A 576,716-nucleotide genomic window follows, 5' to 3' on the forward strand; every position below is an offset into this window, starting at 1 on the left:
ATGACGAGTGATGCTGCTTCCCAAAGACCCCTTTCTGCTTCTTGGCCAAGCCGCTTTTTGCGGTGGTCCTTTGCTCCTTAACACAGCAACTTCGAGCTCACCGATTGCCTCTTGTGGACGAAGGGCCTAGAGAAAGGAATCACCTGCTTCCTCTTTGAGATAAGACACTGTTGTCGGCTTTTGGACTGTACAATGCCAGATCTTGTGATCTCTCCCCATCTCCTTCATGGCTTACCGAGTTGACATGTCAGGTCTATAGCATTCCAGAGCAAAGGACGCGGGATGTATCTGAACAGAAACTAGTTAAGACCAGCAGCCAGCAGTTGGATCCTAACTCTAAGATTCTGTTCCTTCAGTAACACGGATTTCTGGGAGGGAGGTATAGATGACTAGAGAGTTGAGATGGAGAGTAGTGCCCACTGATGGCCTACAGAAACTTGGAGGAGTGGGGAAAGCATATTTGTTAAAAATTTAAGTCGATGAAGAGCGTTGGGCATTTCAGGTTCTGACCCAGGAAGGCCAGGATGGGCAACCTTCACTGAAAAGTCTGCCTTTCCTGAAGAGCCTCTGTGCCCTTGAATTTGAGAGTCTTAAGCCAGGCTGGGCCTGAAGCACTCAGGTTTTTCCAGTAATAATCTGTCACCGGGAACAGTGACAATTTCAGTGCTCAGGTTTGGTCTTAAACATAGGAAGCTTCCAATTTGTGGAATGAATGAGAAAAAGTGCTAGCTCTAGGAAAGTAGCATGCAGATCTACAGGGCAGGAGTGTGCCAACTCGTAATTAAATGTAAAAGCAGACTTCACAAGACACTGTAAAAGCTTGAAAATGCAAGGTGAGTTTGCATGGCTGGGGGGCGGGGGGAGTGCACTGATGTGCAAATGATCTCAGGAGGAAGCTGTTTTCTTGGGACCCTGAGTGTCTCTTGCCTCTTTGCTCAGTCACTCTTGAATTGTCATCTTTTTTTTAATGCTTAAGAGGATAGTTTAATTCGTTCATATCATTTTCACGAGGAACTATCTTAAACACAGTTTTAATTTATTCACAAAGGAAATCCATTTCTAGTGATTATGTTTAAAGAATGCCAAGCGCGATATGCTTATATGCAAAGTAGACTCAGGATTATTTCAGCCTTAATGTTAAAATCATTCAGTCGATTTTATTTGATTGCCCACAATAGATATGAAGCTATATGAATACAGATACAATAAAGGGACATTTTTAAACTTTAAAGCCCTCCTTTTATGTAACAGTAACATAAAAGAACTTAAAAATAAAATTTCCCATGATACCATCTTCTAGGTTCCCTGAAGAAAACAGCTCCTTGGTATTTGTCAGGGTCTTCTGATCCTGGCTCCCCCGTGCAGTTAGTTTCAGGTTATAGGTGTATTTCATTCCTCAAAGGCAGTACAATCTTGAAGTATGTTTTATTTTTATGGCAGTCAAATGTTGAGTTATATTGAATAATTTTCATCCATTCCTTTATTCTTTTTAGTCGATATTGTTTTGAATGCACAACATGTCTGTCTAAGATTGTCTGGGTCAAAAGTGACTTATAATCTTGTCTCATTTTTATGTATATCAGAAAATTCTTTAATAATTCCAGTGTGCTGGCTTTCTGACTTCTGGAGATGATAACATTTAATATTGGATTACATACTGAGATTTTTGACTATGAAAAGCTGATCATTACATGTACTTTTAGAAAGTTTTATTTATTATGAATGCTTGGTTGACCAGCTCTTCTGTGTCAGCTAAGGAAGTTTGCTACATTTTTTTCACTAGATAGTTGAAGGTAACTGTATTTTGCTATTATTTGTAGAACATTAGTCTTTTGTTATACATTTTAATGTGAGACCATGAAACTTAAAGCCCTGTGATTAAATTGTAGTTCCAGGCCTTGTTTCCTAGGTTTTTGAAAGAGAATAAAGGTTGTGTTTGTCTTTCTCCATTAAAAAAGAGAAATTATTTAAGGAATATACTGGCTGTGTGATTGTATTTTACTTAAATGCTAGTATCCTATTCTAAGGACTGGTATTTTTTTTTTTTTTTGGTTTATGGTATTTACTTTTAGAGAAATGGTATAAGAAATATCTAATGTGCTCTAATACAAGGATGTAGTCTCTGGAGCACATGGCCATAAGGCCTGTGCCAACTATATTTTTGAAATTATAAATGAATCATATTCACATTGTCTTTTCTGCCTCCAAGCCCAATCAATTCCCCATTGTTTTCTGATCTGTGGCCTCTTTTTCTTTAACCCAGTTTCATAGTAACTACAGTTAGTGTGTGAAAATGAGCTGTAAGGACTGTCCTGTCTGAGTCATAGGGTGGCCCTAGCCAATGTGGGTTTTTTTGGGGGGGGTGCATTAGCAGTCAGGAATACTAGTGTTAGGTAAATTTTGGGTTCTTGCCATGTTTTCTTTTGCCTTTGCCAAAATGAGTTGTAGGAAAGACTACAAGCTATACCATGGTGAGAATATGATGTTCAGAGCATGTCTGTTGAGCTATCATTTCATTTATTTATTTAGTTATTGACTGCTTGTTTTTCAAAACAGGGTTTTCCTGTGTAACAATCATAGCTGTACTGGGACTCACCTTGTAGGCCAGTCTAGTATGAACTCACAGAAATGTTTGTGTGTCTGCCACCCAAGTGTTGGTATTAAAGGCATGTGGCACCAGCTTTCAATTCTGTTGAGACAGATTTCAGGTCTGCTGTCACTTTACAGCTTGCTGCCACATGCACAGGCCCTAGTATGGAGTAGGGGTGTGTGGGGTGCTGTGGGGGTGGGGGTGGTGAGTGGGGGGTACTTCACTGTTATTCTTAGATACTGAGATCTTTGTTTTAAGTTTCTCAGTCGATGTAGAGGGTATTATAGGTAAAATGAACAGGATATTACAGGATATATTTATCTCAAAATTTCATGTAAGTAACTGTATGGAGATGCCTCAAAAGGGTGAGAATAGGGACACACTGAGCTTTCTGTCTAGAACTTGTGGCATCATTAATGTGCTATTCTGTCCGCAGTGGCAGTGACCCGGATAGGGAATGTGCCTGTGTTTGTGGCTGGGGATAAGGCCATGAACCCTGTACAGTGGAAGCAAGCATAGGCTCAGTTCTTTCCTCGAACCTCCTTTGCAAGGGGACTTTCTCTAAATGGCACCCATGCAGCCCAGTAAAGCAAGGCATTGTTAGAGCTATCAAGGGTCTAGCAGTGGATTTAAATAAGAGAACCTCAGAACAAGTAATATTTAGCCTTGGAGGCGTTGAATGATGGAGGCTTTGGTTGTGTATGAAGTGTGGGGCAGTTGGCTGCCTTTCTCATGTTCTATTAATGGAAAAATATGCAAAAGTTGAAAGAATAGCCAAGTGAACTTCTATATCCCCAATATCCATTTCAACATTTATGAAGACATTGAAAAGTCTGTTTTATTTATATCTACACTCAGTGTACCTACCACTGGGTTAGTTGGAAGCAATTCTTAGTCTCATAATCTGTATATGAATATTTCAGCATGCTGGCTGATTTTAAGAGAAACCAAACCATAATACCATTATCCAACCTCCAAATCTGTGTGAAATTTCGCCAACTATTTACCCCAGTGCTCAGCCTGGTCTGTCTCCTCTGTGCCTGGCTGCATTTGCCCATTGTAACATTTGATACCATGGTGGGAGCCAGACTTGCATTCTTAACACATCCATTTAAGTTTGGAGTCAGTTACAGGGACGAGGGAGATCATCAGTCTCCCTGATGGTCAAATGATAAACATGGCAGCTCAGGCCAGAGCTGGAGACATGGAGGCAATGAGGAGACCAGGTCACAAGCAGAATATGGGTCCTGAAGGGCTATTGTAGAGCAAAGGGAAGCAATAAGGAAGACATTGCTACATTGGGAGAGCTGAGGGCTATGTCTCTTGACCTGCTGCCTCTAGTGAATTACAAGTGGTGATTGGAGGGTGGTCAGGGGCCCCTGCTCCTCTGATAATCTGGGGCTGTTCACCATTTCCTGCTGTGTGACATCCTGTGAACACTGAGTTACATGGCTGCAACAATGTGGAAAAGAGAAGCAGCTTATTGAGATGTTGTAGGCTTGGTAGCAGCTTTCTGTGCCATGAATTTTCCTGGCTGAGGCAGGAAAATCTGAGACAGAATGACTTACTCAAAAAATCATATCTGTTTTTCTTGCTTTTGATCTGTCATTTCGTCCTTCTCATTTTCCATTGAAACATCACCAAGAAGTACTCCTGAACATCAAGTTACACACTCAGGATGCATGAAGGAATAGAGCAGATAAAGCCAGACCTAGAGAGCTATGCATTCACACAAAGACTAAAACATCAGGTAGAGGAAGGAATCTGGACCAGTTGCCTTAGAGATTAGCCATAGGCAGACAGCATAATCTTTGTCAAGTGAATGCATTTATTTTAGACAAAGCTGATGTTTTTCTCCAATGACATGGTGAAGGCAGAGAATTGGTGCCTAGGCTGCAGAGATGCCCAGCCCTTCTTACAGCACAGTAAATAAGGATTGCTTACCCAGGATGGAGCGAGCAATGATGTGAATTGCTTTAGATTCTTCCTGTTTGCCTGACCTAGAAGGTAAGGAGGAGGCAGGAACCACTGTCAGCTGGGACTGGAACATGAGCAGGGGTATCTGAATCTGGAATGTTCCAGTGGAGGAGGCAGAGCCAGTCAAAGGCCATTCTAGCACTTGCATATTCCAGGCTTCCAGGAAGCTTGCTCTTTCCAAAAGGCCTTTCATCCTTATTGTCTACTCCCAAACACTTGTCCCTCCAGCCATGTTCTGAAGAGGACTTGGTTGATCTTCTTTTTGTTGAGAACCTGTCTTCTTACCACTAGAATGTAAAAGCATAGGAGTGAGAACTTTTTAGTTTTGCATCTGAAGTATTAGTATTTCACAGCCATAAAATATAAATTTGTATACATGTAAAATACTTATACAATATATAGAATCGTGTGTAATGTACAGTAGTATGTAATGACATTGGTAAGTGTATTGGATAATTTGTGTGCCAGAGGAAATGAATCAAACATGGAATCAGTCTTTGGGCACACACATGGCTGTGTGGTGTGGAGAAGGGCAGGACCCAGGAATGGTATCTGGTCAACCAGGTACTAACCTTACACAGGGATGTCTAGTCTAGGTGGAGAGAATTGGTTGTCACCTAGCTCTTTGTTGCTGTGATCTAAATGGTATAGACTAATATTTTTTGTTCCAGTTATCTTGACAAGACAAAAATATATCAAAATTTTAACTAAGTATAAAATGTAGAATATTGAATCATGAGGAAGGTGGTCCTGGACATTCATGGTGAGAACGCAGTACCCTACCCAAGCTCTTACTGATTTCTGTTCTTTGCTATTTGCTCAAGATCACAGCATTCTTTTTGTCCTTTGGGGTGATACTTTTCAACATCTTCTTGTTTCCATTCTTCAGTTAATGAGAACTGAAAAGATGATCCTCTCAGATTTCATTCTCCCCTTCTAAAGACAGGGGTTCTCTCTATTGCTCATGTTTTTTCCCGTGGATCAGTGTCAAGAGGTCACACTCTTCAAATGGAGTGCATCTTTGCAGGCATAGAGCCAATAGGAGGTGGAAACAAATAGTTGGCCAATTACTGCAGGGAAGGTCTGCAACTTTGCAATTTTTTTCTCTGAATGTGTGTATACTAGTTTATGTGAGTGTGAGCAAATATGTGCATGCGTGTGGAGGCCGAAGGTCAACATCAGGCATTGTTTTTCCTCTGTCTATACTACTGTTTGAGACAAGGTCTCATCAGTTTGGTTAGATAGACTGGAAGGCCCATGAATCTGTCTGGTACCCTTAGAGTTAGGGTTATAGATGCTCCAAACTTGGGCCTTCATGCTTACTTGCCAAACATTTTACCCACTGAGCTGCCTCCCCATCCCAGATTTTTAGATTTTGTTTTTCTCTTTGTCATTTAGTTTTCTTTAGGTATACTAGGATATTGTAGCTTAGTCTCAATTGACTAACAATGGATGCAAGACCTGAAGGAATCTGTGAGAGTTCACAGTGTCACCCAGACTCTAAGGGGGGAATCAAAATTGGGAGTTGTTTTCTCAACTATGAGCACCTTGTAGAGATCCAGGACCCTTATTAACTGGCCAGGTACATCCATCCTGAGTTGTCCCCCAGTTATGCATCACTTTAATCTGTTTCTCTTGGCACTGTGGTCTCATGATTGCCGGACACCATTAGATGCAGCAGCTCTGACTTCAGTCAGGTTTCAGAGAGAAACTAAGGCAGACTCTTGTCAGTGGCAGTCTGGGTGGCATTTGTTCCACTCTCTATGGTTAATACTTCTTACTGGACCAGATGGAAGCACAGCATTTGAGCCACAGGCTACTGTTTGATTCATTTCAGGTCTAGAGCTAGGTTTTTGTCGGGACATTCTAAGTAGTCCCTGAACACTATGATTCAGATTCAAATAGTAGAAAATGATCATTCTTGACATTTGGAGGCATGGAGAAGAGGGGCTGAGCAAAAGACCGTATACCATATATTAGCTGACAGGAATAGCCAAGCCTTTGTGTGCTAATGTCCCCACCCCGCTCCTGTGGCTGTCTTAACACATTCAGAACTTATAGGCTTCTCTTCTCCCCATGGGCAGACAGTCCCTGGAAAAGCAGCTTAACTCAATGTAGGGAGACACCCTAGCCCTGCCCAATAGTCCTGGGACAGGTACCAGGTAGACCCAGGACTCGCCCATAAGGGCGTGGTGAAGGAAAGCCGGGGTGACGTAAGGGAGCTTCAAAAGGGGCTGCATGTGGGACCCTGGCCCCTTTTTGTTCTGGCCGCACTTTCTGGGTTCTATAACCTAGCTCTGGCCTGTGTTTTGCCCTGGTGTGTTCTTGAATAAAGAGACTTCAATCTTAATAGGTGGTGCCCAACGAACTTTACGACCCTGAAGAGCCAACGGGCACCCAGGAGAATCCAGTGAGTTCCCGCCGCGTGTGGCGCATTCCCTCCCCTGCCCTCTTCTCCCCTGGGCCCCGGTGCCACGCTCGTGCCTAATCACGCTGCCGGGACTTCTGACTCCCGCAGAGGTATTTCCAAACCGCCGGCGTGTCGCCCGCCCGCCCGCAGGAGACCCGGCCTGGCTTTGTCTGGCCCTCCGGCTGCCTGGAAGAATTCTCCCGGGCACTCACTTTAGCTAGCTACATGTGTACGCTTAGGGCCTGAACGCAGGAGCTACCTGCGCGTACAGCAGAGGGTTTTCAGCTTTCATCCACAGGGAAAGCACCTGCTTCACACTGCTACTACTCCCCCTGTTCCCGCCTGCCTGTCTACACCTGCTGCCGCCATCTACGGGCCAGACCCTGGCAGGGTTAGCCTTTCAACTCTAGCTGTGGGCACAGCCACCTGCCTGACGCAAATACCCGACAGGTACGTTCTAAAGAGTTCCTTAGCGGCAAAAGCAGATTTCTGTGAGTCAGATCCTACTCTAGATAGACACGCTGTGCCACCTGCTGGCTGGCACGTGGTTACTACAACCAGAAATGAAATTACCAATAAATATGGCTACATTTCCTTTGCAGTTAGACATGTATAACACATCTTATGCTTATATGCATTCACTGCTGGAGGAGCAGGCTGACTTGCAAAATATTGGCTTATATTTTTGTTAGCTGTGACTTTCTTGATTCATGTGTCGTTGTTCCTCAAGAACAGAAGGAAGTTTAATCTCTCTACCCACTTGCAGGACATACAAGCCTTATGTAGCCAGGCTCTAAATGAATCAAAACTTACCTATTCATTGCCTCTTGAGCTGTTAGAACAAAAACTGGATGATGGGCTCCGTTCAATGTTCTATACGATACAGGCAAATCTGTCTACTTCTCAAGCTGAAGTGCAGCACATTTATAACAACATAAAAATAGACAGATGCTCCATCTTAGAGTCTTTACAAGCTGATCGGACAAAGGACCATGATGAGATTCAGGAACTTATTCAGACCTTACAGATTAAACAGGCTACAGACCATGAGGAACTGACATCTAGTTTAGGAATACTGCAAACTAAACAGGTTACAGACCATGAGGAACTGACATCTAGTTTAGGAATACTGCAAACTAAACAGGCTACAGAACATGAGGAACTGACATCTAGTTTAGGAATACTGCAAATTAAACAGGCTACAGACCATGAGGAACTGACATCTAGTTTAGGAATACTGCAAGCTAAACAGGCTAAAGACCATGAGGAACTGACATCTAGTTTAGGAATACTGCAAACTAAACAGGCTACAGACCATGAGGAACTGAAATCTAGTTTAGGGATGCTACAAACGAAACAGGCTACAATCCATGATGCCTTAATGGCGTGGCAGGCAGCAGACTGTGAATCGTTGGAGACGGTATGCAGCCACTTAGAAACTCAGCTAGGCTCTCTCTCCTATTCCTTTGTTACTAAGGTACAAGAAACCCAGAATAGGCTTCAACAATCAGATAATGCCACTAAGTCAATAGCTGGGAAATGTGAGAGGGACTATAATGAACTTAGAACTGAGCTTCAAAGCTTACAGGAGGAGTTACAGACCAGGGTTGCCAAACTGGAAATGTCTACCGAGTTCATGGCAGAGATTAATCACAACCTTGATTCTAAATTTCAATCTCTGGATGGCTATTTCCAGGCCACCCAAATGCTAGCTAGGGATGAACGTATTACTCGTCTAGAAAATCTTACAGGAGAATTGTCGAAGCAAATCGTGGATTCCGCATCACGCCTTGAATCTTTTATGGTGGATGAGATTAAAGCCTCTTGTGAGGAAATTCTGACCTGGCTGACATATCTTGAACAAGAAGACACTGACTCACTCCGATCCGATATGCACAATTCGAGAAGGTATTTCAATCACCCTAAAGCGGTTACACACACACCTTTAGTATACCCGGCCATGGTGGTGGACAAGCAACCATCTAAAAAACACTCCCAGGGGCAGACAGCATATATGTGGCAACCAACCCAATTAAAGGAATATTAAGGAATCGGTTGTCTCGTATGGTCTTCATAGCCCATACGTAAAACAGCTGTTGCATTCATGGGCCATCTAAAAAACATCTAAAAAACCATCTAAACCATCTAAAAAACACTCCCAGGGGCAGACAGCATATACGTGGCAACCAACCCAATTAAAGGCATATTAAGGAATTGGTTGTCTTGTATGGTCTTCATAGCCCATACGTAAAACAGCTGTTGCATTCATGGGCCACCTTTAACAGGGTGACACCCGCAGATTGGGTAGGATTGGCATCAGCTGTCCTCGAGAATTCCTGCTTAATTGAATGGAGAGCATTATTCAGGGAAGAAGGAGGGCTCCTAGAACGGCAAGCCGCCAGGGACGGAGTTGATGCACCCCTCCAAAAAATCCTAGGAGAAGGTATTTATTCTGACCCACAGATTCAGGCTGAATATGATGACCATATGCTGTCCCTATGCAGGACAGCAGCACTAAATGCATGGGACAAGGTTCATGAATCAGGAGAACAACTAGAAGCTTTTACAAAAATAGAACAGGGACAAACAGAACCATTTAAAGACTTCTTAGACAGATTGACCAGAGCAGTAGACAAACAGGTAGCAGATCCAACGATACGACATTCAATTGTGTATAGCTTAGCTTATAACAGTGCAAACCCAATGTGCAAAAGAATACTTTTGCCTCTAAAGATCAGCTCAGCTCCACTAGAAGAATGGGTTTTGCATACTACCCATGTTGACTGTAACATACAAGATGCTGGAATCTGGGCAGAAGAAGCTGTCCCAAGAGGTTTCAACAAACAACAGGAGATTAGAAAAGATAGCAACAGAAGGACTTGGGAAGGAAGAGCACCTTACAGGGGCTCATACAGGTACCGTGAGGCCAGTGCTCATTGCCACCTTGTCCCAGTGCCTCGAATAGGAAGAGCACGCTCCAGAAGTCCATGGAGGCATCAGGAGAATAGATGTTTCAGCTGTGGTAAAATAGGACATACAAGGAAAAATTGTAGACAGAGAAATTCTAATGATTCCCCACGCGACAGGTCATTGCCCTCTGGGTTATGTAGGAGATGTGGTAAGGGCAAACACTGGACTAACGAATGCAGATCAACTAGGGATGTTCAGGGGAATTTATTGGCACCGGGAAACTCGGAAGGGGGCCTCAAGCAGTCCCCTGCCCCGAGAACAGTTCGATCATTCCCAGTAACAGTGGAAGACAATCTCTCACAGGATGAATAGATAGTTCCTTGCCTATGGTGGAAAATGATACTGCTCTAGAGGGTAGTTTAAATAGTGATGAAGAATCACATGTGACTGGTGAAAATGACAAACGCATATTTTGGCAAGCTTCTATTAATGATAAAAGGCCTCAGTGGAAAATTAAAATTAACAATAAAGTTATTTCTGGCTTAGTGGACAGAGCTGGAGCTGATGTGACTATCATCACTCAGAAATGTTGGCCTAAAAAATGGCCACTTAAAGAGGCCAATGTTCAATTTTTAGGAATTGGAACTCTATCTAGAGTTCAATGGAGTGTTAACTCGATGGTTTGTATTGGACTGGAAGGACAAAAAGGAATACTGAAACCTTACGTAGCAGATATTGCTATAAATTTATGGGGTCATGATTTATTACAGCAATGGAATACTCAAATTAACATCCCTCCAGTGTCAGATACGAATTCTAGACAATCGCTGGATAGTAGAAAAGATCGGGTAAGATGCCATGGAAAATGGTTACCAACTATCTAGGCTGTACAGACACTAAATACAAATGACAGGCCTTCAGAGGAACCAAAGGCCCTGCCATTAAAATGGCTTACAGATGAACCAGTCTGGATAGGGCAATGGCCTTTGACCTCTGAAAAGCTTGAGGCTCTAGAAAAGTTAGTACAGGAACAGCTAGAGGCTGGTCACATAGAGCAATCTACCAGCCCTTGGAATTCTCCTGTATTTGTCATCAAGAAGTCAGGTAACTGGAGAATGCTGACAGACCTGAGAGCCATAAATAAGGTAATTCAGCCTATGGGCGCTCTGCAGCCTGGAATGCCATTGCCTTCCTTAATACCTAAAGGATGGCCGATCATAGTAATTGACCTTAAAGACTGCTTTTTCAGTATACCATTACAGGAAAGCAATAGAGAAAAGTTTGCATTTACAGTGCCAACTCTTAATAATTCACAGCCAGTTCGGAGATACCAATGGAAGGTTTTACCTCAGGGGATGCTAAATAGCCCTACCTTGTGTCAACAATTTGTACAACAACCTTTGGAAATAATTCGTAAACAATTTCCACAATCTCTTGTTTATCATTATATGGATGATATTCTTTTAGCAGATTCTAGTGAGGAAACTTTGGAACGTATGTTTAAAATGGTGAAGGAGGTTCTGCCTAGATGGGGTTTACAAATTGCCCCAGAAAAGATACAAAGAGGAGATTCTATTAACTATTTAGGATATAAGATAGACTTACAAAGAATCAGACCTCAAAAGGTACAAATTAGAAGGGACCGTTATCAAACTCTTAACAGTCTTCAGAAGCTACTGGGAGAAATCTCTCAATTACAGACGATTATTGGTGTGGAAGGACATGACTTACAGCATTTAAAAATGGCACTAAAAGGTGATAAGGACTTAAACAGTCCACGAATATTATCTGCTGAGGCAGAAAAGAGCTACAATGGGTAGAAAACAGAATATTGGATGCGCATGTAGATCGGATAAACCTTGATCTAGACTGCATTCTGGTCATCTTGCCATCCAGAGAATACCCTTCTGGGATTCTGATGCAGAGGGAAGACACTATATTGGAATGGATATTCCTGCCACATAAGCAGAACAAAAAGTTAAAGACGTATATAGAAAAGATTTCTGATTTGATTTTAAAGGGCAAATTAAGACTTCGTCAGTTGACTGGGAAAGACCCAGCAGTACCCTTAACTAATGATGAAATTTCCTCCTTATGGAAGGATAATGAATATTGGCAAATAGCTCTCACCAACTTTTTGGGAACAATTAGTAACAACTATCCCAAAACCGACAGAATTAAATTCATAAAAAAGACAGTTTGGATTCTTCCACGCATAGTAAGACAAACTCCCATTTCTGGAGTTCTTACCTTCTACACCGATGCTAACAAAACAGGTAAGGCTGGTTATAAAGCAGGTGAGGTAAGTAAAGTAGTTCAAAGTCCATATACATCTGTACAGAAAGCAGAATTATATGCAATTCTTATGGTGCTTATGGATTTTACGGAACCTCTTAATATAGTTACTGATTCCCAATATGCAGAGAGAGTCATCTTGCACATAGAGACTGCAGAATTCGTCCCTGATAATACTGAACTAACCTTGTTGTTCTTGCAGTTACAGGAAACAATCAGAAACAGAAATAACCCACTGTACATTACACATATCAGATCCCATACGGGTCTGCCAGGCCCACTGGCACAAGGCAATGACGAGATCGATTGTTTATTGATTGGCACTGTGCTAGAAGCCTCAGAATTTCATAAAAAGCATCATGTAAATAGCAAGGGTTTAAAGAAGGGCTTCTCCATCACTTGGCAACAAGCCAAGGAGATAGTGAGAAACTATCCTACTTGTTCCTTTTATAACCAAACTCCACTGCCAGCAGGATGTAATCCTAAAGGCCTTCGGAGGAATGAGATCTGGCAAATGGATATCTTTCATTTTACAGAATTTGGAAATTTGAAATATGTGCATCATACCATTGACACATTCTCAGGTTTCCAATGGGCTACTGCTCTCAACTCTGAAAAAGCTGATTCCATTATTACACATCTACTGGAGGTGATGGCAGTTATGGGCATACCGGCGCAGATAAAAACTGACAATGCTCCAGCATATGTCTCCACAAAAATGGAACAGTTCTTCAAATATTATAACATTAAGTATGTCATAGGTATACCACACAACCCTACAGGACAAGCAGTCGTTGAAAGGTCTAACAGGACACTTAAGGAGATGCTCTATAGGCAAGCTGGTAAGTTGAAACCCCCCAAACATAGATTGCATAATGCTTTATTAACGTTAAACTTTCTTAATGCCATTGACAGTGGACAGACAGCTGCGGAAAGACACTGGACTACGGAAAAAACTGCTGAACTGAACCAAACAGTGTATTTCAAAGATGTGCTGACCTCGGTATGGAAACCTGGACATGTGTTACGTTGGGGTAGGGGTTTTGCATTTGTCTCCACAGGAGAAGAAAATCTTTGGATACCATCAAAATTGATCAAGATCCGAGTTGAGGAAGACAACCCTCTCGACAAGGATGACTGACAGGTATTTACTGAGGAACCCCCCTCTAAAAGTCAAAGGACACTACATGTGTGGATACTTAAGGAAAGAATGCAGCTATAACCATCGAACAAAAGGAACGTGCCATACGGTAAAATTTACAGCTGTCTCTCAAATAACTCTATGTCTCTTCATTTCCTAGTCCCTATTCAATTAAATAGATGCTGGATTTAGAGTTGGATTTGGCTTTCCTACTCTAAAATCCAAGCATGTTATTTAACAACATTTAAGAGTTTCTGTGTTATATCAAGAAGCCAATTGCTATAATTCAGAATAAATGAAGAATAAGAGGACTATCTTTGTCTTTTCTTGGCTCTTTCTTTCAAGGCCCACACTCTCTCATAATTGTTGCTCGTCAAGGTTTGCCTTTCCCGGTACACATACATGAACAAGCGAACATTTCTCTGATGACACTTATGTTTGAGTCCCATACAGCCAACAAGAACCAGCCTGACAGCAATCCCTGCATGCTCCAGAAAAGGAATTGGACTACACCTCCTCGACTGCACTGGATTCAACTCACTCCGTTTCGACTGACACTCCAACCAGAACCTCGAGTAATGACTTCAATCAAGTTGAGGATTTCAATGTAGATCTTCAATCAAACAAATCTCATCTAACATGGACTAGACATAACTCATTAGAGACTTTCCCTGTACTGGCATTTTTTTTCCACAGGGCCCCCACATGACTATCATTGTCCCATTTCAGCAGGAAGTAACCTAGAAGATGCTACGCCCCCGTTCCCCATTATTGTGTATTAGGGTAGTGTAAGTATAGTTAAGAATGACCTTCTTATTGTTTAGAGTTGGGATTGGAAGAAGGTGTTCAAGTTTTCCACATGACTTTAAGACTTAGTTAGAATAGACATAGGATGTACCATAGCAGATTATTGTATCTTCTTGTATTTCACCCTTATGATTGTTAGTTTTGGATATTTTACACTATTAAGTTTTAATCCTCTTTTAGACTAAAAGGGGAATTGTAGGGAGACACCCTAGCCCCGCCCAATAGTCCTGGGACAGGTACCAGGTGGACCCGGGACTCGCCCATAAGGGCGTGGTGAAGGAAAGCCCGGGTGGCATAAGGGAGCTTCTTAAGGGGCTGCACGTGGGGACCCGGGACCCTTTTGTTCTGGCCGCGCTTGCTGGGTTCTATAACCTAGCTCTGGCCTGTGTTTTGCCCTGGTGTGTTCTTGAATAAAGAGACTTCAATCTTAATAACTCAACATTTCAGCATCCAAAATCACTTGAAAAATCTGCCCTTGTGATCATTATGAATTTTCATCCAGATATTGTGCAGGGCCTCAGTTTAAAAGAGAAGAAAATTAAAAATTCAGGGGGCAGACCTACTGTTAGCAAAATAACTTTCTATTAGAGAAGAAGCTGTCAGATCCAGGAAGTGCAGAGCAGCTGTTCACAGACTTCAGCTAAAGCTAACACAGCTGCTCAGGGTTGTGTGTCCAGCCCTTGAGATTCATTTGTGGGTGAATACAAGGGGATGATTATCTCAAGAGTGTTTTCCCTGGTTTTGTCTATAATTCTTATTATTGTTGGCCTTCCTGGAAGAGGTGGTGTTGCCTCTGAATATGATTTTGACAAGTTCAAATGGGGAGGAAGTATTACAGAGGCAGAAGTGTGGTCATAATCTCAAAAGTCATAAGTCCTAAAGGGTGATAGAACTGTCACTCAGGTGTGTGGGGTCTTAATGCTCATTGCTGTTGAAAAAGAGGGTAGGGTTTTCTGGGTGTGGGCTCTTCAGGCCAAACAGCTTCAGTGTGTCTTATATACTGTGTGGGGCTTTTGACTGTTTTAGAGGAAAGAGACTCAGGGGTGGTGAAGTCAGGGAGTTGAGTGGACAGGGAGCTAAGGAGGATCTGGAAGGAGTTGGGGGAGGGCAGAATTTTATAAGAATATATCTTAGAAAATATTTTCATTTGCCTGCAAATTTCAAGATTCCATTTTTTTCCCGATGAGTAGTACTCCATTGGGTAAATGTACCACATTTTCTCTATCCATTCTTCGGTTGAGGGGCATCTGGGTTGTTTCCAGGTTCTGGCTATTACAAATAATGCTGAGATGAACATTGTTGAATAGATGTCCTTGTTGTATGAATGTGCTTCTTTTGGGTATATGCCCAAGAGTGGAATGGTAGACTGATTCCCATTTTCCTGAGGAATCGCCATACTGATTTCCAAAGTGGCTGTAATAGTTGGCACTCCCACTAGCAGTGGAGAAGTGTTCCCATTTCTCCACATCCTCACCAGCATAAACTATCATTGGTGTTTTTGATTTTAGCCATTCTGACAGGAGTAAGATGGTATCTCAGAATTGTTTTGATTTACATTTCCCTGATGGCTAAGGATATTGAACTCTTTCTTATATGTCTTTCAGCCATTTAAATTCCTCTATTGAGAATTGTTTATTTAGTTCTGTACTCCACTTTTTAATTGGATTATTTGGTGTTTTGGAGACTAGCTTCTTGAGTTATTTGTAAATTTTGGAGATCAGCCCTCTGTTGGATGTGGGGTTGGTGAATATCTTTTAGGATGGAACTAGAAGAAACCATTCTGAGAGGTAACCCAGTCACAAAAAGACAAACTTGATATGTACTCACTCATATGTAGATTTTAGATATAGAGTAAAGGATTACCAGCCTACAATCCACACTGCCAGAGAAGCTAGGAAACAAGGAGGACCCTATGAGAGACCTACATGGTCCCCCAGAGAAGGGGAAAGGGACAAGATCCCCTGAGCAAATTTGGAGCATGGGGCAGGGGAGAGGAAACTAGGAGAATGAGAAGGGAGAAGAGGAGCGGTGAGGAAGACATGATGGGGCAGGGAGGTTGAGTTGGGGGAAGAACAGAAGAGAGCAAGGTAAGAGATAATAGAATAGAGGGAGACATTATAGGTTTAAAGAGAAATCAGGCACTAGGGAAATGTCTGGAGAGCTACCAAGATGACACCAGCTAACAATCTAAGCAACAGAGGAAAGGCTACCTTAAATGATGACTAATTCATATGCCATCCTAGAGCCTTCATCCAGCAGCTGGTGGAAGTAGAAGCAGACAACCACAGCTAAACCTTGAACTGAACTGAAATCCAGTTGCAGAGAAGGAGGACAGATGAACATAGGGGTCCAAACCAGGATGATGAAACCCACAGAAAAGGCTGACCTGAACAAGGGGGACCTCTTGGTCCCCAGACTGATATCTGGGAAACCTGCATGGGACTGATCCAGACCCCCTGAATGTGGGTGTCAGTGAGGAGACCTTGGAAATCTATGGGGCCCCTTGTAGTGGATTGGTATTTATCCCTAGCATAGAAATGGACTCTGGGATCCCATCCCACATGGAGGGATACTCCCTGAGCCTAGACACAAGGGGGTGGGCCTAGGTCCTATCTCAAAGGATATGACAGACTTTGAAGACCCCCTACGGAAGACCTTGCTCTCCCTGGGGAGCAGATAGAGTATGTGATAGGTAGGGTATTAGTTGATGGGGCAGGGGAGGAGGGGAGGGACCTGGGAATAACATGTAAAATAATCTTCTTTCTAATTAAAATTAAAAAAATAGAAAAAATAAAATATTTTCAAACATATGTTTGTATATATATCAACAACAAACCATACTCACAAAAAAATACCCTTGTTTGTTTTGCCTTAGAAATGTGGGGTTGTGTGCTATCTTTAATGTTACTTATAATGCTATAAACCAGCTGACCTCCTGGACCCCTAAGCATATGCCCCATTTGTTGATCCCAGGCTGAACCTCTGTTGGGTACTCTTGGGGATACAACCCATTAAGCATGGAGCTTGAGTCATTGACACAGGATTTTCTTGAGAGACACTATTCCTTGGGCTTTATGAGATGTTTCACTATTAACTCTGGCTTCTCTTCTGTACTCAGGGGAAGAAAGGTGAAGTGGGTCCACAAGGAACCCCTGGAGCACTGGGGCCACAGGTAAGGACTCCCTTTCAATTTCTCCATAGCAATGCTGTTTTCTCTGACTCAGGGACCTGGTAGTTGCTCTTAGCTTACAGCCAACATCTTGGTAGTCACCATAAGAGAATTTGAAGCAATGATTATCAATTACATCCATTTTCCTGAAAATACAGCAAAAACATGAAAAACTTCAAGCAACACCAACAAAAAGTAAATAAAATGTAAGCTAGATTCTTTTCTTTCTCATATGGAACTCTGATCACATGGGTATGTGTGTGTGTGTGTGTGTGTGTGTGTGTGTGTGTGTGTGTGTGTGTGTGTGCGCGCGCGAGCACACAGGGACACAAACATGACATGAAAGTAGAAATAGAACTACTTGGGAAGAGGAAAGGGACTAGAATGAGCAGGGAAGGAGAAGGCAAGGGAAGTAGGGGTAAATATCCTCAAAGATATGATAGAGTTGAACAAAAATTAAAACATGAAGCCTATTGCTCTATACAGAGAATATACATTAATAAAATAAAATGTTATAAAAGCAAACATATAAATAGAAAGCTAAAAGGGATGGTCACTTGTACCAAGTCTTTCTCTGTTCCCAGCTCTCAAATAATGACATGGAGATTTCTTACTAATTATGAAACCTCAGCCTACAGCTTAAAGTCGTTACTACCTAGCTCTTACAACTTTAATTAACCCATCTATATTAGTCTACATTCTGTTCGTGGTTGTTACCTCTCCTCCTGCACATCCTGCTTGTTCTGTGTCTCCCGGTGTCTCCACATGCCTTGATTCTTCCTCCTCTTTCTGTCTCTACCCACAAGTCCCACCTGTACCTCCTGCCTAGCTACTGACCATTCAGCTTTTTATTATACCAATCACAGCAAAAATCTTCACACAAGTAAAACTATTCCACAATGTTTCCCCTTTTGTCGAAATATAAGGAAAGGTTTTAACTCTAGTACAGTGAAATTATATACAATAAGAACAATTAACAGGTAAGAAGTACATTCACAATGCCAAGTCTATTTGCATTTGGCATATTCAGAGAAATTACTCCATTATTTATACTATGTTGGTGAGTCCAAAGTTTTGACCTGCTTTACTTTCTATCAAAATTATGGAAAACTGTAACTATAACTATCCAATATTCAATGCCATCAGAGAACAGAGAAGGTTATATTACTTGAATAAACAGGAAGTACAGAGAAAACAACTTCCAAAACTATAGAAATGACAAAAACAACTGGATGCCTGGACAATCACCCAAGGTTCCTCTGCAATGTTGGGGTATCCATTTTTTCTACAGGCCTAGACTACCTGACAGACTTTTTTACGAAGTAGGAATTTTGAAGGACTGTCTTACCCTGTCTTGGCCATATACTTTTGATAATTTTGAAGTAAATTTCTGCTTCCAGGATCAGATGTGTCTCACTGTCATGAAAAGCCTTATGTTGTTAAAACATCTTAAATGCCATATTCTGAAGTGTTTGAAGACCACCTGTCTATATAAAATATCTCTGTTTGACCCTGAAAACAAACCTCAAATTTGATTGTTAGATGACTAACTACTAACCTGTATTTCTTAATTATCCTAAATAGTTTGTAATAATAGCTTTCAAGGATAGAAATTTACATTACATTGTTAAATGAGCTGCATAGGTACAATGCTTTACACAAGAGTAGAAACATAAACACAGTATAACAAAAATAACCTTAAATTTGTATCAATATATAAAAATCCTTACCAATGTAAAATATTTAAGACTCATAGTTGCTTTTTTAGTTTAAAAGTAGATTTAATAATCTACCCTTTTACCCTATCATTCCTCTATCACTTCAGAAAGAGATCCTTCAATCTAACTCTTCTGCTTAGTTTCCTCCCTGACCATGACCAATAACAATGTGTAACCAATGCCACTAAATGATGACAAGCATCCATAATTCATTAAATGACCCAAAACCACTCACCCACCTCTTGGGAATGTAGGCATCGTGTTGTTAAAAGTACTTCCTGTTGTCTGGGTGTGACAGCATCTCTAGGAGGTCCCAAGAACCTTGAGATAATGGTCACGTACTGGGAGAGCTATCTTCATTTGTTGTCTAGTCTTTGTGCAATGGGAAAGTGTAGGGTTTAACTGACATCTTGGCTGGAGTAGTACATGAGGTTGAACCATCTCAGCTAGCAGCTTTGAAATTGTTAATGGATGCAGAATTTTGAAGAAACTGAAACAGAGAAATTCTGAGAGTTTGGATCACCTGGCCTACTTGTCTTCATTGGTGTATGGTCCTTGTGTTCTGAAAATACACAGACTTTTAAAGGAAACACACAAACACACACATATGTGTGTGCATTAACACAAGTATGGAATGTGGGGTGTGTACAAGTCAGCTTTATAAGTCCACTTGTACTATATAACAAAACCTCTATCCATGTCATATGAAAGGATGACATGAAATAAGTCATGAGGACTACTCTGTAGCCAACAAGATTTATCATGTCTCACTCAGTCTCAGAACTGTTCCCATGGAGAAGGATCAGCATATATTTCACCTGTCCTGTGGTCTTTTGTCTTTTATCTTCCCCCATCATTTTTGTATCCAAGATCCTCAGGATGTCTTCCTCAGGCGAGGCGCATAGCGGCTCTCCACAATTCCCCCTTCTTTATTAATAAACAGAGCGGGTGAAGATAGAGGCCCGATCCCCGGTGTGCAAACATGGGATAATGTATTGGTGACACCCACAAACTCTACGCCTGCGGTGACCCAAACCCATCCCGTACCTATTTTCCCAGGGGAAGGATCTTGGGTACAACCTTCATGCAATCGGGCTTGTCTTCCGAGGGCAGCCTAGCCGCATACAAGCAAACCCTCGTGCAGTGTGCAGTGCTTAGCCTCGCATCCCGCTTAAGAGAGCATTTTAGTTTTTAATAGTGGCCAACCAGGCCTGGGGGGACTTCCCTGCCTCTATGGCAGTAAAGGCTTGAATAATCATAGCTGCATTGGGCTTTTGCGTAGCCCTAATCCTGCATATACACCACAGGCAGACCAGGGAGACCATAAGCAAGAGGCCTGCTAACGCTCCCATGCCTGCCCACTCTTTCAAATGATCCATGGCGGAGTTCAACCAGGAAGTCAGGCCGCTCGCAAGGGATAGTCTATTCAGGTGGAATTCACATGCACGATAGCCATCCTGAGTTCTCTCATGGTGTCTTCAAACTCGGATGACCAATTCTGTAATAGAAACTGAGATAATCTTTTAAACTTCAATTGGTGGTAAAAAGGCGTGGGAAAACCCCTGCATTATACATTACTGGCATAGGTCTTGGGAACACTGACAGTATCCCCCATTTCCCCTTTCTGGGCATTGTTTCTTCATATGTCCTGTCTTGCCACATCTAAAGCACTCACCAGGACTTCCCCTTTTGTTCCGGGTCAGCTGAACTACAGCAGCTACAAGGCCAGCGTTAGTCAGCGGTCCGCCGAGTTCCCTGCACACCTTCATCCATGTCTCTATCCCTTTGTTTTTATAAGGGGTGATGGCAGTTTTACAGTCTTTGGTACACTGTTCATATACCAGCTGCTTTACCAGCGGCATGACAGCGTCAGAATTCCCAAACACCCTCCCAGCAGCCTCAACCATGCGAGCAACAAAATCAGCATAAGGCTCCATGGGTCCTTGTATTATTTTTGTAAGGTTGCCTGAGACCTCACCCTTATTAGGTATAGATTTCCAGGCTCTAATGGCAATCTGATTAATCTGATCACACAACTGAATTGGGTATCCTGTTTGTTGATTAACAAAACGCCCTTGGCCGAGCAGCATATCTTTGTCCCAGGCTGCCGCTGGACCCCCGGCAACCCAGTTTGCTGCCACTTGCTCGTCTGCAAACTCACTAAGGAATGCCTTCCATTCCAGGTACTGTCCTGGGCTGAGACAGGCGCGGACTAAGATGGTCCAGTCGGTGGGCGGCATACAAAGCCTGGCAAGGGACTCAACCAGAGCCATAGTGAAGGATGCTGTAATGCAATAAGTCCTCACCGACTCTGCTAGGGCCTTGATAGTTCTAAAGTCTATAGGCTCGTGATACCTCTGCCCCTGTGAGTCTAAGAACCCCGGGCAAGCGAGGCGCAACTCTGAGCGAAATTCCCACCAGACCTGAGGGCAGTGTGAGGCTCCTTTGCCACCGCTTCCACCATCTCCTTCCATCATATTGTAAGGAGGCAGCGTGGACAGGGTTTTGTCTGGGGTTTCCCTTTCATTTTCAAGCTCGAGGGACCTTTTGAGCTCGGGCTTCTCCCGTTTCCCTTTTATCCTTTTTACTTGGGTTCTCTCTAGCTGCTTTATCAGTGCTTGGAGTTCTTCTTCATCCTCTGTGTCTCCTCCAATTCCTTAAGACTCGGGTAGATTTTCTCACTGTTAGCTTTCTCGGATCGCTCCTCCTGAAGGGAGTCAAGAGCGGCCTGTCCCTGTTCAACTGACTCACTGCATCTCTTGTCCTCCAGGCAGCCTCTCACTAATCTCCAGATAGAACAGACACCCGGCTTCAGTGTCCCCTGTTCCCAAGCAAAATCTAGGTTCCTTCCCAATTTTTCCCATAAAGGGACTGTAAGCTGTCCAGTGTTTGCAAACCAGGGTGCGATTATGTCCACCTGCTCTAAAAAATTATCTAGGGTGCTTCGTTTTAGTTTTAAGCCCTTCGAGCGAAGCAACTCATTTAGGGCCACAAAAATTGGGTGCGAGATCGACGCGCCCATATTTAGCACAGCACAAAAATTTCCCCCCCTTTTCTCTTTATCTACGGAGAAAGGAAAACTTTATCACCGCTCTAGTCGAGGTCCGTAGATTTTCTGCCCTCTTCACGGGCCCTTAATTTTATCCCTCTTACCTGGGACTTACTAGTGCACTGCCCTGGCTGCAGAAGGTTCTGAGTCTCTTCAGAGGAGGAATTCCCCGTCCGGGCCACCACTTGTCGCGACCGCCTCGACCAGCAAGGAAGACGCAATGCTGAGATTCTTCCTTAAGCAGTTTACTTAGGAACCTTGAACAATCTTCTGACCCTGGGGAAAGCCAGCCCACAGCATAAAAGCACTCTTGCCAGCCAACCCCAGAACGCCACATGGCTAAGGCAGATAGGCTCGCATTTGCTGATGCAAGTTTGAATCTTAGACCAAGCCAAATAAGGAGTTGTTTATTCCAGAGAGCACTCATCCTCGGCATGGTGGAAGGCAGAAACCGGTGCCATCTTTAAGGCGCGGTGCATCGCAGCTCTCCACAGGCATGAACTATAGAGAGCACATTAACGAGTTTATTATAGGGCAGGAGAGCCAGAGGGAGAGAAAGAGAAATGGAAGAATAGAGTAGGGCAGAGAGTAAGAGAGAAGAAAGAGAGAAAGAGAGTAAGAGAGTGTAAGTGGGCAGGGGGCTGTCTTTTAAAGGGGTCCTCTAAAGCTGCAGACTTAGTTCCCATGAAACCCTTGGCTGACCAGGTTACTGCCTGAGTGGATTCTGCCAGGTAACAGGGGCAGGCCAGCCAGGAGGACAGATTGTTCCTTACCCAGGGTACTTCCTAGCTTGCTGTGGAAATGACAATTGCCTCCTCAGTTGCCTTGACTCAGTACAATCTCAGACAGGACAGATGCTGCCCCAAAGCCTCAACAGGTCTAAGTGAGCTCCTGAGAAATGAAGCTCCAGCTGCCAGTCAAAGCCCTGTTTGGGTAAACGCTCTTGTGTAAGATGGTTTCACTCACATGAGCCACCCAGAGGCTGTAAATGGAGCCAATATGCCATTCTTTGGTTTTATCACCCTCCAGTGGCCATATTATACTATCATTCTTTGAATGGAAATGGCCCCTTGGAGTATTCCTTTCAGATGACTTTTGCCATTTTCTGAGTGCCTACTCCCTTTCATGGCCTGGGTTAATTACACTGTCAGCTGCAGAGGAGACAAGAATGTTTGATGCTTGAGGATATGAATGGAAGATTAGAAGTTACCCTGCTCTCGACCACAGTGGGGACTCAGGTGACCAGTAGCCATCTCAGAAGAGAGAGGCATATGAAGAGAAGAGGAAGTGTGAGAGGACAGACACATCCAGAGTGGGGCTTGCCCAGAAGGTGACCTAGGCAAATGCATGACATAGTGACTTACATTGCACCTAGAAGTTGTGTGGGGTGGGGGGAGGCTGTAAATACTTCTGGAAGGATGTAAAATGCCAGGCTGAAAAAGCAAGGATGTGCCACCACCAAAACCAAGAATAGGAGCCTTCATCTGCCATGTGTCTGAATGTTCTCACATGAGTAGGTCACTTGGCAGGACTGTCATGAACCTACAAATATTCAGAGTGATCCCCTCATTCTCCCTGGTCCCCATCACTGCATAGTGATCACTAGCCCCTGACTTGTGACCCAGCACATGGCTCTGCCCTTGGTAGTCTCCATATGTCATTTGAAAATCTAAAAACACATGTGGCTGACATATGTCTTTTTAGACCCCCTAGTTACTCCCAAGGTAAAATCACAGCTCTGCACAAAGGCATCTCAAGGCCTGCTATGTGAACACTCTGTCCTCTTATGGAGCTGTTGGCTATTGTATAAAGCCACCTCTACTGAACTTTATGCAGCTGTTTCCTACCTGCTGCTGTATATCTAGCCTGTTGCTCATTTCTTTTGCCTAGGACTCAGGTGCATCCTCCAAGCTCAGTTTTCCAGTTCTAGAGGTTACGCCTTACTCGGTGCCCACAGGTTCCTCTCTGCGCCCCTACCCCACTTCATGATCATGAACACGTGAGCTCTGGCTTCTTGTCATTTTCCCTGCCTTTACAGGACCCAAAAGTATTAGCTTGGGTTATGGATAATTGGAACTCTACACAGCTCTAGATGTATGCACTCCTCTACAGTACACACTGTGCACATAAAGTGCACATCCGTATTCCTGGCCAGACTGGTTCCCATGGGGTAGGAATGTGTGGGGGAGAGGTCTTGATGAACCTAGGAAATCAGCAGACTATGGCCAGAGACCCACAGCCTGCTCTGTGATGCTGACACTGGCATCATCTCTGGTCCGTGATAGACAACTTAAGAGTACTCTGGGAGAATCTTGTGTGTAGTGGGTGACTGCTGTATGCATGTGTGTATGCATATACATATGTGTATCTCCTTAAATGTTTGAATACCAGCTCATAAATCAGGCTTCTTCTAGTTTGGTTTCTTGTTGCTTTGATAAAACACTGGCCAAAAATAATGGGGTGGAGGAAAGGGTTTATTTGACTTATGTGGAACAGTCTATCACTGAGTGAAGCCAGTGAGGCAGAATCTCAAGGTGGGAATAAAGTTGACACCATGGAGCTGCTTACTGGCTTGCTTTTCTCTGGCTTGCTCACTAATCTTTTACATGTATCCCAGGCCCACCTGCCAAGGGATGACATTACTCACAGTAGGCTGCCCCCTCCCACATCTATCAGCAATAAGGTGATGCCCCCACAGAGCAGTGTGTTGGTGGCTGTTCTTCAGTTGAGATTCCCTCTTCCCAGATGACCCCCATTGGTGCTAAATTGCCAAAAACTAACCAGAATACATGTAATTGGCTTATTTTGTCCTTTTTAAATTTAAATTAGAAACCACCTTCTTTTACATGTCAATCCCAGTTCCCTCTCCCTCTCCTACTCCCTTGCCCCCCACTGGCCCCCTATCCCATCCCCTTTCTGCTCCCCAGGGAAGGTGAGGCCTTCCATGGGGGATCTTCAAAGTTCCTCTTTATGCTTTTGGGGGCCTGCCACCCAGTTCCCAAATAAATACATGGAAACTTCTTCTTCTTTATGAGTGTCTGGTCTTGGGATGGCTAATTTGTAGCCAGTTTTTCTAATTTTAATGAACCTGGTTCTCTTCTTTTATGTTTTGCCTCTGGGCTTTATACCTTTCTGTATTCTTTATGTCCTTCTTCCCTTCTTACTCCATGGCTGGTTGTGTGGCTGAGTGGCTGGCCCCTGGTGTCTTCCTCTCCTTCTCCTTTCCTTGCTCCTCCCTCTTGTTCTCTTTCTCTCCCCTGCCTCACTATTGGCCGTTCAGCTCTGTATTAGACCAATCAGGTGTTTTAGAAAGGCAAAGTAACACAGCTCTACAGAGTTAGACAAATGCAACAAAAAAAGAATGCAACACATCTTTGCACCATCAAACTAATATTTTACAACACATACAAATAGAATATTAATTATTAATATGCAAATTTTGCTTCACAGTCTTCCCTTATCCCATTTTTTTCTTTCTGCTTGAAATTAGGCAAGGTTGATGAAGCCAAAGTCCTCCCTCACTGTCACACCGTCTACCCCTTTCTCTTTCAAACACCAGTTTGTCCCAAGTACTTTCTCTGTGTACATTTTTTTTTATTAGTTCTAGTTAGGGAACAAGCTTGTTTCACATGTAAGTCCCTTCTCCCTCTCCCTCCCCTCACCCCATCCCTCCTCCCCCACCCCCAGCCTACCCCCCACCCATCCACCCACCACTCCCCAGGCAGGGTAGGGCCCTCAACGGGGGCTCTGCAAAGTCCACCAAATCTTCCTGTGCTGGTCCTGGGCCCTTCCCCATGTGTCCAGGGCCAGAGTGTAACCCTTCATGTGGATGGGCTCTCAAAGTCCCTTCTTGCACCAGGGAAAAATACTAATCCACCACCAGAGGCTCCCTGGAGTGCAGAGGCCTCCTTATTGGCATCCATGTTCAGGGGTCTGGATCAGTCTTGTACTGGCCTCCCTGACAGCATCTAGGGTCGATGTGCTCTCCCTTGTTCAGGTCAACTGTTCCTGTGGGTTTCTCCAACCTGGTACAGACCCCTTCGTTCTTCATTCCTCTCTCTCTTCAACTAAATTCCCAATTTCAGCTCAGTGTATATCTGTGGATGTCTGTCCCTGCTTCTATCCATCAGCCACTGGATGAGGGCTCTAGGATAGCATAAAGAGAAGTCATCAATCTCATTTTAGGGGAAGGGCTTCTAGGCCATCCTCTCCACCATTGCCTGGATTGTCAGATTGTGTCATCCTTGTAGGTCTCTGGAAATCTCCCAGGTTCCAGATCTCTTCTCGGACCTATAGTGGCTCCCTCTGATATGGTATATCTCATCCTGTTCTCTCTCCTCTATTCTTCCCCCAACTCAATATTTCTGCCCCTCCATTTCCTCTCCTCTACTCCTCTTCTCTTGCTCTTATTGTAGCAGCTCCCTCCCCCCTACCCTCATGCTCCCAATTAGTTCAGGAGTTCATGCCACTTCCATTCCTGGGGCCATTTATCCCTCAGAGTCCTTCATGTTTCCTAGTTTCTTTGGTGAGGAGGATTATAGGCTGGTCATCCTTTGCTCTATGTCTAAAATTCATATATTAGTGAGTACATACCATGTTTGTCTTTTTGTGACTGGGTTACCTCACTCAGGATGGTTTCTTCTAGTTCCATTCATTTGCCTGCAAATTTCAATATTCCATTGCTTTTTTTCTGCTGAGTAGTACTCCATTGTATAAATGTACCACATTTTCTCAATCCATTCTTCAGTTAAGGGGCATCTAGGTTGCTTCCAGGTTCTGGCTATTACAAACAATGCTGCTATGAACATGGATGAACATATGTCCTTGTTGTATGACCATGCACTATTTGGCTATACACTCAAGAGAGGAATGGCTGGATCTTGAGGTAGACTGATTCCCATTTTTCTGAGCAACCGCCATACTGATTTCCAGAGTGGTCTTACAAGTTTGCACTCCCACCAGCAATGGAGGAGTGTTCCTTTTTCTCCACATCCTCTCCAGCATAGATTGTCATTGGTATTTTTGATTTTAGCCATTCTGACAGGTGTGAGGTGGTATTGTTCTTTCAATGTCTGTGAAAAACTGTTGGGATTTTGACAGGAATTGCATTGAATCTGTAGATTGCTTTTGGCAGGATTGCCATTTTTTACTATGTTAATTCTGCCTTTCGAAGAGCATGGGAGATCTTTCCATTTTCTTGTATCTCCTTTAATTTCTTTCTTTAAAGTCTCAAAGTTCTTATTGTACAGGTTTTTCACTGTTTTGGTTAGTGTTACCCCAAGATATATGTTGCTTGTGGATATTGTGAAAGGTGATGTTTCCCTGATTTCTCTCTCATTGGATTTATCATCTGTATATAGTAGGGCTACTGATTTTTTTGAGTTAATTTTGTATCCTGCTACCTTGCTGAAGGTGTTTATCAGCTGTAGGAGTTCCCTGGTAGAGTTTTTCGGGTCACTAATGTAGACTATCATGTTGTCTGCAAATAGTGAAAGTTTGACTTCATCCTTTCCAATTTGTATCCCTTTGATCCCCTTTTCTTGTCTTATTGCTCTAGCCAGAACTTCAAGTACAATATTGAAGAGGTATGGAGAGAGTGGACAGCCTTGTCTTGTTCCTGATTTTAGAAGAAACGCTTTGAGTTTCTCTCCATTTAGTTTGATGTTGGCTATTGGTTTGGTGTATATTGCGTTTATCATGTTTAGATATGTTCCTGTTATTCCTGTTCTCTCCAAGATCTTTATCATGAAGGGATGTTGGATTTTGTCAAAGGCTTTTTCAGCATCTAGTGAGATGATCATGTAGTTTTTCTTTTTCAGTTTGTTTATATGGTGGATTACATTGATGGATTTTCATATGTTGAACCATTCTTGCATCTCTGGGATGAAGCCTAAGTGATCATGGTGGATGATTTTTCTGATATGTTCTTGGATTCAGTTCACCAATATTTTATTGAGTATTTTAGCATCGATGTTCATAAGGGATATTGTCTGGTGGTCCTGTCTAGTGGTTTAATGGGGGTGTTGAAGTCTCCTACTATAAGTGTGTGTGGTTTTATGTGTGGTTTGAGCTTTAGTAATGTTTCTTTTACAAATGTGGGTGCTTTCTTATTTGGGGCATAGATGTTCAGGATTGAGACTTCATCCTGATGGACTTTTCCTGTGATGAGTTTTGATGGACTTTTCCTTTTGATTGCTTTTAGTTTAAAGTCTAATTTGTTAGATATTAGGATTGCTACACCAGCTTGTTTCTTGAGCCCATTTGATTGGAAAATCCTTTCCCATTCTTTTACTCTGAGGTATCACCTGTCTTTGAAGTTGAGGTGTGTTTCTTGTAAACAGTAGAAGGATGGATTCTGTCTTCGTATCCATTCTTTTAGCCTATATCTTTTTATGGGTAAGCTAAGACCATTGACATTTAGGGATATTAATGTCTATTGTTCATTGGTTCTTCTTTGTTTTGGATTTATTGTTGGTGGTGTCATTGTGTGTGGATTTCACTCTCCTGTTTCTTTTTATGTTTGGTAAAATTAGATTATCTATTGCCATTGTTTTTGTGAGTGTAGTTATGTTCGTTGGGTTGGAGTTTTCCTTCCAGAACCTTCTGTAGTGCTGGGTTTGTGGATATGTATTGCTTAAATCTGTTTTTGTCATGGAATATCTTGTTTTCTCCATCTATAGTGATTGGAAGTTCTGTTGGGTACAGTAGTCTGGGTTGACATCCATGCTTAGTGCTTGTAGGGTATCTATCCAAACCTTCTGGCTTTCAGAGTTTCCATTGAGAAGTTGCGTGTGATTCTGATTGGCTTGCCTTTATAGGGTACTTAGCCTTTTTCCTTTGCTGCTCTTAATATTTTCTCTTTATTCTCTAGATTTGGTGTTTTGATTATTATGTGTCGGGGGGACTTGTTTTTGTGGTCCAGTCTGTTTGGCATCCTGTAAGCTTTTTGTATTTTCCCGTAGGTTGGGGAAGTTTTCTTCTATGATTTTGTTGAATATGTTTTCTGTACCTTTGAGCAGTGTTTCTTCACCTTCTTCTACACCTATTATTCTTAGGTTTGGTCTTTTCACGGTGTCCCATATTTCCTGGATATTTTGTGTTAGGGATTTGTTGAACATGGTTTTCTTTGATTGATGAATGTATATCCTCTAGCGAGTCTTCAAGAGCTGAGATTCTCTCTTCCATCTCTTGAATTCTATTGGTTATACTCACATCTTTAGCTCCTGATCGTTTATTCAGCCTTTCCATTTCCAGCATCACCTCATTCTGTGTTTTCTTTATTGTGTCTATTTCAGCTTTCGTGCTTTGAACTGTTTCAAGAACTTCCTTCACTTGTTTGGATGTTTTTTCTTGGGTTTCTTTAGATTCTTTAAGAGATTTGTTTATTTCTTGAATGTTTTGTTTTGTGTTTTCCTCCATTTCATGTAATTTTTTGTTTGCTTTTTCTTCTATTTTTTTAAGGGATTTTCTTGTTTCCTCTTTAAAGGTCTCTATCATCTTGCCGAGATAATTTTTTAGGTCCATCTCATCTTCATGCTGTGTTGGGCTTTTCAGATCTTGCTGGAGTGGAGTCCCTAGATTCTGGTGGTGTCATATTGGTCTTTCTGTTGTTGAGTGAAATCTTATTCTGTCTTCTTCCCATATATTCTTTTAGTGGGTGCAGGTGGGGTCTCTCTATCTCCTCTTGTGGCCCAGTGGTGTTTGGGGGCCAGGAATTCAATGTCCACAACTCTGGATGGTCTTGCCTCTCCTGGTAGTCTCCTCACTCGTTGTGGATCGTTTGGCAGAAAGAGATGGAAGAGTGGGGTGTTTCCAGATTCAGGGGGCTCCTTCTTGTCTGTGCGTGTCTACCCCAAGCAGGTGGGCACAGGCCCAGGGTGGTCGGGGTGAGTGATGGTTTGGGTATGGGTTGGGTAAGGGCAGAAGCTCACTCACCTTGTTCCTGGGTCGAAAGGATGGAAGAGTGGGGTGCTACCAGATTCAGGGAGCAGGGAGCTCCTTCCTGCCTGGTTGTGTCTACTCCAAGCCAGCAGGTGCAGGCGGGGGGTGGGGTGGGGTGGGGTGGTGGTTGGAGTGAGTGATGTTTTGGGTGGGAGTTGGGTAAGGGCAGAGACTCACTCACCTAGTTCCTGGGTCGGTCGGTGGAAAGGGATGGAAGCGTGGGGTGCTACCAGATTCCTCTCTGTGTACTTTTATAATCATTTTCTCTCTCTATGCAGGGCCCACCTGGACCACCTGGCATTCAAGGGCCACCTGGACCTGGAGGATCCCCGGTGAGCCTTGCTTGACTTTCTCTCAAAGAGGACCCTGGGTAGCATTTTCAACGGCAGGGAAAGGTCGCTCTCTGCCCAAGTCCAGGATAAAGTTACAGATAGGAAGACTCGATGCAGATGCCTCTTAAGCATCTCCACTATCAGGCTCTTGGATCCAGTGGCTATAAGTGGCATACAACTAACGTAACACTTCGCTATCTTCCTGCGAGGTGGCATAGGGGGTGTGTCATACTGGATCATCATTCAAGTGTAAATAGTTGTTTGTGGTCTGGATTCACAAAACAGAATACTAAGGACAGTATTTGTTAACATCCTTCCCTCTCATCCTTTAAGTGTCATCTGGGAAACTGTCCGCATAGCAGATACTGTGCAAGGTAGATCCAGCAGTGGGCAGAAGGAGGTGAGACCTGACAAGTATTTGGCCATGGGTGGACATGACACTGGTCTCAGCTGCAGATCAGACAAGCTGTGAGGTCACTTACCAATTAAGAATATAGGACAGTTCCATGGTTTACAATGGCAGGCAATGAGGGAGTTAAGACACCCATGATAATTTCCTTAGGGCCAGAGGCCTGATCCTGTTCCAAAGATGGCATCAGGACAAGACTCCAATCTCAAATTTTTATATTTTCACTTACAGGGTTTACCTGGAGAGCTGGGCTTCCCAGGAAAACCTGGGCCCTCTGGTCATGTGGTGAGTTGTTTCAGCTTATCTTCTGCTTGTCCCCTTATTGACCTTCATGGTCCCATGTCAGGAATAGCCAGACATTTATTCCTGGCTCCAGGTCTCTCTCTCCTAGAGCTGGTGACATCTTCAGAAGCCCCTCCCTTATAGCAGAGTATGAATCCAGGACAGGCTGGGTCTCCCTTCTCTCCTGCTGTCTTCTGGGATGGCCTCCCACCAGCCCACTGGCCACCCTTTTTCTGGTTTGCCATGATTCCATTGCTCTTCTCCTGTGGCCATGATGCTCAGAAAATCTACTCTGTGCAGGAGAAACCCTCCTTTTGTTTATTGACACTTTCCAAAGCTGGAGACAGGAGTAGGGTGGGGTCAGGGAGAAATCTTAAATCAGATGGCAGAAAATTCTCATTTAAAAGAACAAGCAGGGTATTCTCATCTAGAAGAGCAAGCCATGAAATTTTAAGGTAGACATGTAGTGTCTTATCGACTTATAGTATATAGTAGATTTGTAATTCCAGCATGTAGTAGCCTGAGATAGGAAGGTTGCTGTGAGTTCAAGGCTAAGCTGAACTATATAAAGAATACCAGACCAGCTAGGGCTACACAGTGAGACTTTTTTTTCAAAGATCAAAAACAAATAAGGCACTCAGGAGGCAGAGGCAGTTGGATCTCTGTGAGTTCAAGGCCAGCCTGGTCTATAGAGCAAGTTCCAGGACAGCCTCTGAAGCCACAGAGAAACCCTGTCTCAAAAAAACAAAACTAACAAACAAACAAAAAACCACCCCCAAAACAAACAAATAAGAAGTTGATTTAATAGCACTAATAGATAACCAAGAAATTGCCCCTGAGGTAGTCTGTAAGGGGACCCATTTCCCATCTGTCCTTATAGGGAGTGTGTGTGCTGAAGATACAAGACTTAAGGCCTCAAGAAATGATAGCATATCTTAGGTATGGTGGTGGGAACTTGCAGTTATATCCAGGAGACTGTGTAGGTCCTTGTCACAATGTCTGTGACTCCAAGAAGGCAACTCTACATTGGGATTCCTTGTCTCCTCATCTGCACCCATGGCTGGGATAGCATCTTATGATTGGGGTGGAGAAAAACACCTTGAATCAGAATATACAACATGAAACTCCTCATAAATACAAGGCTAGTGTGCTAGCTGTGATGGAGGCTGCCATAATAGAGACTTGGGATTGGCTTCTTTGAAGGTCAGGAAGAAGGGGAGATCTTGGTATGAAGAAAGAGACATGAAATCAAGACATTCAGGAGGAAAGTGCAGGATAAATGTGGATGGTGTTGTCTTGTTTCCGGGGCTTCCTGGAAGTCAAGAATAGGAATAGAATCCCATCCTTCCCCTGTCTTCATATGTATCTAGAGTAAATAAGCCAGCACATGGACTTGAGGGCAGTAATTATGTAGTCCTGGCAAAAATGTAAGGAAAGCCTAGCAGGCATAGAGGTACACTACTTGAGAAAAGAGACAACTGAAAAGTGGGTGGGGCCATGCACCCCAGTCTAGCTGCAGAGTCACCTCTGTGTTTTAAGCATTTCCCCACAAAACTTTGCTAACCATGCCTTTGTTTCTATTTATTTCTTTTGTCTCTTGGTTCAGGGGCCACCTGGAAAGGATGTGCTGAAGGGACCACCGGGCCTTCCTGGCTCCAAGGTGGGTACTCACAGGGTGCCATTAGATAGAGAATCAAAAGCCAAAGAGCAAAGGAAATTCCTGAATCACTTACCTGGGCTTTGGACCAAGGCTTAGTTGAAATGATTGGGTTTACAAGGTTAGATGTAACAGGGAAACCCAGGAAGGCTCTGAAAGTATTAAAATCAGTTTGGAAGGAAATCAGTCATGGGAACTTCAGTTTTTAAAATCTCTCCAGTGGAGATTATTAAAACAGGCTTTTGAGGGGAAGAGTGAAGATTAGATTCTAGAATGTCGGAAATCAAACATACACTTTAAATACTTCAAGTGAATAAATAAGCAATGGATAATCTTTAATTTTTTAAAGAATTTCAGAATTTAGTGAGTGTTTAGTCTGCTCGTAGGATAGTGACTGAATGTGTTATGTGTGAGTTAGGTCACGTAAATTGAGAGAGTTCAGTGTAAATTCAGCAGGGCAGTCATGTATGACAGTGACTGAGTGTGTGTTATGCTTGAATTAGGTAACTTAAATTTAGTTTAGCGTAATTTCATCAGGGTAGTTATGTACAATTCAATGGACCTAGTTTTGTGTATTTTGTTGTATCCGGACTTTGGAACTACAACAGAGATAGTTTAGTGTAGTTTGTGTTTTTGTTTGTTTGGTAACTTATATTGAGGAAGTTTCATATATTCTCAGCAGGGGATTCATGTAGGATAGTGACTGAATGTGTTATGTGTGAGTTAGGCCACGTAAATTAAGAGAGTTCAGGGTAAATTCAGCAGGGCAGTCATGTATGACAGTGACAGAGTGTGTGTTATGTATGAATTAGGTAACTTAAATTTAGTTAGTGGAATTTCATCAGGGTAGTTATGTACGATACAATGGAGCTAGTTTTGTCTATTTCGTTGTATCCGAACTTTGGAATTACAATACAGTTAGTTTGGTGTAGTTTGAGTTTGCGCATGTTAGGTAACTTCCATTGAGTGTGTTTCATATATTCTTAGCAGGAGATTAACACATGACAGGACTAAGTGTATTATGTGTGAGTCAGGTAACTAAAATTTAATTTAGTGTAATTTCAACATGGCAGTTATGTACGATTCAGTGGACCTAGTGTGGCCTGAATCTTTGTAAGTCTATCTTATAACCTAAATAGTTAATAGAATCTCCTCTTTGTATCTTTTCTGGGGCAATCTGTAACCCCCATCTAGGCAGAACTTCCTTTACCATGTCAAACATGACACTTAACCCTAACCCCAACCCTAACCCTAAACTTAACCTTAACCATAGGCTTATGCTAACCTTAACCCTAACCCTAATCCTAACCCCACTATAATGCTAACTCTAACACTAACCCTCACCCTAAACTTAACCTTAAACTTACACTAAACCTAACCCTAACGTTAAACCTAACCCTATCCCTAACACTATGCTAACCATAACCCTAACCCTAATCCTGAACCCTAAGCCTAACTCTAGGCTAACCCTAATACTAACCCTAACTCTAACCCTAAGCCAACCCAAACTAACACCAACCCTGAACCCTAAACCTAACACTAACCTTAAACCTACGTTGACCCTAACCATAACCCTGAACTCTAAACCTAAACCTAACCCTGATCCTACACTGACCCTAACCCTAACCCAAACCCTAAACTGTAAACATAACCCTAACCCTAACCAAGTTTAACCCTATGCTAAACCTAACCCTAAACCAACACTAAAATTAACCCTAACTGTAACCCTAAACTTACGCTAACCCTACATCTACCCCTAACCTGAATCCTAATACTAATCCTGAACCTAACCCTAAACCTAAACCAAACCCTAACACTTAACCTAACCCTCACCCCTAATCCTAACACTTATACTTACCATACGTTAACCATAACCCTAACACTGTACCCTAACCCTAACAGTAACCTTAACCCTATGCTAACCCTAAACCTTACCCTAATACTAACCCTAACCTAATGCTAATCTTAACCCTAACACTAACCCTAACATTACACTAACCCTAAACCTAAATGTAACCTTAACCCTAACCCTAATCCTGAACCCTAATCCTTACCTTAACACTAACCCTAATCATTACATTAACCCTAACCATAACCCTGAACACTAACACTAACCCTAAACCTAACCCTAATCATATCATTATCCCTAAAGATAGCACTAACTCTGATCCCTAACCCTAACCCTAACACTACCCCAACCCTAGCCCTTACACTACCCCTAACCCTAACCCTGAACCCTAACACTGACTCTAACCCTTCTCTAAACCTAACCCAAACCCTAACACTAACCATAACCCTGAAACCAAACACTAGCCCTACCACTAACCCTTACCTTAACCCTAACCCTAACCATACACTAAAATTAATCCTAACCCTAACCCTAAACCTGAACCCTAACCATAACACTAACCAAAACACTAACCCTACATTAATGTTAACCCTAACTCTAATCCTAACCCTGAGCTAACCCTAACTCTACCCTAACCCTAACCCTAAAACTAACACTAACCCTGACCCTACACTAACCCTAGGCTAACCCTTACCCTAACCCTAACCATAACCTCACTCCTGAACCTTGAACCCTAACCCTAAACCTAACTCTAACTTTATGCTAACCCTAACCCTAACCCTGTGTTAATTTTGTGAAGTTACAGCAATACAGAGATGTAGAACTATGAATGAGTGAATATTTGTTCATTTGAGAACAGTGGAGAAACAACAAAGTTAGTTTTGGGTTGTTTGTATGTGTGTATGCTATGTAAATTATATTGAGTTAGATTTGTGAAAACCATAGCACTACCAAGGAATAGTGAAGTTTCAGCATTTCAGAGATGTAGAACTATGTCTGAGTGAATTTCATGTTGTTTGTCCATTTGAGAACAGTGGGAAAACAACAAAGTTTGTTTGGGGAAGTTTGCATGTGTGCCTGCTTTGTAAATTACGTTGTGTTTTTTTGTTAATTAGAAAACCATAGCCCTACCATGGAGTTAGTTTTTTGAAGTTGTTTGTGTCCGTGCTATGTAACTCACATAGAGTGAGATTCGTGAAATTTCAGGCATCTTCATGAAAATGATAGAGGGCCTCAAAGAGGATATGAGAAAACCCCTTAAACAAATGGAAGAAAAAACAAACCAAAAAATTAGACAATATCAACAAATCTTCCAAGGAAACAGTTCAAGGCCTAAAAGCTGAAATAGAGACAATAAAGAAAGCACAATCTGAGGGAATGCTGGAAATAGAAATGCTGGAAATAGAAGATCAAGAACTTTGGACACAAAAATAACCAACAGAATACAAGAGATGGAAGGGAGAATCTCAGGAGTTGAAGAAACACTAGGAGTACTAGACTCATCAATCAAAGAAAATCTTAAGTCCACAAAATCCCTAACACAAAATATCCAGGAAATCCCTAATACAAAATATCCAGTGAAAAGATTAAACCTAAGAATAATAGGTATAGAAGAAGGTAAAGAAATCCAAGGCAAAGGCACAGAAAACATGTTCAACAAAATCATAGAAGAAAACTTTCACAGCCTAAAGAAAGACATGCCAATGAAAGTACAAAAAGCCTCCGGAACACTAAACAGACTGGACCAAAAAAAAAAAAAAAAAGGTCTCCTTGCCACATAATCAAAACCCCAAACATACATAATAAAGAGAAAATATTAAGAGCAGCAAAGGAAAAATGTCAAGAAACATAAAGGCAAACCTATCAGAATTACACCTGACTTTTACATGGAACTCTGAAAGCCAGAAGGTCCTAGATAGATATTCTACCTACACTTAGAGACCATGGATGGCAACCCAAACTACAATACTCAGCAAAGCTTTCAATCAATATAGATGGAGAAAATAAGATATTCCAAGACAAAACCAGATTCAACAATACATATCCACCAATCCAGCCCTACAGAAAGTTCTGGAAGGAAAACTGCAACCTAAGGAAGTTAACTACAACCAGAAACATATAGGCAATAGATAATCCCGCTGTACCAATACCCAAAAAGCAAAAAGGGATGGAAACCCACACATAATTTCAGCACCACCACCAAATCCAAAACAAACAAGAATGAACAATAAATGGTCATTAATAACCCTCAATATTGATGATCTTAACTTGCTTATAAAAAGACACAGATTAGCAGGATTGATAAGAAGACAGAATCCATCCTGCTGCTGCATACAAGAAACACACCTCAACTTCAAAGACACATGGTACCTAAGAATTAAAGGTTGGGAAAAGATTATCCAATCAAATGGACCCAAGAAACAAGCGGGGGTAGCAATTCTAATTTCCAACAAATCGGACTTTAAACTAAAATCAATCAAAAGATCAATCATATCCTACTTATCACAGGAGAAATCCATCAGGATGAAGTCTCAATTCTGAACATTTATGCCCCAAATAGAAAGGCATCCCCATTTGTAAAAGAAACAATACTAAAAATCAAATCACACATAAAACTGCACACACTTATAGTGGGAGACTTCAACACCCCACTCTCTCCACTGGACAGGAACACCAGACTTAACAGAGAAACAAAGGAACTAATAGAAGTTATGGCCCAATTGGCCTTAACAGACATCTAAAGAACATTCCACCCAAACACAAAACAACATACCTTCTTCTCAGCACCACATGGAATCTTCTCTAAAATCGACCACATACTTGGCAACATAACAAACCTCCACAGGTACAAAAAAATTAAAATAACCCCTGTATCTTATCAGACCACCATGCTTTAAAGTTAGAATTCAACAACAACACAAATTGCAAAAAACTTACAAATTCATGGAAATTAAGTAACGCCCAATTGCACAATTCCTGGGTTGAGGAAGAAATAAAAAAAGAAATTAAAGATTTCCTAGAATTCAATGAGAATGCAGGCACAACATACCCAAACTTATGGGACACTTTGAAAGCAGTGCTAAGAGGAAAGTTCATAGCGCTAAGTGCCCACGTGAAGAAACAGGAGAATAATCACACTAGAGAATTAACAGCACAACTGAGAGCTCTAGAACACAAAGAAGCCAATACACCCTGGAGGTGTAGATGGCCAGGAAATAATCAAATTGAAGGCTGAAATCAATAAAGTGGAAACTAGGAGAACAATACAGAGAATCAATGAAACAAAGAGTTGGTTCTTTGAGTAAATCAACAAGGTAGACAAACTTTATCCAAAGTTACCAAATGGCAGAGAGTGACCATGAAAATTAATAAAATCAGGAATGAAAAGGGGGACATAAAAAGAGACACAAAGGAAATCCAGAGAATCATCAGGTCATACTTTGAAAACCTGTATTCCTCAAAGTTCGAAAATCTAAAGGAAATGAACAATTTTCTGGACAGATTTCACTTACCAAAATTAAATCAAGAACAGATAAGCAACTTAAACAGACTTATAAACCCTAATGAAATAGAAGCAATCATCAGAAGTCTCCCAACCAAAAAAAGCCCAGGACCAGATGGCTTCAGTGCAGAATTATACCAGAAATTGAAGGAAAAGCTAACTCCAATTCTCCTCAAAGTATTCCACACAATAGAATCAGAAGGGTCATTGCCAAACTCTATTTACAAGGCTTCAATAAGCTTGATACCCAAGCCACACAAAGACACAACTAAGAAGGAGAATTAGAGACTAATATCCCTCATGAACATTGATGCAAAAATACTCAATGAAATACTGGCAAATCAAATCCCAGAACACATCAGAGAAATCATCCACCATGATCAACTAGGCTTCATTCTAGTGATGCAGGGATGGTTCAACATACGAAAATCTATCAGTTTAATCTACCATATAAACACACTGAAAAAGAAAAAACCACGTGATCATCTCACTAGATGCTGAAAAAGCCTTTCACAAAATACAACACTCCTTCATGATAAAGGTCTTTGAGGGATCAGGGATAACAGGAACATAACATAATGAGAGCAACGTAGAGCAAGCTGACAGCCAACATCACATGAAATGGAGAGAAACTCAAGATAATTCCTCTAAAATCGTGGACAAGACAAGGTTGTCCACTCTCTCCATAACTTTTCAATATTGTCCTTGAAGTTCTAGCTAGAGCAATAAGGCAACAAAATGAGATTAAGGAGACACAAATTGAAAAGGAAGAAGTCAAACTTTCACTATTTGCAGAAGATATGATAGTCTACATAAGTGACCCAATTTAAAACTCTACCAGGGAACTCCTACAGCAGATAAACACTTCCAGCAAAGTGGCAGGATACAAGATTAACTCAAAAAAATCTGTAGCCCTACAATATACAGATGATACATTCGTAGACAAAGAAATCAGAGAAACATTACCCTTTACAATTGCCACAAACAACATAAAATACATCAAAATCCCAGCACAATTCTTCACAGACCTTGAAAGAACAATTCTCAATTTTATATGGTAAAATAAAAGACCCAGGATAGCCAAAACATACTTGTGCAATAAAGGAACATCTGGAGGCATCACCATCCCTGACTTCAAACTCTATTTCAGAGCTATAGTCCTGAAAACATATTGGTATTGGCACAAAAAGAGACAGGTAGACCAATGGAATAGAGTTGAAAACCCTGATATTAACCAACACACCTAAGAATACCTGATTTTGGACAAAGAAGTGAAATTTATATGATGGAATAAAGAAAGCATCTTCAACAAATGGCTCTAGCATAACTGGATGCTGGCATGTAGAAAACTACAGATAGATCCATGTCTATCGCCACTCACAAAACTTATGTTCAAATGGATCAATGACTTCAACATAAATCCAACCACACTGAACCTATTAGAAGACAAATTGGGAAATTTGTCTTGAATTAATTGGAACAGGAGCCTGCTTCCTGAACACTACACGAATAACACAGACATTGAAATCAACAATTAATAAATGGGACTTCCTGAAACTGAGAAGCTTCTATAAGGCAAAGGACACAGTCAGCAAGACAAAATGGCAGCCCACAGACTAGGAAAAGATATTCACCAATCCCACATCTGACAGAGGTCTGATTTCCAAATATATAAAGAACTCAAGCAGTGAGGCTCCAAAACACCAAACAATCCAATTTATAAGTGGGGTACAGAACTAAATAGATAATTCTCAATACAGGAATCTAAAATGGCTAAAGACATGTAAGAAAGTGTTCAACATCCTTAGCCATTAGGGAAATGCAAATCAAAACGTCTAGGAGATACCGTCTTACTCCTGTCAGAATGGCTAAAATCAAAAACACCAATGACAGTTTATGCTGGAGAGGATGTGGAGAAAGGGGAACACTCCTCTACTGCTGGTGGGAGTGCCAACTTGTAGAGCCACTTTGGAAATCAGTATGGCGACTCCTCAGGAAAATGGAAATCAGCCTACCACAAGTTCCAGCAATCCCACTCTTAGGCATATACCCAAAGAACACATTCATACAACAAGGACATCTATTCAACGATGTTCATAGCAGCACTATTTGTAATAGCCAGAACCTGGGAGCAACTAGATGCCCCTCAACTGAAGAATGGATAGAGAAGATGTGGCACATTTCCACAATGGAGTACTACTCAGCAGAAAAAAGCAAAGGAATCTTGAAATTTGCAGGAAAATGGATGGAACTAGAAGAAACCATTCTGAGTGAGGTAACCCAATTAGAAAAAGACAAACATGGTATGTACTCACTCATATGTGGATTTTAGACATAGTGTAAAGGATTGCTAGCCTACAATCCACACTTCCAGAAAAACTAGTAAACAAGGAGGACCCTAAGAGAGACATACATGGTCTCGTGGAGAAGGGGAAAGGGATAAGATCTCCTGAGCAAATTGGGAGCGTGGCAGAAGGGGGAATGGAGCTAGGAGAATGAGAACGGGAAAAGAGGATGGGTGAGGAGGACATAAGGGAGCAGAAAGGTTGAGTTGTGAGAAGTATAGAAGAAAACAAGAAAAGGGATAACATAATAGAAGGAGACATTTCAGGTTTAACGAAAAATCAGACACTAGGCAAAAGTCTGGAGATCTACAACTAACAATCTAAGCAACAGAGGAGAGGCTACCTTAAATGCCCTCCCCTGATAATAAGATTGATGACTGACTTATATGCCATCCTATAGCCTTCATCAAGCAGCTGGTGGAAATAGTATCAGACACCCCCAACTATTCACTGAACTTAACTGGAATCCAATTGCAGAGAAGAATGAGTGATGAGCATACGGGTCTAGACCAGGCTTGTGAAACCCACAGAAACAGTTGACCTGAACAATGGGGAGTTCTTGTTCCCAAGACTGATATCTGGGAAACCAGCATGGGACTGATCTAGACCCCAGGAACATGTGTTTCAGTGAGGAGACCTCAGAAATCTATGAGACCTCATGTAGTATATCAGTACTTATCCCTAGCATAGGTGTGAACTTTGGGAGCCCATTCCACATAGAGGGATACTCCCTGAGCCAAGACACATGGGGGTGAGCCTAGACCCTATCCCAAAGGATATGATAGACTCTGGTGACCCCCCTATGGAAGGCCTCACCCTCCCTGGGGAGCCGAAAGGATATGTGATAGGTAGGATTGTAATTGTGGTAGTGTTGGTAGGGGAGGGGTGGAGGGAGAGGAAACTGGGATTGACAAGTAAAACAATCTTGTTTCTAATTCAAATAAAAAAAAACCTGCAAAAAAAGTGTAGGGGAAGCTGTAGCCACGCCTTCTTAGGGGCTGGCTACAGGTGTGTCCGACCAGGCTTGTGAGGGCGTGGTCAGAGTGATGTAGTGGGACTGTGTTTTTGGTTTTGGTTTCTCTTTGTTTCTTGTTGTACAGACCTCTACCATGCCGGCTGGCTAGGTTGTTCTGTAAGTAAGGCTTTTTCCTATTAAATACCCTTATATTTTTACCTGACTCCGTATTGGTAATTTCCCATTATATCTGGTGTTAGAAGTGGGATTATCCTTATCCCTATTCTTGAGTCCTCTGGCTAGTAATACTATTTGTACCAGCAAGTTAACTGTCATTATGGCATATAGGCCAGTAATTGGCATAGTAACATCTTCCTCAAATAGTGAATTTATGTAATAAGTAAAAATATTACCAATTTTAGCAAATGATAAATATTTCGCCATAATTTTACCTGATTTTTACTCCAGATGTAGTAAATATATTTGATCAGTAGGTAGCACAGGCGTTTAGGTATTTTGAGGCGTTTGGCAGTAGTCTGTTAGCGGTGGTGAGAGGTCATAAAAGTGGCTGTGCTTATCTTAGAGAGTATATGGTTTTGTGGCCGCAATCATTGCCAACAGATTTGGCTTTTTTTGCAGACCAGGGGAAGCCTCTGCTGAAAGCTGAGGCCTATCTGGACTCTAGGTAGCTACAAACTGTCTCTGAGCTGGGTGGATGGTTTTGAGCAGCTCAGCGGCAGCAGGTCTGCAGCTATCTGGGAGCACCTGTGGAGACAGGGAGCTTTCCGGGCCTAGGCCAAGGGCCTGATGGAACCCATAGCCTGTCCCAAATGGGGTGTAGGTTTCCAATATTCCATTCTGTCCTTTCGGTCCAATGTAGACCATTGAGTTAACATTCTGTTGAACTCTAGATGGAGTTTTAATTTCTAAAAATTTTACATTTGCCTCTCTAAGAGGCCATTTTTGAGGCCAGACTTTTGAGGAATAATAGTTACATCTGCCCCAGTGTCCATTAAGCCAGATATAACTTTATTATTAATTTTTACTTTTAACTGAGGCCTTTTATCATTAATAGAAGCTTTTCAAAATATGTGTTTCTCATTTTGTCCATATTACACTTGATTTTTCATTACTATTTAAACTACCATCTAGAGTAGTATCTTTTTTTACAATAGGCAAAGAACTGTCTATTGTTTCTGTGAGAGATTGTCTTTCATTGTTATTGGGAATGACCTGAACTTTTTCGATGTGGGGGACTTCTTGAGGCCCCCCTTGGGGTTTTTCGACCTTAAGGGTTTTTTTTGTATGTCCCTGGTCGATCTACATTTATTGGTCTAGTGTCTGTCCTTACCATATCTTCTACATAATCTAGAAGCCAGTGGCCTTTCATATGAGGCATTGTTAGAATTCATTTGTCTACAATTTTTCTTAGTATGTCTCATTTTACCACAGTTGAAACATCTAGGTTCCTGGAGCCTTCGTGGTCTCCAGGGGAAGGCTCTTCCTTCCCAAGGTTTTGGTTTATAGTAGTAGTAACCTCTAGCCTCTTGGTATCTATGTTGACCTCTGTAAGGTGTTTTTCCTTGTCAAGCCCTTACATCCTCACCTCTAGACCTTTTAATTTCCTGTTGTCGTTTTAAACCTTTGGAGATGGCTTCTCCTACCCAAGCTCCAGTATCTTGTATATTATAGTCAATGTTGGCTGTATACAAAACCCATTTTTCTAGCGGAGCTGATCTGATCTTTAAAGGCAAAAGTATTCTTTTGCATATAGGGTTTGTATTTTTATAAGCTATTGTATATATAATTGACTGTCTTGTTTCTGGATCTGTTACCTGTAATTCTACTGCCCTAGTTAACCTTTGTAAGAAATCCTGGAACTGTTCTGTAGGTCCCTGTTTTATTCTGGTATAAGCTTCTAGGCGTTCTCCTGGCTTGCGAACCTTATCCCAGGCATTTAATGCTGTTTTCCTGTATAGAGACAGTATATCGTCATCATATTTAGCCTGAACCTGTGGGTCAGCATAAATACCCTGACCAAGAAGCTTATCTAGAGGGGCTTCAAAACCTTTCTTTATGCCCTCAAGGAGCTTTGCCTCTTTCCTTACTAATGCCTTCCATTGGATTTGGCATGAATTTTTAAGTACAGCTGCTACCAATCCTTCCCAATCTGTGGGTGTCACCCTGTTAAAGGTTGCCCATGAATGTAATAGCTGTTTTACGTATGGGCTATGGAGATCATATGAGACAACTGATTTTTTAATATTCTTAAGATCCTTTAGCTGTATAGGTTGTTATTCATAAGCCATCCGTCCATGAGGGTGTTTCTTAGAAGCTGGCTTTTCTTGGTAGCTGGGTACACTAATGGTGTACGAGTAACAACCTTAGAATAGTCATGATACCTGGGTGGAGTAGGTGCCTGGGATTGGAGTGATTTTGTTTCTGAGGCATCCCAATGATCTTTAAGCCTAGCAATGATATCCTTTTGAAAAGTTTCAATCTCCTTAATCATAAAAGATTCCAAGCACGTTAGTGAATCTGTAAATTGCTCTAACTGCTCATCTACATGTTTTTCTAGGTCTTTAATAGATCATCCTTAGGCAGCATCTGGATGGCATGGAAACTGCCTTCTAGGTATTGGAGTCTAGATTCGAGGTCATGATTTGCTGATTTTGAGTCCTCAGCAATCGACCGTATGGACCTATGTAATCTGTCAGCCCTGTACTGTAAATAATCTTTTAAACATTTAAATCTAGACTCAAATTTCTGATCTGTTACCTTGGATGTTTTAATAACTGATTGAATGGTATTGTCCAATTTTTTAACCCTATGTTGGGTATTTTGTATCGTTGTATCTAGTTGCTGGTAACATTGTCTATCTGAGTTTCTAGCTGGCTATAGATATTCTTTAGCTGGTCATGGTCTTCTGACAGCCTAGCCTCTAAGACCTCAGACATGGAGGAACTCTCTGTGTTTATCTTATCATAAACACGGTGCATCTCATTAGACAGCTCTGTCTTTAGTGTATTGGACATAGAGCCAAGCTTATCATCTAATTTCTGTTCTACTTGTTGTACAATTGTGGCCTGACCTAATCTGTTCTCCAAAACCTCTCTGTGTAAAGCTGTTATTTCCTGTAAATAGTGATATAGTGGGATATAGTGGTGATATAGTGGGAAATTACCAAATTACCAAATTACAGAGTCAGGTAGAAATATAAGGGTATTTAATAGGGAAAAGCCTTACTTACAGAGCAACCTAGCCAGCTGGCGTGGTAGAGGTCTGTACAGCAAGAAGCAAAGAGAAACCGAAACCGAAAACACAGTCCCACTACATCACTCTGACCACGCCCTCACAAGCCTGGTCAGGCACACCTGTAGCCAGCCCCTAAGAAGGCGTGGCTACAGCTTCCCCTACAAAAAAGAGCTGCTATTATGGCTTCTGCCCAGTACAGAAAATACTATTAATACAGCCAATCAGAAACTGTTTTAAGAACTTTCAGAGAAAGAAAGGCAACATAGATAAATTTGGATTTGTTCAAATTTTGGATGCTCATAAGTCAAGTATTGGCTATAGCTGCTATGTTACAAGAGATTTCAATTACGGATTTTTCATTTCAACAAAATAGCTATAACCAAGCAAAGGAGAGATGATACATGTATGTATGTATGGTCTCTGTGCGTGGTATGGCCACACTGGTATGCATGAAATATGATTGTGAATGGGTGAATATTGACAAAGGAACTGCTTAAATTGCTTTGGATATGATTAAAAGAGATACTTAAATTGCTTTAGATATAATTAAAAAGCTATTTATATTGCTTTGGACATAGTTAAAAAGGGCATCCAATCAGTCAGTCAATGTCTTAACAAGAAAGGTTGGTGATTTAAACCCTCAGAGCCTACTGATGGAAAAAATAGCAGAAGCCTACAGCTTTGACCTAAGAGCCAAGGAAATCCATATAGATAATTCTATAGAGTTTAACAGAGGAGAGGATACAGAAATCCTCCTGAATTTTTATGGTTAAAAAGAAAATCTTGAAAATAGAAGATAATACATGATTTGAAAAAGGGTTTTGAGAAGAAGCTTCAGGAGATAGCCACCCTGTTAGACCCCCCACCTGGAATGATGTCAGTGTAGATGTAAACTAGGCTGTTTCAGTCAAGATGCAAATGAGGCCTTGTCATCCAGTGAGAGCTTCACAGTTTAGAGTAGAAAAGAATACTCAGAAATTTTAAGTAATTTTCAAAAGTTGTTTGGGATGTATGTTATATTCTAAAAGAAATTAAGCCTTAAAAATTAGAAATTAGAAAGGATACTTTTCAATCTTTGAGTGATTTTTCAGAAGTTGTTGGGAAATAATCAATGGTTCCGTCCTTTTGGGGGGTTTGTCTAGTAGTGATTTAAAACCTTTAAATGAGATTCTAATATGAGATGGTGATCCCAATTCACCAGACAGTTAACTCAAAAGGGTAGACAATTTCTGCTACTGTTAGGGTATGTAATCCAACATCAGCAGGTGTTATAGTAACAGTGCAAAACCATGGAAAGCTTATGCTGGCTTCCCAGACAAAATGTTAAATCCTTACTTTAAAGCAGTAGCATATAGTGTTTAGAAATGCCGTATGGAATCTATGTGATATTTTGACAGAGAACCAAACTGATGGATTGTTTCAAAATAATGATTCATTGGGCAATTGTTTTTGCTGAATTTTCAGGAAAAATTGGTAATCAGTTTGCAGCTCATAGGCTGTTAACATTTGTGCTAGTACATCCTTTTACATTCCCTAAAATAGTAAGGAACAGTCCTGTAAAAAATGCTATGTTAGTTTTTACTGATGATTCTTCTAATGGAAGAACAGCTTATGTTATAGATGATAAGAAATATGTGGAACAAACTACTTAGTTGAGTTAGGAGCTGTTACAATGGTTTTTCAGCTTCTAGTAAATGATTCATTTAATTTGTATACTGATAATCATTATGTTTTTAAAGCTCTTTAAGTAATAGAGACAGTTCAGTGCATAGGAACTTGTAATGATCAGGTTAAAAAGTTATTTAAATAAATTCAAGTTACAATTCACCTAAGGAAATTGCCATGTTTTGTGGGTCACATAAGAGCCCATTCCTGCCTACTGGCTAAAGGGAATGTGTCAACAGATTTATTAACAAAAATTGGTCGATTTATTTCAGGTAGAGAGAGCACTACATTCTCATAACTTTCATCATCAAAATAACAAAAGTCTAAAAAAACAATTTGGCTTAACTAGAGAGATTGCTTGCCAAATCATCAAACAATAAAGTGTGCCCACAAAATTTATCTGTGGCTAATTTAGAAGTAAGCCCTTGAGGTCTATTTCTTAATCATTTATGGTAAATAGATGTTACTTATATTACAGGATTTGGCAAGTTAAAATATGTACACACTACAATTAATAGGTATTCAGGTTCCTAAATATGTGATAAGTCATTGTTTAAAAAATGTTTTGCTTACATGGGAGTTCCAAAAGTAATAAAAAGAGACAAGAGATTGGATATTATAGTAAGACATTTCAACTATTTTATACTCAATGGAAAACTGATCAAAAAACAGGTATTCCTTATAATCCTCCAGGACAAGGAATTGTGGATCATGCTCAAAGCTCCTTTAAAATGAAGCTTCAAAAATTAAGAATGGGGAGTAATGTCCCCAGTCTCCACATGATGCATTAAATCGTGCACTCTTCATTTTAAGTTTATAAATATGGATGCCAGGAAGCAATCTGCTACAGACTGATTCTGGCATGATGGAACTTGAGGGACTTTTTACTCAGGTCAGATAGAAATATCCATGCTCTAGACAGTAGAAAAGACCCAATTTGGGGTGGATGGATGTTTGTGTTTTCTTGAAGGAAATGAATAAAATGAGATGACTGCCAGTCCATTTGAAGAGAAGTGTGGAGAAGAGGAAAACCGGACCTAAAACCATGGGAACCTGCCCAAGCTAGTTCAAGTGAGATACTATGAAGCAGTGCTCCTAACCCTGGATGTCATCAAATCTACAGTCTATGGAAGAAAGGAGGTAATGGGTTTCAGAGTTCCAGTTTCTTCACAGGTCAACTACATGGATTTCTCAGACTTGTGAGTTCTCATTCAGGAGCTGACAAAGAACTGGATGACTAACAGCTTGCCTTTTGCCACAACTTGAGACACAGAACTGGTTTGCCAATTAGACACTAGTATGAACTGTGATAAGTGACAAAGGCCTCTTCTCAGTATTTGAACAGAACATGGACAAAAGTTTTACAGTTAACATTCAAGGACTGTGATATTACAAACCTGATTTCTGAATTTTACAACCAACAGAGCATTGGACTTTAGACAAGAAAAAGAAAGTTCACAGAACATTGGACTCTAGATAGGAAAAAGAGAAAGATCAAAGAGCATTGGACTCTAGACAGGTAAAAAGGGGAAAAGCTTACATTTATGGAGTTGTTCACACTCCACCCATCATGAGAATATTTTATTGTCTTTTGATTGCATTGTAACTCACCCAAATGTACATCCTGAGATTGTTAATGTTTGCAATCTTTGCAATGCTATGCAAGTGTTTGTGGTCCTGCTAACAAGTCTTAGAGTAGAATGTGTTTAGAAAGGCAGAGTTAGGTTTTGACATAATCAGAGGCACTAGAGACATTCCCACACCAGTTTTAATAGGTCATTTTAACTCAGTTCATTTCACTCCCTTTATGCAGAAGATCGTTTGCAGCCATGAGAGCACAGATATTGCTTCCTGGTTAGCTCCCAGGTTTGGAGGCATATGACATGAACCATGCCCCACCCAACTTAACATTCTTTGTTACAGAGACTGGTTTTGGCCAGAGATGGGGAAGGTTTTCTTACCTTCAGGGAACCTAAGGGAGAACAAGCATGAAGGAATGCGTGATTCAATGATGGGTAACTCTGGTAGGTTGAAGAAAGGTGCCTAAATCAGGCATAGTTGTCTGTCCAGCTGCAGAAACATGGGTTTCTTTTTAATAATTTAAGAGGCGAGAATTGTCGGGGCACAAAAAATATCAGTTATGGTATTTCAATACAGGCCTCAAGCTCTATCCCAGGAAGTTGAATCTCATTTTAGATGGCATCTTGATACCACTGGATGGCTTGGCCTCAATGGAGAATGTCTCCTACTTTGCATAACAACAGACCAAGGCCCTGGGTGGGCTCACACCTATTCTGAGGGCTTATATAGGTGCCAAAGGACTGATGAGAGGCTGGTGAGGATGTGCAGTTTTAGGGGTGCCTCTAGGATTAAAGGAGATATTTGATATCAGCTTTGTACATGATAAAATATGACTTCTGATATCACCCCCACTGCTGGAAAGCTATTTAAGAGGATGCTTGAATAAACTGGAGACTCCAGTCTCCAGCATGGACTGAGATCCCTCCTGAGATGACGAGATCTGTCTGTCTCATCTTTAACATCTTTCCTCCACTCAGGGATGGACCCAGGGCTGTTTGGATAGCTCCAATTGCAACCCCAGAGACATCAGTCCAGAATGAATGCCCTCTGTAATGTGGCACTGATACAGGCCAAACCCAGGCAATGTATCCCTCATATATAAATATACATATGCATCTTAAAATTTAAGTACATACACTAATCCATATACCTGTTTTGTGTATAATACACATGAACACAAGATTTTTATGTTTTTTAATAATTATTCACATGTATATCTTATGTGTATATAATTAACATTATATATGCAAATATATAATGTATGATAGAATATATAATTCACATTATAACATCTGAAAGTCTATTTTAAATTATGCAGAAATCTTCATACAAAATGTTACTCCATACAGATGTCTGAGAGTCCTGTCTCTTTCTCCCTCTGGTGCATCCTCTTCTTGCTCTTGTGTCATCTCCAGATGTCCCGGGTACCACCACAGCCTACCTTTTCCTTTTCCTTGAAGAGCCTCCCAAGGGCCCTAGAAAGGTTTATTCTTCAGCTGAAAGGTTCATCTGTAAAAGCCATCTGATGTGTCTCATAGATTGAATGTCGTCTTCCTGGGGCCTTGTTTTCATCTCCCAACTTCCCACATCTCTTTTCTCTGCTCCCTGTGTTCCAGCAATGAAGAAACCAGAGACATTCTCCCTTCTTGTATCTGCACAGCTCACACAAGAAGCTCCAGAGGCAGATGTACTGAAGGAAGCTTAAATGTGGAAGAAGGGGCAAGTAGCCCTGGTACCCAGACAAGCCAAGATCAGAAAAATGATTTTTTTTTCTATCCAGCAGAGGCAGCCCAGGGAATCCCTGATGGGCATGTGATAGTCACTTGAGGTTCAGAGCAATCAGAGCATCAAAGCAATGCCTTTCCCCACTTTCCCATTAAGGGATAAGTTGCTGCGTGTGTGTGTGTGTGTGTGTGTGTGTGTGTGTGTGTGTGTGTGTGTGTGTGTGTGTGTGTGGTGTTAACCTGCTTAGGGAAGGTCAGTGTGTTGGCTCTTTCAGACTTAAACTGCCTGAATGAGTCCACTTGTTTCAGGGAAAGCAGGGTGTGTTACCCCAAATACATGGGCAACTCCTCAGAGAAGTTTCCCGAATAATGTTTCACCACACATGTCTGAGCCATGGACCAGCATAGGGGACATATAGAATTAACCACCTGAAGCCAGAAATGTAAGCAAGCCTTTCCTCTCTGGTGTACCCCACGAAAAATGTTCCTCATATGTTGGCATTTAAGTACTACTCTGTGAGCTTCATAATGCACTGGTTAGATAACCTGAAAGTGGCTACACAGATCATTGAGCTGGCATCATGCTAGATGAACTGAGGTTGGGTGATGAGTACAGGGGTGTTTATGCCTGGGAAGCGACTCCTTCCAAATACAGATACTGAGCAGTAATTGCCTGTAAAGGGGCAAAAAATGTACAGGCATACAGAGTAATTAGTTCCATAAAAAGCAAGTGGGGTAGAACTGTTCAGAAAACCAACATCTAGGAACTCCTAGGGGCAGCCATTCACCAACTGCCTCGTCTTTGGAAATGTGTCCGTTCTGAGAAGCACTCTGCTGAAGGTTTAAACAAAATCGAGAGAGCCTGCTGGCTGTGGATCCTCACCCAAAGCCCACAAGCTACTCCCAGAGAACCAGAACTCCGCAGCAGCAAATGGAGGGGACGAGACAAAAGTAACGTCTAGAAAGGGCCATGGGCGGAGGACACTGCATCTTAAAGTATAGCTGTCTAACCTTCCTTCTGCAGTGCACTAGGGACTTCCCCACCACTTACCATATAGCACTGTTTCAAGGAGACAATGGACCTAGGATCATAGACACAGTCTAGTCTAGTCACAGCACTAGCCAGGACCATTACTCAAATTTTCCACCAGAGGGCGCGCCCCACAAGGAATCATCCTTGCAGACACAGAAGTGCTGCCTAATCTTCTCCTTACTGGTCTGGCCCTCTGTGGAAATCCATGGAATGTACTCCCTGTTACTGTTGGGTTGTTCCGAAATTCATCTATAGCCATAGGAAACCAGAGAAAATTGTCTTAGTCACTGGTCTAGTGCTGTTTAGAGATTCCACAACCCAGGTAACTCTGATAAAAAGAAAGCATTTAATTGAAGGGTTCTTTACAGTTTCAGATGTTAGAGTGACATCGCCATGATGGTGGGCAGCACAGGGGCAGACATGGTTCTGGGAAAGTAGCAGAGAGTTCTACATCCTGATCCACAGTCAGCAGGAAGAAAGACTGGGCCTGACATGGGCATTTGAAACCTTAAAGCCCATCCACAATGAAACACTTCCTTCAACAAAGCCACACCTACTCCAACAAGGCCACACCCCTTAATCCTTCTAACCCTTTCAAACAGTTGGACTCCTTGGTGATTAAACATTCAAATATATGAGCTTATGGGGCCATCTTATTCAAACCACCACTGAAGCCCAGTGGGCCCTTAGGCATGAGCAGCATCCTTTCTGGTGATAGCCTCACCATGTCCCTGTATTGGGTACATCTGGCTTTCTCTTGGCTGCCCCATCGCTTCACTCAGGAACTTTTCTTCCAGAAAAATCACTATTGTAGCACTTTGCTTCAAAAAGAAATACTGTCATGGAAGGAAGTCCATTGAGTGTTGTAGGAATTCCTTCAGCCAATAGTTTGGAGTACTGGCCTCTTCTAGCCATGGTGTGAGTTGCTACATGTGGAGTGCTAAGTGGGGGGAAGAAGCGTTCTCTCTGTGTCTTGTATGGTGGTAGGAGATCTGATTGAAGCTTCCTGCACCTCCAGATGACTCTCTACCTACATTGTTATTTGTGAGTGTACCCCAATGAATATTTGATATGCTTTTATTCAGTCTCTCGTGGACTCCCTTGCTTCTGCCAACAATTAAGCCTTGAAAGTTCTGAAGGGAGGCTCATTAAAACTCAGAAATCAAACAACTAAAGTCTCAGGATGTCCCTAAAACCAGAGTCATAAACTCCCTTCCTTCCCAAGGTTGAATAAGCAGTAAGAATTGCTGAAGAGGGGAGACCTGCCGAGCCACCTGAGAGTCATGCAGATAACTCAGACTTCCAGCTTCCTGAGATGTAGCTCCTGTAACTCCTCACCCACACTCCTGTGAGTAACTACAATAAAATCACTGGTTCACCAAGTTGACTTTGGTAATTCTGTTATTTTGTTCTGTTGTCCGTTCCTTATCTGGGATGAGTAGACATGCACTAGTTGCTCTGCAGCCAAGCAAGCCAATGAAAAATCTGTATGGGACCAATGGATGACAACTATGCAAATGAAGTGATGGCAGCACTCAGCTTGTGCTCACAGCTCTAACACTGAGTCTATGGCCATCTAGCCTATAAAAACGGAAGAACATGGTAGAAGGTCAACAGTGACTTGTTAGAGTTACATCAAATATTACACCTTAGCCCTCAGTGAGTCTTCTTCAGATCCCTCTTGCTTACTGTAATGAGAGTGCATTGTCTTCCCATGAGAAGCCTGTCTCTGCAGTTTCCACGGTAAGGCTGAAAGCTTTCTTTCTAGTAATTAGGTGAAGAACCAGGCTAGCACTTTCCTGCATTTGTTCCACAAGTAAAAAAATGTGCCTGACCCCTTTGCTTCCCTGCATGCATAATCTGAGGCTCAGAAAGAATCAGTGATCTACCCATCACTGCAAAGTTCTGGACTTGTATAGCAATGTGTAGCTTCACATGTTCCAGTGAAAGAGAGAAAATGAGCTGTTTGAAAACTGTAATGGGAAAATATACAGATGCTCACATGACCTTCATAACATGAAGCTCTACGTTTCCTTCTGTTGATAACAGTAGTAAGGAATCTTAGCATGGAACAAGTTCACAGTGCCTCCACATCAAGGAGCACAGGAAATTTCAGATCAATGACAATGGTGTAGGGTATATGGATTTTTTGCTTGAGAAGACTGAAGGACATAGAAGCTGAGGTGTAGGGCTCGGTCTCTGGAAAAATTCTGGAAGATGGAGCCATGAGATTATGCTTGGTCTTGGGCAGTGGAAGGAGCTGTCTCCCATCATGTACAGAGCAAGAAGTCTCTTCCTGGAGTGTCCTCGTGGCTCTCAGGTGCTATGGCCCTGCCTGGCCAGGCTTCTTAGAAGGTTTATATCCATTCATCATACTATATCCCTGAGGGCTAGGGCAGTTATATGCTCAACTCTAATCCTCTCTGTCTTCTCTTTCCTGGTTACTGGGATCTAGCTCCCACAAGGAGCACTGAGAGGAGGTCAAAACCCATATTGTCCACTACCTGGCAGTGACTGATAGAACTCAGCACTGACATTCTCTGACTGCTGGGTATCATCTGGGCATACTGTTCTTAGGAGAACTAACCTTGTTCAGACAGTTCAGGAAATACTGTCTTGTGAGCCACAGGCTTGGGGATATATGAATGGTACTAAGCATCTTCTGTGTAAAGAATCTGTTGCAGCTTGTCTGATTTATCATTCCCAAATATCACTTAGCTATGGCTACTGCTGCTGTGATGAAGCACCATGACCAAAGAAGGTTGGAGAGGAAAGCCTCTATTTGACTTATGCTTCTATATAGATGTTTACAAAGTGGAGTCCGAGATAGGTTGATAAACCATAGATTATTGGGGAAAAGCCTCATGCCAGGGAGCCAGTGACCAGGTTTGCACCAGAGCAGGACGGACTCAGAAAATGCTTCCTAGTCATCTCAGCCAGGTGAAAGAGAGCCATGTGTGCTCCTCCCTCCTTCTTAAATCCTTGTTATGTAACTCTGACCATGCTCAAGCAGGGGTGGTCAGTGGTACCTGTGACAAGGCCTAAACAGGCGTGGTCAGAGGTACCTGTAATCAGGATTTCTCCCTACAATTCCCCTTTAAAGAGGATTTAAACTTAACAGCGTAACTTATCTATAATTAACAATCATAAATGTGAATTAAAAGAAGATATAATAATCTACTTATATCACATCCTAACTATATCTATTCAAACTAAACCGTAAAGTCATCTGAAATAGATATTCAAGCCTGAACACCTACTTCCAAATCCAACCTTAAATGATAGGAAACTAGCCCCACCTAGGTGTATATTATCCTTAGTGCCAACAGTGGGGAATGGGGGCATAGTATTCTCCAAGTTACTTCCTGATGAAATGGGACAATGATAGACTTGTGGGGTCCTGTAGGAAGAAAATGTTAGAGTAGTAAATGTCTTAAGTGGATTATCTGTAACACTTGTATCCAGTCCATGTTTGGTGGGAGATGCTTGATTGAAGGTCTTGGTTGAAGTTCTTATCTTGATTGAAGTCCTCGGGTTGATTGAAGCCAGCACCTGAAGCTCTGGCCAGAGTGTCAGTTCAAACTAATCAAGTTGGATCCAGTGGACTCATGAAGTGGGGCCCATTTTCTTTCCAGAGAGTTCAAGGATTGCTGTTAGGAAGTACTTCATTGGCTATGGGGAACTTAAACATTAATGTTATCAGATAAATTTTAACTTTTATATGTATTTATGCCAGTAAGGGAACAATAAGGAAAATAATAATTATGAGGGAATTTATACTTTCAGAGAAAGAGCCAAGAATAGACAAATGACAGTCCCCAATGGTTTTCTTATTCTGTATTACATCAATTGGCTTCTTGACATAGTACAGAAACTCTGAATTTTATTTTAGCAACATGCTTGTATTTAGAGGAGGAAAGCCAAATCCAACTCTAAAACCAGCATTGGTTTAATTGAATAGGGACTAGGAAGTAAAGAGAAATAGATTTATATAGAGACATTTTTAGAGTTTACCATATAACAAATACCTTTTGCTTGATGGTTCTTTTTGGATAGCTCTCTTCACTTCTTCAGGTATCTATCCATTTAGTGTCCTTTTATTTCCTGGAGATGAGTTTTCCTATGAAGATAAAAACAAAACACTTCCCTTTCCTTTGTGAGGTTTCTATACAGTTTATGGGATATACTTTGGTGGATGACCTGTCATTTCTCCTCATTGAGAGGTTTTTCTTGTTCGACTCCAATCTTGATCAACTTTGATGGTATCCAAAGCTTTCTTCTGTGAAAACAAAGGTGAAACTCCCTTTCCCAACATAATGATGGAGGTCTGTTGGTTGTGCTACCTTTCATTCATATCAAAATCCATGCAGAATGATTACAAGACTGAATGAGGAATCCAAACCACATCTGCTGTGATGTTCCCACTGGGGGAATAGCTCCCCCTGCTGTCTCCATAACTTCCTTCCCAAAGGGCATTGGGAAAGTACAAGCCGTGGCTTGCTGCCAGCTCTTCCACCACCAAATAGGATGACCTTCACCCCACCTTGGCCTTTTATTTGACTATTGGTGTCATGTACTGTCCTTTCTACATCCACCTCCTTGGGCCAAAAGAGTCCCTCACAATTGGTCAGCAGAGCTAAGTCAGAATTCCAGCAACAACAGATGGCCAAGTAAACTTGCAGCATCCTTTCTTACCCTGTTATTTACCTACCCACTCAGTAGATAACACTCTAGAACACCTTTTTAATGTTGTGACCATTTAATGCAGTTCCTCATGTTGTGGTGACCCCCAACCATAAAATTATTTTGCTGCTACTCCATAACTGTAATTTTGCTACTGTTATTAATTGTAATGTAACTATCTGATATGCAGGACGCACACACACACACACACACACACACACACACACACACACACACACATATATATATATATATATATATATATATATATATATATGATCCCCAAGGGGTCATGATCCACAATTGAGAATTACTGGCCTACAGGGCAAAGGGCTGGTGGGTAATACACTACTCCTTCCCACCATTCCTTTCTCCCTGACCAGTAAGTAGAACGGAAAGACTATGGAAGAGAGTGTCCACATCATGTGAGGCAAGCATAGATATCTTCCAAGTCCTAAATCTTTGCTATCCTTCAGCTAGTCAGATAAAAAGACACAGCCACAGGTGCTGGAGAGATAACTCAGTGGTTATGAGCACTGGCTGAGCTTCCAGAGGATGTGGGTGGGTTCAAGTAAGCACCCACCTGGCAGTTCACAGCCATCTGTAACTCCAGTTACAAATGATCCCATGCCCTTTTCTGGCCTCAATAGACACTAGGCATACATTTGGCATAAAGACACTGAAGCAAAACACACATAAAATAATAATTAATAATAAGTAATAAAAATAAAATATATACAAAGATAAGTACTTTAAAGTGCACACCCACAGAGTAACCTGAAAGAGAAATTGTACAATTTGAGTGCTTCAGTTTGTGAGCTAAGGACTCTTCTTTTGCTTTTGAAACTGTCATCATACAGTACAAAGATGGAGAATAGAATTCCTGCCAGATGTGTAAATTTTTAATTTGTCTGTACTTAGACAACATTAAGTAAAAAACAAAACCTTCAATAACATCTTAAGAAAAGTGTGAAAGAAGAGAAAGTTGTATTTATGTACTTTTGATGGCAATTTGCCCTGCTGTTTGCGAAAGGTACCCTAAATCTTTGTTTTGCTGTAGTCATTGTGTAGTTTACAGTCAGTCCTGGATAGACTATTCTAAAGAGGAAAGAGAATTTGCAGTGTTGAAGCCTCTCTTTTACAAGTGGAAACTGATTCTCAACCTGTGTTAGTGTGGAATTGAATATTCTGCTTGAACTACTATCTCACTCAGCCTTCAACCATAACTAAGCCCTCCCAGGACACATATGCCTTTTATGTTTGGAGCTTTGGCAAGAAGAGGCAAGGTCCCAGTATCCCAGCCAGTGCTCTGAGGGCAGACACAGTCTGTGGAACTGTTTTCTGAGAAAGCCCTGAAACCCTTTCCCCTTCCCAACAGCACAACTTTAGCCATGTGAACTCCCATGCTGTGATGACTCTGGTCTGTAGAAAACCACTCATTGTGGCCTACACAATACAATAATATACCATCTAGCTTGGCATCCCAGCCATATTCACAGTATTGTACCCAGAGAAAGAGGGTACCTTCTGGTGCAGAGAAAAGCAGAGGGGCCTGTCTTGGTGGAGCCTGGGCGACCATACCCACTCCTTGGTTGCTGGTTCCTCAGTTTTCGCTTGACTTCATCGTACTGGTGGCTTTGAATTGGAAGGTCATTTTCAAGGTTAACTTGTTCAGTGCATCTTGGATGGGTAAGAGACGATGTTGTGCTACGTCATAGCTACTTGAGAATTCAAGGCTGGGTATTTGGGCAGAGAGGGATTGTCCAAAGTGCTTGGAAGGGCTCTGGAAGACCAGGTGTGTGATCAGTGCTATTCATTTCTTCAATATTGTTCCCTCCGCCAAGTTAGAAGCATGTTGCTGTTCATTCCTCAAAACTGCCCCCTCAACTTTTACCTTACTTTTTCTCATATGACCTGCCTCCAGCATGCAACACAGAAAGATCCTGTTATCACTCCCTGGCTACCTGATTAAGTCAATGCATCTCTTTCTGGCCTTCTGGGTCCCTGGATCCACACAGGCCTGAGTCTGCTCCCAAACACAAGAGTGGACCCATGCACTCCCTGGAGTCTTAAATCTCTCTTGGTGGCCAGTCCAGTTCTGGGCCAGAGGCTCAATCCTCCTGTGTGTAGAGAAAACCCCTCTTTTCAGTGTGAACACCTCTGTGTATGAGTGCTGAAACTCTCCCTCCTACCCTGGGCCCCTGGAGTAGTATAACAGGATATAGACTCATATTCTGGACTTGTCACTTAGGTCCCACCCCCTTTCTCTCTCTTCCCACCACTGTGTGTATATGCATGACTGGGTTTCTCACTGGCCTCAAGTTTGCCAGAGTAGACAAAGCTATCTGGCGAGTGAAGCTTAGGGCTCCTCCTGTCTCTGCACCCACTCCTGGAATTAGAAGCACAGGTCACTAGTCCTAGACATTTTTATTTTAAATAAGTGATCAAACTTAGGTGCTTGGGATTGCAAGAGGTTACAACTTCTATTTCTATGGCAAAACAGCATGACCATAGGAACTTGGGGAGGAAAGAATTTATTTTGCTTATACATCCATATCACAGATCACCATCAAAGACAATTATGGCAGGGACTTAAAAAGAGAAGAAAGCTGAAGGTAGAAACTGAAGCAGAGGGCACTGAGGAATGATTCTTACTGGCTTGCTCTTCATGGTTTGCTCAACCTGCTTTCAGCTCAGTGCTTATCTGTGGATCTCTGCTTCTGCTTCCATCAGCTACTGGATGAAGGCTCTAGGATGGCATTTAGGATAGTCATCAATCTCATTATAGGTGAAGGGCATTCAAGGTAGCCCCTCCACTATTGCTTAGGTTCTTAGTTGGGGCCATTCTTGTGGATTTCTGAACATTTCCCTAGTGCCCAATTTCTCTTTAAACCTATAATGGTTCCCTCTATTAAGGCATCTCTTTTCTTGCTCTCCTCTATTCTTCTCCAGACTCTATCATCATGATCCTTCATGTTCTCCTCTCCTCTTTCTCTCCTCTCCCTCCCCCTCCTCCTCCTTCGTGCTTCCAAATTGCTCAGGAGCTCTTGTTGCTTTCCCCTTCTCCAGGGGAATATGGATGTCTCTCTTAGTGTCCTCCTTGATTCCTAGCTTCTCTGGAGGCATGGATTGCAGGCTGGTAATCTTTTAATCTATGTCCAAAATCCATATATGAGTGAGTTCATACCACCTTTGTCTTTCTGTGACTGGGTTACCTCACTGAGGATGGTTTCTTCTACTTCCATCCATTTGCCTGTGAATTTCAAGATTTCATTGTTTTTCCCCCGTTGAGTATTACTCCATTGTGTAAATGTACCACATTTTCATTTTTCCATTCTTTGCTTGAGGGACATCTAGGTTGTTTCCAGGTTCTGTCACCCTGCTTTCCTATAGCACCAAATAGCACCAGCCCAGAGGTGGCACCACCCACAGTGATCTGGGCCCTCCCACATCAATCATCATTCAAGAAAATGGATCACAGGCTTGCCCACTGGTCAGTCTCTTGCAAGGGCATTTTCTTAAGTTGAGTCCCTCTCAACTTGCATTTCTGGAGCTAGTAGCTGAAAATGCTTCAATATTCTCCAGAACAAATCTGGAGCCAGCAGTGAAAGTGATCTTCAGGTAAAGAACAAAGAAATTCCAAGGAAGACAGAGGAAGGGGGGGGGGGCTCAAGTCTCAGATTTTCCAGAAAACCCTTTTAAAAGCCAGAGAAAGGAAAGCCATTTAACCCTCTCTGAGTCTTGATGGTGTAAGCCGGAGGGAATAACAAAGAGCAAAGGGCAGTGGCGGCATGGACAAGCAGTCTGGGGATACTCAGTGTCACTGAGCCCAGGAAAAGGAGGCAGCCTGTACCATGTCGTGAGTGGCAGGATGGGGTTGCTATGTCAGCTGCTACATTCCACAAGTGAGAACTCAGACGTGCCCTTCCTTCCCCAGTGTCAGCAGTTATATTTCTGAGAAAGATAAATTAGTGCTGTTTCCTCCAAGTGTGGCCCAAGGATGAAAGCAACAGAATGATACAAGCCTTTCTCAAAGAGAGAGGCCTGGATTGTACCCAACACCTCTGACCCCAAGCCAGTGCCATATCTTTGCCAAAGTAGAGACCCCGTAAGGCAGGAAAGGGATATGTCTAAGCTGCTAAAGTCTTGTCCAACTCTGATTCTCTAGGTTGGTGCTTTCCAAAACATGGTCACCATTGTGGAAATGTGTGGTACCTACCCATGTGATGAAGCATATTTTGTGATGGGCCTATGATTATGAGTGCTTTTTGTACAATGTAAGGCATACTTAACAAATAAAAATCATAAAACTGTTGATTATGATCTTAACAGGAATTGTCTCTGGTTCAGACTTTGAATGCTTTATTTCCCTGCTTGTGGCTTGTTTTAAAGGTCATGGAACCTTAGTTCTAGGAGGCAGAGCCTGGTTAATGGATGCTACTAGCCTGGTTAATTAGGTTACTAGCAATGGGCTTTTTGGGCTTTTAAGGTTATGCCTGCTTCTAGTTCCTGATACTTTCTTTGCTGCTTGGTTCACCATAGTATAAAGATCTTCCACCTCACACTTGCCACCACTACAGATAGAGCTGCCCTGTCATGTCATCTTCTTCATGATGGACTGAAATCTTGAGCCAAAATAGACTTCACATCTCCTACCTTACTTCTATCAGGCATTTTGTCAGGATAAAGAGAGAGGAAAGTAACTCAACATATAAAATACAAACACAAAACTAGATACGATCTGAGACAGGAGATAAAAGGGGGGCTTCAAATTGGATCATGTTATAGATGGAATTATGTAGAAGCAACAATAAAGAAAAAGCAGTATTATAATTGGTATGGAATGTCACCCAAAGCAAACAATACAATGACAACTGACATGCTATGATCAAGCACAGCAAAGCCAATTGGTGCTTTCCGATAGCAGGTGGCTGTCCATGCAGTCCAGAACTGACTCCAGTTCCAATATGTGCAGGACTTGTATTGCTTCATCTGATAGTAGGGGCCAGGCAGACACAGATGCCAGTCACTCAGTGAGTCATAGTCTACTTGTGGCCCCTTGGGACTCTCTTATTTTATCTCTTGGACCCATCTATATATCTTCCTTTGCACCCTGTACTCCATGAACTCTTCTGATTACCATTCAAGGACTCTCTGACATCCTAAGAAGGCTATCACAAATGCTTTTGAAAATTTAGCAATTGCCAGGAGTTACAACTAAGGTCCTATTTGCCGTTGGCAAAATGCAGTGTAAAAGAAGAATCTTTTTTTGCAATGCTCATATTACAGGTGCCTTATGAATAGGACCAGAGATGGTGGGATGTTGTCAAAGCCACACAGTCAAGTAAATGGGAAAGCAAAGATTCAGAGGTGTGTGTGGGGTCTCACACTCTCTGTGCCACTTAGAAACAGAAGGCAGCTCATTCCATCCTCTCCCATGTCCTGCTTGCCTGAGGCCTGAGCTCACCCACACTTCATCCACCCACTCTGGTTTATTTTCACCTGTAAATATTTTTCAGAAGCCTTTCTTTATCGCAGTAAAAGGTAGTCGAGTGCAAAGCCAGGCAGGGCATGTGAGCACAGGCAGTTTGTCATAATTGATACTGCTAAACCAGAGCCCCACCCCCACCCCAGCACAATGGATGCTTGAGGAACAGATGGGGAAAGATGTGTAATCCCTATAATACAGACAGAGGTATATAATTTAGGAAGGTAGATTTATTTGTCTTGAACAACAGTGTTGCACAAGGCCACTCTATGCAGCCAGGCTGACATTGGAAAGTTTGGAAATCATTTCTTTGTCCCATTGTCCCAACTCTTTCTCTACAATTGTCTACTATAAAGGTTAGGGTTAGGGTTAGGGTTAGGGTTAGGGTTAGGGGAACCTCCTAGTCTGTAGACTCTCCAACCTCCAAGATGCTGGTTATGGAAACTGTTTGATTTCAGGCTCAGTGTGTCAAGGCATGGAGGCTTCAAGCAGGTCTTTAACATCTCTGGTCTTATCACCCATTCAATGTGGATGGTACTGTAGACTCCATGTATACTAATTCTATTTCCAGCACATTCAAAGAACATCCACAGCATGTCTTCCAAGTAAGGCCAGTTAGTGTGACGGTTGTTTATGACAACTGAAAAATGTGATTATGTGCCTTCCTCAGTTCTCCAGTTCATTGATTAAGCATTACAGCTCCAAAGACTCCCTGTGGCATTGACCTGCCCAAGACAAAGCTCTTCTTTGTTGGAGTCTAATGTGTAAGGTAGTCCAGAAAAAAGTTCCAACAAAAGTTTCAATTATGTGCCTCCTTTTCCAAATTGTGGCAGTTTGTTTCAGCATTCTTACAGACCCTAAATCTGCAATGTTCAGTTTACTTATGTGAGTGGCATAGTGTTTGCATACAGCCTGCTTTAAATCGTCATTGTATTACTTGTAATGTACACAAAGCAGGGCGATGCTTTGTATATTGTTATTATACTGTAATATTTATCCAACAATAACAAGAAAAGTTTATATATATTCATTCAGTCTAGATGCATTTTTTTTACCATAATCAATCCATGGTTTTTTGAATTGAGGGAGGTGGAACCAATGGATTTAGTGGACTAACTCTATATACAAAATTATATACTGCAATATATTTAAACTCCAAAAAATAAATGGAAATAGTCATCTATTGGTTTAGGCTTTGTAAAGAAACAGCTGTTTACGAGGCTGAGTGAAGCTCTTCCCAGCATAATTCCTGGCATACAGGAAGCATTAAACATCTGTGGAATGAAAGTAAAGCAAGGAACACAAGGCAGCCATTGGCAGAATGAGCCAGGTCCAAACAGATTGATGTTGGCAGGTATCCAGGGGACATGGTTGGTGAGGAAATGATGCTGTAGGGATGGGGACTGCAGAATATGCTCCTGCTTCTTAAAACAGGAGTTGTCTGCATCAGCAATGATCTGGATATACTGAATGCATAAAAATGCCAGGAAGGCACAGAAAATCATGTTATCAGTGATTTTTTGAAAGGAGAAAGGGGGATTGCTGCCTTATAAATTTGATATCTCTGGTATTTAACACACTAGTATGGCCATTTTGACATGGGCATGACTATAACCTTATCTCACCACTGAAGTGACTTCTCATCACTTATTTAACAATCTCCTCATGTTAAACCTGCAATTATTGCAAATTCTCTTTTTCTTATGCAGGGCTGAGCTAGTCGTGTTTGGTAATATTATTTCTCACAAAAAATGCATCACTAGAAACATAGCTGCTGTTGTTAATTGATGCTGCTGAAATCACTTCAAGCTATTTCACTGATTTCAAAATTGTGGAGTTCGTTCTTTTCCTGTTTCCAAGATGAGTTAAACAAATCTAAAATATTCTCTTTTTCTATAAAGTAGAAGTCTGTAAGTTGAGGTGCTCCCAACTAAGATGATGATGTGCAGATCTAAGGATGGATGCAGTTTAGTCATCCCAGCATGCCCACGAATACCAAGGAGGTAACATGCTAAAGAAAGTAGATATTGACATTGATGAAACTGATATGAATTCTAAAATAAAGAAACTAGGTTAGGGCGATGACGCAGCAAGTAAAGTGTTTGCCACACAGGTATGAGGACACAAGTTCAGATCCCCAGAGCATACATAAAACCAGATGTAGAAGAACATATCTGTAATCCAGTGTCAAGTAACAAGATAGTAGGTGGATACAGGAAAATCCTTGGAATGTCATGGGACTGTTAGGTCAGTGCATGCAGTGTTGAATAATAAGAAAGCTTGTTTTAAATAAGGTAGAAGGCAAGGACCAATCTTCTGACCTCTATTCTCATGCTATGGAGCATTTACATTTGCACACTTACACACACACACACACACACACACACACACACACACACACACACACACACGGGGGGGGTATTTAAAAACATAACAGGAAAGCCTGGACTTGGAGGTCCTACACAGTGCCTGATTGTATTGTCTCTTGACTGGAGCTACTTAGAAGTGAGAATTTGGTTTCTGAACAGACACTCAAAACTAACTTTTCCTGAACAGCAGACATGAAGTCATGACTCAGATTTGCACCGAGAAATGCAAATCTCTGGAAAAGATAGACTTGAACTTCCCTTCAAGCTAGTTCTTTGCCAACCCTCAACATCCTTCAGCACATTCCTGATTTGAGGATGGTATTATCATCATCTTACCAGATGTGATCCACATCAGAAATAAGATGCCCCCAAGATGTATAGTGTTGTCATCTCTGGTCATAGGCACTTTACCAGTGGCCATGAATGTTGACATCATTACTGTTTTCTGGGGGACGTTAGGGAGACCTAGGAGGATATCAGGACAAAGGCTAAGTCTGTTCATTCTACATTGCTTCCTTCTTCTGAGCAGTAACAGTCCTATGCACACAGCAATGGCAGAATCCCTCAACCTTCTGGATCTTGTTTTTTACTCAGAAGGAAAATAATTTAGAACATATAATCATAAGACCTACTTCCAACAGCTGAGGGGGTGGATTTGAAGAACAACACAACCCAGTGGAGATCAGAGAGAGACAAGGTCACAGAGGGAGAAAATGTAGCATCTAAGGAGGGCACAGCTGGAAGAAAGGCAGTAGAAACTGGGGGGCAAGAAGTGGGCACCCAGGGTTGGGGATAAGGAGACCATTGTGGCCATGGCCCTTTACTGGAGTCCAGCATGGTAAGGATGAACAGGGCTGGTGCAGGTGGGACATGACAGCCCCAGGGTTTGCTATGTCAATCTAGGCATGTGAGGAAGCCTCAGGCAGTTTATACAGGGCCAAGAGATCAGATCCAACTTTCTAATGGTTCTTCCTGGGATGTTATGGAATATTACTTTGTCTAGTTTCTTGGGAGGAATAGCAGAGTGTACATAGGAGTAGAAACTTCACACCTCCTCCCTCAAAAATGTTTGGTCAGCACGTGTTAAATAAAAGAAAATTAATATTTACAAAACAAGGGAGGCAGGAAATGCATGAAGAAGAGTTGGGAGGACTTGAGTCCTATCCACTAACTGATCTCAGGAGCTCTGGCCAGAAACTAAGTGGGATAGGGGAATGTGCTGAGCCACAGGGAAGTTGTGGTGCATGGCTGCATTATGGGGCTAGGTTCTGTCCTTATCAGTGGGCATCAGTTTTATCCCAAAGGACACCAGACAGGAAAGGCCATTCTGGGAACCCCCTTATGGCTGCCTCACTAGTGTGCCAAGTCCATTTTCATGGACTTTTGTTCTGGCTGTTCCATCTGCCCAGCATACTCTTCCAGTTTTTCTATCCTTTTCTCATTTATATGTCTACCATATCTAACGCAGGAAGCACAAGACATCTCCAGCCCAATTTTCATTCTCCCTTTCTACTACCTGAATGTGAGACACTGTGGCTTGTGTAATTATCATGCCCAACAAGTGGCAAGTAAGCCTACAGAGTCATTTTGGTTTGTCTGGTCATTATTATATTCCCAGCACCTGGATGCACATTGTTGCATGACCATTATCAAGCCTTTTCCAAACACTGCCACAGGGACAGCAGAAACATAAAGCAGGAAAAAGGAACAGGGGACAGCTGTTGTGAGTCCCTTGGTCACAGAGGAGCCCGTGTGTGTTTATAAATGTTGCCATCCAGGCAGCCAAATTAAGGCACTCTGTAGCTTAGGAGACTGAGTGTAGGGTTGGGGGTAGAAATGAGGGTGTGGTTAGGGTGGGACAGGCTTTGCCAATTAAGCAATGATCTCATCCTGTCCATTTCAAAATACCTTGCTAGGCCCATTTTTAGGATCAGTGCTCAGAAAGAAAAAGTCAAAGGGCATCCACGCCTTCCTCCCTGTCTTGATGGGGACACTACGCTGGTGGGTGACCAAGGCTCTTTCTGAACCACCACAGTTCTCATCAGATATGGGACAGCAGACTCATAGCCCTTGCTTATCCCTAGGTTGGAGTGAGGCCTTCCTAAATAGGGGTACCCGTAGAAAGAGTCCCTTTCGATTGTTCCTGTTCCAGCAGAACTGTGAGGGCTGGACAAGGGGTGCCCTGCACACACACACACCCTCCCCTGACCTGTCTCCCTGTTCTCTAAATGTTTCAAAAGGGTCCCAAGCAGATTGTAAACTCTGTGGCTTATTTCAGAGCTCTCTGTAAAGGGACCAAAATTATCCAATGAAGTCCTTAACTGGACAGTAATCCAGGCTCCCTGGGCTTCTTGAGGCCGCTGGGACTTTGAAACCTCATGACCCTAACCTGCACAGCCGCCTGCTACTCCCCCTCCCCAGCATGCCTCTTAAGCCTCTGCTCTTGTTTCAGCGATCTCCACCAGCCCAGGCCCCGCCCCCTTGGGCTCCAAGCGAGACTAAGGTTGAGCCCACCCCCTCTAGCCCCGCCCTGGCCCGTGTTCGCGACCCCGCCCACTCCTAGCTCCACCCCGAGCTGAGCCGGGACCTCTTAGCCAGGGAATACCAGATTCGCGGGGTCAGTGAGCCCCTGGGGAGGCCAGTGGAAGCTTTGTTCCTGGGAAGAGCAGGCAGGAGAGTACCGTGGCCTCTCCCCGACGACCTGCTTGGCCCATTTTCTGCTTTGCCCTCTCTCACACACTTGCCATTCTGCTCTGTAAGTTTCAGCCTTGCCCTCCAACTGCTGCTTTGAAAGCTAGATCTGTTTCTGGACTCGTGGTCTAGGAGAACACTCTCCCACGTTTTGCCTGGAGACTGGAGGTGTTAGGTCTTTTTTCCAGGGCAGGCAAAGTGGCTGTATGCTGCAGGGTGGCTGAATGCTGCAGAGTGGCTGTACGTTGCAGGTTAGTCCCAGGACAGGGCCACCTGAGCCTGGCAACTAACTTCCCTGAACACTGCTTACAGTAACTCTGATCACAGGACACAAGCCCAGGCCGGACCCCTTGAACATCTCCCTGGCAGGTAAGGCCCAGTTTTCTCAGATGCCTGTGTTGGGGTCAATTATAGGCTTCAGTGAGGGATGAGGGGCCATGAAAGCTAGGGTACAGTGCTCCTAGCATCCTTGATCAGCTTCTTGTTAAAGCCCTTTGGGGACTGCTACTGTCTCCTTCATGAAGGAAACAAACTTTGGCTCAACCTCAGAGGGAAATGAATGCCCTTGAATGTACCTGATTGGTTCACAGGAACTGCCCAAAAGGGCAGAGAGCACAGTGGCCACAGTGTCTGTCATCAGAGTCCATTGGAGTTGTTCTTAGAACTGTTGGGATATATCAGCCTCTATTCAACCCTCTTGACAGAAATAGTTAACCAACCTGAGGAGATGTGGAGGGTACATTTTGCCCATTTTATAGATGAGAAAATGGAGATCTGGAGAGTGGTGGTGACCTGCTTGCTTGACCTGTAAAAACAGCACTCAGTCTCTAGTACAGGTCTTAGAAGGCACTATGACAGAGAGTCTCTCTCTCTCTCTCTCTCTCTCTCTCTCTCTCTGTGTGTGTGTGTGTGTGTGTGTGTGTGTGTGTGTGAGAGAGAGAGAGAGAGAGAGAGAGAGAGAGAGAGAGAGAGAGAGACAGAGAGACAGAGAGACAGAGAGAGACAGAGACAAAGACACAGAGACAGAGAGAGACAGAGAGACAGAGACAGACAGAGACAGAGAGAGAGACAGAGAGAGGGAACACAGATATGTACATATGCATATGTATGTGTGTTGGAGACAGACCCAACAGGTAAGTCAAGTTGGCCTGGCTGAAATACTTTACTTTGTGTATGTTCAACACAAGGCTTACTGGATTAATGACGTGTGGATGACTGTATAAGGAATAACTGAATGTTTGGATGAGGCCATCCCTTATCTTGATAACTTAGTGAAATCCGTCACTTGTTCTGTGAGCCTAACATTTCACGTTTCCTGTGAAAATCCCTCAAATGAATGAGCCTCCCTGGCTAACTAACCTTTTTCAGTGGCCTTGAGCATCTCTGGTGCATGACTATGGGCAAAAATGTGCCTCAGATGGCTCCCAAGAAGTAGGATTTCTGGGCCAGATGGTATGGGCAGAGTGCTGGTTCTCAGGACACATTGGGACTGAGGATTCAGGATGGCTCAAAAAGGAGTGCCATCAGCCTGCCCAAAGGACAGCTTGGCAGACACCCAGGGAATATGTGAGAGAGTGTGACAGTTCCTGCTTGTTGTGGTCCCAAAGACGAACTGCCAGAAGCCATGCAGAGATCTGTGACCAACTGCAGCTGACCCCTCTAATGCCTTCCTCTCATCCACATACACCTGCCTTCACTCGCACTTGTCCACTCCTGGTGACTGGGATCACTACTTCTGTCTCACCACAACCATGGAGAGAGAGAATATCTTTAAAAACTTTTTTTAATAGTTTGGTTAGTGATGAAATAGTGGCAGTATTCAGAATTTACACCATCTCTTGGTTGGAAACATCTCTAAAGAGAAGCTGTTTCTGGGACAGGATACTAGCAGAAGCTGGGCAATTGTAGCTGACCTGGTCTGTCCAGGAGCCACATTACAAGGGGGTGTAGTCTTCTGTTAGTGTCAGAAAGGCAAGAAAAAAACAAACAAACCACAACACCAAGGCAGATGAGATTTTCTTTGAAAGGTGGATCTGAAGCTTCAGTTAGGTCGGGGAGGCGGGGGTAGATCAGTTACAGTGCTTAAGCCCAGCAGCTGTATTGCCTAGTGCTGTGTCTGGATCTGACAATACCATGCTTATAGTCACTGTTGTGGAAGGACAGTGCTCTTGGGTTACATGCTCCTACCACAGTGAAATACAGCCAAGAGAAATCAAGGGAAAACAGAAACACAAACATCACGGAAAGAGTCCAGGCTGTACAATCCTCACCGCCAGAGAAGCTAGGAAACAAGGAGGACCCTAAGAGAAGTACATGGTCCCCAGGAGAAGGGAAAAGGGACACGATCTCCTGAACAAATTGGGAGCATGAGGGAGGGGGAGAGAGGAGGGAGATAGGAAAATGAGAAGGGGAGAAGAGGGGAGAGGAGGACATGAGGGAGCAGGAAGATTGAGTTGTGTGTGCTTAGAACAAATCAAATCCATTTCACACAACACACTTATGAGTTCTGTATAAACAAAAGCTGAGTCTTTCTGATCCTATTTCAGAGAGTTCTATTTGATCCTGGACAGAGGTTAGGTCTGATCAGCTGTGCTGTTGTCCTCTGCACACTGTCCTCCCTAGGCTCAGGAACATTCCATCCCTCCAGTAGTAAATGTAAGAACTGGGCTTCAAACCCATGACTTAGCACAGTACCCTGGCCCTTATCAACCCATGTAAATTTGTATATTTCATACAAATGAATAGAAGGCAAATCTGTCTAATTATTTAAGTTATATAGAGGGCAGCATATGTAATTCACCTAAGAAGGAAATGTAGCTGTTGGGGATATGGTTTTAAATGGCTACCTAATAGAGGTAAATTCTAAAGGTGATCCCAGCGTGTTGTGACAAAGCCCAGCAAGCCCAGCAGCCCTTCTTGGTCTTCTCTATGCATTTATCTAAACGAGGGAGTCCAGTGAATGTCCCTTCACAACCTTATCCATATCCAAACACACAGGTCAATAAAAGAGTAACATTTGAACAATTTTGGAACAGCAGTTGACAATGTGTAAAGGCATGTTTATATATCATTGTGTCTAGCTTAAGGGAAGTATCCATATATCACTTTTGGTCTGCCTGGTCCAGTGCTTGCATTGAGTCCATTGTGGTACAGTGTTGCAACTCCACAACTTTGTCAACAATGTTGATGGTAGCATGAAAAATAGATGGGAGGCCACCAAGATTCTGGAGAAACATGTAATCAACACCCATCTAGGTGCCCCTCCACCAGCCATGATCCAGCACTGTTAACCACCTGTTATAATTACCTTTGGCATATCTTGGAAACCAGACAATGGGCTCTGAATTATATCTCTTGGAGCCACCAGTGTCTCTACAATGCTGGATGCATGAGAGATTCAGCCAGTCTCTCAGGTTGAAGTCTACTCATGATTCCTGGCTCATAGTGGTCTTAGATTCATGAAATTGCAGTTACATAAGCCAATGAAATATTGAAATTGAGAAAGGTTTATGACTTAGTTTGACATAGAGTTTTAGGGGGGTCCTATCTGCTTGCTAGGCACTCTGGCACCCTGGCCATGTGGCGGCCTCCCATTGAGCCTGGGGCACTGATTTATGGCCTGGGTTGTGCCAGCGGTCATGAGACTGCCTAGTTCTGAGTTATCTCTTCTGTCTGGTAGCTGTGCATTTTTCATTGTCCTGCTGGGTCTCTGGGCATAGGGACATAGGGACAAGGGACATAGGAGCATAGGGACAAGATGTGGAAGGCAGATAAATACTGTCTGCTCAGCAAACAAATATGATATCCTCACGTCTTGGCAGGCTGGCTTTTGCCAAAGTCTCAGACTTCTACAGGAAACTGGCTAGAGATTCCCTCCTGTGATTGATGAAAGATCCCTCTTGGTCCCTGGCATTAGGCATGTTTGTGGCTCCATTCTGTGGAGAAACACAACCTGCAGGCCACTGTTCTTGGTCCTTCGAGGTCAGGCCTGACCTCATTCCCACAGGCCTGCAGAGTTTTGCTGGGAACTGAGGCCATCTCTTTGGAGAAAAGGCATGCCTGGGTAACTAGGCAAAGTGAATGACTGCTAACCTGTGCTTCTTCTGCTCTCTGGGAAGATATGTATGTATGTATGTATGTATGTATGTATGTATGTATGTATGCATGCATACATACATACATATGTAATAATGACTCCATTTTATTAAACTACATATGCACCCCAGACACATAACTCATGGACTCATTGCTGTCTATTGCATAGCCTCTCTGTCTCCATCACTTTTCCAGGCACTGAGGAAGGCAGACCAGAATGTAGAGTCCCTTATTCTAATGAGTTTAGTAGTAAAGACAATCAATAGGCTACCTGAGGCACAGACTTACTATGCAGACTAGACTGCCATTGAACTTTTACTATTTCTTTCTCATCTTTCTGCATGCTGGGATTATAGTCATGTGCCACTAAGTCCTGACGATAGGCTACTTTTAGTACACCTAAGAAGTGTTAAAAGCAGGATGTGTGGGAGCTTGAGGATAGTAACATATTCCTTACTTGAGAAACTGGGGGAAGTTTTGCCTCCATGGAAGCTGGAGTTTGAAGGCTGAGTAGGAGTCTGCCTGGCAAAGGGCATATATTGTCTCTTAGTGTCATGAAATCAGGCAAAGAAAGCACTGGTGTGGTGGCCTTTACGGTAGAGTGGCCTTTAAGCTGGAGATTAGGATCATGAGCTGGGGTGAAGAGCAAACCATGGAGCAGGGAAAGGGACTGGTGTCAGACCAAGAGAAGTTAGGTTAAGGAGAGTACAGAGAAGGTTGAAAGTGGTAAGAATCCAAATAGAGCCAGGTGGTGGTGTATGCCTTCAATCCCAGAGGCTGTGTTCAAGGTCAGCCTGGTCTATAAAGTGAGTTCCAGGACAGCCAGAGCTGTTACACAGAGAAACTCTGTCTCAAAAGAACCAAAATAAAACAAACAAATCCAATGCCCTACATGAAGGCAGTTAAATTTAGGATTGGTGAGTAAGCCATTCACAAATTCAGAGTGAAAGAAGCAGGAGATTTATAATCTGGTAAACTGAAATATAGAACCTCACCCTCATATGGAAGGCAGTGGGTGCTCCAAGATGGGGTGGGGAGCTGGGTTTCAGACCACAGATAAGTGTAAAACAGGGCTGCCAATAACCCTATACCAGAGGCAGCCTGAATGCAGCAAATGCTGTTGGAGCAGGAGTGGTAACAGAACTCCTTGCCTTCCTTCAGCTGCCTTATCTACAGATGGTTCCCTTCTCAGAGCTCCTGCTCTACATTGTAGGAATGACGAGTTGAACTTACTGTTTGGCAAGGTAGTGAGCTCCTGTCCTTAGGGACATTTAAGAGAAGTGAGTGAGTAAGCATGGGGATGGAAGTTGGACCCTGGCTGATGAAGGGTGTTGGGGAAGCCTGTGACTTCGGATGAATTTCTCTGAACACAATTATACCATGCTGCAGAGAGCTCTGAGTGTGGACACAGACTGAACAAGATCATCTGCTCTCAACAGCTTCCCCTTGTTCTCCCATTCTCTCTCTCCCTTAACTGCCCCACCCCTCCATTGCCAAGCAATCAGGAGGTGAGTCACATCAATCTTCCCTTCTTAGAACTGGGGTGACTGAAGCTAGAAGAGACTAACTCCCAATAACACTGTTATAAAGTGATATAGGCAGAACTGAGCCTAAGTCATTGTGGCTCTTTGCAAACCCGTTGCTCGTTTAGCCCGTTGCTATCCTGCATGTGCCTTCGTATCCACTCCCAAATAAAGGGGGGGGGTGCTGAGACAGAATGGAGTCTAGAACACTATTTATATGCATTGCTTCACCAGGTCAGACACTCTTAAAATACATTAAACAGAAATATCTTGTGTCCTCAAGCCCCTGCAATCTGAGCTGATCTATGATGAACTGGGCAGAATTCCATGCCAAAAATGTGAAAGGAAAGAGGCTGGTGCTCTGAGAGCCCGAAGATGCCTGGAGAATCTAATAAGCAGTAAGGACTCACTAGCATTTTCTCCTGCTGGTTGAGGGACTGGTTTTGGGCAGTCACTTTCCTATCTGTGCCACAACAATGTTGGCTCCAGGGGGATGGGCAAAGGGTGTCCAGATGGCTTTTGGAAGTTGGATTTTTGAAGGAGAGGTCAGTCAGACTGAATAATTCTCAGAAACCATATCTAAATTGAGGTTTCAGTCAAATAAGAGGAAGAAACCTGTCAGGGAGAGAGTTGGAGGAAGCAGGGATAGTTGGAAGGGAGAAGGCAGAGCTTCAAAGAGGAGGAGGCACTGTCTGAGACCTTGTGAGATGGCAAGAGTTTGGTTCATGATGTTAAGTGAAAGAACACAGCTTAACTCTGCTTATGTTTGCAACAGAGGGATGGGGAAGTGTTTGTCTCCTGAGACTGAAACACTGGACCTTGGGAAAAGCTGGGTCAGTGTGGCAAAATCAGATACTGTCTTTCTCACCTTAACATATGGTGGCCTTTCAGTGGTGACAGATAGCCATTTGCACCTCCAAACTCAGCCACCTTAATGGGAACACACACCCTTTCCCAGCAGGGATAGTGGAGGTCTGTGCATTTGTTTTTATCATTAGATTCCAGTCTCCAAGGAGACCCAGGTCTTTCCCATGCCCTCTGCTAGCCAGGGAAGTGTGTACATTCATGTGAAGCACTTTGACTGGAGTAGATGGATGTTTCCCCAAAGTCATAGATGGATTCTGATGCCTAAAGTTCATTCTGTAGCCAATGAGCTGGGATGTAGGGACACAGTTTGATCTCAGGGACTCTGTTCATCAAGGGAGTTAACACATGGGCAAATGCCAGACACAGAGCAATCAAACATATAGTGAATATTTCCTTCCCTCTACCCTTCAGCCAGGCCCAGATTCTATTCTCCTTTCTGGTGCACACTGTTGATATAACCCTAAGCAATTATAACAACAAAACAGGGTGATCTAGCATCCAGATGTGACTCCTATTCACACTGTTTTGTTTAAATTTTCTGTATATACTTGAATTTTAACTTGGTATAAATATGAGGATATGTATATATATTATTTAATTGGCTTATCAAACATTTTATATCATTATTAAATATTTGTAAATAAAAGATAAATGAAGTGTGTGTGGGGGTTAATGCTGTGCTACATAGCCAGCGAGGCCACTCCTGAATGAAGTTCCCTGTATAGCTGATCTGGGCAGCTGAGGGCCTCAATGCAGTTTTTGGACTGAGTGGAGTTTTGGACTGCTCACGAGCATTTTTCTTTGTCCTACAGGTGTTTAAAGAACAAGCCTTCCACTGTGCCATTTGTTTTTCTTCCATTTGCCTTCTCATTCTGCAATCTCTCTCTCTCTCTCTCTCTCTCTCTCTCTCTCTCTCATGTTCTTATGGATTATTCGAACAACTTATTCCCTTTTGATTTCTCAGTGGACATTTTGACTACACATTTGTCCAGGCTGCCCTTGAATATAGTCTTCAGCTTAGGAATGACTTGAATTTATGTCCCTTCTGCCTCAGCCTCCCTAGGAGCACATCTGGAATTAGAGATCTGAATCATTAGTCTGGCTCTGCAGTTTTAGTGATTGTCATGAGTACTGCCATGGGCATGTATAACTAACTGACCCTGACCACTGCTTTAGCTGTTTTCTACATGCCACTGGAGTCATGAGTCTTCCTCAAACCTCAGCCTCTTTTTACTTTGCTTTCTGCTCAGGCATCTTGCTTCTTCAGTTCTTTCAGGACTCACCATCTTCAAGCAGCAAAATCTCATATTCCCACTTTGTTGCTGAAGGATAGTTGTCATATGTCAAGCTTCTGTCAATGTCTTTCCTTTTAACACTTGAACCATGTGTCTTGTCCTTGACTTCATGACTTCCCTTGGTTTTACAGGAGAACACCTCTCTCATGTTGCATCTTCTCTACAGATAACATTCTCCATCTCTCTAGGACTCTTCAGGAATTTTATTTGTCTTTAGTTTTTAGGAGTTCGGTTATAATAATATGGAACCTGTAACTTTTAGGGATTCAACAAAGTTGGGAGGTTCTCACTTGTATTCCTTTGCAAAATATATGTTTCAGCCCTATGTATTCCGTGTCTTGACTGAAGCTAGTTATCTGAGAATTAGGTGCCATGCTACCACCTCTTTAATTTCCAAGGCTCTAGTTGTGTTCCCACACAGCCCCTTGCTACTGCTTATGTAGTGAAGAGAGTGTCTGTTCCCATTTATTGCCTGCTCCTCCATTTGCTTATCTGCAGTGTGCTATGAGCCAGAGCTTGCTAAGTGTTTGCTCTTATGGTTTTGTTTTATTTCTGTACTTTCCCTATAGTTCATTTCCTTCATTTATTTCTTTCACCTTTTAAACTTTTTATTGTTTGATAATTTCATCCATGCACATAATATGTTTTGATCAAATGCATATCCCCTTACATCCTCTTTAATTCTTTCCCTGTTCTCCTTATCACTTTCCCCTCCCAACTCCATGTATTGTCGATTTAAAACTTGTGGAGTCCACTTAGTGATGCCTGTATGTGCATAGGTGTAGAACCATCTGCTGGAGCTGGTAGCCTCTCAGGAACACATCTTGTTGGTTTTTGAGATGGTGCCTTGCTGTGTCATTCAGACTGGCTTCAAACTTGACAATCTTTCACCTCTCAATTACTGGGACAATATTTTCTAGTTACTTGTTTTTTTTTTTTCACTTGTTTCAAGGGGTTTATGTTGCTCATTAAAATAGCTGTGCGAATATAACTTTGAAATCAGTTGGAAACATTTTGAACTTTCCTGTCAAGTTGTAATTGTCCTGATTCTTTCTGTCACTAGTCATCTGGAGCTATATGCATAATTGTATCATGGCTATGTTGTGCAAATTCAGTAAAAGTATGGGCCTCATGTAGTTTTGTTGTTTAGCAGATCATCATTTTGTTAGCAAGTTAGCAAGGTAAGGACATATGTTCACCTCCTTGGGTCTTGCTAATATTACTTAAAAACCATATATATATATATATATATGTATATATATATATATATATATTGAGTTTTCCATCGTAAGGATCACTGGAAAACATTGGGTGGGGAAGAAAACCTAACATACAGAGATGCTGTGTCCTGCCTGCTTACATTGATGATGCCCACAAATATGGGGCACTGTGATTGTCTTCATCTTTTAATCTCTGCCTGAACAGATACCCTTTGCACCCTCTTTGCTTTCTCAGGAGTTTCTCCAGCTCCATTTGCTCTTCTGTTCTATATACTCAAATTAGCAACCTGACTCCAACCTCTCCACTGGCTATCTCAATGGGTTAGGTTGAACTCCTCATTCTGTTTCCTTACAAACTGGCTTCCAGAGGCTCAAGCTGAACATGGCTTCCTTTCAGATGCTCTTGTCTCTGTGTGTTCCTACTCGGTTTCATCAGTCAGCTGATACCACAGAATCTGTAGCTTGGGCAGTGGCTGTCTTAGGGAACACTCTTGGCTTCTCCTTTCAGATATAATGGTGGCATCCTCATTGGTCCTTCTAATTTGTCTTTGTGGATACAGTTTCTGAATTCTCATTAGTAGATGATACTGCCATGCAAGTAAACACCTGTAGCCCCCAAGTCTGGACCCTTTCTGTGCTTCATAGCACAAGTCCCTGGGCTTCTTTGCTCATATTCTCTCCTCACGCCTGAATGCCTCCTTGCCACAAATCCCATTTCTGCTCTTGCCTGGTATTTTATTATTTTCTCATCCCCCCTCCAAACTTTGTATTCTGCTTACTACATGAAAAATTGCACACGGGAGGTGAGCTATTCCTTGTGAAGTAGTTGCTGCTAGTCTGTTTACATCTACCATGCCTTCCCAGGCTCAACTCAGAGTCACCTCCTCCAGAAAGCAAGCATTGGTCTCCTGAGACAGAACTGGAAGTTTGTGCTCTCAGTACCTATGACTCAATATCCTCTCTGATTAGAGTATAGATCTTATGGATATATAACATCTCCATGCTTGTTCCTCTGTACCATTGGGCCATCAGAAACAAAGTTTGTGAAGCTCTTGACATTCATTTAGAACATGATTAGATCAGAGATGGAAGAGGTGACATCACTGGTACCCTATGGAATCAACATCAATGGAGTAGGCCAAGAGACCTGGCTATGTGGATAGCCCATTGGGATTCCTAGGGTAACATTCTACTTCATGAAAATTAGCATACCAATTTCTTAAGTGGGGACATTTAGGATTGGAGAATAATAGTGTAATGCCCTAGACACTCTTCATGGCCTGGTGTATTCAAAGCTTCCAACTCATGTAACAAAACACAACAAGCCTCAGAGGTGGGTACAAACCCCAATTGAATGCATGAAAGAGCTGTTCAAAGATGTAAAAGGTCTGGTTTGCATACTCTTGGGGCAGCCTGGAATTTGGACATGGGTCCTTATAAACCAGTTTCATTACTGTGTGAGCTGCTGCAAGACAAATAAACAGTGACAGTGACAGTTTCTGTCCTGACACAGACATCATATTCAGTATGCATATGTTGAGAGGGATGGAGACAGGTACCAAGCATGCAGAGCCCAGTTTTGAACCTAGGTTCTTGCCTGGCTCCTGGCATCACTTTTGGACTGGAAGCTGCCTACCTAGCCTTCATCTGTCTTCTCTAAGATACAAGTAGTGTCTGCATCTTGCAAAGTTCAGCAACTCTGGTCCAGAGGCTGGAGCTGGGTCACGAGAGAAAGAAAGGCCCATCTCAGTAGCCTGTGCTGTCCACGTTATGCCTTTATATGTAGCCAGATTCCTGCCCAGAACACAGCTCATCACCCAGCAACACAGCAGTCATGCTCCATGGCACCCTTCCCCCTACCCTCAGCAGCATGGACTTTGTCCAGGCTGCCCTACTAGTGTACCCAGTCCCATTTTTTCCTCTTAAATTGGTTTCTGCCCAGTATTTGTCTTTTTCCTTCCTTCTCTGGGTCCCTGGATAAGGAATGTTGGTTACTATGGCAATGGGCTGGTTAGTAGAAGGAACTCAGCTCACTAAATTAATTGCTGGACTTTTGAGGGACTAATGGCAGTGTTCTGCCTCCCAGGGACATTGGTGTGGCCTACATCATTCTGCCTTGGCAGCTAGCCCTTAGAGATAGCTCAAAGCCAAGTGAGGGAGATGGCATGATGGCTGTGCCTACCCACTTGGGTGCCACCTAAGGTGGGATGGGAAGATGGGGATCTAGAAAAAGCTTCACATTCCTTACTTCTGCTGCATACTTTGCAGAATTCACTTCCCATAACTCATGCTACCATCCTATAACAGAGATGGTCCTCTTTTGATTCAAAAGGGAACAGAGAACCAGAACTGTTCATTCAGTCACTGGGGAGCACATTCAGGATTCCACCCTAAGCTCCTCCCACTGTGAACATCTAGGGAGCACTCCATTTATCAAGGTGGAAGGCGATTCTTTCCTCTGCCATACTATCTGGAAAAAAGGAGCAGAGTGATCCTAACTCACTTTATCTAGACAGCATCACCTGAAGATCTAAGCCAAGCAAAAACTTTGTAATAAAGCAGGATTATAGACTAACATCATTCATGAATATAGATACAAAACACCTCAGTAAAGCTTTGTCATTCAAATCAAGCAAGGAAAAAATTATGCACGGGCATAATTTGTTTGTCACAGGTCTGTGGGGTTGGTTCAGTACCATCAAATCAATTACTGTCAGTCAAGAATCAAATGAGAAGGCTAACTTTTCCCCTCAAGTGTCTTACCCCAAAACCCTGCTTCTTCACTTCTGAGATCCCAGTCTCCCCCTTTCGATAAATTGGGAACTTCATGGTTTGATTTGTGATTAGATTCTTTACTTGTTTCCCTTCTCTTTCTTTGCAGTAATGTTGCTCCAGACATACTGTAGACCCTCAAAGAGGCAGGATTTGGAGGCAAGCTGGAGTTACCCTGGAGGGGCCAAATCCTGGCTCTTCCATGTGAAATTATGGAAGTTGCTAAAGTCTTTTGTTCTTCTGTATCCTACTCGTAACATGGGTCTCACATGCCTACTGTCCACATAGAAGGATGTTGTAAATGGAATTTTTAATATGGTCCCGGGAGTTTAGTGATCATGAAATATATAATGGTTAGTGCCTGGAAGTATACATCTTTTTTTTTTTTTTTATCACTGAGACTCCACCCTAAGTCCAGCATGGTCATTACCATGTGTGCTGTGTGCTTGGGGCGGTTCTGTGCTCTCTCTTCTATATATGCATCACCAGTACAGTGGGGATGATAATTGACCTTGCAAGTGTGCCATGAGTTTGTACAACAGACCTTGCTTATAGGTACACGTGTGCATAAGTGCGCGCGGTGGTGGCATAGGAGTTTAATCCCAGCACTTGGGAGGCAGAGGCAGGTGGATCTCTGTGAGTTCTAGTTCTAGACCAATCCGGTCTACAAGAGCTAGATCCAGAACAGCCTCCAAAGCCACAGAGAAACCCTGTCTGGAAAAACCAAAAAAAAAAAAAAAAAAAAGACCTCTTGTTTTTTCAGGTGCATACATGGTTGAGTATACCCCTAGACAAAATTTAACACTCATGAGCACAATGGCATGTACACACACACAAACACACACAGAGACACACACACACACACACACACACACACACACACACACACACAGAGAGAGAGAGAGAGAGAGAGAGAGAGAAAGAGAGAGAGAGAGAGAGAGATCAAATAAAAGGAGAAATGGACATTTGGATATGCAGAATGGGCAAAGCATTTGACTAACAACGTCAGAGATCAAAGAGATAATGGAAAACAAGAAACCACATATCCCATTTGAGCTTGAAAAGATTGAAGGGGCAATCCATTCAGTGCTGCTGCCATGTGGTGAGGAGGTGCACATGCTGTGGGGGGCAGAGCAGATGGGTCCTCTGCTGTAGAATAGTTCAGGGTCTTTACAAATGCATAGGGCCCTCCAAGCATTTTCCTACACCCACACCCCAGGAGAAGCATTGTAAGACTTAGGTACTGAAGTTTACTCAGTGGTATCTTAAACAAATATAATGTTACAGAGTAGTACACAGTAAAAAGTGATACGAGCATATGAGGAATGTGGAGTAGATAGGACAGCTCCATACATAATGTTGGCAGACAAACATCCCTGGTGTGGAAGGGAAGATACAGGGTAGCCTGGGGCCTGGCTTTGACTTCAGGGTCCAGTTGTGGGCACAACCACTGACCATCCGTGAGGCTGCCACCCCTTTACGCTGTAGCTTTTTACTTGTATAGTGGAAGCAGATCATGGTACCAGCACAGAGCCTGGTCCTATGGATTAAATAAAATGGAAGAGTGGGAAGCAAATCACTCATGGGAACAGTACCCCTCACTGTCAGTGACAGATACTGAGGATATCTTTGCTATTTTGTTCTGGAACTAAAGATGGGATTTGGGTGCTTCTGTGTCCGGACAGAATAGCCTGGATGATCTTGTCCCCAAGGCAACAGTCCAGTCTCTGAGCTCAGCTTTCCCCAGGAGCAATTGAGTATTAACTCCCTCTCCCTCCCTCCCTCCCTCCCTCCCTCCCCCTCCCTCCTCCCTCCCTCCCTCCCATCTTCCCATCTTCCCTCCTTTCCCCCTCCCTCCCTTCTCTCCCTCTCCTCACTTACCAGGGTAGTTAATACAGGTTAATACCCTGTATTAACTGTTTTTTTTTTTTTTTGCTAGGTTTTATACTTGTCACCAGGGCTATGGAATCTACAAAGGGCCTTTTCCTACCCTTAAAGAGCTCCACTCATATCAATGGTGACGCATTCATGGGTAGATGGTTGCAGCATGGCCTAATATCAGATACCATGGAAACAAACATGCTTAAATCTCAAGTAGTGCTATAACCAGTCGTAGATTGCCAGTATTTTCCCAGGGAGGTGCATGGTTGAAGGAGGAGCCCTCCAAGTATAAACCTTCAGCCTTTGTAGAGGGTTACAAGAGATGTGGGAAGAGGGGATATATGTGGGCAGAATTCAGATGACCCATCTCCCTTGAATGAATTGTGGAGAGATACAGGTCATGAACAGAACACTTTAGTCATTCGTTGTTCATGGATTTTCCTCATCCCTACAAAAGGGCTTAATGTCCACAGACTAGACTAAAGACCTAGATTCAGGCATGCCTGGATTAAAGATTGATGGGTATGACTCTCAGAATGACATACTGTCTGGTTTCAGGCTGTGTGATCCTTGGATCCACCATTGCTAGCAGTATAGATGGCAGTTGCAAGCTCCTTCTCTGGATTACTTATCGTCTATACAACGAGGGAGAGCACAGCTACCAGGAAGATGTGAGAACCTGCTGAAATCCTACAGGCTCTCCAGCCCTCAAGCCAATCTTGAGACAGCATCATAAGATGAGTGATGCACAGAGAGGGAAGAGTGATGAACAAAGAGGTCAAGACTGGGCTGGTGAAACCCACAGCTGACCTGAACAAGGGGGAGCTCAGGGACCCCAGACTGATGGCTGAGAGGCCAGCATGGGTCTGATCCAGACCCCATGAATGTGGGTGTCAGTGAGGAGGCCTTGGCAATCTACAGAGTCTTGGGTGGTATATCATTATTTATTCCTGGCACACAAACAGACTTTGGGAGCTCATTCCCCATGGAGGGATGCTCTACCAGTCTGGACACATGAGGAGGGTCTAGGCCCTGCCTGGATGATATGACAGACTTTGGAGATCCCCCATGGAGGGCCTAACCATCCTTGGGGAGCAGAGTGGGGATGGGGTCGGGGCTTGGGGGGTTGGTGGAGGGCAGAGTAGGAGGGGAGGGAGAGGGAGCTGGAACAGACATGTGGAGCAAGCTTTTTACTAATTTAAATAAAAAGATGGGTGATGCAACCTTTGGAGCATGGGGATGGTGTCCTGGGAACCACAAGTAACTGTGTGGCTGAAGGTGTGGTTGCATGAGGTGAGATGGGCATGAGCTATTCTAATGCTAACCTAATGCTAGTCCATTAGGTTTAGTTTTATATCAAATATATATTCAGCATATATTGTGTCTTTGTATATGTGCAAGACTAAGAAAGAGAGGAGAGAAACAGAGACAGACAGACAGACAGACAGACAGACAGACAGACACACACACACACACACACACACAGAGTGGGAGGGGTGCTGATGGTGGTATTGACTAAATCATGCCAGTTCATAGGTGTAGTTTCATAGACCTCTCCTTTTCTTCAGAATTTTTTTGTTGAAATTAGAAACAAGCTTGTTTTATATGTCAATCCCAGTTCTCTCTCCCCCCATACTCCACTGCCCCCCACTAATCCATACCCTTTCTGCTCCCCAGGGAAGTTGAGGTCTTCCATTGGGGAGTCTTCATATCATTTGGAGAAGGGCCTAGGCCCTCCCCCATGTGTCTAGGCTGAAAGAGAATCCCTGTATGTGGAATGGGCTCCCAAAATCCATTCGTGTACTAAGGATAAATACTGACCCACTGCCAGAAGCCCCATAGATTGCCCAGGCCTCCTAAGTGACACCCATGATCAGGGGGTCTGGATCAGTCTTATGCTGGTTTCCAAGCTATCACTCTGGGGTCCATGAGCTCCCCCCTTTTCAGGTCAGCTGTTTCTGTGGGTTTCCCCAGCCTGGTCTTGAACCCTTTGCTCATCACTCCTCCCTGTCTGCAACTGGATTCCAGGAGTTCAGTTCAGTGTTTAGCTGTGGGTGCTTCTGCTTCCAACAGGTACTGGATGAAAGATGTCATATAAGGTAGTCATCAATCTCATTATCAGGGAAGGGCATTTAAGGTAGCTTCTCCACTATTTCTTAGATTGTTAGTTGATGTCATCCTTGTAGATCTCTGCATATTTCCCTAGTGCCAGATTTCTTTTTAAACCTATAATGGCTCCCTCTATTATTATATCTCTTTTCTTGCTCTCCTCTGTTCTTCCCCCTACTCAACATTCCTGCTCCCTAATGTTCTCCTCTCCCTTCATCTTCTCCACTTATCTTTCTCCTAACTGTCTCTCCCCTCCCACCATGCTCCCAATTTGCTTGTGAGATCTTGTCCCTTTCCCCTTCTCCAGGGGACCATGCATGTCACTCTTAGGGTCCTCCTTGTTTACTAACTTCTCTGGCGGTATGGATTGTAGGCTGGTAATCCTTTGCTCTATGTCTAAAATCCATGTATGAGTGAGTACATTCCATGTTTGTGACTGGGTACCTCACTCAGGATGGTTTCTTCTAGTTCCATCCATTTTCCTATAAATTTCAAGATTCCATTGTTTTTTTCCCCGAGCTTAGTAGTACTCCATTGTGTAAATGTATCATATTTTCTCTATCCATTCTTCAGTTGAGGGGCATCTAGGTCAATACCAGGTTCTGGCTATTACAAATAATGCTGCTATGAACATAGTTGAACAGATGCCTTGACATGTGTATGTGCTTCTGTTGGGTATATGCCTAAGAATGGAATTGCTGGATCTTGTGGTAGACTGATCCCTATTTTCCTGAGGAGTCGCCATACTGATTTCCAAAGTGGCTGTACAAGTTGGCACTCCCACCAGCAGTGGAGAAGTGTTCCCCTTTCTCCACATCCTCTCCAGCATAAACTGTCGTTGATGTTTTTGATTTTAGCCATTCTGACAGGACTAAGATGTTATCTCAGAGTGTTTTGATTTGCATTTCCCTAATGGCTAAGGATGTTGAGCACTTTCTTAAGTGTCTATCAGCCATTTTAGACTTCTCTATTGAGAATTCTCTATTTAGTTCTGTTTAATTGGATTATTTGGTGGTTTGGTGAGTAGCTTCTTGATTCATAGAACTCTCTTTGTGCCACACAAACTGTGGTATAAATACCTGAATCACACCAGTACCTTGAAAATGATGGTAGAACAAATTCATTTGCTCTTAACTCATTCTCCTGCCACCTGCTTGATACTATACTGTTTACCAAACTCTGAAAATGTATTCATCTAATATTTGAAACATTAAGAAAATCTCCCTTCCATTTTAGCTGTTTAAGTTTGGGGGATGGGTGCTTTGGAAAATTCTTATTTTCTCTTCCAATCAGAGGTATTGCTTGTACATGCATAGGGAATGTTATTCACTGGACACTGCTTACGGTGGTCCTCAGCCATATGGAGGCCATGCCAGGGAGAAAAGCAATGTCTGGTTGAGTTCCTCCAAGGCTCTTGATAAGTGGAGTTTTGGCAGAGGGAACCTTCCCCATAGGAAGGTATTTGCAGAAAACTGCTTGAAAGTCCACAGCCACCATCTTGTGCCTGCTGTACTGGTGAGGTCGTGGTCAAACCTCATTACTCCTCTCTTCAGCTCCTTCTATGCCAGAGCATGGCTGTTTCTCGGGAGGGTGAACCAGGAAAGGAACAGACCATATCTCTTGGCTTTAGTCTTTAGAAGGTTTCACTGTTGGCTCTGGGGAGAGGTGAAGCTGCTGGCTGGAGATGGGCTGGTTCCTTCATGTGGGATCTTTCTGTTTCTCCTAGGCCTTCAGCTGTGGAATGCTTCTCAGGGCATATCTTTTTCCATACAGGAAATGCTCCACTAGATCCTGAAGCATCTCTCCCTGACCAAGATATGTCTGTTCCCAAGAACAGGAAAGCCATGGGTGTCCCCAGAGGGAGTCCTTCGGCCTGCATTCTGTGGATGCTACTGCTGTGGGGAGGGGACAGTGGCTGCCAGGCCCAACGTGCAGGTGGGACATTAAATCGGGGTAGAATAGTCAACATTGATGTGTGTGTGTGCAAAACAATCTGGCAGGTGCATCAGGTGTCTTCCAATTGATGTGTGTATAAATGCTTTCTGTTCAAATGGGGCCTGTGAGAGCAAAATAATGTGTGAGAGAATGTGAGAGTGTGCCGTATTGTGGGAGAGACTGTGAAAGGTTAGGCCCGTGTTTAAAAAGTACAAGTGAAAATGATTATGTGAAGAATTTGTAAGAGAATCTATGGAAACAGAAGGTTTTATGAGAGAGGGTGTATAATAAAGGGTTTGTATGTGTATGAGTGTGGTGTAGGTTTATGTGTGAAAGAGTGTTGTGTGAGAGAAGGATATGGAAGCAGGAATGTGAGAGAGGGTATGTGTGTGAGAGAAGGTGTCTGTGAGAGAGATGGTGTGTGCGAATTCACTTGAGAGAGAATGTATGAGAGAAGATGTGTGTGTGTGTGTGTGTGTGTGTGTGTGTAAGAGAGAGAGAGAGAGAGAGAGAGAGAGACAGACAGACAGACAGACAGACAGACAGTCAGAGACAGAGAGGAAATGTGTGTGTGAAGAGAGGTGAGGAGGATTGAGAGAGAGTTTGGCTCAATTCTTTATAAATTGTTGTTTGGATTTTGAAACCTGAAGGGAGATGTGGGTGTAGAGTAAAGCATTAGTTCAGGCAACACTGTGAAGTGTGTGTTTCTGGGATTGCTTTTTACTAATTTACAAATATAAAAGCAAAACATACAACCCATATAATAAAATTAATAGGTTTTTCATAGCTCTGCATGCCTCAGATTTCCTTAGGCATACCTGCAGAATTGTACACACACACACACACACACACACACACACACAGAGGCAAAAGCACAGAGAGACAAAAACAGAGGCACAGAGAGACAGAAATAGGTAGGGGTACAGGACTGGAGAGTCTCTCTCTCCCTCTAAGCACAGAACCCAAAATCCACTGGACTCTGTTGGGGAGCACATCCTCACTGGTGAGCTTATTCCCTTCTGCTCTCACTGTGAGGGCTCCTGTAGTGCACTGTGGGGACCCCCAATAAAGCATAGAAAACACCATTTCTCAACCTAACTCTGAGATGGATGGCTAGACCCTATGTTAAGGGCTTCTTTAAGGATAAAAACAATTATATTAATGCTTTATGTTGTTTACCCAAAAACATCATTTAGTTTATGCCAATTTTGTTTTTATAAAATATATGCAACATGATGCGTTATAGAACTTCTCTATATATGCATAGTTAATATACATAAGTATTATACATTTGATATAGTTTCTAATGGTAAAATACTCCTTGCAGTGGACTCTGCAGCCATGGAAATTCACATGAGCATGCTGGAAACTTGCTTTTTAGCATCCAGTTATGTGTGAGAAAGCAGACTTTAGACTGCCAGGTCTGGCACATTCCCAATACTCATATAAAAGCTGGGTGCATAGTGCAGGCACGGAGGTGGAGGGAGGCAGAAAGATTGAAGGGCTCGGTGGGCAGGCAGTAAGCTGAAACCCAGAAATCTCCAGGTTCATGAGAGGCCCTGCCTTGGAGGACTAAGAGAGCACCATAGAGGAGGACACCCAAAGTCTTCCTTTGGCCCTTGCACAGGTACTCTATGTACACAGACATGTATATACTACACACAGACACACAGACACACAGACACACACACACACAGACACACACACACACACACACACACATACAGAGAGACAGAGAGACAGAGAGAGACAAAGAGGGAGAGGGAGAGAGACAGAGAGACTAATAAAATGATAACACATTTTAACAAAAGATATCTTAACACTTAGTGGTGTCCCATGGACATAAAAGCACTTCAAATGTGGTGTCTGTCATACATCCTCATTTGGTCCTCACTGTAACTCTGTAAAGCCACACCCTGCTGTGGAATGTTAGTAAGAAGCAAAGCAGGCAGGTACCAGAGTCAAGTCTGAGGGGGAGGGGTCTGGAGGAAGGGAACTAAATTTCAAGGTTTCCTACCACCCATTCCTTCCCACCATTACTCTCTCCCATGCAGGCTGCAAAAGTGTGCAGTATGACCTGGTCTTCCTCTTGGACACCTCTTCCAGTGTGGGCAAGGAGGACTTTGAGAAGGTGCGCCAGTGGGTGGCCAACCTGGTAGACACCTTTGAGGTGGGCCCTGATCACACCCGTGTGGGGGTCGTGCGCTACAGTGACCGGCCCACTACAGCCTTTGAACTGGGCCGCTTCAGCTCCCGGGAGGAGGTGAAGGCAGCTGCTCGGCGCATCACCTACCATGGGGGCAACACAAACACAGGCGATGCACTGCGTTACATTATCAGCCGCAGCTTTTCTGTGCAGGCAGGTGGCCGGCCTGGAAACCGTGCCTTCAAGCAGGTGACCATCCTATTGACGGATGGCCGTAGCCAGGACCTGGTGCTGGATGCCGCAGCAGCCGCCCATGCATCAGGCATTCGCATTTTCGCAGTTGGTGTGGGCGCAGCACTGAAGGAGGAGCTGGACGAGATTGCTTCAGAACCCAAGTCCGCGCATGTCTTCCATGTTTCCGACTTCAACGCCATTGACAAGATCCGTGGCAAGCTGAGGCGTCGGCTTTGTGAAAGTGAGTGACCCTGATACCCCGTGGAGCTTTGTCTCCTTCCGAGGCCATTCCCACGGGTCACCTATACTGGCTCAGAAAATTCTGTGGGCAGAAACCGGCAGTGTGCCAAGCTCAGAGGAGGCATAGGAAGGCAAGAAGCAGAAGCAGGGCAGGCGAATCCACCATTCCCTAGGGTTAGCAAAGCAAGGAGCCCAGGAACAGCCAGCACCCAGCAGAGGCTGTCTGTCATCAAGCATATGTCTGGTGCCCCTTTCCTTAAGAAGAGGCAGTAGTGGGCAGACATAGAAAGAATTTGGGATTAAAGTGACCCTACTCCTTTTCATATCTGTTCTTCTGACCACCTAGAGCTCCTGAAGTTAGAGGCAGAACCTGGGTGATCTAACTATACTCAAGTTCACTGAGATGCATAGAGTTTGGGACTCAACAAGTGCTTGTTTAATTGGCTACCTTAATCTTTCTGTGTGATGTTTTTAATTTGTTAGCATCTTATAGTAAAGAGATTTTATATTTTTTATAGTTTAGAAGAATAAAATTTCCAAAGTTAAAAAATAAATAAGTTAGAGGTAGAGGCTGATGCATAGCAAGCTCTCCCAGAAAGTTACAATGAGTAATCAGGAAAGAAAGTGGTGGCAGGTTGACTTCCTGTATTCTGCCTGGTAGCACCAAATCATCTGTTTGCCCCAGGGGATGATGGCTGTATCCAGGATGACCTGTGTCTATTGTTTGCCAGGAATTTGTTGAGTGTGGCAGGTTATGGGGTTGAGTGTGGGAGAGCATGAGCATTGGACAACAGCAGATACAAAGACACTGGTTCCAGGACTGACCTTGAAGACTTACCTCTAGGGACTCCAGAGGGGTCATTTGGGGACAGCCCCCATCAGAATGGGAAGTGCAGAGAGATCCTCTCTTTTCTCAGCCTCTCTGTGGTTACCACCTCTCACCTTTTCATTGTGGTGATATTTGTCCTTCCATAGCAGTAGATTGCTGTGTGACTTGCTCCACCAGGCCCAGCAAGGGCTGTGTTTTGTGGCTGGTTTGGAGGAGGAGATGATAGGACTAGAGTTTCTGACTCTTGCTGATTACTGGAGGGGAATGAGAAGTCCTTGGATGGGAATCCCAGTGGATCCCCTGCCAGGAGTGCAATCAGCCTAGGGACAGTGGATAGGTCTTATAGTGGGATAGCTGGGTACAGTTTAGAGGGAATAGGTTCCCAAGGATGACTCTGGCCTGAAACTCAGTGAGGAAAATCATAGATTAGTACAGAAACTGGTGTGGGTCTAGATTTTCTGACCATAGCATGGGTATCTATCTGTGTTGTTTATTAGCCCACTGTTTAAGTGAAATGGGCACATATGGAGGATCTACATCTGTGGGGCCTTGTGCTGATTTCTGTACCAGTAGCCCCTGCAATAATGGATCTTATCTCCAAGTCAGTTAAGACACATGAGCTGAGCACAGACACATGAAGGCAGGCTGGGGCCTCATGTTGGGGGAGGCATTGCTGAGAGTGCAGGGTGGTGTGGGACTGACCAATGAAATGAGGTAGAATCTAGGGATGCTTTGATGCACCAGGCAACTAATAGCCCTGTGTATTGCAGTCACAGAGAACAGAGGGCTTGCTGACTTAGCCAGATTTTAGGAGTCTGAGTAAAGAGAATTCTGGAGTGAAGGTGAGGATACTGTAGGGCATTATTCAGGGCTTTGGCATGGTCAGATCTGTGCAGAGAGAGAAAGGCTGTGCCTTTACAAGACAGCTGGAGCCATGCAGAGAATGAGTTTGCCAGAAGTCAGCACTGATGTATATTCTGAGCCCTATGCCATTTCTAGAGACCTGTTTGTTTGTTTTCTTCTTCATGTTTGTCTGTGTCTGTGCATGTATGTGTAGGTGCACCCACCTGTGCATGTGGTGTGCAGAGGCTAGAGGAGAGTATCTGCTGGTTTCCTCTGTCACTCTGCCTGTTCCTTAGGCTTAATTTTTCTGGGCTAGGCTGGAAACCAAAAGACCCTGGTGGTGGTCCCCCAATCTGCCTCACGCATATCTGGGTTTACAGGTGTGTAGTAATATATTATTTATGATTTATTAAATCTTCCCTGAGGATTCAGAAAACAAAGTCAGCCACAAGCCATAGAAGAAAGGCACACATCTTTAATCCCAGCAGCTAGAAGCTAGGAGGTGGTGGTATACAATCTTAATCCTAGGACTCAAGATTTAGAGGTAGACAGATCTCTGTGAGCCCACGGCCACCTATGTCTACACAAGTCCTAAAGAAAAACAGCTCACACAAAAATGATATCAGCACCTGAAATCACATGCCTTTAATCCCAGCATTAGGGAAGTATATTAGACAGGAGCAAGAACTCAGTATCAGGCATTCATTCTCCAGACATATTGAGGACAGAAGCATTCATTGTGCAGCCACATTGAGAACAAGAATGCCCCAGCCCTGTTAGAGGTGAGAGCTCTCTGGCAGCTTGGCTGCTTTGCTTCTCTGATCTTCATCTTGAACCCCAATATATGCCCCTGGTCATTTATTTGTTGTGCATCACAGGTATTTGGTTCTTGGGTGCCAGGTGATCACTCTGGTCCTCGAGATTGCACAGCAAGTTCTCTTAACCATCAGGCTATCTCTCCAGCCCTAATATTTCCTTATAATGATGAAATTGTGATATTTCTATGGCACAGTTAATGAAGCTGACCCTATTCAAAGGAATATCCAAACTCTGGCAGTTGTTTCCAAGGTGCCTTACACAAATCTCTGAACAAGACCTACAGTAAACATCTGTTGGTGTGCTTCACCACTAGAAATAGGCCAAGTTGTGTTTTCTACCCACCTATTCTAGATCGCCTCTGTTCTAATGCATGCTTTGGTATTCACTTGGTAAAGTTATGCCTTTCCACTGCCCGTGATGGCACTTCTAGTTTCTGTCCTGCATATTTTGACCCTGTTCTTACAGCTTCTGTTTGGAGGTAGGAGGAGCATCCCTGCATTTCATGCAGGGGTGGCAGGATGAGGACCTAGTCTACCCTGAGGCCCAGGGTCCTCCAATACATCAGCCTGTATAGGGCACTCCACAAAGCATGCTAATTCTTGATCTGTGTTTCTGTAAAAAAAACTTTTAAATAGCTTTTGATGTTATAATTTCTCTTTCCTTTTCCTTGCTAAACCTCTGATAGTGTACCCCCTTACTCTGGTCCAAATTTATAGCCTCTTTTTCTTTTAAGTATTGTTGCATATATATGTATGTGTGTGTCTCTGTGTGTATATGTATGCATATATCCCTAAATATATAAATATAACCTGCTTAATCCATACTATATTACTTGTATGTGTTAGTACTTTAAAAGGTCAAAGGTCATGTGGCTTCATAGGCGTCTGTCTACAGAGTGATAACTGCCTGCTGTGAGGAGCTGAGATTGGGTTTGACTGAAGGCATTCCGGTGTTTGAAGAACAGTGGGATCTAAGGATGTATGTATGTATGTATGGATGGATGGATGAAGGCTAAGCAGAGGTGTGTACCTGCAAACACTCAGCTATTTCCTGGACTGTAGCTAAAAAGAGCAGAAAAGAAGTCCCTTACTCCTTTCTGTCCTAGCTGCTCTCTCCCTTGGCCTGGCCTTGTGGACATCAGTCACGCAAAGACTCCAGGTGATGTCATCACTAGTCACTGCCCTCTTGGCCTGGGAGTGGGGTGCAGGGTTGAGTGAATGCATGTGGGCAGAGAGGATGCCAACACAAGCCTATCATTGCTCTGTAGAGCTTTGTGGCCTGCAGACTTTAAAGAGCAGGATGTTTCCTGGGCCAGGCGTTTGGTCTAGTTCCACCAGGGCAGGCCACATGACTGTTCATGGTCCTGGAAGGCTAAATGGCTGCAGGACCAGGTGGGATAGAAACTCCAGCTACAAAATAGGCTGGATATTTAAGTCTTAAATTAAACGGTCTTGTTTAATATTTGGGAGTAATTACTAGCTCTTCTTCTTCAAGGAAGAAGGTTTTATACCAATGGGAAGCTGTGGTGAGTAGAAGGCATCAGGAGAAGGGGATACAGATGCAACTTAGTCCAGAACAACACATGCTTATTGGGATACCCTCAGGAAAACCATATGACCCTCCATAGCCAGAATTCTCCAAATGCCTAAGAAGAAGTGACATTTAAGTTAACGCTTAACCACCCATGGAGAAATCATTTTTGTAAACACAGCTGTGAGATGAGGAGGTTCTGGTCTTGTCTTTTTTCTTTTTTCTTTTCTTTTCTTTTTTTTTTTTTTTTTGGTTTTTCGAGACAGGGTTTCTCTGTGTAGATTGGAGCCTATCCTGGCACTTGCTCTGGAGACCAGGCTGGCCTTGAACTCACAGAGATCCGCCTGCCTCTGCCTCCCAGGTGCTGGGATTAAAGGCGTGCACCACCAACGCCCTGCCGGTTCTGGTCTCTTCTGGAGACAATTGAAACAAAATCCCCTTACAATCTGCTCAAGTATAAACAAAGCAAAACAAAATTTTAAAAAGCTAACAATAACATTGGAAATATCTGGGAAGATCAAATCAAAGCACATCACAGAATCCAAACATCAGAAATAGCCTCTGCAGCTGGAAGATGTCTGTGAGTGACATTGCAACCTGAAGTGGATGGGAACTGTTCTGATCAGGAACTGCATTTGGCTAATGATGTGAATGGAAGTGATGCTGAATGGAGATGATGCTGAATGGGGTGATGCTGAATGGGGTGATGCTGAATGGTTATGGTACTGATGTACTGATGTTGGTGATTTGAATGGTGATAGTTTTGATGTTTGTGATGCAGAATGGGGTGATACTGAATGGAGATGATGCTGAATGGAGGCAATGTTGATGTTGGGGAAGCTGAATGGGGGTTTGGTTGCTTTCAAAATCCGTGTTCTCCCATTTCAGCCAGTATAGCTACTGAAGGGAATAAGGGTAGCCTAGAGAACCAGAAGGCTTGCAAGGCTGCCTGTAGTGCTGGGTCTTACTGTCCCCTTGACTTTAGGCACATCCAAGGGAGTGCCCCCATCTCAAGAGTACCAACTACCTATTCTCTGTGTTCTGGGTAAGGTTCCCAGGGGACCCAGTCTTGGTGTCAGCTTCCTGAAGTGTGTGGGGTAGAGGCTGTGGACAGGCTTACCCCAGAGCCTTGGCTGTAATTAAGAGTTCTTTCTACTCTGGTGGACTCTGTGGTGGCCACAGAACAATCTTTATATAGCTTATCTCCTGTGTGAATGGGTCTCTGGAATGCAAGTCTGCGTCTGTGGAAGAAGCCTCCACCTATTTCTATTCTGAGCATAGTCTGTGCTGGCCCTCTCTTCTCTGCCCCTGCAGACAAAGGGCAGTTCTGGTCCTTGTTTTTCTTGTTGAGCTGAGATGCTGCTGTGTGTTTGGAGAAGGGAGGCTTTATCTTTGCTTCCATGTTCCTCTAATCCTCATGATTCATGGGCATCCCCACTACTCCTTTTTTGACCTTTTATCTCATTTTCATTCCCAATGCAACTTTGATCACTGGATATCCCTTTTGCCAATATGACTAGTTGTGGGATGGTAGAGGTTTGTGAGGAGCAGAATAAGTCTGTTACTTAAGTGTGTATCTGGGATCCTCATTGGAGGTGCCCTATTCTGCATTTGGATTGGTGTGTGACAGTGCTGTCTACTTCACTCCCTGAGGTCTGTATATGAATGTAACACCCATTTTCCATCCAGTTTACTGACACCGAGAGGTCCTACACCAAGCACACACCACATATATGTCACATAAACATCACACACTTCACACCTCATTTATAATCCTCACGCTCCACACCTGCACACACACACACACACACACACACACACACACACACACACACACACACACACACACACACACCTTATACTCCCCATACACATCTCAAACATATAAACTGCACAACTGGGAACATACATGTGACCACAGAGAGACTCACCCATCTCTTCTCCCTGGGTGGATCCAGAGGCTGAAGAGCAATGGGTGGCAACCCATCTGTGGGTTTATAGTGCCACGTTGGGCCTGAGGCTTGGCACTGAGGACCACATGGCCCACAAGAGGCAGCTGGTCCAGGCCCAACTCTCCCTGAAGGTCACTGTGAGTTCCTTTCAGGGAAGCTTGTCATGGCTTTGCTGCCCATTGGAAATGGTAATCTAGTTAATTAACTCTGATTGTGGGTCATGGAATTTTATTAGGAAATGACTGAAATGGAAGAAAAACAAAAAGCCACCCTGAATTTGGTGTTAATGAATTAGCTTTTAATATACATGCTTAAGAAAGACTTACCCTGGCTCTGCCTAGCCACAACCAAGCCTGCCAACTCTGTCCTTGGCCAACTGTTGTCTCTGACCATACAGTGGGCATGCTCTGCTCTCCAGTTATTGCTAAGTTAGCGTGAGAAGCTCTGTCTCATTTTCCAGAACAAAGGCACCTCCTCTGGTATCCAGAATGTACCCATCCTCTCTCCTTTCATTCTATATGACCATTTATTTTGCTTTTGGCTCTTTCTTTGCTGGTTCGACCATCTCATGATAAACTCAAACATGCTTATGAATTTGTTATTGCAGGCTGTTTTATTTTTTTAAAGTTTTACATTTATTTATTTAGTGTGGGAGATCAAGTAGAGGTCAGCGGGCAACTTGTAAGAGTCCGATTTCTTCTACTATGCCCATCTTAGGTTTTGAACTCGGGTAATTGTGCTTGGCAGAAAGCACCTTTGCTTGGCAAGCCATCCGGCCCTCCTGCAAATTGCTTCTTAGCCAGGGTCAAAATGTATGGTCCAGTGTTAAGCAGACACAAAGGAATGTGCTGGCCAAACCACAGTACCTAGAACTGGTCTCTGTGCTGTTTTCCTAGATCCCTTCCCTTTCTGTGACCTAAGTAACCTCCTTCTGCCTTGTTGCTCAAGATGATGTCACATACTCCACCTTATAGAGGTGAGTTCATGCCAGGAGGTACTTGGCATTCTGGTGGCCATGAACAGGAGCTCTAAGTAATACATTAATACATATATGTGAGTAAATAATAAGTAGTTGGTTATCTGTGACCAAGTCTCAAGTCTAGTGAACTCATGATCAAGCCTAGTACATTTTACTGTTTCAACTTTTATCATCCTTGTCATCACCATCACCATCATCATCATTAACAACATCATTTTTTTTATTTATTTATTAGTTCTAGTTAGGGAACAAGCTTGTTTCACATGTAAGTCCCTTCTCCCTCTCCCTCCCCTCACCCCCATCCCTCCTCCCCACCCCACCCCCCACCCCACCACTCCCCAGGCAGGGTAGGGCCCTCAACGGGGGCTCTGCAAAGTCCACCAAATCTTCCTGTGCTGGTCCTGGGCCCTTCCCCATGTGTCCAGGGCCAGAGTGTAACCCTTCATGTGCGATGGGCTCTCAAAGTCCCTTCTTGCATCACGGAAAAATACTAATCCACCACCAGAGGCTCCCTGGAGTGCAGAGGCCTCCTTATTGACATCCATGTTCAGGGGTCTGGATCAGTCTTGTACTGGCCTCTCAGACAGAATCTGGGGTCGATGTGCTCTCCCTTGTTCAGGCCAACTGTTCCTGTGGGTTTCTCCAACCTGGTACAGACCCCTTCGCTCTTCATTCCTCCCTCTCTTCAGCTAAATTCCCATTTCAGCTCAATGTATATCTGTGGATGTCTGTCCCTGCTTCTATCCATCAGCCACTGGATGAGGGCTCTAGGATGGCATAAAGAGAAGTCATCAATCTCATTTTAGGGGAAGGGTTTCTAGGCCATCCTCTCCACCATTGCCTGGATTGTCAGATTGTGTCATCCTTGTAGGTCTCTGGAGATCTCCCTGGTTCCAGATCTCTTCTCGGACCTATAGTGGCTCCCTCTGATATGGTATCTCTCATCCTGCTCTCTCTCCTCTATTCTTCCCCCAACTCAATATTTCTGCCCCTCCATTTCCTCTCCTCTACTCCTCTTCTCTTGCTCTTATTGTAGCAGCTCCCTCCCCCCTACCCTCATGCTCCCAATTAGTTCAGGAGTTCATGCCACTTCCATTCCTGGGGCCATTTATCCCTCAGAGTCCTTCATGTTTCCTAGTTTCTTTGGTGAGGAGGATTATAGGCTGGTCATCCTTTGCTCTATGTCTAAAATTCATATATTAGTGAGTGCATACCATGTTTGTCTTTTTGTGACTGGGTTACCTCACTCAGGATGGTTTCTTCTAGTTCCATCCATTTGTCGGCAAATTTCAAGATTCCATTGCTTTTTTTCTGCTGAGTAGTACTCCATTGTATAAATGTACCACATTTTCTCAATCCATTCTTCAGTTAAGGGGCATCTAGGTTGCTTCCAGGTTCTGGCTATTACAAACAATACTGCTATGAACATGGATGAACATATGTCCTTGTTGTATGAACATGCACTATTTGGGTATACACTCAAGAGAGGAATGGCTGGATCTTGAGGTAGACTGATTCCCATTTTTCTGAGCAACTGCCATACTGATTTCCAGAGTGGTCTTACAAGTTCACACTCCCACCAGCAATAGAGGAGTGTTCCTTTTTCTCCACATCTTCTCCAGCATAGATTGTCATTGGTATTTTTGATTTTAGCCATTCTGGCCGGTGTAAGATGGTATCTCAGAGTTGTTTTGAGTTGCATTTCTCTGATGGCCAATGATTTTGAGCACTTTCTTAAGTGTCTTTCAGCCATTTCAGATTCCTCTGTTGAGAATTCTCTATTTAGTTCTGCACCCCACTTTTTAATTTCATTGTTTGGTGTTTTGGTGGCTAGCTTCTTGAGCTCCTTATATATTTTGGAAATCAGTCCTCTGTCAGATGTGGGATCGGTGAAGATCTTTTCCCATTCTGTGGGTGGTCGTTTTGTCCTACTGACCGTTTCCTTTGCCTTGCAGAAGCTTCTCAGTTTCAGGAGGTCCCATTTATTAATTGCAGACCTCAATATCTGTGCTACTGGCCTAATTAATGTTCAGGAAGCGGTCTCCTGTGCCAATTTGTTCAAGGGTAATTCAACAACATCATTTTATTATTGCTGTTATCTCCTCCCAGAGGAATCCATAGAAACAATTTGTCCCTTAGCATCCCTTTCTCTGAAATTGAAATACTATGCATATATGATTGCATATGCTATATGTGTCTGCTTATGCCATCAGGCAATGCTGAGCCTTGCATAGCCACAAACCATTATATTTCAGATTGTCTTCCAACGTCAGCATTATACCATTGCCACATAGGCCTGGTATAATGCCAGCCTTCTGCAAATAGCTGATTAGGCAGGGGACTCTAGGAGAATGTGAAGGGGGTTTTGGGGTGGGTATCCCATTTCTCTTTTCTTTGGATCATGTGACTTTTTAGAATCAGGGTCAGCCAGTGGAGTAAGGCCTCAAATCCCATGCTAAATTCAAGCTTTTTTTTTTTAAATTATTTAGATGGATGGCCCTTTTGCAGCTTAGTTTTCTCTCTTCATTGAAGACAAAATAAGCACAGCATCATTACTGTCTCAGTCTCCTTATCTGCCAAATTGAGATAATGGATGCAAATTCAGTGGGTAGGGCTCAAGCTCCCTACTTTGGGAAAGGCACCAGGCAGAATCTGAAGATCTTTGTGAGTTCCAGAAAAGGAACTGGCCCACAAAGGGTGAAAAGGCCTTTCTTGGTCCACTCTGGTGGGCTGCCAGCAATCACCCTCAAGCCAGCCTTGGAAGGCATCCATATATAAATGTTTGATTTTTGGAATCCTGACATATCATCTCCATGTGTCACCTCTTGGCAGTTTGACTACTTTTCCTGAAACAGCAAGCTGGCTGTGGCGGAGACAATGTGGCCTGCAAAGCCCAAGGTGATGACTGCCCTCTCTTTGCAGACAGTGTGACGGAGAGTCTGCAGTCACTGCCTCCAGCTTCCGAGTGATCCTTGAAGGATGATTCTCCAGGCTTCTGTCCCTTTGGGGATTGAATGTGATATGTAGGTCTCATTGAAGGAGATCTTCTCTTTCGTTCTGTGTCTCAGTCAACATCATAATAGGTTAGCCACTCCATGTGCCAAGCACAGCTTCTTCTCTGCCTGTCAGTGCTTTGTGCTACCCATAGTTTCTAAACTATCCTCATACTTTCTTGTCTCACCTGGTCCCACAACCGTTTAGCCCCAAATAAACACACAGAGGCTCATATTAATTATAAACTGGCCAATGACTCAGGCTTCTTATTGGCTAGTTCTCTCTTAACTATTAACCCCTTTCTATTAAACTATGTATTGCCACAAGGCTGTGGCTTATGTCTAATGCTCCAGCATGTTATGCCTTTGAAGGCTACATGCTGTCTCCCTTGGGACTCTCTGTCTTCCTCTTCCCAGCTTTCCTAGCCTGGTAGCCCTGCCTATACTTCCTGCCTGGCTACTGACCAATCGGCATTTATTAACCAACCAACAAGAGAAATATATATTCACAGCATACCAAAGAACATCCCCATCACCTTCTTAGACCTCAGAATGCCTCTATGGTACTAGAATATGATGTGAGCCAAGATATTCACTTTGCTCGGTCTTGCCATACTCAGCTGCTGGGCCTATTTCAGTCCAGTCAATCTAGTGCTGGTGCTATCCTTGTAAAGTAGGCTGCATCCTCTCAGCTATGACAATCCCAGTTATCAGGGTCATGTTCAGGGAGAGCTGACTGATTATCAAACTGTGGTTTTAGTTTTGAGTTGATAAGGGTTAACTTATTATAAACATGGTACATTGACATTGCAATAAGAATTTATGCTTGAAAAGTATTCACACAGATTCTATATATAAATTAGGTTGGGTACATTAATACACAAGTGGGGAATTTTGCATTTCCCATGTCCCCAAACTAAATATGTGTAAGATACTGGAGCTTGGGTAGGAGAAGCCATTTCCAAAGGTTTAAAAAGGCAACAGGAAATTAAAATTTCTAGAGGTGAGGATGTAAGGGCTTGGCAAGGAGAAGCACCTTACAGAGGTCAACATAGGTACCAAGAGGCTAGAGGTTACTACTACTATGAACCAGAACCTTGGGGAGGAAGAGCCTTCCCCTGGAGACCACGAAGGCTCCAGGAACCTAGATGTTCTTTGCCTATTGTGAAAAATGATACTGCTCTAGATGGTAGTTTGAATAGTGATGAAGAATCAAGTGTGAATGGACAAAATGAGAAACGCATATTTTGGCAAGCTTCTATTAATGATAAAAGGCCTCAGTTAAAAGTAAAAATTAATAATAAAGTTATTTCTGGTTTAGTGGACACTGGGGCAGATGTAACTATTATTACTCAAAAGTCTTGGCCTCAAAAATGGCCTCTTAGAGAGGCAAATGTACAATTTTTAGGAATTGGAACTCTATCTAGAGTTCGACAGAGTGTTAACTCAGTGGTCTGCATTGGACCGGAAGGACAGAAAGGGATACTGAAACCATACGTGGCAGATATAGCTATAAATCTCTGGGGTTGTGATCTCTTACAGCAATGGAATACTCAGATTAATATTCCTCCAGTGTCAGATACAAATTATGTACAATCTTTAGATAGTAGAAAAGATCTGGTAAGACGCTATGAAAAACGGTTACCAACCATCCATGCTGTACAGAAACTGAAGGTACAAATGATGGACCTTCAGAGGAGCCAAAAGCCCTGCCATTGAAGTGGCTTACAGATGAACCAGTTTGAATAGGACAATGGCCTATGACCTCTGAGAAGCTAGAGGCTTTAGAAAAGTTAGTACAGGAACAGCTAGATGCTGGACATAAAGAGGAATCTACCAGTCCTTGGAATTCTCCTGTATTTGTCATCAAAAAGAAGTCAGGTAAGTGGAGAATGGTGACAGACCTGAGAGCTATAAATAAGGTAATTCAACCAATGTGTTCTCTGCAACCTGGAATGCCATTACCTTCCTTAATACCTAAAGGATGGCCTATCATAGTCATTGATCTAAAAGACTGTTTTTTCACAATACCGTTACAGGAAAATGATAGAGAAAAATTTGCATTTACTGTACCAACTCTTAATAATTCACAGCCAGTTAGGAGATATCAGTGGAGGGTTTTGCCACAAGGAATGCTAAATAGTCCTACTTTGTGTCAACACTTTGTACAGCAACCTTTGGAAATAATTCGTAAGAAATTTTCACAATCTCTTGTTTATCATTACATGGATGACATTCTTTTATCAGATTCTAATAAGGAAACTTTGGAACGTATGTTTGAAATGGTGAAGGAAGTTCTGCCTCATTGGGGATTACAGATTGCCCCAGAAAAGATACAAAGAAGAGATTCTATTAACTATTTAGGTTACAAGATACACTTATAGAGAATCAGACCTCAAAAGGTACAAATTAGGAGAGATCGGTATCAAACTCTTAATTCTCTTCAGAAATTATTAGGGGAAATTTCTCAATTACAGACGATTATTGGTGTAGAAGGACATGACTTAAAGCATTTAAAATGGCCCTTAAAGGTGATAAGGACGTTAACAGTCCGAGAATATTATCTGCTGAGGCAGAAAAAGAGTTACAATGGGTAGAAAACAGAATATTGGATGCACATGTAGATCGGATAAACCTTGATTTAGACTGTATTCTGGTTATCTTGCCATCCAGAGAATACCCTTCTGGAATTCTGATGCAAAGGGAAGACACTATATTGGAATGAATATTTCTGCCACATAAACAGAATAAAAAATTAAAGACATATATAGAAAAGATTTCTGATTTGATTTTAAAGGGTAAATTAAGATTTCGTCAGCTGACTGGAAAAGATCCAGCAGAAATTATAGTACCTTTAACTAATAAAGAAATTTCTTCCTTATGGAAAGATAATGAATATTGGCAAATAGCTCTTACTGACTTTTTGGGAACAATTAGCAACAACTATCCCAAAACTGACAGAATTAAATTCATAAAAATGACAGTCTGGATTCTTCCACGTATTGTAAGACAAACTCCCATTTCTGGAGTTTGTATTCTCATAAGCTATTGTATATATAATTGATTGTCTTGTTTCTGGATCTGTTACCTGTAATTCTACTTCCCTAGTTAACCTTTGTAAGAAATCCTGGAACTGTTCTGTAGGTCCCTGTTCTATTCTGGTGTAAGCTTCTAGGCGTTCTCCTGGCTCACGGACCTTATCCCAGCATTTAATGATGCTTTCCTGCATAGAGACAGTATATCGTCATCATATTCAGCCTGAACCTGTGGGTCAGCATAAATACCCTGACCAAGAAGCTTATCTAGAGGGGCTTCAAAACCTTCCTTTATGCACTGACGCTCAAGGAGCTTTGCCTCTTCCCTTACTGATGCCTTCCACTGGATTTGGCATGAATTCTCAAGTACAGCTGCTACCAATCGTTCCCAATCTGTGGGTGTCACCCTGTTAAAGGTTGCCCATGAATGTAATAGCTGTTTTACATATGGGCTATGGAGACCATATGAGACAACTGATTCTTTAATATTCTTAAGATCCTTCAGCTGTATAGGTTGCCATTCATAAGCCATCCGTCCATGAGGGTGTTTCTTAGAAGCTGGCTTTTCTACCATGGTAGCTGGGTACACTAATGGTGTACGAGTAACAACCTTAGAAGAATAGTCACGATACCTAGGTGGAGTAGGTGTCTGGGATTGGAGTGATTCTGCTTCTGAGGCATCCCAATGATCTTTAAGCCTAGCAATTATATCCTTTTGAAAAGTTTCAATCTCCTTAATCATAAAAGATTCCAAGCACGTTAGTGAATCTGTAAATTGCTCTAACTGCTCATCTACATGTTTTTCTAGGTCTTTAATACGATCATCCTTAGGCAGCATCTGGATGGCATGGAAACTGCCTTCTAGGTATTGGAGTCTAGATTCGAGGTCATGATTTGCTGATTTTGAGTCCTCAGCAATCGACCGTATGGACCTATGTAATCTGTCGGCCCTGCACTGTAAATTATCTTCCAAACATTCAAATCTTGACTCAAATTTCTGATCTGCTACCTTGGATGCTTCAATAACTGATTGAATGGCATTGTCCAATTCTTCAACCCTATGCTGGGTATTTTGCACCATTGCATCTAGTTGATGAGTAACATTGCCTATCTGAGTTTCTAGCTGGCTACAGATATTCTTTAGCTGGTCATGGTCTTCTGACAGTCTAGCCTCTAAGGCCTCAGACATGGAGGTTCTCTCTGTGTTTATCTTATCATAAATACACTGCATCTCATCAGACAGCTCTGTCTTTAGTGTATTGGACACAGAACCAAGCTTATTATCCAATCTCTGTTCCACTTGCTGCACAATTGTGGTCTGACCTAATCGTAAAGCTGTTATTTCCTGTAAGTAGGTGGTGAGGTTATCCTTATCCCTATTCCTGAGTCCTCTGGCTAGTAATACTATTTGTACCAGCAAGCTAACTGCCATTATGGCATATAGGCCACTAATTGGCACATTAACATCCTCCTCAAACAGTGAATTCACATAATAAGCAAAAATATTACCAATTTTAGCAAATGATAAATATTCCGCCATAATTTTACCTGATTTCTACTCCAGATGCAGTAAATATCTTTGACCAGTGGGTGGCACAGGTGTTCAGTGAGTCCGCGGTGTTTGGCAGCAGTCGGTCAGCGGTGGAGAGAGGTCACAAAAGTGGCTGCGCTTATCTTAGAGAGTATACGGCTTTGCGGCTGCAACCATTGAAACAGATGCGGCTGTCCCGCAGCAACAGCCAGGGGAAGCCTCTGCTGAAAGCCAAGGCTTACTCACCTCTAGTCAGCTAGAAACTGTCTCCGAGCTGGGTGGATGGTTCTGAGCAGCTCAGCTGCAGCAGGTCGGCTGCTAGCCGGGAACGCCTGTGGAGAGAGGGTGCTTTCCGGGCCTAGGCCGTGGGCGGATGGAACCTACAGCCTGTCCCAAATGGGGTGTAGGTTTCCAATATCCCGCTTCTGACACCAGATATAGTGGGAAATTACCAATACGGAGTCAGGTAGAAATATAAGGGTATTTAATAGGGAAAAGCCTTACTTACAGAGCGACCTAGCCAGCTGGCACGGCAGCAGCCTGTACAGCAAGCAGCAATGAGAAACCAAAAGCGCAAACACAGTCACACTACGTCACTCTGACCACGCCCTCACAAGCGTGGTCAGGCACACCTGTAGCCAGCCCCTAAGAAGGCTTGGCTACAGCTTCCCCTACACTGGACCCTCCTACATTGATTTAGTAATCAAAATACTCTCCCATAAATGTGCCCACTGGGCAATATGATCTAGGGAATCCCTCAGTCAGGGCTTGTCCTCTAAGATGACACTAGATAGTGTCTCAAGTTGACAGTTAAGGCTAACTAGTACAGTGGACACCATATGTGTCTTGATTCCTTAAATCTGGGGAACAGGAGGCATGCTCCAATTGAGGGTCAGGTTGGGGTGGATGTGGGCTTTTCAAGGCCTAAAGGCCTAGCGGGTGATTGTTAGTCTTGTTTGAAGAGCTGAGTGCCTGTGTACCACCTCTACTTATTTTCTAGAACCAACCTTACCTGACTTTGCACCACACTGACATGGTGAACTGCCCCAGGACAATATGATTTACTGATAGAGCTTAAAGAATGTCTTGGAAAACACATTTAACCTCTGAACTTAGCTGTGTTGTGGTATGTGCTGTGTGTGTGTGTGTGTGTGTGTGTGTGTGTGTGTGTGTGTGTGTGTGTACACATCCATATTACTGCTAACTAGACAGGGCCTGGGTTTTGTGTGTATATAGATCTAGATGCCTTCTGTATATTAATAACTCATGTCAATTGTGAACTGTCTTTGGAGGTGAGGTCTGGGCAACAGGTTCTATTTCCCAGACAATGATTGGCATTTGATCTGCCACCAAAACTACCAGACTGGTTTCATGTTAGAGCAGATTCTGGCTGCCTCTTATCACCTATACTCCATCTGTCTTAGTTTTATTAATAAACTATCCCAATAAAAAGCAATTTGAGGGAAGAAAGGTCTGATTTTAGCTCACAATTCCAGGTTACAACCAGTAACTGAAGGGAAGACACATCAGGAAGAGTTTCAGACAGTTGTTCACATCTCACCCACAGCCGAGAACAGAGAGAGAATGCCTACATATGTGCTAAGTTGCCTGCTTACTTTCTCCTCTCATACAGTTTAGGGCTCTGTCTAGGGAATAGTTCTTCCCACATCAATTAACCTAATAAAAATAATCCCTCACAGACATGCCCACTGGCCAACCCTATTTAAACATTTTTTTAACTAAGATCCTCTTCTCAGGTTGTGTCAACCTATTGACATTTAAAATTTATCACCCCATACTGTAGGCACAAAGCATTGTTATCACTTGCCTGCCAACAGGGTAGCTTCTTTGGCTGGTCTCTGCTTATACTCTTGTCCTTTCCCATCATGATATTCCTTCTCAAAGGCCTTTTTGGTCCAAACATTTATCCTTACATTTTCCTTTGTGGCCATCTCCAAGCCACAAATTTTTCCATGATATCAGATTTTTCCACTTCCAGACCCTTGCCTGCACCTCCAATGAGTTCCTCTTCTCTTTCCTGTCTTCATCTCCTTCCTTCCATCCTGTATTGGTTGAGACATCCCTCCTGCCACTTGCTACCTCTCCATTTTCTTACCCTTACCTCAGTAACCTACTCATTACAATCCATCTTCTTTGCTGGACATACGTCCCATGGATAGGGGACTTGTTATTTGGCCCATTATTTTTGCTCGTCTCCGAGCCAGATATATACTTGGCATTAAAGATGTGGAATAAAGAAAACAGAGTGTAGTGAGATATCCACCCTGCCCACACCTATAGTGCTGACCACGCCCATTTGGGCTAGTCACAGGTGCAGATCTGAAGGATAGTGGTTTTAGGTCTGGGGTCTTGCTTCCAGTCGGTCCAATCAGAGAGACCAGCCTGGGTGGATCCTTGGAGTGGGAACTTCGGGCGTTCATCTGCTTCTTGTGTAAGCGCCTTCTCCCGAATAAACTTCACTTAACCTGTACTGAGTCTAGTGTAGTCATTATTCCCACGGAGTATCTGGCTCCACTGTAGTGGACAGATTCACTGGACCTGCAGAGGCCACACGCTACAGCGCATGTGTGGGGAGTAGGTTATTCTCCTGATACCGCGTGTTTGCACCCAGCAGGCTTGCTCTGCCCCTGACAATTGCCACAGATGGAGCTTAGCAGCACCCAGTGTGAGCACTAGTGCCCGCTGCTCCCATCCCCCTACCGGTGTGCAGGCTCAGCTAAGTGAGGCGCTGTAGTGCCAGATATATATTTGGCATTAAAGATGTGGAATGAAGAAAACAGAGTTTTATTCCGACCACTGTGTGATCTTCTAAGCACCGAGGGCTGATAGTCACTGCCTTGCTGACTGACTGAAATGTGTTAACTGGCCTGTCCTTAGCGCTTCTGACCCCCCACCCCCCAATGTTCTGCTATGCTTCTATTGTCTGCCCAGATCAGGGAACCTAATCACAGTTTCTGGTGACAGCTACTGGTTCTCGGCCAAAGGACATTGCTGTGGAAGGAAATACGCCTGTGCCCGGGGACACCTGAAGCTTCAGATGATGGGTGTCTCTTTCAGACTTCCTTGAATGGTGACACTCCATAATGAGCTCCACTCTTCATAGTGAGCCCCTTCAGTAGCAGAAAGTCACTTTCTACCTAGCTTCTAAAACATTTGTCTTTGTACTCCTGGACAGGCATCTCTTTACTGCCTTGAATCCCACTTTATTGCCCCGACTTTGCCACTTACTCCAAGGTGGCTCTTGTTTCCCACCTCCACTGCCAAACAGTGCCCTTAAGACATAGCCCTTAAGCCTCTGGGGCTCTGCAGTTGCCTGCTATGCCCTTACCTTTCCTGGTTGTTCCCCATGCCTCTCACTCATATGCCACCCCCTCAGGGTCCAGTACCCATCCTAGAAGTTCATCCATCACCCTGTCACCATACACATGCATTTCCTCAGTAATGAAGGTGATACATCTGGTCACTTTGCTTGTTTGTATTGTTCCCTATATCTTCTCTTAGCATGTAGGCATCAATAGGGAGGGAGCTCCTGACTGCAGTCACATGCTTGTGTTCCTTCCACAAGCTGTAACAGACGTATTGGATTCATGGAAAGCATGTCTTGGCTGAAGGAATGAATACATGAATGAATAGAACTTGTTAGATGCCAAATGTCATTTACTACTAGTACTGCCGATGCTTGTCCCACTTGCCCTTTAAGGCACCTGAGATGAAGGGGAATTCTGATTTTGATCCTTTCTTCTAAGTTTGGAAACAGACACATAAGGACTTGTTTGGTACTTTCTATTCTCAGCCTTGGGGATAAGTTCTCCCAACTCACTGTTTAAGCTTCCCCTTATTCAGCAAAAGGTATATGATTGGTGTAGGAGAGGAGAGATGGCTCTGCAAGACCCTATGTCTCCATCTTATCACTTAGTCTCCGTCTCCAGTCTGCAAACACAACAGTGCCTAGATTGCCTTCATGGAAGGTGTTTTGGTTTGGGTTTCTATTGCTGTGAAGAGACACCATGGCCACAGCAACTCTTACAAAGAAAACATTTAATTGAGGTGTTGGCTTAGAGTTTCAGAGGTTCAGTCCATTATCATATGATGGGGAGCATGGCAACATGCAGGCAGATGAGGTGCTGGCTACATCTTGACCAGAAAGCTGACTAATCATCACACTTAGTGAAGCTTGAGAAAAGAGACCTCAAAGCCTGCCCCCACAATGACAACACTTCCTCTAACAAGGCCACATCTCCTAATAGTGCCACTCTCTTTGGGGGCCATTTTCTTCCAAACCATCACAGAAGGGTCAGCTATATCCTCTCCCTTCACCCTACACCAACTCTTTTCTGAGACAGTGGCAAACAGGAAGGACAGGAGTTGTGTGACTAGTGAGTACAGCTGTCTGCATGTCTAGCAGGATTTTGTTTTCTATTATTACTGTATTTGCCAAGCAGAATGGTCCTGATGTTTACATAAATGCCCTCTGGAATTTTGGCACCTTGACTGTACCTCTCCAATCCAAAGGTCCTGGAAGGTGTGGTCCCAGCCAGAGGAGCCAAGGCCTCTGCAGAGGCAGCAGGTACTTTTTGGCCTTGTCTTAGTTGGGTTATGTTTGCTTTGATGAAAGGGTTTATTCTGCTTACACTCTCATAGCACTGTTCACCATTGAAAGAAGTCAGGACAGGAACTCAAGCAAGGTGGGATCCTGGAGACAGAAGCTGATACAGAAGCCATGGAGGGGAGCTGTTTACTGGCTTGCTTCCATGGATTTTTGCTCAGCCTCCTTTCTTATAGAAGCCAGGACTACCATCCCAGGGATGGCAACTACCTGGGCTGGACCCTCTCCCATCAATCATTAATTAAGAAACATCTTACAGCCAGATCTTATGGAGGGATTTTCTCAATTGAGGTCCCCTCCTTTTTCAGATGATTCTAGCTTTTGTCAAATTGACATAACACTAGTCAGGGCAGGCCTGCAAGAAAGATAGGACCAGGAATCTCCAAACTGTCCCAGGCCCCTGAGTGATCAGCATTGGCCCTTGGATGTGATTTATGCACACCACCCCCACCCATTAACAATGGCTTCAGCTGTAAATTACTGATAATTATGTTCTTCGTACAGCTTTGTTCAGAGGATTACATTAGGGCACATGTGTGACTTTGAGAAAGTACTACTGCTGGACTATGGATTGTTTTCTTTTATAGCCAAAGTACTTTCCAGGGTGGGGATCAAATGGATAATGATTGAAAGTACATATTCTTAAGTTAGACTCCCTGAGCATGTGTCTACCTCTGCTACTTACTGGCTTTGTGATTCTAGATAAAATTTCGTAATCTCTTTGAGCTTTGGCTTCCCCATGCATTTAAGCAAATGAATCTTATTGGTGCAGAGCTGGGGAAGATGCCTCTGTAGGTCAGAACTGTTCAAAAGCCAGAGGGTATTTCAGAGAGTAGCAAGCCATCTGGATGCTATACCAGAAGGCTTTGGAGGCAGACTAGAGTTCCTGGTCAGGTGACTCAGCCTCTAAAGGGGCCACAGCATGCTGAGGACCAGATAAGGGAGGCTGTACTGAATCACCAGCTGCTAGCAGTGTGACCACTAAACACTCTTGCCTTCTGTATACTTTTCTTTGTGCATCTGTAGTAATTAAGGCATCTACTTCATAAAGCTGTGGTGAGAATGTAATTAAATATGTTAATGTATTTTACATGCTTCCCAACAGTATCTGTTACACAGCAAGCCATCTGTGTATGTCTTCTAGTCCTGGAGATAATTCTTTCCCTCAATTGAGTAGTGAAGAAACCCACAAACAGCCCACACAGAACAACTAATATTGAACCTAGACATATGGCCACCCCATTTCTGGGAAGCCATTAGGGATGTAATGCCTATTAATGTTATCTCTAGAGTCATTGTAAACAGTATTGTGTCTGCTGCTTCTGTAAAGCTGGAGAGAGCATAGACAATCCCTAGCTGACACAGTTGGAGCAATGGAGGGACTGGGCTATGTGTCTCTGAGTGTGGTACCCCTTCCCCTTTCCACCTTGCCCACTTGGGACATCATCATCTCCCTGTGGTCAGCTGCAACCAGCAGTGCCTTCCATGAGGTGATGAATGAGTAACAACCACTCTATCTTGTCCTTACTCAGCCACCAGCTGCATGCCTGGCCTCTGTTGTTTCTGCTGATATCCATCCCGAGGACTTGTTATCTCTACATCCAGAATCAAGGTCATATTTAATTTATATACAGATACTCCTCATGCCTGGTGAGCTTATTAGTGTTGCATTTGTTCCTATTTGTGTAACAGGAACAAATTCTATTGAGGATGGCAGTTGTGGGTTCAGTTACAGGTCAGGCAACTGGCACACCGTGGGCTCACAACAATTGCCAATTTCCTCTTTTCCAAATTGGAAAAAAAAACTTGGATGAGAACCAAAGGGTGATATGACTGTGTCTCCCACAGAGAGATCCATGGGTGTGCCAACCTAAAGTGCAGTATGCCAGAAACTTCCCCACTCCATAATATGCAAAATGGGCTCTTTGTTTGTATGGTACACTGAGGGCAAATAAGTTCAAGTGCTTTACAAGAGAGACTGAAGTAGGTGCCTATTGTTACCCCTTGGGGAAGCCGCTCTGACCAAACCCTGGCATGATGGAGTCTGATGGGTATAAATACCCAAGTATACCAGTGTCCTCCTGAGAAGCATAGGGCATTTGTTCTAAACCTAAAATGCAATGGATAAATATTGACGGGTGTGTAGACAGTGAACTGGTGCTGAGAGCACAGGTACCCATTTCTGTTCTCAGGGTTGCAATAAGGAAATTCAACCAGCTAAGAATATGTTAAGTGTATTTTTTATTAATGTTTTCTTTTTTCAGATTGTTTTATTTGAATTAGAAACAAGATTGTTTTACATGCCAATCCCAGTTCCCTTCTGCCTCCGTCCTTCCCTACCACCCTCCCAACTAAAACCCTGCCTATCACATATCCTTTCTTCTATTCTTCCCCTGACTCAACCTTTCTGCTACCTCATGACCTCTGCAGCATTCCTTTTCTTCCCTTCTCATTTTCTGTAGCTCCTTCCCTCCTCTTCCCATGCTCTCAATTTGCTCAGGGGATCAGGTTAAGTGTATTTTTTAATTCCTTAGCTTTGTCCCTGCTCTAGCTCCAGAACTGTTGATCAAGTGGATCCCTAGTGGTTATTGAGTAAATCCATGTATATTGGAACAGTGAAAGGACACTGCTCTGTCAATAGGTCCTCTCCCAGAGGAATAATGCATTGGTTCACATATCCAGAAACTCACACTTTCAAAAGTTCTCTGCCCTAGCACCTTGGTGCAGCCCAGAAGAAGTGGGATTTTGCAAGTTTGGATGCATTTGATTGCAAAGGGGAAAAAAAAAAAACCTCAACTATAACCAATGACAAATTAGTTGGATTTTTTTCCTGTGGGTTGAAAATGCTGTCATATCTGTAGCCACAGAAGTAAATGATGAGGATTGATGTTGATGTCTAAATTGACTGTCACACCCCCATCCCAGGAGCCTTGGTGTCTAGGATAGCATTTCTTTCACTCATCAAAATCATGGTGAACAGGTGCCTTGTTTACCAGCCACATTTCCTCCCAGCTCAGGGGTAAATGGTTGTTGTTTTTTTTCATCTTCGTTTTTATTTGAATTAGAAAATAGATTGTTTTACATGTCACTTCCAGTTCCCACTCCCTTCCCTCCTCCCCTACCACCCCTCCAACTAAAACCCTACTATCACATATCCTTTCTGCTCCCCAGGGAGGATGAGGCCTTCCACAGGGGTCATCAGAGTCTATCATATCCTTTGGGAAAGGACTCACCTCCATGAGTCTTGGCTCAGGGAGTATCCCTCTATGTGGATTGGGCTCCCAAGTCCACACCTATGCTAGGGATAACTACTGAACTACTATAGGAGGTCCTGTAGATTTCCCAGGTCTCCTCACTGAAACCCACTTTCCGGGAGTCTGGATTAGTCCCATGCTAGTACCCCAGCTATCAGCCTGGGAACCAAGAGCTCCCCACTGTTCAGGTCAGTAGTTTCTGTGGGTTTCACCAGCCTAGTCTGGACCCCTTTGCTCATCATTCATTCATTCTCTGTGATTGGATTCTAGTTCAGGTCAGTAATTAGCTATGGGTGTCTGCTTCTGCTTCCACAAGCTGCTGGATGAAGGCTAAAGGATGGCATATAAAACAGTCATCAATTCCATTATCAGGGGAGGGCATTTAAGGTAGCCTCTCCTCTGTTGCTTAGATTAAGTTGGTATCATTTTTGTAGATCTCCAGACATTTCCTTAGTGCCTGATTTCTCTGTAAACCTAAAATGTCTCCCTCTATTATGGTATCTCCTGTGTTGTTTTCTTCTATTCTTCTCCTGACTCAACCTTTCTGCTCCCTCGTGTACTCCTCACCCCTCTTCTTCTCCCCTTCTCATTCCCTTAGCTCCCTTCCCCCTCTTCCCATGCTCCCAATTTGCTCAGGAGATCTTGTCCCTTTCCCCTTCCCCAGGGGACCATGTATGTCTCTCTGTGGTTCCTCTTTGTTTACTAGCTTCTATGGCAGTGTGGATTGTAGGCTGGTAATCCTTTGCTCTGTCTCGAAAATCAACATATGAGTGAATACATACCATGTTTGTCTTTTTTGTGATTGGCTTACCTCACTCAGAATGGTTTCTTTGAGTTCCATCCATTTTCCTGCAAATTTCAAGATTCCTTTGCTTTTTTCTGCTGAGTAGTACTACATTGTGTAGATGTACCACATTTTCTCTATCCATTCTTCATTCCAGGGGCATCTAGGTTGCTCCCAGGTTCTGGCTATTACAAATAGTGCTGCTATGAACATCGTTGAACAGATGTCCTTGTTGTATGAATGTGCTTCTTTTGGGTATATGCCTAGGAGTGGAATTGCTGGATCTTGTGGTAGAATGATTCCCATTTTCCTGAGGAGTCACCATACTGATATCCAAAGTGGCTGTACAACTTGGCACTCCCATCAGCAGTGGAGGAGTGTTTTCCTTTCTCCACATCCTCTCCAGCATAAACTGTCATTGGCGTTTTTGATTTTAGCCATTGTGATAGGGGTAAGATGGTATCTCAGAGTTGTTTTGATTTGCATTTCCCTGATGGCTATGGATGGTGAACACTTTCTTATGTGTGTTTCTGCCATTTTAGATTCCTCTATTGAGAATTGTCTATTTAGTTATGTACCTCATTTTTAATTGGATTATTTGGTGTTTTGGAGACTCGCTTCTTGAGTTCTTTGTGTATTTTGGCGATCAGCCCTCTGTCAGGTGTGGGATTGGGGAAATATCTTTTCCCAGTCTGCAGGCTGCCATTTTGTCTTACTGACTGTGTCCTTAGACTTACAGAAGCTTCTCAGTTTCAGTAGGTCCCATTTATCAATTGTTGATCTTAGTGTCTGTGCTACTGGTGTAGTGTTCAGGAAGCAGTCTCCTGTTCCAATTAATTCAAAGGTAACTCCCACTTTGTCTTTTAATAGGTTCAGTGTGGCTGGGTTTATGTTGAGGTCTTTGATCCATTTGGACTTAAGTTTTGTGCATGGCGATAGACATGGATTTACCTGCAGTCTTCTACATGCCAGCATCCAGTTATGCCAGAACCATTTGTTGAAGATGCTTTCTTTATTCCATCTTATAAATTTAGCTTTTTGTCAAAAATCAAGTATTTGTAGGTGTGTGGATTAATGTCAGGGTTTTCAACGCTATTCCATTAGTTTACCTGTCTTTTTTTTTTTTTTGCCAATAACAAGCTGTTTTCAGGACTATAGCTCTGTAATAGAGCTTAAAGTTAGGGATGGTGATGCCTCCAGGGTTGTTTTGGCTATCCTGGGTCTTTTGTATTTCCGTATAAAGTTGAGAATTGTTCTTTCAAGGTCTGTGAAGAATTGTGCTGGGATTTTGATGGGGATTGCATTGAATCTGTAGATTGCTTTTGCCAAGATTGCCATTTTTACTATGTTGATCCTGTCTCTCCAAGAACATGGGAGATCTTTCCATTTTCTGGTAGCTTCTTTAATTTCTTTCTTTAGAGACTCAAATTTCTTATGGCACAGGTCTTTCAACTTTTTGATTAGCATTACCCCAGGTGTTTTATGTTGTTTGTGGCAATTGTAAAGGGTAATGTTTCTCTGATTCTTTTTCCCATGAACGTATCATCTGTATATAGTAGGGCTACAGATTAAATTTTTTAGTTAATATTGTATCCTGCCACTTTGCTGAAGGTGTTTATCAGCTATAGAAGTTCCCTGGTAAAGTTTGTCGGGTCACTTATATAGACTATCATATCATCTGCAAATAGTGAAAGTTTTACTTCTTCCTTTCCTATTTGTATCCCCTTGATCTCCTTTTGTTGTCTTAGTGCTCTAGCTAGAACTTCAAGGACAATATTGAAGAGGTATGGAGAGAGTGGACAGCCTTGTCTTGTCCAGGATTTTAGAGGAATTATGTTGGGTTTCTCTCCACTTAATTTGATGTTGGCTGTCGGCTTGCTGTATATTGCCTTTATTGTATTAAGGTATGTTCCTGTTGTCCCTGATCTCTCCAAGACCTTTATCATGAAGGGGTGTTAGATTTTGTCAAAGGCTTTTTCAGCATCTAGTGAGATGATTATGTGCTTTTTTCCCCTCAGTCTGTTTATATGGTAGATTACATTGATGGGTTTTCAAATGTTAAGCCATCCTTGTATCCTTGGGATGAAGCCTACTTGATCATTGTGGATGATTTCTCTAGTATGTTCTTGGATTCGATTTGCCAGCATTTTATTTAGTATTTTTGCATTAATATTCATATTGGTCTCTTTCTTAGTTGTGTTTTTGTGTGGCTTGGGTGTCAAGGTTATTGAAGCCTCATAAAAAGAGTTTGACAATGACCCTTCTGCTTCTATTCTGTGGAATACTTTGATGAGAATTGGTGTTAGCTGTTCCTTGAATTTCTGTTAGAATTCTGCACTGAAGCCATCTGGTCCTGGGCTTTTTTTAGTTGGGCGACTTCTGATGACTGCTTCTATTTCATTAGGGTTTATAGGTCTATTTAAGTTGCTTATCTGTTCTTGATTTAATTTTGGTAAGTTTAATCTGTCTAGAAAATTGTCCATTTCCTTTAGATTTTTGAACTTTCAAGAATAGAGGTTTTTGAAGTATGACCTGATGATTCTCTGGATTTCCTCTGTGTCTGTTTTTATGTCCCCCATTTCATTTCTGATTTTATTAATAGGCATGTTCACTCTCTGCCATTTGGTAACTTTGGATAAAGTTTTGTCTATCTTGTTGATCTTCTCAAAGAACCAACTCTTTGTTTCATTGATTCTTTGCATTGTTCTCCTAATTTCCACTTTATTGATTTCGGCCCTCAATTTGATTACACACCTTCGGGGTGTATTGGCTTCTTTGTATTCTAGAGCTTTCAGTTGTGCTGTTAATTCTCTAGTGTGATTATTCTCCTGTTTCTTCACGTGGACACTTAGTGCTATGAACTTTCCTCTTAGCACTGCTTTCAAATTGTCCCATAAGTTTTTGTATGTTGTGTCTGCATTCTCATTGAATTCTAGGAAATCTTCAATTTCTTTTTTATTTTTTCCTCGACCCAGGAATTGTGCAATTGGGCGTTACTTAATTTCCATGAGTTTGTAGGTTTTTTGCAATTTGTGTTGTTGTTGAATTCTAACTTTAAAGCATAGTGGTCTGATAAGATACAGGGGTTATTTTAATTTTTTTGTACCTGTGGAATTTTGCTATGTTGCCAAGTATGTGTTCGATTTTAGAGAAGATTCCATGTGGTGCTGAGAAGAAGGTATGTTGTTTTGTGTTTGGGTGGAATGTTCTATTGATGTCTGTTAAGGCCAATTGGGCCATAGCTTCTATTAGTTACTTTGTTTCTTTGTTAATTTTCTGTCTGGTGTGCCTGTCCAGTGTTGAGAGTGGGGGGGGGGGTTGAAGTCTGCCATTATAAGTGTGTGCAGTTTTATGTGTGATTTCAGATTTAGTAATGTTTCCTTTAGGAGTATGGATGCCTTTGTATTTGTGGCATAAATGAATTGAGACTTCATCCTGATGGATTTCTCCTGTGCTGAGTAGGAAGTGACTTCCTTCATCTCTTTTGATTGATTTTAGTTTAGAGTCCAATTTGTTGGAAATTAGGATTGCTACTCCTGCTTGTTTCTTTGGTCCATTTGATTGGAAAATCTTTTCCCAACATTTATTTCTTAGGTACCAACTGTCTTTGAAGTTTAGGTGTGTTTCTTGTATGCAGCAGCAGGATGGATTCTGTCTTCTTATCCATTCTGATAACCTGTGCCTTTTTATAGGCAAGTTAAGATCATTAATTTTGAGGGATACTAATGACCATTGACTGTTCATTCTTGTTTGTTTTGGATTTGGTGGTAGTGGTGAAATTATGTGTGGGTTTCCATCTGTTTTTTCTTTTGGGTGTTGGTAAAGTGGGGTTATCTATTGCCTATATCTTTCTGGTTGTATCTAACTTCCTTGGGTTGCAGTTTTCCTTCCAGAACTTTCTGTAGGGCTGGATTGGTGGATATGTATTGTTGAATCTGGTTTTGTCTTGGAATATCTTGTTTTCTCCATCTATATTGATTGAAAGCTTTGCTGGGTATAGTAATCTGGGCTGGCATCCATGGTCTCTTAGTGTAGGTAGAATATCTATCTAGGACCTTATGGCTTTCAGAGTTTCCATGGAATAGTAATAGTAATTCTGATAGGTTTGCCTTCATATGTTCCTTGACCTTTTTCCTTTGCTGCTCTTAATATTTTCCCTTTATTCTGTATGTTTGGGGGTTTGATTATTATGTATAGAGGAGACCTTTTTTTTTTTCATCCAATCTATTTGGTGTTCTGTAGGCTTCTTGTACTTTCATTGGCATGCCTTTCTTTAGGTTGGAAAAGTTTTCTTCTATGTTTTTGTTGAATATGTTTTCTGCTCCTTTGAGTTGGATTTCTTCACCTTCTTCTATAATTATTATTCTTAGGTTTGGTCTTTTCACGGTATCCTGTATTTCCTGGATATTTTGTGATAGGGATTTGTTGGACTTAAGATTTTCTTTGGTTGATGAATCTATTCCCGCTGTGTGTCTTCAACTCCTGAGATTCTGTCTTCCATCTCTTGTATTCTGTTGGTTATGCTTGTATATGTAGTTCCTGATTGTTTATCCAGCTTTTCTATTTCCAGAATTCCCTCAGATTGTGCTTTCTTTATTGTCTCTATTTCAGTTTTTAGGTTTTGAAATGTTTCCTTGAAAGATTTGTTAATATTGTATTTTTTGGTTTGTTTTTTTTTTCCATTTCTTTAAGGGATTTTCTCATATCCTCTTTGACGCCCTCTACCATTTTCAGGAAGATGTTTTTAAGGTCATTCTCATCTGCTTCAACTACATTGTGATGTTCTGTTCTTGCTGGTGTATGGTCCCTAGTCTCTGGTGTCATCACATTGGTTTTTCTGTTGTTGAATGTGCTTTTATATTGTCTTCTTCCCATCCTTTCTTCTGGTGGGTGTAACAGGATTCTCTTCCTCTCCTGGTTGGTATGGGTCCAAGGTTCCCTTCTGGTAGATGCAAACAGTTCCAATACTCTGATGTCTGTCCTCTTCTCCCGGATGGAGGCAGGACTGTTACCAGGTCCTTGGCAGTCTCTGGGTGTACTGGAACCATTTGGCTGTGTTTGGTCCCAGTGAGCAGACCTCTGGCATCAGTTGCCCCCGACTAGGGCAGGGAAACCCGAACTAGAAGCCTACGTGGTTTTTTCTGTTGGGATTAAATCAGAGGTCTATACTGCTCTTAGTGGAATCAGTGGCCATATGCACTTGAACTGAGATCCAGCCATATGCCCAACAGTCGCTTGAATATTCTGCCACTAGCTCTGGAACTTGGTCTCTCTCAGGAGAAGTCCTTCTCTGGGTAGGAATAATTAGGGAGATCATAGCCACAAGCAGCTGAAGGCTACACTACAATATGCTCTGCTATACATTTCTGTGTCCTTCAAACAAGGTGGATATTTGGGACATATCTAGAGGTCAGTTTGTATTTCCATTGAACAAAGCGAGTGTGGAAATAAACAGGCCATGCCCTAAGATGTAGAGGTATCTTTGTAAAGGGAAGTAGAAGATGACTGAGCTGGACTTGAGGTACCCTACCCTACCATGTTATCTACTTTTGTGTCATTGTGACATGGGAAACAATTTTCAGAAGGAAATATTTATTTTAGTTCATGGTTTCAGAAGATTATAGTCCATTGTAATGAGGAAGGCATGGTGGAATTTCTGATAATGGGAGCTGGTGATAGAGGCTGTTCATGTCACAGCCATTAAGAAGGAGAGACAGATATGGTGGTTGTATAACCCTCCAAGCCCCCCACCCTTGGAAGCCAACCACTTCTGCTCTCAAAACAGTGCCAGCAGTGAGGGGAAAGGAGCTGAAAATGTGAACCTGTGGGATGCATGTCAGATTTATGTATGACATGGATGAAGCCCAAGACTCCTAGCATTGTTGAAAGTCTGGCTGTGAAGTTATTTGGGGAGCCATCTGTGCTAACTTAACCAGATGGGCTATGAATTGCCTTGATCCTCTTGAATGGAGGGGTCTTAGCAATGACATGCAGTTCTTTTGGGAATGATTCCTTTAAAGTAGTGTGGGCAAGTTTGTCTCCCCCATCAAGACATCTGATCTTCTTGTGTCTGTAATCTTAAGATTGTTCTTGCCATCTGAGTCTTTAAACCAAGTCCTTCCTTCCCATGAAATATAAGTAGTTGTGACTCAGTGATGCAGCCATCATCCTCCAGGGTTTTGCTCACCATCCTGGACAGAGCCATCTTAGACAATTCTATTTACAGCATAGACTCATTTCAATGACCGGCCATCCCCAGCCTGTCTTTCTGGAAGGCTGTCAGAGTTAAAAACAATCGTTTAGCATACCACAGCTGCAGGCTGTGTTGGGTGGAGTTGTCTAAATATTGCCTTGTGCCTACTTCTTCCCTCAAATTTAGTCCTAGACAGACATCTTGGTGCTGCCTCCAAAATAATGTTTTCCATGTGTTTGTCAGACCTGGTGGTGCCTTATAGGGGATCAGCATTAAAATTCATCTTTGAGAGTGGGGACACTCTCAACCATTTCCCTTATTGTTGTGAGATAATGGTGCCCCAACAGTCCTGTACTCAAATGTTGATGTTCAGAAATAGGAAATGTGATCAGTTGCTGCACATAAAATTAATGGGATGCTGAAGGTGTCTGGTGGTTAAAATAATAGTACATAATTGTTACAATAAATCTTTCCACCAAAAGCCAATGCCATCAAGCCCCACAGCCATGTGTGTGCTTTATACCAGCCGCCAGCCCGAGTTAGGGCCCAAATTAATACACAGAAACTTGTATTAGGTTCAAATGCCGCTTGGCCAATGACTAGGATTTCTCATCTGCTCGCTCACCCTCTCTTGCCGGTGGATCGTATTGTGCTGCTGGAGGAAGAGCGGAGGGGAAAAGGGACACTTCCTGTTTCTCCTTGCTTAAATATGAGGCTCCTTGCTATGTCACTTCCTTCCTGGATCACCACTTCTCTACTACATTTCCCCAAATCCTCTTTGACTCCTAGTCCTGTCTAACTTGCTGTCTCATTGGCCAAACAAGCACTTTATTCAATAATTAATAAGATGAACATACACAGTACATTCCCCATCACATAATAGCCAGATTGCTTCCTGGGCAGGGCTGATCACAGTGAGTTAAGCAGGTGTCTTGGGGCTTATCCTCTGGCACACAATTCCTATTTGGTGAATGGCTCACTGACCTAGCATTTTTATATATATGTCCATATAAATATTTCATACCACCACAAATGGATTTTGCTCAGCCAGTATCTCCATTGGTTCTCTTATCTATTTGGATCAATCTTACCATTCCTTAAAACTTATTAGTTCCTTGATAATTTGTATAACACTTTAATTATATTTGCTAACACCATGAACTCCTTCCAGATCAACTAGCCTTCCATACCAACACAAATTTATGTGCTACTTAAAAAACAAAACCAAGCCAGGCATTGGTGGTACATGCCTTTAATCCCTGCACTTGGGAGGCATTGGCAGGAGGATCTCTGTGAGTTCAAGGCCAGCCTGGTCTCCATAGTGAGTGCCAGGATAGGCTCCAAAGCTACACAGAGAAACCCTGTCTTAAAAAACCAAAAAACAGAAAAACAAAAAGAAACAAACAAAAAAGCAAAACAACAACAACAACAAAAAACCCACCTATCAAGTAGTCCAATTTGTGCTACTCATACATTCTTGGGTGTGTAATCTCTCATTGAAACATGGTCTACTTTCCAGGGAATACCTTCTTAAAGAAAACTGACTCTGAAGCTATCAATTTTCAATAGTACATCAGCTTGGAGTGGGACTTTGTGCCCACTTCCCCTCTCCGTTCTGGAGATTTGCTCTGGCTTGAACTCACACAAGTTTTGTGCATACTTCCACAACTGCTCTGGGTTCGTATAGTCAGCTGCCCTGCTGTGTCTAGAAACACTGTTTTCTTGTAATCATCCACCACCTCTGGATCTTAAAATCTTTCTTCTCTTTTGTAATGATCCCAGAGTTTTGGGAGGAAGAGGTGTGATCTAGTTTTCCTATTTAGGGCCAAGGACTTAGCAATGTCTTCATCTCTGTATGTTAGTCAGTTGAGGGCATCTGTGTTAATTGCGCTTTTATACAAATAGAAACTTCTCTAATAAGAGTTGACAGATGCATTAATCTATGGGTATTGCTATAAGTCACATGGAGTCTTGTTTAATCTATGTTCATTGAACAGAATAATAGTAGTAGGTTCTTTCCTAGGTTCTATGACCTGTTGGTTCATAAATTCTTGGACCAATAATAGTGCATAGTATGCATTTCATCTTGTGAAGTGAAATTAAATTCAACCAGAAAGCCATTGGTTACTCCCAGTACATCTTGGCATGTCTTTTCAGAAAAGTCATTATTGTAGCTTACAGGGTTCACACCTTGGCAAGAATGGTGCTGCATTTTCTCCTCTGGCAGCATGCATGGCACTTTCTAGCACTCACCCCCATACAAATTTAGCACCTCCTTGTAAAATAATCTCCTTTTAGCCTTGATACCACCAATCATTTCTGTATTTTGTTATTGTTCTTTTGAAGGATTATTTCTTGGAACCCTCACTGTTCTTGGACAGGGTAGTAGATGCAACTTTCCTAGTGTCCCTGTGAGTTCCTTGGAGGTGACATCAATGCCATGATCATGTCTTCCTTAGTATGATATTTACAGACAATGCTTAATAACTTCACAAGTACATGGAAGAATGAAAGAATATGGGGTAACCAGCACTCTTTGTGTGCCCCTATTTACTGTAGGTAGAGTAGGGCTTATTGCTGTCACACTCGATTGGGATATAGTAGGTATGTTTTCTCATTTGTCTCTTTACTCTTGCTTTGTTTTTTTCAGACGTGCTCTGCCCCAGTGTTCGGGTTGAAGGAGACCACTTTAAACCCACCAATGGAGGAACCAAGGAAATCACAGGTAAGAGAGACTACAATATATAGGATTGCTTTCATGTACAGCTTGCAGACCTAAGGGTGGCCTCCCTGACTCTTCCATCATTCTCATCTGTCACCAGTGTCCTGGTGGAACGGTTTGAACTGTGCAGGTGGCAGTAATCCCTCAATATTGAGGAGCATGTGAATGAATAGTTTTCCTTTTGGCAAGTTGGGGCCATCCTAAAAATTTCATTCAATGAATGTATCAGGAATTGGTGAATAAGCAAGAAAATGATGGCAAGCTGAGCAGATGAATGACTAAATAAAGGCACTTCAGAGAGGAGGGGGATTGGATCAGCATCATAAATAGATGAGGAACTCAGCAGTTTGGAGAGCAGATAAGTGACTAAAGACAGGAGGCAGAGAGAAGCGTTCAGGGGTATTAAAAGACCATCTCCACCAATGCCAGGAAGAAGAGACATGGCAGCTTGTGGAGTATGGGGAGTTAATATTTCAATTTCTCACTGCATTGATTAGTTCTGTGGCTAAAAATCTTGCTTAGTCTTTTAAAGTGTAGACTGTTAGCTTCTCCTCTGCTTTTCTCAACAAGGTCTGTCCCTCGGCTTCAGGTCCTTTCCTCCATCTTTCCCCTTCCATCTTCCTCAGGTCCAATTTCTACCATGATGATTCAGTCCTGAGAAGTCTGTCCTATCAGTATGCCCCTGTGGACTTCAGCAATGCAACATCTGTGTCTTTAAGAGGATTTTTCTAGTAGAAAGCTGCTATACTTGTGTGTACACAACAGGAAGAACATGTGAGGCAGCTGATGCTCCTTGGAGCACCTTCCACCATGATAGTGCAGAGTCAGGCCAGTGCCATGCTCCTAGGCATGGCTTATAGGTTCCCAGCAGACCTTGGCTTCCAGGAGTTGTATGAAGGATCCAGTAGTAGCCTGACGAGTAACTGGCTTCATGCCTTAGTCACCTTTACTCCATCCTAACTGAAAGGTTCAGGCATTATACTGGCCTGCCCCTGTTACCTGGTGGAACAGGCAGTACCCTGGTCAGCCCAAGGTTCCATGGGAACTAAGTCTGCACGCAGATACAGAGGACCCCTTTAAAAGATAGGCCCCTGCCCATTTACGACCTCTGTTTCCTCTCTCTGTTCCCCTCTCTCTGTTTCACTGCTCTGTTTCCTCTCAGCTTCCTTTCTACTCTCTCTCTCTCACCTATGTGCTCTCTCTATGGCGACCGGCCATGGCGGTCAGCCATTTACCCCTGTTCCTCTTCTTAGTCTCCCCATTCTGCCGGCCCTTATAATAAACTTATAGTCTTATGTCTCATGTCTCAGCATTTCTCTTTTCTTCTTTTTAAACAAAAGAATAACATTTTGGTGCCCAACATCAGGCAACTCCAGTTAAACTTGTGGGATTTTTGGAGGAAGCCAGAGTAACAGAGGTATCTATCTACTTTTGCTGATTGGGCCTGTGAAATACAGTGGATAATCATGGGTTGCTGTCATTGTCAGTTTCTTCGTCCAATTCAGAAGATAAAGGTGACTTTCACTGTTTCCCTTTGATAACTGAGGTGCTTTGAAAGTTAGCATGCTTATAGCTGAGCCGCTCTGCTCAGAGTGGAATTAGAATTACACAATTTGAATTAGATGTGTGCACTTTGTGCCTCAGTGATCCCCAGTGATGCTCTCAGACAGTCCGTTATCCACTCCAACAGTGGGAATGTGCCTACTCAGTTCTATGCAGGACATCTTCCTTTGACGTCCTTCTCAAAGTCCGTTCCTACCTGGTTGCTTTGTCTACATTTGGCTTTGTGAGCCACATGCTTCCAGAGAACAACATCTCCCAAGTCATCATTATTTAATGTGTATGTTCATAACAGGAGCATTTGTGACAATGGTGATATTGATCACATCAACAGTGCAGCCGTTGCCACTTACTGAGAGTCCAGCAGGTACCTGCACAGGTGGGAAATGTGAGGTTCAGAGGATAGCTGCTCTTCTGGCATTTTACGCCATCCCGAGAACTCCAATCTAAAGGTGTTATTGCTATCTACTTCCCCTGGATGCACAAAAGCTGCCTCTTAGAGCATCCTGATCCTTGCCAACCAGGGACTGCAGATCAAATTCCTGATTGTTTTGAATCTCAGTTTCTCCATCTGTACAACAGGAGATCTGAAGAATATATCTGAGAACCCTCAGTTCTAATAACTTCTCTGCCAATGCTTGGTCACTAAAAGTGTCATACAACTTTCCTGAACAGTGGCCTAGGTCTCCCTTTATGTGGTCTGCTGAGTTGTGATGGGACACTGCTCAGCCTTGGAAGCTTTGTGTTCAAGGACTGCTGCTTTATCTTAGGATATCTGTCCTCATAGTCAGTTAATCACCCAGAGCTTCCCAGTGTCCTCCCAGCCCTTATTTATTTCATGTAAATTGGTACCTTTTAGGTTTTAAACCTGGGACAAAAGGCTGGGACAAAAGTCATGTGCTTTCATGTTCCTTTACCTTTTACTTTTTCTTTTTCTTTCATTTGTTTCCATTCAGTTGCTGGTTCAATCCCAGGTTTCAGTACCAAATGAATGGGAAAAAAGAAATAAGAAGGAAAGGAAACATGACTACTCCTAGGTATGGTGGAAGAGGTTTTTATAGATATATGGGAATGAATATATATATATATATATATATATATATATATATCAGAAGCAGGGACCTCTGCTAGAGAGTATAGACTACATGAGCTGTGTGTGCCATGTGAGGAGATGGGTAGGAGAAGGGGAGAAGAGAGAGGGGAACCAGGTGCAGCAGCAGCCAGGGGTGCCAAAAGTACAAAGAGAGCCAATGGTAACCAAAATATCTGGACAATATAGGGAAGAGAGACTGGGCTGGAGAATTTAGTAGGGAGGCTGGGTATGCAAACCAGGAGGGCCCTGTAAGAGGTAGGGGTTGTGGGATGGTGGGAGAATCTGGAAGCCAGGTCTGCTTTGATATGTTAAGAGTCACCTCAGCTATTTGTCCGAGGTTTGAAATCTAACAGTACTGTTTACTACCTAGTTAAATGCTTGGTGTTTGAAGTTTTTGAATGAAATGGTTCCTGTAAAGAAACCAAAATAGAGCTGGACATTGGTAGCGCACGCCTTTAATTCCAGCACTCTCTGTGAGTTCAAGGCCAGCCTGGTCTCCAAAGCGAGTGCCAGGATAGGCTCCAAAGCTACACAGAGAAACCCTGTCTCGAAAAAACAAACAAACAAACAAACAAACAAACAAACAAACAAAAAAGAAACCAAAATAGCTGCTTAGTGGATAAAAAGGGAAAAATTATTCTAAACTGCCTAGGCTATCTCTGGGAAAGCAGAAATGATGGAGGGGGTGGGGTCGTGGTGGTGTTTTCCCAGGATTTTAAGGGAATAGGTATCTTGCAGGAGGAGAAGCTGTACAAGAGGTGGAGGACTTTGAAATGTATGACAGGTACTTGGTGTAGGGATTGAAGGTGCCTAGAAGATTGCATACGCTTTCTAATGCTAATAGACACCACAGACTGTAGTGGCCCAGCTTGCCTCAGCTTTAACCCACAATAGCCATGAGGTTCTACCTGAGTGGGGATGTGTGAACTTGGAAGCTTCCAGGAACGCAAAGATGATAAAGACCAAACACAGGCATCTTGTCATCTTCAGAGAGCTCTCAGTTCCATGTTGTGGAACCAGAGCCATTCCTTTATTAATCATCTTTTCTGGTGTTCCTTAACCACCATGCTAACACTACGAGGCAACCATTTCTCCCTTTGTTCTCTCTCCCTCTGGCCCTCGCCCGCTTGGTTCCTCTCATTCTGTCCTCATCCATTACTCATATATCTCTAGCCCTCAGCCCAGGTGAGGGCCTATCCAGATGCTTAGGCCCATACAGATGTAAAATAAGAGGCATATTACCCTCAGGCCAGGTAAAGTTACAGCCTGGTGTTGATTAACAATACAATGGTGACTTTATGTCAGCCAGGGCCTGAACTCAGAATATTCCATAACAGGGATATTCGGTCCCCCACAACAGACATATGCTAATGGAAGGATCTGAGGCCCTTTTTTGTAAGCAGTTATGGGCTGCTGTCTTTTTTCTCAAGTCCCTGAGGGGGATGCTGCCCATAGGTGAATTCAGGTTGCTGGGACAGCCAGTTCCTTCTCCAAATGGTCTGTGCAGTACACCACTCCCTACTCACCCCAAATGCAGAAAAGATTGGCTGCAGCCTGTGACTAAAAGCTCATCTCCTTCAGTTGTATGCCACTAGCTTTCCCACAGCCCCTATATTTCTTAGGGACTCCCCAGCGCTCCTTCTGGCTGGAGAAGGTTACTGCTTTGTGCTCTGCCTTGGGTATTTCTTGGAGCCTGGTCCTGCCTGGTCAGGGTGAAAGTGGTCTTGATGTCTCTGAGGTTCAAGGCTCCTGTTTCAGCAAACTCTAAGAGGATACAATGCCACAGTTTCCCCTCACAGACTCCAGAGAGGGCTGTTGGTGTCCTCTGAGTGATTACTGGGCTCTGGCTACCTTCAGGAATCTTATGGTATTATCAGATTTAAATATCATCTCAGCCCTCTAATAAGAAATTGTTCCCCTAATTTTCTAGTTAAGCAAACAAGCTCAACAGAGTTAGATTGCTTCCTCAGTCTGCGTGGGTAGAATGCTTTGGCTTTATTAAATATAGTGAGTGCCTGTATCACAGGCTTCTCCTCACTTGGTATACAGGTGAGTTCATTCAGCCTTGTCAGCTTGTATCTCTAGCTGTACTCACTGAACTGAGGGCTTCTTTGCTGTATGTACCCTGGCCATTCAAATTCACTGTTGCACAGCAAGTGCCTTGTCCTTAGAAGGCAAACTACACCGTGATAAATATTGTTCTAACCATGATGAATAGTTACAGGCATTAAAAGTATGAGAGGTGACCAGTTTCAACCACCACGCAGCTTATAGGTAGGGAAACTGATGTCTAGGGAGCAAGTGGGTCAGTCGGTTTCCCAGGAGACCAGTGCTGGGGAGACCCACCCTACCCTCTCCATCTGCTAGTTTTCTTCATAGCTTATTATGGGAAAGTAAGTGTTTACTGTTATTATTTTGTTTAAAAAGAAGAAAAGAGGAATGCTGAGACATGAGACATAAGACTATAAGTTTATTATAAGGCCCGGCAGAATGGGGAGACTAAGAAGAGGAACAGAGGTAAATGGCTGACCGCCATGGCCGGTCGCCATAGAGAGAGCACATAGGTGAGAGAGAGAGTAGAAAGGAAGCTGAGAGGAAACAGAGCAGGGAAACAGAGAGAGGGAACAGAGAGAGGGAACAGAGAGCATAAATGGGCAGGGACTTGTCTTTTAAAGGGGTCCTCTGTACCTGTGTGCAGACTTAGTTCCCATGGAACCTTGGGCTGACCAGGGTACTGCCTGTTCCAGCAGGTAACAGGGGCAGGCCAGCATAATGCCTGAACCTTACATTCCCACCTCTACTTATTATTAAAAAAAAAGGTGGGGTGTTTAGACATGGCAGGCTAAGGAATAAGGGTGTCGAATTCTCAAGACTGCTTCCTGCTGACGTGGGGGGCGTTGACCATCTTTGGGGGACCCGAGAAGGTTGGGGTGCTGCCACGTCCTGGGGTAGCTGGTTGTTTCATTGCAGTCCAGGCTGTATGGAACTTCTGGCGCCTCTCAGACCTGGCAAGATGTTGACAGAGCAGAGGACAAGGTGAAGTTTGGAAAAAACATTTTTCTTAGGTCCTGTCACTTGAGGGGAAGATTGTAAGATGAGGGAGGGGTTCCCGAGGAGTCCCAAGATGAGTGAAGGGAATTTGGGACCGGGGAAAGGTTGAATATTACCTGGAGTGAATCTGACCTGTTTGGATCTGATTCGGCTCCCTGGAACTTACAAGAATCCTTAGAGTTTGTGGAAACATAAGTATTAGACATGTTAGAAGCATATTTATGTTAGAAGAAACTTGGCTGAAAGTCTTACCATTTAAAAATAGACAGTTTTTTTTTTTGGGGGGGGGACAATGAAAAGCATCTTAATCTTGACCTTGTAGTTATGATCCTATAGTGGTATTGTTGAACTTTACTATGAACAGTAGCATGAGAAATAGAGAAATCAGGAACATATTTTATTCTTTTTAATGTCTCAACTTATTTTATCATCACTTAAGTCTTTTTATCCTCAGGCCTTCGTAACTACATTCTCAGACTTTTATACATCTTAGACTTTCCTATCTTCACATAGATAAACCCTAAAATACCTGTTACTGGAATCTGTTTTGCTTTAAGCTGGCAAGACTACCAGTCATCAAAAGCATCAGAGTTCTTGAGAAGGATAAGATTTTACCTGAATCAATGATTAAAGAATAACAGAGACTTGCTGTCAGAAGCCAGCCTTGGTGAACCCCCATGCCTAGCTAGCCGCCAGCCAGTCAAGCATCCCATCCCTCAGGTTCCAGGACCTGGCCTGAGAAGCAACTAACACCTATCCCTTCCCCCACTTCCTTAACACAGGAGATTCCAGATACCTGCCTGAGAGCAACTAACATTCATCCCTCCCCCCACCTCCTTTTTCTCTGCTTCCTCCTTTCTCTATAAAAACCCCTTGTAATAATCAATAAAGGGGCCTTGACAATGGAATCTGCTTGGTCCCGCTCTTTCTTTCCCGCCCATTATTTGCAGGCGTGATCCACCTAGGACTCACGAATTACCGGAGCCCTGCGGGACCGGGGCAACTTGCCAGCACCTGCATGGACAGCCATCCCCAAGGTCCTCCATCCATAGTAGTGGGCTGCAGGACACCTGCCTTCTTGCTGATAGCATGTGACCTGTGGATTACAGACTTTGGGAAGACTCAACTACCGTTGGCCCAAGCAGCGGGGAAAGTCGATTCCATTGTCCTCTTGTCCAAGGTCTGGAATACTTTGTAGTAGTTGAGGTGAAGGGCAGGGTTGCTCAGTGACCAGCGTTGTCACTGACTCGAGATGAAGCTTTTTCAGTGCCCATCTGTCTTCTTGGAGGAAATGGGGTGGGGCTAGCAGCTGGCCTCTCTCTGTTATAAAAAGCTTTTTAACAAAATATTTTAAATGCCATATTCTCTAGATCTCTGAGCATTTGAGGGCTGTCTGCTTAGTATCTTAGCAGTTAAGTTTGCCTTTAGTTAGAGAAAAATCCCTTTTTGTAATAAAAGCTGTACCTTTGTAAACGGCTTACAGGATGGACTGAGTGGTATAAATATTTTGTTAGTTTGAAATAGACCTTTATGGTTTTAAACTTTCATCATCATTTAAAGATACATGAGTTAAATTTAAGTTGTATAGACTTAGCTTATATTTTAAGTATAGTTAAATTAGACCTTTATGACCTTAAATGTTTACCATCATTTAAAGATATATAGCAATTTAGAAATATGAGACTTAACAGTTTAATTTAAGTTGCATATAGAGCTAGATAAATATAAAGTTAAATTACAGGTACAGAGACAAGGAGGACTGGATAACAGTAAAGGAGAACTAGAATGTAATCTCTGATCCGTACATTGTAGCAAATGGACAGGAGATTTAAAGGGAGAGAGTAGATTTAAACAGAGGGCCCTGGAAAGGCACAGTATTTAGTAAACAAGCCATGAACAACAGAGCCAGTGAAAGAAGAAAAAGACAAAAAATAAAATAAAAAGCAAAAAGATCTGGCAGAAATCAAAAATCTGGCAGACAGGTTTGCTGGCACAGGCCGCTGGAGCTGGTCATGCCTACAGGTAGGTCATATGACCAAAATGGCGGGGACCGTAAGCCGCTTTTGTCTGTTTACCTGCTTGTTGGATGAAACCAGAAAGGTTCCTCTATGTATTTCTCATGTGTGAGGCAAGTGGAAAACTGGCAAAAAGCTCCTCTCCGGATGCACGTCTGCCGTGGGAGTTGCCAGGGGCCTGGCCCCGAAGGGGACACAGCTGTCCCGAAACTGAAAAAGGACCCAGCGGTCAGAACTGCCCATGCCTGACCCTCAGAAAATGCACCCAACAAGTGAAAGAAGAAATCATTGAACTGAGTGGGCAGGCCTAAGCTAGGTCATCTGGTTATGACCAAGATGGCGGCCCCCAGGTTAGCCCACGTGGCTGATGGCGGCGACCATAAGCACATTTTCAATTGCCAGAAAAGTTTAAAACCTCATTCATGTGGAAAAATGAAAACCAGCAAACAAACAAAAAACTCTCAGAGCGTCTCAAGCAGACATTCTCAACCAAGAAGAAACAGTCAGAAATAGAACAATCAGAACAATGAGGGACATTCCCAGGTGAAATGAAGTTCCCACTGGGAGGCAGAACTCCGCTCATTTACCTACTCGCTGCCAGTAACCGAAAGATCCCGTAAAAATGTATTTCCCGTGGGCAAGGCCAAAAAATGGCACAGATTGCCCTGTCTGAGAGTGTTAGACCCCCAGAAAACTCAGGTATCCGAGGTCCCAGGCCACGTTCGCAGTCACCCCAATCACCAGGCAGATTCGAGAGCTTAATGCAAACTGCATGAGGCTTTATTGTAATTTAACGAGCTAACCCCATGTTAGCTCGGATCTTTCACCCATCCGCCATGGCAGATGGCTCGCAAAAGACGGCCCCTAGGCCCTCCCAAGAGATTTTATAGGACAGCGTAAGGGGAGTGTCTAGGGGTACGCACAGGCTCACTATTGGTGTGCCTCCAGCCTTGGAGGGCTTGCCCTGTGTTGATTGGTCAACTGGTTGTTATGGTCCATAGGCCCTCCCAGGGTGGTTGCTATGCTCTCTACGTCATTGCTGTGCGCTTGTCTGTAAAGCACACACAGAGTCATAAAGCATAGCGCCACCAGCTAACTTCTGATTGGTTCCTTGTCACAAGGCAGGCATCTGACTTTCTAGTGTCTAGGACAAGGTCATAGAAGCACGTGTTCGGCCATTATGGCTGCCAAAAGGGAAGCTGGTCCCTTCAAGAGCACCCGGCCCGAAACCGAAAAATGGACCCAGAGTGAACAGTGCTGGGTCTGCCCCATGGAAAAGGTTCTGGGTATCTTACCGGATTGTAGCAAATAGGCAGATCAGTGAGTTCCAGAAATACTTAGTTGGAAAAGCGGCAAGTTGAGTTCCGGCATCTCAGGCTGCTGCAGGCAGGAGGGAGTACCAGGAAAAGCGAAGATGGAAGTGGGCTACGAGTTCAGATTTTAGGATCTCCGAGATTTCCCGTGCTCCTGGCAGGAAAAGTTACAAAGAAAGACTATCCCACCAGCTAGCTTTGGGAGAGGGTCTACGGAGAGAGCCTAAACCAAGGGCGCCAAAATGTTATTCTTTTGTTTAAAAGGAAGAAAAGAGAAATGCTGAGACATGAGACATAAGACTATAAGTTTATTATAAGGCCCGGCAGAATGGGGAGACTAAGAAGAGGAACAGGGTAATGGCTGACCGCCATGGCCGGTTGCCATAGAGAGAGCACATAGGTGAGAGAGCGAGTAGAAAGGAAGCTGAGAGGAAACAGAGCAGGGAAACAGAGAGAGGGAACAGAGAGCATAAATGGGCAGGGACTTGTCTTTTAAAGGGGTCCTCTGCACCTGCGTGCAGACTTAGTTCCCATGGAACCTTGGGCTGACCAGGGTACTGCCTGTTCCAGCAGGTAACAGGGGCAGGCCAGCATAATGCCTGAACCTTTCATTTACCCTGTCACCCAGGGTTAAGGGTTATGCAGGGCATCTTGAATTTAGTCAGCATTTGGTATGGTCCTCTGTACTTTTTCAGTTAAAGCTCAAAGCAAGGCATACAGTGTCATGGGCTCCCATGTCCAAATTCTGTCACACTGTCAGCCTCTAGAACAGGTACTGCTCTCTGGAGGCTTGTTGGGCCTAGGCTGCAGATATTTCTAATTTTCCATATTGGCTAAGGTGTGCCATGTGCTCCCTCGTGTCCTAGGCATCTTACTATGGAGGGATGCACTGCAGGTGGTGGTGAGGATTGCTGCTGAATGGGTGCACCCAGGGTCTTGAATCATTGTTGGAACAGACTCATCTGCTAACATGTAAGCATCTTCATTGCCCTCTGAGCAATAACAGAAGCCTCTGTGGGTCGTAAAGCCTGCCAGACTCTCATACATGTGTCTGAGAAGAATTAAACTCCATCTCCATATTCACTACTCCCCAAGTAGTGAATGGCCCATGGCCCATGGCCATGACTGTTCTTTTACTTTACACTGACAGAGACATTCAGTCATCTCTTAAGGGAAATCAAAGCATGCTGAAATACTTAACATTTGCTAGTGTAATACTGCAAATACATTTTATCTCTCTCTCATCTTTTTCTCTTTAAAATCATAAGATTCCAAAGCTACAGAATACAAGCAAGACCCAAGGGAAAGGCAGCAACATGGCCACAGGAAGGAGAGCCTTAAGTCGTTGATGTTCTCAACCTGTGGGTCACTACCCCTTTGGAAGATCTCTCTCTCCAAAAATAATTACATTACGATTCACAACTGTAACAAAATTATAGTTATGAAGTAACAGTGAAAAATAATTTTCTGGTTGTGGGGTCACCACAACATGAGCAACTGTATTAAAGGGCCACGGCATTAGGAAGGTTGAAAACAACTGTCCTAAAGGATCTACATGTACATTTGTGCTTCTAGAACACAGAGATCTCCACAGCAGGAGAAACCAGAACACCTTCATTTGTCTTCTACTTAACCATGATCTAGGATGCTCTTGGCTCTCACATTCTGATGTGGAGGGCCAGCCAGTGCCTGCATTCCCCAGTGCACTGGACTTGAGGCTACAGGGCTCATGGCTCATCTGCTTTTGTCTTCCCAATATGTATGTGTTCTTATATCTAAGTCCCCACCCTTTGAGGCATGGTGGGTATGGCCTTAGTGGAGGAAGTGTGTCAGTGTGGAGGTGGGTTTTGCCGTCTCATATATGCTCAAGCCATGCTTAGTGTCTCAGAGACCACTTTCTATTGCCTATGAGTCAAGACAGAAGAACTCTCAGCTCCTTCTCTAGCACCATGTCTACCTGCATGGTGCTTTGATTCCTGCCATGACAATAATGGACCAAACCTCTGTACTGTAAGCGAGCCACCACAATTAAATATTTTCCTTTATAAGAGTTGCCGTGGTCATTGTGTCTCTTCATGGCAATAGAAACAAAGACACTGTTCATGTGTCTCTCATACTCTTCTGCTATACTCACTTCCAACTCTTCTGTTTGCACAGGTTTTGATCTGATGAATTTGTTCCGTGTGAAGGAAATCTTGGGGAAGAGAGAAAATGAAGCACAGAGTTCCTATGTACGGATGGGTTCCTTCCCTGTGGTGCACAGAACTGAGTGAGTGGTCATGTCTCTTTCCAGAACAGCTGCATGCTCTGGGAAGCAGGGTGCAGCCAGTCACAGCTGCTGAGCTGACACACACTTGATAGTGCCTGGTGAAGGTCACACCTAGATGACACAGCTTAGCTTCTGGTCTGGGAAGTAAAGGAAGTTCTTTGCAGCTCCATGATCATTGTACTAATGATTTTCTCTTTATTTGTTGTTCATCTGTTAATCTGACATTAATCATCCATTTAGGGATGCAGTTTTCTTTCAGCTCATTAAACAAAGACCATTTTTTATTTTATTTTATTAGTTCAAATTAGGAACAAGTTTGCTTCAGATGTCAATCCCTTCTTCCTCTCCCTCCTCTCCCCCCAACCTCTCACCTGCCCCTAGCCATCCCCAGGCAGGGTAAGGCCCTCAAAAGGGCCTCCCCAAAGTCTACCACATCATCCTGGGCCAGGCCTAGGCCCTCCCCCATGTGTCCAGGTCAAGAGAGCATCCCTTCACATGGGATGGACTCTCAAAATCCCTTCTTTTTTTTTAAGACCTTACATATTTAATATAGTGCATTACCCCTGTAAAAATGGAAAAAAATTAAATTCAACATTTCTAGACCAATATGGCTGTTAATTTTTGTACAATGCCAACTCAACACGGTAAACTGGGATAGTTTTTTACAAAGTTGACAGCACAGCTAAAGTTTCTAAAAATTCAAATATAGGCCAATAATGGCTGTATGTTATGTATCAATAGCAGCAACAGCTTTTCCAGGTTCTGCAGTCATTTGAACAAAATTTGTAGAGACATCCAGCACTTTCCAAAAAAAAAAAAAAAAAAAAAAAAAAAGTAAAAAACAAAATCCCAGAAAAACAGCACAGTTCTGTTACTCTTGTGGTACCTGTCACCATTTTTTTAAATTAGCTTCTCAATCATCATCTGGAAGGAAATCATGCTGAGCAACATCATTAAAAACAGCTCTGATAAGGTGCGGTCACTACTATGTATCATAAAGCAGGTCCACATATGAGTGAGTACATATCATGTTTGTCTTTTTGTGATTGGATTACCTCGCTCAGAATGGTTTCTTCAAGTTCCATCCATTTTCCTGCAAATTTCAAGATTCCATTGTTTTTTCGGCCGAGTAGTACTCCATTGTGTAAATGTACCACATATTCTGTATCCATTCTTCAGTTGAGGGGCATCTAGGCTGCTTCCAGTTTCTGGCTATTACAAATAATGCTATTATGAACATGGTTGAACAGATGTCCTTGTTATATGAATGTGCTTCTTTTGGGTATATGCCTAGGAGTGGAATTGCTGGATCTTGTGGTAGACTCATTCCCATTTTCTTGAGGAGTCTCCATACTGATTTCCACAGTGGCTGTACAAGTTGGCACTCCCACCAGCAGTGGAGGAGTGTTCCTCTTTCTCTGCATCCTCTCCAGCATAAACTGTCATTGGTATTTTTGATTTTAGCCATTCTAAACAGGAGTAAGATGGTATCTCAGAGTTGTTTTGATTTGCATTTCCCTGATGGCTAAGGATGTTGAACACTTTCTTATGTGTCTTTCAGCCATTTTGCATTCCTCTATTGAGAATTATCTATTTAGTTCTGTACCCCATTTTTTAATTGGATTGTTTGGTGTTTTTGAGACTCGCTTCTTGAGTTCTTTGTTTATTTTGGAGATCAGCCCTCTGTCAGATGTGGGGTTGGTGAATATCTTTTCCCAGTCTGGGGGCGGTAATTTTGTCTTTCTGACTGTGTCCTTTGCCTTACAGAAGCTTCTCAGTTTCAAGAGGTTCCATTTATTAATTGTTGATCTCAGTGTCTGTACTCCTGATGTTATATTCAGGAAGCAGTCTCCTGTACCGATTAATTCAAGGGTATTTCCCACTTTATCTTCTAGTAGGTTCAGTGTGGCTGGGTTTATGTTGAGGTCTTTGATCCGTTTTGACTTAAGTTTTGTGCAGGGTAAAAGGCTTGGGTCTATCTGTAGTCTTCTACATGTTTGCATCCAGTTATGCTAGCACCATTTGTTGAAGATGTTCTCTTGCATTATTTGTCAAAAATCAGATGTTCGTAGGTGTGTGGGTTAATTTCAGGGTTTTCAACTCTATTCCGTTGGTCTACCTGTCTATTTTTGTGCCAATACTAAGCTGTTTTCAGGACTATAGCTCTGTAATAGAGCTTGAAGTCAGGGATGGTGATGCCTCCAGAAGTTCCTCTATTGTACAGGATTGTTTTGGCTATCCTGGGTCTTTTGTTTCTCCATATAAAGTTGAGAATTGTTCTTTCAAGGTCAGTGAAGAAATGTGTTGGGATTTTGATGGGGATTGCATTGAATCTGTAGATTGCTTTTGGCAAGATTGCCATTTTTACTATGTTGATCCTGCCTATCCAAGAGCATGGGAGATCTTTCCATTTTCTGGTATCTTCTTTAATTTCTTTCTTTAGAGACTCAAAATTCTTACGGTACAGGTCTTTCACTTTTTTGGTTAGTGTTACTCCAAGGTATTTTATGTTGTTTGTGGCAATTGTAAAGGGTGATGCTTCTCTGATTTCTTTCTCCACCAATGTGTCATCTGTATATAGTAGGGCTACAGATATTTTTGAGTTAATCTTGTATCCTGCCACTTTTGCTGAAGGTGTTTATCAGCTGTAGGAATTCCCTGGTTGAGTTTTTCGGGTCACTTATGTAGACTATCATATCATCTGCAAATAGTGAGAGTTTGACTTCTTCCTTTCCGATTTGTATTCCCTTGACCTCCATTTGTTGTCTTATTACTCTAACTAGAACTTCAAGGACAATATTGAAGAGGTATAGAGAGAGTGGACAGCCTTTTCTTGTACTTGATTTTAGAGCAATTACATTGAGTTTCTCTCCATTTAATTTGATGTTGGCAAATAAAGACCATTTTATATTTATCACCTTATATCACTTTCTTTGGACCAGCCATGGCCTCACCTATCAAATGTCTATCTACTAGGATCATGTAATGTTTTTCTTCAGGGAAGATCAAGTTTCCATGTTGGCTGGATACCTTGTTTATGTATTACCAAATTACTAGTTTTTCTTCTGTTTCCACCTGAGATGAGTATCCCTGCTTTGTGATGTTGAGCAGCTGTGCTGCATGTAATTGTCCATTGTCTGATCCTGCCGCATCTCCAGTGAAGGGCTAAAAGTGATCCCACAATGAGTGCTCTATGCTTACTGGAAACAGACAGTAAGTCTGAAAGTTAGGATGCACCTGCATCATCTGATCCCTCCTCCATCTTGTAACTCTTTAATTGTTTCTATGTTTTTGGAAACTCAGAGGCCAGAAAGGGCAAATTGGCATTTGGAATCACCTTTGGAGTTTCATGGCTTGACCCACACCTCCATTGTTGATTCCTTGTATGCTCAGCAAATCCAGGTACTTCCTCCTACTGCCATGCCTTTGCTGGTGTCCCTCCTAGCCTGAATACGTGCTCTGTTCATCCTTCAAGTATAGTTCAACTGCCAGGCTTTAGCTGCTGCTCTCGGGACCTTCCCTTCCTCTATGCGCCTCACAACAAATTCCTGCATTGAACTTAATGTCTGTGAATCAGACTATGCAGTTGTCTGCAGACTGTCTTCATTGCTTCATTAGAAGCTGTGAGAGAAACCTAAGTATTGGTCTCTTCCAGAGTCCCATTGTTAATTTAATCATTGCCTACAGCAGGGTATTGGTGGCTCTCTCTTGAGAGCATGAATTATAATACAGTGAGAGAAGTCAGAATTCAGCTACCCACAATGAGCTATGAACACAGGCTGGAGCAAAGCACTGAGTTCACTGAGCATCCTTCCAGTGCCGACTCTGCATTAGACTGTAGCATCACTTCACCCACGGTTCTGAACCTGTATTCTCCGAGAGTAAAGGAGAATGAGGCACATGACTCCTCTCTGAGCTCCAGCTTTTCACCTCCTAGTTCCTGAGCATCCTCTTCTGCAGTGATGCACAGATGTTTGGGGTGATGTGAATCACCTGGTCCCAGGCTCATTTAGGGAAATGCAAGGACGGACAGGCTCCAGACTACACTCTTACTTCACCCCTTCTTATGAATCCACCAGCCACACTTTTCAGAAACAGAAAAGCATCCTATGTAATTTCACCATAAAGGACAATTCAATAGAGAAAGTACATGAGGGAGAGTGTTACACAAATGTGGTATATACCTCACAGAGGACTCTTCTCATTGTTAGAGATGTCTTGATCTCCTGGGACATCTGTCAGTCAGCAGAACATCTTTAAGCTCTTACTCTAGAGGACAGAGGACTGTACACAGCTTCTGGGTGATTAGTTTAGTTTATGTGACACTGGCATTTTCCTGAGTGAGGATTACTGTGTGTTTTGTTTCTTACTGCATAGCTTCACAACTAGGCACCTCAAGAAAGTGTACTTTCCTTCATTTTCTAATGCTTTGAAATGTATTCACCCTTATAAGCATATGATTTAATTTGCAGGTTAATTTTATTTGTAATGGAAAGAGATGTCACTTTCAATGTTACTCATTTCTTTAACACATCTTTCTTCATTTGATTCTCACCATAACAATATGAGATGAACAAGGCAGACATTGCTGTCATTCATCTGTCTAGCATCTGAACCTCTAAGGAAAGCTCTCACTTGTCAAATCTCACAGATAACAGGAAACAGAAGCTGGCCTCCTTATCAGGTACTTGAAGCCCAAAGCCTTGTTCTTTGCAATTATCTGCTACATTATTTATGGAAAGATTTGTTCATTGGATTTCCTACCCTTGATTAAACTGTCTTCTCAGGACTACATGTATGTAGGTATATGTGCATTGCTCTGTCTCTGCCCATGTCTCTTTCTGTATATGTGTGTGCATACTCATACACACATTGTATATGTATATCATCTATACACACATCTTTTGTTTGAATGGACAGACTTGCATATGTCTGTTGAGATAATCCAAAATTATAAGAGAAAAGTGTGCTCAGAAAGAAAACAATAGACAGATCCATGAAGTAAATGAACAAAAAGGAGACATGTCAGATGGGAATGTCCTGTTTCTTTCTATATGCATGGTGATTAAAAGAGTTCCTCACTCCTGAGGGAAGCCTAGGAGCTAACAGTGACAGGTTATTTTCTTCCTGTCTGTATATGATCCTTAGTGATTTCCTAGACCAGAGGATGATATTGAACAAATGTGTCACCTCTCAATTTGGATCTATGAGAGGGGAGTCAGGACCAGTCGTAGTTCATAATTTCGATAGCTACATGAACGATCCTTGAGGATCTGCAAATCTAAGAACCAGGATCCCAGATGCCTCCCCACTTCTCTTCCTGGATGTCTGGCCAGACAGCCTCCATTTCCTCCAGCAGCAAAATCCATGTTATGTGTGTTTTCAGAGGCAGTCTTCCACCTGGAAGGAGACTTTGGCTCCTTCCTGGACAAATTCCGCAGAAGAAAAGAACAGCTGGCTTGTGGTTAGGGAAAAATATGTGGAGAGACTAGACCCTCTGGATGTGAACTCTGTGTGCCACATCTCCTTGATGTGTCTACCAGGGGAAGTTTGCAAACTCTGGTGGTATCTAGAGGCACCTTTGTTTTCACAACTGGGATAGAAGGAATGTCATTGGCATCCAGAGGGAGGAACAGCATGTGGCTTGGTGTCCTCCACTGCAATGGTAGGCTACTCTCTTAGTGTCTTCTGCGAATACTAGGCTGGCCTGGGTAAAGAAAGAGTTTTTTACAAAGACAGCATTCGACAGCCTTTGGGGTTCTTTATTCCTGAGCACCTATAGGAAGCCTTCTATACTGGGGGCTTTGTGGTGGGAGCTAGAGGATAGGGAATTATCAGACTTTCTAATGAGGATCCCCACAAGACTAGGGACTTTGAATGTAGTGATGATGGGAGTGTGTAAGTCACTGATTGCAGAACTCTACCAACTCTCTGTTGGTAGAGAAAGGGAGGGGGCAAGAAAGGAAGAAAAAATATTTTGCAGGGTTGAACTAAGGGTCAGGAGTGCAGGTGGCTCTGGCCATGACATGGGTGAAGGCTGAAGGACATATGGTCCAAGGGGGCTCCAGGAAGGTGTAGAACAATTGGCTTTTAGACCGCCAAGAGGACGGCCTGCTCCTTAGTGACAGTGCTCTCTGGTCTTCATGGTTCATAAGTGGCAGAAGCTTCTTAAAGAGCTAGAGGACAATTGTCCAAGGTATATTATCATGGTAATACTATGTGACAGAAATGCTGAACAACTGAGAGGCTTCTCTTACAAGAACACTGATCTGTCAAGAGGGTTCCACTCTCGTGAGCTAATAATAACCATCTGCTACCTGGGCATTGGGTTTTGTAAAGACATACACTGAGACTATAGCTGCTCGGTATAGGATCCCTGGTACAAGAAACACAGGAACAGGACAAAAAGGTGAAGGCTGACTGTCTTGACTGTAACCATTCCTGGGGGGTGGTGGTCACTTAGCACTTATTGACCTTCTATCATCAAGAGGGTGGGGAGCCAGTAGAAGAGCACTGAGGGTGGGGGCAAAGGAAGTGAAGGGGCCACAGTGCTGGTCAATAGAAGGTCTCACTAAGACACCAGTCTCAGCAAGAGGCAACAGTATAACTTAGAGGGTGTTGAAGGCATCCTTGGGGGTCACACTACCAGGACTTAGTTGATGAGCAGACTTGGAGGCTTCCTATGCCAACTCTCCACTCTTCTCAGTAATCTTGATACCATATGTCTGTCTCTATTCTCAGGGATGTATTTCCCCAAGGTCTGCCTGATGAGTATGCCTTTGTCACGACCTTCCGGTTCAGGAAAACATCACGGAAAGAAGATTGGTACATCTGGCAGGTCATGGACCAGTATGGCATCCCACAGGTATGGGCAGTGCTTGCCAGGCTTTTGGGCAACTGCTGGGTCCTGCTCCCATGAAGTTTTGACCACTGTGTGTTTGGCAAGGTATGCAGTTCTGGGCATAAACAGAAGGGGGTTCCAGTTCATGGAGCCCCAAAGAACCTGTGGAACCAGCCCCTTTTGCCTCCCTTGTCAACCCTTGTCAACTGAAGGTTTGACATTCAGTTATCATCCTCTGAGATTTTCTGACTAAACAGAGAAGTGACCCCATGCTCTGCTGTGTTATGGCACCTTCTCTTTTGGTGATGTCATAAAGTAGTGGAAGAAACGGGTTCCGGGCTAGGTAAACCTGAACCAAATATTGTATCTCCTCTTTTCTTGATGTGGGCCGTGGGGTAGGATTGCCTGTGAGTCTTAGTTTCCTTAGCTTGAAAGTGGAAAATGGGAATCTTTACTCAAGAATCGTGGGTGGAAGAGTCATTTGTTAATAAAATCATGTTTGTAAAGCATCCAGAAGAGTCTTATGTATGATAGCATCTCTCACGATTATATCTTTTGGATAAATGAAGGTCATCTTCAATTCTTCCCACATGTGAAGTTCCAAATGCTTGTCTTTACCCACCTCTAGAGTATTGGCTTTCAGTTTGACAGTTCCTCAACAGCATGCAGCCCAGTGAGGAAGAACAGATCTCAAAACTAAGGTCATCAACACAGGGCATCAGTCTGAGAGGAAAGCAAGACCACCCTCCATTCTTGAGCTAACCTAAATACACTTGTTCTCAGGGCTCAAAGGCCTGAGTCCCCAACCTTGTCCTCTCATTGGAAATACATATGCATATGTAGACATTCTCACTTTCACCTGGGAGAAACTCTCTCAGTTTTCATATGGGGTTAAAATAAAACAAGGTTTTCCAAGTAATTTGACTCCAGCAATCATTGACTGTTGTCTGAGACAACCAGCTGCAACCACCTCTTGTTCCCCTATCTTGGATCACCTCCTTCTTTCTTGTCTTTCATTCTCCCTCTCTTTTCTTTTTTTTATAAGATCTTATTTATTTATTTATTTATTTATTTATTTATTTATTTATTGGTGAGAAACTCTCTTTATTCTGTATGTTTGTTTTTTTATTTGAATTAGGAACAGGATTGTTTTACATGACAATCCCATTTCCCTTCTCCCACCAATCCTCCCCTACCTGCCCCCCCCCACTAAAACCTTATCTGTCACATATCTTCTCTGCTCCCCTTGGATGGTGAGGCCTTCCATAGGGTGTCATCAGAGTCTTACGTTTCCTTTGGGGTAGGGCCTAGGCCTACCCCCGTGTGTCTTGGCTCAGGGAGTATTCCTCTATATGGACTGGGCTCCCAAAGTCCACACCTATGCTAGGGATAAATACTGGGCTTCTACAGGAGGTCCTATAGATTTCTGAGGTTTCCTTGCAGAAACCCATGTTCCTTGGGTCTGGATCAGTCCCATGCTGGTATTCCAGCTATCTGCATCTGGGTTCCAGTTCAGATCGGTGATTAGTTATGGGTGTCTGCTTCTACTTCCACCAGCTGCTGGATGAGGGCATATAAGTCTGTCATCAATCTCATAATCAGGGGAGGGCATTTGAGGTAGCCTCTCCTCCGTTGCTGAGATAGTTAGCTGGTATCATCTTTGTAGATCTCCAGACATTTCCCTAGTGCCTGATTTCTCTGTAAACCAAAAGTGTCTCCCTCTATTATGATATCTCCATTCTTGTTATCATGTATTCTTCCCCTGACTCATATTTTCTGCTCCCTCATGTCCTCGGCATCCCTCTTCCTCTCTCCTTCTCATTCTCCTAGCTCCCTCCCCCCTCTTCCGGTGCTCCCAGTTTGCTCAGCAGATCTTGAGCCTCTCCTCTTCTCCAGGGGACCATGTATGTCTCTCTTAGGGACCTCCATGTTTATTATTAATCCACATATGAGTGAGTACATATCATGATGTCAGTCTCATATAAGATTTTATTTATGTATTATGTATACAATGTTCTGTCTCCATGCATGCCTGCACGCTAGAAGATGGCACCAGATCTCATTACAGATGGTTGTGAAACACCATGTGGTTGCTGGGAATTTAACTCAGGACCTCTGGAAGAACAGTCTGTGCTCTTAACCTGTGAGCCATCTCTGCAGCCCCTCCCTCTCTTTTCTTAAAATAAGTAAATGAGATGATACCATTGAGGTACAAAGAACATTGTGAGGAGAAGTGGACAATGGCTAGGACATTCAGCCACTACTTTTAGCCTATTCTAACAGCATAGAATAGGATTTATTTTAATAGCATAGAATAGGATTTATTCTAACAGAATAGAATATGATAGAATAGAGTTGAAGAGAAGAATAGAATAGGGTAGAATAGAGTAGGACTTATTCCAACAGAATAGACTAGGATAGACTAGAGTAGAAGAGAAGAATATAATAGAATAGATTGGACTCTCCTGTGGTCTGAGAATGGCTTGGCATTGTTCTTCACTGTTCACTGACACAGATCTGTTCAGTGTATAATTTAGATGACTTAATTCTTAATGCTGAATCTTCCTCATTATCCTGCATACAGGTTGATTCTACCATACCCATCTCAGAGTGAGGAATAGAAATAGCCACAGAGATGCTCAGGAGTTGACCTGTTTGACAGGCAGTAAAAGCAGAGGTTGAGATTTGAACCCAAAGTTAAAGCCCCAAGTCTGTGTGCTTTTGTTCTCAGCCTGTCTGGGTCTTCCAGTTCTGTTGAGTAACTCTCCCAGAGCATCTGTGGTCACACTGAAGTGTAAACTCATTTTCAGTGTTAACTATGGAGGGATCCAGTTTCCTGTGTGTGGGAGACTGAAAGCATTGACAGGTTTCTGGCAGCTGTGTGTTCCTGTCCACCATCATTGCCTGTTAACCATAGATTTGCATCTCCAATTTCTCCAGTCTGGCAAGGTGGACTGGCCTTCTGCCATGACATTCTCCTGGGGGTGAGCCCATAACACCCACGCAGTCTGGGTCTTTTCTCTCATGGCATCTGCAGAGCTTTGTGCTCTGTCTGCCATGTCTGCTGTTCCCCTTTTGCTGGAGTAACCAGAGTTTAGATATAGCTTGAAAATAGAGCCACCACAATTTGCTGATGCATCTGAGATATGAAGTGAATCCAGGAGGTCATGTAGTTAGGGTTAGTTGTCACATGACTTGGGGCTGTGAATACCTTGGCTTGTTTTCTTGCTTGCTTGAGACAAATATTAGAGGGAAAGTAAAGTTCTGAAGATGGTCACAGTTAGGATTTAGGTCTGTGAGACTACCCTGAGTAAATGGAGGACTATGTTCAATGATGAAACAATTACACTATATGTGTTGTATAAGGCAATTATGGAGGAGCCCACTGTTTCTGGCCATTCATTACACTTGTAATATGTATGCAGGGTAGCTAATTGAAAGACATATGAGGTACCCTTTGTTTGTGTTGAAGGGAGGTTGATTCAAAAGGGGAACCTTGTGATGATATCTTCCTCATACAAATAAAGCCTGCCTGAAGGTCAGAGAATGGAGCTTGCCACTAGATAACCATAGAGGTCTGGAGATCTGTACAGGCAGACAGAAGGTGAGCTAGCTGGGCAGAAACAGGATATAAACAGGGAGAAACTGGAACTTGCTCTCTTGTCTGCTGAGACACTAAAGAGGTAAGGTGGGGCAGTGGTTTGATCCTTCTCTCTGATCTCTCAGCATTTTCGACTATATCTGACTCTGGGTTTTTACTACTTAGACCAATTAAGAACTCCATTTACAGAACCTAGAAGACTAGGGCTGTGCTGTGAATACTCTGGCCAATTCTCTGCACTGTACAGGCACCATTTTCCTCTTGCTTTTTCATTTATTGATTTATGCATTCATTCAGCAACTTTTTCCTGAATGCCACAATGTACCACATGTTTTTCTAGCCTCTGGTATTACAGGGATTAACAAGTGAACACCAAGGAAAGGAAAACACCAAGTGTCTGTTTAAAAGAATGGGAAAGTGGACTTAAGTAAACAGGTGTGCAGGTGTGCACAATTACTAGCCGGGATAACTTCTTCTGTTATGTAGAACTGTCAAGGAAAGTATATATCAATCAAAAGGTCTGGAAAAATGAGAAGTCTGTTAGACTCTGAAGGTATTCATGTGCTGATGTGATGGTTAAGTTTTATGTCACCTTGATGAAAGCGTCAATCATTTAGAAAGAGGGAAACCCAGCTGAGGAAATATCTCCATAAGACTGACCTTTAGGCAGTTCTTGATTAATGATTCATTGGGGAGGGCCTAGCCCACTGTGGCCAATGCCATCCCAAGGCAGGTGGTCCTGGGTTGTATAAGAAAGCAAGCTGAGAGAGACAAGAAGACAGGAAGACAGTGGCACTCTTCCATGGCCGCTGCTTCAGTTCTTGCCTCTAGCTTCCTGTGCTGACTTCCCTCAGTACTGATCTGGGACCTGCGAGTTATAAGATGAAATAAACCCTTTCTCCAAGTTGCTTTTGGTCATGGTCTTTATCAGAGAAATAGGAAGCAATTAGAAAACACTGTGGTTTCTGTGTGTGATCTCACCTGCTTAAGCTATTGTAATTAAGATTTAGAGCAGAACTTGGGATATTCATACTGTGTAAATTTCTTGCATGCCTACTTATTTATTTTTCCCTTAGCAAGCCTATGATGTAAGTGCTGCTTTCAATACCATTTTACAAATGAAGAAATTGCAGAGGTTAAATAACCCAAGGTCACAAAGCCCCGCAATGACTTTCTGGTTTGGGTTGATCAGGCAACATCTACCCTGCTGAACTAAAAAAAATGATAAAGTGGGTGGAGTTAAGAGTGGGGATATGGGGGAAGAGGAGTGGGAACCAGCAAGGGGATACTGATGCAACCCTGGGTTAACAACCACAGGAAGTGGCAGCATGGGTTCTGATTAGGACAGATGAAGACTGACTTAGTTGATGCCCCTATGTTCACGCACTGCCCAAGTTTCCATGTGTTCAGTGCTGCATTTCTGATACCTAGCTTGCCTGTCACATACAAAATGTTCAGTGAGCATCATGGAGGGGATGAAGAAAGGAGATCATGGGTGTGAACATAACTGTCCATCCCCCAGAAGCAAACAAAAGTGACCTTTCTTGCAGAGGTGTCTTGTGTGCAGCCACAGGCCACTATAAATGTGGCCCAACATAAAATTGTAAATGTTCTTAGAACATGTTACTATTTTGTGTGAAGGTTTTTTTTCCTTAATTGTCCAGTTCTTGAGCATGAACTTTGAAGATGACAATATCGCCCAGAGGAGCCAAAAGGTTAGATAACCAAGGGTTCTTTCTCTGTTCCAGGAGATTTTGCAAAGGGCTGAGTGTGCACGAGTGACTTGGATAGTTAAGAGGTTTCATTCTCATAGACCTTCAATAGAATCTTCTAGATGAGAGATGGGGAGTGTTGGAGTTACCCATCGGATTTCAGACTGACACTTGACATCTACATTAGGGAGGGCAGGGTTTAAGAGACCTGAAATTAGTTAGAATTTCTGGAATGTCATGCCGCAGTCCCTTGTCACTGGTCATTTGAAGTATCACAAATGCCTCAATAGCCTATTCACACAAAATACATGACCTCTGCTTAGTGGATGAGCACAGCCAAGCTAATTACTGCCCAGGTTTAAGCAGCCTACAAATTGGCTACTGACAAGGAAGCAAAACCCAGAAAGGTACCTAAGCAATCTAGTGAGACAGTCACAGTTGAATGTGTCAGCATGTTCAAGACTGACTCCAACCTTCCCCCTTCTGTCCTTGCTTTGTCCCATGATGTTCAGCAGATGCAGTAGGTCTTCAATGATTCTCTTTGCCTGTCTCCTTAGGTCTCAATCCGGCTGGATGGTGAGAACAAGGCAGTTGAGTACAATGCTGTGGGTGCTATGAAAGATGCTGTCAGGGTGGTCTTCCGAGGTTCCCAGGTTGATGACCTCTTTGATCGTGACTGGCACAAGATGGCTGTAAGCATCCAGGCACACAGTGTGTCCCTCTACATTAACTGTGTGCTGGTTCAGACACTGCCCATTGAAGAGAGGGAGAACATCGACATCCAGGGGAAGACTGTGATTGGCAAGCGACTCTATGACAGTGTGCCCATTGATGTGAGTACCTGAGGGGCTCTTGTAGTTAGTTCTGGGGCCATCAGAATGGACTCTGTAATCTAGGTGCCTTAGTGTCCTTCATGTCTGTAGTTCCAGTTTATCATCAACTTGTCAATCATAACTGTTGACTTTCTGAGGAGGGAGGACACTTGACTCAGAACCATGCATATTGGACTCCTAATTTCTCATTCATTCATTCATTGTCTACACATTGTGATCCTTCTGTTTGCTAGGCTGACTGCTGGGCACTGGGGATATGGGTGCCTATAAGTGAACATACTATTAACATGCAAACACTAGTCATCTTTAAAATAATGGGATTGAACATCATTGGATTTTGTTACAGGGAGGGCTTCTAGGGTACCAAGGGACAACAGTACTTTAATGAGTTGGGTCAAATACATATAGAACCACAAATCATATTCAGATAGTGCCACAGCATCCTGAAGAGGGCTCACAGGCCCTAAGTCCTGTATCCTTTACACGGCAACCCGGTCCTTCCAGGCCATCCTAGTAGCAGCAGCAAAGCAGCAGAGCAACATCAACATCAGGACACCCACTTGGTGCCTCCTGTCTGTTTTAGTAGCTTGTCTGGGCAATACAACCTCCACTATGGTGGCTGATGCTTCTCTGTCTTCTGCATGTGATTGCCAGTTATGTTGAACCTGAATAGCAAGAAAGATATGTGAATTGAATGAACTCTGGGTTCTATGGAAGGAAGATTCACTGAGATCATTCAGTCTGGTTAAGTAACTGCCACAGTAACATTGGCATCATGTATCATAGAACTTAAAGGATGCATGTCCAAACTAAACAAGTATGGTAGCTGTGAGGAGGAAACTGAGGGAGGTATGTAGGGTGGTTTCCTAGAAGAAGTTAATTTAGGCATAGAGGATAAAGGCTACAAGGTAGAATGTATCTATTTTAAGTAGCATTGCCAGAAGGTAGGAACTTGGTACACCAGGAGGAAGAGATAAATAGTTATGAAACAAATCCAAGGTTTACTGGATAAATCCTGGAAATCAGCCTGTAGGTGACACTTGTCCAAAAAAGTTAAGAGGGCAAGTGTTATGCCTGTGCATTGTCTGCTTGTTACAGAGAGGGTTCCATAGGAAGATGGAGGAGAGTGCTTGGGAAGGAAGTAGTCTGAGGGTGCAGAGCCAAGAGGCAGGGTTCTTATTTTGGGACACTTAGTTGCTGCAGGAGCAGCAAGTGGGTGTGGAGCTGGAATACAGTGAGGTTCTTGAAGGGTCAACTGCTGAGATAGTGAGCTGGTGCCGGTGAGTTGGTAGTTACTCAGACCCATGGAGGGAATAGAGAGGGTTGTTCCTGCATGTAGGACCTAGGTTCTGAGGCTGTTATCTGCTAGAGAACCCTGACACTCACAAGCTCTTGTCTCTATCCCTTCCCAGAGGCCCTAGGTTTCTCTTTCCCTTTCCTGCCTATTTCTCACAGGTCTCTGCTTCTCTCCAGAGTCTCAGGAGAGGTGTCCATGGGCAAAGGAGCCCAGGGATTCATTCTTCCATGTACCTTAACTTTTGGTCAGTTCTCACTGGCCCCACATCTGGCTTAGTTGCTTTAAAGTGGCTCTGAGAAACACAAACACAGGTGATCTTCCTCCTTGGAAGGGCTCAGCCTCATGAAGATATCAGTCTGTTTGCCTTGCTGCTGTGAGACCAGCCAATCCTATAAAGAGCCATGATCCAGTTTTGAAGTAAAGAACCAGAGAGCCCTCAGTGCTCCAGTGTGGGGCAGTGCTTGTTGCCCTTCCACTTTGGTTTGTACATCCAATAAAGATCTTGGTGGCCTCTGGGCAGCACACACTTGTATGGTCACGGTAAACTCTAAGCGCCTCACTTGGTGCAGCATCGCAGAGCTGTGATGTCACTTAGTCCACTTAAGAGGCAAAGCTAGGCGCAAAGATGGAAGGATCTGCTCCATGTTGTAAATTCACAAGGAGGTCAGTGTCTCCAGTTCAGTCCTTGTCATTTGGTCTGAGGAACTAGGTCTGGGTCCTATCCTGATTCTTGAATTTGTCCATTATACTCAGCCAGAAGGTGACCCTGTTTATCCAACACTCTGGGTGTGGGAACTTGGACTCGTTCCTTAAGTGGGAGGATCCAACATTCCTTCCTTTCCCTCCTTTGTTGGTGTCAAACCCCAAGGAATCTTGGGGCTTCTGACATTCATCTCTAGCTGTATTTCTAGGTTAAATGCTTGGAGGAAGAGTCAATATATTTTATATCCCTCCCACAGCATGGGCTAGCATACTTGTGGTCATATGGTTTGGGGCCTTAGATACAATGGGATGAGGCCTTAGCCTATCTAGGCTTGATGTGGGACAGGCACTGTATCCTATGAGCCCCTCGGTTCCCCCTATAGCTCTGTGATACCATAATGTTAAAGGACAAATGGAAGATCAGATAATTGAGGTGGCTACATGACAGCCCAGTTGAGCTGAACCTTAGACTCAGCCCAGTAGAGCCCAGCTCATGCTTTCAGTTCTTCTTAATCTGTTTCCACACCAAAGCTAGCAAAGGACCATTAGATGAGTGCCTGTGGGGGGGAAATGGTGGGAGACTGGGAACTGTGAGCTGACTCAGGAGATAGTTCAGTCATAGCTTATGGATTGAACCTGTGTGTGGCTCTCAGACAGGAAAGAGGCCCAGAATGATAGAACAAGTGGAGATTCTGGGCCTTGGGGACACAGTGGGTGGGGAGGGTTAAGGTTCCTGGAATAACATGGATCAAAGGTAGTGGTGGGAATATGGGGCCCTTCCCAACCTCAGCTCTGTTGCCTTGTCTGAGAGCCCAGTTGAGGTCAGTGGATCACTGCTAATGTAGAAAGCAGGTTGTCTCCTAAAGACCAGTCTTGCTCAAATTCAAGAACATGCATTTTGTCACTTTCTCCTGGTCTGGAATGGTGTCTCAACAGGAAATGACATAGACACTTGTAGATCTGCTCTTGTCCTTCTGAAGAAAATTAGGTGGCGTGACAGGGTATGCTTTGAGGAGCACATGGTAGAAGCAGAGGGCTCCCCAGCCCCACACAGGCAGAGCCCTCACTGACCAGTTCTGTTCGCTAAATGTTCTTTCTGCCATTGATGACTGGCCTGGGCCACATCTGTTCTGTGTCAGGGCCTGTCTATAGCTGGAGACAAAAGAGAACAGAGCCTTGTCCCATAGATATTTTGTTGTAGCAAGGAAAATAGGTTCTGGAGAATAAAGGAAATATACAGTGGAGCTGCATGGTAGGTGCTGTTGTGAGGACAGATGGTGAGAGAGGTGAACCTGAACCTGACCAACAAGAGGAAGGCAGAAGCTGAGAGTAGCCTGCCTGTGAATGGTGGGAGGGAGCAGTCTTCCTGGGCAGTGGTGCTGTGAGGGCAGAATGCATGGGAAAGAGCTTAGTGTGTGGAGAGGCCCATATCAGTCCAGAAAAAGGAGATGACTGGGAAGCAGAGTGGACTGTGGATGAACTGAGCCCAGGCCACAGCCTGAGTTTGCTCAATTACGTTGACTGTGCAAACTCTCAACCAGAGCTCAAGGCAATTGTTCTGCAGACCAGTCTCTGACTGCAAGAGCCTAGGGCCCAGAAAACAGACAGATTTCAGGTCTGCTGTCACTTTACAGCTTGCTGCCACATGCACAGGCCCTAGTATGGAGTAGGAGTATGTGTGGTGCTGTGGGGGTGGGGGTGGTGAGTGGGGGGTACTTCACTGTTATTTTTAGATACTGAGATCTTTATGTTTTAAGTTTCTCAGTCTATGTAGAGGGTATTATAGGTAAAATGAACAGGATATTACAGGATATATTTATCTCAAAATTTCATGTAACTGTATGGAGATGCCTCGAAAGGGTGAGAATAGGGACACACTGAGCTTTCTGTCTAGAACTTGTGGCATCATTAATGTGCTATTCTGTCTGCAGTGGCAGTGACCTGGATAGGGAGTGTGCCTGTGTTTGTGGCTGGGGATAAGACCATGAACCCTGTACAGTGGAAGCAAGCATAGGCTCAGTTCTTTCCTCGAACCTCCTTTGCAAGGGGACTTTCTCTAAATGGCACCCATGCAGCCCAGTAAAGCAGCACAGGGTGGGAAGGATTGCAAGAGCAAGTGGGCTGTCTCATACCTTGGAGATTCCAGTTCTTTCTTCTCTCTTCATCTTTCCTTTCCAGTTTGACCTGCAGCGGATTGTGATTTACTGTGACTCCAGGCATGCAGAACTGGAGACTTGCTGTGACATCCCATCGGGTCCGGTGAGAAGAAATGCAGAGTGGGCTGGAGATGTGTATGGTAGATGGGGCTTGAGGTGTTCAGGGTTTGGAAAATAGCAGCTGAGGCCAGGGCGCCACTGGCCACCAGTGTGTGTGTGAATTCTGGGTTCATGTTTTACTTCTAACCATTTATACACAGCATGAGCTTGAGGAAACCAAGTTAAACAGAGCTTCAGTGAGGATGACCCCAAAGTTTCTAGCCAAGTGATGTGACCCAGCTTTGGGGAAGTATAGAAGGCAGAGATTGGAGGGTACCCTGGAGATCACAATGAACTGATATGTTCAGTGCTCAGGGGAGGGGAAGCTGCAGTGCTTTTGGACAGGCAGCAAGATGGTGGTCAGGACACTAATGGTCCCAGAACCAAGGGTAGGAATCACTAGACTTCTGAATGCAGGGTCTGCACTCCTCAGGCCTCATCACTCACTCCTCATATCTGGTTTCCTCCCACTTTCTCTCCCAAACCCTGGTTCCAACTTATGCTTGAAAGATGGGATTGGAATGGAACCTGCTTCCCAGGGTTGAAGAGTGAGCCTGGTGGCCCAGTCTTGGGGACACAGTAAGGGCTCCATTATTGTGTTCTTGTTAGCACTCCTATAGTGTGCAGTGTTTGGGGACCTGGAGGCACCTTTATATAATTGTGGAGAGAGGGAAGGAAGGAAAGAAGGGGGCAACAGAAACAAAGATTTTAGGGAGGGCAGGAGGAAGAGGGCTAAGGCTATGAAGTGTGTAGGTATGATACTGTAAGATGGAAGTTCCCTAAGTGTTCTCATTCAGCCCATCTCAAAAGCTGATAAAGGAAACACCCTTGTCTCCATCCTGCATGGTGAACACTAAGGACAAGGCTAAGTGGTTCCTCTAAGTTGCTAAGCTGGCCAGTGTTTATAGATTGGCTGCCTAGCCTACCCACTCTAAGGCTTTAGGAGAGTTGGATACCTGCTATTAGATGTGTCCTGTCCACTCATGTGTCCTCAGGGGATTCTTGGTTCCCTTTGCCTGTCCAGTTCCTTCAGTCACAAATATCATGGTCCTCACCAGGCAGTAGTCATATTCTGTCCCCTTGACCTTTCCTTCCAGTGTCAGGTGACTGTGGTGACAGAGCCTCCACCTGTGTCTCCAGAGCTGCCCACTCCTGCCAGTGAACAGATTGGGTTCTTGAAGACCATCAACTGCTCATGCCCAGCTGGAGAGAAGGTAGTACACCCCCAGTTCCACATTCTTCCCTCAGTCCCCCAACTGTAGCATCAGAGCTGAGAGCAGCAGGCAAGACTGAATGACAGGACTACTCTGACAGTGAGGTCATGTAGGAGTTTCCCATCACACCTTGCCTACCAAGCCAGGATGGCCCCAGGCCCACAGTAGCTTTCAGACCACCATTGTGTTCCTGGAATGTTTGTTTCTTTACTTTTATACATGATGGGAAGGGAAGTTCTCAGGCTTCAATCTAATTAATGTTTTCCTGAAGCTAATGATGTGTTACTGGAGTCTCTGGCTGTTATTTATGTCGTCACCATTCCTGCTGTTTCCTTTGGTTATCCACACTCACTAATCTGAATATGTTGGGGTTGTGGAGGGAGTGTGGCTGTATGTTTATGAATAAAGGTTTGGGCATCGTTTTAAATTTTAGAAAATGCTTCATGCTTTTGAACATCCATAGCTCTATCCACTGGACTCATTAAATTCTTTGTTTATACCCAAGGTTTTCATTTATTTGCTTTTCTTTCTATAGACCAGTAGTGGCCACACACACACACACACACACACACACACACACACACACACACACACACAGAGAGAGAGAGAGAGAGAGAGAGAGAGAGAGAGAGAGAGAGAGAGAGAGAGAGTTTTTTTTTACTCTTTGGGGGTCCACCACCAACCCAAACCAGCTCTATACAGAGACTTATTCTTACTTATAAGAACACTTGTTTCTAGCCAGTTTTTAAAACTTAAATTATTGCATTTCCCTTTAACTATGTTTTGTCTCTGGGCTTTTTACCTTTCTTTATTGCATGTATCTTTCTTTCCTTCTTAACTCCATGGCTGGCTGTGTGGTTGGCCACTGGTGTCTTCCTCTCCTTCCTTCCTTCCTTCCTTCCTTCCTTCCTTCCTTCCTTCCTTCCTTCCTTCCTTCCTTCCTTCCTTCCTTCTTTCCTTCCTTTTTGCTCCTTACTCCCTTCTCTAAATTTCTCCTTCTGTTTACCTCTCTGCATGCCAACACCTACTCTTTCTCTGCCTACCTATTGGCCATCCAGCTCTGTTTTAGACCGACCAATCAGGTGTTTTAGGCAGGCAAAGTAACACAGCTTTACAGAGTCAAACAATGCAACATAAAAGAATGCAGCACATCTTTGCATTATTAAACAAATATTCCACAGCATAAATGAATGTAACATATCTTAAACTAATATTCTGCAATACACACACACACACACACACACACACACACACACACACACACACACCACATTACTATAAATGGTAAGAATAAGGTTGTCAAGGAACAGAACTGTCCGAGGACAGTCTCTGTGAAGAGCCTCTGGACTGGTACTCACAGTGACTTAGTCTACCATGTATGTTTGTCCCCACCCACATGGTGCCAGCACACATGAGGACTGTGAGGCTCTGCCCAGTACTAGGGACATCCAGACCCAAGAGAAATAAGAGTTGAAGATAACTGGATCAGACACTTTGGATATCTAAGGAACAAGAAAACATCTGGCCAATATACTCCTCCCTTTTCTTTTACCCTCACTATTATTATTCACACCTTCCATCATTTCTTGTTCTATGCAGAGAGCCAGGCTCTTGGGGAGACATGGGTCACTAAGTGAAGTTGCCATATACTGGCTCAACTTAGCAGTGGCTAGTTATCCCTTGAGCTTGGGCTTTTGTCAGGCTGTAGCTGACATTAGGATCTCCATGCCCAGTGTCTGTGTTAGGGAAGAATCAGGCAGAAGAAAGAGATGGGATGAGCACATTCAGGACGAGCAGCTGGTGTTCCCACTGCAGGCTTTGTTTGCCTCAGCCTGTGAACCAATTTCTTCCACATTCCACTGAAGCCTCAGAGAGACAGCTGTTGAAACTCACGTCTTCTTGAGTCTCACTTGCAGCTAGAGCTACAGTGGGAAAGGGTGTAGAGAGGTTTGTGTCTCCTACCACTGTGCATAGACAGGAGGCACAACCCAAACCCACCCTCCCCAGGCCACCGCTCCCCCTTGGATCTAGGCCTGTGTCTGAATGGGTCCCATGAAAGCTTGTTATAACTGCTGAGAATCCCAAGAGGCATCCTCTTCCTTTGCATCCACAGTGCTTCTAATCTTATGCCTCAGTTTCTCTCCCTGTCAGTTCCCAGTTCAAATAAAAAAAACTACTGGTTTGTTTCAGGGGCCATCTCTCTTACCTTTGGCCATTTGAAGACACAGAACCTTCTGTATGAAACACCTTTTCCTTTCCTTGAGTAGCTTTCCCTGGCTGATTGCTGCTCTTCTTCTAAAGCATGAGCAGTGACTGTTTGCCAAGCATGATGTTGGCCTTATGATTTCCCTGCATGCTTCCTTTTTTTCCCTTGTCATTCACCCCCATTTGATAACTATCCAGAACCTTCCTTTGTAGCAGGCTTCTTCTTTGGGGCCACCAACTAGTTCCCAAACTAAGATATATAGACATTTTAATAGTTATGAATTTCAGCCTTCTTTCAGCTATTATTTTCATCCATTTCTCTTTATGTTTTGCCTGAGGGCCTTTTATATTTCTTTCTTTCTGTATATCTTGCTTTCCTGCTTCTCACTGCCTGGCTTCTGGCCCCAGGCATGTCCCTCTCTTTCTCCCTCATTCTCTTCTTCTCTCTCTGGAGGCTAGATTTCTCTTCCTACTTATTCTTTCTGCCCACCAGCCCTGCCTAGCCCTCTTCTGCCCAGCTGTTGGCCATTCAGCTTTTTGTTAGACCAATCAGGTGCCTTAGGCAGCAAGGTGAAACAAATGCAATACATCTTTACACAATTAAATGTAGCACAAACAAATGTACACATCTTTCCACCATTAATAAAGGCAGCAGAAACAAATATAACACACCTTCACATAGTTAAGGTAATAGTCTGCATCATAAACAAATGTAACACATCTTTGCCTAGTTAAAATAATGTTCCTTTTTCCTCCCCAGGCTTCAGTATACTACAGCCATGGAAACATTGGACTGATAACATTTCCTTGATTTTTCTTCAGTAAAATCCTAAGTTCCATTTGAGAGAGATTGAATACTGTCTGCGTTTTGGGGGCTACTTCACATTTTGACACAGATACAACTATTATATAATGATTGAATTGATAGTAAAAAGATGAGAGTCTGAAAGGATGGATGGGTAGAAAAGTGGATAGATGGGGGATAGAATGAGATTCTCCTGATGCAGTCTGTGCAGTCTCAGCTTTGTGCTCTTTGTGCCATCAACTGATAACCAATGCTTTTTTCAAGTCACCAGTCCTAGTGTCTGGCCATAGACAGTAAACACCTGCTACTACTATGTCCTTCACACTGGATTGCACACTAAGATTTTAAGACTGGTGGGATATGTCTCTTGCAAGTCTTAGTCTGGTTAGGGAGTGAGAACTCTGAGACCTGGATCATCCTATGGAGCTAACTGTTTTTACAGGAACAGGTGAACAAGAGCATGGAAAATAGGCCACCTAGAGGAGCTACCTGCCCACCTGTGAAGCTGGTGTGGCCCCTGCCTCCTACATGCATATGTCTATAAAAACTCAGTCTGAGGCCCAGAAAATCATAATGTTCTTCATGGGGCAGAGTTAGCTATAGGCACTTTGTTTGCAGCTGTTCAAGTTTTTCATTTTAACAATTAGTGATGTCAACCATCCTTTGGGGTCCCCATTTACATCTCTGTAATCAGTCATGGTGATGGATGTGAACACTACAGGAAGTCCTAAGTGCATTTAAGTATTTATACTCATTGGCATATGCTGAGGACATCTGTGATTGCTCTGAAGTAAATGGGCACCCATGAATAGAGTTATACCAATTAGTCTTTATTGTCACCTTGGAAGAAGGACCTCAATTGAGGGATAGCCTCTGTCAGAATGGCCTTTGATTAGTGACTGATGTTGATTTGTGGATGATGGGGGAGGGCCCAGCCCACTACAAGCTGCATCATCCCTAGTCAGTTGGGTCTGGACTGCATAAGAAAGTACACTAAAGGGCTGGAGAGGTAGTTTAGTGGTTAAGAGCATTGGCTAGTCTTCCAGAGGATCAAGGTTTGATTCTCAGCATTTTTATGGTAATTAACAACCATCCCAGGGTGGCTGAGGTCCTCTTCTGGCTTCTGTCAGGACCAGGTACACACGTGGTATAGGCTCAACAGCAGGCAAAACACTCATGCAAAATAAATACGTAAATATGTATAATAAAAAAGAAAGTAGGCCGAGCAAGCCAGAAGGAGCAAGCTGCATCTCTTCATGGTCTCTTATTTAGTTATTGCCTTCAAATTCTTGGCTTGTGTTCTTGACCTGACTTTCCACATTGATGGACTGTGACCTGGAAGTATAGTGTGAAACATTTTCCTCTCCAAGTTGCTTTTTTTTGTCAAGTGTTTATTATAGCAATGGAAAAGCATATGAGAACAAAAGTGAAAATATTACTGTTAGTGATGGGATCAGGTACAGATGGGCAGTAATATGGTGATATCTTTATTTATAACATAAGAATCATGTGTTTCTTCTCAGCTTGGAAATATTATAGCATACAGATCAGTTATAAACAAACCAACATGATCTTTCACACATTTTAAAATCTGAATGCAGCTGTGTCTAGAAATTGCACTAGAGATGTTAAACTTTGTATTTTAGTAAGTAAACATTACACAAATAACAGGCATCATAATTTTCTTTCTAAATAAGTCATACATTCAGATAAAAATAATATCCCATAAATTACCTTGTTATTATTTATATTGTCTATTGATCAATTACATCATTTATTTATAAGGTAAACAATGATATCCTAATGTGCCTCTTGTGTGTAGAACTGTGAGCCAAGATCAAAAGCACATCAATCACCTCAAATACCAATAATTTATTTCCATCTAAATGAAACTTGACTCTTGACCAGTGCCCTCTCCATTCCCCAACTTCCCAACCTGGAACACTTGTTATAATCTCCGATTTGTGTGTGTGTGTGTGTGTGTGTGTGTGTGTGTGTGTGTGTGTGTGTGTGACATCTTTTGGTCTCATGTATGAATGAGAACATGTACTATTACCCTTTCTGTTCTTGGATGTGTTTATAGCTTTGACCTTCCAGTGGAAGGTCATGTTGAAAATTATCCATGCAGGTTTGCCCTTGGGGAACAGAACTCTACCTGAAGTTAGCAGTTTCCTGCTCAACTATCTGACCAACCTGACTTAGCATAAGAATACTTTTGGAGCCCCTGAAGTGGGCAATTAGCTCACATGAAAGATGGGGAGAATTATCATGTGACCTTTATTGTTTCTTCTTGTCTTTCTGCAGGGTGAAAGGGGCTTTGCTGGCCCTATGGGACTCCCTGGTCAGAAGGTCAGTACCTGCATGGCAGAGTGTTCTTTGCTTTAACCTTCATGGAAGCATGGTAGGCAGAGGTGTGTTAGTTCACTGTTCCACCAGCCTCAGAGTTGCCTTGGAGCCAGATGAAAATGCTACAATAAGAACTAGTGGCATGAGGTTCAAGTTGTCCTGCCAAGAACTACACCTCTCAGCCTAAAAAATTATAGAAAAAAGGGCAGGATTGCCAGGGCTCAGGCCAACAACTCATGTGCTCTACTCTCCAAAGGCAGCTACATTAATCTTGCACTAATCCTTGATTGGCTCAAGAAGCATTTAAATCTTGGGTTTGGGGAGTAATTTAACTTGTGTAAACTGCATAAATTTCTTGTGTACAAAGTTTGCAACAGTAGTTGCACAAAGCCAGGTGTTCCTGTCCAGTATTCCATCTTTGGTCACAAGCAGCCTCCTCATCCTCCCAAGTTCTTAAGCAAACTACCTTCTCCATCACTGTTTGGTCCTCAAACATTGATGGGTAGGAGGTACCAACAATAATGGCCACTGCATAGTGGGGGTCTTTATTTTTGCACAAATAATACCTTGTTTGGAGTTGAGGGTGATGATGGTAGAAAAATAGAAACAGCTGTGCCTTTTCACTCCACCTGTTTCTATCTGCTTCAATATGTAGAGTTCTTTCTTCATTTTAACATTATGCTCCTCTACTCTCCATACCACTTCCTTTGTCCTCCCCAGCTTCAGGCTGTCTGTCTCTCTTGGCTTCCTGTGTGTCTTGGTTTTGAATTTATATGCCATCGTATTAGTACATGCCTTCTCAGCACCAGGTTGACATCATGATAAAGGATTGTTTCAGCATTCACACAAAGGCTGTACCCATAAGCCTGTCTGGTAGAGCCCAGTGATTTGTGAATAAATTCAAGAAATGTGGGATGTCCCTTCCAATGTGGGACAGGTGAACTCACAATGCAGTCACCTAGGATGACTTCAGTCCTAGGGAAATGGGGCAAGGTTGACTGTGGGCAGCCTGTGACTACAGAAGTCTAGGAGAGCTGTTGGGGGAATCTGACCTAATGTTAATTTTGCTTTTAACCCTTCAGGGAGATTCAGGGTCTATTGGACTAATGGGTGCTCCAGGACCCAAGGGAGAAAAAGGAGACCCTGTAAGTAAAATTTTGCTTTTCTGTATTAATGGACATCATGGCTGGCACGGGAGCCATGCATACCAGCCTGGTTACAGTGATGAGCAAGTGTGGACTGAAAGTCTGATGAATGCAAGCACTGAGTGCATCCAAGCCATGGGTCAAAGCACCTCTCTTTTCCATCATTGTACCTAACTCTATCCATCCTCAGAATTCTGTTCTTCCAAACTGGTACCCTTGTGATGCCATTTTGTAATTGGCCATTTTGTAATATCCCCTTCACTCCGGCCATCTCATATGCTTATTCTAATGGATATAAGTCTGCTTTTATCTACAATTGTATCATTAACAAATGTATTAAATAGACAAACTAAAAAGCAGACTTTCAGACAGGGTATAGAAATGTCTGAATAACATCTTGTCTAGAGGAGACACACTTTATATTCAAGAATACAAATAGGAACCTGGGAGTGTGGTTTGATATTAGAGTGCTTCTCTAGCAGACACTAGGCCCTCAGTTCTATTCCCAACAAGTGTATATGCATGCATACTCTCTCTCTCTCTCTCTCTCTCTCTCTCACACACACACACACACACACACACACACACGTGTGCACATGCAAATAACACACATGGAGCACACATGGACAAATACACACACAAAAAATGAGAGAGGAGGATTGAAAGTATACATTTTGAAATTAGAAAACAAATAATGGGAATGATCATACTATTATCAGACAAAATGGACTTTAGAATATAGCAGTTCATAAAAAGACATATTTTAGAAGAGTAAATTCTTGAAGTGTTCTTTAAGATATATAACAATAACCATAAGCAACCAACAACAGAGCTTCAAGATGCATGACATACAATTGATAAAATTTAAAGGAGAAATCAACAACTCCACAGCGATGGCTACAGCCCTATAAACTTCACTCCCAGTGAAAGCCAGAGCAACCAGAAAAGTAGCAAAAGGAATAGTGCAGCCTCTGGGAGAACAATCTTGCAATTCTTGAAAGCTTAAATTAAAATTGGATTTGCCATACAATACAGATATTCAGTCCCTCTCCAAAGAAACACAAGCATATGTTCACATAAAAACATGCACACACATTCAGAGTGTTGTGCCAGGTTTGCGGAGCCCAGAGACTAACCCAAGGAGTCGACACTTTGATGCAAAAGCAAAAAGTTTGTTTTTATTTCAAGCTGGCCAGCTAGAATCTCATTGCATGGCGGGTAAAGGAGATGCCAACCATCCAAAAAGAGAAGCTTTTAAAGGGGCAGACCATAAGGTTGCAGGCCACAAATTACAGAGTTTCCATGGTTACTTAAGGTCAAACAAAGTACAGTTAGTCAGGAACCATACATTTTAAGGGAGCTACATTTGACTGAGACAGAGCATGGGGTTGCAGGGTTACAGGGTCACAGGGTCTGTCAGGGATCCCCTGGGCTGGGGGATCTTTATGACCAGCAATTAGCAAAGGAATGTTAACAGGAGTGGTGGACAGTTACCTTCCCTTCTCTGAGAGCAGGGTATCAGGTGCCAGCCATGGCACTTCTGATTTAAGGAATTAAAATTTCCTTTACCATTAGATATTCCCTTTTCAGGGCCTAAGGTTTTAAACTTTTATTAATTTGAATCTTTGGTTCCTCAAGAGTGCTATACTTTTAATAACAAAGTAGCAGTAACCCACTGGCCATTATATAAAGGATGAGTAAATAAAGTGTGCTGAATCTGTACATTCCCATATTAATCTACAACAAAGGAAGTTATGCTATGGGGTTCAACATGGATGAACTGTTAGAAGACTATGCTGAGTGAGAGGAGGCAGTCATTAAGGGGACCATCATTACACCTTGTGCTTGCAATAGAAAACGAATTAGTGCTTGTCTGGAGCTGGGGATGGGAAATGGGGAGCAGCTGCTAGTGGGCTGGGCTCTTGAAAATAGTGAAAATGTTCTCAAATTGATTGTGATTATGTTGTTTAACTTTAAAGAAATTAAAATTACTAATTAAATGCTGTATATAGGTGAATTATATAGTGTGCAAATTATATCCCAATAAGGCTGTTATGAAAACAACAAATAGTATCTGTAATGTTAAATTATTGGAAAATTAAATGAGAAGACACTCATGAGATTCCGCATTCACTGAGTAACAGCTCCATGTCTTTCAGAGGTGGCTGGGCATAGTTCATAAGATAATATCCAATTGCTTGGATCTTGGGGTGATAAACACACTGCACAGATGTCCCCTCAGTAAACCTGTGCTGTCTGCTTTCCTTCTCTAGGGGAGAGGACCCTTCATTCGAGGAGAAAAGGGTGAGAAGGTAAGCCTTTTCTCTAGGGCTCAGGTGGATTTTGGGATATATATATATATGTAGCTATGTTACCTTCTGTGGATTTCAGTAGGGAAGAAGGCCCCTGGCTGCAGGCCTGGTTTTTTTGTTTCCTGAGCTGGCTGATAGAAGCAAATGCAGACACAGCAGGAAGGGAGAGCAGGCAGAGAAGGGAAATGGTGGTTGAGAGAAGTGGGAAGCAGGAACCAAATGTCTTGGGGGCCCATAGAACCCTCTGCTGGAGAAAAGGCCACTGGACCAGTGCTTCAAGTAGAGGTCTAGGCAGAACACCCAAGTAGAGTGTAGAGCAGGAGGAGGGCTTGCTTGAGATGAGACTGGATTACTGTGCTTAGGGCCGAGAGTAACTCCTAGTATTCAGCAGAATGGAGACAGAGGAAGAGAACTATGTGAGGGCCATGGGTTCCTACCATCAGATATCAAAGCACATTTAGGTTTTATGTACTGTGATAAAGAACCAATGAAAAGTCTTTGTGTGGTCAGAAGGCTGAGGATGCTCAAATAGCAAGAAGGCGATAGATCTGAGAGGGGACTGTCCATACACGTTTGGGAATGAGTCAGAAGATGATTGAATGGGGAGAGGATGAGGGATGGAGCTGATATATTGTGACTGGACAGACAGAGGCCTGAAAGAGAGTACGTGACAGGTATGAGCTGTGAAAGTTCTACCCTGATTCCCTTCTACATAACAGCTACAGCACAGCAGACTTGGGCATGTGCAACTTATTCTCAAGGAAACCCTTAAGATGATAATTGGTAAAGACAGGTGAAAGCAAAGAGCCACTCAGTGCCTGTGGCAAAACAGTCCCATTATTCTGAAAATATCTTTTACATTCTAAGGTCCAGGAACTTCTGCTGGACCTCACAGCCTAACTTAATACACCTTGAGATGACTTAAGACTGGGCACCCTAGTAGAGTGTAGAGCAGGAGGAAGACTTAGATGAATCTGGCTTACTATGCTTATGGCAGAGAGTAACTTCTGCCATTCAGCAGAATAGAGACAGCATGAGAAACTGCAGACCACCAGATAGGAATCCTATTGTGTAATCAGAGTGTTTGTTTAACCCACTTTTAAGATAACATCACTTTACTTGCTTTGGATTTCACATATAATCAGTTTTATAACCTAAATTAATACATGGTTGTAATCTTTAGTTAGACACTCCTTTCCCTGTGTGCTCCTGTCCCAGAGAGTTCATTTGTGTGTGCATGTTATGGTAATAAATGTAGGAAACAGCAAATACATTGAAATAAACCATATAAAATGAATACCCTTAGGTGTTGAAGACAACATACAGACATTTCTGATAGCACTAGTTTGTTTCTCAGTCACTTGGGGTAAGTTGGAGTCAGTAACTTCATGCCTTGAAAACCTCTGTTTAGCTGGGCATTGGTGGCACACGCCTTTAATCCCAGCACTCGGGAGGCAGAGGCAGGAGAATCTCTGTGAGTTCGAGGCCAGCCTGGTCTCTAGAGCAAGTGCCAGGATAGGCTCCAAAGCTACACAAGAAACCCTGTCTCAAAAAACCAAAAAAAAAAAAAAAACCAAAACAAACCTCTGTTTAAGATTTCTGTAAATTATACTATTTGTACCCCCAGTAATGATTTTTTGTACAAAGCAAAGCCCTTTGTTAGGGGCACACACAGACACAGACAGTTTCACTAGACAACATTCAGGAAGGTGTAGATTCAAATTCATGCAACAGGGACTGACATGAGACACAGGGAGAGTGAAGAGAGGAGTCAAATATGGGCTTGCTTTGCTCTAAGTTAAATTACTATAGGGGGAAGTGATTTTTTCTTACTGAAACACCTGACACATTACTAGTGATTCTGAGCTTATTTGTGTTCAAACTGATGCAATTGCCCTTGAGAGGCATCCGCAAAGGTTCGTGGCATACATGTGTTTCACCGACATTATGGGGTGATCTTATGGGGATAGATCCTTGCTGTTGTGCCCTGGGATGGGTCATAGCAGCTCCTTGATAGGGCTGATTATGTCACACAGGATCTGATCTGTGAAAATATGGAAGAGTTTTCAGGGAGAACCCATCTTTATTTAGCACTTTCCTCTCTGTTTACTATGAGAAACATCATGAACAAACTCTAGAAGAGAAATGCGTGAATAGTTTATGTATGAAACTAGAAACAAATGATCATGTGGGGGTTGGCACAGCATGAAAATGTGGCTTTACACATGAATAATGCAATGAAGTCCTATACTGCAAAATCATGATTAGGTTAATAATGAACAGCCAGAGTATTTTGTCACTTTTCAAAATATTATGAAAAATATAAGTAACCCAAGTTATGGAGGATGAGGAGAGAGATTAATGCAGTACCTGCCCCTATGGATAAAGGTGAGTGGGCAGAGGCCAGGATAAGTGTCTAGGGGAAAAGAAGTATCACAATTCAGTCTTAGGCATGATGACAAGTAATCACAGCTACTTGGAAAGCTAAGTCAGGAGAATGGCAGGTTCAAAGCCAGCCTGAATACTTAGCCAGACATTGCTCAAAAAATATATATTGGGGATATAGATCAGTGAAGTTGTCTAAAATGCTCGAGGCTCTGAATTCCATTGTGTGTGTGTGTGTGGTGTGTGTGTGTGTGTGTGTGTGTGTGTGTGTGTGTGTGTGTGTGTGATCCAATTCTCACCCTCCAATCCAGACCATCACTGTGATCGTGCTGTGGCTAATAGGCAGCCAGTACCTAAAAGGACATTCTGTCTTGACCCTGCTGTGATTAGAGGGGACCATACAGATGACATGTAGGTCTGTATTCCTGCAGTCACTTCATCATTGCCCATGTTCATACCTGAGAGGAGGAGTGTGGATTGAGAAAAGGAATAGACAGGAGACAAGAGATAGTGTCAGGAGGGCATCCAGTGAATACTGAACCACCCCTGATTATTGTTAGCAGTTGTTTTATACCCCCATGAAAAGAGAGGGAGAAGGCAAAAGACTTCTTTATCAAGGTACAAAGAATAAGCAAGTGTAATTACCTTTTTAATACCCCAAACATCAAGTAACTATCTCCTGAGTTAAGTATTCTATTGTTCAGGCAGGGCAGGCAGAGATGACATCCTATGCCAAGCATCCTGTTGCATTCACGTCTTAGGCCAGGCATTCTGTTATTTCACGTTGAAGAGGAAGGGCAGACAAAAACTCTCTGACCTTAAGTAAAAATGGAATGGAGTCAGTTCTTTGGGTTCCCACATCACTTCCCTGATCCCAACATGGCACAGCCACCTTGAACCATCCACATTGTAAAAGAATGATGGGCCCCTTTGGCCTGATGCACTCACCCTCAGAGTCTTGTAGAAGCAGGCCCTCACTGAAACTGCAAAATGAGAGGAGTTCCTGGGAGAAGAAAGGCTGCAGAGTAGGGTGGGAAATGAAAACAGAGCCCTGCCATGTGTGGATGGTCTGAGTTCCTCCCTTCTAGAATAGTAGCCAGAGATGAGTTTACAAAATCATATATTACTTAGTCATACCAGAGACATTATGTTTGGATATGTGCTTCCTCAAAGCTTCACATTTCAAAATCCCCATAGTATTTGAAATGTGATGAAGTTGTAAAAATAGAAACTTTGAGTGGAATCAGTGTCCTAATGAGAGGTCTCCAAGGGAGACCCTCTTACCCCTTCTTTCATATACAGGTATAAGCCAGAAAGTGTCCTCAAGGAACCAACGGGTGGCCCTTGCCAGACAGTTAATCTATCCATGTCTTGACTTTGGATTTGCAGCATTCAGGACTGTTTGAAACATCCTACTGTTGTTTCTAAGTTCTCTATCTGGGTGGAGACAAGATCATGGGTGTCTGAGAAAGGAGAATCATGGGATATAGCAAGAAATAATGGCTGCACCTTTTAATTTTCTGTTTAATTTTCTGGAAGCAGAAGGTATTGTTAGCTATGGCAGCTATGCAAATTTACCGACCAATGCTGATGGTTTTTTTTGGAGTACTGCTTGGACTTTGTTTGGAGACATGGTAGAGTGTGAGTGTCAAACTCATGACATTGGGCCTTGATTAGCCTTTTTAATACAACTCAGTGTTTAGTTTTCAAACATTCTGAAGGAAACTAGACTGTGTCCAAGATCACAGAGTGGGTCAGTGACTATATTGAGGCTGGGGATCTCTGATACACTCATGCCCTTTCCGAATGAAATATTGGTATCTAGGAAATCTTGCCTCTCAAAACTGTTCTGTATGTAACTCAGCTTGTTTTATATAATGATTTCATTGTAGAGCTTTTGAATAGGAAAATACAAATGACATTTGTGTTTGCGCATATGCAGTTTTGAACCTTCATTCATAGTGTTGTCTGCTCTGTTCTTAGTTGGTTTGATTGACATGTTAATGGGCATTATATGGATGTTGAATTGGCGGACTGTGGCTAAGTTTCTCTGGCCAACTGTTGCTAAATTTTGTAAAAGTTTTACATAATTTAAAGGACTTATGGGGAAATTAGTTTGGTTGTTTGTATGCTTGCACACAGCCTTGGAGGCTGAGGGCAAATACTGAAAGGCTAACCGCAGCTTCTTTAGAAACTGTCTGTGGTGCTGAAGGGCACCTTGGAAGATACTTGGTTTTTCAAGAATCTCAGAGCCCAGGACTAAAATGGAATGGGGGAAGTCCTTAGTTTTCCTTCTGCTTTCATCTGACACACAGGTGCTTTCTAAGTCGCGAGGTCAAGCACTTCAAACCAGAGTTTGGGAGCCTATATGGGCGAGGTTAGTGTTGGATGTCTAGACTGTATCAGGCAAGCTAAGTGGGAGGACCTTAGGTGCTAGTTTTCTGGGTCCAGACTTTAGCTCAGCCACTTGGCAGCTGCATGGCAAGGGACCATGACTTCACCTCTGTAACCCTGGCTTTCCTCCTCTGTGGCTTGGCAAATATAATAATACTAGAATCATATGGTTTTTTTTCAAGGATTAGATGAACTAATAACTAAAATAAATGACTTATATTTGTGAAAAGAGCTCATGAATTAAGTTTAATTACTCTCACACCAGCGGTGTTCTTTTTTTAATATCAAATGACATCTTTTGCACCTTCATCATTAATAAGTTCTTATCCCCAGGGGTTAGCAGCTGCAGAATGTCAGAGTTCTCTTGTGTCCTCCTCCCAAGGAGGAGTTCTGCAGCATCTAATATGACAGGAATTTGAAGGAGTATTCATTGAATGTATCTTACAGGTGCCAGTGTAGAGGTCCAGTCTTTTCTTTAGATCACCTAGTAAAATTCTCGTGGCATCTAAGAAAAATAGCAGCAACAAGAGTTTATAAGCACTCACTACCTCTGAGGAGTCTTACTCTGCTGTTTAGCTTAACTTTGGAGCTGGACATTATTCTCCTCATTTTACATTGGGTCTGGGAATAGGTGGTTGCAGTTGGGTTTGAGATCATGTTGTCTGGTTCCATAGTCTGCATTTGTCTATGCTTAGAAGTAGTTCTCACATTTGGGCCAGTAAATGAACAATCTGGAAGATTTATTCAATCAACTAGCTAGATCCTGGAGTCTCTCATTCATTGAGAGAGCCGTGGGTGAGGGAACATGTCTGTCTAATAAGGTTCCAGGCAATAGTGCGAATGCTGGCCCACGATCCTCTCACTGTGAGGCCACTGTCTAGAATGTTCCTAATACTTGCCTCAGGGGGGTCTGCTTGGCCTGTCTGCTGCCAAATAGATGAAGAATCACATTGGCATAGTTCCTCCTGCTGAGGACATTTAGAAATGAGCATGGCAGTCAGTTATCCAAGAGAGCAAGATACATCTGCTATCCATTAATCATATCTGGTCAATGAAGTATCCAGTGGCTGATAGTACCCCAAGCTCTGGATACTGACAAGTGGGTGTAGGTGTATGAGTAATGTCCTTCTAGAAGTTGTCTTTTGTGGGTCTCCCAGAGGAATCCTGGAGACAGTCATATAGGGCAGAGGAGTCAAAGTCTGGACTTGGAATCCAAACTACACTTTTGAGTCAGAATTTCAGGCATGGAATTGGGAAGATACTCCTCCCAGCAGCCTTGGCTGTCTTCTTGCAATGGATGCATGTGCACCATCTAGTTGTGATTTTTCTAACAGACAAAGTAATGATTTCACTTCTGCAGTGGATGAAGTCAAGACACAGGATGAAATGTATTTTAGTTCAATACTGATGCTACAACCAAAGACCAGGGATGGGATGAATTTTAACTTATTCTTTGAAAAACTTATATACGTATATAGTGTATGTTGGGCATATCCACTCCTCCTAGAACCTTGTCAATCTCCTTCCCACATTTATTTATTTGTTCATTTATTCATTCACTCATTCCTCATTCTTCATTTCATTTTAACCCACTGAGTCCCACTAGTGCTACCCATATGCAGTTAGTACTTACTACCTATATGCACGTAGATGTGGCATCACTCTTTGGGACATGAGGAACCTACCAACAGCTACCCTTCAAAAAATTATTCTCCCTCTCACAGCATCTTTCAATCATAAATAGCTAATTTTTACACAACAGAAATATATTGGCCACTGCTTTAAGGCTGGGAGGTCTGAGGTGGCAATGCCTGCTGTCAGTGTCAGTTGAAGGATGTGTGCTTTATAAAGCCATAGATTATGGCTATGTCCTGATGTGAACAAAGAGGTCAACAAGCTCCCTTGAGCCTCTTTTGTGAGGTTACTAATCCTATTTCCTAAGGGCCCTGACTCTGGCTACTACAGCATGGGGTTTCAACTTATGAACACCCAACAGGACACAGACATTCAGACTCTGGGAGGAAATGTCTTGCCCTGCTAAGCTAACAACCACAGAGGATACCTGGAAGTCCAGATGTCTCTCTCTTCTTTCCTTTTCCTACCCTGCCTGCTTTGGTTTACCTTTGACACTTCATTGTGGACATTCAGCAGATTCCCTTTGGGTGTCTTCCCATGCTGACCTTATCAATTTTGAGGCAGCATCTGGTCTTTCCTCCACTCTTTACTTGCTTACTTTTTGGTTGTGGTAGGTAGAATTTTTTGCTTTGTTTTTGAGGCAGTGTCTCATTGTATAGCCCAGTCTGACTCTTTGACTCTTAGTCCTCTTGCCTTCACATTCTTAGTGGGTCAGCTTGTTCAACACGGGGAAGGGCATATTGTTAGTTTTTAACAGGGGACAGACTGATAGGTAGATGGATGGATGGATGGATGGATGGATGGATGGATGGATGATAGATACATAGAACATAGGTAGCTGGATAGATAGATCTTGTGATGTGATCTTCCACATGTCAGACAAGTACTCTATCACCGAGCTATATCCCAGCTTCTATATTATTTGTAGTATATAAGATATGTGCACACTCATTTCACATCTGAAATCAGCATGAAACTATCTTGCAAGTGATGAGACTGGGTCTGAGAGATGTTCAGTGGGAGATAAACAGGTTTCCTCAGGTTGTGACTTTCTCTTCTCAAAGACCTCCAGGGTAGCTGGATGTGAATGTGTGGAACCTTTTGGAAGGCATACTGTGGTGGGAAGGCCATATTCTAAGATGTCAGATTAGGGAGACCTAGAACATGAAGGATGTATCTGGGGCAGTTTGACTCTCCTTCTCCTAAGAATGGGGTCCCTATAATGGTGACTGTGGATATCATGTTAATCTCAGGGTGGAAATTACTCAGGTTAGGTCATTTTTCTGGCTTGGTTTCTGAATGTGCAGCTTCTATGTCACATCCAACCTCTCTGGCTAGCCAGAGCATGCACATCTTGCACCAGAGTCTAGCTCGGCAGAGACCATTCCAGTAAACCACGATTGATCAAAATGCAGAGAAGTGATTTAGTGGCACCCAATCCCAGATGATACATCTGTAACACAACTTCTGTACCAAAGGCTCAAGGGATTGTTTAGGAAGAGAGGATGGGAAGATTTTAAGAGCCAGAAGTGTAGGAAGTCTGCTGTGAGATCTCATCTCCTAGAAATGTCAGAGAAGCTGTACCCATGAAATCTGATCAGATTGGCTGCCTAGCAAGGTATAAACAAGGACAATACTACTAGACATGCTAACATGGAAGGGAGGAACCCTACAGGACCCTAACCCCAAACAAAGAACTATAGGCAATTAAGGAATGCTGAGAGTGGGAGAAATTGTCTTCTCCAGAGAAGAGCATCCCAATTGGTCAGCCCCAAAATCATATGTATACAAGTGGCATTGTATAGATTGGGCAGGTTTTTAGGAACACACACCCACACACACCCACACCCACACCCACACAAATACATATATTCCCATTTATGTAATAAAGAAGCAGAGACCATAAATTTGAAAGAGAGCAAGGTAAATGAAGTGGCATACATGGGTCAGGTTGACAGGCTAGAGAGAGGAAAGGGAAAAGGAAAAAATGTTGTATTTTAATTTGGAAAAAATGTATAACACACATGTATATATGAGTGAGATAGTCAAAGAGAGAGAGAGAGAAAGAGAGAGAGAGTTGTTACATGTTCTGACTTAGAAAATGACTTTCAGTATTATACAAGGCACACTTATATCAAATCATTATGGAGTCAGTTCTGTTAGACAGTCATCTAAAACTAAGCTGCCAAGTTGTTCATGGTCTTGGACAGTCCAATTTCCCATGTAAGGTGTAGAGTTTCCAAAGATACACCAGAGCCTATAACTAGCCTGCCTTAGGCCATCAAGACTAAGAAATATAGGAGATCTTAAAGCTGTGGCATGCCAGTTCTTGAGACCATTCTCTTTCCTCTACACTGGGATGTTCACTGTGCTCAAGTGGGCCATAAGGCCAAGTCTTATTTTTGAACAGGGGTTTATGTGACTTTCCCTTAAAAGCCAAAGGTATCTAGAAAGAATTGATGCCCAGGGAACATCTGCAGAGCTCTAGTGTCATGTCAGGAACTTGTGCAGTGTCCTCTTGTTTCTCCATCTCAGAGTTCCCAGGTAATGTATGGGCCAGACTACAAAGACCTCCTCTGGATATCCCTGTGATAGAACCAACAAGCTAGAAAAGATACAGCTGTGAAGAAAGCAAAGGTTCTGGAACTCTCCAGCGTTCTCTTTGGCATTGTTACCAGGCACACCCCTGAATCTCTTTATTAGACACCCCTTGGACCACTTTTATTCCCAAGGCAGGAACACATCTGATATCCTTTCCTGCTTTCAGCTTCAGGATCCAAATCTAAAGGAGCCAGAAGACAGACTGACCTTTCAAAGAACGAGCTATTTGAAGCGGGTAACCTGTGTGTCAGGAGAACTCTGCACTGAGTGCCCAAATAGACCTCATTCTGAGTGAAGCACTCGGGAAAAATTCCTCAGAGGAAGTACTTATTCTTTCATGATGTTTCTCTTTTGGAAAACCTTGGTCTTAACTCTTTAGGATAGAAGGATACAGAGTTAAGGAGGCTGGGGTACTTCCAATGGATGAACAGTAAAGGAAGGAATCTGGAACATGGGCCTTGGAGACAGTAGAGCATATGGGTTTGATCTTTCCCTATACTTGACCACCATTTCAGTCTCTTGTCTGTGCTGATGTTCTGGCTCCCATGATGTGGAGACTGAAATATTTTTAGTGTAGTGGGATTTTTGAGGCTAAAAGAGGAGAGCATGGTCCCTAAAGAAGGGAGCTATGATGGCATACTAAAGCATTAACTCCCCCATCTTTCTAATCTTGTCATGTGGGCTTCTAAGGGATCCTGAGAGATCACTATGTTCCATGACAACAGCATTTGGTCTGTATGTAAGATCATGAAGCACCACTGGACTTGTGTGTCCAGATGCTGTGGCCAAGTGAAAAGGCATTCTCCGGGGCCTTAGAGTCAAGCTTTTCATGGGAAAAAGCTGTGGCTTTGGGCAAAACGCTTCACCTTCCTGTGCTTTCATTTCGTGAGCTAAGTGAAATGCAGATAAATGTTGATTGTGGGGATGAGTTACATTCAGAGATTACTATAGAGCACCTAGGGCTGGGCTTATGGTAAACATACAATAACTATGAACCCAGGGTTGCAGCGTCTTTGTTGTTTCTTTAATAAATATAATTGGTATGGCTTTATAACTAATGTTGACTCTTCCCTAACAGACCTAATTATGACAGTAATTATTTGCATTCAGTCAGTGCTCAGTCTCTTTAGGACTCACCTCTACCTGAAGTGATTAGCCATTGCTATCCCTGGAAAGCCCAACAAGGTGTTTTCTCCCCAGTTTGTTGATGGGTAAATGGAAGCCAAGGACACTTTGCCTTGGGAATTCCCCCAGGGAAGATGATTATGACAATCTGACCCCAAAAAACCCCCTCAAGACCCCCATGTCCTAGAAAATTACTGACCACAGAAACACCCACTGTTCACTCAGAGAAATCTTTCCTCTTGGGAAACTTTCCCAGTTAGACATGTGCCTCATTATACACAGGTAAGGATGGACAGATGGACGTGGAGATCAGTGGGATGTCTCTCCTTTCCTCAAATCCCAGATAGATAGAGATGAGTTGCTGACTAAACCCTGTCTTAGCTTCCTCATTTTGTTGCACATGTGTGATTCACCTTGGAACTCTTCTGAGCCCATGGTGCAAAAAAGGAAGGCCACGGTGGTCTGGCCATAGCCACCATTTGCCAGCAAACTTCTGCATTCTGAATATGACCTGGATTTATTCTCCAGGTTTCCAGGAGCTGGTGCCCACCTTCCTCTGTGCTTTGTGTCACTCTTGTCTCTTCATATGCCTAAGAAAACATTCGATAGGCAAAGATGACATGGAGAACATGAGCATATTTGAGGCTACAGGAATACTCATGGTTTTCTTGAGTATTACTCCAGCCTCCTCCTCCCACCTGATGCTTTCTCCTCTGCCCCATTGCTGCCTTTATCCTGTATTGATTGGCATTCTCTTTTTTTCTCTCATTTTAGGGATCCTTGGGCCCACCTGGGCCACCTGGAAGAGATGGCAGTAAAGGCATAAGAGTAAGTTCTGCTGGAGCTCTTCACCACTGTTACCTCACTTCTAATGAGTTCTGGGCTGTGGGGAATGGACACCCAGAGCATCTTGCAGCCCCTTTGGTATGCCTGGGGCCTATATTGTACTGACTGTGACCATGTGATGATTTTGTACAGGGGGAGCCAGGAGAGCTGGGAGAGCCGGGACTGCCTGGAGAGGTGGGCATGAGGGTAAGTATTGCTGGGAGCTGCTTATGTTCTGAGGGGGTGCAAATCCAGTTGCTTTAGATATTGATGAGCTGCTTGGGTAGGTTTCTGCCTCTTTCTCATGTAACTTCATACATATGGGAATATATGCATGTATATTCCTCCTGCATTCTTACAAAAATCGGTCATACTGTTGAAAAATTTGTTATTCTCTATAGCCATAGAAACTTGAAGGATCTTTCCACACCAATCCAAATAGAGCTTACTCTTCCTCTTCAGTTTGTGCCTGGTAGCCAGTGATTCAGATGCCATAGTAAAGTATATAGCTTTTACATACTTATAGCCCCAGGCATCCTTTCTTATTTTCCTTTGTTTTCAACCAAAATCAGTGAAGCACTAAAGCATGTAGGTGTATGTGTGTGCGCGTGTGTGCACGCACTGTTACTACATTTTTGTTACTATAGGGTATTTTATAAAAGTTGGGATAGCTTTGACAGAAAAAGTGCCCATTTATTTTATTGTAGTGGATTTCTCATAGATATGTACAAATGTGTTGTCCTCAGACTGGTGAGGTTTCTGCTTAATCAGGCTAGGCTTAGAATTCTGGGAGTCCCTTTGACTTTCTCAGGGTGAACAAACCATGAGGCTTCTTGATATCTTTAGCCATAGCAATCAGCTGCAGATTCAGAAGCCACCAACCTGTATGGGTCAGACCATGAAAAGGTCTTGGGGCAAGTGAAAGTGGGCTCCTAATGACTCAGAGGCCATGCCATTAGCCTTTCCTTTAGGTTGAGCCCTCCAGTGATTGTGGCTTCACCAGGTATCAGGTGGAAGGGTCAGCCATAGGTGATGAGGCAGAGGTCAGGGGGTATCTTCTGGGGACCCCTGTGTGTAGCAGTGTGTGCAGCATACATAACATACCAAGTAGTTCACCTTCTTAAATGAACATTGGCTGAGAAGCACTTGTCCTTTTTCCATCCCATCATTTGGTATGGACTCTTTTCTGCAGGGGCTTCAGGGACCTCCTGGACTGCCAGGACCTGCTGGGCATGTTGGCGCTCCAGTAAGTAGACAGTTGTCTGGAAGATGGCTCTGTCCCTCTTTGCAGGTGTCAGGAGCTGGCTCTCCAACCTGTCTTTCACCTCAGTCTATACAGTTGTCACTTGCTGGTTGGATGTTAAGGAAAACTTAGTTTATCTTAGAGTAGACATTCTTAAATGCTATGGGACTCATGAATCACCAGGCGGACAAGTTTAAATGCACATTCCTGGAGTCCTTTTCCCTAATGAAGCAGGGCAGAGCCCAGGAGTGTATGAAACTTGGCAGAAGTCATTTTTACCCACATGCACAGAGCACAGTCACCTAATCCTGGAAGGAAGTCTAGAGAATTCACAGCCCCCACAACAGGGCTAGATGCTAGACAAGTATCAGAGTATCCTTTGATTAAAAGGTGAACCACATTTAGGTGTGGCATACAAAGGGTACAGTGGCTTCTTTGTCATTAAACTGTTATTTTTGTGTCTCAGTGAAAAAAGTTTGAGATTATCTACAAATTAAAGAAGCTGTAAAAATATTGATCAAAACAGCTGCATTGTCTTGTGGAAATACAAGATCATCTAGTGTCAGTATGAATGGCCACAGTGATTAGATGCAACTAAGATGCTATTGTGTTCTCTCACCTTTTAGAACTGTGTGGTCCTGCAGATCCACTTTCCTCAAATGACCATCTCAAGGCTTTGGTCCTTATGCTCTTATGTAGATCAAAGATGTTATGTGTTCTCTCTAGAATCAGTATCAGTCTAGAAAGCTTCACACCTTTTCTGCATACGATCTGAGGCTCTCCTCCAGGAAAGAGGAGGAGAGGGAGGGACTGAAGTGGGGTGAGGGTTCATAGCACAGGATCTGGGTGATGCTCTAGAGGAAGGTAAGTGGATACAGGTCTCTCTGTTTTATCCCTGGAGTAGAGAAGAGGCTGATAAAGGGGAGCTACTGCCTAGAATCAATGATCATGATAGAACTGTAGGCTCCAGGTTGCGAAAGTGATGTAATAGTCTTCCCTTGGTCAGATGAGCTGAGATGGGTTCCTGTTCATAGCTTTGAGGACCTATAGCCCAGGCCAGGGAAACAATCCCAGCAGCACATCTAAAAGTGGTTGGGTTCAACGTCCAGGTTGAGGGAGAAATTCAGACTTCCTTGTGATTATAGTTGGGTGATGCTAGTGAGACGGTGAAGTTTTTCTAGGTACCTTCAGAGAGTGGGCACAGGGAGGCCACATTGTAAAGTGTGTCATTGCTGTTTTTTTTTTTTCTCCCAGGGTCTCCAAGGAGAACAAGGGGAAAGGGGAGCTCCAGGAGAAAAGGTATTTAAAGTCCATACTGGGCAATTAATACCACTTCCACAAAAAGAGAGATAATGCTGGGGGCTTTTCACTCAATTTGTTTGTATATGTGTACATGTATGTGTGTTTATATGTACACATGTGTGTGGCAGGTATGAATGTGCTAGCTCACTTCATGCCATGAAAACAAACTGCACAGTAGGGCAGAAGCCTGGTGCTGTGGCCTTCATCATCTTGCTCAAGGAGACATAAGACTTTCCAGGGCAAAATTTTCTGGATTAGAGCTTGGAAAGCCTAGTTGGTGCCAGGAACTCATATCTTACATGGAACTGTATTTACCTTCTTAGTTCTCATTTGCTTCTTTGATCTATGTAATACCATGTCTGTTCAGCATTCCTCTAGAAGCCAAGGGCTGCAAAATCCTGCTCCCTCCCTCTCATAGCCCTCTTCTGCAGCCCATGCTTCAGCTTCTTAAGGCTTGGGCAAGATCCAAGTCTTCTTAGACCTGCGACTTACTTCCTTAGGCGGGTCCTGACACCCTGGCAGGCTGCATCCCACTCTCTCCTCCTACAGCCTTGTTTCCTCAGTGCTGCATGGGATGTTTTCATTAAGTAATTTAGTTTTCTTTCAGTCCACTTGGAATGTAATGAAAATTACTTTTCAGTCTCCCCATCCTGGTGTATGCACAGCCTAGAAGCTGATATAATCCTATAGACTTCATCATATGTACCAATTTTATTCCACAAAGCCACCTAAGATGTGCTGGTCTATGTCCTATAATTCCTCTTTGTCTTTGCTCTAGGAAGGCTAGGCATATTTAAAAAGATTTATTTTTATTTTAAGTGTGCTTGCTTGTTTGTATGTAACACACCATGTGCATGCCTCAGCACCCATAGAATCCCGAAAAGGTTTCTAATTCTTTCGACCTAGAATTACAAAGGATTGGGAGCTGCCATGTAGGTACTGGGAAGCAAACTTGGATCCTATGAAAGAGTAGCCAGCCTTCTTAACTGCTGAGTTATCTCTTCTGCCTGAACACTACTGTGTGTGTGTGTGTGTGTGTGTGTGTGTGTGTGTGTTATTTTTGTACCTTCCACTTTACCTGACATGTTCATTAGTTGGAGTTTTCTGGAGGAATCTTTAGTATGCTTTATGTCTAGAATTATGCCATCTAAAAATAAGGATACCATAGCTTCTGTCATTCTGGCTACCGAGCTGTATAGCTTGGAACTAGCTGGATTCTTTTCTGAACATCCATTTTCTTAACTGTTCAACATGTTGAATTAGGCCCCTTTCCAATTCTTTTTTTATGTTATAAATTTTATTAATTTAAAAACAATCTTATTTTACATACCAATCCCAGTTCCCTCTTGCTCCTGTCCTCCCATGGCCCCCACCAACACCCCTTCCCACCCCCATCCACTCCCCAGCGAGGGTGAGACCTTCCATGGGGATCATCAGAATCTGTCACATCATTTGGGACAGGGCCTAGGCCCTCCCCTGTGTATCTAGGCTGAGATAGTATCCCTCCATAATAGCTAATATTCTCAGGGACCTCTTTGATTTCTTACATCAGCAGGAAGAACGTTTCCATCATCTCCTGAGAGACAGGTCCTTTAGTTACTGGGCCTCATTCCAGCATGCAATGGCTGAGAATCCACCTCTACTCTGTCACTGTGGTGTGCTTTCCATAATTGGGAAACAGACTTTCCTTAAGAGTTTGTCAGGTGTCTGAGGGATACAGCTGAAATCTCTATAGCACAAGAGATCCCTGTGTTTGAGGGACAGAGAAGCCCAAGTGAATTGTTCAGGCTGCATGGTTAGCAAACTCTAATATATTATCTACCAAAGTGCAGAGAGGAGCAAACCCACTAAAGGCACCAATGACCGCATGTTGTGAAACCTGGTGCTACCTGGAAGGCCATGTCTAGACAGTTGTAGGTGGCTGTGAACACTGAGCTTCTGAAACTCTGAAGATGTTCTGCACTGGCAGAACAGCTCAAGATGAGGTCAACTTAGTGAAATGAGAAGTGTCCCAGCTTTGGAGTCAGATAACCTGGGCTGTGCCTCTGGTGGTTGCTATATGAGTCTCAGACCTTGGGTGAGGTTTTAAGTTCTCAGACCTCAAGCTCCAATTTATCCACCAGGAATAACACTACCTGTCTCAGGAAATGGCTGTGAGGTCAAAAGATTTATGAAAGAAAACATAAGAGTTGGCATATGGGAGAAACTCCTTAGATGCTTAAGGGATATCGTGTTTTTTTATTTTTTTATTTTTTTATTTTTTATATATTTGAATTACAAACAAGATTGAATTACATGACGATCCCAGTTCCCTTCTCCCTCCCTTCCTCCTCTACCACCCCCCAACTAAAATCCTACCTGTTTTATGTCCTTTTTTCTAATGTACACCTGCTTCCTCATGACTTCTGCATCCTTCCTTTTATTCCCTTCTTACTCTCGTAGCTTCCTCCACCTCTACTTCACATGTTCTCAATTTGCTCAGGGGATGGTGACCTTTTTCCCTTCTCCAGGGGACAAAGTTTGTCTCTTTTAGGGTCTTCCTTATTTACTAGTTTCTCTGGCAGTGTGGATTGTAGGATGGTAATCCCTTACTATATGTCTAAAATCCACATATGGGTGAGTACATATCATGTTTGTCTTTTTGTGATTGGGTTACCTCGCTCAGAATGGTTCCTTCGAGTTCTATCTATTGTCCTGCTAATATCAAAATTCCATTGTTTTTTTTCTGCTGCGTAGTACTCCATTGTGTAAATGTACCACATTTCCTCCATCCATTCTTCGGTTGAGGGGCATCTAGGCTGTTTCCAGTTTCTGGCTATTACAGATAGTGCTGCTATGAACATTGTTGAACAGATGTCTTTGATGTATGAATGTGCTTATTTTGGGTCTATGCCTAGGAATGGTATTGCTGGAACTTGTGGTAGACTGATTCCCATTTTTTTGAGGAGTCGACATACTGATTTCCAAAGTGGCTGTACAAGTTGGCACTCCCACCAGCAGTGGAGGAGTGTTCCTCTTTCTCCACATCCTCTCCAGCATAAACTGTCATTGTGTTTTTTATTTTGGCCATTTTGACAGGAGTAAGTATCCCAGAGTTGTTTTGATTTTCATTTCCCCGATGGCTAAGATGTTAAACACTTTCTTATGTGTCTTTCAACCATTTTAGATTCCTCTATTGAGAATTGTCTATTTAGTTCTGTACCCCATTTTTAAATTGGATTGTTTGGTGTTTTGGAGACTAGCTTCTTGAGTTCTTTGTATATTTTGGAGATCAGCCCTCTGTCAGATGTGGGGTTGGTGAATATCTTTTCCCAGTCTGTGGGCTGTCATTTTGTCTTGCTGACTGTGTCCTTTGCCTTACTGAAGCTTCTCTTAGTTTTAGGAGGTCCCATTTATTAATTGTTGATCTCAGTGTCTGTGCTACTGGTGTTATGTTCAGGAAGCGGTCTCCTGTACCGATTAATTCAAGGGTATTTCCCACTTTATCTTCTAATAGGTTTAGTATGGCTACATTTATGTTGAGGTCTTTGATCCATTTTGACTTAAGTTTTGTGCAGGGTAAAAGGCTTGGGTTTATATGTAGTCTTCTACATGTTTGCATCCGGTTATGCCAGCACCATTTGTTGAAGATGTTCTCTTTGTTCCAGCATATATATTTGGATTGTTTGTCAAAAATCAGGTGTTCGTAGGTGTGTGGGTTAATGTCAGGGTTTTCAACTCTATTCCATTGGTATACCTGTCTATTTTTGTGCCAATACCAAGCTGTTTTCATTACTATAGCTCTGTAAAGGAGCTTGAAGTCAGGGACAGTGATGCCTCCAGAAGTTCCTCTATTGTACAGGGTTGTTTTGGCTATCCTGGTCTTTTGTTTCTCCATATAAAGTTGAGAATTGTTCTTTCAAGCTCAGTGAAGAATTGTGTTGGGATTTTGATGGGGATTGCATTGAATCTGTAGATTGCTTTTGGCAAGATTGCCATTTTTACTATGTTGATCCTGCCTATCCAAGACCATGGGAGATGTTTCCATTTTCTGATATCTTCTTTAATTTCTTTCTTTAGAGACTCAAAATCCTTACAGTATAGGTCTTTCAATTTTTGGTTAGTGTTACTCCAAGGTATTTTATGTTGTTTGTGGCAATTGTAAAGAGTGATGCTTCTCTGATTTCTTTCTCCACCAATGTGTCATCTGTATATAGTAGGGCTACAGATTTTTTTGAGTTAATCTTGTATCCTGCCACTTTGCTGAAGGTGTTTATCAGCTGTAGGTGTTCCCTGATAGAGTTTTTTGGGTCACTTATGTAGACTATCATATCATCTGCAAATAGAGAGAGTTTGACTTCTTCCTCTCCGATTTGTATTCCCTTGATCTATTTTGTTGTCTTATTGCTCTAGCTAGAACTTCAAGGACAATATTGAAGAGGAATGGGAGAGCAGACAGCCTTGTCTTGTTCCTGATTTTAGAGGGATTACATTGAGTTTCTCTCCATTTAATTTGATGTTGGCTGTTGGCTTGCTATATATTGCTTTTATTATGTTGAGGTATGTTCCTGTTATCCCTGATTTCTTCAGGATCTTTACCATGAAGGGGTGTTGGATTTTGTCATAGGCTTTTTCAGCATCTAGTGAGATGATCATGTGATAGTTTGTCCCTCAGTCTGTTTATATGGTGGATTACATTGAGGGATTTTCATATTTTGAACCATCCTTGCATCCCTGGGATGAAGCCTACTCGATCCATCTGGGATGGATGATTTCTCTGATGTGTTCTTGGATTCGATTTGCCAATATTTTATTGAGAATTTTTGCATCAATGTTCATGAGGGATATTGGTCTGTAGTTCTCTTCTTAGCTGTGTCTTTGTGTGGCTTGGGTATCAAGGTTATTGTGGCCTCATAAAAAGAGTTTGATAATGACCCTTCTGCTTCTGTTGTGTGGAATACTTTGAGGGGAATTGGTATTAGCTGTACTTTGAATTTCTGGTAGAATTCTGCACTGAAGCCATCTGGTCCTGGGCTTTTTTGGTTGGGAGACTTCTAATGACTGCTTCAATTTCATTAGAGGTTATTGGTCTATTTAAGTTGCTTAACTGTTCTTGATTTAATTTTGGTAAGTGAAATCTGTACAGAAAATTGTCCATTTCCTTTAGATTTTTGAATTTTGAGGAATATAGGTTTTCAAAATATGACCTGATGATTCTCTGGATATCCTCTGTGTCTGTTGTTATGTCCCCCTTTTCATTCCTGATTTTATTAATTTGCATGTTCACTCTGTTGTTTGGTAAGTTTGGATAAAGGTTTGTCTATCTTGTTGATTTTCTCAAAGAACCAACTTTTTGTTATATTGATTCTTTGTATTGTTGTCCTAGTTTCCACTTTATTGATTTCAGCCCTCAGTTTGATTATTTCCTGGTGTCTGCTCCTCCGTGGTGTAATGGCTTCTTTGTTTTCTAAAGCTTTCAGTTGTGCTGTTAATTCTCTAGTGTGATTATTCTCCTGTTTCTTTATTTAGCCATATGAACTTTCCTCTTAGTACTGCTTTCAAAGTATTCCATAGGTTTGGATGTGTTGTGTCCTCATTCTCATTGAATTCTAGGAAATCTTTAATTTCTTTTTTATTTCTTCCTAGACCTATGAATTGTTCAATTGGGTGTTACTTAATTTCCATGAGTTTGTAGGTTTCTGTAGTTCGTGTTGTTGTTCAATTCTAATTTTAAAGCGTTGTGGTCTGATAAGAAAAAGGGGGTTATTTTAATTTTTTTGTACCTGTTGAGGTATGCTATGTTGCCAAGTATGTGGTCGACTTTGGAGAAGTTTCCATGTGGTGCTGAGAAGAAAGTAAATTGTTTTGTATTTGGGTGGAATGTTCCATAGATATCTGGTAAATCCAATTGCATCATAACTTTTATTAGTTCTTTGTTTCTTTGTTAAGTTTCTGTCTGGTGTTCCTGTCCCGTGGTGAGAGTGGGGTGTTGAAATCTCCCACTATAAGTGTGTGTGGTTTTGTGTGATTTGAGTTTTAGTAATGTTTCTTTTACAAACGTGGATGCCTTTGTATTTGGGGCATAAATATTCAGAATTGAGACTTCATCCTGATGGATTTCTCCTGTGATGAGAAGGAAATGACCTTCTTCATCTCTTTTGACTGATTTTAGTTTAAAGTCCAATTTGTTGGATATTAGGATTGCTACCCCTGCTTGTTTCTTGGTTCCATTTGATTGGGAGATCTTTCCCCAACCTTTAATTCTTAGGTACCATCTGTCTTTGAGGTTGAGGTGAGTTTCTTGTGTGCAGCAGAAGGAAGGATTCTGTCTTCTTATCCATTCTGCTAATCTGTGTCTTTTTATAGGGGAGTTAAGACCATTAATGTTGATGGATATTAATGACCATTTATTATTGTTCATTCTTGTTTGTTTTTGATTTGATGATGATGGCAAGATTATGTGTGGGATTCTGTCCTTTTTCCTTTTGGCTGTTGGTAAGTTGGGATTATCTATTGCCTATGTTTTTCTGGTTGTAGTTAATTTCCTTAGGTTGCAGTTCTCCTTCCAAAACTTTCTGTTGGGCTGGATTGGTGGATATGTATTGTTTGAATCTGGTTTTGTCATGGAATATCTTGTTTTCTCCACCTATAATGATTGTAAGCTTTGCTGGGTATAGTAGTCTGGGCTGGCATCCATGGTCTCTTAGTGTAGGTAGAATATCTATCCAGGACCTTCTGGCTTTCAGAGTTTCCATGTAAAAATCAGGTGTGATTCTGATAGGTTTGCCTTTATAGGTTACTGGGCCTATTTCCTTTGCTGCTTTTAATATTTTCTCTTTGTTGTGCATGTTTGGTGTTTTGATTATTATGTGGCAAGGAGACCTTTTTTTGGTTCAGTCTATTTGGTGTTCTATAGGCTTCTTGTATTTTCATTGGCATGTCTTTCTTTAGGCTTGGAAAGTTTTCTTCTATGATTTTGCTGAATATGTTTTCTGTGCCTTTGAGTTGGATTTCTTCACCTTCTTCTATACCTATTATTCTTTGTTTTGGTCTTTTCACAGTATTCCATATTTCCTGGATATTTTGTGATAGGGATTTGTTGGACTTAAGATTTTTCTTTGGTTGATGAATCTATTTCCGTTGTGTGTCTTCAACTCCTGAGATTCTCTCTTCCATCTCTTGTATTCTGTTGGTTATGCTTACATCTGTAGTTCCCGTTCGTTTACCCAGCTTTCTGTTTGCAGAATTCCCTTAGATTGTGCTTTCTTTATTGTCTCTATTTCAGTTTTTAGGTCTTGAACTGTTTCCTTGAGAGACTTATTGATATCTTGTACTTTTTGGTTTGTTTTTTCTTCCATTTCTTTAAGGGATTTTCTAATGTCCTCTTTGAGGTCCTCTATCATTTTCATGAAGATGTTTTAAGGTCATTCTCTTCTGGTTCATCTGCATCGTGATGTTCAAGTCTTGCTGGTGTATGGTTCCTAGTCTCTGGTGGTGTCATATTGGGTTTTCTGTTGTTGGATGTGCTGTTACCTTTTCCTCTTCTCATCCTTTCTTCTGGTGGGTGTAGCAAGAGTTTCTTGCTCTCCTGGTGGGCATGGGACCAAAGTTCTCTTCTGGTAGATGCAAACAGATCCAATAATCTGATGTCCATCCACTTCTCGTGGATGGAGGTGTCAAAGTTACTTGGGCATTGGCATTGTTCGGGCGTGCCGCGTCCCTCCTGGCTGGCAGTTGGAGGCAGAGCTGTCACCAGCCCTCAGTGGGATCAGTCAGATCCCAACCCCGAACTTGGTCCAATATGCAGGTCGCTTGTATCAGATGACTCTGAGCAGAGACGATGAATAGGAACTGGAAACAGTTCCTGGCCTACCTGGGCTGGCGGATGGAGGTAGGGCTGCCTCTGGGTGTTTCGTTCTTCAGATCCCGCCACTGAACTCGGTCAGGCACGCAGGTCACTTGTGTCAGATGACTCTGAGCAGCAACGATGAACAGGAACCAGAAACAGGATATGGTGTTTTATGGGGCTGAACCCAAGTGCTATCAGGTGATGTGAGGTACTCCTACTCCAGTGTTTCATCTTTTCACACTGATACTGCCTCATATGAAGTTATCAGTCAGTCAGTCAGTCACCCTCCAAGGGCTTTATTCTTTAGAGGTGACTTGCGGTCTATTGAACGTACTCTGTGATTAACCCCTATGTGTCAGACATATAGAAGTGCATTCCTTGGTTCATTGGCTCAACATTTAAGGGGAAGCTACTCAGAATCCTGAGATCTCAGGCATCAGGTGCAGAAGGAGTCCCGCAGTTTGCTGTCAAGGATCTCCAGGTTGGATTACTTTTAGAATTTGATTCCTCTTAGAACCTGGAGGGAGCCAGGCCTTTGGTAGAGTTCCCTGGGAGAGGCATCATTGGCTTAGAGGTGCCTAAAGGGTGTGGGCAGACTGTTCAACTCTGAGTTCTCAGGACTCCCATCTTCCCCCTCCATGGAGGCTGAACTTCTCCTCAGACCTCAGGGGAGGACACAGTGTTCCCTGCTGGGTGAGTGTGATCCGTGGTCAAGTGGTAGTGGGCATGGAGACAGTGTGGTAGGAATACAGCTAGTGGGTGGGCTCTATGCTTCGGGAAAGACTGCTAGATACTGCGTTAGAGTCAGTGGGCACCTCACGTGTGTTGATTCATTAAGCCAAATCAGCCAGGATTCAGAATGGCTGAATCTATTTTGCTACAATGGGATGATTGTGCCCTTGCTGTCAGATATTGAGAATGGCAGTCCCTGAATTCCTTGAGGGTCTGTGGACTTTGCAGACTGGACTGTGACTGGGAATCTCACATCTTTGGGGAGCCATCTAACTAGCTTGTTTCATTTGGGTTTTGAGGCTGGGTTTCCTTCCTGCACATGGGAGGGGTTCATTGTATATTTACATCAACATCATTATTCTTCAGTGGGTTGGTTCTCACTTCAGCAGATGAACCTCCATTTGATCAAACATAGTTCCTTACTGAATTAAGTGTGTGACAAGCATAGAACTTACCGGCATGTCCCTATTTGCCTTGCCCCACTGTATTGCTGTCTACAAAGTTCAGGCTCAAGAAGACCCTTGTAACATTTTAAGTAAGTTTGCAATTTTGTGCTGGACTGAACTCAGAATTAACTTTTCTTCATGTGATCCCTGACAGCATGCCAGTTGGTGTTTTCATACTGTAACTGCATTAATTAATTTTCATATCTCATTTTCTGAACATGAGAAGAGCTGAGTTAGAGAAGGAAACAGCTGTCGGGCAGACCTAGGATTAGAACTCAGAGTTCCAGACTCCTCCGTAACCCCCTTGTACTTGGATTTCCTCTCCCATGCTGCTCCCTACTGTGTGGCCCCTGTGACCTGCTGTTATTCCTCATAGTGCATCTCCATTTTCCTTAACTGACATTTAATATATTCATTCCACCAGTCATTGTTCAAATCATTTCAGATATATTAGAACCATTAATCTTCACTGAAGCAGAGAAATGGATTGGTCTCCATTTGTGGATGGGGAAACAGAGTCACAAAGAGACTCCACACTTGATGGGAGTTCACACAGATTTGGATAGTGGGGAGGAGGGCTTGGTTCTGACCTGAGGCAATCTTTTTCTCTATTTGTCATTATCTCAGAGCCTTGATATTCCTGTTTGTCTATTCTGTTACCTCCCTCGCTCCCTCCTGCAGTTCCTCCCTCCCTGCCTTCCTCCTGTAGTTCCCCCCTCCTTCCATTTCCTGTATATAGCCTGGCTTTCTGTCTCAGCATCTCTCTTCCATTTTCGTGGCCCCCATTTTGTTTATCTCTCTCTAGTCCATCTTCCTCTTTGACATTTCTTTCAACATATGTCTTAGCTATCTGTGTATGTTCTGTATGTCTTTGTCTTTTTCTCTGTAACCCCATCCTAAGCTCTCTTACCTGGTCCTCTTCTTTCTGCCTCTGTATCTCCTCCATGTCTTTCTTGTCTTTGACTTGCTCTCTGCCTCATTGCCTGTCTATCTTATGTGTCTCCTCTCTGCTTCCCTCATCTGTGCTCTCATGAATTCCTCCTGCTTCTCTGCATTCCTGCTTGCTGCCTGGTGCACCTGATGTTGAGACATGATGCAGACTACTGAGCTGACAAGGTCCAGGTGTCCAGACAGGACTGCCTCTTTCTGTGTGTTTGCTTGATAGGGAATGTACTGTGTATGTTTATCTTATTGATTGTTAAATAAAATACTGTTTGGCCAATGAAACGGCAAGTTAGGCAGGACTAGGAGTCAAAGAGGATTCTGGGAAATGTAGTAGAGAAGTGCTGATCCAGACAGGAAGTGACATAGCAAGGACACTCATATTTAAGTGAAGGAGAAACAGGAAGGGCCCTCTTTTCCCCTCCGCTCCTGCTCCAGCAGCTTGATGTGATCCACTGGCCAGGAGGGACGCCATCAAGGCGTCCGATAAGTCTTATAAATAATTAAGACTGAGTTAGCAGATGAGAATCCTAGTCATTGGCCAAGCAGCATTGTACAAGTTTCTGTGTATTCATTTGGGTGTAAATCCGGCGGGTAGCTGGCGTAAAGCTCCCACGTGGTGGTAGGGCTCGGTGGCTTTTGTTGGAAAGATTTATCGTAACATTTGTTTTTTTTGTTTTATTTTAATTAGAAGAAGATTATTTTACATGTTAATCCCAGGTCCTTCTCCCTCCCTTCCTCCTCTGCCCCCCAACTAATACCCTACCTATCCCATAGCCTATCTGCTCCCCAGGGAGGGTGAGGCCTTCCATAGGGGCTCTTCAAAGTCTGTCATATATTCGGGGATAGGACCTAGGCCACCCCCCTTGTGTCTAGGGAGTATCCTTCCATGTGGGATGGGATCCCAGAGTCCATTCCTATGCTAGGGATAAGTACTGATCCACTACAAGGGGCCCCATAGATTTCCAGACACCCACATTCAGGGGGTCTGGATCAGTCCCATGCTGGTCTCCCAGATTATCAGTCTGGGGACCAAGAGGTCTCCCTTGTTCAGGTCAGCTGTTTCTGTGGGTTTCATCAGCCTGATATGTACCCCTATGTTCATCCGTCTTCCTTCTCTGCAACTGGGTTTCAGTTCAGTTCAAAGTTTAGCTGTGGTTGTCTGCTTCTACTTCCACCAGCTGCTGGATGAAGGCTCTAGGATGGCATATGAATTAGTCATCAATCTCATTATCAGAAGGGGGCATTTAAGGTAGCCTTTCCTCTGTTGCTTAGATTGTTAGTTGGTGTCATCTTTGTAGCTCTCCAGACATTTCCCTAGTGCCTGATTTCTCTTTAAACCTAAAATGTCTCCCTCTATTCTATTATCTCTATGTTGCTCTCTTCTGTTCTTCCCCCAACTCAACCTCTGTGCCCCGTCATGTCTTCCTCACCCCTCCTCTTCTCCCTTCTCATTCTGCTAGTTCCCCTACTTGCTCCCAAGTTTCTCAGGAGATCTTGTCCCTTTCCCCTTCTCCAGGGGGCCAAGTATGTCTCTCTTAGGGTCCTCCTTGTTTACTAGCTTCTCTGGCAGTGTGGATTGTAGGCTGGTAATCCTTTATGTCTAAAATCTACACATGAGTGATTACCTATCATGTTTGTCTTTTTGTGACTGGGTTACCTCGCTCAGAATGATTGCTTCTAGTTCCATCCATTTGCCTGTGAATTTCAAGATTCCATTTTTCCCCCCGCTGAGTAGTACTACATTGTGTAAATATACCATATTTTCTCTAACCATTCTGCAGTTGAGGGCATCTAGGTTGTTTCCAGGTTTTGGCAATTACAAATACTGCTGCTATGAACATCGTTGAACAGATGTCGTTTTTGTATGATTGTGCTTCTTTTGGGTATATGCCGAAGAGAGGAATTGGTGGATCTTGTGGTAGACTGATTCCCATTTTCCTGAGGAATCGCCATACTGATTTCCAAAGTGGCTGTACAAGTTGGCACTCCCACCAGCAGTGGAGGAGTGTTCCCCTTTGTCCATATTCTCTCCTGCATAAACTGTCATTGGTGTTTTTGATTTTAGCCATTCTGACAGGAGTAAGAAGTTATCTCAGAGTTGTTTTGATTTGCATTTCCCTGATGACTAAGGATGTTGAACACTTCCTTATGTGTCTTTCAGCCATTTTAGATTCCTCTTTTGAGAATTGTCTATTTAGTTCTGTACCCCACTTTTTAATTGGATGATTTGGTGTTTTGGAGACTAGCTTCTTTAGTTCTTTATAAATTTTGGAGAGCAGCCCACTGTCAGATGTGGGGTTGGAATATCTTTTCCCAGTCTGTGGGTTGTCATTTTGTCTTGTTGACTGTGTCCTTTGCCTTACAGAGGCTTCTCAGTTTCAGGAGGTCCCATTTATTAATTGTTGATATCAGTGTCTGTGCTACTGGTGTTGTGTTCAGGAAGCAGTTTCCTGGACCAATTCGTTCAACGGTATTTCCTATTTTGTCTTCTAATAAGATCAGTATGGCTACATTTATGTTGAGGTCTTTGATCCATTTTGACTTAAGTTTTGTGCAGGGCGATAGACATGGATCTATCTGCAATCTTCTACATGCTAGCATCCAGTTATGCCAATACCATTTGTTGAAGATGCTTACTTTATTCCCTTGTATAGCTTTAGTGTCTTTGTCAAAAATCAGGTGTTTGTAGGTGTATGGGTTAATATCAGGGTTTTCAACTCTATTCCATTGGTTTACCTGTTTATTTTTGTGCCAATACCAAGCTGTTTTTAGGACTATAGCTCTGTAATAGAACTTGAAGTCAGGGATTGTGATGCCTCTGGAAGTTCTTTTATTGTACAGGGTTGCTTTGGCTATCATGAGTCTTTTGTTTTTCCTTATAAAGTTGAGAATTGTTTTTTCAAGGTCTGTGAAGAATTGTGCTGGGATTTGGATGGGAATTGCCTTGAATCTGTAGATTCCTTTTGGCAAGATTACCATTTTTACTATGTTGATCCTACCTGTCCAAGAGCATGGGAGATCCTTCCATTTTCTGGTATCTTCTTTGATTTCTTTCTTTAAAGTCTCAAAATTCTTATGAACAGGTCTTTCACTTTTTTGGTTAGCATTACCCCCAAGGTATTTTATGTTGTTTGTGGCAATTGTAAAGGATGATGTTTCTCTGATTTCTTTTTCAGCACATTTATTCTCCATATATAGTAGGGCTACTGATTTTTTTGAGTTAATCTTGTATCCTGATCTTTGCTGAAGATGTTTATCAGCTGTAGGAGTTCCCTGGTAGAGTTTTTCAATTCACATATGTAGACTGTCATGTCATCTACAAACAGTGAAAGTTTGACTTCTTCCTTTCCAATTTGTGTCCCCTTGATCTCCTTTTGATGTCTTATTGCTCTAGATAGAACTTCAAGGACAATATTGAAGAGATATAGAGTGGACAGCCTTGTTTTGTTCCTGATTTTAGAGGAATAGCTTTGAGTTTCTCTCCATTTAGTTTGATGTTGGCTGTTGGCTTAAGTATACTGATTTTATTATGTTCAGGCATGTTCCTGTTATTCCTGATCTCATGAAGGGGTGTTGGATTTCCTCAAAGGCTTTTTCAGCATCTAGTGAGATGATCATGTGGTTTTTCTTCTTCAGTTGGTTTATATGGTGGATTACATTGATAAATTTTCAAATGTTGAACCAACCTTGCAATCCGGGGATGAAGCCTACTTGATCATGGTGGATGATTTCTCTGATATGTTCTTGGATTTGGTTTGCCACTATTTTATTGAGTATTTTTGCATCAATGTTCATGAGGGATATTTGTCTGTAGTTCTCTTCCTTAGTTGTGTCTTTGTGTGGCTTGGGTATCAAGGTAATTTTATCCTTGTAAAAAGAGTTAGGCAATGACCCTTCTGCTTCTATTATGTGGAACCATTTGAGGAGTACTGGTATTAGCTATTCTTTGAATTTCTGGTAGAATTCTGTACTAAAGCCATATGGTGCTGGGATTTTTTTTTGGTTGGGAGATGTTTAATAACTGCTTCTATTTCCTTAGAGGTTATAGGTCTGTTTAAGTTGCTTATCTGTTCTTGATTCAATTTTGGTAAGCAATATCTGTCCAGAAAATTGTCTATTTCCTTTAAATTTTCATATTTTGTGGAGTATAGGTTTTCAAAGTATGATCTGAAGATTCTCTAGATTTCCTCAGTGTCTGTTGTTATGTCCCCCTATTCATTTCAGATTTTGTTAGTTTCCATGTTTTCTCTCTGCCTTTTGGTTAGTTTGGATAAAGGTCTGTCTATCTTGTTGATTTTCTCAAAGAATGAACTCTTTGTTGTCTTTCAATTGTTTACTTCGTTTTGACTTTATTGATTTCTGCCCTCAGTTTGATTATTTCCTGGAGTCTACTCCTCTGTGGTGAATTTGCTTCCATTTCTTGTAGAGCTTTCAGCTGTGTTGCAAACTCTTAGGTGTGACTATTCTCTAGTTTCTTCATGTGAGCACTTGTAGCTATGAACTTTCCTCTCAGTATTGCTTTCAAAGTGTCTCACAAGTTTGGGTATGTTGTGTCTTCATTTTCATTGAATTCTAGAAAGTCTTTAATTTCTTTCTTTACTTCTTCCTTGTTTCAGGAATGGTGCAATTGTGTGTTGTTCAATTTCTATGAATTGGTAGGTTTTCTGTAATTTGTGTTGATTTTGAATTCTAACTTTAATGCATGGTGGTCTGATAAGACACAGAGGGTTATTCCAATTATTTTGTACCTGTTGAGGTTTGCTATGTTGCCCAGTATGTGGTCTATTTTTGACAAGGTTCCATGTGATCCTGAAAAGAAGGTATGTTCTTTTTTGTTTGGATGGAATGTTCTATAGATGTCTATTTATCCCAATTGGGTCATAACCTCTGTTAGTTCCTTTGTTTTTTTGTTAAGTTTTTGTTTGGTGTTACTGTCCAGTGGTGAGAGTGAGGTGTTGAAGTCTCCCACTACAACTGTTGAGGTCTTATTTGTGATTTGAGTTTTAAGAATGTTTCTTTTACAAATGTTGGTGCCTTTGTATTTGGGGCATAGATGTTTAGAATTGAAACTTCTTCCTGATGGATTTTTCCTGTGATGAATAAGAAATGACCTTCTTCATCTCTTTTGGTTGATTTTAGTTTGAAGTCCAATTTGTTACATACTAGGATAGCTACCTCAGCTCATTTCTTGGGCCCATTTGATTGGAATATCTAATCCCAACCCTTTACTCTGTCTTTGAAGTTGAGGTGTGTTTCTTGTATACAGAAGAAGGATGGATTTTTGTCTTTGTATCTACTCTGTTACCCTGTGTCTTTTTACAGGTGATTTAAGACCATTAATATTGAGGGAAATTAAGGATCATTGAGTACTTATTCTTGTTTGTTTTTGATTTGTTTTTGGTAGTGGTATTGTATGTGGATTTACCCTGCTTCACTTTTGGATTTTGGTTAAGTGGGATTATCTCTTGCCTATGTTTGTGTGAGTGTATTTAATTTCCTTAGGTTGGAGTTTAACTTCCAGTACTTTCTGTGGGGCTGGATTAGTGGTTACATATTGTTTAAATCTGGTTTTGTTGTGGAATATCTTGTTTTCTCCATTTACAGTGATTGAAGGCTTTGCTGGGTATAGTAGTCTGGGCTGGCGTCCGTGTCTCTTAGAGTTTGTAGAATATCTATCCAGGTCCTTTTGGCTTTCAGAGTTTCCATGGAGAAGTCTGGTGTGATTCTGATAGGTTTGCCTTTATATGTTACTCCGCCTTTTTCCTTTGCTGCTCTTAATATTCTTTCTTTATTCTGCATATTTGGTATTTTTATTATTATGTGACAAGGGGACTTTCCTTTGTGGTCCACTCTATTTGGTGTTCTGTAGGCTTCTTGGATTTTGACTGACATGTCTTTCTTTAGGTTGGGAAAGTTTTCTTCTATATTTTGTTGAATATGTTTTCTGCACATCTTAGTTGGGTTTCCTCACCTTCTTCTATACCTGTTATCCTTAGGTTTGGTCTTTTCATGGTGTCCCATATTTCCTGGATACTTTGTGTTAAGGATTTGTTGGACTTAAGATTTTCTTTGCTTGATGAATATATTTCCTCTAGTTTATCTTCAGTGTCTGAGATTCTGTCTTCCATCTCTTGTATTCTATTGGTTATGCTTGTATCTGTGGTTCCTGATTGTTTACTCAGCTTTTCCACTTCCAGCATTCCCTCAGTTTGTGTTTTCTTTATTGTCTCTATCTCAGTTTTCAGGTCTTGAACTGTTCCTTCAGCTGTTTAATTGTATTTCCTTGATGTTTGGCATCTTTTGGTTTGTCTTTTCTTCCATTTCTCTGAAGGATTTTCTCATTTCCTCTCTTAGGGTCTCTATCATCTGCATGAAGTTGTTTTCTGCTTCATCTGTATTGGAATGTTCATGTCTTGCTGGTGTAGAATCCCTAGACTCTTGTGGTATCATATTGGTTTTCCTGTTGTTGTATGTGTTCTTAAATTGTTGTCTTCCCATCTGTTTTTCCAGTGGGTGCAGGTGGTGTCTCTTCCTTTCCTGGTGTGTATGGGTCTAAGGTTCTCTTCCAGTGGGCGCAACTGGCTTCAATACTGTGATGGGTCTCAAGGTGGATGCAGGCAGGTTCTAGGTACTTGATCTCCAGGTGGGTGAGAGTGGGACTAGGGCAGTGATCTCAGCAGATTCAGGGTTGCTTGTTCCTCAGGGGCCAAGTCAATCTGCCTGCTGACCCCAGGTTGGGAGTTCCCAGAGTGACCATTCGGAAGTTGGGCCCAAGGCAGGGACCAAAGCAGCTCACCTCTGCCCTACCTTGGGGTGGGATTAGCCCATTGATCTCAGCAGAGTCAAGGTCTCTTGGTCCTCAGGGGCCAAATCAACCTGTCTGCAGATCCCAGGTCTGGAGTTCCCCTCTACCTCTTTTTTGATCTGTCCCTGTTTGAGCTATATCTGGGAGAACTCTGGGCACTGGACTTAATTTGGGCTTTGAATGTGAAGACATAAGAGAGATTATTCTGCACTGGAAATAAGCAGTTTCTGCTAGTTTTCGTGGTTCCACCACATGGTTCCATTCTTGTGGCTTTGGATGCAGGCATAACCTAGCTTAAGAAGAGGAGTGAGGCACCACGGACACTGCAACTCTTACAACTCACCCAGCCTAGACATCCAAAGGATTCCCAGACCATACACAGGTCTTGGGGTAGTGAAAATAGGAGTCAGGATGCTCCAGAATTGTTTCCCCTTCCACATACTCAGCTTGATCAAATAGCTCCTTAACTCTGAGACTTGGTTTTCTCATTTGTCTGTGCTCAAGCTGGCCAATATCAGAAGGAATAGGAAGGAGGTAATGTGTAATAACAGGTGTAGAACCCTTGGGCAGAGAGAAAATATGCAGAAATCACTTCTCCCCATGGCATGAGCCTCCTGTGCCAAGGGGGCTTTCTAAAAGAATTATCACATAGTACTTTAAAGTAGAAATCAATTGTTCAAGACATACTAAATAGTTTCTAGAAGACAGAAAGCATCTGTGGTGGTTACATTTGTATGGGTGCAGGCGAAAGGAAATTTCAAGTTGCATGCTAAGAGACTTAGCTTCTAGGGCAGCCCCCAAGTTCAAGCCAGTAGGTTCCAGGAGGAGGGCTCTGGGATAGCTGTGAGTGATTGACTGGGATGTAGCCCCTGGGAAGCTCTCTTGGGCAGTTCTTCCTCTCTTGGGCATACTTCATATGGGCAGAGAAGCATCAGTGCTTGCACCCCCTCCCAGAGAGCAGCATTCCCCACAAGCCAGCAATCCTGAGAGGGAATAGGAGCAGGGCACCCTTCTCCTAGAGAGAAGGTTGGCACAATTCACTGATTCATTAGTGTCTTGAGGGAGGGATTGCTATTCCCAGGAAGCACAGAGAGGATGCTTGTCCAAGGTACTACATCGAATAGGAGATTCAAACCAACTGCACATGAATGTGAGCAGATAAGAAGGGGGTTAGATAGATGGGTGGATGCTGGCATGCTGTTAGCTAGTGGTCAGTTCTTAGGTTCATTCCAAGGGCAGGTGGATGCTCATATTTGTTACATGAGTAGATAATACAAACAGCGTGCCTACCATTTTACTAACTATGTAACACCATATATCTATTTCTTTAACTCACATAAGGATACAGGTGATGAGGAGATTATACTACCCCTGGGTCTCACAGGGAAACAGAACTATAGTTTCTTAAATGTTTCACCTCTTCTCTTTGACCCCAATAACTTCTATTCTGGAACTGTTCTGTGTGATGTGCTTAACTCTCTTGTATGTGGAAAAGAGCTTGATGGAGATGGGGATTGGGCATGCTTGACCCTCAGGGCCTACATTGCCCTTCCTTTCTGTGACAGTGACCATTGAGTCTACAGTCACACTATGTGACTACTCATTCACTCTTCATTTCTTCATTTTCCTTCTTTACCAGGGTCAGCAAGGCCTGGATGGATTCCCGGGGAAGCCTGGAAAGACAGGAGAGCAGGTAGGTGGGGACTGGGGCTGGTGGGCCATGTTCTTAGGACAGGAATGAGTGCACCTGGGCACCAACCTCAACTTATTTCCTGATTATTGGAGGCAACAGTAGTGCAAGGCACAGACCTCAACTGTATTGATTCTGTAAGACCCAACACTACAGGGATTGCAGAAGACACACTGCTTTGCATCCACTACGCTTTGGGTAGGAAGATATGTTATCATCGTGTGAAACCCATGGGTGATGCACATGCTCAGAGAGGTGAGCATACAGGGGTGGTACCTGCAACACATCTCTAGAAGAAACAATTAGAAGCAGCCCAAATGCTCATCAAGAAGAATGAGTTGAGTGCAGCAGGATGCATCGGTGCAGATGAAGGAGATGGGCCTGTACACAATAAGATGTATTGATACGGATAAAGGAGATAGAACTGTGAAATCCATGAAGAAATCAGCACTCTGCCCCTATAAATGTAATAATTGTTCATGAGAAAGTGCATCTATGGCTTAGGCTCTAGAAGGATACACTGGATGATGGCTTAGTTGGACTTCCACTGGAAGCAGAAGGAAGTGAGAGTGCTGGGCACAGATGGCCTCATTCCCATGGTTTACAATAAATTCCCCCTTGCAGCCCACTCTTGGTGGATGGCCATGACTTGTCCAGCTCAGAGGGCAGATCTTGATCTCTCCTCCCTTCCCCTGTAGCAGGTATGCATGCTCATTCTTTCCTTCTGGCTTCTGTCAGAAGAACAGTAGCCCTATGCCTTTGGCATCTCCTATGTTACTCTCTGGGCCTTAGTTTCCCATGGTAGTTTCCTAATCCTGGTCCTAGTCTAGGCAGACTCTTGTCCTTTCCTAATTTTAAAACCACCCAGACCCAAGATCTCTACGCATTTCCAAAGGGCTCCATCAGACTCTGCCCTCTGCCCTCTGCCCTCTGCCCTCTGCCCTCTGCCCTCTGCCCTCTGCCCTCTGGCTGAAGGCAGATGTGGATGTTTGTGCTTTTGCCTTTTGTGAGGTCCTCTCTCTGGCACTCTCATCTTTAGGCAAAAGGTGGCCTTGTGCTGTTTTCTCAGACTGTGGTGTCCAGTTGCAATACCTGCATGATTTCAAAAATGGCAACACAGCAATGTGGGGTTCAGATCCAGAGGAAGAACTTCCTAGCTGGGAATGCTGGAATCCCGGAACCTGAGCTCCTAAGGATTACCAAGCCTCTGTTCAAGCTGCACTTTCCTGAATCCTCTTCACCACTCATCTCTGTGTATCCCTGGGACCTGCCATAATCTACCTTTGCTTTCTTTCCTCCAGGGAAGACCTGGACCTCCTGGTGTAACAGGATCCCGAGGAGAGAAGGTAAGCAAGCCAGAACCTGGGGTAGGGGCACACTTGAACTCTGGGAAGAGAGTGCAAACAGAGAAGGCTCACTGGGCATCAGGAACTTCCAAGTCAGTTCTTCTGCCTGTTGTACTTGAATTGTTTTTCTTCCTTAAGAATAAATACCCATAAAAACAAACCTCAAATAAACCACTATGTGATATATTAAAGTCTTTTGCTACTTAAAATGCTGCTTGAAGTAAGAGATGCTATGATTAGGTAAAAAAAAATCTTAAAAACTCCTTTTACTTGACATTTTTCCTTCATTTTTCTCTTCCTAAGGATCTTGCAATTGTTTCGGGTCATCTCTGGAAATGGCCTTCTAATAATCATGCTAGCAGCCATGTCCCTTCACACTGGTCCTCTGTGTTAGACTAGTACCTTCAGCAAAGCTTAGCTTAATAAATGTGGTGCTTAGAATTTTGCATCTCAACCCAGAGAACTGCAAACAGGGTTCTTTCCAGGATTAAAATTTGTTAAAAAGATGAGTGCAAAGAGGATAAACTTGCTAAGCATTCCAGTCAGAGAGCAAAGGTGAATGGAGTGGGCGTGGTTTCACAGCAGGAAGGATGGTAGAGGAATTTAAAATAAGTGAAACAGGCCCAGATACAGGTGGGTGGAAAGTCTGGGGGTGGGTGGGATGCAGGGTCTTGACACTGTGGGATCAGAACAACCTTGTATCTCTGCTTTTCAGAGTGACTCTAGCAGGCAAGAGGCAGATAGTAGCCATCTTGGAACAGTCCAGGTCCCTGCAAACAGTTAAAATACAAGAAGGGATTTCTTTGAATGATTGGCAAAAGCAAATGAGGTGTACAGTGTAAATTCCAAATCAAACAATGTATCAATCAACAGAAAGCAGGCACCAAGGGACAAGGCTAGGGAATGCTGATTCTCTCTTGCTCAACCCTTGACATCATTTCTAGCTGAGTTAACTTTTCTCCCCTGCTGGCTAATTTTACAACTGAGATTTGCATTGCTGTGTTATTCCTGTATTAGAATTTTAATGCTCCTTCAGGGACATAAAATTTGAAAGTAAGTTACTTGTTCATGCCAGTAAGACTAATGATGCTTGTTGCACATTTGTGTATGCATGCGTCTCTGTGTGTATGTCTGTTATCTGTATTTTCAGTATGTTTGTTGCATTTGAAGATTTCATTTATCTTCTCTTATTTGGGGAAATGCTAAGTTATTGCTTCTTATGGCAAATGCAAAGGTCAGGTTCACAGGTCATCACATTACTGGGGCATTCATTGAGATAATTATGAATCAGCCAGTCTCAAGTGGTCTGGTGCCTTTCAACTCTTTATGAGAGTGAAGATAGATTATTTTATAGACCTTTACATTTCACAATCATGGAGAAAGCCATTGGAACCAGAGGGACAGTCTTCTGAAGTCCCTCTTTTTACAGATAAGAGACAGAGACCAAAAATATTATCTTGCCCAAGATTCCACAATAGATTTTATTAAATCTATCTATGTATCTATGTATCTATGTATCTATGTATCTATGTATCTATCTATCTATCTATCTATCTATCTATCTATCTATCTATCTATCTATCTATCTATCTATTCTCTCATATATCTGGAGCAAAGTTTCCCTTCCCTCCTTTCCTCCTAATCCTTTTCCCTAACTCCCCTCTCCTTTCCCCCCAGATCCTCTACTCTTGCATTTCTCTTCAGAAAAAGGCAGGTCTCCCTGGGATACCAAATACAGCATAAACAAGTTACAATAAGACTAAACACATATCCTCATGTCAAGGCTGGACCAGGCAACCTAGTAGGAGTAAAAAGGGTCCCCAAACCATGTAAAAATGTCAGAGACAACTCCACTCTTACTGTTAAGAGCACCATGAGAATACACATATATGCAGAAGGCCTATTTCAGACTCATAAAGCTTCCTGATTGTTGATTAAGTCGCTGTAAGCCCTGTGGTCCCTGGATAGTTGATTCTATGGCTGTGTTCTTGTAGTGTCCCTGACCCCTCTGGATCTTACAATCCTTCCTCCTTTATTAAGTCTACTTTTAAATTTATTCACATGATCCAACTATGTATTATTATATATCTCAGAGCATCTATGTTGTGTTGTGTTGAAAATTGTACCAGATTACCTCCAGTGTATCAGTTATCTATTGCTATGTAACAAATTACCCCAAACCCCAGTAGCTTAACAGCAATCATTTGAGGTCCCATGGCATTTAAGAACAGTAATCGAGAGAGATGTGACTGGGCTGTCCCAGCCCAGGGTCTCTCCTGAAGTAGGCTGTGGTTATGTCAATGTTCCCTGGGGCTGTAGAATCTACTCCCATAGTTATTTATATTGCCATTGGTGGGCCCCAGGTCCTTGGTACTTTTGGGTCCATGGCTTCTCCAAAGTACTGTTCATAATGTATGTTGTTTTCTAGAGTACATGGCCTGAATAAGGGGAAATGACAAATCATCTAGTAGAAGCCACAGGCCATCTTAGAATCTTAACGTGGAGGTCACATGGCAACCTTCTACTCTTGCTATTGGGCATTGATAGAGCACCATACTGTTTAAGCCCCTGTTCTGTGCATAAATACTGAAATGTGGGGTCATACTGGAGGTTAGTTATCCCAGTAGCTAAATCAATCAAAAATCGATTATTCCATACAGTTGAAAAAATATGACTCTATAAAAGATTTGAATCTGTTAGGTATTAAATATTTGACTTTGAACAATTTATATTGCATCCGTTTCTTCATCTCTGAGATAGAAAAAAACATTAACCTGGAGAAAACTTCATCTGTATTGGCTCCTTGGAGAAGGTTATGGGTGAATACCAAGATCTTAATCTACTCAATGAAAATCAAATTACTGAGGTTTTATCTCATTTGATCTGCAAATGATTAAAACATGTATTGATTTATTTCATGACTATTATTGGCACTTGCTTTTGTTTAGTGATATAATGAGCCTCAGAAATTCATTATTCAGCCATTTATAAATTTGCCTGTCCATATGTGTGTGGGGCATCCTCACAAAATTACAGTATAGCTGTGTGCTATACTGTAGTTTCAAGTCACCTTGACACAAGCTATGGTAATTTATGAAGAGGGGTGCTCAGTTGAGAAAATGTACCATAAGACTGCCTTATGGGCAAATCTATGGAGCATTTTCTTATTTGATGATTGATATGAAAGGCCCAGCTCACTGTAGATACCAGTCTCTGGGGTGGTGGTCCTGAGTGCTGTAAGAAAGGCTGAGCAAGCCCAGAGGAATGTGCCAGTAAGAAGCACTCCTCCATGGCCCCTGCATGGCTTATGCATCAGTTCCTGACTCCAGGTTCCTGCCTTGAATTTCTGTCTTGGTTTCTTTTTGGTAATGGACTGTGATGTGAAGAATAAGTGGAATAAATCATTTCCTCCTCAACTTGCTTTTGGTCATGGTCTTTCACCTCAGGAATGGAAACACTAAGACAAGCTATGACTAACTTACATGTGAACAAAGTATTAATACAACTTATGGAAGTGTGGAGTGCATAGAAGCAGCTTGGAGAAGTTGATTATCTAGGAAGAAATGTAGAGGAATTCTTTGAGCCAAAGCCTGAGTACATGGAACCTGTATATTCATGGGTACTTTTTATGAAGGTGCCACAAAAAGTTATAGAATGCTTTAAAATGCACAGTGTGGGCATGCATAGGTATATGAGTATGACTGTGATTGCGTGTGTGTGTGTGTGTGTGTGTGTGTGTGTGTGTGTGTGTGTGTGTGTTCATTCAGTGGTAATTCAGAGAAAACAAGGATACCTGTTAGGCAGAACCCAATTATTATAGTGCGATACCAAAATGAATGCACAGTGCGGAAATCCGTCATTCAGGTGATTTTAGGTTTTATAAATTTTATTTCTAAGTTTGCTTATAAAGTTGCAGGTTTCCTGTGGCATTTTATATATACCTTTTGGCATAGAAAAGAGCAGTTGGGGGCTAGAAAGATTGCTTAGTAGATAAAACTTACAGCCCCATTTAAATAAAAAAAATAGGCTAGTGTGGTGCTCTGCTGGTAATTCTAGCACTTGATAGGAAGTCCTAGATAGGGGATCCCTAGGACAAACTAGCTATGTGTGTTAACCAAATTATTGATGAGCTCTGTGGTTCAGCTAGACATCCTTCCTCAATAAATACAATAGTGAGTGATTGAGGAAGATACCTGGACTCACATGCATACACACAAAGGTGCTTGCACACACATTCATGCATACACATGGAAACACCCAAACACATCCACACATGAAGACAGAGTTTCTTTCTTGCCTAGTCCCACAGCTGTTTAGTCACAAATAAACACATGAGGCTTATATTAATTATAAACTGTTTGGCTAATGGCTCAGGCTTCTTACAAGCTAGCTCTCTCTTCATTATTAACCTGTTCCTGTTAAACTAAGTATTTCCAGGAGGCTGTGGCTTACCTGTAATGCACCAGCATGTTACTTTTTTGGTGGCTACATGGCATCTCCTTCTCTTGACTGCTTTCCTGCCTTTTCTCTTCCCAGAATTCTCCTAGTCTAGTAGCTCCACCTGCCTGGCTAGTGGCCAGTCAGCATTTATTCATCAACTAGTAAGAGAAACATACATTCACAACATACAGAAGGACATCCCACATCATCTCCTCTTTGGTGTCTAAATAAAAAGGTTTTAACTTTAACATAGTAAAATTATATATAACAAAACAGTTATCAAGCAAGAACTAAAGTTAACAGTATTTATTCCATTTACATTTGGCAAAATTTAAAGAAAATATTCCATCCATCTATCCTATCTTTGTGAATATAAAGTTTTATGTGTAACTTATCTTTTATCATAACCAAGGAAAACCATAACCATTCAACTCCATCAAAGACCACAGAAGGATAATATGCAACTTTTAGTATTGACAGAAGCATCTTGCTGCCTAGACAGTCACTCAAAGTTCCTCCGTAATGTTGGAGCATCCCTCTTCAACCTATAGGTCCAGAATGTCTGGCAGACTTTTTGAAGGACCACCTTGGAAAGTTCAACAGTCACTTTTCTTTATAACATTCTTGTCCAGTTTGGACAGCATGCATGTTTTCAAGCAGTCCAAGCAAGAGCAATTTCTTGTCCAAATGGCTCTTCCCATCATGTTGAAGGCAAACTCCATATCGAGTTTCTTTCATGCCCACCTTCCTCTCTGATGTAATTGGTATTGCCAGGAGCAGTTGTGCCTCATTGTCATGAAAAACCCTAATAAACTATTTTAAATGCCATATTCTGTAGGTCTTTAATAGTTTGGAAGACTACCTATCCATTTGAAATATATCACTGCATATCTAGAAAAATCTAACATAACTATAAATTTTGACTATTATAGGTGATATATCTACATCTGTATTTAATTATACATTACCTTTTTAAATGAGCTGTATAAACACAATGCATAAATAAGAGTAGAAATATGCATATGACAAGTTGACCTCAAATTTGAATCAATAAACCAAAATCCATACCAATGCAAAGTATTCAATTCTATATCATATTCCTTTTGTTTCTTTTTAAAAAATACTTTATTTAACTTTATTTTATATGCATTGGTGTAAGGATATAAGATCCCCTGGAGTTACAGACAGGTGTGAGCTGCCATGTGGGCGCTGGGAATTGAGCCTGGGTCCTCTGGAAGAGCAGCCACTGCTCTTAACCACTGAGCCATCTCTCCAGACCCCTCCCTTTGTTTCTTTATAAAGAGATTGACTGTGATCATTAACCATTTGTAACCAACCCTATTTAAATGAAAACAAACATTTATAAACAATATTTTGGAATTTGGGCTGCATTCTCTCCACACCTCTTCATGATTTGGGAGGCACTGTCAATACCATGGGGATCCTGAGAAAATCCAGAATCATTGTCCAACTCCTGGCTATAGTGGTCTGCAAGACTGCATCGTCCCAGCTGTCTTGGATGTTGGAACACCTGGGCCACTGTTTCAGGGGATCTTGTTTGATCAAACCATATTAATCTGGAAGGAATCCACAGCTTTTCATTTTTCTGTGGAAACAAAAACAGAACCTCTTTTCCAAAGTAACCTGTCCTTAGACTTAAAGTTTGAATTCAAAGCATTTTCAAAACATATAGGTTGTGTTAATCCAGCAGCATTTATAATCAAATGTCTGTTAGCAGCTGTTATTCTTTCCTCAGCAATCAAACAATTCAAAAACAACACAATAACAAACACTATCTAGACACTCTATGTACTTTCTATCTTTATGTGTTTTTTTTTTAAAATAATTATTGTATTTCTATTTCTTTTACTGTCTTTTTTATTTTTTTGTTTTTTTTTTTGTTTTGTTTTTTAAGACAAGGTTTCTCTTTGTTCTTTTGCCTGTCCTTGAATTCACTCTGTACACCAGGCTGGCCTTGAAATCACAGAGATCTGCTTGCCTCTGCCTCCCAGGTGCTGGGATTAACGGCGTGTGCCACCACACCCAGATACTCTATTTCTTTTTAACCACTTTATCCTTTTTCTTTTCTCTCCCAAGCCTACATATATTTTTAAACACATTGTAAAACCTCTAGATGTTTTCTTTATCTGAATTTGTCCTTAATGTATGTCTCTATCTGTTTCTGGCCATGAGTCTTTTATCTGCCAAACAACATGGGTAAAATTAAAGAGGTGGCTGTTTTAGCTGCTGGCTTTCTACTAGGCGGCGGGTGGGGGGTGGGGGTTTGTTTACTGCCAGCACTGGGAGCTGTGCTCACTGCCTTGACTCTTAAACCTTTTTTGTCTGTATGAGTAAAAGCTAAATCTGCCATGCAACATGCTTGTGTGGCTTGGAGATGTGGTCACTGCTGCTGCCAGCTGCTCATATGCACCATTTAATTGTTTGTTAGCAGGGCCTCTTAAAAGAGACATACAGTTTTTGCTGCTAATGCTGAGTCAGGAAAACTCTCTTAAAGGAGCAGCTTGTCTCTAGCAAGCATAGCCCACCCAAGAAAATGCTGCTGCCAAGAAGCCTCTTGACATTGTGCTTTTGTTTTTCAGAATCCTTTTAAAGCTTTTGTCAGGTTTTATGTGGAAATTCTCACAACCCAAGTTGAAGGTGCTATTTTGTTGCTGGAGTTTCTTGTCCAGCCTAGTTCCATAGCTGTCTTGCCCCAAATAAACAAACAGGTGCTATATTAATTATAAACTGTTGGCCAGTGGCTTAGACTTCTTACTGGCTACTTCTCTCTTAATTATTAACCCATAACTGTTAATCTATGTATTTCCATGTGGTCCTGGCTTACTGGAGAATGGCTGGACCTGTTACTCTTTTGGGGGCTGCATGGCATCTCCATGAGGTCTCTCTGCCTTTCTCCCCAGCATCCACATCATCTCCTAGCCCCGCCTGTCTTCCTGCCTCTACTAACCAATAAGAGAAACATATATACAGAAGGACATCCCTCATCATTTCTCAGTGTAACAGACCCCTAAATGCAAGCATGTCATAAGTTACTCCTACTTAGTCTTGAGATTTAGTAGGCTCTCATCTTTGTTCAGTGTCTCATTCATTCATTTGCTCACTTATTCCGTAATGATTTGGACTGCTTGAGCATGGCTGTAGGTAAGATAAAATTGTTCCTGCTAGGGGTGTTAGCTAAATGCAATGTCCTTGCCTTAGGTATGGAATCAAGAATTTTGTATTGCCACAGTTAACAGACATGTCTCGAGTGGAACTATGGTATCAGTCATGCCCTGGGAAATCTGATAGAACCAGAACCAATATAGCCCAGTCATCCACACATGAAGGAGGGGAAGACATTAAAAATGACTGTGTATAATGGCAATGAAGATGAATGGATCTTGCAGACTACTATGGCCAGGAATTGGACACTTTTTGGTAGATGTTCAATATGTGCTGATCATGTGCTAAATCATGAACTTTGGCCACTACAAACATAGAAATCCCTTTGTTTTCTATATCCAACACACCTGTTACATCTGCTATCCCCAGAATGGTGTTTCTGAAACAGTTTATAGATGTGACAAATCTCACACAATAACCAGTGAGGCACTGGTCTGAATGGATACAAAGAGAAAATAAAAAGATCCATGCCATCTAGGAGTCTCTGAGCTTGAGAGTGAGATGAAAGTTAGATGCAGAGGCTTCTAGACTACTCTGAGGTGTTGGGAAGTCCAAGCATGAAGGTGATGTGTGTGATGGAACATGGAGAAAATCCTCTTGGTGTTTGAGAAAAGCAAGAGCCTGAGAAGGGACAAGGGAAGAATGTAGCAGCAATAACTGTAGATCTACTTTCTGTCCCTCTTCAGGGAGATGTGGGACCTGCAGGACCCCCTGGTGTGCCAGGCTCTGTGGTAAGCTCCACTTGCTCATGGATTGGGTACTGGAAGAGGACTGACCTTTAAGCATAAAGCAGAACTCATCTGATGAGAGAACTTGGATAGGGAATCTGTAGGCAGCTAGTCGTTGCTGAGGGAGGAATGCAATCAGGAAATACTATATTTGTGGATTAAAAGGCCATAATGAAACCACTATTATGTATGCTTAATGTGTGTCATTAAAACCTTTAAGAAAACTAGCATTCAACACAAAACATTGAATCAGATTTGAGAAGAAGAATTGTAAGCCACTACATCACAGCATCCAAAGTAAATAGCTGTGATGGAACTGAGAGTGTCTGATTATTGTTCAGGAAATGATGACACTTTTGCTAACTCCTGTTTGTCTCTTAGGTGCAGAGAGAGGGCCTGAAGGGAGAGCAGGTATGGAAAATGGTTCTTTCCCATGTGGGGATTCAAGCTGTTTCAGAAGAAAGGCCACAGCTATGGGGTTGGGGTCAGGAATTCTTTCAGGGTTAGGTACAGTTGACTTCCAGCTGGGAATTAAATGCCTGCATCTATGTCTTTTATTCCTTCTGGGAGCTTGGGAAAGAAGTTCTTGTCAATGAAAGGCCATGGGTGGTGGTGTCCCTAATCATTTAGAGCCTAGAGTGGAGACTAATGCCTGTTTGCTTGTCTTTTTAGGGAGTCCCTGGACTAAGAGGTCACCAAGGCCTTCCTGGGCCTCCAGGAGCACCAGTAAGTCACTCCTCCCCTATGGCAGGTGTGCGTAAACACCTGTAAGTCTGAAAATATATATCCTTTCCTGTTTCTGAACAGGGAATTATTTCAAAAGCTTTGCTATTATTCAGGGTAGGTGCTGTAGTTACTACCATCCTCCATGGGACAGTGAACTATGGACAGGTGGCATTGCTGCTGACACATGGTCAAGAACAGATATCATACAGTCACATTCAGAGTCTCTTGTCCCCAAACATGCTATGATCATAGACTTCTGGTGTGTCAGTTTCTGTTCAGAAAGGACAATTACAGGCCAGTTGAGCTGCTTCATACATATCTCTTTTTTCCTACCTTTCCGATTAGCCTTGATTTTTCAGAGGCTCTGTGCATTGATTTCTGTCTCTGTTAAGAGCCTAATGATGTGGAAAATAACCATTTGGGGGTAGGACATTGAAGGGCCCCTATGATCGTTTATGGTGAAAGTTCAGATTCTTGGGATAATTAATAAAAATGCAGTGAACTCCATGGAGGCATTTAAAGTAGTGAACTCCGTGTGTGTGTGTGTGTGTGTGTGTGTGTGTGTGTGTGTGTGTGTGTGTGTGTGTTAAACTTTCATTTCCAGGCAACATGAATCTGATTTCTTTACATCATTGCAGTTATTTTTTTGTCTGCGGTTACTGAAGATGTCATTCATACTGTACATGCCTGTCATTGTAGAGCAGGACTTCATACAGCAAAAAGGGTTGATAATGAAATTTCATTAGTCAGAGCTTGGGAAGCACCAGGTGAAGGCTTTCTTAAAAGGGAACGGGATCCTAGGACTAAAGTTCTTTAAAAATTCTTTTTGCTTAAAGTTTTTCATAGAATGTATTTTTAGAATCAAGTTTATGTACTTGTGTATTTTACCATAATCCTTCATTTTTGTTACTTTTGTTTACATAAAATAGATTCTGATCATGTTCTTCCTCTTCCCCCAACTTCTCCCAGATCCTCCCTACTCATTTAACTGCTCTCTCCGTCTCTCTCCCAAATAACAAAACCTGAAAAAAGACAAACCAACTAAAAATAAACAAAATCAACAAGATAAAAATAATACCAAAACAGACCAAAAAGTGCATCGGCATGCATGCACACACATACCTCCCCCAAACCATGAAGTCTCTTATGTTTGCCAACTAATCCCGGGCATAGGACCAACTGATACTACCTTGGAAAAAACTTTTCCAACAAGGTATCTATTGAAAATAGACTCTTGGTTAGAGGTGTAACTTTGTGTCCATTTCCTTTCCCAATGCTGGAATTTCATCTGGTTTGAACGTGTGCAGATCTTCTGGATGCTGTCATAGTTCTGTTAATTCATAAGTGCATCAGTCCTGTTGTGTCTGGAAGACACTGTTTCCTGGCAGTTGTCTCTGGATCTTACAGTCTTTCTGCCCCATCTTCTACATAGATCTCTAAGTCTTGGGGGAAGGAATTTTATGAAGACATCCCATTTAGGACTGAGTGCTCCAAAGTCTCTCACTCTCTGAATTATCCAGTTATGGTTCTCTGTATTAATTCCCATCTATTTCAGTAAGCTTCTCTGACGAAGGCTGAGCAATGCTGTGATCAATGGTTATAGAAGTATGTCACTAGAAGTCAATTTATTGCTATACCAGGACTAACTTCTCAAGACTAGGACCAATATTTTTACTATATTGAAATGCATAAGGTTTATCACATGATGTGATCTTAATGAGTACTTAATGGAGAGATGCTCCTGCCAATGGACACACAATTGAGTATTAGAGTAGGATTTCACTAGAGTGGATAAAAATCAGGGTGACCTTGAAAGACTCACAATTAGAAGCCAAAGGCCTTGACCACACAGCTTATTGTGTCCTTCCAAAGACTTGTATCTTTTCGAACAGTACCTGATGACTCTAACACTCAATTGATTCATCTGTAATTTGAAATATCATTGCTACCAGCCCTTACATAACTATGCTGTGAGAGTTAAATGGACTGGTGTACAAAGTAGTGCTATTGGAGATTTCCTAAGGATGGGCCTTTACCTTCTTTTGAATCTCCAGAAGCACCTACCTCAGAGCCATCCACAGAGCAACTGCTTTTTAAACATTCACCAAATTGAATAAAACTGGGAAGCAAGACTCTGCTTATCTTACTAATACATGGCCAAGCCACCAAAGGGCCTTCTCAGTAACAGACATTTTTCTATGCTTAAAGCAGAGCAACTCCTGTGGGGGTCTCTTCCCTTAGTGTGCCCTGAGCTCAGCATATTTCTCCTTATGAAGAAGAATTCACACATGCCATCCCTACCATGCCATAGACGCATTTGCTTTCCCACTTAGTGTTACAGAAAGAAAAGACAATGGCTCCAAATATAGTCCAGTTACCAAAGAGTTCTGCCACATTTTATCATATGGACTGTGCCTACATGATACTGTTTATTTAAGATAATGAAAGAAGTTTCTTGAGAAATGTCACTAAAACATGGTAATGGAGCCGGACCTTGAGATGAAGGTCTCACCTGTCCATGGAGCTTTTCCACTTGTTCTTTACACTTACAGTGATACATTGAGACTAAGGGTCCACTCTTCACGTGGCCCTCTCAAATGCTCATCAGACGAACACATCATCTCTACTTTAAAGAAGATATGATCAGGATTTGGCAATGTCTGTTGACCCCCACGCCAGAGATCACAAGGCATTTACGACAATCACCATTCTTTCTTTAATTGACATGCACACTTTACAGATAATTTTGTTTGGGACAACTTTATGTTTTTAAATATTTATTTATTTTTGCTTTATGTATATTAGTGTTTAGCCTGAATGTATGTAAAGTGCAACATGTGTGTGCCTGGTTCCTGTGGAGTTCAGAAAAAGAAGTTGGAGCCATTTGAACTTGTGCTGTGAATGGTTGTGAGCCTCCATGTGGGTTATGGGAACTGAACCTAGGGCCTTTTGAAGAGCAACAAATGCTCTTAACAGTGGAGCCATCTCTCCAGGTTTTGTTTTTTACTAACTATCATACTTTGCTTATTGTTTCCCAAGAGTCAGAAACCCTGAGATGATTCCTTCTGAAGCAGTAATATGAAAAGAATGGACACAGACATTTGGGTTTCAGATGATTCTTCTCTGTGTGCTTTATGCAAACTACTGAGTTAACCATGGGTTCCTACTGTGCTCTTCTGCAGAGATTGTGACATTGCCTGTGTCTTCTTGGTTTAAAAAGCCCCAATCCATCTGTATATTTTAGAGTAGATTGAAGATCATAGATTGCCACTTCTCCTCTGACCCCATAATTTCCCATTTTGATGCAGTGACATGTCTCTGTCTAATGAGAGTGACAGACAGAACATCATGGAACCGCACAATTAACATTCTCTCCCTCTTTTCCCTTTTTCTCCTCTTTAAGGGTTTGATTGGTCCGGAAGGCAGAGATGGACCCCCTGGGCCTCAAGGTCTTCGAGTAAGTAAACCATGTCTCCTTTCTTACATCCTAATCACCCACACTTGCTTCACCTGCATGGCCTCCAGTGTCTGACATCCAACAGAGAGTTCAAGACTAGTCTCTGCCCTAGGAGCTTGCAGTGAATATTGAAAACTGAGTGATTGGGCTCAGTTCATTAATCTGGTTTAGATTCTACTTTGTTCTCTGCCTTGACTGGTCTTTGGAGACATGGAGAATAGTCTGTGACTTGCTGTAAATGTGGTACATAGGGGCACACACCCCTGTGAAAGATGTCTCCAAGGCACAATGGGTGGGAGACAAGAGAGACACCCTCACATTCAGCATACTCAGCCATAGCCCATCTCAATATCCCCTATCAGCAGATGAAGCAGTACTGTATTGCATTCTCTCCAGTGTAGTAGAAGGTCTTGGGCCTTGGCACAAGTATATGGGTTTGACCTTAAGGCTCTGTGATTATTGTATGCCACCTGGTCTTTGCAAGCCTGTTGCTTTCTTATTATAGTAGTGAAGCCTCATAATGGCTGAGTTGCCGTGAAAAAGAATGCTCAGAATGGGGAGCAGATTGTTCCAGTGTTGGGCTTTCATTCTGTAAACATGTCCTCACACAATCTTAAGAGAAGACAACATCTTCACATGTTATATAATTAGTGCTTATGAGCACCTTGCTTCACTGGCATTGAACTTCTTCCAGTGCCACTTTTCTTGATATAGTATTAGATGGTACACAGCACTCTTTACATAAAGATGATTATGAACAGTTTTTTTCACATCAGTTTACTCACTGAGAGGTGAAGGGGCATCTTGTAGGGGTAAAGATAAGGGCCACACCTTATTGGCTGGGATTGCCTAATTGCCTAGAACCTATTGTGTATTTTCCAGAATCAGCTGTTATCATGCTCTGAAGCTTTTTAACTTTGTGAACCACATCAATGCCAGATGAAACAGGGGCTTGGCTTAGTTCATACTTAGCACAGCTTGAGGAATTTGAGAACTGAGCACATATATCACTTTTTGAGATTTGGTGAACAGGACATGGAGACTCAAGGGAAGCAAAAAAGATGGAGAGGGTAGGGGTGAGTTGTGGGTGGAGTGGGATAAGATGCTAATGTAGCCAGCTCCAGCTGTGTGCCGGACCTGGCAATAACTTCTGTAAATCAAGGCCATATTTTTGTAGAAGACAGTTGCTCAATGGCCTCCAGCAGGTTTTCCTACACAGAACTATACACCCTTCTGTAAAGCTTGTTTTGCTTTTGCTCAATCTTTTAGTGCACAAACCTATTTTGAGCTCATATGATGCATAGATATTCTGCTGTCTGCCACAGGATTTGCCAAAAAGACTTAGGACTCTACAGGCTGATGCTCAAAATCACTTAAGGCTAAGCTTTCTCAGGTCTCTAAGGAGATGGATAAAGACTGAGATATTCAAGGAGAGGGGAAGCTCAGCCTAGACAAGGCTTCTAAGCCTTCAGGGAATGATGTTGGAGCAGGGCTGTCTGGAGCAGCTTTGTAGCTAAAAGGATGCTGAAGATGGCCATGGGGCATAGAAAATACTATGACTTCTATGCATTGATCACATCCAATAGGGTCATTTGCACTTCTCTAGTTTGGGCATGTATCAGTTATAATCCCAAAGAGCCATGGCCATGGTTTCTTCTTCCAGCCCTCTGAAGCTATACTGGGGACTTTGCACCTTCCATTCCCCTTTCAACATTTTTTCCTTTCTCATGCTTGCTGTTTTTGGTCTTCCTGCTAGCCCTATCCTATGCTAGCCTTATCTCTTTCTCCCTTTTATTCTACTATAACTTCATCCTTTCAACAAATGTTTCTTCATCATTGACTGGCCACACTGGTGTTTCACTGAGGGTTCCTGCTGTTGATGTTGGGGCAGGAAGAGGAAGGCAGACACAGTAGTTCGAATTTAAGCAGGTGATGCAGAAAGGCCCCAAATAGAATGATGGACTTGAGCAGGCTCTCAGGCACTCAGGCTGCATAGGCTGACCGCTGTAAAAGAGTACCCATCAGGGAGAGGGCGAGATTTCAGCTGAGGGCCTGGGGCAGGGGCTGCTTGGCATACATAGGTAAGGCATTGTTAGAGCTATCAAGGGTCTAGCAGTGGATTTAAATAAGAGAACCTCAGAACAAGTAGTATTTAGCCTTGGAGGCCTTGAATGATGGAGGCTTTGGTTGTGTATGAAGTGTGGGGCAGTTGGCTGCCTTTCTCATGTTATATTAATGGAAAAATATGCAAAAGTTGAAAGAATAGCCAAATGAACTTCTATATGCCCAAAATCCATTTCAACATTTATGAAGACATTGAAAAGTCTGTTTTATTTATATCTACACTCAGTGTACCTACCACTGGGTTAGTTGGAAGCAATTCTTAGTCTCATAATCTGTATATGAATATTTCAGCATGCTGGCTGATTTTAAGAGAAACCAAACCATAATACCATTATCCAACCTCCAAATCTGTGTGAAATTTCGCCAACTATTTACCCCAGTGCTCAGCCTGGTCTGTCTCCTCTGTGCCTGGCCCCATTTGCCCATTGTAACATTTGATACCATGGTGGAGAGCCAGACTTGCATTCTTAACACATCCATTTGAGTTTGGAGTCAGTTACAGGGACGAGGGAGATCTCATCAGTCTCCCTGATGGTCAAATGATAAACATGGCAGCTCAGGCCAGAGCTGGAGACATGGAGGCAATGAGGAGACCAGGTCACAAGCAGAATATGGGTCCTGAAGGGCTATTGTAGAGCAAAGGGAAGCAATAAGAAAGACATTGCTACATTGGGAGAGCTGAGGGCTATGTCTCTTGACCTGCTGCCTCTAGTGAATTACAAGTGGTGATTGGAGGATAGTCAGGGGCCCCTGCTCCTCTGATAATCTGGGGCTGTTCACCATTTCCTGCTGTGTGACATCCTGTGAACACTGAGTTACGTGGCTGCAACGACGTGGAAAAGAGAAGCAGCTTATTGAGATGTTGTAGGCTTGGTAGCAGCTTTCTGTGCCATGAAGTTTCCTGGCTGAGGCAGGAAAATCTGAGACAGAAAGACTTACTCAAAAAATCATATCTGTTTTTCTTGCTTGTGATCTGTCATTTCGTCCTTCTCATTTTCCATTGAAACATCACCAAGAAGTACTCCTGAACATCAAGTAGCACACTCAGGATGCATGAAGGAATAGAGCAGATAAAGCCAAATTAGAGAGCTATGCATTCACACAAAGACTAAAACATCAGGTAGAGGAAGGAATCTGGACCAGTTGCCTTAGAGATTAGCCATAGGCAGACAGCATAATCTTTGTCAAGTGAATGCATTTATTTTAGACAAAGCTGGTGTTTTTCTCCAATGACATGGTGAAGGCAGATAATTGGTGCCTAGGCTGCAGAGATGCCCAGCCCTTCTTACAGCACAGTAAATAAGGATTGCTTACCCAGGATGGAGCGAGCAATGATGTGAATTGCTTTAGATTCCTCCTGTTTGCTTGACCTAGAAGGTAAGGAGGAGGCAGGAACCACTGTCAGCTGGGACTGGAACACGAGCAGGGGTATCTGAATCTGGAATGTTCCAGTGGAGGAGGCAGAGCCAGTCAAAGGCCATTCTAGCACTTGCATATTCCAGGCTTCCAGGAAGCTTGCTCTTTCCAAAAGGCCTTTCATCCTTATTGTCTACTCCCAAACACTTGTCCCTCCAGCCTGTGTCCATGTTCTGAAGAGGACTTGGTTGATCTTCTTTTTGTTGAGAACCTGTCTTCTTACCACTAGAATGTAAAAAGTGAGAACTTTTTAGTTTTGCATCTGAAGTATTAGTATTTCACAGCCATAAAACATAAATTTGTATACATGTAAAATACTTATACAATATATAGAATCGTGTGTAATGTACAGTAGTATGTAATGACATTGGTAAGTGTATTGGATAATTTGTGTGCCAGAGGAAATGAATCAAACATGGAATCAGTCTTTGGGCACACACATGGCTATGTGGTGTGGAGAAGGGCAGGACCCAGGAATGGTATCTGGTCAACCAGGTACTAACCTTACACAGGGATGTCTAGTCTAGGTGGAGAGAATTGGTTGTCACCTAGCTCTTTGTTGCTGTGATCTAAATGGTATAGACTAATATTTTTTGTTCCAGTTATCTTGACAAGACAAAAATATATCAAAATTTTAACTAAGTATAAAATGTAGAATATTGAATCATGAGGAAGGTGGTCCTGGACATTCATGGTGAGAACGCAGTACCCTACCCAAGCTCTTCCTGATTTCTGTTCTTTGCTATTTGCTCAAGATCACAGAATTCTTTTTGTCCTTTGGGGTGATACTTTTCAACATCTTCTTGTTTCCATTCTTCAGTTAATGAGAACTGAAAAGATGATCCTCTCAGATTTCATTCTCCCCTTCTAAAGACAGGGGTTCTCTATTGCTCATGTTCTTTCCCGTGGATCAGTGTCAAGAGGTCACACTCTTCAAATGGAGTGCATTTTTGCAGGCATAGAGCCAATAGGAGGTGGAAACAAATAGTTGGCCAATTACTGCCGGGCAGGTCTGCAACTTTGCAATTTTTTTCTCTGAATGTGTGTATACTAGTTTATGTGAGTGTGAGCAAATATGTGCATGCGTGTGGAGGCCGAAGGTCAACATCAGGCATTGTTTTTCCTCTGTCTATAGTACTGTTTGAGACAAGGTCTCATCAGTTGGGATAGATAGACTGGAAGGCCCATGAATCTGTCTGGTACCCTTAGAGTTAGGGTTATAGATGCTCCAAACTTGGGCCTTCATGCTTATTTGCCAAACATTTTACCCACTGAGCTGCCTCCCCATCCCAGATTTTTAGATTTTGTTTTTCTCTTTGTCATTTAGTTTTCTTTAGGTGTATTAGGGTATGGTAGCTTAGACTCAATTGACTAACAATGGATGCAAGACCTGAAGGAATCTGTGAGAGTTCACAGTGTCACCCGGACTCTAAGGGGGGAATCAAAATTGGGAGTTGTTTTCTCAACTGTGAGCACCTTGTAGAGATCCAGGACCCTTATTAACTGGCCAGGTACATCCATCCTGAGTTGTACCCCAGTTATGCATCACTTTAATCTGTTTCTCTTGGCACTGTGGTCTCATGATTGCCAAACACCATTAGATGCAGCAGCTCTGACTTCAGTCAGGTTTCAGAGAGAAACTAAGGCAGACTCTTGTCAGTGGCAGTCTGGGTGGCATTTGTTCCTCTCTCTATGGTTAATACTTCTTACTGGACCAGATGGAAGCACAGCGTTTGAGCCACAGGCTCCTATTTGATTCATTTCAGGGTCTAGAGCTAGGCTTTTGTCAGGACATTCTAAGTAGTCCCTCAAAACTATGTTTCAAATTCAAATAGTAGAAAATGATCATTCTTGACATTTGGAGGCATGGAGAAGAGGGGCTGAGCAAAAGACCGTACACCATATATTAGCTGACAGGAATAGCCAAGCCTTTGTGTGCTAATGCCCCCACCCCCGCTCCTGTGGCTGTCTTAACACATTCAGAACTTATAGGCTTCTCTTCTCCCCATGGGCAGACAGTCCCTGGAAAAGCGGCTTAACTCAACATTTCATCATCCAAAATCACTTGAAAAATCTGCCCTTGTGATCATTATGAATATTCATCCAGATATTGTGCAGGGCCTCAGTTTAAAAGAGAAGAAAATTAAAAATTCAGGGGGCAGACCTACTGTTAGCAAAATAACTTTCTATTAGAGAAGAAGCTGTCAGATCCAGGAAGTGCATAGCAGCTGTTCACAGACTTCAGCTAAAGCTAACACAGCTGCTCAGGGTTGTGTGTCCAGCCCTTGAGATTCATTTGTGGGAGAATATAAGGGGATGATTATCTCAAAGGTGTTTTCCCTGCTTTTGTCTATAATTCTTATTATTGTTGGCCTTCCTGGAAGAGGTGGTGTTGCCTCCGAATATGATTTTGACAAGGTCAAATGGGGAGGAAGTATTACGGAGGCAGAAGTGTGGTCATGATCTCAAAAGTCATAAGTCCTAAAGGGTGATAGAACTGTCACTCAGCTGTGTGGGTCTTAATGCTCATTGCTGTTGAAAAGGAGGGTAGGGTTTTCTGGGTGTGGGCTCTTCAGGCCAAACAGCTTCAGTGTGTCTTATATACTATGTGGGGCTCTTGACTGTTTTAGAGCAAGGAGACTCAGGGGTGGTGAAGTCAGGGAGTTGAGTGGACAGGGAGCCAAGGAGGATCTGGAAGGAGTTGGGAGAGGGCAGAATTTTATAAGAATATATCTTAGAAAATATTTTCATTTGCCTGCAAATTTCAAGATTCGATTTTTTTCCCGATGAGTAGTACTCCATTGGGTAAATGTACCACATTTTCTCTATCCATTCTTCAGTTGAGGGGCATCTGGGTTGTTTCCAGGTTCTGGCTATTACAAATAATGCTGAGATGAACATCGTTGAATAGATGTCCTTGTTGTATGAATGTGCTTCTTTTGGGTATATGCCTAAGAGTGGAATGGTAGACTGATTCCCATTTTCCTGAGGAATCACCATACTGATTTCAAAAGTGGCTGTACAAGTTGGCACTCCCACCAGCAGTGGAGAAGTGTTCCCCTTTCTCCACATCCTCACCAGCATAAACTATCATTGGTGTTTTTGAATTTAGCCTTCTGACAGGAGTAAGATGGTGTCTCAGAGTTGTTTTGATTTGGATTTCCCTAATGGCGAAGGATATTGAACACTTTCTTATATGTCTTTCAGCCATTTTAGATTCCTCTATTGAGAATTGTTTATTTAGTTCTGTACTCCACTTTTTAATTGGATTATTTGGTGTTTTGGAGACTAGCTTCTTGAGTTATTTGTAAATTTTGGAGATCAGCCCTCAGTCAGATGTGGGGTTGGTGAATATCTTTTAGGATGGAACTAGAAGAAACCATTCTGAGCGAGGTAACCCAGTCACAAAAGACAAACTTGATATGTACTCACTCATATGCAGATTTTAGACATAGAGTAAAGGATTACCAGCCTAAAATCCACACTGCCAGAGAAGCTAGGAAACAAGGAGGACCCTATGAGAGACCTACATGGTCCCCCAGAGAAGGGGAAAGGGACAAGATCCCCTGAGCAAATTTGGAGCTTGGGGCAGGGGAGAGGGAACTAGGAGAATGAGAAGGGAGAAGAGGAGCGGTGAGGAAGACATGATGGGGCAGGGAGGTTGAGTTGGGGGAAGAACAGAAGAGAGCAAGGTAAGAGCTAATAGAATAGAGGGAGACATTATAGGTTTAAAGAGAAATCAGGCACTAGGGAAATGTCTGGAGAGCTACAAAGATGACACCAACTAACAATCTAAGCAATAGAGGAAAGGCTACCTTAAATGATGACTAATTCATATGCCATCCTAGAACCTCCATCCAGCAGCTGGTGGAAGTAGAAACAGACACTCACAGCTAAATCTTGAACTGAACTGAAACCCAGTTGCAGAGAAGGAAGATGGATGAACATAAGGGTCCATACCAGGCTGATGAAACCCACAGAAACAGCTGACCTGAACAAGGGGGACCTCTTGGTCCCCAGACTGATATATGGGAAACCTGCATGGGACTGATCCAGACCCCCTGAATGTGGGTGTCAATGAGGAGACCTTGGAAATCTATGGGGCCCCTTGTAGTGGATTGGTACTTATCCATAGCATAGGAATGGACTCTGGGATCCCATCTCACATGGAGGGATACTCCCTGAGCTTAGACACAAGGGGGTGGGCCTAGGTCCTATTTCAGAGGATATGACAGACTTTGAAGATCGCCTACGGAAGGCCTCACTCTCCCTGGGGAGCAGATAGGGTATGTGATAGGTAGGGTATTAGTTGATGGGGCAGGGGAGGAGGGGAGGGACCTGGGAGTACATGTAAAATAATCTTCTTTCTAATTAAAAATAAAAAAAGAAAAAAAGAAAAAAAGAAAATATTTTCAAACATATGTTTGTATATGAATCAACAACAAACCATACTCACAAAAAAATACTCTTGTTTGTTCTGCCTTAGAAATGTGGGGTTGCGTGCTATCTTTAATGTTACTTAAAATGCTATAAACCAGCTGACCTCTGTTGGGTACTTGGGGATACAACCCATTAAGCATGGAGCTTGAGTCATTGACACAGGATTTTCTTGAGAGACACTATTCCTTGGGCTTTATGAGATGTTTCACTATTAACTCTGGCTTCTCTTCTGTACTCAGGGGAAGAAAGGTGAAGTGGGTCCACCAGGAACCCCTGGAGCACTGGGGCCACAGGTAAGGACCCCCTTTCAATTTCTCCATAGCAATGCTGTTTTCTCTGACTCAGGGACCTGGTAGTTGCTCTTAGCTTACAGCCAGTATCTTGGTAGTCACCATAAGAGAATTTGAAGGAATGATTATCAATTACATCCATTTTCCTGAAAATACAGCAAAAACATGAAAAACTTCAAGCAACATCAACAAAAAGTAAATAAAATGTAAGCTAGATTCTTTTCTTTCTCATGTGGAACTCTGATCACATGGGTATGTGTGTGTGTGTGTGTGTGTGTGTGTGTGTGTGTGTGTGTGTGTGCGCGCGCGCGTGCGCAGGGACACACCCATGACATGAAAGTAGAAATAGAACTACTTGGGAAGAGGAAAGGGACTAGAATGAGCAGGGAAGGAGAAGGCAAGGGAAGTAGGGGTAAATATCCTCAAAGATATGATAGAGTTGAACAAAAATTAAAACATGAAGCCTATTGCTCTATACAGAGAATATACATTAATAAAATAAAAATGTTATAAAAGCAAACATATAAATAGAAAGCTAAAAGGGATGGTTACTTGTACCAAGTCTTTCTCTGTCCTCCTAGCTCTCAAATAATGACATGGAGACTTCTTACTAATTATGAAACCTCAGCCTACAGCTTAAAGTTGTTACTACCTAGCTCTTACAACTTTAATTAACCCATCTATATTAGTCTACATTCTGCTCGTGGTTGTTACCTCTCCTCCTGCACATCCTGCTTGTTCTGTGTCTCCCGGTGTCTCCACATGCCTTGATTCTTCCTCCTCTTTCTGTCTGTACCCACAAGTCCCACCTGTACCTCCTGCCTAGCTACTGACCATTCAGCTTTTTATTATATCAATCACAGCAAAAATCTTCACACAATGTAAAACTATTCCACAATGTTTCCCCTTTTGTCAAAATATAAGGAAAGGTTTTAACTCTAGTACAGTGAAATTATATACAATAAGAACAATTAACAGGTAAGAAGTACATTCACAATGCCAAGTCTATTTGCATTTGGCATATTCAGAGAAATTACTCCATTATTTATCCTATGTTGTTGAATCCAAAGTTTTGATCAAATTTCTATCAAAATTATGGAAAACTGTAACTATAACTATCCAATATTCAATGCCATCAGAGAACAGAGAAGGTTATAATATTACTTGAATAAACAGGAAGTACAGAGGAAACAACTTACAAAAGTATAGAAATGACAAAAACAACTGGATGCCTGGACCATCACCCAAGGTTCCTCTGCAATGTTGGAGTATCCATTTTTTCCACAGGCCTAGAATACCTGATAAACTTTTCTATGAAGTAGGAATTTTGAAGGACTGTCTTACCCTGTCTTGGCCATATACTTTTGATAATTTTGAAATAAATTTCTGCTTCCAGGATCAGATGTGTCTCACTGTCATGAAAAGCCTTATGTTGTTAAAACATCTTAAATGCCATATTCTGAAGTGTTTGAAGACCACCTGTCTATATAAAATATCTCTGTTTGACCCTGAAAACAAACCTCAAATTTGATTGTTAGATGACTAACTACTAACCTGTATTTCTTAATTATCCTAAATAGTTTGTAATAATCGCTTTCAAGGATAGAAATTTACATTACATTGTTAAATGAGCTGCATAGGTATGATGCTTTACACAAGAGTAGAAACATAAATACATTATAACACAAATAACCTTAAATTTGTGTCAATATATAAAAATCCTCACCAATGTAAAATATTTAAGACTCATAGTTGCTTTTTTAGTTTAAAAGTAGATTTAATAATCTACCCTTTTACCCTATCATTCCTCTATCACTTCAGAAAGAGATCCTTTAATCTAACCTCTTCTGCTTAGTTTTCTCCCTGACCATGACCAATAACAATGTGTAACCAAACCCACTAAATGATGACAAGCATCCATAGTTCATTAAATGACCCCAAACCACTCACCTACCTCTTGGGAATGTAGGCATCATGTTGTTAAAAGTACTTCCTGTTGTCTGGGTGTGACAGCATCTCTAGGAGGTCCCAAGAACCTTGAGATAATGGTCACATACTGGGAGAGCTATCTTCATTTGTTGTCTAGTCTTTGTGCAATGGGAAAGTGTAGGGCTTAACTGAAGTCTTGGCTGGAGTAGTACATGAGGTTGGACCATCTCAGCTAGCAGCTTTGAAATTGTTAATGGATGCAGAATTTTGAAGAAACTGAAACAGATTCATTCTAAGAGTTTGGATCACGTGGCCTACTTGTCTTCATTGGTGTATGGTCCTTGTGTTCTGAAAATACACAAACTTTTAAAGGAAGCACACAAACACACACACACATATGTGTGTGTGTGTGTGTGTGTGTGTGTGTGCATTAACACAAGTATGGAATGTGGGGTGTGTACAAGTCAGCTTTATAAGTCCACTTGTACTATATAACAAAACCTCTATCCATGTCATATGAAAGGATGACATGAAATAAGTCATGAGGACTACTCTGTAGCCAACAAGATTTATCACGTCTCACTCAGTCTCAGAACTGTTCCCATGGAGAAGGATCAGCATATATTTCACCTGTCCTGTGGTCTTTTGTCTTTTATCTTCCCCCATCATGTTTGTAGCCACGATCCTCAGGATGTCTTCCCTGGTTAAATCTGTGCTCTTATAACATTTAAGAAATCTGTACCTTTTCATTATCTGTGTTTGTGGAGAGAAAGGCATAACCTCTCCCCTAATGCAACACATTTCCAACTTCCATTCTGAATCCAAGATACTTCTAAATTATGTAGGGTGGTTTAATTCAGCAGTCCCTTCCATAATGCAATGTCTCTCAGATGAGCTATATGGTTAGTTCGGCCAGCCTAGGCTACTAAGTGAGTCACTAACTTAAAAATACCAGTAAGGTAAGATGGGATTAAATGAGGTGAAGTAGGCTAAGGTGACAAGGTAGTATTCATCAATACCCCTATAGTGTGTGCACCCACAGGCCTACCCAGTGTGGAAGAAGGAAAGCATGTTATGCCCAGGAGTTCAAGGCTAGCTTGAGCAACATGGTGAGACCTTATCTCACAGATAAAGATAAATGAGTATTAATGCAGCTCTACACAATTATTTTCATCTGTAATTTTGTACCTCTGTCACCTGGAAAAATACTCTTTTATTCTGGTGTTAATGTATAACATCTAAGCCGTTTTCATTCTGTAGTACTTCACTGGATGCCAGCTGAGTGATATAGGTACACATCACCAGCCTTCTCATGGTAGCTTTGCCAAGCACACTGCATCTTTTTGTTTGTTTGTGTGTTTCTTTGAGACAGGGTTTCTCTGTGCAGCTTTGACGCTTATCCTGGCACTCGCTCTGGAGACCAGGCTGGCCTCATAGAGATCCACCTGCCTCTGCCTCCTGAGTGCTGGGATTAAAGGCATGCACCACCAATGCCCGGCCACACTGCATCTTGATTCACATAGGAATTGTGCTCAGAACCAGGCCTGAGGCATTTACAGAAGGTAATGCATGGTGTCTGGATGTGTTACAGAATTTATAGTACTTCCCTTTATCCTTCCTGTGTTGGGTTTAGAAGGGATATGTATAATATGTATTGCCTGGTACACTGGGTGGGTCTCTTATGTCATATACAAAGCCTCCTTGACTACAAGCCAGCCATACCTACACAAAAGCAAGTTTTCTTTATTGCCATTCCCTCTTTGTCTTCCTGACATGTGTCCCCCACCATTCCTGGGACAGTCACCATTTTCTCCTGTGTTCATTTTCCCCTTTGGTTCACTGATTCCTAACTGAGCCTGTATTTCTAAGTACCTGCTTCACTCCAGAGATGTACAACTTGTGTAGCCAGAATATGTCACTTAAGGACCCTCATGCTAGTGGCACAGGAAAAGACTCAGGCAAAGAAAATTTTTTTCTGCCACTCTTGATTATCTTTGTATGCAGTCATCCCAGACCAAAAAATGAGAAATGACAGTCACTGGTAAGGTAGTTCCTCACACTTACATAGCAAGGATTGCTGTATGTATGAAGCTGTATAGAGGAGTCCTAGAATGGTCCAGGGCAGGCATGTGTAAGAGCCTTTACCATGGTTTTCAGTGAAGGCACAGTGAGTGGGGAAGGCTGTGCAGCAGCTGAAGACTGGACTGTTTCAGCACACTCTGGGTGATAGGATGTCCCTCTATTTACTGAAGTCTGGTCCTAGAACAATTTTGCCCAGGGAATATTTTAAAGGTCTAGACTCCAAGGATCTGATGAAAGGATGGAGACCTGAACCAGGTATTGGTTGGCTTACACAGCAAAATCTTGTCCTCGGGAACCTACTTGGTTATGTTAGGGATTGGCTTAGCCTGGGAGGGGTAATCCCTTTGTAGATACACAATGTCTCCTGATGTCAAATTGTTGAAAATAAAGGTAAATAGAGAAGACCAGAGCAGTACTGTGAATTAGATATTGGCTCTTGGGAGCCCCTATGAAAGCTGCTGCATAGTCCTGCAAAGTCAAAGTTGATTCCGCAGTAGACAGCATAGTCCTGTGGTTGTTGAAACACTACTGTAGTATTCACACATCATCACATCTAGTCTTTGTTAACTGCCTTCGATCAGAGTGTATCTACTCCCAAGTAAATTGTGCTCCTGGCCTCAGTGAGTTGAGTGTCTGTGGGCAATAGGCTGAGTCCACCATGTGGTATGAAGACCGAGCAACCCCAGGGAAGTTGCTATCTTCCAAGATCCTCTTTGGGACCTTATTTCATTGCTGGAAATTTTGTTTTTCAGCTTTTTTGAGCACTTTTTTTACACTAAATGTTTATAGCTACATGTTTTCTGTATATTGCAAACTGTGTATAATGGTACAGATTGCTACCTAAGTAGATAAAGATACATAATTATGTTTGCTCAGACAACACCAACAGCAACTACTTCATTCATAAATTCATTTCACTGGTATATTTTTAGAAATTATTTAATGTGTGTGTGTGTGTGTGTGTGTGTGTGTGTGTGTGTGTGTGTGTGTATTTTACACCAGTGTATGCCACATGAAGGTGTTAGACCCTTTGGAGCTGGAGTTATAGGTAACTGTGGATGTTGGGATCTAAATTTGGGACCTCTGGATGATGAGCAACCACTCTTACCCACAGAGCTGTCTCCAGCCCTGTATTACACTTTTAAATGTGCAAATTTTATCATTTTCATGTTAATTTTATTTACAAATATTTGTGTCAGTTTTTGTTAAATCCAAAAGTGGAGTCTGTCTTTTCATTCCTAAATTGTAAACACATGTAAAACTTTTTAAATGTCAATATTAAAATTTCAAGTAGTAGTAAGATTTTGCTTTCTAATAAGATAGTCTTCAAAAAATCTGAGTAAGAGCATAAAACTTACCCTCTGAGTTAGGGCTGCACACCAGTACTGCATGAGCTCAATGTATACCACCCTTAATGACATTGCATTCCATATTATAATTATCCTATCGCTTCACATTAAACATTGTCAGTGTTGAAAAAAAGCACACACAAACCAAGTTCACTGGCACTGCCTAGGAAGTTGCTCTTGAGTTTAGGAATTGCTAGCATGCTGTCTGTGAAAATCACATGCTCAGGTTCTTGTTTTATTCTGATAGCAATTGCAGTATGAACTGCTGACTGAAACAGTTTAGCTTTGCCGTGATTTCCAATTGTGTTCAGGCTTTTCAGAAAACAGTAGGATTTCAGAGTTCAGCATGCCTACCCATGCTGTTGTATGCAGGAGTCTTCTCACATAAGGAAAATAGAAGTCTATGTGGGACCTGTCCACATCCACATGTTTGTGCAAAGGTGATGGTATGTGGTACTGTGTATGGAATGAAAACACTTGGATAGGAGGAGACACAACCAGAGGACAGGGCTCCATCGAGAGCTGGGTGGGCTCATAGGACTCTGCAGAAGTTCCTTGAGATGGGCAGTGTTCACAGTTACACCTCCAGGGAAAACACAAATTATGAATAGTTTTTTTCAAAAGTGACCTAGCTATACACACAATTAACCTGATTGATGTATTAATTTATGTAGGCAAGTTTTCATGCATCTTCAAATTCTATCCAACTTCCTAAGTGTACCACAGTTGGAACTAGTGTAGTAGAAGTAATTATTTGCCATTTCTTTATTAATAATAATTAATTGGCTATTTATACATCATAATTGTAACTACTAATTACATCAGATATCTGTTTAGTCACTCTATAGAGATTCAATGTTGCTTCATTAATAATTAGTGGACTGATTAGTTAATATGGAGAGTAATTGCTTTGTTATTTTCATTAGTGATAACACAAACAGGCATGCATTTTGTCAACATTTATATCTATTGGTTAATGTGTTGCTTGTTTTAATTAATTTTTATTTAAATTAAAAGCTGTCTTATTTTATGTATCAATCCCAGTTCCCTCTCCCTCCCATTCTCCTATTTCCTCCAGTGTGTTGCTTGTTAAATAGTCTGATGTTTGGCTCGATGTCTTCATTAATGTTTAAAAGAAAAAACAAGGAACATCCACACAGGAGTCCACAGATAATGATATATAACCCTTATGAGATATTTGGAGAGATAAAGGTTCTGAAGGTGAAATCTATTGAGGTAGCATTAGGCCTTCTAGAATTTTATCTACGGCAGCCAAAGCCCCAGAAATCTTGTCTTTTCGTTTTGCAATGATGTGGAATTGTGCATATCAAACGGGTGCTAAACAACTAAGCTATATCCTCAGCTTCAAGCCTTAAATTTTCAAATAAATTCCAGCCTTCTCATCTCTTGGCCCAGAAAAGATGGGTTGCTTGACTGCAACATCTGGGGAAACTGCAGACATGGAAGGGTCTTATAATCTTAGTCTCCATTTTCTGTTAGCACATTCCTTTCTCAAGACACTAATAGCTTCATTTGTAACAAAGGGAAAGGATGGTGGGGCATCCTGGTTGTTAAACATATTTCCTTTGAGAGGGAAGTAAGGGGAATAAGAGGGTTCCTTGTCCTCTTGAAAACCCACATGTCAGTCAACTATCTGTGGGAAAAATGAAAGACATCAGGAGGCTGAGTAGAAAGAGGATCTGGAGGCAGGACAACTGTTTGTGCAAACCTGCTGTCACCTGTAAGCATCACTACCCTCATAAGACAGTGAAGGCCAGCAGAGTAGGTCTCTGGGGCAGGCTCAATGCTGCTTTGCATTGCCTAACATCCACAAACTAGACTTGCAAGATGCTCTACGTAAATTGAAATGGATGTTGGAGGCTGTGTGATGCCTCCAAGCTTTCTAACAGCTGTTTCCAGTTGCATTCAGCCTCTTTCTTCCCCTGCATTGCTGTTCCAGTAGGTGGGTTTAGTTCACATGGATGTCCCTAGTTGTCCCATGCTTAGAGCCTTTGCAAAGTTTCTACTGTGTGTACCGCAGAGAACTATGTGCTGAAGGTTTGGACTCAGAGATCCCAAAGAAGCATTTATACTCTAGATCCCCTTTCAGTCACAGAATAGAGCAACAAGAAGGGCATGAGGCTGCTGTCTTTAGCAGGACTTTGGCAGGCCAGGCTGGAGTACAGGGTTGGGTCATACATGGTGCTCTCTTCCAACACCAGTTCTGTGGGCTCCCAGGTAACTGACTTCCCCCTTCTTTCCCTCCTTTGTTTGGAAAAGTCTGTCTTCCTTTATCAGTGTGGGAGCAAAATTGAGGTAGAGTGGGTATATAAAATCTGGACAGTGTAAATGCTAAATAGAGTGCTGTGCTCTAGCAGTTCTAGGTTTTAGCCTTTTCTTTCCTATGTCTCCCATGCATGGTGTGCCTCCTCTCTGTTGGGTTTTGCATATATCAATGGATAGGTAAAAAATGGAGGTGGCTATAGATGGAGTTGGTCACATGGTGGAATGATCCTGTACTAGAAACATGAGGACCACTTGGCATCACAACAGTCCCTGACCTTAGGTACCTAATTTTAACCTGATACCTGGGTGTCTAAGCAGGGAGCTCTTGTCTATGACCTTCAATTCAGGTGCCTCTGAATCAACTGGGCCCTTCAGGAGCCACATACCTCTCTTCCACTTGGAGAAGATAGCTCCATGACCTCTACCAAGGTCCTTAAACTCTCTGGGTCTATTTTATTCATTGTCAAACACTAAAGGTTTCGTTTTTACTAGCTATTCTCCAAAGATGCCCAACTGTAGAATGCCATGAGCCAAAGCATCACTGGTGGCAGCAGGGTAAGGATGCTTATAGAAAAGGGTGTGTGAAGGAGGCCAGCATAGTAATGAGCAGACCAGGAGGCCCAGTTTTTGAGATGTGTTTTAGAAGATGCAAAATATTTCAGAGCCATCAGCATGGACAGGTATGGAAAGAGGGAAAAGGGGAAGTGTTCCCATGGTCAGCTGGGTACCGTCTGTTTAGGAAAGCCCTCTGCTAAGCTCCACTGCTGGGGGCTGTAATGCCAGCAGGACCCCCTGGAGTGATGGTGGGTGGCCTGGAATTTGCTTTCCTGGGCAAGTGGGTCTGGTGATTTTTGCATGCCCCTTAATATGCAGAGATGAACAGATTTAATCAAGATGAACACACGGTGCAGTGCTGTGGACTGGATGATGGGGTAAGGCAGGAAGCCACCCTTGATGCTGTCTGTTAAGTTTTTGCTTAAATTAGAAGTGGAGAGATGGGCATGAACTATAGAGAGCACATGAACGAGTTTATTATAGGGCAGGAGAGCCAGAGGGAGAGAAAGAGAAATGGAAGAATAGAGTAGGGCAGAAAGTAAGAGAGAAGAGAGAAAGAGAGTAAGAGAGAGTGTAAGTGGGCAGGGGCCTGTCTTTTAAAGGGGTCCTCTAAAGCTGCAGACTTAGTTCCCATGGAACTCTTGGCTGACCAGGTTACTGCCTGAATGGATTCTGCCAGGTAACAGGGGCAGGCCAGCCAGGAGGACAGGTTGTTCCTTACCCAGGGCACTTCCTAGCTTGCTGTGGAAATGACAATTGCCTCCTCAGTTGCCTTGACTCAGTACAATCTCAGACAGGACAGATGCTGCCCCAAAGCGTCAACAGGTCTAAGTGAGCTCCTGAGAAATGAAGCTCCAGCTGCCAGTCAAAGCCCTGTTTGGGTAAACGCTCTTGTGTAAAATGGTTTCACTCACATGAGCCACCCAGAGGCAGAAAATGGAACCAATATGCCATTCTTTGGTTTTATCACCCTCCAGTGGCCATATTGTACTATCGTTCTTTGAATGGAAATGGCCCCTTGGAGTATTCCTTTCAGATGACTTTTGGAATTTTCTGAGTGCCTACTCCCTTTCATGGCCTTGGTTAATTTCACTGTCAGCTGCAGAGGAGACAAGAATGTTTGATGCTTGAGGATATGAATGGAAGATTAGAAGTTACCCTGCTCTCGACCACAGTGGGGACTCAGGTGACGAGTAGCCATCTCAGAAGAGAGAGGCATATGAAGAGAAGAGGAAGTGTGAGAGGACAGACACATCCAGAGTGGGGCTTGCCCAGAAGGTGACCTAGGCAAATGCATGACATAGTGACTTACATTGCACCTAGAAGTTGTGTGGGGTGGGGGGAGGCTGTAAATACTTCTGGAAGGATGCAAAATGCCAGTCTGAAAAAGCAAGGATGTGCCACCACCAAAACCAAGAATAGGAGCTCCTGCAGAGCCTTCATCTGCCATGTGACTGAATGTTCTCACATGAGTAGGTCACTTGGCAGGACTGTCATGAACCTACAAATATTCAGAGTGATCCCCTCATTCTCCCTGGTCCCCATCACTGCGTAGTGATCACTAGCCCCTGACTTGTGACCCAGCACATGGCTCTGCCCTTGGTAGTCTCCATATGTCATTTGAAAATCTAAAAACACATGTGGCTGACATATGTCTTTTTAGACCCCCTAGTTACTCCCAAGGTAAAATCACAGCTCTGCACAAAGGCATCTCAAGGCCTGCTATGTGAACACTCTGTCCTCTTATGGAGCTGTTGGCTATTGTATAAAGCCACCTCTACTGAACTTTATGCAGCTGTTTCCTACCTGCTGCTGTGTACTAGCCTGTTGCTCATTTCTTTTGCCTAGGACTCAGGTGCATCCTCCAAGCTCAGTTTTCCAGTTCTAGAGGTTACGCCTTACTCGGTGCCCACAGGTTCCTCTCTGCGCCCCTACCCCACTTCATGATCATGAACACGTGAGCTCTGGCTTCTTGTCATTTTCCCTGCCTTTACAGGACCCAAAAGTATTAGCTTGGGTTATGGATAATTGGAACTCTACACAGCTCTAGATGTATGCACTCCTCTACATAAAGTGCACATCCGTATTCCTGGCCAGACTGGTTCCCATGGGGTAGGAATGTGTGGGGGAGAGGTCTTGATGAACCTAGGAAATCAGCAGACTATGGCCAGAGACCCACAGCCTGCTCTGTGATGCTGACACTGGCATCATCTCTGGTCCGTGATAGACAACTTAAGAGTACTCTGGGAGAATATTGTGTGTAGTGGGTGACTGTTGTATGCATGTGTGTATGCATATACATATGTGTATCTCCTTAAATGTTTGAATACCAGCTCATAAATCAGGCTTCTTCTAGTTTGGTTTCTTGTTGCTTTGATAAAACACTGGCCAAAAATAATGGGTGAAGGAAAGGGTTTATTTGACTTATGTGGAACAGTCTATCACTGAGTGAAGCCAGTGAGGCAGAATCTCAAGGTGGGAATAAAGTTGACACCATGGAGCTGCTTACTGGCTTGCTTTTCTCTGGCTTGCTCACTAATCTTTTTTATGTATCCCAGGCCCACCTGCCAAGGGATGACATTGCTCACAGTAGGCTGCCCCCTCCCACATCTATCAGCAATAAGGTGATGCCCCCACAGAGCAGTGTGTTGGTGGCTGTTCTTCAGTTGAGATTCCCTCTTCCCAGATGACCCCCATTGGTGCTAAATTGCCAAAAACTAACCAGAATACATGTAATTGGCTTGTTTTTTTCATTTTTAAATTTAAGTTAGAAACCACCTTCTTGACATGTAAATTTCAATCCCAGTTCCCTCTCCCTCTCCTATTCCCTTGCCCCCCACTGACCCCCTATCCCATCCCCTTTCTGCTCCCCAGGGAGGGTGAGGCCTTCCATGGGGGATCTTCAAAGTTCCTCTTTATGCTTTTGGGGGCCTGCCACCCAGTTCCCAAATAAATACATGGAAACTTCTTCTTTATGAGTGTCTGGCCTTAGGATGACTAATTTGTAGCCAGTTTTTCTAATTTAAATTAACCTGGTTCTCTTCTTTTATGTTTTGCCTCTGGGCTTTGTACCTTTCTGTATTCTATATGTCCTTCTTCCCTTCTTACTCCATGGCTGGTTGTGTGGCTGAGTGGCTGGCCCCTGGTGTCTTCCTCTCCTTCTCCTTTCCTTGCTCCTCCCTCTTCTTCTCTTTCTCTCCCCTGCCTCACTATTGGCCGTTCAGCTCTGTATTAGACCAATCAGGTGTTTTAGAAAGGCAAAGTAACACAGCTCTACAGAGTTAGACAAACGCAACATAGAAGAATGCAACACATCTTTGCACCATCAAACTAATATTTTACAACACATACAAATAGAATATTAATTATTAATATGCAAATTTTGCTTCACAGTCTTCCCTTATCCCATTTTTTTCTTTCTGCTTGAATTAGGCAAGGTTGATGAAGCCAAAGTCCTCCCTCACTGTCACACTGTCTACCCCTTTCTCTTTCAAACACCAGTTTGTCCCAAGTACTTTCTCTGTGTACTTTTATAACCATTTTCTCTCTCTATGCAGGGCCCCCCTGGACCACCTGGCGTTCAAGGGCCACCTGGACCTGGAGGATCCCCGGTGAGCCTTGCTTGACTTTCTCTCAAAGAGGTCCCTGGGTAGCATTTTTAATAGCAGGGAAAGGTCGCTTTCTGCCCAAGTCCAGGATAAAGTTAACAGACAGGAAGACTCTGGATGCAGACGCCTCTTAAGCATCTCCACTATCAGGCTCTTGGATCCAGTGGCTATAAGTGGCATACAACTAACGTAACACTTCACTATCTTCCTGTGAGGTGGCATAGGGGTGTGTCATACTGGATCATCATTCAAGTGTAAATAGTTGTTTGTGGTTTGGCCTCACAAAACAGAATACTAAGGACAGTATTTGTTAACATCCTTCCCTCTCATCCTTGAAGTGTCATCTGGGAAACTGTCCACATAGCAGATACTGTGCAAGGTAGATCCAGCAGTGGGCAGAAGGAGGTGAGACCTGACAAGTATTTGGCCATGGGTGGACATGACACTGGTCTCAGCTGCAGATCAGACAAGCTGTGAGGTCACTTACCAATTAAGAATATAGGACAGTTCCATGGTTTACAATGGCAGGCAATGGAGGAGTTAAGACACCCATGATAATTTCCTTAGGGCCAGAGGCCTGATCCTGTTCCAAAGATGGCATCAGGACAAGACTCCAATCTCAAATTTTTAAATTTTCACTTACAGGGTTTACCTGGAGAGCTGGGCTTCCCAGGAAAACCTGGGCCCTCTGGTCATGTGGTGAGTTGTTTCAGCTTATCTTCTGCTTGTCCCCTTATTGACCTTCATGGTCCCATGTCAGGAATAGCCAGACATTTATTCCTGGCTCCAGGTCTCTCTCTCCTAGAGCTGGTGACATCTTCAGAAGCCCCTCCTTTATAGCAGAGTATGAAGCCAGGACAGGCTGGGTCTCCCTTAATCTCCTGCTGTCTTCTGGGATGGCCTCCCACCAGCACTGGCCACCCTTTTCTGGTTTGCCATGATTCCATTGCTCTTCTCCTGTGGCCATGATGCTCAGAAAATCTACTCTGTGCAGGAGAAACGCTCCTTTTGTTTATTGACACTTTCCAAATCTGGAGACAGGAGTGGGGTGGGGTCAGGGAGAAGTCTTAAATCAGATGGCAGAAAATTCTCATTTAAAAGAACAAGCAAGGTATTCTCATCTAGAAGAGCAAGCCATGAAATTTTAAGGTAGACATGTAGTGTCTTATCGACTTATAGTATATAGTAGATTTGTAATTCCAGCATGTAGTAGCCTGAGATAGGAAGGTTGCTGTGAGTTCAAGGCTAGGCTGAACTATATAAAGAATACCAGACCAGCTAGGGCTACACAGTGAGACTTTTTTTTCAAAGATCAAAAACAAATAAGGCACTCAGGAGGCAGAGGCAGTTGGATCTCTGTGAGTTCAAGGCCAGCCTGGTCTATAGAGCAAGTTCCAGGACAGCCTCTAAAGCCACAGAGAAACCCTTTCTCGAAAAAACAAAACTAACAAACAAACAAAAATCCACCCCCAAAACAAACAAACAAAAAACAAATAAGAAGTTGACTTAATAGCACTAATAGATAACCAAGAAATAGCCATTGAGGTAGTCTGTAAGGGGACCCATTTCCCATCTGTCCTTATGGGGAGTGTGTGATGAAGATACAAGACTTAAGGCCTCAAGAAATGATAGCATATCTTAGGTATGGTGGAGGGAACTTGCAGTTATATCCAGGAGACTGTAGGCCCTTGTCACAATGTCTGTGACTCCAAGAAGGCAACTCTGCATTGGGATTCCTTGTCTCCTCATCTGTACCCATGGCTGGGATAGCATCTTATGATTGTATGATTGGGGTGGAGAAAAACACCTTGAATCAGAAGATACAACATGAAACTCCTCATAAATACAAGGGTAGTACGCTAGCTGTGATGGAGGCTGCCATGATAGAGACTTGGGATTGGCTTCTTTGAAGGTCAGGAAGAAGGGGAGATCTTGGTATGAAGGAAGAGACATGAAATCAAGACATTCAGGAGGAAAGTGCAGGATAAATGTGGATGGTGTTGTCTTGTCTCCAGGGCTTCCTGGAAGTCAAGAATAGGAATAGAATCCCATCCTTCCCCCGTCTTCATATGTATCTAGAGTAAATAAGCCAGCACATGGACTAGAGGGCAGTAATTATGTAGTCCTGGCAAAAAATGTAAGGAAAGCCTAGCTGCTATAGAGGTACACTACTTGAGAAAAGAGACAACTGAAAAGTGGTTGGGGCCATGCACCCCAGTCTAGCTGCAGAGTCATCTCCGTGTTTTAAGTATTTCCCCACAAAACTTTGCTAACCATGCCTTTGTTTCTATTTATTTCTTTTGTCTCTTGGTTCAGGGGCCACCTGGAAAGGATGGGCTGAGGGGACCACCTGGCCTTCCTGGCTCCAAGGTGGGTACTCACAGGGTGCCATTAGATAGAGAATCAAAAACCAAAGAGCAAAGGAAATTCCTGAATCACTTACCTGGGCTTTGGACCAAGACTTAGTTGAAATGATTGGGTTTACAAGGTAAGATGTAACAGGGTAACCCAGGAAGGCTCTGAAAGTGTATTAAAATCAGTTTGGAAGGAAATCAGTCTTAGGAACTTCAGTTTTTAAAGTCTCCAGTGGAGATTATTAAAACAGGCTTTTGAGGGGGAGAGTGAAGATTAGATTCTAGAATGTCGGAAATCAAACATACACTTTAAATACTTCAAGTGAATAAATAAGCAATGGATAATCTTTAATTTTTTAAAGACTTTCAGAATTTAATGAGTGTTTAGTCTGTATGTATGCCTCGGAGGTCAGAAGAGGGTCCTGGTCCCTGGTCTGGAACTGGTGCTATAGACTGCCACACCAGTTCTGGGAACCTACTGAGGTCCTCTGCAAGAGCAGCAAGTGCTCTTCGCCACTGAGTCACCTCTCCAGCCCTAACAATGGATCGTTTTAACAAATAAACTTTATTCTCAAATTGTAAGTGTAAGTTGTCAGCTGTGACTGTCCACAGCCCTTGAAAGGCAGCTGTAGTAGAAAACTTCTAATATTTTGGTGAAATTCATTGAAATAGAGTCATTTTTCCATAACAAAATATAGACTAAATGTGGCTATAGACACATTTATAGTCATTTTATTTGCTTTTCTTTGCTGGACAGAGTGATAGGTTTCAGAAGTCATTGTTAGTTTAGGTGTACCATGGAGATTTACTAGGATCAATCCTCTTCTCTCCCTTCTCCTTGATACTTCCATCCCAACCTCTAGCCTTTTGTCTGCCTTCATCCCATATACACACCCATGATATTATATGTCTAGAAAATCTAGGAACCACAAATAAGAGAAAATTTTTTTCTTTCTTAATCTCCATATTGCATTTAATATGGCGATCTGGAGTTATATCTATTTTTCAGCAAATGGCATAATTTCATTCTTCTTTCTTGCTAAGTAAAATCAACACATACACATGCATAGGTTCACATTTTCTTGTTTCCATTCATCTGTTGACAGGCACCTGGGCTTGTCATAATTCCATAATTTGACTATTGTGAATGGTACAGTATCTCTGTGGTCCATTGATTTAGAATTCCCAGTACACCACCATTTAAGGTTATTTGTATACATATTATTTACTTCTTTCCCTGGCTAACCAAGTACTTCATATTTTCAAATCAAAAGATAATATTACACTTTCTCTAGTCTAAATCTGTCAGAAGGGAAATAATACTCAATTGAATGTTTTAAGTAACAGAGCTGGGGAGTATGAGGTGTAGGAGGTGTCCTGCACTTGGAAGGCCACAAAGAATGAGAGTTCAAAACCACCTACACACAGGTAATCCTGTTCCAGACCCATCCACAGCCTGCAGTGGGTGTGTTCAACCACATTAGTTCCCTTTTGTGCTCACTCTGCATTGTTTTTCCACAGGGAGAACCAGGGGACCCTGGAGAAAGTGGCGTGCCTGGAATTCCTGGACCTCGGGTATGTCTCTCCCCTTTCAGGTTATATTTGTGCCACCAGTTGGGGTTGTGTGGCTGTATGGGTAACTTACCTCATCTGTGCATGTCATTGGCAGGTCTTAGAAGAAGCACTGGAAAAGAGCAAGTTAGCAGTTTTGGCAGATCCATGGGGCTCCATATGATGCCCAGGGTCTGGTCACAACAGAACCAAGGCCACCTCCTGGGGAAAGGCACTAGGTCTTGTTAGAGAGACTTGCTGCATATAGGAGGCCTCAAGGGATGCTGAAGACCTAGGAAAAAGATAGCACATCCACTGACTTGTTTGTCCTGCTAAGGAGTAACGAGGGGACAGGGACATTTCACTTACTCCTTCTCTTTTTCCCTGCATTACTGTCTGTCTTCTCTTAGTTTCCCCTCCCATGAACTCTGGTGTCTAGGCCCCTTCATAAATGCAGTAGCAGAGAAGTCCAGCCAGGGCAGTCTGCAAGTTCATCACCCACTGGGCTTTCAAAGGATAGAGCAGCATGAAGCTTGGGTGGGGGAGTAGGCTACTCAGCCTGTGATTGACAGGACACTGCCATGAAAGTAGACAGCCCAGGGCCTTGTGGCAATGGCTTTCTTTTCATGCATGGGTTCCTCACTGTGGACTTTTTTGGTGGGCTGCAGGGTCCTGCTTCCCAAAGCCTTCAGCTCAAAATCCCAGCACAGCTAGGGCTCAGAATAGTCAACAGAGAAGAGGGGCTAGATAGACCCTGGTGTACATTACACATAATGCCAACTTTTAGCTGTGATGGACACTGTAGCCAGACAGACTATGCTAGGAGAACTACCCCTCCATCCTCCATCTGTTCCTCAGTGTGTGTGTGCTGTTTAAACAGTGTGTGGCTCTCTCCCAGCTCTATAGTGTCCCCTTCCAGCCCACAATGTGGATCCTATATAAGGACTTGCAGAATGGAGGGGTTTAATAATTCAGCCCAGTTAGAGTACAGAATGGCCTATACTGTACAAATTATCTGGTACTTTCAGGGACTGAGCCAGGGGAAAGCCTATCAGGTCACCTTATTGATGGCCAGTGATCACATTCAGTGTGCACTTCAGTGGGTTTTAGAGTCCCCAGCCACACTCAATTGCTTATTCTTTCTCAGCTCCACCTAGGAAGCAGTTCACACAACATATGAGTCTGTCCCAGATGTGCTGTAAATGTGGGGATATTCATGGGTACTATAGGATCCATAGAGGATTCCAGAGTGTGCAAACTTCGTATGTTGGATCATTTTAATGGAACCAGAGCTCCAAGCTGAGATGGATGTGTGCACTGCACATAAGTTTGTTTTCCTCATGCCCACTACCTTCCTTCTCTTCTTTCCTCTCTCCCATATGTCCCTTTATCACTATCTTATCTTTGCTTTCCTCTCTGATAAGCAGTGCTTCTATGGGCCTTCACTACCAGTTGACTTGGCACAGCTCCAGGAAAAATTCACATCATCAACTGGTTCAATTTTTCATTCATGTGTCTACTCATCAGAAAATCACATTTCCTATGGATATGTATACAAAACTATTTATTAAATAGTGTGACAGATACTAAGCATAGACTTCCTTGAAAGGAATTGGTGATTTTAAGACATACATTAGAAACTAACCTGCCATATACCTGTTCTTGCAAGGGCCTGATAACACAGCACCTGGTAGCCTTGGGATGAAACCCTTCTGATCCCTTCTCTCGTGTCAACCTGCCTGTACAATGCTAGTGGGAGAAATGTCTTAACTCTTTGGTATGCTATGGTGAACTACTTCAGGTTAGGTGATTTAAAAAACAACAGAAATGTATTGCTCACAGTTCTGGAGGCTGGAAAGCTCATGGTCCAGGTGTGGGTAGGGTTGGAGGCTGCCAAACACTGTCTGCTTTATAGATGATCATTCTATTTCTAGATGCTATGGGGCATCAGAGGTACAGGATAAGATAGACAATTACAGAACAGCATCCTCCATGACAGGAGAGACCTGTGGGCTCTCACAAACCATTTTTCTTTTTCTTTGTAAAGGCACTAATCCCGTTCATGAGGAATCTACCCTCATGACTGATCACCTCCCAAGGGCCCCGCCCCATAGTAACTCACTGAAGAAAGAGATGTCTTAACATAAAATTTTTAGGGAGAGCATTAAGCTCACAGCAGAAACGTCACGGATGAGAGCAAAATTGACAAGAATTCTAAGCAGTAGTGAAGAGGCTATCCTAAATGCCCTTCCCCTATAATGAGGTTGATGACTACCTTATATGCCATCCTAGAGCTTTCATCCAGTAGCTGATGGAAGCAGAAGAAGAGACACCCATAGCTAAGCATTGAACCAGATTCCTAGAATCCAGTTGTAGAGAGGGAGGAGTGATGAGCAAAGGGGTCAAGACCAGGCTGGTTAAACCCACAGAAACAGCTGACCTGAACAAGGGGGAGCTCATGGACCCTAGACTGACAGCTCGGAAACCAGCATAGGACAAAACAAGGCCCCTGAATGTGGGTATTAGTTGGGAGACCTGGACAGTCTATGGGGCCTCTGGTAGTAGAACAATATTTATCCCTATGATAATCGACATTGGGAGCCCATTCCCCATAGAGGGATAATCTCTCAGCCTAGACACACAGGGGAGGGCCTAGGTCCTGCCCTAAATGATGTGACAACTTTGATGATCCCCCATGGAAGGCTTCACCCTTTCTATGGAGCAGAAGAGGGATGGAATGGGGCCTGGTGGGGGACATGGGAGGATGGGAGGGAGAGGGAACTGGGATTGATATATAAAGTAAGATTGTTTCTAATTTAAATAAAAAAAGAACTGGTGTGAACCTCTTCATGGAATGCTTTCTCCTAGAAGCCTGGTTACTTAATAGACATCATCTCCTAGGATGCTCCCCCATTGCAACACATTACAGGGAAAGAGAAATTCAACTATTCCTGCTGCTGATCACAGGGGACTGCCTGTTTTTTTGGAAAGACTGAACAAATAACTAGGATTCCTGAGTCAAAGGGACAAGTTTTGCCCCAGATTCTTCTTCATTTCTGAAGAAGCCAAGAGTAGGGTCTTAGGCTCCCTGAAGTGTCCCTGAGACCTGGAGTTGGGGTGAATCCAAGAGTCCAATGTATGGACTCCTTGCTGTTTGGAATTTCAAATACTTGGGTTTATGATGAGCAAACATAGTGCATGATCTCTGGACATGCCAGAGATCTTTTTGATGCCCCATTCCGAGGGGCTCTGGTAATTCATGAGTCCGAGGTGGATCCGCCTGGAAATAATGGGCAGGAAAGAAAAAGCGGGACCAAGCAGATTTCCTTGTCAAGGCCAACTTTATTGAAACCAAGGGACTTTTTAAAGAGAAAGGAGGAAGCAGAGAAAAAGGAGGTAGAGGGAGGAATGAATGTTAGTTGCTCTCAGGCAGGTATCTGGAATCTCCTGTGTTAAGGAAGTGGGGGAAGGAATAGGTGTTAGTTGCTTCTCAGGCCAGGTCTGGGAACCTGAGGGGTGGGATGCTAGACTGGCTGGCGGTTAGCTAGGCATGGGGGGTCGCCAAGGCTGGCTTCTGACATTGTGGGATGCTAGACTGGCTGGCGGCTAGCTAGGCATGGGGAGTCGCCAAGGCTGGCCTCTGACATTTTGGGAAACAGAAGGCAGTATGAGGAAGCATGGAATTCCTGTCTGTAGAAACAATGAACACTGTGGCTTTACACTTCAGCGTCTCTGGGACTTCATGTTCCTTTTTAGAGAGCCAAGAGCTGTGGCTTGCAGGTACTGTGGTTGTGTGGGCTCAACTGGGAAATGGCAGCCATATTTGAAGGTGTGCATAGAAGATAATGGAACTTTTGTCACTATGTCACCAGGGTGAAGTTGGGGAGCAGGGCCTTGCAGGTCTTCCTGGCAAGAAGGTTAGTTTGCTCATGTTTTTATTTATTCAGCTCATTCTTTTAATTAATGAATTATCATTATATCATGTCTTATATAAACATTTTCAAGTTTCAGGAAGAATCTTGTTTTCTGAAAGTTTATTACATTTATTTCATGCCTTCATTTGTTTAATTAATATGTTTCTGTATGTCCCATGTATCAGTAGTTGTGCTGAATAGTTACGAACTGAGAGAAACTGCATAGAAGAACAATTGAACAGTGTAGTGGTGGAGACATGCCATCCTAAAGAGGGGCCTAAGTATTCCAGGAAAACATGGTAAAGGGCTGACATTGTGGCTGAGTCTTAAAAGGATGGAGAAGTCAGATACCTAGAGAGGCAGGATGACAGTTCCTGAGAGAGGAAATGATCCAAACAGGAAGGATCTTAGGGTACTCTAAGAGAGATTGTGTAGAATTTCCCTCTGTAGAAGTCTCTTACTTCCATGTCATTAAGGTTGAAATCTATGAGAGGATGAGGGGATGAGAAGCATGTATCAGGACTCTTTCATAGTGAGAGCCTCCCATGGTAACTACTGCCTTTGTTCTCACAGGGGGAAGTTGGCCTTCCTGGTGCTCCAGGCTTCCCAGGAGTACATGGAGAGAAAGGAGACCAGGTAAGTGGGGCTGCCTCTTCCTACCAGGGCCACTGTGCTTGTGCCCAAGAAAAGAGAGCCTCTTCTGGAGTCTAAGACCTATGGGATGAGGTGATGATTTTGACTGGGAGAATAGCATAACTCCTGGTGTTGAAGTGAGAGAAAAGCAAGAAGATCAGAGACGAGAGTCCTTAGCAGAGATGAAAAGACTGTCTGGGTGAGACTTCTGGCTAGAGCAGGACATCTTCAGAGGAGATGAGGGTGTGGGACTCTGAATCCAACATTCAGCTGCTTCAAGAGCCTGCTTGGAGTTAGACTTCACTGTGGCCATCCTGCAGATGAGGCAAGGACAGTGAAGAGGGATGGGGAACAGGTGTGAACACACATCCCATTGTCCAAGGTCAAAGTGACCTTACCCAGAGAGGCAGTGGTTAACATTGCTTTGGGTTCTAATGCTTTTGATTTTTTTTTTTACTTTAGGGAGAAAAAGGTGAATTGGGACTTCCTGGGCTAAAAGGTGCCCAAGGTGAAAAGGTAGGAGCTGCCTGCTTTCATCTTCATCACCAGTTTTCCTAGCTGTGAGAGACAGAAAGTGGGGGAGAGAGAGAAGAGAGAGAGACAGAGAGAGAGAGAGAGAGAGAGAGAGAGAGAGAGAGAGAGAGAGAGAGGAAAAGGAGGAGAGAGATTTACAGAAGTATTTGTAATGTTCCAATGCATGTTTCTGAGTAACCCTGACACACAGAATCATTGTTACTCCATCTTAAGGATCTGTCAACACTGACATCTTTGTTTTCCCCCAGAAAGCCTCTGGCTAGAGAGTGACATTATGATCACTGGGGCAACTAGAATGTCACTTCTCCACTCAGGAGCAGAGTAGGACCCAGAGCCCAAGCTTCTGACCATTTGTCAAAGTCCTGCAGATTCAGTTCCTGGTGATCATGAGGGAAGGAGGTTCATTCATCCTCGCTGCCCTCCAGTCCTGCTGACATCTCACCAGCTTCCTCACAGTAGACTTACAGAGTGACACACAGGACTGACTTCTTGGGTCTAGGGACCAGTGACACTCAGAGGTCCAGTCTCCTTCCTTCTGAAAAGTGTCTGCCCTGACATTGCTCTTTGCACACTTTTTTTCAACCCGCCTCTGCTTTTCCCTTTCCTTGACTCCATCTATGTTGACAGCATGGCCCTGGGTGAGGCTCCCCAAGTCTGTTGATTTCTTGAAATCTATGTAAGAAATAGCTCCCACTTCAGTGGAATGAGAGATGATTTATTCTGGAGTGAAATATGAGCAACCATGTCCTGGAAACAGATTTAGGTCACTCCAAATACTGTGTTTTCCAGGAGGCAGTGATTTCATAAAGATTTAATAGATACAGAACAAAGACTGTCACAAATGAAGATGCTTTTAAAACACAGCAGTGTAAACATCAGATGAGCAGGTTGCAGCAAAGTGGTGGAAAACCTCTGTTACAGGCTGCACATGTTTTTTTTGGGGGGGGCTATTTTTATTTAAATTATTTAATTACTGCCCATATTTATATATCCATCCCCCCATTCCCTCACCCTCCCATCCTCCCATGGTCCCCACCATCCCCCCCATCCCATCCCTCAACTCCTCCACAGGGATAGTGAGTCCCTCCACCAGGGACCTTCAAAGTCTGTCGTATCATTTAGGGGAGGGCCTAGGCCCTCCTTGCTGTATCTGGACTGCAATAGTATCCCTCCATAGGGAATGGTCTCCCAAAGTCTATTTGTGCTCTAGCATTAAAGACTGGCTCTACTGTTAGATGTCCCATAGACTGTCTTGGCCTCCTAACTGTCACCAACATTCAGAGGGCTTGGTTCAGTCCAATGCTGTTTCCCCAGCTTTATGACTAGGGTCTCCATGCTCTCACTAGGTCAGGTCAACTGTTTCTGCAGGTTTCTGCAGCACCGTATTGGCTCCTTTGCTCATCCCTTCTCCCTCTCCACAATTGGATTCCAGGAGTATGGTTCAGTGCTTAGCTGTGAGTGCCTGTTTCTGCTTCGAACAGCTACTAGATGAAGGCTCTAGGGATGGTAACCAAGGTAGACACCAATCTCATTATAGGTGAAGTGCATCAATGGCATTTTCTCCACCACTGTTTGGATTCTTGATTGGGGTCATAACTGTGGATCCCCTAACATTTCCCCTGGGCCAGATCTCTCTCCATACCCATACTGTCTCTCCTCTATCAAGGCATCTCCTTTCTTGCCCTCCTCTATTCCTCTCCTGTGTCAGTTCTCTTGTTCTCCTCCCCCTTCCCTTCCTCCCTTCCCACTTCCTTCCTCTCCACCCCTGCTCTGTGCTCCCACTTTGTTCAGGGGTTCTTTTCCCTTCCCATTCTTCAAGGGACTATGCAATCTTCTCTTGGGGTCCTCCTTGTTTCCTAGATCCTCTGGTGGTGTGGATTGTAGACTGGTAATCCTTTGCTTTATGTCTAAAAATCATATATGAGTGAGTATATGTCATGTTTGTCTTTTTGTGATTGGGTTACCTCACTCAGGATGGTTTCTTCTAGTTCCATCCATTTGCCTGCAAATTTCAAGATTCCATTGTTTTTTTTTTTTCTGCTGAGTAGTTACTCCATTTTGTAAATGTACCATATTTTCTCTATCCATTCTTCAGTTGAGGGGCATCTAGGTTGCTGCCAGATTCTGGCTATTACAAATAATGCTGCTATGAACATAGTTGAACATATGTCTTTACTGTATGAATGTGCATTCTTTGGGTATATGCCCAAAAGAGGAATTGCTGGATCTTGAGGTAGACTCCCATTTTCCTGAGAAACCGTCATACTGATTTCCAAAGTGGCTGTACAAGTTTGCACTCCCACCAGCAATGGAAGAGTGTTCCTCTTTCTCCACATCCTCTCCAGCATAGAGTGTCATTGGGGTTATTGATTTTAGCCATTCTGATAGGAGTAAGATGGTATCTCAGAGTGGTTTTGATCTAAATTTCCCTGATAGCTAAGGATGTTGAGCACTTTCTCAAGTGTCTTTCAGCCATTTTAGACTCCTCTGTTGAGAATTCTCTATTTAGTTCTGCATTCCACTTTTTAATTTCATTCTTTGGTGTTTTGGTGGCTAGCTGAGTTCATTGTATAGTTTGGTGATCAGCCCTCTGTTAGATGTGGGGTGGGTAAATATCTTTTCCCATTCTGTGGGCTGGCATTTTTGTTTGTGTGACTATGTCCTTTGCCTTACAGAAGCTTCTCAGTTTCAGGAGGTCCCATTTATTAATTGTCAATCTCAATGTTTTATGCTACCGGTGTTATGTTCAGAAAGCAGTCTCCTGTACCAATTAATTTGAGGGTACCACCTACCTTTCTCTTCTAGGAGGTTCAATGTTGCTGAATTTATGTTGAGGTCTTTGATCCATTTGGACTTAAGTTTTGTGCATGGTGATAGATATGGATATATCTGCAATCTTCTCTCCATATCTCTTCAATATTGTATTTGAAGTTCTGTCTAGAGCAATAAGGCAATAAGAGGACAAGAAGATCAAGGGGATACAAATAGGAAAGGAAGAAGTCAGACTTTTACTATTTGCAGATGATATGATAGTTTTCATAAGTGACCCTAAAAACTCCACCAGGGAACTACTACAGCTGATAAACATCTTCAGCAAAGTGGCAGGATACAAGATTAACTCAAAAAAATCAGTAGCCCTATTATATACAGATGATAAATGCACTGAGAAAGAAGTCAGAGAAACATCACTCTTTACAATAGCAACTAACAACATAAAATATCTTTGGGTAACACTAACCAAAAAACGAGAAAGACTTGTATAGTAAGAACTTTGAGTCGTTAAAGAAAGAAATTAAAGAATATACCAGAAAATGGAAAGATCTCCCATGCTCTTGGACGGGTAGGATCAACATACTAAAAATGGCTATCTTGCCAAAAGCAATCTACAGTTTCAATGCAATTCCCATCAAAATCCCAACACAATTCTTCACAGACTTTGAAACAACAATACTCAACTTCATATGGAAAAACAAAAAACACAGGATAGCCAAAACAACCCTGTACAATAAAGGAACTTCCAGAGGCATCACAATGCCTGACTTCAAGCTGTATTATAGAGCCATAGTCCTGTAAACAGCTTGGTATTGGCACAAAAATAGACAGGTTGATCAATGGAATCAAATTGAAAACCCTGATATTAACCCACACACCTATGAACACCTGATTTTTGACAAAGAAGCTAAAATAATACAATGGAAAAAAGAAAGCATCTTCAACAAATGGTGTTGGCGTAACTGGATTCAGGCTGTACATGTTATGTGACGATACTCGTAGCTTTTGGGTTAATGGAAGCGAGTACCATGTTAATACTTTTCAAAAGGTTTCCCCAATAGCCACAAGGTTGTTCTATCAGACACAGGTGGGAAAGTGATGGCTCCTACAACATTCCAACCTTTATAAAGTCCTAGTTTGAAGACCTAATCAGTTAATCAGCTATGGAAGGTTTAGGGAAAGATTTTCCTTCTTTCCAGGAATTTATGTTCAAATTTGGATTCTCAGAAATGCAGTTTGTCTTAGAGACACTCCTTTCTAGAATACAGATACTTAGGGAGACCACAAAGCTGAAATGTTTTGGCAGAATTGGGTGTAGGTTGCTTAAGTTCTGTAGAAATTTTGGTAATAGTAAATCTATAATAAGACACCAAAGCAACACTGTCCCCTTCTTACTGGGCTTTGCAAGTCCGTGCCTCAGCCTTGCCTTCCACTGATACATTCACACTCCTAGTTCTTTTGCCCTATAGCATATTGGAATTGGGGGTAGTAATTCTTGCTTGTCAAAGGCAACTGAGAGGTGAAAACAGAGGAATAGGATTGGAATCCAGACCTATCAATGTCAAACTTATCTGAAACCCATGGCTCTTTTGAAGTCAAGCCTTTAACACACAGTTGAAGAGTCTCTTTCCTACAACCAGCCCTACTGGAAACCATTCTTTCTATACAGTTCTGGCAGTTGGCAAAGAGACCACTGCCAAGGCATCCTGTATCTTCTTCCTGTACCTCTCCATTTGCACCCATTTGTGTGTTTGTTGACACCCTCCACAGGAAGCACTGTGTTTTGATCCTTTGGCTTTGTTAATGGCAGGATGATAGGGGAGGCATGATTGCCTCAAGAGCAATAAAACAAAGACTTGACAGTCATCCTGTGACTCTGATGGTGCTGCTTCTGGAACTTATACAATGTCAGTTCAAGTAAAAAGATGGATTATGAGTGTGAAAACAGCTGCTTGGCTTGCTGCTTTCCTGGCTTGTGTGGCAGGACTAGGGCTTTTGTGTCTTAGTGTCTTCAGTTTTGAAGCAAGGAGGAAACCACATTAAAAATAATAAGTCAGACCTAAAGATGCCACAAACTTCTTCTCATACGTGACATGTAGATTTTTTATTTAATTTTTTTTTAAGTTCAAGTTAGGGAACAAGCTTGTTTCACATGTAAGTTCCTTCTCCTTCCCCTTACCCCCATCCCTCCTCCCTCACCCCCAACCTACACCCCACCCCATCCACCCACCACTCCCCAGGCAGGGTAGGACCCTCAACTGGGCCTCTGCAAAGTCCACCAAATCTTCCTATGCTGGGCCTGGGCCCTACCCATGTATCCAGGGCCAGAGTGTATCCCTTCATGTGGGATGGGCTCTCAAAGTCCCTTCTTACACCAGGGAAAAATACTAATCCACTACCAGAGGCTCCCTGCAGTGCAGAAGCCTCCTTATTGACATCCATGTTCAGGGGACTGGATCAGTCTTGTACTGGCCTCCCAGACAGCATCTGGGGTCAATGTGCTCTCCCTTGTTGAGGCCAACTGTTTCTGTGGGTTTCTCCAACCTGGTACAGATCCCTTCCATCTTCATTCCTCCCTCTCTTCAACTAAATTCCAGATTTCAGCTCAGTATATATCTGTGGATGTCTGTCTCTGCTTCCATCAGCCACTGGATGAGGGCTCTAGGATGGCATAAAGAGTAGTCATCAATCTCATTTTAGGGGAAGGGCTTTTAGGTTATCCTCTCCACCATTGCCTGGATTGTCAGATCATGTCATCCTTGTAGGTCTCTGGAGATCTCCCTAGTTCCAGATCTCTTCTCGGACCTATAGTGGCTCCCTCTAATATGGTATCGTTCATCCTGTTCTCTCTCCTCTATTCTTCCCCCAACTCAATATTTCTGCTCCTCCATTTCCTCTCCCCTACTCCTCTTCTCCTGCTCTTATTGTGGCAGCTCCCTCTTCCCTACCCTCATGCTCCCAATTAGCTCAGGAGTTCATGCCACTTCTCATTCCTGGGGTCCATTTATTCATTAGAGTACTTCATGTTTCCTAGTTTCTTTGGTGAAGAGGATTATAGGCTGGTAATTCCTTGCTCTATGTCTAAAATTCATATATGAGTGAGTACATACCATGTTTGTCTTTTTGTGACTGGGTTACCTCACTCAGGATGGTTTCTTCTAGTTCCATCCATTTGCCTGTGAATTTCAAGATTCCATTGCTTTTTTTCTGCTGAGTAGTACTCCATTGTATAAATGTACCACATTTTCTCAATCCATTCTTCAGTTGAGGGGCATCTAGGTTGCTTCCAGGTTCTGGCTATTACAAACAATGCTGCTATGAACATGGTTGAACATATGTCCTTGTTGTATGAACATGCACTATTTGGGTATATACCCAAGAGAGGAATGGCTGGATCTTGATGTAGACTGATTCCAATTTTTCTGAGCAACCACCATGCTGATTTCCAGAGTGGTCTTACAAGTCCACACTCCCACCAGCAATGGAGGAGTGTTCCTTTTTGTCCACATCCTCTCCAGCATAGATTGTCATTGGTATTTTTGATTTTAGCCATTCTGACAGGTGTGAGGTGGTATCTCAGAGCTGTTTTGAGTTGCATTTCTCTGATGGGCAAAGATTTTGAGCACTTTCTTTAGTGTCTTTCAGCCATTTCAGATTCCTTTGTTGAGAATTCTCTATTTAGTTCTGCACCCCACTTCTTAATTTCATTGTTTGGTGTTTTGGTGGCTAGCTTCTTGAGCTCCTTATATATTTTGGAAATCAGCCCTCTTTCAGATGTGGAATCGGTGAAGATCTTTTCCCATTCTGTGGATGGTCATTTTCTCTTTCTGACTTTTCTTTGCCTTGCAGAAGCTTCTCCGTTTCAGGAGGTCCCATTTATTAATTGCAGACCTCAATGTCTACAATTACTGGTGTAATGTTCAGGAAGCAGTCTCCTGTGCCAATTTGTTCAAGGGTAATTCCCACTTTCTCTTCTAGAAGATTCAGTGTGGCTGGATTTATGCTGAAATCTTTCATCCATTTGCACTTAAGTTTTGTGCATAGTGACAGGTATGGATCTATCTGCAATCTTCTGCATGTTCGAATCCAATTGTGCCAGCACCATTTGTTGAAGATGCTATCTTTTTTCCATTGTATGGATTTAGCACCTTTGTCAAAAATAAGGTATTCGTAGGTGCATGGGTTAATATCAGGGTTTTCAATTTGATTCCATTGGTCTATCTGTCTATTTTTGTGCCAATACCAAGCTGTTTTCAGAACTATGGCTCTATAGTAGAGCTTGAAGTCAGGGATGGTGATGCCTCCAGAAGATCCTTTATTGTCAAGAGTTGTTTTGACTATCCTGGGTTTTTTTTTATTTTTCCTTATAAAGTTGAGTATTGTTCTTTCAATGTCTGTGAAAAACTGTGTTGGGATTTTGATGGGGATTGCATTGAATCTGTAGATTGCTTTTGGCAGGATTGCCATTTTTACTATGTTAATTCTACCTATCAAGAGCATGGGAGATCTTTCCATTTTCTGGTATCTTCTTTAATTTCTTTTTTTAAAGTCTCAAAGTTCTTATTGTACAGGTCTTTCACTTTTTTGGTTAGTGTTTCCCCAAGATATTTTATGTTGCTTGTGGATATTGTGAAAGGTGATTTTTCCCTGATTTCTTTCTCATTGGGTTTATCATCTGTATATCTAGGGCTACCTATTTTTTGAGTTAATTTTGTATCCTGCTACCTTGCAGAAGGTGTTTATCAGCTGTAGGAGTTCTCTGGTAGAGTTTTTTGGGTCACTAATGTAGACTATCATGTCATCTGCAAATAGTGAAAGTTTGGCTTCTTCCTTTCCAATTTGTATCCCTTTGATTTCCTTTTCTTGTCTTATTGCTCTAGCTAGAACTTCAAGTACAATATTGAAGAGATATGGAGAGAGTGGACAGCCTTGTCTTGTTCCTGATTTTAGAGGAAACACTTTGAGTATCTCTCCATTTAGTTTGATATTGTCTATTGGTTTGGTGTATATTGCATTTATCATGTTTAGATATGTTCCTGTTATTCCTGTTCTCTCCAAGGTCTTTATCATGAAGGGATGTTGGATTTTGTCAAAGGCTTTTTCAGAATCTTGTGAGATGATCATGTGTTTTTTTCTTTTTCAGTTTGTTTATATGGTGGATTACATTGATTGATTTTCGTATGTTGAACCACCTTTGCATCCCTGGGATGAAGCCTACTTGATCATGGTGGATGATTTTCCTGATATGTTCTTGGATTTGATTCACCAGTATTTTATTGAGTATTTTAGCATCGATGTTCATGAGGGATATCAGTCTGTAGTTCTCTTTCTTAGTCATATCTTTGTGTGGCTTGGGTATCAAAGTGATTGTAGCCTTGTAGAAAGAGTTTGACAATATCCCATCTGCTTCTATTGTGCAGAACAGTTTGAGGAGTAGTGGAATTAGCTCTTATTTGAATTTCTGGTAGAATTCTGCCCTGAAGCCATCTGGCCCTGGGCTTTTTTTGGTTGGGAGGCTTTTGATGACTGCTCCTATTTCATTAGGGGTTATAGGTCAATTTAAACTGCTTATCTGATCTTGGTTTAATTTTGGTAAGTGATATCTATCCAGAAAACTGTCCACTTCCTTTAGAAATTCTAATTTTGTGGAGTACAGGTTCTCAAAGTATGATCTGAAGATTCTCTGGATTTCCTCAGTGTCTGTTGTTATATCCCCCTTTTCGTTTCTGATTTTGTTAATTAGCATGCTCTCTCTCTGCCTTTTTGTTAGTTTGGCTAGAGGTTTGTCTATCTTGTTGATCTTCTCAAAGAAACAACTCTTTGTTTCATTGATTCTTTGTACTGTTTTCCTAGTTTCTACTTTATTGATTTCGGCCCTCAGGTTGATTATTTCCTGGCATCTACTACTCCTTGGTGAGTTTGCTTCTTTTTGCTCTAAAACTTTCAGTTGTTCTGTCAATTCTCTAAAGTGACTTTTTTCCCAGTTTCTTCATGTGGGCACTTAGTGCTATGAACTTTCCTCTTAGCACTGCTTTCAGAGTGTCCCATAAGTTTGGGTATGTTGTGTCTACATTCTCATTAAATTCTAGGAAGTCTTTAATTTCTTTTTTTATTTCTTCCTCAACCCAGGAATGGTACAATTGGATGTTACTCATTTTCCATGAATATGTAGGTTTTCTGCAATTTGTATTGCTGTTGAATTCTAGCTTTAATGCATGGTGATCTGATAAGATACAGGGGGTTATTTCAATTCTTTTGTAACTGTGGAGGTTTGCTTTGCTGCCAACTATGTGGTCAATTTTAGAGAAGGTTCCATGTGGCGCTGAGAAGAAGGTATGTTGTTTTGTGTTTGGATGGAATGTTCTATAGATATCTGTTAAACCCAATTGGGTCATAACTTTTGTCAGATCTTTTGTTTCTTTGTAAAGTTTCTGTCCGGCGGTCCTGTCTAGTGGCGTAAGGGGGGTGTTGAAGTCTCCTACTATAAGTGTGTGTGGTTTTATGTGTGGTTTGAGCTTTAATAATGTTTCTTTGACAAATGTGGGTGCTTTCGTATTTGGGGCATAGATGTTCAGGATTGAGAACTTCATCTTGATGGGCTTTTCCTGTGATGAGTATGAAATGCCCTTCTTCATCTCTTTTGATTGATTTTAGTTTGAAGTCTAATTTGTTAGATATTAGGATTGCTACAACAGCTTGTTTCTTGGGCCCAGTTGATTGGAAAATCTTTTCCCATCCTTTTACTCTGAGGTAACGCCTGTCTTTGAAGTTGAGGTGTGTTTCTTGTAAACAGCAGAAGGACGGATTCTGTCTTCGTATCCATTCTGTTAGCCTATATCTTTTTATGGGTAAGTTAAGACCATTGACATTTAGGGATATTAATGCCCATTGTTTGTTGGTTCTTGTTTGTTTTGGATTTATTGTTGGTGGTGTCATTGTGTGTGGGTTTTGCCCTCCTGTTCCTTATTGTGTTTGGTAAAATTAGACCATCATTTGCCTGTGTTTTTGTGAGTGTAGTTATGTTCGTTGGTTTGGAGTTTTCCTTCCAGAACCTTCTGTAGTGCTGGATTTGTGGATATGTATTGTTTAAATCTGTTTTTGTCATGGAATATCTTGTTTTCTCCATCTATAGTGATTGAAAGTTTTGCTGGGTACAGTAGTCTGGGTTGACATCCATGCTCCCTTAGTGCTTGTAGGGTATCTATCCAAGACCTTCTGGCTTTCAGAGTTTCCATTGAGAAATCGGGTGTGATTCTGATTGGTTTGCCTTTATATGTTACTTGGCCTTTTTCCTTTGCTGCTCTTAATATTTTCTCTTTATTCTGTAGATTTGGTGTTTTGATTATTGTGTATCTGGGGGACTTCTTTTTGTGGTCCTGTCTGTTTGGTGTTCTGTAAACTTCTTGTACTTACATAGGCATATCCTTCTGTAGGTTGGGGAAGTTTTCTTCTATGATTTTGTGGAATATGTTTTCTGTACCTTTGAACAGTGTTTCTTAACCTTCTTCTATACCTATTATTGTTAGGTTTGGTCTTTTCACAGTGTCCCATATTTCCTGGATATTTTGTGTTAGGGATTTGTTGGACTTGAGGTTTTCTTTGGTTGATGAAAGTATATCCTCTAGCGAGTCTTCAATAGCTGAGATTCTCTCTTCCATCTCTTCTTGAGTTCTATTAGTTATACTCACATCTTTAGTTCCTGATCGTTTATCCAGCCTTTCCATTTCCAGCATCGCCTCATTCTGTGTTTTCTTTATTGTGTCTATTTAAGCTTTCATGCTTTGAACTGTTTCAAGAGCTTCCTTCACTTGTTTGGTTGTTTTTTCTTGGGTTTCTTTAGGTTCTTTAAGAGATTTGTTTATTTCTCAAATTTTTTGGTTTGTCTTTTCTTCCATTTCATGTAATTTTTTGCTTGCTTTTTCTTCTATTTCTTTAAGGGATCTTCTTGTTTCCTCTTTAAAAGTCTCTATCATCTTGCCGAGATAATTTTTGAGGTCCATCTCTTCTTCATTCTCTGTGTTGGGCATTTCAGATCTTGCTGGAGTGGAGTCCCTAGATTCTGGTGGTGTCATATTGGTCTTTCTGTTGTTGAGTGAGATCTTATTCTGTCTTCTCCCCATATCTTCTTCCAGTAGGTGCAGGTGGGGTTTCTCTATCTCCTCTTGTGACCTAGTGGTGTGTGTGGGCCAGGAATTCAATGTCCAAAGCTCTGGATGGTCTTGCCTCTCCTGGTAGTCTCCTCACTCTGAAGGAGTTAGGCCTCTGTAGGGGTCTAGTCTGCGGGATGGGAAGGAAGATTGGGGTGTTTCCTGACTCAGGGAGTTCCTCCCTGCCTGGGCAGGGCTACTCCAAGCAGGCACAGACCCGGGGAGATTGGGGTGAATGGGGCTTTGAAAGGGAGTTGGGTAGGAGCAGAGGGTCACTCACCTCGTTATGGATCAGGTCAGCGGAAAGAGGGCATGTAGATTTTATAAAATGTGTATGTGCCTGACATATATGATGATGATAACATATATGTGACATTAACGTAAAGGCTGTGTATTTGGATGAGGAAGGAGACCATCAGGAGGACGGGATGCAGGAACAGAGCACATCATATGTATGATATAAATAATGAAAATGTCCTTATGAAACCTATCATTTTTTGTTCATCAAAAACTAAACATATAAGTACTTTATGGGCCTACATACAGAGATAAATCAGTTCACAAACATGAGATACATAAGTTAGAATGTGCTTTGTAACACAAGATACAAGCAAAAGGATCTCTACCTTTTAGTGCTTATGGATATGGTAGAATTGGGTTTCAAGTTTGACTGAATCAGCTTCCAAATTTATGCTATGCACAATAGTAATCCTGGAATACATAGAGATATATACATATGAGAGCAGCCCACCTTTTCTGAGGTCGTTGGACGGCTCTGGGGGGTGTCCTTAAGGGGACTTGACTTCAGCGTGGCCGTTGAAATAAAGGACATGTATTGGAGCATACAGTATGACAGGTCAAGCATGGACTTTGATGGCAGCAGTGGGAAGAACTTCAGTTGCCTCATTATTATTACAAAGTGCTGGAACTCTGCATGGTACTTAAATAACCTGTAGATGGTCAGGTCTGTTTAGATACTTTAAAATGCATGTCTGAGATAGTTTATCATTTAGAGTGAATGTATGTGTCTGTCTTCCTATGCCCCAAGCTCTGCCCCACCTGATTATAAACTTTAAAGTCTGTGCAGGGAGAATGATATTGTTTTCTGAGGGATGTGTTATTGTAGACCTCTCCTGGCATAACCATAATGGACAGGATTAAGATCATGATTTTTTTTTTTACTTTTTCTAGGGTGAGGCTGGTCCAGCAGGCCCCCCTGGCTTACCTGGAAGTGTAAGTCACTCTGATTCTAATCTTATCTCCTCTCTGAATTCCCAAGGCAATGGAGTTACCTCTTCACTCATACTCAGTGGGCATGTGCACAAACACTCCCCCACACACCACTTAGTTATTAATATCCTCTCATTAGTTTATCATTAAATAGACCCATATCTTGCTCTTCCTTATTTTATTCACTTTATTCGACAAAAGCACAATTACTATTTATCGGAATATATCATTGACACTGAGAGTACACATCTACCTATTACGTCAGCTAAGCTGAGATCTGGAGATAACAAGCCATTTAAATGCTCAGGGTGGGACGACAGTATCATAACCCAAGCCTAGGACTCCTCTCCCACCTTCCACAGGCATTCTCATTGTCTAGGGATTTTCAAGGCTATCTGATGGCATTCTTAGCTTTTCAGTTGGTGGCTTGTTAATATATATCAATGGATTTTTGCCTAATAGTAGGTAGAGCCAGCCATGTAGCTGAGTGGAACCAGGCAGAAATGCCAATTATGGGAATGCATTCTAATTAATCACAGTTGCAAAAAGTCCTGTCCAAGAATATCCAGTTCAGTTGGTAGATGTATTAAGAGGACCCAATGACCTGATTTATGTGGGTGTACTAAAGGAAGAAGGGGCATCCATGGAAACAGTCAGAGGACTCCTGAAGACTGGGCCCAAGTTAAAGGAGACCCAAGGAATCATATCTGTGAAAGCATTGAGGCTAGACAGAGCAAGGACTCAATACAGCCTGGGTATTGGTGAGGCTAGAGAGCCACTGGAGTTCATGATGGTCTCCACTGGCCTCTCCATGAGCCAGTGGTTGGCCACCCTCACTAGTCTCCTCTTCGCCTCTGTCCCTGGCTAGCACAGGGCAGGTGATAATATTGGAAGAGGAAACAATGACCTGAATTCAGTGTCCCAGGCAGCCTTCCAGTTGTCTGCATGGAGTATTCCATTTTGGCTTCCAGGAGGTTTATATCTCCCTCCTATTGATGAAGGCAGAGAAGCTCAAAGAAGATATCCAGAGTCATAGAAAGTTTGGGACCACAGGGTTTTTAAATCTACCTATTGCACTCATTATGCAGCTCATTTAAAGGAAGCTGATTGTGTTGGACAGATTTAGTGATGATAATAAAAGATACATGCAAAGCTGGACACACATATAATCCTAGTACCTGGAAGGTAAACACAGGAGGCTCAGGAGTTCAATTCATTCTTGGCTATTTAGAAAGTTTGAAGCCAGCTTAGACTACATGAAATTCTATCTCAATAATATAAATCAAAAAAGATATCTTTCTTTGGTGAGGGTGGCCACTAGTAGGATGCTACACCATGTACATATGGGCAGCACTAATAATATGCAGTGGGCCATTAAAAAAGAGGACATAGAGCTGGGAGGGAGGGACATGGGTTGGGAACATCTGGGAATAACTGAAGGGAGGGAGGGAGTGGGGAATGGATATGACCAAGATACATGCATACATATATAAAATTTTCAAAGAATATGTAAAAAATACTAACACCACCCAGGAAATATATATATATATATATATATATATATATATATATATATATATATATATATATATATATCCCTTCAAGGCTATACTCTTTGGCTTGGCAAATCTCTTAGAGGCAACAGGATTTTAAAAATGAATTGGGAGCCTCCTTTGATACCAAGCTTTCTAACTTGTGTGATCTTCTTTTTCAGCCATCAATGTTCACACCACATCCAAGAATGCCAGTAAGTAACAGTGGGCTCCAGGTGTGATCTGTTGCCTCAGCTCATCTGGTGATGTTGCAGGGTAGGGGTGAGGGGTGGCCTTGGTAGTTGGAGTTTTATGGATTCAACTTGACCCTTAATCCTGGTTAAACAGCATCAAGTTTTCCAGAATCTGTCCTGGCAAAAGTAGGGATAAACTGGTTCTAATGGCAGGCACACATTCTAGGGACATAGCCTAGTGGAGTGAAGGCCATACTCTCTTTGTGTAAGTCCATTTTTGCTGTGGCTGGAACTGCTGCTTGCTTTGAGGCTAGGGATATCTGAGCTGTCAGAACCTTCTAGGTCAGTGTTAGCAGTGAAGAGACCAGCTATGGGAACACTTCAAACCCTCAGTCCCCTGAATTTGGTTGCTCTGTAGAGACAATGTCCAGAATAGTCCATTCAGGCTACTTGGGGAGTAAAATTTCAGTGGCTTCCTTCAGACACTGTGACATTTAAGAGAAGGTGGAAATCAGCTTCATATCCTGCAGACTGAAGGCCCTTCTCCTCCTTCTATGAATACTTCTGAAAAAAGTATTTTTAGAATCTCTAAATGTCACTGGCAGCACGGAGCAGCAGCAGCAGCAGCAGCCACCCACCCCTGCTCTTTTTAGGAAAGGGTCTCACCCTGTAACCTTGGTTGATCTGTAACTCATTATGTAGACCAGGATGGCTTCAAATGCAGAGATCCTCCTGCCTCTGACTCCTGGGTGCTTGGATGAAAGGTCACTATGCCTGGTTCCTATCTTTCTGTTGTGGTTCTTCTCTGATGATGTCTTATGTTGTGCTGAGAGAGTGGAATGGAAAGACATACAGTCTCTGTTTCTTGAGTAAGTCGATTCTAGTTCAAAGACACAGATTTTGTATATGATAGAAAGGCATGGGGCAGGGGGACACTGAGTCTGCTGCTGAAGTCTTTGAAGAATAAGGGAAGACATTGAACTTTGAAATCGAGACAGGAAGGAAGTACAGGGAGCCATCTCTAAGCATCCTGGATTTCAGGAATTATTAGGAATTGCCTGTCAGCCATAGTGGCTGCCTTTAGTGATATCTCCATCTATCTCTGTTTCAAAGCTCATCTCCTCCCATATAAAGACAAGCTGCCCTTCTTACTGCCTCCCTCCTGTATACCTCTGCCTTCAATAATTGAATACCTGCTTCTGAACCTTCCCAGTTTCCCCTGTTTGATCCGCCTGCTCCCCAGGGGATCAAAGCTAGTCTATAGTTGCTCCATAGTGACAATTTCTAGAATATTCCACTTGAAAAGCAGCTAAAAAGAGATGGGGTGAGTGAGCTGCCTGTCTCCCACTTTGAGTCTCAGTGGGACATCCTTCTTTCAGAGTGTGTACTTTTGAGAAAGTCAGTAGCCACTATTAGAATCAAAGCAAGGAGATTACATTTAAAGAAAAACATTTCTTCTGTATGTCAAGGCAAAAGCTTCTTACCTTTTTCTGTTTGTCAAGAGCTGAATCTGTTCAGCAAATCTCTTTCCATGTCTCCCTCAAGAAAGATATATTGACTTTCAAAGACCTTGCACTACATTATGCCCATGGATGGTCTCTTCTGTGTCAGTCAGCCCTGAGTGGTAGTGGACAATGTCACACCACTCAAATGCAGAGTTGAAACCTTAGCAGACTCCATGGAGGAGGCACTGGACCCTAAGGATGCCTAGGAGGAGGATGTGGCTAGCCTGGGGTTTGTTCTGTTGCCCTCAAGAACAGTCTCTAACTATTAGATTGGAACAGTAAATCAGGATCACTCTGAGCCACAGGAAAGAGAGAAGAGCCACTGTAAAGAAGGAAGAACCACAAATCCAGCCAATAGGAAAGCTTTGGATGTGGTCAACACGGCAGAGATCCTTATATAAATGCTGAGGGGTGGAGCCAGTGTGTGGGAAGCATTAGATGGAGTCATCCTGTGGTCACCTGTGTAATGTGCCTCTAATCAACAGGGAGAGCAAGGTCCCAAAGGAGAAAAGGGTGACCCTGGTGACCCTGGTGCCCTGGTGAGTACCAACCAACATCCCAGACACAGGTTACCATTCCCCAAGTTACCTGAAGACCAGGAATCAAGGCCTGGCTGGCTTTATGTCTGAACCCTACTGGTCACACTACACACTGGAGGCATTAGGAAACTGAGTATGTCAGTATATCCTATTTTAATCCTCAGGACTTTGGTGTTATGGCTTCTGTAGATTTCAAATGACAATCATTGCATGTCCCCACACATAGCCCCCCATCTTCTGAGAATACAGGTGCTGAGCTAGTTCATAAGCACAGTTTTCTTTCATTGCAGGGACCACAGGGTCATCCTGGAGAATTGGGCCCTCAGGGACCCACTGGACCTCCGGTAAGAGAGCTCTCTCTCCACCTCTTAGTTCTTGGACCATGAAGCCCTTGTTCATGTATTCCTCCCTGTGTTACCCACCAGCCTTCTCCCTGACATTTTGTGAATTCTTACTAGGGTGGGGGGTATTGGAGACAAGGGTTTTGGCTATCCCAAGAAATAAGGGTGTTAGCACCTTGGAAAGTTGCCTCCCAAAGCAAATACCGGGACCAGGTTTCTGCCCTTCAACTAAAGGGCTGTTATGGTTGAGGAAAGCTCCCTTAGATTCAGAGTGTTCTGGAAAGAGGTTGCCCAAGAAGCAGGATTCCTCTCCGTGTTCAGTGCATTTTCAGATGCACAGACCTGGCTTCTTCTCCCCAGCCATTGATGTGCAAGCAGGGTTAGAAAATGCCTGGTACCTATTAGCAACTTTATCTTATTTTCCTGGTATGGTTTGGACTGAGAGGATGTTTCCTGACAACTGTTTAGTTATTTTGGGGACGGGGAAAGGGGCCCTATATGCTTTGGAAGAGCCTATTATTTGCTTAAAAACCCCCGAGGTCACGGCTGTCTAACTTTGTGTACCTCATTTACATAATGAGTCAATGATGATAAATACATTACTTTAAGGGATGTGCTTGGCCAGGGAATGGTGGTTTTCTGCATCTGATAGAACCTGTTTTCTGTCCTCTTTGTTCTGATGAGTCTAGTTTGAGCAGCAGGCTAGCACTATATAAGATGCAAGCCTCTGACCCACCTCCTTTTCTCTCTCCTGCACAGGGTGCCAAGGGACATAATGGTGCACATGGGCCTCCAGGAGCAGCTGGAAACCCTGTGAGTCCTTCTGCCCTACCTTACTTCTGGGGACTTCCTAGAAGCAGGGCCCAAATGGGCATCTTTTCTCTGGTTCACAGTTCTGGACCAACTGGGTTGTGGCTAAGAAAGAAAATACACACTGGTGGGACTCTCCTGACCTAGGGGGTCATTTGAACATGAAGCAAAATGGGAACTCTTCTGGTCTACAGAGTGCTCTTATCAGGTCTGGATTTTGTCCACATGTCCAGACCTGAGACAGATTCCCTCCTCTTCATACATGGATGCTGCAAAGACACAGTTCCAGTGCAAGCCTATGCTGTATCTGCATGTCTACCAGTGATAGAAATCTGTGTACAAAGAGGACACTCAAAGGACCTTTAATACACAAAGGACCGCTCCCAGATGTTTGCTCTTCTGAGAATTTTGTCTGGGTTCAGATCCAAATATACACACTCTGAGGATAAAAATCCATAGTTACACAATTCTCCCTTTATTTCTCTCTCTTTCTGTGTGTCCCTTTACTTCTCTGCATGTCTGTTTTCTCGATGTCTGTCTCTGTGTTTCTGTATCCTTGTCTGTCACACACACAGATCCTCAAACACAAAGCAACCGTAAAGTCATTGTACAGATACACACTTCCCTGAAGATACCTTCTGAGCTCTCAGGCTTCTGCTCCTGGCTCTGTCATCAACAGAGTAAATGTGTTTATTCTCAAAGAGGAAGGCACTCTTCATTAGGATTGCATGGATCTATGCTTTGTGGCCAGAGCTGCAAAGTTCAGTGTCACCATGGTGTTGGGTGGTGGCAGAGCCAGACAGACCTGACTGACCTCTCAGGAGTGGTAGCCAGTTAGTGAAAGGAACATCCAGTGTACAATCTGGTACTGGGACTACAGACTAAATGTACTTATCAAATAGAACATCATTATATAATCAGGTCACCTGTGACTGTGGCTTAGAGGAGACAGGGTCAGCCATGACTAGTTGCTAGTGTGGATGACAGAGAAGATGGGTATTTCCTGTAGCAAATACAGCCTGCCCTGGGTAGAGTGGAAACAGTTTTGGTAAAGATCCTGGGGGTGTACTCTGTGATTTTTTAATCCAAAGGACACACATGGCCTGTGATAGTATACAATAAAGGCAATCTCTAGCATTTTGAATATCCCTTAATTCCCATTCTATGGCACTGACCCTTTGAAATGACTTCAACCACATTCCCTCTCAGAGTCATGACCTAGTCGTTAAGTTCTAATTAAATTCCACTTTAGGAAACAGTCACTGATCATCCAATCAAGCACACACATTTAATGTGCGCACAGCTCACACACATGCTTTCACTCCTCCACTCCCTCCCCAGATGCTCTTGCTTTGTGAATGATGCCAGCATCTTCAGCATGGTGATGTCTTGAAGAGCTTTCTCAGACTCATACAGACCTGTGATCACCTGTGACCCAGTAGCTCATCATAAGCCCTCTCTACCCACCCTCCTAAAGTCTCTTTCTGTCCAACTCGTGGTCAGCCACTGCTTAACCCTATCATCTATCATTGATGTGACCTGCAAGGTTTTTCCAGGGTCCTTTAACACCTCAGTGTGCCATGACCTTTTCCTTTTTTTAAATAATTTTTTATTTAATTAGAAACAATCTTATTTTACATATCAATACCAGTCCCTTCTCCCTCCCACACCCCCCACCACCCCCTTGTTCACCCCACCCTGGTCCACTCCCCAGGGTGGGTGAGGCCTTCCATGGGACATCATCAAAGTCTGTCACATTATTTGGAGCAGGGCCTATGCCCTCCCCCATGTGTCTAGGCTGAGAGAGTATCCCTCCATGGGGAATGGGCTCCCAAAGCCCATTCGTGCACTAGGGATACATACTGGTTCCACCGTCAGAGGCCCCATGGACTGCCCAGGCCTTCTAACTGTCACTCACATTCAGGGGGCTTGTTTCAGTCCAATGCTGATTTCCCAGATATCTGGCTGGGGTCCATGATCTCCTGTTTGCTCAGGTCAGCTGTTTCTGTGGGTTTCCTCTCTATAACTGGATCCCAGGAGTTAAGCTCAGTGCTTAGTTGTGGGTCTCTGCTTCTGCTTCCATCAGCTAGTGGATGAAGGCACTAGGATGGCATATCAGGTAGTCATCAATCTCATTATCAGAGAAGGACATTTAAGGTAGCCTCTCAACTATTACTTAGATTGTTAGTTAGGGTTGATCTTGTAGATCTCTGGACATTTCCCTAGTGCCAGAATTCTCTTTAAAACTATAATGGCTCCCTCTATGATGGTATCCCTTTTCTTGCTCTCCTCTGTTCCTCCCCTGTCTAGATCTTCCTGCTCCCTTCTGTCCTCCTCTCCCCTCCCCTTCTCCCCTTATCTTTCTTCTAACTCTCTCTCCCCTCCCCCATGATCCCAATTAACTTAGGCGATCTTGTTCCTTTCCCCTTCTCCGGGGGACCATGTGTGTCTCTCTTAGGGTCCTCCTTCTTTCCTAGCTTCTCTGGCAGTGTAGATTGTAGGCTGCTACTTCTTTGCTCTCGATCAAAATCCATATATGAGTGAGTACATACCATGTTTGTCTTTTGGGGACTGGGTTACCTCACTCAGGATGGTTTCTTCTAGTTCCATCTAATTGCCTGTGAATTTCAAGATTCCATTGTTGTTGTTGTTTTCCTCTGAGTAGTACTCCATTGTGTAAATGTACCACATTTTCTCCATCCATTCCTCAGTAGAGCAGCATCTAGGTTGCTTCCAAATCAAAACAACTCTAAGATACCATCTTAAACCTGTCAGAATGGCTAAAATCAGGAACAACAATGGCAGTTTATGCTGGAGAGGATGTGGAGAAAGGGGAATACTCCTCCACTGATGGGGGGAGTGCAAACTGGTACAGCCACTTTGGAAATCAGTATGACAGTTCCTCAGGGAAATGGTAATCAATCTACCACAAGATCCAGCAATTCTACTCTTAGGCATATTCATACAACAAGGACATCTGCTTAGATTCTTAGTTAGGGTCAGCCTTTTGGATCTCTGGATATGACTAAGATATTTAGATGCCCATCAGCCTTGATCCTATGCATAGGAAATTGAGTTGAGTTATAAAGAATAGGCCCTGGCCTTTAGGCATGCTGGATAGCTTTTTTCTCTGCCTACTCCTCCCATGTGCACTGCCTGACCCTCTCAGCACCATCACCTGGCCTTGAGGAACTATGAGAGTCTTCCTGTCTCTGGTTCACTCCACCTCCAAGCCCATTCATTTGAGTCTGGTTGGTTGGTTACAATAGTCTCCATGGGGGGTATGTTCTAACATCTATAAAGTGTCAATCTCAGGCTGTTCCAGTGATTCGGGCTGAAGTGTGTCATATGAGAGTGTATGGAGAGTGGCTGGGGTCAGTTATATGTAGCCAATACATTTGGGTTTTCTCAATCGCTCCATCTCTGATTAGGGTGCTCCAGGACCTGCAGGACCCCCGGGTATCAGTGGCCCCCCAGGAAGTTTGGTGAGTATTATGAAAAGAGCATAGATGTCAGTGTGGGTTGTGAACCTGCAGTGTCTGTCACAGTTCACTTCCCCATGCCCTTGCCCATCCACACAGAGGCGTGGGCAGCATTGCCTCAAAGGAGGATATATCAGTGTACTAATGAGAGCTGCCCAGAACATTACCAACCCAAGGTTCTGGGTAACACTTCAGCTCCCTAGCTGATAGATGGACTTGGAGTGATGACAGAGATGCTGTACATTTTACTGATATTGGAATCAACATCATTGTTTGCCCTCAAAGAAATAAGTGAAACCAAAGAAGTCAAAGGTCCCTGATGGCTGTTAGATACCCGAAATCTAACTCAGCTCTCCCAGCAACTGCCCTAAAGAACTTGGTGAGCCATTCCTGAGCTCTTCCATCTGAAGAAACAATACAGGATTAGACCAGCTTATCTTTCAGGTCCCACATCTGCTGCTAAGATTCCTTCTCTCCCTCTCCCAGCTGGAGATCTAGTAGTATTATGATTTGACATAAGCATTGGTTTAGACTTTAATGATTTTCAGTAAAATATGCAGTGTCATCTGGTCACAGGCTACAGAGAATTTATCCTCTGCAATAGATTAGGTCAGGCTCTCTCCCTAAGCCTTTTCAGGAAGCCATGACTCAGAGTCTTAATGCATGATACATTAGTTTATTTCATCCACTCATCAAGCCCGTTAGGTGAATACCATCCCTGACCCCATTTTATATAAGAGGAAGTGGAGGCAGGAGGATACTGAGTCATGGGGAAGTGGTTGGAGTAGCTCTTTCTTATATAGTTTTTCATTTCCTACCATGCATACGTAGTCAACATCAACCAATCCTGTTTTCCTTCGCCTATTTTTTTCTGGCTTTTGCAGAGCATTGTATCCAGTCATCCACAGGAAAGGGGCAGAATTGTTACCCAAAGTAGCTCCAGGGTGATGAGAGAAGAAACAGCCCACTTCTTTAAATATATAAAAAATATTTTGTGTGTATGGGTATTTGCTTTTAACACACTGTGTGCCACTGTGTGCTGGTGCCTGTGGAGTCTAGAAAGGGCTTCAGATCCTGGAAGTGGAATGTGTAGTTGTGAGCTATCGTGCAGGTATTGGGAATTGAACCCAGGTCCTCTGGAAGAGAAGCCAGTGCTCTTAGCCACTGATTTACATCTCCAGCCCCTTTGCCTCAAGGTGAGGTAGCTCTGCAGGGTGTTCTATGTGGGCTCCAGAGTCTTCAGCATGATTGAGCTCTGGTTGCTCAGCAACTGACTAGCTGTTTTCTCATTACCATATGTCTACACTGGTGTGTTCACAGAATGTTTATCCTTGAGGTGCTGGGGAGAAAACACAGATACTGGAAGGGTAGGTCTTTGTCACAAAGTTAGGTTTTTATTTTTGTTTGTTTACTGAAAACATTTTAGCATCTGCCCTCACCTCATCTGCCTATTCAAAGACTAAGGGTGTAAGGGACAAGTACTGGGCAGGACATATCTATTCTCAAGGTTTTGAAGGACAAGCCCCATGGTAAGAATCAAGCAACGAGATGGCATTAGTAAGTTTAAGACAGGTTGTGAAATGTGAGCAGAAGTTAAAGGGGAGCTGGTGACATACTTCTGGGTCTAATGTCCTTCAAAACCTGACCATGTGAACAACTTTCCTTTATTTTCAGGGTCCCCCTGGTGTCAGAGGTGCCCCTGGGAAAGATGGGGAGCGTGGGGAAAAGGTAAGAGCAGTGCAAACTGAAGAAAGGCATCTGTTGTTGAAGGCTTCACTGGGCAGTAGTTGAGGAGCTCACGTTTCTCAGAGCGAGGGCCCGGGCACAAGAAGGGACTATTTGAGTGAGATAGAGAATGTGGCATCTCATACTTCTCAGCATCACAGTCACCCTGGAGTCAGAGTAATTCCCCCTTTACATATGCCAACAGAAGCTCTGAGGTACTTAATTGTCCCATGTCTCATAGCTAGTGAGCAGCAGAACTGGATCTTACTGTACATCCCACTTTGGACTTAGTGTCCCCCTCCTTGGTGGTGAGCACCAAGATTTCCAGGGAACCCTTGCCAAGTCTGAGAAGAAGGAAACAAGATTGTGTTTTCTATCAACTAGAAGATGCCTATAGCCTGGGGAGGAGCAAGGCACTCTCTGCAGTCCTCTGCACATTGCTCTGACATGACTATGTGCTCATGTATTAGCCATGCCAAGTCAAAGCTTGGGAAATCCATACCCATGGGAGATTTAGAGTTTCATAATCATTAAAAGCTGGTTCCATGTTCAAATCTGTACTGGGGTGACAACCGTGATTATCAGTAGGCACAGTCCCACCTCCTCCTGACATTTGGTTATCCTCCCACCAAAGGGAGGGGTGCAATTGGCATAAAATTTACAGAACAGGATTCTGTTCTAACAAAACACAGCAAAGGATGCTGTCCCTAACCCTCATAACATACAAGATTCAGCCATCCTCAGTGTCAGCAGGACCAAGGCTGCTAGCAAAGGCCCTAACAAATGGCACTCTCGTTGCACCTGAATTTGCTCAGCTGTAAAGTGAAGATGGCAATAGCAGACATTGGTCCAAGCTTATGAACATCACTCCAAGGAGCAGGGGCAATGGAGAGAAAGGGTGACAAGGACAAGATGGTGTGTTTTGTTCCCTCTACATGTCAGGTGTCCTTTTTCCAGATGTACCATGTACAGAAGTCTACACAGTTGCTCAAATATGGCTTGTATTTTAGAAAGGGTCTCACTCTGTGGCCCAAGCTAACCTTGAAATCACTCTGTAGGTCAGGCCAGCCTCTAATCCAGGGCGATCCCCTTGCCTCAGACTCCTGAGTGCTAGGATTAGAGGTGAGAGCTACTCCAAATTTATCAAATAGATTCCTTCTAGAAGCTTCTCCTGGAAACTTTTAAAGAAGTGACCATTTTTATTGCCTATGCTTTTTTATTTTGGTAAAAATTTAATAAGAGTGAGTGTATTTTTCATTTTAGCTAAAGACTTGATTTTAAAATACAAATTTCAGAGAAAAAATGATTTATTCTAGAGGACAAAGCAAACTGTAGAAAATATCCCCTGGTTCTAATTACCAAGCTCTGGAATTATAAATGTATATCATCACACCCTAATAGTGCTTAAAAAAAAGATAATGCCACCTTAAATTGCAGAAACAAGAACACCTAACTTAAAAATGAATAAATCCAAATTGCATTTCCTATGTGCTGTTGGCCCATTTGACCTCTAGGGGGAGCCAAATACCTCTTGACTGATCTGAAACAGTATGAAGATTGAGCCAGGCCCATGGAAGGGTCCAAACTTATGTAAAAGGGCAAAATTCCTGAAATTGCATTCTATTCTTTCTTTAGCACATCTGTGACTGGCCTTGGGCTGGGAAAGCTGACCCTGCTCTCTGGGCTTGAAGAGACCTCTTTCATCACCTGCTTGAAGCATTCGCTGGTTTTCTTCTACTTCTCCATCAGAGAAGGGATAGGGACATTTAACTTGGTGGAGGCTCTGGCCAGTTAAAGACTTCAGTACATGAATGGGGGGGACAGAATTCAACTTTTGACATCTACTGAACAGTCTAGGTTCTGATGTCCTAGGGGGACTACTCTTTTAAAGTTGTCCAGGCAGCTTTGGAAGCCTCCACGCAGGCTTAGCAGACTCAACATTACAAGGCTGAGTTCTGCACATGGCTGATGCTCATCAGTATCCTCTTTTCTCCTCAGGGAACAGCAGGGCAGGAAGGCAGCCCGGGGCCAGCTGGTCCACGGGGCGATCCTGGTGCTCCTGGCCTCCCTGGGCCACCTGGAAAAGGGAAGGATGGGGAGCCGGTAAGTGGCAGGCTTTGAGCTTTGGGAAGCTAGTCTAAAGGTGGAAAAGAAAAAAAAAAGAGCAAAAACAAAGACTCATTTTAGAAAGTGAGCCATAGCTGAGAACTGGAGCTAGGTGGGAAAGGGTGCTGTAAGTCTCAGGGTGTCCCGTGCTTACTAATAACAATAAAGTAGAAAATGGACTACATTGTACTTCCATGACAGTTTTTGCTAACTTGTGAATTATTGCTGAAATCTTGACTTAATAGTTTCAGCCTGTGGTTGACCACAGGAAAGTAGGAAGTGAAGCCATAGATAGGCCTGTGTGGCAGCAGCACTGAGCACATGGAGCTCTGGCAGTATGCTCAGGATCTGATCAGGGAGAACCAGTCATGCAAATGAGATTCAAATTACCCAATGCTCATCACACACACACACACACACACACACACACACACACACACACACACACACATTTGCTCTCTCTCTCTCTCTTCTCTCTCTCTCTCTCTCTCTCTCTCTCTCTCTCTCTCTCTCTCTCTCATGGTTCCGCATTGTTTATTTTAACAGGGACTTCATGGACCACCTGGGTTACCTGGTCCCTTAGGAACCAAGGTAAGTGCTGGTCCAAGCAAATTGTGTAACACTTAGAGAGTGAGGACAGTTTTATCATATGCATCTCTTGTCACCTCAACCACTCCCACATTTCTCATTCTAAGACTCCTGATATCATGAAGTAATGCCCACCGCAGTGCTTTATAAATGCTGATTTAATGCTCTTTAGAAAACAGCTGGCTTTCACCTGGCCAAGCCATGGTCTAAGTCTTCTTTTTTCACTGGTAAAATTTTGGTAGTAGATGATCCCCAAACTTTAACATATTTCTAATGGGAGTCTAGGTGTTGGGTGGGTGTGGGGGCTGGAAAAGGGGTGGCCCTGGTCTCAATAGTCCAACACTATCCCAATACTGCTCTGTCTTTCCCTAAGCCTTAACAAACCTGGTGAGTAGGAGGTTGAGGGAGGGAAGAAGCTGCAAGGAGAATTTTATGGGCCAGAGCTGGAAATTGGTTATTATGTCCACCCTCTAAATTCTAGTGATATTCATGACAAGGAAGTCCATTGAATTTCACTTAGTTGAGCACAAAGAGGAAGAAGGAAATGGATGAATACCACCCAAACTCTGCCTCAATTCAAGAGCAACCATGGGCCTGAAAAGACATTATCCCCTGAGCAAGCAGGGGATTGTGCCAAGATCTCTCAACTCTGAATCACTCATTCATTTATCCGAGCTTGCTTAGATGACCAATGCCTTATTATTTCAATCATGGCACATCTATGGAGTGGACTATAGAACTTAATCATTTTAGAGGTACATTCCTGGGCCTCTGCCAGCTCATGGCTCAGGGAATGTATGCATGGGTAAACTGCAAAGACAGGCAGATGTTGGGGGGGGGGTGTGAGCTCCGAGCAAGTTCAGGAAGACTCTTAACCTGGTTTTATTGTTAGTGGCTACATGGAGAGTAAGGTACTTGTTTTCTCTTGACATTGCATGTGGCAGCTGATATAGGAAGAAGAAAGTACTACTGTAGGCCTTGGCAGGGGGTTGAGCATGGGGGAGACACTGAGGCAGGTAGTGCAGAAAATTTAACTATAGCCATACCCACACACTGTGATAATTATGACACCAACTTAGATATGTGGACTTGAGAGGTGGGCTAAAGTCACTCTTTGACGTTAGGATGGGATGCCCAGATATTTGGCTTTAATGGGATATGCATATTTAAGTTGCATGCAGATGTTATTATAAAGTCATTTCTTACCACTGTGCCCATTTATAAAAATTTCTTTAAGAAGTACTTCTTGCTAGAAGTGATGGGACACACCTGTAAATCCAGAACTTCAGAGGTAAAGATAGGTTTAGGAGAATTTGGAGTTTGAGGCTAGACTGGGTTATTAGGTTGGATCTAGGCTAGCCTGGGCTACAGAGTAAGGGACTTGCTCAATGAACAAAAACATCCTTCAATACATGGAGAACATACTCTCATGTATCTTCCGCGCCATAGTTTTGTTGTCCCATGAGTCATTCATCCTGAGCCAACGAGCTCTTTTATGAGCGCACTTCCACCCATCCCAGATGGTAGTTTAATGCTCCTGTGACTAGAAGTTTTATTCTCAGCCCTAGAGTCAACCCATCTGACAGTAGACCATTGCCCTGTTTGTTCCTTTGATTTCAAAGGTGCACATTTGGGATCTCAGAATGAATTGAGTTTAAAATAGTTTGTGAAAAGCTCACCAGATTAGTATCTAGCATATGGAAGTTTGAGATTCCATAGATACTGACAGTAGGTTTCACCTTCATAATTTTCTCCCTACTCAAGAAGGTTATCTCTGTAACTATCCTAAACCTTCAGTAAGTAGTATACTTGTAGTATACTAATTTGCTTACAGTATGGTAATATGATTGCATTACCTATGATCAAACTTTTCCATAAATGGGAGAATTGTCTATATGGTAGGAATAAAATGTCGGTGCATATTTTCTGGGGTGGGGTAGTGTCAGCATTGTATAAGGGAAGTCTCTCTCTCATTGGATAGTCCTGTCCAGATTCTGACCATTCACTCTTTTTTTTCTCTCTCTTTTTATTATTATTAATTCAAGTTAGGGAACAGGCTTGTTTCACATGTAATTCCCCTCTCCCTCTCCCTCCCCTTACCCCCATTCCTTCTCCCCCAACTCCAACCTACCCACCACCCCATCCACCCACCACTCCCCAGGCAGGGTAGGGCCCCCAACCGGGGCTCCACCAAGTCCACCAAATCTTCCTGTGCTCTGACCATTCACTCTTAAGAAAGACCTTCAGAATGCAGAGGACACTGATAACCTTTTAAAGCAAATGCATGGTATCAGAAGTGGCAGAGAAGTAAATGGCTTGAGTTGTCTCATTTTCCACCATAATTACATACAACCTTAATCTTAACCTGTAACTTCATGTTATAAGGAGACAATTTAAATTCCTTTTATTCTGCAGTTGTATCTTAGGATCTTAATAGTAGAACCATAAAATTGATTGCCTTCTTCCAGGAAGAGTGTTACCATATCTATAAGAAATAGTTTCCTAGTATAGGTCTTGCTACCAATACTTGTTCAGAAAATTGGTATCCTGTGGTTTCAGCTTTCCTGTTGCAACAGGAAGTTGTTCACCTATGTAGCCTATATCTGATCAGTATACACACTGAAGGAGAAAATCATGTGGGAACCTATGAAAGCATCAACAAGTGTAGAAAGAAGGCAGGCTCAGACTCCTGACCCAGTGTAGCTGAATAGTTTCAACACCATGGGGGCTTAGGGTAAGTCATGCTGTCCCTGGACTGACCTTTCCCCTTAAATATATACTCATCACACTGTTATTGGTGTATAAATGTGTATATACTGTGTTTGGGGAATAAAGGTTCCTACTGTCAAGGCATTTAGAAAGTAAGTTGACATTCAAGGCCATCTTTATTTGGGGAGCAGATTGCTCAGGGGGATCATGGAGGAAGGGGGTGCAAGGGAGAAGGAAAGGGGAGATGTGGAGAGAGATCTTCAGTCCTATCTTGTGTATTGATAGGACTATTAATACCTCATGGAATTAAGGGAGGAAGTGATCTGGAAGTTTCCTTTGGCACATTCAATGTCTCCTGTTTGGTGGTAATTACAGGCAACTCAGTGAGTGACACTTGCTTCCTGCAAAGTGAACATGTTTGGACTTCATAGGGAATTTATTTTGAATTCCAGCTCAACCATCTGCAAGATAGATGATTGGAAAGCAAATGGCTTTAACTTTCTGAGACCCTGTTAATGTTTCTGTTTGGAGGAATAAAGAATATTTGACACTAAAAGGGCTCCTTGAGAAATGATCTTATGTCACATAACCATTGTTCTATAACTTCTGTCTCTTTTCAGAACCACAAACATTTTCACATATTCGTTCCTGGAATGTGGGGGTCTCAGGTGCTAGCTTTTGGGCTCTGTTCCTTCCTATCCACTTGTCCTATTGCTCTTGATGACAGAATGCTAGGTTTATTTTTGTGTCCTTTGGGGGCCATTTTCTAAAAGGGTCTGTTCATTAAGCTGGGAAATGGTTTCTTGAGGGAATTTTTAGTATCACAATAGGCTATACACACAGATGGGGCCAGCCCTGGCCATTGTGCAAAAAAAATCAATCATAGACTCACTGCTGCTAAGTTGGGTCAGGAGGTCTTGCTGGCATATTCTTTCCTCTGGGATATAGGAGAGAAGCTTATTTTGAGGAAGGCAGAATTCAGTGCCTGACACAATGCAGTTGATGAAGTATTGCTTATTCTGGTATCCAGGCAGAGGATATTAAAGCCAGTATCAGGCCTTAAGCCATTTGGTACAGAGATACATAGATATCTACTCTACATTGCATCAGACTTGTTTGAGATCTTTGGTGGTAAATTTTGTTAAATAGGCAAATGAAAGCGGAGTCTACTTTCATGGTGTTTTCAGGGAAGTCAGAGGTGAGATGATCAGCGGTGTGACAATTATTGAAGATTTGTGCAAATACCTGAAATCTAATGGGCATACATATATACATTCATTCATTCATTCATTCATTCATTCCTTCAGACAGACAGGGAAGGCAGGCTGAGACAGAATGGGAATGACTGGGCCAAGGCAGTGGTTGGGTCAGTGTTTGGGAGCTTGGGGCATAGGAGTTTAATCATGTTCTCAGTGGAAATGCCATGTGCAGGAAGCAGGGGTATATCTGTTGCCTTGCTATCGATGTGGCAGAATACTAAGACAAAAAGCAAGTCACAGATGATAGAATTTATTTTGACTTGCAGTTGCAGAGTGGATTGAGCCCATTATCAGGAAGGCATGACATCCAGAGGGTGAGGTCAGCCTGCCAGGAAGTGAAGTGATCACACTTTATCTAGATACAGGAAGCATCACAGTAGGTTCAAGGAAGCAGAGGTTGGAGAATAAACACAGCTGGAAGCAGAGAAATTAGATTTTATCTATATCCAGGAAGCAGGCAGCAGAGGTAGGGGAAGAGGAATGGGGAGGTAGTGAAAACAGGAACTGGGGACAGGCTATAAAACCTCAACCCAGCTCCACCCTAGTGAAGTACTTCTTCCAGGAACTCTGTACTCCCTAAAGTTTCTGTAACCTTCCCAAATAGTGCCACTAACTGGGGACCAAATGTTAAAAACATGAGCCAGTGGAGATCATTTCTCATCCAAACCACAACAAAGGGAATATAAACAGCAATGTGTAAGAATATACATTCATAGTGTAACTTGTGATTGGAGTATTGCGGTTACTAATGCACCTGGAATGTAACCTTGGGAAGGGAATGGGAAGATAGCTTCAGCACGGAAGTCTGCATCAATCACTTCAAAGCAAAATCAAGGTACAAAAGGAATGGACTTATTTGATTTTATATGCGTGCATCTAACTTTTCTTTCTACTAACTCTCAGTAAAATGGTAATGGTATAACTGCAGTACTTGGTATGTCTCTCATCTTTATAGTTACTTTCATGCTAAATGATTATACATCAGATACAGAGGAACTTGGTAGAATCTCAATATTTTGTTGATGAAGGTCCTAATGTATAGAGACATCTTAAGGCCTTCCCAGGGCACGATATTAAGCTGGGGCCAGACCAAGAGTCACTCATTGATGCCTGAGATATTCCTACCTGGCCTTCACTCTTGTAAAGAGCTGCTGGCAGATGAATCATGGGTCAGGTTCACATGTGTTTCTGTATTTATCTTCTTGACAGCCCCCTCCTCATTCTACTTAACTAGATTTTCTAGATCCAAAGCATGTTACACTTCCCAGGCCTAACCATACTATATCATACTAAAGAAATGGAATGTACTAAATAGGAATTTGAAGAGAAGTTAAGAAAGATCTAGTTGGCTAGTTGGGGGTGGGGCAATGGATGATCTGTTTCACTGGGATCATTAACAGCTGGTGGCATAACCACACTGGGCTTGTAAGGGCAAGAAAGAGAAATGGCAGGTATTAAGGAGGCTTATTGAGGGATATTTTTTAATTTATTTATTTAAATTTTTTATTTTATCTACAAACCACATTTCCCCCTCCCTCCCCTCCTCCTGTTCCCTCCACCAACTTTCCATCACCCACTCCCCATCCACTCCTCAGTAAGTGTAAGGCTTCATGGGGAGTCATCAAAGTCTGGCATATCAAGTTGAGGCAGAACCAAGCTCTGCTCCCTGGCATAACAAGGCTGAGCAAGGTATCCCTTCATAGGGAATGGGCTCCAAAAAGTCAGTTCATGCAGTAGGGACAAATCCTGGTCCATTGCCAGTGGTCCCACAGACTTTCCAAGCCACAGAATTGTTACCCACATTCAGTGGGCCTAGTTCAGCCCTGTGAAGGTTCCCTAGTTGTCAGTCCAGAGTCAGTGAGCTCCCACTAGCTTGGGTCAGCTGTCTCTGTGGGTTTCCCCATTATGATCTTGACCCCATTGCTCATATAATCCTCCTCTCTGTCTTCAACTGGACTCCAAGAACTCATCCCAGTGCTTAGCTATGGATCTCTGCATCGGCTTCCACCAATTCCTGGATGAAGGTTCTATGATGACAATTAGGGTAGTCACCAATTTGATCAGAGGAGAAGGCCAGTTCAGACATGGTTGCCACTATTGCTAAGAGTCTTAGCTGGAGTCATCATTGTGGATTTCTGGGAGGTTCCCTACCACCAGACTTCTCTTTATACCCATAATGGCTCCCTCTATCAAGATTTCTCTTTTCTTGCCCTCCCTCTCTGCCCCTTGTCCAACTCATCCATCCCATTCTCTCATGTTTTCCTCTCCCCTCCCCTTCACTCCCCCACTACCAATTTACTCAGGAGATCTTATCTATTTCCCCTTCCAGGGGCATCCATGCATGAATCTCTTAGGATCCTCCTTGTTACCTAGCTTCTCAGGGGCTATAGATTATAGCCTGGTTGTCCTTTTCTTTGTGTCTAATATCCACTTATGAGTACATACCATGTTTGTCTTTCTGGGTCTGGGTTACCTCATTTAGGATGTTTTTTTTTTTCTAGTTCTGTTCATTTGCCTGAAAATATCAAGATGTCCTTTATTTTTTTTCTGCTGAGTAATACTCCATTTTATAAATGTACCACATTTTCTTTATCTATTCTTCAGTTGAGGGACATCTAGGTTGTTTCCAGGTTCTGGCTATTATGACTAATGCTGCTATGAACATAGCTGAGCAAATGTCTTTGTGGTAGGAGTGTGTATCCGTTGGGCATATGCCCAAGAGTGGTATTGCTGGGTCTTGAGGTAGAGTTGATTCACAGTTTTCTGAGAAACCACCAGACTGTTTTCCAAAGTAGCTGTACAAGTTTGCACTCCCACCAGCAGTGGAGGAGTGTTCCCCTTACTGCACATCTTCTCCTGCATAAGCTGTCATCAGTAATTTTGGTCTTAGCCATTCTGACAGGTGTAAGACAGTATCACAGAGTTGTTTTGATTTGCATTTCCCTGATGGCTAAGGATATTGAGCAATTCCTTTAATGTCTTTTAGCCACTTGTGTTTCTTCTGTTGGGAATTCTCTGTTTAGATCTGTGCCCTATTTTTTAAACTGGATTATTTGGTATTTTGATGCCTCATTTCTTTAGATTTTTATGTATTTTGAAGATTAGCACTCTGTCAGATGTGGGGTTGGTGAGGAGCTTTTTCCATTCTGTAGGCTGCTGCTTTGTCTTATTTACCATGTCTTTTGCCTTACAGAATCTTCTTCTTTTCAGGAGGTCCCATTTTTAATTGTTTCTCTCAGTGTCTGTGCTACTAATGTTATATTTAGGAAGTGGTCTCCTGTGACAATGTGTTCAAGGCTACTTCCTACTTTGTTTTCTGTTAGGGTCAGTGGATTTATGTTGAAGTCTTTGATCCACTTGATCCACTTTGATCCACAAAACTTGAGTTTTGTGCATGGCAATAGAAATGGATCTGTTTGCATTCTTCTACATATCCCATCCAGTTATACCAGTACCATTTGGATAAACATAGTAAAAATGGCAATCTTACCAAAAGCAATTTGCAGATTCAATGCAATCACCATCAAAATCCCATCACAATTCCTCAAAAGAACAATACTCAACTTCATATGGAAAAACAAAACATGCAGGATAGCCAAAATAATCCTGTACCATAAAGGAACCTCCAGAGACATCACCATCCCTGACTTCAAACTATACTGTAGAGGTATAGTAATAAAAAGAGCTTGGTATTGGTATAAAAATAGACATGTGGATCAGTGGAATTGAATCGAAGACTCTGAAATTAATCAACACACCTATAACAAAGAAGCCAAAATTATACAATGGAAAAAAATCGTGAGGGACTTGGATTTTGGTTTTTACATTTTTTTGTAAGGACTTTGTAAACTTCATTCCTCCCATTTTCATGGATGACACTCCACTTCAGGATTTAGCACTAAGTACTGACAGTAAGCAGGCATCATGACTAAATTGCAGGTGGGGATTGGAGCCTAAGATCTAGGATTACATGGGATGCACAGTGAGTGTTAGCTGAATGAATACCTAACTGTAGACATCACAAGAGCAGGAAAAGCAAGTTACCTTAGAAGCATGGCTTTGCTTCTTTGTTTTTGAATAATGCCTTTTATTTGTTCTTTGAAAATTTTACACATGTACACAATTTATCTGGATCATAGCAATCCCTCCACCTACCCCTCTCCAAATCTCCGTGGGCTCTCTAATACCTCTTCCTACCAACTTCCATGTCCTCTTTTTAGAAGAAAAAACCCACTGAGTGCAACTATGGCTTTCTGTGTGTATGCAGAAGTGTGGCTATCCACCAGGGATGGGCGACATGTCAGCTGTGATCAGAGAAGCTCTTTTATGCTGTGGGCAGTTGTTAATGCAGAGACTCAATGTTCTGGCAAGAGAGGAATGTGAATATCATCTTTAGAAGTAGATATCTATATCACCCTTTCACACATGAGGCTCAGGAAACACAGAGGAGCTGGAGGAAAGACTGTAGGACTTGGCACATGGGAAAGAGTGCTGTGAATTTTTTTTGGATAGGACATGGCTATGATACACATGAACTCATGGCAGCAATGATTACAGGGACCAGCAATACTTTCTTCAAGGACTCCAATACAAGGGGTTTCCAGTAGCTATTTTGGGGAAAATATAGCCTATTTATTAACAGTCTTTTTTGCTATTATTTTTGCATTTGAATTAGAAACAAGATTATTTCACATGTCAATACCAGTTCCCACTCCCTGCCCTCCTCCCCTACTAAAACCCTACTGATCACATATACTTTCTGCTCCCCCGGGAGGGTAAGGCCTTCTATAGGGGGTCATAAGAGTCTATCATATCCTTTGGGATAGGGCCTAGGCCCACCCCTGTCTGTCTAGGCTCAGGGAGTATCCCTCTATGTGGATTGGGCTCCCAAAGTCCACACCTATGCTAGGGATAAGTACTGAACTACTACAGGAGGTCCTGTAGATTTCCTAGGTCTCCTCACTGAAACCCAAGTTCCTGGGATCTGGATCAGTCCCATCATGCTGGTATCCCAGCTATCAGTCTGGGGACCAAGAGCTCTCCATTGTTCAGGTCAGCTTATTAACAGGTTTTTAAGTGCTTTTAAAACATAAATATTAATAAATCAATGTTTCCTAGAGTCAGTCTTGGATCACCACATTTTATATAAATATTCAGATTTTGGGTGCCTAGTTGCTAATGAGTTTGTTTGCTGTGTCTCCCCAACCCTACAGGCAACGTTGGGAGATGCAATAATCTGCCTAGGACTGTTTCTCACAACACAAATTCAAAATAATAATTATGCATGTACATTGTTCCTGATCTTGCCAGCACTGACCTGTCTATTGTTTCTTTCTGTCTCCTTAGGGTGATCGAGGAACACCTGGGATACCTGGCTCTCCTGGCAGTCGTGGTGACCCAGGCATAGGGGTTGCTGGTCCACCTGTGAGTCCTTGTTCAGCTAACATCCTTGTTTTCAGGTTATACTCACAATGCAGATCCCTGCTCGATTCCTTGGGAGTCTATAGCCTGGGTTCCTGTAGAGAAAGTCCTGTTTCACCTTATGTGCATCCTTAGGTCTACTGAATGCAGGGTTTGTATACATGGCTGCAGTTGGTACAAAACTTGTTATACTTCTAATGGGAATAAGAAGAATACAACTTTTTGGACCAATGCACAGAGTTTGATTCCAAACAAGGGCAACAAAACTCAACAGTTTTCAACTTGTTCTTTCATAACTCCATTACATAAATTTGAAATATATATATATACATACATATATATATATATATATATATATATATTATAGTTGGATCATATTCCCTACTATTACCTTCCCTTCCTTCCTCCTCCTACTGAAGCCCTTCTTCCTCCTGTTTCCATGTCTCTTTGCTTATATTTTTGCCCATGGCACTCCAACTTTTATTTTCTTAAACTGTACATGAATGTAAAATACTTAGACAGCCAGTCTGTGGGGCAATGTTGTTTGGTTTTAAGTTATTATTATGAAATAGAACCTAAGGAGGGCTTTATTAAATAAACTAAAGATGAGGACTTACAGATACACACCTGCATTCTACCATCATTTTCTTTACCTTCTGAGTGTGTAAGAACAGAAGAGACACATCAACTGAATAAATAAAAAAAAAACAAACATTTATACCCTGAAATGCTGGCAGGCCACTCAAGGGGTTGTTTAGAACATCTACCTCATAGAAGATGGCCTTAGCATCTAATAAAAATTAAAACTGATCCTCTGGCCTCTTTGGTTCCAAAATTATGTATAATACATTTAACTGTATTCATTTTTCTGCTGCTATAAAAATAACTTTTTTTCAAATGGCAGTTTCTGACTAACCATGCAACTAAATCAGTGCAAATATTGAAAGCAATCATTCACTTAGAAAAGAAGCAAAGGATTTCATTTCAAGTATAAAAATATAAAAGAGACAGACAAGTCCAGTTTCACCTAGCGTGGGTCAACCCCTTACATTGCATAGTTCACGTGGCACTTGGACATCCACAGGGACAGTCCCGGCAGCTCTTGCCCCAGGGCCACTTCTGAACACACTTAGACCTGCAAGTGCTCTTGTCATGTTTGTTCATGCAGGACCGCAAGTGCTTTGAGGGACAGGCAGGTGAGCCAGTGAAGAGGGCAGGAGCCATGTCCACGGACAACTCTTGGAGTCAGGGCCCACCCACAGGGACAACTTCTGCAAAGCAACTGAAAGCTTCCGGTCTCTCCAAGACCAATTAAGTAACTCCCCATACCACTCCACTCTACCACTGCCTCCTCTGGGCTCTTCCCCTTGCCTCATCCCTGTCTCTCCCACCACAGACAGCACTAGGAGGATATCCCCAGCAAAGGGCACCGTTTGCAACATTTTTTTCCCTTCTCATTTAGAATCTACTTCAAAGGTCATAGCTTTTGAATTCTGCAACTAGCACAAATGACCTATCAGTTGTTGGAGACAAGTTTAAAGCATAAAATTAAGACCCTTCTTCTCTCCCCCCACCACCAATGAAAACACACACACACACACAAGTCATACCAGGGATCCAAGCAACAGACAGTCAAAGTGTCACTGTCCCTGCCCCATGGTCTCTATGACAGGCGGGTTCCTACTAGGCTATTTGCCCTCTCCAAGAACAGGGTGACACAGCTCTGCTGGCCTCAAAGCATGAAGGATGCCAGGCGGGGAGTGAACAGGCAGGACTGAGCCAGGGGCTTTGGTGAAGAGCCTGGGACAAGCCAGGGGCACATGGCCCTCCACCCATGTGCTCCCAGTCTGCTTTTCCTCTTCGTGGCTCTCTGGCTCAGTCTCTCTGTGTCCTCTGCCTTCGTGCTTTTATATGTGTTCAGAAGGTGAGATTCAGAGTGCCCAGCCAGCTGGTGGGAATGGTAGCTCCTCACCTCATTTTCTCCGACTGACAGGCATTGTAACTGCATCCGTTTGCTGGTATCCTGGACGCTGTTGTGTGGGTGGCAGGATGAGTCTGGCTGTTCGTGTCTGTGTGTGTGGTTAGGAGTCTCTTGTGGCACAGGAGGGTTCTCTCTCTGGTTCTGACTGGTTTTCTATGAAGCGGGAGATTATTTCAAGCCGCACTCTGGCACTCTCCACAACCCAATGGAACAACCACACTCAGCTCTCCTGCCTCTCCTGCTCCCTTACAGCCCCAAGGGCCTGTGCTCTGCACCCATTGCCACCGTCAGGAGCAGCCACACTCCTCCACGATGATGTTGGGCACATCCCAGTTGACGATGTTATACTCATCATCAAAGTAGAGCAAGGCCCTGGGTTCAGGCCACGCATTCGGTACTGGTTCACCACAGCAGTGTGGAACGAGGAGGCTGAGCCAGGGACCCCTACTGTCTCTTGCTTATTGCCAACTGAATTTAGTTGTGCCTGTGTGAATACAGCTGTGGTATTATTTATTTAAGCAAGGACACTATACAAGTGACTATCTTATGACTTCTTTCTCCAGCAAGTGTCTATAGTTTCTGAGGTTTGGGTGGGGCCTTATTAGTCCTGCCCTTTTTCAGATGCTGAGTTGATGTGCACAGCATTGTGTAGGTAGTTATTGATGTTATGATTTCATCCAATGTTTTTAAAGAAAAAGACCCATGGACCAAACTGTGAGTATTAAAATCATAGCCAATAAAACTAACCTGGGGAAGGACTGTGATCTGGGAAAACATTGTGGTTTTATATATTTCAGGCCATGGGCTGGCTCAGAGATGGCTCAGCCATTAAAGGCTAGGCTCACAAACAAAAACATATTCCAGGCCAAACAAAGCTAATTACCCTGATTCTTCTAAATGAGTAAAAGTGAGACATAAATCATGTTTCCAAAGCAGTACCGACAAATGGGTCTTCATGTTGCGAGTTTTAAGGAATAAATTATATCATCTAGTAGGTATAGTCTTGTAAGACCCATGGACCGTGTAGCTTTGTTTCTGAGTGATACAGGCTCATTCAGAACCTCAGCTAAATGGAGGTTCAGTCTCTGTCCTCAACCAGACATTGCATGTGCAAAACACACTTTGTCCATAGAACTCATAGTGTTGACACTTAGTATTGTTTTTTTTTTTTTTTTTTTTGTGAAGAACTAAGTTTCTTTTCTTGAGAATAGAATTGTGTTTTGTGTCTTTTCACTATCACACAAGTAATGTGGGAAATTTCCAATACGGACCCAGATAATAATACAAGGCTATTTAATAGGGAAAAGCTTTACTTACAGAGCGACCTAGCCAGCTGGCGTGGCAGCAGTAAGTACAGCAAGCCGAAGATGAAAGTGAAAGCAGGTCACCATGTAAGCATCCCTCACTCTTAAACTTTCCCTACATCACCCTGACCACACCCTTGCAGGGTGGTCAGGCATACCTGTAGCAAGCCCCTAAGCAGGCGTGGCTACAGCTTCCCCTACACACAAGTGTGTCTTCTCTTCTCCCTGCCACAGAATGATGGCTTTCAGAACTTAAGGATTACTTTCAATCTGAGGCATTCTCTCCCATCTGCTCTTTGCTTTGGTAAAGGCAGAAGACTGATTTATCTTCAACTGCATTTGTTTTCCTGACAGCTAGCCATGTCTTACTATTGAGAAACTCAAATACACAGCTAAGCCTTGGAATAACTCAACTACCACATATAATTATTATTTTAAGCCATGTGCCCAGTGTAACTCCACACCTGCTAAACAAAACCTAGATAGAAACCAAAATAGCACATGACCTGGTCTTTGCTTTTTCCACATTTGAGAAATGCAGACCACAATAAAAAAGATCTCAAGTAATACCATTCTTTTCATTGTTTTATAAAGAATTTCATATAGTTTTGTATTTACATCATCTCCCCACAACTCCATCTGTGTCCATCTCCTATTCCTTATCATATTCACAACCTTTTTTCTTTACTATTTGCGTGTGTGTGTGTGTGTGTGTGTGTGTGTGTGTGTTTAAATACAGCCTACCGAAGTCATGTAGTGTTGCTTATATGTTTATATACTTACGGCATGTTTATATACTTATGGCTGACTACTTGATATTAGATAACTATTAATTGCCTATATTTCTTCATTTTGGGGTGGGATTTGTAGATTTCCCCTGCGGGATCCTCTGGCAGGTAGAGGGTAGGGGAGGGTCAGTCCAGCTGATCTCTTCCAGGGCTTAACAGAATGGTGAGTAAAGATAACTCAGACCTTCCCCCCTACTAGTTACCGGGGAGAAAATACACACTGAATCAGGAGACTTGTCGAAGCAGGATCTCAATTTATTTCAACAGGCAGGAACTTTTATAGGGCTGAGGTAGGGGATGGGGATCTTAGGATGGGGTAAGGTGACCTGAGGAGTAAGGGCCAATAATATTCCACCAAGCTGGCAGGTAGCTAGGCAGGGGGTAGTCTTACATCAGGCCTTGCTGAGTCACCCCCACTTGGAGGTTACAGGCTAGAGACAAGTCACTGAACTCTAGCCAGGCTCAGGAGGTTACACTGGGCTTCACATCTGAGCCTTTTTAGGCCCAACACCACTACCCACATTATTGTTGAGATTTCCTGGGTGCAAATTCCCTGTTATATAAGAAGACAAACTCTTCCAGCAGACTTCTTGGTTCTTAGCCTGTGAGCCCTTGGTGTAAAGATGGTGTTGTTGATGTATCACTTGAGACCTGGAACCCCATTGTCAGTTGCTCTCTGCATTTTGACCAGTTGTGGATTTCAAGATTATTCTTTGTCTGCTGCAAAAAGACATTTCTTTGATAAGGATTGAGAGCTACATGAATCTGTAGGTATAAGAATAAATATTTAAATAAAGTTAGAAATTATATTGGTTTAGCATAGTGGCAGAAATAGGTTTTATAGAGCCCATGGCCTTATCACTATAGAGAGTTGGCTACATTTACAGTACCAGGCATAAATTCTCTCCTAATGAGCAGCCCTTAAGTCAAATTAGACAGCATTTATTTAACCCTAAGATTGAAGTGGCACTGTTGCATCTTTGGAGCTGTCTTGCTGTGTTGGTCATTTTTGTGGTTCATAGGCCAAGTAACATAATTATTCATATATAATTCCCTTGGAAAAGAAGAGAGGTCTAATTTATTGTCTATAATATCACATAAAATAAGAATCCCTGTTGCTTTTGTCTGTGGCCTTCATACGTCTCAAGTCAGTTTAGGCCTCTCTCCTTATACATGGTTCTCTGTTTTTCCACTCTCGAACAAGCTTGGATGCTTCCCCACTGGAAAAAGACTACCTACTTCTCCCTCATACCAGCAGTGGGGACTCCTTAAATGTGGCAGAATTACAGGGGTCTTCCTAGGTGCCCAGACACTGTGGCAGGAGCAAATGAATTCCCTGGGGAAGTCTTGTCTGGTTTGTGTTCTTCCACAGAGAATTTCAGCTAGAATTTCTGACAGTCATGCTCTCCATTACATCATTGTGATTTTTGTCTTGGACTTTTTAATTTTAAAAGGAAGAGTAGCCCAGACATTTTATTTTTTAAGTCATCTCAGAAGGGGCCCTTTCCCTAGAGTCAGGAATTTGATTCCTTATGGAGTCTTGTCCACTCTCCAAGGATATACTGCATTGAGCTCATTTAGACAGCCAGACAACAGAGGTGGCACAATTTGCCCCAAATCTAAATAGCTGAAATCACCATCTTCCTCCCTAGCTGATTCCAAAGGAAAAGTAATTTGCTGGCTGCAGCCAGGAGGCTATAAATCAACTCTTTAGTATATTTCTACCACTTAGGATTATTAAAAGCTTCCTGGCAGATGAAACCTTATTGGATTGCCATAAGTCTCATTGGCCAGCAGCCTCGACTGGTGATGGCCTAAGAAACTGCATGGGAGGTTCAAGGACTTGCAGGTGGAGGTGAGGAAGGATGTGTCAAGTCACTGGGGAACATGGATCTTTGCTCAACAATCCAGTGTCCCTATTCTATGCTGGGGTGCAAAGGACCATGTACCATGCTGGGGTGCAAAGGACCATGTCCCATGCCCTGCTCCTAAGGGAGATGAGATATCTTTCAGAGTTCAGGTAGGTATTCCAAGCAGGAGTTTATTTGAGAGATGATCTCAGAAATTCACTCTTAGAGAGTAACAAAGTGAGTTAGAGATAGGAATAAAACCCAGGTAGAGTTTATTATCGAACAGATGGGCACTGTGGGCAGCAGAGTCTTGCTCTGTTGACTCCTGAGTGACTCCATGTTACATCCTAGGAGACTCCTGCAAAAAGATGAAAGGAGCTTGAGTGTTGGTGTACCAATACCATAGCTAGTGAGCTTCTCCCAGGACCTGTCCCCCAGACCTTGGGCTTGAGTTCCACATGTTCCTCTGACTAAAGAAGCCCAGGGACAGGAAGAATGAGTAGATTGAGTTACCTTCTGCCTCCTGTCTCTTCTAGAGCTTGTTCTTCTGGCTTTTATTGTTCATCATCACTGGTACCTGCTGGAAAGGAGCCCAGGTTGATATGTTGACCCTTGCTCTATTAGCAGATGGAGCCAGTAAGATGGTACAGTTGCTTGAGGTTTTAACTTCCTGCTTCCAGTTCTTCACAAAATCCTCCTTTCATCTTCAAGTTGTCTCTGATCTTCCTTTGGTGAGATTTAAGAGCTAAATAATGAGTTCTTTCAGGATTTGGGGAAAATCAAAGTACTCATGGGCTTGATACCAGGAGCTTTGTAAGGACAAAGCTCTCACTGACAGCCATATAATCTAAGACAGGCTCTTTCCTACCCCAAGCATCAGTTTGCTTGTTGACCAAGTGCCAGAAATTTCAGTAGTACCATCAGAGGGACTAGGAGAATGAGGCCTAATGCTATTGGTGTTGATGCCTAGCACCCTACCTTTGCTTCTGTGATGTCATCAAATTCCTCTTCAGTACATCTCAGCCTTCAAAGCCTGAAACGTCTGGAAGTTACCTGCAGGATGTCTTGCCCAGGCAAGGTGCTTAATGTGTATATTCATGGAGGCATCCTTTCAGCCCTCCAATGGCTTGGTAGCTTGAGAGATTGGCAGGAAACTCAGAGCCAACTGATTTCAGGCAAAGAAGCATTTTCAATGTACCACACAAGTATGTTTTGTGCATTCCTCTAGTTTCTGTGGAATAAGGTAAAAATCATAGAGCTGGCAGCCACTGAAGTGTGAGGATCAGAATAATATCTAATACCACCTGCCTCTTGCAGACAGTTTGAACAGAAACCTCAGGTCAAGTCTCCCTCCTTTGTTCTCATTTAATCCTTTAAAAGCCTACCAGATCACCTCTGCTTGCCCATGAGGAAGCAGACATGAAGATGTAAAGCCATTCCCCTTAAGGCACATCAAGGACATGGGAATCTGGCCTTAAACACTCAGCATTATGAAAGCAAATATCTCTCACTGGCTCTTCCAGCAGGAGGACAGAGATGGTGTGTCCACTTCATGTGTCTAGTCTTCAGTGCTTCTCATGTCTTTGCATGTCCGTTATTGCCCCTGGATTGTACTTATGTGGCCAGCTAAATTCTCTCTCTTCTCATGTATCCTACCTGTCTGATTTGGCCTATGTCCTTTAGTTGCAGAAAGAGAGAATTAGGTTAGCTATTTCCTTTAGATAAGAAAATTACAGTTGACCATTTAGTCTTCTCTGGTGAGATACCAGGTGTGGTCTGTAGTGATCCAGGCCTAACTTTACAGCCTTATACCCTCCACCCCCTCCTACCATAGTGGCATGCAGGAAAAGGACAGGACTGGATTCTTTGAAACTCTCTCACGCTTTCTAGTTCACATAGCTTTGTGAGTCCTCTGGACAGCAAAGGGATTTGCAGGTGGGAATATCTGCCTTGTTCCTGACTCCTGGGCTTCAACACTGCTTTATGTGTAGCCAGATTTCAAAAGTAAGCATTAGGGCAAAGTTCAGGCCTTTCTTCCATGGGGAAGGGATGCTTTTTAAAAAAGCTGTTTCTGCCATAAACTCAGGAGTTCTCCCTTGTAAATGGAACAAACATCTGTTGTCATCAATGCTTCCTAAGACACATTTAAGTAGACCAGGCTCTGGGCACATCTTTTCTGATGTAGCTTTAGTCTGTGAGGTGACCATGGTTGCAGTCTCACACTATGGATGAGAAAATGAGAGGTGCATGAGATCCACTTAAAACAAGTTGATCTTTACTCTGGATGGAGGCACTGCGTTAGCCTCTGCTGTTTGGTAGGTCTGAGGCACCTGCTTGCTTCATGACTTGCTGGGAACCTTAGCTCTCCAGGCTAGTTCTAGTTGTACAGAACCAAAGTCATCACAAGGAAGAGCTCTTGTCCCTAGATAGAGAAAGGCCTTGGCTGCTGCTAATGTTGTCACTGTTTCTTCAATAATCCTTGCCCTTGTCAATCCCCACCTGGCACTCCTGTGCTTCATACATCTGATTATGGCTTCATTTTATCTCCCTCTTCCCCTGAGTGTCCACTGGTCTCTCTTACTTCAGGTCTCTATTCTGTTCCCTGTACTCTTTCTAGAATGCAGGTCTATAGTTGTTTTTCTGAACTCTAGACCCAAACCACTTCTTACCTGTTTGGAGATATCCAGTCCTCTCCAGGCTAGACCTCATTTTCCTTTGATTTCCCCCGGCTCTAGATATCTTCTGTGCAGGAAATCTGGTAAACTTCCTCTGACTGGTGCCCCATCTGCATAAGGATGCACCAGTCCATAAAGAGCAGCATATATAATGAAGTCCCCTAAGACTATTTTGTTTAGTGATAGCCATCTTAGTTTCTATAGGACACTTTATGGTGTATACACAAAGACAAATGGCCTAAGAATGCATTTGTCAAAACATGTCTGTCTTTAAGCAGCATACATACCACAAACATACACAAATGTATCATACAGGCACCCATGCACAAATACCAATACAGTTGGTAATGCATATACACATTGCAATACTGGTGCTTGTTGACAGGGGCAGCTAGTGGAAACTGACAAGAGGTGTTCCAAGGGTCTTGCATGTGATGCCCACCTTCCTTTTGTCTCTACTATTGCATTGCACTTCGTTCCCTCTTCACAAAGTTAGTCAGCTCTTTTCCTCTTGCCATAGACATATGAGGAAGAAAAATGAGTTTTTATTCTCCAGAACTTTTGTTCCTGTATGCCTATGGTGTGTCTAACATGCTGAGGGCAGAGGACTCTCAGAACAAGGATCATCCAAGGTAGGATGCTGCAACTTGAGGTATGAGGCAAGCATTCTCATGCCACCTTATCAGAACTCAGCAGGTCAGGGTTAAGAGATACAAAGAGCCATTGAAATGTAGCCCAGAAAAGCTGGGGACTCTGCTCAGAGGGCTACAGGTGAGGAAAGTTTAAGAGCAAGGAGTTTCATAGAGAGGAGAGACAGGGTGTCCCTGTAAAGGAGGCATCAATCAAGAAAAGTGTCCCGCGCTATCGTCTCGCCAGCAAGAACCACACAGGACATTCGGATCCTTCTGCAGGAAAGCTTTAATGCGTCTTGAGAGGAGAGCATAAGCTTACCAGAGCAGAGACCCCGAGCCAAGAATCCCGTCCCCTAATAAAGGCTGGCAGCCGCCGCCTGGGACGTGTCACCCTATGATTGGCTGCAGGTCGTCAGGCCATATACGCCACGGAATAGGCAGAGATGAAGGAATGGAAAATTACCCAGCGCCTGCGCAATAATTTACATTCAGTGCCTGCAGGCGCCATCATTGTAATGGAGAATGCAGGGACGGCTCCCTACAGAAAAGAATGTCAGGCTCTGCACAGAACAGAACTAATCTCCCCCCTCTCACTCACTCTTTGTCTTTTGTCTCCTCTCTCTTATGTTAGAGAGTGCTAGATAGGACAACAGTAGGCAGAATAGCACAATGACCCCACCCCACCCCATATAGCCAGATGGCTACTATTCTGGTTAGTTTTTATGCCAACTTGACACAAACTAGAGTTATTTTGGAACAATTTGAGAAAATGTCCCTGACCAGATTAGCCTGTGTGCAAGCCCGTGGAACATTTTCTTGATTGATGATTGATATGGGAGGGCCCAGCTCACTGTGGGCTGATGACACCCCAAAGCTGGTAGTTCTGGATGTTTTAACTAAGCAGCTGAGCAAATTGCAAGAAGCAGGCCAGTAAGCAGCACTCCTTCATGGCCTCTGCATCAGCTCCTGCCTTTAGGTTCCTGTCTTCAGCTCTTATCATGACTTCCCTCATTGATAGACTGTTGCCTGGAATAGGAATTGTGAGCGGACTGCCCCCCATATTGTTTTTGGTCATGGTGTTTTTTCACAGCAACATAAACCCTAAGACAGCCACCCACCAGGATCACTCAGTTAGTGGTCCCTATTTTCCTCTTATTTTCAATTGTGCCCAGGAATACCTACTTTTATACCCTATATATTTTTAGACTGTATTTATGACAAATAAGAACTTTTAATGACTTTGTCATCACATATGGAAAGCACAGCACCCAATATGCTGCTGCTGCCACTTAATTCTTGACTGGCACACCGATACCCTGGTCATCTATCTGTTTTCTGTTTCTGAATTAAGAGCTAAGTGAACAAATAACAATTGCTCAGTCTTTAAAAAAGAGTTCTCTGGCTAATTCATAGATCTCCTGCTTTCAGTTTGTTGCTTTTTATAGAGGAAATCAAGCTTATTCTTGTTTTGGTCCATGAGGTTGTTTGGGGTTCACTAACAGGATTTGCTAATACAATAGTTTAGTGGGAGCTGCCACCTCATGATTCTCATTAGTCAGTGTCTAAGTCCAGAGGTTTGATCAGACTCGGGTTTGATGTTTTTGGCAAGACTTCATAGATTGCCTATTGCACATCAGGAGGCACCTAGGATGTCTGGTGGGTTTCTTTCTGTGATGTTCACACCCTTTGATGTCCAAAGTCCTATCAATTAACACATCAATTGGTGCTAGGGTATTTCTGTAAGTTGATTCTTTTGTCTTTATTAGCTAGACTGCTTCTTTGTAGAGGAAAGCTCCCTCCTCTACAGCCCATCTACACAGATTATATACCAAGAGTGAGTGCAAATGCTGGGCCTTCCTCACTAAATGCTTTCACTAATGTGTCTACAGAGAATAGTCATTAGACTTGTTTGAATATTTTTCTAGAATGTTTGAACTTAAGGATTTCAATACATTTGTGTTTTAACATATCTTTTTGGTGCTCGAATTGTTTTAGCTTATTCCCCCAAATGCATAGTTGACTCCGAGTCCTTTGATACAAGCCTAATGGCCTTTGTCAATTCCCTTGCTGTCTGTGGTATAGAGGTCTATGTATGTGTGTTGGTTAGATCTCTGCCTATCCAGTCCCTAAGCAGTAGTTTCTCTGGTATCAAAGGCTGAAATCAGCATGTTAACTAAGATGATTTTTTTAAATGCACATTATTGTTTAAGCTACCTTTCTAATCACTGTGACCAAGAAAGACAAGGCAAAAGGAAAAGTGTTTTTGTTTTGTCTTTTTTCAGGCTCACCATTTGGGAAATATAGTTCATTATGGCTGTGTGGGGTCAGCTCACAGCTCATAGCTGAAGCAGCAGGAGCTGATTATGCTATACCTGAGGCTAGGAAATGTAGTTTAGGTGGGAATCAAGCCCAGGCTAGAACACGTGGACTCTTACAGCAGCTACCCACTTCGTGCAGGTAGACTTCACCTTCCTAATGTTTCATATATTGCCCAGAAAGCATCATCATTCCTGGACCAACTGTTGAGAGATGTGCACTCCTGGGACTGTTTAACACTCAAACCATGACAGAATACCCAGTGTTACAAAGAGATACTTAGATATTAGAACTAGGAAGGAAATGACTATGCAGTCCTCTTCCATAACACTTAAAATATTTTAATTGATTTTTTAAAAAAATAATGAATTTATACAATGTATTTTGGTCATATTCATCTCCCACTCCTTCCCCTTACTCCTCCCAGATATATCTCTAAGACCATCTCAAATCCATGTCCTCTTTCAAAAATAATTTTTTTATAGTCTACTGATTCCAGTTGTGCTACTCACAGGCCTTCTGCTCCTTCAATGTTGGAGTGCTCACTGGCTTAATCTTATGCAGGCTACCATGGCTGCTATGAGGTAGCATGCTATGAGTTCATGAGCATAGTGGTCCTGTCATGTCCAGAAGAAACTGTTTTGCTCTGGACTTCCCAGATCTCTGTCTCTTACTACTTTTCCAGCCCCTCTTCTGTGATGGTCCATGAGTCTTGGATAGAGGGGTATGGTACAAGTGTCCCATTTGTGGCTGAGCATTCCACTTCAGTCTTTGCACTTTCATCAAAGTGCACTGCACGAGCGCGCGCGCACACACACACACACACACACACACACACACACACACACAAACAACCCTTGAGAAGTGTGCAGAGTAGCTGTGGGCATGCTTTTTTATGGTACAGACGTCAGGTGTCTTTTCTACTCTGTATGTTCTTTTATTTTTAATAACTTGAGGAAAAGTGACCATCTAGTTTTGCATTATAATTAAAAAAACCAAGTTTCTAGAGGCAAAATAATTTTCTTCAAGTCTAATATTTGATAACATGAAGATTTGAAATGAACATCTTTGAATGCAAACTCTATCCATCAAGTAGTATAAGTAAATAATTTGGAACCTGGCTTAATGAGCAAGTCAAATATTTTAAAGTTGGAATTTAATTTGAAAATAAAGAGTGACACTAAAAATGCCATGGCAACATTCCTAATGCTAAGGACATGCTGTCCTTATTACAGTTCTTTAAATAATATGCAGCCCCATTGGAAACTACCTGAGATGAACAATATTCAGATTCACAATGCAGTATGATCAGTGGTCTCTAAGGCAGGGGTGACTTCTGAGCCCATAATTTTACCTGTTTGTTTGACTTCAGCTAAGTTACTGCATTTCAGCTTCAGATCCTCTATCTAGTCAAAGGGATGACATAGATAACCCAGTATGCAGGCAGGCAGGCAGGCAGGCATCCTCCTGGCGCTAAATGGAGGCTCTCTCTCTCTCTCTCTCTCTCTCTCTCTCTCTCTCTCTCTCTCTCTCTCTCTCTCTCTCTCTCGGTGTGTGTGTGTGTGTGTGTGCGTGTGTATGTAGCATCTGGTGCTAATTCTGGTGTGGATAACAAACGTGGGAAGTCCCCTTTATTCGCCTCTGAATGTCTTTGGCTGGTCTTCCTTGTATGTGGACAAGGGTTCAGTCATTATTGAGTGCTGTGAAAGTTTGAGAAATGGATAATAAGAATGTATCAATGGCTAATCACATTCCATCAGCTTTTATTAGCTAAAATACTTGTGCATAGAAAATTGCTTGTTTTCCAGTGATTGTAACCAGAGTGTGAAAATGCTTGTGTCTCTAGAGATCATTTGCTGATGCTCTATTCAAGAGCAGAGTGTAGTATTGTGGTGGAGACCCTATTATACAAAGCCCGTAATACTTTCTCCAGGAAAAAGAAAAAAAGAAGAAAAGCACATAAATGTTTGTGGGGTTTCCTTATGATCTCAATTGTTGTTTGTTTTGTTTTTGTTTGGTGTGTGTGTGTTTCAAACATGTTGATCTAAAGAGTTGAATGTCCTCATTACCTGCCCCTACAAAGCTCCTAGAACAACCCTGTCCATCAAGGGACCTGCTGCCCTCAGGGCTCTGCCTCTCTCTTGTCTCTTTAGTTATCTGCTTCCCTTGGTGCTCCACTGTACGCTTGATGATGCTCATCTGCTGTCTAGCCACTCAGGCGCATAAACAATAGGCTATGTGGGTACTTTATCACAATGCATGGACATGGGCACTTGTGTAAAAGCTCTTTTTTCTCTTGGGAATACTTATCATGTTCTCCTTGGAGCTGCTGCATAGCCACATGCAGGGCATATTGAGCTGAGGACAAAAGCATGGCTAACTCTACTGTTCGATGATTTCCTAAATGTGACAGATTGAGTACAGACACAAAGACATGAGAGTTTTCATATGGAAATACCAATCTGGTAGCAGAGGCTCAGGGCACAGGTTGGTCTGTTCCTGGCAAAGTGAGAGCTGCTTATTGATAAATGAAAATCTAGCATAAGCAAGAAGAACCACTGTCTCTCCAAGGATATGCAAAATGGGAAAACCTGGGCATACCAAAGGTGTATGGAAGTGGTGGAACATGACTGAGGAACCTTGTGGGAATAACAGTGGTTGGGGGGTGGCCCTTGTTCAAAGAAGGATAGAGGAAATCTGGCTTAGCAATAAGCTTTACAAAATAGAGCTTGGTGGTACATGTCTCTAGTCCAAGAACTTGGGAAGTGGAGGCAAAAGGATCAATAGTTATAGGTTATACCTTAGCTACATAGTGTTGAGACCATCCTGGGCTACATGAGGCCTTGGTTTTTCTTTTTCTTTCTTTCTTTCTTTTTTTTTTTTTTGTTTTAAGATTGGCCTCGGCATGTGTAAATGTTGAAATGAGCATTCCTGTTTTGCTTACCAATCTGTTTGTTCTTTTCTTAGGGCCCTTCGGGACAACCAGGAGACAAAGGACCCCCGGTATAGTATGCTTTAAATGGAGGGCTATCAACACAATTCTACATTAGAGGCAATCAAAAGTTACTACAAATTCTTTGCACTAGACAGATTCTCCAAAATATGCTCATGGATTTATGGGACATATGAGGAGAATGGGAGAGATGAGTTCATTTAATCCAGCAAAACTGTTTCATAGTTTGGCACATGAGACTGGCTTCACCTCTTAGAATTTCTCCATTACAGGAATAGAGCCCCAATTTAGGGAATTTAATCAAATGACCAGAAGAACTGTTTTTGAATTCTGGCTTTACCCAGCCACAGAGCCAAGAACATATGAGAGGATTTCTCTTGATTTGTAATATGGAGGCAGTAATACCTATGAGCCATTGTGAAAATTTGCTGGGCTCACTTCATGCTAATTGTTAGACCCCCGGAAAACTCAGGCCTCTGGGGTCCCAGGCCAGGACCGCAGTCACCCCAATCACCAGGCAGATTAGAAAACTTTCTACAAACTGCATGAGGCTTTATTGTTGTTTAACGAGCTAACCCCATGTTAGCTCGGTCTTTCACCCACCCTCCATGGCGGATGGCTAGCAAAGACAGCTCGAACCAGCTGCAGAGAGATCTTGTAGGGCAACGTAAGGGGAGTGTCTAGGGGTATGCACAGGCTCAGGATTGGTGTGCCTCCAGGCTTGGAGGGCTTGCCCTGTGTTGATTGGCCAACTGGTTGTTATGGCCCATAGGCCCTCCCAGGGTGGTTGCTATGCTCTGCGTGTCATTGCTGTGCACTTGTCCATAGAGCACACCCAGAGCCATAAAGCATAGTGCTGCCCGCTAACTTCTGATTGGTTCCTTACCACGAGGCAGGCGTCTGACTTCTAGTGACTAGGACAAGGTCATGGCAAGCATGTGTTACTGTCATGGCTGCTGAAATGGGGAGCTGGTCCCTTCACTAATGCAACAGGAGAGCTTCCAGTGTACATTTGTTCCCAGGAACAGCCACCATTGTTTGTAGCCATTTTCAAGCATTCATTGAAAGTTTGCTGCTGTGTCTTCCACTTTGAAGTCACTTCATGAGCAGAAGAGCTGCATGAGAACAGATGGGCTGATACCCAGCCTTTGGCTGTATGCAAATATTGTAATGTTCATTCATAATTTCTCATTAAGGTGGACAGTCTTGTGCCTGTTTTGCTAGATGAAGAAACAGAGGCTCAGAACAATTGAGGTTCATCACCATGAGATTTCAAAGTAAATTATTCTAAGTAAAGCTGAGGGAGGCAGGACACTGGATGAAGGGTAGGTCTAAGAAGAGATCTGCAGATCCCAGAGGAGGCAAGGTCAGCTCCCACAGAACAGGTAGCATGAGTTCAACTGTTGGGGACCAAAAAAGTTCCATTATGGAATGTCTTAAGGTCCAGCCTCCAGTTTCAGTAAACAGGATCACCTGGGAGCTCTGGCCTACAATTGTATTGCTCATGCGAGCAAGTATGCTATTGTATAGCATAGCCTCAGTGTAGAATGCCTCCTAGTTTGCATCTCTACAGGACTAAGCATTTGAATAGGCCTGCACCTGGGCGGGAGGTTATGTGTGAGTAACAAGTGAAAAGAGAGAAGCTATCTAGGAGAGAGGAGTCTACTGGGGGAAATAGAAATGGCTTTATGGCCTTGGAAGCATGTTTAAGAAACAGCCAAGATGATTCCAAATAAACAAGAGACTCTAGTTTTACAATATGGAACTGAGAGCCATTTAAAGATGACAAGATGTCTGTGTTTGGTCTTTATCGCCATTGGGTTGCTAGGAGTTTCCAAGTCCACGCTCCCCCACTCAGGCCAAACATCATGGCTACTGTGGTTTGGAGCTGAGACAGGCTTGGCTACGATATTCAACCAATGCCCTGAGAAGAGCTGATTTCCACTTGTAAATTTAAGGAAATGAGATCTGTTGCCTATGCTATTCTCTGATGTTGCCCAGAAAATGTCAGCATAATGATCTATGAGAATGATCTCATAGAAAGTTAGCAGTGTCATGCATGAACCAAAAATTTTGTTGGGCCTTGTGCAAGGAAACTTCTGTAACCAATTAGGAGTTGAAGGGGCTGGCCGTCATCAAGGTGCACAGGGGGTGTGTTTGGGATGGATGCTCAGGCCTGGTTCTCTACAGGGACTGTGTCTTCCACTCTAGCAAGGGGTCAATGCTTGGGACTCACGTCAGACTCCCAGGGAGGGTTTCCCTGAGGGCTGTATCTGTGCACAGAGCACAGATGTCCACAGAGCAAATCCTGCTCAGTAGGGTGTGAGTGGGGTGCCTTTGAATACATGCATTATTGTTGAATTTCCATCCATGCTGCTATGGTAACAGACCCTGACAGAAATACCTTGAGGAAGAAAGGGCTGACTTTAGCTCTGTTCTGGTGCAGTATGTTGTGGCAGGGAGTTCAAAACAGAAGTGGAAAATATCTGCTCACATCTTATGCATGGTCAGGAGACAGACATGAACACAAGCTAGTGCTATGGTCACCTTCATTTTCTATATCCCCAGACCCCCTGACCACATTTAAGATGGGTCTTTCCTCATCACTTGGTATTATGTGACAATCCTCACAGGCATTTCCAAAGGCCCATCTCTTAGGTGACTTTAGATTCTGTTAAGTTGGCAGTTCACACCAACTATGGCTCCCCAGAGCACATCATTTGTGTAATCGTAGCCAATTGTTGCCACACAAAAGTAAGTCCTATCTTCTCACAGTTGGAGCCTGTCTCTTTTTTCTTCTTTTTCACTAGGGATCTCGAGGTTTACCTGGATTGCCCGGCCCCCAGGGACCAGCTGGCCAGGATGTAAGTAAAAAGAAAAGCCAGGGGCTTAGAGAGTCACCCCTGTGATCTCATCTACCATCTCATGGCCTCCCTTGTTCACATGGCCAGCACCAAATCGTTGGTCAGTCAAGGATTACTGTGAAGCCCCAGGGTGTTTGTTTATGTATTTTGATTTTCTGTCAATTATGGCTTTTTGCATTATTCATATTTTCTTTCTTAAGCATTTTTATCATGTTTTCAGAATATACCCAGTATACTCCTGGGTCTCAGTAACTGTCTCTTATTTTTTGCTCATCTGTCTTGATGAATAAGGTCTAATTCTTCCATGAACTTCTTCCTGGGTCTTCTCTGGCCTCCTGTCCTCAAGGGAATTAACCCAGGCTCAGCTGAAGCCCTTGGGACAAGACCCTTTTGTGATGATGACAGTAGTCATATTTTTGTCTTCATCTCTCCACCTTTTATAAGATAGTTCTGAGCTCACTAAGTCTTTAGCATCTGCAGGTCTCTGATACTCAGTAGCATGCCAGGTACCAGAGGCATTCAGTCCACACACTAGCAAAATGAATAAATGTCAGCTATGAGTTTTTATAGGGCAAAGATGCATGGCTCCCGTAAGCAGCCGTATTCATTGATTATCTGCCTGCCTGGTGCTTCATTAGTTCCCATTAGTCAGGGACAATACAACCCTTCCTTGGTTACTGCTTCAGAAAAGAAAGCGCCTCTAGTTCTTGTTTCCCAACATTCATATTTAACTGCTCCCCTGTCATTCTTACATACTTTTAGCCAGTCATCAATGAAAACATTTTCTTCCCAAAGCTACTCCTATCCCTTATATTTGGAATGAAAGATTAAGACAAGTTCATATGTGAATGTGTGTTTGCATGTACACAATGTGCACAAGGTGGTTTTAGTCTTGGGTTCTGGAAGGGACTTAAAGGAAAGTTTACTTTGGCTGTATATTTACTGTTTTCACTTGGAAGGTCAACCAGGGCCAGTCTTCAGAGTTGTGTCAATTCCTCCCCAGCCAATTCCTCCCCAGTCTGTTGGCTGAGACAGAGCTTGGTGGAGGGGTATGTAGAATAGATAGGGATGGCCTTATCACTATAATGATGGCTTTCTTTCTTTTCTCTCTTAGGGTGCACCAGGAAGTCCAGGAGAAAGAGGGCCTCCTGGAAAACCAGTATGTCAACTGCCAGGATTGAATGAATGCTGACTGTGTCAGTCAGGGTGCCAGCAAGAAATAAAGTGCAATTGAGACAATTCAAGAGGCTTTAACAAGGAGACAAATGGGGCAGAGGGAAGCCATTCGGAGTGCAGTCATTGATAAACTATGGTGGGGAGCTATGTCACCACTGTGCTTGTTTGCAGAGTGAGGTGCTGGCTAGAATGGTGGGATGAGAGTGGTAGATTCATAGCCTCTGCCAGAGAGCCTGGCCTGAGGCAGATGGGCATCTTCTTACTTTCCAAGCCCCTGACAATGCCTCCCTTTGGTCCACTCATCCCTGAGATATAATGAAACAAAACAGAAGACTGTGTGGAACTAGGGCAGAAACTTGCCCATTTCCTGTCCTTTGCCTGGATTGCCTTTGGCAGTTTAGACAGTATGTAGCAGTTATTTTGTTTCACATGAGAATGGGAGACTTTCTAAGAGATTGAGATGTCAACAACTCCTTACATTGAGAACCAGCAAATTGGAGGTCCAACAGGTGTCTCTGAGGCATAGTACCCTCATCTTCTAATACAGTTGGCAATGGCAGAGAAGTCCCAAAGGCTTAGCCAGGTGACCAGGTCATTAGTCGACCCTCTAAGGAAGGACTCATGAGGCAGAGCATGTCTCAGGGGTGAGAGAAACACTCCTGAAGGAGGCAGGCCATTAGAACATGCTAACCTGGGTCCAAGAGAGAATGGCCATCAGACAGGTATCTCAGGTCTCAAGACTCATCCCACAGTCTGTTTTTGGAATCAGGTTGCTTACCTGGATAGCAACTTCATCTCATAATTGATTAATATGAAGGGTTACTTGGCCTCTTTGCAAGCATGAATTAGTTTCAGACAAGTATCCAAGGTACAGAGAACATGGTGAACCCATACAATCCTCCCTATGTGGTTAGAGCTGGTGGCCACAGCAGAGAGTAAGAGTGAGGTCTTTCTGTCTCTGGGGCTGTGACATTCTTCAATAAAGACTTCCAAAGGGATGAATATGAGTCACATTGGCAACTGGAAATACTTTTTTTTCACAGACTCAGCTGTATAGCAGCCAAAGAAGTTGTTTGCTTACTGTGTCATCATCAAATGGCAAGGCCACAGTGAAACAGGTAGAAGAGAGAGACTCAGGCCAGAGGTGTTGAAAGTTTAAATCACATCTACCACATGCTACACTTTGACACTGTCCTACAAAGATAAACTGGCATAGTACAGCAGTGACAGCGATGTAGGAAGTTGTGTCTCACAGATGGTCATTGCAGAACAGATAGCTACATCTTTATCATATCTGACTGGCCACATCTCTCATGGAGCTATATAGTGAATGGCCTATAGATTAGTCTCACCTTTAGGGAAGGCCTGACCACTGCACCTCCATGTCAATCACTATCAGTATGACTTCTCCAAAATTCTAATCAATTTTTTTCCAGCAGCAGAGGTTGTCCAGAGTAAGGAGATGCTAGCATATCCCACCACGTGTTACCAAAGGTCATTGGGCTTAATTGCTGGCATGTGACCAACTCCTGAAAGGCCAACACCTTGCTGTGCATCTTGTGCCCCTGTCATAAGGTTACCACTTCTATAGAAATACAAAGTGACTTTCTTCAGACCTCTCATGAAGGTTACAGAAAAGTGATGTAAGCAAGACCCTGGTGGTGACTATATTCCCTTCTAAAGGGCTCATGTCTGATATTAAAGGTACACAAATGACAGTGTAAGACATCACAGATAGTACTGTGCCAACTGCCTCAGCATGTCTCACTGAAAGATATGAGACCCCCTCCCAACTCATGACAATCTCAAGGAAACACATAAGACTCCAAACTTAAACTTTCCCCTTTTAAATTAAAGGTTAATAAATTGCTATTAGAAGGTTATTTCCCCAGAGTGCCTCACTCTGACAATTGGGAGTGAGAGAGTGTCTCACTTTGAAGTGTCTTTAGCAACTGCATGCCCAACTCTACCCCGCCCCCCAAAAATCTGGGTAATTCTAGCTCCAATGTCTCTCAGAGAATTGATTGAATTGTTGAACTTCTCAGCACAGGAAATAATAGAAATGCTCTGCAGACAATACAGTGGTTAATTCTGTGAAACAGTCAGATGGCTTGTCAGTTGCAGAATGAGAAAAAGCTTCTGAGCTAGGGAAAATGAATATTTCTAGAAAATTTGTCTAGGCCTTCCCCTCTTCAGAAGTCATTGCTATAGGTGATTGTGGCCCAAGCTTCCCAAGATATGGGATGGAGTCCATGCCTGTCTCTGGGGAATCATCCCAGTGTCCCTTTTCCCATTGTACAATCTGCCTCTTGCAGCAGAGAGTTCCAATCCCTAGTGAATAGTTATAGGTCCTTCTTCCCTATAAAAGTTGTCTTCCTTGCACCCAATGCATTCTGTTCTATGTTACAGGTCAGCCATAGTTGTTATATGACATGTTCCAATTCAATGGGTTTGTGAGTCCAGGGGCTGCAGCATCTTGCACACGCACCTTTGGATGTGTCGCTGATCCCATTTCTAGAACCAAAGATTTTCATCCAAGCATAAAGGATGGTGTTTAAAATGTTATTTCATCCAATTAGAGCAGACAGCACTGGCTTACATTCATACTAGGCCATTAATGATTAGCAACATGACAAGTAAATTGTAGGCAGTCTATCTCTTTGTTTCCCATCATGCCTTGTTGAAGGAAGAGAGGGAAAACATGAGGAGACTGTGGATAGGAAGACCTGAAGTCCTTCATATATGTCCAGGGCTAGTCAGCCTGAGTGGCTGATGCTTTGGCAAAGTCGTTTGATGGTTCCCATGCTTGGGACTCTGATAGACCTGCTTGCATTCCATGAGTACTCAAATCTGTTGTGAGTTATAGCTTATACTCTTGAAGGCCATTCGCTCTAAGAAGATGCATGGAAGATACTGTCTGCACTTACTTATTTTTACTTTGACAGGGCCCTTCTTCACTTCTGTCTCCAGAGGACATAAATCTCCTAGTAAAGGTAAAAATACATGTATGTTGAATATTGTACTGGGGGAGTACAGGCCTCAAAATCTCTCCTTCCCCCTCTGAACAAATATCCTATAGCATTAAAAACAGCAGCAGCAGCATCTGTTAAGAAACCTCTGTGTGAATAATGTCTGAAATCTTCCTGATCCAATATGGCAGCAACTAATCACATACATCAAAGATTTGCTCATTTTTGTTTGATGTATATGGGTATTTTGTTAGCATTTATGAATGTGCACTGTGTACATGCAATGCCCACAGAGGCCAGAAGAGAGTGTTAGATCCCCTGGAGCTGTAGTTATAGATGATTTGAGCTACTATGGAGATGCTGGGAATCAGACTGGGTTCTCTAGAAGACTAATCAGTACTCTCAACTGCCAAGCCACCACTCTAGCACCCACATGCATCTACCTAAATTAAAATTAAATCCAATTAAAATTCAGTTCTTGGCCATACTAGGCACATTACAAGTACCTAGTTCCCCCATGCAGTTGGAAGTTTCCTTACGGGACAATACAGACACAGAGTAAAAAGCTCTCCACAGGGTAATGTTGAAATGCTTGATGGACAATGTTTATTCAATTTTAGACTCCATGAAGTAGGTAGGGTTCATGAAACCAGACACACAAATAGGGTCATTGGATAGATTAAGAATCCAGTATTCATAGTCAAAGATTGGACTTGGCCTATATAAGAATGTCTTCTTTTTGGGAAATGGCAGGAGGCAGAGCTAAGCAGTTTATTTCTGAATCCCGCTTGTTCAAGGATAGAAACACAGACCCAATAGAAGTAAGGATAGATGCTAGGCCCTGTAGCCATCACAGTCCTGATTTTTTTTGTTTGTTTGTTTTCACTGAGTGATATAAAGACTTTTCATAAGTGGACCAGAATAAAGTGGGATCTGGATAGAGTCATATCTGGAGGTTGAATTTTGGAGATGCCCAGGTACTTTAAGAGCCTTGAGTCTTGGTCAAGAGCTGGACAGGAGTACAATAGCTTTGAAACATAGTGGTCATGGTTGTGGGAGTGGAGGACTTTTGGCTGGCTCTACTCCATGTCTTTGTCCCAATATTGTATTTCAAGGAATTGCAGGCCTCTACTTCTTGTATTCTAAAAGCCAATGGATGACAGCACAAGGCCTCTGGGTAACACATCAATCCAATGGAAAAACAAAACAAAACAGAACAACAACAACAACAACAACAACAACAAAAACCAAAATAACCTTATAAGCTTGAGGCTTTTAAACTTATTATACATTGAGAAGCATTGATGGAAAAGTCAAATTTTATTAAAATATGAGTAGACTCATTATTGTAGATTTTTATTGACAGGATTGTTTTTTTTTAACCACAGAGATTACAAGGAATAGTTATTGATTTTATCTCTTCTTTATTAAAGACTTTTATTAACTTAGATAATTTCCTTGTAGTTTTCATTCTCTGTGAGGACCTGAGTTTGTATCAGCCCCTACTTCTCAGGATATAAACCTTAGGGTATCCTCATCTGTATGCCAATCACAACAGGAGAAGATGCAGTTGCAAGGGCAAAACCCCACACCTCAATGCCACAGCACTGAGATAGACATTCATTCAGTGTCAATTCTCCACCTGCTGTAAATGATACAGTTGTGTTCATCTGGGCATCTGAAAACACAGAGAATCATGAATACTTGTGGTCAGGGCAGTTGCACTATGCTTGGAAACCTTTAGATTGCAGCCTGCCCTATTTAGATGGAGCTGTAGAGCTGGCTATCTTTAGCTTTCTGATTCTGGAGACTATTGCCACTGTGATAGTATAGGTTAGAGTCTGATAATTTAGTCCAAGGAGCTGGAGACTAAGAAGGTATCTTTTATTACAAAATTACTGATGCACCTAAGCATTTTAGAACAACCCGTATCTCATCATAGCAGTTTGTGCACTGCCTAGGTCGAAGGTTCATCTAAGACCTGCCCTATGAGATTGACTTCTGTAGTGATATCTGTGCTCTGGGAGGTCAACCGCAGGGTGTTCTCATGAAGTGACTCCATTTATAAATCTTACTTATCTACCCTTTTCCCCTAAATTCTTGGGCAGTTTTCTATTACTGACTTCCTTTTTAGAGGTTGAAGCATGGATGAGTCTATAAATGGAGCATGACATCAGATTTAGGCTGTAAAATAATAAACCATGTGAATATATAGTGACTACACTTTACTGTGCTTTCATTCTATGCCTGATGAGATGCTGGACATTTTCCATTCTTTTAAAAAATATATTTGTTTGTTTTTCTTTTTATGTATTCTTTTCTCAAACAAGACATCCCGAAAACAGCATCCTCTCCCTTCACTCTTCCCAGTACCTCCCCTCTCCCAGATCCACTGATCCTCCATTTCCCTTCAGAAAAGAACAGGCCTCCCAGGGATATGTTGTTATTACCTAACATGATGCAAAAAGGCACAAACACTCATATCAAGTCTGTACAAGGCAAGTCAGTAGAAGGAGCAGGGTCCTAAGAGCAGGCAAGAGAGTCAGACACTCCCCACTCCACTTAAGAGTCCAACAAAAACCCCAAGCTAAACAATCAGTATGTATGTAGAGGACCTAGAACAGACCCATGCAAGCTCCAGGATTGTCGCCTCAGTGCCTCAGTCTTGAGCCCTTATGAGCTTTGCTTAGTTGATTCTATGGGCTGTATTCTCCTGATGATCTGGACCCATATCTTCCATGAGGTTCCCTAATGTTTGGGTATGTGTCTCTGCATCTGCTCCTATCAGCTGTTAGAGGAAGGCCCTCTGATGACTGGGCTAGGCACTAATCTATGAGTACAGAAATCTATTGTTAGGAATCATTTCATTGATTCTTTTTTGCCAGTTTTTGGGTCTATTCTAGGTTTCTGGGTTATCTAGCTTCCAGTTCCTAGCCATCCATGTAGGGTTGAACATGGGCTCCCTCTCGTGGCCTGGGTCTCAAGTTAGATCCGTCACTGCTTGGCCACATCCACAAGTTCTGGGCCACCATTACCCCAGCATGCATTATTTCTTATTGTTGGACTTGGAGGCCCTTATTCCATAAACAAGAAGATTAAGTCTCATAAATTTAGGCCAAGTGAACAGAAGTCTTGTGATGTCATATGCCAGAGGTAGGAGGCTATATGCCAGTGCGGCCTGGTCGAGCCCATCTGATTAGATAAAGGACACAGTTCAGTCTCTAGAAACTCAGAGAATATAAGACTCACCTTCAGAAGAGTTGCAGGAGCTAGAGAAGTTGGGGTTCCAGGCTGTCAACAGCCAAGAAGAACATCAGTAGGTTGTGCTCCTCTCACTTCATGCTGAGTGATACTCTAGACTCGGTCAGTAGGTTGAGTCTAGCCTTCATGCTGAAACAGCTGAGACTACAGATAGATCTTGATATTCAGGGAACCGGCTTGCGTAGACCACAACTAGGAAAGACATGAGATTAAACATTTTCTGGAAGCAAAGTAGTAAGGATTTTATATTTCCAAGTCCTGAAAAAGTCTAGTGGCTTGAGTTCTTGCTACATTTTTACTTACATATTTCTCCTTTCCTCCATCTCCCTCTTTCCCTCCCTCCACCCATCCACTTATTCATTGAAATACTATCCACTAGCCATCTATCTACCCATCTATCTATATTTTCCAGTTATCCACCACCCTTATATCCATCAGCCACTAGACACCTATAGTCATCCATCTGTACATCCATCCATTGTTGCAATGGTCCATTCATGCATCTCATCTAAAAGTACTATAATACAAAAGTTTAGTTCTTCTCTGCTCTCCGAATTTTAGAGGAAAGAAGAAACCAGGAAACATGTAGTTTGCTACATTTTACCTCACTCACTCTTGCAATATGCAATATGCCTTCCAAATATTCAGTCAGTTTCTCAAATAGCATGCTGAAAGACGATGGGACAGGGCATACAAAAGTTAAGTGTTGATTAGTTGGTTCATCGTTATACAGTTGGTTTTGGATCTTTTGTTTCATTTATTAAACTTGGCACCATGAAAGACCATTTGTTTTATGAACTGGCCTTGTGATCAAGACTGTTCCACCCCCTACTTCATGGGGAGAGAATGAAGTCACAGATGAAACACTAAATAGTCATACAAGCCCATAGGCACATGATGAGCTTTCCCTGTCAAGACTGACATCGGGGAAGCTAGAGTAGAATATAAGTGAAGTATATTTGAAGATTACATAGGAGAGAAGCAAGAGAAATGAGAACTTGCTTTGTGTTTTTTGGCTTTTCAAGACAGGGTTTCTCTGTGTATCTTTGGAGCCTGTCCTGGAACTCACTTTGTAGACCAGACTAGCCTGGAACTCACAGAGATCCACCTTCCTCTGCCTCCTGAGTGCTGGGATTAAAGTCATGCGCCACCACTCCCCAGTAAGAACTTGCTTTTATAACAGAAAAACTACATTCTGAAATTAGAAATCAACCCAGGTGAACATGGATTAGCTTTTGACTGTAGGTCACTGGGTATGAACTCATACAGCGGCCACATGTTTTTATTTGATCTTCCATAAAGAACATTCAGTTGATCTCAGCTAGTGCATTTACTTTGCATTTATCAACACAAATCAACCTTTAGATTCATACAGTCAGTGGTCACAAACCTCATAACAGCATCCAGCAGACCAGAGGCTTTGCAAGTTTCTTTTATAAGAATACTTTCTCTGAATGAATAATGGGCCAGTAACAATGGCTAAATGTCCTGGGCATTGTCTACCTGGTTTCACAATCATTGTAAGTGTTTTCTTTGTGTTATCCTATTTATTTTACCATAAGAGAGGAGGGGTGGATGGGAGGATGAATAGAAGAGCTTAGGGGAAGGTGATCCAAGAGAGGGGTGCTGGAGGTAGCTTCAGTGTAGTCAAGTGACTCCATAATTAGCATGCTGTGATCTTTTCAGATGTAGAGGTGACAGTTCTGAAGCTTTAAATTTATTCTAGTAACAGCATTTAGCTGTCTTGATGAAGAACAAAACTGACTTCCTAGAAACATTTATTAAATGTCTGTCCTGGGAAAAGAATAGTGTTAAGCAGGGTCAGAACATGACTTTGTGTCACAGCCAGGACATACTGTGCTAGGTGCCTGCAGCCCCCGTTGTTCTTTTGTAGGAAGCCACTTTATTTTAGCACACCAGAGACGTTCCCTCCTGCCTTTGTTTGACTCTGTCCTCAGCGCAGAGCATTCTATTTCTAAAAACACTAAGTGTTTGCATTAATGTGTACTCTTAATGTTTTTGCTCATGCCCACAGGTGTTTTCATATGCATTTTGACATCATTTTCTCAGGCCATACTTCCAGCCAGGTGACTGGCTAGAATGAGGGATAAATGGGGTAACATTCCAAATATATTTATGCTGAAATAAATTTAAACACAAAAGTTCCTGGGTCATGCCAATCCATCAATTTGTTTTCTCATCTTTGTTGACATTTATAACCAAATATCACCCAGAGGGATAGAACCTGGGGCTGCTTTGCCTTGTAAGTAGCCAAATGATTTACTTAGTCTCATTTTCTTCTCTAAGGATATGTGCAACAACTGCCCTCCTGGTCCCCCAGGCCTCCCAGGTCTTCCAGGTTTCAAAGGGGACAAAGGTCTCCCAGGAAAGCCAGGGAGAGAAGGGACAGAAGGCAAAAAGGTAAGGGTAAAGGGAGCAGAGGCTCCATTGCTGCAATGAAGATATCTACTGTCTATATTCCAGCAGGTCATTGCCATTTTATGAAAACACTGCTTGTGGCATTGCAATGTATGGTGATATCTAGAATTCATGCTCCTCTCATGGACCTTTCTCACTGTCTCTTTTCATTCCATCTATCTGACATTGAGCTATCTAGTGTGTACTAGTTGCCACAATAGGCCTTTCACAGCCATGTTTGCCTGTCACACAAACAAAGCCCAAGAACTGAAGAAATGTGTTTTCTTTAGAGTCAACAGTCTGGGAACTCAGAGTAAACTCTGCCTTCTAGATCCTCTTTCTCTAGCATTTTTATAACGAACCAGATCAGAGGCAATGAATCAATTCAAATTTAGTTATGCCCTTCTGCGTTTAGTATCTGAGATTTCCCTCTTCCTGTTATCATCTTCTTAGTAGGAAGACAAAGACACACACCAAGGCCACTGAGTTTTGCATATATCCCAAAATATCTGATGACACCTAGTATTAAGGTTAACCCAGAATAAGCCAACCATTAATAGTGGGTACCTAGGATTCCTTCCTTTAGGATAAATTCCAAGTGTATTATTCTAATACAGACTGTAATCTGCTGTTCTCACCCATTTATCCATATATTCACTTCATCATTTAAGCGTGCACTAAGAAAGACCCAGTGCTACATACCAGTAACAAAAATGTATATTCTGTATGTTGGTCAATATTTAGACACTGGAGAGACCCAAAACAAAAAGCTTGAGTCCCGGTTCTCATGGAGTTCATGCTCTGGCTTGTGTAGAATGGTGCATAGTTAGTTTTCCCAGAGTGGAAGGATGAAACTGAGAGCAAAAATCTCATCCCAGCAGTGAAAAACTGATCCACAAATGCAGAAAAAAAAAAAAAAAAAACGTTTTGATATTGAATAAGAATCAAGTCAGAATGTGTTGCACATTGCTGACAATATGTTAAGAGATGGCTAAGGCAAAGAGAATTCCCTCCCCATATAGCCAAGAGAGCCAGCTGCCCATTGTAGGCATTTTCTCAAGATAAGCCAAAACAAGCCCTTGAATAAGAGGACTCAACAACGTCATTTTTTTTATACATTCTTGCCCTAGATTCACCTGGTAATGGTGATACTGGGTCAGCTGATTGTCTTTATTTGAAGTTGAGAGATTGATGAGTTCAACTTGAGCTCCTTTGGGGAATTATTATTTTAATTGTCTTTGTCCTTTTGTTTCTGTTACAGGGAGATACTGGGCCCCAAGGCCTCCCAGGGCCTCCAGGCATAGCTGGACCACAGGTCAGTGAATCCCAATAAACATTCTGTATTCTCCTACTTCACTGCTTCATCTAAGTTTGAGGCAAGCCATTGCCTAATAACATTAACATGCAGGAAGTAAGATGTTGTTTATGTGACTTTATAGTGACCTAGGAAGCTCAGTGCAGCCCACTGAGCCTCAGTTTCTCCCTTACAAATACCCAGTATGCTTACTGTAACCATGAAGTGCATTGGAATGTGTGGTACTTAGTAATAATAATGAATTTGGAATCAGACACCTCAACTTCACTGTATAGAAGAAGACAGCATTCAGAGAAGTACTAGGATGCAAAAAGTAACTGATGACCAATTATAAAGCAGTGAGGAAAGTGCTTCACAACTGTGATTAAGCTCTGCTACCCTCATGAGATCATTAGGCACACATTTTAAGTCAGTTGTATGAAGCCACATAGATTGGGGGGTGGGCACCACAGAGAAGAGAGGCGGGAGATCTCAACCAAAGAGCTGACAGGGAAATGTTTTCTGGCTGTCAAACCTGGTGTTCCTGGCCTGGAGTGTCAGCCGTCAGTGTCAGCACTAGGCTATAAGAAGAAAAAGCATAGATCTGGGATAAAAACAACAGAGGAGGGCTTACTTCCCACCATCATCCCTCTTGATGCTTGCTGGTGATACTCTGGTCTCCAGGAAAAGTTCTTTATATCTTTTCCTGTGTCCTGTCTGGATAGGATAGAATAGTGTGGATAGCAGGGATTTGGGGTCAGAAGACAGACCTGGGCTTGGACTCTCTGCCTGGGATCTTGAGAGAGTTTCTTACCATTTCTGCCTTGCTGTTTTAATAAACCAGGGAGTGTCATCATGACAACTAAAGGTGAAATGCTGTTGTCAGCTCTCAGTTTATTGTTCTTTAAGTCCCAGGAGACACATCCTGTGCAGTGACCAAAATGATGGTAGATATAAAATCTAAGAGGTAGCCAGAAGTCTCAGTAACCAAAGTAGAAATAAATTCCTTAATGTGAAACCTTTGAGAAACTTGAAATGAATATAGTAGCTTCAATAAAAACAAACAACAAAACCCAAAATTTACACAAAAGCAAGACCCACTCCCACTGAACTTACTATACTCACCCCCTTTCTGCTCTTCTCAGGTGGTCAGAACCCATTTGGTTGCATTTGGAAATTCTGTTCACTTTTGTTTCTCTTCATTGATTTTTTTATATTTTTAATTTTTTTATTTATTTTTTACATTCCAATCCCAGGTACCCCCTTCCTCTCCTCCCACTTCCTCCACTCCCCACCCCCACCTCCCATCTGCTCCTCAGAGAGGGTAAGGCCTCCCCTAGGAAGTCTACTAAGTCTGTCCCATCATTTCATTGAAGCAGGACCAAGGCACCTCTCCACCACCCACATGCCTGTGTCTAGGCTGAGCAAGGTATCTCTGCATATAGAATGGGCTCCACTAAGTCAGTTTGTACATTAGTGATAGATCTTGGACCCACTGCCAGTTGCCTCATATATTGTCCCAGTCACATCATTGTCACCTATATTAAGGGAGTCTAGTTCAGTCTTATAAAGATTCCCCATTTGTCAGACCTGAGTCAGTGGTCTCTCACTAGCTCGGGTCAGCTGACTCTGTGGGGTTTCCCATCATGGTCTTGACTCCTTTGTTCATATTACCACTATTCCCTCACTTTGATTGTGCTCCAGGAGCTTGGCCCATTGGTTAGTTGTGGATTTGTGCATCTGTTTCTGGAAGGGGCTTCTAGCTTATCTGGGGTTATAGATTATAGGCTGTGTATTTTTTGCTTTATGTCTGGTATCCACTTATGAGTGAGTACATACTATATTTTTCTTAGTGGGCCTGGGTTACCTCACTCAGGATATTTTTTTTATAATTCTGTCCATTTGCCTGTGAATTTTAGGTTGTCATTGTTTGTTACCACTGAATTGTACTCCTTTGTGTAAATATACCACATCTTCTTTATCCATTCTTCTGTTGAGGGGCATCTAGGTTGTTTCCAAATTCTGGCTATTACAAATAATGTTGGTATGAATATAGTTGAGCAAATGTGATTATGGTGTGACTGTGCCTCCTTTGAGTATATGCCCAACAGTGGTATTGCAGAGTAATGAGGTTGGTTGATCCCTAATTTTCTGGGAAATTGCCATACTGATTTCCACAGTGACTGTACAAGTTTGTACTCCCACCAGCAATGGAGGAGTGTTCCCCTTTCTCCACATCCTCTCCAGTATAGGATGTCATTGGTGTTTTTTATCTTAGTCATTCTGATGGTGTAAAATGGAATCTCAAAGTGGTTTCGATTTGAATTTCCCTTATGATTAAGGTTGTTGAACATTACTTAGTGTCTTTTTGCCATTTGAGATTTTTCTGTTAAGAATTCTCTGTTAGGTCTGTACCACATTTTAAATTGGATTATTTGGTAGTTTGATATCTAGTTTCTTGAATTCTTTGTGTATTTTGGAGATTGGCCCTCTGTCAGATATGGGGTTGGTGAAGATCTTTTCCCATTCTGTATGAGGCTGTTTTGTCTTGTTGACCATGTCCTTTGCTTTACAGAAGCTTCTCAGCTTCAGGAAGTTCCATTTATTAATTGTTGCTCTCAGTGTTTGTACTACTGGTGTTTTATTAGGATGTCATCTACTGTACCTATACGTTCAAATATATTTCCCCCTTTCTCTTCTATGAGATTCAGTGTGAATTGATTTATATTGAGGTCTTTAATCCATTTGGACTTGAGTTTTATGCATGGCAGAAGATATGGATCTATGTGTGTTCTTCTACATGTTGACAGTGAGTTATTCCAGCACCATTAGTTGAATATGGTTTCTTTTTTCCATTGTATAATTTTAGCTTCTTTGTCAAAAATTAGATGTTCATAGGTGTGTGGGTTGATAGTGGGGTCTTCGATTAGATTCCATTGGTCCACCTGTCAGTTTTTATGCCAATACCAATCTGTTTTCATTACTATAATACTATAGTACTATACTAGAGCTTGAAGTCAGAGGTGGTGATGCCCCCAGATGATCCATTATTTGTACAGGGTTGTTTTGTCTATCCTGTTTTTTTTTTTTTCGATATGAAGTTGAGTATTGTTCTTCTGAGGTCTGTGAAGAATCGCACTGGGATTTTGATGGGGATTGCATTGAATCTGTAGACTACTTTTGGTGGAATTGCCATTTTTCCTATGTTGATCCTACCTATCCAAGAGCATGGGAGATCTTTCCTGATCTGATATTCTGGTATCTTCTTTAATTTATTTCTTTAAAGACTTGAAGTTCTTGTCATACAGGTCTTTCACTTGTTTGCTTAGAGTTACCCCAAGATATTTCATGTTATTTGTGGCTATTGTAAAGAGTGATGTTTCTCTGATTTCCTTCTCAGCCTGTTTGTCCTCTGTATATAGGAGGGCCAATGTTTTTTTTTTTTGTTTTGTTTTTGTTTTTTTTTGTTTTTTTTTTTTTTAGTTAATCTTGTATCCTGCCATTTTGCTGAAGGTGTTTATCAGTTGTAGGAGTTCTCTGGTAGAATTTCTTTGGGGTCACTTATGTAAACTACCATAACATCAACAAATGGCAATAGCTTGACTTCTTTTCCAATTTTGTATCCCCTTGTTCTCTTTTTGTTGTCTTATTGCTATAGATACAACTTCCAGTACTATGTTGAATAGATATGGAGAGAGTAGACAGCCATGTCTTGTTCCTGATTTCAGTGGGATTGCTTTACTCAAATTGCTTTCTCTCCATTTAGTTTGATGTTGACTGTTGGGTTACTGTATATTGCCTTTATTATGTTTAGGTATGTTCCTTGTATCCCTATTCTCTCCAAGACCTTTATTATTAAGGGATATTGAATTTTGTGGAAGGCTTTTTCTAAATCTAGGGAGATGATCATGTGGTTTATTTTCTTTCAGTTTCTTTATATGGTGGATTACATTCATCGATTTTCAAATGTTGAGCCATGCCTGTATCTCTAGGATGAATCCTACTTGATTATGGTGGATGATTTTTCTGATGTTCTTGAATTTGGTTTGCCAGTATTTTATTGAGTATTTTTGCACCTATGTTCATTATGAAAATTGGTCTGTAATTCTCTTTATTAATTTTGTGTTTGTGTTGTTTGGGTATCAGAGTAACTGTAGCCTCATAGAAAGTGTTTATCAATGTTCCTTCTGTTTCCATTGTGTGGAATAATTTGAGGAGTATTGGTATTAGCTCTTCTTTGAATTTCTGGTGGAATTCTGCACTGAATCCATCTGGGCCTTGGCGTTTTTTTAGTTGGGAGACTATTGATAACTGTTTCTATTTCCTTAGGGGTTATAGGTGTATTTAAGTTGTTTATCTGTTCTTGATTTAATTTTGGTATGTGGTACTTATTTAGAAAATTGTCTATCTCCAATATTTTCCACTTTTGTGGAGTACAGGTTTTTGAAGTATGGTTTGATGATTCTCTCGATTTCCTCAATGTCTATTTTTATGGATCCCTTTTTGTTTCTGATTTTGTTAATTTGGATATTCTCTCTCTGTCTTTTGGTTAGTTTGGATAAAGATTTGTCTATTTTGTTGAACTTCTCAAAGAACCAACTCTTTGTCTCATTGATTCTTTGCATTGTTTTCTTTGTTTCTATTTTTATGTATTTTAGCCATCAGTTTGACTCTTCCTTGCCATCTCTACTCCTTCTGGGTGAGTTTGCTTCTTTTCGTTCTAGGCTTTCAGTTTTTCTGTTAATTCACTAATGTAAGGTTTTTTTTCCAGATTCTTTATGTAGGCATTTAGTTCTATAAACTTTCCTCTCAGCTTTGCTTTCATTGTGTCCCATAAGTTTGGGTATGTTGTGTGGTCATTTCATTAAATTTTAGAAACTCTTTTATTTCTTCCTGACCCAGTGGTGGTTCAGTTGGTCATTGTTCAATTTCAATTTGTTTGTGTGCTTTCTAAAATGAATGTTGCTGTTGAATTCTAACTTTAAACTGTGGTGATATGATATGGTACAGGGGTTTAATTCCAATTTTTTGTATATGTTGAGGTTTGCTTTCTTACTGAGTATGTGGTCTATTTTTGAAAAGGTTCTTTGATGTGCTGAAAAGAAAGTATATTCTTCTGTGTTTGGGTGAAATATTCTATAGATATCTGTTAAGTCCATTTGAGTCATAACATCTGTTAGTTCCCTTATTTCCTTGTTAAGCTTCTGTGTGGCAGATCTGTCCAGTGGTGAGATTTGGGTGTTGAAGTCTCCCACTATTAGTGTGTGGAACTGGATTTGTGATTTAAGCTTTATTAATTTTCGTTTACAAATGCAGGAAAGATATCCCCTGTGTTTGGGGATAGATTTTCAGAATAGAGATTTCCTCTTGATGGATTTTTCCTGTGATGAATATGAAATGCTCTTATTTACCTTTTTTGATTGATTTCAGTTTGAAGTCTATTTTGTTAGATATTAGGATAGCTACATGAGCTTGTTTCATAGTCTGTTTGATTGGAAATTTTTTCCCCACCCTATACTCTGAGGTCATGTCTGTCTGTGAGGTTGAGGTGTGTTTCTTGTATGCAGTAGAAGGATGGATTCTGTTTTCATATCCAATATGCTAGCCTGTGTCTTTTTATAGGTGAATTGAGACCATTTATATTAATGGATATTGATGACCTGTAACTGTTAGTTACTGTTATTTTTGTTTTTGTTGGTGGTGATGGTATTATGTGTTCAATCCCCTTCTTTGAGATTTGCTGCTATAGGCTCATCTATTTCCTGTGTTCTTATGGACATAGGTGATTTTCTTGTGTGGGAGTTTTCCTTCTAATACTTTCTGTATGGCTGGGTTTGTGGATAGGTATTGTTTAAATTTGGTTTTATCATGGAATATCTTGTTTTCTTCATGTATGGTTATTGAAGGCTTTTCTAGGTAAATTAGTCTGGGTTGGCATTCATGGGCCCTTGGTGTCTCTATAACATCTGACCAGGACCTTCTAGCTTTCATTGTTTCCATTGAGAAGTCAAGTGTAATTCTGATAGGTCTGCCTTTATATGCTAACTGGCCTTTCTCCTTTGCAGCTCTTAATATTTTTTCTTTATTCTGTATGCTTATTGTTTTGATTATTATGTGGTGAGGGGCCTTTTTTTATCCAGTCTATTTGGTGTTCTGTAAGCCTGTTGTATTTTCATAGGGGTGTCCTTTTTTAGCTTGGGAAAGTTTTCATCGATGATTTTGTGGAATATATTTTCTGCGCCTTTGAGTTGGATTTCTCCTTCTTTTATCCCTATTATTCTTAGGTTCAGTCTTTTCATGGTGTCTCAGATTTCTGCATGTTTTGTGTTGAGGATTTGTTGGATTTAAAATTTTCTTTGAACAATGAATCTATTTCCTCTATCCTATCTTCAACATCTGAAATTCTCTCTTTCATCTCTTGCATTTGTGGTTTCTGATCATTTACCCAGCTTTTCTATTTCCAGAATTCCCTCAGTTTGTGTTTTCTTTATTACCTCTGTTTTATATTTCATGTATTGAATCATTTCCTTCATTTGTTTGATAGCTTTTACTTGGTTTACTTTAAGGGGTTTGTCAATATCTTCCAATTTTTTTGTTTGTCTTTTCCTCCATTTCTTTATGGGGATTTTTCATTTCCTCTTTAAGGGCCTCAATCAGCCTTATAAAATTATTTTAGATCATTTTCTTCTATTTCATCTGTGTTGGGATGTTCAGGTCTTGCTATTGTAACACCACTAGTTTCTAGTGGTGTCATATTGTTCTTTGTATTGTTGAGTGTGTTCTTACCTTGTTATCTATGTGTCTCTTCCTCTAACTAAATAGGTGGAGCTTGTGCTTCATGGGGATCTCTCTTTAGCCAATTGGTATAGTTGGGGGCTGTGGCTCTGTTGACCACTCCTTCAGGCACAAGTAGAGCAGAGCTTCTGGTGACTGCTCCCCCTGGTGGAAGTGGGCCCAGTGCTCAGGTGCTCACGCCTTGAGGTACAGGTGGGACTATAGCTCAGGTGAACACTCATCCCATTGGAGGTGTAGGTATGGTTGAGGATCCAGTGGTTGATGTAGTACCGGGTATCTCCAGCTGAGAACTGGCAGTGGAAGTTGGCTGGGACACAGGTGTTCTTTCCCAGAGGAACTTTTTGTCATAGTTTCTGGAAGTTAATGCTGGGAACAACTGCTGTAGTTTCACAGGTGATCATTCCTGGCTCCTGGGCCTGAGGCTGAGTCTCCCTCTGACACTTCTCCCATGTCTGGGACTTGTGGCTCCCTTGATGCTGCTCTGGGCCGGAAGCTCTGTCTTTCCTCTGATACTGCTCCATTTTAGATTTTTAAAATGTTGCTTGGGATAGCCTCCAAATCCTCCAAAAAACTCTGTCTTGAAAAAACAAAAAATGTTGCTTGGGATTGCACTTTAATCTTGGTTACTGAAAAAAAATTATCAAAGTGCTTTAGATGCTGGTTAGATGCCTCAGTGGGTAAAAGTGCTTGCTGTCAAGCCTGCTGACCTGATTTCAATCTCCAGAACCCATATGGTAGAAGGAGCAAACCAATCCCTAAAAGTTGTCCTCTGGACAGCACACATTCATTGTGTGTAGTGTGTAAACCCCTTCAAAATAAATAATTTCAAAAAACATTTAAAGGTGAGTGTTTTCCTTGCCTTATCCAGACCCAGCCCTTCAACATAGTGTTGGATTATTTTAGATTTATTTTCTGTATATAAGTGTTTTGCCTGCATGTAAGTATGTACACTGCCTGTGTGAAGTGCCTGTGGAGGCTAGAAGAGGGTTTTGGATCCTGTGGACCTAGAGTTACAGATAGTTGTAAGCTGCTGCAAGCTGAACCCAGGTTCATCTGCACTCCCAATAGATTCATACTTACTACTTATACAGTGCAATAAGTCAAACAAGTAAAAACAAGTGGCTTGACCAAAATCAGATCTTAGATAGATCATTATGAGAAATATCTAGGTCACTCAGGCCTTGCTTGGAAGGCTGAGATGGCTAACATTTGTGATTCATATACTTTGTCAAGATTTAGATGGTTTTGATGTAGTTAAGAGTTTGGCTTCAAAAACTGCCATTATTAGTTCCCATTGTACACAGACCAGGATATTTTGTGAAGGGTACTTTTACATTGAGCAATACCAAGAACGTGTAACACCACTGAATGTCCCACTAGCCACTATATGTGAATCTCCCTCTCTGATCCTGCAGGGAAGCTCAGCCATCCCCTGGAGAATTTTGTGAAGCTACTTCAGCTTTGCTGTCATTATGCTGGCTGCTGGACTGAGCTTTTGACAAGTAGGAGCCTTTATCCAGAGAGACAAAAGCAAATCAACTAAACTAGTGTACTTCCTGCATGGAAAACTGGCTATTTTCTCTGTCATCTCAACCTGGCAGCAAGCACTGATCTTATGACTTACTGCAAAAGAGGGTATTTTTTAAATATTTAATATTTCAAAAGAGCTCTTTCCAGAAAAAAAATGAACAAAAATGTGCTGCATCTGAAAGCCAAAGTTCTTGCTCCTCCACTTGGTTATGGGTGGTGATCTTGGAAAATCTTTGGGGCTCAAGGAGAACCTCCTCCACAGTAGCAATGTCCTAAAGGCCAGGCTATTGCCTAAATAATATGGCCTCCTGGAGTACCAAAAAGGCACTGCAAGGCAGACTTATCTCATCTTGCAGAGGAAACTAGAGTTCAACAAGACAAGATACCAGGAACCAAGCCCAGATATAGTATCGCTGAAGTTGACCTACAAGTCCATAGGTCATCATACTTCTAACTAATAACAACACCAGCATCCAGCACCTGTAAAAGCTCCCAGTGTGGAACAGTGCTCCATCCTTCTAGGCTGAGAGTAAGTCCTTTGAGGTATGCTGTCCTTGTCACATGGAGTGTTGATAAATGAGTCATAGAGCTGATGATGCCCCTTCTGAAAACCCATTGGTTGATGTCTTGGTTCTTGGTTTTAAACTCAGGTTACATTTTTTCCTCTCCACTTATTCCATGCCACTTACCAGAAAATGGACTTGTTTCTTCTCTCATTCTCGTACATCAAACAACATTTTTGAAAAATTTATGGACACAAAGATGAATTTGTCACCATAAAATTCCCTATGACAGAGAAGCAATGACCACTGTAAGCATCCTTTGGTTACTGAAGACATTAAGTGTTCACTGATCTCCCTGCATTGCGAAGAAGGCCTGGCTCTTGGTTTGCTGCTATGACTCAGTATCTGGCCTCCTGTGATTCATACTGCCTGCCTCTGTATAAAGACTGTCTGCAGAAGCTGGGGCTGGGGATGAGGATGGGATGCTCAGCACCATGGATAGCTTCAGAGTTCTGTCCTGAGTTTAGAAACTCTGGGCCCGGGCCCAGAGATTGCGTGCTGTTGTGATCACTATCCTTGTAGAGGAAGAACAGAGAGTAAGATGGCAGTCATGGTGACAGCCCTGGGAATATGTGTTTTTCCATTCAGCTATAAGAGCTCCTATACATTGGTAATGGTAACTTTTTAACAGCTGCCTCTGCAAAAGCATTTTATTTACTGTGCAACGCACATTCTCAACCAGGCCAAGGATCTAATGGGGCCCTAAAATGGATCTGGAGATATGCCAGAAAGAAGACACCCTCTTTGGGAAGTTCTGAATGATTCTGAGGAGGTAGAGGCAATACTTACTGCTGATCCTATTGACAGATAGTACCCAAGAACCCCATCCACCAGAGGTCATCTGAGTCATTTGCTCAATGATCTCTTGATGAGCAGGCACACCTTCCATCCATGGGTGCTCAGTCCTGGGGGCTGTCACTAAATGTTCCATTTAACACTTTCCTTCCAAGTCAGGTATAGATCAGGAAGAGATCAGGTATAGAACATGCTTTTGACACAGAGAAGAAACCCAACAATCTGATGGGAGCACACAGAGAGGGCAGTGTGGCTGGAAACCCTTATAATGGCAGACATAGACTTGACTTTGGTAGCTGGTTCATCTCCAAACTCCCCTGCCTTCTGTTAACTGAATGAATTGACTTACTAATTACAGTAATTGAACATTTTGTTAAATTCTCTGACTCTTCTGTCAGTTATTTAAAGATACTGCCTGGATAGATGGTTTGCTCATGAGTTTTAGTAGCACAAACCCTCATCATAACTCTAGTTGTAAAATTCAGGAGGAATCAAACAAAAGAACATTGATAAAGTCTAAAATATAGGAAGCATTTAATACACACGGCTGATGGTGGTCCTCATGGCTCCTAGGTCATAGAACTTAATTACAAACACAATAGGAGTCTGAAGAAAAGCAGATGACTTTAAAGAAACCAGTGTCATGGGGTAAAGGGCAACCTATGATGCCACCTGACTGTGGTGGATTTTAGATGCTTCTAGGGATTAGGCATAATTTGCCATGCATTTGGCAGGATGGGGTGGGGTAGAGAGCATTCTAAACAGGAAACTGCTGAGCCTCATGTAAGAGGAACAAGCCTCTACAGCTTGCAGACACCATAAGGAGATCAACCCAGCAGATTTGACTTACAAAGGATAGCACAAAGGCAGACTCTAAATAATGGAAGTACAAGCAAAACGGTACCACAGTTTCAAAATTCATGCTTATATAATTTGTAATTATATTAAAAAGCAAATCAAAATCTCTTTCTAACCTAATAAACCTCTTCTCAAAAGTAGAAAAAGAATCAGTCTTATCAATACCCTATCCAGAAGGCAGTGCTCACTAGGAGGCTGGAGAGTTTGAGAAACTTTAGTCTTAGGAAGCCAATCTGTAGGTTAACCTCAACATGCATACATATCTCAGGGAGTACTAACTGCTACTAAGATAGAGAGCATGGCAACTCTGCTTGTCAACCACATTCATTCCAGATGTGCTAGGTACCTGGTGGTCAATAGTAAGCTAGCTGGCTTACTTGCTACAGAATCAAGGAACATGCAAGTATCTCCAGTCTTTTCCACAAGGGGCAGTTTTGTGCCTGTGATCCAGACTTCTGCCAGTGTTAGTTTCTGCCTTTCAGCAGAAACTGGGAAAGGGGGGAAGGAATTCCCCCCATGTTTGTTAAATTCCAAAGAGATGATTACTAGGTTATGAGAAAGTTATAATTGAGTTCCTGGCAATAATAGGCAGAAGACTTGTACATTGGTTGCTTTTCTATTGTCCTGACAAGAACACAACAGTGGAGAGCAGGGCATCAGGCCCTTAGCGTACGCCTTGCCCTAGGTCCCTCCTGTACCCCCTTCTTACACTTCATGGCTTCCTGGTGCCCCATGCTCCTTGTACAGATATCCCTGAAAATGTGAGCCAAAATTCATCTCTTTGCCTCAGATATTTGGTCACAATTATGCAAAAGTAACAAATAAACAAGTATTTTAAGAAAACTGTATGTGGGGTGACATAGCCCTTTATTTATTTATTTTACTATGGAATCAGGTTTTTTTTCTGTAATATCATTGGCTATTTGAAACAGATACCAGGCAAAATGTACTCAACCTAACTTATTTTTTAAAATATTTAAAAATAGAGATTATAATTACATTTCTCCCTTCCTCCATTTCCTCCCATTTAAATTCCCCATTTGTCCCTCCTTGCTCTCATTCAAATTCATCTCCTCTTTTGCATTAATTTTTATTAATGCATATATGTATATACATATGTATTCCTAAGATGACCTGCTCAGTCTGAATAATGTTACTCATATGTATGTTTTCAAGGATGACCATTTGGTGCAGACAAGAAATTGTGTTGCTCTTCTCTGGAGAAGACTATTTCTCCTGCTCTCATCACTCCTTAGCTGCCTCTAGTTCTTTGTTTAGAGTTGAGTTGAGAAACAAGAATGAAGCCTCTGGAAAGGTCGCTCAATAAACTTCTAGAGATAACTGGGCTAGTAAAATGATCCTGTACCTTTTTAAGGATAAAGGCCCTGGGAAGTGGGATTTATCTAAATCCCACTGTCTTTTGATTGTTGTCCTTCTAGTGTACAACCATATGCCCCATCTGCGGTTAACATGGTTGGTCTGCCTCCTCCACCATCAATCAAATCTCAGAACATCATAAACTACCCAAACCAGACATCACAGCCTCAGACATGAGTAAGGAAAGTAACTTGGATGGGGAGAGAGTGCTGTTGAATATTTGATAATCAGTCAGATTGGCTGAGCTTAGATCACAGGTTATTTATTGACTTGATTCTTTTCTTTTTTTTAATTCTTAATGAGACAGGGTCTCATGTTGCCCAGACTAGTCTGAAACTTACTATGTAAATGATATTTATCTTGAACTCTTTAATCTCCTGCCCTCCTTGCTCATGTGTGGGGATTATAGCAGGTGCCACCGTTCTTACCATTCTGCAAAGACCAAGAGCAAAAATAGTTTCAATAGCTAAACAAGGTGCCTTAGACATATACTTAGCCATGGCTGCATGGAACAGGATCTTTTGCAAAAAGCTCTGATACTGTTCCCAGCAAGGCAGGAGAAAGAAAGTGAGTCATGTTTGGAGGTAGCTGTATTTGCACAGATCTGCTGTAGTGGGCATATAGACAGGGACAACTGTGGGCATTCTGAGATGCTGACATTTTCATTGTTGCTAGCTTCATGTTGAAACCACTCTACAGCTAGGCAAAAGACTGGGATTTGAAAGGGATCCCTTTACCTTTAAGGCCCATTGTCCTGAATGTCAGTGAAGCACTGTGCAGCCTACTGCACTTCTTTGATTATGAAGTTGCTGCAGAGTGCCAACTCACACACGTATCAACACTAGATATTATTTTGCAAAGATGTTGGAATAAGTTTTTTCCTTGTGAACCATTTTCTTCCTTCCTCTAAACAATGGCACCTAACACTTGATAAGTATCAATTCATGTAACCCTCATAGCATAGTCTAGGGACTGTGAGAAAGTGTCATTAGCATGACATCAGTGAGCTGCTGTGAACTAGAGTGAGCTGGATGGAAATAGAGCCTGACTTCACATCTCACGAGAAAACTGTGGGGCTCTGGAATCTCATACATTGACCTGCTTCCACCCTCAATCATTCTGGATGGACAGATTGAGATCTAGGAAGGGGTATGACCTGCTTAGATGCAGAGATGAGGAGGGACAGCAATTCATCCAGTAGTGGACTGATTCACTGTCAAGGACTCTTCATAGTACAGTAGGAAAATGCAGGAGCATTGATGTATGCTTCAGGCCAACCTGGACTACATATTGCCAGGACATCCTGGGTTATAGTTTAAGAACACATCTCAAAAACAAAACAAAATACAGAAAAAACAAAAAGCAAAAGACATGACAAGTAAACTGGATGAAGTGGCTGTATCTCTAAGTCCAGCGCTAGTGAAGGCTGGAGAATTATGAATTCAAGGCTATCCTTAGCTACATAGTGAGTCTGAAGTCATTTGAGCTTTATGAGATTCTGTCTCAAAAATTAAAAAAAAAAAAAACTTGACTGCCCAAACATGAGCTGAACAAGAATGACACCAATGCACAGGGCAAAGTGGATGGGGAAAAGCAAACATGACCTCAACCCTATATAAAGAACTACAGGAAACTAAGAACTGGTAGGAGATGCTTCTTTATTCCATCATTATAAATTTAGCTTCTTTGTCAAAAATCGGGTGCTCATAGGTGTGTGGGTTAATATCAGGGTTTTTAACTCTATTCCATTGGTCTACCTGTCTATTTTTGTGCCAATACTGAACTAGTTTCAGGATTATAGCTCTGTAGTAGAATTTGAAGTCAGGATGGTGATGCCTCCGAAAGTGCCTCTATTGTACAGGGTTGTTCTGGCTATCCTGTGTTTTTTGTTTTTCCAAAATTGAGAATTGTTCTTTCAAGGTCTGTGAAGAATTGTGTTGGGATTTTGATGGGGATTGCAATGAATCTGTAGATTGCTTTTGGCAAGATTGCCATTTTTACTATGTTGATCTTATCTATCCAAGAACATGGGAAATCTTTCCATTTTCTGGTATCTTCTTTAATTTCTTTCTTTAAAGACTCAAAATTCTTATGGTACAGGTCTTTCACATTTTGGTTAGTGCTACCCCAAGGTGGTAATTTATGTTGTTTGTGGCAATTGTAAAGGGTGATGTTTCTCTGATTTCTTTTTCTGTGAAAGTATCATCTTTATATAGTAGGACTACTGATTTTTTTAGTTAATCTTGTATCCTACCAATTTGCTGAAGGTGTTTATCAGCTGTAGGAGTTCTGTGGTAGAGTTTTTCCGGTCACTTATGAAAACTATCATATCATCTATAAATAGTGAAAATCTGACTTCTTCCTTTCCAATTTGTATCCCCTTGATCTCCTTTTGTTGTCTTATTGTTCTACCTAGAACTTCAAGGACAATATTGAAGAGATATGGAAAGAGTGGACAGCCTTGTCTTATTCCTGATTTTAGAGGAATTGCATTGAGTTTCTCTCCATTTAATTTGATGTTGGGTGTCAGCTTGCTGTATATTGCTTTAATTATGTTGAGGTATGTTCCTGTTATCCATGATGTCTCCAAGACATTTATCATGAAGGAGTGTTGGATTTTGTCAAAGGCTTTGTCTGCATCTAGTGAGATGAACGTGTGTTGTTTATTTTCCTTAGTCTGTTTATATGGTGGATTACATTGATGGATTTTCATATGTTGAACCATCATTGGATCCCTGAGATGAAGCCTACTAGGTCATGGTGGATGATTTTTCTGGTGTGTTCTTGGATTTGATTTGTCAGGATTTTATTGAGTATTTTTGCATCAATATTCATGAGGAATATTGGTCTGTAGTTCTCTTTCTTAGTTGTGTCTTTGTGTGACTTGGGTACCAAGGTAATTGTAGCCTCGTAAAAAGAGTTTGGCAGTGAACCTTCTGCTTCTATTGTGTGGAATACTTTGATGAGAATTGGTATTAGCTGTTCCTTGAATTTCTGGTACAATTCTTCCCTGAAGCCATCTTGCCCTGGGCTTTTTTTGGGGGGGGGGGTTGGGAGACTTTTGATGACTGCTTCTATTTCATTAGGGTTAATAGGTCTATTTAAGTTGCTTATCTGTTCTTGATTTAACTTTAGTACTGGCATAACTGGATGCTGGCATGTAGAAGACTGCAGATAGGGGAGAAGGGGAGGGGTAAGGAGGACATGAGGGAACAGAAAGGTTGAGTTGGGGGAAGAATAGAAGAAAAAATATAAGAGATACCATAAGAGAAGGAGACATTTTAGGTCTAAAGAGAAATCAGGCACTAGGGAAATGTCTGGAGATCTACAAGGATGACACCAACTAACAATCAAAGCAACCGAGTAGAGGCTACTTTAAATGCCCTCCCCTGATAATGAGATTGATGACTGACTAATATGCCATCCTATAGCCTTCATCCAGCAGCTGATGGAAGTAGGAGCCGACACCCACAGCTAATCACTGAACTGAACTGGAATCCAGTTGCAGAGAAGGATGAGTGATGAGTAAAGGGGTCCAGACCAGGCTGGTGAAACCCACAGAAACAGCTGACCTGAACACGGGTGCTCTTGGTTCCTAGACTGATAGCTGGGAGACCAGCATGGGACTGATCCAGATCCCAGGAATGTGGGTGTCAGTGAGGAGACCTCGGAAATCCATGGGGCCTCCTGTAGTAGATCAGTACTTATCCCTAGCATAGGTGTGGAGTTTGGGAGCCCATTCCACATAGAGGGATACTCCCTGAGCCAAGACACATGGGTTTGGGCCTAGGCCTCTCCCAAAGGATATGACAGACCCTGAAGACCCCCTAGGAAGGCTTTGCCATCCCTGGGGAGCAGAAAGGTTATATGATACATAGGGTTTTAGTTGGGGGGCCTTAGGGGAGAAGAAGAGGGAGAGGGAACTGGGATTGACATGTAAAACAATCTTGTTTCTAATTCAAATAAAAAATGAAAAAAAAAAAAAAGAACTGCTAGGAGCAGGAGAGGTGGTCCTCCCTAGGGAAGAGCACACCAATGAGTTGTCTGGTGCCAAATGTCCAGCATTGAAAACATATATACAAATAGCATTATATGGACTGAGCAGGTTATATTTAGGGATAAAAGAGGCCATGAATTTGAAGGAGAGTATATCCGAGAGTTTGACATGATGAAAGGAAGGGGAGAAACATAACTATAATCTCAGAATATTTTAAAAAGTAGCCTGATATAAAATAAGTAAATGTAGAACCAGGATAGGTGGCAGTTAAGATTTTTGAAATTTGAATCATACTGTGAGGTTTAGTCTATAAAAATACTTCTCATAGGTTGCATGCTCTAAATGTCATGGTAACTATGATGATACTGATGGTGAAAGAAGGCGGTTGGTGATTGTCGGATACTGGTGCTGCTGGTGGTAACCATGGTGATGGTCGTGATGCTTGTGATGAGAAGGGGATGGATATGGGTGATGATCATGTTAATAGTGATGCTGATGATAGAAACCATAGTGATAGTGATGGTAGTGATGATAGTAGTGAGATGGGGATGGTGATAGAGGTGATACTTATGATTATAGTTATGCTGCTGACCATGCTGGTCATGACAGTGCCTAGGAGGATCATGATCAGGTAGTCATGATGATGTACATGTTCACAGAGTACTAACACTGAGCTTATCCCTGGTCTATGAACTTCATAGACTTCTTATGTCACTTAGTTTTATGTCACTATAGCTCCATAACAGATGAATCATTACCATCATTTTCATTGGGAAGGAAGGGAGGAGCCAAAGCACTCTTCCCAGTGGCATGCAGCAAACAATAAGGCTAGCACTAAAGTGCCAAAGAAAAAAATGATAATTACAATAAATAGGTGTTTCCCTTGTCCTGGACTCTAAGTGAATAGCTCTCATACATCATCTCAAGGTTTATTCTGGGCATTCTCTGAGGTGGATTTCATTAGTTATTTTTGTTGTTGGTGGTAATTTGTTAAGAAAAGTACTGCTAAGTGTTTGCTTGGTTCCTTCAGGTCCAATAGCCAATACTAGGGTCATAAGGAACATGTATGTGGAGAAAGTAACCACAGAATTAAGTGTGCAGAGCCCCCTGGTCCCTCTGTTCCTTCTACCTTTCTCACTGACACTTGCTTCTTCCTCTGTCTCACCTTGCTGGAAGACCTCACATTTTCTCTTTCCTTCATTCTGAACCTTCTGCTCCACCTCTCACTGTGGTTACAGATATAACCTGGGATTGTCATCTATCCTTCTAGTAATATTTGCCATCCATTACTATGCTCGGGTTCAGGAATGATATAGCAAATGAGAGAACTCACTCCTGCCTTCCTCCCAGGCCTATTTGCTTATGCTCTCCCAAAGGATCTGAAATGTAGCTAAACAATTTCTTATGCAGTCTTTCAAGCAGGACTTGCTTCTGTCCACTGTTACCCTGGTTGGCTTGCAGCAATAATTTGATAAAGAATTTGAAGAATGGATGAAATCACCGAGTCATATTTGGATATTTTCCGTGAAGTTCTAGTGAAATTTATTATGACCTGACTTGTCTTTTCTATTTTTTTCCAAGGGAAACCAAGGAGATCGTGGTGCAGAGGGTGAGGTGGGACAGAAAGGCGATCAGGTAAAGCCAATTTCTGCCATAAAGAAGCCTGCTTTGCAAGAAAGGCCTCCCTTTCAGCTGTGTCCACCCACTGCTTCTGATGCCAGCCTTGCCTCTTCTGTGCCTGCAGAGGAATGTTTGAATCTTTTTTCCTCCAGTTTTCATTTAAATTAGAAACAAGATTGTTTTACATATCAATCCCAGTTCCCTCTCCCTCCCCTCTTCCTCTGAACACCCCCCCTGTCACTAGCACCCTACTTATCCCATAACCTTTCTGCTCCCCAGGAAGGGTGAGGCCTTCTGTAGGGGGTCTTCGGAGTCTGTCATATCCTTTGGGATAGGGCCTAGCCCCCCCCCATGTGTCTTAGCTCAGGGAGTGTCCCTCTATGTGAAATGGACTCCCAAAGTGCACACCTATGCTAGGGATAAGTATTGATCTACTACAAGAGGCCCCAGAGATTTCTGAGGCCTCCTCACTGACACCTACATTCATGGGGTCTGGATCAGTCCCATGCTGGTTTCACAGCTATCAGTCTGGGGACCAAGAGCTCCCTGTTGTTCAGATCATCTGTTTCTGTGGGTTTCATCAGCCTGGTCTGGACCCCTTTGCTCATCACTCGTCCTTCTCTGCAACTGGATTCCAGTTCAGTTCAGTGATTAGCTGTGTGTGTCTGCTTCTTCTTCCACCAGCTGCTGCATGAAGGCTATAGGATAGCATATAAGTCAGTCATCAATCTCACTATCAGGGGAGGGCATTTAAAGTAGCCTCTCCTTTGTTGTTTTGATTGTTAGTTGGTGTCATCCTTGTAGATCTCCAGACATTCCCCTAGTGCCTGGTATCACTTTAAACCTATAATGGCTCCCTCTATTATGGTATCTCTTATCTTGCTCTCCTCTAGAGGGAGCTAGGAGAATGAGAAGGGAAGAAGAAGAGGGGTGAGGAGGGCATGTGGGAGCAGGAAGTTTGAGTTGGGAGAAGAATAGAGGAATGTTTGAATCTTGTTCTGCTTTCCATCATGATGGTCTGCTTACTGTCATTCTGATCCTTCTCCTAATTGTCTTTGGAGCCTTCATCTTTTCATTTTCTCTGCTTTCTCCCCATGATTGTGTCTCTCTCACTAAAGTGTTTTCATTCTCCAGTAAGTACCCCTTTATCCCTCCTGCCATTTCTTGAGCCCTTCTTTTCCCACTCTGGTACTATTTGAAATGCTTCATAGCATTCCTTGAGCCAGTCATTGCCCTTTTAGGCTGGCAGGACCCCCGCTCCTTATGGTGATAGAATGGCACCAATATTGAAGCTCTGTTCTTCATTTGGATCTAGAATACTGCTTTCCCACTGTCCCCCAACAAGTAGCACTCACTGATTCTGTATAGCCTTGCTTGGGCAGCTTTAGTGATTACTAAGTGACTTGTGCATGGTCTCCACTGCTATCATTTTCCCCTTCTTATTGTTCCCATTCTCTACCAGCCTTCCCTTTCTGCTTTCCTACTGCTCTGTATGTCACACCAAGGCTAAAGGTAACTAATTCCATGCCAGGCAGTGCTCCAGAATCTGAGACACAAAGTGAGCAAGGGTGGATCCTGACCTCAGAGTTTATTGATACAGGTGGGTGGAGGGTGAGCCACTCAGCCAGTGATCCTCAAACAGCCACATGAGAGCTGTCTTCAGGTTTGCTCCCCTGTATTTGGTGAAACAAAAGGTGTCTGTGTTATCATACCAAGAATAGTATATCAGAAACAAAGACTATGCATTGTACTGAGTATTGTATGTGTTTTCCAGTAGCAGGTTTGGAGAGGTAGGAGAGAAAAAGAATTTCTTTGGTATTGTTTTGCACCTTAACATTTTCACACAATACTGAATGTTAGTTAATAAATTATTTTTTAAATTTTATTTATTTAAAAGTTTTTTTCATTGTACACACAGTTCCTCCTCCGTCCCTCCCACCCCTCCCTGTACCTTTCCCCCACCCAACTCCCTTACCCTATCCACTCCTCAGTAAGGGTAAGGCCTCCCATGGGGAGCCAACAAAATCTAGCACATCAAGCTGTTATTTCTAATGCATGGTTTCAGAGATCAGGGCTTAGAGTTCCATGTAGATACTAAATTCTACATGATAAAGAATGAATGGCTCATTCTGTAACTCACAGAAAACTCATATGTAAAAATAGATTATTTCCGTAATATTATCAGAGTATTGATGTCATAGCTAATTTACTCTGAGCTTATTCTGTTAAGGAGGTACACACACACACACACACACACACACACACACACACACACACACACACACACACACACACACACACGGGAGGGGGAGAAGAGAAGTGACAACCCTGTGTAAATGTACATGCCTACTTTATTTTCTCTTGATCTTTAATGTGACACTGTATGCATGTCTGGAAGGTCAGGAGTATAATAAACATAGTTTGTCACGTTCCACCTAGATAGAAGTTACAGACCCTTTAGCTTTTATCTACATCCTCAGCTACTTCCATATGCCTTTCCCCCCACTCCAGATGGTTTTTTAGGGAAATCTCTTTCAAGACATATTAATTTTTATAAATATTGTAATGAACTTTTTTTACCTATGGAGTCATTAAAGATACATGAAAAGAGACCCTTTGTGCCCAGAGTCTACAACCAGACTTGTTACTCTGCTTAGGAGGCAGACTCTGGATTACTTTTTGAAATTTGTTACTTGTTTCAAGTTGAAAGCTTTTTATATGAGTCACTTTTGAATCATCATCTTCTGTGTATTCCTAGGGTCACCCTGGAGTTCCAGGCTTCATGGGCCCACCAGGGAATCCTGGGCCACCAGTAAGTAAATTCTCTAATGATCTTTGTCTCTTGGTTTTGGCATTCAAGGTATGTGTCCATGTACCATGGAGATGCATCACATTGGACATATCTTATTTTAAGGGATGGGTTTACCCTTAAAGCACCCAGAGATGAAAAATAAGTGAATGGGATGAATATTGAGGGATTTGAATAGCTTTGAAAGATGGGCTACTCGGTGGTCTTGGACCTTAGCGATCCTGGCAAGGAACCATGAAGCCAGTATTTTAAGGTTAGGATCTCCAATAAAGAACTCTTTTACACTGAACTTGAAGATGCCCACATACGTCTAGATTATCCCCAATGTTCTGGGATCAATAACTAACAATTTCAAATTATTGTTCACTATTATTCTTTTTAAACACTTATTGCTATTCTCTGGCATTTTTGAAAACTATAACGTCTACTATTAATACCATCCAATTTATTCTGCCATTTAAGCAAATAATTTGCTTGCTCTTGTAGTAACTGTAGCCATGACATTAACACAGAGCCTCAGCATTTTTCAGTTTCTATAGATTAGTCATATTGTTTTTCTGCTTGGAGCCAACTGCAATTACAGCTCTTAGATTCATTGAAGGTAGCCATGACAACAAGCAGTGGTAATTACTGTTCCTGCTGAGCCCAGGACCCCAGAGGTTTCCATGGATTCTCCATGAAACTGTGTGTCTCAGACTTTTCAAACAAGTCCACTCCAAATGACTCAAAGCCTACTGAAAAGGAACCTGTGCCTAACAGAAACCAGGATTTTAAAATAAATATTGTAAAAGAGAGTCAGTTTGGATTATGAAGTTAAAGTTACAAAATTAAACATGATTTGTTATTTTATGCTTTTTTATAGACTACACAGTGTGTGTTTGTACATGTGTGTATGTATGTGTACATGTATGTGCATGGAGATACCTGAAGAGTCCAGAAAGAGTGTGGTGATATCTTACTTGTACAAATAGAGCATGTCTGAAGGTCGGAGAATGGAGTATGCCACTAGATAACCATAGAGGAGGTCTGGAGGTCTATACAGACAGACAGAAAGTGAGCTAGCTGGGCAGAAACAGGATAAAAGGAGGGAGAAACAGGAACTCGATCTCTTCTCTACTGAGACACTAAAGTGATAAGATGTGGCGATGGTTTGCTCCTTCTCTCTGATACCTCAGAATTTTCTGCTATATCTGACTCCAGGTTTTTATTACATAGACCAATTAAGAACTCCATTTATAAAAGGGTGTATCAGAGCTCTTCAAACTGTAGTAACAGATAATCGTAAGATGCTTTGTGGGTACTGGGAACCAAACCCATGCCCTCTGCAAGAAGAAAAAGTGATCTTAATCTTGGGACCATCTCTTCTATCCCTGCTTTGTCTTTTTAAATAGTGTAACAACTCACTGACTTCTAGTTGTGTTAACTGATTGAAAGAAATGAAATGTAAAAAATAGTTTAATTAAATCATGTAAGAGCATAAAACAGCATTTGGCCTTTCATAGTAAACCTCTACAACAAGTTCGTAATTAATTTATACATTTCAAAGAATGAAAAGTTCACTTTAAATCTTTGATGTTGACAGCTTTTTAAATTTCTCAGCCTCGCTCAGTTCCTACCTGATCCTGTTCTGATGGAGACATTTTCTCAGTTGAGGTTCCCCCTTATTTTTTTCCAGAAAACTTTTGCCTTTAGCTTTCTCTCTCTCTCTCTCTCTCTCACTCTCTCTCTCTCTCTCTCTCTCTCTCTCTTCTCCTCTCTCTCTCTCTCTCTCACACACACACACACAAACACACACACACAAACACACACATACATACAACACACACACACACACACACACACACACACACACACACACACACACACACACACAGAAAACCAAACCACAGCCAGCACACCTATTTTATTGTTAGATCCAAAAATCAGACAAAGAAAATCCTGATGAAGGTGGTACTCCAGTGGATATTGGGGAGAGTCATTACCATTAATCAAAGAAGAACATATGAGAAACAGGTGACTTAAAAAAGACAGTATATTGATGAATGATTTCTTGTAGCTGCAAGTGCACCCCATTATCTGAGGATCATAGAGATGGACACAACTTTAAACCTTCTTCCCTTCATCCTAATGACTCTGGTTCCTTCCCACCAGAAATTGCTATAAATTAGAGCTCCTGGACAACCATAAGGCACAGGTCCTGGCTTTGAATGCTCATGTTAAATGATGAGTCTGAGACACAGAAGCAATCATGATCAGAAGCCAATTGAGGCATGTTTCCAGCTTATGTAAATGCTTCCTGAACATCGGTTTTCTGCCATGCTCTGAGCTGCTGTGCTGGAGCTTAGTCAGCCTGTAGACTCAGAGGCTGGTCCCACAGAAACAATTCAAGAGCAGAGAGGTAACCAGCCTTTTTACTTATGCATAACTGGTTCTTATTTGCCAGGTATACCATGGTCTAGGAAACAATCCCTCAGAGCTCTTCCGGCATTTATTTTCTGCTCTCATCCAGTGTCCTTCCATCAGATAAAACTTTTACCACTTTCTTACTATGCTTTTGATTCCAACTTCACAAACTCCATGGTGCAGAGAAAGAAACTTTTGCTAAGTTTGTGTAGAGAAATCCAGATTTGAGATAGAAGTTACACTTAGCTTTAGGTTAAAAGTATAATTTTACCAAGAACCTCATTCTGTTTTTTAAAACATCACAGATGTCCCTATAGTTCATGAACATTATTTGGTTTCTTAACTAGTCTAAGAGATGTAGGCAATCAAACAGCATTCTGCCCTAAGAACTTCCAATCCATAGAAAATCAGTCATATTTACAACATCAAGTTTCATTGAGGTATAATACTGTAGTATGGTTATTTCTCTGTTCCTATAACATGGATAGCACCTAAAAAAATCCAATTGCATAGAGGGAGGAATGCTGAGCAAAGGGAAACCCACAGAAACAGCTGACCTGAACAAAGGGGAGTTCATGGACCTCAGACTGATTGCTGGGAAACCAGCATAGGACTGATCCAGACCCCTGAATGAGAAGTCAGTTTGGAGGTCTGGCTAGTCTACAGGGCCTATGTTAGTGGATCAGTATTTATCCCTAGTACACCAATGGACTTTGGGAGCCCACTCCACATAGAGGGATGCTCTCTCAGCCTAGATACATGGGGGAGGTTCTAGGCCCTACTTCAAATGCTATGACAGACTTTGAAGATCCCCATGGAAGGCCTGACCCTCCCTGGGGAGCAGAAAGGGGATGGGATAGGGGAGGGAGAGGGAACTGGGATTGACACGTAAAACAAGCTTGTTTCTAATTTAAATTAAAAATTACAAAACAAAATTACTCAATTGGTACATGTAAATCAATCAGAAACCACTGAATAATTATCAATATAGTTCTGTGAGAACTTGTTTCTCCATGCTTCATGATTAGTCAATAACTATTATGGGTCTGGTCCTTCAATGGAAGACTGACATGATATTAGATGGCCCTTTGCAAAGTCCTTGGGATGTTTTTGATGGCTAGTTCTTTATGTGTAGTGGTTTCTCTCTTTTTCTGCAATTCACAAAGGAACTAGCATTTGGAGGGGTAATGTAACTGGCACTGGGTTACAGAGCTACTCTGTGAAGAGGCAGGATACATACCCAGAATTTGGAATCTGAGGTTCAGTGTGAGCCAGTCCCCCTGTTCTATATTAAGCACTCCTTCCAACTCATCTCAAACATTCCCCATCTCAAGCCTGCATAGGACCAAACTAGGCCCTCTGAATGTGGGTGACAGTTGTGTGGCTTGGGAAGTTTATGGGGCCACTGGCAATGGAGCCAGGATTTATCCCTAGTGCATGAACTAGCTTTTGGATCCCATTCTCTGTGGAGGGATACCTTGCTCTGCCTAGATACAAGGGCGGGTGGGCAGAGGGCCTTGGTCTTGTCTCAATTTGACTTGACAGACTTTGATGATCCCTCATGGGAGGCCTCACCCTCTCTGAGGAGTGGACAGGGCGGGGTATGATGGGGGAAAGATGTAGGTAACAGGAAGCAAGGAGGGAGGGGGAACTGGGATTGGTATGTAAAATTTAAAAAAAGATTGTTTAAAAGAAACATTCCCTATCGCCTTAAAATGTAGGCAGTTTCTATATTTTCAGAGAGACAGGAATTGAGTTTAGAGATCACATGCAGCTTATGAATGCTAGCAAGAATAAAATGCCTAAATTCACCCAAAGAAGTGCTCCCTTCATCCCCTACTCCCATCCGATTATTCAAAAATATTTACTGAGTATATATGTTCCCGGGAAGAGGAGAAATCATGGGGTTTTTGATATAGGAGTGATTGGAAAAGAGGAATATAGACAATAAAGAATTTAAAATCAGCAAACAGTAAGGTATCAGACATTGGCAAGTGCTCCAGAAAAAAAAAATAGTTACAAAAGGGGAAAGATATTAATATGGTTTATGAGGAACCAGTGCTTGAACTTCTCGATCTTGCAGGTAGCAAGTATTTCTCTTAGAAACTGATGCCTGGGATGAGCCTGTGAGCATGGGGACAAGGATGTAGGTAGAAGGAACAACACCCCCAAAAGCAGTGGTATAGACTCATGCCTGGGGCTTACCCTGCATTTCTTACTCACTGCTTGGGAACTCTTCTTCCTTTTTTTTCAAGTGTGAAGATCTTCTGTTGTATTAGGGATGACTGGCTGGTTAGCGCTTTGCCCTTCCTGAAATGTGGTTGCTCCCCCAGCCTCATTCCATCTGCACATGAAACTGGTCTTCTGCCTTGTCTTTGTAGGGAGCAGATGGAAAAGCAGGCCCTGCAGGACCACCAGGACTTAAAGGTCCCCAGGTAAGTGTGTGGGAGACAGACTCACCTTTATGTTGACCTTTAGGACTTTTTAGAGCCTTGTGTTTGCCAGCTCTACTCCCATCTTCTCCTATTGTGACCCACCATGTTCCCGAGTCTCTGTTCACTGCCATGGTTTCTAGTAGGGGGAATGTAGGGCAAATTGCCTTCTGCTAGGTATCTCATTACATTACCATTAAAATGAAGGTTTTGATGGAGTGGGCTGGTAACCTGTGATTCACCAACGAAAACAAGCTCTAAATGTACATTCCATCTTTCATCACAGTAGTCTCTGTTCTGAGTAAGCACAGGTAAGTAACAAGCCCATTCTTGTACCGTGTGGTATGCTCAGGTGTGTTTCAGGCTGGAGACAGCTCTGTTATCACAACTGTTCAGAGGAAGGTACAAGTTGGAAAGAAGGTCGTTGCTCAAGGACCCCCAAATAATAGCTAGTGCTGTTAGCAGTTGAACTTAATGCTTTTTAATTTCAAAACCTAGAATTATTTTTTTTAATCAAGCTACTAGAACCACATCTGGATTCAGTACCATAAAGCAAAAGCTAAACAACAGGTTGGAAGGCATTGTGCTGTTTGCACGGTACTTGTAGGTACACCCAATATATCAATACACCTTATCCCTTTTGGCTTCTCTCCAGCCATTTCAGCCTTGTTATTTAGAGTTTAGAATTGTGATACCCATTTTATGAATAAGGGAAGTGAGACCAGAGAAACAGTCAACATTTAACAGAAGAGTCAGGGCCAACAGTTGGTGACAGGAAGCTCGGTAGCATAGTCACAGCGAATGAGTTTGAGCTCCTGCTCTTGTGTCTCTGGCAAGCACATTCTCAGAAGGGCCCTTAGGTACAATTAATAATACCACACCCTTCTTTGCCAGCGTGGAAAATTGGTCCCTAGCAGATAAAGGCATACAGGAAATTGATGTTCAACTTGGGACTTAAGTCAATTTGAAGACATCAGTTTGGTGTTCTTTCTACTATTTCACACCAACTCACCATGGAACACTGAGACTGAGCCCCACAGCTCTTTGCAGGATCATCCTTTGGTCAATCCATTTGAAGCAACCCATGTATAAAAATCCCAGGATAGAAAGCACTGTAGGCAGCTTTTTATTGATTCTCAGACCATAAACAACTTTCCTAATAAAGCTAATGGACTGTTTACCTGAGGAGAATAAGATACTGTGCCCAGTTGTAAAATCATTGCATTGCTACGAATGAAACTCTATTAAATAAGAATTTGATTCTATCATGAGACCCCTTGGTAAGTTACAGGAGTGGTCAAAGCAGCCTATAGTCCTGATAGATTACTATAAATATTAAATTGAGATATAGTTGAAGTTTTCTTAGGTGAAATGATATTGGCTGGGTAATATGGAAACGCACAGTTCATATAATCTTAAGTATTCTCACTGTTTTGAACTAAAACATAAACTACCTGCCATTATTTTGATATGACATGAAGGGCAGCAGTATGATGTTGAGTCCCCAAATGGCACCTCTTATAATTACTCTTATAAAACACAAAGTCTAAATAGTCTCTCCTTGCTACTAAAAGTGGCTTGAGGACATAACTCCTCTGAAGCAATATGAGTGGAGAATTTTAGATTGTCTGGGTTTCTGTTGACCTTTTAGAGCTGTTGAACTTGTATTTTCAACTTGAAGACTTAATTTGAAAAACAAGTCAGTATTTTCTATTTTCTGCCTGATTTCAAATAGTTGCTTAATAAATATTTAAATGTGTTAAATCCACAGCAAGTGAATGGTACAAGCAAACTTAAGGGGGAAAGCCCTGTGTTACCTTGTGAGCATTAGGTTATAAAGAGAGATCAGGGAGGTTCTGTGGTGAAGACTGGCCAGAGTGTTCTGGAAGATTGGTGGAGCTGGCTCCTTGTGCTGGAATATGAAGCCGGAGGCTATTTAGAGAGTGTCTGTCTACTATGTATATCTCCTGATCTCTTGGTGAAGTGAACTGCTTTGTTTAGAGACATTTTGTGGTGGTTGTGGAGTCAGGAGGCAGAATTCTCTCCTGAACTTGCCTCCCTCACTTGAGAATCAAGTGAATGAGATAGCTCAAGGCTTAGCAAAGTTTATCTATGAAGAAACAAATAGGAAACATTTCAGACTTTGTGAGACACAGTTCTCTGTTGTAACTACTGAACTGAGCTACAGTAAGGCAGCATGGGCCATACACAATGCATATTGTTATAGGGTATGAATTTCTACTAATACAACCTTATTTACAAGAATAGGCAGAGGACTGGAAATTGTTGACCCTGTTCTGGAATCACTATTTTTCCATTTTAAGGTTCTTGGGACAATGAGCATCTGGAAAGGTGTCCAGAATGCTTCATAATCAGTATTGAAGATTCCCCAATGTTGACTGAATATTTGATAGTGTATATCTACACTATTTGCAAATGTGGTGGTAGATTCTGTAATAGGAGAGTTGAATATTATGCTTTGCTGGATTGGTTAACTGCATAGATCTGAGAGGCAGTGCGTCCTGATTGTCCTAAATGTCTTATAGCATAATGCTACAAAAACACAGCACACCCCAAACTTAAATAAACTCAAAGGCATATCACATTATTTATATTATTTTAGAATTATAAGTAACTTTTCCATGAATATGAAGTGTGTGAATACTTCGCAGGAGCTTTTAACAATAATAAACATAGAGCATGATCCTTTCTGCAACACACTCAAGTGTCTGTAAAACAACTCTTCTGTGTTGTGAGCATGTGTTGCTGCTATCTCCTTCCAGGTTTAGATTTGGCTAAACACAGTTTTCAGTTTGTACACAGAACAAATAGTGCTAAATAAAGGAACTTTGTTTTGGCCCCCTGATAGGGCCATTAAAAAAATCTGTATAGATGTGGATTAAGTACACATTTTTGCTTGTTTTCACTTACGTTGTGAAGGTAAAATCATAACCCTTTAAAAAAGAGCTTCTCTACTCTTGGATGCTGACCCTTTTGGGAGCAAATGTCCTATTCACAGGGGCTACCTAAGACTATCAGAAAGCACAGTATTTACATTATGATTCATAACTAGCAAAAATGGAGGTATGAAGTAGCAACAAAAATAATGTTATGGTTGGGTGTCACCACAGCATGAGGAACTTCATTTAAGGGTCACAGCATTAGGATTGTTGAGAACCATTGCTTTGGACTATCCCATTTTATGTCATTAGAGGCATCAGAATCTTGTCTTGCAAATGTCCTGGTAGGGGTTGGAAAGTTTTCAAGAGCCCTGCATACTCATGGCAGAGACATGGGGTGATGGTGATAGGAAGTTGAGCAGTGTGATCAGAACAGAGGCTGAAACCCTGGTGGCAGCTATAGGCCTTCATGAATGAAATGGGAAACATAATACCAATTGATGCAATTCAGCAAAACAGACTTTCAAACTACCATGCATCTTTTATGGAAGGGATAATGACTTGTAGCTATTTTTGGTTAAAGATTTGGGAGTCTCTGGGGGGGAAATATACAATGAAAACAATGAAACAGTGGATTACATGGGCCTCTTGCCCAGCCTTTCACTTGTGCTGGTTTCTGTAGTTGCAGAACCCAAGGTCCTAGGCTGTGCTATGGGAAGGGACAAATGTTGAGTTGGCTCTGGAGTCACGTCTTGTGAACTCCAATGCCCCAAATCTTCCACAGCCTTCTAATGGTAGATTCCCTGAGTCTCTGTAATGTAGAGTGGGTCTCTGTGCCAGCACTGTTTGATCATGCATGTTGAAGATATCACAGCACTTGAGAGTGGCATAGCCTTTGAAGCAAGGAGGTAGCAGGTGCACCCTAGCTTTTAACCAACTCCTCCTAGCTCACGGGACAGCCACCTGTGAGATTGCTTTTCAGAATAACTAACTAAAGATTTCATGGCATTTTTATGTCTTGCTCTTTCAGGGCAAAGAAGGCCCTCCTGGTCCTCAAGGCCCATCAGGCATTCCAGGAATCCCAGTAAGTATCAAAGAGTCTCGTTTCTCATCAGAAAAGTAAGCAAGCAAAAATACATCTGAGCCAGATGTGGTGGTACACACCTATAATCCCACTGGCAGAGGGGTGAGGCAGATTTTAAGGCTAGCCTGAGATACAGGGGATGCTGTCTTAAAAATCCCCTCCACAAAAAAGAATTCATTGTAAGAGCAATGTGTGGCCAGTAGTGGAATTTATGGTATTTTAGGAAATTAGAAGAAAAACAATCTTTCACCTGGTTATTACAAATATCTTAATCTCCTACTAGGCTAAAAATTGATGGTTTCTTATGGACATAAATAATTCTCATTTTCTCTCTCCTCCTATAGTTACACAAATATATACATTCCTATATGTATCCCTGCATACCCAGACAGGTATGAGGTATGAGAGAAAAATGTTTCTTCTCAGCTCTACAATTTATGATACACCTCATCAGTGTTGAGATCTCCAGCTTATACTAATTGTCTGTCTGGGAAGATTCTCTCTTGGAGAATGAGCTCTTGTGATTAACTGCCCACAGCATCCCACTTCTGCACCCCAACATGCATTCTTTCATTCCAGCCACACTGATATTCTTTTGGCTCCTAAAATACACTATAGTGTGTCCTGCCACAACTGAACCCCTCCAAGCCACGGGGATTTTGCATGTGCATTTTTGTCTACCCAGAATGACCCCTCTTCACTAGTTGATGCTCTTCAACTCTTGGGTACTGGGAATGGATTCTAGAGTTTCATATACAGTAGGCAAATAAATGCTCTACCACTGTGCCACATCCCCATGCCCTAATTCAATCTACTTGCTGTTTTCCTCCTCCTTGGATTTACTACAAACATGCATACATACGTACACACACACACACACACACACACACACACACACACACACACACACACACACACACGTGTCATTGCTATTTACTGATTCTGATCACACCTATGTTGAACATGCTAGGCAGTTGCAAACCCCTAGGTCCCAGTCTCAGCCCAGGTGTTCATTCTTGCTTCCTTCTCAGCCAAGGTGAATTCCTAGTCTCCTGTTACTTTTCCCTTTGTTTCTGAATCTGCACTCTGGCTCTGGTCATATTCACTTTTTTATTATTATTCAGTATCTCTAATTAGGAAGTTCCTGTATACTAGTTTGGGAAACATAATAATGAAGATAGTTGGAAATTGTATTGTGGGTTTCAGTTCCTATGATAAGGGCATCTACGTGTATTTAGTCTTGGGTCCCTGCACAGCAAAGAGTAATAAAAGAAGTGTGGGAGTGGGTGAATAGCTCTCTGAGGTCCCTTGCTACTCAGCTGTCTAACAATCATGACCACTGATGGAGGAGGCCTCTCCTGGCCAGCTATCATGACAACCATTGTAACCCTAGAAGTTAAGGAACCTGTTGAGGTTCATACATCATAGTGATTTAATTCTATTTATGATAAAGCCAAGTAATGAAAATTTTCAATTAATATGAGATAAGATTAGAGGCAGGAAGCCAAGATATAATCACGCTGTTTTCTTGACTCTGTTCAGTCCTCTTCCTCACTCTTCTCCTTTCTGGCCTTTAACATTGAGGTAAAGGTCTTACTTTCCACACTTTTTCTACTTACCTCCCCTCTCCCTCTTCCCCTTCAATGCAGTCCTAATCACATCACTCTTTATAGTGCCTGTCATCACTACTATACCAAGACTGGGCTTATACTGGCTTTTTTCTGTGCATGGCTGTGGGCCTTCCTCCCTGTGACTTTTGATTAAAGGGCAGAATAAGGTTATGGTTCCTTCTTGGTCTATGATACCTAACCTTCTTTCCTCTCCAGCTTATTCTTATCTATTTCTCTTAACTCCCTCCCCGGTTGTAGTCATTCCAGCTATTTTTCCTTCCTGTATCAAGGTTCCTACCTCATCCTTTGCCTTCTACTTGGGCAGCGAGAACTACTACAACTTCCAGGTGAATCAAAGTTCCCCATAGTTTGCTGTGTACATAGAACCCTCCACACATGACTGAATCCCACTCATTACTAAACCACACCATTAGACATCATGTACTCCTGATACATGCTCATGACCTCCCAGCAGGGTTAGCTATGAACTTGAACTAAACGTAAAACCAGAGGCTGGAGGGATAGCTAAACTCTTAAAAGAGTGCTTGCTGTCCTATAGAATATGAGTTCAGTTGCCACATGGGGAAGTTCAAAACCACCTGTATTTCTAAGGGACTCAATGCCTTCTTCTGGTCTATATGATCATGCATACACACGTGGAAAGCACACACACTGTGCATGTACACACACATTAATAAAATGATATTAATTAATAAATGAAACCCAAACTTAATACCAGCCTTTATAGCCCTATTACAGAATTTATGGCATAGCCATGAACATCTCTTGCTGCTTTTCTGCCTCTTTTCATCTGACTTCCCTAATGGTGCCAAGTTAGTACTTTCTCAGTCTAGGCTAAAGGTTGGAAAAGGCAAGTGAGTGACACATGAATGATAGCAAATCCCTGAATTGTGCTTTCAAAGTCCTAGTTCCACAGTAGACTGAAATTTCCTGAGAGGACACATCAAAGAGGGAGAAATGTTACATTTGAGACCATCAAGACTATAAGGACTCAGGCAATGGACACCCAAAATGTATTGATGAGACTCCGGGAGCTTCCTAAAGATTCAGGGGAGCTCAGTCAAGGTCAACATATGTATGCAGAGAAAAATTAACATGGGTAAGGAAGAATATGTGACAGGTACAGGCAGCTGCAGACAGATATGGCTGTATGTATGTATTACAGATAGGCAGTATTTAACACCTTCTACTTCTGCTAGTTGCTATGAGGGAGGCAAGACCCTTGAAGCTCACTAACTTCTGAGGACCAACACCAGGAAGTGAAACAATGAATCTTTCTCTTAAGGGCCATCTCTCTGCCATGCTTGCTGGATGAAACACTCTGCATCTGTGGCATTTCATAAAATCTTAACCCTGCGGCACAAACACAATATATGTCTATTCATTTAAAGTGAGGGATCCAAGGTTCCCAAGGTTAGGAACTGCCATCCAAGTCACTACTAAAAGATAGCTTTCCTGTCTTGGGAAGCCTGTTTATTTCTCAGATTACACAGGAGGCCACAGAACACTCTCAAGTCACTGCTTTCAGGGACAAAGGGTCACACCTGAAGTCCCCAGACATTGCTTTTTCTAGCCTGAGTTTGCTGACGTCCTTCCTTCCCATGGCTTATATCAAACTATAGCTCACTGGACCCTCCTCCCCATGGACTCTGTGTCTAGGGAGGAACAACTGAACTTTTTAATCTTTGTGTATATTTAATTAAAATATTAATTACTTCATTTCCCCATCCCTTCTCTCTCCCCTACAGTTCTTTCATGCCCTCCCAGATCTTACTTTCAATTTCATGGCCTCTTTGTCTTTAATTATTATTTAAAGATTTGTAGTGTTATTATGTATAAATAATTATATATTTACATATGCATGTAAACACATGATTATATAAAAACAACCTTCTAAGTCCATTTAATGTTGCGATTTCAAGGATGTGATTTCAAGGAGGACCACCTGGGATTGATAGTCAGCTGGTGGCATCATCCCTGGGGAAGACTAATTCTGTCTTCTCCAGCATTCCTTAGTTTCCTGCAGTTTTTTGTCTAGTAGGGGTACCCTGAGATTTTGTCCTTCTTCATTAATATGTGTGTTGGTGTTACTGGGTCCTGTTTAGGCTGCTATATGTTGTGGTATTATTGGTGATACTTTCTTGTTATTTCTAGCAGATATAATTTCACAGACTTCCTAATTCTCTTGGCTAGTATAGTCTTTGTGTTCTTTCTTCCATGATGTTCCTTAAGCTTTTAAGTGCAGAGAAGATGGATCCAACTTATAAGTTGGTTTATTTGAAGTGTACATAATAATGCTGGGAACAGCATCCATAAAAAATGACAGGTACCAACTAAGCAAGCAGTGGGACAGCAGCCTGGATAAGCAATGCCTTCTGATCATTGCTTGCAGAAGCATTCTCCATGCCCCAGCACTGCAAGCTAAGTGGAGAAAATATACGGTTTCATTGGCAGCTGTCTATAAGTGTGGCTGCCAATGTTTTGCTGAGCATTGGGAATGGTAGCCTGTGACTCCCTGCAGGGCCTATTCAATATTTCTTCTTAGGCTAAAAGATATCAAGAGGCCAAGGTCCTATGCCTCAGAGGTGCAAGTAGAATTTAATCCTTATTTGACTGAATTCTTCTTTCTCAGTTTGCTACTTTCTTTTGAATTCAAGTGGTTTGGGATTGTATTCTCTTCTGTCTTATCTTTGTCATATTCTGAGACCCTGAATGTGTATTTAGTTATCAAATAAACATCAAGGTTACAGTATCCTCATCTAGAGCTAAGATCAGCACAGGTAGAGGGTCTAGAGTGAGACTCATACCTTGGTTTTGTAGAGAGAAGGGTAAAGCATCACTGAACTTTCTTGAACCAAGCAACCTGGTCCTCTTTCCCTGTTCCCCATAATGCCTCAGGAGCACTGATAAGTGTTTTGCTATATGCTTTTTTCCATCACCTGCAACCTAGTTAAATTACTCGTTAAAGAGGTCCACAGTGAGGAACAAAAGGTGGGGGCTTTTGTAGGTAAACAAAAGGAATTATGATGCAATTGCAAAATGGTCTGCATTTCTGTGAGATCCTCTTCCAGACTCCAGGAGTTAGGAGTGTGCTGCTAACTGGACATAAAGCTGCTGCCATGCAAAGAGATGCACATGGTTGCCTTTGTGACTGTCCTTCCTTCTCTCTAGTCTTCCTTGACCTACTAAGCAATTTGAATTTATCTTGCAGGGAGAAGAAGGCAAACAGGGCAGAAATGGAAAACCAGGTCCCCCTGGAGAACCGGTAAGGGGCTCTAAATTTACCCACATGCCAAATCCATCCATTCTCAACAGCTTTTCTGCGATGGTGAAGGGCTCCTATGATGCAGACCCACAATCATGACCTCTTCTGTTACTTCTCACAGTTCTATAGGGAAACAGCCTTGCTTTGCAGCTGAAATAAGAAACTATTTAGTGTTGCAGTAGATTCTTTCCAGCCAGGCTGGTCCCACAGCCACTTTCAACCCCAAATGAACATATGGAGACTTATATTAATAGTAAAATATTGGCCAAAGACTAGGGTTTCTTATTTGCTACATCTGTCTTAATTATTAACCCATTTATATTCATATAAGTATTTCCACACGGTCTTATCTTACCAGAGAAGGATCCAGATCTGTTACTCCTTTGTTGGCCTACATGGCAACTCTTCTGGGGGGCCCTCTCTGCCAATATTTTCCAGAATTTCCTCTTCTAGTCCCAACTATCTTCCTGCCTCATTGGCCAAACAGTGTTTTATTCATCAACCAATAAGAGAAACATATATACAGAAGGATATCCCCCATCAGCTTAGGTTTGAAGGTGATCAGCCTGAAGTCATGTAATGGTGTGGTGACAGCCCATAAATTCTGAGTTCAGGGTTCCCATTCTTCCACACCGTACTTTTCTGGCTGCATATCCCCAGACCTGTGAATATGGAAGGGAACTTGGGGGCAAGTGAATTGTGTTGGCTCCTGGCCTAAAAGCTACTTCCCAGCTTTTCATCTGGCCTTCAGGTGTTTGTTGTTGCTTTTATTTTTCTGTAATACATTCATTAGGAACCTCCAGTGAGGTGGACAGACACTGTACTTCTAAGGTTATCTTAGTGATCCCATAGCTGCATGACTTACTTATTACCTCAAAGTCCTTTCCTAGGGGTTGGGGACCTCTCTTGCCTGGATTCAGGATTTTGAAATGATGACAGTGGCTCCACAGTTTCTGGCATTGCTTTTGTCTTCACAAATCTAGAGCTGTGTTGTGACCCAGTGGAGTGTTCTTCTGTCAAACAGGGACCTGGGTCTATTAAAACAAAGAGAATCAATTGTACCAGGAAACAAAATAATACTCAAGCAAATCATACACACAGTAGGGAAGATAAAAGTCTGGAGGGATAGGGAGAGGCCTGGGATCTCCTCACATCTATCTGGTTACATAACAAGAGTGCATCTACTAGAATACTGGGCAGCTCTGAGAAGAATGAAAGCTCCACCCATGGAAGGATTATTCTGCAGTGAAGGGAACAGGCAGGTGACTTTATAACCCGTATTTTTGTTACTATCCTTTAAAAATGGTTTTTATTTCATTTGCTTGTTGTTTTGTGTATGTATGTGCAGTGCACAGGCAAAGGTCATCTTGCAGCAGTAAGTTCTCTCCTTCTGTCATGTGGGTCCTAGAGATGTAACTTAGGTTGTCAGGCTTGGTAGCAAGTACCTTTACCTCCCAGACATCTCACTGGGCCAATTTCTCTATTTAAATTAATTAAATAGTCAGTTTAATGAATTAATGAATGTGTATGCTGCTGCATTTGATTTGTGTACTGTGACTGTGCAGTGCCAGGGGGCAGGGCATAAAAGGGCATCAGATCCCCCAAAACTGGAGTTATATGCAATTGTGAGCTACCTGATGTGGGTTCTGGTAACAAAACTCTGATCTTTCAGAACAGCAAGGGCTCAACAGCTAAGCCATCTCTTCAGTCCCTTTTTTTAATATTTTAAAGCAATCTTTATGTATTACTTGTTGATACCACTAAATTTAATATAAGAAATGAAATTATTTTTATGCCCAACCCCAGTAATAACAATACCAACAAAAGTGGCTTGGATGCTAGTGTTCTTCCTCATAAGCTGTGTGACCTTGAGTAAGTAAAATAACCTCTCTGAGCTTCAGTTTCCTTTAATTGTATGGAGGGTAATACACTAACTTGCTAGAAGTCGATCAAATGAGGTGAAGAATGCACAGCACAACAGGTTTATTTAACTCTTAATTATTTTAGTGAGGTCCTCTTTGGAACTGCCCGACTTTAGCTGTTGCTGAGGTCAGAGCTATGGAGCCTTTAGTTGCTGAGGTCAGAGCTATGGAGCCTTTACAGCCACTAAGTGGGGTTACAAAAAGTTTCTAGCAAGGTTCATGGTCTGTTTGATTTGCTTGGCTGTAAACTATTATGACTCATTCCAGATCTTACACAGCTTTCCTGAAGCACCTTCTTCATCACTTTACACTGTTTGTCAGTTGCAACAGTCCAAGTTCACTGCTGAGGGGGAAAGAAAAGAGTATGAGGAGGACAAAGTGTGATGTTCCATGGAGGTGCCCCAAGAGGCAGGTGGCATAAAAAGGGTGGAGGGACTGAGAGGTGGTGTGAGTGGGATAGAGAGGCATTCTTGGGAGTACCTGGGGCCAGGAGCAACCATCCCTTCACTCCATTTCCCATTTAAACCCCAGAAAAAGCCTAGGGTTATGTATGCTCTTATTGTCCCCAGATGAGAAAATGAGATACACAGAGGCTAACAGCTGGATCGAGGTTCTCCAGCTGGTGAGTGATGTCTCTGGGAATTGTGTCTCTGATGCTGACCCAGAGCACAGTACTCAGATCTCAGAGCCATTATCTATCTTTGTGCTGAATGAGTATTGTCCCTAGAAGTTGTCCCTATGGCACAGGGTCACTAGACTTCATTCCATCAGTTTATTGAAAGCCTGCTCCAGGGACCGTTGTTGTGATACAAGACCAGTCCTAATTCCAGGCAATCAAGGATCACACAGGAGGTAGCTGGTTTTCATGGACCAGGTCAGACTCAGTGATCCCACAAAAGTAGTGGGATTCTGAGACACTGGGTTATGTATCCCCGAGTCTTTCATGCTTTCTGTGGAATTTCACAACAGAGTCATCCTGATAGTTTATTACCCTGAGCTGTGTTGGGAGGAAGTTGGCATTGGATGGATGTACTCTGAGATCCTGAGGTAGAGACTCTGATGACAGGAGGGTATCCTACAAAGTGGAGCTCCATAGAATGAGGGGAAAATGGAACATGGGAGGGGAGGTTGTAAAAGACAGGCTGGTGAGTGATACCTCTAGAAACAGCTGGGATCTAGGCTCCCGTGGGTCTCCTGAGAAGCTGTAAGGAGTACACTGAGAATATTTGTATTTTCCATTGCTGCAGGTGTCCTTATGGCTAATGCTGGGGTGTGAGGATAGAAAATTCAGTGGTTAGTACATATCTTTTCTCCACTTTGACCCATTCCTATGTGATGGACATACATGGAGAAACAGATGGACAGATAAGATGTATATGATAGCCCAATGGATGGATGAACATTTCACTGTATAGATAAACAGATAGGCGTGGTCAGTAGTACCTATGACCAGGCCCAAGTGAGCATGGTCAGTGGCACCTTTAATTAGGGATTCTCCCTACAATTCCCCTTTTAGACTAAAGAGGATTTTAACTTAACAGTGTAAATTATCTATAATTAACAATCATAAAGATGAATTACAAGAAGATATAATAATCTACTTATATCACATCCTAACTATAACTATTCCAACTAAACTCTAAAGTCATCTGAAAGAGATGTCCAAGCCTGAACACCTCCTTCCAATCCCAACCTTAAACAATAGAAAACTAGCCCTAACTAGGTGTACATTATCCTTAGTGTCAACAGTGGGGAAAGGGAGCAAGCATTCTCCAAGTTACTTCCTGCTGAAATGGGATGACAATAGCCTCATGGGGTCCTGTGGGAAGAAAATGTTAGAGTAGTGAAAGTCTTGAGTGGATTATCTGCAACACATATATCCAGTTTGTGTTTAATGGGAGATGCTTGATTGAAGGTCTTTATTGAAGTCCTTATCTTGATTGAAGTTCTTGTGTTGATTAAAGTCAGTACCTGAGGCTCTGGCCAGAGTGTCAGTTCAAACAAATCAAGTTGGATCCAGTGGACTCAAAGAGGTGGGGTCCATTTTCTTTCCAAAGAGTACAAGGGTTGCTGTTAGGAAGCTCTACATTGGCTGTGGGGAACTTAAACATTAATGTCATCAGAGAAATTTTAACTTTTATATGTATGTATACCTGGAAAGACAACAATAAGAAAAATAATAATTATGAGGAAATTTAAACTTTTATAGAAAGAGCCGAGAATAGACAAATGATGGTCCGCAATTTTTTTCTTATTCTGTATTACATCAATTGGCTTCTTGATATAGTACAAAAACTCTGAATTTTATTTTAACAACATTCTTGGATTTAGAGGAGGAAAGCCAAATCCAACTCTAAAACTAGCATTATTTAATTGAATAGGAACTAGGAAGTAAAGAAAAACTCTACAGGCAGCTGTAGAGTTTACCAAATGGCAAATTCCTTTTGTTTGATGCTTCTTTTTGGATAGCTATCTTCTCTTCTTTAGGTATCTATCCATTCAGTGTCCTTTTATTTGATGACACCCAACAGCACACAGCTGGACATCGATGAGTTGGGTCAGAAAGACACAAGAAAGCTAACTTGATATCCAACCTTTGCTTCTTAGCTTTTGTTTGAATTTTCCCTCTAACTCTAAGAGTACTCCACTCTCTCTCCCTTCTCTTATAATGTGAACCCAATGGAAATCCTCAAAACTCACTCTGTGTAAAAACGAGGTGCAAACTGTTTAGGGAGGGCCATTCTCTAGTGACAGTGAAGATCCAGACCTGGTGCAGCTGTCCATCAAACAGTGCCCTTTCACTTCGCCCTCTGCATCCTCTCCCCTACCTCTGAGCCATTTGTCTGGACCTCAACAGCCTTTCTTTGTGGCTTGGTTATGTCTAGATTCATACCAAACTGTGAGCAGAAATTTTGTGTAGCCACTGTGTCCTTGTATTCCTTTGTATCTGAGAACATGGAATGTGAAAGGCTGTGTAAATGAGATCACAGGGCCCTGTGAGTAGTGCCACTGGTGGCCTGAGCAGAGGCTCTTCCTGGGTGACAGGAAGCTAAGGTGTTCTTTAGCTTTGTCCTTAGAAGTCTGGTAAAATATAACTGCTCTGATCTTCAATGTGGCCATTGGGAAAATACAGTAGTTCATATCTGCCTTGAAGAGAATTTGTGAATCAAGTCTTTGATAACTAAGATGGTTTTATAGTTTCTCATCAGGGCAGAGCACACTGACAGTGAAGGAGCCCTTCCAAAGGTTAATTGAGGGATAAGGCTTGAGCTATAATCACAGAAGAAAAACTAGGAATACACCAGGCCTGAACATACTGTGGAGGCTGGACTAGAGGAAATACATTAGAAGTACTAGGGCCCAGGGCTGATAGCCTGCCTGGCCAGTGGCATGTGGGAATACAGGGCAGGCATCTAAACATCTGAAGATCCTAATGATGGAAGTCTTAGTCTCTTCTTTTCTCCCTCAATTCAGGGTAAGGCAGGAGATCCAGGCCTATCAGGAGCAGAGGGAGCCAGAGGTCCTCAGGTAAGTGTGGGTCCTGTGCTGTCTATCCCCAGGAGAGTGTGCAGACCTCAGTTTCCTAACCCGGGTGCTTTGTAACCAGTCCTGTTTTCTCTGCAGGCCACTCTAGCTTCTGTACCCTAGATTGCAACCCATCTCAGGCTAGTTAGTGTTTTAAACTTTCTTCATTCTTTCCCTCTTTATCCCAACTTTAATGTTCTCTACTCTGAAGGAAGAAACAGGGTGTTTTGCTTGTTTGTGGGTTTTTATTGTTTTGATTTTAGTTGTTTTTTTTTAACTTGTTTTTAGAGACATAGTTTCATGTAATCTAGGCTGGTCTTGAAGTCATTATGATGCTGAGGATGACCTTCAATTTCTGTTGTATTGTTTGTTTGTATTTTGTCTTTTGAAATAGGATTTCTCTGTGTAGCTTTCGACCCTTTCCTGGAACTGACTCTGTACATCAGGCTGTCCTGGAACTCACAGAGATCTACCTACCTTCTGGGTTAGAGATGGAATCTTGTATCTACTTCACATGTTAGCACTGGGGCTTCATCTGGCTTAGACCCATGGAAGCCACGTAGATGCTGTCATGGTCCCTGAATTCATAGCAATTTCAAACCTGTTATGCCTAGAAGGCCTTGTTTCTCTGGTGCTCTCCATCCCCTGTGGTTCTTGCAATCTTTCTGCTGCCTCTTCTTCTAACCTTGAGCAGAGGGGGAAGGAGGTATTTTATGGGTCATTCCATTTAGAACTGAATGTTTCAAGGTTTCTTACTCTCTTCGGCTCTCTGTATTCCCATCTGCTGCAGAAGGAAGTTTCTCTGATGGTAGCTGAGCAAGACACTGATCTATGAGTATAGCAGAATATCATTTCCTGGAGTCATTTTATTGCTATTTTCCTTTTGCAGAACAATAGTAATTGCTTTTCCCCTAGGTCTGTGGCCGATGTAGTCTCAGGTTCTTGGCCATCTGAGCACTATCAAATGTTGTGCCAGGTTCGCAGAGTCCTATACCACCTCAAGAAGCGGACACCTCTGATGCAAAAGGAAGATTTCTTTTTCTTGTTCAAGCTGGCCAGCTTGGATCTCACTCCATGGTGGGGAAATGAGAAGCCAAGCATCCATAATGAGCTTTTAAAGGGGAAGACCGTAAGTTTGAAGGCCACAAATTTCAGAGTTTCTATGGTTACTTAAGGTCATACAAAGTACAGAGTAAAGCAGTAACTATATATTTTAAGCAAGATACATTTGAGAAAGATAAGACAGGGCACGGGGTTGCAGGGTTACAGGGTCACATGGTCTGTCAGTTATCCCCTGGACCAAGGGATCTTTACAACCTCACGACCAGCAATTAGCAGACATAGGAATTTTGACCCAAGTAGTGGAGGGTCACCTAGCCTTCTCTGAGAGCAGAGCTCAGGCACCAGCCATGACATTCCCAGTCATTGGAAGTTCCCTTTTCAGGGCCTAAGTTTTTAAACTTTTATTAATTTTTAATTCTTGGTCCTTCATCAACCATGGGTTCAATCTTATGGAGTGGACCTTAAATACAATCAGACAGTGGTTGGTTACTCCAACAACTTTCTTTCCACTTTTGTACCAGCATATCATGCAGGCAGGATACCATTGTAGATGGGAGAGTTTATAACTGCCTTTCTCCTCTTGCAGTGTGCAGAGCTCCTTCCAGTACTATGAACACTAGGGGTGAAGGCTCTAATTAGTCCCTATCTCATCTTCTCCATGTTCAGTGAGTTGTATAGGTGTGTGGTTGTGTAGGCTTCTTCAGCAATAGGGGCTTATCAACAGTTTGTGGATAGAAACCCATAGCCTTGGCAATAGCGTGAGTTGTTCAGGGTGTCCATGGGGGTCTCTTTGACCAACAATTCAATTAAATGTAACCCAATCCTGGTACTGGAGATTTCATTCACTTGTGAGAGACATCTAGTTGGGGCTTTGTCTCCTTCATTATTTGGTGATTCCACTTAGATTTCCTTCATATGTGCATATATTTTAAAAAGCATCTACTGTAGTATGTCTCCATATGACCCCTCAAATGGCCCTTAGTTTTAGCTGCCCCTCCCCTTTTTGCCTTTCCCTACCCTTTACCTTTGGTACTTCCATCCCAGCCTCCCCAGCCGACCCTATCAATTCTATTTTCCCTTTCTCGGGAGATACTTCCCTCCCCCTCATCCCTTACTTTATGCCTAACATCTATGGTTACGTGGATTAAAGCTTTATTTAAATCTTCATCTAATTATTGCACTAAACACAGGTAATTTCTATACAAATAAAAATGTTTTTAAGATTTTAATTTTTAAATGCTTTAACTCTTCAAACTACTGAATTCTGAATATACTTCTTTAATTTAAAAAAAAATGATGCTTAATGAAAGTCCTGAAATCCAACTATCAAGAAGTAACAGATCAGAACACTGCTTCTGCTCCCTTTGTGTTATTTTTTCTTTTGAAAAATCAATACATCATCTGGCTACTATTCATTAAGGAGGAAGCAATACATGAAAATCAATGTTCATTTTCCCCAATCTCCATGGTTCTCCCGCATGCAGGAGGAACCCGGGTGCAATGATGAATGCTTTGGCCTATACAGACTAAAACCATGAATCAATGACTGTTTGTTTTTTTCCAAAACATACTTTAAATTGATGGTCCCATCAAATCCTTTCTTAAGTCATTTTAAATATGGTAAATGGTTGCTCACTGTGACTTAAAGTCTCTTGATTTAACTAAGTGATTCTAGTAAATAATGGCCCAATTTTATCAGGTGGCTCTTGGTTTATGGGAATAACAGAAGCACTCTGTCAGCTGGAGAGACCCATTGGCTGGGTCCTGGCTTGGGAGTTGGACCCTCTTCAAGGTAGGGATGCAGTGTAGAGACATAAGCTAGTGGAAGAGAACAAGTTCCTATGGTTGACTTCTTGGTGCCAGAGCAAAGCTTTGAAGGATGACATGAGTTTGGAGAGAGATATACCTGGGTCCTTTCCTTTGCTATTTATTAATTAAAGGGGGGGCACTTCTGAACCTGTTTCTTCTTCTATGTAATGGAGATAACAGTAGATGTTACAACTGTGCGAGGGCTACACCTATTAAAGGAGAGAAGGGTACCTATGAAACTCTCAGCTGACTGCCTGGAAGTATGGATCTCACCCTACTTGGAGTTTTTGTCCTGAGTTATGGAACAAGAGCAAGTTAGAATCCCATCTTTGGAGCCATCTGGCCTTGGGATTCAGACATTTGAAAAAGTTCTAGAACCTTGCAGATTTCTGAATAATTGAAAAGCTTTGCTTTATTCATTCCAATCAGTAACTCTACAGAAATGGGTCTCATCCTCATGCTCATGTGTGAAGACTGAATCCTAGCAAAGAGAAGTGAAGCACTTCAGTCCCAAAGTGACAGAGGAAAGCAGAGACTTGATTTACCCCGCCCCCCCCCCCCAGGCCATGGTCAGCCCAGGTACACGGGCACAAAGAACATCTGCAGTTGGAAAGAGAGGGCTAGGTTCACAGCATTTCTGTTATCTTGCACATAGTGATATTAGGCTCCCAGGGAAAATACCCCTTCTGAGGTATGACATAGGATAGTTGAAAGAGAATCTAAGTCTTAGATGACTCCATTTCTCTTCCTTGCCTCCCCTTCTTCACCTTTCCCCCATCAACTACTAACTACTTGTGGCTACTAACAGCTTGTGGAGTTGCTAGACAGACTGCCACTGAACTCCAGTTTTAAGTCCAGATTTAGCTGAAGAAATTCTCATACATTTAGACTGTGGCTCCCTGTCCCACTGGGTACTAGAGGAACCACACTGTGCTTCCTAATCCTGCTTTCTCATTCTCTAGAGGACAGGAGATTATATATTCTAAGCAGCCATGGTGGGTGGAGATGTACAAGCTGCATTTCTCAGTTGTGACCTTAATACCCTGGAGGGCCTTTTAAGATAGAGTTCTGCTTGGATGGTCTCACCTTAGGACTTTTTGCTTCCTAGTTGTATCTTCATTTGCTTGTGTCATATCCCGATGACACAAGCTCTCTGTTCACCTCTTGTTGAGAATGGTCATGGAGACATGACCTCTATATTGGATGGGCCTGTGTATGAATCATGGTACAACTTTACTCTCTGAGTGATACACAGGACGGAACTTATAAAATGGGGAAAACAGAACACATGTTTTGGGGCTTCAAGACCATGAAATGAGTACTTTTAGTGGTTATATCACTATGGAAAGTGGGGCCTCATAGAGAAGACCTCCTCTATTCCCTGCTTCTTGCCTCTCCTTCCTGACTTTTCTTCTACCCTGCCTGACATCCTGAAACTGGCAGCAAGCAAGAGGTAACAGGATAAGCCACAACTAGCAGATGGGATGATACAGGACATCTTTGCAGCTCTCTGCTTTCTTGCTCCCCCAGCCTATTATCTGTAGAGTCATAACTTCATCCTATTTCTTCCAGGGCTTCAAAGGACACACAGGTGATCCTGGCCCACCTGGTCTAAGGGTAAGTAGATGACTCGGAGCTGACAGTTACCAGGAAGAAGATTCCAGGGATTGGGGGACATCACCTTGCTATTCTGTTTAGGAAAGAACAGTAGACACACTCCATGATATCACAGAGGGTGGCACCATCCCAACTTTTGAGTTGAATCATGTAATTGGTTCTTCTGGGCTCACAATGACAAATGAAGACAAATTAGCCAAATCAACCTGAACTCCAATTGCCTGTATGATATTGGCTGTTCTCATGCCTCCTGAGCCCCATGATGAAAGACATGGTATTAGGCTTAATTTACAGAGCACACTCAGGTCAGAAGTCATGGGTGACCTCCCCAAGTCATAGAGCATCTATAATGTTAATACATATGCCTTATCTCAGGTGGGTAGCTCTTAGAACTTCTTATTCTTTAACACCTGTTTCTTCAAAATGTCCCAAACTGAAGCGACTGTTGGGTCATTGTTTGGATTCCTTGAATGTTGTGGATAACCAAGACAGAGCTAGATAGAGAAACCCTGATAAGCAGGTAACAGGGGCTCAAATAGGTTCAGCTGACCCATCATCTTGTGTTCTTCCTGTTTTCCCTGTTGGGGAGACACTCAGAGCTCCCCTTGCTCTCCTGAAATCCAGTTCTGCTGCAGAGGCTGCTATACTCTGTGGAGGGCACTTCTATCTGATAGCCCTCTGGGGCTCTGCATGTCTCCCAGACCTTTAGATGCTGTGTGTTTGTAATGGCCTATAGCTGAATCAGCTCTGTCCCTAACAGTAATTATTTTTGTTCCTAGGGAGAACCTGGGACTACTGGACCCCCTGGAAGGGAAGGATCACCAGGAAAAGATGTAAGTGGGGATTCCTTAGCCTTCAGTGGTTGAGAGAACAAGACATGGCACCTAATAATCAATCCTACCATAGTGACAGTTGGCAGTTCTGTGAAGGAGTTGCTATGACTCATAATTGGTTTTTATTGGGACTTGAGCTTCTTCCATATTTGGGGTCAGTCTGTATTTCATAGTTCATGGAGGCTTTTCTGGGTTTATCTGATTTGTCTACTGTCCAATAATGGGTCCACCAGATCTATTTTGCATGATTTGAGAGGCATTTCATGTTACCTTGCAGTTGCTTCTCTATCTCTTGAACTTTCTGGTGTTCATAGTAGTTATAAACCCCTCAAAGTCCCTACCATCATTTGATATCAACACTATTGCCATTACCACCACCACCACTGCCACCATTATCAACAACAGCACTACCCCATGTCCCCCTACCATTAATATGACTAATGCCATAACCATTATCACCACTATCTTTAAGCCAGCACTAATTATAGCACTTTGGTCATTATCACCACTGCCACTGTCACTAAAACCACCACCAGCAATGGCAGCAGCAGCTGTTCTTGGGCTGTATGTCACTTTAGACATTTAAGATGTCTCTCACTTTTCTTTGGTCTTGAAATCAGGACAGAGAAGAAAGAGATTTTCTCTGCAAGGCACAAATGAGAATACTGTCATAAAGAGATTCAGGGGTAGAAGGAGCCACAATGGAGCCCATATTTGTAGCTCAACCTCCATGCCCATTCCCCAGTTTTCCAGGTAGACAGAAATTAAGGTATGTAGATTTTTCTCCTAGGAATGGGAGCTTGTTGAAAGCAGGGAGACATGGTCCTGAGGTCCCAAGTGGTCTTCTTCTAGACCTTTAAATCTTTCATGACCTCCATGGGAACCTACCTAGCATATGGACTCCTCTAGTTTGTCTTGATACAGTAGCATATTGACTGTTTGGTGGACCTGTTGTGAAGGAACTAGAAGGTATCACATGAGAAAGTCAGTCAAGTTCTCTTGATTTCTCCCAGAGGTTTATCCTGGTTAAGTTTGTGCCAACTTGACATAAGCTGGCATCATATAAGAGGAGGGAACTTCAATTGAGAAAATGCCTCCATAAGACTGGGCTGTTGACAAACCTGGTGGGCATTCTCTTAATTAGTGACTGGTATGTGATGTTACCCTTGGGCTGCTGGTCCTGCCTTCTAGCAGAAAGCAGGCTGAGCAAGCCACGAGGAGCACACTAGCAAGCAGGACTTCTTAATGACCTCTGTATCAGAGTTTCTGCCCCAACTGCCTAGGATGATGAACTGTGATAAGACAGAGTAAGAGAAACCCTTTCCTCTCTGGTAATAGTAATGGTAACCTTAACTAAGACATGGTTGTAAAACCAATAAAGTAGGTGGACCCCGTGAGGCTATCTGAGACACTGTGTGGGGTGGTGGTGCTGTTGGGTGGCAGATTTCAAACTGTGGTGACTTAGGTAGCAATGGCTATAGGTTATTATCCAGTGAATTTTTCACTTTGATTTGCCTTGATTCAAGATCTGACAACCTTAAACTACCAGGAAACAGGTGAACTATGCCTAAGCCAGTGAATATACATACTCATTTATAAATGTGAACTAAAAAGCATCTCCTCATCTGGGTGAAACAAATTTGTGAATGTTTCAAGTCCTTGGTGATCAAAAGGAAGTGTTTGGACACAGTGCTGGGTTCCTGGGTCTGTTGGTGAAATCTGGTCCACAGTAGATCTTTGCCATTTTTGCATGTAGCTCTGTGATTATATAACCCCTCTCTGTTCCAGGGTGACACTGGACCTGCAGGACTTCAGGGTCCCAGAGGACCAAGGGGCCCACCGGTGAGTTTTCTTTTGACATTAACTTGCAGTATTGTTCAGAAGAGCTGTTACCATGGTGATGTTGGGTGTTTAACACTGGTGTGGATACAGGCATTGTTTTAAAATGATGCTCTATGTCTTAGAGGATGCAAAACAGCTACTGCCCCTTTCCCCAAGTGCCTTCCTACATATGCTCCACTGACAGTCTATCCACAGGGACTCTAAGAGCTGCAATATTTCTAGTTTGGGGCCATTACACAGTTTTACATGCCACATATGAATATTCTATAAGTGTCACAGCTGGCAGCTGTGACAGAAACATTTATCTTTGTTTCTGGAGGCCAGGGGAGAGAAATTAAGGTACTAACCATGAGGAAGAACATCCCTGCATCTTCAGCTTCTTAGAGAGTGGGGGGTGCATGAAGTGACCAACTGACAGCATTGGAACTCATTAAATATGGCTGGGTGGTTGGCAAAGTGATGCCTGAGTAAGCCTTGGAGAGACAAAAAACCAGAAGACTACATGTCTCGAGGACCTCATACTGTTATTGAGTATAGCTCTAATTGTTGCCTTCATAATTGACACATCCTGCATAATCTACGGGATATGTGAAAACTGAGCAGTGTTACTGGTATTTACAGTAACAGTGTTTGACTTTTTCTAAGCATTGCTCTTGGGTCAGATTAATGATTCAACCACTACCCTTAGAAAGAAATTAGACATATAGATTGTAGTATTGTTAGGTTAAGATGTTTTTGTTAATAATTTTGAGGTTGAAAATTTTAGGGAACAATTTAAAGTTTATAAAAACACATTTTTTTGCTTCAGAAGGAGATATTTATTCAAAGAGAGATAGAAAACAAAACAAAAATAAAATAAAAAGATGTCCAACCCTTGCCTCCCTTCCCTCCCGTGTCTAGCTGTTCCTTAGCCCCAAGGACTGAACCCTGGCTAGGGCCAAGTAGCAGGACAGCCCCTAAAATGAGGTCAACAACACTGAGGGGCATCTCTTCAATGAAGATGTTGTAGAATGTCTCAATGTCTCAAAGAGTTCCCTTGTCTTCTTCTGTCACCATATTAATAGCCACACCTTTACGGCCAAAGTGACCAATTCTGTGAATGTAGTTTTCCCTGTTGGTGGGAAAGTTGAAATTGATTACTAAGGAGACCTGCTGCCTAGGTCAAGAAAGATGATACAGCTGTTAGAGGATACAATCTGTCCAGACTGACTAGGCATACATGCAAACAGCCAAGGCAGGCAAAAGCAACAACCATCTTTTGTTTCCCAGAGACCTCAGACATGCCAGGTTTTCTTCCAAGTTACTGTGTTTCTAAAAGGGGCACTAGTTAGCCCCTTGGAGAGGGAATCACCTTGGACAAGACATACTTTTAATAGTTGAACAAGGGACTTGCTGAGATTAGGGGACAGGAACAATGGTAGCTTGGCTATTGCTGGCTGACATACCTTTCTTCCTAGGATGGGTTGATGATCAAAGGTGATGATTAATTCCTTTTACCCATTTCTGCCCTCAGCTTCCTGAGATAGATAGATAGATAGATAGATAGATAGATAGATAGATAGATAGACAGACAGACAGATAGGCAGACAGACAGATGTAGATACACAGATTAAGATACACAAGACTTTAATCAATATAGGTTAATTTTATGTGGGGAGAAGTCACTTACATGAGAAACCTATGACCCACAAGTTCCAGCTCTAAGGATCCACACCCAGCTGCTCTCCATGACCCAACCAGAACCAAGAGACCAAGCCTGTCCTGGACCCCAGACCAAATCCCACATGCTCACATATGCACCTGTGACCAAACCCATTTGGGTCAGTGCCTCAGGTGCAGCTGGTTGGATCTCTCCATACAGATATTGATATAGATATAGATATAGATATAGATATAGATATAGATATAGATATAGATATAGATATATGGGTGGTTATAGACCCTGAGGATTTAAAGTAGAGCTGGCTATTTTTCATATATAAACTTTTGGATTTGTGAGTCTTTTAAGATATTTTTATACTGACTATAATAACATTGCTTGGCTTAGAGAAGTATCACTCCATCTATGCTTCTGTCTTCGTGGAATATTCCTCCTATATGTATGGTGTGTGTGTGTGTGTGTGTGTGTGTGTGTGTGTGTGTGTGTGTGTGTCCCAAATTCTGCTTACATCAGGTATTGGTCCTATTGAATTAAGGGTCCGACCTATTATACCCTAAATTGATGTAACTGATGACATCTTTGGTGATGGTGTTAACAAATGTATTTCACATGTTGTTAAATATTTGGCGTTTTATCCATTCCCATTCATACACCTTGGTAAATCCACAGAGTATGAGCAAAGGTAGAAAGTAGACGTTAGGATGCCTGGTGCTATGTAAAGAGAAAAGCCTTGGAGACCCAGGAGAGGCAGCCATGTTTGTAACTTAGCATACTGTGAAGAGTTAACTTTGCTTCTAGTAAGAATGTACTCTAAAACAAAAATAGAAAGTGTATCATTTCAAATATGTAAACCAGTACAGTGATTTATTATCATTCCAAAGTATGATGTTCCATGGATCACTTTAGCTTGTAGTGTTTTTGTACCTGTTGCTATAGTTTGGTCACCCAATGTCATTGCTAATGTCTAAGTTGTAGGCTATGCTGTGGCAATGGCATGGATATGATGTTATTCAGAAACATGAACTTTTCAGCTCAACTACATTGATTTCATTCATGATGTAATTGTAGATGTGTACACAGCCCCAAAATGTTTATTTTGCTTTCTTTAAAATCTACAGTCACACAGGGATGGGTAAAACTCATGGCCACTGGCTTCAAAGAAAAGATAGCATTCATTTTGTTTCCTTCCAAGACTTCTGAGTTATGAAACTATGTTATGAATCTGCCTATGCAAAGATAAGAAATGAAGATGCTGAGATGCTCATAGTTTGCCCAAGATCACACAGCTCATCAGCAACTGATGCCAGCCTTTGAACTCAAGCAGTCTGAGCCAAGAGTCTGAAGTGTAAGACTGCACCCCAAATGTCTGTGGACTAGATTGCCTTATCAGAAAGGTTGTCCTCCAGGAAGGGGGTTTAAACAGGAGTTTGGAGACCAGACGCTTGAGAAGGTGTCTACAGCCTCAATTCATGGGCAGCATAGAACCCAGAAGGGCTACTTGTTGGAGGATGATGATAGATAGATAGATAGATAGATAGATAGATAGATAGATAGACAGACAGACAGACAGACAGACAGACAGACAGACAGAGTATGGGCCTGTGGCTAAGGGAGGACCTGGTCACAACATCAAAAGACCAAAGTTCACAGGGAACAGGTGCCCACCAAAACTAGTGTTGGCACCATGTGCTAATGTCTGGTGGCCCTCCTCCTTCCACAGAAGCAGAGAGAGGATTAGAGCAATAAACAGGAGAGATACCATTTCCATAGGGATGAGCCAAAGTACATATTTTTAGAAAGACACAGATGGGTTGGTGGGTGGAGGGAATATAGGGAGGGGGGCAGGCAGCCCTCACTAAAAGGTCTGAGTGTGCCTGTCAATAAAAAATAATGCTCAGGGCTTCCTTTTCTGTACTCACTAGCAGAGATCCCAGGCAGGGCTTAGATTTTCTCTTTTTATTGATTTCCTCCTGAAATAAAGTTATCTATGCTACATGGTTTCTGAGTGCATCTGCTACAATCCGAGGTGCTTGGTCTTATGAACATTTTAGGCCAAAGGAAGAGACTGCATTTCTGGTTACTAACGTAAAAACACATCCTTAACAAGGGAAGTGCAGTATAGGATGGGCTCACTATTATTCTCAGAACTCAGCTTTCCACTTCTCTCTTGGGGGTGTGGCTTAGCATTTCTGTGCCTCAGTTTCTCCATATGTAAAATGGTAATGACATTTGCATTTGTTGTGAGAAGTGAATGGTTTATAAAAAGGACTGGTATGTAATATAAAAGGTTCCTAGCTAGGATTGCCTAAAGGTTGTTGACTATCAAATTTTGGGTGTTGACACTTTCATGAGTACACAATTAACAATTACAAGACATCATTCAGATATTGCACTTTCAGGATTAACACTGAATAGACCTCTGTGATGTTCTTGGTCTTTTCATTAACAGAGAACCCCACTGTGTGTCACTCACTAGATGCTGGATATATAAGAACTATAAGCCAAAGATTCATGGCAGGTCTGTGAGCTGAGCATAGAGAGCATCTGGTGGGAAGTCTGGTGGGCAGACAGTGTTGAACTTTGGGAAATTGAGCTGTGCATTTTAAGCAATAGGGATTTATTTGGGAGTGAAATGGGATAGCTAGGAGAATTCTTCAGCTTCCTAATATTTGCTCTAGAATGGATCCGTGTGTGTGTGTGTGTGTGTGTGTGTGTGTGTGTGTTAACTTTTACAAATGGCTTCATATAACAAAGAGTGACTTCTAACTCACTGTGTAGCTGAGACTGACTCTGAATTCCTGATGCCCCTGCTACTACCCTCAGAGTCACTGATATTACAGGTGAATGCCACTGTGAGAAATCTTACTGAGAAGAAGTATTTGGCAAAATTATAAATATGTGCAAAATGGTTGTCAGTTTATAGAATGTTAGATTCAAGACAGTCAGTCCTAGAACCTAGGAACATTTCAATCCCTAACTGCATGACAGGGCAAGCCAGTGTTTACCCTAATCCTCTGTATCTTTGTGTTTTAATGTATTCATTGGATTTGTGATAATACTATAGGGGAGGGCATGTGCAATGAGAACAGGCAGAGCTGCTTCCTCAGACATGCCTTATGCTGTAAACATTTATTCCTGAGTTGGGTTGCATTATATGCTTGTATTGTTCATAGCCCAGCCTGTGAGTTGAAAGATGAAGGGAAAAGTGAATGAAACTGGTCCTGCTCATTTATTGTGCTGTGTAGTGGGTACCAATCAATGAGTTAGGCCTTTTCATGCCCACCGACTTATCTCATTCCATAATAATGTCATGAATTAAATATCATAGGTTTCTTTTACAAGTTGAAAAAAATATCTTCTGCAAAATGAAGTGGTTTTCAGAGAGCCATACCAGCCTGAGTAAGAGCAGCCTGTATGTAAATGGAGTTCTTGATTGGTCTAAATACTAAAACCCTGGAGTCAGATATAGAGGAAAATACTGAGCGATCAGAGAGAAGGAGCAAGCCACTACCATACCTTACCTCATTAGTGTCTCTGCAGATAAGAGACTGAGTTCCTGTTTCTCCCTGCTTATATCCTGTTTACGCCCAGTTACCTCACTTCCTGTCTGTATGTACAGACCTCCAGAATTCTATGCTTAGCTAGTGGCAAGCTCCATTCTCTGACCTCCAGACAGGTTTTATTTGTACAAGCAAGATATTACCACACCTGTGTAATTAAGTTGTTCACCTGCAGTCAAGTTTTCTCTAGTGACCTGCCTGGTGATTGCCTGTCACAGAGTACTGGCAGGATAACCATTTCTGTTTCTCCCACCAGGGTAGCAGTGGATCACCTGGATCCGCAGGAGACCCTGGCCATCCAGGAGCCCCAGTGAGTGCTCACCCCCAAGTCCCTGATGGTGTTATGGCAAGGGTCTCATGTCATGAGTTGCTTCTTCTCTATCCCTGAAAACACTGGAGAATAAATCCTTATTTAAATGGTACAAATAGTCCTGAAGCCAGAGAATCAGGATATGTAGCTCTTTAAAAGTTTACCATACATTTGACCAATCTCTCAATCTTTGCTGTCTAAAACATGGACACCTCCCACTATTCAAGTCTGAGTATGAATTTCCTTCTTGCCCAGCCTGCTTTTATTTATATTTACTTAGATTGAGATCTATGCAGGAGCCATTTATAAGTATGAAAGGTCATTTAAAAATTGGCCAGGACAGTGACCTAGCCAGTACTTTCCAGATAATTGCCAGGACTGTATAAACCAGGGTGAACAGAAAACCACAAAATCCCAATCTGCCTAGTCACAGCAGGTAGTCACCCTGCTGGTCCAGGGACAACAATGACTGTCTATCATTATGACAGTTCCAGTAATCTACACCAGGAGTTTCAATGCACTACTAAGACAGACTAAATATATAGGGGTAGATCTTGAGGGTGGATCCACCCAGGAGAGGAGCTAGCCCCAGAAGAGCTGACCTACTTGTGGGTACTTTGTGCAAAGCTAAAGCCTTAAACTACAAAGACTGCAGCCACCTCACACTTTGAACCTTATAAGCATCATGGGAAGCAGTGCCCACTTCAAAGAGACTGCACACACACTATATCTAGGTATTGTTTATAAGAATCCATTCTGTAAGTTCTCACTGCTTGGCAGTGGACAATGGAAAAACTATTCTCTGTCTGTGGAGATTTCTCTTCATTCATCTCCCTTTCCTGCCCTCTGTGATGATATCAAGTTTCACAGACAGCATAACTCTTGCTGATTTATCCTCTCTCTGATGCAGGGAAGTGGCGGGGGTGTCAGGGCTCCACAGATTGGAAGTGTCATTAATTTTCTGAATCTCAAGGAGTTTCACTTGACCTTGAATAATTAATTCTCTGTTCTTCCTTCACAGGGCCCAAAGGGAAACAAAGGAGAAAATGGAAGCCCAGGACTTCCAGGTTTTTTGGGTCCCCGTGGGCCTCCGGTAAGCAGAGAACCTAATGGGGTCAAAATTCATGGCTCTAGATGTGACCTTGAGTTTCACTACTATGCCTACCAACTGATGTCTTAAGGGCCATTTTTTCATAGCATAATGAGATAGTATGGAGTCAAATTCCCTAATCATTTAGGAGACAGTTGAGGGCTCATAACTGACATTAGCATGGGATCCATTGCTCTAATTATGAGACCTTAGGAAAATAGTGTAACTTCTCATTATGTGGCTATTGCCATAATCTAATGGCGGGACAGCATCAGTCATTAAATGTGAGAGTCCACATAAAGGATTGTGGGGATTGTAGTACTCAATAAGTACAGGTGATTGTGATGACATTTGTTGGTGTTTTTTGTGGGTAGTGCTGGCAGCAATGGACTGGAACTTGAAGGATGAATGTATTGTCTGTAAAGATGAACAGGTTTGGGTCAAGGGTTAGAATATGTAGATGATTGATTCAAGGCCACAGTATGTATTTGTGCCCATCTGGAACTTTAGTCTGGGATCCCTAACTTGACCTTGTAGTGTATATTGAAGCTGGTAAAGGGGTAGTAAAGACTAATTTGTAGCAACACTGAAGTCATTGGAAAGTTCTGTAGACTCTGGCTTACACTGATGGATAAAGGTTTTATATGTTACCCTCCAGTTTGATTCTTCCCTTTTTTATGTGACCACAGGGCCAGCTGGATCCATCCTTTTTTCATGGTATTCATGATATCATGTCTACTGTTTTCCACTTCTGCTCCAAGATGTATATGGTTTCTTTATTCACATGCATTTTCTTAATTGTTCCCTATTCTGGTCCTTGTTTATTATTTGGCTGCCACTGAGCTGCCAATTATGTACTTTTTACAGAAATTCCTCCTTTATCATAAAAACAGCTCAGTTATCCAACTTTATTACATGCTAGTCACTGAACTTTACATATCTCAATGAAAATAAGTATCATGGTAACCTATGACATAAATGAAGTGACTCTTCTTAATTTATATATGAATAAACTGAGGCACAGTGAACTTAAGGGATTAGCAAGGAGGTCATGGAAAGTCAGAAAGCCAATCAATCAATAAAGGAATCAATTTGAAGTCGGAGTCCACCATCTTATTTAACACATTGTGCCCTGTTGATAAGAGTGGCCTCCTTTTCACTAGACAACTGGTAAGATTGTCTTCTTAAAGACATGCGTAATAGAGATACATCGACCCAGTAGACAAAGTGGCCATAAGCAGAAGGTTTGTTCACATGCTGGGGCAATTCTCTACCTTCTCCTGCAGAAACTGACCAGAAGGTTGCATATGCAAAGGCTATCTGAACCACTGATTTCTCTCTTTGCTGGAACATGATGTGTCTGTCCTGAAGAATGACATGCACTGGACTGATGCTGCTGAGTGCCTACTGACCTCATGTTCTTTTTTTTTTTTTTTAACAGGGAGAAGCAGGAGAGATAGGAGCTCCAGGCAAGGAGGCAAGTATTACCCAGCCTTGCCCTTTCTCCTTCAGTAACATTGTCAACAAATCCGTCCATCTTTGTCTTCGTGGATGCTTTTCAATTCTGTTCATCACTTCTGGATGGATCCTGTCCAATTCTCACTGAGTCCTTTCTTACAAGCACCATTGCTGTAGTCTCCCTAATGGCTTCCTTTGTCTAACCATAACCTTCTACAACAGCTGGAGATCTGTGGGACATGAACATGTCACGCCACCTACATCTCAAATGGCAGTTGTATTCTCCCTTGTAGTGCAAATGGCCCCTGAGGTGCCATGGTCCTTTCCTCTTGTTTCTTCCTCCTGTCAGTTCCATCTACTCTGGTCTATTCCTGAAATACTAGATTATTTTTCAGGGCCCTTTCTTTTTTTCCAAATGCCTTTATCTACTGTCCCTTTTCCTTCTTCTGTGGACTTCTGTGGATCACCACAGGAAAGCACTATTGATCTGCTTTGCCAGTCATCTGCTCCGTTCTATTCTAGCACATGAGTCTAGCTCAGAGAAGACACAAAAAGTGATGAATGAGTGGATGAATAGAAGTGGATAGAAGACTTTCAAGGAAATTGTTCATGTGTATATCAAGGCACTCTTGCCTTGAAAGAGAACACTCTTGTCACTGTGTGCCTTTGAGCCACTGTTTTAAGTAATTGTCTTCCTTGAAGCTGGATCTAACATTCAAAACCTGAGCAGTTTTGTCCCAGACATAGCTTGTCATTCACTAGACCTGCCCCTCACTTGTTGACCAATCCTTGCATTTGATTACTGGGTTGACTTGGAGGTAATAATACCCTAGCTCCCATTTCTCAGGGTTGCATCAACTTTGAGTTTTCAGTTGGATTACTGCACACATGAGTTTTCTCCACCTTTCCATTGCCCTCCAGGATAAAATTCAGACTAACAAGATTCAGCAAATTTTCCCTAACCTGACCCACATTTTCCTTGAAACATGATCTCCTCCTTTTTGGTAGGCTATACACAAAGGCCCTTACTTTCTCTATCTCTGAAGTTTAGTCTTCACGCTGCCATTTTCTCTCGTGTAATCCCTGTTGGATTCTATCTGAACTTCCAGCTCCAGTGTCATGTTGTTGTTTTTCTCTTGGAATTACTCAGGGATTTCTTTGGTGATCCTATTACAGAAAGAAAAACTGTCAGCTGTATATTAGAGTTGGTATTCCCTTATCTACCTCTGAACCAGGCTATGAGCAACCTGAGTAAAAGAACCATGTCCCCATGTCATTTTTCTTTGGCCACAAGCTTATAGTACTACCAGGAAGTAGGGCTGTGGGCATTTCTCAAATTAGGTGACTGAGTTGGCCAGGCTTAGAAGAACTGGAATGTTTTCATTCCTTTTTAAAACAGATTTATTTATTTTTTAATTGAATGTATGTGTGTTTTAGGGTAGATATGTGCATGTGAGTGCAAGTGCCTTTGGAGGCCAGAAGAAGGTGCCAGGTCCCTCAGAGCTAGAGTGAAAATTTACTGTGAGCCCTGTGAAAGGATGCTTGGAATTGAGCTCAATTTTCAAAAAAAAAAAAAAAAAAGCAGTAGATGCCCTTAACTCCTAAGCCATCTCTCTAGACTATGTATGCATTCTGAATGTATACTATGTCTACCAGCTATAACAGGGTACTGTCCTTTATCTCATTGCAGGGTGCTCCTGGGAAGCCTGGAGAGCCAGGATCCAAAGGAGAAAGGGTAAGTGGGGTTATTTAGCCATCCTAGCATTCTCAAGGTGACTTTCCTACAGTCACAAGGCCAGATTTTATTCAGAAAAATTAAGCAGCCCAGCTTGACTGTGTTCTCCTGCAGTGGCTTTCCGCAAAAAAAAAAAAAAAAAAAAAAAAAAAAAAAAAAAAAAAAAAAAAAAAAAAAAGCCTGTCAAGCAATAGGGTTCTTTTCTCCCAATACTGTCACAGTCAGTTTTCTTTCTTGTTTCTTTTTGGCTGTTATTTTGAGCAATATAATCATGACCATAATTATCAATGCAAGGCAAGTGTTAGGAGACTCTGACAGATTCCATGCTCACCATGTGTGAAGGCGCATGCAGGATGTGCCTAGCTCCCTAAGTGCCAATTTGCTGAGAGCCAGATTTGTCACTGGAGGTGACAAGGGAACAGATTTTCCCATAATGAGTTGCCTTGGCACCACACTCCGAAAGTCTTTCTTTACATTTCATTTCTCCAAAAACCAACAGGGAAGAGTCATTTTTCTTGCAGAAATATTGGAAGGGGCAGGGAGCATTCTCACACTCACACTCCTCAAGGACTCTTGCTCCATTTAGGGCTCTGCATGCTGATTTGCCCACAGTCCTGTGTCTGGTCAGCTGTCATGATGTTGTACTATATGGATGGTATTCCATCCCCCATCCCCGCCCATACTTGTTTTCCATGGTCCTGCAAAGAATTTATCTCAGCTTTCTTCACAAGTTGGATTGGTAGCAAGCTGGCAGGATTTTTCTGGTGCTTGGGAAGAGAGAAATGGAAGTGATCTCTGGCATTTTTCCCTTCCTCTCATGTCTCTCCTTCTTATGACTTTGTTCACCCTATCCTGTGGCTGTTTGATCTTGAATATAGGAACCTTTTATTTGCCTGCCACTGAGGTGATTTTTCTCCCCCTTTGGTCTAAAGAAGAAGGTTTTAAGCCTGATACAAAAACTATATACAATGGTAACAAATATCAAGTATATTCCAAGAGAAAGAAAGGTAAAAACATACTTAAATTAATAACTACAATCAGCAAAAGCAACATTGAGCAATAGACACATTCTACATGTCCAGCCCCAGGGTAATGGCATATAGAAGAGATTACTCCAATAGCTGTCCTAAACTGAAAAATCTAAGTCTTGTACCGAGTATTTTCTAAGATAAGAGAGGATAATAACTGTGCCAGTCTATTCTTCACCCTCATCAAAGACCTGAGAAGGAAATAATATTAGTAGGGTAGACAGGGAATGTCAGAGTGTAATTTTCTAAAGGTGCAAGAGAAGACAGAAACAGCAGGCTACTTGGACAGCCACCCAAGGTCTCCCAGTAATGTCTGGGAAACCAATTTTTGTATCTGACAGACCATCTCAGAAGGAGGAAAATTGAAAGACTGTCTTACCCTGTGTTGCCAAGGTTCAGTAGTCTCTTTAAGTTTAATTCAACTAGCCCAGTTAGGACAGAGTGTCCAAAGTCAATGGTCTCTAAAACAGAGGTAGAACTGAAATGTCTTGATAAAAATATCCTAAATTGCATCAAGATACAAAATATCTTAAGCTTATGTTGAAGCATAAATATATAGAACATGATAAAGATGGTTTTAAATTTGTACACAAAACATCATAAACAGAAAGAAGAGCCTACACAGTATGACAAATATACAAATTATCCAAGACAGGAATAAATAGTTAATTTTAAATGTTTCAACATACAACAACCTATAAAAATGTAAGTTGTCTATAGCTAATAGTTGCTAAAATAGTTCACAAGAAGATATGTTAATCTACCTATATCCCATCCCATCCACACACTAAAACTTTTCTAAAAGAGAATCCTGAGTCTGACCATCATCTTCCATTCCCAGACCTACACAAATTTAAACCAACCCTGAGGGTGAAAAACCCAAAATACCATCTAAGTCAACTGTAGGGAAAGGGGGCATTAGTTTCTTAGAATTACTTCCTGCTGTCATGGGGTGAAAATGACTCTATGGGATCCTGTAGGAAAAAAAAAAACACCTCCCGAAGCAATGTTTAAATCTCATGCAGATTAGTTGTAACATTTATAACTAGTCTATGAGTGGCAAGTGATATTTGTCTGAAGTTCTTGTCTGAAGCTCTGGCTAGAGTGTTATAAGAAGGTGCACCATCTCAGCTAGCTAATCTGGAATTGTCTAGAGCACTTTTAGTCCCAAATTGATCCTTGAGTGGTGTAAACTAGTTCAAAGAAATCAAGTGGAATTGCTGATGTGGGGCCCCATCTTCTTTCTGGAGACTTCAAAGATTGCTGTTAGGAAATTTTATTGTTCACTGTGGAAGATTTAAACATCAATATCAACACACAGAAAGTTTAAATTTTATAGGTATGCATACTGAGAAAGGTAAAAATAAGGATGAAAATAAGTATGAGGGAAAATAGGATTTTTTGAGCGGTAACAGAGTTTTGACAATAGTAGTTCCTACATTTTTTGCTTTCTTCTGTCTTACACCAGTTGACTTTCTGATATGAGACAGAAACTAAATTTTCTTTTAGCAACATGCTTGGATTTAGAGAAGGAGAGCCAGTCCAACATTAAAGCCAGGTTTGATTTTTATGTGAATAGGGACTACAACTGTACTGGGAAGTAAGGAGATGTAGGTGTTTAGGTACAGAGATTTTACCCTGTATAAATATTGGTACTGTAAGTACTAACATTTTAATGATTCTTTCTGATAGTTATCCTTTCTTCTTTAGGCATCTACATTCCTGATGTTTTTTGGCTTCCTTTTTTATTTAAATTATAAACAAGTTTGTTTTACAAGTAAATCCCAGTTCCCTCCCCTCCAAAGCTGCCTGTCCCCCCCTCAAAACTCCCTATCACATCCCCTTTCTGCTCCCCAGGGAGGGTCAGGCCTTCCATGGGGGATCTTCAAAGTCTGTCATATGATTTGGAACAGGGCCTAGACCCTACTCCATGTGTCTAGGCTGAGAGAATATCCCTCTATGTGGAATGGGCTCCCAAAATTCATTTGTAAACTAGGGATAAATACTGATCCACTACCAGAGGCCCATAGATTCCCCAAGCCTCCTAACTGACATCCACAATCAGGGGGTCTCAATTGGTCCTATGCTGCTTTCCCAGCTATCAGTCTGGGGTCCATCAGAAACCCCTTGTTAAGGTCAGCTGTTTCTGTGGGTTTCCCCAGCCAGTTCTTAGCCCTTTGCTCATCACTCCATCCTCTCTACAACTGGATTCCAGGAGTTCAGCTCAATGTTTAGCTATGGGTATCTGCTTCTGCTTCCATCAGCTACTGGATGAATGAATGTTCTAGGATGGCATATAAGGTAGTCATCAATCTCATTATCAGGGGAGGGCATTTAAGGTAGCCTCTCCACTATTTCTTAGATTGTTAGTTGGGGTCATCCTTGTAGATCTCTGGACATTTCCCTAGTGCCAGATTTATCTTTAAACATATAATGGCCCCCTCTATTGTGGTATCTCTTTTCTTGCTCTCCTCTTTTCTTCCCCTGACTCAATCTTCTTCCTGCTCCCTCATGTCATTCTCTCTCCTCCTCTTCTTTGCTTCTCATTTTCATAACTCCCTCTCTCCTCCCCCCATGTTCCCACTTAGCTCAGGACATCTTGTCCCTTTCCCCTTCTCCAGGGGACAATGTATGTCTCTCTTAGGGTTCTCTTTGTTTCCTAGCTTCTCTGGCAGTATGGATTATAGGCTGGTAATCCTTTGCTCTATGTCTAAAATTCATATATGACTTTGACTTTTTGTCAAAACCTCACTCAGGATGGATTCTTCTAGTGCATTCCATTTGCTATGAATTTCAACATTCCAATGTGTTTTTCCAGTGTATAAAGGTACCACATTTTCTTTATCCATTCTTCAGTTGACTGGCATCTAGGTTGCTTCCAGGTTCTGGTTATTACAAATACTGTTGCTAGAATGGATAGAAAGACAGAATCCATCCTTCTGTTGCATACAAGAAACACTCTTCAACTTCAAAGACAGACTGTACCTCAGTAAAGGGTTGGGAAAAGATTTTCCAATCAAATGGACCCAAGAAACATTCAGGGGTAGCAATCCTAATATCTAACAATTTAGACACTAAACTAAAATCAATCAAAAGAGATGAAGGAGGCCAAGCGTGGGTGGCACACGCCTTTAGTCCCAGCACTCAGGAGGCAGATGCAGGTGGATCTCTGTGAGTTTGAGACCAGCCTGGTCTACAAGAGGTAGTACCAGGACAGGCTCCAAAGCCACAAAGAAACCCTGTCTTGGAAAACCAAAGAGAGAGAGAGAGGGAGAGAGAGAAAGAGAAAAAGAGAGAAAGAGAGAGGGGGGGGAAGGAGATCACTTCCTACTCATCACAGAAGAAATCCATCAATATGAAGTCTTAATTCTGAACATCTATGCCCCAAATACAAAGGCATCCAAGTTCCTAAAAGAAATATTAATAAAAATCAAATCACATATAAAACCTCACATACTTATAGTGGAAGATTTCAACGCCCCACTCTAACCACTAGACAGGAATACCAGACAGAAACTTAACAAAGGAACTAATAGAAGTTATGGCTCAATTGGGTTTAACAAACATCTATAGAACATTCTATCCAAACACAAAAGAATATACCTTTTCAGTGCCACAAGGAACATTCTCTAAAATCAACCACATACTGTGCAACATAGCAAACTTCCACCGATACAAAAAATTGGAATAACCCCCTGTATCTTACCAGACCACCATGCTTTAAAGTTAGAATTCAACAACAACACAAATTGCAGAAAACCTACAAACTCATGGAAATTAAGTAACGCCCAATTGCACAATTCCTGGGTCAAGGAAGAAACAAAAAAAGAAATTAAAGATTTCCTAGAATTCAATGAGAATGCAGCCACAACATACCCAAACTTATGGGACACTTTGAAAGCATGCTAAGCGGAAAGTTCATAGCCCTAAGTATCCACATGAAAAAACTGGAGAATAGTCACACTAGAGAATGAATAGCACAACTGAAAGCTCTCGAAGAAGAGCCAAAGCACCCCAGAGGCGTAGATGCCAGGAAATAATCAAACTGAGGGCTGACATCAATAAAGTAGAAATTGGGAAAACAATACAAAGAATCAGTATAATGAAGAGTTGGTTCTTCAAAAAAATCAACAAGATAGACAAACCTTTATGCAGACTTACCAAATGGCAGAACATGATGTGCAAATTAATAAACTCAGAAATGAAAAAGGGGACATAACAAAGGACAGTGAGGAAATCCAGAGAATCACCAGGTCATTCTTTGAAAACCTGTATTCCTCAAAATTCAAAAATCTAAAGGAAATGTACAATTTTCTGGATTGATTTCCTTTCCAAAACTAAATCAAGAACAGATAAGCAATCTAAATAGACCTATAGCAACTAATGAAATAGAAGTAGTCATGAACAGTCTCACAACCAAAAAAAAAAAAAAAAAAGTTCAGGGTCAGTTGGCTTCAGTGTAGAATTCTACTAGAAATTCAAAGAACAGATAGTACCAATTCTCCTCAAAGTATTCCACACAATAGAAGCAGAAGGGTCTTTGCCAAATTCTTTTTATGAGGCTATAATTAATTACCTTAGTACCAAAGCCACACAAAGGTACAACTAAGAAAGAGAACTACAGACCAATATCCCTCATGAACATTGATGCAAAAATACTCAATAAAATACAAAAAATCGAATCCAAGAACACATCAGAGAAATCATCCATCCCGATCAAGTAGGCTTCATCCCAGGGATGCAAGGATGGTTCAACATATGAAAATCCATCAGTGTAATCCACCATATAAACAGACTGATTAAGAAAAACAACATAATAGTCTCACTAGATGATGAAAAAGCCTTTTAAAAAAATCCAACACCCATTCATGATAAAGTCTTGGAGAGATCAGGGATAACAGGAACATACCTAACATAATAAAAGCAATATACAGCAAGCCAACAGCCAACATTAACCTAAATGGAGAGAAACTCTACATGATTCATCTAAAATCAGGGACAAGACAAAGTTATCCACTCTCTCCATACCTCTTCAATATTGTCCTTGAAGTTCTAGCTAGAGCAATAAGACAACAAAAGGAGATCAAGGGATGCAAATTGAAAAGGAAGAAGTCAAACTCACTATTTGCAGATGATATGATAGTCTACATAAGTGACCCGAAAAATTCTGCCAGGGAACTCCTAAAACTGATAAACACCTTCATCAAAGTGGCAGGATACAAGATTAACTCAAAAAAATGAGTAGCCCTACTATATACAGATTATAAAAGCGCTGAGAAAGAAACATCACCCTTTATAATTGCCACAAACAACATAAAATAGCTTGGGGTAAAGCTAACCAAACAAGTGAAAGACCTGTATCACAAGAAATTTGAGTCTTTAAAGAAAGATATTAAAGAAGATACCAGAAAATGAAAAGATCTCCCATGTTCTTGGATAGATAGGATCAACAAAGTAAAAATGGAAATCTCAATCTTGACAAAAGTAATCTATAGATTCAATGCAATCTTCATCAAAATTCTAGCCCAATTCTTCACAGAACTTGAAACAACAATTCTCAACTTTATACAGAAAAACAAAAGACCCAGGATAGCCAAACAACCCTGTACAATAAAGGAACTTCTGGAGGCATCACTATCTCTGACATCAAGCTCAATTATAGAGCTATAGTCCTGAAAACAGCTTGGTATTGGCACAAAAATAGACTGGTAGACCAATGGGATCAAATTGAAAACCCTGATATTAATCCACATACCTAAGAACAACTGATTTTTGACAACAAAGCTAAAATAATACAATGGAAAAAAGAAAGCATCTTCAACAAATGGTGCTGGCATAACTGGATGTTGCCATGTAAAAGACTGTAGATAGACCCATAGCTATCTCCATGAACAAAACTTAAGTCCAAATGGATCAAAGACCTCAACATAAATCCAGCCACACTAAACCTATTAGAAGAGTAAGTGGGAAGTACCCTTGAATGAATTGGGACAGGAGACCACTTCCTGAACATAACACCAGTAGCACAGACACTGAGATCCACAATCAATAAATGGGACCTCCTGAAACTGAGAAGCTTCTGTAAGGCAAAGCACACACTCAACAAGAGAAAACAGCAGCCCACAGAATGGGAAAAGATATTCACCAACCTCACATCTGACAGAGGGCTGATTTCCAAAATATATAAAAAAACTCAAGAAGCTTGTCTCCAAAACACCAAACAATCCAATTAAAAAGTGGGGTACAGAACTAAATAGACAATTCTCAATAAAGGAATCTAAAATGGCTGAAAGACTCATAAGAAAGTGCTCAACATCCTTAGCCATCAGGGAAATGCAAATCAAAACATCTCTGAGATACCATCTTACTCCTGTCAGAATGGCTAATATCAAAAACACCAATGACAGTTTATGCTGGAGAGGATGTGGAGAAAGGGGAACACTCCTCCACTGCTGGTGGGAATGCCAACTTGTACAGACACTTTGGAAATCAGTATGGCGATTCCTCATGAAAATGGGAATCAGTCTACCACAAGATCCAGCAATTCCACTCTTACCCAAAAGATGCACATTCTGCAGTCCTTTAAGTACAGCAGCTGATTTAGCTCAGAATTGTTTTCTATTGTCCAATGTCTTTCTGCAGCTGTTTTTCCTTTCTCATTAGCATTAAGAAAGATCAATATTAGTAATCATCTGTTTTGGGGGGTTTGGTTTCCCCTGCCTGTTTGTACAGCATTTCCTTTATAGTGCAATTAGATTTCTCAACAACTGCTTGTCATGTAGGATTGTGTAGTATACCAGTAACATACTTTATGTTATAATATTTAAAACACTGTCTCAATTTACTGGAGACATATGCTGGAGCATTGTCAGGTTTTTTTGTGCAGGTTTAGCCATAATATCCATTACCTCTAGTGGGTGTGTAATAACAGAATCAGCCCTTTCAGAACTCAGAGCAGTTGTCCATTGAAATCCTGAAAATATGTCTAGTGTTTGGTGCACATATTTTAGTTTTCCAAATTCTGCAAAGTGAAAAGCACCCATTTGCCAAATTTCATCAGATTTGGAAAACTGGAGCAACTCCCCTGGGTTTGCATAAATTATAATATAAAAAGTCATTGATGGTTTTTATTATTGTTGAAAAATTGACAGCCATGCATGGGCCTGGTTAAAGAATAGAAATGACAAGAGTGAATGCAGTGGAACTCAATATCACTCCCACCTCACCTCAGAGCTCCCCTTTGTATGCCTGTCTTTCATTCTGGAATCTGTGTGCACAAATAAGGGTGTTCTAAACATGCATGCGCCTTCACTTTTATCCTCCCTGACACCCAACACATCATACCTTCTGCATACCATGTTTCTGTCATTTCTTGTTTTAGCACACACAGTAATGGCATTTCAGAGCCATGAGCATGTTCTGTTCCTTCTCAGAAGCTCCTGCCATGCTTGTGGCAATACCACCTTTGGTTCTGTCTTAATCCTTCTTCTTTCTCCTGCCCCTCCCTTGCTGTGCTGTATCACAGTGGTTGTGGCTCCATTGTCCTCTGATGGTCTTAATAAGGCTACTGTGTGTTCAGACCTACCTAGCCACTATAGCTTGCTGACTAAACACACAGTAGTACATAAGAACAGACTTCACTGCCTGCCCTGAGGTTGCTGTGCCCCAAATCACTCACCCAGGAATTTGGGGATTGTTTCACTGAGCAGGGAAAAGGGGCCCAGGCAGTGCAACACAGAATGAGCTGCCAATCCTCCATGAACTCATTGGAGCTGAGAGTGGTTGGCAAAGAGGGGCTGCTGAGCTAACATATTGACCCCCTTTTGACAGAGGCCAAATCCACTCCTGTAGTGGAGTGACAACTTGGCCTCTGTTACCACAGCTAGACAGCCTTCTCCTGGGATGCACATTTGGAGTTTGGCCTAGGACTAGGAAGTGTGTGTGTGTGTGTGTGTGTGTGTGTGTGTGTGTGTGTGTGTGTGTGTGTTATGTGGTATATGTGGTATATGTGTTGTGTGGGTGATTGCATAGAATGTTTACATATGTGTGTTCAGGCAAGGGGTTGGCATTGTGCCACCACCAGTCACTCTTTATTGTTTGAGATAAGTTCTCTCATTGAATCCAGAGATTACCAAATTGCTAGGTTGGCTGGCTAGTCAGCACCAGGGTTCTGCCTGTCTATGCTCCCAGATATAAGCAGTCACACCTGGTTTTTGTGTGGGTACTTGATATCCAAACTGCCGAGTTATTTCACCAGTCCTTACAATTAACTACTTAGGGAGCCTTACACAATGTTTTATGCCCACAAAGAAAATTTGTGGATATTTTTATTCTTCTCCAACTTTTGTATACTGTAGACACTGTTCTACAGTTTGAATTTTTCATATAATAATGACACCTGGTGGTCTGTCCATATAGTCCATGATGAACAATCCCAGTATTGGCAACTGTAGTGTTCTCTATTGAATGAGAATGCTAGTACTCCTTGATGCTCCTATGGTAACAGCCCTGATAGTAGCTTATTTGGGGTGGGTTTGAAAATAGAAGTTCTTGTCCCGAGTTGAACACATACTGTATAAGGTAGGATTCTATCTCTGGGCTCACTTGCCCTGTTTTGTACTATAAGGACTATTTTGAGTCATCTGCGACTCACTCATTACTGAGATCTCCTCTCTCCACCCCTGCCAGGGCCCCAGCAGAAAGCTGATGGTACTTTGGCTTGTGTATCCAGTTTCCAACACATACCCACTTGTTGATATTCTTCTCTCCTGTTTAGGGAGACCCTGGAACCAAAGGTGACAAAGGATTCCCAGGTGGAAAGGGCCAACCTGGAGACCCTGGAATCCCAGGCCACAAGGGTCATACTGGCCTGATGGGTCCCCAAGGACAACCAGGGGAGAGTGGCCCTCCTGGGCCCCCAGGACTGCCTGGCCAGCCAGGATTTCCAGGACTGAGGGTAAGGATGGTGGTGAAATTTCAGGCACAGATTCCATGAGAATGGAGGGAAAGCAGAGTCTGTGACCTTCAGGGTACACAACATGCAGATAGTAGACTTCTGGGGACTCTGCAAGTGGCAGAGTACTCCCTTGCTTTGAGCTTATCCTATTGAGAAAATGCTCTTTAGATTTATTAGGATGAAGTTATGTGATGCAAATAATTCAAGAGGTGCTCAGAAAGAGATTCCTTTCTCTGACCCAGGGATGATGAATTGCAAGGCTTCATTTCTTAGGCTGTAAGTCGCTTCTTCCTTGGCACCCTGTGCAAAGGTAATTGAGAAGATGGGATCTCAGTGGCCCAACCATCCATTTGCTGCAGGCCTTGAATTTCTTCTTTATGCTGTCCTTGGCACTGATTATAAGCAGAGAGCCCAACTACTTTCTTTTCACATATGTCATTCTAGTGGCAGAACTCTTGTTTCAGCCAACCTTGCATCACAGACACAGGTTGGCAGCTAGATAACAAGAGTTGAACTCTTGGTGGGGTCTGTGGTCTGGTCCCTATGACCTCCTCTTTTCCTCAGCACCAAGATTAGTCATCTGGAGAACTTTATGTTCCCTAAGCACAGATATGGTCAATCCCTGTCCCTGAGCTCTGACACTCCATGGTTTCATCCCTGGCTTCTATTTGTGGTGACTCTAAGAACCCTGGTGCCTAGTGCCTTCCCTTTTAGCCAAGTCCAGGGCAAATCAAAAGGACTCATTTAGCATCCAAAGCCCCCTTGAGTCCTTGCCAAGCTCTGTGTGTCCTGTACTATATGGTATCAATGGAACATCTGGCCAGGTAAGAGTAAGCGCAAGTGAATGGAATCTATTCCATGCAACTTGTTGGGCTGATAGAAATACAGGGGACCCTACTCTTGAGGGTAGCACTGCCCTTCATGAATCTCACAGGAAAGGGTGATCCTGATAGGGCACAGAGACTACTTTCCTAAGCTCTTCTGAGAATTGTTGCCATAATGTGAGTATTCAGCTTTTCCTGTAGATAAATCCCACAGCTTCCATAGATCACTTATTTGCATGTGGCCAGTATAGACTTGCACAGGACAGATCTGGCCCTGTGGTGTATAGGGATAAGATACCAACCAAGAGAGTCAAAGACAAGCTCACATAGCAGGCAGGAAGCCCATGAGATATATTCTGGAGGTGGGCAAGCCTTTGAGGCCATAGTACCCAGACCCAGTGTGAGGCTTCTTTTATGGGCATAATGGTTTGTACTAAGGGGGAAATAAACTGAAGAATAAACAACGTCTTAAGGGAAGGAAGTTGTGGATCTGAGAGCCTGCAGTCTAAGCCGCTATGCTGGTGGTATGGCGTAATCTGAATGGCAGAGAAGAAAGGAATGGGCTGCAGATGTGGACTGGAGTAGACAAAGGGTATGATTGTATATCTGTGCTGCTCACCAGCTTCTTGATTTTGAGGGTGACACTGGGGTCTTTGATGAGAGGTACTAGGAAGACAAGTAACTGTGCTTCCCCTTATGTCTTAATTGGGGTTTTATTACAGTGAAGAGATGCCATGACAAGGACAGCTCTTATGAAGGAAAATATTTACATTTATTTGGAGGTAGATTACAGTCCATAGGTTTAATCATTATTGATTACATGGCAGGAAGCATGGGGTAGCACATAGGCAGATATGGTGCTGGACAAGTAGCTCAGAGTTCTACATCTGAATCATCAGGCAGCAGGAAGAGCAAGCGAGACCCTGGGCTTGGCTTTAGCTTCAGAGACCTCAAACCTACTCCACCCCACCCACAGTGATATATTTCCTCCAACATAGTCACACTGACTCTAAGGCCACACCTAATAGTGCCACTTCCTATGGACCTATGGGGATCATATTCCCTCAAACTGACACTTCTATCCTAGGGTGAGTCTCCATCCATTGACATCCTGAGGCGCCTCATTGAGGAAGAGCTTGGGAAGCAGCTAGAAGGTGAGTGACTGGACTGTATTGCAGCATCAAGGATAAGATCTCCAGTGAGCAGCTGCTGCTTTCATCATGAAGTACTAGGACAGCACCCTAGGGGCAGGTTAATGTGGAGCAGAGGCTTGAATGGTACCTTGAAGTCCAGCCTCACTTAAACTGAGGCCTTACTCCCCAGCCCCTCCTTCAAATGGGTCTGCAGCTTCTGCCTTGTCACCTTTAGAGGAGATGAGTCCTATTGAATGAGGACAGTGGAAATCACCATTTGCTCTGTGATGATCATCTACACTTTCTGTGGATTCAACCACTTATCTAATCACTGTTGTGGGAAGGTTTGCAGTGGGCCTCATTGAACTCCAGGGGAAGAGATAAGTCAGGAGACAGACAAGATGGTTGCAGTGCCCTCAAAAGACTTCTGTAATTACCTTAGGCACAGAGGGCATTGAAAGTGGACAGGTGTCTCTGCTTCACATAGTTCTAAGGTGAATAAGTGGGATGGCTGAATGTTGGCAGCATTAGCAGCAGTTCCTGTCTCAGGAGGGTTTTCAGAGCTTGGATATGTGGCCCATGGCAGCTTAATAGTGCCAATGTGAGACAGCATGGTTATTGGGAGGATGATGAAGAACAGGAAGCTTGAGCTACCAGAATATAAAGCTGGGATTCACAGCCTCCGTATCTTCACTGTCCTACCAGGGTCTATTTAGTAACCACTCTTCCCATTTCCCCTTCCTTTTAGAAGAAGATAGTCACAATAACCCCATAGTATAACAAAGGAGGAATCCCTGCTTTCATAAACAGATACACCAACAAGTGCTTCCATTCACATGGTCATGACCCAGTTGTTTTGTGCCTCACACTTTCATAGGGCATAGAAGCAAAGTGACTCTCTCCCCTACCCCTCTGGAGTGTAGGTGACCATGGATAGGCTGTAAATGAGGAAGTGGGAGAAGATAACAGACAGACTGGAGAGAATGTAAGCCCCACTGGGCAGGGTGGGTCTGAAGACTGTGTGTTGGAGTTCCAAGTTCTACCTCTTGAGTGTTAGACGTGTTACTGATGGAATTGTCTCTGCCCTGGTGCAGTGCCAGCCCTTGGTTTAAAATGGATCTGGGAACATCTGCTGGGATAAGTCCCTTCTTTCAAATAGCCTTTGAGGAGGAAATATTGAATTTCACTAAAGATAAGGAAATCAAGACTCAGAAAATTTTAGCAAATGGCCAAGGTCCCAGAGGTGGACTCCAGAGAGTGCTGGTGCAATGGTAGAGAGAGTCAATGAAGCAGTGAGAAATCCCACCTCTTCCTTAGTTTTACCAACCAAAATGTTAGTCTTTATCTTGGTCCTGCTCCCCACTGGACAGGCATTTGTATCCAGTTCTCTCTGACTATACAAACTTAGGTGGTTCTTGGTAGCCACTGGGTGAGCACTGGATCCCTTGTCTATCAGGAAAGTGAGCCCATCCACATGGATCTCTGGGTTTTAAATGGATTGTGTCTTATCACAGAAGTATAAGAATCTCCAACTAACAGCTTATTCATCTCCTTAGTTGTAGATGAGGAACCTGATACCAAAAAGATAAAAGTCAATAAATAGCTTTGTGTAAGTCACTTAAACATCCCAGTCCTCAGTTTCCCCAACTGACAGTCACATTGACTATTACTACTGCTGCAGTCATCACAAACACCAATAGTGTTGCTACTGCATCATTAATACTACTGTTAATAATCACTACTCCTGCTGATGCTGCAGTGGTCCACAGAGAAATGTGTGTAAGGAGCTGTTTCTCTCTCTCTCTCTGTCTGTCTCTCTGTCTCTGTCTCTGTCTCTGTCTCTGTCTCTCTCTCTCTCTCTCTCTCTCTCTCTCTCTCTCTCTCTCTGTCTGTCTCTCTCTGTGTGTGTTTTGTTCCTTATTTTCAATTTGTAGTGAGCTACCACCCTGTCCTTCATCCTCTATCCACTCTTCATAAATATCTTGGTTTTTCCTATTCCATAGCTAAACTTGCCTACCTCCTGGCCCAGATGCCTCCCATACACATGAAGTCCTCTCATGGAAGACCAGGGCCCCCAGGACCCCCTGGAAAAGATGGGCTTCCAGGCAGAACAGGCCCCATAGGTGAACCAGGCCAGCCTGGGCAGGGAGGTCTGGAAGGACCCTCTGGACCAATGGGCCCCAAAGGTACGTTGACAGCATTTCAGAAACTGGGGGTTGAGTGGGGACTTAAGTGTAGGGTGCACACCCAGCATAGCCTGGATTATTTATCTTGTTTCCATTCCCATCCACTCAACAACACTGAATTTTGGCATCATGTAATTTTTTCGTACATTCAAGACTTTCATACTTGACAGTTTTGAGAAATTATGCCAGAAAGATTGAACCTGTTTTCTCTTACCTTCTTGCTTTCTCTCCATCTCCCTTGCTGAAGTTACTGGGGTGATGCAAATGCTTTCTTTTTCCCCCACCCAGTTTGGAACTTATTGAGTGATATGACATTTAATTTCTAGGGTATGAATGTTATGTGTCAGCTTTAAAATCCAACCAAATGACTTTGAGCTACAGCTAAAATGGGCACTAACTCAGGCTGACTAGCCTATCTAAACACGGGAGCTCTGAACACTAGGAGGCTCTCTTTCAAGTGGAAGAGCCTGTTCCAGGTTGCATAGAGGCAAGAAGGGCAGAATGCTTTTCTTGCAGGTGAGCAGACATGAAGAGCAGAGAGGAAGGACTAGACTCCAAACTCCCCCCCTTTGGGTCCAGTCCCTTCTGATGGGTGGACTTGTGGGTTCATTTTTAGTGATCTCAGGCTAGGGAAATGGATGAACCTAACATCATCTCTTTTGATCTCTCATATCCTTATGATTGTTTAGCCATCCAATCCCTGTGATATTTCTTCTACTTGAAAGGATTTTTATTAAATACATGTGTTCTTGACTATTGGTATAGTTCATCAAACAAATCACACAAAATAAATGTCCATAGGAAGCATAATATATAGACTACAATGGTTTGTGGCAGAATACTGACAAATGTAACAGTTAACACAATGAAGATGAGGAGCTGGAGAAATGGCTCAGTGGTTAACAGCTTTTGCTGGACTTGGAGAGGACATGGATGGGTTCAGTTCCCAATATCAACATGGCTGCTCACAACTGAAGTTCTGGGGTATCCAGTGCTCTCTTCTGCCCTTCTCGGGTACTAGGCACACATGTGGTATATGTCGAATTTATTTATTAACCCAGTTCCTTCTTCATGAAGGTTCAGATAAGAAGCTTCAAGTACACTGGCAATGACACCAATAACAAGGGCACACATGCAGACTGATATGTGTGTGAGTGAGGACACCAATAATGAGGACACACATGCAGACTGATATATGTGTGAATGAGTTGTGGGTGTGTGAATTTGGTTGCCTGTGTTTAGAGACTGTGATTATGTAGACCTGTGTACTTTGCATTTAATTCTGTGTAAATGTGTAAATATGTTTGTAACTGGATAAATAGTTGCTTGAATGAATGGGTATAAAGAAATGTATTTGAGGATGTGTTCAGGAGAAAATATCTCTTTCTTTTACTGTTTATGTGGATGTATTCTGAGTCTGAAAAATATGCTTGAGAGAGAGAACATGAGAGTTGGGGTATTTTACAGGAATATGTGTGAACAGGCTGCTGTGTGTGGAATGCTTCAGTGTACTGTGGGTTGAGACTCCCTGTCTCTGCTCCCATCATGAGTCTCCACAACTCACAGTGTATATTCTTTCCATCAGGTGACAGAGGAGTCAAAGGTGACCCTGGCACACCTGGAGTTGGCCTCCGAGGAGAGATGGGCCCCCCTGGAATACCAGGTATGAAGGAAGGTTCAGTGTCTCAGGCTGGGTGAACATCAACCATAGAGGCAGGGGCTGGGACACTCTAAGGAGAAACCGAGCACCCACTAATTGTTTAAGGAAATATTTCTCAAGTCCTTGAGGCATGCCTCCTAAGTCAAAAGTCTCAATCACTGATTTACTGTTTCAAAATAACCAAAAGAAAATATGCTGGTGTTTCTAACCTAAAGATATGATATGTATTTGGAATGATACAGAAGCGAATTACTCTGGTTTGGATGTATTTGTTATATTTTGTGCCCATGTACTGAAAAGAATCATATTGTGGGGCTGTATATTTGGCTCAGAGATTAGGAGCACTCCCTACTCTTGTGGAGGAACTGGGTTTGATGACCAGCACTCAATGGAAGCTCACAATGTCTGCGACTCTAGTCCCAAGGTTTCAATGCCCTTTTCTGGCACCCACAAGGACAGCAAGCACTCAGTACACAAACATAAGTACAAGAGAAACAGAATATACATAAAACATAAATAAATATTGATCAAAAAGTAAATCATGCCCCAGAAATATACAGAATTATTATGTTCCAATTAAAAATAATAAATGATCAAAGATCACAAGAAATGGTCTTGGAGGAGAGAGGGATTGGCATATACTACATGAGTCTAGGCATGTTAGAAATATATCTCTTTAGGACTCTCCTTCTACACATTAACTTGCTTTAAGTGGTAAGAACCCCACAGGCAAGGTGGCGTTTGTCTTTTTAAACCTCACTCTCATTCATGCCCCATTAGTATTTCTCAGAATATTCCCAGGGGACCTTAGCCAAAGGTAAGCCCTCCTGATGCTGAGGGGTTGTGGGGTCTTGGCACTGTCACTTCTGAAACCTAGAAATAACTGGGAAAATGGCAACCAATTGAGCACAGTGCCTGATGTCTGTACTAGAAGAGCTTCTGAGGACAGCAATTGTCACATTGGAAAGGAGGTGTGAGTGTAGAAGACTCTCAAATCTAGTTTGTCTGATCTACCTTACAAATGGTAATGTGCATGTGTGTGTGTATGTTTCTAAGTGTATGGAATATGTGTGTCTATGTGTATGTGTGTGTGTTTATGTGTGTATGTGTGTATATGTGTATATGTACATGTGCATGTATGCATTTATGTATGCATGTGTGTATGTATATATGTATGTGTATGTATATGTGTATATTTTTGGGCCTCATGCATGTTCTACCACCAACCCCTCCCTCCAGCCCTACTTTTTAAATTTAACTCTTAACTTTTATGTTTACTCTGGATTGTTTATGAACATTTGACCAAATATAATTTAACTTTAGGTTTTTTCTTCCATGATTTTCCAAATTTGCTACAGTTGGGCAGGTGTTCTTATTTTTATTAGAGATGATGATGTGGCATAAATATTGTTTATACCTTGCTGACTGTGGAAGAGAATATAGTAGCAATAATGTTGTGAACTAGAACCTGTAGAAAGGCTGAATGGGAAACATCCAGGAGAGGATGCTTAGAGAGTATCTGGCAGGTCACACCAAGGTGAGGCTGAGTCAGAGACCATTGTCAGTGCACCAGAGTAGAAGGAATGGTTAGCACAGCTGAAGCATAACTAGAGCTGTGCAGTAAATAACTTTTGCCAGACCATCTGCAGACTTCCTGAAGTCTAAGGACACCCTCAATGGACAGCTTCACATTTTGTTATAAACAAATTTTGACAGAGGGCTAAAAAGTGAAGGAAATGTTGACCATCTTATCTAGCACCAAACTTCCCAGTTGTTGAGGCAAAGAGGAAGATAGATCATTTACATATGATGTCATAGAGTTTGATAAGTGCAGGCATGAAGTTTATTCATAGGTAATATTCTCTCAGCCTAAAGAGTTTTTGAACACTGTAATGGCCAGTTATGTATATCCTGGATGCTGCATTTTTTATGCAGTATAATAAAACAATATAGTTTAAGTATGTGGTTCAAGTTTAACATGTAGATAAAACCGAGAAAAGATAATGGATTTAAATGTTGAGTTATGCAGGGTTGTCAAGTCTCCCTGTAAGGACAGGTACACTCTGCTGAGGTTCACTCACTAAGCCATTTTGGCGTCTCACTCTGAATTCAGTTGTGTCTACGAGGCTGTGTAAGTGCATAGGGCCCTCCTTTCTCATCTGACTTGAGTGGAAAGCTTGCACCCCAACAGACTGCACTTGCCCTTGTCTGTTTCTCCTCCATGGTGTCTGGATTCCTTCCCTATCTCTGACTCAGGACAGTGAAAGTGCCCCTTCTGCTTGCCAAGGTGCTGTTTGCTCACATAGGCCGTTCTCTCTCTCAGTCTAAAACATCAGGGAGCGGCTATTCTCCTTGAGTACATGTCGAATCCTATTTCATAACATATCATGTAGGCACATAGATTATAGAATCTTTCGCTCCTGGATATAAACCTGCTCCTAAATGTGAATGCCTTACTTTTTTGCTTCCTGGGCCAGGTCGACCTGGGGAACCTGGCTATGCTAAAGATGGGCTCCCAGGAAGTGCAGGACCTCAAGGAGAGAGAGGACCAGCTGGACATCCTGGCCCCCCAGGCCCTCCTGGCCCTCCAGGCCAGTGTGATCCTTCCCAGTGTGCGTACTTCGCCAGTCTTGCTGCCCGGCCAAGTAATGTGAAGGGCCCATAGAAGATTCTAGAACATCAAAACAGTACTATGTATTTCTGAAACTTGAACACAGAGTTCAGTGGGAAGCCAGAAGCCTTGAAATATTTCAGATCTTTTTTCTCTCCTCCCCCTTCCTCCCACCTTTTTTTCCTGTTTCCCTCCCTCCTACTCTTGCCTCCTTGCCTACCTACCCTCAATTCTCTCTTCCCTTCCTCAGAGATCTCAGTTATTAAAACCAACAGATGCTGTCAGTTACATTAACACTATTGTTATTGTTTCTTATTTCAAATGCTAATGATTCTTGGGGGGAGCTTCTTCATGAACAGGAAGTGGTTTCCTGGCTCAGCTCCCCTGTTGGCACCAGTTGAAGTGTGGCAGCCAATTGTGAGGAACCCTCGGTGCTATGCAGCCATGACCACACGCTTGCTGAATTTACCTCTTTCCTGGAAAGGAAGCTTTAAGGGATGGAGCCCATAAGCTTCTTTTCTCAGCTGTATCTAGAGATGGCCTAGGGAAAAGTAAGTTTGGAATACCCACCTCCAAGGAGATACTTGAAGCAGAGAGAGGAAGAATTTTCAGCCTGGAAAAATACATTGACCTCTGGACACAAGGTGTACACCTGGAGTTCAGAACTATCCTGGGAGTGGGCATCCATGGTGCTTCAAGCTACTAGAATCAGAAGGAGCCACACAGGCAGTTGTCAGTGGCTTATGTCTGGGCCCTCAATGAACATACTGTTGCTGTAGAAGAGTTCCTGGTTGTGAATTTGCTAAGACATGGCCTGGACCTTTCAAGTTCCTCATGCTGGTTTCAATGATGTGAATTGCAAAATAAAGGTTTCAGTGACCACTTGCCTATCTTACTTGTGGTTCTTTACTGAATACCTGGGTGATCTGTATTGTGTGTGTGTGTGTGTGTGTGTGTGTGTGTTATGTACACATCATGAACAGTTGCTCAATAAATGTGTTTCCATCGCAGTTGTTGTTCAGCATTCGTTTCCGTTCTCTAGCACCTCCTGAACTTTCTGAGCAGTAGCTGAGTCTTCTTGGCACTGCAGTATCTCACCTACCTCTTCGTTCCAGATGTTGAAACAAACAAATGTGGCGTGGAGTCAGTCAGGGGTACTTCATCTTGATGCCATTTTTAGATGTATCCTCCTGTTTTGCATATGGGAAAAAGCCTTTTCACTGCCCTAAAAACCACTGTTGGAAAGTTGACTTCAGTAGGATGTTTTCTGAAGATGTACATCCTTACCAGCAGCCTGAAAGAGTTATTCTTCCTGCCTGTGTTCTCCACTTGACTGCAGATATTGGTGGATTGACTGATGAAGTTGTCTCTTTATATGTTACCTTAGCTAAGGTTTCAATTGCTATGGTAAAACAACATGACCAAATGCAAGTTGTAGAGGAAAGGGTTTAATTCAGCTTACAACTCAATTCACACTCCCATCACTAAGGGAACAGGAACTCAAGGTAGGAACCTAGAGGCAGGAACCTAAGTAGAAGCCGTGGATGAATACTGCTCACTAGCTTTTACTCCATGTCTTTCGCAGATGGTTTTCTTAAATCATCAAGGACCAACTTCCTGTAGAAGGAAGCACTCTCAGGGAGCTGAGCTCATCTACACCAATCATTAATCAAGAAAATGCACTACAGACTTGGCTACAGGCCAGTCTTATGGGGGAATTTTCTCAATTGAGAGTTCCTCTTCTCAAATGACTGTAGCATGTGTCAAGCTGACATAAAATTAACCAACACACATATCCACAAATCTCAGTGGCCAGCTCTTACCGTAGACAGCATTGGTGCACCACACCCCTTGACTGCACCCCTTGACTTACACACTTCTTATTGATTTAAGAGTCAGAAGTATAGGCATCCAAAGAAGGCTGAAGATTGCTTAGGTATAGAAGTATTACTGTAGCAATTTTAAAATAAAATCTAAGACTTATTCTCCCTGTTAGAAAAGTTGATGCTGATGCAGAAGGTAAATTTGAGGGGGCAGCATACATCTGTGCAGGAGAGAGGGTTCCTCTGGAGCCTCTTTCACATCCACCAGCTCAGTTGTCTTCAACACCACATGAGATGCCAAAGTAATGTAATAGTTTTGTTTGAAAAATTTCAAGGACTCAGAACTCTCATCCAGTGACCATGACCCACAGCAACAGGCAACTTCACTCTCTCTCTTTCTCTGTCTCTCTGTCTGTCTCTCTGTCTCTGTCTCTTTTCTCTGTCTCTCTCTCTCTGTCTCTCTCTCTCTCTCTCTCTCTCTCTCTCTCTCTCTCTCTCTCTCTCTCTGTGTGTGTGTGTGTGTGTGTGTGTGTGCGTGCACACGCGTGCCAAGCACCAAGCGCCAATAATTTGGGGATAAAATATTTACCCTGACAATGCATGAAGCCCTTTTAAATTTTATTTTATTTTTGTTACTATTTTAAATGGAGCACATTTAGGGAAAGTTTAAATCCATAAGAAAAATGAAGGAGAAAGTAGTAAAATTTCCTATATATGCCCTGTCCCCATGCACACATACCCTACTCCTATCAAAACTCCACTGTAGACTGCACATACCCTACTCCTATCAAAACTCCACTGTAGAGCACACATTTGCTACAGTGGATGGACTGTTACTGTTAGCAACCAACACTCACACCTTATATTCTGGTTCATTGTTGGACTCTGGGTTTGTTCTAAAGCACAATACATATACCCACCATTATAGTTTCATACAGAGAAGTTTCATTGTCCCAAAAGCCTGTTGTACTCTGTCAGATCATTCCTTTCTCTCCCCTGACCCCCAATAATTGATGATCTTCAAACTCTTCCTGTACTTTGCTTTTTCCAGAATCCTATAGTTTGGGTCATGTAGATTGAAGCCTTTTCAAACCAGCTTTTTTTCACTTACCAATGTGCATTTAACATTATTCTATGTCTTTTTTTCTGGCTGGCTGGCTCATTCCTTTTCTATTCTGAATAATAGTTCATTCTTTAGACATACCATAGCCTTTGTATCAACTCATTTATGGACTGCCATATTTTTTAATTCCTAGTCATAATAATTGTGAATAAACTCCTGTAAGCATCCATTCATTGAATGTGAAGGAGAGCTCTTATTCATAAATTGTGTGGTCAGCGTTTTGCATCTTGGCTCTTTTCTTATGTATATGGAAGTACTACTTGCTTTGCTTAGCAGTTTCCTGATGCAGACAGAAGCAAGCATCTTTGCCCATCCTCATTTCTCATGTGTATGTTTTCTTTGGTAAGATGTCTGTTGAGCGATTTTTGTCATTTTTTAAAAAAACTTGCTAATATTGCAATTTTATTGTATATAATAGCTCATGGCTGTTTCTCAGAAGCCTCACCATCCTTGGGTTCTGGGTTGCTGCAGAATCGGGAGTCCTTGTCTCATCCCAGAGGAATCATGGTTGATATGACAAAGCCAAATGTGTCACATTAAAAGTACAAATGATGGTTCTTCATCATGAGACTGAGTGTTTTGTTTTGAAGTTTAAAATGACTCATACTAGGACATACAGAATTCATGTACCCAGCTGCCAGGAGTTTCCCTCTTTCCAATCAGTGATGCAACCTGTAAGCGGGGCTGCATCCCCTGAGTCTACAATCTGAAGCCGAGGCTTGGGGCTCTAGGGCTCTCCGCCATCATTTTTACAGAGCACCAGAGCTCCCCCAGTTGTATGCAGAGGGTTTGGCAAATGCACTTCTCAGAAGTGCCAAACAAGTAAAGGAAACGTCTAATCCAACGGGGTGTAGTTCTGGTTGCTCTATGATGTGGCTGGAGGTGCTGCTTCAGGGTCATTGTTGCTTCCTTGCTTTTTGTCTTAACCATTGTGAAGATCCATCTCAGGGTCCTCCTATCACCAGTATTCTGCAACAACAATGTATGCTATAATGTATCAAGTTATAGATGGTGAGCTAGTGAAGTCATTTAAAGCCTCAGGCCTAGCTGAGATGTGTGAAGGTTAAGATTGTCCTCAAGACATTGGTGGCCTGAAAAGGTGCAGAGAAACCAAGTGGTTCCTCATCAGTCGCATCTGGGCATGTTCTCCATTGCTACATATGAAAATATTCAGGTGTTCTCAGTGACTAATTGGGTCACTGTCTTCAAATCTCACAGCCCTGAGTTTGGGGAAAGAGAGACTGACAAGGAAGATGGACAGCTCTGAAGGATGTGCTGGGAAAGAAGGCCTCATCTGTACAACTTGACCTTTGACTGCATAACAAGTCACTATCTGTTGCTTAATGGACAAGCTGTTGTCATGGAGATATCTCTCAGCTTGACTGGCCTGCTCTCTCCTTGGCTTCCTTCTGTAATGCCCTCTGTAGTCACACAAGAATAGAGATGCTGGAAGGGACGGCTGTGCTGGCTGCCTCAACAGTACCTCTGCACAGAAGGTCCCAGTGGGTGGGATGCAGCAACCCTAGCAACCTTAAGCCCTACAAACACAGACCCTGGTGCTGAGATACTAAAGAGAACAAGTCACAGACCCATTCTGAAGGAGCTCAAATTCTGGTGAGATTAGTGCATTTGTAACTTCAAAAGAAAGTGTTCCTAAGCAACACACAGAGGGGACAGACGTACAAACAGAATCTCACAATTTAATTTGATTAGTTGTGTGAATAAGATCTACAAATATTTTCTGGACAGGAAAAGTATAAATGTTACCTAGCAATTGTTTGTTGGACCTATTTTGTGCCCATGTCCTTTGTTTCACAATTGCACAGGGGTAGTTATTTTTAGCCCTGTTTTGATAACTAACAATATAAAAATCACAGAGATGTATTGCTTTGGCCACACAGTAGTTGACAGTTAAGCCCTGTATACCTTTTATGCTCTCAGGTCCAGGTCCTTCTTCTGTCTGATTGCTTCAATATTAACGGTTATGCTGAGTTTGAAACTGAATGCTAATTATTCAGTAAAGCGTTGCCCCTTCCATTTGCTGAATAGCACATTGAAGCTATTTAGTCCAGTAATGTTTCTATGGAGCAGGAGTGATCTGGTTTTGATTAGAACCCATGGGAGAAAATCATTTTGGGGTATTCAGAAGCCCTACAGAATAGGACACATCCTCCTAATAATAGATGGGGTGCTGAATCTCATAGATGGAAGGACAGCCCACAGCCACACTCAGCTCCCTATCTGTGGGAGCAGAGAAGGCACTGAAGGGAACCCGGGGAGAGTCAAAAAGAGTCTGGATGTGGCATGTGGTCTTTAAGCACCTGTTGTGTCTCACCTACAGGAGAAACTGCTAGGCTTGGCAACTAGATTAGACACCTGAGAGGGGAGTCAGAGAAGGGATGGAAGAGCAGAGTGAAAGAGGGTGGCTTTCAGCTAGCATCTATGGAGGCCCTTTAGCAGGAAGAGTATAGCCACGGAAGACATGGTACCATTGCTAGGAGGATCGTTGAGGTGGCAACAGGTCCTGTCAGGGGCTAGAGAACACTGCATAATAAAATTGATCTGGAAATATTTCCATAGCCCTGGACTTTGTGTTCAGGAATAACATAACACAGGGACAGGTCACAGGATGCCAGATCATTATCAAGAGAAAGATCAAACAGGTCCTGTAAGACCCCTGAAAACTCAAGTATCCGGGATCCCAGGCCACGTTCGCGGTCACCCCAATCACCAGGCGGATTTGAGAGCTTGCTGCAAACTGCACGAGGCTTTATTGTAATTTAACGAGCTAACCCCATGTTAGCTCGGGTCTTTCACCCACCTGCCATGGCGGATGGCTAGAAAAGATGGCTCCTAGGGGCTCCCGAAAGATCTTATAGGGCAGTGTAAGGGGAGTGTCTAGGGGTACGCACAGGCTCACGATTGGTGTGCCTCCAGGCTTGGAGGGCTTGCCCTGTGTTGATTGGTCAACTGGTTGTTATGGCCCATAGGCCCTCCCAGGGTGGTTGCTATGCTCTCTATGTCATTGCTGTGCGCTTGTCCGTAAAGCACACCCAGGGTCGTAAAGCATAGCGCCACCAGCTAACTTCCCGATTGGTTCCTTGTCATGAGACAGGCATCTGACTTCTAAGTGACCAAGGCAGGTTTATGGCAAGCATGTGTTCGGTTGTTATGGCTGCCGAAAGGGAAGCTGGTCCCTTCAGTCCCAGGTGGTCAGGTCTGAGTAGGATGTAGAGAGAAGGGAGAGGATTATTATGAGTTTTGTTCTTGAAAGACCTCAGAAGAGGTACTTTCGTAGAAGGAGACCCGCACCCAGGAATCGGCGAAACCACGAACTTTGGATGCAAAAGCAAGAGGTTTTATTGATGGCGTGCTTACCCGGGGACTTAGCTTTTGTTAGGCCAAGCCCCGAGCCAAGGGAGAGAGGTCCTTATATAGCTAAAAGCACAGTGCAGAAGCAAAAAGCATAGTTACAGGGATTCTATTGGACAATTTAATGAGGTACAGAGTTATTTTAGGTCAGTATATTCTCAAGGTCTGCACCTGGTACAACAGACCCAATTCCCCCCTCGGCGTCCAGATGGCTGACCTTGGGACGGAGCGATCCGGGGGGGGGAGCGCGGTGCCAGGCGGGGCGGGCCGGGGGCGCGAGCCCTGCCGGGGTGAAGGCTTGGGAGGCCCCGGCAGCTCCGCGGCCCCCGTGTCCTTGGCCTTGGAGGCGGCTCCCCGCTCGCAGCTCCTGGACAAGCAGCATCGCTGCTCTCCCAGCTCAAGTTCCCCTTCCAGGCGCTGCCTGCGCTGCACTCTCCAGCCCCTGGCCAAACCCTGGCCCTGCTCTGCTCAGTCCCCGCCGCGCTGCCCTCGGTCAACTGCTCCTCCCGCCTGCTCCAGAGAGAACACCCAGCACCGGCACAGGTGGGGAAGACAGAGGAGCAGGGGGCACGCAGAAGCATTCCGAGCGGGTCTTTCATTCTAAATGGTAGATAGTGGCCAAGACACTGAGCAGGCTTTATTTCATGTGTCCCTGGTGTCAATAGCTTGGAAGCAGATTTGTAAGCCATCTTCATTGGAAAGATGAGCCATACAAGAATTGTGAGAGGAAAAGCAACCTATGCAGGGTCCAACAGTTGTGTAGCAAGATCAAGATATTCTATGTGCATCCTCTCTCTTTCTCTTGGGACAGCAGCACCCCTAGGTCTACTTCTATAGCTCTCAATTGCAGGAGATAATGCAATGAAAGTATGGAGAAGCTGCTATCTGGCAAGCCAAGTCAACAGTTCCAAGGTCAGAGGCTCAGATCTTAGTAGGTTCCCAGTGGATTTGACTCATTCTTGCACCCTTCTGACATTATGGCACAGATTAGTTATTCTTAGTCCTCCTAGGGTTAGGTTTGGTTTTTAGCCATGTCTTCTTGAGAGTCTAGAGGAGAGTCAAGACTTGTGGGGACAGCCAGGGGCATCCATGATCCAGGTAGAGGTATGAGAAACATATTCAAAGCCCGAGGTGACACAGAGGGTAAGTCTGTTCTACTCCAAAATGATCATGTGATTCTGTAAGGCATTAATAATGACTTCACCAGGGCAAAGTGTCTAGGCTACAAGTCAACTTAGATCCACTCCATTGCAGGAAAAAACAAGGCTCAGAAGGGGGATGTGAATTGCCAGAGGCAAATAGTGTAGAAGTAGCACCAGAACCCATCTTGCTGCCCTATTAGGTAGTCATTTTTTTCCATTTACTTAATCTAGAGCCCCTTTTTAACTTTTTAAAATTTGGCTTCTTTATAAGTAGTTATAATGCTAAGTTTTAATTGTCAGTACAACACAATGTAGGACCACTTGTGAGAAGTATCTCTGAGAATGTGGGAGATTACCTTCCTTGCCTCAATTGATGGGGGAGGGGTACCATTCCTTGGATTTAGGGTCTTGAATTTTATGAGGGGGAGAAAGCCATAAGAGAAGTAGCCTGCATGAAGGAAACTCTTTGTTCTCTGCTCTTGACTGATGTGTCAAGTTACTCCTAATTCCTGTCACCTTGGCCTCCCTCTAATGACCTGTAACGTTGACTATTGACATAAATAAATAAATCTTTTCTCTGTATTTTTACCACAGCAACAGGAGCACAATTGTGGCATATATCTGTGAAATCTGAATGTCTGTTGACTATCAATGATTAGGTTTCTATGAGACTTACTGGCTAACAACTTCCCCAAAAGTTAACCAATCCTTGACAGTGGACTTTTTATGTGTTAGCCTATAGCAGCTTGTAGAGGATGTTACTCCATTGTAGAGTTAACTCCTTTCAAACTTTGTTTTTGTATGTGTATACAGATATTTTAAGAAGCTGCTACAATACTAGTTTCCATATGACCTTCAAAATGTCTGCTGTGTTAGTATTCCCTCCTCTACCATGCCCTCACACCCCCCAGTCTATTTAGCCCATTTTGTTTCATTATACTTCTCTAGCTATTTATAGCATGTCTTCTATTCCCCTCCCATGAAGTCCCGTCTCATGACTCTTTAGTTATTTCCTGACCTCTATGAGCATTCTGAATGGAACACACATATCTGAAGATCTAAAACTAGCATCCACAAATGAAAGAAAACATGTGATGTTTATCTTTCTAAATCTATACAATGGGACAAAACATAAACTTTACCAGCTACATCTAACAGGGTGTTAGTATCTAGATTATACAAAGAAATAAAAAACATGAACATAAAGAAATAAAAAAAGTTAAAATGTGGCATGGAATTAAACATACAGTTCTCAAAGATGAAATACAAGTGGCAGAGAAACATTCTAAAAAGTATTTCCCATACTTCTATCAAGGTAAGGTAAACTAAACTTACATTGAGATTCTATGTCCTCTTTATTTGATAAACCCTTGAGTAATCATATTATTTTGTATTTATCTAAAATTATAAACAATACACTTAAGTGTATATATCATTTTTGCTTTTGAGAATATAATTGTATCATTCCCCCCTCCTGTAAGAACAAAACACCTGGATGACCCTGACCCCGCCCCCTAACAACGGGGCACTCACCCGCCATGCATTGCGACCTGTGAGGGGCAAAGCCCCACTGTGCATATGCAACCTTTCCTTTAAAAGGTCCTGCCACCCATCCCTTGCTCTCTTCCTTTCGGTTCCTCTTGGGTTGGCTGACTGCCCATCCCCCTCTTTCCCCTTTTCTGGTAAATAAACTCCACATGGGTTGTTTATCCGTTGTTCCTTTCTTTATATTAGCAGCTGCAGCTTAAACAAAAGAATGACACCTCCCTCTCCTCCTTCCAAACAGTCCCATATGGTCCCCCTTGTCCTCTTCCAAATTCATGGCATCTTTTACTGTCGTGGCCTGGCTTGTCTCAGTCCCAAACCACAGAAGCCATGAGGTCCAGCCTGAGTGGGGAAGCATGGACTTGGAAATTTCTAGCAACCCAATGGCTATAAAAACCAGACACAGCCATCTTGTCATCTTTGGAGAGTTCTCAGTTCCATGCTGCAAACTGGAGTCTCCCATTTATTTCAGCATTTTCCTCAACTGCTTTTCTAACTGTTCACCCCTGACAGCAGAGACCTTTTCTCCTCAACCTCTCCCTAGACCCTATCAGCAGAACCTTCAAAACCAAGTCTCTCCTCAGGTAGACCTAGACCTCCGCCCTGGTGCAGGTCTATTCAAATGCTTAGGTAAGTAGAGATGCAAACTAGGGGACATTCTCCTCTGGGGCTATGCCATTTAATAGCAAATAAGCTAGCATCTGCAATACAATGGAGACTAGGGCTCCTGGATACTTCTCTAACAGAATATTATCAGCTTTATGCCAATCCCATTTATCAGAAACTATTTGCTCTTTTCTTTCATCCATGTAACTTTTTTCTCCCATTCTTCTCAAACACTGTATAATAACAGTTCCCCAGTTGAAAGAGGCTAGGAAGAAGATAAATAGCATAATTTCCTGTGTGTCAATCCATGTGCTGTTATTGCACTGAACAAACATTAACTTGATCTGCTGCTACTAAACCAAGATTAAAATCTAATCAAGATGTTCAAGAACTACTCATTCCACCTGCAATTTGTGGTATGAATTATGATTAATATTTTTTCTTTTTTTTCTCAGTTGCTCATTATAACTTATGCTGTTCACTTCAGAAATGTGATCACTTGCTCTTCCTGTCCAGTTGTGTATATATATTGATCTTTCATATGCATGTAAGTGGAGGGGCCCGTGCCTTTCTATAGCATCTGTTTATAAACTTGAGCTATAATTATTTGCTCTAGTTTGGAGTATATCCCTTTCTTCAGTGTGAACCAGGAAAGTCTGGTCACAGAAAAATTTTGAACACCCTATTCATCCAGAGGTATCACTCCAGCAACAGTAGCAGGATGACTGTTGTATGGTTAGTGTTTAGGAAGAAACCAGAAAATAGGAGGCAGATAGGATACTGGAGACCTGACCTGACTTCCAGGGATGCCCCATCTTGGATCTGTCAAGAGTTCAAAGAAACAGGATGATAGGAGCTATGGCAAAGCCCAAAGAGATTTTTTTCTACAAAGGTTGAATGAAGTACCATTCTGCATGAGGAATCACACATTTGGGAGTAATTGTGAACTTGATGGTCTCTGTCCTGATGCCTTTATTCAATAGTTAAATGTATGTTGAGCATGAGGAACTTTCTCAACAATGACTGTTATAGCTGTCTTCAGGATCCTAGGAACCCCTTTGTTCAGTTTTTGGCAACCCCTTTGTTCAGTTTTTGGCAATATGGCATTCCTAAAGTGGAACTCTACTCTTCCCCCTCTCTATCCCCCTCATAATCCCTCTCTTTACAGACATGGGTTGCACTTGTGTCAACTCAGAAAGCATTCCTACCCATGCTTCAGGTGCCTGCTTCTCTTAGCCTTCAAAATAAATTCTTAGGAAAATTATTTGCATACTTGTATCAGCCAAAAGCTTTCTTTGAGGCATCATAAATGCAAATGAAATCATTAATCTTGAAATTCACAGTCAAATTGATGGAACTAGAAGAAACCATCCTGAGTGAGATAACTCAGTCACAAAAAGACAAACATGATATGTACTCACTCATATATGAATTTTAGACATACCAGATTACAATCCACATCACCAAGGGAACTAAGAAACAAGAAGGACTCTGAGAGAAAAATGCATGGACCCCAGAGAATGGGAAGGGGCAGGATCTCATGAGCTAATTGGGAGTATGAGGGTAGGGGAGAAGGGGCTGGCAGAATGAGAGGGTGAGAAGAGGAGGAGAGAGGAAGAAATGGAAGAGTTGGGGGAAGAATAGAGGAGAACAGGATGAGAAATACCGTAACAGAGGGAGCCATTTAAGGTCTGAGAAGAGATCTGGCACTAGAGAGATTTCCAGAGATCTACAAGGATGACACCAACTGACAATCTAGGCAATGGCAGAGAGGCTACCCTAAATGCCCTTCCCCTATATGAGTCTGATGACTGCCTTATATGCCATCCTAGAGCCCTCATCTGAAAGACTTAAAAATTAGCAAAGAAATATAGCCCAGATAAGGAAACTCTCCAAACTGAATGTAGGGCAGCCTAACCCAGAAACTAAGGTCACTACTATGACTTAGGGCCTGGAATTTACCAGCTTACAAGACCATAAGATAACTGGGTACCAAGAATTCCCAGATGGCCACCCTCTCTGAGGGGCTCATGGAGGAAACAGATTGCCCCACTGGCCAATGTGTCAATAATTAACAATTAAGGGTCCCTATGAAACAACGAGATAGCTACCATTTGCTCAAGCAAGATAAGCATATCCTGAGGTCTGCAGGTTTTACAACTGATGGGTCAGGACGCCATCTGATTCCCAGCCCTCTCCTCAAGACAAAGGGCCTCCTAGGAACCCATGACTCTGGTCACGCCCCTCCCTAAGCTTGTGGTTTTTGCCTTTAAAAATGCCTGTGCCTGGGGGACGGGGCTGCTCTGTAGCCTGGATGCTGAGAGAGCCCGTTTGTACAAACGTCCACCTTTCATTAAAGCCTCTTGCTGTTTGCATCAAGTTTCTGCTTCCTCATGGTGATTGGGGTGATCGTGGTCCTGGGAAAAGATTCTGGAGGCCTGAGCTTCCGGGGGTTCTTACACATCCAGTAGCTAGCTGATGGAAGCAGAGGCATATGCCCACAGCTAAACACTCAACTAAACTCTGGAACCCAGTTGCCGAGAGGGAGGAATGTAGAACAAAGGGTTCATGACAAGGCTGGTGAAACCCACAGAAACAGATGATCTGAACAACGGGGAGCACATGGACCCCAGACTGCTGTCTAGGAGGCCAGCACAGGACTGATCCAGACCCTGAACATGGACGTCAAAGAGGAGGCCTCAGCACTCTGAGGCCCCTGGTAGTGGATCAGTATTTACCCTTGGTGTAAGAAGGGATGTTGAGAACCCATCCCACATAGAGGGATATTCTCTTAGCCTGGACACATGGGGGAGGGCCTAGGCCCTGCCCAGGATGATATGGCAGACTTTGGGAGACCCCCATGGAGGGCCTTACCCTCCCTGGGGAGCAGAGGGGTAATGAGGTGGGGGCTGGTGGGGGGTTAGTGGGAGGAGAGGGAGAGTGAGAAGGGATTGACGTATGAAGCAAGCGTGTTTCTAACTTGAACTAATAAAAAAATAATTATTGATGTGCTTTCTTGCCTCACATGAAAGCTGTTAGTACCTCATCTTCTAGACTATTTGACTGTCCTCTAGTGGTCTCAATTAGCAGCATTAAAGTTTACCCTAGTTTTCACTGTGACAGTAGGGCTTTACATAGCATCACCACAATCATTCCCTTCTTCAATCATCATCATCCAACTCTGTTTTCTCTTCTGCTCTGTGTCTTACTGTCAGTTTAGAGGCAAAGGCCCCAGTCCACTGACCCTTCCTTCTTTCTTTACTAAGCATTTTATGTATGGCTTTTCGTGATCACAGCCTCTATGTCCATCGTCCCTTCTTTCTTACTACTACAGCAGGAACAGTAGTGTTTCTAACTCAATTTTTCTGTTTTCTTATTTTCCTACCAGAAGAGCCGTCCACAGTAGAGGAAGTCATACTGATCAGTCTTTCTTTACATTAGTGATAACTAATCCTGACTTCTTGGTCCTATTGGTCAGTATTTTCTTGCTCTGAGACCAATGGTACACATTCTTGGTTTTTCTTTACCCACTAACTTCTTTTTAAAGTATATTTTAATGTTGCTTTAAAAATATTTTTATTAAATCTTTGAAGTTTTCATGCATGGATAGGATGCATTTTAAGCTTTAAAATAATTTTTATTATTTGAGAATTGCATACAACCTACTATGATAATATATACCCTCAATTCTTCCCCTTTCTCCTATTACATCTACCTTCAACTCCTAACCCAACTCCATTCCTCTATATTTTTATTTAGTAATCCATTGGCTTCAGTTTGTGCAGTTCGTACAGTTCTCAAAGGCAGGTATCCACTCGACTGGTTGGTGGTTGGCCTTTGAGAGCCATGCTCTTAATGAAAACTGATTCTCTGTTCCTCAGAAATCATCAACCTTCCATAGCTCCTCTGTTAGTGGTGAGGGCTTACATGATAGAGTGTTGACTGGCTTGATCCTGTGCCAGTTTTGTGGAGTTACCCATAACTGCTATGCATTCATGAATGTGTTGGTCCTATCACATCTAGAAGATATGGTTTTGCTCTGGTCTTCCCTGACCTCTGGCTTTTATAGCCATTCCATCCCCTTCCATGATGATGATGATACTGATCCTTGGGGATGAGGCATAATAAACATGTTTTATTTGTAACTGAGTATTCCATAGTCACTAATTCTTTGCATCTTGACCAGTCATGATTTTATCCACTGCCTATTGTACAAAGAAACTTCTCTGATGATATCTAAAAGATGCATTATTCTGTGAATATAGAGATAGAAATTTAGAGAGCTGCTTGATAAAATGTCCATTTAACAAAATAATAATAGTCAGTTTTTCCCTCGGCCTGTGAGATTTCTAACCATGGGTGTGTGGCCAGGTTTACCTTACAAGGAATGTGTTTCTTACAGTTGTTCTGGCCTTAAATCTAATTAGAAAGTGATTGGTTATCTGAATAACATTGGTACACTTATGGGCAACTAAGAGCAATGTCAATGCCCTACATTGTTTGGAGAGAGGTGTCCAGGGTACCTCTGACAAACAACTGGAGGGAAGGTGTCTCTGTTGGCACCAGACTTTTATTTGGCAACCTATGTCTTCCATCTGCTTTAAAAAAAAACTCCACTTTCAGCTGAAATCATTGATTTCTCTTTTATTGAAGTGGGGAGACAAGATCTCCCACTGCTCCAGCCTTGTGCATCTAATACGCCAACATCATCACCTCCTGATGGACACAGTGAACTCACTTTGCTCTTTCTTGCAGTGGGCTCTGTTACTTATGCGCCATCTCCACAAGTATTCTCTAGCTATTTTCTCCTGCCTCCCACATACCCCTTTCCTTAGAGTAGTGGTTCTCTACATTCCCAATGCTGGACCCTTTAATAATTCCTTATGTTGTGGTGACACCCAACCATAAATTATTTTGTTGCTACTTCATAATTGTAATTTTGCTACTTATATAAACCATAATGTAAATCTTTTTGGAGACAGAGGTTTACCAAAGGTTCACAGGTTGAGAACCACTCACTTAGATGGTTACCATCAACATGCTTTCATAATATCTTTCAGTTTAAAATCTCCTACAGCATTCTTTGATATCATGCTCTTTTAGTTGTTCCTCAGTAGTTTTTCTCCTTTTTCAATAAATTTCTTTGAAGAGTTATCTATATTCACTGCATCCCAATCTCTCTTTAACCGGTCCTGATTAGCCAGCATCTAATGATCTGATTTTTGATAAACTAACCCACTTTATCTCAATGTTGAGAAGTTATCAATCAGTTCTCAATCTTCATTTGAAATATAAAAATCAGAAGTACTTGGCTAGGATCACATTTTCAGAAGTACTTGGCTAGGATCACATTTTCAATCTATTGAAGTCTATTTTTAGTTGGCTTCTATGAGCCCTCCAGTGTCACTGATGGGTCTCCAGCCTCTCTCTTACTGTCTCTTTCCCTTTCCTTAGTTATACCTACTTCCCTCCACTCTCATCACTGAATAATCTCAGGATTTAGTTCCTAAACCTCACCTCTACCTTTATGGCACTATTCATCTCAAGATCTGCAATACCCAATGCAAGGAGATGACATCAAGTTTCGGTTTCTCAGTGTCTTCCCTGAACTCTATGTGCTTTTTCTTTTGTTGCATCACCTGGAGACACACAGACCTTAAATATTATTACTGGGTTAAGGCCATATGTTCTCTTTCCACTTTCTTATACCTTCATCTGTTATTCCTAACTTTTTTTACATTCATCCAAATAACAATCCCTTGCCATGAATATTGACAAGATTCCTGAACTCATGATAATCTTCACTGTAGACAACATCATTTTATTAGCTATGCATACAGTCTTAGAAGGGATGACACTGTGCTCTAAAGGGCTCTGCTAGGGTTTCACTTGAATATAAGGACAGAGGCCACAGAAAGCCAGCTGTGCTGTGAACAAAGGGCAAGCTGTCCCTCAGTTCCCATGAGATGGCATAGCTGGTTTCTTTGAATAACACTATAGACTGGTAGAAACTGAAGCCTGTTTGAAGCCAGTCTTCAAACTGTCCTGCTGATCTAGCTGGTGGGGATCTCACGAGTGGAGAGCCTCATTTTTAATACAAGAAAAATCAACCTGTTGGGCTCACAACTGCCAATGTAGCAAATAGGTGCGTAGGTTTTATAATACACCATTCATGTGTAGAGATTCCATCTTTGTAGTTACTTAGGCTAACATCTTAGTCACTGGGACCTCTATAGTCATTTAGAATTTCCCGAAGCAGATGTCCAAGGTAGGAAATACTCCTGTGATACCTTTTTGTTTTTACCAACATGAAAAAGACTAAATAAAGACAGTAAAGCTAATCACTGAGTCTCCAGTGTGTGAATGAAACTATGGTTTCAGACCTGACAGTCCACAGTAGCCTTAAGTTCTGCCATTGAAGACTTCTTCCTCTTCCTTTTGAACACGGAGTGTGTGTTTACTCCTCTATCCCATCAAGTTGCCAATGTCATATGATTCTTTCTGACCAAAGAAATGTGCCTAATATAACCTATGTTATTCCTAGGTTGTTTTTCAGGGTGTGTCAGTGGCCTCTCTCCCTCACTGGTGGTAGGAAGGATTCCATATTAAGATCACAGAATTGTCAAGTAAAGGGCCCTGACAACCTACATGTGCCTGTGATTGATTGATTCTTCAGGCTGGTAGGGAACTGGATTCTATTTGTCAGTTATGAGCTATAACTGCATAGGGTGCCATTAATATGGAGGTTCATTGGGCTAGGGAGATGTACTCAGCAAAAGAGAGGCAGGAAAAGGCCCTGGCAGTTTCATCTAAACTTTGGGTGACATGTAATATTGAGTAGGTTTAGCACTTTCACAGTCAAAGATGATCTGCCTATGTGCTCTAAATTCATGGTGGAAGGAGGTGTGGAAATGAAATGACTCCAGATTGGATCCCCATGAGGCTTTGAACTGCAGAGTAGTCTCACAGGACACAGAAAGCCAGTCTCACATTTGAAAGCAGTCTTCTGTTACAATGGGAATCCTATCTCCTCAACAGGCCAAGCCTATAATGCTTATCCCCAGGTACACACCCCTCCTCTCAGGTAATTAACCCACTTCTAGTGTAAAAAGGGAGTTTGAAGATATAATCACTTGCTGTGGACAGGTAACCCATCAGAGAGGTAAGAGACTTTGAAATGGGACAGTGTATGAAAGTAGATAATATTTCAGGGGAGATACTAGAATCAGGAGATATCCTGATTGATGCAAAAGAAATGCAGGGGTACTTTAGTCCTACATGAGAATGCACCCTGCCAACAGCATAACGAAATTATCCCATTCACCATTCTCTAATCTGGCTTACAGATGATGACACAGACACAATCTGCATCTTGGTTACCACATTGGGAATCTCTGAGTAGAGGGCTCTGCTAATGTCTTCTGGACTCCCGAGTGAGGTGATGAATTTGTGCTGTTACCATACTGTATTTGTGATAGTTTCTTATCTTAACATATACATCTGAATTAGCTTAGCTTAACTGGGTTAACAGTGTAAGATTTCATTGTCACTCATGGTAGGATTATCACTACATGACCTTTCCATTTTGCCTAGTAGATGCCTTTTGGACCACAGCCTTCTTTGCAGCATGGGACCCACCAGTAAATATCTAACTATAGAGTTATTAATTTCTGTAACACAATGGGATATTTCACAGCTAGAAGTAGAGTTTGGCTGTTTTGTGGCTTTTGAATCCTCAGTGTTCTACTAGGTGGTCATTGAATGAATCTATGTGAAATAAACATAAGAAAGAAACTACTCAGGCACCAATTGAGGACTATTCATGATCATGCAGAAAGTGAAGAAATAAAGAGTGGGCTGACAGAGAGCGATTCTTGACAGAAATAAAAACAAAAACAGGAACCTGTCAGCAGCACAGTCAGTGTGAGCCTCTTTGCCAAGAGTGGCATGGAGCTACAGAATGGAGTTTTTGAGATGGAAATTTTGAGTTGGTAGTTTAGACTCTGAAAACTTCCTGTTCACAAGGAGGACACCAACATATTTTAAATGTCTTACCTAGTTTTCCAGAATTCCAATGCAAGTAGAGAAAGCTGTCAGAAGGTTTCAAATACTATCTAGCTAGTATGATATTACCAAGTTTTTCGCAATAAAAATACCAAATATTTTCCCAAAAGTATCAAATAAAAATCTTGACCAGTCATTTCAGGTCAAGTTTTTGTAATGTCCCAAAGCTGCACTTTTACAAAGATAACTTTGGTCTAATGGTTGTATATGATGAGAAGACACAATGGCCTGGATACTGGAGCACAAATGCATATTCTTTGCAGTGCAGCTGATACTTTTCTTTATTTAGAACACCAGACTGAAAGATTGAACCTAAGCATACATTTCAGAGGCTGACCTGCTAAGAATTATGGCTTAAACAAAACCAATAGCTTTTGTTTCTCTAGAACTTGCTATGTGTCAGGAATTTGTATATATCTTCTCATAAAATCATGACAAAGCCTGGTATACAATTAAGGGGTGGAGAGAGAAGTTGTTCATCTTCCCTCAGGTAATGGATGCATATGTGGAACACCAAGCTGTGTGAAGTTGAAGCCTAGATAGTTAGTGATATAATTCTATGTTTATTTTCTCTTCCTCTCTTCTTCCCCTTCCCATGCTTTTTCCCTCTATAATGCATTAGTCAGTATGCTAGAAAAACCAGAAATATAGGATTAGAGAGATGCCTTAGTGTTTAAGCACACTGGCTGCTCTTCCAGAGGCCCTTGGTTCAGTTTCCAGCACTTGCATTAGCCACTCACAAGTGTTTGTAACTGCAGTTTCTTGAGATCTGAAGCCCTCTTCTTCAGTGTGCTAACACATATGCAGACAAATACTCATACATAGAAAATAAAATGGAAAATGAATTCCCTGAACTCAATGAGCTCAGAATTTGTGTACAAATGTAATTAGGAAATTGCAATACAGTACAAAGTGGAAATGCTATAACAGAAGAATGTGAAATATTTAACTGGTCTACAGAAGTGGGAATGAAAACTTGACTATTAGTATTACCGAGGATTGCACAGGGTAGTGGATGAGTTATTATGGGTGAGTAGCATTCTGTAGGAGTAAAAGGCATGTATTGGCTCCCCTGAAATAAGAAAAGGTGTGTATAGCCAAGATTCCTTGTATATTCACTGGAAATTATTGGAAAATAGTATAGGTCAAATATCAAGGCAGGTCTGGGCATCAGTGATATCCTAAATGGGTGCTTGCTTCCCAGACTCATGGCTTTTAATGTGTTATCACTAAAAAGAACATGTGAGTCCAGACTAAGATCCCCTTGTGTTATTAAACATGTAAGTATTTTATTGAGGAAAATGTCTATGTAAATCAAAGTAATCAGGAAGCAAGAGAGGGCTAGTGAGATGCAGACAGTTTCAGGTCTGATGGAAGATAGAAGAGAAAGAAGAAGAGCAAAGATTCTTAAGTTTCTGTGTTATGGACCCCAAGCTAGTGGATAGTGGAGACTAAGTCTCCTGGTGTCAAGCCTGTCCTAGACTTCTGGTAGCACTTGATCACAGCAGGCTGTCACATGAGGCAACGAAGAGTCTGTTAAAGGGTCTCAAGAGTTTATTTAGGGATAGGATAGCAACCAACACTCACTGATACAGAACGAATTAGACACCACTCCTGGTCAGGCTGCCTTCATCCAGACTTTCTGCCCAGGAGTAAAGAGCACCAACTGCAAGCTTTCTCTCTGCCCCCTGTTCCACTCTGGCCATCCAAGAGAGTGATAGAGTAAGAGAGTGTGTAACCCTCTCCCTCAGCTTTTAAGCTGTCAAGTAGTCAGACAAATCACACCCTAAGGCTTGCTGCCCCAAAAGTCATTGGCTAAACAGATTGAAATCCTATAACAGTAGGTGTCTAGAGTAGGAATTATTGGCCCTGTTGCATATTTGATGGATATCAGAGCATCAGAGCTGAGTCACCCATCTTTTAGTGTCTCTCTCCTGCTAGAGGACAGGAATGAACTATTCTTACATCCAAGAAAAAGAACCTCATGAAAACATATAGTTGTCCATCAACATCCATAACTGATAAGGGCTTCTAAGATTATGAGAAATGAATTGGCCTAGTCAAGGCAGAAAGGGCCCTTAAGGAGGTAGTGACTGGGCTAACATAAAAAGGACCCAGAAGAGGGAAGGAATCAGGACTGGAGTGAGAAAATTGTAACAGAGTAAAAGTATGTCAGTGCTGTAAGCAGGTATCTACAAAAGGGGCTTCAGATATACCCAGTGAGCCTGAGATAGCCTAAGTACCTGAGGAGGCAGGCACAGGCAGTCAGGAGATGTGGGGAGCTTTCTTTTTGAATAAGAAAAGACTGTAAGCAGCTTTTGGTCCAAGGTGGCAGAAAAATCATGTGAAGTTTTGATGTGCCAAAACCTGATGGCAAATATTTTTCGGCTGCCCTTAAAATGGACATCAGGGATATTAAACAAGGAGCTAAGAGATGGGCCAAGAGGCTGCTCTAAAGCAAGATGCTTAAAGTGGGTGGCAGTTGAGCTCCATTTAGGGACAAATATCAGTTGGTTAAAGTTACAGATGAAATATTTAAGAAGCAAAGGTCCTGAATGTGTGCCCTATGAGAACCAAGGGGAATGGGTGGCCTGGGCAGAGGAGACTGTTAGAGAGATGAAGGGACATACCAAGGACAAGGCTTGGTGCAGAAGATCTGCCTTTTTGTCTGAACTCCAGAATTTAGCTCTGGACTGACCTCAGCACATGGCTGATGTTCAGAGTACTGAGCCAATGAGCCGAAGGTTTTATTCTGCAGAGGCAAGGAGAAAAGCAGCCAGTTCTCACTATCATATTTGTCAGTCCAGAAAAGTGACTTGCTTGAGGCCAGAGAGAAACTACATCAGGGAGAAAAGGTTCACTTTTTTATATCAGAATCATAATAAATGTATACATCACTAAGATGGAATTTGAATTTTTTCTAGTAAAAAATACAACACTGTGTGTGTGTGTGTGTGTGTGTGTGTGTGTGTGTGTGTGTGTGTGTGTGTATTTCTGGAGTATGCTATAGGTGTTAGTCATAAAAATTTTACACATTTTCTTAATAAAATTAATTCCCACCTCTTTTAACATGTTGTTGCTTTGCTACTGGGAATTTTGATGATTCTACTTACCAGTATTCCCATCAGTTTTAAAGGCAATTCATTGTTGCATATAAATTTCATGCATCTGAAACCCTCTTCTTCAGTGCTGATATATAATGCAAGCAAAATACTCATACACAGGAAATAAGTGGAGAATGAATTCCCTGAATTCAGTGATCTCAGATTCAGTGTACAAATGTAATTTAGAAATTGCATATTTACAACACAAAGTGGAAATGCTATGACAGAAGAATTGAAATATTTAGCTGGTCAGCAGAAGTGGTAATGAAGACTTGACTCTTGATTTTACTGAAGATTACACAGGGTGGTGGATGAGTTATGATGGGTGAGTGGCATGAACGGTATGAGTTTCATACATCAGCTTCTAACCTTGTTATTTGTGGTAGGTTCTTGCTAAGTCTCTCAAGAATTACCAATCAGCCCATCCGTGCAACATGATAAATACACAACTTGTATTCCAAGTATTATGCCTCTAATTATCCCTATTTTCTAATTTCACTGGATAATTGTCTCCAATGTAACATACCCACTTTATTGAATGTGATTAAGTATGCATGAACATTTTTGTAAAATGCTTATGTAGAATTACAGAAAATGTTAACTAATTTTTATTAGTTTTGATAATAAGAAAAATATACCATTAAATATCAAACTATCCTTGTATTCTGGAATAAAGTTCATTAGGTCATGGAATACTATTTTGTGAATTCTGTTATATTAAATTTCACTTAAGGTTTTGAATTGATACTTCTAAACAGCCTGTGCCTTCTCTTTTAAAAATACACTTTTGTTTGGTTTTGGTATCAATGTTGCATTCTATAAATATAATGATAAAACCCCTTCTTTTTTATAATCTCTGGACTGATATGGTCCTGAATTTAAATGGTCTTTATACCTTTTAGGATAAAAGATGTATTTTAATTTTTGGTTTTGTATTATCCATTTGTTAATTATATTTATCTAAGAATATAAGTACTTTCCTGAATTTCATGTTCATTTCCATAGAGCTAACAAGGTGTCTTTTGCAACTGTTTTTAATGTGCCCTGCCTCCAGTGTTTATTTCACTCCTGGTATTTATTCTAAAATATTATCTTTTATGATTTCTCTTGATTTTGATTTTCATTAATGATGCAGCTCTTGAGCTGTTTTAATTAAGGAGAAAGAGTTGACAAGGTAACATCTGAACATAAAGGGCTAGAACAGTTAAGAGCCAGAGGGAACCATAAGAAGGAAAGCCACACCAAGCCAGAAGAAATGTGCTGTAGAGGAGCCCTGGATTATGGTCAAGAAGTCAGCAGTGCCACACAGGCTAGGGTCTGAGGCACAGGGTGAGGGTGGTCTTTGCGCTATATTTCCCACTAAACTAGTGGAGAGATTTGAAGAGAGAGGTTCATGATCAAATGCAGGTTGTAGATGGTTCCTTTGGATCATCTGATCAGCCAGAGTGATGCGGCAGGTGTAGAGACAAGACAAGGTTGGAAGAGGTCCAGATGAGAGTTGACTGGCCAAGTGGAGGTTGGCAGTTGCAGTTTGGAAGAATATTTGGGTGTAAAAATGAAGGTAGAAGTAATAGAATTTCTTGGTTATTTTATCAAAATTTTTCTTTGGGGCTTTTATATAATGCACATGGATGCTTTACTTGCATGTGTATATGTGTATCATGTATGGATCCAGTGCCTACCTAGGCCCAAAGAGAGCCTTTGATCCTCTATAACTGGAATTACAAATAGTTGTGTGTTGCTATGTGGATGCTGCAAACTGAGCCTAGGTTCTTTGAAAGAGCAGCATGTACTCTTAACCACTGAGCCATCTCTGCATGTTTAGAGCCTTTTGAGACAATGTTTCATGTATCCCAGCTGGACTCAAATTCACTATGCAGCTGAGGATGGCCTTGAACTCTTGATCATCTTGCCATACCAACCAATTGCTGGGATTACAGGCAAATGCTGTTATACCTAGCTAGAACTTCCATTTGTATTGGCACCTCCCCTGTGCCAGCTTTCTCACAAGATTGTAACCAATATAGGTTGCTTGTTAGCAGGAGGCATAATGTTGTCCATATTCTAAAAGCAGATATGGGCTCTAGGATGGTTTAAGCAGGAACAGGTTTGTATTTCACATTTCAAGATGCATGTTTAGTGAAACTAAACCAAAAGGCTGAATCAGAAAACTTTTTATTTCCTTGTAGATGTAGATGGTTATCCCACATGCTGTGTCAAGAGTGTTGGCTTGAATATCATGAGAACAAGGTATATCAGTGTCTAAGTCTTTGCAAAGTCTTACATCTGTTGATTCTTCCTAAAACAGCCCTGTGTGAGGGTGGAAGAGACATAAAACACAAGCTGACAACACCAGTTATATTACCTTCCACTGACACCATGAAGGACCTGGGATACTTGACATCTGTCTGGATACTATATTCAGTGCCCAATGACACAGCTAGCAGACACTGGGAGGAGGCTTAATAGTCTTGGCCTCAGTGATACTTAAAAATATTAGCATGTTTTAGCTTTTCACATAGGACAGATGCACACACAATGTGGGCATAAAGTAATACGTCTCAGGAAGAATACTCTAGCTTATTTGTCTTGATATGCCTGGTGGTGGGGAGAACATTGCAGAAGAGGAGGAAGGAAGAATACCAGAGAAGGATAATGGGGAAAACTGCTGTGAAATGCAGACATGATGTTTTAGCACCAATGAGCTCACAGCAGCTGCAATGACTAGTACAAGACCTAAACAATATCAGTCAAACCAAAATTCCAGCACAGATAGGAGGGACATACTCTCCACACTCTACCAGTTACAGAGGAGTTTTGATGCTTAAGAGCTGTTGAGGAAAGGAGAATCATTCTTTTTGTTCGTTTAAGTATGTGATCCCTCATAAATTTCTCATGCACTGGTGGTGGCCCCACGCCCATACGTGTGTGGGTAGAACTAATTTGACAAAATGAGTTATTAGCACATAAAAATAGAAGCACAACAGTGCATCAAGTTGGGAGGGGACTGAATTGGGAGTGGGGAAACTTGGGAGGAGAAGGTGAATAAAAGAGGGAAAGAGTGGGTATGATCATTTCATTGTATTATCAAAATAAAGAAAATTAATATAAAAAGAAAAATTCAGTGATTTCTAAAAATAAATACAATAAAATTTAAAATAAACTACATGATATAGATGTTATTTAGAATTTCTTTTAAAAAAAATGCCTGGATATATAAGGACTGCAGTCACTTTGGGGTGTAAGAATTAGACATGTGTGACAGTAAGGATTAGGGATATAACATTTATTTGTATGCTTGGTTTCCTTGGTTTTAATACAGAAAACCATATTTGTATTAGAAATAAAATGTCAATGAACACCAGGTGATGTTAGTCCTGTTGAGGCTGTGTATCATTTTTGCAAAAAGAAATTATACTTTTGAGCTAAAACACAAAATCAATTGGTTGTTAATCCATGCATTAATTTCTGATATCCATTTGCTTGCTTTGGGCCCAAAACCTGTTTTCTGTCAGAACCATGCTATTTTGATGACCAGCGCTTTGTACCAGATTTTGAGATCCTGTATCACAAGACATCTAGGTTTGTTCCTTTTGCTCAAGATTTTGTTAGCTATCCAGAGTAGATTTGTGGTTCTGTATGAATTTTAAGAATACTTTTTCTTTGAAGAAATCATTGAGATCTTCATATATTATACAGAATCTGTGAATTTCTAATAATCATCACTCTGCTAAACTATATAGACAGTTTATGTTTTCATTCATGACAGATTTACAGGATTCACATTCAATGTAAACACCAGCAGTATTCCATACAAGAACAAATTGTCCAAACACAAATCAAATAATTCTAGAGATAAGAGCAGCATCAGATTGTTATTACTAAATTCAAACAAAGAGCTCTTACTATTCCCAAATCTGAGTCATTTCATGTGGGACTCCTTGTGAAGGAATCAAAAACCTGGGAGTTCTTTGAATACAACTGAGGATCCAATGGACTCCTTTGTGGTAGGAGAACTTCCTCACATTCCCAGAGAGCTCTGTGGAGATATGTGATAAGTCAGATTGACTTTCTAGAGTCACATTTCCTAGAATGCACTTCTCTGATTGGTTCTTGCCTGGTGATGACAATAATGGAAGGAGTGAAGTGGAGCCCATTTTTATGATCTGGACATTAGTATTGGGCACAGGTTTTATGGAAACTGTTTACACCATCATGTATCTTCTAGAGACAAAACAGGTTGTGACTCCCACATTCTTCACCTGGTCATCTCCTTCAACTTCTGGGACTTTGTCCACATATATGTAAATCTTGACTCATCTAATATGACTTGAGTGGTATCAGGTTAGAGGCTCCTATCTACAGACTCATTCGGAGATATGATCACGGAGAATAGGAAAGAGTTCACTGCTGTAACTTGAATGGTAGCCACAGAGAAGTGGAGACTTGAGGAGAAGCTAGGAGATGGTGTGCGAATTTGATGACAATATTGACTGATTGATGCATTCGACATGGAATGTCAATATACAGGAAGAGCATGGGCATGTTACAGAGATTGTTTGCCCAGGCTGATCCCACTGCCCTTGGACCCAAATAAACACGCAGATGCTATATTAATTACTACACAGTTGACCAGTGGCTAGGGTTTCTTATTGGCTAGCTCTGTCTTAATTATTAAACCCATAGCTACTAATCTATGTATTTCACATGGTCTAGGCTTACCGAAAAATTCCCGAACCTGTTACTCCTTTGGCAGCCTATATGGTGACAGTGTGTGGCAGGCCTACTCTGCCTACTTTTCCTAGAATTCTCCTTGTCTCCTAGACCTGTCTATCTTTCTGCCTCATCAACTGAATAGTGTTTTATTCATTAACAAATAAGAGAAACATATATACAAAAGGACAACCCCCATCATTTCCTCTTTTCTGTCTAAAAAATAGAAGGGTTTTAACTTTTTTATAATTTATTTTCATTTAGATTAGAAACAAGCCTGCTTCACATGTCAATCCAAGCTCACTCTCCCTTCCCTACTCCCTCACCTCCCAACAAACTTAAACTCCATCCCCCCTACACTACCCGGGGAGGGTGAGGCCCTCCATGGGGTACCCCAAAGTCTGTCATATCATCTAGGGGCAGGGCCCAGGCACACTCCAATGTGTCCAGGCCAAGGGAGCATCTCTCCACACGGAATGGGCTCCCAAAGTCCATTCATAATCCAGGAATAAATACTGATCTACTACCAGAGACCCCATAGATTTCCAAGGCCTCCTCACTGACATCCAGGTTCAGGGTGTCTGTGTCAGTCTCATGCTTGCCTCCCAGCCATTAGTCTGGGCGCCATGAGTTCCCCCTTGTTCAGGTCAGCTGTTTCTGTGGGTTTCACCAGATCGCTCTTGACCCCTTTGCTCTTCACTCCTCCTTCTTTGCAGATGGGTTCCAGAATTTCAGTTCAGTGTTTAGTTGTGGGTATCTGCCTCTACTTCCATCAGCCACTAGATGAAGGCTCTAGGATGGCATATAAGGTAGTTATCAATCTCATTATCAGGGAAGGGCATTTAAGGAAGGCTCTCTACTATTGCTTACATGCCCAGTTGGTGTCATCCTTGTAGATCTCTGGAAATCTCCCTAGTGCCAGATCTCTCCTCAAATATATAATGGCTCCTTCTATTATGATATCTCTCATCCTGCTCTCCTCTATTCTTCTCCTGACTCAAACTAACTGCTCCTCTGTTTACTCATCTTCCCTCCTCTTCCCCCCTTTCTTTCTCCCAGCTCCTTCTCCCCTTCCCCTTCTCCAAGGTACAATGCATGTCTCTCTTATGGCACTCCCTGTTTCCCAGCCTCTCTAAAGGTGTATGTGGATTGTAGGCTAGCAATACCCTGATCCATATCTAAAATCCATATATGAGTGAGTACATACCATCTTTGACTTTTTGTCAAAATCTTACTCAGGATGGTTTCTCCTAGTGCTGTCCATTTGCTTGCAAAATTCAAGATTCCATTTTTTTTCTTCTGAGTAGTCCTCCACTGTGTAAATTACCACATTTTATTTATCCGTTCTTCAGTTGAGGGGCATCTAGGTTGCTTCCATGTTCTGGCTATTACAAATAATGATGCTATGAACATAGGTGAACTGATAGACTTATGGTATGAATGTGCATCTGCCTAAGAATGGAATTGCTGGATCTTGTGGTAAACTGATTCCTATTTAACTGAGGAATTACCATACCGATTTTCAAAGTGACTGTAAGAGTTTGCATTCCCAGCAGCAGTGTAGGAGTGTTCCCCTTTCTCTACATCCTCCCTCTCAAGCACAAAGTCATTGGTGTTTTTTTATTTTAGCAATTGTGATAGGAGTAAGATCTCAGAGTTGTTTTGATTTGTATTTCCCTGATGGCTAAGGATTTTGAGGACTATCTTTACTGTCTATCTGCCATTTTTGAGTCCTTTATTGAGAATTCTCTATTTAGGTCTATACCCCACTTTTTTTCATTTATTTATTTAGCTCATAAATAAAGTCATGCACAATTATGATACACAATACAGTATGTTCACAATGGCATGGCTAAATTAAACCAATTAACATGTTATATCACACATATTCATCATTTTTGTTTTGAGAACACTTAAAGTATACTATCTCACAACTTTTAAAATATAGCATATTGTTATCAACCATATTTATCATGCTCTCAGTAGACCTCAAGACTTCACAGAGTCCATGCCTCTTGTCCAACTGAATTTTTATATCCTTAAACTAATCATTTCCCCACTGTTAAAAGACCCACATTGAAGTCTAATAACCACAATTCTGCTCTCTGTTCCCATAAGTTCATCATTTCTAGGTTACACATAAAATTGAAATTGTGTGACATTTGTCTTCCAGTGTGTCAATTATTTTTTGGGGGGAAGCATATAATTTTACTACTTACTAAAGATGAAATCAAATTTGCATGCACAATTGAGCACTCACTGAAACACCTTGGATTCATCATATATTTGAGTTTCAATTATCATATATATAGCAATAATGGCAATATATTATGCCATCAATAGCAGCAACAGCTTTTCCAGGTTCTGCAGTCATTTTAACAAAATTGTAGAGACATTCAGCACACTCCATTTAAAAACAAAAAACAAAAAACAAAAAAACAAAAACAAAACAAAACAAACAAACAAACAACAACAACAAAAAAGTAAAAAAACAAAATCCCAGAAAACAGCACAGTTCTGTTACTCTTGTGGTACTTGGCAACATTTTTTTTAAAATTAGCTTCTCAGTCATCATCTGGGAAGAAACCATTCTGAGCAACATCATTAAAAACAGCTCTGATAAAGCATGGTCACTACTATGTATCATAAAGCAGGTCCACATATGAGTGAGTACATATCATGTTTGTCTTTTTGTGATTGGGTTACCTCGCTCAGAATGGTGTCTTCGAGTTCCATCCATTTTCCTGCAAATTTCAAGATTCCATTGCTTTTTTCTGAGTAGTACTCCATTGTGTAAATGTACCACATTTTCTCTATCCGTTCTTCAGTTGAGGGGCATCTAGGCTGCTTCCAGTTTCTGACTATTACAAATAACGCTGCTATGAATATGGTTGAACATATTTCCTTGCTATATGAATGTGCTACTTTTGGGTATATGCCTAGGAGTGGAATTGCTGGATCTTGTGGTAGACTCATTCCCATTTTCTTGAGGAGTCGCCATACTGATTTCCACAGTGGCTGTACAAGTTGGCACTCCCACCAGCAGTGGAGGAGTGTTCCTCTTTCTCCACATCCTCTCCAGCATAAACTGTCATTGGTATTTTTGATTTTAGCCATTCTGACAGGAGTAAGATGGTATCTCAGAGTTGTTTTGATTTGCATTTCCCTGATGACTAAGGATGTTGAACACTTTCTCATGTGTCTTTCAGCCATTTTAGATTCCTCTATTGGGAATTGTCTATTTAATTCTGTACCCCATTTTTTAATTGGATTGTTTGTTGTTTTTGAGAATAGCTTCTTGAGTTATTTGTATATTTTGGAGATCAGCCCTCTGTCAGATGTGGGGTTGGTGAATCTCTTTTCCCAGTCTGTGGGCTGCCGTTTTGTCTTGCTGACTGTCTCCTTTGCCTTACAGAAGCTTCTCAGTTTCAGGAGGTCCCATTTATCAATTGTTGACCTCAGTGTCTGTGCTACTGATGTAATGTTCAGGAAGCAGTCTCCTGTAACGATTAATTCAAGGGTAATTCCCACTTTGTCTTCTAATAGGTTCAGTATAGCTGGATTTATTTTTCGATCTTTGATCCATTTTGACTTAAGTTTTGTGCAAGGCGATAGGCTTGGGTCTAACTGCAGTCTTCTATATGTCGGCAACCAGTTATGCCAGCACCATTTGTTGAAGATGTTCTCTTTGTTCCATCATATAAATTTGGATTGTTTGTCAAAAGTCAGGTGTTCATAGGTGTGTGGGGTAATATCAGGGTTTTCAATTCTATTCCATTGGTCTACTGGTCTATTTTTGTGCCAATACCAAGCTGTTTTCAGGACTATAGCTCTGTAATAGAGCTTGAAGTCAGGGATGGTGATGCCTCCAGAAGTTCCTCTATTGTATAGGGATGTTTTGGCTATCCTTGGTCTTTTGTTTCTCCATATAAACTTGAGAATTGTTCTTTCAAGGTCTGTGAAGAATTGGGTTGGGATTTTGATGGGGATTGCATTGAATCTGTAGATTCCTTTTGGCAAGATTGCCATTTTTACTATGTTCATCCTACCTATCCAAGAGCATGGGAGATCTTTCCATTTTCTGGTATCTTCTTTAATTTCTTTCTTCAGAGACTCAAAATTCTTATGGTACAGGTCTTTCACATTTTTGGTTAGTGTTACCCCAAGGTATTTTATGTTGTTTGTGGCAATTGTAAAGGGTGATGTTTTTCTGATTTCGTTCTCCACTAATGTGTCATCGGTGTATAGTAGGGCTACAGATTTTTTTGAGTCAATCTTGTATCCTGACACTTTGCTGAAGGTGTTTATCAGCTGTAGGTGTTCCCTGGTAGAGTTTTTCGGGTCATTAATGTAGACTATCATATCATCTGCAAATAGTGAGAGTTTGACTTCTTCCTTTCTGATTTGTATTCCCTTGATCTCCTTTTGTTGTCTTATTGCTCTAGCTAGAACTTCAAGGATATTGAAGAGGTATGGAGAGATTGGACAGCCTTGTCTTGTCCCCAATTTTAGAGGAATTGGATCGAGTTTCTCACCATTTAATTTGATGTTGGCTGTTGGCTTGCTGTATATTGCTTTTATTATGTTGAGGTATGTTCCTGTTATCCCTGATTTCTCCAAGACCTTTATCATGAAGGGGTGTTGGATTTTGTCAAAGGCTTTTTCGGCATCTAGTGAGATGATCATGTGTTTTTGTTTTTGTTTTTGTTTTTCCTCAGTCTGTTTCTGTGGTGGATTACATTGCTAGATTTTTGTATGTTGGACCATCCTTGAATCCCTGGGATGAAGCCTACTTGATCATGGTGGATGATTTCTCTGATATGATCTTGTATTTGATTTGCTAGGATTTTATTGAGAATTTTTGCATCAATATTCAGGAGGGATATTGGTCTGTAGTTCTCTTTCTTAGTTGTGTCTTTGTGTGGCTTGCATATCAAGGTTATTGTAGCCTGGTAGAAAGAGTTTGGCAATGTCCCTTCTGCTTCTATTTTCTGGAACAATTTAAGGAGTATTGATATTAACACTTCTTTGAATTTCTGGTAGAATTCTGTGGTGAATCCATCCGCCCCCGGGCTTTTTTTGGTTGGGAGACTTTTGATGACTGCTTCTATTTCCTTAGAGGTTATAGGTCTGTTTAAGTTGCTTATCTGTTCTTAATTCAATTTTGGTAAGTGATAACTGTTCAGAAAATTGTCCATTTCCTTTAAATTTTCCAATTTTGTGGAGTACAGGTTTTCAAAGTATGACCTGAAGATTCTCTGCATTTCTTCAGTGTCCTTTGTTATGTCCTCCTTTTCATTTCTGATTTTGTTAATTTGAATGATCTCTCTCTCTGCTTTTTGGTTAATTTGGATAACGGTTTGTCTATTTTGTTGATTTTCTCAAAGAGCCAACTCTTTGTTATATTGATTCTTTGAATTGTTTTCTTTGTTTCGACTTTATTGATTTCTGCCCTCAGTTTGATTATTTCCTGGTGTCTGCTCCTCCGGGGTGAATTTGCTTCCATTTTTTCTAGAGCTTTCAGCTGTGATGTCAGATCTCTGGTGTGGCTATTCTCTAGTTTCTTCATGTGGGCACTTAGAGCTATGAACTTTCCTCTTAGTACTGCTTTCAAAGTGTCCCATAAGTTTGGGTATGTTGTGTCAATGTTTTCATTGAATTCTAAGAAGTCTTTAATTTTTTTCTTTATTTCTTCCTTGACCCAGGAATGTTGTAAATGTGTATTGTTCAATTTCCATGAGTTGGTAGGTTTTTTGCACTTTGATTTGTTTTTGATTTCTATCTTTAAAGCATAGTGGTCTGATAAGACACAGGGGATTATTCCAATTTTTTTGTACCTGTTAAGGTTTGTTATGTTGCTGAGTATGTGGTCGATTCTTGAGAAGGTTCCATGTGATGCTGAAAACAAGGTATATTCTTTTGTGTTTGGATAGAAAGTTCTATAAATGTCTGTTAATCCCAATTGGGCCATAACTTCTGTTAGTTCCTTTGTCTCTTTGTTAAGTTTCTGTCTGGTGGTCCTGTCCAGTGGGGAGAGTGGGGTGTTGAAGTCTCCCACTATAACTGTTGAGGCCTTATTTGTGATTTGAGTTTTAATGATATTTCTTTTACGAATGTTGGTGCCTTTTTATTTGGGGCATAGATGTTTAGAATTGAGATGTCTTCCTGATGGATTTTTCCTGTGATGAATATGAAATGACCTTCTTCATCTCTTTTGATTGATTTTAGTTTGAAGTTTATCTTGTTAGATAAAAGGATAGCTACCCCAGCTCGTTTCTGGGGTTCATTTGATTGGAGTATCTTATCCCAACCCTTTACTCTGAGGTAATGTCTGTCTTTGAATTCGAGGTGTGTTTCTTGTATGCAGCAGAAGGATGGATTCTGTCTTCATATCCAATCTGTTAGCCTGTGTCTTTTTATAGGCGAGATAAGACCATTAATATTGAGGGAAATTAAGTTCCATTCAGTGTTTATTCTTGTTTGTTTTTGGTTTGTTGTTGGTACTGGTATTGTATGTGGATTTACCCTGCCTTTTATTTTGTGTTCTTGTAGAGTGGGATTATCTATTGCCTATGTTTATGCGAGTGTAGTTAATTTCCTTAGGTTGGAGTTTTCCTTCAAATACTTTCTGTAGGGCTGGATTAGTGGTTACATATTGTTTAAATCTGGTTTTGTCGTAGAATATCTTGTTTTCTCCATTTATAGTGATTGAAATCTTTGCTGGGTATAGTAGTCTGGGCTGGCATCCATGTTCTCTCAGAGTTGGTAGAATATCTATCCAGGTTCTTCTAGCTTTCAGAGTTTCCATGGAGAAGTCTGGTGATAGGTTTGCCTTTATATTTACTTGGCCTTTTCCCTTGCTGCTCTTAATATTTTTTCTTTATTCTGTACCTTTGGTGTTTTAATTATTATGTGATGAGGCGACTTTCTTTTGTGGTCCACTCTATTTGGATTTCTGTAGGCTTCTTGTACTTTCATTGGCATGTCTTGCTTTAGGTTGGGAAAGTTTTCTTCTATGATTTTGTTGAATATGTTTTCTGCACCTTTGAGTTGGGTTTCTTCACCTTCTTCTATACCTATTATCCTTAGGTTTGGTCTTTTCACGGTGTTCCAAATTTCCTGAATATTTTGTGTTATGGTTTTGTTAGACTTCAGATTTTCTTTGCTTGACGAGTTTGTTTCCTCTAGTTTGTCTTCAGCGTCTGAGATTCTGTCTTCCATATCTTGTATTCTATTGGTTATGCTTGCATCTGTGGTTCCTGTTTGTTTACTCAGCTTTTCCACTTCCAGCATTCCCTCAGTTTGTGTTTTCTTTATTGTCTCTAATTCAGTTTTCAGGTCCTGAACTGTTTCCTTCAGCTGTTTAATTGTATTTTCTTGGCTTTCCTTGATTTCTTGCATCTTTTGTTTTGTCTTTTCTTCCATCTCTCTGAAGGATTTTCTGATTTCCTCTCTTAGATTCTCTATCATTTCCATGAAGTTGTTTTAAAGGTTGCTCTCTTCTGCTTCTTCTGTGTTCGGATGTTCATGTCTTGCTGGTGTAGAGTCCCTAGGCTCTGGTGGTATCATATTGGTTTTCCTGTTGTTGGATGTGTTCTTATATTGTCACCTTCCCATCTCTTGTTCCAGTGGGTACAGTTGGTGTCATTTCATTTCCTAGTGTGTATGGGTCCGGTGTTCTCTTCAGTTGTGTGCAATTGACTTTGATACTCTGATGGGTTTCAAGTTGGGTGCAGGCAGGTCTGAGGCACTCGCTCTCCAGGTGGGTGAGAGCAGCACTGGCTCAGAGATGTCAGCCGACTCTGGGTTATTGGTCCTCAGGGTTCGAGTCGTCCTGTCGAAGATTCCTGGGGAGGATTTGCCAGGGTGGGCAGATAGAAGTTGGGCCCAAGTTAGAGGCCGAATAAGCTCACCTCTGGGCTCTCCGCACTCTGTGGGGGCCAGAGTGGCCCAGCGATCTCAGCAGAGACAGGATCCCAGGGTCCTCCTGTACCCCACTTTTTAATTGGATTTTTTTTGGTGTTTTGGTGACTCTATTCTGAGTTCTTTGTAAATATTTGTCAGAAATGGGTTGGGTGAATATATTTTCCCATTCTATGGGCTGCCTTTTTTTCTTGTTAACTGTGTCCTTTGCCTTACAGAAATTTCTCAGTTTCAGGAGATCCCATTTATTAATTGTTGATCTCAGTGTCTGTGCTACTGTTATTATGTTCAGGAAGTGGTCTCCTGTACCAATTCATTCAAGGGTACTTCCCACTTTCTATTTTAATAAATTCAGTGTGGCTGGATTTATGTTGAGGTCTTTGATCCATTTGGACTTAAGTTTTGTACATGGTGATAGGCATGGATCTATCTGCAATATTCTATACATGCCAATATCCAGTTATGCCAGTCCCATTTGTTGAAGAAGCTTTCCTTTTTCATTGTATAATTTTAGCTATTTTTCAAAGTTCATAGGTGTGTGGTTTTTAACTTGATTCCATTGGTCTACCTGTCTACTTTTGTGCCAATACCAGGCTGTTTTCAGGACTATAGCTCCAGAATAAGAGCTTTAAGTCAGGGATGGTGATGTCTCTGGAAGTTGCTTTGTTGTACAAGGTTGTTTTGGCTATCCTGGGTCTTGTGTTGTTCCATATAAATTTGGTTATTGTTCTTTCAAGGTCTGTGAAGAATTGTGCTGATATTTTGATGGGGATTGCATTGAATCTGTAGATTGCTTTTGGCAAGATTGCTATTTTTACTATGTTGATCCTACCTATCCAAGAGCATGGGAGATCTTTCCATTTTCTGGTATATTCTTTAATTTCTTCCTTTAAAATCTCAAAGTTCGTGTTATTCAGGTCTTTCATTTGTTTGGTTAGTGTTACCCCAAGAAATTTTATGTTGTTTGTTGGTATTGTAAAGGGTGATGTATTTCTGATTTCTTTCTCAGCCCATTTATCCTCTCTATATAGTATAGGGCTACTAATTTTTTTTTGAGTTAATCTTGTATCCTGCCATTTTGCTGAAGTTGTTTATCAGCTGTAGGAGTTCTCTGGTAGAATGTTTCAGGTCAGTTTTGTAAACTATCATATCTGCAAATAGTGAAAGTTTGACTTCTTCCTTTCTGATTTGTATCCCCTAGATCTCCTTTTGTTGTCTTATTGCTCTAGCTAGAACTTCAAGTACTATACTGAATAGATATGGATAGAGTGGACAGCCTTGTATTATTCCCAGTTTTAGAGGAATTGCATTGAGTTCTCTCCATTTAGTTTGATGTTGGCTCTTGGTTTACTGTATATTGCTTTTATTATGTTGAGGAATGTTCTTATTATCCCTGATCTTTACAAGACCTTTAGAGTGAAGGGGTGTTGGATTTTGTCAAAGGCTTTTTCAGCATCTAGTGAGATGATCATGTGGTTTTTCTTTTTCAGTGTGTTTATATGGTGGATTATACTGATAGATTTTCGTATGTTGAACCATCTCTGCATCCCTGGGATGAAGCCTAATTGATCATGGTGGATGATTTCTCTGATATGTTCTTGGATTCGATTTGCCAGTATTTTTTGAGTATGTTTGCATCAATGTTCATGAGGGAAATTGGTCTGTAGTTCTCTTTCTTGGTTGTATCTTTGTATGGCTTGGGTACCAAGTTAATTGTAGCCTCGTAAAAAGAGTTTGGCAATGGCCCTTCTGCTTCTATTGTGTGGAACAGTTTGAGGAATACTGGTATTAGCTCTTGTTTGAACTTCTGTTAGAATTATGCACTGAAACCATCTGGCCCTGGGCTTTTTTTGATTGGGAGACTTTTGATGATTGCTTCTATTTCATTAGGGGTTATAGGTCTATTTAAATTGCTTGTCTGTGTTTGATTTAATTTTGGTATGATATTGATCCAGGAAATTGTCCATTTCCTTTACATTTTTGAATTTTGTTTAGTATAGGTTTTCAAAGTATGACCTGATGATTTTCTGGATTTTCTCATTGTCCGTCATTATGTCCCTCTTTTCATTTCTGATTTTGTTAATTAGCATGCTCTTTATCTGTCTTTTGGCCAGTTTGGATAAAGGTTTGTCTATCTTATTGATTCCCTCGAAAAACCAACTCTTTGTTTCATTGATACACAGCATCCTCATGGGACAGTTTGAAAGCATGGCTTAGAGGAAAGTTCATAGCACTAGATGCCCACTTGAAGAAACTGGAGAATAGTCACAATAGAGAATTAACAGCACAACTGAAATCTATAGAACAAAAAGAAGCAAACTCACCCCTGAGGATTAGATGCCAGGAAATAATCAAATTGAGGTCTGAAATCAATAGAATAGAAATGAAGGGTTTTAACTTCAACATAGTAAAATTATATATAACAAAACATTTATCAAGTAAGAACTATAGTTAACAGTATTTAGTCTGTTAACATTTGGCAGTATTTAAAGAAAATGTTTTATCATCTATCCTATCTGTTTTCATAACTAAGGAAAACTATAACCATAACTACCTGTCTTCAACTTCCTCAAAGACTAAAGAAGGATAATATATAAACTCTAGAATTGACAGAGACATCTCGCTACCTGGACAATCACCTAATGTTCCTCTGTAATGTTGGAGCATCCATCTTCACACCCATAGGCCACAGTGTCTGGAAAATTTAAACTGTTTACCTGTATTGACAATTTGTCAGTCATTTTTCTGTGTCCTGCAGAATATCTGGCAGACTTTCATGAACCAGGAAAACTTAGGACTGTCCCATCTTGTTTTGGCAAATTCAACCGTCACTTTCCTGTGGTTCCTATATGTCCAGTTTGGACAACATAGTCAAACAGCCCAGGCAAGAGCAGTTTCTTGCCCAAATGGATAGTTTTGCCATGTCAAAGTCAAACTCCATAACAAGTTTCTAGATGCCCATCTTCCTCTCTGATGTAATTGGTGCTCCAGAAGCAGTTTTGTCTCACTTTTGTGAAAAATCCTAAACCATTTTAAATGCCATTTTCTGAAAGACTTTGAAAGATTTGAAGAATATCTATCCATCTCAAATATCTCTTTATATCTAGAAAACCCAACTAACCTAAATATAAGTTTTGACTATTATAGGTGACTACAATCTGTATTTTATTATACATTACAATTTTAAGAAATCTGTATAAAATGATGATGGTGACAATGTTGATGGTGATGATATTTATGATCTTGCTGGTAATGATGGTGATGGTAATGGTAGTATTCATGATAATAGTGATGTAATAGTGGTGATGGTGATGATTGTGGTGATATATTATTTATGATTTATTAAAGCTTGCCTGAGGGTTCAGAATACAAAGCTAGCCACAAGCCATAGAGGTCAGGCAGACACCTTTAATCCCAGCAGCCGTACTAGCTACCCATAGAGCTAAGCAGTCATGGAACACACCTTTCATCCCAGGGCTGGGAGGACAGGCAGACGGATCTCTGTTAGTTCAAGGCCACATGAGCTACATGAAATTGATCCAGTGCTAGGGAGAAACAGCTCACACAAAGGTGATCTCAGCACTTGGGATCAAAGGAAGAAGCAAAGGGTCTCATGTGCTGATTTTGTTTACAGACAGCGAGAGCTATTGACTCTGAGGATTTGTGGAGCCAGGATCACCCTTTCAGTCTGAAGTACAGGTAAGAACTAAAGGCTGGCTGCTTTGCTTATCTGACTATCAGCTTGAACCACCCCCAAAAGAAAGAGCTTATAAACACAATACCTAAACAAGAGGAGAAATTTACCTATAACAAATTGACCTTAAATTTGTATCAATAAATCAAAATCCATATCAATATAAAGTATTCCTTTCTATCTCATTTTCCTTTGTTTTTTCTTTCTTTCTTTCTTTTTTTTTTTTTTGAAAGTGATGGGCTATGGTCATTAGCCATTTATAACCAACCTCATTTAAATAAAAAAATTATAAACAATATTTGGGAACTTGGGCATGGTTCTCTTCAAACTACTTCCTGTTTTTGGAGGCACTGTAAATCCCAAGGGGATCCTTAGAAAACACAGAAACCTGTCTAAATCCTGGCTGTAGTAGTCCTCAGGAATGCATCGTCACAGCTATTTATGGATGTGGGATCACCTGGGCCACTGATTCAGGGGGTCTTGCTTGATCAAACCATATTAGTCTGGAAGGAATCCATAGCTTTTCATTTTCTGTGGAAACACAAACAAAATTTCTTCCCCAAAGTAACATACCCTTAGACTTCAATTTAGAATTCAAGGCCTTTTAAAAATATATAGGTTGGATTAATCTAGCAGCATTTATAATCAAATGTCTTTTAGCACATGTTGGTCCTTCCTCAGTTATTAAACAACTCAAAGATCACACAAAACATATAGTATTCAGACTCTGTATACTTTCCACCTTTACATGGCTTTTTTATTACTCTATTTCTTTTACTTTCATTATTTTTTTGTTTTTGTTTTTTGAGACAGGGTTTCTCTGTGTAACTTTAGCTGCCTTTAAACTCACTCCTTACACCAGGCCAGCCTTGAAATCACAGAGATCTTCTTGCCTTTGCCTCCCAAATTCTAGGATTAAAGTCACATGTCACCACCACCCATCTATTCTATTTACTTTTTTAACCACTTCATCTGTTTCTTTTCTCTCCCAAGCCTATGTGTATATTTTTAAACACACTGTAAACCCTTTAGAGGCTTTACTTCAATTGAATCTGTCTTTACTGTATATCTCTCTTTTTCTGGCCCTGAGTCTTTTATCTGCTAAACGGCATTGCTAAAAGAGCCATTGATTTTTCTGCTTATGCTGAGTCAGGAAACCTCCATTAAAGGAACTTCGAGCCTCTGCTGCCTCTAGCAAACAGTTCACCTAAGAAAATGCTGCTACAAGAAGCCATGCTTGACTTTGTTCTTTTGTTTCTGAAATCCCTTTTCAAGCTTTTGTCAGGTTTTATGTGGAAATTCTCAAAACTCACATTGGCGTCATTTTCTTGTGAGAGGTTCTTTGTCCCAGCTGGTCTCACTGCCCTTGAGCCCCAAATAAAGACACAGATGCTATATTAATTCTAAATCTGTTGGCTGGTGGCTAGGGCTTCTTAGTGGCTAGCTCTGTCTTAATTATTAATGCATAACTACTAATCTATGCATCTCCTTGTGGTCTTGGCTTACCAGAGAATGCCTTGACTTCTTTGGCAACCAACATGATGACTGTGTGTGGTGGGCCCACTCTGCCTACCTTTCCAGGAATTCTCCTTGTCTCCTAGACTACCTATCTTCCTGCCTCATTGGCCAAACAGTGTTTTATTTATTGACTAATAAAAGAAACATATATACAGAAGGACCATCCTCTTCATGGGCATGAATGGTAGACAACACTGGAGGATTTTAAAGATTTTGCATAGCTTAATCTCTGTCACAGCTCACTGTGCTCAGAAATAGTGATGTTATTAGGGCATGATCTCTGATATGGAGGCCATCACAGGGCAAAGTGGCTAAATCTGAAGAAAACTTCTGGAGGCAATCAGACCTGCTCTTTTTTTTTTTTTTTTTTCAAATTTGGAACAAGCTTGTTTCACATGTTAATCCCTTCTCCGTCTCCCTCCCCTCACCCACACCCTTCATACCCCACCCCAACCTACCCCCCAGCCCATCCACTCTCCACTCCCCAGGCAGGGTAGGGCCCTCCACAGGGGCTCCGCAAAGTCCACCACATCATCCTGGGATGGGCCTAGGCCCTTCCCCATGTGTCCAGGGCAAGAGTGCATTCATTCACGTGGGACGAGCTCTCAAGGTCCATTCTTACACCAGGGAAAAATACTAATCCACCACCAGGGGCCCCCTATAGTACAGAGGCCTCATCATTGACATCCATGTTCAGGGGTCTGGATCAGTCTTGCACAGACCTGCTCTTTACATATCCAGGGTTTATATAAACATAGAAGACTCAGAAAATTTCATTTCCCTGAGACCCCATCTTTGTCTGTATAATAGGTTGTTGTAATCTTCAATCTCATATGTTTTTGATATCCATTAAAGGAAGTACTTCAGTAAAACACCAAGCTCTATACTCTACCCATTACAAACACCAGAAAAAACAACATACTAATTAAGACTACAGAGATCCCATAAAAAAAAAAAAAACAAGCTAACAGTAATAGCATATATGTAGAATATATGGTGCCTAACAATGAAAGCTGGTGTATCTCTGATTCTTTTGCCTGCTCTATTGAAAATCTTTTTCTCCTATTGGGTTACTGTGTCTTGCCTCAATTGGAAGGCTTTTTCTCTTGTTTTATTGTATCTTCTTTTGTTCTGTTTGGCTGTCATCTCTTGGAGGCTTGATCTTTTCTGAAGAGGAAATGAAGGGGGAATAGATCTGGAGGACAGGGGAGATATCAGAAAGCTGGAAGATATGAAGGGAGGGGAAATTATAGTTACGATGTATTGGGTTTTTTTTGCTTTTGAATTTTTCTTTTTTTCCCAAGAGATTATTTTTTATTAGTTCAAATTAGAAACAAGGCTGCTTCACATGTCAATCCCTTCTCCCTCTCCCTCTCCCTCCCCTCCCCCCAATCCCCTATCAAACCCCCCTCATCCTCCCTCTGCTCCCCAGGGAGGGTAAGGCCCTCCATGGGGGTTTCCTAAAGTCTTTCATATCATACTGGGCAAGGCCTAGGCCCTCCCCCATGTGTCCAGGCTGAGAGAGTATCCCTCCATGTGGGATGGGCTCTCATCATCCCTTCTTACACCGGGGTAAATACTGATCCACTACCAGGGGGCCCATAGAGTGCCAAGGCCTCCTAATTTACCTCCACGTTCAGGGGTCTGGATCAGTCCTGTGCTGGCCTCCCAGACATCAGTCTGGGGTCCATATTCTCCCCCTTGTTCAGATCAGCTGTTTCTGTGGGTTTCATCAGCCTGGTCCCGACCACTTTGTTCTTCACTCCTCTCTCTCTGCAACTGGATTCCAGGAGTTCAGTTGAGTGTTTAGCTGTGGGTGTCTGCCTCTATTTCCATCAGCCACTGGATGAGGGCTCTAGGATGGCATATAAGGCAGTCATCAGTCTCATTATAGTGGAAGGGTATTTAGGGAAGCCTCTCTACCATTGGCTAGATTGTCAGTTGGTGTCATCCTTGTAGATCTCTGGAAATCTCCCTAGTGCCAGATCTCTCCTTGAACCTTTAATGGCTCCATCTTTTATGGTTTCTCTCATCCCTCTCTGGTTAGGCTGTATTGTATGTGAGAAAAATCTATTTTCAATAAAAAATTTAAAACCCTATATCATAAATAATGACTAGAGAGACCTTTATATGCCATGGACCTTTTGGGAAAACCCTACTATTACCTTGCTAAATGAACATAGAAATTCAATAACTCAATGACATTCTTCTATGCTGATATGTCAGTACATCACTCATACCTTATCATAGAGGCTTCTTTCAGTAGATGGGAATTAACACAGATAACCACACTGGACATTGTGCAGAGTAAGAGACCTTGGAATTCTCAACCCTAGATGGGATATCCTTAACAAACCTTTTCCCCTCAGGGCTCAAGGATCTATGTGGAAGAGAAGGCAGAAAGATTGTAAGAGCTAAAGATGGTGGATACCTCCAAGAAAACAGTCTTCCAGATACAACAGGACTGACATAGACATAGTAGATATATGTGTGTGTGAACTTACAAAGACTGTGACAATGAGTACAAGACCTGCACAAGTTCAAACCAGATAACATGCCTGTAATGATAAGAGGAAGTAGACACAAAGTCCCACCCCTAACCAAAAAGCTATTTACAATTGGTACTTTCTAGGAAAGAGAAAATCAGTTTTTTCCAATGAAGTGACACTGGGCATATCAACCACACTGCAGGATAGACCTCACATTCGGGAGCAGTTGGTCAACACAAAAATAAACTGAGAGAGAGAGAGGTTGGGGACAGAGGAAGAGAGCTGAAGTTGGGTGGGAGGGAGGTCTTGGAGTTTAGGAGGACTTGGGAAAAATGAAAGAATGTGATATAAACTTATTGTACAAAAATTTTAAAAAATAACTAAAAATGTAATTAAAATGGCTGGAGAGATAATGTCTAGGGCACAATCTAACTGCCAATGAGAGAATCTCACAGAAGCTCTGCACTGAGCAAGTTTGCAAAACAGTGGTTACCCAACCTTACTTCAGACATCACATGAGTCAGTTTTTCTTCAGCCTTGGTTCCACTATCTATAAGTGGATTAGTCATCTGTAGCTCAGAAGGGTTTAATGAATATAAAGTAAATGCTGCCTCATTTAAAATACCTGGCATATCAGTCTCACTGGAAGCTAGTTGCTTCTTAAATTGAATGAACACATTAGGTACTAGTCAGGGGCATTTTATGTGGTTCAATGAGGGAAACACCTTGGAACAGGATTTTCAAATTCTGCTCATTGTCATCTTGTTCTAATAAACAATAATTCATAATTGCTAATAACTCCAGCTTGTTAGTCCCTAGAGCCATAGCCCTGCTAGTGTGGAAAGAAATAATACTAAGGAAGATTGAGCATCCATCATCAGTACATTAATTTCCAGTATCTTCCAGCTGCCTAGCAGTTACCAAGTGTCTATTTATCCTTTATTCCCTTGTGACTGACTCACTAAAACCCATATTCTATTCTGATTGAGGGAAAGTGGTGTTTTATACCTCAGTGTGATGTCACCACTTCTCATCACACCTTCTATTAGGAAAGTACATCCTGCCATCCTGCCACAAAGATGTCCACTCATCACCAATCCACCCCAGAATGAATCCTGTCAGGTGTCATCTTCATGTATCCATTATGCTTTCTGATTTTGAAACATCTCAGGTAACCATACCTCCATCTATAACTCATTCATGGAGCCAGGAATGGTGGGTATTCTTAGTGTCCATGATCATCTCTCTCAAGCAGAAGTCCAGAGAAGAGAGCTCTTCTTCCTAGGCACACTCAGTGTGCCTACCAGCAGTAAAGTAAGAAGGGTCAGCTCATGTCCTTTGATAACTTCTTCTTCTTCTTCTTCTTCTTCTTCTTCTTCTTCTTCTTCTTCTTCTTCTTCTTCTTCTTCTTCTTCGTTGTCGTCGTCGTCATCATCTTCCTCCTCCTCCTCCTCTTCTTCCTCCTCCTCCTTCTCTTTCTCCACCTCCTCCTCCTTTTCCTCCTTATTGTCATTTTGCTTTTTTAATTGAAATTTTTCTTGTTTTTAGAATTCTATATGTTAGTACTATATTTAAATTGTTTTCCTCCTCTATTCATCAATTCCTACTATGTCCACCCACTCCCTCTCAAATTATTATCTCTTTGTCTTGGATTATTATTGTTACATAATATATACATGCTTATATTTGTAACCTACTGAATCCAGTTGGCATAGCTCATGTATACATGTGTTTAGGGCTGACCAATTGGGATTGGATAGTGTATCAGGGAGCTCTTCTGTGGATTCTCCCTTTCTCATCAACCATTGGTTGCCTTTAGCTCTCATCTAGGGATGGAGCCTTGTGAAATTTCCTCCATTTACATTGGCATGTCAACTGTCACATGTTATTGATGCACAGTAACATGATAGTGTTATTGTGAAGGGCATGTTTAAGCAAATGTATTGTTGAGGTTTCATACGTGTAATTTCCGTGCCATGTCTAGATGTCTAGATAACACAAACTAGCTGTGGATATCCTGGTCTTCTGGTTCTTACAATAGTTCTATGCATTTGTTTATAATTTTTTCATGAACCTTAGGTGTAAGATTTGAATTATAGATTTATTAACTGGAGCTGGGAACCACCAAGTCAGCAAATTGACCAGTTGTGAATTTCTGTAATAATCTTCATCTATTGCAAGAAGACGCTTTTGGATGAGGGGTGAGAGTTATTCTTACCTTTGGATATAATAATAAGTATTTGAATACAATTAGAAATATGTTGGTTCAAGAAAGGTACCTGGGATGGATTACAGTACTAAACATGAATTCCTGCCTTAAGTCCAATTAGACAGCATTTGGTTACTACCTACCTAGAACTGCCACCATTGCCCCATTGTGGATATCTTGAGATGGATATTGGGTTTTGTTTTTGTTTTTGTTTTGGACAAAGGGAAGATAGTTTTAGGGTCCTCCTTGTTTTCTAGCTCATCTGGCACTGTGGATTGTAGGCTGGCAATCCTTTGCTCTATATCTAAAATCCATATATGAGTGAGTACATACCATGTTTGTCTTTTTGTGACTGTGTTACTTCGCTCAGAATGGTTTCTTCTAGTTCCATCCATTTGCCTGTGAATTTCAAGAGTCCATTGTTTTTTTTTCCCTTACTCCATTGTGTAAATGTACCACATTTTCTCTATCCATATTACTGTTGGGGGGCATCTTGGTTGCTTCTAGGTTCTGGATGTTGCAAATAATGGAGCTATAAACATACCTGAACAGATGTACTTGTATGAATGTGCTACTTTTGGGTATATGCCTAAGAGTGGAATTGCTTGATCTTGTGGTAGACTGATTTCCTTTTTCCTGAGGAATCACCATACTGATTTCCAAAGAAGCTGTGCAAGTTGGCACTCCCACCAGCAATGGAAGAATATTCTCCTTTCTCTAAAAGCTTCCAGCATAAGCTGTATTTGGTGTTTTTTATTTTTTTATTTTAGCCATTCTGAAAAGAGTAGGATGGTATCTCAGAGCTGTTTTGATTTTCATTTCCCTGATGGCTAAGGATGTTGAGCACCTTCTTAAGTGTCTATCAGCCATTTTAGACTCCTCTATTGAGAATTCTCTATTTTAGTTCTGTACCCCATTTTTTAATTGGATTAGTTAGTGTTTTGCTGACTCGATTCTTGAGTTCTTTGTAAATATTGGAGATCAGCCCTTTGTCAGATGTGGGGTTGGTGAATATCTTTTTTCATTCTGTGGGCTGCTGTTTTGTCTTGTTGTCTTCATCCTTTGCCTTACTGAAGCTTCTCAGTTTCAGGAGGTCCCATTTATTAGTTGTCAATCTCAGTGTCTGGGCTACAGGTGTTATGATCAGGAAGAGGTCTTCTGTACCAATTCGTTCAAGGGTACCTCCCTATTTCTCTTCTAATAGGTTCAGTGTGGCTGGATTTGTGTTGAGGTCTTTGATCCATCTGGACTTGTGCATGATGATAGATATTTATCTATCTGCAGTCTTCTACATGGCAACATTCAGTTATGCCAGCACCATTTGTTGAAGATGCTTTCTTTTTCCATTGTATAACTTTAGCTTTTTGTAAAAAAAAAAAAAAGCAGGTGTTCATAGGTATATGGGTTAATATCAAATTTTTAAATTAAATTCCTTTGGTGTACTTGTCTATTTTTGTGCCAATACCAAGCTGTTTTCAGGACTATAGCTCTATAATAGAGCTTGAAGTCAGGGATGGTGATGCCTCCTTTATTGTACAGGGTTGTTTTGGCTATTCTGGGTCTTTTGTTTCTCCTTATAAAGTTGATTATTGTTCTTTCAAGGTCTGTGAAGAATTGTGTGGTTTTGATGGGGATTGCATTGAATCTGTAGATTGCTTTTGGCAAGATTGCCATTTTTACTCTGTTGATCCTACGTCTGTTACATTGATTCTTTGTATGGTTTTCTTTGTTTTGACTTTATTGATTTCTGCCCTCAGTTTGATTATCTCCTAGAGTCTACTCCTCCTGGGATAGTTTGGTTCTATTTGTTCTAGAGCTTTCAGTTGTTCTGTCAATTGTCTGATGTGACTAATCTCTAGTTTCTTCATGTGAGCACTTGGAGCTTTCAACTTTCCTCTTAGTACTGTTTTCAAAGTGTCCCAAAAGTTTGGGTATCTTGTGTCTTCATTTTCATGAAGTTATAGGAAATCTTTAATTTCTTCCTTTATTTCTTCCTTGAACCAGGAATAGTACAATTATGTGTTGTTCAATTTCCATGAGTTTGTTGGTTTTCTGCAATTTGTGTTGTTGTTGAATTCTGACTTTAAAGCATGGTAGTCTGATTAAGACACAGGGAGTTATTCCAATTTTTTTTAACCTGTTGAGGTTTGCCATGTTGCCAAGTATGTTTTCAAGTTTACAGAAGGTTCCATGTGGTCCTGAAAGGAAGGTGTACTTTTTTGTGTGTGTTTAGATGGAATGTTTTATAGACGTCTGTTTATCGCAATTGGGTCATAACTTCTGTTAGTTCCTTTGTCTCTTTGTTAAGTTTCTGTCTGGTGGTCCTGCCTAGTGGTGAGAGTGTGGTGTTGAAATCTCTCACTATAACTGTGTGAGGTCTTATGGTCTTATATGTGATTTGAGTTTTAGTAATGTTTCTTTTATGAATGTGGGTGCCTTTGTATTTGGGGCATAGATGTTCAGGATTGAGACTTCTTTCTGATGGATTTTTTCTGTGATGAATATAAAATGACCTTCTTCATCTCTTTTGACTGATTTCATTTTGAAGTCTAATTTGTTAGATATTAGGATAGTGACACCAGCTTGATTCTTGGGTCCATTTGGTTGGAAAATCTCATCCTAACTCTTTACTCTGAAGTAATGTCTGTCTTTGAAATTGAAATTTGTTTCTTGTATGGATACAGTTGCTTTGTGCTTTGTATCCATTGTGTTAACCTATGTCTTTTTATAGGCAAGTTAAGACCATTAATGTTGAGGGAAATTAAGGATCATGGAGTGTTAATTCTTGTTTGTTTTTCATTTGTTGTTGTGGATTGTGTGTGGATGCCCTGCTTTTTCTTTTGGCTTTTGAGAAAGTGGGATTATCTATTGCCTATGTTTATTATGAGTGTAGTTAACATCCTGATGTTGGAGTTTTCCTTCCAGTACTTTCTGTAGGTCTGGATTAGTGGCTATGAATTGTTTAAACCTGGTTTTGTTGTGGAATATTTGTTTTCTCCATCTATAATGATTGAAAGCTTTGCTGGGTATAGTAGTCTGGACTGGCATCTATGGTCTCTTAGTGTTTGTAGACTATCTATCCAGGACCTTCTGGCTTTCAGAATTTACATGGAGAAGTTAAGTGTAATTCTGATAGGTTTCCCTTTATATGTTATTTGGCCTTTTTCCTTCGCTACTCTTAATATTCTTTCTTTATTCTTCATTTTTGGTGTTTTAATTATTATGTGACAAGGGGACTTTTGTGGTATTCTGTAGACTTCTTTTACTTTCATTGGCATGTCTTTCTTTAGGTTGGCAACGTTTTCTTCTATGATTTTGTTGAATAATTTTCTGCACTTTTTGTTGGGTTTCTTCACCTTCTGTACCTAATATTCTTAGGTTTCGTCTTTTCAAGGTGTCCCACATTACCTGGATGTTTTGTGTTAGGGATTTGTTGGACTTATGATTTTCTTTTGTCAATGAATCTCTTTCTCCTTGTGTATCTTCAGCACCTGAGATTCTCTCTTCCAGCTCTTATATTCTGTTGATTATGCTTGCATCTGTAGTTCCTGTTTTTTTTTTTCCAATGTTTTCCAATTCCAGCTTCCCCTCAGACTGTGGGTTATTTTTTATTATCTCTATCTCGGCTTTCAAACCTTGCGCTGTTGAATTGTTTCTTGCAATTTTTGGTTTGTCTTTTCTTCCATTTGTTTGAAGGATTTTCTCATTTCCTCTCTTAGGGTCTCTATCATCTTTTTTAAAAGGTATTTTTAAGGTCATCCTCTTCTGCTTCATCTGTGTTGAGATGTTCAGGTCTTGCTGTTGTAGGGTCCCTAGACTCTGGTGGTGCCATATTTGTTTTCCTGTTTTTGAATATGTTCTTATATTGTCGTTTTCCCATTTCTTCTTCCAGTGGGTGCATGTGGTATCCCTACCTCTCCTGGTGTGTAGGGTCCAAGGTTCTCGTCTGGTGGGTGCAAGAATGTCCGATACTCTGACGGGTCTCACGATGGGTGCAGGCAGGTCTGAGGCACTTCCTCTACAGGTTGCTGGGAGAAGGACTACCACAGGGATCTTAGCAGTGTCATGGAGGCTTGGTCCACCAGGGCGAGTTTACCTGCCTGTTGTCCTCGGGACAGTAGTTTCCAGAGTGGTCAAGTGGAAGTCAGGCCCAAGGCAGGGGCTGAAGCTCACCTGTGGGATGGATATTGTTGTAGCTCATAGACTTTGAAACTGGTTAGAACAACTGATTGCTTTTTGTCCTTGGCAGCTTGCCCATCACCTTCTGAAATTATGAATACTACTCATCAGGGATGAGGCTTACAGATCAATTCCAGCTCTATTCCTCTAAGACCTAAGTCTTTTTACAGGAAGACGATCTTAACCTCAATTTCCTGAAGGCAACCAAAGGCAATGATAATACCTGCATTATTTTGGGAGTTTCTTGAGCTCTCCTGACCAGCTCCTTGAAGGGAGGTTTCCCATGCCTAGCACTGGGAGTTTTATTCAATCATCTGTGGCTCTTGGGATAAGCATTTTTACCTCATGTAGCATAATTCCATTTAAACTATATGCCCACACAATACTAAATGCACATATTTAAGTAAGTTTATAAAATAATGTTTCCTATGGCATTTTCAAATATCATCAGTGCTATTTAATCTCTTTCTTCTCTCTCCCTCTATATCACTGCCCTCATTCCCAGCTAAAGCCCCCAGTCACATTTCTTTACTTATAGTACCTATATCCTCTTCTTGCCCTTTCTTGAACTTGCCCTCTATCGATTATTCCATTTTACTTTCCTGGCTTCTGTATTTATTCTTCATCTAAAAAAAATGGAGTTAGGACCCAAATATGAGATCAAATATTCAGCATTTACCTGATGGGTTCTGAGTTTGCTCTCTCTGTGTAATAAGCCTTCGACTTCTTACTCATGGTCTTCTGTGACTGTGGTGCCCCTTTCATTGGTTACAACATTCAGATCTTGCACACATTTTAATATGGAATCTCTCTGCACACAAAGTGTCAGAAAAGACTGGAGTACAAACTTCTCAAGGTCAGGCAATATGTCTCATTCATCTCTACATAGGCGGTAAAGCAATACATAATGGATCAAAATACTCAATAATTGTTGGGGTAAAATCCAAGGGTTATCAGGAGTCTAGACTCTGAAGTGGAACAGTATCTATACTTCATTATATCAACCAGATCAAGACCAATTTCAAAATCAGCTGTTGTGTTAAGGAGTCAGAAAGTTGATGCACTCCTTAAAGGGAGGCACAAAGAGCTAGTCCACTCTTTTTAATTTTGATTGTTTGTTTTAGTTTCTTAAGATTTATTTATGTATATGGTGTTCTATCTGACTGTACACATGCATGCCAGAAGAGGGCATCAGATTCCATTATAGATGGTCTCAAGCCACCATGTGGTTGTGGGAAATTGAACTCAGAACTTCTGGAAGATCTGCCAATGCTCTTTTTATAAGATTTATTTTATTTATTATGTATACAGTGTTTTGTCTGCATGTATGCCTTCAGACCACAAGAGGGCACCAGATCTCATTAAAGATGGTTGAGAGCCACCATGTGATTGCTGGGAATTGAACTCAGGACCTCTGGAAGAACAGCCTTGAGCCATCTCTGCATCGAGAGCTAGTTGCCTCTTAAACAACAGACATCATAACCATTTGCAGTTAAGATCCTTGGGTTGGTCAAGGATCACACACATGGAACTGACAGGTGCTGACAGCAGAGGAATAGTTTTCTGAGGGTAAAGCAATGCCGAATAGGCAAGAGGACTTGCGCTTTCAAAAGAAGCATAGGGGAACTAATGCCTACTGTTAGCTCATCAGTCTTACCTTGCCACAGCAGTCACTCACTCCTTTTCTTTCCTTTTCCCCTAAATCAGGTGCTATTCTGGGAATGGAGGTGCTAACACACATGTTTCTAAATCTTGCTGTCATGTTTCCCTTAACCAGTTAAGTACCAGTTAGCTTTTGGAGGTCATGGGTGGCAGGATAGAGCTATAGAGACCCCTGCATTAGATATGAGATAGAAGAGTGGAAATGGGCATAATAAGGGTCAGGTAGACTATAGTTTTACAAAGATGTGAAGTGTGCTTGGTGATTACATCACTTTGCGTTCATTAACAAATTAAAGTTGATAAACTCTAGGTTGTTAAAGGAATAAGTGAAATTCATTATATATAACAAACTGGTAATTTTTACATACTTGATGCATATTGAATCTGGCTTGCCCTCATTTTATATAAAGAGACTAAATTAGTGATTGTTCATGAGCTGTTCATTAAACTTCAAAAGTCAATGAATAATGAATAGAAAATCTATTTGTTCATTAACTTGTAAAATGAAAAGAATTATATATCGCCCTCTCTGGTATGTCTTGGATTAATTTGGCCATGAAGCAAGTTAGTGGGTCTGTGATCATCTCCCAGCAGTCATTTCTGGCCCAGAAAACTCTATTTCTTAGAAGGGATGCAAGCCTGTCTCTGCTCTTCCTGGAAGATTTGCTTTTGACCAGATGGTGAGCTATGTGGGCTTTCATCTGTACACATTTTGCTTTGTTGAGTCAGGGGCTTGTCCATCAGAACCACTGCGAATATTCCTTATAGAGTGTCTCATTGGAGGACAGCCATGCTTGTAGTGGCCACTTGCTGTCTCTAGGTTCTCCAGAAGTGAAAAACTCCAAGTTATCATGGAGCAGGAACAGTCAACAGAAACCCAATTTAGATTTCTTCTGTGGACCTGTATACCCTTTTTATATTTAATTGTACATCCATTGCTGTGATAACTTTGACCACATTCCCTTTAATTAACTGCCTCCATCTATGCATCTACAGATTGAGCACCATCATTCATTCAGTAACACTCTTTGAATTATTTATGGAACAAAACCTATAAGAAGAAAGAATTTTCTGAATTATACATAAGGCTGAGAAAGACTCTGTCCCAAGGAATGTATTTACTTTCCATTGGGAACAAATAACCAAAGCAATAGGCCAAATAACTTCACATAATAATAGGTGCAAAAAAAGATACAAATGGGACACTTGTTGTTACAGGGGCAGACTGTTCACAAGCTGCAGGGTGTGGAATATTTAGAAACCCAGCCTTGAGGAAAATGTTCAAACCCATGACTCTCTTCTCAATTCAAGTTCAAAGAAGCTAGAAAAAGAGGGCAGAAAATGAAAGTGGAAGGAGCAATAAAAGTTGCTAGAGGAGGAAAGAAAGAAGATGAGAAGACTAACTGGGTGTCTTATGGTTAAACATTTAGAGCACAGTTCTCTTTAATGTTTGCAAACAGGGGAGAAAATTGAATCTCAGAGAAGATGATTCTTCAAGATTGAACATTTAGGAAGGAAGAACACTGGTGTTTCCAGAAGCAGGTGGAATATGGAGGTACGAAGGGTGAGAAAGGGAAAGGTCTGAGAAGTACATGGATCAACAAGTGAGCACACATAAGGATAAGGAGAGCACCTAGATGCTTGCTTCTTATCAGCTTTCAAACAAGTTTCCAATATTTGACAGCTTCAAGGAACTGAATTCTCCCTACAACCCAAGGAAGTCTGAAACTGGATACTTTCAGATGATAGGGCATTCAAGTGAACAATTTGAGCTTGGAATTTTTGAATCTCAGCTTCAAGCTACACTCCTAACCCTTGAGACTGTGAAATCAAACAAAAACAAAATCAAAAATGAAACAACACAACTGAGTGTTCTACTATGATGGTGATTTGAGAATAAGTTGCTACATAGCCTCAGAAATGTTTTCCTTGTTCTATTTAAGACCTTCCTTTGTGACAGAGTCATGGGGTGCTTACTTCCTAGTGTAGCTTAAAAAGATGAGAGCTATTATTCCAGTGAAGACAAAAGACACTGATTCCTATATATGATGGGGGTAGTTTGCATCTAGAATAGATGATGTTTTCAAATAATGGCATGACCCAGTCCTCAAACATGCAAGCATGACTAATCTATTGGAGACTGATTTAAGAACACAGATGTCTTTGGAACAGCTGACATGCATGTGGCAAGACACTTTCTCTGACTCTCATGTCTCTCATGTGTTTGAGACAGAAAGAAGAGTGACAATGGAATATTGTTCTCTATGGCCATCATACATATTGTCCAAAAGAGACTTACCACAACAACTAAACACTAAGTATATTGCATCCTTATCAGTTAGGAGTTGCCTATGGTCCTCCCTGGGCTAGCACTAATGTGGGTAACAGTGGGCCCCCATGGACTAGCATCAAGGTATAAATAGTGGTGGTCCCTGTTATAGAATATTAGTTGAAGATGTGTTACATTCATTTATGCTGTGGAATACTTTTAAATTTATTTTTATTTAAATTAGAAGCCAGCCTGCCTCACATGTCAATCCCAGCTCCCTCTCCCTCCCATCCTTCCCCCCTCCATCCCCCTTCCTCTCCCCAGGGAGAGTGAGGACCTCCACAGGGGATCTCCAAAGTTTTTCATATAATCCTGGGCAGGGCCTAGGCCGTCCCCCATGTATCCAAGCTGAGAGAGCATCCTTCCATGTGGAATGGGCTCCCAAAGTCCATTCATATGGCAGGGATAAATGCTGGCCTGCTACCAGAGGTCCGATAGATTGCCAAGACCCTCTCACTGACACCCACATTCAGGGGCGTCTGGATAAGTCCTATGCTGGCCTCCCAGCCATTACTATGGATTCCATGAGTTCCCCCTTGTTCAGGTCAGCTGTTTCTGTGGGTTTCATCAAATCGCTCTTGACCCCTTTGCTCTTCACTCCTCCCTATTTGCAACTGGATTCCAGTAGTTCAGTTCAAAGTTTAGATGTGGAGTGAAAGACCCCCAGAGACTCAGGCCCCCAGGATCTCAGCCAAGGATCGAGGCCACCCCAATCACCATGTGGAGGCAGAAACTTGATGCAAACAGCAAGATGCTTTAATGAAAGGTGAACTTTTGTACAAATGGGCTCTCTCAGCATGCAGGCTAGAAAGCAGCCCCGTCCTCCAGGCACAGGTATTTTTAAAGGCAAAATCCACAAGCTTAGGGAGGGGCCGAGACTCTCTGACTGTTGAGTACATGACCAGAGTCAAGGGTTCCTAGGAGGCCCTTTGTCTTGAGGGGAGGACTGGGAATCAGATGGCCTCCTGACCCACCAGTTGTAAAACCCGAAGACCTCAGGATGTGCTAACTAATCTTGCCTGAGCAAATGGTAGCTATCTCTTTGTTTCATAGGGACCCTTAATTGTTAATTATTGACACATTGGTCGATGGGGCAATCTGTTTCCTTCATGAGCCCCTTGGGGGAGGGTGGCCATCAGGAAATTCTTGGTACCCAGTTATCTTATGGCCTTGTAAGGGAGTAATTGCTGGCGGCTGGTAAATTCCAGGCACTAAGTCATAGTAGTGGCCTTAGTCAGTTTCTGGGTTAGGCCGCCCTACATTCCGTTTGGAGAGTTTCCTTATCTGGGCTATATTTCTTTGCTAATTTTTAAGTCTTTCATGGAGGTCTGCCTCTGTTTACATCAGCCACTGGGTGGCATATGAGTCATCAATCTCATTATTGGGGAAGGGCATTTAAGGAAGCCTCTCTCCTATTGCATAGATTGCCAGTTGGCGTCATCCTTGTAGATCTCTGGAATTCTACCTAGAGCCAGATCTCTCCTGAAATCTATAATGGCTCCCTCTGTTATGATATCTTTCATCCTGCTCTCCTCTATTCTTCCCCCAACTCAACCTTCCTGCACCCCCATTTCCCACTCTCCCTTCTGTTAGACCTCTGGAAAACTCAGGTATCCAGGGTCCCAGGCCACGACCTCAGTCCCCCCAATCACCAGGCAGATTTGAGAGCTTGCTGCAAACTGCATGAGGCTTTATTATAATTTAACGAGCTAACCCCATGTTAGCTCGGGTCTTTCACCCACCCGCCATGGCGGATGGCTCACAAAGACAGCTCCTAGGGCCTCCCAAGAGATCTTGTAGGGCAGCGTAAGGGGAGTGTCTAGGGGTACGCACAGGCTCACTATTGGTGTGCCTCCAGCCTTGGAGGGCTTGCCCTGTGTTGATTGGTCAACTGGTTGTTACAGTCCATAGGCCCTCCTAGGGTGGTTGCTATGCTCTGCGTCATTGCTGTGTGCTTGTCTGTAAAGTACACCCAGGGTCGTAAAGCATAGCGCCACCAGCTAACTTCTGATTGGTTCCTTGTCACGAGGCAGGCATCTGACTTTCTAGTGTCTAGGACAAGGTCAGACAAGCACATGCTTAGCCATTATGACTGCCGAAAGGGGAGCTGGTCCCTTCACTTCCTCTTCACCCCCCCTCCCCCCCACTTTCTCCAAGCTCCTTCTCCCCTCCACCCATGTTCTCCATCCACTCAAGAGATCCTGTCCCCTTCCTCTTCTCCAGGGTGCCATGCATGTTTCTCTCCCTGTTTCCCAGCCTCTCTTTCAGTGTGGATTGAGGCTGAAAGTCCCCTGATCGGCATTGAAAATCCATACATGAGTGAGTACATGCCATGTTTGTCTTTTTGTGACTGGGTTACCTCACTCCAGATGGTTTCTTCTAGTGTGATCCATTTGCCTGCAAATTTCAAGATTCCATTGGTTCCCCCCCCCCCCCCCGCTGAGTAGTACTCCTTTGAGTAAAGGTACCACATGTTTTCTATCCATTCTTCAGTTGAGGGGCATCTAGGTTGCTTCCAGGTTCTGGATATTACAAATAATGCTGCTAGGAACATAGTTGAGCAGATGTACTTGTATGGATGTGCTTCTTTGGGGCCTAAGAGTGGAATGGCTTGATCTTGTGGTAGACTGATTCCCATTTTCCTGAGGAATCACCATACTGATTTCCAAAGTGGTTATGAAAGTTGTCATTCCCACCAGCAATGGATAAGTGTTCCCCTTTCTCCACATCCTCTCCAGCATAAACTGTCTTTTTTTTTTTTCTTTTTTCTTTTTTCTTTTTTTTTTTTCTTTGCCATTCTGACAGGAGTAAGATGGTATCTCAGAGTTGTTTTGATTTTCATTTTCCTGATGGCTAAGGATGTTGAGCAATTTCTTAACTGTCTATCAGCCATTTTAGACAACTCTATTGAGAATTCTCTATTTAGTTCTGTATCCCAATTTTTAGTTGGATTATTTGGTGTTTTGGTGACTCCCTTCATGAGTTCTTTGTAAATGTGGGAGATCAGCCCTTTGTCAGATGTGGGGTTGGTGAATATTTTTCCCATTCTGTGGGCTGCTTTTTTCTTGTTAAATGTGTCATTTGCCTTACAGAAGCATCTCAATTTCAGGAGGTCCCATTTATTAATTGTTGATCTCAGTGTCTGTGCTACTGGTGTAAAGTTCAGGAAGCGGTCTCCTGTACCAATTTATTCAAGAGTACCTCCCACTTTCTCTTCTAAGATGTTTAGTATGGCTGGATTCATGTTGAGGTCTTTTGTGGGGTACCAAAATAGTTCTGTTATGGAATATTTTGAGATCCAGCTTTGGGTTTCACTAAACAGGAACACAGGAAATCTCGGTCCATTATTGTATTGTTAATGCCAGTAAGGCTACTATTGTTTACCATGGCCTTAGGGTGATATGCCTCCTAATTTGCATCTCTATGCGCCTAAGCATCTGAATAAGCCTAGGCCTGCACCTGGGGGGGGGGGTGTGGCTAGATGTGTGAGTAACATGTGAGGATGGAAGGTTAGGAGCCAGTGACCAGAGAGGCGAGAACAAAGACAGAAATGGTTCCCTCGTGGTAATGAAAGGATGGTTAAGAAACAGAAGAAAAAATGGCAAATAAAGAAAAGACTCCAGTTTTACAACATGGAACTGAGAGCTCTCTGAAGATGACAAGATGCCTGTGTTTGGTCTGTGTTTGGTCTTTATTGCTGCTGGGTTGCTAGGAGTTTCCAGGTCCACACACCCCCACTCAGGCCAAACCTCATGGGTTAAAGCTGAGACGTTCCAGGTCACAACAGTCTTTGATCCATTTAGACTTAAGTTTTGTGCATGGTGATAGATATGGATCTATCTGCAGTATTCTGCATGCCACCACCATTTGTTGAAGATGCTTTCTTTTTCCATTGTATAGCTTCTTTGTCAAAAGTCAGGTGTTCATGGGTATGTAGGTTAACATCAGGGTTTTCAATTCAATTCCATTAGTTTACCTGTCTATTTTTGTGCCAATAACAAGCTGTTTTTAGGAATATAGCTCTATAATAGCTTGAAGTCAGAGATGGTGATGCCTCTTGAAGTTTTTTTATTGTACAGGGTTGTTTTGGCAATCCTGGGTCTTTTGTTTCTACATATAAAGTTGATTATTCTTTTAAGGTCTGTGAAAAATTGTGCTGGTATTTTGATGGGGATTGCATTGAATCTATAGATTGCTTTTGGCTAGATTGCCATTGAGGGCTGAAATCAACAAAGTAGAAACAAAGAAAATAATTCAAAGAATCAATGTAACAAAGAGTTGTTTCTTTGAGATAATCAATAAGATAGACAAACCTTTATCCAAACTAAGCATAAGGCAGAGAGAAAGAGCATGCCAATTAACAAAATCAGAAATGAAAAGTGGGACATAACAACAGACACTGAGGAAATCCAGGAATCATCAGGTCATAATTTGAAAACTTGTACTCCACAAAATTCAAAACTTAAAGAAAATGGACAATTTCCTGGATAGATATCATTTACCAAAATTAAATCAAGAACAGATAAGCAATTTAAATAGTCAGGCGTTGGTGGTGCATGCCTTTAATCCCAGCAGTCGGGAGGCAGAGGCAGGTGGATCTCTGTGAGTTCGAGGCCAGCCTGGTCTCCAGAGCGAGTGCCAGGATAGGCTCCAAAGCTACACAGAGAAACCCTGTCTCGAAAAAACAATAAATAAATAAATAAATAAAAAGAAAAATAAATAGTCCTATAATTCCCAATGAAATAGTAGCAATCATCAAAAGTCTCCCAACCAAAAAAAGCCCAGGGCCAGATGGTTTCAGTGCAGAATTGTACCAGAAATTCAATGAACAGCTAATACCAGTACTCAAACTGTTCCATGCAATAAAAGCAAAAGGGTCATTGCAAACCTCTTTTTACGAGGCTACAATAGTCTTGGTACCCAAGCCACACATAGATACAACCAAGAAAGAGAACTACAGATGAATATCCCTCATGAACACTGATGCAAAAATACTCAATAAAATACTGGCAAATCGAATCCAAGAACACATCAGAGAAATCATCCACCATGATCAACTAGGCTTCATCCTGGGAATGCAGAGATGGTTCAACACATGAAAATCTATCATTGTAACCCGTCATATAAACAAACTGAAAAAGAAAAATCACATGATCATCTCACTAGATGCTGAAAAAGCCTTTGACAAAATCTAACACCCCTTCATGCTAAAGACCTGAACATAATAAAAGCAATATACAGTAAACCAAGAGCCAACATCAGCCACGTGTTGGTGGCACACACCTTTAATTCCAGCACCTGGGAGGCAGAGGCAGATGGATCTCTGTGAGTTCGAGGCCAGCCTGGTCTCCAGAGAGAGTGCCAGGATAGGCTCCAAAGCTACACAGAGAAACCCTGTTTCGAAAAACCAACCAACCAACCAACCAACCAACCAACCAACCAACCAACCAAACAACCAAACAAACAAACAAAAGGAGCCAACATCAAACTAAATGGAGAGAACTCAATGCAATCCCTCTAAAACCAGGAATAATACAAGGCTGTCCACTCTCTCCATATCTATTCAGTATAGTACTTGAAGTTCTAGCTAGAGCAATAAGACAAGGGGGAAACAAATCAGAAAGGAAGAATTCAAACTTTCACTATTTGCAGATAATATGATAGTTTACATAAGTGAACCGAAACACTCTACCAGAGAACTCCTACAGCTGATAAACACCTTCAGCAAAATGGCAGGATATAAGATTAACTCAAAAAATCAACAGCCCTACTATTTAAGATCATACATGGGCTGAGAAAGAAATCAGAGAAACATTACCCTTTACAATAGCCACAAACAACATAAAATTTCTTGGGGTAACACTAACCAAACAAGTAAAAGACCTGTATAGCAAGAACTTTGAGACTTTAAAGAAGGAAATTAAAGAATATAACAGAAAATGGAAAGATCTCCCATGCTCTTGGATAGGCTATGGAATATTTTTTAATGATGCAAGAATGTGTTTCATTATTTTTGGTTGCATTTATTTAAGTAAGTGAAGCTGTGTTACTTTGCCTGTTTGAAACACCTGATTGGTCCAATGAAAAGCTAAACAGAAAATATGTAGGCAGGAGAGAGATTTGTAGGACTGCCAGGCAGACAGAATAAGTAGAAGGAGAAAAAGAGGAAATGAGGAGAGAGAAAGGAGAAGAGGATAATGCCAGGGGTCAGCCACACAGCCAGACACAGAACAAGAAGGAAAGAAAAGATATACAGTAATAGAGAAAAGGAAAAGCCTGAGGCAAATGTTGGCTAGAAATAAGCCAAGCTAAGGCTGGGCATTCATAAGTAAGAATGTGATTATTTGGGAGCTGGGTGGCAGGCACCCAAAGAGGAAAGAGGAAAAAACAACTACATGCCCCCGTGAGGTAGCATCAAGGTGTGGGTGGTGGTGGACCTTCATGAGCTGGCTTCAAGGTGTGGGTGGTGATGTATACTTTATGCAGGCTGTAGAGTAAATCCCACTTCCTTCTTTAAAAGCTTCTCAGCTTTGTAAAACTGAAAATTTGTGGTCTTTGGTTTTTCTACCATCTTTCAAGCCAACAGCAGTGGCCAAAGTTCCTCAGTGTCTTCTGTACTATGGTGACATTTCTTCTGCCAATTCTGTTTTCCACTTTTAAGAACTCCTGTTGATATTGGTCCCACAGCAGTGATTGTTTGCTTCAACATCACTCCCCTTACAACTCACTTCCCTTTGCATATAGTGTGTCTATTATCTGGTTTTAGAATTAAGACATAGCCATCTTTGTGGGGCAGTCATGATCCTAGCAACTATGCCTTGCAGGGATACTGTAAGGATCCAATAATACATTGAAAATGAAAATGGCTTTTCATGTATATGGTACATATTAAGGGCTGAAAAAATTGTAGCAGTCATTACAGCTTCTTGTTTTAAAATCTGGTTCTCACAATGAACTTGAAAGTGGGCTGAGTGAGTGTAACCTCTCATTTTCCTTGAGAATAAATTGAACCCCAGAGAAGTACAGAATCTTGCTCAAGGTCACCAGAAAATGGAGAAGCTGCTTTCAAATCTGCCTCAATAAACCTTGCCTTAGGATTGTGGGATAGGATCAGAGAAAAGCTCTGAATGACAAAGCAGCTCCTGACTTTTAAGGAGAGACAGCAACGGCCCCAGCCATGCCTCTCTGCTGGGCCATGCCAGAACTCTAATGGAAAGCATTAGTCAAATTGGAAACAGGCTGTTCTCATTAACCACAGAGAAAACCCTATTTCACGCCCAGATGGAAAACATCCCATTATTCCCAGTGGGTTATGCTCCTCCTGGCTTTGGTCTCTGGGATGGATAATTCCTCCTACAATCCTTTCCTTGGGGGATGTCTATGCCCACTACCAAGGGTACCTAGTGAGGTTAGTAGCACTCTGAGGGTTCACAGAGAGCACCAGCTCCTCAGGTCACACTACTGTGACAATAAACACTTGGAAGGGTTTGGAAAAAAAGTGACATACTCACAGATGGAATTTAGGCACTGGGATTTGCTGACAGTGGGATAAATGGAGACATCCTTATGACAAAAGACTGAAAGAGGAGGACAGGAAGGAATCATCACTGAGATTTGTAGCAAGGGTTTCATGAGTGTCTCTAAAAAAAGCTGCAGAGATACTGGGGAAAAGTCTTGTGCTTGAGGCCCATATAGGCCAGGGAGCTGGCAGATGTGCACGTTTGACTTCCATCTGCTGTGCCTGCAAAGGAGTCCAGATGATATCAGTCTCTTTGTGTAGCCAGGAAGTGGATGGGGTAGAAATTCTAGAAAGTATACTGGCTTACCCCTAGAATAGTGTGTTCTACATCGGGGAGCTATTGGTCCCCAGACTGATAGCTGGGATACCAGCATGGGACTGATCCAGACCCCAGGAACATGGGTTTCTGTGAGGAAACCTCAGAAATCTATGGGACCTCCTGTAGTAGTTCAATATTTATCCCTAGCATAGGTGTGGACTTTGGGAGCCCATTCCATATAGAGGGATACTCCCTGAGCCAAGACACACAGGGGTTGACCTAGACCCTATCCCAAAGGACATAATAGACTCTGATGACACCCTATGGAAGGCCTCACCCTCTATGGGGAGCAGAAAGGATATGTTATAGGTAGGGTTTTAGATAGGGAGGGGTGGTAGGGGAGGAGGGGATGGAGAGGGAACTGGGATTGATATGTAAAACAATCTTGTTTCTAATTCAAATAAAAAAAACTGCAAAAAAAAAAGAGTCTGTTCTAGTGAATCTACGTACTCTTTCTTCAACAAATGTCAATACTAGGGGGTATCTGAAACCCTGGGGAAGTTGAAGGGCTTGGAATATGTTCCAGACAGTCTTTCACAACCTAGAACACCGGCTCTCAAACTCCCTAATGCTGCAACCGTTGAATATAGTGCCTCATATTGTGGTGACCCCCAACCATAAAATCATTTCATTTCTACTTCCTAACTATAATTTTATAAATTGCTACTGTTATAATTTGTAATGTAAATATCTGAAATTCAGGATATCTGACATGAAACTCCCAAAGGGTTCTAGACACAAAGGTTAAGAACCACTGATCTAGAATGATCTCTGGTCCTAAGTACCTGGTGTGTAGTAACAGTCCTCAACTGCTAGAATAAAATGATACCATTTGGAAAACAGTAAAATGCTGATAAAGTACAAAAGATTTTATGAACTTCAAAAGAAAACAACACTAACATGTTAACACCATTACTAATGAGTGAAGCAGTTCAAACAACCTAATGTTAGTTAAATCAAGCAAAGCATGTAGAGTTGATACATTTTTCTGACAGTAAAAATTATGGTCATATGTCTGAGCAAAAATGGACAAGACGCTTGTAAGTTGAGTAAACTATAAAATGTTAATTATTAAGTTGTTGTGTAATATTCTTTGAGGTAAAATATAAGTTGCAAAATTTCTTCTTAAAATATATAAAGAGGAAAAGCAACGCTGGAAGAAAAAGATATTAAAACAGCAGTATTTTTTATCTGACAGGTGAGTATATTTATTTTTTTCTTTGATATACTTTATACGTCCTTTCAATGAATGCATATGGCTTTCTGAACGGATTAATGCATCGCTAACACTACTACAGTGTGTGCTGGGAGGTATATGTCAATGTTTCCTTCCTACCCATCTAACTGGGTATGTTCATGATATGACACTAAGTAGACCACACTTTCTTCATCAAGGAAATCAATCTGTCTGCCTTGTGGAACAGATGCTGGGCCATGGGAAGTTAGGATCTCACCCTAGACATTTGTTCATCCCTGCACAATAGAGTCTACATATTATCTCAGTATTCCTGTGGGGTTAGCTTTCTTTTATTGCTGCAATAACTATCCACATTTGGAGACTCTCCCATGTCCCAGGCCCTATAAAAGATTGTTTATAAAGAATTCACCAAATTCCTACAATAAACATGGTACACTGCAATACAGAGCTGATGCTAATGGATTTAGCTTTGGTAAAAGGAGTATATGCATACATAATTAATGCCATTTACTGTTGTGGTGTGTTACATAATTTTAGCAACTTAAAGCAATACGAATTCATTCTTAGTTCTGGATGTCAAAAATCCAAATGGGTCAGTAGTACTGTGTTTCCTTGAGAGAAGTCAAGAGAGAAACTGTTTCTTGCCTCTTCTAGCTTTTAGGAATTACATGGAATATTGGACTGATGGACCATACAAGTCTGACTTTTTTCTTTCAGACTCTAATTTTTCTTTATTTCTGGCTATCCTTTGCTCTGTTATTTTATAAGGGTATCTCTTACTGATAAGGGTATATATTACCTATAAGGGCCAAGTAAAATTACAATGACCTTCCCATCTCAAGATCTTTCACTCAATAACCTGTGTACCATTCCTGTGGTCATACAAGGTGAGGTCTTCCCATGATCTAGGAATTAACGTATGGTTATGCTTGGAAGAGAACATCATACATCCCAAGGAAACTCCCTATCACACGAACCAAACACTCTTCATTGTCAGTTTCCCACAATCTGCTTCCAAATTAGACTTTATTCAGAGGCATTTGTGAATGGGAAAGTGGAAATCTTATTTAAAATGACAGTTGTTTAGGTTACCTACAGCTCAGAGATTATATGCTATAAGTGGAGTTTTCTTGTCCCAAAGCTGATCTCAAATAAACACATTTAGGCTTACATTAATTATAAATGATCAGCTAATAGCTCAGCCTTATTATTAACTAGCTCTTAAATTTTAAGTTAACCCATATTCCTTAGTTATGTTCTGCCATATGGCTTTACCTTTATTAGCATGGCACCTTCATCTCCTGCTCCCTCTGTGTCTGGTTGGCAACTCCAGACTCTGCCCTTCTTTCTCCCATCATGCTCCTAGTCTGGCTCTCTTACCTAACCTTATTCTATTAAGCTACTGGCCAGTCAGCTTCTTTATTAAACCAATCACAGTGACAAATCTTTACAGTGTGCAAAAGGCTTATTCCACAGTAATATGTTTTTGATTCAGAGACTTATAAGGATCTTTCTTTGCAATCTAGTCTATCTAGGCAGGAACCCTCTCTTCCTATGACCATCTATAGAAGAAATGCAGTTCAGTATATCTGAGGTAGAGTATTCTCTCTCACATTTTAAGCATTATTCTTAATATCAGGGAGTTTGGAAGGGTACCATACATCCAAAGCCCTTCCTACCTCAACAACTTCCTGGAAGGAGAGAGAGGACCACAGGCAATGGGCTTGCTAGGTACCTGGTAGCTATTAGAAGCTGTGAAACCAATATGTAAATTTAACTTTCATAGTACCTGTGATGTTTGCATTGTTATTCTTACTTGATGGTGGCAGGGCTGAAAGATCTCAGAGAAGCCTTCTTCACATAGCTAGTGAGACTGGACTGAGATGGACATCAGTCTATCCAACATAAACTATGTACACATTTGTTAGTATTGTGTTTTCTCTAGGTTGCACATAATCATAACCAACTTGTATTAGATCGGCTGTGATCTCCCCTCAGATGGGCTCTTTTAATATTCTCTACTGGGGAAGGAGGAGCTTTTGTGACTCATGTGTCTCAGCTCACTGAGCTCTTAGAGTTACAGAGCTTGTGAAATTCAGCATCTTTTGCAAGAACAACAAGAGGCCTCAGCCTTCCCCAGGTAATATAAGACATGAACTACTAACTAACTGGAGTGGTTAGTAGCTTCAGTAGCTGCCAATAAGTTGACCAAGGAACTCCAGAAATGCAGCTTCTATGAATAGTCACTCTTGCTGGATAGGCGATTGTCATTATTCAGCTGCCCAAGAGTCACCCAAGCTCCTTTGAGAGACTCATTGTCTCACAAAGTTAGGATTGGATGGAATCTTTCTCTCTTGGGCTTATCTCTGTTCAGTCTTTGTGAATAAGGTTTCTTTATATCTCACTAGGAAGGTCATACAGCAGCTGGTAGACAATGTGGTCAAGATTCAACTGGAGCCCACGTAACAAGTAAACACTAAACTGGACTCAATGAGATCTCTGAGTAGGGGATCTATGAAATAAGTCAAGGTGAATGTGGGTCTGATGGATAATGATGTCCCATTTGCACAGTATCTGCTGAAACATCTAGTATGTTCTATTTGATTATTATTTTCTTTTTATTCCAAAATTTCTATGTAATTGTGTCAATTTTCCACTTTGCTCATTGTGTTTAAACATAGTCATGGCTTTCTCTTTTTCTCAAAGGAAAATTGTACAACAAACAATGAAGCAGACATTGGACCAGTCATTGCTTAGAAAAATAGATGGCTTCTGGTAAATTGTGTCATTTAAGCTGAACATGAGGCCTCAATTTCCATTCTCTAAGTAAAGCAGCTCAATTGAGAAGCATTCTTGCAAATTGACAAAAAGGGAGTAATAGATAGAGTCTGGTTAGAAATAATGAGGTGGAGTTGAGTTCCTTAATCAAGTGTTCTAAAGTTGCTTTCTTTTGAGAAAATTAAGAAAACAAATGGAATAGTAATTTTAGTGCTAGCAGTTAGAAGCTTCTGGATGGATCTCAAAAGCAACTCTCAGATAATAAAATTGTCATTTCAAGCTCATCTCATCAGAAAAAAAATGCTTAGAAACAATTTTCTAATACTTAAAACTAAGCCAAGAAGGTGTGTGTATCCTCTTCCTCTTCTGACTGGGGGAAATGGTATTGATAGAGTGTTGTCCACATAAGAAAAATAGCTGCCACATCAAAGGCTAAAGATGGTTTATTATGGAGTCAAATATGAGTGACTATGACCAGGGAACACAGATTTCGGTTACCACAAGTCCATGTCCCAGTATAGTAATGTTTTCATAGTTTTGTATCTATGTGTATGTATAATACAGCAAAAAGGTTATAAATCTAGATATTTTTCAAATACATTGAGGAAACCTCTGCTATAGAATTCAGTGTTGACAACATTCTTAGATTTTGGATCAATGGAAGGTACATTGCAAGGTACTCATAAACAGAGGTGGGCAATAAATAGATATCAAGGGGGATGGCCCCAGATAATTTTGCTTTGGCTCTGAACTTACAGCATTTCAAAGGTTCTGCATCATTGGAGTTCTGAATAATCAATCAGCCTTGGTAGGTGGAGCTTCTTTCTGGAAACTTTTGTGCTCACAGATAGGTGTGTGTGTGTGTGTGTGTGTGTGTGTGTGTGTGTGTGTGTGTATGCTTGCATGCACCTGTATGCATGTGTACACCATATGGATGTGTGTGTGTGTGTGTGTGTGTGTGTGTGTGTGTGTGTGTGTGTGTGTGTGTGTGTATGAACATACATGGTGTTCTGTTTCTTCATTTATGTCTATAACGAGAACCAATCCGTAGTCTGTATGGTTAAGATATCTTTATTCAGATAAACACCAGCCAAACGCAAGCCAGAGCGTGCCCAGGGCAGCAAGGGAGCGAAGGCAAAGAGAAGGGCTCCCCATTAAGAACCCCTCCCATGTCTTCCTGACCTCACTTTGACCACTCCCTGACAGGCATGGTCAGGCATACCTGTAGCCAGCCTCTAACAGGAGTGGTTTACTGTCTCCTACAATTCCCCTTTTAGTCAAAAAGAGGATTAAAACTTAACAGTGTAAGGTATCCAAAATTAACAATCATAAAGGTGAAATACAAGAAGATACAACAATCTGCTATTGCACATCCTAACTCTGTCTATTTCAGCTAAACCCTAAAGTCATCTGAAAGAGGTGTCCAAACCTGAACACCTCCTTCCAATCCCAACCGTAAACAATAGGAAAGTTATTCCTAACTAGGTTTACACTACCCTAGACAATAATAGACAATAATGGGGAATGGGGGCGTAGCATCCTCCAAGTTATTTCCTGCAGAAATGGGACAATGACAGCCTTGTGGGGTCCTGTGGGAAGAAAATGTTAGTATAGTGAAAGTCTCTAAAGGATTATATCCAGTCCATGTTAGATGGGATCTGCTTGATTGAAGATCTACGTTGAAATCCTCAACTTGATTGACGTCAGTACTCAAAGCTCTGGTTGGAGTGTCAGTTGAAATGGAGTAAGTTGAATCCATTGCAGACAAGAAGGTATAGCCCAATTTCTTTTTCGAAGTGTGCAGGGATTGCTGTCATGCGGGTCTTCATTGGTTGTGTGGGACTCAAACATAAGTGTTAGTAGAGAAATGTTTGCTTGTATATGTATGCATCCTGGAAAAGGCAATTGTGAAAAAATAATGATTGTGAGACAGTGTACACCTTCAAGGAAAGAGCCAAGAAAGACAAAGACAGTCCCCAAATTCTTCTCTCATTCTGTATTACATCAACTGGCTTCTTGTTACAAAACAGAAACTCTGAAGTTTAGTTAAACAACATGCTTGGATTTTAGGAGAGGAAAGCCAAATCCAACTCTAAATCCAGCATTGATTTACTTGAATAGGACTAGGAAATAAAGAGAAATAGAGTTATTTGAGAGACAGCTGTAAAGATTATCCTATGGCACGTTCCTTTTGTTTGATGGTTATAGCTATCTTCTCTTCTTAAGCATCTATCCATGTAGTGTTCTTGGATTACTGGAAATGAGTTTTCCTGTCACTCATCCTCGTAGTGAGGTTTGTCTTTTTCAACTCAAATCTTGATCAACTTTGATGGTATCCAAAGTTTTTCTTCTCCTGTGGAAACAAATGTAAAACCCCTACCCCAATGTTAAAAATGTCCGGGCTTCCATACGGAGGTTAGTACATCTTTGAAGTATACTGGTTGATTCAGTACAGCACTTTTTTCCATAGTCCAGTGCTTTCTGCAGCTGTTTGTCCTTTTTCTTTGGCATTAAGAAAGTTTAGTGTCAATAAAGCATTATGCAACCTATGTTTGGGGGGTTTTGACTTACCACCTTGTATATGGGGCATCTCCTTAAGTGTCCTATTAGATCTCTAAACCACTGCTTGTCCTGTAGGATTGTGTGGTATACCGGTGACATGCTTTATGTTATAAAATTTGAAAAACTGTTCCATTTTTGTGGAGACATATGCTGGAGCATTGTCAGTTTTATTTGTGCAGGTATACCCATAACTGCCATCACTTCTAGCAGGTGTGTAATAACAGAATCAACTTTTTTAGATTTGAGAACAGTAGCTCATTGGAAATCTGAGAATGTATCAATAGTATGATGCACATATTTCAAATTTCCAAATTCTGTAAAGGGAAAGACATCCATCTGCCAGATCTCATTCCTACAAATGTCTTTAGGATTACATCCTGCTGGCAGTGGAGTTTGGTTATAAAAAGAACAAGTAGGACAGTTTCTCACTATCTCCTTGGCTTGTTGCCAGGTGATGGAGAAGTCCATTTTTAAACCTTTGCTATTTACATGATGTTTTTTATGAAATTCTGAGGCTTCTGGCACATTACCAATTAATAAACGATCAATCTCACCATTGCCTTGAGCTAGTGGGCCTGGCAGACCCGTATGGGTTCTGATATGTGTAATGTATAGAGGAGTGCTTCTGTTTCTGATTGTTTCCTGTTTCCTGTAATTGTAAAAACAATGAGGTTAATTCCATATTATCAGGAATGAATTCTGCAGTCTCAATGTGTAAGACGACTCTCTCTGCACATTGGGAATCAGTATCTATGTTAAGAGGTTATGTAAAATCCATAAGCACCATAAGAATTGCATATAATTCTGTCTTCTGTACAGATGTATATGGACTTTGAACTACTTTATTCACCTCACCTGCTTTATAATCAGCCTTAAGTGATTTGTTGGCATCAGTGTAGAAGGTAAGAACTCCAGAAATGAGAGTTTGTCTTACAATACGTGGAAGAATCCAGACTGTCTTTTTTATGAATTTAATTTTGTCTGTTTTGGGATAGTTGTTGCTAATATTCTGTTTTCTACCCATTGTAGTTCTTTTTCTGCCTCAGTGGATAATATTCATGGACTGTTTAGGTTCTTGTCACCTTTAAGAGCCATTTTTAAATGTTTTAAGTCATGACCTTCTACCCCAATAAATCGTCTGTAATTGAGAAATTTCTCCTAGCAGCTTCTAAAGACTATAATGATCCCTTCTAATTTGCACCTTCTGTGGCCTGATTCTTTGTAATTCTATCTTATAACCTAAATAATTAATAGAATCTTCTCTTTGTATCTTTTCTGGGGCAATCTGTAACCCCCATCTAGGCAGAACTTCCTTCACCATGTCAAACATACGTTCCAAAGATTCCTTATTGGAATCTGATAAAAGAATATCATCCATGTAATGATAAACGAGGGATTGTGGAAATTTTTTCGAATTATTTCATAAGGTTGTTGTACAAAGTGTTGACATAAAGTAGAACTATTTAGCATCCCTTGAGGTAAAATCTTCCATTGATATCTTCGAACTGGCTGTGAGTTACTAAGAGTTGGTACAGGAAATGCAAATTCCTCTCTATCAGTTTCTTGTAATGGTATTAAGGAAGGCAATGGCATTCCAGGATCTAGAGAGCCCATGGGCTAAATTACCTTATTATGGCTCTCAGGTCTGTCAGCATTCTCCAGTTACATGACTTCTTTTTGATAACAAACACAGGAGAATTCCAAGGGCTGGAATGTGTCCAGCCTCTAGCTGTTCCTGTAGTAACTTTTCTAGAGCCTCTAGTTTCTCAGAGGTCAAAGGCCATTGCCCTATCCAGACAGGTTCACCTGTAAGCCATTTTAATGGCAGGGCCTTTGGTTCCTCTGAAGGTCTATCATTTGTATTTAGTTTCTGTACAGCCTGGATGGTTGGTAACCGTTTCCCATTGCGTCTTAACCAATCTTTTCTACTATCTAGTGATTGTACATAATTCATATATGACATTGGAGGGATGTTAATTTGAGTTTCCCATTGCTGTAAGAGATCATGACCCCTGAGGTTTATAGCTATATTTGCCACATAAGGTTTTAGTCTCCCTTTCTGTCCTTCCGGTCCAATGCAGACCACCAAGCAAACATTCTATTGAACTCTAGATAGTGTTCCAATTCCCAAAAATTGTACATTCACCTCCCTGAGTGGCCATTCCTTCGGCCAGGACTTAAAACTGCCAGTTTCCAAGATCATGGGTTACATGTGTTTTTGACATGATATCTATTTTCTTTTTTTAAATTAATTTTTATTTAGATGAAAAAATCTTATTTTACATACCAATCCCAGTTCCCTCTCCCTCCTGTCTTCCCATTCCACCTACCATCCCCCATTCCACTTCCATCCACTCTTCAGGGAGGGTAAGACCTCCCATGGGGGAATCATCAATTTATTAATTGTTGATCTCAGTGTCTGTGCTACTGGTGTTATGTTCAGGAAGCGGTCTCCTGTATCGATAAATTCAAGGGTATTTCCTACTTTATCTTCTAGTAGGTTCAGTGTGGCTGGATTTATGTTGAAGTCTTTGATCCATTTTCACTTAAGTTTTGTGCAGGGCAAAAGACTTGGGTCTATCTGTAGTCTTCTACATGTTTGCATCCAGTTATGCCAGCACCATTTGTTGAAGATGTTCTCTTTGTTCCAGCATAGTATATATTTGGATTGTTTGTCAAAAGTCAGGTGTTCATAGGTGTTTGGGTTAATATCAGGGTTTTCAACTCTATTCCATTGGTCTACCTGTTTATCTTTGTGCCAATACCAAGCTGTTTTCAGGACTATAGCTCTGTAATAGAGCTTAAATTTAGGGATGGTGATGCCTCCAGAAGTTCCTCTATTGTACAGGGTTGTTTTGGCTATCCTGGGTCTTTTGTTTCTCCATATAAAGTTGAGAATTGTTTTTTCAAGGTCAGTGAAGAATTGTGTTGGGATTTTGATGGGGATTGCATTGAGTCTGTAGATTGCTTTTGGCAAGATTGCCATTTTTACTATGTTGATCCTGCCTATCCAAGAGCCTGGGAGATCTTTCCATTTTCTGGTATCTTCTTTAATTTCTTCCTTTAGAGACTCAAAAATCTTATGGTACAGGTCTTTCACTTTTTTGGTTAGTGTTACTCCAAGGTATTTTATGTTGTTTGTGGCAATTGTAAAGGGTGATGTTTCTCTAATTTCAAAAAAGTGTTTGGTGATGATTCTTCTGCTTTTATTGTGTGGAATACTTTGAGGAGAATTGGTATTAGCTGTACTTTGAATTTCTGGTAGAATTCTGCACTGAAGCCATCTGGCCCTGGGCTTTTTTTGGTTGGGAGACTTCAAATGACTGCTTCAATTTCATTAGAGATTATAAGTTTATTTAAATTGCTTATCTGTTCTTGATTTAATTTTGGTAAGTGAAATCTGTACAGAAAATTGTCCATTTCCTTTAGATTTTCAAATTTTGAGGAATATTCGTTTTCAAAGTATGACCTGATGAGTCTCTGGATTTCCTCTGCGTCTGTTGTTATGTCCCGTTTTCATTCCTGGTTTTATTAATTTGCATGTCCACTCTTGGTTGTTTGGTAAGTTTGGATAAAGGTTTGTCTATCTTATTGATTTTCTCAAAGAACCAACTTTTTGTTATATTGATTCTTTGTATTGTTCTCCTTGTTTCCATTTTATTCATTTCAGCCCTCAATTTGATTATTTCCTGGTGTCTGCTCCTCCGTGGTGTATTGGCTTCTTTGTTTTCTAAAGCTTTCAGTTGTTCTGTTAATTCTCTAGTGTGATTATTCTCTTGTTTATTCATGTGGGATTTAGCACTATGAACTTTCCTCTCAGCACTGCTTTCAAAGTATCCCATAGGTTTGGGTATGCTGTGTCCGCATTCTCATTGAATTCTAGGAAATCTTTAATTTCTTTTTTTATTTCTTCCTGAACTCATAAATTGTGCAATTGGGTGTTACTTAATTTCCATGAGTTTGTGGGTTTCCTGTAGTTTGTGTTGTTGTTGAATTCTAATTTTAAAGCATGGTGGTCTGATTAGACACAGGGGGTTATTTCAAGTTTTTGTACCTGTTGAGGTTTGCTATGTTGTCAAGTCTGTGGCCGATTTTACAGAAGGTTCCATGTGGTGCTGAGAAGAAGGTAAATTGTTTTGTATTTGGGTGTAATATTCTATAGATACCTGTTAAGTCCAATTGTGCCATAACTTCTATTAGATCTTTTGTTTCTTTGTTAAGTTTCTGTCTGGTGTTTCTGTCCAGTGATGAGAGTGGGGCGTTGAAATCTCCCACTATAAATGTGTGCGGTTTTACTTGTGAGTTGAGTTTTAGGAATGTTTCTTTTACAAATGTGGATGCCTTTGTATTTGGGGTGTAAATGTTCAGAATTGAGACTTCATCCTGATGGATTTCTCCTGTGATGAGTAGGAAGTAACCTTCTTCATCTCTTTTGACTGATTTTAGTTTAAAGTCCAATTTATTGGATATTAGGATTGCTACTCCTGCTTGTTTCTTAGGTCCATTTGATTGGAAGATCTTTCCCCAACCTTTAATTCTTAGATACCGTCTGTCTTTGAGGTTTGATCCGACCCGCGGGTCAGTCATTCAGGGTTCTGGAGGGGGGCTGCCTGAAAGAGTCATGGGAGAGAAAAGGGAAGGAGACCAAGCGGCGCAAAAGAAAGAGGACCAGGGTCCATCTATGCAATGTCAAGGCCTGGATTTATTGGGGTTCAGACTGGGCTTATATAGCCCTTCACCAAGGAAATTGGGTAATCAGGGAGATAACAGGAAGGAATATCTGGTGTATGCTGGGGCCGGAGCTTTCTTCTTATCAGCCGGAACATCTTGTGGTCTTCCAGGAAAGCCCCAGGCCCTTTCTCGGAACAGAAGCAATTAGCAGTTTCGTGAAGAACCATCTAATTACAGGTTATATGAGGCTCACAAAGTCGGCCTTAAGCCGCAAACTTAAAGGTCATAAAAGGGCTTACAAAGATGGGCTTTAAAACCCATAGTTTAGGGCCAATGGCCCTTAACAAGGTTGAGGTAAGTTTCTTGTTTGCAGCAGAAGGAAGGATACTGTCTTCTTATCCATTCTGCTAATCTGTGTCTTTTTATAGGGGAGTTGAGACCAGTAATTTTGATGGATATTAATGACCATTGATTATTGTTCATTCTTGTTTGTTTTTGATTTGGTGATGGTAGTGAGATTATGTGTGGGATTCTGTCCCTTTTTCCTTTTGGCTGTTGGTAAGTTGGGATTATCTATTGCCTATGTTTTTCTGGTTGTAGTTAACTTACCTGGGTTGGAGTTTACCTTCCAGTACTTTCTGTAGGGCTGGATTGGTGGATATGTATTGTTTGAATCTGCTTTTGTCATGGAATATCTTTTTTTCCCCATCTAAAATGATTGAAAGCTTTGCTGGGTATAGTAGTCTGGGCTGGCATCCATGGTCTCTTAGTGTGGGTAGAATATCTATCCAGGATCTTCTGGCTTTCAGAGTTTCCAAGGAAAAGTCAGGTGTGATTCTGATAGGTTTGCCTTTATAGGTTACTTGACCTTTTTCCTTTGCTGCTCTTAATATTTTCTCTTTGTTGTGTATGTTTGGTGTTTTGATTATTATGTGTGGCAAGGTGACTTTTTTTGTTGTTGTTCAATCTATTTGGTGTTCTGTAGGCTTCTTGTATTTTCATTGGTATGTCTTTCTTTAGGTTGGGAAAGTTTTCTTCTATGATTTTGTTGAATATGTTTTCTGTGCCTTTGAGTTGGATTTCTTAATCTTCTTCTATACCTATTATTCTTAGGTTTGGTCTTTTCACAGTATCCCATGGTTCCTACATATTTTGTGATAGGGATTTGTTGAACTTAAGACTTTCTTTGGTTGATGAGTCCATTTCCGCTAATGTGTCTTCAACCCCTGAGATTCTCTCTTCCATCTCTTGTATTCTGTTGGTTATGCTTACATCTGTAGTTCCTGATTATTTATCCAGCTTTTCTATTCCCAGAATTCCCTCAGAGTGTGCTTTCTTCATTGTTTCTATTTCAGTTTTTAGTTCTTGAACTGTTTCCTTGAGAGATTGATATTGATTGACTTGAAAATTGATATCTTGTATTTTTTGGTTAGTTTTTTCTTCCATTTCTTTAATTTTTCTTCCATTTCTAATGTCCTCTTTGAGATCCTCTATCATTTTCCTGAAGAGGTTTTTAAGGTCATTCTCTTCTGGTTCATCTGTATTGTGATGTTCATGTCTTACTGGTGTATGGTTCCTAGTCTCCTGTGGTGTCATATTGGGTTTTCTGTTGTTGGATGTGTTTTTACCTTGTCCTCTTCTCATCCTTTCTTCTGGTGGGTGTAGCAAGAGTTTTTTGTTCTCCTGGTAGGTGTGGGACCAAGGTTCTCTTCTGGTAGATGCAAACAGATCCAATACTCTGATGTGGTCCTCTTCTTGTGAATGAAGGTATCACTGTTCCCTGGGTGTTGGCAGTGTTCGGGTGTGCAGAGTCCTGGACCAGCGGATGGAGGCCGGGCTGCCTCTGGGTATTTGGAGATGGGAACCTGCTGCCGAACTGGTCTGGCACTCAGGTCGCTTGCGTCCTATATTCCATTTTTTATTGCATCAATTAGTTTAAGTTTGGCATGTGCCATGATGGATGGCTTCTGACTTTTATAGTGGAGAGTGATTTGGTAGGCTGTTTTGTTTGGATTTTTTGAAGAATCACCAGCTATTTCTCAACAATAGTCACAAAGAAAAACAACCATGAATCAGATCTTCATTGTTCTGCAAATAATCACTCAAATGCTCTCTTTTAGTCATAAACACAAATAGCTAATTATTCTTTGTTTCAAGAGAAAGAATATGCAAAGTGATGACTGGAAAGGGCAGCCTGGTTATCTATGGAATTAGTCCCAGTAAATTAAGAGCCCTGCTAGGAACACAGAAAAGGGATGCATGCCTGTTGTAATAGAGTGAGGTTTGCAGAAAGGTGAGGGCTCATCAGCATCACAGGATGACTGTGGGTGCCTTGTGCACTTCCCTCTATGTAATATTATTATTTTTGTTTCGTTTTGTTTTTTGAGACAGGGTTTCTCTGTGTAGCTTTGAAGCCTCTCCTGGCACTCTCTTTGGAGACCAGGCTTGCCTCGAACTCACAGACATCTGCCTGCCTCTGCCTCCCGACTGCTGGGATTAAAGGCGTGCGCCACCAATGCCCAGCAATGCTATTCTTTAATGATGCTATTTTATTTGGTATCTGAACTTAGCCATGTTCCCTGCTTTGGTCAGGTGAATAGTGATAATTGAGATTATCAGTGAAGCCTGCAAGGTAACTAAGTATTGGATCTTGCTTTTAAAAACATTACATTTTGTTTATACATTTGTATCTGTATGTCCATTTATGCATGTGAGTACAGTGTCCTTGGTGGCCAGAAGACATATTTAATCCCTTGGAACTGGAGTTATAATTGGCTATAAATTACCTAAAGTGTGTGCTTGGAACCAAACGTGGGTCTTCTGTAAGAGAAGCATGTACTCCTAGTCGCTGAGTCACTACTCTAGGCTCTTGGGTCTTGCTTTTATTTATTGCTCTTGAAATTCTACTGCCAAGTGAAACTCAGGAAAACCTGCTGAAAGATGAGGGATGGTGGCACATTTGTCCTTCTTATCACCCCATATCCCAGTACTTAAAGTTGGTTTTCTTATTCCCAGGGACAGCTCTCCAGTAGTGTGCCACATACAGATGTATATGACAACCCAAACCAGGCTAGCAGGGGAACCACTAGGCTGAGTGCAACTTCTCAGCTCAAGCTTATTATGGTGTGACATCCTGAGTTTGGGCTTATGTTACACAGCAAAAGGTATTTATAACAAAGTCTATTCATGACACAAATTCAACTGAGGCTGGAAGACCTGCAGATTAGAGTCACCCTGTCCCAGTGCTATGTGTTTGATGAACAACAATGAGAAATAAGCATGGATCCTGGAACACTAAATAGCCTGTGGTTTGGTGTGTCTGCCCAGAAACTACAACCTAACAATAGTGGACAAAGTTTGTCCACTGTATGGTATACCCCAGTTCACTATCTCTGCTTCTATCACCATGAAATAGCAGTGAGCTGATTAGAGTCAAGTTCATTTTCCATTTGACAGCTAAATGCAACTCTCAAAATCTTTGGGGGCCATGTGAAGACATGGCTAGTTGGATCATTAAATTCTGGCTCTGGTAAACTTGTATTGGATATGCAAGAATCTGAAAAATAACTGAAAACATGAGATATCACAACCATATAAATTCACCTATACTTAAAATATATCATATAGTCTCACACTGTTGTTATATAGACATTTTGCAAATCAAATCTTGGGTGGGATGAAAAGGAAATGAAACAAAGGGAAGCAGAGGCTTTCAACCATAAATGTAAAACAGTGGGGAAGGAAGAATGAGACTTCCAGTGTTGGCAATTAACATCACTATGGAGCTGGAGAAGGCTGCTGGCAACTTTACAAACAGCTGCAAATTATAGGAGCACAGATCCATGTGCTGTAAAAAGATGACAGGCATGGTCGAAAAGGATAGAAGGATTTTTCTTTAAATTAGCTTCTGTCATTGCCTGTCCATGTGCTGATGGGAGAGATAATTAATTGATCTATGTCTCTAGTTTCTCACTTAGAGAATTGATTGTAAATATGTCAGTGGTAACAGGTTTTCATGTTTAGATAAAAATGCACTGAAAAGCATAATCTGCATAGTGAAGGATAGAAAAGCTGCTCAGTGGGTTTTGTTTGGACTTAATGCTGATGAAAGGCAGTTGAACTGAGCATCCTCACAGCAGAAGTCAGGGAGGATGGTTGGCCTGTGGGGTGGGCAAAGGTGGCCTGCATATAGGACAGAGATGAGTTGTATTTGGTGGGCAGAACTAGGGATTTGACACTAAAGTCATCACAAAAGTGAAATTGTTTTCTCTGGCTTGAGGAGCTATTGGCAGTCAGTAACTGCTGGAGGAGTGAAAATTACTTGTTTTTATGGAAGTGGCTACTGATGTGTTGCATATGCTCCAGTCAATGACATTTACCTATGTTTAACGGGTAGCATTAATTGTACCAAGTAAGTTAAAAATACACGAATAAATAAACCAAGTATTTACAAAATGAGACATGATGTTACGAGAGAGATGTGTTGTGGGATTTCTGGGGGCAATTAGAGGTTATGGTAAATATGATAATTGTAAATTATGTGTTTGAGTACGTATTCAAGGAATAAATTAAAAGTATCACAGACTTATAAAGAAATGAATCTGCAGATATTTCCAGATACTGGGAAGTGCTGTGAAGAAAATGATGTGATAGAGAGTGACTGTAAACCAGTTTCAATGTGGGCAATAACAGGCTTTCTTCAGTAATACTATTTGAGCTAATGTATGAATGAGAAACATTTGCATTTTAGAAAGAGAGACTTTTAGGCAAAGATCCTGGAACTAGACTCCCATTGGCAAGTCTGAAGAGGAGAAACAATCCAGTATTTCCAGAGAGCAGTGAACGCATGTCCCATACTTTATAACTATATGTAAACACTCCAGTTTCACAAAACATCCAACAAATGGTTGTTCGAAGTCAAGAGAACTTAATTTCATCTGTGCCATGAGTTCCTGTGGAATAACTGGATTTATTTTAAGCTCCTAGACAATAAATATTAGCTAAAAGAAATGTATTCAAGAGTTTTAAAATACAGATGTCTGGTTGATAAACCATCCTGACTCCATCTTATGCTTGGAAGCCATCTTATAGTAAAAACAAGCTAGGTTCATTTATGTTCATGATTAAATCTCTTTCTCAAGGATTGGGCTATGACCTAATTGTAACCTTAACTAAAAATGGTTCTGCACTGCCTGTTCCAGGCAACCACATATTTGCTATGACCAGATTGTTATGACCACCTTGTTATCGCCACCCTGTTATAACTACCTTGTTATAACCACCTTTCTTTTTTTCCTTTTTTATTAGAAAGAAAATTATTTTACATGTCAATACCAGGTCCTTCTCCCTCCCCTTCTCCCCTGCCCCCCAAAGTAACAACCTACGTATCCCATACCCTTTCTGCTTCCCAGGGAGGGTGTGGCTTTCCATAAAGGGTCTTCAAAGTCTGTCATATTCTTTGGGATAGGGTCTAAGCCAACCCTTTTGTGTCTAGGCTCAGGGAGTATCCCTCCATGTAGAATGGGCTCCTAAAGTCCATTCCTATGGGTAGCAATAAATACTGATCCACTACAAGAGGTCCCATAGATTTCCAAGGTTTCCTCACTGACACCCACATTCAGGGGGTCTGGATCAGTCCCTTACTTGTTTCCCAGCTATCAGTCTGGGGACCAAGAGTTTTCCCTTGTTCAGGTCAGCTGTTTCTGTGGGTTTCACCAGCCTGGTATGGACCCCTTTGCTCTTCAGTCCTCCTTCTCTGCATCTAGATTTCAATTCAGTTCAAGGTTTAGCTGTGGGTGTCTGCTTCTACTTCCATCAGCTGCTGGATTAAGGCTATACGACGGCATATGAATTAGTCATCAATCTCATTATCAGAAGGGGGCATATAAGGTAGCCTTTCCTCTGTTGCTTAGATTGTTAGTCTTTGTAGATCTCCAGACATTTCCCTGTTTGTTCATTTGCACTCAAATCAAATTAAGAATTTTATAGAAAGTAGAGTTACTTTTTATTGTAGGGCTTCATGTTGAACCCAGGACCCAAGAACATACTCTGCCACTAAACTATTTTCTCACCCTGAGAGTTGATTTTTGATATCTAGATCTTCAAATCTTTATATTCTGTGCCTCCAATGCCAGAATTGACGCTCAGACTCTGGGTGTATGCATCTATAACTCCAGAAGGCCTTTATTTATATAAAAGGAAACAACACTTTCCTAAGTCTGGATGTTATTCATAAATTCAATTTCAAGTTTCTTATATTAATATTTTGATTGGTTTGTTAAGATAAAGTTATATGTACATAAGTTGAATATTCTTTTTAATATTTTTATTCCTTGAACATTTTTCATAGATATATATTTTGATCATATTCAGTCCTTCCCCAACTCCTCCAAATCCACCCTTTTTCTTACCCACCCAACTTTAGGTTCTCTTTTTTTAAATTACTTTTTAATCTTTATATCCTTCAAGTCCACACTTTCTAATAAGTGTGTTACCCATATATTCTATGTCAAATGCCTATTGTATTGAGATGTGTCCTAAGCAAACTTGGATAGAATAGGATGGACAAGGCACAGTGTCCTGTAGGACAGGTCCCTGGGTGGTTTTAATTTATAAACACTTGCATCAGCACACCCATTCTGCTTCAAGACACAGCTTAATAGCCATCTTTTATTAAGGACTCATTCTGTTCCCTGGGGTCCAATGAGATTGCATCTTCGACACATTGCATTGTACTGGTGGAGTCATTTTGCATGCCTTAAAGCCAAAGAGAACAGATGGTTTATTGAGTGCTATTTTGATTTAGGGTTACCTAGCTTATAAGATACCTCTATAACAACTTCATATTCATGCACTATTGTACTCACTTTCCAGGAGGAAGGATCAGTAGGAGCAGAAGTTTAGACAGCTTTTAAGTGGTAAAGATAGTATCTGTAATTCAGAATGCAATGCTGCCATTGTTTTGTTTGTTTGTTTGTGGTTTTTTTTTGTTTTTTTTTTTGTTTTTTTTGTCTCCACCAGTACTCTCCTCTGTCTGGTTCATTTAGGAGTCAATACATCTATATTGAAGGGGAAGAGGAAAGGACAAGTAGAGGGATGTGAGAAAATTCATTTTACTTGTGCCTGGCTCCTCATGAATATAGTCCATATGATCACATGATGTCAGTGCCCTTCTGGACTGCTGACACTGTCACACATGCTCTTGTCACTTCTTCCTAGATTTTTCTTGTGGTGCAAACTGAACATGACATGTATCTGTGCAGTACACTAGAATCCCTGGAGATACACACACACACACACACACACACACACACACACACACACACACACACACACACACTTTCTTGACAATGTCAGTCTTCCCCATGTGGCTACCTCCTTCTGGAATACTCTCTACTTCATGGCTTCCAGCCTCTTCGTTCCCAGTCCTTTTGGAATACTTTCTGTGTTTTCACTTTGAGGCTCTTCCTACTGGGAACCTTGTGATACTTTTCTTTTTAACTCTCAGGAGTGGCAGCTTAGAATAAAACAGTGGCAAACATTTGAATCTACAGTAATATTCTCTTGACTCTATAAACTGTGTTGAGGGATACAACTCCTCTTGCTACAGTTTAATTATTTCCTGTGTAAGATGGAGCTGAATATACTCATCAGACAGACAGTACTGTGCTGGGGATTAGCTGTGTTTCAAATGTTTACCCAGAGTTGACCCTTAAGATTTGGTTTTGCTTTTCTTGTGTCTGTGAACCCTTTTCTGATATATATATATATATATATATATATATATATATATCTGATATATATCTGATATATATCTGATATATATTTCTTTTCTGATATATATATTTATATATCTATATATAGAGATATTTCTCTCTATATATAGAGAGATATATATCAGAAAATGTATATTTATATATATTTATATATATATTTATTTATTTATTTATATATATATTTGATTTTTCGAGACAGGGTTTCTCTGTGTAGCTTTGGAGCCTATCCTGGCACTCGCTCTGGAGACCAGGCTGGCCTTGAACTCACAGAGATCCCCCTGCCTCTGTCTCCCCAGTGCTGGGATTAAGGCATGTGCTGCCAACGCCTGGCATCTGCTGTATGTTTTAACCTAGTGAACATTATAGTGATCTGTCCAGGATCCTCTTAAGTTTTGAGACTCAATGTAGCAGGCATGCAAACCTGAACAGGGTGAATTCTGTAATAGTCTTTGCTTGCTTACAACAGGTACTTAACCAAAATAGAGGATTTGAATTAAATATTTCCTTATACTCTTAGCAAAATAAGTCCTTTCATTTTCAAGAAGAAGCAGGAGAAAGAAAAAACAGTCACATGATTCCAAATCTGTTCCATATACTGCATGGGAAGTGAAACGATGTGTCAATTAAATGTCTGATTATGCAACAGATATATAATTTTCATATTCATAAAGCAATCATCCAGTATTAAGATTTCTTCTTTTAAATGGAAAGAATCCTATATGTGGGATGCTAGTAAATTGCTTTATGTGGGGAGAGATGGAATGCATTTCTTTTAAACATCACAATCTTAATTGGAGCTTTCAGAGCTTCCAAAGATGCATTTGTGTGGAAACTGGTACCTTAAGGGATGGCTTGAGTTGCTACAAAATAAAGTGTCAATGCATGAAACTTGCTTGGGCTATGAAACCAACAGTACTTACATATAAAGAGTAGAGAGTTTAATGCATGTATATGTTGTATGTCCTTCTGTTGCTTAAAAGAAGCCCCAAACACAGGAAAAGCTGAAGCCATTGTTCTCCCTCACACTTGAAATTGAAGTTCCTTGGACCAGAATATCCATTGGTGATTTGTAAATCCAACACTGGTTAAGATCCTGGAGTGAGGCATCTCTACAAGGCTTGATCTTCTGAATATCCGGAAGTCAGAGACGCTCTGGAACTTCATTCCCCTCTCCAGGACAAATGAAATGCCAGCATAGGACCAAGGAAGTTTGGGGGATTTGTTCAATCACAACCAGTTCCTATTTTCAAAAGCACAGCAGCCCTTTCACTATCAGTTCTGTCTCCTGGATTCCAGCCCAGGGTCCGGCTCAGAATTAATATTGAACCTTGCCCAGCCTGAGTGTGGCCCTCTGATCCTTCACCCTGCAGTTGCTGATAAGGTACAAGAAACATTTTATTGCACAGTATGTCAGATAACAGTGAAATGCAAAACCAGGCTTGGTACAAGGGGCTTCTACAGTCCTTGCACCATGTTGTTTGTGTCTGTGAGTTCTAGACCCTCTCTCTGTTCCAGCTATGTACCAGTGGTAGCAATAGGACCAAAGCAGTAACATCTATCCTTTCCATAAGAAGAGTGAATGGAAGGATGGATAATTATTAAAATACATAAATTTCTAGAATACAAACTTAGGAACATGTGTACCAAGGTGATTAAAAATAATTCAGTTATTTTTGCCTTGATGATAAAGAGAGAATGCATTATCCTGCAATACATGGGTCATGAGGAGGATGGACAGAATATAGAGCACTTTGGCCTCCCCACCTATCTTGGTTTGTACATTTTCAAGTTGTCTTGTTATATTATGTTATGTTTGCACAAAATTTTGGGATCATAACATAAAATTGCTTGCTAAATAATTTTTCACTTAATAGGCCACTTTATTGTTAGACACAATTAAAGAATATTTAGGATAGTTGGCAAACTGCTTATTGTCTTCTTCTTTTTTTGGTATAGGGTTTCTCTGTGTAATAGCCCTAGCTGTGCTGAAACTCACATTGTAGACCAGGCTGGACTCAAACTCACAGAGACCCGCCTGCCTCTGCCTCCTGAGTACTGAGATTAAAAGTGTGCACCACCACCACCTGGCTTTGATTTTTATTTTAATCAAGTTTTCTCCTCTACCCACCTCCCCAACCATATTATTGCAAAAGATGCAGGATGCAACTTCTCCTGGCATTGCAAGAAAAGGGCTGCCAATGACTCCATTCTTTACTTAGGTAATTTACAAGTACAAGCATCAAAGATCCGACTTTGTCTCACATGCCAAGTTATTAGTAGCATCTTGAAGAGGAAAAGTAATGGGGTTATAGAATAAATACATCAAAATTATCTTGATTGCCTATGGAATGTAGGTGTCTTGCTCTAACAAACAAAGAAGTAATGTGCAGTTGAGATGAGAAGGTGTTACCAGACATGGATGATGTGTGATGGTGAAAGCCCTCAAGGGTCTGGAACATGGACTGCAAAGGCAATAAAACCTGTGTTAGTCTTCATTGACATCCTGTGAAGCAATTTGAATTTTATCACATCTCAGGGCAAACATCTAATTAATGGAGGTAGAAATCTTCATCCTAAATGTGGGCAGCACAATTTCACAGGCTGGGGTCCAGGGTGAAATAAAAAGAAGAAAGTGAGCTGGGTAGCAACATTCATGACTTTCTACTTCCAAAATGTAGATGTAGTGTGACTAGCTTTCCTGTAAATGGAGTTCTTAATTGGTCTAGATAATAAAAACCCAGAGTCAGATATAGAGGAAAAGGCTGAGAGATCAGAGAGAAGGAGCAAACCATGGCCACACCTTACCTCCTTCGACTCTCAGCAGACAAAAGAGAGAGTTCCTGTTTCTCCCTACTTATATCCTGTTTCAGCCAAGCTACCTCACTTCCTGTCTGCTTGGTTAGCTAGTGGCAAGTTTCATTTCTGAACTTCAGACAGGCTGTATTTGAACAAGCAAGATATCACCACACTTTCCAAAGTTACTCTCACCATGCCTTTCTGTTGTAGAATATTAGTTGAAGATGTGTTACATTTGTTTATGCTGTAGAACATTTGTTCAAAAATGCAAAAATGTATTGCATTCTTTTATGTTGCATTTGTTTAACTCTGTAAAGCTGTGCTATTTTGCCTATTTAAAACACTTGATTGACATCTATCCAACAATGTTCATAGCAACACTATTTGTAATAGCAAGAAACTGGAAGCAGCCTAGATGCCCCTCAACTGAAGAATGGATAGAGAAAATGTGGTGCATTTACACAATGGAGTACTACTCAGCAGAAAAAAAAAACAATGGAATCTTGAAATTTGCAGGAAAATGGATGGAACTAGAAGAAACCATTATGAGCGAGGTAACCCAATCACAAAAAGACAAACATGAATGTACTCACTCATATGTGGATTTTAGACATAGAGTAAAGTATTACCAGCCTGCAATCCACACTGCCAGAGAAGCTAGTAAACAAGGAGGACCCTAAGAGAGACATACATGGTCCCCTGGAGAAGGGGAAAGGGACAAGATCTCCTGAGCAAATTGGGAGCATGGAAAGAGGTGGGAGGGAGCTAGGAGAATGAGAAGGAGAGAAGAGGAGGGGTGAGGAAGAGATGAGAGAGCAGAAAGGTTGAGTCAGGGGAAGAATTGAAGAAAACAAGAATGGAGATACCATAATAGAGGGAGATACTTTAGGGATACAGAGAAATCAGGCACTAGGGAAATGTCTGGAGATCTACAAAGATGACACCAGCTAACAATCTAAGCAACAAAGGAGAGACTACCTTAAATGCCCTCCCCTGATAATGAGATTGATGACTGACTTATATGCCACCCAATAGCTCTCAATCTTGTTTCTAATTCAAATAAAAAATAAAATAAAAAAATAAAAATAAAACACCTGATTGGTCTAATAAAGAGCTAAATGGCCCATAGCTGGGCAGGAGAGTGAATAAGCAGGGCTGGCAGGCAGAGAGAATAAATAGGGGGAGAAATTTGAGAAGAGAAGGTCAGGGAACAAGAAAAGAAAAAGACGATACCAGGGGCCAGCCACAAACCTACATAGCTAGTCATAGAGTAAGAAGTAAGAAAGATATATAGAATAGAGAAAGATAAAAATCCTGGAGGCAAAAGGTAGACAGGTAAATTAAGTTAAGAAAAGCTGTCTGTAAACAAGCCAAGCTAAGGCCAGGCATTCGTAAGTACTAATAAGCCTCCATGTACTTATTTGGGAGCTGTGTGGTAGGTACCCCGAAAAGTAAAGAAAGAAAAAATGAAACACCTTTTCTGCCATGAGTGACTAGATCCCAGCCTCTGAACCAAAAATAAAACCCATCTTTGGTTGATTTTGTCAGGAATTTATTAAGAAAAGCCTCCTCCCTCCCTCTCTTCCTTCCAATCCTCCCTTTTTTCCTTTCTTCCTATTTTTATTTATCTATTCTTGGACATGATTTGGATAGGTCACAGATCTTATATAACTCTAATCAAACCCTGATAATGGATTGCTAGTCACTATATAACAGTTGTCATACATTATTGCTTCTGGCCATAGATTCAGCGTTGGTACATACATCCCTCCTCAGGAACTTTGAACCTACATAGATGGCATGCCAGAGCCCTATACGTCTAGAGTAGTACAAAATATACAATGAGCTATTTCTTTCTTCATTTTATATTCTCCAATTACAGAATACATATGTAGCTAGACACATCTCTGGATATCTCAGCTTACGGTGTTTTGTCAGTAGAGTGGGAATGATAGCTTTCAGGCTACATGGCTGGCAAAGGAATAGACATTAAATGTGAAATGCCCACTCTGTTCTCTTGCTCATCTTGGGAACTGATAAACAGACTATGGATGAATAAAGAATGAAGAACATGAAGGCTGCCTTTTTTAGGGGTGGGGGAGTAGAGGAAGGAAGACCCTCAAATTGAATATATAGAAGTATGTAGGAAGAAGCTGATTTCACAGAACACTAGGCTGTGAAGGTCACTTTTGGATTATTAAACTCACCAAGGACACCTGCTTATGAAGGACCCTCCTTCACTTGCCTGATGAGAAGGCACAGGGTCAAGACCCAGGGATCTTGCCCTCAGTGCTGTGCTGGGAGGAGCTCCATGCTGTGCATGGCAGGTTTATTTTGCAGTTAGCTCTGGAAATAGGTAGACTGAAGCATCCACCTGACTGTTTCCACCTTTTAATAGCCCTTCGCAGGCACAGGAAACTTCTCTTCTGAGACTTTTCAGGTCACTGCAGTCCTCTTACTGAGAATGTTTTCTTCACCTCCTCCTCTTTGCTCAGCGATCCCCACTCACCTAACATTTCCTCAGACTCTGCAAACATCACCTCCTCTGTAAAGCCTCGGAGGCAAATGACTCCCTGTGATCAGCAGCTCTGTGCACATCCTCATTATAATTGCACTGAAATGGTACTCTAACATCCATTCCATACTTCTCCAATTCCCATGAGAGCTCAGTATCTGCCTATTACACCTCCCTCTTGCTTTGACCACTGTGAAAGGTGGTTAACATCTTTAAGACTTCTTCTTCTTCTTCTTCTTCTTCTTCTTCTTCTTCTTCTTCTTCTTCTTCTTCTTCTTCTTCTTCTTCTTCTTCTTCTTCTTCTTTTCCTTTTTCTCCTTCTTCTCCTTCTTCTCCTTCTTCTCCTTCTCCTCCTGGTTTATGTGTGTATGTGCTTGTGTACTTGTGTGTATTCGTGTGTGTGTGTGTGTGTGTGTGTGTGTGTGTGTGTGTGTGTGTGTGTGTGTAGAGAGAGAGGAGAGGGAGGGAGGGAGGGAGGAAGGAGGAGGAGGAAGAGAGAGACAGAGAGAAAGAGAGAGAGAGAGAGAGAGAGAGAGAGAGAGAGAGAGAGAGAGAGAGAGAGAGAGCAATATTCTGGGCATCTAATGCATTCTTCAGTGACTTTCTACATTAGCTATTTAGACAGAGTCTCTCACTGAGTGTAGAGCTTGCTGACTTGGTTGGACTACCTGATCAGTGAGCTTCAAGGTGCTTCCTGTTTCCATTTCCCTCTGCGCTGCTAAGATTGCAGGCATTGCTACAGTCTCAACTTTTTCATGGGTCCTGTGGATCAAACATAAATCTTCATACTTGCAAAGAAAGTATATTTTACTGATTGAGCCAACCCCCACCACCACCTGTTAACCTCATCATCCTCTTTTATCTAGTCACCTACCCTTTGTTGTTATGGTACTATGGACAATCTATTTTATCTTTGTTGTTATCATATTCTCTATGTTGCCCTCTTCTACCCCTATCATATTCCTGATAACCTCCTTTTTATTCCAAATTACACCCACTCCTAATTTCATAGCTGTTTTTGTGCAGGCAGCCACAGCTGCTGTGGGTCCAAGTGTGCAGCAATTGTGTTGTATCCAGAGAACATTTCACAGCACTGCACCTCCCATCATGCCTGTCTCTAAGCTTCTTTTTTCTTCCACACTATTTCACCTTTTTAAAGTTTTGACTTAATCATCTCCAATCCCAGTTCTCTTATCATTTCCCAGTTACTCATGTTCTGTCTCTTACCAACATCTTAAAATTTTTCCTTAATTTAAAAATATCAAGCTCTTTTCAACTACAGATACTATAACCTCTCTAGAATCCAAGCTACCATCATGGCCTGCCCTTGTCCTCTCACAAGAAACCACACCATTCTGGAGTCCAATGTTTTTAAACGCCTTTTCTCATTCCCTATACAATACACATACACTATCACTTATGTATCTGTCATCTATGTATCTACCTACTACCTATCATCCAGCCAGCCATCTACCATCTACCTATCTATTCATCTATCAATCTATCCATCTCTATCTATCTATCTATCTATCTGTCTGTCTGTCTGTCTGTCTGTCTGTCTGTCTATCTATCTATCTATCTATCTATCTATCTATCTATCTATCTATCTACCTATCATCTACTTACCTATCTATCTCCCAAATAAAATAAGGTCACATCAGGCAAGAATTTTTTTCTGCTTTCTACCCCATGTCTGATAAGAAACAACTCTTCCTTCTTTCCAGTCTCTGCAGAATAGAGGTTGTTCCTCTTTCTGAGATGAGCCTTCCAACCCTTGCTTAGGGCACTGGAACCATCCTCTCCTCTCCTGCCCTTTGGGGCCCTTCCTGTGCTTCCTTCCTTCCCTCTCCTTTATCCCCAAGCACAGCCTTTGTGAGTCTTTCTTCTTGGCTTATAAATGGACTTTAGTTGTTTCAATTCAAAGAAGCTGATTCATCTCTAAAATTTCATTTAGTGACTTTATTCTTCCATTTAGCAACTGAATCACTGATGAATCTTCCTCTTGCCAAGAAAACTTTATGCTCACAGTGATTTTACAGAAGTACTTAAGAATTAGACATCATAAATATAGTGCTAAACACTTCAAAGAAGTGAAACACAGGGATGGTTGTACAACTTGGTGTTAAGTTCTGGTGTAACCAATTCCATATGCAGAGGAGTTTGGTAGAACAAATGGAAATTATGCTTGAATCTCATTCATACACATAAAATATTTCTACATTAAGCCCTAGTAGTGAGAACAAAAATTGTTTGTAAAAATATGGTACATTGTCTTATTCTAGGAGTATAAATTGTGTATTAACATTATAAAACTCATTAAACTCATTAATGGAATTTAATTATATTAATATATGTGAGGGGAAGTACCCCCCTTATCTTAATAGATATCAAAGAAAATGTTTAGTAATACTAAAAGCACATTATTTCAAAACTTACTATTGTAAGAGTAAAATGAATGCCCTTTAGTTGATAATTATGATTATATGTCACTAAAATACAATATTGAATTGCTGGCAAGCATTCTCTTTAAAAGGAGATTAACTTAAGATCATACACTATTAATTCCTCTGTTTTATACTCAGCAATGGAACAAGAAATGGAACAATGACATGGAAAAGAAATGATTTGTATAAAGTACAAAAACATTCAGATCTGTAATTATTTGCAGATATCACTGCTTTATCCATAGTATGAATCAATGAAGAAATTGAGTCAATGAATCAATGAAGAAATTGGAAGAATCAGTACTACATTATAGGAAAATGATGGATATGCTCCAAGAGCTCTCTACTCCAAATTCAAACACTGAAAAGTGTGTTTGGTGTTAGTTAGAGGATGTTTGAGAAGCTATGGCAGCACATGTGGCTTCCTCCAGTCATAGAACCCTCACATACTGGAGGGTTCAGCCTGGAGGCTCTGTCATGGAAGGAGAGAGCCCTTATATGGCATCAGCTGCAAGCACCTTGATCAATTTTCTAGATTCTATAACTATGAAAAATTTGTGTTTACAAGCCAATTAGTTTTGGGATTTTTATAGAAACTTACACAAATTTAGAAAATAGTCAATAAAAACAATTATATTCCACCCATCAGTGGTTAGAAAGTTTTATTTTTAAAGGGACATATTTTAAAGCAGAAACTATGGAAGAGGAATGATGCTGGAAGAAACAACCCAGACTCAGAAAGACAGTCATTGCACATTTCTTGACAAATGCAAAGCCAAGATTTCAATTTTTACATTTGTCTGTGAGAAAGCTATCTTGTGGGGAGGAATACATGAGACATGCAGCAAAAGTGTTGGAGGGGGAATGACAAGGAAGGGGTGGGGGAGAGGTAGAGAAGCAAGAAGGACCTAAAAATAAAGTGTGAACCCCTTTTGTGTGCTAATAAAATGTCATAACATATACATGTGGTTCCTAGATTGGAATAAAATTGAAATAAAAAATATCCAAATAGATAAAGCAGAAAATTATAATATTGTGTAGGAGTATAATATATAATATATAACCACATATATAATATATACATACATATATGGTTATTTTCATAAACGTGGTGGTCACCTTTAAAAACTTTGTAGACTCAGTAAAATTGTAATGAATAACAATAACAAAAACTGAACAGCATGCAACCTAACAAAGTCTCTTCTAAAAATATAAGGAAATCATAATCCCCTCCTTCCAGAATTCATGCTGTTCTCTGTGGTCAAGAATAACAGATGCACTCCAAGGAAGAGCTGGGTGTGTTGGAATACCTTACTAGACAGCAAAGTCCACTGTAAAACTGGAGTGTCATGAAGCGTAGCATCTTTCCAGGAGGAAAAGTACTGAATACTATTGGAGAAAATAGTGATCCTTTAGTCTCCTTGTGTCAGAAAACCTGACAGGGCTTGTGAAAGTCAGTAGGATGGCCTCACACTGGGAAGGGCTGCTTGATTGGATAGAAGACTTTAAAGGTTAAAGGCAAAGGCTTATGGATAATATGAGTATACTTAACTGTGCACGCAGACATATGTGATATGGGATCTTAACATTCTAATTATGGAAAGTGGTCTCAAGCAAAATGAACATAAAGAAAGAAAGCCAGTTAAAATACACAAGGATAGCTTTAACAGTACCAAGAAGCTTGCTCATTAAGAAACCATGAAGCAGGAGCTGTCTCTGACATGTTGCATGATTTGGGACCCTTTCCTCCTACCAGTTTGCCTCATCCAGCCATAATAGGAGAGAGGGAGGTGTTTAGTGTCACTGCAACTTGATATACCATGACTAGCTGATATCCATGGGAGGCCTTCCGTTTTAAGAGAAAAAAAAAGGAGGAGGTGTGGATGCAGGGTGGGCTGTGGTGATGGTGGTGGGGACTGTGAGAAGAGGAGGGAGGGGAAACTGCAGTCCTTATGTAAAACAAATGAACAAAAAATGGAAATGTGGACAAACAAGAGCTAGTATTCTGAAAAGGTATTTGAATACCTAAATCTAAGAATTTCTATAGATGTACAAGGAAAGAACAAATGATCCAAAATAAGAATCAAACATTTTAGAGAACAGGAAACACGAATGGCCAGACCAGAGACTACAGATAAAGACCTGGTATCATCTAATAAGAAATTAAAAAAAACACTAAATATCTGAATCAAAATGCATTTCACATACATTAGACAGAAATAAAAATCAGAGCATGGTCATATCAGGTGTGAGGAGGACATGGTGCTATGAGGATCCATGCTCCTGGTGATGAGAGTGTAAAATAATGCAATTGTAAAATTCATGTGGAATTAGCTGGTACACAGGGACATGTGTGTGTTCCCTTAGCTCAGCAATTGCCATCCTAAGTATAGATGATGAGCCACCAGGGATACACTAAAATAGCATTTCCAGTGGCACAGTGAGGCCTGGTGTACACACATATAGCTCAAATATCCCTTGGCTGCAAAAACTCTTGAGTAACTTATGCAGGATACTCAGAATGGAATACTATGCAGCAAGAGCAGTGAATGCATTGTTAACATGACATGTTAACTGACTCTCAGAAACATAGGCAGGAAAAAAGAAAAAAATAAAGAACTTTGAAGAACACATATAATGTAAGTCTTTTAACCAAAATATATGAATTTTATACATAGAGCAAAGGATTACCAGCCTACAATCCTCATCACCAAAGCAACTAGGAAACAAAAAGGACTGTAAGAGAAGAATGCATGGACCCCAGAGAAGGGGAAGGGGTAGGATCTCCTGAGCTAATTGGGAGCCTGAGGGTAGGGGAGAGGGAGCTGGGAGAATGAGAGGGGGAGAAGAGGAGAGGAGAGGAGGAAATGGAGGAGCAGGAAGGTTGAGTCAGGGGAAGAATAGAGGAGAGCCATTATAGGTTCAAGGAGAGATCTGGCTCTAGGGAGATTTCCAGAAATCTACAAGGATGACACCAACTGACAATCTAGGCAATAATGGAGAGGCTACCCTAATTGCCCTTCTCCTATAATGAGACTGGTGACCGCCTTATATGCCATCCTAGAGCCCTCATCTAGTGACTGATGGAAGCAGAGGCAGACACCCACAGCTAAACACTGAGCTGAACTCCTGGAATCCGGTTGCAAAGAGGGAGGAGTGATGAGCAAAGGGGTCAAGACCAGGCTGGAGAAACAGACAGAAAAAGCTGACCTGAACAAGAGGGAGCTCATGGACCCCAGACTGATAGCTGGGAAACCAGCATAAAACCCAAACCCCCTGAAGGTGGGTGTCAGTTAGGAGGCTTTGGCACTCTATGGGACCCCTGGTAGTGGATCAGTATTTACGCCTGGCATAAGAAGTGACTTTCAGAGACCATCCCACATGGAGGGATGCTCTCTCCTCCTGGACACCTGGGGAGGGCCTAGGCCCTGCCCAGGATGATATTACAGACCTTGGGGAACCCCCATGGAGGGACTTACCCTCCCTGGGGAGCACAGGGGGAATGAGGTGGGGAACGGTAGGGGGACAGGGGGAAGGGGAGGGAGAGGGAGAAGGGATTGACATGTGAAGCAGCCTTGTTTCTAATTTGAACTAATAGAAAATAATCTCTTGGGAAAAACATATATTGTACATGACATACATATTGCAAGTATAAAACATGAGACTTAGTACAAAATTCAGAATAGTGGGAAGGTATGAGAAACAATTTGTGTGTTTAAACTCTTAGATAATTGGTCTGTTGAATCATTAAACTCTTCTTCAAACACTAGAAAAGGCACTTGATTACATTTGATTGAGAGAAGAAAAGGAGACATCAAATAAGAATTTTTAGAACCAGGCGTTGGTAGCGCATGCCTTTAATCCCAGCACTCGGGAGGCAGAGGCAGACGGATCTCTGTGAGTTCGAGGCTAGCCTGGTCTCCTGAGTGAGTGCCAAGAAATGCTCCAAAGCTACACAGAGAAACCCTGTCTCAAAAAACCAAAAAAAAAAAAAATTTAGTATTCAACTATTGACACTGGCCTGCTCCCAGGGACCTAGCAGCAGCCAAGATGTGACACTACAGCTACTACAACCACCAAGTAGAGCACTCTCCTCTGTGCACACCTTATGTTTCCTTATAAAAGACAAGCCCTTCCCAACCATCTCTCTTTCTTGTGCTATCCCTCAGAGGCTGTCTCTGCACCTCCCCTAAATAAACCTCTCATGTGAGCTCTGCTGTATGGTGTGACTTTGTGGTGCACCTTGGCTCTAACCTACCTAGGTCGCCTTCTCTCTGCGTATAAACTGCCACAAGAATAGCATATTTAAGGTAAATTTTGTGTGGAGCTTGACATGTTTTCATTCCAGGCGACAAAGCATGGAAGGAAGGGGCCGGAAGGGATAGTAATATAGTGACATGCAGAATATCCAATAGCAGGGACTGAGCACTCTTCTGAAGAGAACTGCCCATTATAGAATTGAAGAAATGGGGCCAGAGAATCACTGATCTCTTTACTAGCCTATGTAGAGCTACATAAGATGTGAGGCTGTTGTATTATCCTTAGGAGGTTGTTTTATCACTTATGGGGAACTATAAAATCCCTGCAACTTAGAGGACAAAATAAGATTGCAGAGTCTGGAAGGAACTGGCCTTAGCAAGGAACGCCAGGAGCTTATTATGTGCCAGCTTCCTGATAGAGCAGCTGTATGCCATGGTTACATTGAAAGTCTTGGACAACCTACAGGGAACGGGTCCATATCTTATTACAAAGAGGAAGAAACGAGTCTCAGAAATAAGGAGAAAGAAAACATCAGGCTCATGATAAACCTTCCTCTTGCCTTATAACTCACCAAGAGGATTGCCTTGAAATAGGCCCTGGAGTTTCTGCAGGCAGAACTATTATTGAAGCCCCAAATGCTTCAATCAAAAGTGAGAATGCCCTGGACAACTCCCAAGGCTGCATTCTTTATGAAAGGAAGAATTTGTCCCCAAAGTGCAGTAAGGCTTTTCCCTATTAAATACCCTTATATTTCTACCTGACTCCGTATTGGTAATTACCTACTGTATGCTACCATCATTAATGGAATGATTCATCAATCTTAGGAGATAAATATATATGTTCATAATATACATAATATTATATATAATTATATTTATGGAGTTGCAAATAATATCATTAGCTCATACTTAAGATGCTTGCTTTCAATGAAACTCACTGCACTCAAAAGAACCCCCTCTTTGCTTTTCAAAGTTGCATATAATTCTCAAAGACACAAAGGATTTGTTTCTGACTAACCTCTCTTGTTTTGGTTACTAAAGTGTTCTCAACAGTAAAGTAATAGTCATCAGTAAGTGTGACAAATACATAAGCCATGTCCTGTAATTTTATCAGCCATCCAGTGTGCAGACCTTTATTAAGGTTTATAGGAATAGAGGTCAAATATTTAGATGCTGAGGTCATACTCTCTGGCTTAGAATAGCTCTTTTAGGAAGCTGTGCCTCAGTTTTTCTCCTATGAAAGGATGAGATGGTAAACCATGAACCTTTGACTTGCTGTGGTCAAGGGAACTATGAATGTGGGTTTGGGATAATTTACTGGTGTTTAGCAGTCTGTTTCTCTGTTAACACTAGTCAAATAGGGTACTCCATGACATATTATATACAGGTAAACTAAGTCTCTGTGATATAAAATGACAGTTCATTTCATCAACTGAAGGCAGGGTTTAAATAAGTCCACAAGACTCAAGATAAATAATTAACAGGTATTTATAAGGGAAGCACTTACACAATTAATAGTAACTAACCACCAAAGTCTTCCTGCTCCAGAAGATGCAGTCTCTGTCATCCTGGAGTTCTGACTATGGCCCAAGAAAGCAAAGCAACCCCTCCTCTTCCTTTATAAGGGCTCATATCTGTACATCTGAAGCCATGTCCGTAGGATGCAGCCACCTCTGAAAGTCCACTGGTGAAACAAGATGCCACTACAATTAACCTGTATGATTTGTCTTACTTTGCTTTTTATTGCTGTGATAAGCACCATGACTGAAAACAACTCAGGGAATTGCTTCAACTTACATTTGTAGTCCATCATGAAGGGTAGTCAGACTGGGAACTCAAGACAGGAACTGAAGAAGAGACCACGGAGACACACTCTTACTGGCTTGCTCATCTTGCTTTCTTACACCCCTCAGAACCACAATGGGTTGGACCCCCCCCCCACATTAATCATTAATAAAGATTCCTGGACCCATACCAAACAAGCTAAGAGGAAACTATGTCTCCTTTCACCTTTTAGTCAACTGTTCAGATATGGCCATTTCACAACTGTCATAAAAAGGAAATGTTTTCATAACTAGCTTACTTGTATTGCCAAGCAAGAAAACTACATTGGGGAGGGGTATAAATCTTAAACCTATTCAAATACTGTTTTAAATCTCTTAAATATCATCTGTATGTTCTCACTGTAATTTGAGTTGGAGAAAGAAATATAAAACAGAGACCATTTACTTGTCTATGTGACAATCTCATGGGGACACTTTCTCCCTTGAAATTACTTCTTCCAAGTTGAACATGGCTTGTACCAAGTTGGCAAAAAACAAACAAACAAAAAAAATAAATTAAACTAAGGAGTAGTCTGATGTGTCATTGCTGTTTGGAGCTTCAAAGAGGATTTTAGGAGTCTAATCCAGACCTACTCTGAATGAATCCTGTTGGGTGCTTTTGTTTAGCACTTTGTTTTCAGTCATTTAGATAAAAGAGATGATAGGATAAAGGTGTGCTGATGCTATGCCTTCTTTCTGTACACCTGGGAGATGACACATCATGCTGTTCTTTGTATTGCAAGTGAGGGCCCAGTTAGATTTATGGGACAATTGTCAATTTCTGGAGATGGCTCATGATGAGGGGGTGGAAGTTCTCATAGAATATAGTAGGATGAAGTCTGGAAAACTGTTGAATATCCTACAGTGTATAGTTGGTCCCTTGGGGCTAAAGATCACCTGGATGCAACTCTTAAGGATGCTGAGATTGAGAGCAATGTGTTGCAGAATGCTGATAAGACACCTGGATAATGTATGAATAGAAACACCATTGAAAATGGAAACAAATCCCAGGAGGCACCCTGAGGTGCTTTTGCTGTGGTAAGAAGCAAGGACTCACAATTCAGTCCTGACCTAACCACCATACTCATGTGAACTCAACTAACTCTACCATTTTGCTTCAGTTTACTCATCATATGGCTATCCTAGAATTACTGTAATGGCTCCACAAGATTAGACACAGTATCTAGGATAGAGCCCAGGAAGCACTCTCTAATGTTCTTGCTATGGTCACTGTTACATATACTCCAGAGAAAGCACAGATCATAGCATGTGGTCAAAGCAATGTGGGTTCAAGACTGTAGAGATGGCTCAAGCAGTTAAGAGCACTTGTTACTGTTGCAGAGGACCCATGATCAGTTCCAGTGGCAAACAGACATCTGTAACTCCAGTTTCAGAGGATCTGAAGTCCTCCTCAGGCTCTATGGGCATCAGGAACAGACATGCTGCATATACACACATGCAAGCAAACAGCTTACATACATAAGACAAGAATAAATCTATCATTTAAAAGCAGATTTCTGGGTCTGAACTGCTATGTGAACAAAGAGCCCCCCAAAACTCAACAGAGTCATCACTCCTAGGTTCCCTACTAACCCATGCCAAACAAGCCAAAAGAAACCTATGTCTTTTTGCATCTTTTAGTCAACTGTTCAGACATAGCCATTATACAACTGTCATGATGGCAGAGATGTTTTTTAAAACTAGCTTATTTGTATTAGCAAGCAAGAAAACCACATTGGGGAAAAATAAATCTTAAATCTATTTAAATACTGTTTTAAATATTTTAAATAGCATTTGTATATTCTCCATACTATGATATGAGTTGGAGAAAGAAAGGTAAAACAAAGACCATATACTTAAGAATTTCATTCCAGACACAGTGGAGATGACACAATGGTTAAAAGCACTGGCTGCTCTTGCAGAGGACCCAGGTTCAGTTCCCAGCATCTGAATGGTGGCTACAAGCATCCTTAACTCCAGTTCTAGGGGACCTGAAGCCTACTTCTGACCTCTGTAGGCACCAGGCATGTATGCAGTGCATATACATATATGCAGGTAGGACACTCATATACATAAAATTATCATTCCAGAAGTTTATGTATTTTGGTAGGGTGCAATCTTTTATTTCTCCCAGACTGACCTAAAACCATGAAGTTTGCTCATTTCAAAGTGAAGACATTCTGTCTCTCTCCACACATGTGTAACATGTTGTCTGAGAGCTCTTCATGACACTTTCTTCTCGGTACCACAGGGTGTCACTATGGAAAACTTGTCTCCAAACCAGAGATGCTGGCCTGTTTTTTTGTGGATTCTTTGCTAAACCACAAGAATCTCAAGCCCAGTTTGCTTCTTTAAGTGAGAAAATTCTCATCCTGAACCCCAGAGTCAACCTCAGCAAAAATGTTTGTCTCTCTCATCCAAGACTGCATATTTTGATGCTCATGCTTTCAAAGGGACAGTTACTATCATCTAATTCTATATCAGCTCTGGGATTCAATAGTGTAGTACCTGTCATCTCCCCCTATCCAACCTGACTGGTTACCTCTAAATATAAAATGAAGGCTACATTTGTTTCTCTAAATACTTTATATCCATAGCCCCTGATGAACCAGATTCAGAATTCTCATTGGCCTCCTCTATAGAGAATTTTGAAAGATATGAATATTATAGAACTGACAGCATGTATTTAATGAGATGTTACGAGGTGAAAGAAGCAAGGAGAAGGGTGCCTAGGAGACTAGGTGGTCTCTGACTTCCATGAGTTGATGGATGGGACTCATTCCTGAGAAAGCAAATAGCAGCATCTATTTTATCTGCTTTAGATTAATTTTTAGTGATTCTCACTGTGGACCTTGGTGGGTCTTTTTCTTAGAGGCCATTCACATTGTTCATTATGGGAATTATCTTAGTTTCATCTATTATTGCTTTGATAAAATACCCAGACAAAAATAACTTAGGGGACAAAGGACTTATTTTAGCTCAGAGTTGTATATTGTGGTGCATTATTGTATGGAAGTCACAACAATGGGAGCTTGAGGGAGTGGATAAAATCATCTACAATTAGCAGCTGAGAATAATAAATGTTCCTCTACCTAGGAGGAACTACCTAGGGATGGAGCTACCCACTGTGAACAGGTCTCCCCACCATAATTAACATAATCAAGGTAATCCCCCGATCTAGGAAATCCTTCATTGATAGTTTCTTCACAGGTGCTTCTAGAGTGTGTGTCAAGTTAATTAAAATTAAACAAATGCACCATCTAAGTAGTGGGTGGGGCCCAGGTACAAGGAGGGTATAATACAGAGGATGCTGGACCCAGATGCCATCACTCCAGCCAAAATACTGATGAGTTTCATGATGGTTGATCCTCAAGTTGGGTTTTAAGAGGAAGGGTTTCATAGAAATAATTCATAACTCCATTTTGCCACAAAGGGGTCAGAGAATCAGTTTGGTAGTGTATCTGATTGGAATATATGTCAAAGTACATGTGTACACACAATCTATGTAATTTGTTTGGCTCAAGAATTAAAAAAAAAAAGTTTTACAAAATTCAAGTATGGTGATACAAGCCTGTACTCCCAGCCCTTGGGAGACAGAGGCAGGAGGATCATGTTTTCAAGACCAGCCTTGGCAACATATAAAGTTTGAGACTTGGCTGTAATGTATTAGATCCTCTCTCTCACCATGAAACTATGTTTTATAGATGAGCACATTGAAAGTCTCATTCCCACTCCAAACTCGTTCACTCAATTCTCTCCCAGTCCTTACTGGTCCTGGCTATTTCTCCAAGTTTCTTACCTGGGCCCCTGCCCCAGTGCATTTCTATGCCAACACAAGACAAGACAATACAGATTTGCCTGACTTTTTCTCTCCTTAATTCAGGAGAGCCATACTGTTTGAAATATTATTCTGCACTTTGCTTTTTCACTAAATCCATTGTAGACCTTCCTAATCTAGATGCTTGAAGCATGTTCCAATAGAAGGGAACAATAATCCCAGAGACCTACTCTGCTGAGGACCAATAAACACAGGGAAAGAAACACATTCAAGGCTTGCTTTTACTTTCAAAAATAAGTTGCATAGAACTGAAATGAAAACTAAATGTCATCTGATTTAAATCATATTTCAAGGACAAACATTTGCAAAAGAAAGGCACATATTTCCCCTAATGGATAAATAAATATCCCTTTATTAGCCATTCTTCCAGTATTTACTTTGGTGTGCATTGTTCCAGGCTTGGCTAGATGCTGCAAGGAGGATCAGCAAAGCAGATGGGTCATTTGATCCAGTCTCTTTGCTAACAGCCCCTTCAAGGTAATCCTGTGGCATCATAATACACACTGCCACAGTAGCCAAGTAGGCAGTCTTCTTCACATGATGACTAGCCATTCCCTGGTGTAAATGCCTTCAGTGTCTCAACTGTGATCAAATTCAAGTCTAACCCTTTCTTTTGGCTCCCCCAGTCCTTCCCTGGCTCCCTCTCCTCTAGCCTTACTGTATATCTCTTGTGGATTAAAAACAAACAAACGAGAAAGAAACCAAAATAAAACAGTCCTGTCTAGTTTGGGGGCTTATGCCTGCTACTTTCAATCTGGAATGATATTCCCCATTTATCATTATCACCTTGGATTATACTCCCACTTTCTTGTCAGTGTCTTTTCCTCATTGCCCTCTTGATACAATCTGACTTTCTAGCTAGTGTGAATTAGTGTAGCCTAGTCTAATAGAACACTGAGCTTCCAAGTCCCAGGACTGGTTCCAGCTTTAAGGCTGATCTGTCACCTGTAACAAGTAGGACACACGAACTTCTTGACATAGTCATGGTGAGATGATGCATTCCTAGGCAAACTGCCCGCTGAAGAATGGCCAGCAGATGTAAATTGGCTTATATTTCCACATTGTTCTCATCTTCTCCATGATGAGACAAACTGACACATCTCTAAATCTCCAGTGTTTAGCATGAAGAACTTCTGCAAATGATGGGTGAGCTGTTGGCTAATGACCATTGCGTAGTTAGGAGTGGGTTACTTGGTTCTTTCAACCTTGCAGCGTATACTTGTTGCCTCCCCTGACTTCGCCCAAGTTTAATAGCCCTCTTCCCTGGTGTCTGAAAGGAACCTTTCCAGCTTCATCTCAGTCTCGGCTCTTGAGGACAGCCCCAGAGTATGGACTGAGCATGCTCCTGGCCAGCTTGGACTGGTTGGGGCTGGACTTCTCTGGCTCAGCATCTTGCGCCCTCCACAGGCTGGGCGGGCTGGCAAGAGAGTCTGCAAGCAGGCGAGGTTGGGCCTTAGGGCAGCCTGGAGCATCTAGGCTTTTCCGCCTGACAGAAGTGGAGAACAGGAGGGGCGCCTCCTAGCCAGTCGCACAGCCTACCACGGTACACAGAGGCTGCAGGAGCAGAGCCAAGCAGCAGGGAGGGCTCTCTAGGCCTTGGGCGCATGCTGTGTGGTGCTGGAGTCTGGCCTTAGGTCCCGGTGGGGGGAGGAGAAGCACAAGGGCGCTGAGGTGAGCAGAGCCCGGAGACCCAGCTAGGGCTAAATTGCAGGCTCCGGTTCTTCTCTCGCTCCTATTCTTCTCTCAGGCGGGAGAAGAATTCCCTTAACCACATTCACAACCTTACTTCAGGCACCTTAGCTAGGTCTTCCAGGAGACCGAGGTGGCCGGCAGCTGTTGCACCAAGAGGGGGCAGCTGCGGAGTTCCATAACCATAGCAACCGCATCAGTACCAAGGCGGCAGTGGCAGCTGCGGCGGCGGTGGCGGCAGCGAGGGCAGCATCGCTTGCTCTTCCTCCAGGCAGCCTCACAGTGGGGACCTGAGACACAGCTTGCAGGTGCCGTGAACTCCTTGGTCCGCCCACAGTCGCTGCCGGTGTGAAGGTGAGAAGAAGAGAGCGGAACCAGAGCTGCCACTGGGCCCTAGGAGGTGAGAGAGAGAGCTCTGCAGTGGGAGACAGGTAGGTGAGAATGCTCTGGGGTCACCAGCTGTAAAACTCTCTCCTTTGTGGCAGTGACGTTTCTGGAAGCGTGGTTGCTAGTTGGACGGCTTTCTGTTACTAAGTGGGGGTGCTGCCGCGAAATGTGTTTTTATCTTTCTCTATTTGCTCCCAGATATCTCTGTCCTCTGATCTTGCCTCACATGTGGGCAAGTCTTGAGAGGACAAGAAGGAACACTGATGTGACTGGGTGAATGAGATGGTTCCCCAGGGGCTAATTCAGACCTGTCTGCTGACCTCTGAGCCACTGAACCCAGGGCAAGCTCAAAAGAAGACCTTGTGAGATGGAGGGGGCTATGGTCTCTGTTCTATGTGGGGCAGGCTGACTCAGAGACATCTCTTTTGGGGGTGGGTTGCAGTGTAGTTCAGCTGTCGTACAGAAAGGGGCCATAACTCACAACAGTTCTTTGTATGTAAAAGCTGTTTTAAGCACAACCACTGCAGGGGATATTTATTTTGGGGACCAAAAGTACCCCTGTAGTTTACTGTGCTATAGATAAGATGCTCTGGTTGTTGGGGGATCTGATGGTAACAGAAGTAAAGTCTTCAGTGTTAAGAAGAGACTCACTTCCCATTCTCTTCACCTACTTTCTCCTTGCTCCCTGATGCAAGCAAAACGAGCTTGGAGACACCCTCTGGCCTCTGGCCACTGACAAACCATCCGACTTTCAGACAGCTAGAGAGGAGAACCCCACTTCAGTCCCTCATGTAAACTAGGGGGCAATGTTTTCCACTGGGTTCCCATGCTCTTAATATTAAGCTATTTTAAACCCTAGATTCACTTGAGGTAGCTACACTGTATGATGGACTGTTAACTGCATCTTTGGTCAGAGAGAGGGCTGGAGTATTTTGTCACATGATTTAACCCAGTTCAGTTGGGAGAAGAAGACCCAATGGAAAGAACATCTATTAGATGAGTAATTTGAGTCAAAAAGTGCTTCATAGAGTTGAGCTGATTTCTGAAGAATTTCAAGGATGGGTAGCTACTGACTGTGAAAGGGTTCTCTTTTTATATCCTAGCCACAGGGGACTATGGTAAGACCCAGTTAAAAGCGTATGTTCTTTAATTAGGCTTTTAATTTATGATGTAGTTATGTTACCCAGGAGGATGTGATCTGGCCAGCATTTCACCTGGGGATTTATACCACAATGGGAACAATATATTATAGGGAGATGGTACACTGTAGTGTAGAGGAAAGAGGGCAAGATTCTGGAGTCAAAATGGGGTTGAACTCTGTTTTCAACACATGCCTGTTGTATGACCTTGAATTGCTCCTACCTTGTTGGGTTTTCTCTTGTCTACAGAATGGGATAGTAGCAACCCTTAGAGTTTGCTAGGCTCTACATACAACCAAATGTAATGGTAGAGGATACAAATGGGGAAGGATTTTAAAGCCTAATGACTAACGAAATTTTAAGAAAATCATCATTTTCTAAAGACAAATGCCTAATAATAGCAAGGCATTACATGGATATTACTTATGGGAAGAGTGGAAATATTAGTCAGTGAGTCATGGCTGGAATACTGTCTTGTTCCAGAGACACCTGGGCAATATAAAGAGGGCTTTATTGGAGTAAACACTGACTGTCCTCCTTGTTTATGGCTGCTGAAGGTCAATAGCTTTGCCATGGAAGGTGATGCTCCATTCTTCAAACAGTGTGTTCTGTGTGCCACAGAGTGGACCAAACATTTAACAGTGCAAAGAGATGATTGCAGAGAGTGAGGACTCCTTTAAATGTTGCACACACTGTGGGTTCTTTGCACACTGCAGTTGTTTCAATCCAACTCTGCTCTGTAATGCCAGATTTCTTTGATGAACCTGACCAAATATGTACAGTTTGATTTCACTGCTGAGGAAACTGTAATCTCTGAGAAAAGCCAGGACTGGTGTTCTGTTCTTCTCTGCTTGTTTGTACTTCGGCTTTTGTTCATGCTGGCGTCTTCGCAGAAAGTAGCCTTTTCTCATTTTCTTCTTTTTGTGGCTCAGTTCGAAGGCTTCATCATATCTGGAGCCTTCCCTGATCCTCTCATGTGCTTCCCTGACATTCTGTGACTGGTAGACTGTGCTGTGTCATTGCTTGTACACAAGTCTTTTCTCTCTAGACTCCATGCTCCATAAGGGCAGTGGCCTCTGCCTACCCTGCCTTCCTGTGACCCCACAATCTATAGTGAATGGTGCTGAGTGAGGGAATGGACTTTATCAGCAATCTGACTATTCTGTCCTGGATGAGGTGCCACAAAGCCTGTCCTGGGTACCTTCCTGCCTCATGGTGCAGCAATCCTGAGGGATGTCTGCTTTTCTGCATTATTTAGAGTCGGCCCACTGAAGCCGAGTGAAGGGGAACATGGGCACAAACTTTGTCTCAAAACATTCATTTCTTTTCAAAGGACACTTCAGAACTATTGATGTCTGGTGTTAAATGGCTTTCATATAACATTTGCTCAATATTTTAGATTTAGATTTAGAATGTACTTCTGTTCCTTCTATTTAACTCTCTTGATAGCTTTCTTAAAAAGGGAAATATAAACTGGCTTCAGAAAGCCTATGACCGAAGCCAGGTTCTAAGAGGACTGACAGCTAGAGTGCTAGACTTCCCTTTTGCCTTTGTTTCCTCATGTGTAGCATATGACTATTGACATCAAACTCAGAGTTGATGCTAAACACTTAGGGTAAAGTAATAGCTGTGTGTGTGTGTTGGGGGGATTGGGGGGACCCAACCTACAAACTACTCAGCATTAGCACATGCTCCCTTTTACTTTCTCTTTTACTTCATTTCTTTTTTTAATGTTTTCTTTTTCAAGAAGAGGAAGGACAGAGGGCACGGAAGTCCACACACCAAATGATTAGAATCCTACTCCTCCCACCCAAAGGTGGAGGGTCACAGAGACTGATGCCCTCTGTCCTTCCTCATGCCAGACCCTGTGGTTCCCACTTAACTGGGCAATATCCTGCCAATAGACTTAGTATTGTTTTGAGTATCAAACATAGAAACTGAGAAGGCAGCACCAGGCAATGTTCAGGTTACTTGAGCCAGGGGAACAGCCTTTTCCTGGTAGAGGTTGCTTTTGAATAATAGAAGAGACATAAACTCAGGTGTGAAAGGGTTTCTATATGGAAAATGGAAGGGAAGCAAATGGGCATAGGTGGTGACATGCAAATGGGACAAGAAATGCTATGAAGTGAGTATGAGGCAGGGCTGAGGTAAAGTGTTGTCTACTGATTCTTGTGAAATTGAGAGAACTGACATCACTGAGAGTCTGTGAACCAGCCTGTTAAGTGTTCTTTCTCCTCTGAAGGTCATGGAAAGCCATGGAAAGATCAGTACAGAATGCTTTCTTCTCTCCAGCTGCAGAGTGGAGGAAAGATTAGAGAAGTTAGATCAAATGAAACATGGGATGCCTTGATAGGTAACTTTGCAAGTAAGAGTTGTTTGCAATCAGGCCAGGAGAGAACCTTAGCATAGCCTCTATGACTGCCCTACCTGTTACAACATTCATTTTTAATCTCTGGCCTTTTTGCTCATGTCTAGCATTCTATGGGAATGCATTCCCTTGGGACCCTCTTTTATTCTATAAGCAAATGGTCATTTGCACCTTATTCTGACAGCAGCTACAGTGTTGCCTTGTCATTGCCTACTTAGACCAGTAATTATGGGACAGCAGTATAGCTATCCTGTTCTACTTAATCCAAACATATGAGCCATTTTCTCCGGGAAATGGTGTCAAGCATTCTTTGAGCATGTGATGAAATACACAGTCACTCTTCTCAGACAAACCCAATAAAATACATCCTGTCAAACCTTACCAGAGTTATCACAGAATCCCCAGTTCTCTCATGGTTCCCAGTGAAGAATGTATTTTTCAGGAGAGGGATGGGCTTCCTTGTAACTGTGAATGAATATCTTTGCATGGACATCTGTGTTATAATGGACTAGGATGTGGTGGTAGAAGACATAAAGAACAAGCAAGAAGAAGAGGGGAAAGGAGGCAGGAATATTTGTCCTAGAGGGACAAAGGTCTGCCTCTGAATAGAGTGAAAACAAGCATGGCACACAGGCTAATGGCGGTTTATAAAGATAAAATAGGAAATCCCATATTAAGATGAGATGTTTAATTTTAATTGGACATGTTAATTAGGTCAGCTAAAGGGGGCTTCTGATGGGTGGGCTTCAATACTTCGAGATCCAAACCTGGGTAGTCAACTTCAGGAGGAAGAGGAGGTCAAATAAAAGACTAGGCAGTGGTGGCTAGCATTAGAAATGTAATCTGTTTTTTTGTTTTATTTTTTTCTTGCAAGGTAGAGGATTAAGGCCTGCCAGAGCCATGCTTCCCACTCTGGAGCTCGCCAGAGTCCCTTCACATACAGGTAGCATATGAACAGAACATGTTATATTAGGAATATATGTATGTGTACACATCTACATATATCCATGCAATAGCAACTGAAAAAAAAAAGAGGCCTTGAATTAAAGGGAGAGCAGGAACAGATAGATGGGAGGATTTGATCGGAGCAAAAGGAAAGGAGAAAATTTATAATTAAATTATAACCTCAAAAAATAAATGGAAAGATTCTAAAGCTACAGAAAACAACAGAACTGGAAATAAGTGTGGATGGCATGTGAGTGACATAGGTTAATGGTGACAATATAAAAGACACCAATCATCGGTCCTGATCAGCCTGGCCAGGAACTAGCCATCAGGTTATGCATTCTCCATTCACTGGCAAAGCTGATACCAGAGCTTGGTTTTCTCCAACAGTCAAGTTTTGCATTATCATGGTTGCCTTCTAAGTCCTGGTAGATGAGCTCATGCTGAAGTCATCTTCCCAACACAGGAAGCTTCTCCTCTGCCTTGCCCAGTGACAGACTTGGTCACATAGCAGTAACTACACGTCACTTAACATGTGGGTACAGCCTCCTCTCCTCACTTACTGGTTGACTTTTGCTATTCTGTGATTTCTCAGCTACCCCTGGCCAACCCTTTCAGCTTTCCCTCTCAAGTCATTAGAAGCCATTAGACTTCTTTTTCTATTGTTGCTTTACTCACCCTCGAGCCTCTGTAGTCTATGGATTCAGCAACATTCTTCTCTTGGTCTTGGTTATAATCTCAGCTTTTCCATGGACTTCAATTGTGTCATTTAACTTGCATTAACTTTGCTTTCTTTACCTCTGAAGCACAGATAAAATGCATCTTATGTGGAACTGTTACCAGTAATAAAATGATACAAATAAAATTGCACAAATTCTATTATAATTCATGGTCTATGGTGGGAGATTAGTCAGTGTTTGCTCTGGTTAAAGGGTGGACTGAATACTTTAATATCAATTAGAAGATAGGGGCAGTATTTTACTTTTTAAGATGGTTTATTTATTTTTATTTTATATGTATTGTTTACCTGCATGCATGTGTACCATGTGTGTGCAATGCTCCAGAAGGTCAGAAGATGATTCTGTAGCTCCTAGCATTGGAGTTACAGATGGTTTGGAGGAGCTGTGTGGGTGCTAGGAAATTGAGTCCGCTGCAAGAGTAACAAGTGCTCTTAACCACTGAGCCACCCCTCCATCTCCTGGAACCAAAAATAAGGTTCCTGGGTCAGACTTTTACTTAAATGGCATATCTCATGGGATAACAGTGTTTGTTAGGTAGCACCTTGGACTCTGTGTGGCACATGGGAGATGACCCTTATTAGCAAGGACATACTCAGAAGCAGAGCAGTGAGTCTCCAAACAAACAAACAAACAAACAAACAAGAAGAAAACCCAGAACTATAGTCTATACACTTGGCTGGAGTAATACAGAAGAGAGATTTCTGAAATAAGTCTCATCTGACATTGATAAAATTAAATATTTAAGGATTTTGTATTTGAAAGACTGTATAAAAGTTACATGGAAATGGGTTTCTGGGGCACACACCATCTGACTAAGGTGTTACTGCAGGCAGATGAGATGGTGGCTTTTATGAAACTGTTGATTTTAAATGCAAGCATAAAACACACTGAAGAATAAATTGCCTTTTTCTGTTTGTTTAAAGGAAATATATAAAGATAAGATTATCTTTGGAATCTTGGGAACAGGGTGGAATCCGTCAAATATGGCATTTCAGCATGCAGACTTCTGTTGGCCTTTAGGAGGAATAGAATGGTTATTAAGTTTCCCTGCTTTTGTTTCCTCTTGCTTTTTAAATTACATGAATATTGGAAGTAAAGAGAGATCAACAAAATAAATGTTAAGGGACACTTTAGCTTTAAGTTATCAGTCAGCCCTGAAGATGGGGAAAGGGAAGGTCTTTCTAAGCCCCTCTGTGTGCAGGGCTAAGGAAAGTTCATTCTTAGGTAACACTCTTGCTTCCTCTGTATGTAGAATGTATTGTCAGCCACACTGGAAAGGGAGGAGCAGAGACACAGAGTTGGCCAGTACTTTTTTTCAGTTGCACAACAAACCTGAATGGAAGCCAAAACCTGATCTCCACAGTAGTTTGATCACCACAAACATATTTGTAACTGGAGTTTCTTGTCCCACCGAGTCCTGTTGCTGTTTCAACCCCAAATAAGCACACAAAGACTTATATTAGTTATTAAACTGTTGTGTGATGACTAGGGCTTCTTATTGGCTAGCTATCTTAATTATTAACCCATTTCTATAAATCTGTCTATTTCCACGTGGTATTGGCTTACTGGAGAACGCCCTGACCTGTTACTTCTTTGGTGCCTACATGGTGTCTCTTCTTCATCTCCTGCTCCTGCCTATCTTCCTTCCTCTATTGACCAAACAGGGTTTTATTCATCAACCAATAAGATAAACATATATACAGAAAGACATTCCCCATCACATGTTCTTTTCCAGTCACTCTGACAAGACTCTTGTGAACTGTATTTAAAATTTAGTTATTGGTTATACAAAAAAACCAACCAGACAACCATACAAACAAAACAAAGCTTAAAAATCACCCAAACTAAACCTCACCCCAGTTTGTCAATGCCTTTTCCCCACTCAGCTGTGAGTTGGAGGAAGTGATTAAACTTTTGTTTGTTGATTTGGAGAAGGTGATTCATTCAGGAGGTTGTGGGTAATTATTAATGCCAGGTCTTCTCCAACATCTTTTAACTGTGAACATGACTGTGTACAAAGATCATTCATAGGATTAACAAACTGCTCGTGTTAAAATAAACAGCAGATGACAATAAATCCAGGGCAAATCATGTCCTTTGTACTTATTCAGGTAAGAAGTCAAGATTTTAGCTATTTTTCTTTTTTTTTAATTTTTTTCATTTTACATACCAACTCCAATTCCTCCTCCAGTTCTCCCACTCTCATCTCCTCCCCTTCCCTGCATTCACTCCTCAGAGGGGGTAAGGCCTTCTTTGGGGAGTCAACACAGTCTGGCATACCAAGTTGAGGCAGGACCAAGACCCCCGTTGTCTCAAGACTGAGCAAGGTATCCCACATAAGGAATAGGCTCCAAAAAGCCAGTTCATGCACCCAGGATAAGTCCTGGTCCCACTGCCACTACCCCCCAACAGATCATGTCACATAACTGTCATCTACATTCAGAGGGCCTAGCTCAGTCTCATGTAGGTTCCCCAGCTGCCAGTCTATAGTCCATGAGCTCCCACTAGCTCAGGTCAGCTGTCTGTGTGATTTTCCCAGTCATGCTCTTGACCCCCCTTGTTCTTGTGATCCATTATGGTGGGAGTGAAAACTTGTACAGTCACTTTGGAAATCAGTGTGATGGTTTTTCAGAAAATTGGGAATCAATCTACCTCAAGCAAGACCCAGCCATACCACTCTTTGGCATATACCTAAAGGATGCACGATCATGCCACAAAGATATTTGCTCAACATGTTCATAGCAGCATTATTTGTAATAGCCAGAACCTGGAAATAACCTAGATGCCCCTCACCCAAAGAATGGATAAAGAAAATGTGGTACATTTACAAAATGGAGTATTAATGAGCTGTAAAAATCAATGATGTCTTGAAATTTGCAGGCAAATGGATGGAGCTAGAAAAAGCCGTCCTGAGTGAGGTTACCCACACCCAGAAAGACAAATATAGCACATACTCACTCATAAGTGGATATTAGATGGAAAGCAATGGATAACTAGGTTACAATCCACAACCCCAGAGAAGCTAGGTTAAAAGAGAGAGAGAGAGAGAGAGAGAGAGAGAGAGAGAGAGAGAGAGAGAGGACCCTAAGAGGGACACATATACAGGGTCCCAGGAGGGAAAATAGTTAAGATCTTCTGGATAAACAGGTATGGGTTAGAAGGGAGGAGATGGGGCATGGGATTAGGAGGGATCCAAAAGGCCTCGTTAAGGGAGTAATGGAGTGGGGAACAATGAAAGATATATCTTGAGAGAGGGAGTGATTATGGGGTTAGGGAGAAAATTGGTGCTAGAGAAATCCCCAAGAATCCACAAGAATGACCCCAGATAAGACTCCTAGTAATAGTGGAGAGGAAGCCTGAAAGGGCCTCCCCTTTAATCAGATCAGTGAATATCCTAATCTTCATCATAGAACCTACATTTATTTTTCAATATATGACTGACTATTGAATCAAAAATGAAGGGAAACGTATTCACTGGAATTCCTCAACTTCCCTTTCCTCTCTGTTTGCATAGTTAAATTCAGCATCCCTCTGGATGTTTTAATTCAAAATCTAGTGATTAATGTTTATGCTGGTACTTCTGCGATGTTAATGGAATAATATTATGTACATCTAGACTTAAATCAATATGCTATTTTTAAGATGTGTCACATGTGAAGTCGAAACTGAGGCTATGTTGAAACAGTGCAATGTAGTGGGAGACAGACATTGCAGAGTTGAGGGGTCTGTCCATAGCTGGAAGTTTCCTTTGGAGATATTCCTGGAGTCCTGAGTTTGGCTTTCAGAGGTAGATAGGGTGAGATGGCCCCCAAAAGAGACTGGTGGATTCATTTACAATTATGTCACAATCACCCTTCCTTCTAAAACATAACATGTACACACATACACACTTACACACACCACCACCAACACCAGCATCACCACCTTCATCTAGAGCTCCCCTCACTGGTATAGCTCCATCTCAGTCTTTATCTCATCTGAGAAGCCTCCCTATCCTTTAGGGGGTTGAATTCAACATCTCATGGGTCCCACATAATTGGGCTTAGCTGGACCACAGAATCGTATAGTAAGATGCTGTGATTCGTGAGGGTAACAAATTTCTAAGATTCTAGCTCCCATTATGGTTACCTCCATTCTCATAGCCAAACTAGTTGACTTCTGAACTTCATTGATAAAATTGAGATTAAGGAAAAGAGAAGCTCATCCAGGTATGATGCAACATGCCTAAAATCCCAGGAGTTAGAGGAAATAGGGGTTGGAATCTGAGGCCTTCCTGACCTACCTGGGCCAGATATTAAGACTCTGGCTTGAAATAAATAAATAAGCTGAAATCTCTAACCAACAATAACTAAGCCACAAATACATAATAACAAACCTAGCCAAGGTAGAGAAAGACATCTGCATCAAGATGATAGAGCACTAAACAGAAAAATGATAAACAGGTAACTGGGAGACCTCCTGTTTTCATGGGATGGTAGATTAATATTAGAATGGCTAGGTTACTGAAAATGTTCTACAGAGAAGATGGAGTTTCCACAAATTTCCCAATGTCATATTCAGGTAACTAGGAAAAGTAATTTCTGAAGTTGATGTGACACACACAAAGTAGTCAAATCATTTCAGAGCAAAAGCAATGATAGAGATACTACAGAACCAGACTTCAAATTCTATGTTAGAGACATGACAATGAAAGCATATAATAGGACAAAACAGTCATTTAAACTATTGGGATAGAACACAGGACCCAGGAAACTACGCAAAAATATCCAATGAGATGCATTTGTCTATGTGCACGTGTGTGGTGACCAGGGGCTTCATGAATGTGCTGCTCTATTAGAATACTCAGTCTTATTCCTTTGAGACAGGATTTCCCACTGAACCTGGAGGTAGGCTGAAATCCAGAGAGCCCAGTAATCCTCCTGTCTCTGCTTCATTCCCAGTGCTGAGTTACAGGGGTGTGTGTGTGTGTGTGTGTGTGTGTGTGTGTGTGTGTGTGTGTGTGTGTGTGGTCACACTAACACTTTAAATAGGTGCTGGGACCTAAATTTAGTTCCTCACTCTTGCACAGCTAGTGTTCTTACCCACTGAGCCATTTCTCTGTCGCCTGCTCTCCCTGTAAAAAAAGTTCTATTTTTATTTATGTGTGTCTATGTGAGTGTACATCACATGCATGTGGGTGCCTGTGGAAACCAGAAGAGGGCATTTGTTTCTTTAAGTGCTGAAAATTCAAGCAGTTGGGAGCTGCTGGAAGTGGATGCTGAAAATAGCAACATCACAGAGATACTTTCTTTTCAATCAATGCACTTATACTAGTGTAGCAATGCCACCCATTCTGTGGTTTATATTGGGATTCACTCTTGATGTATATGTTGTTGGTTTGTATATAAGTTGTATCTACCATTGTGGTATCTGGTGCACCAAATTTCTCAGAATCAGTGACCTTTTTGATTTTTTCATAGTTTTCCATTCTCTATGATATCTTGTAGTTGGAGTCACATAATATGTTCCCTTTACAGCTTGCTTATTTTCCTTAACAGTATACATTTAAGACTCTTATGTACCTTTTAGAGCTCAATAATATTCCATCTTCTGGAAGTGCAACAATATGCGTATCCATTCATTTACATCTTGATTGCTTTTAAGTTTGGGTGATTATGAATAAAGATTCCATAAACATTTGTGGAATATTTTGGGGGTAGATACAAGAGTTCATCTAGTTTGGGTCAAGGGATATGATTGTCAGATGGTGCATTAAGAGTGTTTTTGGCAACTGTCTTCCATACATTCTATTTATTTACCCAGCAATGCCAGAAAATCTCTTTCATATCTTCACAGGTGTTTTTATTGTTTGTTTTCAAGTTAAGTTTTGGTGAGAGCCTGAAGAAAGGAAATGACAATGACAACTAGTCTGGCAACTTCTCTAGGTATTGAGGATATTGAAGGAAGCTGTTGAATATTGAGTGATTCTGAGGTTCTGTTGTGGTGGGCAAGGTAGGTAGTGATGTTATCTGCAGGAGAATGAAATAGCAAAACTTAAGATTTCAGAGACATAATATGGTGTCTCATTCAGAGCCATTCTCAGAATCTGTGAGTAGTGGGGTGACCTGGGTTGGAGATAGAAAAACCAATGTTGTTGAAGTCAGGATTATAGCTGCATTTTTGTAATGTGTGTGGAATCTCACAGGTGGAGAATTAGATTCTTTCTTGCACTTAAAAAAAGGAGAGTTTTGTGACTAACAGAGTAATCAACTAGGAAGGAGTCTGAGGGTGAGGGAACAATAACCCCTGGTGTCTTGAACAAAGTTCAGTGCCTCAGTAAATACATATTGAACTGAATTACTTATTTTTGGCTGCCTATCCAACACACATTATGAATTCTAAACTGTCTATATTCTATTAACTAACCTAAGAGCAAAAATTATATTTTACATATCTTTATAACAGGAGGGGTGACAAGTGCTGTCCCAAAGTGAAAGTTTCAAAGAATCATCACTGTAGAATGGCCTGTAAAACATACCTAGCAAGAAGTTAGTAAAGAACTGTGTGGTTGAGGAATTGATAATGTGTGGGTTTTTTTTTTCATTTACTGTTTGGACAGCGTCTATTATTTATTTAAGTCAGAGATGTCCATCATAGGCTCATGTATCTGAATACTTGGTCCTTGCCACATATTGGTGGTGGTGCTGTTTGGGGATTTTTTTGAGATACATGGGTTCTAGTGAGTTGCAGTTAGGTCACTGAAGATTAGATCTACCTTTGTGGTCTGAGTGCTCTATTTGCTAGACCACCAAGCTGTGAAACCTCAACCACACACTGCTATGAATTCCATCGTAGTATCCCTGATGTGATGTACTGAAATCTGTGAGCCAAAATAAATCCCCCCTCCTTGATGTTGCCTATCTCAGCATGTTTGTCATCATCACATGGAGAAAAATAACAAAATATAGATGGGTGCTGTTCAACACATTAAGAATATAGAACAAACAAACTGAACAAAATCTTTATTCATACACAATCTCTTCCTAATGTAGTGAGTAAAAAGTAGATAAGTTTACAAACAAAAACCAAGAAGTAATACATGTTATACAGAAAAATGTGGAATCATAACAAGAGGCAGAAAATTGATATTTTAGGGCCATAGGCCCTTCTCTAGTGAAGATGCTTATCCAAAGCCTTGAATGAGATTAGGAGGTAAGACATGTGAGTCTGCAGGAAGGACTTATTGTTAGAAGGAACAGTGGCCAGAGATAGTCAAGATGGTTCTGCAATATAATTTAACTCTTTTACATTTTTATTTTCCTTTTGATACAGGGTCGGGACTGGGTATAGACTTGGATAGCCTCAAATCACAGAGGTCCATCTGCCTCTGTCCCCTGAATGCTGAGCTTAAAGCTGTGTGCCATCACACACAGCCTTATACCTAGATTATCCTGTGTGGGTGGTGTGGTGTGCATGTACATGTATGTGTACACATGCATGTAGAAGCCTGAAGTTGAGTATTTTCCTTCATAGACCCCTCAATCTCAAAAAATCTCAATTTTTTGAGATTGAGTCTTTCACTGAGCCTGAAGCTAATTGCTTAGCTAGTTTGGATGGCCAATGAATATCAATGATCCACATAATTCCATATCCTCTATCCCAGAAGCCTAAGGTTACAGACACATGCTACCATGCTTGACTTTTTATTTAGGTTTTGGGAATCCAAACTCTGGTCCTCTGCTTAAATAATGAGTATTGTGTTAAATGAGCCATCTCCCTAGACCATTTCTAGACTTCTTGAGCTTGTTTCATATATCTGGTTTACACATGGAGTTACATGAAACAAAGTGCTGTCATTGAGTCACAGTTTGGGACTAGTCTCTGCAGTTTTACTTGACACTTCTCACTTGTCCCTCACAAAATATGACCCAGTGGGTATTGTTATTCTCATTCTATGGAATAGGATGAGAGGCTCAGAGAGTCCATGACTTGCAGATGGACACACAGTTGGTAAGGGATGGAACTGTAAAGTGTATTATTCCACATTCAGAGTCTATATCCTTTTCCCCAGCTATTTGCATCACCCTCCAAAATTGGTCCAGGCAACACCATCAGCTGTATTCACAGAGCAGATTAAGCATCTTCCATGTTGCCAAGAAGGAATTGGGGCTATATTTGTTTTCTGTTGACCAGCTGTCATTTTACAATTAATTTGAAAATATCAGATAAAAATTACCAAATCTATTTAAAGTTTAGCTCAAGACACATTGACATCATCAAATAAAAGAAGGGATACTGTCCTTTATATAATGTGCATAGCAAATATGTCCTATAGTACTCCTTTTAGAGGTCTCTAGGGATAGGTTATGTTTGAAGGATTCATTTTAGTAGTTTTATGTGCACTCACACAATGCTTGGCTGAGTTAAAACAGTAACAATCACAATTTGATGGGAAAGTTTTCTTTTTCATATCAGTGCATTAAAATGTATCTGAACATGATTACCAACTGGTTGGGAATACTTTTTTCTCATTTATTTTGTCATTGTATATAAGTCCCTCTGATGACAGGTGATCTCTAACAGCCGTATGTTATTCTCATTGGCAACAACCAGCTACCTTTAGCATTCAGAAAAGCATAAAGAAATTGCTTTCAATAATGTTAGTTAGAATCTGTCTGGAACATTTTAAGAAGGCTCATCTCCTCAAAGACAGAAATGAGATGGCCACAGGAATTTAGAACTCCTCAAGGTATCTGTAGTACTCATGAGGTTTGTGAAGGAAGGAGCAGGGTAAGTACCAGGACATTTATGTGCCTCAAGGCATCAAAAATGCTGCACTTTATCATGTTGGCAGTGTGTTTCTCAGGAAGATAGTCATCACAAAGCTTTTAGACTATTCTTGGTGTGTCCTATAGCAGGTTTAATGCTTAGCTTTTGGGTTCCCCCTCTCGATCTAGTTGTCAGTTAAGAGCAGAGCTGGTCATACCACAACACTCCTAGGTAGATCAAAAGGTAGAAGTTATTTGAGTTTGGTGAGAATTTGCCTGATCATATTATTCCTGTTTCCAGAATGTACTGATTCCTATTAAGGGCTATACCTTCTTGGTTCAGGCTGTCTATGTGCTCTACTCAATGTGGGACTTAAACATGTCCCATTCATAAGCTTTGCTCCCATTGTCTTAAGGTAGATATATTAATGAATACATCAGTTAGCAAACCAGGCAGATGGGCTTTCTAATGCTGCCCTGAAGCTGTCTGAGCTGCTAGGGAAGCTATACCGCTACCCACTGCCTCTCTGCAATGTTATGAGCTAAACTCCAGTTTTTGTATTATAAACTCAGCATGGTCCATACTGTCCTTAAAACTTCCATTAGTTGCTCTCCATCTTTCTTTTCCCTACTGGAACTGTAACAATTAGGAATCTTCCAAATTCTGTTCGCATGCTGTGCACCTTCCACTGTATTTTCTCACAACCAAACAAGACTGGCCTCACCCCTCTGCACTAGGAATTGAAAAGTTTCTGCACTCTAATAAGCCTGTCTACCAGCTGATGCAACAATCAAAATCAGACCAAATCAAACTGAATTAGAAAAACCCTATGTTTAACGGATACAGTGCTATTGAATGGCTTTCCAGTCCCCCAGAGAGGAGACATGAGAGACCGAAAACTATACTGTATGTGTTTTCTGAGAGACAGTTTAAATACCCTGTGGTAGTGGTCTTGGGAATCTCTTGAAGAGGGGATCATCATTTGGTGAGCTTTTTGAGAAGCAGCAGAGTTTGGAGAGAGATGGGGGTGGAGGCTTGGGATGGAACTTCCACCAGAACAGGAGTACAAAACGAAACAATGGCAAGATGGGTACTGCCCCTTACTTAATTACCCTGTCCTGAAACATGCCACTCCATATTTGCACAGCTACTGTGGGAAGGTAGGATTCCCTCTGATGCCAAACCCTCCCTGCATCTACTTCTCTGGATCCCAGCCTTTGAGAAGGACATGGGGAAGTTTCATTACTCTCCTCCTTCTGTATGTGTTCCAGTGCAGATCACAGTGATTCTTATGTGAGGGAAGCACCTAGGAGAGTTTATAGATGCTCATTGGAACACAGACACAAAATGTTATGAATTTTTTTGAATGACAATTTTATTTGAGGGCAAGGGTTGTGGCCTATTTCTTTTTCTTTTTTAGATTTAATCTATTTCTTTTACATCCCTTACCATAGTTTACCCTCCCTCCTCTCCTCCTATCCTTCTATTCTCTCCGCCCTTCTTCTCAATCCCTCCTCCTCTGTTTCTTTTCAGAAATGTGTAGGCCTCCCTTTTATCTCCATGAGATGTCTCAGTGTAAAATACATAAGAAATTCAATTTCTGACAACATTCTGCAGGATACTGATGCCTATACCCATTTGTCCGTGAGGCCATATCACAGATGAGGTAATGTGGGGGACTTGCTTTATGAGGGAGGTTGGAGTGGTGTCCTTATTCATTCTCTCCATTTCAGTGTACAGTTTGCAGGAACTCATTACATTGACTGCTAGATTGAGGTATTTAATTTTAACTGAAGCACCCATAAAAATTAGCAAGTGCCTAATAGATTCCTATGATGAAACTGTAGGTGAAGATAATGCTGGTAATTATAATCTGAATGGAAATCAAGTAATGCTTCAGCCAGTAAGTCTACAAGCCAAACAACAACGCTGACCTGATAAAGCCACATAATAAATATAATGTGTGTGAATTTTAAAGAGGGCTCCTTCTGGCCCACACTCCACATGAGCCCCTCCCTCTAAGACTGACACTTGAGATGTTACAGGATGTGTGACTATAAAATCTTCACAGAACCTTGTATTTGTGGATATGCATAGTTTCTGTTATCTACTGTGATGTGTGGTCTAAAATGTTCAAGAAACACACAAATAGAGCCATACTTGCCTCCTATCAGAGGTCCTCTGTGGGAAATACAGTATTCCTTCTCATGGGGTCTTCTATATTTCAACCCTCCACAATTTTTAGTCTTACTTTGGAACTTTCACTCATTTCTGTTATTATTTTATTATCTCATACAGTCCATGTGGAGGATAATGTCTCTGCTTTTTCTTGAGCTCCAGCCCTTGTTCATTGGCTGCCATACCCACATGGTAAAAGCTGGTGAACCTCTGGGCCGGTACATACATGGCTAGTATCTTGCTAGCTGTGCCCCATTTATCATTTATCACTATGTTTTCCAAGTTGATGAATTAGCATGTGTGGAATGCTGGCAGCTGTTTGTTTGAACTGGCTGGCAATTCTGCTGAAATTCAAGGCAAAACCAACTCCCTTTCCCCAATATCATCGATCCTTAGATATCATGAGCAAGATAGGCCTCATGTGCTCAGTTGGAGGGCATATTTGTTTTCCTAAGCAACTTTGTCTGAAGACACATGCAGTTTGCCTGATTGATCAAAGAGCCTCTGATGCTGTAAGTTCTTGGGCATGGGGGCTCCATGTCTGTCTCTCCGTGTCCCATAAAGTCCACCCTGTAGTTGCAATAAATGGATTTAAAGCTTTCTACACCCTTGAGCCTTTTCTTGATATTTGACTTTTCCATAGTTTAAGGTGTCACACAGTACATGATCCCTCAGGCTACCCAGTCAAGGCATGCAGTTGTCATGTAAATTCCCTTTTTTTCTCCCTACATCACATCCTAACAGGTCATTTGGAGTGCTTAACCATCAAATGGCTTAAGTTCCCCTCTTCTTTACTTATCTGGGGGGACTATTCCGTTTTCTTAGTTAATATATTTAATTTTGACTTTTTGAAGTCATTTTTGACATTAAACAGGAAATCTTGTTATAGCTTTTCTGAATCAAAAGCCATTTAGATAGATACCATTTGAGAAGGCAGGTATCTCATATTTGATGGACCAACACAAGTATTGTATGTAAATTCCAGCAACCTTCCTGAAAAGCAAAGAGGAGGAAAGGGAGGAGAATAAAGACATCAGTTCCAGCAGCATTATACTGAAATTGATTGTCTCCAGAGTGGGAGGAGAACACTGAAAATTTCACAGTTGTGTAATGTGCAGGCTTTCTTCTGTCCAGGAATACTGAGTCACAGAGAGCTAAAGGCTGATGGATCATGAGGCATGATGTCATTGTTCCTCTCAGCTGATCTTTCGTAAGCATGTGTAAATAAGACAGTGTCAGAAGAATATTGCCTCACCAAGCATGGCAAGCACATGGGGCTTTGAAATACAAATGGGAGTTTTGACACTTATCAGCTCTGTAAATTCCACTGGGATGCTATGTCACAAAGATTTTCAAACAAAAATTTTCAATTATGTAAAGAAGCTGCAGAAAGGTGGATTGAATTTCCAAAGTTTTTCCACTCAGATTTCATAGTTGTTAACATTTTGTAATATTTGCTTTAGAAAAATGAAAGTGAGTGCATGATTTTCTAGATTATTTAATAATAAATTAGCTGTGTGTCATAGCATATACTTATAGTCTTAGCATTCCAGAGGCTGAGGCAAGAGGCTATTAAATTAAAGCCTAGTCAGGTTGCATGGAGACACAGATAGATAACAAGACTATTGTCTCAAAAGAAATATGTAAAAGAGATGGGGAGGAAGCGGGAGTTGGAGAATTGCAGTACAACATAAATTCTTCCACAGGCTTACTCTAAAAATTATTTTTTTCAATAACACTCCAACAATGTACATGCAATGAAACAAATGAACAATTCTGTAATATTATTCAGTGTGTGATCCATATTCATGTGCTTCTATTACTTAAGGAAATTGATTGTAATAAATACCTTTTTTAAGTATTTTGAAGTAGACTCCAACCAGTGTTTACATTTATTTTGATGTTATATTTATATTCTTTTCAGCTAATAAAGTTGTTTCCAAATTTCCCCATTTCAAATCATCATCCATGGCCTTCACTCATGTCTTATAAAATCCATGCTGGAGTCATCTGATTTTGTCTTTGTGGTGTCATTTACCTTAACTTTCTCTCTCCTGTATTTAGGAACACTAATAGTTAGGTCGGTCTATGTTCTGTATACATAGCACTGCATGCTAGCAACTAGCAACATGTGGTGATTGAGCACTTAAAATGTAGCTAGTCAGAAATAAGAAGATACATGTAAAAAAAAAGTCCAGTTAAATAAATCAAATTAAATAACCATCTATGACCAGTGACTATCAGTCTGTCACACCATTCCAAGAATTTGAAAACACTCAGCTCAAATATTTCAGTGACTGTGTCTCTGGTTTGTGTATTCTAGCTCCCTGATTTTAAAGGCTATAGCTCTGTTTACTCTCAGATGGACACAGGCATCACTGAGAGCAGTGAGTCCTCTAAAGCTATAGGCTGTGAATGAGAGACTTTGCTTCACAGTTCATTCGGCACTTTTGTAGAACAGGCTGGAGCAATCTACCATCAATATTGGGGAAGCTGATGATTGCAAAGAGTTTTATTGACCTAGCACTTTTTTGGAGAAAAGACAGGAACTGCTGAGAAGCAACCAGGAAGAGTGTGGTCATCATCAGTAGTTCTGAGATCTGCTACTGTCTTTTCCACTTTGCCTCACTTCCTTTCAGTGGTGGCACAAATGCCTGATCCTAAATCATCAAAGCAAAGTTAATGTAAATTCGCCACACCATTCTCATTAGGAAAAGGAAATTTTTCACCGACTGGGGTGATGCATACCTTTCATCTTCTGAACAAGACATGAAATAAATTACACAGAACACCACTGCCTGACATGCAGTTAACTAAAAGCTTTGAGTGTGGGGAGGTTTCTGATAAGCCACTCTCACTGCTATCTGCAGATATATTAATTTGCTCTAACCTCTCATCTTGTAACAGGCTTCATTATTCATTCTTAGAGTCTGGTGTTCAGCCAGCTCCTGTGCAGCCCCTGTTCTATGCAGCTTTATTTTCTGCATGCTGTCCTTGTTTTGTCTGTGAACTCATCTGTGCATTGAGTCACCAGCTCATTCACTGTGTCCTGTTCCTCACACTTGTCTACCATGGAGCACTTTCTGCTGTCATCTCCAGGCTCACTTCATGCTCAGTCTTACATCTCCCCCGACTGAGAGTCTAACCCATTCTCTTTAACTGGGTCACAGTGAAGCCTCTCTTGCTTATTCTGACCTTAGCTTCAGCACTAAGCAAGCAAGCGTTTGCTTAGTGGTCAAGAACAGACCACTCAGTCATTCGTTAGTTGTCCAAGGGGCTCAACTTGACCTTCTAGTGTAGGTTTCTTCCCAGGTCCTCTGCATATTGGTGCAAGGTTGTCAGTCATCCAACTAAAGGGAAAATAAACTTGGTCCTGACTGACACTTGTGGTCAAATTTAAGAGATCAAATGACTCATGTGCCACCAAGCTATGCACTGAGAAATTGGCAGTGAAGTTGACATTAACACACTGAGTAAGAAGCTTGGAACCAGAGCAGATTCAGGTGAGGAGAATCTGTTGCTGTTGACAGAGCAGCCTCCTGCAGCCATTTGCTGCATGCTGTAAACTGGGCAGTGTAAATTGCATTAATATGCCAGGCTCAAGTTGGCCTTCTAAAGAATAGAGACTAAATTGTTTTCGATTAGGAAGGAGACCTGTGTGCATGGGAGAGTTGGAAGGCCCTTTGATCATGATATAACCTGGCATTTGGGAATTAACATCTCCCAATCTCTCTGTAATAGCACAGAATTTACTGTGTGACCTTAGGGCAAAGTAAGTGACAGACCATGAGCCCTGAGTTCTTCATCTGTAGATTGGGGAGTGTTCATCTGAAGCTAAGGATGGCATGATCTGGTGTATCTGCAGGATCTTAGCACTGGGCTACTATTTGGAGTGCTCCTCAGACCCTACAAGGAAAGGATTTTGAAGGGCACTTAACACATGGGTTAAGTAGTGTAAAACATCCCACTCATGCAACTTCAATATACACTGCTCCTGCCCACCCTCTACACTTAATTGAACTGTGTTTTATTATTGACTTGGGAGATGACACGGTGATAGGGATCAGTTTATATTTGTTTCTCTCCTGCTTTTGCCTTGACAGTTGTCTCCTGAAACTGCAGCCTCTAATTTCCTTAATTGCCAAATTGTCCTGAAGCCTGTGATTCCAGCTTGTTGCTGTTTCCTCATTAATCGTTCTTTAGACAATGAGGGCAGCCTGTTGATTTTCCCAACTTCTGCTCTTTTTTTTTTTTCTGTGGCCTGGAAGGTTCCCACACAGGGACTTAAGTTCTCAGTTTCCAGATACACAGGGAGGGAATTTCTGTCGTGCTGACTGCTGGCCTTGGGATAGCAGAGGGGTATTTACTGGATCTCCCATGAGGATATGCGCTCCCTTGTTTGCAGTTCTGAGCATCTCGGCAGTGGGCCCACTGTCAACCAGCAGACATCTAGGCTGGGATCATGGCGGAGTATTTTGAAATCCTTCCACTCTGTTTTTTTTCCATCTTGGAATTTCACTGTAGCTTCAGTAAACCTGTTTCTTTCATTCAAATGTGCAATTAAGTCATCCACTGTTTGGAAGATGTGAAGAAACATCATCTGTGTGCAAACTTGAAGCCAGAGGGCTCAGAGATGTAAATTTAATTGTGCCCCAACAGGCATGCATTGTTTTACTATCTTTTAATCCCTTGCCTGTATGGGGATTTAGAGAAATGAAAAACTGAGTTCCAGATCTCAGTGGAAGGTTATTTGGTGGATCCTACTCTAAGTTCAATATACAGACCAAGAAAGGGCGGCTCCAATCTCAGGAGAGAGAAACAAGCCTAGGCATCTACCTAGTCTACTGACCCATCTAGTAAACCTTCTTACAGAGTATTTTAGCCATCTCTTCCTCATCCAGGCTGGACCATAACCAACTTTCAGTTAAGGTTAGCATCTACCTTATGTCTCTCTCCAGGTTTGATGTCTAGCACTACCTAGCCCCTGGCTCTGAAGGTCACGTATTTAGTGTAAGAATTGGGGAACTCAGAAGTTTATGTCTCTAACCCACAGTGTCTCTTTCCTTTAAAGCAGGTGATAAGTGTTTGTTTTTTGCCACATGTTGAAAAGCTTGTTAAATGAGATCATACAATCATATAGCAATCATGTACAATCAGAGACAAGGCCCATTTTGAAGTGGCCTGTGGCTGGTCAGTATTTTAATAGTAGTGATTACTGTTTTCCCACAATGGATTTATCTGCCAGCTCTCCTTTGTTTTCACAGCATCCTTCTAATGGCTCACTAGAAGAACTGAGGCTTTAAGCTTAAGTCTCCTCCCAATGTGACTTGTGCTGCCCCTTGAGGGACCATCTTTCTCTTCGTCTTCATTAACTTTATTCCTGGGAACTTACCTAAGTTGTCACTTGGTTTAAGGGTCTCAATATATTTTTAATCCCTTGTATGGTCACCCTGGAAATTTGTGGTGAGAATCATGCTGTGACTTCCTTACAACAACCTTAAAGACATTTTCATGGATTTACTGCAGTCTGACCCTGGAGTGATAAAGTTAGCATCTGTGTTTTCCTGCTTTCCTATGACTGATAAATTGTTTTTCTGTTTTTGAAAAAGTACGTGTGTGTGTGTGTGTGTGTGTGTGTGTGTGTGTGTGTGTGTGTGTGTGTCTGTGTCTGTGTCTGTGTCTGTGTCTGTGTGTATGACAATGCCCTTGCAAGAGAGTGCCCATGGAGGCCAGAAGAGGGCATCAGATCCCATGGAGCTGGAGCTACAGCAGTTTTGAGCTACTGAACTTGGATCCTCAAGAAGAGCAGCAAGTACTCTTAAACTCTCAGCCTTCTCTCCAGCCCCACACACACATCTTCCTTCAGTAGGCTTTTGCTCTATGGCAAAGCCAAATCCTACTAGTGTTTTTATCCCTTCTTACTCTGCTCAACCGCTTGGACATAGTTGACTGTCCTTGATATAACTCCTGGCTGTCTCCATCTTTCCCAGCTTATAGCCCCTGCCATAGCTGTCTTGTCTTGGATTGTGTCTAGCTGGTAGTTTCCTGTTCCCCAGCCACAAATCATGGTGGGGGAAAAAAAGGCACACAAGTTTTTTCCACTTCTTTCCTTGATCTACTTAGCAAGAGAACCAGAAGAAGCAAATGCTCAATACATGCTTTTTCACCAAAAACTAACAGGTACTACCTTTTCAGGGCTGACAGTTTGATATCTGCAAGATTGCTTGTTGCCTTAAAGATGTCTGTGAACTGAGATTGAAGAACATTAGAGTTATTACTTTCTCATTTTTTCCTTTGAAAAACATTTCTTTCTTAAAAGCTCTAAATAATATAAACAGAATTACAGACTATCCCTTCTACCCAGAAAGGCCATTTCTCAGCCTTAAATCAATGTTTCCAGATAACAGGGATTCTTTTGAGACCATTCTCTTTTAAAACATATTCATTAGCTATGCAGTTAGTGTAAAAAGCATTAGGTTGCAGATTGGGACTGCCAACCAATATTTGTGCTTGTTGATTCTGGATTTGTTCTTTCCCTGCACCTTGTTTATTCCTCTCTTATTTTTAAAAGGAAATATGAATTTCCTGCTTAAATTAGTTATTTTCTCTATGAACACAGAGCAAACTGTGGACCCTTACAACTCAGAAATACCAGAACCCCAGGAAACTCTTATTTGAAATATCCAGGCTGGGCACTTTCCTGTGCCTCAGCGCCCCCACCCCTCAGGTATTTGAGAAGACTCCACCCCCACACCTTGCTTCTACTGGTTTTGTATCTTTGCCTCCTATGCTAATTTTGTCTGATGTAAACCCCCTATCGCTTTATTTTTCTTACTTGCAAAAAAAAAAAAAAAAAAACCTCTTTGTTTTTCCAATGAAGTTAAACAAAACCCTCCTTTATAGGAGGAGAAGTGGGGAGGGTTATTTGGGCTGTGTCAAGACTTGTGGGTCTTAAAGCTTTCCCTTGTGTGCCTTCAGGAAGCTGTCAAAGGCCAGCTTGCTCCCAGTAGGAGGGCTGGAACTCCACAGCTCTGGGTTTCTCATAACAAAAAGTTAAACTGCAGTAAATCTGCCTCCCTTGGAGCTGACTTAGTTTCCCATCATTAGGAGAAGCCTTGAATCGCCTTCATAAAATCTTTGAGAGGTGGTTTGTTTTCTACTAAGCTCTACTAAGAAGGCAAGACTGCAAAGTGGAAGAAACAAAACTAAATGGGAAGAGTGATGGAATAAAATGTAAACAAAAATAAAATCCACAGATGGCCTATTGGATAGTGGAAATAAAAAGGAAACAAAATATTGCATATGCATATATATGTATATAAATGTATAGAAACATATCCACATGCACGTTCTGATTGTAGATGAGTTTACAACAGGGAGGGAGTAGTACACTGTCCTTCTTGGTGCATCATCAGTATCTTCATTTATCAAGTCAACCTTGGATCAGTGACTCAGCTGGTCATAATCTTGATTGTGTTTTTTTTTTGGAGGGAGGGGATTGACAACTCCACAATGGCCTATGCATCACTAAGTAATATGATGACACACACATGAGTCATGATGCTGTAGGTGGGTGGTTATTAGCCACCTTCTCTTACCATGGTGGGTTAGGAATAATGAAGAAAAATTTATCTTATTCATGACCTGATGGTTTTAACAAAATTGGGGACAGTTCAAGTATGGCCAAGGCTGACAGGAAGCCACGCCTGGGATTAGATCCCAATAGTCACAGTGGGAGATGAGCTCCTGTGGTGATTTGTCTTTGCTCTGAGCTCCATCTTTTATTAAGCAGAATTCCAACTTGCTCCACGTGCTCCTTATGAGGGTTAAATGAGTTATGTCGTAAAAATCTTGGTCATAATGGGGTATCCTCATAGAAATTGTTGGTCCATTTAAAGTGCTTTTGCAAACTTCAACATGAATTTGAGTTTCAGGAGAAATTACTGTTGTACCAGGTTCTTGGAGCCCAGAGACTAACCCAATGAGTCAACACTCTGATGCAAAAGCAAAAGGTTTCTTTTTATTTCAAGCTGGCCAGCTAGGATCTCACTGCATGGTGGTAAATGAGATGTCAATCAACCAAAAAGAGAAGCTTTTAAAGGGGCAGACCATAAGGTTGAAGGCCACAAATTATAAGAGTTTCCATGGCTACTTAAGGTCACACAAAGTACAGAGTTAGTAACTATATATTTTAAGGGAGATACATTTTGACTGAGATAAGACAGGCCACAGGGTTGTAGGGTTACTGGGTCACAGGGTCTGTCAGTGATCCCCTGGGCTGGGGGATCTTTATGACCAGCAATTAGCAGAGGAATGTTAACAGGAGTGGTGGACAGAGAAGGACCTTCCCTTCTCTGAGAGCAGGGTATCAGGCACCAGCCAGGGCACTCCTGATTTAAGGAGTTAAATTTTCCCTTACCATTAGAAGTTCCCTTTTCAGGGCCCAAGTTCTCAAACTTTTATTAATTTTAATGTTTGGTTCTCAATTACAAGTCAACATTGAGACCAGGTTTCCATGATTTTTCTGGTAACTTCTTGTCTTCTGTTACCTGTGTATCTCACAGTAGTGCTCAAATCCTTTGTAGCTGACACCCACAGCTAAACACTGAGCTGAATGAACTCTGGAATCCAGTTGCAGAGAGGGAGGAGTGATGAGCAAAGGGGTCAAGACCAGGCTGGTGAAACCCACAGAAACAGATGACCTGAGGAAGGGGTTGTTCATGGATTGAAGACTGATTGCTGGAAAACCAGCATAGGACTGTTCCAGACCCCCTGAATGAGAATGTCAGCTTGGAGGTCTGGCTAATCTATGGGGCCTCTGGTAGTGGATCAGTATTTATCCCTAGTATACGAATGGAATTTGGGAGCCGACTCCACATAGAGGGATACTTTCTCAGTCTAGACACATGGAAGAGGGTCTAGGCCCTGTTCCAAATGATATGACAGACTTTGGAGATCCCCCATGGAAGGCCTCACCCTCTCTAGGGAGCAGAAAGGGGATGGGATAGTAGGTGGGTGGGGGGCAGGGGAAGAGGGGAGGGATGGCGAACTGGGATTGACATGTAAAACAAGCTTGTTTCTAATTTAAATTTAAAAATTACTTTAAAAAACACAAAAAAGAAAAAACAAGACAAAGCAAAAAACAAATCCTTTGCAGCCTCCCTTCAATGCAAACAAACAAACAAAAAGCATAATATCTCAGAACTAGAATGGTCCTTTACTGTCAGGTGTTTTAATTCTTTCAGCAATGAGAATTATTATCACAGAAGTGAGTTTGCCCCTCGGGGTCCACTACCTGCCTCTCTTGGTAAAAACTTAATATCCCTGCAGACTCAGCAGCCTGGCCTTGTCAGCCTGGATTGCAATCAGCTCTAAGGAACAGTAAACTTCAGACTATTCACTAACTAAACCAAACCTAGAGATGCCCAAGACTAGAAGAGTCTAGGACTTCCCTTTTGTTCTTATACAATAGGACAGTTCCTCCGACTTATCAACTATAGGTGTTCCTTGCCATCTTTAGCTATTTGTTTGAAACTCTTAATTCTGATACAATGACCAGTGTTCTGACATCACCAAGCCAAGAAAATGCTGAGAGGCAAATATCTGATTTCCTTTCTTCAGTCTTTGCAGACAGAAGCCTGTACAAAAAGGATTAGGAATGAATAACCCCTGTGTTACCCCTGGATTACAGCTGTGTAATCCAGCTGCCCATGTCAGCATCTGCCATGCCTGGGTTAACACCTTCCAGCTTTGAATTGCTTGCAGAATATCTGCCCTGATTCTTTCTCCTCTCTGACTGAGGACATGGGTGAGTTTCAGTCTATGCTGGGCTCAGGAGAAAGCTGAGACACATGGTTTGTGGCTGTTTCAGTTGCTGCAGAGGGTTCCCACACTGCCTCTCTGTCCATGGGATCTTCCATTCCTGCCTCCTCTATCTACTATGAACAAATTATTCTCTTATAGACTTGAACCTCAATGTCCTCATCTGCAAAACCAGGGCAATAAATCTGTGTATAGGAACCAGTATGTCAGTGAAAGGAAACAAAAAATAATGCATGGAATAGAATTGGTAAGGAAGAGGTAATGAGTAGAAAAGATTAGCACAATGCACCACTTGCAGTAAGGGTCTAAACTGTACAAGTTGAGCCTGGTTCCACTGAAAGTGAGTGTGCATATATTAAATCAGTTCTCACAGTTCCAAGACACTCTGGACCCAGCAATCATGTCTAACCATTACTGAAAACAAAGTTTACAGATTTCAAAGAGAGCCTAACTGTTACCCTTTTGTCTAGGTTAGAAAACATGGAACCTGAGATCTCAAAATATTCAGGTTTTGGCTGCAGCATAGAAAGGCCCTTTTGGCTTGTTGGTTAATAGCAATACTCTCTGCAGTAGACTGAGGAGCATTTGGTTGGTTTCTGAGGTGCCTTTTCAATTGCATACTTAAACATCCTGGAGTCCTAGAAGTCTACTACCCACTCTGACGCTTCATCCCCCTTCTCTCTCATTTCTTTTTTTAAAAATTCTTTAATTCTCACTCATATTTACATATCCATCCCCTCATTCCCTCACCCTCCCATCCTCCCATGTTCCCCACCAACCCCTCAACCCATCCCCCAACTCCTCCCCAGGGACAGTAAGGCCCTCCACTAGGGACCTTCAAAGTTTGTCATATTGTTTGGGGGAGGGCCCAGGCCCTCCTTGCTGTATCTTGGCTGCAACAGTATCCCTCCATAGGGAATGGGCTCTCAAAGTCCATTTGTGCTCTAGGGTTGAAGACTGGCTCTACTGTTAAAGGTTCCATAGACTGCCATAGCCTCCTCGCTGGGCACCCACATTCAGAAGGCTTGGTTCAGGCCAATGCTGTTTCTGCAGCTTTGTGACTAGAGTCTCACTAGGTCAGGACCACTGTTTCTGCAGGTCTCTCCAGCCCCATCTTGGCTCCTTTGCTCATCCCTCCTCCCTGTCCACAACTGAATTCCAGTGGTATGGTTCAGTGCTTAGCTGTGAGTGCCTGTTTCTGCTTTGAACAGCTACTGGATGAAGGTTCTAGGAATGGTAACCAAGGCAGACACCAATCTCATTATAGGGGAAGGGAATCAATGACATTTTCTCCATCACTGCTTGGATTCTTAGTTAGGGTCATCTCTCTCATTTCTGACTCATTCATCTGGATTTCTTATTTCTTTCTTGTGATATTTTGGACATTATGAGCAGTGGCTCTGGTTTAATCTGCATGGACTCCCTCATGCCTGAAGACTGGCTGTTAAGGGAGCTTGATGTCAGTGGCAACTTGTGACATTCCTCTTTGTTTCACCACCAGTGCCTCCTGCAGAGTACCTCTTATCTCTCACAGGGCATTGGAATCAGATAGCTCTCTCCATCTCTTTTTGCTCTGGGCTAATTTTTCCAGGAGCCGAGCATATTCAGAATCCTAGGCTCTACCTTGCTAATCTGGGCATTTCTATGAAAGAAATTTTATTCCTAGGCATCAGTGACCACTTGAAAAAGTTTGAAGTTTTACATGCCAGAAATCCCTCAGTTCATTTGTGTATGCTTAATTAACTATGTGCCAGTTGAGAGTCACCATTTGTGCTTTGCTCTGAGTTCAATGTTATTTCTTTAACAGCAGAAAAGTAAATGAGCGCAAAAATCAGGGGTATGCAAAGATAGTTCATATTTTTTCTTTATTTTTTATTTGGATTAGAAACAAGATTGTTTTACATGTCAATCCCAGTTCCCTCTCCCTCCCCTCCTCCCCTGCAACCCCCCAACTAAAACCCTACCTATCATATATCCTTTCTGCTCCCCCTGGAGCCTGAGGCCTTCCATAGGGTGTCATCAGAGTCTATCGTGTCCTTTGGGATAGGGCCTAGGCCCACCCCCATGTGTCTTGGCTCAGGCAGTATCCCTCTATGTGGAATTGGCTCCCAAAGTCTACACTTATGCTAGGGATAAGTACTGAACTACTACAGGAGGTCCTGTAGATTTCTGAAGTTTCCTCACTGAAACCCATGTTCCTGGGGTCTGGACCAGTCCCATGCTGGTATACCAGCTATCAGTCTGGGGAGCAAGAGGTCCCCAATGTTCAAGTCAGCTGTTTCTGTGGGTTTCACTAGCCTGGTCTAGACCTCTTTGCTCATCACTTGTTCTTCTCTGCATCTGGATTCTAGTTCAGTTCGGTGATTAGTTGTGGGTGTCTGCTTCTACTTTTACCAGCTGCTGGATGAGGGCTATTGGGTGGCATATAAGTCAGTCATCAATCTCATTATCAGGGGAACGCATTTAAGGTAGCCTCTCCTTTGTTGCTTAGATTGTTAGCTGGTGTCATCTTTGTAGATCTCCAGACATTTCCCTAGTGCCTGATTTCTCTGTAAACCTAAAATGTCTCCCTCTATTATGGTATCTCCATTCTTGTTTTCTTCAATGCTTCCCCCGACTCAACTTTTCTGCTCTCTCATGTCTTCCACACCCCGCCTCTTCTCTCTTTCTCATTCTCCTAACTCCCTCCCCGACGTCCTGTGCTCCCAATTTGCTCAGGAGATCTTGATGCTTTCTCTTTCTCCAGGGGATCATGTATGTCTCTTTTAGGGTCCTCCTTGTTTACTAGCTTCTCTGGCAGTGTGGATTGTAGGCTGGTAATAATTTACTCTATGTCTAAAATCACATATGAGTGAGTACATACCATGTTTGTCTTTTTGTGACTGGGTTACCTTACCTCACTCATAATGGTTTCTTCTAGTTCCATCCATTTTCCTGCAAATTTCAAGATGTCATTGTTTTTTTCTGCTGAGTAGTACTCCATTGTGTAAATGTACCACATTTTGTCTATCCGTTCTTCAATTGAGGGGCATCTAGGATGCTTCCAGTTTCTGGCTATTACAAATAGTGCTGCTATGAATATCATTGAACAGATGTCCTTGTTATATGAATGTGCTTATTTGGTTATATGCCTAAGAGTGGAATTGCTGGATCTTGTGGTAGACTGATTCCCATTTTCTTGAGAAACCACCATACTGATTTCCAAAGTGGTTGTAAGAGTGGCACTCCCACCAGCAGTGGAGGAGAGTTCCCCTTTTTCCACATGCTCTCCAGCATAAACTGTCATTGTTGTTTTTGATATTAGCTATTATGACAGGAGTAAGATGGTCTCTCAGAGTTGTTTTGATTTGCATTTCCCTGACGGCTAAGGATGTTGAACATTTTCTTATGTGGCTTTCAGCCATTTTAGATTCCTCTATTGAGAATTGTCTATTTAGTTCTGTACCCCACTTTTTAATTGGACTGTTGTGTTTTGAGTTCTTTGTATATTTTTGAGATCAACCCTCTTTCAGATGTGGGGTTGGTGAATATCTTTTTCCCAGTCTGTGGGGGCCGTTTTGTGTTGCTGACTGTGTCCTTTGCCTTACAGAAGCTTCTCAGTTTCAGGAGGTCCCATTTATCAATTGTTAATCTCAGTGCCTGTGCTACTGGTATAATGTTCAGGAAGCAGTCTCCTGTACCAATTAATTCACTTTGTCTTTTAATAGGTTCATTGTGGCTGGATTTATGTTGAAGTCTTTGATATATATGGACTTAGATTTTGTGCATGTTGATAGATATGGATCTATCTGCAGTCTTATACATGCCAGCACCCAGTTATGCCCGCACCATTTGTTGAAGACACTCTCTTTATTCCATTGTATGAATTTAGCTTGTTTGTCAAAAATGAGGTGTTTGTAGATTCGTGGGTTAATATCAGGGTTTTCAACTCATTCCATTGGTCTACCTCTCTATTTTTGTGCCAATACCAAGCTGTTTTCAAGACTTCTGTAATAGGGCTTGAAGTCAGGGATGGTGATGCCTCCAGAAGTTACTTTATTGTACAAGGTTATTTTGGCTATCCTGGGACTTTTGTTTTTCCAAATAAAATTGAGAATTGTTCTTTCAAGGTCTGTGAAGAATTGTGTTGGGATTTTGATTGGGATTGCATTAAATCTGTAGATTACTTTTGGCAAGATTGCCATTTTTATTATGTTGATTCTACCTATCCAAGAGCATGGGAGATCTTTCTATTTTCTGGTATCTTCTTTAGTTTCTTTCTTTAGAGACTCAAAATTCTTATGGTACAGGTCTTTTCCTTTTTTGATTATCATTACCCCAAGGTATTTTATGTTGTTTGTGGCAATTGTAAAGGATGATGTTTCTCTGATTTCTTTCTCCACCAATGTGTCATGTGTATATAGTAGGGCTACAGATTTTTTTTTTATTAGTTCTAGTTAGGGAAGAAGCTTATTTCAAGTCCCTTCTCCCTCTCCCTCCCCTCACCCCCAAACTTCCTCCCCCACCCCCAGCCCACCCCCCACCCCATCCACCCACCACTCCCCAGGCAGGGTAGGGCCCTCAACAGGGGCTCTGCAAAGTCCACCAAGTCTTCCTATGCTGATCCTGGGCCCTTCCCCATGTGTCCAGGGCCAGAGTGTAACCCTTCATATGGGATGGGCTCTCAAAGTCCCTTCTTGCAGCAGGGAAAAATACTAATCCACCACCAGAGGCTCCCTGGAGTGCAGAGGCCTCCTTATTGACATCCATGATCAGGGGTCTGGATCAGTCTTGTACAGGCCTCCTGGACAGCATCTGGGGTCGATGTGCTCTCCCTTGTTCAGGTCACCTGTTCCTGTGGGTTTCTCCAACCTAGTACAGACCCCTTCGTTCTTCATTCCTCCCTCTCTTCAACTAAATTCCCGATTTCGGCTCATTGTATATCTGTGGATGTCTGTCTCTGTTTCCATCAGCCACTGGATGAGGGCTCTAGGATGGCATAAAGAGAAGTCATCAATCTCATTTTAGGGGGAGGGTTTTTAGGTTATCCTCTCCACCGTTGCCTGGATTGTCAGATCGTGTCATCCTTGTAGGTCTCTGGAGATCTCCCTGGTTCCAGATCCCTTCTCGGGCCTATAGTGGCTCCCTCTGATATCGTATCTCTCATCTTGCTCTCTTTCCTCTATTCTTCCCCCAACTCAATGTTTCTGCCCCTCCGTTTCCTCTCCTCTTCTCCTCTTCTCTTGCTCTTATTGTAGCAGCTCCTTTCCCCCCCACCCTCATGCCCCCAATTAGTTCGGGAGTTCATGCCACTTCCATTCCTGGGGACCATTTATCCCTTAGAATCCTTCATGGTTCCTAGTTTCTTTGGTGAAGAGCATTATATACTGGTAATCTTTTGCTCTATGTCTAAAATTCATATATCAGTGAGTACATACCTTGTTTGTCTTTTTGTGACTGGGTTACCTCACTCAGGATGGTTTCCTCTAGTTGCATCCATTTGCCTGCGAATTTCAAGATTCCAATCCTTTTTTTCTGCTGAGTAGTACTCCATTGTATAGATGTGCCACATTTTCTCAATCCATTCTTCAGTAGAGGGGCATCTAGGTTGCTTCCAGGTTCTAGCTATTACAAACAATGCTGCTATGTACATGGTTGAACATATGTCCTTGTTTTACGTACATGCCCTATTTGGGTATATACCCAAGAGAGGAATGGCTGGATCATGAGGTAGAATGATTCCCGTTTTTCTGAGCAACCGCCATACTGATTTCCAGAGTGGTCTTACAAGTTCACACTCCCACCAGCAATGGAGGAGTGTTCCTTTTTCTCCACATCCTCTCCAGCATAGATTGTCATTGGTATTTTTTATTTTAGCCATTCTGACAGGCGTGAGATGGTATCTCAGAGTTGTTTTGAGTTGCATTTCTCTGATGGCCAATGATTTTGAGCACTTTGTTAAGTGTCTTTCAGCCATTTCAGATTCCTCTGTTGAGAATTCCCTATTTAGTTCTGCACCCCACTTTTTAATTTCATTGTTTGGTGTTTTGGTGGCTAGCTTCTTGAGCTCCTTATATATTTTGGAAATCAGTCCTCTGTCAGATGTGGGATCGGTGAAGATCTTTTCCCATTCTGTGGGTGGTCGTTTTATCCTACTGACTGTTTCCTTTGCCTTGCAGAAGCTTCTCAGTTTCAGGAGGTCCCATTTATTAATTGCAGACCTCAGTGTCTGTGCTACTGGCGTAATGTTCAGGAAGTGGTCTCCTGTGCCAATTTGTTCAAGGGTAGTTCCCACTTTCTCTTCTAGAAGATTCAGTGTGGCTGGATTTATGCTGAGATCTTTGATCCATTTGCACTTAAGTTTTGTGCATGGTGACAGGTATGGATCTATCTGTAATTTTCTGCATGTCCGAATCCAATTGTACCAGCACCATTTGTTGAAGATGCTATCTTTTTTCCATTGTATAGATTTAGCACCTTTGTCAAAAATAAGGTATCCATAGGTGCGTGGGTCAATATCAGGGTTTTCAATTCGATTCCATTGGTCTATCAGTCTATTTTTGTGCCAATACCAAGCTGTTTTCAGAACTATGGCTCTATAGTAGAGCTTGAAGTCGGGGATGGTGATGCCTCCAGAAGATCCTTTATTGTAAAGAGTTGTTTTGGCTATCCTGGGCTTTTTATTTTTCCATATAAAGTTGAGTATTGTTCTTTCAATGTCTGTGAAAAACTGTGTTGGGATTTTGATGGGGATTGCATTGAATCTGTAGATTGCTTTTGGCAAGATTTTAGAGGAAACGCTTTGAGTTTCTCTCCATTTACTTTGATGTTGGCTATTGGTTTGGTGTATATTGCATTGATCATGTTTAGATATGTTCCTGTTATTCCTGTTCTTTCCAAGACCTTTATCATGAAGGGATGTTGGATTTTGTCAAAGGCTTTTTCAGCATCTAGTGAGATGATCATGTGGTTTTTCTTTTTCAGTTTGTTTATATAGTGGATTACATTGATGGATTTTCGTATGTTGAACCATCCTTGCATCCCTGGGATGAAGCCTACTTGATCATGGTGGATGATTTTTCTGATATGTTCTTGGATTCGGTTGGCCAATATTTTATTGAGTATTTTAGCATTGATGTTCATGAGGGATATCGGTCTGTAGTTATCTTTCTTAGTCATATCTTTGTGTGGCTTGGGTATCAAAGTGATTGTAGCCTGGTAGAAAGAGTTTGGTAATATCCCATCTGCTTCTATTGTGTGGAACAGTTTGAGGAGTACTGGAATTAGCTCTTGTTTGAATTTCTGGTAGAATTCTGCAGTGAAGCCATCTGGCCCTGGGCTTTTTTTGGTTGGGAGGCTTTTGATTACTGCTTCTATCTCATTAGGGGTTATAGTTCGATTTAAACTGTTTATCTGATCTTGATTTAATTTTGGTAAGTGATATTTATCCAGAAAGTTGTCCATTTCCTTTAGATTTTCCAATTTTGTGGAATACAGGTTTTCAAAGTATGACCTAAAGATTCTCTGGATTTCCTCAGTGTCCGTTGTTATATCTCCCTTTTCATTTCTGATTTTGTTAATTAGCATGCTCTCTCTCTGCCTTTTGGTTAGTTTGGCTAGAGGTTTGTCTATCTTATTGATCTTCTCAAAGAACCAACTCTTTGTTTCATTGATTCTTTGTACTGTTTTCCTAGTTTCTACTTTGTTGATTTCGGCTCTCAGGTTGATTATTTCCTGGCGTCTACTCCTCCTTGGTGTGTTTGCTTCTTCTTGCTCTAAAGCTTTCAGTTGTTCTGTCAATTCTCTAATGTGACTTTCCTCCAGTTTCTTCATGTGAGCACTTAGTGCTATGAACTTCCCTCTTAGCACTGCTTTCAGGGTGTCCCATAAGTTCGGGTATGTTGTGTCTACATTCTCATTAAATTCTAGGAAGTCTTTAATTTCTTTTTTTTATTTCTTCCTCAACCCAGGAATGGTGCAATTGGGAGTTATTCATTTTCCACGCAAATGTAGGTTTTCTGCACTTCGTATTGCTGTTGAATTCTAGCTTTAATGCATGGTGGTCTGATAAGATACAAGGGGTTATTTCAATAGTTTTGTACCTGTGGAGGTTTGCTTTGCTGCCAACTATGTGGTCAATTTTTGAGAAGGTTCCATGTGGCACTGAGAAGAAGGTATATTCTTTTGTGTTTGGATGGAATGTTCTATAGATATCTGTTAAACCCAGTTGGGTCATAATGAAAGACCCGCTCGAAATGCCCCTGAGCCCCCTGCCCCGAAGCTGCTGGGGCCTCCCAAGCCTTCACCCCGGCAGGGCTCGCGCCCCCGGCCCACCCCGCCTGGCACCGCGCCTCGGGGCTGGGGCCGAGCAACGAGCACCAGGTGGGCCGGCACGAGGGCGAGCACCAGGTGGGCCGGCACGAGAACGAACACCAAGTGAGCCGGCCTGGAGCCCTGCCCCTGAGCCCCGCCCGATGAGAAACACTCCGTCCCAAGGTCTCCGCCCCCAAGGTCAGCCATCTGGACTCGGAGGGAGGGGGAATTGAGTCTGTTGTACCAGACACCAGACCTTGAGAATATGCTGATCTGGAATGACTCTGTGTCTCATTTGAACCATCCAATAGAAATAATTCTGTATTTCGCCTCATTTGAAAGACTCTGTGTTTCACCTCATTTGAATAACTCTGTACTTTGCCTTATTTGAATAACCCTGTATAGCGTCTCATATACATTGACCAATGGGAATAGCTCTGTATAATGCCTCATTAGAATTATCCAATAGAATCCCTGCTCCTAGCTTGCGCCTTTTTCCCTATATAAGGACCCCTTTCCCTTGGCTCGGGGCGCTTAGCCACACAAAGGCTAAGTCGCCCCGGGTACCCGCGTTTCCAATAAAGCCTCTTGTTTTTTGCATCCAGTTCGTGGCCTCGCTGATTCCTGGGTGTGTGGGTCTCCCTCTACGAAAGTGCCTCTTCGGGGGTCTTTCAATAACTTCTTTCAGATCCTTTGTTTCTTTGTTAAGTTTCTGTCTAGTAGTTCTGTCCAATGGTGTAAGGGGGGTGTTGAAGTCTCCTACTATAAGTGTGTGTGGTTTTATGTGTGGTTTGAGCTTTAGTAATGTTTCTTTTACAAAAGTGGATGCTTTCGTATTAGGGGCATAGATGTTCAGGATTGAGACTTCATCTTGATGGACTTTTCCTGTGATGAGTATGAAATGCCCTTCTTTATCTCTTTTGATTGCTTTTAGTTTAAAGTCTAATTTGTTAGATATTAGGATTGCTACCCCAGCTTGTTTCTTGAGCCCATTTGATTGGAAAATTTTTTCCCATCCTTTTACTCTGAGGTATCGCCTGTCTTTGAAGTTGAGGTGTGTTTCTTGTAAACAGCAGAAGGATGGATTCTGTCTTTGTATCCATTCTGTTAGCCTATATCTTTTTATGGGTAAGTTAAGACCATTGACATTTAGGGATATTAATGTCCATTGTTCATTGGTTCTTCTTTGTTTTGGATTTATTGTTGGTGGTATCATTGCGTGTGGATTTTGCCCTCCTGTTTCTTTTTGTGTTTGGTGAAATTAGATTAACTACTGCCAGTGTTTTTGTGAGTGTAGTTATGTTCGTTGGGTTGGAATTTTCCTTCCAGAGCCTTCTGTAGTGCTGGATTTGTTGATATGTATTGTTTAAATCTGTTTTTGTCGTGGAATATCTTGTTTTCTCCATCTATAGTGATTGAAAGTTTTGCTGGGTACAGTAGTCTGGGTTGACATCCATGCTCCCTTAGTGCTTGTAGGGTATCTATCCAAGACCTTCTGGCTTTCAGAGTTTCCATTGAGAAGTCGGGTGTGATTCTGATTGGTTTGCCTTTATATGTTACTTGGCCTTTTTCCTTTGCTGCTCTTAATATTATCTCTTTACTCTGTAGATTTGGTGTTTTGATTATTATGTGTCGGCGCGACTTCTTTTTGTGGTCCTGTCTGTTTGGTGTCCTGTAAGCTTCTTGTACTTTCATAGGCATATCCTTCTGTAGGTTGGGGAAGTTTTCTTCTATGATTTTGTTGAATATGTTTTCTGTACCTTTGAGCAGTGTTTCTTCACCTTCTTCTACACCTATTATTTTTAGGTTTGGCCTTTTTACGGTGTCCCCTATTTCCTGGATATTTTGTGTTAGGGTTTTGTTGGACTTGAGGTTCTCTTTGGTTGATGAATGTATATCCTCTAGCGAGTCTTCAGTAGCTGAGATTCTCTCTTCCATCTCTTGAATCCTGTTGGATATACTTTCATCTTTAGTTCCTGATTGTTTATCCAACCTTTCCATTTCCAACATGGTCTCATTCTGTGTTTTCTTTATTGTGTGTATTTCAGCTGTCATGCTTTGAACTATTTCAAGAGCTTCCTTCACTTGCTTGGATGTTTTTTCTTGGCTTTCTTTAGATTCTTTAAGAGATTTATTTATTTCTTGAATTTTTTGGTTTGTCTTTTCCTCCAATTCATTTAATTTTTTGTTTGCTTTCTCTTCTATTTCTTTAAGGGATTTTCTTGTTTCCTCTTTAAAGGTCTCTATCAACTTGCTGAGATAATTTTTGAGGTCCATCTCATCTTCATGCTCTGTGTTGGGCTTTTCAGCTCTTGCTGGAGTGGAGTCCCTAGATTCTGGTGGTGTCATATTGGTCTTTCTGTTGTTGAGTGAAATCTTATTCTGTCTTCTCCCCATATCTTCTTTTAGTGGGTACGGGTGGGTTCTCTCTATCTCCTCTTGTGGCCCAGTGGTGTGTGGGGGCTAGGAATTCAATGTCCACAACTCTAGATGATGTCGACGCTCCTGGTAGTCTCCTCGCTAGTTCTGAGTTCCTCGGTCGTTCGGCAGAATGTAAGAATGGGGTGCTAGCAGATTGGTGGCGCAGGGAGCTCCTCCCTGCCTGGGCTTGTCTGGCCCAATCCGGCAGGCACAGGCGGGGGTGAGGGGATGGGGGTGGACGGGGTGTTCTGGCCTGGGGTCTGGAGCGGGCAGGAACTCACTCACCTAGTTCCAGGTCAGTCTGAGGCGGCGGAATGTAAGAATTGGGCTACAGATTTTTTTTGAGTTAATCTTGTATCCTCCACTTTGCTGAAGGTGCTTATTAGCTGTAGGAGTTCCCTGGTAGAGTTTTTAGGGTGACTTATGTAGACTATCCTATCATCTGTAAATAATGAAAGTTTGACGTCTTCCTTTCCGATTTGTGTTCCTTTGATCTCCTTTTGTTGCCTTATTGCTCTAGCTAGAACTTCAAGGACAATTTTGAAGAGGCATGGAGATATGGAGAGAGTAGACAGCCTTGTCTCCAATTTTAGAGGAATTGAATTGAGTTTCTCTCCATTTAATTTGATGTTGGCTGTCGGCCTGCTGTATATTGCCTTTATTATGTTAAAGTATGTTCCTGTTATCCCTGATTTCTCCAAGACCTTTAACATGAAGGGGTGTTGGATTTTGTCAAAGGCTTTTTTCAGCATCTAATGAGACGATCATGTGTTTTTTTTCCCTCAGTCTGTTTATATGGTGGATTACATTGATGGATTTTCATATGTTGAATCACCCTTGCATTCCTGGGCTGAAGCCTACTTGATCATGATGGATAATTTCTCTGATGTGTTCTTGGATTCGACTTGCCAGTATTATATTGAGTATTTTTGCATCAATGTTCATGATGGATATTGGTCTGTAGTTCTCTTTCTTAGTTCTGTCTCTGTGTGGCATGGGTATCAAGGTTATTGAAGCCTCATAGAAATAATTTGGCGATGACCCTTCTGCTTCTATTGTGTGGAATACTTTGAGGAGAATTGGTATTAGCTGTTCCTTGAATTTCTGGTAGAATTCCGTACTGAAGCCATCTGGCACTGGGCTTTTTTGGGGTGTGGGAGACTTTTGATGACTGCTTCTATTTCATTAGGGGTTATATGTCTATTTAAGTTGCTTATTTGTTCTTCATTTAATTTTGGTAAGTGAAATCTGTCTAGAAAATTGTTCATTTCCTTTAGATTTTCAAATTTTGAGGGATTTGGTTTTTGAAGTATTACCTGATGATTTTCTGGATTTTGTCTGTATCTGTTGTTATGTCCCCCTTTTCATTCCGGATTTTTTTGATTTGCATGTTCATTCTCTGCTGTTTGGTAAGTTTGGATAAAGTTTTGTCGATCTTGTTGATTGTCTTTAAGAACCAACTCTTCGTTATATTGATTCTTTGTATTGTTCTCCTAGTTTCCATTTTATTGATTTCAGCCCTCAATTTGATTATTTCCTGGAGTCTGCTCCTCTGGGGTGTATTGGCTTCTTTGTGTTCTAAAGCTTTCAGTTGTGCTGTTAATTCTCTTGTGTGATTATTCTACTGTTTCTTCATGTGGGCACTTAGTGCTATGAGCTTTCCTCTTAGGACTGCTTTCAAAGTGTCCCATAAGTTTGGGTATGTTGTGTCTGCATTCTCATTGAATTCTAGGGAATCTTTGATTTCTTTTTTTATTTCTTCCTTGACCCAGGAATTGTGCAATTGGATGTTACTTAATTTCTATGAGTTTGTAGGTTTTCTGCAATTCATGTTGTTGTTGAATTCTAACTTTAAAGCATGGTGGTCTGATAAGATACAGGGGTTATTTCAATTTTTTGTACCTGTTGAGGTTTGCTATGTTGCCAAGTATGTGGCCGATTTTAGAGAAGGTTCCATGTGGTGCTGAGAAGAAGGTATATTGTTTTGTATTTGGATGGAATGTTCTGTAGAGATCTTTTAAGCCCAATTACGCCTTAACTTCTATTAGTTGCCTTGTTTCTTTGTTAAGTTTCTCTCTGGTGTTCCTGTCTAGTGGTGAGAGTGGGGTGTTGAAGTCTCCCACTGTAAATGTGTGTGGTTTTATGTGTGATTTGTGTTTTAGTAATGTTACAAACGTGGATGCCTATGTATTTGGGGCATAAATGTTTAGAAATGAGACTTCATCCTGCTGCATTTCTCCTGTGATGAGTATGAAGTGACCTCCTTCATCTCTTTTGATTGATTTTAGTTTAAAGTCCCATTTGTTGGATATTAGGATTGCTACCCCCACTTGTTTCTTGGGTCCATTTGATTGGAAAATCTTTCCCCAACCTTTAATTCCTGGGTACCATCTGTCTTTGAAGTTGAGGTGTGTTTCTTGTAGGCAGCACAAGGATGGATTCTGTCTTCTTATCCATTCTGCCAGTCTGTGTCTTTTTATAGGTGAGTTAAGACCATTAATGTTGAGGGATATTAATGACCATTGATTGTTCATTCTTGTTGGTTTTAGATTTGGTGGTTGTTGTCAAATTATGTGTGGGATTCTATCCATTTTTCCTTTTGGCTGTTGGTAAAGTGGGATTATCTATTGCCTGTATTTTTCTGTTTGTAGTTAACTTCCTTGGGTTGCAGATTTCCTTGCAGAACTTTCTGTATGGCTGGATTGGTGGATATGTATTGTTTGAATCTGGTTTTGTCACGGAATAACTTGTTTTCTCCATCTATGTTGATTGAAAACTTTGCTGGATATAGTTGTCTGGGCTGGCATCCATGATCTATTAGTGTAGGCAGAATATCTATCCAGGACCTTCTGGCTTTCAGAGTTTCCATGTTAAAGTCAGGTGTAATTCTGATAGGTTTGCCTTTATATGTTACTTGACAGTTTTTCTTTGCTGCTCTTAATATTTCCTCTTTATTCTGTATGTTTGGTGTTTTGATTATTATGTGTTGAGGAGACCTTCTTTTGGTTCAGGCTATTTGGTGTTTTGTAGGCTTCTTGTCCTTTCATTGGCATGTCTTTCTTTAGGTTGGGAAAGTTTCCTTCTATGATTTTGTTGAATATGTTTTCTGTGCCTTTGAGTTGTATTTTTTCACCTTCTTCTATACCTATTTTTCTTAGGTTTGGTCTTTTCATGATATCCCATGTATCCTGGATATTTTGTATTAGGGATTTGTTGGACTTAAGCTTTTCTTTGGTTGATGAGTCTATTTCTCCTAGTGTATCCTTAACTCCTGGGATTCTGTCTTCCATCTCTTATATACTGCTGGTTATGCTTGCATCTGTAGTTCCTGTTCGTTTACACAGCTTTTCTATTTCCAGTATTCCCTCAGATTGTGCTTTCTCTATTGTCTCTATTTCAGTTTTTAGGTCTTGAAATGTTTCCTTGAGAGATTTGTTGATATCTTGTATTTTTAGGTTTGTTTTTTCTTCCATTTCTTTAAGGGATTTTCTCATTTTCTCTTTGAGGTCCTCTATCATTTTCATGAAAATGTCTTTAAGGTCATTCTCTTCTGCTTCATCTGCATTGTGATGTTCAGGTCTTGCTGGTTCCTAGTTTCCGGTGGTGTCATACTGGGTTTTCTGTTTTTGAATGTGCTTTTACATTGTCCTCTTCTCATCCTTTCTTCTGATGGGTGTAGCAGGAGTCTCCTCTTCTCCTGGTGGGTATGAGACCAAGGTTCCCTTTTGGTAGGTGCAAACAGTTCCAATACTCTGATGCCTGACCTCTTCTTGTGGATGGAGGCAGAACTGTTACTAGGTCCTTGGTAGTTTTCTGGGTGTGTTGGATCCTGCCACCAAGTTCAGATCTGGTGAGCAGACCCCTGGCATCAGGTGTCCCCTAGCAGGGCCGCTGAACTGGAACTGGAAACAGCCCCTGTCATACCTGGCCTGGTGCATGGAGGCAGGTCTGTTACTGGGGCCTTGGCAGTTTCTGCGTGTGTTGGATCTTGCTGAGAAGTTCAGATCCAGTGAGCAGACCCCTGGCATCAGATCGATAGTTCATATTTTAAGTTTTGCTGACCATATGGCTTCTGTCACAGCTCCTTAACCCTGATCTTGGAGTGAGAAATCAGTAGAAAACACATAAACAAATATTTATGAGTATGTTTCAATAAAGCTTTATTTGCATAAACAGGCAAAGGGCCAGGAGTGCTATAATTTTGGTTCCAGAAACAAATAGGACATTCTCTGGTGAGATCTAAACACTTTTGGCATAATTGTCACTCCCACCATAGCCTGGCAGTCTCTTGAGACCTTTAGCTTTTCTGTTCATTTCTTTCTCTAGTAACCTTTGCTGTCATTTCATTCCCTCATTTTTCTTATCCAGGAATTTGATAATTTGCCATAGACTTTCATCTTCTAACTTGTCATTCAGACTCGATGTATATATCTAACTTGCCCCTCAGCAAATGCTGGGTTCCTGTCATGTGGCAGGTAGTTTTGTGTTCACTACTAAATGATACATAGGGGAACAGGAAAACAATGAAATTTTCCACCATCTGTGAGCTTAAAATTTAGTGTAAATACACAATACATAAACTAGACTGTGGTAATTTTTATATGTGATAGATGATTGATAGAAATCCTGTAAAGCATAAAGGATGTTGAAAGTTTTGTCATATGAAACTGGGATAGCAGACTCCTGCTAAAAATCCCTCCATGTTTCTCCTATACTTGATGGAGTTGCCAGTGCCATACAACAAAAATCACCTGGAGTAGTCCATGCACGGTGCTGTGTCTATTCACTTAGCTATAGAGAAGCTCAGTATTCAGCAACTATCTCTGGCAGTATGGTGGCCATTGAATTGGATACTGTGGTGTGAGAAACTCAGTCCTGGAAACCAGAATGTTATGTCCATGCTCTGAACTCAAGTACTTTCCGTAGTGGGCTGAGTCAATCTCCAGTCTTCCTTCTGCAACCTTCATGCTGGTTTAGTCATGGAGATGCCTGGTGCACCTCACCATCCTCATGTTGTCTAACTTTTCTCTCCTTATAGCGGTATATATTTATTCTTTATTCATGTCTTCTGTATTTGGCTCTAACTTGTCATCAATATCAAGCTGGAGATTGGATTACTGTTTTTCTCATTTCCTGTAATACTTTACCTATATCCTTATCCATCCATATTCTGAATTCTACTTTTAAAACTTCCTTTCTGTTCCTCTCACTTTTCCTTTTACATGTAACATTTTGGCACAAGCTTCTCCTCAAGTCTTCCAGGATTCTCTAAAATACTCATTTTTCTATGTCAGAAATGAGAAAATTGGAGACTAACTCAAGGAAGAAAGGAAGCATGGATCAGCTTTCCACTGACCTGCTCCCATTCATCTGTGAAAAATGGATGCATTTAAAACACAATGGTGAATCATTTTTGTTGTTCTTTTGTTTAAGTTACCAGCATGTGATGGAGATAGAAAACAAATCAAGAGACACATTAACTATGGAATTTATTACTGGGGGTGGGGAGAGGGGACAAAGAGAGGCAGAACAAGTGAGAACAAGAGCAGAGAGAGAGGATAAGAGAGTGTGAGTGGGCAGGGATCTGTCTTTTAAAGGGGTCCTTTGCACCTCATGCAGACTATAGTGTACTAATGGAACACTGGGCTGACCAGAGTACTGCCTGAGTGCATTCTTCCAGTTAACAGTGACAGGCAATCATAATGCCTGAATCCTTACATTCCCACTTTTACTTATTATTAAAAGGTGAGGAGTTAGGCATGGCAGGTTAGGGAATAAGGATATCTAGTTCTCAAGACTACCTCCTGCTGACCTGGGGAGCGTCCACCATCTTTGGGAGGCTGAGAAAGCTGGGGTGCTGCCATATCCTGGGGTAGCTGGTTGTTTCATTGTAGTTCAGGCTGTATGGAACTCTCTGGCACCTCTTAGACCTGGCAAGATGTTGGCAGAGCAGAGGACAAAGTTAAGTTTAGGAAAAAAAATTTCTTAAGTCCTGGTACTTGAAAGGAGGATTGTAAGATGAGGGAGCGGTTCCTGAGGGGTCCCAAGATGAGGGAAGGCAGTCCCAGAACCAGTGAAAGGTTGAATAATATCTGGAGTGAAACTGACCTGTTTAGGTGGGTCCAATTTGACTCCCTGGAACTTACAAGAATCCTTTGAGTTAGTGAAAACATAAGTATTAGACACATTAGCAGTTTATTCATGTTAGAAGCAGCTTGGCTGAAAGCATTAACATTTTAAAAACTGACAGATATTTTTAGGACAATGAAAAGCACCTTAATTTTGACCTTGCAGTTATCAAATAGTGGTATAGCATGTTGTTTAGTACCCTATCTTCACATAGATAAACCCTAAAATACCTGTTCCTGAATCTGTTTTGTGACAGTTGGAGCTTTGGTTGTTGCTTTAAGCTGGCAAAGATACCAGTCATAAAAAAAAAAAGTCAGAGTTCTTGAGAAGGATAAAATTTTACCTGAATTAATGATTAAAGATTTACAGAGACTTACAAAGACTTACTAACTGCCTGCATGGACAGCCACCCCCAAGGTCCTCCATAGTTGTTGAGGGCAGTGGCTTTTAGGAGACCTGCCTTCTGCTGATAGCATGGGACCTGTGATTTATGACCTTTAGAAAGACTTGCCCACCTTTGGTCCAAGCAATGTAGAGAAAGCTGATTCCACTGTCCTCTTGCCCATGGTCTGAAGAGTCCTTCGCAGCAGCTGAGGTAAAAGGCAGAGTTGCTTAGTGGCTAGTGTTGCCACTTTTGTGGGTGGAGTTTCTTCAGTGTCCACCAGTCTTCTAAGAGGAAATGAGGTGGGGCCAGCAGTTGGCCTGTCTCTCTGTTTTTTTTGTTTGTTTGTTTGTTTTCTTTGGGGGGAGGTTCGAGACAGGGTTTCTCTGTGGCTTTGGAGGCTGTCCTGGAACTCACTCTATAGACCATGCTGGCCTTGAACTCACAGAGATCCACCTTCCTCTGCTTCCCAAGTGCTCGGATTAAAGGTGTGCACCACCACTGCCTGGCTGCCTGTCTCTCTGTTATAACAAAGCTTTTTAATAAAACATTTTAAATGCCATATTCTCTAGATCTCTGATAATTTGAGGGCTGTCTGTCTGTTTAGTATGTCTCAGCAGACAAGATTTGTCTTTAGTTACTTGCCTTAAACTCATAGATGGCTAGGTAAGGCTTTATCCCTATAATTAATTAATCTGTACTTAGTATGGCTACAATGACATTAGGATAGGATCTGTCTGGAGAACTGGATTGAAGCTGAGAGGCTGTGGAGGTATGTTTTAATTAGAACCCTTTAGCCTGACTGTAACTTGTTTTAACTTAGTAGGTTAGATTTATACCTCTACGGGAGAAAGAAGTAGAGAAAGTATTCCCCTTTGTAATAGAAGCTTAACCTTTGTAAACAGCTTACTAGAAGGACTAGGTGGTATAAATATTTTGTTAATTTGAAATAGACCTTTATAACCTTAAATGTTTACCATTATTTAAAGACAAATAACAATTTAGAAATATTTGAGACAGCACAGTTGAATTCAAGTTGCATAGAGTTAGCTTACATTTATATTTATGTAAATATATTTAGTTAAATAGTTAAAATTAAATCACAAGTACAGAGACAAGCAGATATATCAAACAGGACTGGATAAAAGTAAAAAGGGAGAACCAGAGTGTAATTTCTGATTTGCACGTTGTAGCAAACAGACAGGAGATTTAAAGAGACAGAGTAAATTTAAAACTGCCAGTGACAATAATCTGCTGCAGATGGGTGCAACACGGCCAGTGAAAGAAGAAATTAGAGACAAAAATAAAAGGCAAAATGTAAACCAATTATGCCTGTCAGCAGGGTTGGATAAACTGCCCCACTGCCTAGGCATGGAGTGGGCTGACCTATATCTAGGCCACGTGTTCAAGATGGCTGCTTCCATAAGCACGTTCCCATCTGCTGGCAGAAGTTAGGAAGTTTTGAGATATGATTTTGTTAGATTTTTTTCCATGTGTGAGGCAGAAAGATATGTGAAATCAATAGGACACCAGAGTCCAAGAGGCACAGCATCCAAAAAGATCACCATAGGTCTGAGAAACGAATGCACCAGTCAGTACAAAACCGAAAACCTCATTCTGTAGTTGACAAAAATGTTTGCTCCTCACTCTTCTTAGCCTTTTTTTAAGAAATTCACTTGTTTTTAGAAAAATGCAAATATCTAGTTCAAAGACAAGCCAAGGTTAGGGAGATCACATGGCTTTGTGAATCACAATTGGTCCTTAATTACTTGAATGTTTATACTTGCATTGCAGTATATTTGTGTTACACATCCAATCATTTGCATGAGGGCTTAACACATGTCTGGGGTTCTTATAGGACACCCCAAATCCTGGATTTTTCAGAGATCACTTTCATGAGAGGAACAGCATTTTGTTGTTAAGCTACTATTTCACCATAAGCTTGCCGAGTACCTTCAATGTGCCAGATCTTCACACACACTTATGAGTACATAATGGATATCTCTCAGGTTTTTTTTTTTTTAACATAGAAATTGAGACTCAAGAGAAACAACTTACAAAGGCACAAGCCTTCTAGGGGTAGAGATGGATATGACAGTTCAGAGACTACCTACATAAACATCATCCCTCCCTCCAAATCATTGTTACTGAATGACAATTATAGGTATTCAAATTGTGAATTATGGGTTAACCTTAATTCTTGGAGGCCAACTCTATTGCATTCATTCCATTAGTTGGCTCTAGTCTCATTTGCCCATCTGTTTAGCTATCCATATGCTCATATTTCCATCTACTCACCTATTCACAAGGATAATAATTACAGCAAAAATGAGGAGAGCCAGGATTTAGAGGTACCTGGTTTATTAGAATTGCAAAATTCTGTCACTGGGTCACCTCATCTACAAAATTAACATATTAAGGTAATAGTAGACATCTAAAGAGTAAGTAATTATGGGGGTTAAATGAGATAACAGATGTAATTTCCTATTACTATGCATTATTCTATCTATGTTATTCATAGATGATCAGAATATTCTGTCCATTCTGGAGATTAAATCCAGGGTTTCGCACATACTAAGGAAGCACTCTTCCATTGAATCTAGGAACCTTAAATGATGGTATCAGACTAAGTAATTAAAGTTTAAAGCATACAAAACCTGTTTAATTTGGATTACTTAGTTGAGGACAATTTTATTTATACATTGAAATAGATTTCTCAACAGCTTTCTCTTTCTGAAGGTAGTAACATTACTTTTAGGTCCTACATTTATACCCACCCTAGCTCTGAGAAAGTCATTCATTGACACCAAGCTTTTGTTTTCTGACTTGTAACTCAGTACTCAACAGTTGTCTAAGACTTGAGTGAGATCTACTGATTTATTCAACACGTTCATTGATTTCTGCTGCATGCCAAGATGAGGGGTACAGAGAGGAACAGAGTCTGTGCAGTCAGAGTCCTCAGTCTTGTGTGGAGTATAAAGGAGAGCAGTAGACATTCAGTGGGTCCACAGTCATTCTTCATTCCTATCCCTTTTAAGTTCTGTGTGGAGCCAGAAAAGCACTTACGAGACACTTTTCTACAGGAATTTAATGTGAGGCTGTAGTTCCAGAATGCCCTCCATGTTATTCAGTTCTGAGAGACAGGAGTAATAAAGACTTACAGCTTGGCCTTAGCTCTTGTCCTGGTGTTGCATTTACCCACTTTGTAATTTCAAGACAGCTTTAGAGTTTGTTTGGCCTCAGGTTCTTCCTCTATTCAGTGGGTAGATCAAACAGATAAACACTCTGGTCTCTTTCAGAAAAGCTAGTGGGATTTTATGATCATTTATAATCCTTGCCAGACACACTAAAACTCTAAATAACTTAAAAGCCACCACTCAAGGGAGGAGCAGATTTAGGACAGCCTTTTTGGATCAAGAAGAAAACGGGCTACTAAAATGTGGCTGTGGTCCATTAATCACTCATGTGTACTTGTGCCAGTACTTAAGCTTGAAGCATTGACCACTGGGAAGAACCTTGGCCCACTCAGTGGCTTAAACATTTAGGCTGCCTGCCAAAAAGGCATTTTCAAAATTAAGCCTTTCAATTTTAAGAGCACTGGTCTTGAAGTTTTGCCCAATGTCTATCCCTCTTACCTGCCTTATTCACTGTGACTGCCTTTCTGGCCCATCCAAGCACCCACATAGTCTTGGCAGTCAGCATTGCAGATGTAGACAAGACTATCAATTGTGTAACCACAGGATACCTCATGGCCTCCCTGGAAATCAGATTCTACTTTAGAAATATGAACAGCATATACTTGGCTGATTTGTAGCTAAGATCCTATAATCCAATGGAAGTTAGTAGCTGTTTTGTATTATTGATAGGAGGGAGAGCCTTGAAAGGTCAGGGTCAAGTAGAAATTGTGGAGAGCTGCGATGCGCTGTGCCAGAAGATGGCGCCGGTTTCCCCCTTCCACCATCCCCAGGGTGAGCGCTCTCTGGAATAAACAACTCCTTATTTGGCTTGGTCTAAGATTCAAACTTGCGTCAGCAAATGCGAGCTTATCCACCTTAGCCACGTGGCGTTCTGGGGTTGGCTGGCAAGAGTGCTTTTAAGCTGTGGGGGGCCTTTCCCCGGGGTCAGAAGATTGTTTCAGTTTCCTGAGTAAACTGCTTATGGAAGAATCTCAGCGTTGCATCTTCCTTGCTGGTCAAGGCGGTCGCGACAAGAAATTATATGATTAGGGTATACCTTGAATGAGATTTTGGGATGATTCTCTGAGACTGGCTCTGTTTTCTGGCCTCCACACAGTGGGCAGCCTCCTCTGCCACATGCTCCTAATATGATGTAATGTAGTGCTACAGTCAACCTCCCAAACAACCATCCATAGATTAAAACCTCTGAAGTTAAGATCCAAATAAACATTTCCTTTCTTCTAATGTGTTTGTTTCAAGTATTTGTTATAGTAATGGAAAGCTGACATCGCAATTTAAGCTACACCTTGTATTATAGAAACAGCACAATTTCCTGTAAATTGGGGTGTATGAAGGTGAAATATCTTGTAAGATGTCACAAGGAAAACACCTAGCTTTCTGGATCTGAGTCTGAGTGGTTAAATTCTGTAGAAGGAGATTTTTCTGGCTTGTCAGGGTCCCTCCTCCCTTGAGCCCCAAATAAACACATGGACACTATATTAATTATAAAGCTGTTGGCTGTTGGCTTGGCTTTCTTATTGACTAGCTCTCCTTTAATTATTAACCCATAACCTTAATCTGTGTGCTTCTACATGGCCTTATCTTACCAGAGAATGCCTGGCACATCCTTTCTTCCCAGGCTCTACATGGTGACTCCATCGCCTATGTTTCCCAGAATTCGTATCTCCTAACTCTGCCTATATTCCTGCCTCATTGGTCAAACAGTGTTTTATTCATTAACCAATAAGAGAAACATATATATGGGAGGCCAACCCCATCAAAGTTCAATGTTCTTTTAGGGACCACCATACTCAGTTGCTCCAGAAAGAGCTGAGAATAGCATATGGACCTTGCTGGTTCTGTAAGTGACCTTAGCTCTGGGCTCCTCCCCTTATCCATAATTCTTCCTTGGATGTCTGTTCTTTTTGTAGACTGATTTTTAACTACTCTGCTTGAATGGAGACATGTTCTGTTACACAGGGAAGATAATGATTCTGCTGGCATAGTTTAATTGTTGTTTTTGTTCCATTTGAACATAAGTGGGAAATGTTGAGGGTGATAGATTAATCATAACATATATAATATTTTATGTGAAGGAGAAGCATTCACCAATGATCTTTCAGCACTATCCCAAAGAAACACTTGCTCCTATGATGGGCTTTATACATGATTGATTTTGAAAGAAGGCTTGTGCCCCCTGATGGACAATTTCATGGAAATAATGAGAACACATCAAATATTTCATAATATTTGTTGGTATTTGGCATTATTAGGAACATTGGGACATAATGATGACTAAGGCATGTCCTGTCCTTTTGGAGGAATGGCATCTTTAAAAATTGTGGAGGAGTCATTATACAGTCAGGAGGATGTTTGCAGTCCCATACTCTACTACAACTAACCAAGGATTCAGTTACCCCTTTGCTACACATTCTAGACCACAATGTCCATTTCTAGCCCCTGCAGATCCTATTGTGTTTGCTGCTACTATGATTTCTTTTTCTATTATCAAGAGCTCAACTTTAGAATTTCTCTAGCAGTTATCTTTTCTGTCCTAGCAATGTATCTTTAATTTTAGAAACAAACAAATCAAAACAACTTTTGATGTGGTGACAAGGAGTGTATGCAGGACTATGTCAGTGAAGACTCTTAATATTAAAAAACACAAGCTCACATTGGGCTTATCTTAAAATGAAAATGCACAAAAAATAAAATAAAACAGAAACATGGATACTGTCCTAGTTTTTTTTTTTTCTCCAGCCTGACACAAGCTAGAGTTATCTGAGAAGAGGGAGCTACAGTTGAGAAAATGCCTCCATCAGATTGGTCTATAGGCAAGTCTGTAGGGCATTTTCTTAATTAGTGATTGATGTTCAAGGACTCAGCCCATTGTGGATGGTGCTACCCCAGGGCAGGTGGTCCTGGATGATATAAGAAAGCAGGTTGAACAAACCATGGGGAGCAAACTAGGAAGGAGTAATCCTCTATGGTTCTACTTCAGTTCCTGCTTCCAGGTTCCTGCTTGAGTTCCTGCCCTACATTTCCTCAGTGATGGACTATTTCCTGGAAATGTAAGATGAAGTAAACCCTTTCCTCCCAAATTGCTTTTGGTCATGATGTTTTAGCCACAGGGGGAAAAAGGCCTGACAACTTCAAACACATAGCAAGGATATTAGGGAACTGTAGAATTCTAAGGATGATAAAGATGTCCAGAAATGTATAGAAGATACTTCAACCTGAAGGCCAAAAGGAAGGTTCTGGGGTCAAGGACACTCTAAGGGATAAGCACTATGTTTTGGTCCTGACCCCTTTTGGAGTACTGGGGATTGGTGATCCAAAAAGCCACATTGCCCAGCTCTTAATCCAAGTACTGTACATGCTAGTTTTGTGCTTTTTTTCAAGTTACTTTAACTCTATGATTCTCAATATCACCATTTATGCAACAGAGACACTAAGACTAAGATCATCAGATACAAGATAAGTTAGAAAGTCCATAAAGTGTTTATCATAGTGTCTAGCAAATGGACACACCACAAACTACTGTCTTTTTGATATTATCTTTCAGGACTGACAAGACTACCTGATTTAACTCAAGTCTATTTAGTGATGAACTGAGCTAAATAGGAAAGGAGAAAGAGCCATGGTGGCCATTATGTGAAAAAGGTTGAGTGGTCACTGTTTCTATTAGAACGTTGAACAGTGCAGAAACCTGTAAAAGGAAAAATGAGATTTGAAGCTAAATTCTCAATAGTGCTTAAGTGAGGAATGCTCAATATTGCCCAAGGTTTTGCTAACCAATGTTTTCCATCTGTAATTTTCAACTTAAAAATTTCCATTTGTTTTTAGGCTTTATTTATTTAATAGGGAATACAACAGCTCAATTCTGGCTTTATAATTGATAGTGGGACTGGATATATGGTTGTAAGATCAAGACATTAAGGTATATGTGTTGTTCTTTTGCAGCAATGTTAGGATAAAGCTGGAAGGGGGTCTTGTGTGGCGAACCACGGGAGATTCCATGGCTGGCGAGAGTGACTGAGGTGGGGGACAAACATGCCAGGCAGACAGAGCTTGAGTGAGAAGTTTTATTAGAAATAGGGGGGGAAGAGAAAAGAGGTAAAGAAACACATAGACAGAAGGGAGGACAGAAGAGTAGAGGGAGACAGGAGCAGAAAGAGAGGAGAGCAAAGACAGCAAAAAGAACACCAAGAGCAGAAAGAACAGTAAGAGTAGAGAGGGAGAAAAGCTGGGTTCCATGAGTACTAGTCTGCAGGCAGGTGCAAAGGATCCCTTTAAAAGAAAAGCCTTCACCTGCGAATTTCAAGATTCCATTGTTTTTTTCCACTGAGTAGTACTCCATTGTGTAGATGTATCACAATTTCTCTATCCATTCTTCAGTAGAGGGGCATCTAGGTTGCTTCCAGTTTCTGGCTATTACAAATACTGTTGCTATGAACATCGTTGAACAGATGTCCTCGTTGTATGAATGTGCTTCTTTTGGGTAAATGCCTAAGAGTGGAATTGCTGGATCTTGTGGTAGACTGGTTCCCATTTTCCTGAAGAATAACCATACTGATTTCCAAAGTGGCTGTACCACTTTGTAAATCTTGGTGATCAGCCCTCTGTCCAATGTGGGGTTGGTGAGTATATTTTCTGTATGCACTCATAAATGGAGTTTAGACATGGAGCAAAGGATTACCAGTGTTACGATAAATCTTTCTGCCAAAAGCCACTGAGCCCCACTGCCACATGTGTGCTTTATGCCAGCTGCCCACCAGAGTTAGGGCCCAAATTAATTCACAGAGAGACTTGTATTAAGTGCAATGCTGCTTGGCCAATGACTAGGACTTCTCATCTGCTATCTCAGTCTTAACTATCATAAATTTATAAATGTTATAATACTTATCTTTATAGAGGATGCCTTTTGCTAGCACCCTCTCTTGCCGGTGGCTCACATCCTACCACTGGAGGAGGAAGGGGAAAAAAAGGGGACACTTCCTATTTCTCCTTGCTCAGTATGAGTTTCCTTGCTATGTCACTTCCAGCCTGGATCACCACTTCTCTACTACATTTCCTAGAATCCTCTTTGACAGCAGAATCCTCAAACAGTATTTTATTCAACAATAAATAAGATAAACATACACAGAAGTACATTCCCCATCATTACCAGCCTACAGTCCACACTGCCAGAGAAGCTAGGAAACAAGGAGGATTCTAAGAGAGACATACATGGTTCCTGGGAGAAGGGGAAAGGTACAAGCTATTCTGAGCAAATTGGGAGCATTGGGGGGGGGGAGGTAGGAGAATGAGAAGGGGAGAAGAGGAGGTGTGAGGAGATCATGAGGATGTCTGGAGAGCTACAAGGATGACACCAAGTAACAATCTAAGCAACAGAGGAGAGGCTACCTTAAATGCCCTTCCCTGATAATGAGATTGATGACTAACTTACATGCCATCCTTTATCCTTCATCCAGCAGCTCGTGGAAGTAGAAGCAGACATCCACAGCTAAACACCGAACTGAATTGAAATCTGGTTGTAAGAGAAGGAGGAGTGATGAGCAAAAGGGTCAAGACCAGGCTGGTGAAACCCACATAAACAGCTGACCTGAACAAGGGGAACCTCTTGGTCCCCAGAAATCAGCATGGGACTGATCCAGGGACTCCATGAATGTGGGTGTCAGTGAGGAGACCTTGGAAATCTATGGGGCCTTTAGTAGAAGATCAGTACTTATCCCTAGCATAGGAATGGACTTTGGGAGCCCAATCCACATAGAGGGATACTCCCTGAGCCTAGACACAGGGGGAGCACCTAGGCCCTATCCCAAAGGATATGTCAGACTCTGAAGATCCCCTATGGAAGGCTTCGCCCTCCCTGGGGAGCAGAAAGGGTATGGATGGGATAGGTAGGGTGTTAGTTGGGGTGGTGCAGGGGAGGAGGGGAGGAAAGGGAACTGGGAGTTACATGTAAAATAATCTTCTTTCTAATTTCAATTTTAAAAAATGGAGAAAAATGCAGCAGTGCAGACATAGGAGAACCAGGAGAGAGACATTTGAACAGGAGCATAAGATGTCTAGAGAAACTGTGTGTTTCCAGGCAGAGGGAGGTTCCTGTCCTGAGAAAGGCTTAGCCATGATGAGAAGCATGAGGAGTCTGCTGTGGCAGTTAGGAGTGTTTTAGCATGCTGGGAAGAGGAGGGAAACAGATAAGTGAAAAAGCAGAGGGCACACTTCCAACTATGGATCACTGGTAGAATGTAGAGTGCCAATAAGTAGGCACATAGTTTGATATGGGGTTGCTCAGCTTCCATGAGAGAGTAGAGAAGATCCAAATCTTATCATCTCCAGCATCCCAGAGACTAAGGGAGGATAAAAGACACAGGCTGATTTTGTGATCCCCCAAGCACAAATCAGGGGCCAGGGTTCCTGGAGCCCAAGAGACACGCCATCACCCAGTATTGGGATTTTCGAGAGACCACAGTCTCCGTAAGAGTCCTAACTATTAGAAAGAAGCATGGGCAGAGGTAGAGAGAAAGGGGCAGGCTTACCAGACATGGTGGTGGTGGAAGAAGAACCCAGAGATCCTTAGTTGGAAATGTGACCAAGTTTAAGGTTACAGGGTCCGGGCATATCTCAGACTGCCTTGAGCAGGAAAACCAGCCAAGTCACATGCACCAATGTTGTTCTTTTGTACCAATGTTAGGATAAAGCTGGAAGGCAGTCCTGCATAAAGGATCATGGCTGATTCCATGGTTGGTGAGGGTGACCGAGGTAGGGGACAAACATGCCAGGTAGACAGAGCTTCAGTAAAAAGTTTTATTAGAAAGGGGAGGGAGGGGGAAGGAAAGAGAAAAGAGGTAAAGAGATACAGAGACACAGAGGGAGGGCAGAAGAGAAGAGGGAGACAGGAGCAGAAAGAGAGGAGAGAGAGAGCAGAAAGACCAGTAAGAGTAGTAAGAACAGTAAGACCAGAAAGAGCAGAACAAGCAGTAAGAGAGAAGATGCATAAAAGAGCAGATAGAGGGCAAGAGAGCGTAAGTGGTCCTTAAAGGGGTCCTTTGTACCTGCCTGCAGACTAGCAGTACTCATGGAACCCTGGGCTGACCAGAGTACTGCCTGAGTGCATTCTGCCAGGTGACGGGGGGTAGGCCAGCATAATACCTCTGTCCTTGTAATATACAAAAGACACAAATTGTGTAGTACAAAAGTGGTCTCAGAGAATGTGGGATAGGAGCAATATGAATTCAGGGGGAGTGCTTAATAAAACAGTGCTTAAGAAAACAAATCATTTCAGAAAGATTAGCTTGGGGCTCATGGAAGCTGCATTTGAAGGAGAAACAAGAGGCAATGTTTTCAGTCAGTGTTCATCTCCAGGTTCCTACCTTGACTTCTCTCAGTGATGAACTTTTTTTCTTCCATTTTTTTTTATTTGAATTAGAAATAAGATTGTTTTATGTGTCAATCCCAGTTCCCTCTCCCTCCCTTCCTCCCCGAGTGATCAACTCTTAACTGAGGCTTTGAGACAGAATAACCCCTTCTTCCCCAGGTTGATTTTGGTTGTATTCTTTATCACAGTGCAAGAAGTAGAACTTGGATTACCTTAGACCCTGGTTCAGCTCATCAAACTAGAGCATTGGAAGAGACCAGAGATTCAAATGCTACAGCCACTTGTGTCCTTGGCTAATGACACTCAGAGTAGTGCCTTCAGCTGTGTCTTCTTCCCACCATTTCTTTCTTATGACCTGTATATCATGTGCAATGTATGTAATTTTTGTTTTTGTTTCTGTTATGTCTCTCCAACAAAAGGCTGTCAGGCCCCCTGTGCTATTTGCATTCTCTCTCTACACTCTTGCCCCCAGTTTCTTGAGCAATGTTTAGTATATACTAGCTGAATTAAGTAACTAATTAATGATAATTATGGAAATAAAGAATGCCCTGGAAAGCCTAATTAGCCATTCTATTTGTGAGTGCTGGCTTCCAGGTTTGATGCAAGATTTTGGAAGATCATGTACTGTCCTTTTTAGTTGGCACTTCTGTTTTCTGCTTTTATCTTTTATAGTGTAAGGCTGAATACCTAAGTATAGGATGTGTAATGCTGAGGAAAGGTACTGAGATTGTGTTTTGTGCCTCCTCTTCAGAGAAGTTACTTGGAATCATAAAAGAAAAAAAAGTAATTTGAATTGGATGGACAAGATTTCAATTTCTTTCTCAATCACTTATTTCAGGAACATTAGTTTCCTATTCTATTTTGGTATTTGATAAAATCTCCTTCACCCAGATGTGAAGAAAATGAAACTATTACTATTTGGCATTAGCATAGATAATGGACCGTATCACCCCACCACATAAGACTCTATACATTGCCCGGCCTGGAGATAGGACCTCATGGGATCCTTACCTGCCGTTTAATTCAAGCTTTGTGTGAACCCTGAATTCTCAGCAGGGAAAGCTGCAATGGTTTTCAAATCCACCAATGGATGCAAATAGCCCTGGGATCCCCCTCAATTAAGGACAAAGTGACTTAGCCCCATCCTCCCTGAGAAGCATCACATAATTCCTTCAGACTGGTCAGTATACTGCAATAAAATCAATTCATTTCCCAAACTCCACTGCTGTTCATGTCTTACTGAATTACAGACCCAGCTGTAGTGTATGGGTTTCTCCCTCTGGAAATAAGTGGGAACTCCTCAGCACAGCATGGCTCTTTGTTGCATTATGATGTGCGTGGAATTCCTTACCCAGGGGACTTGGTGAATTGGTGGGGTTCAGGCAGCTTTTGGTGGAAAGATTTATCATAACAGAATGGTGTCAGGAGTGGGATCACTCCATGCCCCAAGGTTCCCAGAGAAAGAGGTAAACCTGCCGCCACAGCCTGCCCTGTCAGGCCGCTGAGAGGCATCAGAGCAGCTTCCATATGCTCGCACCGTCCAGGCGCTTCTTGAGTTTAGACTCGGCATTTCTGAGATGATAAAGACAGATCTAGATAAAGAAAAACCTCTAAAGGTTTACACTACATTTAAAAATATATGTAGGCTTGTGAGAGAAAAAGTAACAGGAGGAAATAGAGTATCCGGTTGTGGTGGCCAATGCAGGTAGGATTTGCTGAAGGAAGCAGAGGCAGGCAGATTTCCACAGAGAAAACCTGTCTCAGAAAAAACAAAAGAAACAAAAGGAAGTAAAAGTAGAATAGTAAAAAAGCCACCTAGAGATGAAAAATACACAAAGAATCTGGATACTAAATGCCATACTGTTGTCTTTAAATTGTTTGATTGCCAAGGAAAGAATTACTGCTGCTAAAATACATTTGATTATAAATGCTGCTAAATTAATCCAACTTCTACATTTTAAAAATGCTTTGACTTCAAAATTTAAGTTTAAGGACAGGCTACTTAGAAATAAAGGTTTTGCTTGTATTTCCACAGAAAAAAATCAAAAGCTGTTGATTCCTTCCAGACTAATATGTTTGATCAAGCAAGACCCCCTGAAGCTGAGATGATACAGCCTTACAGACTACAAAAACAAGGACTTGGTCAGATTTCTATGTTTTATCATGATCCCCATGGTATATGAACATCGCGCCCAATCAGCAGGAAGCAGTTTAGAAGGAATGACGCCCAAATCCCCAAATATTGTTTATAAATGTTTGTTTTCATTTAAATGGGGTTACTTATAAATGATAATGAGCACAGTCAATCTCTTTTTAAAGAAAGAAAAGGGGAATAGGATATAGGAATGAATACTTTGCATTGGTATAGATTTTCATTTATTGATACAACTTTAAGGTCAATTTTGTGATATGTATATGTCTCCTCTTGTTTAGGTATTATGTTTATACAGATCTTTTACCTATAATAGTCAGAACTTATAATTAGGTTAGATTTTCTAGATTTACAGAGATGTATTTGAGATGGATAGGTATTCTTCAAACCTTTCAAAGACCTACAGAAATATGGCATTTAAATGGCTTAGGGTTTTTCTTGGCAGTGAGACACAACTGCTCCTGGCACACCAATTACATCAGAAAGGAGGATGGGCATTGAAGAAACTTGTTATGGAGTTTGCTTTCAACAAGGCAAGATTAGCCATTTGGGCAAGAGACTGCTCTTGCCTGGACTGTTTGTTGCTGTATAAACTGGACATGCAGGACTCACAAAAAAGTGACTGCTGAACTTACAATACTGAAGGGTTCCTGTTAAAATGGAGAAGGGTGCTAGACACACTGTGACCTATAGGAAGATGGATGCCCCAACTTTACAGAGGAACTTTGGGTGACTGTCCAGGTAGTGAGATGTCTCTGTCAATTCTAGAGTTTATATATTATCCTTCTGTGATCTTTGATAGAGTTAAAGACAGATAGTTATGGTTATAGTTTTCTTCAGTTATTATAAAAGATAAGTTATCCTTCTTTTATTTAGACAGAAAAGAGGAGATGATGGGGAATATACTGTGTATGTTTATCTTATTGATTGTTAAATAAAATACTGTTTGGCCAATGAGACAGCAAGTAGACGGGACTAGGAGTCAAAGAGGATACTGGGAAATGTAGTAGAGAAGTGCTGATCCAGGCAGGAAGGCAGGAAGTGACATAGCAAGAAGACTCATATTTAAGCAAAGGAGAAACAGGAAGGGCCCTTTTTTCCCGTTTGCCTCCTCCAGCGGCAGGATGTGAGCCACCGGCAAGGAGGGACACTAATAAGGCGTTCGATAAGGTAAGTCTTATAATTGAGACTGAGCTAACAGTTGAGAATCCTAGTCATTGGCCAAGCAGCACTGTACCTAATACAAGTTTCTATGTATTCATTTGGGCCCTAACTCAGGCGGGTGGCTGGCGTAAAGCTCACACGTGGCAGTGGGGCTCAGGCAGCTTTTGGCGGAAAGATTTATCATAACATTTACATTCCACTTGCTGTAGAGTGCCTGGCATAACATGCTGGCTACTCTCAGAATCTCTGATTATTTTTATATTTCTATCTGTTTCTCATCTTTGTTTTATTTTGCTTTATGTTTGGTGTTGGAGACCAGCTAGAGATAATAGGGTGCAAAAATAACAATTATAGAATTGGAAGGAAAAAATTTAAGCGAGTTACATACAATAACTTGACACTTTAAATACATTGACAATGAGTAGTAAATGAAAGATAATATCTACTCAAAAGTATGTATTATTGTATTTGGCATATTCTAAGTGCTTAGTAGGTATGCACTGAGAAAAAATATTAAACACAGAAACACAGACTCAAATAAATGTATTGTGATAACAAAGAGATTATCAAGTACCTCCTGTGGCTTCTTCCCCTCTTCCCATTCCTTGCCACCTCCCTCTGTCTCTTCTTCCCTCCTCTCCTTCTCCTTATTCTCCTTCTTCCTTTTTGTCTTCTTCTTTAGGTAAGACCCAAGGTGCTGAGATGAGAGATGTGCACTACCACATCTGGTCAAAGCTTTCTTCTCATTGCTTAATTATCATTAGACCTATATTTTCAGTTTCTTCATCTATGGATTCAACTAATTAGAAGGCAAATATATAAAAAGTATTGGTCTATGTAAACATGCATAGATTTTTCCTTTTATTGTCTTAAATATTATGCTGTAACAAATCCAAACAGTATTTACAATGTACTGCATGCTATAAGAATGCAGAGATGATCTGAAATATTGAAGAGGAAATATATATGTTATATTTAAATACTATATAAATTTATATGAGGGATTCAAGCATCCCATACTTTGGTACCCAAGGGGGTCCCTTAATGAACTTATCCAGTCACCAGGTAATAGCTATATTTCTAAACTGAAACCATTATACTAGGAAAATCTTGATTCTAGTCCTGTATTGACATGCCTTACACAACTCATGCAACATTTTAAGTCCTTTTCTTTTTCATATGTACAAAAATAAGTGAATATTAGAAAAGTAATTGCTCTCTGTTAGCTTGAGGATATCTAGGAAATTGTTAAATGATATAAAATGAACTTTTATATCATTTTCTACAGCCTAACAACTTGTCATTTAACTGGTTATATAAACTTTAATACATCTATGTCCGTGTTTGCATATTTGTATATTTATATAAACATATTTAAAAATTTTTATTGTTTAAGAAGGTCGTACAAGCATATAATATATTTTGATCAATTTCACCTCTCATTCACCTCCTCCAGTTCCTCCACTCTTTCCCCTCTCAACTTAATGCACTATTTTAAAGAACCCTCTGAGTCCACTTGCTGTTAGCTGGAGGATCGTCTGCTTAAACATGGGCAGCCTCCCAGTGGCTGCATCCCTGAAGAAAAATGACTGTCTTTTCCCTGTAATACATAGTCTGAATTCTGAAACACAATTGTTGACCTTCTACTATTATACCCAGTGAAACTATCTAAAAAAATTGAAGGGGAAATAAAAACCTTTCTATGATAAAAAACAGATTAAGGAAATTTATATCATTAAGCCAGGTCTACAAAGAATTTTAGAAAGAATACTTAGAAACATTGACATACCCAAGAGGTTTCAGAGAATAAGCAAGTCCAGAGCAGTTAAGTACAGAAACAAGTGACAGAGATAATATACATGTAATTACACATTTCAATAATAACTCTTAATATTAACAATATCAACATACCCAAAATTTAAGCACACTCTTACTCCCTTCCTTAGTATCTCCTCATTTAAATTCATATTTCTCTCTCCTTTGCACATAATCACATAATTAGTGTCTTGTCTGAGCAGGCACTGTTTTAAGTGATCAATAACTAAAGAAAACATACACAATTTTGTTGTCATAACATTTATGTTCTATGAATTGGAGGGGGATTATAGTTGAGAAAAAAGCAAATAATGTGTCAGGTTGTGCTCAGTATGCATGTTGATCTCATTCCACAATGATCATGATATTGATAAATTGGAAGACAAGTAAAGACATATTCTGATTCACGGGCCCTGTTCTCAGTGTCAGTGCCCCACAGCTTTCTAAATAATACACTCATTTGAAAAGTTTCTATACCTAGATAAGCCTGTCCACTGATGCAGTAATCCAAATCAGACCAAATCAAACCAAACTAGAAAAAGCCCACATTTAATGGATACAGCTCTCCCTCCACCATAATATCTATGATGCTTAGCATGTGTTTATCCAATCTGTGTGTTTCTGAATTCTATGTTGTTAGAAAGTAACTAAAGTTACTTTTCCTGGTTTATGATCAAGTATCCTGATATAAACAACTTAAGATAGGTTTTTCCTTCCTTCCTTCCTTCCTTCTTTCCTCCCTTCCTCCCCCTCCCTCCCTCCCTCCTCCTTCCTTCCCTCCTCCCTCCCCTCTCCTCTCTCTCTCTCTCTCTCTCTCTCTCTCTCTCTCTCTCTCTCTCTCTCTCTCTCTCTCTCTCTCTCTCTGGTCTGATACATTGAGGGAATAGCCCATAACCATTGGGAACTCTTGCACCAGGAGCTTGAGGAAGCAGGCAGGTGGTCACATTACAACTGCAGTAGAGGAATACGAATGCTTCCACTCAGCTCACTGTATCCTTTCTATTCTGTTCAATATCGCACCCCATGAAATGGTGCTGCTCACAAAGAAGATGGATCTTCCTCCCTCTATTAATTTAATGTAGATAACCCCTCACACTCATGCCTAGAAGGTTGTCTTCTAGGTCCTGTTAGTGTGATGATCAATGTTAACCATCATATGTATAAAGAAACATTGGCTCTGATTTCTGGCTTTCCATGCCCTTTGGTAGAGGCACCACTTTTCTCATTAGACCTGGATTGAGAGCAGAATCAGAAGCTCAGATACCCCCAGTTTCTTCCTGTTATTTTGACAAGTCAGTAAGCAGTATCCCTGCTACCCATGTCGTTGTAATCATAAGTAACATCCCAAGAAAGCACAGGAGCCATTTGTTTCTTCTCATGAGTGCTGGGATACTTAATCCTCGAGTGAGGCTGCAGAGGTCACAGTGCTTTAACTCTGTTCTAGGCCCTTGGTGTTGAGTGCTAACTGTCTCTCTTTAAAGTCAGTATTTCTAGTCTAGGCTTCTTTATGGAGGGACAGGGTCTCTGCAAAGAAAGAGCAAAGGCTAAGGCTTGGCTTTGGAGCTTACACACTAACTCTGGCTATATTCAGTTGCTTTACTTGAATCAGATCACAGACAGTTGGATCCCAGGATGTGGAGTCTGACTCCACCTCCTGAGCAGTTAGGAGAGGATGGCCACTGAGTATAGTTTAGAGGTTGGATAGATTTTAAACTGATCTTGCTTTTGCAAGGACACTTTATGTATTTTCTTCTTCTTTTAAAATGTGTTTATTGGGGAGTCAATGTCAGGTATGCATGTGGAGCTCAGGGGCAATTCAAGAGTGTTTTCTCCTTCTAACATATGGGTCCTGAGATTGAACTCAGGTCATCAGCTTTGGTGGCAAGTGACTATATCCACGGAGCTGTCTTGTTATCATAGGGACACCTCTCACCTATTAAATGCATGTATGTTGTTGAGTGCAACCTAGATTTATGCCTGCATTCATGGTGGCTTAAGGGACAGATTGGGCTGGTAGCTTGAACACAGTAAGAAAAGCATCTCTCTTTCCTGGGATTTTCAGTTCTTTGTGGGATTAATCAATACAGAGAAAACAGTATAGTGTAGTGCTACCTCCCAGTAAGCATAGTGGGAAGTTTCTACTATTGAGGCTATTACAAATAACCTCCTGATTTTTAATTCTGTCTTTCTACCTGTCTTCTTGGTGATACTCTCACCTCCAGCATTCCTCTCACCACTGCCCTTCTGCATTGTAGGGCAGCATCAGTGGTCTGTATCTCAAGGGCTATGGATGATTCAGTCATGCAACCCACAACTTGAAGTAGCACCTGGAGTGATAAAAGCAAAACAAGCAAACAAAAAGACCCTGCAAAACAACTTTGGGTTGCCTGAGTCAAGAATAACTGAGTTCAAAGCCCAACTCTACCATTTTAATTTACACTGTGATGATAAATAATATTATTTTCTGAGTGTCAATTTCCTCATTTGCCATCTGAGGCACAGGATCTGGGGACATAAGATTGTGCTGCAATTGTGTTCTAGAGTGGCTGTGAAGCACTCAGGAAGAGCATGTGACTCAAGCAGAAAGTTTTCTGTTGCTCAGTAGGTACGAGACATCACCATTTGCAAAAGCCATAGATCCTTTGATTATTACAGGATGCTTTGGCCAGCCTGCTCCCTCCTGTGATGCTATTTGGGTTAGTGTGTAATGTACTTCTCAGGTACAGAGAGATGTTTGCTTGGGACTCAACAAAGACTGTTAGGTCAGTTGCTGTGACAGAATTTAAGAAGTTATTGTCATATACTTATTGTTCATGGTTATCTGTCATGTATTTTACTTTCTACATCCCCATACTCTCATCTTCCTTCTCTCACCTCCTTTCCCTATTTGTTTTTTTCTTTTTTCTTTCTTCTTTTTGGGGGTGGGGGTGGGCATTCAGACAGGGTTTTTCTGTGGCTTTGAGGCTGGAACAAACTCTTGTAGACCAGGCTGGTCTTGAACTCACATAGATCCACCTACCTCTGTCTCCCGAGGGCTGGGACTAAAGGCGTGCATGACTACTGCCCGGCCATGCATTGCTTTCTTGCAATCTTCTTTGATTGGGGTGAGATAGTATCTTAGTGGACTTTTGTTTTCCATTTCTCTGATGGCTGGTGAAGTTGAAGAGTTTTTCATGTGTTTATGGGCATTTGTCCTCCATCTTTTGAAACTGTTTTAACTTGTTTAGTGGTTGTGTTTTATGGGTTTGTGGTGTTTATTTATTATCTTCAGCAAGAGATTTGGGATTCAGCATGCCAGGACTTCTGCATGATTAGTTATGTAATGCTCAGTTTTCAGTCATTGTTCAAAGTGCTGTGATCTCCCCTTTATAACAATCATGTTGGTCCACTGCAAGATGATAATGGAAATTTTTTTCAAAGTATAGATTTTTATTAATTAAATCCCAGATGCAAAAAAATTGATTTCCATAATGGTTGGTTCTCAAGTCTATGCCAACTAAATTCTATTAAAAAGGCAGAAGTCAAAATGAATTTGTCGTTATGACTATGGGTTCCCTTATGCACTGACAATGAATGTTTTGATTTGAATCTGAAATGTCTCCCATGCGCTCATGTCTTAAGTGGCAGTTTAGCAGGCAATAATCTATTTTAGGAAGCTGTGTAAATTTTGTTAAGTGGGACCAACGTCAGAGTCATGCCTTTGAAGTTAATAGGTCAGCAACAGTGTGGGACCTGCTGTCTGTAGATAATGGATAATTTTTGTGAGGGATCTATAACACAGAAAACATTTGTATTTGTGCAAAGATATCTTAGCAAAGATTTTTAAGTATGCACATACACATACTGGAGCTTTTGCCTTATAAAGTTCCCCATGAATAAATGGAGCCTTTACATGGACAGGAAACAATATAATTTCCATGGAAGTTAATTGCTATCTGTGTTTCCTGGGAGCTAATGGCCTGGTGAGAGATGTCCTGAGCCATGCTAATGTGATGATCCAGGCATTTATTCAGGTACCAATTATGAACAGAAGTCACATCTGTCATTGCCAACCTTTATGGAGAGCCAACCACTTCTTTCCACTTAAAAAGTTGCCATGGCAATTGCAGGGAAATGATTCCAATAAAAGACAAGAAACAGGAGTGAACTATAGCCATAGAAGCCTAGCTTTAACCACTAAGCACTGTATCAGAAACTGGAAAGGGATTCTTTTTAATTAAAAAAATATTTATTCTTAGATGGTCTCATTCATGTATGAAAAGCATGCTGGCTGCTTTTCACACCCACTTCCCTGTCACCCCTGCCCACTGCCCTCTCTTAAGTTTTATACTCTGCACTATGCTTTTGCCTTAAATTCGTATGATATACCATGAGGTATAGATTAATTGTTAATTCTGTAGAGATAAGGACTAGAACCCAAGGAAACTTATGAATGAAATATTTAGACTTATGATCTTCTCCAATGTCTTTATATGTATTTTCAGTGTAGAAAGCAAAAGGTCTGGTGATGAGGGATTGGTGTGGTAAGATGGGAGGGCTGGTCAGTGTTACAGGGAATGGAAAAGGGGGGTTCTAAGAAGCACATTGAGCGAGTAAAGTCCACAAAAGTATTTAGTGTTTCTTGGGTAACAAAATTGCTTTCCTTGGCTAAGGTATAGTTAATTCTGGCACCTTCTCCTTGCCCTTGTGTACAGTACCTTATAAAAATATAGCATTATTATAATTCCAATTAAAATATTGTATCACGTTCTCTTCTTCCCTTTCCTCTATTCACTGCCCCCTGTACCTCCCTTTTCTCTCTCAAATTCATGATCTCTTTTTCTGTGTGTGTGTGTGTGTGTGTGTGTGTGTGTGTGTGTGTGTGTGTGTGTGTGTGTGTTTCCACACCTGGTCTGGGAATGTTCCCCCTAATAGCCATAGAATAGATTATCTAACTAACCTAAACTCTAAGCATGGTCATCCCCTTTTGAGTTGTGGGTAAGGGTGGGTCAAGAGAAACCACAAACTTTATAGTGTATTATCATTACTTTGATGCCCAAGAGAGGCTGAAAGTAAGTACCTGTTACTGAAGACACTGGGCACTTCAGACACAGGACCACAAGGGCCCAAGCTGGAGATGTTCTGAAAATCTTACCCTTGATATGTATCTGGCATTTCATTGTCTGTTTTCTCTCAAGTAATTTCTGTTCACCCCCTTCAGGAAGACCCCTGCTATGTCTATTTATCTAGAATATCCTATTCATGATGGCCCTTCTCAGTAATGTCCCCTTCTTCCTGACTCTGCTCCTAGACCACAGATCCCTGTTGCACTTAGAATGGTGTTCAATATATATTTTTGCCCCCCCCCCCCGTCTCTTGTTAGCAATGGTTCAGAACACATTTTTAACTACTTTATTATCCCCTTTTTTCAATATTGTACCCAAATGTGATTTGTAGATTTAGAAGCAGCCACCACTTAGCTGGTATTTGAAGGGCAAAAATTCTATCCCAACTTAATCTTTGCTATATTTTTACAATGTCTGACTCTGCTCCCTGTTTTTGCTGAAGAAATAGCATTCCAAAACTCCTTGGAGTCACTGAGAACCTTTTCCTTAAGTGGGCATCACAGTGTTTCCCCCAATGAAAGGCAAGAAATTCCAGGAGCTCTGCTCTGCACAAGATCTCCTCGAGAAATAGCTGTAAAAATGCTGTTGTAATAAAACTTCATATTCAAATTACCTCTTATTCTTAGGGTGTCAAACTGCTTTATCAACATGAATTGCTAGAAACATTTTAGGTTAATTAAAATGAACAGGTTTCCTAGACACACAAGGTGACTGCATTTATACTTAGGGGTGTTTCTCCAGGTGAGCAAATTGAAGCACAAACAAGTCCTTTGACTAATCAGAAGCATTCTAAGATAGGCAAACTCAGCATAATCATGCAATCAAATTGCCAAATTCCATTGCTCTTCCAAATAATAATGATAATTTTGTGGTTCATAAATACATGCATTCATAGGCTTATTTGTGCTGCCATTTATTCAATGGCTGCAGGTAGTCCTTTGTTGTGCTTGGCAGCTGACTCCACAGCTCTGCATTGCTTCCTTACAAGGACACTGCAATGCAGGTTTTCTCTTTTCTTTATGCTGCAGCAGTATATATTTTATCCTCACTTTACAGCCCAGGAAACTGAGGTTTAAGGAAGTTGAGTAGCTTGTCACTTGTGTGGCTCTAGCAAGTGTCAGAGCTGGGATGGTAATCTAGGTTTGTGAACTGGCTGTCTATATTATTCTCTACCAACTGTATTGCCTGCTCCCTCTCTATTTCTACACTCCAAGACAATGTAACATATCCCCACCAGAAATAGACATGCATTGCAGACCTAAGGATTTAGAATTGGAGTTATACAATGGCAGGAAGAGGTGCTAAAGCCAGACTATTTGTAGAACTCAGAACATGGAGAAGAGGCAGGGACTTGCAAAACAAGCCAAGACATTTGGACATATGTCAATCAGATTTTCAATATTCATGCAGCATTGAGAGATCCAATTAGCAAGGAAAGGAAATTTTGCTCTCTAAGGATATAATGTGACTGTTACTACAGCAAAGGCATTACCAAATTTTATTCTCACAACAACCCTCTCAGGTAAATCCTCATGTTCATTTCACAGGCAATGAAATTAAGGTTTAGGAAGGTTAAAGGGTTTGTGTAAGGTTAATATAGCCCATAAAAGTGCTATCAGTTCATTAAACTACAATGGTTCATCCTCACAAAGTTTGAAGGTCATGTACTAGTCATATTTGATGGCCACATAAGGCTGCCCTGAATGTATCTTTCTTTGCTTGATGGCTATACATATATTTAACAACACTTTCTGGCCCTTTGGCTCAGTCAAATGTAGAATTCCTGTTCGCAGTGAACATGCCAGTGACAAATTTGTATTTAAAGACTACTGTGATTTTCCAGATGGTCAGACCTCTAGCATACAAGAACATATAAAAAATATGCCATCATTGGGTGTACCTTGGTTAGAGAAAGGCTTGCTCAGATTTAAACTAATTTTTATTGCATTTATAGAACTGTTTATGATGTTCTGATTCCCCTATGGTGCTTAGGATTGATTTTGGGGACTGAAGGATGTGGGTATCATGCCAGAATGTGACTGTCCACTGGCAAAGGAAGCTGGCATGTTGATTCATACTGACCATCTGGAAAGATTACAGTTTTACAAATATTCCAACAGAGCTAGCCACTTCTACATTGTGAGGGAATCCTCATATTGTAGTAAACTTCACATTTAAGTAGTTGAGGGGTGTAGGCCAGGGGAGACATGGGCATGCAGATAGGACCTCTGCACTCATTCATGCCTCTTTGTCTAAGTCCAAATTCTCTTGTTACTGATTTACCATGCATGTTGCTTATTTCTATGGTTGGCCTCTGCATCAAAGGATAAATATCATCTATTGTGCTCCCTCAATGCCACATTGCATGAAAGTGAAGGAGTCATGTCCTTAGTGACACTGTATTGTAAAGTGAATACATAAGAACCCCCATCACAACAGAGCACACGGGTTAGGTTGTCACAGATGGTGGAGAGATGAATTGGATAATACAAGATTGTAGAGAAAGGAAATACCTCTGATCAGCAAGGGAAGGAGAGCAAAATAATTTTGAAATGCATATTTGTGGTGATATATTGTTTATGATTTATTGAATCTACTAGAGATCAAAATAGCAAAGCAGCCATACTAGTTAGCCATAGAAACTAAGCAGTGGTGACAAACACCTTTAATCCCAAGACTCAGAAGACAAAAGCAGATAGATTCCTCTGAGTTCAAGGCCACCCAGGGCTACACAAAATGGAATCAGTCTAAAAGAGTAATGGAGCTCACACCTTTAATCCCAGGACTCATGAAAGGTATTTAAGATAGGAACAGGGTCTCAGAGCTGACATTCATTCTCCAGCCACATTGAGGATAGGAAGGCATTCATTCTCTAGCTACATTGAGGAGAAGCAGCAGTCTGAGGCTTAGCGAGAGCTCATGGAGACAGGATCAGCCATTTCAGCCTGAGGTAGAGGTAAGAGCTACTGTCTTGAATCTTGAACACCAATAGCAGTCTCTGGGTCTTTGTATTTTTCATGTTACACATGTCAAATCCTGATTCCTAACCTTAAGTTCAGTGTCTTAGACTGTATATTCAATTCTGTTGAGCAATCTGATTTGAAATCTCCACAAAAATTTTTATGTAAAATGAGGACACAATAAAAAACAAAAAAGAAAACAAACAAACAAACAAAAATACCTTTAGAAACATCACATTAAGAGCAGGCCAGAGGTCTGTTCGTGTTTGGATTCATTTAGTTTCAAAAGTTTATTTGGGACATAATTTTTATAATATTTTGAGCCCAAATGATGATATTATTGAAATATATATATAAAGTTTTAAAACTCTAAGGTATTTGTAGATATTGCTGCTGCATTAGAAAACAGTGAGAACATATTGATAAGGAGTATAGCTGGGTGCAATGAAATTATTCCCTGGAATATAATAGTAATAATGGGGGCACAGAGCAGTATATCTGTGGTCAATGAAACTTTTAGAGCTTTGGTTTCTTTGTCATCAAAATGAAACTTCAGCTTTGCTTGGCAGTGTCAGAGACAGGATATATGGTCGTTCTTCCAGCATGATGCCTGGTACATAGTTTTAGCTATACTGGGGAGACTAAAAGTGTCTCCCCACCAATGGGAAGAGTAGGTATTGTACTGTAAGATGTTTGTGAATGGTGTCAGGCAGGTAGTTCTTCTCTGCCCATGTCTGACTGATGTCAATGTTTGAACAATGCTAGCACTGGTCCCTATGTCCTGGGACCCTATCCTTCAGAGCAAACAGCTTGATGTTTATCCCTTTCTCACATATATTCAAAAGGGTTAAAAATAATTGGATTTCAGCAATTCAAACAAGGGTTGTAAGATGACAATAGACAGCAAACAATACTGACACTGGAGACAGTTGAAAGCCATCTCTAAATGAGAATTTTTTTTAAAAAAAGAAAATACTCAATTGGAGTCAGTCTGCCTGCTATTTTTTTACATTGTAACCAAGAAAGCCAAGCAGGACTGATGACAGCAAAGGATTTAGTGTGTAACAAACCTAAGTAGCTCCATCTGACCACTGCCTGTGACACTGAATCAATAAAGTGCTCACATGAGTCTCAGATTCCTGTTCTGCAAAAGAGGAATACTTACATCTGCCTTGTTTTAGAAGTGTGGATGGAATCCATAAAAATATCACCTTCATTTTTTAAAAACTTTGCTAATTATTCTCACTCCCTCCCCCCAAAAAAGTTTCAGAATTGAATAAATCAAAGAGATTCAGAGACAACAGTCGAGTCATATTTAGGCAGCAATTGATTTTTTTCTTGGATAAGAAAAATTATACATCTGTTTCTAAAATATGAGGAGTGGTGGCTGTGATTCATGCACACATGATTCATGGAGAAATCTGGAGCTGAAACGCAGTGAAACTAATAATATTCCACCCTTGTGACTACAGCTTGCCTAAGCTTAGAATGTGTACCCAGAGTCAGGGCTGTCATCCCCAGGACAAGTATGGTGCTGTCTTGATTTAGCAACAGTGGCACAAGCAGAAAAGATTGATTTCCCCTGGAGCACACTTCCCAAAGCTGGATGTATCTCTGCAGTCCCTTTCTTCATTCCTTAGACTGTTATCTATACTTTGGCAGAATCAGGATAGCAGCTTCTCACTAGTGTCTCCATCTCTATCTTCATTGTTTCTCTTCTCACTGGAATGAATTTACATCATTGGGCAGAGGTCCTCGATTTGGCTGATAAGAGAGTCATCAACTTGAGCATGAAGGAGACTCGAGAAGACCCTGGCATTGTCATCTCCTCACTACCTAGTATTTACTTAATCTGTCTCAGCATAAATTTTCTCACCAACAAAATAGTTTAGAAGTATTTCATCATATTGTATAAGGATTATACATACATACAGTACACAGTTCATGAAATAAAATTGCCATCAATACTTGATCTTTAGTTGCACCTTATTGTTGGAAAATCAGACCTAATTTTGTTGCCACTTGCTAGACACTCCATGTGTGCATCATTTATCTTTTGCTGCAAATACATAGCCATTGCTGCCCTGTTTCGTGCTTCACCTTTCTCTCTGATAACATCTTTTGCCTATTAGAGTCTTTTCAGATCAGATCACTGCAAAGGTAAATACTACAATGTCACTCTCATGTGTCTTTATGTTGGATAGTTGAATTGTTGCAGAAATATCAAGGTCTAGGAAATCATCACCCTGAATGAATTGAAGAATTGTGACTATAGCCTCTTGCTACCATACCAATTTCAATGGGCATACTGCAGTACTGCATTGTGCACACACTGTGCTAGATATTGTTATGGTAAATATGAGTGTCACCTCTCCTGTAATTGAACTCACTTATCAGAATTAGAAAAGTACAAAGACAGGTTGGGAAACATGAGTCAGGAAAGGTATACATTTGGAGGACATCTTAGACCTGAAAGAACCAGAACACCAACCTGGCAGTCCCAAGATGGTGATGGCTATATTACTTCTATTTCATGGAATGACACAAAAGAGCTCTGTGAGTGTGCAGGTGAGTAACTTTGAATTTCCATTTAGTTTCCAAGGTCTAACGGTTGAACCAGCTCGAGGTGAACACAATCCCTGTGTAACCCTATACTCTACATTAAATTGCACCATAAACCATCTTCTAACCCTCCACTCCAAGTGTTATCCAGATTTAGAGAATGCATTGCATGACCACTGTGATGACAGCAGCTCTTTGTAGGGCTTCTCTCAGTACAGGGCAAGTTGTCCCTTAAGGGATTCTGTGAGATATCTGCGTTGTATCCTCTTTAGGAGAGTAAAGGAGGCTCAGGAAAGTGAAGCATTCTATTTACAGATTCATGGTTGATGACAAAGCAGATCTTTCAGAGCTATGAAAGCCCAGTCCTCACCAATGTAATCTAGTAGTTGTTTCTAAAGATGTCTGTAATAATTTTTCAAGGACTTCTCACATGGACTATACAAAGTGGCCTGACATCCCACTGAGAGGCAAAGCCTTTCTCTTGCTCCTAGAGGCTGTGCTAGCTCAGTCACATGGCTTGAAGTACAGATCATGACAAGGATGATGCTGTTTACTTTTCAAAGCTGGGGCTCTTAGCATCTGCTCTTCCTCCTGGGTTTTGTTCTCTCAGAGGCCAGTGTGATCCTACTTCTCAGGTTTTGGGGAGCATATTGATAGATATTTATTCAGTCACTCAACCTGAACTGACGTTACCATATGAGATCTTATTTATTTATTTTTTTGGTTTGTTTGTTTTTAGCAACAATTTTTTTCAATTGCTTTTTACAAATGTGGGAAGAATCAATTAGTTCCTACTTTTGTCCATTCAGGTTCAGAGTTAATGTGTGCATCATTAGATGCTTGGGATGTATACAAAATATTCTGAGCAACCATGCTATATTCATCAGACCCTTGAAAGAACTGTAAGCCTAGGACATTACTGGGAAATGATCAATAAATATGGACATGTGTTATCAGATGGAGAAGTACCCAGAGTTCAGGAGCAGCCAAGAGTTTTAGCTTCTTGCAGAGCCACCTAGCTAGTGGAAAGCAAGAGCAAGGAGTAGAAGAATGTGAAGGCATCAAGTGCCATGCTCAAATGAAATATCCACACTATTATCAGACCGTGTGTCGAAGATTTCACCTTGACTTGAAACTCAAGATTTTTGTGTCTTATCAAAATCACTGGGAATGTTTTAAGAAATCTTGAACACACACACACACACACACACACACACACACACACACACACACACACACACACACACACACACCACAATGCTGGGAAGCAAATTTTCAATTATGTTACCATCTTTTTGTATCACCTGGAATTCATCTTCTCAGGCTTGAGGGTCATTCTCTCAGTTTCTTTTCTAATAGGGTGTTTTGGCAGGGTTTCTGAAAGACATCTTTAGCAGATGGCAAAAACACAAACACAACTCCTTCAAAGACACACAAACAAAAATGTCTCTAAGACATAAAGCTCCTAAGGACATATCCCTTTTGCCAATATAGCATATTTGATCTCTGCTCTGAACTGCCTAGTAACACCCTATTCTGTGCTCCTACTTGCAAGCTGCTGTTGTTAATACAAAACAAAATCATCAAATTGGATTTGTAGGCAGTCATTAGCATAAGACACAGCTTATGTAACTATCACCAAAGAACCAGAGAGATGCTGTGAGCAAAGTGGCATTGCAGTGCTTGGAGGTCCTCAGCTTTTTCTTTTCTTTTGCCATCAGCAAATGGTTGCTTTTGTTTTTGAGTTACCAGGGAGCAGCAAGAACAAAGATTGTCATGTTATGCAATCTACTATTTTTCTCTAGTGGTAAATGCACCAAACTTCTGGTCTACAAGAATGCAAGAAATAAGTGCGGTGGTAATAAAAACCACTTTAAGGGAGATCTACTAGCCACCTATAATGCGTACCTTGGTAGTTTTCTAGGGCAGGAGATAAAGGTATTGATAAAGTATGGTCCTGTCCTTATGTCACACATACACTAAAATATTATAACCTATGCACAATGCAGTAAGTTCTAGCACAGAGCACAGACAGTGCTAAGCTCATCACCTCTTTCTGAGTACTAGGCAGACTTCCCTGACCTCAATTACTAGTTCTAATGGCAATACACTTTTTAAAGTCCCAGTACCCTTCAATTCATAGCATTTAACACAGCTGGAAGTTGCATTTTCAAGCGATGCATGTTTTTCTCCACATTGTTATCTGTAGAAGAGCAAAAAGCATGGCTTTTTATTCAACATTGACTCCTGAGGCCTTTCTCTCTGCCTCCTGCATAGTTAGGTCCTTAGTTGGTGGAATGAAATAGTCCATGCAAGGTTCAGAAAAACTTCCCAGAAAACAGGATATTTGAATTGCATTTTGAAAGATGAATAGAAAACTGCATCAAAAATAGCAAGAATAAAAACAAGTTTGAAAATAACAACTTAAAAGTATGCCTTTCCTGGCCATTTGTGGATTTGGTATAATTCCCACTCAATTTCATGCATCTAGACCTTTAAGGAGGTAAGTTTTGGAATGTAAAGAGCTTGGCATGAAAGTGCTAAGGATCTGTGGATTTTAGGGCTCAGCTCCTCCACTCTGCTGTGTCTTTGAATACGTTGCCTGGGTCCATTAGATACCAGCTTATGGATATTACCTCGAGCCACTTGCCTATTTTGAGATTCCTATATTAGCATATACAGTGTCTACCTGGGAATTGATGTAGACCTCTCTGACTTGATTCCCTACATCCTACTGTAAATGGACACTAAGACTGTGTGTACCCTACTGCAGGTCAATGATTTTTAATGCCTGGTTTTGAATCCCAAGTCATCCAGGAGTCTGTCCTGGAACTTGCTCTGTAGACCAGACTGGCTTCAAACTCACACAGATTTGTCTGTCTCTGCCTCCCAAATGCTGGGATTAAAGGTTTGTGCCATCACAGCCCAGCTGGTGCATAATTTTTGAGTGATTTGTATATGTTAGATATTAATTCTCTGTTAGTTAAATATCCATGGGTGGCATAGTGAGGTCATAGGGCAGACTGATTTTTTTATTATTATTTTGAATGGACTCTGTTCTGCCAACAGTGTAGAAAGTGTCTGCTTTGTTAATATTCTTACCAGTATTTACTATTTTTTTTTACAATTTACAATTTACAATATACTATTGACACCTCCCATTCTGACTGGTGTGAAATGGTTACTCAATGTAGTTTTTACTTGCATTTTTTGGATGTCGAAGGTTTTCATGTTTGTTGGTCAGGTCACTTGTGTATCATCAATTAAGAACTGTCTCCTCATTTCATTAGCCCATTTATTGACTTTTGTTTTTATTTTATTTCATGGTGTATCATTTTTTTTAAAGTGAATTGTGTATGGTAGTTATTAATCCTCTGCCAAATGTGTAGCTAGTAAAGATTTTCTGCCATTTTGTAGGCTGTCTCTTTTTTGGATTTTTTTTCTCACTTGCTATAAAGACTTTCAGTTTCATGAAATCTCTGTATTTAACAATTAGCACTGTTTTCTGAGTGGCTAGAGTCCCATTCAGAAGTACCTGAAGTATTTTCCCTCTGTGGGTTTTAGAATTTCAGAGCTTGTATTAATGGAATTTAAATGCTATCATTCAAGTAAAGTTTGTTTCAAGATAAAATAAGGATTTTGTAGAAATCAAATTAATGACATACCCCAGAAACACATCATTAATGCCGTGTTAGAAAATAATGTTTTATTATAAAACACATATTTATGAGCTGTATATAGTGGCTCATACCTGTAATTACAGCATTTAGAAGGTTGAGCAAGGAAGATTGACACAAATTTGAAACAAAAAAGAAAATATATATGATCTTAGAAAAGTATAGCCAGATCCTCAATACACTTCCCAGAGCCCACCATGTGCCTTCCCAGTTACTTTCACATGTTAACAGTTGCTCTCTTGAAACCCAACAGCATAGATTACTTTTATCTGGCTTTGAATAAATTTATACAAATATGATCAAGAAGTATAAATTCTTTCATTACTGACTTTTAACTTTACTTAAACATTATTATGCAATTTGCACATATTGCTATGTAGAGACACCCTAGAGTAGTGCTTCATATTCTGCCATATCATGTCCAAAACATGAATATGCCACAATTCATTTGTACATTTTGATGAGATCTATGTATATTCTGATAGTGGAGCATTGTAGGAAATAATGACAGCTTTTGTATGCATGTCTTTCCATCTATATGAGCATGCATTTCTGTTGAGTACTATAAAAGGCTCAGCTGTGGCACAAGGTTTGTGTATTCTGAGTTTTACTAGATAATGCTCAATACTGTTCCAAAGTGGCCACATCAGTTACCATTGAAAATGCATAAGTGTTATAGTAGCTTCATATCCATAACCCTACTTGGTTTTTTGTTGTTGTTTTGTTTTTCTTTTTATTAGAATGAAAATTATTTTACATGTCAATCCCAGGTCCCTCTCCCTCCCTTCCTCCCCTACCCCCCCCAAATAGCACCCTACCTAACCCATACCCTTTCTGCTGCCCAGGGGGTGAGGCCTTCAATAGGGGGGTCTTCAAAGTCTGTCATATTCTTTGGGATAGGGCCTAGGCCCACCCCCCTTGTGTCTAGGCTCAGGGAGTATCCCTCCATGTGGGATGGCTCCCAAAGTCCATTCATATGCTAGGGATAAGTACTGATCCACTACAAGAGGCCCCATAGATTTCCAAAGTCTCCTCACTGACACCCACATTCAGGGGGTCTGGATCAGTCCCATACTGGTTTCCCAGCTATCAGTCTGGGGACCAAGAGCTCTCCCTTTTTCAGGTCAGCTGTTTCTATGGGTTTCACCAGCCTGGTATGGATGGACCCCTATGCTTATCAGTCCTCCTTCTCTGCAACTGGATTTCAGTTCAGTTCAAGGTTTAGCTGTGGGTGTCTGCTTCTACTTCCACTAGCTGCTGGATGAAGGCTATACTATGTCATATGAATTAGTCATCAATCTCATTATCAGGAGAGGGCATTTAAGGTAGACTCTGGTATTGTCTGTATTTTCTCTTGGCATTCTAGTCATTGTGACTTCCTAAGTTATGATTTCAATTTGTTTTTACCAGATGATCAACAGGATTGAATTTTTTCTGGGTTTTTTTTCGAGACAGGGTTTCTCTGTGTAGCTTTGGAGCCTATCCTGGCACTCACTCTGGAGACCAGGCTGGCCTCGAACTCTCAGAGATCTGCCTGCCTCTGCCTCCCGAATGCTGGGATTAAAGGCATGTGCCACCAACGCCCGTCCAATATTTTTTCTTAACTAACAGTTGTTAGTAGTTGGGACATAACTTGGTGAGTTATCCGAGGCTTAGATATTACTCTTATCATGCTCACCTGTGGTAATACTCACTTTTCTTATGGCCTTGATGGTACATGTGAAGCCTTTACCTTTGCCTATCTTCAGGTCCTAGGACAGCACCTGACAAATAGCTTCTAGGACTCAGGTTCAGGAGAGCTGTGGCCTTCTGTACTGTGTCTATTTTCTGTCTGCCTTGGGGGTTGACTTAGACTGAGCTCACGTTTCAGTCTTTATTGTGCACAAACAGTTCCAAACAGAATGTGTGATGCAGTCAATGAGTGAGGGCATTGTGAACAATGGACATTCTAGAAGGGCCTTTCTGGAGACTACAACCAAGAACTTTCTCTGGATGTCTTTATGGATATTTGAAGATTCTCTGCCCCTATTTGCTCCATACCCACCTCATACTGATGAGAAATCCTGTTCAAAGCTAACCTTGTTGATGATTCTTAATGTTTCCAAGTAAGTGCTTATGATGAAGTCCTGTCTCTTAATGATCCTGTTTGAGTCTTGGTCAGATTACTTATATTATGAGTCCTTTCCATCTGTACTGCTAGTGAAATGCCATCCACCTTCAAGGCCATCATAAATCTTGAATGTGTCCATACAGGTAAAATTCAGTGGCATTGATCCCGGATAGTACTGGAGCAGCCATTCAGTGCTAGCTCTTGAATTCAATATCAACTCTTGAAGGATAGAGTTTCAAGTTAGTAAGAGAATAGTGATTACAATATTATTGGCCCAATATGACTTTGGGATGCCTTTGTGATAGCCACATTTTGATTAGGACAAATCAGTGAAATAGAGGATGGTATCTGAGCATGCAGGGGTTAGATTGTAATTGTATCTATGCACACTAAGTTCACTATGAAAACCACCTGGGAAACCCATGAAGTTCACTGTGATGAATGTCTTATTTACCATTGTACTTATTTAGTTACTAAGTATCCAATAAGTCAAAGCATTGAAGTCAAAGGGAGGATTTTGTGGTTAGACATACGTAAATGTGAATCTTGGTACTGTATTGATTCCTACCTGAAAATCTCTGTATAAGTTATTTAATCTAATAGAATGATAATTTTCTAATATAGACATGGAAAGTTCCATGTTTAGAAATCATAAATATTTCTAAGTAGTGCATAGAAATTGTTTAGTCTAATTCTTGAAATGTAGGAAATAATTTCATAAAGGTAGATCTTGTAAAAAAAATAACCATTTTGTGTAGGCCAATGAGGTAGAATTGGAAATTGAAGAGAAAGATGTTTATATGTTTATCTTCCCAGATATGAAGTGTGGTTGTTGAGAGTAAAAAACATGTTTAATTGGCAGTTCACTATATCCAGCGCCTAAGGCAATACCTGCCATAAATTGGTACTTAATATTTATTTATGAATGAGTAAACAAATGAGACTTATATATGAAACATATAACCTACTTTGTGAAGAGAAAGGGGGAAAAACAGACTAGAACAATAACCAAACAATATAAAAAGAGAGATATCTGAATACAACTAGGCATACTGTCAGATTAGAATGCATAGAATAACAAGGACCAACTATAATCTGACTATATTACAGGTATTGTGTTTCAGGAAGTCACTTGTCCTCAGAAGGTGACTGCATGAATATCTTGCTATGAAAATGAAATGTTCAGGAGTCCTGGGGAACTTGCCCAGGATCACCTAGCTATCATGTATCAGGTCTGTTTAAGTTCAAAGGTTCTCACCTCTCTATCATCCTGCTATTCTTGTCTTAGTTATCTACTCTAGAATTATGAAGGGTGATGAAGGGGCTGTGCCATGGCTATTCTGCGTCTTACAAACTGAATTGAACTTGAAGAGGAATAGCAGAGAGAGCTTTGCAGCCTGGGCGAAAGGTTGAAGCTTATATATGGCTGGGTCAGGAGAAAGAAGAGGTTTGGAGGTGCAGTGAAGCCAGATGTGGAACCTTGAATGTTGTAATTGGAACTGGACTTCCGTTTCTGAACACTAGGAAGTCAGTGGAACTGTCTGATGACAGATAAAGATGCAGTCATATTTCAGAAGAGGAGTCCAATAAGACACTCATGGTCAGAGCAAATAAAGTTAATATTTCCATTGCTTTCATTCTGGGACTTTGGAGGAGCAATAGACTTGCCCAGAGGGGCCAGAGACACTGGAATAGCACTCCATGCTAATCAATTATCTCTTGTTCCTTTGTTTTCAACCACTTCAGTCAATTAAGAAAAGAAATAGAAATAAAAAGAAATGCCCAGTTCTTCTTAGGACTCTGGGAGGCAGGGGAGGGGTGGTATGTATACAGTAGGTTTCACAAAGGTTCTATGTTCAGGGCTGTCATGTCTCTCCACAGGGTATCAGTTTTCAAAGCATAAATTCAAAAAGAGTTAACCTGGAAGCTTCCTTCTTCACCAAAGTTTCTGTAATTAAATCTTTCATCATTGTCATCAGCAGCATTTAACCTTGGATCTGAGGGGGGTACCTTGTGACAGCCAAGGTCAGTTCCACAGCAGGAGAGGAGAGCTTCCTCACTGCACAGCTGTAGTGGACTGGGTAATGAGGCCATTTCCTTTGCTCATGGTGACACAGCTCAGAAACCCAGAATTAGGAAAATGTAACTCTTTTAAGGAAACCCCACTTCCATGCTGGCCACCAGATCAGAGATGAAAACAGCAAAAGCAGTTTTTCCTAACTTTTTTGGTGAGTTTTTAGTTAAGGAAGAAGAGTAAAGATGAGGACAAAGAGAGAGTGCAGGTTCTGTCCCTGAGCATATGTAGCTTTAGAAGCACACTTAAATTCCATGACTACTTTTGCAGTGACCACTAAAGATTAAGCCCAGGGCCTGGTGTGTGCTAGACAAGTGCTTTTCCATCACTGAGCTACACCCTGCTCCATTTCACACCTTCTCATTGAGCATTGGTCATTGGTGTCTTAGTATGTACCCTGTGCTTTCTGTTAACAGCTCCCTGAAGCCTTTAAGAACTTTTGGTAGGACCTCAGTTGGTGCTGGTGGGAATCTGAAGATCTTGTATGCCTCAAACTTGACCCAGGGAGGAAGACATACAGAGATTCCTTTAAGCCATCTCATTCTCTCATTAAATTGGGATATACAGGAAGAGTTGGTGTTTACAGATGAACTGAGCACCCCAATTCTAAAACAAAAATAAAATTCTTTCTTGTCCAAAGGTACTAAAAATTGCTCTGATCTCATCAGATGTGTCCTCATTTTAATGTCTTCTGGCATTCAGGCAAACATGCAGACAGAACACTATATTTAATAAATAAGTAAATCTTTTAAAAAATTTTAAAAAAGAAAAGACACTGCAGCAGTTGCCCATTCAAAGAGAGCAGGAACTTGATAGTTGCCACTGACAGAGTGCCTCTTACATGTTTATTAGACATGCACTTCCAAGCCCATAGACTATTTAAGATGTGAAGCCTGAGAGGAAGCTTTCCATGAGTAAATTTCTGGATGTTGTGTTCCTAGGGAGCAAGAGCCAGCATCAGGGAGCAGAGTTCCAAAGAAGAGTCAGTCAGTGTAGGTATCAGCCAGGTGAGGCCCATCTCAATGGCTCTTAGGCACACAACCCTGCAAGTGGAGCAGTACCTGGTGAGTGGAATGAGACGAATATTAGTAGGAGATCACTTCTAGCTAACATGGAAGAGGAGAGTTTATATTCATCCTTTCTCCTTATGGCCAAAGATTTGCTTTATAATAACTTGGATCCTTTGGATGTCCATGGGGAGGGGAAAGAAGGTTTAAAGATAGGGCTGTGGGCTGTAACAGAGGCAGGGAGGGATTGGCATCTGCCTGGATGAGGTGACTGGAGCCCACGAACTACTCCAGAATCAGAACCAGGTGAGAACCATACTACTGTACCCCAGACACATCAGGTATGCTGAGTGCTAGTTATCTCTGTGCTTGAGCAAACTACCAGTAGTACTGTTAGGAGTTTCAGAGAAGGAACACACATGATTGAGGAATTGGAGTATTGGTGTAATTAAGTCAGATGATCTGACCTGATAAGCCAATATGAGGTGTTTTGACTGGTATCTTCTTGAGGGATATCTATGTCTGGGTTCTCTCCAATTGTTGGCAGGATTTGGTTAAAGCAGGACATCACCCTAATTCTTCCCTTGTTTCCTTTCTACACCACAACTTACAAAATAACACCCGATTTTTTCCCTTTTAATATCAGAACAATCAAGAGACAGTGAATGAGGCTGAAGCAGAATGCTTGGATGCTGTCTTATCTCAGGAGAAGATTACACACAGGTATCTTTACTGGTTTAGGGTCATTGGAGCCATCTCAGGGTCAGTTTACCACAGCACTGTTAGCATTCAAAATCACAAACATACCAGGGCAGGCTTCTCTTAGGCTACTAAGGTCAACTCTTATCTTTTCAACTCCCCCTTTCCCTGGAGTTCTTCCGAATAGTATCTGAGCCCCACATACAGAAACGTACTTGTCACTTCCTCCATCTGCCACATAGAGTACCCAGGAAATTCTGTCCATAATCTTTGTGCTGCAGAGACTTCCATGGCCAATACTAGGCTATGAAGGGTAGGCTTACATGTCAGTGTGGGCTAAGGAAGTTAGGTTCTGGTTTTATGTCTACTTGGCACTGTTTAGTGTTTCATTAAGAGTGGGATCTGAGTGTATGAGAGCAGACTCCAGGGACACCAGACTTCAAATATGGGGTGTCAGCACTGTCCTTTCCTGCCACAGGGCCTGGGATAAGTGGTGAGTCTCCTTGGACCTTGGTTTCCTTGTCATTGATAAGGAATATCCTTCTTCATGGAAGGAAATTGAGGGTAGAGCTAAGCACAAAGTCAGATGTATGGTGAGTGCCATGCTTGAAGATACGCATTTCATCTTCCAAAAAGAACAAATTCCTTATCAGTAAGTACCCTGATGTTGTAAGACCTAGTAGAGTAGCATAATTCTGTGTTTCTAGCAACACTGTTTGAAAAAAGGACAATACCCTTCACCCTTTCCCAGAGACAGGCCCAGAGAATACAAGCAATATCTGTTAGTGATTGGCTATCCTGGATACCTTATGCAGGTCTCTGGGAAACATGTCTCCCAAATCAACCAGCATAAGTTCCCAGAAGGCTGGCTTGTCTTGAAAAGATCCATCCCTTAAGTCCCATGATTCTCAGACATGACGAGATGAGTTTGCCATTGTGGCTCTTCCCTGAGATATATTATCCACAAGTGACATCTCTGACTTGTCAGTTACATCCATTTCCTGGCTCCGGAGAAAGGAAATAAAGCCCCTTAGTGTCTCTACCAGAAATCAGTGCATTAAACAGCAAAGCCATCCTTTGTTGTCCCAGACCTGGGCTGTGTCAGTACAGGCTAAAGGCTGTTTCCCTCTCCATTGTTAAGGAGTAAAAAAGTAGATTGGAAACAGACCCAAGACTGGCATTTGGCTCAAAGCCTGGGCCAGTCAACAGATGGGGTCCTCTTAAGTTTGTAGGTGTCTCTGGGCAGATCAGTAGAATGCCATGTGCCTTTTACATGGTTTTGCCTGGTGCGCATAGTTACACTTCTACTGTCATTAGCTACAGCAGAGGTTGGTGGCTGAGGCAGCTAAGACTCAGAACATTTCAATGATTTTTCTAAGGGTAACAGAGCTGTCAGATCAACCTTTCTCAGACTATAGGATGGGTTATGGGGCAGATGATATCCTACATAATAAAAAAATCATTATCAGAGAAAGCCATGCTGAATTCTATTCTAGTTCTGCTTGTAGTGTCATCTAGGGAAATGCCATGCTAAAAGTTCTGAGAAGCTCTACAGTCCTGAAATTGATTCAATCTAATATGTTCTAAGTATAGTTGAGTGTAACAATCCTTTTATTTTTACAATGCTAAATTATATTTTTGTTTATAACACACCAGGTTTATGACGTTATAAATAAGTCCTCAGTTGGGGGATCCTTGGGGCTCCACTTGGACCACATTTTATAAATTTCCAAGTTGTTCATCAACATGTTGCCTGTGGAATTCTGTCAGAGCTCTCAAAGTTGGTATGTTCCTGTAAACTCACCATCTGTAGAAAATAAGCTGAAAAGAAAAGGTTGCCCCTCATGCTAATTCTTCTCATACATGGTGGATGTTTGGAATAAGAAACATGTCCATGAGGATTGCAGTTGTTTAAAATTAGGGGAGTAGGCCACTTCCCACAGACTGGAGTGAGTATGTGTGTAGTCTAAGGAGAAGCTTGCCAGCCTTACAAGGTGCCCCCTGACATGGACAGCTTTTCACAAAGATTGGGAAGCATGCATGAAGAAACTAAAGGGAATTCCAAAGCTCACAAGCAGTTCCCTCTACCCAGTAATACTGGGAGTGGGTGTCCAACCTACTTGTTCTCCACTCATCTCCCCTCCTTCTCTTATTCTTCCCCTCTTCCCACTTGCTTCCAGTGGAGGTGGGTGGAGGATGAGGCTGGGACAAAGTAGGCAATACCTGAGGCATGGCTCATAGGAATAACACTCAGTTTGTACTTCTAAGATGACCCTGAGTGCTTCACCCTTCTGCAGTAAGCACACTGTCACAGGAGGGTTGGTTCCTGGTCAGTGCAGATGTATATGTTCTGGGGACAGTTGCCTTGGATATGTATTTTCCCCACCCAGCTTGCCTTAGTCCATTTAGTGTGGCTACAACTGAATATATAAACCATGCAAATGATAAACAAAAGGGGATCTATTCAGGTCACAGTTCCAGAGCCTGTGCAAGCCAGTAACAATGTGCTGTGTTTTTCAAGAGCCTTCCTATTGTGTTACAGTATGGCAGTGGGTCTCACATGGTGAAACAAAGTGTACAAATTTGGGTCTCTTGTCTTCCAAACCCTCTAATCCCTTCTTTAGGCTCAAGTTTCCACTGGTATAAGGATCTTAATCACTTCTAAAGGCTCCACCTCCAAATGCCACCATAAGCAATTTGGGGGATTATATTTCCAACAGGTGAATTTGGGGAATGCATTTAAGCTGTGGCATCATCTAAGCTGTGGCTTCCCTGGGATTCCAGGTGCAATCTTAATCAAGTACTGCTTGTTTCTGGCACAAATTTCAGTATTGAGGGCCTACTCCCTCAGCACCTGGCACTCACTTGACATGCGCTGGATAGTTACCCAGTGCTAAACATGCTGCAGGAACTCTAGAAAACAGATATGAATGGAAGGTAGTGATTAAAGGATGGCTTTGCTCAGAGCAGTGCTAATGAAAGCAGTCATGTTTGGGGGAAGCAATGGAAAGTATACTTGTGAGTCCATTATTCATTTAAAGGAGAAATTAAAAGTGTATGCTTACCCAGAGAATTTCAAGTGATGGCAATGAATGTTGACACCTCTGTATAACCTTGCCAAAAGTATGTCTTTGCTACCAAGGAGACCAAGGACTCCTTCTGAGATGATGGGCTTTCCTTTTGTTTCCATGTGATATGCTCTGGAGCTGGGGTTAGTTTAATCTGACACGGCTATTTTGGTCAAAAGTTTTGACATAAGTGTAATTGTATACCAGGGACCTGTGTCAATCACTTGCAAATTATTTGTCACCCTAGGGAGTTATTAAGTGCAGATGATAGCTGATTCTTTTGTCCAGCAGGCATTCACTGTAGACTCAGTGGGCTGGCATTTTCTAGATGTTTGTGTTACAGAAGGAAAATAGTTTTGTTCAGTTTTTTTTAGACATCAGTATTTTCCCCCAAAGGAGTTGTTGCAGAGGCCTCTGTCTCTATCTATGAAGTCAGAGGAAATGATGTGGTGGAATCATGAAACTCTATGCTCCTAAAGAAGTATACCCTAAGACAGTAGTTCTCAATCTGTAGGTCATGACCCCTTTTGCAAACCTTTATATCCAAAAACCTTTGATTCATAACAGTAGCAAAATTTCAATTGTGAAGTAGCAGTGAAAATGATTTTATGGTTGGGGTCACCACAACATGAGGAACTGTATTAAAGGGTGGCAGCTGTCAGAAGGTTGAGAATCACTCAGGGCATAAGGGGCCTGTGGCCTGGGGCTTAAGGAGCAGCCTAAGAACCATGTGTTCTGCAAAGAGTGGTTGGGTAGGGTGGGAGCTTAGTTCTACTTTATATGGATTATATTTGAACACTACTCTGTCTCCCTAATAACTAAATCCACTGTCAGAGCTTTTACTGTCTTGTTTGTCAAAGGAGATCACCAGTAATGTACTCTTTATAGCATAGAGAATAAGAGGATCATGTGGTGTGTTAGTCAAGCCCAAATACTTCTGAAATAGAATAGGGATGGGATGAATAATTCTGCTGGAGACCTAGACCTCGACAGACATTATGCCAGGGAAATAAGGGCATCCACTCCAATTAAAATGAATGGTGTTGATATTCACAAGCAAGGTATGACTATGGAACATGTGTTGATTTAGAATCCTGGGTATCAGTATTCAAGTTCAACTGACAGCTTTCTTCTAGTTAGTCCTTGAGCAACAACCTGTCAGAGAATGTTAAGGGAAAGAGAGGCTAGGATTGGAGATGCATAAGTTTGGGTGCTAAGCACTTATGAAAATCAAAGCAAAGGCATCCATTACTTTCCCTTACTGTCTGTCAGCTCCCATGTTAATGGATTCTAGAAGCATATTTCCATCACAGGTTTAAAACCATGGCTTCAACATGCTGCCTTAAAAGAAACGAATGCCCCTCACTTTGGGAAATATATTTCATAATTCTCTGCTCCGTATCAGCCCCTCTCCTTACCCTCTGCAGCTTCTGGCTACATTTTCCCCATATTGGACCTTCCTAGTTAGAACTTATCTACAGTTTGACATGATTTAAACTCACTTGGGATGAGGAAACCTCAATAGAAGATTTGATTTGTTCAGATTGGCCTATAGCCATATCTGTGAGAGGTTATCTTGATTGGTGACTGATATGGGAAGGTCTACATCACTGTGAGGGCATCATCCCTGAGTAAATGTGCCTAGACATTATAAGAAAGTTTTCTGAGCAAGCCAGTGAGCTTACAAGCATCCTTCCTCTGAGTTATCTGCTCCAGGTCTTTGTTCTGAGTTTGTAGCCTCACATTGCTCAGTGAAGAATTTTGATGTGGAAGTGTAAGATACAATAAACCCTTTCTTCTCCAGTTGCTTTTGATCATAACAGAATGAAACTAGGACAGAATCTGTGTTTTACTCATGTTGAGTTGAAAGTGTATAAGCTTAACCCTTTCCCTGGGGTTACTGAGTATGGGTGATCTTTGTTTATGTCTGTGTCTTACTATCATGAGCACAGTGCACCTGTCCTCAGTTTTCTGGGCTTGCAGGGTGGGGGATGGAGGTAATTTTTTTTTACTTATAAATTGAGCAGATTTTGTATTAAATCATCCATAGAAACCCTGTTATTTTTAATACTGTCATTCTGACTACAGATACACTTAAATTTCCCTGAAAATCCATTCAGCAATCACGTTCTCCCCTGGGTTTTTTCTCAAATGTGGTCAGAAGGAGACCTGCCATGTGTTAGATACCATGCTGGGAGCTCATATATTATGATCCCCTGGGCTCTGATGAATGCAGGGTAGAACAACATCCCATTTCACAAAAGGCGTGAAATAAATTGCTGCAGGATCAGTGGGCCATGAATAGAAGAGCCAACATAGAGAACCATTGCCTCCTCTGAGTTTGCATTGTTGGGAGTTGAGGGAGAGAAGTCATCTGAAGTTCACATCCCATGAGCTCTCAGTGCCCTGTTCATGGACTTGAGGCAGACATCACTTCTTCAGGTGGTAAGGATAGATCTAGTTTTCCAGGGTTGCATTGCCGCTGTGACTAAATAGGAGATGTTATGCAGGGGGAAGGAATCTTTTCTTCTAAGCACAACATGCTATGAAGGGCAATGAGCTGTGGCATGTTATTTTCTGAGGTTGGAAGACTGAAGTGTGCCTGGTCTACATAGAAAAATAATTGCAGGGACATGAACTTTGAATGTGGAATTCCTGTAGTTCTCTCAATGGGAAAGAGCCTTGGTCTATGGAGTCTTACCCAGGTCACATAAAACAATGGCAGGCAGTCTTGAATTTAGAACCAAGACATATTATGAAATGGTGTTAACTGGTTCTTTGAGGAATTAATAGCAGTATACTAATTTTTATTGAGCTTTGAGTCCTTATTAGTTTTCTTTTTCCTTCTGCTGTGATAAAACACTGAGGCAAAAACAATTTAACAGAAAGTGTTTGCTTTTTTCATTCCATCATGATGGGAAAATCAAAGCTACAAGTGCTTGAAGCAGCTGATCAGATCACATCCACAGTCAGAAGGTAGAAACTGATAAAGTCAGGCTGATGCTCAGCTCCCTTAGTTCACACATATAGTGCAGTATCCTAGCCAGAAAAGGGGCCATTCACAGTGCCTGGGTCTTCTCACCTCAAATAACAGATGAAGACAATTCCCACAGTCATGCCCTTGAGACTCTAGGTTTAGCTAACCATCACAGTGTACAATGGAAAGCAACAGAAACTTGATGATGAACATTGCGTTTCAAAGTGAGATGGAATTCACAAAATTATATTAACTATGTTTAAATGCACAATGTATTGATATTTAGCATAGCTGCATGGTTTTACAATTATGTCCTCTCACTCCCAATCATTTTCATCATTTCATATAGAAACTCATACTCATGAAGGATGTCTTTGTTTGCTTTACTATTGCTGTGATAAAACACTGACCAAAAGCAACTTGGAGAGGAAAGGGTTTATTTGTCTTACATATCTCAGGCCACAGTCACTGAAGGAAGTCAAGGCAGGAACTCAAGCAGGGCAGGAATTGTGTCCAAATCTAATCACAAGGCCAGAAAGCAGAATGAGCTAAAACCTTTCCTTGCATAAATAGGTAAATTGAGGCACATAAACAGAAAATATGGCATAAATTCCCTCCAAAATTTTCCAAGGCTTAGGATTATATCTCTATTATCTCTTTCAAAAGACATAAACAAATAATTGCCTGAATTTGTTGAACACGGATGTCCTCATTTGCTTTCCTGTCAGTGTGATAAAAATATCTTGACAAAAGCAACTTTAATGTAGGCGTTTTAATTTTACTTGGCTCACAGCTCCAGTTTGCAGTCTTTCTTTTCAGGGAAGTCAAGTTAGCAACAAAAGTAACTAGTCCCATGCACCATCAAGAGCAGAAAGTGAATACAGGCATGCATGTTCACACTTCTCAACCCTTTCTCTACCCATTATACAATTCAGGAAACAAACACAGAGAATGTTTCTGCCTGCTTGTAGGCTGGGTCTTTTCCACATCACTTAACACATACAAAACAATCTCCACAGACAGGCCCCGATGCCAGCCTGATCCAGACAGTCCCTCATCGAGACTCTTCTTCTAGGTGATTCTAGATTGTGTCAAGGCAAACCGTTAAAAAGGGCTATGACCCATGACTGTGTTAGAGATTTTATTCAGTATTGTAACCATCACAGACATGAACAAAGCAACTTTTAGTTTCATTTTTTTCAGGTAATCAAAATAAAGGGCCACAATGTTAATGAATCTTCCTGACATATCTGTAAGCAACAGGTAACTGCTAAAAGCTATGCTTTAGGAGTGCAAAACCTTTTCTCCATTGTGTCCCCACACTGTAGGTAGAGCTTCTTCCTTCACATACAAAAAATCAGAGCCAAGCATTTCATTTGACCCATATTATGCGTTCAAGAAACAAACTCATAGAGATACCTACCTGGGACCTGAAATGATCAAATCCATCCAACTTGTGTCTAAATCCTGTAGCTCTGAGAGTTTAGATGAAGGTACCAAGACTGCCTAGGTGGTCAGTAGCAGAGCACAGATATAAGTCAGATATTCCTGACCTTCTCTTTCCCTTTACCTCCTTTCCAGAATTCTTTTGGCTTTCTGATATTTTGTGTTTGCTCAGAGATGAGCATATTTGCAATGCAAAATAGGAAAAGACCTTTGGGCTACCCAGGCAGGTGCATCTCTGAGCTGTGTTCTTTCTATTTTGGGGCTGGCACATCTGCTAGGAATCTCTCAGAGATGCACATGCTGTGAAAGGGCTAGAGAGCAGCGATAATGGCAGGGCTATGTAGGCAAATTTATTGGGTAAGTGGTGACACTAAATACAATTAATGTAACTGCCATCTCATTAGGTATATCACTCTTGGGTTCAGGACTTATTTTTTATGTAGGCTAAAGCTACAAGGAGGAAGGGGAAGAATTAACTCAATATACTGGTAACATGACAGTCAGGGCCTAGCTTTAAAAGGGCCGTGTAAAAAGGTAGAAGCAGAGGTTGAGGCAGGAAGCAAGTGGCCTAATAGTATCTATAGAATAATTGGTCTTGATTGGCTGTATGTTCGTCTCCTTTCCTTTTCAAGACATGTCCTGATGTGACTGCTTACACATATGTGCAGCATGGGAGTCCTGGATCCTAGCATTGCTGCTTTCCTGGGCAGATCTGAGTTGAAGAGTCTGTCTCCTGTGGTTAGTAGCAGTGGGTTCTGGGACATCATGGCCAGTGTGAACCTGATATACCATCTGAACCCAAACAGTTGCTATAGTTCACAGATGAGAACTTAGATTCATGACACATTGGTTACTTGTCCAAGGTCACAAAGTTAGAAGTGGAGATGATTTATACGTGGGTCTATTTCTAAATTGTTACTTATTCATGACAAATACCCCAGAGAAGAAGCTAGACTTTATGATATACAGTAGAATTTCAGGGAGGGAGAGGAAAGTAGGTGTCTTATTAGAAAGTACTCACCTCATGGTTCAAAAGGAACTCCGGTGGTATTGGTTGCATGCAATTTATTCAGCAACTGCTCTAAATTGCTCCCTTGTTTCTTCCCATTCAGTTATTTTCATTTTCACTTTAGTGTGAATTACTCTAATTAGCTAATATCTTCAAGGTAACAAAGTGTCACTTACGCTTATGGCCTGCAGAGTTTCTTGGTGTAGGGCTGGAGAAGCAAGTAGGGAGAGGGATCTTAACTTCATGGGAGGAGCTCCTGGGCTAGGGGCTGGGAGATTGATGAACAGTTCTGCAAAGGCAATCATTATTTAAATGAGATGGTTACGCTCCAAGACTTATTTAAATGTGTGACATTCAACATGCAAGGAGTTTTCTTTGTGTTACTATTCAGTTGAGGATTTAATGTTAGATTCTGGTGATTTCCTTTAGCTGTGCCCCTCCTGGATAGGTGTTAGTGTGAAGGCATGGGGTGAATCTGCTGTCTTGGAGATGTCTCCTGGCTTATGGGGATCCAAAGTCATAGAGTCAGGCTGTCCCAGCTCTGTGTTTTGTAAAATTTTTCCTAGGAAACTTGGAGCAAATGTCTATTTACTCCAGATAGGGACCCAGCGAAAGTAGTAACTCCACCAGTGTTGAGTCTGGAGAAACAATGAGTTGATTGGTGTTACTTACAGGGGCATGGACAACTCACAGGCGGCTGCATCACTGAAAAACCCACCTCAGCCTTGGTGATGACTTAAGAGAGCTGCATATCAGAGCTCCTTGCAGGGCCAGTAAATCTCTTCCAGGAAACTTGACTGGTCAGAGAATTACTTGCTCTAGAAGCTATTTAATGTTTGCATAACCTTGGAAACATTTCCTCTTCCCCTCAATAGAGAATGTTTCTATTTAGATGAGATCACTACACAACAGGCTCCAATCTAGCTTCCCTTCTGATTTAGTGACTGACCCTCAAGGAAATTGCTCAACTTTTATAAATCAGTAAAATGGGGTGATGGTAATTCATGCTGCCTTGAATAAAATAAAATAAATATAAATAACTAAAATACAATAAAATAAGACAATATAAAATATGAATAAATAAATATAAAATCTGCTGCCTTGAAAAACAGAATAATATAAAAACCTTAGACTTGGTCTGTTCAGGTGACAGTGCGCAGTATACCTCAGATAATGGGTTCTTTACATGTAATGGGAACAACTAAACTGATGGCGGGCAGTCCTGAAGTGGTCCAAAAATTGACTTCCTACCAGTTCATCTGCTTAGTCTTAAGTAGCAGCTAGCTGATCAAAGAATTCATTTTGAAGAAAAAGTAGGATCTTGTCATGATAGAGATGTTAGGTCCAAGTAGTATGCAAAGCTGGGAGAGGAGGAGTTACATCTAGTTATGAAGTGTCTTCATTGAGTTGGGACCAGCAGGGTCTTTGTGAGCTGGCAGGTGGCCAGAAGATGAGAAGCGGAGAGGATAGAGGAGAATTGGTGCTGGAGGAGGTTGAAGGAGATTTTTCCTAGAGGCTTCAAAATCCTCATATGTAGGGCAGGGATTATTGTATGCACAGACAATGATGCTCTCAGCAGTGGTGAGATAATCCAACATTTCACCATTCCTTGAAGGTCCAAGAAAAGAAATAAGGAACTCATCCTGGGAAGGATGAAACTTGGTTCTAGATCTACAAGGAGAGAGGGGCTGGTGAGCAGGTGGGATCAGCTGCTTGGGCACATGGTTGCTCTTAGGTTAAGGAGTGGTGTCCTGATGCCCCTAAACTCTTACCCTGCATGTCTCCTTCTCAATAACTTGGAAGGTCAAAGGGAAACAGAGAAATAACCCGTCATTGAATTATGTTGTTTCCATATCTTCTTCTGTATTCCCCTGCTGTCTGCATGGCAGAATAGCATATAACCACACAGATATGTTTAATGAATAACTGGCACTAGGATATTGCTAGCTGTTGTTTATCCATGGAATCTTCCATATTTATTCTGCACCTATTCTCTACTCTTGGAATAAAGTTATGATAAGTGGATAGATAAATTGAAACTTGTCCATTTACATTTGATTTTCATGCAGGAATATTGAATATATTTTGTTCAAATATATCCTCAAATTTGCATTATTATATTGATTTTGTTAGATCTTGTAACTTTACTGGTGAACAAGTGAACTAAGGGTCAATCTAGCTATGTATACCTGTGGTAATAAAAGGAATAAATGGCAATATACACAGTGACGAGGGCAGTGAATATAATAAAATACATGTTCATCCTGGCAGCTGCTTGCTGAGTCCCCCAAAGGTTAGTGTTGACTTGTCCAAGAAGAGAAATTACAAAATAGAACAGGAGGAAGGTCTTGTTTTTGACTTCTCTGTTTTGAGAGTGGAAATATATATGTGATAAAATTTACATAGTTCAATAGGTTTGGGTATTTTCATAATCATGGCAGTGACCACTACTTTCTAATTCTAAGGAACTTCTAGAACCTCTGTCTATTGACAGTCATTGCCCTTCATTTTTGCCCCCAGACTTTAGGTTCTACTGTACTTCCTTTCTGTGCATATTTGCCTCAGTCTGCATCTTTCTTGAGAATGAAATCATAAAACATATTGTACAACTATATATGATTTTTCATTTATAATCATGTTGTAAGGTTCATATATACTTTAAAACGCCACCATTTTCTGTAGTTAAATAATATTCTGCACAATAAGTCAAGAAAACTGTAATGGTTAGTTGTATGTCAACTTGACACAAGCTAGAGTCATTGAGGAAGAGGGACTTCAAATGAAAAAATGCTCCCGCCATACTGGCCTCTGAGCCATACTATGTTTTCTGTGTTGATTGATGATTGATGTAGTAATGCCCAGCTCACCATGGGCACTACCATCTCTGAATTGGTGGTACTGGGAAGTATAAGAAAGCAGGCTGACTGAGCAAACCATGGAGAACAAATCAATAAGCAGGGTTCCTCATGGCTTCTGCATCAGTTCTTGCCTTGTGTTCCTACCCTGACTTCCCTGAATGATGGACTAAAAAGCTATAGGACAAAACAAACCCTTTCCTGCCCAGGTTGCTGTTGATTGTGGTGTTTTATCACAGCACTAGAAATCCTAACTAAGACAACAACATACAACCATGATTTCATGACCAAGACCTGCATAAGGTCAAGCCAGACAAAGTTCAAGCATGGAAGAGGAAGGTACTAATGAAGTCCCACCCTAGCTGATGCACTTTTGACAACTCACAATTGCTGGGGGAAGGAGAGTCCATTTTTTGCAGCATTGCCCCTGAGAGGCTACCTATGTTCCAATAAAGACCCTCACACAGGCAGTCCAAAGTTGACTAAATGTGTTTGAAAAAAAGGAGACAACATGATGTTTGGAAGATGGTGGGGAGGACAGGGGAGGAGTTTGAGAGGAGGAGAAGTTTTATTTGATCAACTGTTTTCAGGTTGGAATTGCTGGTTTACACAGCAATTCTTTGTTTAAGTCATTGAAGTTCTGAAACTGCTTTGCACATTGATTTCATCACTTTACATTTCCATACTCAATGGATAAGGGACCTAGTTTCTCTATTTCCTTGTTAGAAATTAGCATTTTTCAAATTTTCTAAAGTACATAGTTATCCTAGTGGGTATAATATCATGTTACTGTATCATTTTTATGTATGTATGTTGACAGGCTATTTTTTAAGATGTGTGTTAACATTCATATAAAGACATAATGGAAGGGGTAGAAGTTTTTTCACTTACTCTTTGACTCCACACTTGTGTAATTTCCTTCACCATTAGTAACTGCCTACATATTGGTACACTGTGTTTAAATTATAGGTGTATATTGTTGTTACATTAGGGTTCATCTCTGATGCTGTACACTGAATAAATTTGGACAGATTTATCAACCCACCAACACTGTTGTCTTACTACCCTAAAAATTTTTCTACAATCCATTTGTTCATGGCTTTTTATCCCCAAACCCAAGACAACCACTGAATATTTTTCAATTTCTACAATTTCACCTTCTACAGAATGTCATAGCTATAATCACATAGAATATACCCATGAACTTTAGTGTCTTTCACTTAGTAATAGACATGGAAGGTTTTTCTACAAACTTTCATGGTATGTGAGTCCATTTCTCTTTAGCTTTAGATATCATCCCACTATCTGGATACATGAATGCTCATTTAGCTTTTTACTGGTTGAAGGATATCTTGTTTGCTTCCAAGTTTTCATAATTATCGTCAGTGTGCTTTAACTATCCGTATGCAAGTTTTTGTTCTCAACCTTTGTATATCTACCAAGGAACATAATTGATAGTTCTTGTGGTAAGAATGTTTATTTTTGTATAAAAATACAAACACTTTTTTCCAAAGTGAGGATTCCTAACAGATAGATGAGAGGTCCTATCCCTCTACCTTCTGTCTAGCATTTGGTGTTTTGGTCTTGTGGCTTTGGGTCACTGTGGTAGGTGTGCAGTTCTGTGTATTTGCCTTACTTTGTATTTTATTGATGACACACTGTAATGGGTATTTCTTCTCCATGTCTTTTTCTTCCATGTGTCTCTTTGCCGAGATTTCTGTTGAGGTCTTTGGTCCCTTTTTAATTGGACTATTTCACTTTGGTTTGAGTTGGCATCTTTCTAAAGATGTTGGGCCCCTTTTCATGTTGTGTTGGCCATCTGTGTTTCATCTTTAAGGGACTTCAAATTTATTTAATTGTGATAAGAAGCCAACATGTTTTGGTAGCTAAGAAATTCTATGATTTTATTTTCATATCAAAAGACCCTATGACTTCCAGGTGGGTAATGCAAAAAATTGGGGACTACTTGTGAGTGTATTTTAGGAACAGTGGTGTAGGGAAGATGGCTGGACTTTGGAAGATAGTGATTCACAACTTTGTCAAATTTTGGTACTGTTTCTGGTTGCACATTGCTTCCCTGAGCCTCAATTACTGCTTCTGAAGACAGCACCATCCTCTCAGGAGCCAATACAGACTAAGTGGAAAGATGAGTTAGGAGGACTCACCCTGGAATGATTATGCAGAAGCCCTGAGAAGTGAACACCTTCCCAGCAGCATTTGGTTTGCTGCCAAGATCCTCAAGTCTTTAGCAGAAATATGAGGGTTTTGATTTCTTATTTCTGTTGTGTTCTCTTTTTGTGTGTGCTTCAGGGAGTAGGGATTGATAAATGAACAGTTGTAAGAAAGTTTGGTAGAAAGAGGTAGTTTACCAGGGATGAACTATATATATCCTGGCATTTGCACAGGGCTAGGAGTGGTGGCTACAGGTAGCAAAAACAAGAGGTAATTATCCCTTGGGTCTTAGTTCATGTTCAGATATGACATTTCTGAACTAGGACCTAGCTTAGCTGGTCAGTTATCACAATTTCTGTTTCCATTTAGGTAGCTCTGTAGATCTAGGCATCTGTAATGCTAGTTGTCATCGTTTAGTTAATTGCTTACCATTTTTAAACCACAAAGTTTAAATAGCATATATATATATATATATATATATATATATATATATATATATATATATATGCATTTTGTGGGAGGGTAGTTTAAGTGGATGATGAGATTGATATGTGCTCCCTTTGGAACAAGTGTTGATAGGCAATCTTTGCTCTCCTTTGGAACAAGTGTTGATAGGCAATCTTCTCTCTCTTAACTTCTCTTGTTCTTAGCCAGGGTCTGTGATCCTGTTAACCACTTAAGGGATCAAGAAATGACTTGACCACTTCTGCAGTCTTAAGACAGGATTCCTGATTCAACATGGGCTTTTAGTTAATATGAATATTTGCTGAAGTATTGAGTAGATTGACTATCTCTTCATGCCCAGAAAAGAGGTCTACACAGCCTTTGCAGGGACATATATTGAACAAGATTGGTTTTTAAAAGTAAAAGGCATAAGTTCATGATTAATTCATGCCAAAATTAGGTTGATCTTTGTCATTTTATAATTATTAATAGCTAAGGCAGTATGAAGTTTCCAACTTTAAATTCATTCTGATTCACAGTTGAAGGAAACTACCAAGATCTTTAAAGCTGACATTTTTTCTACCTACCTTTTCTCTGCCACCCATGCTGCCCTTATCCTAAGGTCCCCTGTACACCTCTGATTCCTGTTTTCTTAGACTTTCATTATCTTCATTCTCCCCTGGCTAAGGAAACTGTGACTCAGTTCATCCGTTTGAGAGACATGAAATGGTTTATTAGCTGGTTTGTCTTGAATAGCTCTGGCTGCCTGCCTCCACTTAAATATCCTTCCATAAAACCATGAACATGTTCATGATGAACTGTTAGGTTGCATTTTGAAGCTGAACTGAAACAAAATTTGAAGCATAGAGTATCAGGGGGGATTGGTTGTTTCCTTGGCTAACAACATAGCCCTTAGCATATGGGTTATCTGTTTTGTTTGTTTGTTTTGTTCTTTAGAACTCAGCCAATTCTCCCTTTAGGGCATTCAACATTTATGAAATACAGTGTGTGTCCTGAACCTTTTTCTCTCCTCTGGGGACATGTCAGCTCAGGAATAAAGGGGGTTGCTCTTTCCAGTAATGTAACTTTCTCATAGGACATAGAAACCAAACAAATAGTTAATTCTGTAGAAAGATTGTTACTCCCCAAAACAATAAATCAAGGTGACATACTAAAGGAAAAGAATTGGGAGTAGACAGAAATTGGGGAAATGGGCCTTTGATTAAGACCAGAAGACACTTGAGAACCACTTTGGAGAAAATCTCAAAGGCACAAGGAAAGATCAGTCCAAGCCTTGGGTACATTGATATAGGCAATGTTCCTGACCAGCAAGGAGCCTGAGAACAGGATCATCTTTCTAGGAAGATATTTTCTACAGTAGAGTTAGGAGGAGATCATGTGGACCATGCTGGCCAAGGTAAGGGTCTAGAGCTTCATGACCAAGGGAGTATGGAGTCATTAGGGACTTACCTCTAGGCAGGGAAAGTACTTGGAGTCCCTAAATGGTCCAGAACACTATGTTATCTAGTTAAAAAGGGATCACCAATGAAGGGTTAAGAAAATAAGAGGAACAATATGGAGATTTGTAAACTTTAGGTAAGTACTTTAGGTAGCAGTGGAGAAGGAGGTAAATGTTTCTAAATAGAAGTTTAAAATATTTATTTCAGCCTGGTGTTGGCACATGCCTTTAATCCTAGCACTTGGGAGGCAGAGACAGGCAGATCTCTGTGAGTTTGAGGCCAGTGTGGTCTACAAAGCAAGTTCCAGGACATCAAAGGGTACCAAAGAAACCCTGTCTCACAAAACCAAAAGTAAAAACAAGCTTTTCTTGCATGTATGTCTGTGCACCACCTGTATGTCTGGAGCTGACAGAGGCCAGAAGAGGACCTTAGATCCCCTGGAACTAACAGCTTTATGAGCTGCCATGTGGGTGCTTGAAACCAAGCTTATGTCTTCTAAAAGTGTAGCCAGTGCTGTTAACTAATAAGCTGTCTTCCTACCTCTAGGAATTATAGTGTTTGAAAAGATCTTGCCTCTATTCCCATTTTTACCCATTATTCTAATACCCTAATGAATATTTTTAAAAATAAGTGATGTAACTAAATAATGAAAGCACTGGAGAAAATGGAAATGCTGATAGAATGTTAGGATCCTATCATTCCATTTCTCAGCTGATATGATGATTCTCTGGGTGAGAACAGATGATGTCTACACAGCTCATTTCTATGTAGTGCCTTGGCATTCTGACCAGTCAGGAGACACTGGCTGAAGAAACAGGAGTGTTTCAGGCTTCATGGATGCCTGAATCTTCTTCCTGTTAGATACACATGATTTTACAGATGGAGAAAATTGAGTATACAGCAATAAGTGGCATACCAGAAATATTCATTTTGGAGCTGGAATTTGAACCAAAGCCTGACTTGCTTTAAAGACTATGAATGGAGAATCCAAGAAACAGTGGGTAATGAATATCTCTTTGCTCCAGGATTCTGAGTCTTCATCTAAAGAACCATTTATTCTGGAGCTGAAAGAGGCTACCACCCTATCTGACATCAAGAAGACTGGATGATTGTATAGTGTAGAAACAGGAATTTATGAATGGGATTCATCTTTGTAGCTGTTCTAATGTGGCTGTCCATCCAGCCTGTTATTTGGCCCATTCTTTCTCACTATAGATACATCCAGGGCAAACTGATGCCCATATTTACCCATTCTCCTCCACCCTCTCTCTCTGCCTTCTTTCCTCTAGATGTCTCATCATGCTCCTCCAGGTAGCCTCTTACCAAGTCATGGTGTATATTACATTTGGGGACAAAATACAGGATGGGAGTTGGCCCAAGGGTTCAGTACTCTTGTTGCTCTTGTGGATGACCTAGGTTCAGTAACCAGTACCTGCATAGTGGTTCTCAAACATCTGTTACTTCAGTTTCAGGAGATTTGACTCCCTCTTCTGACCTCTGTAGGCATCAGGCACACATGTAGTACACAAACATACATGGAGTCCAAATAACACTTAGAAGGATTAAATTAAATTAAAATAAATATAAAATTTAAAGAATAAAATGAAACCTTTCCATTTATTCTAAGAGGCCAATATTGCTAACCCTGATTGAGAAGATCATTACTTTTCTAAATCAGTATTTTTGTGTTGTCACAAATTAAATGCTAACAATAGTGACTACCTCAAGTGTTTTCTGTTTGTGAGATCTCAAACTATTTACTTTAGATGGAAGTTATTTGGCTTTTCTCACAGTCCTGGCTAGAAAGGCTATCAGCCACCATCTACAGAGGAGAAAATTGAGAAGTAAACTCGCCTGTGTACATTCAATAGCAAGTAAAGAGCTGGGATTTGTGGTCATGGCAGTTTGGCAGCAAACCTATTTGGATTCTGTTTGGATCCCAGAAAGAATACCTCCTCAAGCATCACCTGTAAATGACTTCCATCTTTTGCTTCTCTCTCTCTCTCTCTCTCTCTCTCTCTCTCTCTCTCTCTCTCTCTCTCTCTGTCTCTCTCTGTCTCTCTCTCTCTGTCTCTCTGTCTCTCTCTCTCTCTCTCTTTGGTTTTTTTGAGACAGTGTTTCTCTGTGTAGCTTTGGAGCCTATCCTGGCACTGGCTCTGGAGACCAGGCTGGCCTCGAACTCAGAGATCTGCCTGCCTCTGCCTCCCAAGTGCTGGGATTAAAGGCATGCGTCACCAATGCCCGACTTGCTTCTCTTTTTATCTTGAGTAGAGCCTGCCTGGAAATGTGTAAGAAGGCTAGAATGGAGGCCCAAGAATCTTATGGGTGGTCAGCCTGGGAATGAAGTGATGCAGGCTGAGTCATGGTGCACTTACAAGGCTAATGACAGATGCTAAATGAAATGAGATCACAAATCATTAAATCTAGGGTGTGAGCAGAGCACAGCTGAATTATCAGCTTCAACTCATCAGGGAAGTCTGGGTTCTGCTTTCTTGTGCTCAGGTCCTCTGCTGTTCATGAGCCCTCTGCAGTGCACCTATCAGGAGCCTCTGCATCCTTCCTCCAGGCAGAATGTGCTTTGGGGTCCTTCCAGGCATTTAGATGGTACTTGCCTTGCCAATACTCATAGACATATTTGTAGAACAAAATATGCTCAGGATTGAATTATTTTGGTCTCTCTAAGGCCTATAGATACATGTTCAAAGTGAACAGGGATAATTTGTGTGTGATTGCCAAGAACAGTCTGCTGGCCTCATTTATTCACAAGTGCATCTGTTTTGTTCTCCATTCCTTCTTTTGCTCACTGCAAGTACTACTCTATGCCCATACTCTCCCCTGATTCCTGGTAAATTTGAGAGTAGTTCTCTGTTAATGGGTCTGGGATTCCACGTAGATGTGCACAGTATACGGTAGGAAGAAGCTTGTGTTAGGGAAGGTGGTGCATAGACATTTTGAAAAGTTGAAGAGAGCTTGCAAGGATAGGTAGCCTATCAGGGAGAGAGGTGAAAGCTTTACCTTGCTGTCAGTGATGGCTTGGGGAAAATACAATGGTATTTTGAGGAAATAATATGCTCAAGTGAAAAGGGCTGAAGGTAGTGAAAGAATAAGGGACTAAGTCTGAAGTCCCTGGTTTTTATAATAAGGACTCACATGTTTCTTAGAATAGATGTACATTGGTGACACTACTGGACCAGGGTGGCAAGGGTGGGTCTGTCTGTGATGCCTCACCTACCATCACACTCTGAGGACCTAGATATTAAAGTTCTGCTCATGACTCTTCTCTCAGATGGCTATATGCATGCTTCTCAATCACCCAGCATTTGAAGGACCTGAATTCTCCTTTTCCTGAGGTTTCTAAAATCTCTATAAAGTCCCGAGTTCCTGGTGCAGCTCACTCCATTTGCTTCACTTCTTGTTAGCAGTGGGGAATGGGCACTGTCATGTTTTCTTGATGTGATCTTTTTTAGTCCTTTCTGTGACCAAATGAAATCATGGATCTGAAAACTTTGGCCTCTGAGAAACTTAAGGTTCTGGATTGGAAATCAGGAAGCAGGATTCCTGAACATAGTGCTTGAGTACATGCATAAGGATGAATAGAAATGTAAAGCCTAGGGACCACTGAATTTCCTTAGTGCTTGGATAGTGAAAATGAACTCAAAGGGTTAAACAAAGAGGCACTTTCTTCTTCCTGTGACTCTACTTGAATTGGGTGCACTGCTGTTATGCAAAGGAAATGATTCTGAAACATTTATAGCCATTAATGAATGCAGAACCTTAAAATTAGATTGTGTGATATTCATAGACTCTCAAAGCTGTCAGGAAGCATAGAGGACGTCGACTTGAGGCTCAGTCCTAAAGCAGGAATCCCCTCTTTAGTTTCTGGGGCAGACAAGAGCTGCTGATATTTTTCTGTAGACTGCAAATCTATGCCATCAAGCAGGTGTGTCTGCCACCTTTTATCTCTGATGTGGGTCATTTCTGCCATTGCTTTCAGACACCCCCCATCAACCACAATGAGTGTGGGTCTTACTACCTCACTACCCTGGGTTTCTTCATGAAGAGGGAAGAAATGACTGTCTTCTCTAAGACTCACAGAGACTTGAAGACAAGTCAGATCCAGTTTCCCTGGCTGGGACCTGGATTTTCAAAATGCATGGTTCTAGTCTCTGGGCCCAGCATACTACTAAGGTCTTTTCTGGTGATCATATCTCTGCCTAACACTCCTGGTGGTGCTTCATTCAATCATCCAGTATATTACTTTGGAAATGGAAGCTTATCTTTAATTATGTTTAAATCGTTATTGCACGATATATACTTAATTGTTGTTAATTCAAATATCCTTACATACTATTATGAAACAGGTATTATATACTATTGCTGAAAATATGCATTGGTATTAATTTTCAAAAGCTAAACCATTGTCATACATATTATTTTTGTAGGATTTTGGATGAGGAAAGCTGGGAAGACTAAAGTGTAATTGAGGTAGCCTGTCAGGTCAGAATGTGATCATCAGATTTGACAAGCTTGGAGCCACTGCAGTTTCTATGAACCCACATTCTCTGTGGTCAGCTCACTCATGGGGAACTTTAGCTGCCTCTGTGTGCATGTTTTTTTTTTTGTATCAGGAACAAGAAGGATGTGCCTGCTACAGTTCAAAGGAACAAGTGTCTCTGGAGTATCTAACATTAGCTGAGAAGGAGCAGTTCTGTGCCCAGATTTGTGGCCGTGACAACCCTGAACAGGACTTCCTTATCTTCAGAGCTTTGGCTTCAGTTATGAAATTGTGACATTGTATGTACCTTTGTGTTGAAATTTAAAGTCCTGTGTAAGATGAGGGGCCACAGAGCCCCAGGAAACACAAACTTTGATCATTCATTTGAATTGGTTCAGGTATGAAAAAAAATATATAGTACATTTTGATTTCTGTGGCAATTGACATGAAGTCTAAAGTCTATAAGCATACAGGTCCCTAGTCTTTGACTGAATTTGCTTAATGAAGTGCAAGTACAGGTTACTCTGAAAAAAATCATGATGTTCAGGTACAGATGTCTGGGACCATCTCTGTATGGGGTACAGGGGCAGATGTCAGGGAGCCGCCATCTTTGTCATTTATCTTACAGTTGAGTGATGTCAGCTTGTGCTGACACAGTGTTGTAAGTCCTAGTGTGTGACTCTCCATTGAATTGCTACATTGAACTTGAGTAACCCTCCCTGTTCTCAACCCTCCATGCAGTATGAGAAATGTTTGCCTACCTTTCTTTTTCTAGGCACTATCTTTTAGCACACTAATGCCATGTGGCTTTTTTTTTATAAAGTAAAAGTATGTAAAGATAAACATATGTTTTGTATTAGTTAAAATATCAGAGGCTGCACAACTTAAATATTGACATTTTGGAAGAAAACTATACTTTCAGGGAAAGTATGTCCACTAAGGAGGTCTTCTCCTGGTAATGTCTATTAAGGTGCTAGAATTATAATACTTAAAAAGTATATGTATTTATTTTAAATCAGATTTCCCAAGAAGGTAACTGAGAACATTTTAAAACGTTGGAAAATATAAATCACTAATTATGCAGTTTACACATATTGTAAAAAATCAAACAATCATGAACATTTAATTGATATGGACCTCCAGACCCCAGGATCCTCAGAACCTCTAAGCTGAAGTAATCTGGTTGCTTCAGAATGGATTGCATGACAGACTTTTGAAATCCTGAAAACTATGTTGAAGAAAAATAAAATCAGCAATAGCTGACTGAATGCAGTCTGGCGGCAGTTGCTGAAACCTTCGTATGTATGACCATCGTTGGTCATGAAGACCACTCTTCTCAGCTGAGGTCTGTTTCCCAGGTCTCTACAAAGATGGGATCCTCAGAAAAACGTCCATTGTAGAACTGAAGAAGGGAGATTAAAGCTCAGACACAACATGGGAGTGAGGATAGGAATCACCATGCCTTAAGAATAAGAAATTCACAGATATAAAATATCTCTTGTGTCATACTGAAGGCAAGGAGGAGCCACTTTGTGGATTTGAAAACTGGTTTATGTTCGAGAAAGGTCATTACTATTGTGAGAGTGTTAGGGTAACCTAACAGGAGCATGGGCTGTGGCAGATGCTGGTACACAGGAGGCAGGGCTAATGCATGGAAGAGGATGGTGACAACATCCCAAATGCTGCACTATAGAGATAGATAGAAGGGGTTGGATTGTAGGAACTAAATTTGGTTACAACTAAAAATCAAGTTTGATAGATCAAGACCAATGTCCAGTTGATTCCAAGTGGCAATCTTACATAATTTAGGAATCCTTCAGATACCTCTGATCCAAGGATGGAATATTTTCCTGGTCCTATCTCTCAAGGAGGGAGCCGCTTGCTGACCATACTTGTAGAAAAAAGTGAACCCAATCCTCCATGCCCCTCCCCATATTGTTCAGTTTTTAAATCCTTTGACTAAACCCTTCTTGGTAGTGATGACAAAAAAACTAGAAGGAAATGTACAGGCACAACAGGGATCAACAAAATCTGAAGACTAATATAAAAAGAAAGCTCGGATGAAGCACTCATCAGATACACAATTCCTCCTGGTGGAGTAAATATTGTGCTTTGAGGAAGCTTAAATGAGCATGCTCTGTCAACCTACTCTGTCCTGTTAGGTAGACTATCTTGTTTCTACTGAAGAGGAGAATAGGCATATAAATCCTGGGCCACTTATCTGCACATCTGACGAGCATGCACACGTGCGCACACACACACACACACACACACACACACACACACACACACACACACACACACAGACACACACACACACACACACACACACACACACACACACACACACATCGGCATGCACACTCAAATGCCTCACATGCTCACTCAACCACAGAGACCCAGGTGCTGGTTAGACTGGCTGCCTTTTACATTAACAGTGCTCAAATCTAGATTGTTTACATAACTCTAAAGGAAAGATCTTGAGCTTGCAAAGAGAAAGGAATAATATCCTTTCCTGCAGACTCTTTCTTGTCTTTCTTTGGTTGTACACATAGGAAATAGATGCTTTCATTTGGTCTCTAATTCCTCTTCTTTTTGCAGTTGGCATCAGAAGCAGATTCAGTGGCTGCAAACTTTACCATCCATGTTACTAGGTTTCTTCTGGTGTTGAGGAAGTCTGGTTGTTTGACCCAAGAAAGTATTTTACTTTTGATTTCTGAATGGCTCTTTTGTGGGACAGACAGGAACAAAATGTTGAGGAGAGATTTTCTTCAGAGAGACCAGTTCTTCATCTGCCTTCTTCCTGAACAATGAAACCTCTCTGAAGCCTCATGTTGCGTCTCCAGGCTGTTCATTCTCCTATCACCTTCCTGGGTAAGGCCAAACGGTCCTCACGTTAGGTGAAGACTTTCAGTGATACAATCCAAGCCAGGACCAGGCAATGAGTGAAACTGAGCATGCATGGTTTGTGGATGTGTTTACAAAGGACAGGTATGCTGACTTCAAGTGATTTCAGATGGCAAAGAATTAATGATCTTTGGTTCTTTATTTTTAAGGATTTTTTAAATTTTTTATTCCTTATTTATTTATTTTGGGGTTTTTTGAGACAGGGTTTCTCTGTGGCTTTGGAAGCTGTCCTGGAACTAGCTCTTGTAGACCAGGCTTGTCGAAAACTCACAGAGATCTGCCTCCAGAGTGCTGGGATTAAAGTCGTGCGCCACCACTGCCCAGCCCTTGGCTCTTTTTCAAGAGAGATTGCCATTGATTTCCCCGGACAAAAGCTTGGCAAATGCTCCCTAACTCAGAGGTTAGTCCCTTAGAGAAACTCTGGGCCTCCTATGAATACACCTTCCCTCTCCTTGTGTAGTTGGTTGTTTTACCCAGCTCCCAAGTAAGTCAGATACATACAAAGTATTCTTATTCTTACTTACGATGCCTGGGCTTAGCTTGGCTTGTTTCTAGCCAGCTTTTTCTTACCTTAAATTATCCTGTCTATCTTTTGCTTCTGGTGTTTTCCTTTTCTGATTTCTATATATCTTTCACTCTTGGTTCATGGCTGGCTATGTGACTGTGTGGCTGGTCCTAGCATCCCCCTTTGTTCTTACTTCTTCTTCTTCCTCCTCTCTGCCTGCCAGCCTCACCAATCCTTTCTCCTGCCTTGCTATTGGCCATTCAGCTCTTTGTTAGACCATCGGGTATTTTAGACAGGCAAAGTAACACAACTTCACAGAGTTAAACCTACACAACATAGAAGAATGCAACATGTCATTGTATCACTGAACAAATGTTCCACAACATAAACAAATGCAACACATACTAAAATAATATTCTCCAACATCCTTGAGCTCCCAGAGTCAAAGTACAATGATCAATGGTCACTAGATCAGCCTTGCTCAGTCTGTGTTTTGAGGGAACATTTTTCCTTTGTGCACTGTAATCATAGTACTTGTGGATGTAGCTTCCAGGAAATGTAGTTTTAGAAATGAGTATGTTAGAATCAAATACAAATGGATGTTTGCAGCCATTAATTATGGGAGGCATTGGTTGCATCAGACATCACATAGATTCTGTGCTGTGTACAAGGTGAGTGTGCTTATGTTATATTGGCATGAATAGTGATTTGGATGTTTTGCTCTGGGTGTCTTTTACGTGTATGTTGAGTGTGAGTGGGTGTGTTTTGGGTGTGTGGTTATTGGTGTGTATACTGGTTGTTGTGAGCATCTTATAAATGTCATGGATATTGTGTCATGTGTAGGTATGTCTATGTTTGTATACATTATGTGTGTTTCTGGGAATGGAGAGCATTGGATGTAGGTGAAGTGGGTTTTGTTGGGCATATGCCTTATAACTGCTATGTGTATGTTATGTGTACATTGTAGAGTGTACCCAATACATGTATTAAACCTTTAACATGCTTTATCCATACCAACCACAAAAGATAATATACATGGCAAATGATTTCAAAAGTCTGGATAAATCATGTGGAAACCAGGGAACAGGAAGTTCAATAACCATTGAATATTATGTGACTTATAATGGATTGGCTTAACTCAGGTTTAGCCAACTCCAACCTTAGCATCTGAGGCAGGGGATTTAAATGAATGTGTTTGTCAGAATTCTAGGAGGATGGAAAAACTTTTGAATCCTCACTCAGTAGATCTAGGTTAGGATTCAAAATTGTTGCTTTCATCACTGAAGCTGTTAGTGTGAGGATCATGCTGAAAATCCATTAGTTTAAAATTCTCATTTTTTAACCATGTCCTCTGATTTTATTTTGGAATCAATGGTCTAAAAGTATAATTTAAAGTATGTAACTCATTAAAAATTCTCGTTAACAACACATTTTTGCAACAAAGGAATGAATAGCATTAAGTTTTTTCTCATTTTTAAAATTTAAATTAGAAAAAGTTGTTTTACATGTCAATCCCAGTTCCTGCTCCCTCCACTCTTCCCCTGACCCTCACTAACACCCTACCTATCTCATACTCTTTCTGCTCCCCAGGGAGGGTGAAGCTTTCCATGGGGGACCTCCAGAGTATGTCATATACTTTGGGATAGGGTCTAGGCCCTCCCCTGTGTGTCTAGGCTCAGGGAGAATCCCTCTATGTGGAATGGGCTCCCAAAGTCCATTCCTATGCTGGGGATAAGTACTGATCTATAGCAAGAGGCCCCATAGATTTCCAAGACCTCCTCACCGACACCCACATTCATGGGGTCTGGATCAGTCCAATGCTGATATCCCAGCTATCATCCTGGGGGCTATGAGCTCCCCGTTGTTCAGGTCAGCTGTTTCTGTGGGTTTCACCAGCCTGGTCTTGACCCCTTTGCTCATCACTCTTCCCTCTCTGCAACTAGATTGAAGTTCAGTTCAGCGTTTAGCTGAGGGTGTCTGCTTCTACTTCCATTAGCTGCTTGATGAAGGCTCTAGAATGACATGTAATTTAGTCATCAGTCTCTTTATCAGAGGAGGGCATTTAAGGTAGCCTCTTCACTGTTGCTAAGACTGTTAGTTGGTGTCATCCTTGTAGATCTCTGGACATTTTCCTGGTGCCTGATTTCTCTTTAAATCTATAATGGCTCCCTGTCTTATGGTATCTCTTATCTTGCTCTCCTCTTTTTCCCCCATCTCAAACTTCCTGCTCACTCACATCCTCCTCACCACTCCTCTCATTCTCCTAGCTCCCTCTCACCTCCCCCTCATGCTCCCAATTTGCTCAAGAGGTCTTCTCTCTTTCCCCTTCTCCAGGGGAGCATGTATGTCTCTCTTAGGATCTTCCTTGTTTCTTAGCTTCTCTGGCAGTGTGGGTTGTAGGCTGGTAATCCTTTGTTCTATGTGTAAAATCCTCATATGAGTGAGTACATATCATTTTTGTCTTTTTGTGACTGGGTTACCTCACTCAAAATGGTTTCTTCTAGTTCCATCCATTTACCTTTGAATTTCAAGATTCCATTGTTGTTTTTGTTTGTTTGTTTTTGTTTTTCCCTGCTGAGTAAATGTACTACATTTTCCTCATCCATTCTTCAATTGAGGGTCATCTAGGTTGCTTCCAGATTCTGGCTATTACAAATAATGCTGCAAATAATGCTGCTATGAACATCACTGAACAGATGTCCTTGTTGTGTGAATGTGCTTCTTTGGTGTATATGCCTAAGAGTACAATTGCTGGATCTTGTGGTAGACTGATTCCCATTTTCCTGAGGAATCATGATGATTTCCAAAGTGGTTGTAGTTGGTACTCTCACCAGTAGTGGAAGAGTGTTTTCCTTTTCCACATCCTCTCCAGCATAAACTGTCCTTGGTGTTTTTGATTTTAGCCATTCTGACAGGAGTAAGATGATATTTCAGAGTTGTTTTGGTTTGCATTTCTCTGATGGCTAAGGATGTTGAGCACTTTATGGGGCTTTTAGATTCCTCTATTGAGAATTCTCTATTTAGTTCTGTACCCCACTTTTTAATTGAAATACTTGGTATTTTGGAAACTAGCTTCATGAGTTCTTTGTAAATTTTGGAGATCAGCTCGCTGTCGGATGTGGGGTTGGTAAATATCTTTTCCCATTCTGTGGGCTGCTGTCCTTTGCCTTACAGAAGCTTCTCAGTTTCAGGAGGTCCCATTTATTAGTTGTTGACCTCAGTGTCTGTGCTACTGGTGTTATGTTCAGGAAGCTGTCTCCTGTACCAATTCGTTCAAGGGTACTTCCCACTTTCTCTTCTAAAAAGTTCAGTGTGACTGGATTTATGTTGAGGTCTTTAATCCATTTGGACTTAAGTTTTGTGCATGGTGATAGACATGGATCTATCTGCAGACTTCTACACACCAGTATCCAGTTATGCCAACACCATTTGTTGAAGATGCTTTCTTTATTCCATGGTATAACTCTAGCTTCTTTGTCAAAATCAGTTGTTTGTAGGTATGTGGGTTAATATCAGGGTTTTCAATTCTATTCCATTGGTCTACCTGTCTATTTTTGTGCCAATACCAAGCATTTTTCAGGACTATAGCTCTGTAATAGAGCTTGAAGTCAGCGATGGTGATGCCAACATCAAAAGAAATGGAGAGAAACTCAACACCATTCCTCTAAAATCAGGAACAAGACAAGGCTGTCCACTGTTTCCAAACTCTTCAATATTGTACTTGAACTAATTACTAGAGCAATAAGACAACAAAAGGAGATTGAAGGGATTCAAATTGGAAAGGAAACTTTCACTGTTTGCAGATGATATGATAACTTACATGAATGGCCTGAAAAACTCTACCAGGGAACACCTACAGCTGCTAAACATCTGTATATTTTTGTTTATTATATTCAGGTATGTTCCTGATATTCGTGATCTCTCCAGGACCTTTATCATGAAGGGGTTTTGGATTTTTGTCAAAGGCTTTTTCAGCATCTAGTGAGATGATCATATTTTTTTTCTTTTGCAGTTTGTTTATTTGGTGGATTACATTGATAAATTTTCATATTGAACCATCCCTGCATCCCTGGGATGAAGCCTACTTGATCATGGTGGACAATTTTTCTGATATGTTCTTGGATTCGGTTTGCCAGTATTTTATTGAGTATTTTTCCATCAATGTTCATGAGATAATTGTAGCCTCGTAGAAAGAGTTTGTCAATGAACCTTCTGCTTCTAGATCCTCCTTAATTTTAAATATTAATATCTGGGAATAGGGTTGGGACCAAGGTAGATGGTTTTGGATTATTGAGCATAAATTTCATATTGTGCCATTAGTCCCTTGAAAAACCAAAATGGAAATTTAAAATGTTTATTTTAAAATTTGAGCTTAGCATCTTCATTCAGTGGCATGTGTTAGTTTTAACTTACCACATGGCATTAAAAATGACCCCTGTGTTTGTGTTTACAAATTCCAGAACTCCGACTTTAACATGTTCTTAGTCATAGGATGATCAAAATGCTAACCTGTACTTTCCACAGAGAAAATGATAGCATCACATTCTCCATCTATTAAATATATTTTTTCTAAATATTTATTTCAGAGCTTCATTATCCCAGAAAACCTGCTTGTAAGTACTGGAGCTAGAAAAGTAAGTTTTGGGGGCTCTGGATCATCACTATTCCCAGAATGGAGGTAGGGTCTTGTGTGAATCTGAACATGTATAATCCTTAGCCTCATTTAACAAGTACTAATAGGTACTGGAATTCTCTCTCCATCCCCTCCCTGTCCCTTTCCTTCTCTGCCCACTATAAACCCCAGCTACACACCCAGTCCTAGGGATCATACATAGATCAGGAGACACCAGGGTCCAGGTTGAGCCAGCACTGCAGGTTTGTGATCATTGAGACCACGAGATAATAAGGAAACAGGAACATGAAGTGCTGTTTTCAGTGTGATAAGTAACTCACAGAGAGAGCTATTGGGCTTTTCTGCATACATCTTGATATTGCTTTTAAGAGGGTAGGGTCTGACTACAGCAGTTCTATTGTGTTGGACAGGACTGTAGCTCACTCTAGAGTGCCCAGCTTAATGTGTACCTCAAGATTTTCAGGTTGTTTTTTTTAAATGAAAATTATGACTTTCAGAGTAGTCAGTGTAGACTGGATACAAGATTGTGTAGCATTCTCATTCAATAAATGGTCTTTGGCATTTTATGAAATGTTTTCTGGGAGGGAGCCTTTGCCAGTACAGAGACACAGTAAAAGCTTACCTAATTCTGCATGGTGTATTGCTGTTCTTGGTAGCTGGCCTAGCAAGATCCTGGATAGTTGGGCTCTGAACCAGAGAAAAATAGAGAGGCCTTCATAGGAGACCCACATGTCCATCACATATACTAGCTGTGAAAGCCTATGTGTCCTTTGCTTTTACCTCTTCTGCTCCCAATCTCTCCCTCTCTTTCTGACAGGTTTCTGACAGATTATACCAGCCCTCAATAAAAGCTGGGCCATAGGTACAATGCAGTAATTATCTTCTGCATTACCTGGAATTCTACTGGGTGGGTGGCATTGTCTCCATGATACCTAGCAGTAAACTGTGCCTTTGAAAAATGAAGAAACTTGCCAAAAAATTCAATATTTTGCTCTAGGTGACAAGTAAGAACTTCCTTCATCCCTTTTTTTTTCTTTATCCTAAAAATAAGATAAGCATCCTTATCACAAACTCATTGTTGTCAAAATCCTGGCAGTATATAAAATATTGTATGCAGCACCAAGAATATAACAGGTGTTCTACTGATTTATTTTTTTCTTCTTTCAAATATCTCACATCTAGTTGACTTTATAAACTCAAAGATTCAGTCTGCCTGGGGTCCTCCTCTTAATTTGTTTGCAATATCAGTTGTGGACAATTATAATTCTATTTTGTTCCAGGTGTCTTGTCCAGCATTCTTATCAGCTTTTGCATCAGTCTGTATAGTTGGGTTAGCGTTTGCCTGTTTGTTACAGCACCTATGTATTCTGCTGCCACTTTGGTCACCTACACCTTCAGTATTTTCTATATTGATGATAGAGTGATGTTCGGCTATTACTATGCATTCTCAGTGCTGGCTAGCTGGAATTTCAACATGCTAGGGTGTGTGCAGAATGATCAGCGGGGCATGCTCGATTCGTCCTCTCATCAGTTATCTAGCCCCAATGCATTTACCAGTTCACACCCACAAATGAAAAAGCATGCAGGAACAGGGGAGTTAAATGAGTTGCCTAAGGTTTTTTATGAAAAAGCAAGTGAACCCCTGCTGGTAACTGGGGGTATGTAGCCTCCATGTCATGGACAGATGAAAGGGCATGGACCAGCACTCGGTTCTTGCCTTAAAAGGTGCTGACCACATGGTATTAAGTGAGGCACTGTGTGTTTGTTTTTTCCCTATAAGAAGAACCTTTGAACACACCATGAAGCAGACACCTGGTGCTTTATTGGTCCTGTCAGCCAAATGTTCCTGTCCATCTAAGCATTGCCAAGTTTCTGCCTATTGATACCAGGTGATCTATGTTTGGCTGAAGCCATTTTAAGAAATAAATTTATTTCTTTGTTTTTCAGGTAATGAACCAAAAAGATCATGTCTGAAGTACAAGGAACAGTTGAGTTTTCTGTAGAGCTACATAAATTTTATAATGTGGATCTCTTTCAGAGAGGGTGAGTACACTTCAAATCGTGTGTGTGTGTGTGTGTGTGTGTGTGTGTGTGTGTGTGTGTGTGTGTGTGTGTGTGTGTCCCCGTGTCCATATGTGTGTGTATGTGTGGTCAGATGTCAAGTCATTTGGGATTAATGGGGAATTTTCCTGGCCAATGGAA

General features: G+C 41.7%; 2 protein-coding genes and 1 non-coding gene across 3 annotated transcripts in view; 2 read left to right on the forward strand and 1 right to left on the reverse strand.

Annotated features, from left to right (window-relative positions):
* LOC100767107 (cell cycle control protein 50B) overlaps positions 1-11 on the forward strand; it is an 8,420-nt gene extending 8,409 nt beyond the window's left edge. The window contains 1 exon segment of the mRNA XM_035444191.1: positions 1-11. This exon segment is cut by the window's left edge and continues 237 nt beyond it. Coding sequence (XP_035300082.1) covers positions 1-11 — 11 coding nt within the window.
* Positions 12-83,406: 83,395 nt separating this feature from the next.
* On the forward strand, positions 83,407-369,496 carry Col22a1 (collagen type XXII alpha 1 chain). Its single transcript, XM_027415259.2, has 63 exons — positions 83,407-83,524; positions 85,579-86,145; positions 118,164-118,238; positions 129,425-129,536; positions 136,278-136,401; positions 142,248-142,523; positions 146,701-146,781; positions 147,875-147,991; positions 153,306-153,350; positions 154,430-154,492; positions 156,766-156,804; positions 167,719-167,772; positions 167,923-167,976; positions 168,962-169,015; positions 170,267-170,311; positions 188,710-188,763; positions 190,062-190,106; positions 198,416-198,460; positions 198,839-198,868; positions 199,130-199,183; positions 202,587-202,640; positions 210,860-210,913; positions 222,669-222,722; positions 223,365-223,418; positions 225,036-225,089; positions 226,595-226,648; positions 230,497-230,541; positions 231,112-231,174; positions 231,634-231,687; positions 243,816-243,857; positions 245,569-245,601; positions 247,571-247,624; positions 247,915-247,968; positions 248,725-248,778; positions 252,207-252,260; positions 253,932-253,985; positions 255,981-256,085; positions 256,635-256,679; positions 265,991-266,068; positions 280,579-280,614; positions 283,375-283,428; positions 284,543-284,587; positions 287,550-287,597; positions 293,142-293,255; positions 294,514-294,567; positions 312,043-312,096; positions 314,840-314,893; positions 319,675-319,728; positions 323,656-323,709; positions 328,552-328,605; positions 334,002-334,055; positions 338,496-338,540; positions 339,320-339,373; positions 341,162-341,215; positions 346,692-346,745; positions 347,767-347,838; positions 349,277-349,312; positions 350,984-351,028; positions 360,833-361,012; positions 362,924-362,990; positions 364,973-365,155; positions 366,741-366,818; positions 369,293-369,496. Exons 1-63 carry the CDS (start codon positions 83,407-83,409, stop codon positions 369,478-369,480), a joined length of 4,842 nt encoding a protein of 1,613 aa, XP_027271060.2. The 3' UTR covers positions 369,481-369,496.
* Positions 342,433-342,573, reverse strand: LOC113835595. The gene has a single exon (XR_003485238.1). It is a non-coding gene; the product is annotated as a small nucleolar RNA SNORA67 (small nucleolar RNA).
* Positions 369,497-576,716: the final 207,220 nt, after the last annotated feature.

This window comes from Cricetulus griseus, chromosome 4 (assembly GCF_003668045.3).
Source record: "Cricetulus griseus strain 17A/GY chromosome 4, alternate assembly CriGri-PICRH-1.0, whole genome shotgun sequence".
Lineage (NCBI taxonomy): Eukaryota > Metazoa > Chordata > Mammalia > Rodentia > Cricetidae > Cricetulus > Cricetulus griseus.

Excerpts from the sequence above, each read along its gene's own strand:
- Col22a1 (XM_027415259.2), top strand. The coding sequence starts at position 83,407 with ATGTCTGTTCCCAAGAACAGGAAAGCCATGGGTGTCCCCAGAGGGAGT. Across the intron at positions 170,312-188,709 it reads GGGGAGCTCCAGGAGAAAAG|GGTCAGCAAGGCCTGGATGG; the intron begins GTATTTAAAGTC and ends CTTCTTTACCAG. Across the intron at positions 341,216-346,691 it reads GAGGACCAAGGGGCCCACCG|GGTAGCAGTGGATCACCTGG; the intron begins GTGAGTTTTCTT and ends TTCTCCCACCAG.